At 40.3% G+C, this 576,716-nt stretch overlaps 7 protein-coding genes and 2 long non-coding RNA genes across 34 annotated transcripts; 3 read left to right on the forward strand and 6 right to left on the reverse strand.

Annotated features, from left to right (window-relative positions):
- Positions 1 to 88,498: 88,498 nt before the first annotated feature.
- On the reverse strand, positions 88,499 to 125,009 carry LOC141749676 (uncharacterized). 3 transcript variants are annotated; one of them, XR_012589445.1, is made up of 6 exons: positions 124,810 to 125,009; positions 122,027 to 122,071; positions 120,874 to 121,007; positions 101,275 to 101,412; positions 100,452 to 100,882; positions 88,505 to 89,258 (listed from the first exon to the last, which is right to left on the reverse strand). It is a non-coding gene; the product is annotated as an uncharacterized LOC141749676 (long non-coding RNA). The 3 variants fall into 3 exon arrangements; XR_012589446.1 differs by lacking the exon at positions 100,452 to 100,882 and having other exon boundaries at positions 88,499 to 89,258; positions 124,810 to 125,006; XR_012589447.1 differs by lacking the exons at positions 88,505 to 89,258; positions 100,452 to 100,882 and adding an exon at positions 94,375 to 94,773 and having other exon boundaries at positions 124,810 to 125,006.
- Positions 125,010 to 125,820: 811 nt separating this feature from the next.
- On the forward strand, positions 125,821 to 348,873 carry CASK (calcium/calmodulin dependent serine protein kinase). Of its 11 annotated transcripts, none has more exons than XM_074603666.1 (27): positions 125,821 to 126,037; positions 182,794 to 182,906; positions 214,732 to 214,837; positions 223,345 to 223,422; positions 224,704 to 224,776; positions 250,418 to 250,520; positions 262,375 to 262,550; positions 264,755 to 264,877; positions 267,101 to 267,184; positions 268,775 to 268,874; positions 274,101 to 274,118; positions 283,573 to 283,694; positions 303,365 to 303,442; positions 304,772 to 304,852; positions 310,375 to 310,563; positions 311,112 to 311,190; positions 317,098 to 317,183; positions 319,059 to 319,127; positions 324,549 to 324,617; positions 325,954 to 325,989; positions 328,809 to 329,005; positions 330,284 to 330,399; positions 335,675 to 335,755; positions 335,848 to 335,928; positions 338,684 to 338,886; positions 341,157 to 341,240; positions 347,454 to 348,873. In XM_074603666.1, the coding sequence occupies exons 1-27, from the start codon at positions 125,979 to 125,981 to the stop codon at positions 347,628 to 347,630; spliced, it is 2,781 nt and encodes a 926-aa protein (XP_074459767.1). In that variant the 5' UTR covers positions 125,821 to 125,978; the 3' UTR covers positions 347,631 to 348,873. The 11 variants fall into 11 exon arrangements, with proteins under 11 accessions (XP_074459767.1, XP_074459723.1, XP_074459677.1 ...); XM_074603576.1 differs by having other exon boundaries at positions 125,830 to 126,037; positions 335,690 to 335,755; XM_074603595.1 differs by lacking the exon at positions 324,549 to 324,617 and having other exon boundaries at positions 125,830 to 126,037.
- On the reverse strand, positions 231,763 to 248,664 carry GPR82 (G protein-coupled receptor 82). Its single transcript, XM_074603698.1, has 3 exons — positions 248,572 to 248,664; positions 234,146 to 234,244; positions 231,763 to 232,924 (listed from the first exon to the last, which is right to left on the reverse strand). Exon 3 carries the CDS (start codon positions 232,889 to 232,891, stop codon positions 231,857 to 231,859), a length of 1,035 nt encoding a protein of 344 aa, XP_074459799.1. The 5' UTR covers positions 232,892 to 232,924; positions 234,146 to 234,244; positions 248,572 to 248,664; the 3' UTR covers positions 231,763 to 231,856.
- GPR34 (G protein-coupled receptor 34) lies at positions 243,599 to 248,671 on the reverse strand. Its single transcript, XM_074603682.1, has 2 exons — positions 248,572 to 248,671; positions 243,599 to 246,782 (listed from the first exon to the last, which is right to left on the reverse strand). Exon 2 carries the CDS (start codon positions 246,757 to 246,759, stop codon positions 245,617 to 245,619), a length of 1,143 nt encoding a protein of 380 aa, XP_074459783.1. The 5' UTR covers positions 246,760 to 246,782; positions 248,572 to 248,671; the 3' UTR covers positions 243,599 to 245,616.
- A 13,573-nt stretch (positions 348,874 to 362,446) lies between the features above and the next one.
- Positions 362,447 to 378,647, reverse strand: NYX (nyctalopin). Of its 8 annotated transcripts, XM_074603548.1 has the most exons (6): positions 376,443 to 378,647; positions 369,864 to 369,933; positions 368,897 to 368,963; positions 368,660 to 368,752; positions 368,404 to 368,479; positions 362,447 to 365,107 (listed from the first exon to the last, which is right to left on the reverse strand). In XM_074603548.1, exons 5-6 carry the CDS (start codon positions 368,423 to 368,425, stop codon positions 363,708 to 363,710), a joined length of 1,422 nt encoding a protein of 473 aa, XP_074459649.1. In that variant the 5' UTR covers positions 368,426 to 368,479; positions 368,660 to 368,752; positions 368,897 to 368,963; positions 369,864 to 369,933; positions 376,443 to 378,647; the 3' UTR covers positions 362,447 to 363,707. The 8 variants fall into 8 exon arrangements, with proteins under 8 accessions (XP_074459649.1, XP_074459617.1, XP_074459642.1 ...); XM_074603516.1 differs by having other exon boundaries at positions 368,429 to 368,963; XM_074603541.1 differs by lacking the exon at positions 376,443 to 378,647 and having other exon boundaries at positions 368,429 to 368,479; positions 368,897 to 374,685.
- An 18,324-nt stretch (positions 378,648 to 396,971) lies between these two features.
- DDX3X (DEAD-box helicase 3 X-linked) lies at positions 396,972 to 415,786 on the reverse strand. 2 transcript variants are annotated; one of them, XM_074603722.1, is made up of 17 exons: positions 415,410 to 415,786; positions 412,850 to 412,907; positions 411,763 to 411,813; positions 406,523 to 406,646; positions 405,183 to 405,323; positions 405,000 to 405,099; positions 404,287 to 404,422; positions 403,774 to 403,859; positions 403,044 to 403,142; positions 402,808 to 402,968; positions 402,458 to 402,602; positions 402,194 to 402,338; positions 401,717 to 401,898; positions 401,509 to 401,626; positions 400,906 to 401,062; positions 399,840 to 399,964; positions 396,972 to 399,496 (listed from the first exon to the last, which is right to left on the reverse strand). In XM_074603722.1, the coding sequence occupies exons 1-17, from the start codon at positions 415,452 to 415,454 to the stop codon at positions 399,414 to 399,416; spliced, it is 1,956 nt and encodes a 651-aa protein (XP_074459823.1). In that variant the 5' UTR covers positions 415,455 to 415,786; the 3' UTR covers positions 396,972 to 399,413. The 2 variants fall into 2 exon arrangements, with proteins under 2 accessions (XP_074459823.1, XP_074459814.1); XM_074603713.1 differs by having other exon boundaries at positions 399,840 to 399,967.
- Positions 415,787 to 427,504: 11,718 nt separating this feature from the next.
- LOC141749721 (uncharacterized) lies at positions 427,505 to 438,325 on the forward strand. 2 transcript variants are annotated; one of them, XR_012589468.1, is made up of 4 exons: positions 427,505 to 427,681; positions 432,746 to 432,833; positions 433,948 to 434,408; positions 435,887 to 438,325. It is a non-coding gene; the product is annotated as an uncharacterized LOC141749721 (long non-coding RNA). The 2 variants fall into 2 exon arrangements; XR_012589469.1 differs by having other exon boundaries at positions 427,532 to 427,681; positions 433,948 to 434,126; positions 435,887 to 436,011.
- Positions 438,326 to 443,872: 5,547 nt separating this feature from the next.
- RPL8 (ribosomal protein L8) lies at positions 443,873 to 448,550 on the forward strand. Its single transcript, XM_074603751.1, has 6 exons — positions 443,873 to 444,102; positions 444,389 to 444,532; positions 446,132 to 446,273; positions 446,691 to 446,909; positions 447,951 to 448,066; positions 448,351 to 448,550. Exons 2-6 carry the CDS (start codon positions 444,395 to 444,397, stop codon positions 448,507 to 448,509), a joined length of 774 nt encoding a protein of 257 aa, XP_074459852.1. The 5' UTR covers positions 443,873 to 444,102; positions 444,389 to 444,394; the 3' UTR covers positions 448,510 to 448,550.
- Positions 448,551 to 460,094: 11,544 nt separating this feature from the next.
- Positions 460,095 to 564,038, reverse strand: USP9X (ubiquitin specific peptidase 9 X-linked). Of its 5 annotated transcripts, none has more exons than XM_074603789.1 (45): positions 563,104 to 564,038; positions 538,053 to 538,306; positions 536,033 to 536,178; positions 535,645 to 535,724; positions 529,452 to 529,564; positions 528,469 to 528,687; positions 527,195 to 527,310; positions 526,691 to 526,942; positions 526,477 to 526,615; positions 524,734 to 524,886; positions 521,421 to 521,525; positions 519,727 to 519,933; positions 518,657 to 518,793; positions 513,887 to 514,020; positions 509,281 to 509,368; positions 507,313 to 507,655; positions 505,869 to 505,964; positions 504,053 to 504,264; positions 502,124 to 502,364; positions 501,774 to 501,923; positions 501,549 to 501,669; positions 500,754 to 500,884; positions 500,222 to 500,500; positions 497,489 to 497,614; positions 494,826 to 494,951; positions 491,338 to 491,504; positions 485,353 to 485,461; positions 484,622 to 484,768; positions 484,355 to 484,501; positions 483,350 to 483,557; positions 480,760 to 480,980; positions 480,173 to 480,363; positions 479,549 to 479,722; positions 477,241 to 477,382; positions 476,322 to 477,072; positions 475,675 to 475,798; positions 474,168 to 474,393; positions 472,958 to 473,087; positions 470,172 to 470,357; positions 468,246 to 468,466; positions 467,073 to 467,161; positions 464,364 to 464,520; positions 463,721 to 463,933; positions 463,152 to 463,247; positions 460,095 to 461,680 (listed from the first exon to the last, which is right to left on the reverse strand). In XM_074603789.1, exons 2-45 carry the CDS (start codon positions 538,146 to 538,148, stop codon positions 461,546 to 461,548), a joined length of 7,644 nt encoding a protein of 2,547 aa, XP_074459890.1. In that variant the 5' UTR covers positions 538,149 to 538,306; positions 563,104 to 564,038; the 3' UTR covers positions 460,095 to 461,545. The 5 variants fall into 5 exon arrangements, 4 of the variants coding, with proteins under 4 accessions (XP_074459890.1, XP_074459866.1, XP_074459882.1 ...); XM_074603765.1 differs by having other exon boundaries at positions 483,335 to 483,557; XM_074603781.1 differs by lacking the exon at positions 563,104 to 564,038 and adding an exon at positions 561,324 to 561,375 and having other exon boundaries at positions 483,335 to 483,557.
- Between the last annotated feature and the right edge of the window lie 12,678 nt (positions 564,039 to 576,716).

Consider the following 576,716-nt stretch of genomic DNA (forward strand, 5'->3'; position numbering starts at 1 on the left):
ACATTGACATCAGGCAAGGCAAAATCTTCCCCTGCTAGCGCCAACTGGGCAGGCTCTGAGTCTAAAGGTTCTAATAGACACATAAGCCATTTAAGCCATAGATAAAGTACATATGCAGGATTCAGTATCTTGAGAAAGGTCATCTTTTATGATGAAGACTTCTTCATTGCTATCTCAGCTTCAAAAAAGCAACCATGAAAAAGGAAAAATTAAGTTGAAAGTAAGGTTTTCATATAGTTCATTAAAGCTACCTTTCTGCTGGTGTTAGACCGAAAGTCCTGTATGCTGCACAGAATACAGTCAACTGCATAGCGTATATACTATATATTATTACATACACTAACATTACATAACATGCAATAACAAATATACGCTGTATGAGTAATTCTATTTTATGTGTGTCACTGTAATAGGTATTCATTGTACGCTTATAATAATATTAGTGTCCTGGTTTGAGGTAAAACAGAACCAACTTTCTATTCAGTAATTTTACTTCTTAGCTAGGCCTCTTCTGACTCTCTGAAATTAACAGCACGTTGTGTCTAAAACGGTTCGTTCAGAGTGATAAGGCAGTTTGTGCCAAGGAATGGTATGCAGAGAGGCTCTTGCTTACACTTATTGCTGAAACAACCAAGGTCAGCTAATTTCGTTACTTGTCCCATTAGAGGATCAGAAGCGGAAAAGCGTAGAGGGGTCCCACCTGCAGGGGGGAGCGGACAGGACAGGTGACCCAAAACTGACCAACAGGGTATTCCATCCCATCTGCCCCATGCTCAGTATAAAAGCTGAGGGATCAAAGGGTCAACTCTCTTCCTTCAATGGACGACATCCGAGGAGGACCCTACCTGTTCATCTGCCTTTGATCCCGATCCGTGTGTTCCTGACTCCAACTCCGGAACCCAGTTTCTACCTGTCGCTGAGTCCAGCGTGGGACTTCCCCAGTGCCTGCCGGTGACATCATCCTGGGAGCTTGGTACGGTTTTGTATTTACTGTATCTATTTTCATTATTTTCCTTTTTATTTTATTATTAAAATTTCATTAAAGTAGTTTAGTTTCTCCTAAACTCATACATCTCTTTATCTCTCCTCCTCCTCTCAGTGCATGAGAGGCTGGGGGGGGAGCATCTGTCGCCAGCCACTGGCCAATTTGGCCAAAACCACGGCAATTAGTAGTTTGTGTTTTGTATACATCTAGAAGTAGGAAAAAAGTACAATAAGATGATAAATTGCTGATAATGAATACCATAGAGGTAAACAGCTAGAGATCTCCTTAAAACAATCTTCAAATCATTTAAATATCGTAAGGGAGGAGGGGAACATGCACCAAAAACAATGATAGATTTGAGGCAGTGGAGAATAAATCATTCCTCATCTAAGGGTGAGAAAACCTACAGAAACCTGGAGGAGCTCTAGAAATCATTCTAGCAATATCACTGGTAGAAAATACTAAGGACAAGAAACAAATTTTGCAGGGGATGTGTAACAACATGTTTTATTTAAACAACAGCTACTGTTGGAAAAAATGGTCAAGCTTTTGTGCACACAAACCATATTTCAAGAGCAGCCTAACGACTAGTATTACAGGCAGCATTACAAGTTCTTGGAGAAATACTTACTACAAAGGAAGAAAGGAATATCACAAGTTCAGCCATTCGTGGCAGTGTAGCTGAAGTTGGACATCTTGAAGTGTGTAAACAAGCCCCTTACAATTTTTCACTGATTGCAGGAATTTCACATCATGCAGCTGTGACGCCCATCCAGAAAATCTCTCTCCTAATTAGCTTGTGCATATCTTTAAACTACACGTTATACAGGCTATTAGACAGAGGAATAGCAAATTAACAATGAATCAATCTCTTTCACCAGTCACTGACCATGGCCCAGTGAGTTACAGTGCATATCTGCGAGCGTGGGTGTACCTGATGGGGTCTGAGGTGGAGACGGTGCTCCTGGTCGGTCCTCCTTCACACTCCAGCAGTCCCACTTGCCTGCAGCCCCACACAAGCTGTGTAAACTCCCCACCCCTGTGCCCGAGTGCTTGCTCAGTAAAGTCAATTATCTGAATCGTTCTGTTTCCTTACCTCCTGCTTATGCCTTCCAAAAGCAGTCATGGAGGTGGCACATGGTAGTTCTCTACAAATTTTGGGCAGAAATAGATAGAAGAGGAATATGTTCTCTCTCTCCAGACACACAAACTCCTCTCTCTTACTCATGTGGCTCTCCTGAGAAAGAGAAATTAAGACCCCCTTCATAACTCTCCCTGATTTTGATTATTTGCAACCAAAATTGAGTCAAATAAATACACAAAACCCATGCACATTTCAAAACTGAAGCCAGCTGCCTCGTCTCAGTCCCAGCTGCCTGTATGTTGCCATTGAATACCCAGCAAGCTACCCAGAAATCCTGGGAAGAGAGGGCAGTGTTTGAAGCATCATGTTGTGTACCAGGAACATTCCCTTTAAAAAAAAAACAAAACAAAACAAAACAAAACAAAACAAAACACAAAAAACCCCCCCAAGAAAATTATCTTGTTGCTGCTTAGAAATCAAAGAAGAATTTGCAGAGGCAAAAAGCTGAGGTAAATCACCATGGCGTTTCCATAGCAAGAAAGGTATTCCCCTGTTTGTCAGAAAGCACTGCTTACTGATATGAGAAAGCAGCAAAACTAATCAAGAGTGTCCTCATTCTATTACCTTGCCAAAAAAAAAAAAAAAAAAAAAGCACCCAGCTCAAGCATCTGGCATCTGCTCTGCTCTTTCAAGGGCATTCATTCACATGTTAGTCCCCATCTTCAGCTCCTCTTCGCAGTCCCTTTTCCCTTTCCCTTCTCCCACCTTTGACCCAGCAGAGAACTTTCTCAGAAAAGCCCATCCCCACAGCAATTTTAGACCACCACATGCAGGCACCAGCTCCTGGTCTAGGAGAGTAGAAAACCTCCCTCCCCAGGGCCCTATGTTACCCTGAACGCTTTTCACGGGGAGGAGAAGCAGCCCTTCCTTTGAACAGGATATTCGGGAAGTTTGGGAGGGTTTTTTCCGTCGGGGGACTTACAGTATCTCTGCAGAAATCTGCTTGGAGGCTGAAGCCCAACTGTTTATGCTGCAGCCCAACCCTCCTTTGTAGGGGCTCTTTCATGAGAGTTTTCATCCATCTGGGAGGGCAGGAAGAGGCATTTTCTCTGCAGCTGCTCCCCATGAATCAGCTGGCAGCCGCATTGCCCATACTCTTCCTGCAGGACTCTTAGGACGTGGCATCCACAACACCGTGAGTTTCTAATCGCTCAAAGAAATCTGCAGCTTTGTTCCCAGTCAGCAGCCTGTCCCCTGGCAGAAAGAAGCTGGCTTTCTCCACTTTTGTTACATATTTAGTGTAGCTCACTGCTTGTAATTTCTTAACCCCAGTGCTCAGCCTTTGGTCCTCCACAATGTCTCTCTTTTCTCACACTTCGCCGGCCTTCTGTGTTTCACATTAGGCAATCAGCAGGATGACAAATACGACAGCAGTCTCCAGTTCAGCCTCCCGAGTGTTCTCAGCCAATATGCCAAAAATTGTAATGGCTTTTCTTTTCTTTTTTTTCAACAACGTTATCTGGATGGTAGCTATAGGCATCTGTTGAGCTTGCCATATGCTCCACATTTCCATATAAAAAGATGATAATGCTAATAAAATAATTATTTGAATAGCACTTTATGGTTTAAAAAGAGCGATTTGATGTACACGTACGTAAGTCCAGACCTGGAGCTATTATACCCAATTAAAGCATTCTGCACTTGGGCATGCATTACAGTTAGCACACAGGAGCAGCAGTTTTATTTGTATTTTCAGTCTGGTCATAAAATTGAATCAGTGTTTGCCTCCAGCTTAACCCCCTTACAGCTGAGTGGCTGGAGCAAAACTACAGATGAATCTAATAGACTAAATCTCTTCTTTCAAGAGACTGTACATGTCCCAGCTAAATTAGATAGGGCAATTTTCTGTCTTTTGCATTTTCTGATTTGTAGTACCATGGACCGCTGAGCGTCTCAGGGAAATCAGAGCACTGGTACCCTTGTGCCTGCCCCATAAGACTACAGATATAAACTTTGGTCCCTACCTAAGATCTCTGGGGCAAGGAGCATCTTTTTGGCCCATGCTGTCATTGTGGCTAGCACAGTGACAGCTTGACCCAGGACTCTCAAGCAATGTCATGGTATAAGCTGGGTATGCTAATGCAGAAATACAGCATTAGCTTCTCAGACAGTACTGGCTATTTGTTTCTACGATTTTAAAATCTGCAATTCAGATTTTAATATAATAATAATATTATATTAAATAATATAATATTTATATATTTAATTTAATATATATAATATTTATATATATTTATATATAAAATAATATAATATAAATAATAATAACTCAACTATGTAGCCACAACCATGTCTCTGCCTGGCAGGCCCTGCCCAAAGGACTGACTTCCTGGCTTGACCTTGGACCTGCCGCATCACTGTGATCTGGACACTTGATTGAGCCTGCCTGTGATCTCATGACCTGCCCTGCTCCCTTGCTGGAATTCGTGGGGTGGGCTCTGGCTGGTGAGACCCTGCTGGCTCCAATGGAGACCCCTGTGGCTCTCTGCTCCCAGGGAGCTGCTGGCCCTTGCTGCACAATAACATCATCACTTTCTGAAGCAGAGCTTCACTATTTCCTTAGCTAGTAAAAAAAGCAGGATTTTGGGGGAGGGGTTGAATGAAGTCAAGCAGCAGCTTTAACTAAGAAGAGTGAAAAAAATCCACAAACTGGAACTAAAAAGGGGAACGCTGCCAAGCATAGAGATCATCTACAAGCTTCCCAGAGCATTGACTTCCATAGTAGATGACTTCACCCCCTTAACAACAAGTGTCCAAGTCAGACTGCTTCAGAGTCATTCATCAAAAATGAAAAAATATTTGTCACTTGGTACTTGCACCCTTTCAGAGATCTCCCTGGCTCTGAAAATGGCCAGCACTTAAATGAATAAGGTAGTGATACCAGAGAATGGGAGCCCCTTTGTGCGTGTCGTAATCCCGTTAGTCAGAATGATGAAATCTCTAGCTGAACTGCAGCAGGATTTTAACTGGATAAAGATTTAGTTTGGTTTGGTTTTCCCATGTTACCATTCTGTAATCCCCTGTACTCTCAGCAGAATGATTTGAGGTCTGTTGTTTCCTCTCCAGCATCTGGAGCTGGAGGCCAGGAATGACATTAATGAAAAATGTAGCTCGGATCATCAGTCATGAAAAGTCACTGCCACTTGATGCTTCCTGTGATCTCTGAAATAAAATAGGGCTGCATTCCAGCCACCCCTAGTGTCCATAGCAGGGGAAAAGTTAAATTTTAAGAGAAAACTCAGTTTTCACACCTTAAAAAGGTAATTCTGAGTACCAGTGACAGGTTTCCTTTCCTTCAGGGCCTAGAGTCAGGAGGCTAGGCTCTCAGGTCTTTTCCTTCCAATGTCCTAAATAAAGCGGGTCATGCTAGGGTTGTGTCTGGATGAGTTATTCATTGACCTTACTGACCCAGCCCTGTGATCAGGCCCATGCCGCACAGTACAACAGCGGTGGCTTGGAACTGTTCCTGCAGAAGGGGAAGGAAAAACAAAACATCTGTTTCACTGCTAGTTGTGTTAACTCAACTCATACTAGAAATGTGCCCATCCTGTACCAAAATCACTGCCAGAAGGGCACTGACTGACACATGCAATGGCAACTGTGGAAGAAGTGCATGCACAAAAATAGTTACTTCAAGTGATGATTTACCATTTAGCTTGGCCTGACTGATGGTACAGCTCTGAGGACATCCTTCTTGCTGCATCCTTGCCACTTTCCAGAAAGGCAAAGGACAGGGTGTGTAGTCTTTGCTTACTGATGTCAGTGGCAGAGCTCCTGGCTCCTGTTCATCGGGTCTCTGAAGAAGGAAGAAATGCCTGTGTGGAGCACTAGGGGCGTAACATGGGCGTAAAACAGGTATGTGGTGGCCACAGAGAAAGTGAAAATAGGACTTGCCAATGATGCATGGGAAATGAATGACAGTCTGCACCCCACATGCAGATATACCTGGGGCCCTCTGAACATCTCCCAAACAAACAGCACGGCTCCCTTCCTGCATGTGCCCCTGCCTTCCCAGCTATGGAAAGGGAAGTGACCCCAAGGAGCAGGACCCAGGTTCATTTTGGGAGCTTGTGGTGATATGGTGTTAGGTTGGAGTCAGGGGAGCCACCAGAACAGGGCATGGAGGTGCTCCCAGGTTAGAGGATACAGGGCATGCGGGCACTTGGAAAAGCTGACATAGAGGCACTAAACGGAGAAGGATTTGATCAAGTATTGCCCTTTTAAACTGAGGAAGCATTGCAGGATTATCAATCAGACATATTGTAACAGAGAACAGGCAGACCTATAGGGATATTTAGCTATTGACTGGTTGGTTGCCGCATTCACATGAGTAACTAGGACTCTGTTTGCTCCTAATAATATGAAAGGTTACACCGAGAAATACACTAACTTCGAGTTGTTTAATTTGGAGATTCGTTGTCTAGTCAATACATTGATTTGGATGTAAATTACTCATAGGTTTGTGTCCTTATTAGACGTGCAGTGTTAGGACAGAAATATCAATATTTTCACTACATATTGTAAGTTATTGTGCACTGCATTCATTTTTACCTTTTCTTAGTGTGTTGAATTCAAAACTGCTCAGTACTTGAGGTTATAAGGTGGGCATTTTTACATATTTTTGGATCTGTATTAAGGCATGGCTCAGATTTATAATGCTTAACTTCCAAAGGTACCACGGCCTCACAAATCCCATCGGCTTCAAATGTATTTATGAGTTCTCAGCACCTCTGAAAATCTGGTCATCCTGAATGTCTGTAACCACATTTTAATCAGCTATTTAGACCTTTATGGTCAGTGCACACCACCTTATCCAGCTCCCAGAGGAACCACCTACGGATGTCTCCTGACTCCCTGTTTCTGAGGCAAAGAGGGAGTATAATGAGATTGCCTGCCCTCCCTCTTTCCTCCTAATATTTCAGTGTTGTGCAGAAAAGAGAAAAGATCTTCAGTGCTAAGTTTTCCTGAAGGCCCTGCTGCCAGAGAAGATGCATTTTTTCCTCTGATACAGGATAAGCTCACTTCTCTGGTTCCTCACTTGTGCTTCCAGGCGCGCAGTAACCATCTGCCTGAATGCAGCCCTCCAGTAGCAAAAACTGTAGAATGCAAATCAGAAATGCAGCAAAGCCTCCCAGAAAAGGTATGTTTTGGGATGCGTGGTAATGTCAAAGCTCCTTGCAAGGGGGATGCAGCTCTCAGGTTCCCCGAAATGGCCTTGTGGGACTTGTTCTGTCCAGACCTCACTTCAGGCCAAGGTATGCAACCCAGCTGTGAGCACCTCTTACGTGGTCTTTGTCCTGTTATGCAAAATGGATGAGTCTCTCCCAGCAGGTACATAGGAGAGCTACCCTCAGTTCTCACACACCTCTCAAACTCCAGCACAGTCAATAAGACAGCACCTGGAGAAGTTCATGTTCCACAGGTACATAGTGGTAGGGAACACAGTAAGAGGCCTTCTTCCTTGGCACGGTCTGTCATGGCAGCTAATGCAATTTGTTCCCCCTGTATTATCATGGGTATAAAACCCCAGTCTCAAGCTCTCATTTATAAACCTGTGTTCAGATTTCCACAAACTGGTCCATTCTTTGCTCCACCAGGCAGAGTACATTTCCCAGCTGCCAACACTGAGTGTAAAGGTATTTCTCAAGACTTGAAAACATTTTATGAAAATATCTCTACCAACCATTTTTGGTAGACATTGACATGGATCTGTGCTCTAGTTACTTCAACCAGTTTTTACCAGAGGATGATATACTCTGTTTCTAAATTGCCCATAACATACTAGATGATGAAACAGCAGGCTAGGGGAGGAGAAATAGAGAGATCTGATATCTGATATCCAGGTAAATCTGGCACATGTGTGTTAAGCACAGTTTTGGTTAGATATGGCAAAAGCTACAAGATGACTAAACACTCCTCTGCGGAGGGGCGAGACTGTTTTTTTAACATTTTTGCCGATGTGTAGGTTCAACAATACAATGAAAAGGTTTAAAGAACAGACGTTAAACCACAGCTGGTTTATAAAGTGGCTTGGTGCGTTTCTGCAGTAGGATCAACTTTTTGAAAATAAAGTCCAGAGCTGTGGCTCCAGACTGTAGTCCCTCACTGTCTGGGAAGAGCGCTCTCCCTCAAAAGCAGCGTGCTGCTTGAGCTGCGGACAGTCAACACACTCAGGAACCTCCTGGGCACTCAACTATGAAGATGCTAGAGAAGACTGGTTTGAAAGGCTCACTTCATCCAGATTGACATAGAAAATTAGGTAAATCATGTAAAGCAGTTGTTTGCCCAGCTAAGCATCCTTTTGACTTCCCTGTTATCAGTCAGCTCTGTGCAAGGCATGTCTGCACTTGCATTCACTCAAGGAGGGAGAAAGCAGACTTTAATTAAAGAATAACTTAGACTCACTTTAGATTCAACTTGTACTTTCAGAGTGAAGTCCTGAGTTGGAAATGCAGAATCAGCATTTGTGACACAAAATCAAGGAGATTTATTTACCATGAGGAGCAGAGCTGATGCTATGCTCTTGCTTCTTCCCTACGTCTATCTATCTTGAATTGTCTGAGACTCCCCAGTCCAGTAACTGATCAAGCTCGGAAGTAGCTCATTTTTCTGTAGGCCTATAGCTATATTTATAGTAGCATTCTTGGTATCACATGAAGGTTTTTTAAGCAGCATTTGAAGAAATTCATGAGTCACCAGATGACTCCCTTTGAACAATGAGAGTTTTATTCACCAGTAATGCAAAAACGTGACCAAAGCTCATAAAATACACTCCACAGAAATTATCTGAAAAGGCAATAAAACAGCTCTGCAATACATTTCCTTGACTGTCTTTGTCTTTACTTGCTTCGAAACAAAGGAGTCTTTTTTCATGCAGGTTATTTCGGTCTCTGTGTCTGATGGGCCTCGTAACTGACAGACCTTGGGCTTTGTGGGTTTGGTTCGACCCTTTACAGAGAGAGGGATTGGCATGGTGGCTGATATGGGCTTGGACTCCCAACTCCCACCATGCTCCATGGTGTGGTGGAGTCAAAGTTTTGATTCACGTCCATGTCTACTAAGCACTTATTAATGTTTGCTAGTACACTGTATTTTTCAGCTGTTAGTAATGTTTGTTTTCATACTATGCTCCCCTCTCCCCAAATTCAAAACTTGGTCTGCTATTATATCTGTTAAAAAATAGAGCCAGTGCATATAATTGTCTCCCAACTCATGGAGACCACAAGTGGGAGTTGTGCTGCACCCATTAAAGGGGTAATGGGGCACTGTTATCATTTATGTTTCATCGTGGCAGTAAGGACAAGTAGAGATTTCACAATCTTGCAATGTCAGGCAGACAGATTACTATGTAAAATATTCCACAAAATCCTGAAAGGAAGTTGAAGTCAGACTTGGTTCAAATTTCAGCTAGATGAGCCAGCTGGAAAAATCAAAGATAAAAAAGAGAAGAGGGCAAAAAAAAAAAGCACCAGCATATTTCCTCCTAAATTGTGTCAGTTTGATTTCTGGCAGACACAAGTTGAGTTTATTACTGCATTTTCTAATACCCCCAAGCTTTGGGACATTTCTCTTTGCTATTTCTCTGCATTTGTCATCATACTATTAGCTGAGCCTCCCCAACAGCCTGTGTCTGGAAGCCAGCTGGCCCTACTCCTGAGAGAAGCCCCCATCCCTCACATCTCCAGGCACTCTGAAGCCACCGCAATCTTTCTTAACATTGGGGTTTTTTTTCCCATTAGGATCATACATATACCATATTTGTTTGTTTGAGCAAACATCGTCTCCAGGAAGAAGAGGCTGGGAACAGAAGGATAAAGGACAGGACTCTGGCCCCTTTGAAGTCCATGGGAATGCTGCTGTTGACTTCAGTAGGGCCAGGATTTTAGCCAGAGCCTTCCTCCAAAACCACCATTTGTGTCGCATCTTTTACATGAACATTACAGAGAAGGATCAAAAGGAGGGAAATGCTGTTCCCTCAGCAGTGGTCCCTTCTCAAGCAAACAATTGCTATGCCAAGACATAACTATGACAGGAGAGAAATTCCTATTTATCTGAGGTTGTTATCAAGGAAGGCCCCTGACCCCAGAGCTGACTGAAGCGCAGCTCAGAAAAGTAGAGTTAGCAGTGCTGGTTGGTGGTGGGGCCACCAAGAGCTATTTCAGAGCCTGGAACAAGCACAGTATCATGGCCCTCCCTCATCCTGGCAGCCTCCAGCCAACGCCTCACACCACCTCTGCTCCACTCCTCGCAAGGCAGCCCTGACCCCTCGGCTGTGGCTCTGAGGGGTCACAGCAGGAGGGAATATCTATAGGTCCCAGGAACCACTGCAGCTGACCACCGACTTCTTGATGGCCCTTACCACAAAGGCACAGACCTTTGCTACACAGCAGTGGCTATTGTCTTGGACATAGCCACTGAATGGCATAAACAACTCCAAGGGACTTTAACTACTGAGCACCCACACAGCAAGCCAGAAAGCAACTTTGGAAAATCAGAGACTTTAGCCATCCTCCTACAACTAGGAGATTTTGAGTTAGCTTCAAAACCTCTGGCCCATCTTCAGCTTCACGCTGGTGCACTCCTTTCATCAGTGAGCTTTTGAATGTTTTCACTAAGCAAAGCCATGAGCCAGCGAACCAAAACAGTCAAGTGCATTAACTGAGCAGCAGCAACTGCCACTAGAGAACGTGTAGGTGTTAAACAACAAACACCACTAAATCCACAAATAGCTTTTATCCTATTTGCTGTATCTCATACACACAAAGAAGTGTCTGCTTATTTGTTGCCTGGCTTAGCTTCTGCTTGATTTTGTCTTTATAAAGGATTAAAAACAAATTCTCAGCTTTAGTTCACTGAAAAAATAGAGTTGGTATCTTCATTAATCACCATTCACAGCCTGCTCCACCTTTGATCACAGCCACAAGACTCAGAACATTCACTACAACACACCTGCTAATGACATTACATTTCAGATTAACAATCTGGTGCAAAGAAAAATGAACCTCAGATTAAATGCTGTTCTCAATTTACACAACATACGGGATCTGGTATTTTCAGGTTCACAAGATATTGAAAACAAACAGTTTTATTCATCGAGTTTGGTTGTTAAACTACTTTCTGATCGGTATGGTTTCAATCTTATTAATGTGGTTATGGAGGCTTTCTCTTCACATCTCCTGTCAGTGTCTTCACAGCTTGAAGCTAACTCTCTTCCAAGAACCAGTTGTCCAGCTCCACCTCCTCCAAAGTCTCCTGGTCACCATATTGCACAGTCTCTGGCTATAGCACCTCTCTGGTACTAGCATTACACATGGCCAGACATTTTCCCTAGAACATTTTTCCCATTAATCTTATGGTGAAAGGATGACCTCCTGCAGAGTACTCAATTTGACTTGACTCCTCTTCTGCAAACAATGGGGTTTTTTGTAAATAGGCAGGAACAAGAAAGGGGAAAGGAGAAGGATTGCCACTGTGTCCTCTAACACCAGAAAGGGCACCAAGTGAAACTCACAGGTAGCACATTTATATAGAAAACCAGAGCTGGTAGTTCACAGAATTAAGCTTTGGGGTCCTTTATTATGGGGCACTGAGGGTCTTGAAAAGTTACATGAGCTTTACAAAAACAGATTACATCTATTCATGGGGTGGGGGGAGGGGAAATCCATGAAGAAATGTTAAACAAGCTGTTGTCTTCATCAAGTGCACTGCTACCCTAAGTATGCCAATTTTAAGAAAAAGAACAGAAGCCTATCTAATAGCAAGTTACCCTTCCTACAAACCTTAGTAGGTATCAGAGAAAAATTACTCAGAATGTATCTCTGATTTAACAGTATTTCTTGTAGGTCTGTGCAAGAGGTAAAAAATGAGTGGCATCTGCATGATTAAATATATTTGCTGTAGGAATAGTTTAAGAAGCTATTGCTAGCGTTAGTTTCTTGCATTTTTATAACCTCTCACTCTGATCATTTTAATTGCCCTTTTATTATATTTGTTCAATAATTTTTACTTTCACCTTTAATTATATTTTTTATTGCACAAGACTGGGATCAAATTTAGATGAACTGCTTAAAATGGGAAGGATGATAAATTCTGGCATATGGCTGGATCATTAAAGTGAACGCTGTTCCTTTAATATAGAAAGCTCCTGCCTGGAAATTCTATAAAATGTCGAGAGACCCCCCTCCTCTGGATCATCAGTCTGTGAGTGCTTATTGGAGTCAGCAGAAGAGAGGAAGATCATGAGCTAATGAACAAAGGCCACATCACCCGGTGTTTCAGCTGCTTCACCTCGGCTGCTTGGGCTTTCCACATTTTGCCCTATTCTTCTTAGGGAAAAGCAAAACTCAAGGTGAATTCCAGTCTGTTTAACCAGATGGATGGTAAAACTCCTTCAAATATGAGTTTTGCTTCAACTGTTTGATGATAAAGACGTGCTGCTTGTATCGAGTGAGGTTCCCCTCCAGCTGGTCACCTTCCCCTTCAGAGTGGAATGTCTGGGAAAGGAAAGCCCCATGCATCACTACCCGTCATGCAGCATTCGTTGGACACAGGGCAACACCCACATTAAAGGGGGGCACAATCCATCAGCCAAAATTCAGAAGTGCTTCCTAATCAGTGTTAAAAGAGGTTGCTCATGCCTTAGTTTTAACACAAGCATTCCTTCACCTCTTTTTTGGGCCAACCCAGTTGCTCTGTCTCCCATAAGCAGTCCCTGTTGCACGTGAGTCTTTCTCCACGAACAAGGTTTCTTTGGCTCCAGCCCTTTGTGCACAAGCTGTGAAGGGTCACCTCCCCAGGAGACAAAAGCCAGCCTCACCTCTCACCGCGCAGCGGCACGGTGAGGTGTCTTTGCCCACGTACGGTTACTGACCCAACATCACACGTGGCCTGCAGAGATCTGACGCTTTGTAGCACACTGTATGAAAACTACGATTTCACAGTACGAAGAGCTCTTAAAAGTTTCATGACCAGTTGGGAGTCTTATTAATTAAACATGTTCCATGTTATTGCAGCTCTTGTATCAATTAAGCACTGAATGGGTGCCCTGCTATACAGAGTGACAATGTCGTTGTCCTTTGGATCTTACATGGGTGTTTTGACTTATTAGTTTGGTTGTTTAATCCAGATTTTCAAACATGTAATTAATAAAAACTGAAGGCTTCCATTATGTAGCCATAGCACTGACCGTACTTATTAATTCAATCACTTCTCATGGGCTTGTACTAATTATATCACTTCTAGTTTATTTAAATGCCTTTGAAACCTTTTGATTCACAAGAAAAAAAAAAAAGCCAAACAAAAGACTAACTTTATATTCAGCTCAGTAATGCATCAGGCTCTCAATTTGACCAGCACTCTCACTGGCCACTTTGAAATTAGCAACTTTTCATTTTTAGCTTTACTCCAAATCCATCTGCAAGACATTTGATGTTTCTTTCTCCCCAGGGGAGGTAATGGGTAGACTTAGGATAATTGATCTCATTGATACAACAATAGCATCAGTTTCAGCTGAATATAGAAATCTGAAGTAGAAAAAAAAAATACACTTATTATTGAGTGGGCTTATCTTATTAAAATTCCACAACTAGTTCCTGGGCTCTAGGTAGGAGTAGCATCCGTAGACCTGATCTGGTATTTCCTCCCTGAAGTTATGACACCTTTTCTGTTTAGGAAGAAAATAATTTCTTTTCCAGTTAATTTCTTCTTAATATCTTTCATTGCCCCCACAGTCAAGTCACCTGCTTTTTCTGTGTAAGATAGGAGAGACGTGGTAGGCAGTACTTGAGTGATGCTCATGAAAGCCGTCGTGGTCTGAAGGACTCTTGAGAGTCACACACCTACAAACTTCTCTGAGTGACCCTGAGAGCAGGGAAGAGTTAAAGCCAAATAATTAAGGTCGAAGCTCTCCCTCATCTAGTAGGTTGCATGCTGCTAATGCAGCACAGAACACTGCATGGTGACAGCATGCATCCAGGGATAAAAAAGGGATGCAAGAAAAAAAGAAAAATGTCCAAAAAGAGTTGCTGGGGTGCCTGCCACAGCCACCCACGCTCTAGCTGGTGGTCTGTGGAGACAGGTTGTAGGGGCAATCTGTGCTTTCTGTCAGCCAGAAATAGAAGAGGTGGAGGAGTGTCCCCCAACATATGATCCTTTTGCTCCACAGAGGAGAGAAATGGGCTAAACATATCTCCTCAGGGCCACACCACCTAGAAGGAGGAGGTCTTCTACTTAGGAAGAGACGTGTGGTGTTCCCTAGGGGGCCACCTTGCCATGCTGCCAGGCAAGGATGGCACACCACATATGCCCAGACCAGAAGCACTGGATTTTTCCCCTTCTCCCACTCCAAACTTTCCTGCCTTGATGGTTTCTCTACATGAGGCAGAAATACAGGGAGGTTCTGGGGCATTTTTGCTCCCACAGGGGACAGGAAGCAGCAAGAACATCCCTCTGCTTCTGCGAGCAGAAGGCAGCCACGTTCTGCCCCTTCTCCCACAGTTTTCTTCATGGCTGTTGGGATCAAGCTCTATTTTCAGCTCCAAAATAACATGAACCTTTGCTTATCAGAGAAATAATTTTAAGGGTTCTGCAAGGAACAGCTGAAGTGCATGTATCCACAGCAGTACCAGGTGCTATCACTTGACGAGGGAGCCACAAGAGGCATCAGGACCAATTCTTTTTGCTCCGAAGGTACAAACCCAGGATTACAAACCTAACCTTGTTTAGACAGGAAACTGTCCATGCAGTCTAAAGAGGTACCCACTGCTATCAAGTTCTCTTTCCTTCCCCCTCCCCTGCTCCTATGGGGCGCACAGCTCAGCCAGAGCATAGAGATGGCTTTTCTTTTTGACTGAGCTGGCAGCCCACCTCAGGGAAAGCACATAAACACCAGAAGAGCTACTGTCAACAAATATGCTGGACTATATTTTACCTGACACTTATATCTGCACCTTATCTGTATCTCTGATCAAATAAAAGGAACCCCTCCCACCGAGTGTTCATACAAAGCCTGCTGCAGCTACTGACCTAGTCCTCAGAAAAAATTCTAACTGGGATATCTATTAGCCATTTTACATAGCACACAAAACATTATGCCTTTAGGAGGCACAGCAACTCCCATCCTTGAGCTGGCATTTGTAATGGACAGGATAATCTCCAGCCATCCACTTGCCTATACCCATCAGAGGTGACATGTCCTAAATATGCACAAGATCCCCTGCATGACAGTTATGGCAGATCAAACATCAGAGGGATGCAGCGAGACCAGCAGCAGCGGCGAGGATCACGTACTTCGTCAGACTGCAACAAACACCAGGCCTGAACACCAGGCAGGAGTCAAAATCTGCAGAGCCTCAAGAGATGGGCTAGTCCGGTGCTTCTCCACCACTTCAAATCCAGGGATAGTCTCCTGAAAACAATTAGCACATCATCTTGTGCTGGGCTGTCACCACAGCTCAACAATTTATAACGAGCACAGATCAGCTAAAACTGTGAATGTTTATGAATTACTTTTCTGTGATGTATTCATTTGGCATGTGTGTGGAAACGTCCACATATGTTCTTCCTTGGCCAGTTTGCTTGCTTTGCAGCCATTCCCACAGGGCACAGGTGGAAAAGCTCTGGTCCAATCCAGCTGGACTGCAAAGTGGAGTCAGCTGTACCTATGCGATCCCTGACAGCTGTTTTTCTACAGCACCAAAAAACCTGCTGGGAGTAACAGTGTGAGCTCTCAGGTTGGAAGGACTCAGTGCTCCTCTGTTGAGGAGATGAGAAGTTTTAATTGGGTTTTTTTGGGGAGGGATCCCATTGTCCAATACGTTACTCCAAGTACAATAACCAGGAGATTTTAATTTAAAGAAATAAAAGGAGGAAGACTGTTGCCTACCACACAGATATAAAAAAGACAATTTCACGTCTGGATGATTGACTCCAATTTACAACAATCTTGTAACAATAATCATTTCAATAATGTGGCTTGCCAAGGGTTTTAGGGCAGCTAACTGAATTATAGCAAATCTTTACAATTACAACATTTGTAATGAACGCAGTTAGTGAAGCCTCAGCGGCCTTCCCTTATCATTTGCCATTGACTGATTGCTCATTGGAGGAGGATCCCACCCTTCAGCAAAGAGCAGCAGAGCAGCACACAAACCAGCCAAGCCTCCTGCAGCTTCAAGGAGACAGGGCTGCAGGGAGGGAGGGCACAGAGCATGTCCAGAGGCCTCCCGTGCCCCCTTTTCATCATTTTTCCTAGGACTCTCTGGATTTCTTCATTCCTGCTCTGGTTTCTTTTCTTCCATCACCCTTAAGCATCTCTATGCCCCCAGCGAAGAGGCAGCCGGTTGTGTCGCTGCACCTTTGCCCAGGGCTTTGTTGGGAAGCAGGACTGCTGCTGGCAGGGGCAAGGGGCCAGCCCACCCCTTATTATGGGGAGGACACATTTGGGGTTATTTTGTGACATTAAAACACCATAACAAGGGAAAAGGGCAAGCCTGCCATTTCCTTCCGCTCTGAGCTCATTGAAGGTCCCATTAAGGAAGTACTTAAACTGCTATTTTCCCTCTATGTGCTATATACTTGCACACCACCTCGTTAAAGGGCAATTCCCTGCCCTTGAGGCTTGCAGGTATCCTCCTCAGGGCGGGGGCAGAGCAGGTCTGCTGCGTGCTCATGGACACTGTGTTTTGGGGAAAGCACAGGGCCGCTCATGGCGTCCACTTCTCCCTTCTGCTTCTCTGTGGCTGCAGACTCACAGACATGGGCCACCTCCGCGGCACATCTCTGCTCACCAGCCAGAGCAGGACAAAGCAAAATAGCCCCAGCCTGCCAGGAAGCTGGAGGAGATGGTTCCTCTCCTGCCTCAGGTGATGCCCCTTCATGCAGCACTGACACTGCCTGAAGGGGAAAATAGTCCAGGCTGGGATCCAGGTGGGCATCTGAATGGTGTCCTTTGTATGTGACAAAATTTCTTCCATTTGTAGAAGTAAACGTACCCCAGCAAGTCCAGTGTCTTTTCAAACTCAATCAATTGCAGCTCATGATAAAAACTGTAAGTACATTTTGTCCATGCCAAAAGGCGCCACAGGAAACTCAGATGGCTCTTCCTTCTTGTCCTCGACCATCCTAACATGCTGGATAGTCAATGTCCCTTTCATGAGGACAAGTCTCCTCCATGAGAGAGCCCAGCACCGGGCTGGGGTGCTCAGGCTCAGGCTGCTCAGTGATGCTCTTCTGAGCACGCAGGCAAGACCTAATGTGGAAATCATCAAACCAAATATGTATGTCTATGTTGTTGTTATCCACACTGGAGCTTGTTGTTGAGTTTCCTTCAAAGTCCACAGAGATAAACAACTGCTTTCTCTCATTCAGAGGTGACTTGTAAAACAGTTGAGAGATATTGTACGCAAGAACTGCCTGTTTCTCTAAATTGCCATATAGTGAACCCGGGGTGATTGGGGCCGGGGTCAATGCCTACAGTGTGACACAGATAAATGATGTGAAACTCAACCCAGCATCCAAAATAAGTCCTTTGGCTGGCACCCAAATGTCCGCTCAGACAATGCACCGTAAGCCATCTTGCAGCTGCCCCACGTAGCTCTTACAGGTATATGAATTAACTTGGCTACAAACAGACAATGTGGCATTACTGCAGCAATAAATCATACTCTGGGCTGGAGTACACACGTTAATGTTGACTTTTGCAAGCAAGTCGTGGGAACACAGGTTAGTAGATCCTCAGATTTGCATTACAAGATCAACCATCTTTTTAGCTTGACTCAACATTCAGCAGTTCCAGCAGCAGCCAGTAAGAGCACACATGCTCTCAAGTGGTTTTCTTTATTAGCCTAATGTCAATAGGAAGTCTTCATACCAATCATGGTGATGTGTGACTGTGTCTGAGACTTTTAAAACTGTCAGTTGCCATCACATAAATAAATAAGCTGTAACCAAAGCAAGTTGCAGCCTAAGTAGGCTTTAGGGAGCCCTCTGTAGCAGTATTGCACCAGGTCATCTCTGTGCATTTGTGCTTAAAGATACAAGTTATCTCCTTTTTTAATTCAATGTGATTTTGTAATTTAGCGGTGGAAAATGATCTTTTTCATCACTGGCAATGAAAGCCAATGGTTCAAAAATTTCTGGTATGCTGAGACCACTATTTGTCCTGCTGATAAATAGTCTTTCACTCTTTCTTTGTGTTGCCTCTGACAGCTGCCTTGCATTCTGACACTGAGCATTTCCTGGGAAAGTGGGCGTCTTTTTCTTCTAGGTTTCTGCAGCACCTGATGCAGTAATAATGACAACAATAAGGATTCATATATTTCCAAAGGAGATACATAGGGACATAACAGATTTTAACAAAGTGAAGAAATCAGTGGCCTCCTGTAAGGAGCAGAGCTAAAAGACCTGAGTGCTCCTAGGTCCCAGCTTCATGTCTTGCTTTATCACTTTGCAGTACTGATCATTCTAAGCCTGGGATGTCTACTGTGCTGCTCTGCTTTCTTTGCCAGCGAGAGTTATAACTAATTCAGTCAGGCAAACCAAAAGCCCACCTTAAAACTTTACTTTTCTGCTCTCGTGACTTAACTCTCATTGTTCTTGGCAGACAGCACTCCTCATACTCAGCCTGCAGACAAAGCTTGGTTTTCTTAATGTCAGTGCAAGGAGCCAAGGTAGTTCTGCATTGCGCAGATGTACAGCACCCTCGACAGAGAGAACAAATTGCTCCCTCACATTCATGCATGTTATACAACCGTGGAAAGAAACAAAAATACATCCCCAATCAAAATTAGGAGGTCTTTTGTATTTGAATTATTCAAATGTGAGTTTGCTTTTAAACCTCAAGCTCGAGGTAGATTTCTTCCACAGCATGGCCTGCGTTCAGGATATTGAATATATAACTATATACACAACTGAATGTATAACTGTGCGGAACAAAGGGGAGAATTGGCAAAGACCTGCCACTGAATCTCCTGCCCCAATTACCCTTGCTCCTGGGTGGTGCTGTAATTGACTTCTGCTCTTTATTAAAAGCAGAAACACTTAGTCCGTTGCTTCTGCTCCTGAGCTTAGCAAAGTACCAGCTGAGCCTTTTCTTAACACCACCACAGGAACAATAAGGAAGCAGTGTGAGCTTCAGCTGCAGCCCACGCCCCCCTCTCCCCCACGGTGTATCCACATTTGGAAGAGAAGGTAGAGCCTACATGGGGTGTGCTCTCAGAAGCAGAACCAACACTACGAGCCGCCCTGTCCTAGTCACAAATATTTTACTAGTCCGGGGTGGAGAATACCCCAGTCACCAGAAGAGAAGCTATGTGCTTATGATGCCATTAGGAAAAATCAAAACTTCAATTCTAAAAGCAAACAAAGTCTTGTTCCCTCCCCTTCTCCCTGTTAAAAACAGCTGCATCTTTTCAACGATTTCTGCTAAGAGAAACCAGATTTCATACTCGAATCGGCAGAAACCATGCCAGGTTTTGCTTGCTGGTAAACCCTCAGCAAGCAAAAGAAAGCAAGATTTCTTTTCTTTCAAAGACTCAATACATCCACACGGGGCTAAGCAGCACCTTTTTCACTGAGTGGGGGCATGTGCTGTAAAGAAGGGTACGCTACAGCTGCCAGATGAACCATTAAAGGCATCCCTGCAGGCGAGCGAGCAGAAGGCAGGCGGTGAAATTGCTAGACCTTTTTTTGTCACTGACAGAACAAGAGTTTTACCTACTCCAGGGCAAATGAGAGGAAATGCTAGCATCTTCCCCAGCCAGACCTCATACAGAAGTGGGGGTTAGCCCTTAAAATACCAAATTGAGATGGTAGAAAGTTTCAGAGTCTCTGATCTGTCTTTAGAAAACAGGAGCTGTCAACAACTCGGCCATACAGAGGTTAACACAAGCCAGGAACCAGTGCAGAGGGTGCAGGGGAAGAGAAACAGAGTCAGGGCAAGGACTTGTTCCTGCAGTGCCTTGGGTACTGATTTTGGATTAGAAACTCAAAGCTGAGCATTTTTTGTTGAATTGATTTCATATATATATATATATATATTTATTTTTTTTAATTACAAAAAATTTTGTGACTGACCTGTGACAAGCTACCTGCGAAAACCTGAGACAAGGTTATCCTGCTTTGTGGCTTTGGGCACAAGCTCTTCTGGGCAACGCACACGGATGTTCAGTCAAAGCAACTGCAGCACACTGTATTTTTAAGTTGATGATCTGAAAAGTAAAACAGCTGTTTCCAAATAGCAGCTGTTGTATCCCAGCCCATCAACCCAGTGAAAGAATTTGGTTCTTCTCCAGCTCTCAAATGTGTCAAAAAGACCTGAAATATTTTAGGAAAGGATCACCTTCCTTCCTTGGATGGATTTTTCTTTTTTTTCCCCTCAAGGAAAATGTGTTGTGATAATTGACAGAGAGGATAGGAAACGCTTGGTGAATACTGGCTTCAGAGAGACAACCGCCCACACATCTGGCTGAGAAGTAGTTGTGGTAGGTCCACACGATTCATTTAAAGCATTATCACCTCCCATCATTGACAAAGCTACCTATTTGTTAAATATGTTCAGAGGAAAGGTCTAAATACGCCCAAACTACATGCAAAAGGATCTTTAGAAGTTCTGTACATGTCAGAAGGGTCTTTTTAACTCAGCAGGCTGCATTTTTCAATACTGATAGTACTTTAATACAAGAAATTCAGTTCAGATCTCCCATACATAAAAAAAAGCACTCCAGGATGAAAGCTAATTAAACACCTCAAGTATCACTTTTCTAATATTCTAGTTTTTCTATGCGTATTTTTCTCAGTCTCATACTGAAAAAAACTTGAAGAAAACATAAAATAAAATTATTATTTATTCTTTTGTCAAAGAGAAATCCCTGATCTATCCCTGGTCTACAAAGCGTGAAAAGGTTTGTTTGGTTTTTTTTTTTTATACAATTCATTTTCTAACTAACTTGCATATCCATCAGGTTTTGAAAACTTTTATACCACTTGATCATTTTCTTTTTTCTGTAATAGAAGCATTCAACAAAAAAATTCTCAATAGTCAAGTTCAAAACCTGCTCCTGCCCATTCTGTCAACATATTGATTTTCAACATTTGCTCATGATCAAGAATACTGAAAACAGAGAAAGCAGAATAACTCCTCAAAGGCCCTTCCCTTTTCTAGTGCAATGGAAGACACCGAAGTATTTGACTTTATCCCATACTCCAGTAAAAAAGAAAATCAGTAAAATGAGCCTGACTAGCTTTTCCCCCTAGACCTCTTAAGAAATCATATTCAAAGTCTTGCTAGAACATTTTGGCCGCTTGTCCTACTATTTTGGGTGACCCACAATGCATTTGTCTCTCCCAAGCTGTTTATCATGTGCTGTCCACTTGTGTGCCCCTGCAGACATGGGCTTTGCCTTACCTCCAGTTGTGACCTCCTGAGAGAAGTGGTGTCCACAGGAGGCCCTCCCAAACCCCCAGCTCCCTGACCTGAGCCTCTTCAGGAGTTAGAAGTGAATAATGCTTCTGCCTAATCCCAGATTAGGCAGTCAGCTGTCATAAAATCAGTGTAGGAAAATCTGATATGAGTTATGGAGACCGACAGACAGCTATATGAGCATGAGTGATGACACTCTGGGGCTCAGAGAGCATTTGTATTCAGTACCCATAGCTCCCTCCTTGAAGCTGTTTTTAAGACTTTCAACACAGATGCCAATTATGACAGCCAGACAAAGAGTTGACCTCTACAGCTCTAAATTCTGCAGCTAATCACAGAGCAAGGTGATGACTTTTGGTCACATCAGCCTGGGCTGAATTTAAGGCCTTAAGGCAGACTTCAGAACAGAAAGACTGTTTTCCATTACCGAAGCCATAAGGCTTGTTTGAAAATATATTGGCACTGAAAGGTAGGCTAATAACAGCATTTTAGCTTTGCATTTTCATTTTTGAACATTTAGCCTGATCTTTAATGTCAGGCCAGAGCAGGATATGCTTGTAACAGTGAAGTGAAATGGGAAGTGTTATTATTGCTATTAACTCAGAATTTCTTATATAGCTTACATTATAAATGTTTAGCCTCACAGTTCAGGTCTAAGTTTCACTTATTTGGATACTGATCTAGAAGTAGTATCAAAGATATTCTTAAAAGTAGTTTCCTGTAAAACAAATAATTGCTACATAGTTAAATTTTTGTGCAACAAAAAAGCAAGAAATAAATCAAAGTTAAGAATTGCCAGATTGGTTCATCCCCTATAGCTGACACCTCTGTCTAAGCCTTGGAAAGGGCAGGCATGGACTCATTTAGACTCCTCGTGTAAACTAGCCTTATATTTATCCACAGAGGTAACTCTAACCCAAAAGCTAATACCAGAGGTCAAAGAGGATGGTTAATAGAATAAAGTTTTTAGATACTGAGGCAACAGGCACTCTTGTAAAATTTCCAGGCAAGCAGTCAAAAGAAGTAGAAGATAAAAATAGGAATCTGTCAACATGCATCTTTGGGAGATCATTTATCCTATTCACAGCTACCATCAGGAGTGAAAAGCTTGTTACTGTTCACTGGTTACGAAATGCAAAACAAAGGTTCAGAATGAAATCCAACCACTTTAAGGCCACATTTCTTAAAAGAGCTCACAACATTATTCCCTCTGTATGTTATAAGTGAGGCATTGGTGATGCTGTTTCATGGGTACAGCACACCTGAAACTCCCTCCTATATCCAGCCATAGATCCACAGTGCGTTTGATAGACTGGCATCTGTCACAGGCTGCAGCCATAAAACACTAAAGTACATAAAATGAGCACGACCTTAGAGAAACTCAGTCCTTAAGCAAATTGTTACATCTAAAATTTTTTCCCCAGTTACATGGATTATTATTTCAAGTATTTTCCATAACAGATTCTGTAATTTAGGTGTTAATAGAAATAAAGGCCAAACGAAACCAGAAAACTTTTAAAACACGCAAACATGATAGACCCATGACCTTCTTGAAATGCCGTCCTCAGATAAATCTTGTCCTTCTGTACTTATCCCTGTGTTGTACCGTGGCAGCAAAGGGTTTCCTACTTCCTCTGAATAACTGCTCTTAACTGGAGGCTTCTTGCAAAAACACTTCAACTTTTCATGGAGGTCAATGGGAACCCTGCAATCAGCCTCCAAGAGCGAACACCACCGAGAGCTGGCATCCTTGGTAAGACAACGCTGGAATGAAAGAGACAAACCAGGCTTCTTGACTGATGGCACGAGAAACAGCCACCATCAAATATACAAGCAATGTCACTGGTGCTGAATATAACGTTAAAAATGTGGGGGGACCTTGCCACGCTATGAAGTTTAGCAGGCTGGCAGGATAGTACAATTTCAGAAAGCAGTGACTAGTAGCAAGAGACAGAAGAAGTTGCACACGGTTTATTCCAAGAGTATATATCATTTCAGACACATTTCTATAGGAAGTGTTTATACAAACTATTGTAAGGAGCTCAGGCTCTTTAAACATACGAGAACATTTTGACAGATATTAACTTGAAGAATACAGATTCCTGAAAATTAAAGGTTCTTCCTCTCTCAGATGCAGGAAAGTTTGCTGAATAAATAAGCGGGAAAGAGAAGCTGATGGTATCTTTAAGAAAACGCATGTAATACATTAACATGTCTGAAAAATCAAAGTAAGAGTTGTCATCTTGCCAAAGCAATGTACCCACTCTGCTGCCTAGGAGCAGAAAGGCAGTGGCTGTGCACAACTTTCAACTCCCTGCTGCCAGCAACAGGACCAACCTCATTGTGTTGTTCTGCAGAGTCTGCGGTTGGTCTTACTTGTTGCTTTCCAGAAAAAAAGCAAACAAACAACAAAATATTAATAAGAGCACCTCACAGAAATGAGAAACCATTGAGGACCTCTGCTAAAAATGCCAACTCTGCCCCTGAGGTATGGAAAACTGTGGCAATGGTAGACAAGAGAAATTATATATAGGTGACACTGTTAAAGTAGATTGCTCTTTAATCGTCTGCCCTGGGCAAATATTATCATCTTTTTCCATTCTTCATTCTGCTTCTCCCCCACATCCCTGACACTAATGTAAAGTTTCATTTTTCAACTATGAATAAACTGGTAGTGTTCTAAAAACCTTACCTCTGGTTGAATAATACCAAATTAACAGCCTAACCACTGATCAAATTTATTTCCATGTAAAAGAAAACCATCTGCTTTGATATCAGTGGCACTGTATTAGGTTAAACTTGGAGAAGATAAGAGTCAGTCTCAAGATTACTGCCTAGGATAAAGCTTTCTCCCCTCCTGTTCATTCATCTTCACTCTGAGGCCAATTAATTTTTATTAACCATATTGCTTAAAGATTAGACTACAGATGAATTCCCACCCATTTGATTGAAAGGTGAATTTTAAGATGATGCCATTAAGCAGCAGCAAAATATAAGATGTTTTTTGAAACTTCTTTCCAAGAAGATGTTTAGGTTGGTTTAAAAGTGGTTCACACTGATTTAGCTTGAGGCAAATGGCTTGCACACCTGTCTAAAAGGTTTGTCCTCAGCTAGAGGTTACAGTCCATCAGCTGAGATGTAGGAATTAACTCAGCTGCCCACACTTAGACCTTTAAGCATAAAGGGGCAGCAGCTTCACAGACAAGTCCAGCCTGAACATGAGCACCTGTCTGATCTTGGCTGGAGCCAATTCCTGACCTGAAATAATCAATTACCCCTCTGAAAAAAAAATAAATATCTATACAGGCTTTGGGGGCTCATTGACCAAATCAAATACAAATTGATTCAAATTGCATCAATAAGATTTACTTAAGTCCCCTCACTCTTACCACACTCCAGATCCTAAGCCCGGGTATTTTGCCCATGATCTCAATGCAGATTTAAATACCCTCCTGTTAACCAAGTTATGTATCTTCTGCCCCACAGTGAGTATCCCAGAATCCTTACCTCTGCTTTGATTGGGCCTGATCCTGTGGACCTGCTATGCATTTCTCTCTGTTCCCGTGGCTGTGATGTCTGGTATCAGCAGGAGCTAGCAGGATCAGTCTCCAAAGCCCTGATTACGATGGATAGTGAGAGATCCACACTCCCATCAACAGCACCATGGTCCCATGCCGCCCAGTACTTCTCCCAGCCTCAGAGGGAAGACACTCACCTGGTTCATGTTTTCAGTGTGTACTTACAACTCCTTCCTGACAGTTATATTTTTCCCTTGCTCTGTGCCTAAAATCAAGGCTTCACTTGCATGCTGAGTTTCAGCACGCGGGAATGTCTTGTTACTCCTCCTCCTTATATCCCTCCACTTAGTTCTCTGACATTTTTCTTCAAAGTCCTCCTTTTCAGCCAGTAGCTGTTTGAGATCATCGTTATTTAGCATCCTCACTCTGGCCTCTAATTTTCTCATCCCAGCAACTTTATTTTCTACCTGGCACACTGCAGGAACAGCTGCTGTTATTCCACCAGGGTCCTCCTTTCTCCCTCAGTCTGGCTGTCAGGAGGCTGCAGGTGTGTTCCAGCTCCCCAGGTTCTGCCTGTCTGTGACAATGGATGGCCCCAAATTTCCTGGGGATTCCCGGTGTTCAAGTGCCCCTCACCTGCCAGGGAAGTGTTTCTGCAGCCCATACCAGTGGCAAGAGCACAGAGAAAAAGGCTAGCTTCCCAACAGGTTTTCTAGAAAAACTGCCTATATTTAAATTTCCAGGAACTCAACAACAGCAATACTGCAGAGTTATAGTACCCTTGCTCTACGTCTGCCTGGCTTTTACTACACGTCCTTACCTGGTCCTGGCTGTTACATATTTGAGGAGATCCTGTGTAAAGCCCACCGAGGGCCCCGCCAAATCACAGGATGTGTTGGCTAGAGCTTGTCTCCAAGGGAGAAGCTACTCTCTGTACATCTGGAAGGGGAGATCCGCCCCCATCTCCTCAGCACCCCAGCCTTATGCCAGCTGCTGGGCTCCACAGGAACGGGCAGACATTTGGGATCAGCATTTCCTCACAGGTGGAACAGTTTGCCAGTCAGCCTGAAACCCTTCTGAAAACTAGACCAGCATTCTGCAAGGAAAGAATAAGCTTAATAAAACAGTCTTGGAACAAATTTATAAAAATGAAAAGGAAGCGCTCACTCTCTCCCAGCTAACTGCATCCTGGCTCGGCTCCAGTTGCTGCTCTCTTTATTTCATCCAGCTGAAGTGCTGTCAGGGCCTTTCTCAGCTCCAAGAGCCACAGTCAGAGCCTTAAGAGCCTGGAAAGCCTGAGCAGTTAATGTTGAACTCACACACCTTCGTGGCTTTCCAGCTTTTTAGGCAAGGCACAGAACAGAAGGCAACAAAAAGCTGCCCTGGGGCTGCTCCCGTTCCTACAGACCCCTTCTCTCTTTGCAGGTTGTTCAGGTGCAGACATGGAGTGTTACCTGCAGCCGACAAACTCAATCTCTAATCAAGAGATGCAATTTCATCATGCAACCTGTGGGACTGTTATCTCTTACAGCCTGTCTTTAGGAATGTGGATATCCCCTGGGCATAGGCCAAACACAGCCTGGTATCGCCATTTGTGTGGCCAGTGAACTCCAGACTTTCTTCAACATGAACACAGAGAATAACAACCAGGTTAGGCATTTTCCCTGTGAGCAGCCCACGCATTCACTGTGGATGAGATGCTCCCAGCACTCCAGCAGGGTGACATTTAATCCTAAATCCTCTGTGATGAAACATCTCTCTGCTGCCAAATAGGGTACATCTACCCTCCCTCTGCCCAGCAACACTTCCCCACCCCTTTCCCTATAGCCAGCATTGATATAACCTGCTCAGGCCAAACACCTCTTCAGTGTATGTTTTGCCTGCTGAGCTCCCTGAACCAGCACATCACGGAGTCAACAGGAGGCAGCCGGAGCAAGTAGCCTTGCTCCTTGGATGGGGGGGAAGGAGAGTGGAACTGCTCCTTTCAGCAGCAGCCCTTAGTTAGGTGGTGTCTCGTCACCATTCAACAGGGCTTGTCTGAAAGCCACGTCAGGGCGGCAGCCTTCAAGGTCCGGCTCCAAACACAGTTAGGAGCAAGACTCAAATGCCTTTCAGACTGCAAGTTTGTACGCTCACACGTGACAGTTCTTGCAATAGGTCATAAAACATAGTCTCCCATGTCCAACTTCAGCAGCTTCATGTTTGCTTTTGGTGAGAACAGCACGGGCTTTGTCCAGGAGATATTCTGTCATCTCTGTTACAGGATTTGATAAGAAGCAAATGGTAAATGTCACTTGCATCTTCTCTTACCAGCCAGATGAAACTCAGCTTGATACTTTTGGACTTCCACTTTTAGGTGCTTGTTTCTCGACCATTTCAACAATTTAGATAAGCTGGAAAAATGCAGCAAGGACACACACCAGCCTTCTGGTAATGAATTCGCTTCAAGCTACTTGATGATATATGGAGAGCAGCAGCTAAACCTAGCGATGACTTATGCTGAAAGCTACCATCAGTGATGAAGACCTGTACTCACCATAGTATATCAAGTTTAAAAGTAGGTCTGAAAAGTGCTGGGGAGCCAATGAGTAAAATGTTGGCGTTTTACTTTAAGAATCATGATTGGAGTGGAAGATGTTGCCTTAATAAAATATGCTTTGTACCTACTCTTAGTAAATCATGGAGAAATTGACAGTCTATACAGGAGTGGAAGGCTAGAGCTCAGCTTGCAAGCAGACTGAATTACTTCTCACTACAGATTTGAGGTTATTGGCAGACAGCCCATGTTGCCATTTAGTCCTCATAGCAAGCGTGTTTTAAAAAATATTTTCCATATAGACAGACACACTGTAGCCACTGAGACTCCAGAGAGGTGCCATGTAGGCCCTCCTGCCCTTTGGAGGCTCTGGTTTGATTTCCAGGTAATAGAAATCAAAACAGAAATCGCAACTATATCTATACCAAAAAATCGCTAGCTCTCTACATGGCAAATAACAAAGGGAAGAACGAAATGCTCCCAAAGAAGGAAGAGAAACACACTGCTTGCTTTCCTCCCAGGATCTACAAGCATGTCCCCATCTTGGAAGAAGAGGAGCATTTCTGACCAAGTACCGCACCCTGACCCCTCTAGGGCCCAATGGTTTTGTCACAGGCAGTAGTGACACTCACACTCCAGAATCCCATATCTGCATCCGCACAGACAAGGCAAGAGTTTGAAATTGCATCATCATGATGTAATACTGCCACGTCATAGCCTGCTAAATCGTAGTAACAGCCAGTGACCAGTCACATTCCCAGAATGGCACCTCTGTTCTTCACCACCGCTCTTGCAAGCACCAATCTATAGCTGTGAATTCATATGTTCAGAAAAAGTCAACAAACTGGAAAGATAAGCACGCCTTCACCCACAGTAGGGCTGTAAGTAAAAAATGAGTAAACTTGACTGCATGATATATGTGAGAAACACACAAACACTGAAGAGCTATTTCAAATAACAGGGAATGAATTCCATCTGCCCTCAGTTCCATCACTGCTTGTGGTTCGCTGGCTGTTGGGGTTGGTTTTAAAGCAATGTGGAGAAACAGCCTACATCGTGAGTCCTCCTTGGGCCAAATGGGCACAAGGAGTGAGCGAGCGTTTGCAGGACTGACCCTTCCATTTGGTCAGCCCGTGTCTAGAAACAAGGCAGCCAGGATGGCAAAAAGCTAGGGCCAACTCTGTTACCTCTCACAGTCCTGAAATTTGTTTTTTAATTGCTTTGACACTACCATGTCTTTACAAGAACATCTGATAAACATCTTCCCCCAGCTGTAACTGGGGAAATGCTAGGCAGAAAAAAATAGATAATTGTAATGTCTGCTTATACTTGATTACTATATATCTTTTTCTTGTCATTCTTCCTTTTATATTTTAGATAAGAATATCCTCATATTTAAATGCCTCTTAGGTTGCTACTAAAATAACCAATGAAACACTTTCCAAAAAAAAAACCCAAACCACACAGATTTACTCATTAAGATATCTTCTTTAGCTTTCTCCTCAGGGAGCAGGAGTTTTCTATGGCCTAGGCAGATATGCTCACCTCTGAGGTATTTTTAGCAACGTATTATGGCTGCATGTTAGTCCCCCTTTAGAGGGACCCTTAGGCTATTGCTTTTTTGCACAATCAAAATGGAATTGCACCAACTTCTGGGTGACTAATTGATGCAAATTATACTGACATAGCTGGTGATTTTCCTGCTTTAAATTAGCAACTGTTTCCATGCAAAAGTCATTAAAAAAAAGAACTAAGTAAATAAAACCGTTGTTTGTTGCGTTGTTGGCTAGGCTGAATCCACTAATGCTTTTAAAGTACTTTTTAAATTATTTTCTTTTAATCAGCTCAGCCAAAATTCAAAGGCTGTTGTTTTAACATTACTGTGTCATTGTCTGGTTGGTTCTAGTTTGAAACTGTGGCTGGACAAGGATTTGCACAGTTGCAAGGTCTATGATGGTATCAGTACTCAGGATGGATGGCGGGAGGGAGGGAGGGAGGGAGGGAAAGAAGAGGGAGAGAGGCAGGGAGGGAAGGAGACAAGGTCTTTTGTCCTTTTACAGAAGGATGACACATCTGCATCAGCTCTAGGATTAGTCAGAACTTCCTTCTCTTCTTGCATTTTTTCCATGTCATTAACAGACGGCTTTTCAGAAACCAAAAACTCTGTGAGAAGATCCAGAAAAATGTATCTGTTTTAATCATAGAATCATACAATCATAGAATCATTGAACGATGGGGTTGGAAGGGACCTCTGGAGATCACCTAGTCCAACCCCCTCGCAAGAGCAGGGTCACCTTAGAGCAGGTTGCACAGGAACACGTGCAGGCGGGTTTAATAACTGTTTCTGCTGACTTTCCCAAAATATCCACTTTTCAGTTTGCCAAACAGACTTTTAGTAATAGCCTCCCTTTCCCACCCTTCCCAAACCAACCCCGTTATTTCCAAAGCCATTTTGGCAAAGCAGCCGTTTGAATTTTTATAAAGGTCATGAATGAAGAGTCTTGACCATCTCTGGCCCTCTCCAAAACATAGGCATGAATGGTAGGTCAGCACTGAGCAGTAACCAGAATTTGTAGCACAAATGTGAGATGCTGAGGAAACCTGTAAATGAAGCATTTAAAATGGTGCGTAGTTCCTCATCTCCAGCCTTGCACAGGAAGGCTGTGCAGTGCGGACAGGTCTAGCCCAGTGCGAGAAGCTGCACAACTACCACAAACACCCTGAACAGCTTTGGGTGAAAGACCCTGTCCCCTGATTTCCCCCAGTGCAAGGGCTGATCGTGAGCACGGCCTCGGGGTGGGAAGGCAGCCAGGACTGCTGACCCAGGGCACCTGCAGGAGAAGGGGAAGGGAAGGTGCCAGGTTGAGGAACGCTGCTGTCTGTCTCTCATGACACTTCATGGCCTGGAGAAGCCGGCGGGTCCTCCAGTGTTGCCTAAAATAGCTGGAACATGTAGACAGATGCTTCAAAAAATGTGCCTAGGGTGGTAATGGGCACTTCTCTTGCAAAACTCGCTTCACTCTTTCCTTACCTGAAACACTTTCCCTTTGAAGTTCACACATTGCATGCCAACACATGAGTATCTTCTGATCTAATGTTAGGAGGAGAAAAAAAAGATCCTAAATCTCATGATGCAACCATGATTACCCTGGAAAAACAGGCAGTCTCGTAGCAGTAACCTTCCTCTTGCCCAGATTCCTATTGTTCCACTCTGTTAGTACTTTAATCTCAGTAATAGACTTGTGACTAACATAACATTTTAAGAGCTTTGGAGCAGGGTTCACAGCATTTTCCTGGAGCTAGGATGTGATTACAACATTCAAAATGTGATACGTTAATAAAAATAAATTAATCTGCTACAACACAAGGAATATCTTGAAGCGTATTTATTAATTCCACCGGGATTATATGAACTGCTCAGATCCTTAGGATTGTCTTGTGTTGTGCTGTAATTTATGCTACTGTGTAAGGGAGACTAGACGTGGTACCAGCCTGCTTGTCTATCTATGAATAGGTTAAGGATTAAGCGTTATCAGTGTATTAATAGACTTGCCTGGAGAGAACAAAAGTAAATGCATCATCAATAAAGGGAACCTTGCTAAAGCTAAAAATTGTTGGGTTTCTAAAGTCTGTTGCAAAGTATGTTGAGTACATTGGCTCTCAGCAGCGTATACCTCTGAACAGAGGAAGCGTAGCTCCACAGTGACTTCCAAAGTGAAATTCTGCTGTGGGATGAGAGCGCAGGCCATCTGCAGGAAACCTATTCTGGTAGCAAAGAGGAAGCCTGTGCCTTAACGAGGGCAACAGAGAGCCCAAGGTGGTGTGCAGTGTCTTTACCTCTGGGACTTTTCTGGGTTTCAGTGTTCAGAAATCAAAAAGGGCTGCTCAAGGAAGGTCTTGCAAGGGGATTTCCACCAAAATTGTGTGGATTTCAAGATCTCTATGGCTTAAGAAATTATTTCCTTTGTATTGTTTAAAGTTTTCTCTGCTCTGCGGTCTGAGAATGAAGGCAGCTCCCTCAAGATGTTGCTAGGCCTCTTGTGACCATGCCACAGAGCACACCCCGTTAACCCCTGTGACCACCCATGTTTAGATTCCAAATCCCAGGGGGATGGTCATAACCAAAGCTTCATTAGGCTCTTGCTTTTTTTCCCCCCTCTTTATATGCAACAACAGCGTGTGCCTGGTCTATAATCTGTGCTTAGTGCTTTTATAACTATATTATAAATTGATCGATTGATGCAATCAGCTAAACTTGGGGGGCTGGTTAATATTCAAGAGCGCTGATCAGCCACACGGCTTTATATTTACACAAATTCTTATGTCTTGCTCACTGGGTCTAAAAAGGCGCTCAGAAGCAAAGCTTTATTCCACCCAGAAAAAGGTTTGTTTAACCTGAATAGTGTCACTTAATGCTGACACCGGAAAGTCAGAAACCTGCACATCAGCAGGTTTCTTTTATAATCTCTTGAGGTTCTACTTCAGCTGTTCTCTGCCCAGCTTGAATGTCTATTTGCCTCATCACAAATGATTGCCAATTTATTGTCAAGGGTAAAATTACCTACTCTAAATCCCTGCTAATTACCTCACTTACAAAAAATGATGAAGAAAAAGATTAGGTGGGGTTTTTTTGTTCCTCCAGGATTCTACTGGGCTAATGTCCCTCAACCCTAAATTGAGACTAAGGCAAATTTTATCACAAAAAGGTATATTAGAGTAATATTAAGAATGTGAATTGAAGTTGCAAGAGTGAAGGCTTTCAAGGATAGATCTGAAATTTCCATCTAACAGCCTCTCCTCACTGCATCCTGTAAGCCCAGAGGCTTCACAGAACTAAAGCATACTGCCTACAGATTGGAGACCCATGAGCTACATCAATACTAGCAAACCAAACAGGGCCATGGCCTGAGCTCAAACGCCACCCGTGAATGTCCATAGTGTTTCCATGTTAGTGCACCCCCTGCTATGGTTTAGGTTCATGCCCATCAGCACTCTGCCACGCAATGTCCGTGCGTGGTCCAGAAGCAGCCCTGACCCATGGCTGCCCTCACTGGGCTACGTGGGCAAGGACACGCGCTCCCTGGAAGAAGAAAAAGCAGCAGTATGGGAGCAGGTAGTGCTACCTCACATCCCTCAGTGCTCCCGTCTGTTTTACTTCCTAAAACAGGCATAGCTATTTAGTATTTTTACAATGGTAAGCCCCAGGACAATACTTTAGGTTTTGCATCTAGATTTCTTTTCTTTTTTCTCCCTCCTGTCCTTTCTGCTTTGGATTGAGCCGTATCCTCAGCGCATTCTTCCACTCCCCTTGGCATGTCAAGAAACTTAACTGAGTCTGACTGCGCTCCGATGAAGCACAGCTCCTCAAGGGAACTGCGCAACCCAAATAAAATTAAATGTAGGGATTAAGATGAATAGGGGAGGATGTGATTAACACAATCAATTAACGCAAGTTCTCCTGTGTGGAATAAGACCTACCACATCCGTGGTAAAGTCTCATTAAGTTACTCATTTTATCATGGGTGAACATACAGATAACCCATCACAGCCCCTTTTTGTAGTCAATGACCACAATACAGACAGAAGTAAAAATGGGTATAGCCAAATTCAGGCCTTCCCGCTGGCACAGCTATGGCCGAGTGCTCCGGCAGACAGGGCAGCTGATTTGCCCTGTTCAGGTACTCACATCTCCAGACTTGGAGAGGTCTGTCTGTGCAGGCTCAGCATCCTACTTAAGCATGTTTGTGTGAATCCATGTGAGGAAAAAGGAGGGTAGGGAGCAAGAAACATGTAATCTCCTATTTTAAATATACATTAATTCCAGCAAGGGGAGTCGGATCAGCAAACACAGAGTGTGGAGCACCCAGAGCCACAGCAGAGTCCTTGGTCCAGGTCTCTGCCTCTGGGAACTGCAGATAGCTTGGCAGGGACAGTATGTTGTTTTCTTCAACATTTATCTCTTTTAGAGAGGACTAAAACACTTTGCTAAGGCATCGACGAACCTTCCGTGGAAGCAGGGGAACATGGAAGCAGAGGAATTTAGGAATGACAAAGGGCAGCCCCAGACACCTTCCTCGCTGCTCTCAGTTCCCGGCCCCTTGCGCTTCTCCATTTTCTTGTGCAACTGCCCCATCCTTCCTTCTAGACTGTTCCTCCAAACCCCTGGATTTGCTGTTGCCCCTGCTCTCAGCGCCAGTTTTGCTCCTCTCGTCCCGATCCTGTCTGTCCTAGTCTCCTCATCCAGCCACTGCTTCCACGTGGAGCTGGAGCTCCCAGTCCCATGTCAGCATGCTGCTCCGGTGCTGCAGTGCCCATAGTGCCCGGCAGCGTGTGTGTGCGCACATGTGTGAGTCCGTGTGTGCCTGCCCGTGTCTGTGTGCATGCGTGTGTGTGTGTGTGTGTGTGCACATGCCGGCACCAGCTGCATGCAGTTGTGGGTACAACTCTCTGTGCAGTTCAGCAGCCTGCATTAGATTAAATGCTTCCACAACAGACAAAACGCATTTTCCCTCTTTAATAAAAAAAAAGCTAGAGAGAGAATTTTATTTCTTTCCTCATTTACTCTTACAAAAAGGTACCGTGGTGTTGCTCTAGGGCTTTTTAAAATTAGATGGCAGTTATCTCCTTAAATAAGGAACATTTACTGTAATCGCAGGTCCCTGAGGAGCCTCCCCACAGCCACCACCTGGCAGACCCAAAACAAGTGAGGTCCTGCTTGCCTGGGTTAGGCTTGCTCCAGAGATGCCATCAGAGGGCTGAGGTAACAGCAGGCGCAGCATCAGCAAGACGCAGGTTTTAGTCCTGATTGACGGGGACCCTTTCTAAGGGCCATTTCTGGGGTATGGCAGTCCCTGCCCAGCCAGCTGCTTTCCATCTCACAATATATCAGCTATGTAAAATGCGGTGGTAACACTTGAAATTAACACCAGTTCCAGACTTATTCTCAAGGTTAGCCACATTTATCCCTGTAAATTGCAATCTTATTCAAACCTGAATGTGTTGGGAAATACCTTGCGCACGAGTTTTAATAGAGCAAGTCTCTTCAGAAAGATTAAAGGGAGGTGAAAAGTCCAGTAAATGCTCTTTCATGAAAGCAAGTAGAGGCCTCAAAGTAGGGTGAGGTAGTTTTTCTGCTCCTTTTGTTTGTTCAAAAGCTGTTTGGCATCTATATTGTATGTGTGTGTTTGTTTGGCAATAGTCTGCCATATGGCTTTTCTCTTCTCTTCCAACTGCAGCTCCGTTTTCTAAGAAGCATAAATCAGAATGACAGGTAAAATAACAGGACTTTTGTAAAAAATATGTGCACATGTAGTGTTTTAAGAACATAGAATCACAGAATAGTTTGGGTTGCAAGGGACCATTAAAGGTCACCTAGCCCAACCCCCCCTGCAATGAGCAGGGACATCTTCAACTACAGCAGGTGGCTCAGAGCCCCATCCAACCTGACCTTGAATGTATCCAGGGATGGGGCATCCACCACCTCTCTGGGCAACCTGTGCCAGTGTTTCACCACCCTCATTGTGAAAAATTTCGTCCTTATATCTAGTCTGAATCTACCCTCTTTTAGTTTAAATCCATTACCCCTCATCCTATTGCAACAGGCCCTATTAAAAGGTCTGTCCCATCTTTCTTATAAGCCCCCTTTAAGTACTGAAAGGCAGCAATAAGGTCTCCCCGGAGCCTTCTCTTCTCCAGGCTGAACAACCCCAGCTCTCTCAACCTATCTTCAGAGGAGAGGTGCTCCAGCCCTCTCATCATCTTTGTGGTCCTCTGCTGGATTAACTCCAAGAGGTCCATGTCCTTCTTATGTTAGGGGCCTCAGATCTGGACGCTGATCTCCAGGTGGGGTCTCACCAGAGCAGAGTAGAAGGGCAGAATCACCTTCCTCGACCTGCTGGCCACACTTCTTGTCCTTCACCCCAACACGGCAAAACCCCGTTTCTGTACCCGGGTGCAGGTTTCCTTCTTTCTTTCACTTCCTTTCCTTCCCTTCCAAAATGTCAGTCTTTTAGGCACGTGTCAAAAGCCCCAACCTTCTACTCTGCTCAGAAAGGACAGTTCAAAGCTGATATCAGAATCACACTTCTTCCTGTTTCGTGTTTTTTTGTTTGTTTTGATTTGTACTGTTTACTTCAAAATAAGCCAACTTCGCTCTTACCGCCATTCCTCCTTATGAAAACAGCTGAAAATGTTTTCCTCAATGAAACCTGGACACCTGCCTTATTTCAATAATCTCTCAGTTCTTTAAGTAAAGCAGATGCTGTTGAGTCAGACCAGCAGAAACTGTACATTTCCTAGTCATTTTTGTTATCTGGATTTTCCCTTCTAAAAAAAAAAAATAATCCCCTTAATCTGTACATCACCCGGTCTCCAAGAGGGTTACAAAAGGAAAATAAAAAGAAAATAGTGCACAACATCTGGAGGCTGCAGAGTCTGCCCTGCCCAGCCTCCTCCTTGGGCTGGAGTCAGCTGTGCATCCTGCTGACTCAGACCCGCCACGCTTTCAGAGGAGTAAAATATGACTAAAAAGTGCTAAAGTAAGTGTTCATCTATAATTAAAATTTGCAGCCTATGTCTAAAGGAGTTCAAAATACCTTTTCCACAAAACACTATTCCTATAAAATGAGGCTTTTCCTTTCAGATCAAAGAATAGTTCTAATAAATGAGGGGACAAAATTATCTGTCGCAGCATTTTTTACAAAAGGCGGTGATTAAATTGCTTCAGTTTCTAACCTGCTCCCTCTGACTTCTGAGAAGCGTTTCCTGGTCAGGTGCTGGCAGCAGCCCACCCCTCGTGGAGTTTCCCCATTGTGCAGGGACCCCAGGGCCAGGCCCGGTGAGCGCCGCACGACTGCACTAAGTGTGTGACCAAGGGTTGTGGTCCCTGTGATCGCCTGAGAAAGCAGCACATGAAATCAGTGGCTGCTTCGTACCCGTCTGATGGATTATTTGTATCAAAGAGAAGGTCGTACAGTTTCGGGAAACACCAAAATGCGGCATCCCGACTGCTTTAGAGCTCTCTCAGCCAATTCCCACGATTTCCTCCACAGCAACGGAAGCTCTTCCCCGCAGCCACCCCAGAGCTGCAGGGGAAGGTGACGGCGCAGAACAGCAGCAGTTTTGCTCCAGAGGCTGGATGCAGCGCCCGTGAGACACCCACCAAAGACCAGGCTTCAAACTAAGAGGTATTTCTGGGGAGGTTTCAAAGAGGCTCCTGGCTGCTACGCAAGGTGACCAAGGTCCCTCTGGTGCGACTAAGCCAGACGGCTAGTTTTCCAGACATGTTTTGTAAAATTATTGGAATTTCTATTGACCTCCAGCAACACAAATCATTTTCCTCTATTAAGTTTCCTCTATATGTGCTAACAGCATCAAAAGCATGCAAATAATTACAGAGGGAATCTCTGTCCTACTGGCGTCACTTCAACACAGTCAGAAGAAAACCTCAATGTAAGCATTTTCTCAGGTGTCCAAGAAGCTGTATTAGGAATGTGGCTTTGCAGGAATAAAAAAAAAAAAATAAATCTGTTTTATTTCAAGTGTGACAAACTTTTTTATAATTGTTCTTATTGCTTATTACTGACCCAAAACTCAGGCCAGACAAGAGACAGGCCCATATGGCAGACATTCATGTTCATGCTAAGCATTAAATGGATGGATGAGCAGATAAAAAAAAGAATAGCGGCAGATTCTGACACTGAAAAAGGCATTAGGCATATTGTCTGGGTCCAGAGGAGGGAGGAACACTACAAAAAGGGTGAATTGGGAGTGGAAGGCAGGGGCTGAGCTGGGACCTTCTCTTTCACCTTCTGTTTTTTAATGAAGAAGACGAGGGGTCTGGGAGAGTGGCTGTGCAAAGAGACAGGGCGGCTGAATGGAAAGAGATCAGACCCCAGGTGTGCCTTAGAGTTGGAGAAGCAAATCTCCAGCTCCAGAAAGTAAACCAGTAGGCGTTCGGGGGACAGAAATCTATGAGGCAAGCTTCTGGGAGCTGAGTGGGGTTTCAGCTCCAGGGGGGGCTCAAATCCCCAGCTCCTCCATCCAGCGCTCCTCCGGTGCCAACCCCGGGATGGGTGGGAGCACCTCGCCTGGGGAAGCCCCACCTTGCACATCTGCAGCACAGCTGCCAGCCTCAGAGCATGCACAGAGCTGTTCACTTCTTAACGGCGAGAGCCCTAAAGGATTTAAAATGGTTAAGCTACATTTTTTTCACGTTTTTGAATCATGCTCTGTTTCTCCGTGCTTTATGGTAATGATGAAGTGGTTGGCCAGTAAGACAACCCCGCTCAGGCAAACTCTTAAAAACCGTGATCATATTTGCCTACGGCTTGGCTTGTAAAGATAAAATAATGGAATAATAAATCCTCCTCCCCTGTCACTGAGGAGCTTTGTTTTTCCAAAGTTAAATAACTTAGTGGATTGTGGCAGTGCACAATTTACCCTTTCAGCATGTGAGTCACAATCAACTTTAATTACTTAAGTAATACAGTCCCTGAGCCCCTTTTACAGTGGGCACCGTTGCACTGTTTGGCATCCAGCCTGTGATTTGTAAACGCATCTGAATCTCCCATACGCGTGCAGTGCTCCCTTACATAAAACTTTATATATTCCTATACTCCTTCCAGGAGTCATATATTATTTACATCATCTGTATTGCAAACATACCAGAAGCGCTACAGTTTTCTCTGGAGTTCAGCCGGCCTTTCATGTTTCCCATGCCTGAAAGTATATTAAACATTCCTGCTTCATCCTGTATCTCCACTTTACCGACTACACAGCCTCTTTTATGCAGAGCAGTACTCCCCCTGTAAGTAGGTGAAGGTTTGTTTACTCACATAATGCAGGATGGCTCCTAAGCTAGTAATTCCAAAAAAGCGGCTGTAAGGGCGGTGAGAAACAACGGAGGGAACTGGGTAGCAATATTTCCTCCTCTGGACATTTGAATGGGCTTGGCTAGAAGTGAAGGAGAACTGAAAAAAATGAGAAGATAGCTAGATGGGATCACCAGGAAGGAAACAAGCTGAGATTGGCTCTGCAGTTATGGTAACTGGTGGGAGCAGTGGGGAAAGCCAGTATGGAGAAAGAAGAGGAAGGCAGCCCTGCAGCGTTCCCGTGTGCATGGCTGAGCTGCAAACTACCTCCCCTGCAACCACTCCGAGTTCTGGGAAATCACTTATGTGGCTTTTGAAGTCTTTGTTCTCAAATGGATCCTTTGTTGCTTCAGATATTGATCAGCTTACAAGCTGTTCTGGGCCAACACAAGAGGGAGAATATCATTTGGGAGAAAAGTGGAATATTGCAGAAAGTAACATTTCTAGAGCGCACATTAGAACCAGATGTTCCACTCAAAAGTATTTGTGGTCAGGGACTACGCCGAGAAACTAACTGCTATAAAGGGAAAAACCCAGAATTACAGCACACTGTATACAAGAAGTTGTTACACCAAGAGAAAAAAGAAGATTGAAGAAGGATATATTAGGTGTCTTGCACTGACAACTGTAATTACAGGTTACTATCCAGGGAAGAAAAAGGTTGGATCCAGCTCCCACCTCTTCCACAGATGTGCTGCTGGACTTTGACCAAACCACGCAGGCTTCACTTCAGTGTTGACTAAGGACTTGAGGGCTTTGCCACACCAAGGGGTTTTATTTTCCTCTCCCACTGCGCCTTAGTCATAAGGTCTGGATGCAGCCCTGAGGCAGCCAGTTCTGGGAGGGCTGGCAGGGGCAGGGCTGGCATGTCAGAGCACTGCATGGCCATTTCTTCAGGGCACCACACAGAGTGTGAGGAGGAAGAAGGCAGCTGTCGGTCCCTCAAGGCCCTTCCCAGCCCAGCAGACTCTTCCCAGGGTGAGGATCCCCTTGTAAATGGGGATTGGGCTGTTTCTCTGCCATTTTGAAGAGCCATGAGGGACAAATTCACTGATACATTTAGGTCACCCACATGATATGGTGATGGAAGATGTGGAAAAGCATACAAATAAAAATAAATAAATACTTCAGTCATAAATTTTAATGACTGTAAAGCATAACAGAAGAAGAGCCATACTGTCATCATACAGAAAAGCAAAGATTCACCCGGCTCTATACCCTGAGTGTGGTCAGAAGTAAATGCTTAAATGCTCAAGTGAAGCCTGTGAGGAGTAAAGCAGACACTGAGTGACCCACCCCACCCTGATGACTTCTGGTCATCAGTGACATAGTGACTTCTGAGCTGGGGGTTTCACCCTGAACATTATTTTGAACAGAAACTGATGGCCCTATCCTCTGGAAATTTGCACCGTCAGCTTTTGAACCCATTTATTATCTTGGTCTCCATAATATCCCATGGCCATGAGTTGCACAACCTCACCACATGCTGGGTGATGAAGCGCTCCCTTTTTAAACGCCCAGCTGATTATTTCATCAGCCCTTATTCTTATATTGTCAAGAATGATAATTAATCTCTTTCCTCAACTACCCATTACCATTCCTGATGTTATCAGGCTTCATCTCTTCCCCAAACAGAAAATACCCAGTGTACTTTGCCTTTCCTCACACAAAAGCCACTCCATTCACTGAGCCTGCTTCTTCCTTTGTCAGGCCACTTTCAGCTCTCTGTTCTGAGCTGTGGTGATGAGTTCACTGCATAATACCCAGGATGCAGATGCATCATGAATTTGTGTGTAGCATAACTGTTATTTTTCTGTTTGCTCTCTGTTCTTTTCCTAATAATTCCTAATAATCTTTTTGACCACCGCTGAGCAATGAACTGATTTTCACAGCGATGTAGCAGTAATGACTCTCAGATCTCTTTCCTGAACATTAGAAGCTAATTTAGAAACTGTCATTCTGCATGAAGCTATGGTGCTTTTTTTCCCATATGCATCACTTTGCATCTATTGACATTGAATTTCTTCTGTCATTCTATTGCCCAATCACTAAGCATTGTGCAATCCTTCTCCAAAGGCGAAAATGAGAAAATTGATAGTGAAATCTGGCCAATTTCATGTTAAATGTATTTGTAATTTCATAGGAAGCACAGTCAATATGTGAAGAACAGAACTCAGCAAAAAACATACCTCTTACTGCCAAAAAGTCATGAGAAGTTCATCTCACAGAGGATCTGATTTCTAGAGAAAAGAAATTCTTTTCTTCATTTGGATGTGGCTGACGGAGTAATAGCTTTCCAATCTAAACTTCAAGTCTGAAATATCTACGATGCAAGGAAGGCTGGATTTGGCAATCAGGCGGTCAGCATCTCTTCATTGTCTCAGGGGGACTAACTAAGCCTATACAATTCAGAGAGTATTGACGTCCCAGTCAGGATAGCTATATGCTGACAAGACGATGTCAGGTCTGATAAGACCGTGAATTGGTGTTCTTCAGTGTCCTGACACCCTGATACAGGGTGCACCGCATGCTTTGCCGTTTGCACCCCCGCCCCTGTACCACAGGCGGCTGCTGCTCACGTGCTGCATCCCCCTGAAAATACGCTTTGGAAATTATTTTCGCCAATAGCTTTCTGTAATGACCTGACCATCCACACCTCCAAGCAGTTAGGTGCGTCACTGAAGTAAGGGGATGTCCCACTTGTAGAAGAAGAAAAATGTTCTCTCTGTGCGACGAGAGAGCAGTAAGAGGGCTTGTTACCACTGTAACCAGCGAATTTAAGTTGCGTAAGGTAAACAAGACCTGACACTTAAACATGGGTGCCTGCATAAGCCAAGAGATAACCGTTTGGTTGTGGATTTGCAAGTACAGATCCTGCCCGTGAAAAAGGTGTAGCAGGACCTGGGAGGGATTTGGTGCTGCCTCCTGTCCTTCTCAGGCAAAATGTGTCAAGTTGCTGCAGGCTTCCCCCCCTCCCCCTTCCCATTGCCTTGACCCCAGGAACTTTAATTAAGCAAATCCACAGGCTCGTGCTTCAGCACACAGAGTCTTGTACCTGTGTTAAATGTGAGTTTGCTGCATCCAGTGTCACCACAATTCTGAAATTTCACATGGAGCACTTTTCGCTGGACTGCATTCAGCTATTTGTTGAGGCCCTGTTCTGTCCCCGCCAAATGCAAGAGCACTGACTTAAAGACAAGAAGTAGCAGGCATACAGCTGGAAAAAGAAAAAACATGAATTAAATGCCACTTAATCTCCTTTAATCACATTTCCTCTCTTCCTTGCCCAAAAGAATAAGATTTAGAGAAGAAATAAACTGTCTGGAAAGGAAAACTATTAAGTAAGTTTCAAAGTCAAGATCATGCCAACTAATATTATCTATTTCAGGACTTCCTGCCTTGCTTATCTCCTTTTAATTAACCTACTTCTGACCTGGGCCGTGTGTTTGCCTGGCAGACACAGTCCCGTTTTGCAATTGTTCTTGGTTAAATAAAAGGGTCTGTAGTAGTGTTTGTGATCAACACCGCTGCTATGTATTTCCTGTAGCAAAGCTAAGAGCAGCATGTGAGTGAGGCCGGGAAGCAGATGTGAAACAGGAGTAATGTAGGTTACTCCTAGGGTAAAAGAAAAAAAAGCTAGGGTTTTACTCGAAATGCTGTACATTGAAGTGGTTCATAAAACAAAGTGGTCGACTACTTCTATCTATCTCCCTGTTTCTACAGCTCAGACGCCTGGACACAATCCTGGAACCAAAGGGAGCACAATCAGCAGAATTTCTATTCATTCTTATCTTCTAAAGCACAGATTTAAAATCCTCTTGTGCACAGCGACAAACAGGCCATTGCCCGGTGACAAAAAACTTGCTTCCTAAATGGAGTCCATCCCTTTATTATAAATCTGAAAATAAATTCAATAAAATTCTCAAACTCCAGATAACACCTAGAGCTCCCAAATGTGTGTTATGCAAAAGACATCAGCACCAAAAATACGTAGTTTTAACTGACGAAGATTTTATCTCTTATGATTTTAGTAGCGATTTGATGCAGCCCTGGATGGCAAAAAGAGAAACGCTAATCCACTTACCCAACAAATCCTGTCCTCCAAAAAGTACAGAGTCTCAGGCTAGGGCAAAACTGAGCTTGAACAGTTCCTCTTCCAATGCAGTAAATTACAATACGAACATTACATAAACAGAAGAGTGGAAGGAAGGAAGGAAACAGGATTTCGAGGCATGAAAACAAACAAGAATGAGTAGGATAAAAGAGCTTTACCTAGGCAAGTGAAAAACTTGTTGGTAAATACAGGAAACTGATGCTATGAATAGATAATTTCACAGCTGATTCCTTTTCTCCCCAGTTCTTTTCCTTATTGTGTTCCAATAACAAATACAAAACGGTGGTTATTCAGTGCAGGAAAGCTGTATAAATACAAACTAAACACAGCCAACTATGAACAATTGCAACAGTGATTCAGGAAGAGAAAAGCAGATACAAGGCAGTTTAGAAGAAATTCGGCCAAGGAAGGCAATTGATGACAGGGTCAAACCTCGCGCTCTGGAAAAGAGCCATCTGAGCTGCCTCGGAGGTGACGCTCTTATGCTGTGATACAGTCTGCGTGTGGCCTCACAACGATGTGACTCCCCAGAAGTCCTTTGCTGGACCCCAACACCTTCCAGCCTGGACCGGCTACAAGCACCGCAGTGTCTCGGATCACAGACAACCAGCAATGTGACAGTTGAAGATAAAAGATAAACGCAAGCTTTTCTCTTCTGTCATAAGCTCAGCTGAAATATAACACAGTCCCAAGCAGAGAGGACATAATCTTAGATATTGTTGCCAACCTGTTTACTTACTTACTTACTCTCAGATGGCAAACACAGGCAAGTCTTTACCTCCTCCTGTTTGACTCCGAAAATGTTGTTTTCCAGAGTTTCTGCTGTTAAAGACAGGCTGAAGTGGACATAAACTAAGGTGGCTGCACAAAGCCAAGCTATACACTGCTAGGGGTGGCGAGGCTGCTGCAGCGCCATGCCCCCAAGCCGTGGTGAGGCTGAGCATGATTTCCTCACGCTTTCTTTCGTCTCTTGTTTATGGTAATTATATTTCCCAAGGTTGGTTATACTCTGGCAGGCAAGGTGCATCTTCAGTGTCGTGAACAGGCTGGGCTTGAGCACAGACATCACGGCTTTCGCCTCTAAACAGGGCAGTCACAAATGAAACTGAGAAGTTAGAACCCTTAAATGAAAAGTGCATATCTCTGTCAACAAATACCTATGTGCCAGATTGCTATAGCAATTAACAACCCGGGATTTTTTTTTGTACCTCTTCTCAGATCTGAAAGGTAAGAAACAAATACGAGTTCCCAAGAGTAGAATATAGAAGAGCATCATCCACCATCACTAAAGACCATTTACTGAACCGCTTCCCTCCAGCACCGGTCAACAAAGAAGGATTTGCTTCTCAAAATACCCTTTTGTCTCTAACTCTTTTAGGAAGGATTTACTGCCTATTGTCTTTGCCTGACCCAAACCAGCCCCTGCCTCAACTGGGCAAAATATCCCTGGGAACTAAAACATTTGCTGTGAAATAGAGCTTGAAAAGTACTGGCAATATCACATCAAAACACTGTGTTTGGATGCTGCTTAATAAATGTTTCATTTCAGAAATACCTACATGTTCTGACGTCAAAACAAACAATTCCTCTGAAATGACACTATTTATCTAAACAAAATCTAAAGCAGAAAAAGGTTAAAAGGATTAAATAGTCTGAAAACAAAGTCAAAAAATCTCCTTTTAGTTTAAATAGAGCATTTGAGTTTTACAAAAGAGTCCTTATATATACCCTTTTTGGCTCAGCATCAGCCAAATATCTTTCCATTCTTTTGGTTCAATTGCCGTTCTGACAAAACTAATATTCACCTTTCTCTCTTCCACAGCACAAATTCAAAGCAGGAGTACCCCTATTTTCCCAGACAATGCTGCATTCTTACCTAAGAAGAATTTCTTTTGAAGCTGAGGTGTCTTGAGCATAAAATCTATAAATAGATACTGAGGAAGGTGACTTGGGACAGCTGTGAGCTGTATAAAGGGTGATTTCCCTACTCAATGAGAGCAGCAAAATTGGATTCAATTTATTTCTATGCCAAAGACTCGTAGCCGTGTATCCAGATGTCTGTAATTTTCCAGAAGTGGAACTAACGAACCTCCCTCAGCGGGGAAGCAGGGCTTTTTCTTGGGGAGCCCAGTCTGGGGGTGTTGGTCTGTGCATCAGGCTTGCAAAGGTGATGGAGAAGGGCAAAGCCAGGAACATAGCTCTCCTCTCCCAACCCAAAGTTGCAGTTTCATGTGTCAAATATCTGAACATCAAGTGGGCCAGAAGGTTCAAGAAAACAGCAAGAGGCTGGTAGGAGCTTCCCAAGCTCATCCTCAGGCTGACAGTGGCCAGGCATCGCTTCTGCCGGGCTGCCTTCGGGGGGCCTTTGCTTGAAGTTGTGGCTGACAGAAAGCTGTGGTGCAAATCCGTTATCATGAACACTGCCAGCATTAGACATTTTAATAGATGCCAAAGGTGAGGTGTGCATCCAGCTGTAATTACCTTCCCACAACAAGCAGGAGAGGTTCTGTAAGCCAGGACTTAGAGATATTCATCGAAAGCAGCAGGAAAATGTTAATGCCACTGCGGTAGCTGTACCTTTATCACTGGATTGTTTGTGATAAGTCTATCTGAACATCCAGGTATGAGAGAAAATGACAGATTTTAAATCAAACCTCTAGCTTATTACCAACAGCAAAAGCAGCTTTAATTTATATATGTAAAGAGCTTCCACTTAGACATCATACACATACTGTAATTTCAAATAAACAACATTTAAAACTGCAGCTAACAAGACTGAAAGTTAAAAGCCTGATGATTAATCCGTCACTTCACCTGTCTTTCCCCAATTATGCATGTTTAGCCAAATAAAGTATTAACATTCTACTGAATAAAATAATCCACTGTGACAAACGTTTCCGGGGGAGGGTGGGGTGGGGGGGGGAGAGGAAGACTTGTAAACTGTTGGGAAAGCTGACGTAATGCACAAGAAGCTCTCTCTTGGAGATTTCATAAGAAGAAGGATGAGCTTCCTGAACAACACCTTGGGCATATTTTCTGAATGCCTTCGTACTTGCACTCAGTCGCACCGTTGTGCATTTGTGGCTGCTGTCACTGGCAGGGAATCGCAGTGAGGGCCACGGGCATGGCTTCTGCGCCTCTTCCCGCTACAAAGGGTTTCACACCGTGCCGCAGAAAGACAGAGCTAGAGATTGGAAAGGTGAAAATGAAAAACTAGAGAAGAGCTGAGGAACATGCTCCATCAAGAAGCGTGGCACGGGGCTGAGAGAAGCTGCCTGGCGTAACTGCGGTTTCTCACAAAAACAGCCTGAGAATATGCAGAACAACTGATTCAGAGCAGACCAGGAGCGAGCGTATTAAAAAGCAACGCCAGCTTGCAAAATATAACAGGAATAGCACTGAGTGCTGTGACACATAGTCGGGGAAGCAGACTCATTACCTAATGCATATGTTTGGAAACTGTTTCCGAGGGAGATTTTCTGGTGATAGGTACAGTTTGTTCCTCTTTCTCATTTAGCTAGGTAACATTTTCACTGATTAAGGAGAAACATAAACCAGTTAGAGCAAGATGGTGACACATCCTGGCTCGTGTCTAGGCTTGAGCTGGGAGGCTGAAACTACATCACCAGACCCGTGAGCTCTTTCTGGGGTGTTCTATGTGACGGAGTCAGGTTGCCCACCGAGGATGACCTGAAACCACAGGCAATTCAAGATGCATTTTTCACCCATTTATACAGCGTGTCTTGCACTTCTGTCACAATACACTTGTGTATAAAATCTTAAAACCTGGGAGGGATAATTTACAAGCATGTGACAGCAAAGAACCAAGGGAAAGATGGAGTTTGTTGAGGGAAGGCAGCTCCTTGGGCAGGCGGTGCTCTTGTAGGTCTTTCCTTGGCCCTGTTTATGCTTTTTGCCTGTTGTCATGATGTAATGCTTAAGAAGAGCCCAAGTTGTTACTGATTTTCCTCCAATGATACCATCTATTAATGTCCTGTTAGTAAGCGCTGTCACCATCGTATTATGGTGGTTTTATACGATGTCTAGGAAATGGGTGGAGCGTGCCATGCTCTGGCTTCTCTCCAGTGTATCCCTTCTCCTCAGATGGGGTTATTACCATCTTGTTGGTGGACGAAGAGCTCAGAGGCAAAAGTCTGGTAAAATGACAGCCTATGAATGGCCAACGCCAGTAATCCAGTTTTCCAGTTTATCCTGGCATTAGTCTTTTCAGTCTGTTATAGGGCTTAGTGATTTCAGAGTCCAAGTTTTAGTGCCAACATCACGTGGAGTTTCCGCTGCAGAATGAGCCAGAGGTGCTGTCATTGTGTTTCAGTGCTCTTGATGGAAATTTTTCTTCCATTCATTTATTCAAGCACCTTTTAAGCCCCAGATAAGATTTCAGCGTCCTGCAGCACGTTCCACCATTCAGCTAGGTGTTGGGTAGAGAAATAGCTCCTGAGCTTTTCTGAACCTGCCAATTCCCGTTTCTCATTTATTGACATCCCCCCACAGTTTTTGCATTGAAGGAAGGGTCTCTTCTGGGCAGCTCCAAGCAGACGCCACTCATCTCCTCCGTACCACTCACGTATCCATGCTATATCGTAACTCCTGCTCGGACCTCTCCCTTCCAGGCTGAAGAGTCCCCTCAAGGCTCCAAATCAGGACAGCCACCTCTGCATACCACTGAGCTGTGACAACGGGCACAGAGGAGCAGGGTTTGCCATCCCAGGCATGATGTGGTGGATTTAATACACTCTGGAGCTAATGCAGTCACTGTTTTACTTAATACAGACCTGCCTCAGACATGCAGAAATCCCTGACCCCTTCTCAGAGGATTTCAGTGCGTTGTCACCGAGTACGTCCTTGCTCCGGAACCGCACGTTTCAATGGAAAGCAATAGTGGCAGCGGCTTTCCAACCAGCCCCTTTCAAAACTTCAGCCTTTCTCAGGCATGTTTGTTTTGACTGCTCCAAAGTTTCCTCTCCCTTTAATAGATGGCAAATATATTAACCAGCACAAACAGGGAGCGCATATGATCGCGTGGAGGGACAAAACAGATGGCACATGAGTCACTCCTGTTTGCGAAGTCAGTGATGAAAACACGCTCTTGCTTTAGCATCCTGCTGGAGTCTTTTTTTCAAAAGACAATTGAAGAGCTGCGCTTGGCACTCAGTCCCTACAGCCTTCCAGGTGAGAAAGGGATCGCCGCTCAAGTCTTTTCTTCATACGTCAAAAGTGATCTGGCAAAGGGCTTGGGGACTGTGGCAAGCTCCTCATAACAGTGCTGTTTCGCAGTAGTGAACTCCCCAGCAATGATGCGCGGGGACTGAACGATGCCACCAGGACACCGATTGCAGCGCTCTTCCCCAGGGCCACAAGCTCTCAGTGCTTCTTCACTGTATTAAGCTTCCTTGTCAGATTTATCCACACGCTTTGCTATTTGCTTTTAATTCCCCGTGCCTCGCAGCACTAGGCACTAGGTTCCCTGTTTTCTTTTCTCTTCCCCGCCACCCCCCACCCCCTTCCACCGTCCTTCTATGGGTAATGGATTTCATATGCTAACTCACATCACTGAAATATCATGAATGACACAAGCAGGAATAGAAGACATTGGTTATGCTCTTGCCAGGAAAGATCCTTGGCGTATTGGAAATAATGATTATTTGCACTGTATAAATTGGATTTCTGCCATGAACAATATTAGAAGGAAAAGGCAGTGAGCAGTATTACTCTGCTGCTGAGTATTCATTGTGTTAAAACAAAAATAGACATAATATCAGAGAGCTACCACCTGGAAACTGCATTATATATTTGGGTGAGACTACAGTCCCAATCTGCAAACACATTTGTCCATGATTACTTTTACACATTGCAGGAAATTTCCTTGAAATTCAGTGAGTATAATGTTAACAGCCTTTATTCATGTCTGCAGATGACACTCTTGGCTTACGGGAATAGGCACAAGGTAGTTATTACTAACAAACAAGTTTTGTTAATTTTCTCTCATAGTTCAGGGAGGGGAGATTGTTGGAATCAAAGACATATAATGAATTGTCATATTATTAGTAATTTCTAATTTAAGTGTCCAAATTAAGAGTTCTTTAGATAGAAAAAGACATTTCACTTCATATCTAGAAGGGATTCTTTTTTTCCAAAAAACAAGCCACATTTATTCCAAGAACTATCTGAAAATTAAGATTCGGATTTCAAAGAAAAATTGCTATTGTTGCAAATCAGAATCTTTCACCAAAAAAAAAAAATCAAACATGAAACCTGCCAAAATCAAGATACATACACAGAGAGAGACTTTCTCTTTTTTTTTCCTCTTTCACACTGATACGGTAAAGTTGATAATAGCAAAATTGTTCTGGTTTTGCTTTTCATTTTCCTTCTTCAAAAATATTTGAAATTTCCTCACCTATGAAAAAGAAAAATGAAACAGTCCCTCCTTTGTGTCACACTTCAAGCACCAGAAAGATTTTTCAAAGTTTCAATAGCAACCAGCAGCAGAAACTCTTGAAAAGGCAAAAAAATTTGCTTGTGTGGGCAGAGGTGCCTGTTCAGCTTTCATTTTACTGTACCCAGTTGCAAAGAAATATTTGACACTGTTAAAATTTCAAAGCAATCAGACTTTGGTGTTTTAAAAGTTTACAAAAATTCCTTTTGAAAAAACTACGTAGTGTCAGACAGAACAACATTCAGAAAAAATCCTGACTGTGGCAGATGCTGGTTATTTGCATTGGAGTGCCAATAGTAATGAGCATCAGTAGAAAATACGCTTCCTGAATATTCAAAGCAGCAACGCTCTAATAAAGAAAAACACCTTGCACAAACCCCATAATTTGTCTCTTACACTGTCTCCTCTTAATGCAGAAGATTTGGTAAGGAGAAATACATTTTTTAAAGTGGTCACTGATGTTGTGTGCCCTCATCTTTAGGCGTCTAACCTGTGGGACTTTACAGGGATCTGATTTCCACACATCGTGCAAGCTCAGGCCCTTCAAATGTGTTTCATGTTCAAAGTCTTCCATCAGCATATTTCTTGGCACATGCAACATAGTATATGCAAACTACACCATAAAATACTCACACATGCACACAGATTTCACAGACCAATAAACAGAATGAAAAATATAAAAATTCACAAAGTTGAGAGAAAAAATAATATAAATGGAAATTCATAGATACAAAAAAATGGCCCATAACAAAACAAAACACACTTTTTTTTCTTGCTAATGATGCGATTCAACGTTGCACCAGTAAATTGGCTTTGATCTTTGTCTGCGTTACCCTCTGTCATGGTTTAACCCCGGCTGGCAACTAGGACCATGCAGCTGTTCACTCACTGTCCCCTCCCGCCCCGCTGCAGTAGGGTAAGGAGAAGAGGGAGAAAAAGGAAAAAAAAAAACTCGTGGGTTGAGATAAAGACAGTTTAACAGAATAGTAATGGAACAGAAAATAAGTAATAATAATAATAATAATATTAATGGTACAAGAATATACAAAAAGAGCGATGCAAAACAATTGCTCCTCACCCAGTGATCGCTTGCCCAGCCTGTCCCAAGCAATGATTGCAGATTCCTGCCCCCCGACCAACCCCCATTTCTATACTGAGCATGGCATCTATGGTATGGAATATTCTTTTGGCCAGCTTGCCCTGTCTACGCTCTCTCTCAGCTTCTATGGGAAGCTGAAAAAAGTCCTTGACTTAATATAAGCATTATTTAGCAACAACTTAAACAATATGTGTTATCAACATTAATCTCATACTAAATCAAAACACAGCAGCTACGAGGAAGAACATAAACTCTGTCCCAGCTGAAACCAGGACACACCCCTGTGAACACAAATATAATAGCTGGTTTCTGCTGTGGTAGCAGTGTTTTCCACTGCAAATGGAAGGGATTCACGGCCTCTCAGGCTTGGGCTGGTGCCATGTCACGGATCTGTTGCCAGACTCTTTGTGCGGCCACCTTGCTTTCCTGCACTAATGTAGTCCATCGGTTCTCTGCTCCCTTCTGCCTCTTGTCAACCTGGGAGAGGGGTCTGCAGCAGGTCACATACAGCTACTGCCCAAGAAGGACTTTATTTACACAACTCAGGTAACTCAAGTAGAAGTAAACGCAGTTTCTCACCTTCCACATACAGATAACTTCCCACAGAGAGTCAAGAGACAGCCTGAGCCTCACAGCCTGTGCTGAATAAGCAAAAAAATGGAATTTTGAACTGGGAAATGTGAAAGAAGATCCTTCAGATCACATGTAAGCAGGTGAAGGTGCATCACTTCAGTCAGCCGGTTGCCCAAAACCTGTAGGACAGAAGAGGAACCAACAGAAATCAGAAAATACCCCAGACTTAAGAAGACCTAGCTAGGCTCGTCTCAGAATAGCACTATAATTGCTGCATCTGAACAAAATTTTTTCCAAAAAAATGGAAATGGGACAAAAATGTAACTGAGTGGCTTACACATAAGTAACTACTGCAATAGATGTACCCTCAACCCCCCATGCCTTTCTGCAGGTAGCATGAAATAACAGCTCTAAGAGACACAAATAACTTTAATATATCCACTTCAATATATGCAACTAAGGCATTGACATCTGATTATGTCTTAAAGTATTGATACTAACTATATGATCTGTTCACCAGACCACAAAAAAAGACGTGTGACCACATGGTGAACATCTGCACTGGCTCTTTGGATAACTTTTTTTTCTTGATTCTGGAATAGGAAAAACTTGGTATTCATACCATCACTTACATTTCCTCCATCTGACCTACGTATTAAGGAATTACGAGTCGCCACATTACTCATTTTTTGCCCTGGGGAATGTTTTTTGGACAATAAATCTTACTTTCCTTTTCATGTTATTCCATATGAAGAGCACTTTTTAAACAAAAATAGTGTGGCTTTGTTAACAAATTTGAAGCAATGAGGTCTCCACACATGTAATCCCTGGGTCTTGAAACCTTAGCACCTCTATTTGAACACGGAGAAATGCAGTCCTGAGCTGCACGTCCAGGACAGTGGAGACTCCCTGCTAAACAGAAGCTCCCAGCTTGAGCCTGTGATGGAGGGAAAGGATAGAATGGGTCAGGGTCCATTTCGCATCTCTATTATAGGAGTTTTTGAGTGAAGGATGTCAATTTGTTAACTTAATTCATTAAGTTTTTAAATGGGGAGCATTAAAATAAAATGAAAAAGCTTTTCTATACAAAAGAGGGGTGTAGGTCCCTCATGCAGGACTGCTGGTCGTGCCGACCACAGCTGGCAGAGAGGGGCTCAGGGCAGACTATGGGGCAAACACTGCACAGCACGGCATCCTTTGGGTTGCGTCACATCCCCGAGTCTCCTTGGGAAGGCTGCAGAAATGCTGGCCCACGTAACACAGTGCTGAGCCAGCCCTGGCCTTCTCTTCTCCCCATCCTAGTCACAAACTGGCCACTTCTTGTGGGGGCATGTGAGGAGATGAGACCAACTGAGGAAGGATTCCACAGGTCCCAGGAAAGAGGTGGTTTCGGGTAGGTGTCCCATATTGCATGGGGGTGAGGGGAGGGACATGGTCCGCAGGAAAGCACCTGCAAGAAAGCAAAGTGCCTTGCACACCTCACATGCACACCCACCATGTGGCACCATGTAGCCAAGGACCTGTGTCCTCTACAGAGCTCCTGGTGCAGCCCATGACTTCATTTTGGTTCCAATGCTGTGTCAGGTTTCTTGGGAAGAAGATTAAGGTCATGGACACTACTCTGCTTTCCTGCTGACCTTCACCCTTAGAAGTGTTTCACGTGTACCCATGGTAACAGCAAATTCACTAGGCTTACCCATACACAAATCCCCTGGTCACCCACAGAAGTGATGTCAGAGAGGGAGGAAGTCCAAATCACTTCCAGATGCAAAAAATTACAGTTGTTATTCCAAAAACGTCTCTCACAGAGAGGTTAATGCAGCACTCAATTTGCATATCCAATGCTTGGTTTAGCTTTACAATTCACTCTCAGTATGCAGTCCGGATTCACACAGAAGATTTTAACTTTGTAATATGCCTGTCTGTTATTATCAGGATTTACTTAGCTTTCTTCAGCTATACAACATGGGGCAACAGGGAACAGATCGAAGGATCACTGAACTTAGGACAAGGCTCTTACTGATTTGAACCATCTGGTACAAGTGATTTCCTTGAGTCCAGGGCATGCATCCCACAAATTACTATAAACTAGTAAAAAATGTACAGCCTACAGGAATACAATGAAATATGATAACAAACTCAAGCTGTTGAATGAACAGTATAGCAAACAGCTCCCCAGAATGGTTCGTTGATTAGTCAACACCAATGCAGAAAACCTTCACGTGGATAATTTATGGTTCACATAAAGATCACATTATTATAACATTTTCCTGTTCACTCGGAGATAATAAAAGACATGCTCCAAATCAATATTTATTATTTTAGTTTTCCTTCCTCCCTACTGTTAAGCTTGACATCCTTCTCCTCCCCATTTATAGCCTGCCATTGCTAACTGAACTCCTTCACAACCTCCGAGATAAGTATCTGTAAGAGATCCATATATCATGATAGCAATAAACCAATCCCTTCAGACACATTTAACCACAATGGAATATTGTCAAGCTCTGAAGACAAGTTGCTCCCTGAGGAGCAGAGCTACTGAACCTTGATTTCCTGCAGTCCAATGTCCCACAGCTTTCCTCTTCCACCCCAAATAACCCCTCTCTGCTTCCAGTATCGTAAGTTCACCACCACATGTCCCCTAAGTCCTTTAATAGTATCCTTCATGTCCCTGTAACATTTTGCCTAGCAGAATCTCCAGTTGCCTTCACATCTCTCAGGCTTTCTGGTGACTCCACTCGTTTCTCCTTCATGCCCTTGCTGGCCTTTTCTGTCTTGCCACTGGGGCAGGAGGCAACAGGCACTGGAACGAGGCTGGAAATACACATTGGAGAGCTGGTCTGCCAGAAGGTGCCTGCCACCTCGCCAGCTGGGAGGGTGCCAAAACCAACACAGAGCACTACGTTGTTCACATAAGTCATGAAGAAAACCTCTGCGTTTTTCCCACGTGCCAGGATTTTTTCAAAACTTGATTCATAAATTAGGATTGCTGGAAACGCTGTCCCTTCTCAGATTTGGTTTGAAGCATCCAAGAGTGTCACGAGTTACCAGAGGGCCATCAGACACCCTTACTTTCTTGTCCCAACACCATAAAGCCAACCGCTTGCCGACCCATGCCGTACTCCACTTTTCAGAGTCAGTCGACTGACTTGCACAACTCCACATGATCCTCCCTAGGCTGACCGCATTCTTCTTGAGGAGGCTTTACCAGGCACCAGTCATCGCTTTTTTGATGTCTAGTGCTAGATTTACATTAAAAAGATCTGTAGTTTATTATTGCCAATGTTGCCAACCCAAATCTATGACAATGTCGATTTTGGTTATGCTGACAACGGTTATGCCAAGGTGGAGCGTTTCTTTCACTATTGTGTTATTTATAAAATTTCCTTGTTCAAAAAGAAGGAAAAGAACACAAAAAATTACCCGAAGTATAGGGAAAGCCTAGGAATTGGACAGTTAAGACAAAGAAGACTGCAGTATACACATTTTCTTATGCAGTTCTTATAAACAAAGTTTAGCTGCCTGAATCTTAGTGGTTTATACTCTTTGGGCAAATATTGAGCTAATATCGTGATTCATGTCCCTAGTCATACTCCAAAGCAGCACTGTGTTCCCTCCACTGTGTTTTAGATGTGTGCAACAGAATGTTACTGTTTGATCCAAAACATGTTTTATGACTTGCTTCCTTTTCCTTTGGTGCATTAGCAGAGGTTTTTGGCAAGCCCGGCTCCTTTTCAAACGTTATCAGACCAAAAGGGTCAGATTCTAATTTCATTGACTTGGAGGAAACTGAGCGGGTGGGAAAAATACATTTTACATCCCTCTCTGAGCCAATAGCTGTCCCCTGTGGGCAGTCTCTGGCCCTATCCTTTCTTTCATGACAGAAGTTTCACCTTTGAGTCTTGGCTTTTGCCAGGAAGAAGTGAGAACTTATCTTTAAAGCCAGTTTGACATCAATTGATCATTTTGCTCACCTAAGACTACCATTTATATGCTAACGGTATGTTCGAGGCTGCCATTTAGCTGCCAGCCAGTCCCCAGATGGATACTGAAGTTTTCTTCGGTCACCTCAGCTCTTAGCAGTGACTCAAGACTGACAAATCAGTCAGGGCTCCTTCTGTGGCTGGGGCTTCTGAGAGCTGAAATGCAGGCCGGTCTCACCGGCCAGCTCCAGTGCAGCAACCAAGCTTGGAGAATGACAAACCCCAGCTTTTTGCCACCGCAGGAGGGCCACAGCCCTGCTGCTGCCTGGGGACCAACAGGCACTGACACAGGGCATGAGCAGGACAGAGGAGAACAGGAGAGGTATGGCAGGGTGAGGGGGATGTCTCGCATGAGAAACTTATCTTCAGGAGACTGTTGATGACTGGGTGTCTTGCACAGCTAGTTGGGGGAAGAGTAAGGACTTCATATCTTACGTTCAGTCCTGGGCTGATGACCCCCAAGGTAAACTGTAGACACGATACTCTTTACCAGCTTGGGTCAGGGCTAGCTGGGAGATCTTCACACACAGATATGCCCTAGCTTACTTTGTTCATCCATCTTGACCAGAAGAGACCTGGCTCATCTGCCATTACGCTCACTGTGTGGCTCTCCTCATTCACACTGGGGCTCCTCTATGTTGTCACATGGCATAGAGAGAAGAAGCAGATGTCTGAAGGTATAAGATCAAGAAATAGCGACAGACATGTTGATAGAGACCATAAAACCTTAAACTGCGTATGGTACAAAACACTCACAGGCAGAGCTGAGGCAGTGCAGCCTTTTCCAGCTCTTAACTAGGGCCAGGCAGCCACCAGCCCAGGAAACCTTGAGGAGCAAAATATTGCTGCCCACAGTGTGGAAGAACACAGCGCTGATATTCACTGTCCTGCACAAACCTCTCCGCTTGTGCCCCGATGGGCAAACCTCCTTCAGAGGGTACAACAGCACTGGCGACTTACTGCTGCTTAACATGGCAGCCCTTCTGTGGCCTAAAGGGACTGCCTGCTTCTGTAAGACCTCATCGGGCAGCACCTTCCTGACTCCAAGTAGAGGTTCAGACTCTGTGGATGTTGAAAGCTGCCCAAGAATGACAGGAGACATGGTGTAAGTAGCTGATGAGTTAATTGCTAGAGTGAGATTAAGACGAGAAACGGTGGAAATGCCTGAGGCCAGGGTCTAACACATGGTGGCAGATCTACTTCACCCAACTAAAATCACTCCCTCCCCTAGCCCCATGGGGACACAGGTGTGTGTGGTCACACTGGGAGACACATCAGGGAAGAGATCCAGATGGAAAAAACTAGTTCAGATTATTTGTCAGATCATCAGACATTTTTGTTGGCAACGAGACAGAGAGAGACAGGAGGGAGAAGGGACGAAGGAAAGTCAGTGGGGAGGAAAGGGGGTGGAAGATGTTTCAGATAGCATCACACTCAGAAGAGGAGCCTAAATACTGTCTTTAAGTCACTTGGCATTTCCCAGATATCACTGGAAAAGGGGATCTGGATTTCACAGGCACACAGGATTGTTTTTAATGTTGCCCAAAGTCCGTATCTCTACATTACCATCATTTCATTTCAGCTTTTGGCCTGGGGGGACATAGTATGTGTGTAGGTATAGCCATGTACAAAATGAGAGATGAAGGAAGAAAAAGTACTGGGCCAGACCAAAGCTTGCATCTTCTGTGGGTTTCCTCAATAAATATCTCTATTTTCCTGATAGGGACAATCCGTAGTTGACTGCAGTTCATATCGTGGTATTACTGAATGGCAGATGTTTGACTATTTTTTGAGCAAGAGAAAACATACGTGTGTTTGTCTGTCACTTATTCTTTGTTCAAAAGATGTCCCTACATCACCGAGAAGAGAAAAAAGAATCTACACTTCCCTTGACATTACACAGTGCGTTTGAACTGTGAACCGCCCCAATGCCTTGTGAGGAGACTTTTTAAGAATTCCAGTTATTGAACATCCTATAAATTTCTTTATTTAATTTTAAATGAAAATAAATCCAAGTCTCACTCTCTGCAAGAACAAAATGTGAGAGAACACATATTGTGTAGACACATATTGTACAGTACTGCCAACATCTGTTGCCATAATTAAAGAGAGCAGCATTCAAAGCAATAATAAAAATTAGAATAAAATGCTGAAAATATGACTTTTCATTGTTTTTTTCATTCTGATAGGCATCCTCATGTAACACACCTGAAGAGTAAAAGGCTGTTGCTTACCTTTCAGCATTGAAGTTCTGGCATTCTGAGCTTCAGCAACTCTCATTATCTTCGTCTTCAGACTTTCACTATCCTTTATCTTTACGTGTTTTAGAAATAGATTAAATGACTATCACAGAAATATGCCTTCTTTTTCTGATAAAACAGCACTGTCTCCATGCTAGGTAATACGTGTTGTTGATGCAGCCTTGAAAGCACTTATTCTTTTATATCAGATTTTAGGAGAAAGACTATTTTTTTAGCTATTGGATTAATATGTTGACTAGGTTTGTCAGAATAAAACAACAGTACTACGTTAGTAAATAAAGGTTTAGGAAGTCCTCAGAGGCATTTGGTTTAGAGTGATTGTGGATATTTACCTGGCATGGGATCACATTAAAATTTTTACTGCTATAATGTTAATTGCCATATAAAATCTGACATAACCATGCCTAGAAAGCAAAATTGCAGACTGAATTTCTTATTTAGCCTATAATCTGAAATTAACTGGTGTTCAGTTATTGTTGTTTATGGACTACCTCGTCCCATTGGTCTGAATGACAGATTACAAATATAAATGTAAAAATATTTGCCCTGGGGAATTTAGAGTCTACTAGATGTGTTGTCTTATAAATGGTAAAATAATGCAACCAGCAAGAGTGCGGGTTTTTTTTAAATTCTGCTTTTTAGCAGTAAAACATCACCACATCTCTAATAGGAACTTGCTAAATTATCATCACTACCAAGCAAACATCTAACTAGAGCATGTGAGAAATGGCTACCATTAAAAAAAAAAATCTGGTAATTAAAGGCCATGATTAGCTCAGAAAGGTGAATTTGGCAGGGTCAGCCAGCTCTATCTGGATTTAAGATGACTCATTGTAGATGCCATATTTTTCATATGTAATGTTCTCAGTTACCAAGGGATAATAGACTCTTCATTGAAAACATACTCAAATTCTCCCACCTGGGAGTTCTAAATGAATCTATACACAGCTTGTGCCTTGTATATATCAGCCAATGTGCATTATTCAACAAGAACCAAGGGCAATTTTCCAATGCCTGAGAGTTAAGGAGACTTAATATGTCAATTTTTCTCAGTGCTTTATAATACAATCCTGTTGCTGTATAAATCACCAATAAATAATAACCCCCTTAATACTATCTTCATCTTCCATTAACCAAAATGTTCTTAACTTTAAATTGCAAAATTAAATAAAGGAATACTGCTCTATCACGTATTACATGCCCTGTTCATCATTTTACTGTTCAATAAAAAAGAATGTAACAACAGGATTCAACCTGTAGGTCCACTGTTAAAGAGAATTTTAATCAACTTCTATGCTACACAATTGCAGCTGGAAACAGAGGCAGATGAAGATATACAGATAAAGTATCTATTTAAAAAATATTTCTAGATACAACCACAATTTTATTTGGCTAGTTATTTTGTAATTGCAGTTACTCTTTAGAAGTACAAATCAGTAGCAGCTATCTTTTTATACTATGGCTAATTACACTTCTATTGCTGTTAGTTACTCTACATCTATTTCACACATGCCAATTATATATAACGTGGGCATATTTGCAACAAATTATAATAGAAATGCCATGTACGAGGCTGGCAAAAATAAGGCAAATAACACAGTTCCAACAACCAAAATACATATCAAAACCTTCAAATAGGTCCCCCACAAAAAAGTAATGGACAAAGCGCATGTGTTCAGGCCTCCCTCAAAGACCACCAAACTCGGCTTCTTGATAACAAAGGATAGACTATTCAGTCATGAACTAAGGTGAGAACCTTCAGCCATTGTCACTGTCTGACATGACAAACAATTATGTGGTTTGATGGCAACTTTCTCTATACATTTCGTCTAGATATATCCTTTTCTAAGTGATGGCTTACTAAATCAAATGTATATCTCAAAAGATCTTAACAGATATAAGAAAGTACCACATAAAATTCATTGCTTACATATACAACACACACATACACATATTTCCCTTGATTCCCACTCCATATTTTTTCCTTCTCCATATTTTTTCCTTCTCCATCTTCAGTGAAATTATTCTGAGCTCCATCTTGCTCTTCAGAATTCATCTTTCAATTGCAGCCTTGGGTTTGCAGCTTCTGTATTTTTTTCCGCTGGAGTTCACTATTAAGTCCCTGCTTTGGGAGCAAAGGGTGCAACTGTATTTCTTAAAAGTCATGGTCGTTGTGGATGCTGTAGTCTAGGCACATCCAAACTGCATGTTGTTTGGTATCGGTTATCCAGCCATTCAATGTTAAGATAGGGAACAGTAGCACACCAGTTACAAGGATTATTTCCAAACTCTTGCTTGGTAGAGTATCCTCAGCGCAAGCCGAAGTAAATATTCTTCATATGGTAGAAGTTAACCTGAACCTATTTCATCCCAGAACCTATTTCACCCCATTTGTCACAGCCGAGCTGCTAACAGCAGTCATTGATACCAGCTGTAGCAATTTCAGGGGTACAGAGATGACTCAAAAATTCCTACAGTTTCTGAAAGCTGTGATGGAAGCTCCTATTTTTGCTCAAGCTCAGCAAAATTCTGTTAAGTGCACTCCCTTTGCATAGGCTTTAAGTTCCCAGAATTCCCGTCTTCAAGAACATCAACATTATTGCACCTTTAAAAGGCATGCAGAAAATTGGTGCCTTGTATATATGCAAGGACCAAGCCAACACATACTTTATTATTCTAAGCGAATCTTTCCCAGGTCTACATTCCAACTTGCCAGAGCACTGGCAAGAAATAGATTTCCTGAACTCAAAAAAGATCACTATTTTCAGCAGTGATTATGACTGTTTTTATCCACCATCCAAGGCCTGGAGGACAAGCGAAATAATTTTTGCATCTGCCTCCTCACTGTAAAGTTTGAGAAGTTGCGTTCCTCACACTGATTGCTGGTTAGCTTGAAGTAGAGACATGTGCCCGTGCTCTAGAGAATGATGTCATATCATTTATCTTCATAACACATTTTTTCCAGTCTTTGACCAAGAATTGGAGGAGGAGGAACTCATTCAATTTTTCTCTGCTGCTGAGTCTTGCAACCGGTATCTATGACCACAGATTGTACTTTTGTACTGGATGCACCACGGCATTTCTCACCAGCTTCAGTGCTTCTGGTAAGTACCTAAGATGGCTCTGGCAGCTGGTTGGCTAACTGACTTGCAAAGTGGTTTATTAGACAAAAAAGTCCAGAGAATCATGGTACTGAAGGAATTTAAACATCACATCTGGTCTGCTTCTCTGGACAACTACATTCATTCCAACAGAAAGTTTATGACATGAATGTAAGAAATACAAAATGCTGTTAGGTTTTCATTTGCAACACCTTTTAGATGCCTGCGTTATACTTTAAACGGATGCATGATTTATAAAAATGAGTAATTGCAAAGGACTGAGTCAAAATGCTGTTGGCAGATATTATCAAAAACACTGTTGATCCATTTAAGTATCTCTTCCAAGTGGGCAACATCAAATATGACTATTCTGTAGCCAAGAAAGAAATTAATTCCATACTAATACAAAGAAGTGCTTCATCTCTAACTGTGTCAAACCTGACAACACAGGTATTATGCCACCCCTTCAGCAGTCGCTGGATAGAGCCTCAAGCTATGGTGCCAAATTTTACACATATTCCTCACAAACATGTCCTTGGAAAAGTTTGCCAATAGTAAACAGAAGATTGCGAATGGTTTTGAAGTCACCATCCTAGGAATGTTTCCATGTAGCCTGTGCATTAATGCACATGGACTTTCCACAAAGAGTATAATCAAAAACATTTACATTGGCAGCTCCAATAGTTCCAGAATCGTTGGCACCTAATGCCCTGCCTGTTGCAGAGGAGATGGAAGAGGGCAGGTAGTCTGCATAACGGTGCCTTCCCGAAACATCTTTCCAGACTGAAGTACTGAACCTGGTACTGCTGGATTGCTTTTGGTGTGACAACAAACAAGTGTCTTTACCAGGTGCTCTCCTGCGTGCGCTACATCCCTTATGTGCTCTTCTGGTCCGTAACGTGGGAGGGTCCATCCGATCCCTAACCCTGCAGGCTGTCTCCAATGTTGAGTGTTCACTGTTTACATCTCACAGCACTAAATTACAGGTTTTCTGGATACGGTCTTAGGTTTTCTGGATATAGTCTTACAAATGGCAACAGGACAACAACTCCATTTATACAATATCAGGTATCCTCCCCGATCACCTCCTGAAGGCAATCAGCATTGCTCACACACAGCGTCCTGTGCACAGAAGGAAGACTATTTAGTGGCAGCACATCTTACTCAGAAGTTGCTGATAAGTTGCCTACCTAGACTAAAGGATTGTCTTCCTCTCCCAAGTTACTAAATGAGACGCGATGTCCCAGCCTGCTTAGTATTTAAATGCTGTTCACATTCCTTGTTAGCCTCATAACGTGACTTCCTAAAAAACAGCAGTAAAATGTGCTTTCGGAGATTATTTTTTCCACATGTGACTGTATAAACTGTATTGACTGAAGAAGTCTATCAAAGGAGCACAGAAGGCGCAGAAGTCACGCAACTTCTGAAGATCAAACTGCGGATCTGCTGGCACTTAATGGTATAAACTCAGGGATTACTCTTCGGAGAGCCAGCCAGCTTCACAGTGGTGGAATCTGTTAGTTTATGTGACAAAGGGCTAATCACCGTAAACACAAAGGCCTGGAGATGCGCAGAGGACAGTATCAGGCAGAGGAAGCCCAATAGCACCCGGACCTGGCTCCTCCCAGGGATGTCAGCAGAGGACAACCTGTGGGAGGCGCTCTCACCAGACAGCCTCACAGACTGAGCGGGGTTACTGCCTGCAGGTGTACGGGACTCATTATGGGATGAGCATCTACGGAATGGTGTAAGACTTACTGTGGGATGCTTTAAAGGGGTTAGCGGAAATCTGTGAGACTTGTGGGATATTAAGGGTAAAGACCAAAGGCAAGAACAAGAGGGTGAAGGTGGCTTGCAAAGAACAAGTGTGGAAAAATACAGAGATAAATGGCTAAAACGAGCCAATTATATGTAAACAGGCCACTCCTCAGAACGCTCGTTTGGTCATGCCCCATGCCTGATCACCAGAGTCTTCTAGTTAAACTGCATTTCTAACTACTTTAGTGGGTGAGGTACTCTCTGTTCTGTGTACATGTGTGTGTGTTTATGGGGGTGTGCGTGCAGCAGCTGGGGTCGGGCCATGGGTCAGACGGCCCATGGGTCTGGGGTGCCAGCAACTGGAGACACCAGTGTATGTTTGTGTGTGTGTGTCCGTGTGCCTCTGCGTGTGTGTGGATGCGCATGTTTCCTTAGGTAACATCAGTTCTGTGTGCGTGCATGTATGTGTAATTCACTAGAAAATTTCAAGCCAGACCTGCTGACAAGTAGGATTAAGGGGTCTGGGAGCCAGCTGTCAGGGAGACCGTAGTTCAGGGGCTGGAGACCCAGGGTCTGAGAGATGGGTATTGGAGTGACCACAGGTCTGCACAAGCTCCCAGAGAGACCAAAGTGCATATGCATGTGTGCCTGCAAAGCAGATGCACTGGACTGGAGCTGCAGACCCACCATCGCAAGCACATGCACATCCCGGTCGCCCAGTTAGCAGCCAAGAAGAAATCAATGGCAGAGAGGCAGAGGCTGGGCAGAGCATGGGACAGTGCAACATGTGACCTGGGAAGCACTCGCTCCCACTCATTCCCAACCATCAGGCTAGAGCACCCCACCCAGCTGGGCCAAGCAGAGGAGGCTGCAGGCAGGTGATTTGGCAGGCCTCCATGCACCAGGTTGTCAAGGTCCCAGGTCACAAGGAGCACATTCTCAGCCCATACAAGTCTTGTTCTCCCAAGACAGGAGAAGGAGGAAGAACCTGAAGCACAGGTGGCCACACAAAGGCAGCCCTGACATGGAAGACACACATAGGAGCCCAAATTCTTTGCAATAGTGCGTACCGCCTAGAGGCACCCCATGCCCGCAGGATACCCATGAGACAGTCACAACCTGCCCTGTCAAACAGTGTGATGGCAAGTCTGGAAGTGTCATGACCAACTTCCCAGGTGGACCGTGATGTGTCCCAAGGATGCAGGGTGCAGTGGTGGCGTGGCTCCTGCCTCACAGGACGATGCACAGCTGTGGACCTAGAGCCGTCCTTCCCTTTCCAGCTGCAAATGGCACATCTGTCTCCCGATTCAGGGGAACGAGCAGGGCCAGCCCTCCTCACCCCACTGGTTGTTGCTGCGAAACCAGACAGTGGGGAGACGGGCCCTTAGGCTGCCCCCCGGCAACTGCTCCTGTGCAATTATGCCTAAGTCGTGTATTTGCATGCACCTGTAGCCCAAGCAGCGGTGCCCAATTCTTAATAAAACAAACTTTCATAGGTTACAGCAAAGACGCAAGCAGATGGCAGAAGGCTTCGAGCGCAGCTGATGTGAAGAGCTGTCAGAAGGAACCGGGAAGAGCTTTCCCTTTGCCGTGTGGTAGGACGGGGTGGCTCCGGGCGATGCCAGGCAGCCGTGCCAAAGGCATCGCACCTTCCCACCGATGCAGGCTGCAGCGCAGGGCTCCCAGGGAGCTTCATTAGAAGCCAAGCGAGAGGTATCTTTTTAATAAGTGAAAGGAGCAAGGGGAAGAATCGTTTTCTTTAGCAATTGGCCCCACTCCAAAACTGCAATCTGATCACAGGTCTCTGTTTCTAACTCGAGTGTAGAGGAGGCTTGTAACTGCCCTGAATTTTGTATTAAATGGAGCAGATCAGAAAATCCTGCACACGTCTGAGAAACTGCAAGCCTAGGCATTAAAAAAACATGCTTCTCTAAACTTTGCGAAAGTAACAAAGGATGTTTGGCTTTGAACTCCCAATTAGGAGCATTCAGGGGACAATAGAGCTGTGCAAGGAATTTGTGATTTTTAATTGATTCGGTTTATTAGGTTCTTTTTCTGCTCTCTGAATATCTACAAACATGCTGCAACTGTTACATGCATTTGTTTATTCAAATGCATTTGATTAACACTATTCAGAATTTTTGACTAGGTGGATTGATCATAAATAATCAAAATCTGAATATTGTTGCTTAGCTGTAATTTGTTAGGGAAAAAGAAATGGTTTAACAAACCAGCAAAGCACAGAAGTGCTTGCAGGTAGAAGTTGATTTCTATATTTATTTATCTGTGTGGCTTCAAAATTGACTCTCACCCAATACTCACGCCAGGATAACTATTGTTCGTATAGGCACAGCACGCAAACATTAACGTTTGTAGGCATGTTCACTCAAACTGAATTCATTTAAAAAGTCAGCCGCTGTTTGCATACTTTTAATTACATACTAAGAACTGGCAGTGCAAGCAATAGGAAAAAAAAAATCCAAAGAGAGAAGTCTAACGTGCCTTAAAAATTAAGCTCCTTGTTCAAGCCCCAGCAGACAATATCAGAGCTGGCCCTGAAGAATAAAGAGCAGAAAAAAGAAAACCAGAAAACAGTTGTCATTTTTCCAGCTTCCCAAATTGCACCCAGTGAATCTTCTCTGCTTCACTCTTGCTTTGTGCAGACCACCACTGTGTTAGCAAAGCCATTTTCTTTGCCCAGAAAATGTGAATATTCCCTCTGAAGAGCACTTGAAGCGTAGCGGGGGGAAATACTGCGGTGGAGAGGGGTTTCTCTGAAACTAACCATAGTGGATTCCTTTTCATTCCTGCATTAAGCTTCAGAGCAGAAGAGTCACCAGGGTCCTTCAGAGATAGTCTCCCCCTTTCCTTTTGCCCTGTATGAAATGGAGACCGAAAGGGGAAATATTTTTCCCCTAGGCTCTGCCCCATGGTACCCGCCTCTGGTTCTCAGGGGCTCTGCGTCATATGGGGCCAGGGCAAGTGGGGGATTCGTGGGCTAAGAGTTAAAGTAGGAGGAAAGAGAGATAGGACCCCTGGATTATAGTGTTTCCTCTGAGATAGAGGTAAATAGTCACTTACATTCAAATACAAAACTTCCGCTTTGAATTATTTTTTCCATTCCCTACCAATCCCAGCTTATCTCCCCAAAACGGTCTTCACTTTTAAAATCAATTTATAACCGATCAGACAGCTAAAATAGCTTCTTACAGTAGGTGTCTCTAGTCAATGACTGATTTGCATTAAGAAAGATATGACAGCCAAGTGTGAAGAGAAAAGAATGATAGTTTAATTTTAGAAAAATTCCACATTCATCTGAGAAATGATTACTAAGCACTGTGTATGTTCATACATAAATTATTTCTAAAAATGTGAAAAGATATTAAAATGCTAAATATTTTCTTGCAGCAGGAGCAGGAAAGCTCCAGATCAGATGCCGTGGCCTTTTGCGGGAAGGGATGGAGCAAACTCACGCCCCAGGGAGGCACCCTGTGGTCCCATGTCATGGACCGTGACACCGAGCAAGGATGAGAGCGAACGGCTCGGGGTAAAAAGGGTAGAGGAACGCGGGGGGAGAGGGAGGAGGAGAGGGAGGCTGAGACAAATGCTGTGTGGCAAAAGCGCCTACCAGCCCTTCTGGGGACAGGGGAGAAGCCTCCCCCTCGTGCTCCGCACGTATGAGCGCTGGGACGCCCATTCTGCCAGCACGCAGGCTCTGGGGGCAGTGCCACATGGACATTATGGAATTATGGAAATAAACGGCAAGGTTCCCAAGGAGGCGGGCTGGGGAGCCCACTCCGGCTGTAACCTCTGCAGAGCCAGAAGCAGCTCCAAGGAGCGTGACACAGCCATCAGGGGGACGTGCCAGGGAGCCAGGTGCCAGCTCCTGAAATAAGTCCTACAGCTTGTCAACAGCGCTCTGTCATCTCTATCCAGAAAAAGACTAATAGTGGGCTGACGCCTGGCACTGACAGATTACCAGGTTGCTGGAATCGGGATTTGGATTCGTTGCTGAGTTTTGTTTCGATTTTTTAAGGATATCTTTATTTTACCAAGACAAGCTCTTTTCTTTGTCTGCTCATGGTCCAAGCTGGCAAAAAGCAGCCTGAGATCTCCCACAGAGGAAGCCCAGACCCTGCCAGGGGCCCATGCGCAAGCGCAGGACATGTTCAGAGGCGGCAGGGACCTCATTTGCAAGATGAATTGTGGTCTCAGAGCCTACAAGGGAAAGAAGCGAAAGAGTCACGAGGTGAGAAAGGTGTGCAAGGAGGGAGAAAGAAGACGAGAAGGTCACTGCAAGACCATTAGAGCATATATTGTGGTTTTTACTAGATGCATCTCATTTTTCAGCGTCAAGAAGAGGATGTGTACGCAGTGTTTGTCTCACACTAACACACCCTGGGAGAACAGACATCAGTCACTGGCTGTGCCATGTTTTTATTAGCTAAGTTTTACAGAAGCATCCGTCCACGTAGGGAATAACTCCATGCATCACAGGTCAGGCTTGACAGGAACATTAAAGGCAATATGTATTTTGATATATCAGTCCAAATTTGTAGGTAAGAGATCAGACTTGATATAAAAAATTGTTAATATTATTTTTATGAAAAAGTTACATTTGTGGCCCTCTAATGAAGATCTTGCTATCTTACATAAAGATCTGTTTCAAACAGTCTAAACTTGTGTTATCTGACATTTTAATTAGCCTCATCTCATTGCCTTGGAAACATCCTGTCTTCTTGCATTATAAGTCCTAAAGCATTTGACACTCTAATGCACAAGACCATTTTAGAAAGACAGCAAACTTTTATTAGTGTTGACTTCGTTGCTATACACTAGAACTCCATTATTTGACATATTCACTCTGCGCGTTGCCTAACTTTCCTGAAATATAAAAGGAAACTCTTTCCTGACTTCATTCAGAGGAAGAAAATTATTGTATAAGCAAATTATGTCATATGGAAGGCCAGATCTTTTTAGGGATTTTTGTTCTTAGGAGACAAAATAGAACAGGAATGTCTCTTTCCAGAAAAGTATACCCATGAGTACCAGCAGAATGACTCCAAGTTTACTCACGCAGACTTCTCGATGGATTTCATACCAGAGGTAGAAATAAAGTAATTCTTTCATATACAGGCTGGTCCAAAAGCTGAAAGGCAATGGGAATCTTCTCAGCAGACTTGAGAACAGACTTTGAAGAGAGGAGTTACCTCCAGCTCCATAAATACTTACCAGTCTTCACCCTTATTTAAGTCCCCTCTCCCAATCTCAGTGAAAGTCTGGGAAAAGCAGAACACTTCCAAAAATGCTGCCTTTTTTTTTTTTTTTTTTTTTGGCTTCACTGCTGGGATCTTCAATGACTACCTGTTGTTGTGGCAGAGATACCAACCCTTGTTGCACGCTGCTGACGTGCTGCCAAAACATCAGTCGTTATTGTGTATTGGCCTGGACCAAACTCAGCTCATTCAGAGCAGCGGGCACTGTTGGTGTAAGGGATTTCTTTGTCTCATGAAAATAATTTAACTAGCCTATAAAAAATTACACCACAGTAGTATTACATTGAATCTTTTCAATTCCTTCAAAAGTGCATTGAAACTGTGCAGAACTCAAGTGTTTTTCACCCAGGACAATAAAGAGTAAGTTGCTTTATTTTGCATAATTTCCTTTTAGAATTTTTTTAACAGATTTGTCCTGAAACAGGCAAATATTAATTTTAAGCAATACATTTTAGACAGCAATTTCACACACACACAGATTGGTCAAAATACTATATAACACAACGTTTCAGTGGTAAAAGGATTATGCTGGCTTACACCAAAAGCTGTATCTTTAATTTAGTACTTATGCATTCTGAGCAATAAATTAAAAAAATGGTGGGCAATTAAATTCTTTCGTCAGCAGGGCAAAAGGTTCATCAGCTGAGTTTGAGTCAGTTGTCTGAAATTGGAGTTGAAAAGTGCCATCTCCCATCCAGCAATGGTTCCAATTTTCCATCGTTCAGGGCAGAGCCAGATTCCTCTTCAACTCCCAAGATTCACATAAATTTGTTAAATCTCTTTTCTTTGACATCTTTGCCACAATGTATGGGTTTTCACCCGGGACTTCTTTACAACAGCATACCCTCACTGCCTCTGTTTCTGTTGACTGATTATTGCTGAAACTACATTCCAGTGCTTTTGAAAACAGCTCAGCTGGCTGAAGCCTAACAGGAGCCACGTGCCAGAAAATAACCTCAAAGATTTTCTTTCTCTCTGGACGAATCTAACAAAAAGAACATTTTTCCTTTCTTCTCCAGGTAAAAGCTTCTTCATTCACCGTGTGGAAAGGAAATTTAATGAAGTCTTTTCCTTTCAGATAGCTTGCTTTTTTTCAGGGCTGCAGCAGGACTAGTTTGCTCTAGACTCTTGGCCCCATTTTCTGCAGCAAGCCGATAGTGCTGATTTGATGGGCTATGCCCATGTGGGAACAAGTGGTCCTGCCAGGACCATCTGTGGGATGGATTCTCCCTACCAGTAGTCTCAGAGAAGAGCGCTGAGGCAGGAGAACTGAGCTACTTGCCTCCGTGTAGGTGCCCTGGGATATTAAATTGCTTTTACTCTTCAGTCTTTCACTGCTGGTCAAAAGGGCCTGTGTAAAAAATATAGAATCTGCCTTAAAGATCAGGGTAATTAATTTTTGTTCCTCATCTGAGCACACAGAAACAAACCAAGAGTCCAAAAGAGTCCCCAGAGGTTTCCACAGGACACCCACACTTCAGAGAAGGGGAATAAATCACAACAAAATCTGGGCAGCCAGTCTACCTCCCCTCCTTAGCTGGTGACGGAGGTGCAGTCAGACAGCACTTTCCCCCCGCTTTGCAGCCACTGCAGGACCGCCTGCAAGCTCGGGGAGGAGATCTCCACCATCCTTAAAGGGTACTCCTGCAAGGACATAGAGATATAACACATTCCTGCCTCTACTTCATGTGTTCGTATCTGGGGACAAACAAACCAGACCCCTCACACTGCACTCCCAAGCCCCCAGCCACAGGGTGGTCTCTGCTTGGTGGGCACCCCACTGCTTTGGAAGCCCCCTCCTCTCCTCCCCGGGGCTGCACTTACACAGAGAGCGTATGTGCTGCAAATCTGGTTCTGAACACTGTCTTCAGTCATCACCTTAAATGACTGTTTGGCACAGTCAAACAAACTTTTCCTTTCTAGGGACATCTGAGCAAAGCTATATGTTTTTCCAATACAAGGTGACATTCTGCTATTAATATGTGATTCCGGGAGTCAAAGACCTGCAGGAGCCCCACTGGGAGCATGAATGGCACCCGGCTGCATGGCAGCTGGGAAGAGAGTAGCACTGCTCTCTCATTTACCCAGCTAAAAGCCAAATATTTACTCCCAAATTGAGCTGAGCTGCAGCTAGTCTGTACCAGCTGGTTATCCCATTGAGCAAAGAAAGGAGGGAAATGGATTTCTTCCTGTTTTCCTTACTGGTCAAAAGATTAAAAGCAATATAGTGGTGTTGGTCCCTAGGTATTGCCTGATTAATATCCTGTTAGCCAGCTGGCAAATTGCCAAATACACTTCTCTCTAAATGAGACAGAGACTGTTCCATGAGCTCAAATGGACTTTATTAGCATAACACTAATAATTCAGCACTTATAACCCAGAGAAAAGATTATAAGTAAATATAGACATGCATTTCCTATAAAGGTTCCTTTTTGCTTTCCTTCTGGATAGCCAAAGAAATACAATGCATCAGATATTTCACCACCGCAGTCAGGTCAGAAGGGTTTAACTTTTACAGGAAAGGTGTTATGAAGCAAAAAGGCCAGAAGCCCTGGGAAACTCCTTTCTCTCAGCAGCATCTAGAAACTTGTGCCTACTGGTTTTTCATGGTGTTGATCAGGTAAGATGTCACACAGAGAAGTCTTCTCTCCTAGTTCCAGGTTTCTTGTCTATTTAGTAAGCTAGGACTTGCCTAGCTGAATGTTGTCTGCTGGCCTATAAATCAGGTCCCTCTCTTGCCTGACCCTTCTAGCATATTTCACATTAATAACCATTCTGAACTCTCCAGTATGTTGTTTCCTTTGGTCTTCCTCCTAGCAGAGGTTTATAGCCAAGTTCAGTTTAAAAACCACCGGTACGAAGCTGGAATCAGCAGCCCATAAGGTACCTGAGATCACTTCACTCATTCAGTGTTATTCATATGTTTGGGAGTGCAGTTATGACATGCATTTCTTTTGCCTACTGTCTGCATCAGCCACTCATGTCAACAGGGATTTCAGAGGAGATAACTCCTCTCTGTCACCTCGAGCAGCGGTTGCTTCCCAAACGGCGCTCCCTGAGGGACTGACATGCCATAGAAGAAGATAAATGTTCTGAGGACACTCACTAAAAATACCCTGTGTTAATTCCCCAATTAAAAGTCTCAGGAGGAGAATAAGGAGTGATCTGTTAGCAATTCTGTAGGTTCGCAGTTGTCTGATATCCCACATCTGGGAGCTACTGCCCTCGGGTAGCAGCTAATTGGCCCCAGTTACCATAGTGCCTCACAGTCCTTAATGTATGTATCCTCACTGCTGCTCAGTAAAGCAAATAAGGACTGATTTCAGTTCGACAGACTGGGAGCTGCGTTTCAGAGAAAGCAGGGAACTGACTTTACAGCATTATACTCCACGTATAAATCACAGAGTAAGGCAAAATCCCGGTCCTGAACAAGTACTTTCTACCCAGGGGAGAAACTGGCCACAGAAGAAGAATTTTCTTTGGGTCAGACTCGCTTATTTACAAGGACTGCAAAAGCGCTGCTTCCTTGTCAAAATCAAACAACAAGCGGTTCCTTCGCCTAGCCCCTCTCAGCCAGCTCTGTAACCAAAAAAAAGCTGTCGCAAGGCCTTTTCTTGAGTGAAGATCCAGCGATTGCTGTGTCTCCTTGGTTTTGTGTTACTTTCTGCCTCTGTCTCTGTGGAAGTCCTGCTCCTTCTCCCACATGGGCAGCCACGCAGAGCTCATTACCTCTCCCTCCAGGGCTTGCTCTTTTATTCTCACAGGCCAGCATAATTCAGCTTTTGCAGCAGCTTAAGAACTTACTTCTATGGTTTTGGAGGCTTGGTGCAACCAGGGAGCTCTGTTACTTGCAAGGCTTATCTTGAACAAAATGTGGCTTTAAACCCACTCACCCCCTGCAAACGCACCCAGGCTGTAACAACGCTGACATACCTCAAGCATTTTTTTTTTAAATGCTCCATCAGCATTGATTTCAATAGGAGCTGGATGCCTAATCTGCTTATGCACTTCTGAAAATCCTATTAAGTGCCTCTTTACTTCTCTAGGTGCCTAAATATACTTTTCTTAATTTGGCTCTAAGTGATTTGCATGCGTCATCAAGATTTTTGAGACCGTGGCTCGGGGGGGAGACGCCTCCCTGTCACAGTCTGTCACTTGCTCGGATACCTAAACCGGGAACCAAGCTCTTGCGAAGATGCTGTGACAGTGTGAAATATGTCTATCAAACTGCAAACACACTTCGTGCTGTTGCCTCCTTGTCTCATTACGGCTCCCATCCTGCGCTGAGCACATGTGCCCTCGCCCCCAAGGACCCCTTACCATGGGGTTATCACAGCTCCATCTCCCTTTCCACCACCTCCCCAGACCTATACAATTTTCTGCAGTAGGCCCCAGCTGCGGACGGAGACGCGACTCCTCAGAGAGAGCAGGGAGATGTATTTTGGGAGGGGGTAGGGTCGGTTTGGGTGCTTGGGGGCAGCAGCCGGGACAGCGGCAGTGTCTCACCTTGGCCTCCAGGCTAACAAATACGATGCTTACAGAGAAGTGTTACCAAACCAGGCAGCGTATATAAACATTTACTTCTAAGGATGTCCTAGAGAATTAAACGCCTGTGGTTCAGAAATGTCTTTGCTCAGCTTTTCTTCTCTTCCTTGTCTTGTTGTTACTAAAAGGCAGTCACAGGCAAGAAAAACTGTGAGGGGGCATACATCCGAGGGGCTCAAAAGAGCTGATGCTCCAGGGTTTGCGTCAACAGGATGGCCAAACACTCCTTGATCTGAAGAAAGGGTACTAAAAAAGGGTCTGTGCCTTTAGACCCAGCACTGGATGCAGTAACTGCTTCCTGCAGCCAATGGACATAGAAATGGGGCCAAGAAGAAACCGAACTGGCCATGACCAAGCTGGTACTCACCTAGGGACAACTTCTTGGGAGAGATGGGCCCTGCTGGGGTCCTCAGCAGCTCTGCCCCAGCCCCACTGTAAGCCTTGGTCAGAAAGAAGAAAAGAGGAAATTAGCACCTCCGGGAATTACAGTTTAAACAGTCCTCAGAGCACCTTTAGCTGTTCTTAAGATGAAAACAAACTTTGAAAGGGGGATTAAAGTTTGGACGGTCTGGTTTTGATGTGGAAGAACAGCTATTTAAAAAGAGCAATGAAAAATGGGAAACATATTCAGAGATCTAAGCATACTTTAAGAGAAATCTAGAAAAGTGCAAATATGGAAATTCTCTGAATCTGGTCAGCTATTTGTCCTCTTACAGACCCTATGCTGCAGCCCAGAAAGCCTTGATAAACCAAAGCTTAGAAGCCCACTTGGCCTTTGCCACTGATTTCTCTCTGCATTAATTCTGTTTTCTAAAAATCCCAGCGCAGCAGCTGAAGTGCCCCGGCACTCGCAGCAGCCCCATTGAGGACCCAGCAGTGCAGGGTCCAGCCCTAGAGCTTCAGTCATCAGCTTCTGCGCTCCCAGGTCTTCCCTTGCAAAGTGTTGGCTTGAGCAAGTCTTACAACACAGATGTGCTTCAGTCCCCCATCTGCAATCCCATAGCAATAAAAATGGCCCTATAGAATCCTCATGGATTAATTAGTCACCATTTGCAGTGGACACCAACAGTTGTACTGCTGATGGAAAGAGGGAATAAACTCCCATACAAAAAGCCGAGCAAGTTATGATTTGCTGAAACACAACAAACAGGAAGACAGCCCAAAACCAGAAAAAAAAAAAGGAGAGAATAAAAAGCCCTGATTTTGATCATCCTCCCATTGCATCTGTTGCAATGAGCAGAGAGAGGAAGAAAGGGTTACATTTGTTCCCAGCGGGAAGCCGTGAGAATATTCTCGCCTTGGATCTGCCAAGCTAGCAAGGAAGATCCCCAAGCTGGATTTCCTCAGGGAGCAAATGTTAACTAACAAGCAGAGAGTTGGACTTTCTTGAGAGAGGAGCAGGGCTTTCCTCAATACCGCTTTGGAGAAAACAGTCTGCATGAGGCCTAGAGCCAGGGGCCAGAACGTAACCTAATTAGGCCAGAAAGGGTGATTAGCTGTTTATTTTGAAGATGTTCAAACCATGCACTCACATTATACACTGCCCTGGGAGAAAGAGGATGCTGTTTATACTCCCAGATCTAAGGGATCAGCAGAGTTTATTTTCCCCTACAAATGAAGGCCTGTTCTACTTACATTCTTTCAACTGAGATCAGATCTGTTTATTTTCACTCATCTGCAGGAAATGGGAATATTTCAGTCTATTATTCTGAGTCCAGGGAAGCAGTTTGTATTGCTTAACCATGGGCAAAGACAAATTAGTCACAGCCTTCACACGCTACCTCAAAAGATTTGTTTAATAGTAGTACCATTAGTGGCAAAAGGGTTTACAAAAACCCATAGTGCAAATTCTGCTTCTTGAACCTTTTCCAGAAGGCATGAGAAACTTTGTTAAACCCCCAAGATGACTAGTGCTCCGTGGTGGGAGATGGAGTTGATCAAGTTCTCCCTCTTCCCAGCAGGCACCTCCATGTATTGATGCTGAGCTGAAGGGTTTAATGCAATATTTTCAAGCTCGCCGCTTCTTTACTCTATTGAATTAGCTGCTCGTTTGTGAGGGTATCTGGAAGCACGGCACTGAAGATGGAAAACACTGGTGGGAGAGGAGAGGTGCAGGGAGGCTCCCCACACATGACTTCTGCTCAGACCAGTGGCAACAGAACAAAGACGTCTTCCCAATACCTACAGCCAAAAGCTACAGTCGGATCGCACTTCAGTGTTTCCAAATATTTGTTTGAGTTGGATTCATATTTAATTATAAAACAATCCCCTTTTGCTATAGTTTGTTAACAGGATTTGTTTGCATGCTTTGATCTTTTATTTTTAATCAGCTCTCGTGTTCATGAAGCCTTTGGTAAGATTCTCCGCTGATAAAAGTGCTCAAATGATAGCAAATGGAGTATGAGATGACACTATATCTTAGAGAGGGTTTTAATTCCTTTGAAGTTAAGCTTTTTGATGGTCAATTAAATTATTTTAATTGTATCTTACTTATTTTAAACTTAAGTCAAGACTGTTTTCCAACTACTAAAACTTAAAAATTCTGCAGAACCCAGGCAACTGCAAGCACTGCGAATGTAAATTTTATCTGTTGACTACATTCAGCAGAAACAACCAAGAATGCACCAAACATCAAATACTGTGATGAAGACAGAAATTACCGGCAACCAATTATAAAGATATGGAGCAGCAGAAGGTACAGTGTGTTACATACATTATGGGGCTGCCAGAATAGGCTACTTAGGGATGTACAATAATAATTTAGATTGTTGATCATAATAATCTCATGCTGGTCATAACTGTCTGGCTGTTATTTAATGCTTCCCCAGCCTGTTTGCTGAATCTGTTTGCTGTTTTTTGTACTTGTTTATAGTTTGAAAATTGTTGGAGGCAAAGTGAATTTTGCTGTTTGTTTGCACAGTATCAGCTCTCAAGAAGGGGATAGGAAGCTCCATGATCTCCTCCACCAAAAATAATTTAAAAATCCCTAATGGACGCAGTAAAAATTCTTCTCTAGGAAAAACAAACTCAGCTGAACTCTAGCTAAATTAACTGATATCCCTCATGACCCACCAATTTTCATGATGGATTATGGGGAAGCTTTATGAAGTTCAAAAATAGCACCGTGTTCCTCCCTCCTCCTCCTCCTCCTCGTCGCAGGATCCTGCCGGCTATCAGAAGATCGATCTGCCACAAGCAGAACTTTACCACTACAATGAACATAATCCTCCAGTTCACTGGCTTAAGTGAGTCTTGAAGGATTACTTTTCAGAGTAATGAGGGGTTAGATGCTTCCCAAGATAGCTAGGCAGCCTTCATGGGTTTTTAAGATGAGCCAGTACATGAGAAGTTACAAAGTGCTGTAGCCTTTACCTAGGTATTTTTCCATTTACCCACAAAAAGGCCGGGTGCTCTGAGACATCCACCTTCCTGGGGGCAAGTTTCTTGTGCACATCCCAGAGGAAAAAGTTTCTGAGGTGCAGATGTTTCTCTTGTTTGGGTTTTTTCCCAAATAGCTTCATTTTGTCTCTTTGTTACAAAAAAAAAATAATAAAATTCTTTTCTGCTTCACTTTCAAAAATTCCCTGTGATTGCCAGGGTAACCAGACATACCAAGGTAAGATCACTTTATTTGCAGATTTTCTTACAGTGGAGAAGTGATAGCCCGCAAGCTCACACGCACGACATAACCCTGCATCCCAGTGGCCTGGCACACTGTTGCCACCCCTTGCTGTTTGAACAGTAAGAGGACTCACTCCCTAACAGACTTCCAAAGATTTGCCAGAGTCCAAAATCGCATGCAGGTAAGTCCTACTTTCAGGGATCCTTGTTTTCATGGACTCCCTGGCCAGCCGCTGCCTCCTGTGGCACGTGTCCTGGTGAAGTGGCTCATGAGTTGTGGAAGTGGGAGAGTGACTGCGCAAATGCTCAATAACTGTATTTTCCGACAGAGGAACACCCCAATCTTGCGTCCTGCAATGCAAGTAGCAGTTAAATGTTCCTGGAGAAGCTGAGGACAAGCAGCCACAAAAAGCAGCTTCCCCATCCCCACCTGCAGTCCCTCAGCAGAAAAGCTCCTGAAAGGAAGGGAGAAGGTCACAGCTGAAGAGCAGCAGCATCCTATTCCCCTCTCCAGGCAGCAATCCCTTCGTCTGAAGAAAACAGACACCTTTCCTGTAGAGTTTTGGCTGTTCCTGGTGTCCCGCTTGCATTTGACCAAAGATCCAACACAGACAGTATTTTAATCAGAAGCTTGATGTGAGCTATTCTGGGGTAGGAAGATTCCAGTATTTCAGATTTTTCTATTGTGCATTGGAAAAAAAGTGGTTAAAAGCTGATTAGCTAGTTACTTCTCCTGCAAGACCTGACCCACAGGGACAAGCATTCCTAATATCTACTTGAGATTATTAAGTAATTTCTAGGCTCACTAAAAATTGGACACACTTCTGTGGAATTTGCTTGTAGGTTTGTTGAAACATTTTGAGAAAATCCATGGGAGTATAGCTGATTTCTCCCAATACACACAGGAATCTATGTTAAATTGGCTAACAAAGCTGCTTGGATTGGAAAACAAATTAATCCACCCAGTCATTTATAAAATGCCCACAAGAAACAGAAAAATAAAAGCTTTTCTACATTTTACTTCTGAGAAGAGAGAATGAAACAGTCTTGTCTCCAGAGATCTTCCAGTTCCCACTCCTACCCTTCAAGTTTTATCTTCCCTCTCCAGATTCAGGTTTTGGGGAGCAAAATAAACTGTTTTTATAAGACGAGGTGATAATGGCAAGAGGGGATACTATCAATCAAGGACCAAGTCCCTGGCCCCATGAACATCCAGAACAAAACGCTCAGAGCAACCAGACAAGCTGTCCAGAGGCTGCTGGGGAAGATCACCCTGCAAGAGGTTCCCCCGCAGCATTGATGCTTCCAGCAGAGCAGGCATCTGAAGGTCTGATAATCGATGGCAATCTAATCAATACAACTATGGGGGGCCCGTGCTGTTGTTCATCTCAGGCAAAAATAGAAGCTTAAAAGCAGACATTTCCCTCCAGTGACTTGAACCTCTTGCTCACATGAAAGGATCCGCATTTAGCAAAAGGAATCCCACCCTTTCTTGAGGCTGCTTGTATTTCCCGAGTTGCTCAGGAGGGAACACTCTTTCCTTTCTCTTGCACCACAGCTGCCCAAGAGGAGGGTGGGCGCTCAAACTTCCGTTTGCAAGAGGAGCCCCCCTGATGATGAGCACTGGGGGCAGTGCTTGCCGGGATGAAAGGAGGAAGAAGCTGCGTGTGTTCAAGTTGAGAGGTTCTGGCAGAGTCTGACAGAGACACACAGGCTTAAGAAATTCACCTCAGGGGAAATGCTAGGCTGTATTTTTGTCTCCAAAAAATACCCCAGCTGTACATCACGGCTGTGCCCGACAATGGAATCTGACCAGCAAAGTTCATCCACATCTGCTATCTTTTAAGAAAGGGGCAAAAGTATATTTGATGTGGCGTTCAGCTATTTGCACTTTGGAAATCCAGCTCCCAGGGAATTATTCTCTCGTTCTGTTTTATTAGTTTTCACTGTCTCCGAGATCTGTGCAGTTCAGCTCCATGGTAACTCAGGAGCTTGCTTAGTTGCCTTACATATTGATGTATACAAGGAAAGCACAGTGCTAATACACTGTTTGAGCACCTCTAAGATATATTTAAAATAGACGTGTAGCAGAGTAGGATTTATAGAGGACACAGAATAGTGATGCCTTGCCTTAAGGTCATAGCAATTGTTTCTTGGGAAGTTCTTCCAAGTCACTCCCGGGCTTTGCAACAAGCTAAAGTTGTGATAAAATTTTGCCCACACTGTTAAGCAACATTCATTCGCCCTGTCCTCCAGAGATTACAATAAAGAAATACAAGGTGATTAAAAAGGGAAAGAAAAACAGAAGGAAAACTACTTGCCCTATAGTAATGAGCGGTGTCTAGACTTACTAGCTGGGTGCCACTGACGTAGCCCAGGACATGAGCTCTGTAGTTCTCATTCTTTGCTTTTCCCCAGCACACCATGACTCTGCTCAGCCTGCCAGGCCTGGCTCTTTTACAAACGGCAGTGGTATGTGACGGGATGGTGCATGTTCATGTTTTATCCTCACATGCATACCCAGACTCAGAAGCATTTCCAGGGATAGGAAACATAGAAAAGCCATAACAACTCTCACACAGACCTGAAGTCAGGTCCCTGGTTCCTACACTTTCATCCTGGTGCTGGCTAGCCCCGTACATGACATCAACTCTTCAGTCACTTTGGATGTCTGCGTTTCTTTCTATGATAAATGATGGGGTCCAGATAGCAAAATGCACAAGCTGCAGTTCTGGAGGCATTGTGGGGATTCATTAGTTAATGCCACAAGGACCTGACATGGAACATCTAAAAGTTTAGTGGCATTCTGTTCCTTCTCACTTTTGTTAGCTTTGAATATCCTTGGGATTACTTTTTTATATACCATAGGGAAGATGACAGGAAAAGTAGAAAAAACTACCAGGAAAAAAAAAATGGTTTTCCCACATGTTTTGGGTGAGGAAACGAAGCTGCATTTACCCTTTAAATATTTGTATTAAGCACGCAAATTTTCAAAGAGCAGGAGAGGGATCAGCTTCTGCTATTTCAGCTGCAGAGAGTGACCTGTGTGGTGTTGGGAGAAGATGAGATATTTGTCCAAACACAATGGCAAGAAGCTAAAAAACTGTAACATGTTCTGAGATCCTCTGGCCTGGTTAATTTTTCGTTCTACTTTGAAAAGCCCACCTTTGAAAATTGCTAATGAGTAATCAATGATGTCAAAGCACAGTACTTGTTGTGCCAGTGAGCTTTTCACCTACTGCCATTTGGATTTTAATGACTTTCTGATGTGTATCAATGCAAAGCAACTCATACCACAAACCATCAGCTTTAACTGTTGCCGTTTAATTTACAGGATAAGCCATTACAGAAACACATCTCCCCAAGGCAGCTGGCGAAACAGATGAGGTGAAGTACCCCATGTCAAAACAGAGAGAATAAACACTGAAGAGCTTCTCAGGCCTGTGAAGGCATTTCAATTGAATCTACCTACATCTGCCTTTGAGCAGAAAATCTCTTCCAGTAGCACTAAAGGGTCAGCAATGTGTCGGCGGGGGGGGGGCGGGAAATAAGACCATTGCAGCTGGCTGCGCTACCAAACACATCAGAATAAATGCAGGATCCCGACTCCCTCCGCTAGCAGAGGTAAGGCAAGCACAAGCATCAGTCACTGGTTTCAAATCTGGAGATGAAGATCTTCACTTGGTAGTTTCAGAGAGTTGCCAGCTAGTCTATGTCATCCTCCCGCTCTGACAGTCTTTCCGTCTGAAAGACACTGCTGTAGAACATCAGGGTTACCTGAGGTGAGTTTTAGTTGGTAGTATGCAACTTTCTGTCTGGCATATATCTGTATCATATATCTGTAATCCTATCGGCTGATTTCTGAAGTTAAAACCAAGCCAAATGCAGAAAAAGTGAAAATTATTGTCTTCTATCCATGTTTTAAAGTCTGTTTGGGCCTTTAAGATGATGTTCCTTGTTATTGCTATTACTACTGTTATTATATTTTTCATTTTGAAGCACCAAAAGATAAGAAAAGAACTAGGAGTTCAAAACTAGTTCGATTAAAAGAAGGGAGATTCACCCAGGTATATATGATATATAATTACACAACGTGTATAACTATACCCACTACTACAGAAAATGAATTTACACGGTCAGGATCCAGATCCAGCCTATGTAGATAAAGCAGATGAAAGAAAAGGTAGTTTAATTCTGGAGACATCTGTTGTCTGCTACTAAGTAGGGAACTAATTTCTAATTAGATAGATCTTACATAAAATGTTTGGCATTATTTGAAGCACCCTGCATTCTGCATCTTGTTTTAGCTACCTGACTCATCAATATTTTCCTTTTGTAGCTAAGGAGAGCCACACTATGCTAAGGCAAAAATAAGCAGTCATCTGATCTGTAAGTAAAAAATAATACAGTAACGGTAGTGACCCGTTATTTAAGGTTCCAGAACAATTTTTGCTTTGAAGTTCATTACTTTAGAATGCTTCAGCACATTTTTCTCTGCACTGCTCCATGGTTAGTTCCCAACCAGGAAAATATTTGGAAGTTGCAGGTTTTAGGAGGAGCTGCTTTTTCAGAACATGAAATCAGCAATCTGTAACCTTTCATACTGAAGGTTTTGCCCATTCATAGTCCAAAAGAGACAAAACTGAACAGAAGTTTTCTCACTGGCCATGCTGTCAATGAAGACATGGAATACTTTTTACCAAGAGCCCTGGGGAGGATTTGTTACCAAAGTGATCTCTGCACTTTGTATAACCCCATGAGAAGTTTAGGGAAACGGTACAAGTACATCGCCTGTCCTATTTCTAATTCTATCATACTTTGATGGCTCGAGATACATTATGTATGTCTGGGGACTTATATTAATCAAATTTACATAAAAGTCCCCTATCTCTGCCCTTGTATCTCTCTAATGGAATGTAAAGTCCTCAGACTCCAAAGATCATCCTGAAATCCACCTCTAGCCTACCTCCTTTTATGAATATTCTTGGCAGATGTTGGCAATGAATACACTCAAGCAGTCGTTTAAATTCTGCTGCTTTCTCAGGAAGGGAATTTGTTATAAATTATATTTGGTAGCCTCTACTAATTCATTCATTCTCCTTCAAATGCCAGCTATAGCCTGATCCCTTATGTGTGTTCCTGTGAAAAACCTTCCCTTGAAGCACTGGGACTCCAAGACTCAGCAGTGAAAATACACGAATTGTTGATTTTATTTTCTAAAAAAAGTTATGTTGAAAACAGCACATTCCCGTGCAATGTTTCCACCTTCATTAAATTACACACTTTCCACTGGGAAAAAATCCATTAGGACATTAGACATTTTCCGCTCTCTATTTATGGAACCGTCGGTCCGTCTTCCTGAGGTTTCTCCACAGTTCAGACAAGGGCAGTTTGCACTTTGCACCAATCAGCTGTTTACTGCCTTAAAAAATTTGGCTTCTATATAGCGAGTCACAGGCATGGGAGATCAGTTCCTGGGTCCCAACTAAGACTTAACTTAATTGTTAAAACGTATTTAAATGCTTCTCTGGGTTGGAGCTGTTATCAGTTTAGACCACAACTTAACATTCAATGGACAGTAAGTTTCGGTGCAAATGCCACCATGCAAAAAGCAAATGCACATACTCTGGAGTGACAACTTGTGTGAAAGCTAGTTAGGAACTTCAACTGATGAACGGTGAGCGTGTACAGACACGGGGGTAAAACTAAGGATGTTGTAGACTTTGCACTGCCCGCTTCATGGATTTTTAGTATTTGTTTCACCTTTATTAAATGGACTCGTTGTTTTGAAGAACAATAAATTCTTGCAATTAAATCTGCTTTACAGTTATCTCATTTGGGAAGTTCTTTATGGATCACAGTCTTTTCTGAAATTACACTGTGCAAATATTACTGCTTGTGAGGTGAAATTATGCTTAGTGAGTAAACAAAATATATGTGCAAATAAATAGACGACCTTCATCAAGCAACTTATTTCTGAATACATTTGGTCATATCCATAAATTTGGCCTTCTGCTGGCACTGAACTGTAATTTCAGCACCTCAATAACACAATGAGAAGAGCAAACAAGAACGTAGTCCCTGGGTTTTAGTTCAGATTGTACAGAGTAGCATATAACTACAAGGCCACAGCATCAGATCATGGTCCTGGTGAAGACTGGAAGGTCTTATTCTTTGAAATTAATGATTGCCCATGCTGATATTTTCTTTATGATGACTATTTTCAGAGTTTCTTTCTCCTGTATCAAGTGAAATATTAAGGAGATATTATTTCTACCAGCATTGGCTCAAAAGTTTATGAATATTTCCTTCATTTTTCTACCTCTTTATTTTACCCTGTACCCATTCCACCTACCTTGAGATACCTGAGACATCTACATCAGCAACCTCACCACCCAAGATATATCATCTGCCGTTCAAAACTCGTAGTTACCAGCTCTCCTCACTGGTCCCAGAGATGGTTTTTTCAGCCTGCAACCTGCAGACCCAGAGGCAGCTATGAAATAGTTCTTGACGGGGTTTTGAAAGGTAACCAAGGAATACAAGCCCATAGTCCGCAGGATGAAATTCACTGTAGAAGGGCTCGCTCCACCTTAAACGGGCAAGTTGAAAGGAACTGTAAATCAAAAAAAAAAGGTGGAGGAAGACTTTGTCCACTCTTAGCCACTTCAGTGGCTAAACCTAAGCCCTTGGGCCTGGCTTTGCTGTGTAATTAGCCAATTCTGGACACTTGAGGAACAAAAGACTTCATCACTCCTTAGGCTTCTTTGTAAAGTTGAAATATCTTGTAAGCAAACTTCTCACCATAGTTAATTGCATCCAATTGTTCAGAAACATCCAGGTGGTTATCATCTCATAAGCATAGTATAACAGGTATCAAAAACCATGAAAACTTACATTTTGCCTCTGCTGAATTGCTAAAATTATCTAATTGCAAAGCTAGTTACAACATGAAGAGGGAGAAAGCTGAGGACAACTATAGTAAACTCTAAAATCAACATTGATAGAAACAAGGTGGCAGGTGTCAGATTAGATAAATTAAATTGTGATTGCGTAACACAATGTGGCTTCATTAAAAATACAAACAAATTTAAGCCTGAGGTTACAAAATTGACCTTAATTAGTCTTCATAATGTCAACTAAAAATTTCAGAAAATGTTGGCAGAAAAAGAAACTGAAGAGAGCACTACAAAGGAAGTTCTATTTTTTGTACCACATAATCAAAATTGAAACAAGCCTTATGTTGAAAATCAGAAATATGATCTGGCTTCTAATTAAGTGGGTAAAATGAGGTAGTTATGTAAAAATTAATCCGTGTTTCCTTGAGCTTGAAAGAAAAATATATATAACTAAGTGGAGAAACTCACTTTACCTGCTGTGCTCAGCTGAATTCAAGTTGCTGTATGTTTAAAGGTACTTACAGTTTTTATGTGAACCATGTCATTAAAGGGAAATATTTACTTCTAAGTAAAAGCTAACTGAGGATCCAGTGCAATCACTGGCCTTCTGATCGTTCATACTAGTTAACTCTTAGGTCATTGCGTTGCAAGCTCTGTTTTGGACTGTTTCGATCAGATATTTCCAACACAGATCTGCTACTGTGATTAGGTTAGCTCTGAGCGTTATAAATTCAGGTTATTCCACATAATTCAGATGCAGCGCCCCCTTGGTTTTCTTTTACTGAGCCACACAGACACAGCCTGGGTAACTTGCTTTTACAATCTCAGGAAAGCTTAATGTGGTTTGGTTTTGCTTTGTTTTAATCAAGCTAAGCTACAACAGCAAAATTCAAGTTTTGTGGCATAAACGGTTGGATTTCTTCAGCTCATTTCCATCAGTTGCACCATGCCACCCTTTTGCTAACATGATTTTGAGAGCTAAAACTTTTCTCTCTGACACCTAGAAAGCTGGCTTCTGTCTTGGGCAAATTCCACACATCTGAATACAAAGATCATCCTAGTATAGTTTTAGATTTGGGACTTCATTATTAAATATTACAAAGGTATTTTATCCCTATCTGACAAACAAAGAATATTAGAAAAGATAAACTGGAGTATCAGAGCCACAGAAGGGCCTAAAACGTTCATTAGACAAAAAAATCCACATGAATTTAACTCCTAACCCCAAAAGATAATAGCAAATTGCTTGTGTTTGCATTTCAGATAGATTTTTTTTTCCCAGATTTCTCTACAGGTTAAGAAAAAATTACTTGGAAACAGTGACTCCTAAAACAAACTGAGCAAAGATTTATGTCTATTTGTTCTCTATTTGAGAAATATTAGTTCTCACTGGGTATGTCTGCATTCAATATTTCCTATATTATTACATGGTTTCACTGTTGCCAGAATCTGTTCAGCTACTCTAAATATTTTTTTGCTTAAGGACATATTTTATTTCTGTTGATGGGAAAATCTGGTCCTTGTAACTTTCTGGGCTACAAATTCATAAATAACAGTCAGATATGAACAGAATTTCTCTCTCTCTTCAGCATGCTCAGAAAGCAGAAACATGGAGATGATACCTTAAGTACAAGCAGGGAATACTGATGTTAAAGTGTTGTTTCAAAAACTGCCAAGAAAAAATGAAATTCATAGGTATTCAACAAAGAAAACTGAGAAAAAAAGAATGAATTAATCTATTTTCAGCCAGCAAACGTGACACACATTAAAAGACCAGCAAAACCAAGTTCATGAAATAGGTTTCCTCTAGATGGAAGTCTTGAATTTGAAAGATGACAGTTGGGTAACAAAAGCATTGAAACTTAGGAAATTATTCTCTTCCTCTACCGATTTTTTCTCCTACTGAAACACCTCCTTAGAGGAAAATGGGCTTACCTCACCTACTCAGCCCATTGTGTCATGAGACACAGCTCTCCTGTGCAGGAGACTTGAATTTGAAGGACTTGAATAACGTGGTAAAATAAATAAAATGATGACTACGATAGAGGTTCTGACAGGTGCAGAGAGCTGTTTATCTGTGTATCTCCTTTTAGAGTAGGATTAAAACTGCTAATCAAAGATTTTAGATTTGACTCAGCTCTTGCCATTGAACTTCCTACTAACACTTGCAAACCTGCCTGGACTAGAAACATTATATTTAATTTTTTTTCTAATAAACTGTTTATTATTATGTAAGCAAAGAAATTATATAAAAATACTTGGGAAGTTAATGGGCAGCAGAAAATCAAATCAATTCAATAAAACAGAATCTTTGTAAAATATAATGAAGTACCAACACAGCCATAGAACAATATTACTTAGCAACTTTGTCATCAGCATCAGAACAGTTCTACAACAATCTTTAAAACAAGTGTGATATCTTTTAAAACTAATCATTAAAAATATATGGTAGAAAAAAAAATTTATGCACCTACAGACTATCAGCTTCGGAAAAACACAAAAATGCCATCAGTAACACTGAGACACCACAAATATATTCAATGAGAACACAAAAGTAGATGAGACAGAAGTGCTAAAATGATAAAGAGCTTTGCAGGGTAATACATCCCAGCTGAAGCACTTGCCAGGTAAAATATAATAATATGAGACAGCTGCTCCTAAAGCCTCTGCACTTGCACTGAGGAACCAGGTATCAGCTGAGTGTCAGGCCCTTGAACCCTCCATCAACACTGCAACAAAAGTACCTGCCGTAACCAAGATCTCTGCACTTCAGCACAACACACGGTGTGGAATTTATAATAGAGACACATTAGAAAGCACAATGTGATAACAGGTAGCGAGTGTTGACTTCTGCTGGTGACTGTGCCGTTTTCATTCTTTGTGTTTTCAGCTTCACATCTTGACTGCTGAAAAACACTTTTCTTGGGGCTATCTTTGAAACATAGAAGAATCTTGTCTGGCAGAAAACATAATGTGCATGACCTACTGTGGTATGTATAAGCATGCGCTGTACTCTCATAGCTATCTATTTGCTGCTGGCTGTTATTAGAGGTACCAGTTACCCTCCTAATCTTCTACTGCATATGTAACACATTTATCTTCAAAAGATCACTTTTCTCGTTGAATCTCTCGCAGCAGTAGCAATGCTTTCCTGCCTTATGTCTGCGAAGTCCTAGGACTACATCCGGAGATGCCAGTAGCCAGATATCCACCATGCACGGGCCACCCTCCGGGAGCTGCCTTTTCCCTGGCAGGGCTCCAAAGAGGATCCCAGCCCCACAACCAATGACACTTACAGCTTGGATGTAACTCACAGCAAAAATTAAAAACTAAAAAAAAAAAATCATTTAAAAGACATCCCTACACAACGCCTGCAGCAATAGTGCCCCAGCCCAGAGGCAGCCCAAAACACAGTCCCCGAGAGGAGTTAATAGCCACATGTAGGATTATTGCTCCCATGCATAAGGAAAAAAACTGCACACAGATCAAAATGATGCAGTAGATCCCAAACACATTAACTGACCTATTTCTATTTCTGACGTAAACAGTAGGGAGGACTAGAGCCACCTGCATCCTTCTGAGGTGCAGCAGAGACCTCTCTTACTGCTGCCGGAGGAAAGAGTCCCTGCCCCTGGTTTCCTCCTTGCGCCCTGGCACAGCCACTGGTCCCAGTTCTGCTACACACTGAGACAGAGCGTGGGGCGGACCCTGGGTGTCACTGGGTGCTCAGCGGGTGCTGCCGGCCCAGGTTGGCTCCTGGGTGCCGAGCCAAAAAGTACCGTGCAAAGTCTGTCAATTGCCTGCTGCCCCAAAACGCGCAGCAGCAGGCGGCAGGGGTGGCGATAGCTTTTCAGAAGACATTTTGTAATTGCGACTGTGTGTTTCATGCACAGCAGACAGATGCCTGGTGGGGGAGGGTGGGGAAAGAGCTATAAATCTATAAATAAGTAATGGAGTGTTGGGCTATGAAATTCATAGATTAGCATTGGAGAAACTCCCTCAGCGGCTGCATTAACGCCAGCACAGCGTTCAGCTGTTTATCACTTTGAAATGGCTCCTGCCTCTCACCGCAAAGGCCCATGCGGGGCTTGCCTGGCCTCCCGTGTGCTTTTCTCATGTTCACCTCTGGACATAAAGAATTAATTTGTCACTGAGATCGAACAATCGGGATCTCAGGCTCTGCTAATGCCCGCTTAAATAATATGAGTCTGCCTCATCTAACGCCAGCCTCTTTCATCTCAGAGCCCAGCTGGGCCCTCACTGCCTGTCTGAGAAGTTTTTGGGGAACAAGAGGCACAAGGGGCCACCTCAAACCTATTGCTGCTCTCACACTGTGAGCCCACAGTTGAAGTCAGGATCCCAAGGTCACGGCAATATCCCGCGTGCTTGAGACAGGTCTGTGAAAGGATTTATTGCTCTCGAAGAACGCCATGAGCCACTCCTAGTTGTCAAGCAAGGACCAATTCAATCCATCAGAAGCCCTTGCAAATACTGCTTTTTCAGGGAGGAATTTAAAATTCCTTAAACACTGCAGCAGTGAGCTGCACACTGTGCAAGCTCAGCAGGTGCTGGTACTGTGTCTTCTGGAGAGCTGCTGCCATGACCCGTGGCCCCCCAGCAGCGCTGTGTCTGAAGGGGTGATCATCTCCCCAAAGCTGCTTCCCCACGGTCCCCTCTGCCCTCCACTGCCCAGGACACCACTGAGATCACTGGCATCCCTGGGGCAGACGCTGTCTGTGGTGGGTGGCTCCAAACCTGTTTCTAACCCCTCTGTTGCAGGGACAACACACACTTCGCCTTGCCCAGCTGCCCAGCTGGACACAAGACCTTCCCCTGCGTTTCCCTGCTGAGGGCAGACCCCAAGCACAGCTCACGGAGGTACCTCACTGTCCAGCACCTCAATCCTACGGCCCTTCTCCATCTACATTTATCCTGTCCCTTATCCGTTTTATAGTGCTTCTCTGACTGATCATCATCTTCCATCATGGAAATATCATAAGCTTTGTAGTTAGTCACTTTATTCCTCTGCCAAGGATGCTCTCAAGCTCCTGTCACTAGAAGCACCCTGTGTTCTCTTCGTGCCATAGATCTTTAAATGCAGTAGTTATACATTACTTGAGCTGCACATATTTCTTCCTAAAATAACACAGGCGTCTCTATAGACCTTCACTAGGCCTTTGATGCACTCCAGGCGTCTTGCTTTTCGGTCTATTATTCAGCCGCACAACTAAAATAATTGGGCCTTAGTACTGTCTAAGTCTTCACAATTTTTTTGACTCCTAACAGGGTGAGTGGTCTGGTGTGATACAGAGCTCAGAGGAAGCTGGAAGAAAAGAGAATACACGAGTGTGCTAGGAATTACGCTAGTTCTTGTTGTTTGCCTCTGTTAGAGGGGTGTGAGACCTACAGAGGAGAAAATCATAGATAGCACCATTCTGAACACAAGTGAAGAAGGTGAATGAACAGAAAAAATGTAAGTCAAAGACGACAAAACCTGTGTGGCTCCCAAAGCAGCATTTCATTCCCCTCAAAACACTGGCTAAAATCCCTGGAGATTCCCGTCTCAAGCAGACCAGCAGAGAAGTCCACAACTGTGGTGCGCGTGAGACAAATCTGGTTCCAGCTGCTTCGCTGGGTGCTGCCTGATCTTGGACAGGACCATCCTGGAAGGATGCAGAAGGTGCCCAGACATGAGTCACTGAGCAATCTGTGCTGTCCAGGTGGAGCACTCCCCATTTTCAACCATAGCGCTGAAATCCCAGCTGCCCACAGGACGTACACATTGTACTTTGCATCTAGTGTTTGCTATGGAGCGAATTAGTCCTCTAGGCAGGGAAATATGAGTACAGATGAGAGGCTGGAGCTGGTGGGGACTGACCCTTCAGAGTATATGCCTTTGGCCTGCTGCAGTTCTGCAGGAGTACCCCAGCAAGGCCCTCATCTTGCTGCAGTCCCCCATATCCACCCACTGTGCCCCCAGGTACCTGGGGCTTGACGCAAAGACGTGGTAACAGCTGGCTGCAAACCAACCTTCCCATTTGCTTCTAGATTTTCCCATTTGCTTCTGCCTTCACCTGGCACATGCGCGGTGTTTGAGATCGAAGTCTGGAGAAGACAGGGGCCTGCTTCTTTGTGGGTACCACATTTATAGACAGGGATTTGTAGGTGGGAAAAGCTGTTCTGAAAAAATAGAGATATCAGGACTTGTGGTATGTCCTCTGCTAGGGCCCAGGAACATCCTACACTTGGGCAGTAGGGCCCTGGCATATCAGGGAGGAATACATCTTGTGACGCATGTGTTGTCATCATTCTGAAGTACCCTTCCACTGCTACGAGACTTGGGGGTGGCTTGGGGTTAAATGTTTATTAATCGAATAGAATAAAATCATTAATTATCTATTTAAAGCAGTCAACATTTGAAGCGTTACAACCTAAAGAGGCAAATAAAAACACTCAAGAGAAAAAACAGGTAATATCTGTTAAAAAAGACACAGAGTTTGAAATAGGATATACCGGTTAAACATATTCCATCATTTAGCTGCACCACTGTCTCCGAGGAAGCAGCCATGGGTATGCTCCTTGCGTAGTAAGCTCCAGGAAAACATTTCTGCAGTACCAAGGCGTGCAGGCTCGCAGTAAGGTCAGCTGGCCAGACTTGCCCTGGAATCACCTCTTGCATGATCTCACTGAAATTAGCAGGGTTGAACATGCTTACAAACCAGAAGAGCAAGATGCCCACGTCTAGCTGTCAAAGTTGCAAACTAAATCTGATGATCACAGCCAGAAATGTGTAAGAGTTTGGTTAAAATGTTACAGAGAAGTCTAGAGATGGTGTGGCAAATGTTCATGCTGGTTCCTCCAGTAAGCCTAGAGCACTTCTGTTTAGGTAGATCATTTTTCCCCAGGTTTAAACCATTGGGACTGCAAGCAGAGTTTGGAACAAGAAATCCAGTTTTGCCCATGGCTGGCAGATAACTGAAGCCAGTAAGTTTTTTGCTGAAGCCAGATTAATTGGGTAAGGGGAGATGGGTGAGGCCATAGGGTGGCTCCTTGAGCAAAGTGTTACGTACACTAACACCTGAAGCGGAAAATACTCCATCCTAAAAAAAAATAAGAGAGAATTACTCTAGAGGCAGACTCTTGTTTCATTAGGTGTAAATCAGATGTGATACTAAATCCATATGGTAAAGGTTAACATGTAAGAAGTATTGCATATTGATCGCAGCACTTTAGAATTGGTCCATTTTTCATTAGCATTTTATTGGCTTCACAATAGGCAGCAATACTGGTACAGAATGCCTAAGAATTAACTGCAACAGTAAATGTTAATGCAAGTTTTGAAAAGGTAATAACGCCTTCCTTACGCTTGTGATGATAACAAACAGCAGAGATCCCTAATAGCAGCATCAATTCCATCTCATAAACAGGGAAAAATTAACAAAAAGATATTAATTAGTACCTTCTCTATTCCACTGCATATATGTCAGACTCCAGTGCTTGCAAAAGCAGGAAAGCTTGCGGTATCAGGGCTCCTGTCTCTGAAACTCATCTTTCTATGACTGAGCAATCATCCTCAAAGGCAACTAAATTAAATAGAGGGAGACAGAGACAGTACCATTTTTTTCCCAAGGACATAAGTGGATTGTAAGATTAGACATCTCCCTGGCATTGCTCTCCATGGAACTGTAAGACCCTGCTTCCTTCTTATCTCTGCATATTAACATCCCAAACTCTGCCAAATACCTCCCTGATGGGTGAACCAGACCTGACACTGACCCTGCACACTGGCAGGAGTGGGCTGGGGTGGGCAGGAGGTGGGCTTCGAACCCCCCTCAGCCCCTTCGAGGTCAGTGCCTCTGACGGCAGGGAGCAGCCATCGGTCCCTGGCTCTCAGACTGACCCCACTGCTCGATCCTCAGGCTCATGCAGGGATATCTGCGCCGATTTGTGTCTAATTTGCATTTCGTGGGCATGCCTGTTTAAATGCAAGTAATTGGGACTGTGAGCACACAAAGTACACACGGTAAGGAAGGCATCAGTGAGTGAAACTGCAGCCTGCAGGTCCACCTGGACCCCTGCACAATCCTGTTAGCTGGGCAGAGCCCACGCACACGACCAGCGTCGGTCCTGGCCATCAGCACGTGCCCCACAGCAGCCCAGAGGCTGGGGGCCTCTGAGCCCCACCAGCGGCCAGGGAACAGGCGTGCTTTCTGAGCCGGGGAGAGCACAGAGATGGTTGGTACTCAACAGACAGCCAAGCTGAGGATTTACACCATAGCATAACAGTGAAACTCTATTTTGCCAGCAGTTCCAGGCAGACTCTTTTCTTTTTGCCTCTTGCCTGCTGCTGAACACTGCTCTTTTCTTAAATCTGCCTCTTACAGCCCAAGCTCTTTCCCGAGCAGTAATAGCTAGGTCAGACACCATTGTTGGGCACGTAAAGCCTGGAGAAAGTCTCCATTTACACTGCTTTCTACCCATCAGCACTGACTTTCACCTGCTGTTTTGCTACGTGGTCATTCAGAGTCACAAAATCCTTCTGTAACTCTCCAGGCAGCTTCCATTTGCACTGCCCACGGTAACTTAGTGCCATCAGCCAGAGATGAAGTTATTTTGGCAAGTTATCTGAAATGTCGTCTTCTCCCCACAAGAAAATCATTCTGTCAAATAAACAATCCCTCTTCTGTGAGCACACCACTCCAATTAATGGAGGTTAATTGTGTATAACAAACAACTATTCAATGTATTCATTACACTAATGAGATTTCCTTTTTAGAGGATTTATTAGTTGAAAAATACAGTTTTGTTCACTCGGCTTTTAACTGCAGCAAGGAAATGTGCTTGAATTTGGGAAAATCTTTCATCACAAGAGAAAATGACAAACCGCTCTTAAAAGAAAATGGATATTTATCCACTAGCTGACACTTTAGATCTCCCTGAGCAAAAGATCAAAACTTCTTTCAAATGCACTAATTTACTAGGTGTTTTGTAATATATATGTGTGATACTGCAGTTGCACCCACTTGTTACACTGATTATAAAGATTTTTTAAAGCATAACTGACCCTAAGAAAGCAATCTGTCTTCCTGTGTCACCACCAGGTTACCATCATAGAGCCAAAATTACCTAATTTTAACGGCAATGTGCTGGAAAGACACACGTAAGTAACAGCTAAGATACTTTCAATGGTCTTATTTTAAAGTTTTCACAGTTAAAATAATTTGGCTGATGAAACTTTGTCCATGAACATTAAAAGGTGTGTATCACCAGAGATGATTACACTGGGCTGGGTTGGGCACTGCTACAGCCAGAGCACTACGTCTTGTTAATTTACAGTTAGGCTGCGTATTGCTCTTCTGCTCTCCATTCATACCCATGCTAGCAGTGCAGGCTATACCCCAAATAAAATCTAGTGTGTTAATGATGAATAAAGGGATATTCAAACCGTTCCATAAGAAAAGAAAAAAAAATAGATTTTGGTACACAGATATTAGCAAGCCTTTAAAGGAAAGAAAATACGTTGACTGTGATCTTTGTCATATATTCCTAAGCCCGTCCCCAGCATTGTCACATCCCATGAGTATTTGTGCCACTCTCATTTTGCTTGCACAAATGTTTGTGCTGATCCCTCTTCCTTGGTGTGTGCCACATACTAAGCTGCTATCACAAACAAGGCTCTGTCAGGCCAGGTGTTCTGCAAAGACCTACAAAGACATTTTATCCCAATAAATCTGAAACTAAGAAATTTAAAAAGTGGTAACAACTTCAAGTCTTATGTAGATGGCTTTATGGTATTTACCTGTCACTTGTTTAGACTGCAGTTGCTGTCACACCTGGGTCAAACTCCACTTTGATGGTAAGGTCCTCCAGTGAGGTTGTCCACGTGCATGTGGACATATAGTCATCACTTGATAAAAGATATGTAAAAGCTACATGATGTCTTTTGAGGGAAGCGCTCTGCAGTTCGTAGAGTAATTCTGATTTGATGATAAAAGACATATATAGAATAGAATCATAAAATAGTTTGGGTTTAAAGCTCACCTAGTCTGACCCCCCTGCAATGAGGAGGGACATCTTCAACTACAGCAGGTGGCTCAGAGCCTCGTCCAACCTGACCTTGAATGTGTCCAGGGATGGGGCATCTACTACCTCTCTGGGCAACCTGTGCCAGTGTTTCGCCACCCTCATCGTAAAAAATTTCTTCCTTATATCTAATCTGAATCTGCCCTCTTTTAGTTTAAGTCCATTGCCCCTCACCCTATTGCAACAGGCCCTATTAAAAGGTCTGTCCCATCTTTCTTATAAGCCCCCTGTAAGTACTGGAAGGCCGCAATAAGGTCACCCCAGAGCCTTCTCTTCTCCAGGCTGAAGAACCCCAACTTTCTCAGCTTGTTCTCATAGGAGAGGTGTTCCAGCCCTCTGATTATTTTTGTGGCCCTCCTCTAGACCCATTCCAACAGGTTGATGTCTTTCCTGTGCTGAGGACTCGAGCTGGATGCAGTACTGCATGTGGGGTCTCACCAGAGCAGGGTAGAGCGGCAGAGTCACCTCCCTTGACCTGCTGGCCAAGCTTCTTTTGATGCAGCCCAGGATACAGCTGGCCTTCTGGTCTGCAAGCACACTTTGTCAGCTCATGTCAAGCTTTTCATCCACCAGTACCCCCAAGTCCTTCTTGGCATGGCTGTTCTCAATCCCTTCATCCCCCAGCCTCTATTGATACCAGGAGTTGCCCCAACCCAGATGCAGGACCCTGCACTTGACCTTGTAGAATCTCATGAAGTTCACACAGGCCCACTTCTTAAGCCTGTGCACGTCCCTCTAGATGGTATCCCATCCCTCAGGTGTGTCAACCCCACCTCTCAGCTTGCTGTCATCTGCAAACTCGCTGAGAGTGCACTTGATCCCACTGTCTATGTCATTGATAAAGATATTGAACAGTACTGGCCCCAATACGGACCCCTGAGGGACAACACTTGTCACCCCTCTCCATCTGGACATTGAGCCGTTGACCACTACCCTCTCGATGCGACCATCCAAGCCATTCCTCATCCACCGAACAGTCCACCCATCAAATCCATATCTCCCCAATTTAGAGAGAAGGATGTTGCCGGTGACTCTGTCAGAGGCCTTAGAGAGGTCCAGATAGAGAATCTCCGTAGCTTATCCCTTGTCCACTGATGTAGTCCCTCCATCATAGAAAGCCACCATGTAGCATGGTGAATAGAGAGAGATAAATGGGAAAGATAATGAGAAACCTCATCAAAAAGACATATTACAAGCCTCAAGTACTTCACCATGCCAACAAACCAACTCATTCTGAGTCACTTCCACACTTTCACTTATCTTTTCCAAATAATATGTCTTTAGCTTTCAAGAAAGGCTTAGCTGTGGGGACCGAAAACCAGCCTGGGCCACAAGGCAAAGAACGGTGCATGAATGTTTATAAAAGCAACTACTTAAAAGTAAAAACTCACTTTCATTGTATGTGTAGGTTCATTTCCCAGTTCAGCTGTGTGTGAAGAAAAGATCGTTAAGAGCACAGGAATGAATTATGAAAATGTTTGACAGTAACTAATAAGATGCTAAACTGAATGAGATGTGATGGGAAACACGTCTCTTGGCATGGATTCCACTGCTGCTCCATTTGGACTGAAGAAAGCAAATACCAGCTTCAACTCAATTATTTTACTCCAGCAAAAACCGCTGTGGCCTTATTCATCCTATTGAATTTGCCTTCTCTTCATGTGTCACATATAGCTCCTCCTCCATGAATGCTGTCAGTTGAATGACACCATGGTACTTTTCCCAAAGATAAGTTCCATTATGCTGTCCCAGACCACTTTGATACAGAATTAGCTCTAAATATAATCTACTTCTCTCAGCCCTCTTCCCCAAAGTCTCCCAACTAGTCACATATGCAGCCAGTAAAACAAATGCAAAGCATCACCCCACCAGAACTCGTATTAACAGATTACATTCTGAGGAACTGCTACCACTCTGGGTAGTTTCCCAAAGCTAGCGCTTCCAAACCAAGCCTTTATCATGTGCCTTGGATATGCAGTATCTTCTGGGTGAATGGGGTTACGAACATTTTATTAATGCCAATTAAGCAGCAAGAGTAGAAAAGACATCAGATGATCCAAAAATGAAACATTCAGTAAGAATAAATAACAAAGAAAAAAAGTGTAAAAAAAAAAAGAATCCTCAGTCTCAGTTGATTAGGTGATACTTCTTTAATCAGCAATTTGCACTCTTGTTTCAGACTGAAGATTGTCGCTACGAAGAGCATAAGAACAAACCAAATCATCTAGCACTTATTTAAAATGCCGCAACACCAGCAGGCTTATTGTAATATAACAGAGTAGTGGAACAATTACACCCTGAGATTAATATTTATAGAACATAATCAGGTTTTCCTTATTTTAAATATTATTCAATAATTTGTGGTCCTTAAAAGCATCTTCAAAGTCGATGTAGGGTTTGAAATAAGTTTTAATGGAAAGGTATCAAAACCCTGGCAGGAACCTGGAACGATGTTCACTGTCCCTCAGAAATCATGCGTGGTGTGGTCCCTGCAAGTCCTGCACTTCAGGAACGAGGATCTCCCTTTCCGATCTGAGGAACGAACACGAGATAGATTAGGGGATGGATTATAAAATGGCCTGAAGTAGGTGCTGTGAAAGGGATTTGCTACATTGCCTGAGAAATAGCCATTCCGTAGCAACAAACACGGGAAAACAACAGAGGTCAGATACAGAACCTCAGCAGGAGGAGGGAGAGTATTTTTCCGCAAGCAATCCAAAAAACTGTGGTACTGACATACCAGCAATCCCTGTGAAGCCAGAGCATCACAAAATTAAGTGTGAACCTCCAGGATGACTGGCCAGTGACACAAGGACCCGGTGACACAGGCCTCCACGTTTCTTTCTTGCTGGACGGTGCCTTCTCTCGAGCAGGACCTGTTGGTCATTCTGTGTTCGTACTGCACAAAGCCCAGGCATGACCAGCCTCGGCGAAGGTCTCTGTGGGCTATTGCAACACAAATGGTGTGTAATAATGGCTATTATTTCTGGAATATAGTTAAAACTAACATTGGAGCTCTTGAGCTATTTACTTTAGATGTGAGAAAGGTATATGCCGTGATTTCCTTATCGGAGTCAGAGCAATAAGAGTGCCCAGATTACGGAAAGAGAGAATGAAGCTACAAGGTATCAAATCCCTTACACCCACAGCACAGGGGATCAATGTCTGCTTTCTATCAGCAGGAATTGACAGCGTTTTAAGGTGCTAATTGTTAGCACTGCCAATTCTGAGCTCAACGTTTTCTGCTATAATGAGCCCTGTTTCAAATTCCAAAATGCATGCACATTTTATAACGGGGTGTGGGAGTGTTGTTAATTGCTTAGCTGCACTCTTCAGGAAAGCATTTCTTACATCTAAGTCTGTGTAACTCTTGATCATTTTATTCTTTGCCTTGTATTTCCTACCTGATTTTACCATACAGTAAATACCCCAAAGTGCTTTATCAACTCTGCACCTAATGTTAGTAACCACGATATGATTTTGCTATATAAGCATGTAGGAGAGTCTTCGGTTTTCCTGTTCTTCAAGGGACGTCCTACTCACAGACAGGAAAAAACCATCACCTGGTTCTGGATTGCTCAGCATCCTGTTTCTCCGGTATTAGTAGAGATTCCCAGACCCCGCTCCTGGGACATCGCCATTTCACTCTGTGCCCAAAGGCTGCTTAGTGCTGCCCAGTGGAACCTGGGTTCAACCCAACACCCTCCTCAGATTAGCCTGGGGAAAAACCCCACGCCTCTCCTCTCTGAAAACAGCCTGTGACACCAGTGAAGCAGAGGACAGCCCAACCAGGCATCTTCACAGGGAATAATGATAGGTTACAGCAGACACACAAATGAAGAAAACAGAATACTTGAGATTAAATTAATTAAATTCATTTCTGATACACCTTCTGGCTTCAGGGAACTCAGGTTTTTACATCTCACCGAACACACAGCTCCCTGGCCTCCCTTCTTTGTCTTCAAATTGTTAAGAAGGCCAAATTTCTTGTTTGTTCGTACCATCTGATCAGCTTCCTGGCAATGGCTGTCAGCAGTGGATTTCTTTTGACATCATTTCACTAATGGGGACAACTTGCAAAATATTGTCACAACGTGGAGCAAAAAATGTTTCGGATTTCATTTTAGAAAGCACTAAATAGAACATAGCATCTACCACGTAATTCCCCTGTACAGTCTCTGTTAACTGCTCAGAGGTGCTCAGTACCTGGGAAATCCTTGAAATAAAAGTGCATTTCCCTCCTGTGACTTGATCCAGACAAGCCCAGGCTGATTGGGGTTGCTGGTGGAACTGAAAACATTTTTGCCCTCTGCCTTTTTAAAAATAGCAGCCAAACATGTCAGTCCAGCTTTGTTTGTGACATGAGTAGAAGCTACAACCTGGCCACTGTCATTGTTTGTTTTTTAATTTCCCTCCATCAGGCAGTACTTTATTTTCCTTCACCTTCATATCTTTTACATAAATGTATCTTTTTCATATCTTTAGCAAAGATATTTTAATAAAAATATTAGCTTAACTTAGGTGCGCAATGCCAAAGTGTACTTCCAAGTATAAGCCTCAATTAAAAATCAGGGATTTGCTTTGATATTCACAGTGCCTTTGGTCCTTGTAAATATTCATACAAAGGTTTTTTTCTCGACAGAGGCATCCAATACATTTGCAAGTTCATGTGAAGGCACTGGCAGTTTTACAGACAACAAGACAGTCAACTAATTACAGAACAAAATACATGGCAGGGGACTTAAGTGGCTATTCCAGCACCAGAAATAATAAAGTACAAATGGATAGCAATACAAATATTACCACTTGCAGGGGAATAAGAGTGTGACTTGCACTCACCTCTGCCAATATATTAATCCATATCTCACATGTATTACTGTTTGGTTATTTAAATAAACAGCTGGATTTCTCCATTTTCAGTGGCTAATATGAAAATAGAAGATTTCCATTCCTACATCACATGGGTAAAACTAGAGAGGAAACGGTAATTCTGTTTTCAGAAAAGGGACTGATCTGTACCGGATCACTGCTTCTGTAATAGAGCTGAACAGTTAGTCCCATGTATCCCTTAGTTTTCTTTTTAACTTTAGGATTTAATTCTCTCTCTTTTTTTTTTTCACCCTGTCTGAAATAGTTAGTCATGTTCTGCATGTGAACCTGGAGGGTGCATCAGCTGGAGCATATTCGTTTAGCAGTTCAGCTGGAAAAGTGCATTCTTGAACGTAGACCCATTCCAGAAAGTCAGTTCCTGGTGCCTTATGGAAGGCAGGGAAAACACTTCACGGTTTGCAACCTGCATCCTGAGGAGAGAGCGCCCGCAGTGCCCAACACTCTTTTGCACCCGTAAGAAAGATTATCAGGTTGCAGACCCGGGAAGGGCCTAAACTTTGTGTCTTCGCTTGAGGTGCACGAAGTGGGCAAGAAAACCAAAGCTCTGCAGGGAAGTGCTGTGCAGCACGGGGCCGTGTCTGCTCACTGGGGCTGTTCTCTTTCTTCTCCCTCCTCAGCGATGAGCTGGCTGTTTTCAAAGCGTGGAAGACAGGATTGATTTGTGAAATTCTCTTCCTGTGTATGAAATGCTTTGCACGCAGTCTTTTTGACAGGTAGAAGCTCCTGTGCTTCCTTTTCTCCCTTATTTAGGAATTCTTGATTTTAGCAGGAGAATATTGACTGTTGCAACCATGAGAAAGGTTACGTGGTGTCAATCTCGTATATGATGTAGAAGTAACTTGTAGAGAAAAGACTGCAGGCAAATTAATGCAGACTGTCAATCTAAACTCACTGTTGCCAGGCATTTATAGCCCATATCTAAATTATATTAATTTTTGACTGTCCATACTGCCAGCCTGACAGATGACTGGTTCATGTAATAGTTGTATTTTCTTCTCATTAAAAGATACTTGCAAAAGCATCTTTCAGCAAATATAAAAGTCACCCGACAAGAAAGCAGTGTTTTCCTAGCAACCTTTGCTCTGCACGTTTCTGGCATGTTTTTTACCACATTCCACATCAATAATGCAGCAGCAACCAAAAGGCCATGTAGGCATTTAATCTGTGAGTGCTGAGGGCACACAGCTACCGGCCAAACGCTCTGCAAACATTTTCCATCATGTGGAAACTCCAGGGAGTTGCCATTGGAGACTCCTCAAAGTCTAAGTTAGATTCATTTTAAAATACAGCACTTTTTGACACTAAATAAAACAAACTCCTAGCTTTATTGAATTATATGAAGTGCTGCAGAAAAAAAAAAAAAAGAAAAATTATGCCTTTAAACCGTATTCGTGTCTCATCTGAAAACAGCTACCAGGAGCAGACTAAAACTTCCAAGTGATGGCATGTAAAAGTACCCTTCGTCCAATTTATAACTCGTATATATCTACATAACTGTATATATCATCTTTCTTACTGCACCCAACAGAGCTACATAACACTGATGCCAGCAGGAGAGAAGGAGGAACAAGAGACAGCGTGAAGAAAGAATGCAGGGCTACAAAATTAAGAGAGCAGAGGACAGACTCCACATCTACTCCCACCCAAGGAGAAAGGAGCAATACAAATTATTTTCTCCAATGGCATCTTCCAGACACAGCTGAAAGTGCTTTGTTCGCCTTTGTCCTACACTTTGAGATTGTTCACTTCGTTAGACCAACACACAAATATGGAAAGTAATTATTTTTGTGAAACGTGCTTCAAATAGTGAAGTATTATTGACTCTAACTTGTGTCCCATTATATACACATTGCGAAAGTGCAATTAATCATATGCAAACATTATAAACATTATTAGTTCTCAACATTTAAAATCTATATAAATGCTTTTGGCGGTAATTAATATACAGAAAGCATTCCCTCAGTTAAGGAAAGAGAACACCTAAGGAATAGTATGGTAATCTTATCTTCTCTCAAAGGCAACTGTAAAGATTTTAGTGGTGACACTGCCTCTGTAATAAATGTAGGCTGCCTGAGCTAAACACATGAGAATATATATAGCATGAACTTTTAAATAAAAGTTAGCTTGTTGCCCACAGACAAATAAGAGGTTTTTCTCCCTTTTCTTGCTGCTTCTGGTACTTTCTGACTCCTGAATGCCACGAAGTAGAAAAAGTAATTAATATTAAAAATTACTGTTGTTACATAGCAAATACTATAACATATAATGCCCCTGACACCAAATCTCAGATAAGAATTCAGTCCACAAGAGGACCCTATGGGAAATGTTATTGTGCAACTGCAAAAAGAGACACACAATCCTTGGTTTTGCTTCCCATTCCCAGGGGCAGAAATAAAAATAGAAACTCCAGGGGGAGCAGGGACAGGAAAGCTCAGAGGGTAGGGAACTGGGCTGCCTTCACCTCTTCCCTCTTGCAATGTCACAGTAATCTGCCCCTGCTGTTATCCTAAGGATGTGTCAGTTGCCACTGGAAGCTCCTTGGCGCAGCACAGTTTGAGAAAAACACTGTGGTTTACCAGAGGGGAAAAAAAAAAGCAAGAGTAATGAAGTGAAAGGACAGTCCTTTCTACCCATGTGTATATCTATCCTTATACTTGATCTGCGGTACTTCTAGAACACCCAAGAACTTGGTCTTTGCATGTGCTTTGAAAAAAGACGCGTACACAAACGTACAGCAAACGTGTTCCCAGAAAGAAAAATAGCTGCTAATAAATGAGCTCTGAATTAGGTGACAAACCCGCTGTAGGGGGAAGGACTGGAGAGATCAAGGTATACCCGCGCTGCCATCTGTGTTAGCGCTGCAATGGCTACCGTAAGTGCAGGAGTGCAGGTCTGGCTGTGTGCTCGCTGCTTCTCGGGTGGGTTTGGCAGCCCGAGCTGTGCTCGGAGCTGCTGCCACCGAGCTGCAAGGCAGCAGCTGCGAGAGTTAATTTAAGACCGGCTCAAGCATCCTTCCAGTATACAACAGAACTGACTAGGACAGTCTCAGTGAAATGGGAAACAAACACACCTAGGACAGACTTTTGCATGCGAGGCATAATTAGCTGATGGAGTTCCTCTCTAGCACACATTACTATGCCCAACAAATCAGAAGAATTACAAAACCGGGTAGAAATTTGTATACCTACAAAAAGAGAGTGAAAGACAAATTGCACATGAACACTGAATAACACTAATGCTAAAGGCAACAGCAAAAACTCTCTTTTAACTGTGAGGATTTAGGAAGACAACAGACAATATATTTCATAGTTGTTTCTTACACCATTTTCTGAATTGTTTGGCAAGGGCTGGTCTCAGAAACTGGCAGCGTACTGGAACAGAGGAGTTCCCGGTATGGGATTTGATACAGGAGGTGCTAATGATGCTGGGAATGATCATCACTGTTGCTCAGCAAGCATTCCCCAGGCGCGAAGAGAGTCTACAGATGCCGCTTGCGCTCCTTTTGCCCTGAGATGTTGAGCAGTGATACACTCAACAGCACATTCTTTTACTGTATTGGTTTTACGGTCTTTAAAGGTCTGAATATGCCTTTCCATCTTTCCGGCAGTGCTTTTTCTTTATTGCTTGCATGAGTTGTTCCATTTCATTATCCACCGGCACAGTAAATCTTCCTTGTTTTGACAGGGACTGTTCTGTTACAATTACCTGCTGTCGCTGTGGTTCAAGTGAAGGTGCTGCCAGCTGGACAGAGCTGTAAAGCAATACCAGTGAATTCCCCAATATTAAAGGGTTTTTTTTGAAAATACAGGAAGCAATTAGCAATCTCTATATTTATAAGAGTGCTTATATTGCAGTGAGACACTGCCAGCCTGAGGTTGGGGGCAGACGGAACCTAGACGCTTCCCAAACTTCAGAGATGTTTGACACTTTCGTCACATTTAAAAACTCTTCATCTCATCTCGAAAATTCGTAACATATAGGAACATGTGATACAGCATTCCCCATCATTGTCACAAGGGGAAATGAAAAGTTCATGACAGGCGGCAGAACTCACAGAAAGTGCACGTTTCTCTGATGGGCCGAGCACCTCTTTTCTCAGCTGACCTGAGTAGGAACAAGCAGGGAACAGAAACTAGGGCTTACCAGCATTACAGGTCTACGTCCTAGATGACTGATACAGGAGATGGCAGCATGGTCACCTGCTCCACTACCAATGATGGACAAGGAACTCCGTCATGCTGGAGACGCAGTCTGTGACCAGTGGTGACCACCAGACCTGGACTGATAGAGGAAAGGCTTAGGACATATGGGACACCTACCACCTCCCTAAAGACTGGTTCACACGCTGTAATTGTGGGGGAAGAAAAACACAAAAACAGCCTCGTTTTAAGAAACAAACAAATACTTTTGAAAAGGATGACAAGAACACATTTGGAGGCCATGATAACCCCAAAGCACATCACCATTAAACCAGACTTCGCAACCAAACATGCAGCTTCAGAAACATATAAGTACAGACCAGGAGGCTGAAGCCATACACGAGAGGCCATGCTCCTACACGTAGGGTAGAAGATTGGAAGAAAAAGAGGAATTTCAACTCTTACATAACATGATAACTGAAGCTAATCAAAATATAGTACATTTAGCACAGTTAGGACTTTTTGCCAAATTAGTCTTAGTTATATAAATTATCTTTATTTGCCTCAATAAGTCATAGGAATGTTTTTTTGACATTTTTGGCAATTAGTTTCTACTGAGCTAGTAAGTCTGGAAAAAATCACTACTACCTGAAAAATTAAAATTAACCTCTTACTAGCTTGTTCCCTCTAAAAGTTTACCTGTTAATCATAATTGCAATATCCTTTCCTTTTTCAAGAATATACCGTACAAATGGAAATATTTTCCTTCTCCAGAGCAGCTTCAGTTTCATGGAAACCTAGGGAGATTCCTGTAATTTTCCAACTATTACAGTCCCCAAACATTTTACTCTTGAACATGATTATCAGATCCACCAGTTTTGTCTTTCATCTATATATTCCTAACAGATGAGCTGGTTTTGTACCCCCTCATAAACTTACAAATTAAACTCCTACATGCTCTCCTGCTTCATAATTTGGTGCTTTGGGACAGCGCTGCGGTTAGCTCAGTTAAGAACAAAACCATTATTCAGATGAGCTACAACTGCCTCATCTTCAAACAGCAAACTGCAACTTACAGAACAAATTTGCATTACACTCAATATTTAGCTTAAACATTGAGTACCACACAATACAAGCTCAAGCACATTCAATTTCACAATACATGGAAGACATTCTTCCCAGAAAAGTGAAATTTCCTTCAGAAGTCTGGGGTAATCTTGTGTTAATGAAGACCATTTTGATGGCTCTTTTCTAGTCAGATTCATCACCAACTGCCCCTTGCAGCACTGACAAGTGAATATGGGTAAATATTCTCAGGAGCAGCATATAATTGCCACTTTATGCAGTATAAATAATTGCTTAGGCAGCAAAAAAATAGTGAACTGTTTGTTCCCTAGACTTGAAACTGGACTATCAGTTTTTTCAACACAGAGAGACGTACTGCAGGCTCTCGCTGGAGTGCACAATCCAATAATGAGGCATAAGGATAAGGAGGCAAGTTAATCCATAACTCCTAAAGGCAATTAGGGTACCTAAAAGTACTAACTGCCAGGATGCTTCTAGTGATGCTCTGTAGATAGCAAATTCAGGGATAGCAAGTGCCATGCCTATGAAAGGTACAGTGTATGCCCCAGGCCCAAAGCTACCACCCAGCTACCACCCCATTTAGTGGAAAATATGGAGGTACGGGTATTCTCACTTACATGGCAATGAGAGTGTGCAGGGGCCAGGCTAACCCTTGCTGCTTCCCAACCCTGCACACTTCTTAAATGTGGTCAATAATTGGCCTAAAATATTTAGCTCCATTTTCTATCTTCGTAGAGCAGGCTGCAAACGTACCCAAGAAATAACTATCATCAACACTGCAGCAGCTGCTGCCCTTCCAGAGGGATTGATGTGCCCAGGGGAGGGAAGCAGTGCTGGAAAAGAAGATTTGGTCCCTCGGTTTCTTCCTAGAGCTTAGAGACACGTGTGAAACAGGCCAGTGTGTGTCAGATAATGAAGAGACACAAGTAAACTCCATCTCCTGGTAGTCAGGATGAGAGATTAAGCTAAGGAGACATATAGTCAGGGAAGTCACGATGTGAACGAGATGCTACCTGAACAAAGCCCGCATTTATTTAAATAAAAGTCGTTACAGAAACCTTTCTGATGGACTGATGAACCTCTCCTGTGTCCTAGCCAGAATGATGTCCAGGCAACCTCAGGTTCACAAAGGTCAGAACAACACTAGGCTGCTGAAAGGCATACAGGAGTGAAAGCACAAAAACCCCAAACCTGGTATTTGTTATAGACTCCAGAAGTAAAAAGTGGAACTTCTATCACAGTAGAATTACTCATTAAAATCTTCCTCTTTCTGTTTCAAATGCTTATTACTTGGAATACAGAGAACTACATGCAGGTTTTTATAAATCAAATAGTGCTGCATTTATGAGGGCTTATAATGCAGTGATGGCATTTTAATAATAATAATCATGATTATTGTTTTGCTTTTGAGAAAATTTATATCTGAATATGACTTGTAACTCAGTAAATAAATCTCTTGTCTAGATTGCAATTTAATTTTTCAAAAGAAATTACCAACTGTTTTAGAATTTGAATCAGTTGCTATTGAAATATTCACAGTGTTTCAAATACATCATTTTACACAGGATTTAATTTCATATGGGTATGTATCCTAGGGAAACAATGCCTATTTTTTCTTTTTGGAATGCACTAGTAGGCGACAGGTATGGCTCCCTGCATTCCCGCCCAAGTGAAACCAGGTAATCAAATCACCGTGCCAGAAAGGGCCTAGGTACCCAACCAAGTTAACAACGTCATTCCAAACCGATGCCATGAAACAGAGCACTGTTAATTCATTTCTCTGAAAGGTACAAGATATTTGGGAAAGCGCACTCACACAGTGACTTATGGCTGTGGGTGCACATCTCCCTGCCCTGCCTTAATCTCTACCACCCTCAGCTCCAGGAGACCCACTTCTACCTACTTCTGAATTAACAAGCTGTTCTAGTCACTGAGTCTGCATCCCTCCCCACCTCTCTCTCTCTGTGGCTATCAGCTTCCATTTGCTGACAACCCACTTATTCCTGGGATGAGAATTTGTGAGGTTTAAGCATTCTCTTTTAGTTCAAGCTTTGGCAAGAGTAAACACTCCTAGGCTGGATGAAGTGAGGCATGTGGGTTTTTTTGCTTCCTTACTCTGACGTTTTTCCTCAGGGAATGGTATTTTTCCCATTGTTTCATCTCCCACGTAATTTTCCTTTACAGCACTCTTCTGTTTTAACTCTTGGATATTAGGTAGGTTAATAGTGAATAGATAGCCTGCAAGTCACCCAATATTGTAAAGATATTGTTAACATTGCTGGCACTTCCCTCACTACGCCCATTAGAGATTTTCATCATTTTATCTTCAGTGATAGCATACACAGAAACCATTTCCAAGGACGCTAGACAAGAGAATCCTCAAGTTTAGTGGATAAATTAGAAAAATATAAACAATATAAACATAAGCTTCCATGATTTCCACAAACTTCCATTACTGCCAGCAATACATTTTGAAATGATGTCATAACATGTACATCACAAATATCTGGATGAGCAAGGCTTGCAGCAATCTTCCTACCAAACAGCCAGAGACCATACATATATGAATATCTTTTTGACAGTATTTGGCTGGAGGAAAAAACAACATTTTTCTCAGGCTCATCAAAAAGCAATTGGCTTTTTAAGCACAGGGTTTCATCCATGGGGATTTATTTAGGGGAGTTTATTGGTTTCAGTATTTTGCCACTGCACGTTGATAGAAACAACTTATTCTATGCATATTTCAAATTTTGTCTTTGCTCATTGTGAAATTAAATAGCCTGATACAAAATTTGAAATTACATGCTTTTATTTCTGTGTAAACAGGATTTCCCAATAAAGTAACCTGTAATGCAGTTATGGAAGGAAATTACTTTAGAAATGGCAATTCTCAGTTGAATTTGTCTGCTCCCTTTACAGATTGAGTCACCAAACCTTTATAGCCAAATATTAGTCTTTACTACTTTTTGCTTTTGCAAGTACTGCATACACCTCTGGGAGCCTAAACTGGGGTGTCTTTATGAATCATCAGACTCCAAGAATCGCAGTGAAGCCCAGTAACTGCATCACAAATTCAGAAATCCCGCTGCTGGTCATTCACAAACTACAGAGAGAGAGACAATCTTAATTTGCAGGACACATTTGCTAAGCTGGTGTCTGACAAAGCAATACATCTGATGCAGGAAGGATAGAGGCAGTCAGTCTGGAGCCCTCCAGTCACCAGTTTTACGGTCTTGTTTAAGTCCAGAGCTGCAGTGTCCTAACAGCACTTTTGGCTGAAGGTTTCTCGATTGCACAGCAAGTTGATAGCCTCCATCGGTTTGGATCACAAGAGACAGGCTAACTGAGTGCTAACCCTCCACAAACAGTGGAGTTGGGACCTGAATCTCCCAAATTCTCATCAAATCAGCTGGATCTCTGGGAAGGGAACATCTGCGGTCAACATAGCCAGACAAATGGAGATCCTCCCTCCAGTCTGCCAGACAATGGTTAAAGCAGCTGCTTTAACCTCACTGAACCTGATTTAATCAGAGCAGGTGAGCCTCATCTTCTAATCACTCCGTCATAAAAAAGACTTTGTGGCACCATCTTAGGAACTCTCCTGTGAGAGGAGAGATAAAGGCAGAGGTAAGGGGGCACAGAACAGCACACACACCATGGCTCTAGAGAGGCTGGGAGGTCCTTACTATATCCTCATGTCAGGCAACTGTCTAATGATCGTGGTCTGTGACCTCTTGCTCATGGCATTTGTCTCTGGCACTGCTAGCTAGCTGAACTGAACCACAACAATCATCCAAGCTGAACTGTAGGTAGGGATGTAATTGCACACACCCTGCTGCCACCCTGAAAAAACTCACTGTAGGTTGGAGCGTTTCCAGGGCCCCGGGCAGTGTCTCGCTGACTATACTTCTTATGTTTAGAAACCACTCTCCTTTAATAGCCAAGTTAAGATTCCGTATATTACTCTTACAGCTTTCACTCTGACTTTTTAATGACTCAGCTATTAAAATCTATAGACTTTAAAGGCAACAAAGGCATAGCTTAAAAAAAAAAAAAAAAAAGAATCCCCAAAGCCCTACTATTGGTAGGTGGTAATAGCTGAGTTAAAAAGGGGTGATATTTGTTGGAAAGGATCGCTCAAAGGGAAATTAGGAAATTCTGGAAACCTGAACTGTCCATTAAAGAGAAGGTCCCAGCAGTGGAAGTCAAGTGTAACAAGACAGACACTGACGTAGAGTGAGGTTCCTGCATACTGCAAGGTGAGCTGAACAGAGAGAGAAGGCATCAGAAGTAGGCATGAGAAGAAAGTAAGAAATGAGTTAAAGATCAGAATGAGGCACACAGAATAATATGGCAATATTCTATTGAAAAGATTTTGAAGTTCAAAGGTGTACCTTTGATCAGGACTGATATGGACAGAGAGCCATAGACTCCAAGATTAAGAGAAAAGCATTGTTATTTATAGGTCCAAGTAAAGAAAAATGCTACACATTTTTGGGCCAAAGAGAGGACAAAGAAACCTTAGGAGTACTAAAAACCTAAAATTAAACTCTGAAAGGCTGTAAGTATTGGTTTTAAAATACAGAACTAAGAAAAGGCTGGGTATAAATATAAGATTTGTTTTCATAACCGAAGACCCAAGCTCTCAGATTAGAATCCCTTCCTATTTAAGGAGCGAGGCTGTGAACATCCTATAATAAGGACTCTCACTAACTTCATTCCAATCAACTTCAGGTCTCGAAAGTACTGGCTATAACATACGGTAGAGGATGAAGATGTTTCTAAATAAGCTTTAATGCCTGAGGAGGTCCAGAATGACACTTTTATTCCTCCAGGGATGCTGTGGAAACAGCTAACTGGGCTTTTGGCAGAGGCAGGGCGCGCTTAGCCAGTGCAGCTCCGTGCTATAGAGCAGCAAATGGCTGAGGAGAAACATGCCCACGTCTTCCCTTCTGCCCAATATCTCTTACGTTCTTCACCCTGGTGGAGTGTGAGTGAACTCCACTGTCTCTGGAGCGCAGAGGTGGAGCACGATCAGCTCTGGCAGGAGAGCAAAGAGGTCCCAGTTCAGCTGCCGTGGTTTAGCTGTTAGCTACACCGGAGCGCTCCTTTCTGGGAAGCTGTGACGCTGGCACATCCTCAGCAAAGTGGGGACTCGGCTTCCTTTCACTACCCGCTGGATAATATACTGGGAGATAGGAACCAGTAGTTGTTTTTCAGGGGAAAAGAAAATCCTGGATGTAAACGTGGACTGAAGAGTGACAGCAAGCTACTTCAATGCAACTCTAAATGCTAGTTGAACTGTGTTTTAAACATAAAGCTCTCTACTATTCTTCATTATGAGAAAAAAAGTAAACTCTTCAGTGCACAGCAAGGTCTCTACAAACTCTACTCTCCGTGAGTCCACGTGTGACCCTGTTCTGCCAAATCCTGACCCCCTGACAGGGGCAACGTGACTACTTTTAATAAGGTGTTAAAATAATATGTGGTGGGGGGAAGGTTCCTATAACAACCAGACAAGGAAACTCCTGGTTATTTATACCCAGTTACACTGAGCTGGAGGCAGCCCTGGCCAAATGGGGGTTCACATTTGCAGCCAGGGCAGCCACTTCTGCGTGATGGTGCAACCTGAGGTACTGCTGCATCACGTGTGACCAAGAGGACTCAGGTCACCACACAGGTCCCCTTAGTTATGCATTCTGCCTGCTCAGCAACCGTGACACTTGAATCTCTTGCTGAAGGGAGTAATGCTAAAAAAGGTTTTAAAACTGAACCATGTAATTGACATACTCACACGGCCTGTACTGCTTAACTTTGGCCTCCGCTCCAATTCCATCAAAAAGTGAAAGCTGTCTTCCAGGAGATTTATGTCCTTTATATCACATTGAATTGAGCCCATCAAAATGGGCTCATTTGACAAGACACAGCACATGAGACTTCTTAGTTTTTGGACATCCACGGTGTTAGGGAAATGGAAAAAACATAAATTTGGCAGTACAAAAGGAGAAGACTATGAGCTTGGATGCACCTTAGGCACTTCATTTTTTTTCTTCTCCAGGATGGAGATCCCAGTCATTAAAGCAGATGTGAACAAAACAATTAAAAACGGAGACAAGAATCTCTGTGGTTCTGTGGCATAACCTGTCATTTTGCAAATGATTGTTTATTTTAAATGGAAATATTTCTGACCTCTGGTTTGTTCAGATAGATACGGCCGTGGTCATGGTGCAACAGCAAAACCACTTTGTTGCAATCCTTATTCTGATGTTAATATGACAATTGAGGATTTCTAGTTATGAATAAATTGGCCACAGCTGTACTTCCTTTCTTTTATGAAGTACTTCACTGAGGCAGATTTACCTTGGGTTAAAAGATGGGCAGATGGCAGGGATATACAGGTCACATGCTCTTCAGCGCTGATAAAGGAACCCCTCCATGCCTATACATTGTCTGTCTCCTGCTGATTAAGGCTGAGAATAACTATAAAAGCACTCATTATATACTGAAATATCTGAATCAGATGAACATACTGCCTAAACTAATTATTATGTTCAATTTTATATACCCCCTGCGAAAAATAAACTTCCCGATTAAACAAAATGAAGCATTTGATCGTCCAAAGTATGAAAGCGACACAATCTGTTGGGTTTTTCTATTTTTCATATGCCCATGATCTTGTTTCCTCTAATTAACACCTTTGACTTTCAAATGGGTAGACTAGATGGCACCATCTAATCTAGGGTCCTGTCAGCAGATGTTGACAGTCCCAGATATTTCAGATGAGGAAGACAAAATCCTCCTCTTTGTGCAAAAATGAAATAGCCAGTCCATTTCCTTCTTTTAATGTTTGTTTTTAAGTCCCTGAATTATGATCATTTTTACCATCCTTCCTCTTTAGTCCTATGCATACAGTAGTATGTTTTAATTGAGGACATAAATGTCTTATAACCTCCTCCATCTGGTTCTACTCCTGGCCTCAGGATTATAGTCTAGTGTTGCATCCATTGCTACCCACTATCCATTCTGTATTTATTTAAATATGATCAGGTTTGTTTGGTTTTTTTTATGTTTGGATTGATTGAATGTCTCCTTGCTCTTGTATTATAATTAAAAATACAAGAAAAAGCAGCATCTTCCCTTTTTTTACTGTGTACTTCTACAGTTACCCATTCACTTCTTATCTAGATAATCCTAATTTCAATTTTATATGGAAATTTTGCCGGGTCATTCTTCCCAGTGGCTTCTAAATCCTTCTTTTCTGCTGCTCATTCTTTCTATATAATAATCAGGACTGAAATGTTACAAATAACCATACCACAGATTCATTTAGCATATAAATCCATACCTTCCTCCATGCCACTCCTAGGTTTGCACTGAAGTTTTCACTCAAAACTCTTTCTTTTTTACCGGTTGCCATTAACTTTGAGCTCTGACATCTGTATAAGCGGTTCAGGCAATTCTTCCAAAATGCAATAGCCACATTAATTTTCATCCGACGCTCGGTGACCTAGCTTAGCTATCTCACTAGTGCTCTTCGGTCTTCTCTTGTTTTAATTATCCCAAACAATTTTGTCATACTGCAAACGTTGCCACCTTCATTCTTTTACAGACTGTGGATTATATTAATCACAGTGCTGGTACTCAGCCTCAGGCCATCCCACCACCTCTTTTGACATTTCTTTATCTGTCTCACTATGTTTCTATAACAACTTCCTCTTCCTCCACAACAATTAGCTTTTTTTCACAGGTTCCTACAAAGATCTTCTTCAGAATGAAAATAATTTTTATTCATTTCTGTGGAAAATCTTGCATTTTCTTTGATGGAAAAATGTTTGTTCCTACCACATTACATCCACTTAGGTGTCTCATACCTGTTCGGAATTGTTTAATCCAATTTACCCAGCAGTGAAGCAAAGCTCACAAGGGCTGTAATCACAAGATTGTCCAGAGCACTTACAATCTGTTCAGCTGTCTAATACCTTTGCAGCGACTCGTTTCCCATTTGTGCTGTATCTCCCCGGAATAAAAACCACACCGGTGATGCAGGCAGAAGGCTGGGAGTCAACACTGGATTCTTGTTCTGGCTCTGCCAGTTCCTGGCAGTGCAACCTCAAGTAAGTTTTCTAACCTTTCTGCATCTCCCTCCTTTCTCCAATGCAGATGGTGTTTAACAACGTCACAGGAATAGATTTGACAGGTCTCTGTGTTTGTTTCAGTGCCGATTTCTGGGGGCTTGTTAGGTGTCTCCATCAGAGCACTACAAGTCGGGGCACATGAGCACAGAGCAAGCAGGGTGCCCTACTCCTCTGTACATCTCTGAACGCCCTTCCAGCTTTCCCAGGATTTCCTTTCTGGATGGGACAGGGAACACTTTGGGGGCATGCAGTGGAGGCTGGCTCTGCGGGGCTTCAAACCACCTGCCTGCGGGAGCAGACACATCTGGAAAAGCTACACATTAATTTTTTATGAAGCTTGATTATTAACATTTTGTAAAATGCTTGGGGATCCTTGGTAGGAAAATTTTACCACCTGCTAAGTATTAGCCTTCTATAAATATTTCCAAGCAGGGCACAGTTGCCAAACATTTTGGTTCAAGTTTAACCATTCTAATGCTGGGCTGGGGGGAATTTTCATGACAACCCAAATCTCCTTGCCAAACAAATGTTTTACACTGCTCAGTTTTCTGGTCTTAATAGTCTTTTTCTGTCTTAATAGTCCCCATTGTCTCCTGCCCTAACCTGTCCTTTAAATGGTCATTTTAATCACGGATATAAACATTTTCTGTCAAATGTGTATCTTCTTTCTCAAAGCTAGAACAATATAGTCTTAGTATTAATGTGCCGGTATGCTGCAGATATTAGTTTCAAGGTCTTAACATATGTAATGTAATTAGAGAATCTGACTAATTTGTTCCGGTATTGTCATTTTAACACTCTATTGGTTTTCAACTTCACGAAGCATTGTATAGGACTCTAACTGCAGAAAGTCTGAGATAAATTACACCACTTGAATTTTGAATTTATTTACTCAGTCAGTAGCTTGTAGCAAAGTTTGTAGCAGTAATTCTATTGGGTAAATTATGGTTGTAACTTTTTGGCAGCTTTATTTAAAATATTAGTAGCTGACTTCAAAATTAGTGAAGCAATTTAGTTCCATTCAAAATGATGCAAGACCAATATGAAAATAGGAGAGAGTGAGCATTTTAGAAATGTAGAACTATTACTATTTGAATACATATGTATTTAAATTTGTATTTAAATAAATACATCACAGAGACACAAGCCAATGCCAGTTGGTCCTCCTACAGTGTAAGCTGGCTTTGATCTCCATGTTCCCCGTATTTCTTTCCTTAATTTCAGCAGAACTCTTGACTTTCTCTCTGCTAAGGCACCACCTAAATGGCTGACTTCAGAGCTAAGTTTTTTCTCTTCTTTTCCACATGCTGGTACTTGAATGAGAAAATATTATTCTGATTTTGTACTATATTTGTGTAGGACACTATTTTTCCTTATCTCAGTATGCTCTGGTAAAGACAGAAGAGTAAATTTTTGTTGTTGTTGTTTGACTGTTCATGCTGAATTCCTGGCAACCTGTAAAGAAGATCCAACTCAGGTCACTTTTCACTTAGCATCTCTTCCATAAGCGTACTAGGAAGACAGGGGTCAAAATACACAGAATTAGGTTAGGGAGTAATGTTTTCTTCATGTTGTACGTCCAGTCTACATGACCTGGAGATCCACCCTAAAGGCTTGGTGTTCTGCAGCAAGAAGCAGCAGCAAAGAAATCACTATCCAGGGCAGGCTACATGCTGAATTTGGTGGGGGATTCCTGGGTTAGTCTCTCTCCTGCATTATCTCCCCTTTGGAGGGAGGTCTTTTTACTGCAGTGGCTGAAAATGAGCCAGGCGTGCTTTCAGAGTTTATTTGAGTTTGATATCACCATACAGAATGTTGATTCAGTTAAACAGACAAAACAAAGTTTTCAGATACTTAAACACATATTTGATCTTCCATATGAGAGATTCCAAGTTTAAGGAACAGACTGTAGACGTGATCTTTCAATGTGCTGCAGGATTGAACCTCAGGGGTTTAATATTGTGTGGGAACAAGGCTTTTTCTATACTATTTCTCCTTCTCATAATATTTTCCAAAACATTTTGCATATCTGTCGAAGAACGACACAGGTGCTTAAAATTGACCCTGAGTCAAACAAAGAGAAAAAAAGATTTAATTTTTAGTCAAGAACTAAGTTTAATCAATTCTTTTCATCAGATTAATTTAAGAGTCTCATGAGCAATCTTCTGCTATATTTAGGGCTACTGTGTCATTTGTGTGACATGAAAAATCAAAGCATAGAGAGGAAAAGGTAAAATGAAAAATCAGGCAAATGCCTAATGTAGTATCTAAGAAACAGAGCAAACGATGTTACCAGACTCCTCTTATTTGAAGTGAGAGGTTAAACCTAAAAGAAAACAAAAAGCAGAAGTTCTTTTGAATATCTTTAACTTTTGATTTCAATTGCAATTCTAGTAAAACAAGGGTATGCTGAGTAACAGCAAACAGATCTGCTGAGGGTAACAGGACTGCTGAGACCTGTGACATTTTCACATTGAAGATGGAATCCCTTGAGTGTCGAAATTAAGTTTGTTAAATTGCAGTTAAACTGCCAGCATTTTTTTTTTTTGCCTATCCACAGCAAATTATTTCTGTAAACACTTTCAGCATTGGGAAGCATGTTTCAGAGATGAGTGATAGTTATGAGTGCCATCCACAGACTTCAAAGTACAAGACCTGAGAATATTTTCTGTGCTGCAGCTGCTGTTAGCCAACAGTATCAGCTGTAAGGCTGGCCAGTGCGGGGAACTGCAGCTTTCCAGAGCTCTGGAAAAAGCCAGGAGCTGGTGCAGAGAGCCAGGTTAAGCCATGGTGGTCAGTGAGATATCAGACAGGGAATGAATCAGATTTCACTCAAACGTCTTGGCTCTGTATGCTTACAGAACAAAGCCTGGGACCGAAAATAAAATGGACTAAGGGTATAACTTCACTGAAGATGGCAACGGACAGCACAGATATCTGAGTCAAATTTAACTAAGTGAGCTTTCAGCAGGGCAAATTAACCTATGCAGAACTTTGTGCTCTCATATACAACTAGCTCAGCATGTGAGCATGCTCTCAGAAATTTAGTCATAGCTCCTTTAGTTTATGAGGTTTAAACTAAGGTATATAATCTTGCAGCTGGGACATGCCGGATGCTTAGGGACCAATAGACATCCATTCCAGTTGTAGCAGTCGTGGCAGAAGCTCATGTGTTCAGTCAAAATGAGCTGGGTAGCTTCAGCAATTTAAATAATAAGTCTTCATTAATCCAGCTCATTTTCTAGAATGGTTTAGGAAATGATCACACGAGGGAGGTTGATGTTATCATTAGTACACCTAGCCTGACAGACAAGAAAGGGTTTAAAGATTCCTTGGAGAGACGAATGTTGTAGGCAAATTTGTGCCTGATGGTGCTGCCAGAACCAGCTTTCTAAGCCTGCTTCTCTACAAAACGGAGGGCATGCCAGAGTGCTTGAGAAATGAGCGCCACCGCTAGTGACAAAGCTTTTGAGAAACTGAAGGAGTTGAGAGAGGCCTGTAAAAGTAATCCCAACATGAAGATTTCTGCCATGGGCTCCAAGAATGGCAGTGGCAGAGTCCTTTTGAGTGTCTCAAGTGTCAACAAAATGCCAGTGCCCTCAAAAGGAGAGGGAGTCAGTGGCAGACAGCCCTGCAGCTAGAGAGGTTCACGCTCTCATTCCCAAGAGTTCAGTTTTAGCTGAAAGTGATTGCCAGCCACAGGGACCTGGGAAACAGTACTTTAAAGAGGGATATTCAGCTACAGATAAGGGATTTGCAAGTCAAGTGTAAACCTAGAAAAGTTCTGGGGTGTGGAGGCACGCTCTCCTGTTTAACAACAGGGCCGTGATTCAAAGTCCATTTGTCAGATTTTACGTGAATTAGGCAGATTAAAAGCAACAGTAAAAACAGAATACAGACTGTGATTGTCAAAACTGCTCTTACGAACAAGTTTCTTACAAAATGTAATTAAAACTATTTACATACCGTGCCACCTGCCCAGCACATCATACTGTCTTTACTGATAATCTTTATCACGCTAGAGTTGGGGGAAGCTCTTATTGCCAGATGGATGCTTAAAGACACTGGAGTGGTCATTTTTAAGATGTTACTGAAAAATGGTAAAATGGATAGAGGAAACTCATTCAGGGATTGAAAACTCTAAGAAAAGGACTAGAGATTTGTCCTGATCTTAAACAAAAGATGCCATTAAGGAAGTGGTAAGTCTTGTCACATGGCACAGCAAGTACCTGTTCCCAATGCAAAGGAGAAACAAACTTGCACGTCCTGGCTGGAAAAGGAAAATATACAATCAGCAGTCCCTTACTGATAGATGTGTATTTAGAGTATTCTCATTTTCCTGAGACAGCGTTGCTAGAAAAGATAACAGCTTAGAAAGATGACATCCCAAATTTGATTTGATATGCTAGGCCTGGTATACCCGATATAGTGATGTCTGACATTTATCAGGTTCGTGTTTAACCATTCTGCTCTGAAATACAAGTTTGGCCATATAACCATAACCTCCATTATCTCCAGCCTCTGAAGGCTAGCAGAAAATATGTTAAAGAATATACAGGAACAGATGTCAATTCTGATCCGTACTTGGTACTGCTAAATAACGGAGCGGTACCAACCAACCAACATGACCTGTTACTTGCTGACATTTTATTCAACAGAAAACTGAAAACACAAGTGCCTGCTCTTGAGCACCTATTAGGAACTCATGTCAAAGTCATGGCAACCAGCAGACATATGGGAAAAAAGACGGGGTGGGGGAGAAGGTAAAAGAGAAACATAATCTGGGGTACTGGGAGCTGTCACCATTTTGTAAAAAACAACCGTGAGAATATCTATAATGAAAAGCAATGACTGCAAACAGCAAAATGTCACAAGAAATATCCTGTGGTCAAAGAAAAACTTGACACGCCAGGTGGACGTATGCAGAGGAATAAGTGACACTTTCTCCAAAGGAGAAGTACTGACACAGCCATTTTACCTGAGAAATTCTGACAGTCAACAGCCGCAGCTGGTTGAGATGAATTAGTTTCAGGACACGGCACAACTGGAACTAACAGACTTGCTGCCATCTGACAGCAAGAGTATTGATACTGTGGGAGAGATTTCCAATTCCATGAATCAGTGCAGAGTACCTCAGAGACTAATTGAACGTGTGCTTGTTCATTAAGTTAGATTAAGTTAGTATCTGAACTTCCTTATTATGTTAATGTTTAATTTCAGGATGCAGAGGGAAGTTGCTGAGAACCATGTCTTTAAGAGGCTCTGGCTTGAACCAGTTGTTAAATAAATCTACAAAGTGCAATGCTCTTGTTAAGGCAGATGCCTATCAACCTCCATGGTGCCTGCTGGTCGCAGGACAACCCAGACATATGGAAGAGACATCTTTTTCATTTCTGCGGAAAGTGAAAGCCAGACCAGGAAAAAATAATACATTTCTCACTGCTTTTTAGAATGCTAGTAATTTTCTCCTTTTTTTTTAGGGCACCCATTACTATATTAATGGAATAGTTTAAAGCATCCCCTCTGAAAGATCAGAGGCAAAACATCCCTATTTTTTATAAAGAAATCCTAGGAACTTTGCTGCCTCCCCAGCATATCCAGAGTAATTATGCCCCAGAAACACCTATATCTGTGGACTAGCTGTAAATGAAGCCCAGATAACTAGCTCAGATGTAGACCTCTATACTATTGGTCTCTAAAGCTACATGAGATGATTCGTATTAGAAAGTCACAAGATGAGAAAACAGAATTAATGATCACTTGCCAAAATCTTGATTTACTTGACCAGCTGGGCACTGGCTGTAGCTATACAGCAGAGGTAATAATAGTGTGTTTCCCTATATATATTCCATTCCTGGTGTGCATGTCCTTCACATTCTTGAGTTGACATGCTTCCGGACAGGTACAACTACTCTGGGCCACATCTGCTCTGTGATTATCTTCATACTTCCAATCAAAGGCACCAAAGGAGGGACAACACAACCACCATCAGGCCTAGTAGTACGAGTCACAGCTTTTCCACTCATGATAGGATTTACCCATTGTTCTGACAATTACTGTAAATAAGTACTTAGCAGTTTAATTATTAGATATCAATGCTAAGTTACAAGATTTTTAGATAGTGTCTCCTCTCATGTGAAAAAAAAAAACACTTGATCCTGTTTTTTTCGTAATGGAAAGAATCAGTTATTATGACTGAACTCGGTCTAAGAGTTGTCCTTTATCCAAAACTGTAATGATTGAGCACAGGCACACCCAAAGCCTGTGGGTGTGGAGCACGTAATGGACACCATGGTATTTCTAAATCGTCCTCAAAGAGAACCCAAACAGCAAGGGAGTCTGAGGGATTTGAATGACATGTAGTGACAGCATGGTGAGGACGCCAGTTTGTATTCCTGCTCTGGGCTGGCCTCGGAGATGCTTCTCTGTTCCTGTGCTTGTTACAGCACAGAGGTTTAGGTGGACTGTGAGCGACAGGGATGGCTCTAAATTAGCCTAAAAACACTGCACTGTAAGTGGGTAGTTCAGAGTCTGAGTGACAGGCAACATAGCTATCTGTTCCATAGGCTGGGGAAGACAAGAGATGTTAAAGTAGATCCTCCTTTCTTCATCATCAGAGCTCTAATTTTCTTAAGTCCCTTGTAAGGAAGCCAATACATTGAATCCAGAGCCCAGCTCTAGAGCGACTGAAGCAGAAATTATTTAGAGTTCATCAAAAAGTGTTGCTTCTGGCTCTTGTCCTCACAGAAAACATAATTACTCCTAAAGCTTTGTCCCCCTTAACTCACAGTAAAAATATAATCTTCAGATTATATTTGGCACCTTCTGCTAGGTGCTTTTTTGTTACTTGTGCTAAGGATATCACCAGCATCAGGCAGTGCTGCTGATTACGAGTCATCATCCATAAAATTCATACTAAGTTAGAATAGGTATTCACAGTTCTTTAAAAAGCATTTATATATTTCAATGATCCTTGGTTTTCCTCTGCTCCTATGATAACATATGGATTTTACATAAGCAAAGGAGCAGAGAGATGTGTTTGATGTTGCTGTACACCTGGAGCTGTGAGAAAACTGGGGGCAAAGTCTTGTCTCCAGACAAGCACTGGTGGCCAAAAAAACCTGAAGCTGAGCATACTGGCCTCAGGTATAAACAGTGAGCAAAGCGTCACCAGGGACTACACTTTACTACAAGGTAAATAACAACTTGTTCACCTGTGTGTCAATCTCCTGTCCTAACATCAAGATCCTCCTCCTACTTCTTCCAACCTCCTGTTACATTCTCCAATGACATCCCAATAGTGAGAGCAAATAGGGCAGCAGTCCTGAAAATAGCCTCACACATAGCACAAAAATGCCTTTTCCCAAAGAAAAAAATATTTTCCCTTTGTGGAAGTATCTTTTGCCTCCTAAATGAAAAGGCCCCAAGCTACTCATAAAAATCTCTGCTGAGATTAGAACCATGCACAGCACACAGGTGATCATCTGGGGAGTATGGCTTGAATTTCTTCAAAATAAGGGTGCTCTTGAGCCCACAAAGGAAGAGATCAAAGAGATATTATGGGCTGGGTTTAGAGAGAGCTATTACAGAGGGTGGTTTTGTTTTTTCTCTCTCTGCTGCCTCCAAACTTCACTTTCACGACAGCTTTTTAGCTACAGCCAGAGTATCAGGCTCCCAGCACAATGCTGTGTGCAGTGGACGCTGCCTGGGACGAGAATGCCCATGGCCTTGGATGGCTGCCAGAGTGCTGCTGACAACATAAGCCATAGGAAAAAAGGATATTTTTCTCACAGTTTCTCCCTCTGTCAGACCTGAATAGAATTTCATGGGACACAGAAAAGCATACATCTTTGCCCTCTAGGACTTTTTCCCTGCTAAATTTCAAAGATCTGTTGCAAACAATCTATGAATTGGATTTCTGAAGGCAAAAGATTTACAAGAAGCTTTCTCAATGGTAACTTGGCTGGTCCGAATCAGGAAGTCGATACTAACTCCTTCCATTGCAGGTGGTTTTGTTCTTGACGGATAAAAGAGCCTCAAAGTCTGGGTGTGAATAATCACGCAGTGTCAGCATAACACTTCAGAAAGGGAAAGCGTAAGGAAGAGGGAAAAGGAAGCGGGAAGTGACTAAGAAGCCAGGCAGAGCGGTCTCTGCTCTCCTCTGTGAAGCTATACCCCATCTGAAAAAAAAAAGCAGGCTAAGAAAACCAGGAGGAAAGGAAAAAAAGCTAGATGACAGGCAGGAAGTCGGAATACTTGGCAAATAATTATTTACAGAATTAATATTCTCTTCTAAAGTTATAAAATGTGGTAAGCTTGGCTTACCCGGAGGCTATAGGATAAGTGGTAAAGCCATAGCTGTGTCTTAGAAGCCTCCAACTGTGAGCCTTGTCAGCTTTTGGATTGTATTACCACACATTAATAGAAATAGTGATCTGGGAAATGCAGTAAGAAAAAATAGGTATCTCAAACCTCATAAACAGGGCTTGGAAAATAAATTGGTGGCAGAATGAGGACAAAATAAAGCAGAAAGTTAGAATGAAAAATGAAACATAGGATGAAACTAAAAGGCTGAGAATACAAGAAATGCCCTAATGGGTCCACCTAGCCCTGCTTACCCAACAGGGGAAAGATTGAGATCAATAATGTGGCCTTCCTGGGTGAGAAGATTCTTTGCATTTCAGCTACGCTGACTCTTGTGATTTCCCCAAATGTGGAGAAGCTGACTGCATAATTTATAATGAAAGACTGTATTTACACCTTTAAAAATTAAAATGGAGCAGTGGCAGTAAGAGATAGTTTAGAAAGTGCATGAAAGCCCAGCCACTATCTGCAGTCAGTTCCCCTTCCCCGGCATCTACATTTGTTGTACTAGGGATGCTCCGTGGCACACCCCTGCCTATTCCTTCCAGTGTTTGTTTATAATGATGTGTCATCCCTGAAATGCTGTAACTCCTTTTTGAACCTGATGATGCTATTTGTGTCCATAGCCTCCTGTGGCAGCAAATTCTCAAAGTTCACTATCCAGGGGGTGTGTGTATTTTTTTTTAAAAGCACTTTCATGTATCTGTCTTAAACTATCTTCCCACTTGTTTTACTGAGCGCCCCTTAGTTGGGTATTGCTGGATTTGGTGAACAACAGTTCTGCCTTCACCTTATCTACCACATTCATGATTTTGTAAACGTCAACGTCTCCTCTGCCAATTGACAAGTCCCAGCCTTTTGCCCATTCCTGGCAAGGCAGATGGCTCATCCTTGGTTTCTTTTCGTTGCCCTTTTCTTTCTGTTCTGTTCTTTTCTTTCTGTTCTTTTCTTTCTGTTCCTTTGTGTCCTTCTGGAGATGGGGAGGCCTGAAACACCCCAGCCCTACAGCTGGGTGCATCAGAGCTTTATATGGAGGCAAAATGACACCTTCTGCCTGGTTTTCATGCTTGTCCTGATACATCCAATATTTTACTGGCTTTTTTTGACTGACACTGCACCCTGCAGCAGTGGTTTCAGAGAACTGCCAGAGTCTGAGGCCAGAGCCAGTTCCAAGTTCAGCATCACACAGAAATAGTGTAGATGAGGATTTCCTCTAGACACAGTATTCCTTGCCATTTATCTACACCAAACCTCCTCTGAGTGCTTACTCAGCTTTGTGGGGCTGTTCTGGAGTTCTCAGCTATTAGGGTGGCACCCATCTACTCCAAAGAGCTTAATATGCTTCTACAAAAGATAGTAGGAGGGTGAGAAATGCAAGAGAGAAGAAAAGAAAGATATGAAAGGAAAATGTGTTTGGGTGTTTATTATTTCAGTGCTAGTACACAGCATTTTGATAATGTCCTTATGATGTGGTTTTTAATTATTTTCCTGTATATAGGTGCATGACTACAGCATACAGTTACTTTCATTACCTGGTTTTATCCCGTGTACATCTTGTAAGATCTTTTTAATTTAAAAACATTCAAAAGAAGGATCACGGAGAGATCTCCTCCACAATTCTTATTATATAATCCATACCCATCAATGAGGAAAAGCTGCAACGGGGCAGAAAAGAAATAAGCATCTCCAGTAATCCAATCAAGATTGTTCACAGGTACACAGTACACGGGGAAGGGGAAAATAACCATAACGGCAAGGAACAGCTAAAAAAGAAACTCCATTAAGTAGGGGTTTGTGTAATTTTTAAGTTTCCCCCTCTCTTTTGACGTTGCCAGCTGTTCCTACCTGGGACTGTTTCACCTTTGGATTTTGAAGGATGACCGTGAGCTTCTTTGGCAGTACCAGATCGGCTCGGCTTTGGTTTAGTTTATTACCTATCTTCAGTAAGGTTACTGTAATTTATGTTTAATTATTACTACGGTCAAATTACAGATTAGGAACATGACTTTTTTCCTTACCATTCCTTGACCAAGACCTGGCTGATTGCCGCTCTCTCCCAGCTGGGTGGCTGGCGAAGGTGATGTGGTCACCATGTCTGCAGAGCAGTGAAACAGAATTCCTCATTCAAAAGCGGCAGCTCTCAGATGGTTGCCTGCGGAAATGACGTTGGTGTTTTGCCATGTTCACATATACATACAAGCTTGTAGCTTTCCCAGGAACTTTTGAACCCAGGGGTCAATTTCAACAGAATTAGATGGGGGCAAGGTACAGATCCCAGTGATAAGCGCCAACTGTCCTTTGAAGATAGAAGGCTGCAGAAAAGAGAGAGACCTGATATTGTCTTCAGTGAGGAAGGGTGGCAGTGCAAGTCTACTTCCCATGGAACAATGGAGAATTGACACCATGGAGGAACTTAAAAAAAAAACTCCACTAAGGAGAAAATGCAGTTGAAGATTTATCTTCCTAGACAAACTTCATTTACCTGTTAAGACATGCATTTGTGGGAAACGCGGCCTCCTTAATTATGGTGTGGCATGACTTTGTGCAATATGCTACACCTGAGCTCTGCAGCTGCAGGGTGCCCTGACACACAGTAGTATTCCGAGTTAATCATATACTTTTGTAAGAAGTAAGTTAGAGCAATTCCAGGTTGGCTGATGGCTTTTTAGGGTTCCTTTGACTGACACTTTTTAAAAGGATTGAAAATGTCTGTGTCTGTCATGATCAAAACGTCATCTCTTTTCATTGCAACCAAAATACATTTCTATTGCTCAAAATACGAACTATTTTCAGTTCATAGAATTTGCACTCCTAAGCAATATGGCACAGTTTGTCAGAAATCCGGTAGGCCTCCAATATTCTCTCTTACAAAGCACTAGCAGTTCATACTCATCTTCAGTGTCAGTACGATCCTCAAACCTTGTAAGAGGGAATGAATTAACACCCGGGTTACAAATCAAAGTACCTGGGGTCCCGTGTTCTACTTGGAATCTGAGGCACAGAATTCAGTGCTTCCTACACCTTTTGGATTACAGAACACTGTCAAACCCTTAAAATTTCTTGTTCATCATCACATACCTTTTACCTCACGCTTTTAAGTGAAAACACTATAAATGCTGTTCGGATGTAACTGATAACTATGGTTCCATAAACAACCTTTGAACAATTTACCTGTCCAGTGGCTCGCCAACAGCATACAGACCATATGTGCACACCCTGCGAAGACAACAGCCAAAGAAAACTTGAGAACCCCATGAAATTTTAAGAAATGGGTTTTCCAGTGCCCAAGCCCGCACTCAGCTATTTCTTAAGACTTGAAAATAAACTTTTGAATTAAACAATAGCGGGTTGCCTAAAAACACACCACCCTAACCTGGCAGTTCCAAATCTGACAGACAGGCAGCTCAAACATGCGCAGTGGTTTGGGGAGGGCTACCAGGGATTGTAAAGCGTTTCCTTCCTGTGAACAGCCAGTGCCCTTTTCTTCTTATTTCCCTACGAAGAAGTCCCTCTCCCAGCCTTGAAATGATGGATGCCCTGAACTGTTTTCAGACCAACCATTAACCTTGTAAGCAAATCATTCCAGGTCTCAAGTGTAAAGTTTCTTCTGCTTGTATTTCAAATGTTATTGATACAAACTTTTTAATAAGATGTTAGATGTGCCTATTTCAGAATTTAACCTCAAGCTTTTAAGTTAAACCCAGAATCTATAAGGAGATGTATTGGATACATGGGTGAAAATCAAGAATGCCTGCCTGAGAAAGGGAATAACTACTTTCAAACTTGTGGCTGAACATGATCACAAACATATCTCTATATGCATGGCTTGGATGGTCATATATTGGGTATTGGCTGCTGGCAAACTTGGCAAACTAATGCTCGTATTTTCTTGAGCCCATTCAATCTGAAACTGAGTTACAGCATAGCTCTCATTTGTTCTAGTAATTGCTGAGGTAGTGGTATCCTTGCCGCTTCTGCTGGTTCAGTATGCAACTTTTTATGATACAGATCTGCACACAAATCCTAGTTCAGACAGATTCTTCTCATGCGACTGAAACGGTAGGTAGCACCCGTTTTCCCTCTCCCCCTGCACCGAATGTGGACAACTGGCACATTTGTCGGCTTTGATAATTTGCCTTGCCTCTTGCCAGCCTAAGCAATGAATGCTAGAGCTGCTCTAACAAGCGTGTCTTCTTTGCTCCAGAATGGAAAAAAAAAAAAAAGTGGTAAGCTCAGCCCACCAGATGAAAAAAGCAACTGCTACACTCCTTACTGGAAGGTAGCAGGACCCTTTAAGTAGGCCAAATGCCACAGAATGAACCCCCTCTCTTAGGGAAAGCCCATTTTTGTGTGTGTCTTGCAAACACACCACAACCTTCCCACAACAGCTCTAACTCTCCAACCTGTGCTCTGAGACCTTGTCCATTAGCAGACAAAGCACGTTTATGTGCTGCATCATGTCAAAACGGAGACAACTGCCCTCCAAGACTCTTAAAGGGTTTGCTCTAACACAGTATTTTGGCCCAAAGGCCCCCACATATTATGTTTGGCATTCCTTGTTTTCATTTCAGTTTAGGGTCACACCTGGGTGATGTGGCCTGGTGTGACTCTTGGCACCCAGAGGAAGGCGAGACCTCTGTGAAGTGACACTGCTACAGCAGCAAAAGCATTTACCTCAGCTCAGGAAGGGATCTGTTACGTGCGTTTTTCTTCCTTGTCCATTTTTGCATTTTTTCTAGTTAACTTCTAATAATGGCTCTGCATACAGTCAGATGACAACTTCTGCTCAAAATATAAGCGAACCATAATATCACTCACCCATAGTCCAAAACTTACTACTGTCAGGCCTATGTGGTACACAGCCTGATGGCCTCACAAAAGGAAAAAATGGTTGCTCACGTGTTTATCTGTGTGAAATTTAGGGGACAATCTAAATATATGGGCTTTTTGTTTGTATTCCAAATAGCAGATGGTGTTTAAAATACTTTTTAAAGGTTTTTATGGCATAGAGTACAGCCTTATGGGGACATCTCTCACCTTATATGCTACCATTTTGCAGGAGATAATTATTCTCATGGCTTTTCTTGATTTATTTTTTCTTTTGAATTTGTCTAGAGACAGGAACAAGCTGTTCTCGGTGAAGTGTCATCAGCTCTGCATTTTAAAGCTAACCTTTAAACCATTTCATCAGATAATTCTGCTTTGACAGGTTTTTTCTGTGTGTGGGGAACAACTGTATAATTTACCTTTGTTAACGAGTTTTAAGAAGTTGCATGCTTGCTAAAGTGCTTTGGCAAAAATAAATACTTTGTAATCTGCAACAGTTCCTGACTAATTCCTTCAAAAGAGCCTTGCTTTCTTCTACAAACCATCCAGTTTGAAGTTTGGAAAAGCACACATGTGCAACTTACATCTGTCTTTCGTACAGAGTTTTCTGTATGATGTTAAAAATCACACAAAAGAATACATCGGGTAAGTACTTAGCGTTTTAAAACTCATTGGATGCCTCTGACATCGTTTTCAAGTAGCTATTAAGAGAGACAGCCACCAGTTACTTGCCCAACTGGAAGGGTGTATCTAAGAGCAGTTCTAAAAGGTTGTTTTAATTCACTACTTGTAGGGCTAGTAAGATGACTGCTTTCCCAGTAACAAAGGGGGTTCAAATCGTGCTACACAAAACACTTACACCCTTTTGAGGAAACAAAACAAGAAAGCACTTTACCGACGCCTGGACAGAGCTCCACAAGCCCAGTTTCGCACAGAGCTTCTTTATTCCTACAGCCCGGTGCGTGAAATCGGCGACAGTCGCCCCTCACCACAGAGACAACGGGTCCGCCGGCAGCCCCGGCGCCGTACACCTTTACCTCAGCGGCGGCCTCCGCGCCCCGCCGACGGGCCGGTGGGTCCCCCCTCTCCTCTCCCCTCCCCGCAGCGGCCTACGCGCCCCAACGCACCCCGCCTCCAGGAGCGGCGCTCCCCCGCACACCCCGCAGCCTCGGCGCGGCGGGAACATCGGCCCCTCCGCCGCCGGCTCCACGGCAGCCGCTGGCGCTCAGCGGGTCGGCGGGAGCAGACGATGGCGCCCGGTACCTGCGTTCCCCCCAGGCCTGGCTCTGCCGCGCCCTCACGCACCGCAACAGCCGACCGCCCCGCCAAGCCCCCTCCCCGCGCCATGACATCACCACACGCCTGCGCACACCGGGCCGACCCCCCTCATACACTCGCGTGGTGGGCGTGGCCCCGCGCGCCGTTCTGGCGGGGCGAAAGCGGGGAGGGTGGGGTAGGGGAAGAAAAGGCAGCGGAAGCGAACACAGCCCCCCGCGTGCGTGCTTGCGTGCGTGCCGCGTCTGCTCGGCTCGCCGGCGCGCGCGCCCGCCCCCGCCCGCTCGCGCGCGCCGTGACGGCTTTGCGTGACGGCGGCTTGGGCGCGCGCGCCCGCCCGCCCTCCAGTAGAGCGAGCGCCTATCGCGGCTGCCGCCGCCGCTGCCGCTTCTCCTCCTTCCTCGCGCCTGGGAGCGTAATCAACGGCCGCGCCTGTAACTGCCCGCCCCTCCCCCTCCCACTATTATCCTCCCTCGCGGAGCGCGCGACAACCCCCCCCTCCTTCTACCCCCCCCGCCTTTCTCCGGCCGGGAGCGCGCGGCCGCCCGGCGAGGGAGCGAGACGGCGCTGCCGCCGGCCCCTCTCCCCGCCGATCCCCTCCATGGAGCCTGCGCCGCCCCGCTAGCTGCCCGCCGCCGCTGGGGAGTAGCCGGCTGAGAGAGGGGGCGGGAGGGAGGGAGGGAGGGGGGGGGGGGGGGGGCGGAGGAAGGTGGGGTCGCGGAGTGTGTGACACGCGCGGGGAGCGGCGGCGGCCCGCGGGAGGAGGAGGAGCGGGGAGTCCCGGCGCGGCCGCGGGAGCCCCCGGGCGGGCGGCGGCGGCGCCCCCGGAAGGTGGCGGCGGCGGGAGCTGCCGTAGCGGTCGGGATTCACCGCGGTGGTGGCGGTTGGCGCTGAGCGGCGGGGGAGCGCGCCGCGCGGCGGGGAGCGTGCCCGCGGCCCCCCCCCTTCCCCCCCACTCCCTCGCCCCCCCTCCCCGGGGCCGCCGCCACCGCCTCTCGGGCTGATCCCCCCCGCCCGGACCATGGCCGACGACGACGTGCTGTTCGAGGACGTGTACGAGCTCTGCGAGGTGATCGGCAAGTGAGTCCCGCGGGGGAGGCGGGCAGGGCCGGGCCGGGCAGGGCGGGCGTGTGCGGGTGGCGGGGGGGGGGGGAAGAGCGTGGGGGGGGGGGGCGGCGGCGGCGGTGCCCCCTGCCCGGCCCCTCCCGCCGGCCGCGGGGGGGGAGAGGGATGCTCTGCTCGGCACCCACCTGAGTCGCCGCCGCCGCCAGCGGGTCCGTGCGAGCGGTGCGGGATCCGCGTCCCCTTCACCACCACCCACCCCCCCGGCTTTTGGCTGGTGGCGGTGACAGGGCGAGTGCCCCCGCCGCGCTGCCCGCCACCTTCCCTATCGCACGGCAGGCGGAAGGGGGAGAAGTGACCCCATGTTTCCTCAGAGCCACCATGATTAACCACCTAACCATCACTCAGGCTGGCTGCAGCAAGCGGCAACCACTTCCCACCCCTTTTCTTCTCCTCCCCCCCGATATCCCATTCCTGGCACACCCATCAAGGATTGCCTATTGGGGAAGCGAAGATATCTCCCTGTAGATCCACCTATTCACTGGGCGTCTGCATATTTGTGCGCCAGGTGTTGGGTTTTTCCTCTTCTTTGCTGCATAATAACCGGCTTGTTAGTGGCAGTCCTAGTGACGCTGGGGTTAGTGCTCGGTTTTTGTTCAGATCTTTCCCTCCACTCTCATTCGTCTGGAAATAGGGATTTGTAAGGCGGTAGGAGTGCTTGGCCTTTGGAGTCGTCTTATGCAACTGCTATTAAACCCATGTTCGAGTCTTGTGTCGAAGCTAGGAGTTGAGGTAGTTGCTAGCGTTCCCCAGCTGGCTGCTTCGGGTTGCCACTGTTGTAGGGTGGATGAAAATGACAGTTCAAGCCTCTGTGTAATCGCACCAAGAAAATGCATAGAATCCACCAAATCAGATGGTGATAAAGAATTAAAGCTGAGCTCCGTTCCCCCCCTGCCTCCATATTTTTGTGACTGCCTGGTTTTGAAATAATTCTTTTTATTATTTGTTTGTCATCTTTCACATATTTTCTGTAGTTGTGTCTGTGTTGCAAAATGGACATGAAAGATGTAGCAATATTGTGACTTACTAAATTTTCTGTATGTTTCTGATTCTGAAATTGCTGTGGAAGCCTTAGTAGTCACGCTGTTCAGTGTGTTTGCAGTTTTTTCTTCCTGACAATGAATTTTATAAGAATAATTGTTCACCGTCTTTTGATTATAAACAAAGAATTTTTTCTGCATGTATTCTCTTGTCTGCTCTCCACCAGTATGCCTTTCAGTTTATATCTAGTGCTGTCTACTTTCAAAGCTAGGGCTAAAAATATTCTAGAATTAATCTTTCCTTAGGATAATACTAAAATGCTAGTCTTGGATTTAGCAGGTGACTCTGTTGCCAGCAGAAGTTTCCGCACTCAGTTCTGTCATTTCACAAGGTGAAATGACACACATACCTTTCTATGAACACAAACAACTTTTAAAAATACTAAGCTCAAGGGGCTTTGTTTGCTGTCATAAATGGTAAGTGACTGCTTTAGCTTAATGCTGGTTGTTGGTGGGGAGCTTCTGTAGCTGAGAAACAAAACTCCATTATTAAACATGTTTTGAAGACAATTTTCGGCATGCTACTTTCACAAGTGGTTTTATGCTAACCACTGCAGTTCACACGCTATTTTATTCATACCAGATTACCGTTAGAAAGAAGGTGCAGTGATTATGTTTGACATGACTGCACACCCTTTTAGAGAATGGATGATTCACAGGGGTCCAGATGTTTGCACATCTCAAATGACTTCTTGTTTTGTGACTGGAGAATTTTGAAGGAGGGCTCAGAAACTGTGGATTAGGTATTAGCTACAGAAGTTCCACATGAGATTTAGATAGTATAGATAGTATTGTGATGTAACTAGATCTAACAGATAAATATTGAATCACAGTAGCATAATGATGCCAAGAGCACTGTAGCAAAAACAGGGTGGATCACTGAAAATAGCAGCAGTGATGGTGTGAAGGGTTGATAGCTTGTTGTGATTGCTCAGGCTTTTCCGCACAGATGTCACGTCAGTCCTCTAAAAAAAACCCATTTAAAATAAATACACAATTTCATGGACAGTTTCTTAAATAGTATTCCTGTTTCTTTGCATACCATGCAAGTGACTTCCAGGGAACCAGGGATGCAGCATCTTTATTTGGCTTGCAGATTCTGGGTACCACCTTGCCTGTCTTTAAGCAACTTGAGGAAAGCTGCTATAAATCTGCTTTGAATTGCTACATATGCACCTTGCCGAACATCTTTCAGTGAAACATCCACTAAATGTCTGCATGGTCCCGTGATTTATTATTGATTGATACAGTAATTTAGTTCTTGCAAATAGCACATCTGGCCCTGATTTGTGTTTCAGACACATGAAATATTAAAATGTGTAATTTATCTTTCCTAAATAGGTAGTTACCACTGACATTTAAGGTAGTAAAAGATATTTTCACAAAGGGTGTGGGAAAGAAATCTTTGCCTGTAAAATCTCTGAATAATTAGTCTAAGAGAAGTCCCAAAGTTCCTGTACAATTTACTAGAGAAATAAGGAGAGAATCTCTTAGCTGACAGTATGCGGTCCAGTTTGTTGAGGCATATTCTGATCCTCAGGATACACTTTAAACACTTTTAAGTACAATAAACTGATAAGACTTATTTTGTGTAAACGCAGTGATAATAGCTTTTGGTGTGCTGGAGTGTGGAACAATTACAATGCAACAGTATATGAATGAATTGACTGGAATGACAGTGATAAACTGTTTATTATGTGACATTTAATGTGTTTAAATTCTGCAAGCATGCATTTTTCATTTTTAATGGGTGCTGGAGAAAAGAAAGGCCAGGAGGGATAGAGAGAGATTTTAGTTCATGTTTCCCTTAGAAAAAAATTTAAGGGAAATCTTCATTTGCCTATATTTCCAGTATACCTTTCCATTGCTGAAATGTATAGAGAGATAAAAATTGGAATAGTAACAATCCCAATGTCTTGTTGAACTTTTTAAAGTGGCGTTTATGACACTAACGTTAGTCACATAGTTTACTTTACCAGATGTGTTGTGTTCTAGGTTATTGTCTTATCTTTAAACTTGGCTGACACAAACACACTTCAAGCAAGAAGTAAATTGGGGATTTCTGTGTTAGCCTTCAAAAATGTCTTAATGTATCTCGGGATAACTGGCAGTTATGAAAAACACAGGTGTGCCATTTTTTTCCAAACTTGCTTCCAGGTAACTTTGAAGAGATTCTCCTTGTGTATGCGTTGAGAAGTACACAAGTTAAAATATTTAAGCCATTTGAATGACAGTTCACAGATAATAGCGCTAAGTGTACTTCCTTATTTTTTATTAAAATTTTCATTTGGAATGCATTGAGTAGTTTAGAAAACGTAGTAGGTGTAGAGTTGAAACATCTTGGGTATTCATCTGAGTTGAAAACTGTTCTGAGTTTGTCATAGGAGCTCCACATACACATAGCAATAGTTTTCTTTATGCCAAAGAAAGAATGCCTGGTTTTAGTTGGTATTGAAGACTGAAGCATGGCTTTTATGATAGATAGAGTCCTTGTTCTGCAAGGACTTTATTTTACATTATCTGGTTTTGAGTTTCTGTACCTCTTAAGATCCATGTTGGTTTATGTTAGCATTAGAGGAGTACCATAAAGATTGTCTGACCTCCTTAACAGTAGGATTGCAGGTTGCTTAAAAATTTCTCCAAATTTTAAAGTTGTGAATACTATGTGATAAAGTTGATAAAAGTTTATTTGTGTTAAAAAGGGCATTGGTCACAATTGAAATCATTAGTCTTCATATTAATAGTCACTTAAACTGTAAATTTTTGTAATTTTGTCTTCCATTTGTGGACCATATATATGTACAATCATTGTGCATAGTAGTAGTACAGTCATTGGTATTTTTTGTACCAAAGTATGTGGTGATTGGTGCTAATACTACCGTAGCTTTCAGAATGTTCTCTGCAATATGACTGGGTTCAGTCTAGTCCTTTTCTGCACTGCAAAACTGAGTATTTTAGTTTGTTTTCATCCATCCTTCCCCTGTGATGGGAAGATTCTCTCTGCTTGGGCTCTTCCGTCTAGTAAAGAGGAGTTAAAGTGCCTAGAGTTCCCCTTTCCTGCAGCCTACCAGCACTGCTGCAACACTGAAGGAGTTGTGAGGGGAGGATGCAAGGTCTTGGGGCGGGAAGTGGGACCGGGGTTTTTTTTTGCATGAAAGTATGAAGGCTTGTATCTCACTGAAGTCAGACAAGAGGGTGGTAGTGGCAGTTCCATCCGGCTATTACCTTGAGATGGAGGTGCTTTAGATTTATGCCCCAGTCTGGGAGTGTTTAGGAAAGGAAGGAGAGAGCTCATGGATTCCTTAATTTTAAGTGTTGTGGTAACTAAACTATCTAGAAGTATTTTGATGGTTTCAGTGATGTTGTTTTTCATTGTTGCCTCCATTTTCTCTGCACAGGAGTGAGAATACTGTTGGTTCTCAAATACAGTTTTTCTCCAGTACACTATTGAAATTTTGCATCTCCTGTAAAACCAATGCAAATAACTGATGTGTGTAATTTGTACAAACCAAATGAAAATGTTAAAGGACTGTATTATATACTCTGTTTGGAAAGGAGGGGAGAGGGAAGGGAACTTCTCTGGGCTACAGAAAGTGATTTGTCTGGTTTAGTTTTTGAGTTTCTTAGTACTGTTTGAAATACTAGTGTATTAATAAAGTGTTCTTAGCTGTTTTCTGTGTTACAGTGTTTAAAATGAACAGATTATAAAGAATATTTGATTTAAGCCTGAGGTCATAATGTGCATTGCTTCAGGAAATTAACAGTAGATTATTTGAAGTGTATAGTTGCTAGAATATCTCCTTAGCTAAGTTATTCTGCTATGTATTTTAACGGTAATAGGGACCTGTTTCTACTTAAGAGAGTCTTTCTACTTAAGAGGTTCAACTGTAGCCGAACATAGAGTAGAATTAATACACCTAGTTGCAGAGTATGACATTTTAATCGGTACTCTCCTTTCCATTTGTGTGGCTTTTTCTAGAATTGTTCTGTTAAGCAGCTGCATTCTTGCGTACATCCTTATAATGTGAACAAGACTGCTGTAATGATTGGGAAATAGAGGCTTGCCTAAGAGGGGAATTTGAAGGAACTTGATCTAGGAAAAATGCAAACTGAGAAAGATCATGCAAGGGCTTTGCAAATATGTTTTTGTGCTTAAACACCCAAGAGAAGGAAGCCCTTGAAGGTAAGAGCAGATGAACAAATGTGTGCAGACTAGTCCTGAGTTATTTGAGGCTGAAAATTAGAAGATTTTTAGACCAATTTAATACTGAGATAATGACCTGGTTTGAGCTGTCTGTGAGAAGTTGTGGGACAAAAAAATCTACCTTGTCTTGAAGATTTGCTAAGTTAAGAGTTTGATCTTTTTATTAAAACAGTATGAAACTTTGTTGCCCTCAAGAATGGGGGCTAGGTTTTAGGACCCTAGTGATCCCTGATAATCATTTCAATTAAAACACAATGCTTGAGATAAAATACTTCAGGATAAAGAAATATTAGGGAAAGAAAAGACCCGCATTTTATGTCAACAGCCACTCACCTACTTAGTCTGATACAGATGTCATGACAATGAAAGGTAATCGAGCAGTATTAACTCTAATATGATGTTTTCAAAGATCACTTTTCAGAAACCTGTAGTTATATTAACTGTGCCATCTAAAGAATGGTGTCTTCAGAATTGAAAGTGGTCATTGTTAAAATACCTACGTCATAGGTATTTTATGTGAAATTATGGAGTTAATAAAAAAAACCCAAACAAACAATAAAACCCGCAAACACTCAAAACACTCTTACGAGTTCTCTTTTTTCCAGGAGTGAGTACTTTTTTTAATATACAGTGTGAAAATGTATATTCAGGATATATTTCACGCATGGCCAGAATTATCATCCCTAGTCATTTAAAAAGTTAGACTGGTCTCTTAAGGTAGCTTACTAATCAGCTAATATGCCCACTGGAAGAACCCCAAGAAGCCCTTTTCTTTTTCTTTGCGTACATCATATAAGCATATAAGAGGATACCTAGGTAAGGCATCCAATGCATGGGAAGAGAGAGCCTTCACTTCAACGTTGTTGTAAACTGAACTGTATTTTAGAGTGTTGAATTAGTAGCTTCTGTTAATAAACTTGTGCTGTATTCAGAGTGAGTTACATTGTTTCTTTGGAGATGTTGGTAAAAGGAACACCTCCTTTGTTGGAAACAAGTGCGCAGCAGGGTTTGGTGTTTCAGTTACAATACTGTTACTAGTGTTTAAGCCCCGTTCTTACCAATATCTTTTTTCTGAAATGAAAACAGCTACATAAGGTTTGGAATAATTTTTGGAGCTTTACCACAAAAGACCTCTGCATTATAATATGGGTTTAATTTTTCACTTCAGTTTGTATGAGAAAGAAAGGTGTTTTTTCAGAGAAACAGCTAGAAAACTGTTACAGGGTAAATTTAGAACTAAAAGAACCACGGACTATTTCCTAATGTATTCTTAAATGCCAGAATTGACCTTCTGTTGGTTAACAAGTGCCTTGCTCTTTTGCTTTCATACCTTTTTGCTGGAATAGGGTAAGAAGGCGTTGCCAGAAGTTTACTACATACTTTCTGTCTTTTATTGCAATATTCAAGGTACAGTGGGGCTGTAGTTTCCCTCCAGGGTTAGGATTTGACAGAATTCTTGTATTGTCAGTATTTTGCCAATTTCTATATTGACTAAGCTTTTTCAGAAATCAGTAGTTAAGACATGTCTTCACCGTGTGATAATATTTATAATTGATACATAGTTCTTACATGCTTACAAAGTTCACTGTCTGTCCCTTAAGTTCTGTATATTTTCATTCCACCAGAGCTTTCTAAATAGCATTTGGTTAAATAGATTTTTCATTTGGCTCCTTCATCTGTTTCTTTGGGTAGCCAATGGCATGTGTAACTGCTTGCAAGTACTCCGATTTCATTTTTGACTAACATCCCCATTTTCTTTTCTGGATAGTGTGGATATAAGCAGTTATTCCTAGCATTTAATATTAAGTAAACTTCGTAGGATGCATGAATTAAGCAAGCTGTAAAGAGCTTGCCTCTGAACAAAATTTTTAGAAGTAAAAGCAGGGGTATAAGTCCTATATGGGTATTTAAACTGGTATAAAATTTGTTCTGTTTCAGTTCAGTTGTTTAGGAAGTGCTTTCAGCTAGGTGGAAAAACTAGTTTTGTCTCATCAAAGTGTCATTTCTGCTGTAGTTGAGATTGAGAAACCCTTGCAATCTTAAAGGGTGCCTTTTCTAGGAACACATGATTCTTAACTCGTGACTTCATTTAAACTCACTTTTACCAGGGTTTGGAAGGTAGTTCACACTTGGAAATTTTGAGGGATAAGGAAAAAAGTCTTAGTTGTAGTGAAGCTAAGGCTTATCAGGTACAGTGGCCTTTCAGATATTCAGGACTCTGTGACATCTGTCTCCAGATGTCTTCTTACGTAGGTACATAAAATATCAATTTTTCTTTTGTGCCTTGGGGATTCATTATGAACTTTCACAGGATGACAGCTGTTGTCTTTAAAATAAAAAAAAAAAAGGTTAATCTTTTTTTGTCACCCCGAAACTTCTCAACTCTTCTACCTTTTTGATGGCGTAATGTATTGCTCTTTCTAGAGGAGGAAAAAACCCCACAAAATAAACCTAACCAAACCCAACCAACCAACAAAACACAATAAAAAACCACAAACGAAAAGAAAAAATGTTTTTAGTATTTCTTGTAAAGGGAAGTTTAACTTGTCCTCACAAGATCTTCAGAGATGTTCCTCTGTCTTCTTTATTCTCCCAATTTTGTTTTGGGGAGAGGGTCTATGAGTAAAACCTTTGTCTGCACTCCTGGTGTTCTAGCTTAGAGAAGCCAGCCAGTAGGGTCTCCTGTTATGTTACTTCCACCCTGCTCCAGGGAAATCGTGCAGCTGTTGCTGCAAATGGAGTTGTCAGCTGCCCACTTTTTTCCTTATTTTTGGCTCCTGATGTTGTTCCCAATACTGAACAGAGGGGAAATGTGGGAAGGCACTAATTTACGCTCAATCAGAGGGATCTATACACCTGTTAATGAAAGGGCAGTGAAGAAGCAAGTGAGGTAATCTTATCTCCCTTCTCCAAACCACCCCCCAACCTGTCTTACTAGTTAGGAAAAGATGATATAGAAGGTGGGGGTGAGGGTAGCCTGTGAAGATTACAAAAAAATTAGGGAATGATATATTTCAGTGGTAGGATCTTTCCTGCATCAATACTGATCTGACCTAGTAGCTTTTCCTAGAACAGAGCAGACTTTTGTGGAGCTCTTTAGGTTTGCCAGGGTTGAACTTGAATCCAGCAGGACCAGATGGGTTGGATTCAGATGTGTTTAGAGAAAACATTTGGGTCAGTGCTGGTCTAGCTGTACAGAGCAGCTAACCAGGGCAGGAACTGAAATGAAATTCTGCATCTCCGTAATCCTGCAGCATCTTTAAGTACATCATGATTCCTGAAGGAGAGCTGTATCAAGTTGTAGCTGGTCTGTAGATTCTGTTAACATGGTAGTAGTAGCTTTTCTCCTCTTTTTGCCCCCGGGTGAGGCACTGGAGGAGTATATGAGTGCAATTTTGTGATGTGAACTGAATTAAGTTTGCTGCTGATGGAAGGGGGAGGTCTTGCTCTCTTTATGTGCTTCCATGCCCTGCGTGATCCACCCTTCCTCTGTGCCAGCTTTAGCATTCATCTGATATATATAAACCAGGTGCACTACAAGAGTATTCACTTGCTGGATGGGTTATTCTGCTGTTTTCACTGGCTTGACCTGCAATGCAGTCAGGGCTAGCTGAAGTTAGAAGACTTAGGGATGGAGAGAGATAAGGTGTGCATGACCCCTCCCCTCTCCCCACCTTTGACAACAATGAACTGTTAAGTTAAGCCATATCTTAAAATGCTTTGTTGATGTTTTTTAAAGCATGTTTGTCTCTTTTGCATAATAAGCATGACGATACCTTCCAAACTCTTTCCTGCAATAAACCGGAAAATGGTAAGGCAAGGGGAGGAAAAAAGGGAAAGGGATTTTTTTTTTTTTAAGAAAAAAACCAACAAACTAACTTGCAAATTAACAGTTATTAACACACACACACAAAAAAAAAAAAAAAAAAAAAAAAAAAAACAAACAAACAAACCCAAACCAGTTGCTTTTATGTTCTTAATTTGCTTCTTCCTCCTTTTTATACACATGGACATTCACCATAATTAAAACCAAGCACTAACTTTATGTCAGGACCTCACCTCATTCAGCATTTAAACTGTATACACAGTAAAGTCAAATTAAGGTTAGGAAGGCAACTGTAAGTCTGGGATTTTTATTTTTTCAATATTTGAATTAACTCTGAAACATATTAGCTTACGACAGTTTAGATGCTCTTGAAGTGTGCATGTATTTTGTTGGGTCCTTCAGGACTTCAATATTAGCGATTGGATGTACTCTGAACCTCAGGCATGCTTAATGTTTGTTAGTGCTTCTAATTTTTATAGAAACCAAATCTAAGTGTTCCTTCTGGTTCTGATGTGATTATGTGCAAATGCACAGATAGCATGTTTAGGAAAATTCAAGAAATTCAAACCTGAAGTTTTCCCGAGTTACTTTATTTCAGACTTTGTTTTGCTCTAAACCTAAATTTAAAATGTATTGCATTGATCAAGAGCTTGTTGAATTAAAATACTGGGGTTTGAGGTTTTTTGTTTTTTGTTTTTTGTTTTTTTTGGGGGGGGAAAGTTTTGTGTTAATATATCTAGATTAAGTTTAGAATGAAAAGTGCCAACTTCTGTTTACAGAAAACACTATTTTCTTTTCTACAGCCCCCAAACTAGAGATAATCTCTCTTAGTGTGCTCCTGCAAGCATTAATTCCAGAGCTTCAGCACTACAGAGATGAAAGCAACAAAAAGGGCTTTCAAAACTGAAGGTCAGACAGAACTGTCTTCCTCAGTTACAGGTATTAGATTAAGGGAGTTTTTTGTTTGGTTTTTTTTGTGTGTTTGTTTTTTGTTTTTGTTTTTTTTTTTGCTTTTTCCTCTGTGGAAAAAATGGTTACCTGTTGGCTGGGTTTCACAGACTCTCAGCCCTTAAAGTTCAATTATCTTTAAAAGCATAAACAGGGTGCTTAAAATATCAGGAGCTCTTTCTCTAATCTCAGATCTCAAGTGTGTCAATTTTTTTTATCAGCTGCAGACACTTCCAATTGGAAAGTATTCAATACTTTGTAGCTGCCATTGAGACAGGATACTTTCTCAGCTCTTGCAGATACATCTTCTTTCTCAGATTCTTACTTTCTTAGTTGTTTTCAAAAGTCAGAATTGTCTGTTTGCTCTGCTGGTTAGGGATGTTTTCAAATAGATTGCCGGCTGAAGAGTCGGTTTGCTTGTGTTGTGTGTATGAAATGCTTACAGTTCTTTCGGAACAGGGACTGGCAGTCTGATTTCTTCTTTTTTGCTTTTTGAGTACAATCATCATGGATGCTTCTTTTCCTTTTTTAGTGATCTGACGAATATTAAATGATTCCATAAAACATCAGCTGGGAGTGTTGAAAATGCCTTTGTTTCCCATATCTTCTAGCCTGGTGAGTGCGTTTTCAGGCGCTGTTTGTTAGGGAAGGACTTGAATATGTGCCTCCCAGTTTCAGAGTGAGTGTTCCGAGCACTGATGAGTGAGTAGCATGGGCATGGACCAGCAGGTTGCGTCTAAGAACATGTCCCATTTAGTAGCCAGGTTTGGTTTGGGTATTCTCCTTAGGTGTGAGATAGTGAGCTACGCCTTGCCGTTGAGACAGTGCTTTTCAATGTGCAAGGAACATTCTGTTTTAAACAGCAAACTCAGAAATGTAGAATTTTGAAGTATTCTCAGGGATGCAATTTAGCGTCCCTGTAATTCTTTCACTGAATATTTGTTAGTTTTTTTTTTTTTTCTTTTTCAGAATAGAGCTTAGTTTCCTATATTGCTGATGTATTTTTTTAAAAAGTTAAAAGTGTTGCAGAAAACTAAGAGTTGGAAATTCTCTTCCTGAAACTGAGCCTGTGCGCAACTTTTCTGTATTTGTTACAGTTGCAAAGCTGAGGAAAAGCATGAGAATAATAACTTCCTGAAATGTGCTTTCAGATACATAGCTGAAACGTTCAGAAATCAGTGATGACTTCTGAGAATATTGATAAATGGTAGATTTAAATGTATATTTTGTTGAAAGCAATTTTAAAATGCTTCTTCTGATATGTGCTAAAAATTGATCTGTGAAGTCATTGCATTTAAAAACAGAGCCTTACTGTGGTGTATACTTGTTCTTTCTAATGGGTTTCCAATTCTTTTGTCACTGTTTGAAAAAGGAAAAATAAAAAGAAAAAAAAACTTGAAATATTTACTGTTTGAAAAAAGCTGTAAGAATTATTCAGAACTTTCCTCTTCACTTAACTTTTTCTCTTACTCTCAACTGATAGTTTGAGACTTTGCTGCCATCTCTAGTTTCTTGTTGAAATTTATCTTGAGCTGCTATTTGGTCCTGCATTTTCATCCATACTCTTAAAGAGACAAATTTGGGCTGGATTCCATGACTGACTGCTGTTCGAAGAATTTGTTTTGTAAAGGCTCTATCCGTGAAGAAGATAGCTATGTCCTCTGTTTATTTCCTTTAGAAAACATCTGAAAATTTCTCTAAAGAGAAGTATCTTGTATTCTTTCTTGCCTCATCTTCAGATACAGCTGTAGTTAATAGGCAAACTTGTAGCACTTTTTGCTCTCATTTTGACTGTTAAAAACTTGCAAGTCACACTCCTGTTACTGTTCTTACTATGATACAATAATTTAAGTTTCTAATCTTAGTTTATTTTCTGTAATTTTAAGACATATTTCAGAAAGATTATAGTTTGGTTTTAGAGATGAATATACTATCTTATACTACTTCTATGCATATTTGTATCTTTTGTTTTGTTCATCTTCCTCCTTCCTACACCTTTGAGTGCTTTCAGGATATTTTGAAGAAAAGATTATATTGGATCTGACTCTGCCTTCTCTGTTGGTTGGTAATGAATATAGAACAGTTTTATTTTTTGCTAGTCTCTTCACTACCAACATTTTACTTATAATTTGAGTGTCAGTATACCTTAATGTTTTTTTAAGGGTTTCTCTGCCAGTTTTCATTCTTTCAGCATTTTTTTTATAATAGAAAACTCCTTGGTAGCTCTGCCAAAGCTTCTTTCTGGCTTTTTCCCCACTTTGCCTTACATTTCTTTTTCATATTCATACTTTTATACATTGTTTCACTGTGTATGTGCTGACCTACACTGAGACCTTGTTTAGCTTTCTTCAGACTCACTGGCCTCACAGCAGACTGCAGGATGTCTGTCAACCAGAATTTTGCTCCCGTGGAAACTGGCTTGCTGCAGAATCGAACCACAATTTCAGTTTCTGAAATAGAAACTAACACAAAGTTTCTCTAGTCCTCATAGTTACAAAAACCTTTGAAAAAGTGTCATTATGGTTTTATCTTAGAATCTGCAGCCAGCTGCAGACTGTAGTGTTGCGACCTGGATGGTTTTCCTTAGAGGGAGTGGTACACAGTAATCTGTTCTGTTACTGTCTGCTGAAATTACTGATGACAGTTCAGGTACTTAATATGTGATGCGCTGTTTTTTGGTTAGTTTTTTTTTTCCTTCCCCTGTAGTATTTGTAAAAGCTGTAGGGGAAAGAGCTTTTCTTTTCTCAGGTTGACTTTGCCTCTTCAGCATGGGAAAAATAAAGTTATGTGGCTTCATTGCTTCTGTCTAGAATTCGAGGAAGAGATGTAATCTTCTGCACTCTAATTGTGTCCCTGTGAGCATGTGTGGAAGAAGGGAGTTTACCTAATCTTTTCTCACCAGGGAGGAGTAAGATCTTTGCCGCGTTCTTTGAGCAACCATGCTTCCCTGCCTAATCAGTTTGGGGGAGAAGAAGGGTTTTTCAGCACACGATTATGTTTTATACCTAATAAGTATAAACCTACTCCAGTCTTTCTTTTATACTGTTACTAGCAGTAAATGTTTTTTGTATTTTTCACATTTTTCTACTTTGTCTAATTTCTGTAGCTTTGGGGGGCTGAGGGGTGGTCCTCAAAGAATGATTAAAATTGCTTCTTTTTTTCTTCCTGCTAGTTTTGTTAAGCTGCTGCTGTTTTACAGGATAACTCTTGAAATCTCAGGAAATGGAAACTTGCATGCCTACTGCAAACGTTCAAGGTCCTGTTACTTCCAGAAATATAAGCCTCCAAGGGAAAGGAGAAAGTTGTATCTCCCAAGTCTGAAACTGTAATATGTCTTCTGCAGGACTGTACGTGTTCTGTGGAAAACATTAATGGCAATAAGCTTGTTTGAAGGAGTGTGATCCTGCCTTGTTAGTAATTGAGATATTATATCAACACTGTATTTTTTTTTGTCTGGTTGGAGTGCTTTTTGTTTTCTTTTTGTTTGTATTTTTGTTGTTGGTTTTTCTTTTTTTTTTAAATTTGTCCACATGTAAGTGGGCTGGTGGCAAAAATCTTCATTTTCTTTCCCCCATTCTCCTTCACTTCTGGTAAACATAAATATGCTCTTCCAGCCTATCAGCTTAAATGCTGTTTGGTAATTTATTGTTTATAAACCCTCAGAAGGTATGCTCTTATTTAATGTCATGCAAAGATCTTTTGATCAGCATTCTTTGGGATGGCTCAAACCCACAGCAGTGTGCTAAGTCCAAATTTACATTTGACCAAGTACTAATTAAGTGTTTTTCTTGTTTGGAGTTAAGACCCTGTGAAACATGCAAAACCCCGGTATTCTTTTCTGCTGTAATGGACATGAGCCGAGTTGTTATGGTCAGTATCTTGCTCAGGAGCAAATTTTTGATCCTGGCATACTTAATGCATACAGTAGGAATGAGAAAGTGGACAGTATTGATCTAATGTTAAAGTATCCTTTATTTTTTGATGGATTTTTTTTTTTCCAGGTGTTTCAGATGTTTTCTGAAATATCCTCCTTAGTTCTGTTTCTCAGTAAAGCATGTTTAATGTGTTACCTCCTCTTTTCTAACAAGTGGGTTGGGAAGGGCTATTGCTCAGTATTAGCAAGCTAGTAATCAACAATATAAATATGCTGTTACGGTTCAAAATGATCCAGTATCCACAACTGTCAGTGTATTTGTGAATGTTTGGTGCCATCCAGAGTGAACTGAAAAAATCATGTTCATCTTCTCAGTATTATGTTGGAGGTGACTTGCTAATCAATTTTAATTAGCATATGCTCTTTCATCTTTTTCATTATCATGATTTCATCATGATATATTCTTTCAATTTCTCAATTTACGTTCTTATAGACAGACTTACTAGACAGAAAAAAAATCTGTCTAGTAGTAGAATATTTTAACTGTAGTCAGACAGTTGTCATAAAAACAGTTTATTTAAATTATAGTCCATGTTGGTCTACATAAACAGTTTGTAATATTTATGTAGCGTATGATAATCTTACAGATTTACGTAGGTAATTCTGTAAAATGGGAATTATTTCCTTAAAGAAGTTGACGGCGAGTAGTGGAAAATGTTCACAATGTTAATATTGCAGATCAAATTCATCTTCATCTTGTCTAGAAAAGAGTTTCTGTGCAACTGTTCACTTTCAAAGTGATTTTTGTCAAAAAAACCAAAAAAGATTTTACATTTCATAGTAAAATGTATATAATGAAGTTCTAAAAAAATCTGTCAAGCAGTCTTCCTTCAGATGTGTTTCCCCCCCTCCTCGTCATTTTTGTTCATGTTCTTACTGTTTTGGGGCCTAAATCAGACTGAAAAAAAAAAATAAATTCAGGATTAAAAAGAATCTCTGTTTCTCCCCCCACCCCTTTCATAAGCTTCCCACTGAGTCATTCTTTTCAGGGATTTTGGCCAGTTTTTCAACTACAGAGCTTAAAACCTTCGTCTTTACCTGGATAGGAATCAGGAAGCACCAAAAAGCAAATTGCTGTGTGAATAGCCATGTGTCTTCATGAAAACAGCTAAGCTAGGAAACCAGTTTATCAGAAAGAAGATTACATGTCTTTGTTTTTATAAGGAAAGCACAGATGATATAGGGGTTTTTTTAACCTCTCAGGCAAGTGTTTTCTGCTTCTCAGTGGATTATGTGTGCTTGTCACATGCTAGAAAATGTTAGTGAGGGAAGGTGCTTTTAATTTTGTCTCCCTTTCAGTGATCCTACGTTTGTGATGCTTGGAATGTGTGATACTTGGAATCTACTTTGTCACGGAGGAGTGTCATATAGTAAAAAGATGTATTTATCCCTTGAGTATCCCATGTGTAGAAATTATATTGTTGAGAATCAGGCCAGCACCTTCCTTGAATGTTCCAAAAAAGCCCAGGAAGAGGAGGAGAAGCTAAAAGGACCAGGAGATTGATCATTAGCAGTTTTGAATAGAAAGATAAATATTTTATAGAAAACTTCTTTTAGTTTGGCAGAATTTTCATCCAGCTTGTATTTGAAGCCACATTCAGACTGGGATCTCAATAATAAAGTAATGGTTTTAAAGCTTTCTTTGGGGCAGATTCTTGCACAAAGGACAAGACTGTAAAGATGGAGTTTTCTAGCCTTATGAAGGGAGTCCTTTCTCCTTAAGATAGGAAATGAGCAATCAATTGGAAATAGATAATAAATTTTGAAAGTTTGCCTCAACCATTAAAACACAATGCTGCTACCCTAGACATACCGTTGAATTGTGACGTCCGTGAACTATGTAAAATGATATCTAGGTATCTTAGAGCATGGATTATATATTCTAGTTTTGGCCATAGTAGGATCTGGTTTTGGCTATAGCAGTTGGTGTTGACTAAGATTTCCATAACAAATGGGGGGATCAGCTTCTTTGTATTCAGAGGGAAAATACAGCAGGTATGGAGGAGAGCTTGTTTATTCTGCGCTCCAGGTCTGCAGCCAGAGAGGAGAAAAGAAGCAAGATTTGAATCTCGAGGCATGCAGAGGGTTGCTTTAGTTCTTTCAGTTGCACTTTAGCCTAAAAATGAGGAAAGGGGACTTTTATTCAATTTGTAGCATGTTTGCATTGAGAATCAGGAATGGGATCTCCATTAGTAGGGGCTAGTTAAGGTGGCAGTTCCAGACCTGTTCGGCTACTTCTCAACTGAATGTGGAGAGAAAATGCAGGTAATAGCAGTGGCCACCATTCTGCCTAGTTCCTACCAATACATCACTGGGTCTTCAGGTAGAAGTAAATGAAGCTTGTTTTTTGCAAGGTAGGATAGATTTGAAATGAATGCTTGGACAAACTGATTAAAGAAAACTGTACTTAGCTGCTGCAAGTAATTATTTTAATTAGTACATAAACTTCTGAAATACGGACTAAGTTTACCCAAGACAGTTTTATAACAAGCTGATAACTATCTGTTGGGGGGGGGAAAGGGATTGTTCATTTGTTTATTTTTAAAGCATATGCATAGCATAATTTTTAGCATGTTGGGGAAAAATGTGAGTTTTGTACAAACCACTTGGCAGTAAATCCTTCCTGTCAGCATTCAACCTTATTCCAGCTGTGGAGGTTCATGCAGTACAGCCTTGGAACTTTTTTCTACTTGTTGCAACTGTACTGAAGTTGCATCTCTGCAAAAAACTGTGTCAGATTTATCATCTGCTACCATGTCTACTGAAGGCTTTCACCACCAGTCAGGATGCACGCTTCAGTTCTCTTTTGCCAGTTACTCATTGTAAACTGAGCTTTTTCTGCACCCAAGCTTGAGGCAGGTAGATGCACTTACTGTGGTATGTGTGAACCCTTTTTTATTCAAAACGTAACTGGAGAGAGAAAACTACCTGCTGAAATAGTTTCATGCTGTTATGTCCAGTCAAAGGATGTAATGTTTGCCTTTTTTCTACTTATCACTCATATTGAGCTGCTGTGTTTTATTTTAATTAATATTTTGCCATTGCTGCTTTGGGATGACTGAAACAATTGTGTTTTTCCAGATATCCCCAGTGCAGATGTTCTTGAAACGTATTCACATCTCTTATGGGTTATAAGGTATAAAAGCAGATTAAAAGTTTGAACTTTTATATTGTCACAAACTGAAGGGATTATTATCTGTCTTTTAACAACATTGAGTTAATCATTAGGCTTTTTGATCTTACAACAGTAAATGTGCGGTTTCTACAAAAAATAATACTGCTTAATATTTCTAAAGTGTCATTTAATTTTTTCCCACAGAATGGACTTTAGTTGTATAATGTACTTTCTGAAATCATTGGTCAATTCGAGTCACTGCTTGAAATAGACCTGTCCAGGAAAAATATACATCTATATCTTAAATGGTATTGATGACTACATCCAGACCGAGGATTTTGCCTGAATTCTGCTTTCAGAAGCCTAGCAGAGCCTCAGTTGTAGGCTGTGGTTCACTTTTTGTTGTTATTATTTTGTTGTTGTTATTTACTTATTTATTTAAAACTTCATATGTACCTTAATTTCACATGGTGTTGAAAATAAGTGATACTTACATTTTGGAGCAATAAATTAGCAATGTGCTTCAGCAAAGTCTACAAACTCATGGTCAGATCTACTTGTCTGTCCAGGTAGTTGCTTAGGATTGGTTTGAGCTCTGTTGTGTTGCAGCAGTGAAGGCAACAGTGCAAAACTTCTCAACCCTTGAATGTTTTTACATAAGCTTTCTCAGGTCACGTCTGACCATTTTAGAATATCTTGAACTCAGTGCAGAGCTCATCAAGCATGGTTAGTTTTGATCAGAACGGGGGCAGGGGGTACGGGGAGGGAGAATGGGAAGCAACTTTTATCCAGTGCACCAGCTCTGACTGTTGGAGACCTGAGTTTGTGTGAGGGATTTAGATGATATTCTTGCCAGTGAAGGGAACTGCACTGTACAGGTTGGAATTTCTAATGCTGTTTATGCAGCTTGTTCAGTGTTGCTGTAATGAAGAGTACTTAAGTCTTTGGGGCAGGAGAAGTCTTAGAGCCACCTAGGATTTCTGTATATCTGTAAAAGTATGATCTGCTCCTTCTGGCTGTTTATTTACATTTTATCTCATGAATGTTGTTTTTTGATTATTGGTTTTGTTGCTTTCTTTTTTTTTCCTTTGGAGAGTCAGAATGATTTAATCATTTTTTCAGGTGAACTGTCTTATATGCAATAATATAAAACACTATTTCTAGCTCATATAAAAAGACATAGACATAAGGTATATCATAATGAAAGTAGTAAGGGTAAAAATTGAAGAATTTCATTAATTGTCTTAAAGACAGCTTTAACAACTTCAGGAGAAATCTTAGGAACAGGAAGATATAGAATAAATGTCTATATTTAAGTGACAAACTATTAAAGTTCTTAGAACTCTGAAATTGTTTATAGTTACATTCTAGTTTCAACATAGAAAAGAACAAGCAAATATGTTCTAGAGAGTACAAGGTAATTTAAAATGTAAAAGAACTCCTCACTTTTGCATAAAAATTACAGTATTGGAACATTTTATGGGAAAAGTATGAAAAAGCAACCAATGGTACAAATAAGGTTAATACATCAGAAAAATAAGAATTCTAAAAGTTCTCATAGCAACTTTTCAGTATAAGACTGATTAGTTATTCATGTTTGTTCGATAAGCGAAGGACTTCAAATTTTAGAACTCCTATAACAGGCTGTGAAAATGTATATGTTTTGTTTAAAAACTAAATCCTAGTTTAAAGTAAACGCATAACTTCTTGGGGTTATGCCTTTTTTTTGTTGTTCCTGAAGGGGAGGGAGCAGGAATCATTGAAGTCCAGGCCAAATGGATTTTGGAAGCTTGGTTTTTAAGTGGACCACGTTTCAGCCCAGTTCCAATCAGGAGCGTGCTTGCAGTTGCTGCAGGATGACAAAGGGGGGAACAGAAGTTGGAATTGGAAGCTGCTGGGGGAAAGACTCCTACCAGGGGTGAATGTGGGAGGAAGAGGGAGGGAAAAGGACGAGTAGGGTAGGCTGATGGGAAGGAAAGAAGGAATAAGGAACTGTGTTTGAAAAATGAAATTGGATAACCAACCAGAGGAGGAGGATTTGTGATTACCAGCCTGCAAGGACAGAGGAAATGGGATGGGGCTTTGAGCAGCCTGGTCTAGTGGGAGGTGTCCCTGCCCATGGCAGGGGCATTGAAACTAGATGATATTTAACGTCCCTTCCAACTCTACCCATTCTATAATTCAATGATTCTATGAAAATGGTTTAAGGTAAGGAAAAGGTGCAGCAAGTAGAAATTAATTTTCAGGTTAATAACAGAATGTTTATAAAGGTGAGAGGGAAAACATCCTGGCTGAGCTAAAGGTTGTGGAAAAGAAGCAGCTGGTGCCTGAGAAGGTCTGGGGGAAAAGAAATGGAAGCGAGATGAGACTCAGGAAAGACAAGACTAGGATTAGTGAGGTGATAACTGGACGTGAGAGACACCATTTTAGCAAAGTGGAGTAGACAGAAGGGTGTAAAGATTGATTTGTGAGTAGAGATGGAATATTTGACAAGGTTATTGCCGTCAATTATTCCTCCAATATTCAGTGGCTTTTAACTAGAATGTTTTTTAATTACATTGAATTATTTCTTTATTTCTGTGCTGTTTAGCCACATAAGGAAACAGAGTAGAGATTATTAGTATGTTAAAGTAAGCTATGAACAAAAATGTTGACTTCAGAAACTGTACTGAGGTCAATCATAGGGTATAATCGTGGGTGGTAACAGTTGGCTTTTGTCAGCCATCTCAAGTTGTCTTTTCCCTGTTTCTTAATTCTGTTTTTTAACAGATTAAATTACTTATTCTGAATCCTCATTCTTGCTCTTCCTTCCTCTTTGTCCCCAGTGCTTATGGCATAGCTCCTTTCATTTTAAATGAACTGGCTTAATTTAAATGTTTAAAATATTGTGTCTTGCTAACCTAGCTCATTCAAACTAAAGCACAACTGTTAGCACAAACAGTTGCACTAACAGCCAAGGTGAGGGATGAAAGCCTGCTTAACCTCTGGCAGAGGAAACAACAGTTGGTTATGGGTTTTTTAATACAAACTCCATAACATTATGCTAAGGTTATGCAGATTTTTAATATATTAAATATTATTAATATATTTATCTGTTGATACAACCTAGCTTAAAGACATTTTCTGGACAAAATTTGGTGCCTCGCTCCCAGTTGACAGTCCTGTTATTTTCAGACAGTGCAAAAAATAGAAGACTTTTTACTTCTGATAGTAAAGACTTTTTTTTAAATCTTGAGGTCACAGCAGACACTTTGTTTTTTGTTTGGTTGGTTTGGTCTTTTGGTGTTTTGTTTTGGTGTGTTTTGTGGTTTTTTTTAGTCTTCTAAAGCTGATGCTCAATGTATTCCATGCTAACATTATGATTCTGATTCTTGCGGATTTCTTTTAGCTACATACTGGTACTTCTGTTGTCTTTCTTCTGAAAGAATTAAGTTTGTTCACTTCTTGATATTCTTTGTATTTTGTTCTCAGTTAATATTTCCACATGATGCATGTAAACCATAGGTTTAGGGAAAAAAAAAAAGAATCCTATTAGTATTGCAAACTTAAAATTAGCCAAGACTAATTAGTAAGTGTGACTCTTAAAATTAACAAGTGTGACTCTTTCCACCTTTCCTGTGGTGTGCAGTGTGAATACTATAACCAGAGCAGCTTTTTAAATCTACCGTCTAGACTTGAATGAGTTGCATAGAAGTCAACATATGGTTGTTAACTGGCAATGATTTCCTATATCATATCCTTGCAGTCTCCTTGAGTAAGAGTAGGATTGTGCAAGGCTACCTAAAGATAGAATTCGGCTTGCAATGCTGCTGTTGTTGATGGCACATTACAAAGAAAGAGCACTTGATTAAATGTTCTTGGAAGGATGTTGCCATATAGAAATACCCATTTTACAAATATGAGCTGGAAATTACCTTGTACTTCAGTGTTGCTTTTCTGTAAAAGAACCTTCTATATAGATATAATAAAAATTTTAACCATTGCTCATACAGTATTTTTGTATACTGGCTTAGCAGAAATCAGGCATTGTAATTTTTACGTTTCCTTCTTAAAAACATGCAGGATACTGTGATGCTGCTCAGCTTTCCATGTTTCTCTAGAATTGTGTGATGGTCTTATCTGTCACTGAAGAAGAAGATTCCAGTGTATGGACGTAGTCAGAGGATGAGTTTTTGTGTCAATCAGACAGTTGTTTATATTCAGTCAACAATAGGAAATGGTGCTCTGTCCCTCCTCTCCACGGGTTTTTTTTCTGTCTTTTATGCTGCTGGAAAGAAGCAGGTGTTTGTCAACTCTCTGCTTCAGACTAATGAGACTGGAGATGCTTCATGTATTATATAGTATGAATGCACTACAAACTCTCTTGCTGCTAGCCTGTTCAAATGTCTGAAGATTTATGAGTGAGAAAATGAAGAATATCCCTTTGTTGCTGTGGCAGTTTCCTTTCCCATATGGTAACCCATCAGTCCAGAGGCAGCAGGATGGATAAATAAGATCTGTGTTGCATTGTTCCTTTGGCAAAATAAACAAAAAACCCTGAAGACTCAGATAAGTGAATGAGGTTTTGGGAATGAATGAGTTATGCTGTGTATGCTCACTACATGTGTGCTGTTAGGCCACTGCAAACATAAAGTAAAATTGATTTCATAGAATCTTTCAGATTAAAGGGTCCTTGAGAGATCATCAGTTGAATCTGCTCGAAGTGGATTGCTCAAGGCTTTGTCCAGTTGGGTCTAGAAAAGGATGGAGAGCCATAATTTCCCTGGGCAGCCTGTTCAAGTGCTTAATTATTTTCCTAGGGAAATTTTTTTTCCTTATATCTAGACGGAATCTTCACTGTTTCTCTTTATGACTGTTGTGGCACATTCTTCCATTGTATACCTATCTTCTGGCTCTATCTTCTTGATGACCTCTTAGGTGTTGAAAGACTGCTAAGTACCCTGTTAAGCATTCTCTTCTCTAGGCTATACAAGCTCATTTTCCTCAGCTAGTCCTTATAGGCTGAGTGTTTGGAATTTAATCGAATGCTATATTTGTCAGTTTTTTTCAAGGACCTTTTGTCCCTACTTGCAGTTGGTACATCTCCATCTTTTTTTTTTTTTCTATGAAAAAAATCATGTTAGATGATGGAACAGCAAGGGATATTGTCTATCTAGAGTTCAGGAAGGCCTTTGACGCTGTCTCACATAAGATCCTCATAGTGAAGCTGAAGGAGTGTGGCTGGTTGAGTAAACAATGAGGTGGACTGAAAACTAAGTGAATGGATGAGCCTAGAGGATCCTTATCGGTGGCATGAAGTCTAGGTAGAGGCCAGAAACTACAGTTGTACCCCAGGGGTCAATACTGGGTCCGATCCTCTTCAACATCTTCACTAATGATCTGGGCAGTGGGACAGAGTTGTACACTCAGCCGATTTGCCAATGACACCAACCTGGGAGGAGTGGCTGGTAAACCAGAGGGTTGTGCTGCCATCCAGAGAGTCCCCGACAGGCTGGAGCAACAGTCTGACAGCAGGAACCTCATGCAGCTCAACAAGGGGAAGTGTACAGTATCCTGCAAGTGGGGAGGAACAACCCCATGCACCAGTACATGCTGGGGGCTGACAAGCTGGAAGGATTCTTTTCAAAAAGGCCCTGTGAGGGTCCTGGTGGATACCCAAGTTAAACACAAGACAGTAGCGTGCGCTTGCAGCAAAGAAGGGCTAATGGTATCCTGGTCTGCCTCAGGAGGAGTGTTGTCAGGTAACTGGGGGAAGTGAGAGGCAGTGGGCACAAACTAAAACACAGAGGGCTTCTGTCTGAACATCAAGAAACAGTTGTGTTGGTTTTTGGGTTTTTTTTTTTATTGTGAGGATAACTGAGCACTGGCACAGGTTACTCAGAGAGGTTGTGAAGTCTCCATCCTTGGAGATATTTAAAAGCTGGTGATCCTCGGCAGTTGGCTGTAGGTGGCCCTGCTTGAGCAGGGAGGGGTGGACCAGATGACCTCCAGAGGTTCTTTCCAACCTCAACCATTCTCTGATTCTGTGTACATGATTTAGAGAAATAGATAGTACATCTCATGTTTTTGTAAGCCCTGTGGCAAGCTTCCTCAGCAGTAGGCTGAAGACTTGAGTTTTTAATTGGATCCAACTCAGGTTTGCATGTGGCGTCTGCTTTTGATGTTTCTGGGAGTGGAATGGCCTCTGATACTACACTCAATATCCTCCAGTTTATAAAAATAGTGGGAATGGGATGCACAGTTCTATATGCTCAGGTTTGCTGTGATCAGAAATATGTTGAATATCTGGGTGTAATATACCTTTAAGTTTGTCATCTGAAGTTGTATCTTCCATTTAGTACTGAAAGTTATCAGACAACATTCCAGACCTCATCTATCTAAACCTGGGGGACACACACAGCTTCCAAAACATTTGGAACCATTTCTGACGATGCCTCAATTCCTAATTGCTGTCTCATTGACTATGTATGTATGACGATGCTTTCTCCCACAGTGTGGTGCTATTGTGTTTAGCTCTGTAAAGCTAGCAACAGAACTGAAATAAATCATTCTTTAAAAGGGCGTAAGACAATAGCGCTACAGCTAAGAAGGATCCTAATATTTTCTCCCTTCTGAACACCACATTCCAGTTATGTTTGTTATAATAGAAGCTATGATCACGGACGAGGCTTTCCTGGAGTTATGTGCTGGTAAACCTAATTATTGTTAAAGTTTTAGTGGCTTCACAGCCTCCTCTCATTTAGCATTGTAAACAAAAGCAAGAAGTGGAATATTTGTTGAAGGTAGTCTTTCACTGCGTCAGTCACAGAAACGTGAATGAACATGCATGTTCCTCATAGATTTTTCTATGTGGACTTCTATAGAGAAGCGAGATAATAGTAGGTGAAACACCTGGGTAGAAGGTAGTTCTTTTGTCCACTTCAGTCTCCACTAAATTAATGTAGACATTTGACTAGGTGATTGGGCCACCTTTACTAAACGAGAAGTGAATATCCTTTTGCACACGAGTGGAAAAAAATTAGCTTAACTTAAAACCATTATTTAATTTTGTTTAATTATGAAGTTGATTTTCCCCTTCCCTCCCCTTCAAATGATAGTGGAATTTAAACAGAAATGTTAAACCAGTGGGATGTTACACTAAGATACTTTTCACATTGAAAGTAAGACATAGTAAACCTCAGTTCATCATTCATTGTTTTGTTTCCTGTAACAAAATGTGCCCAGCTGCTTGCAGTTCAAAAATAATTGTCAGTTCTGCTTGTTTTCTTTTTTTTTTTCCCCCTTTCTTAATTGTAAATCAAGAATTTGTGTTTCCTGAGAGGAAGTTGTTCCTTAAGACTTTGCTTTACACTAATGTGGCCATGAGTGATTCTAACAGAGCTTTCTTTGATTTTTTTTTTTTTTTTTTTGGCATGGTCTTCAAGTATCTTCTTTTTTACCCCATTGCATACACAGAGTTCAGATTCTTTTTGTTTTGTTTTCTTTTTCAAAACCCTTTCCATCACATTCTTCTCTTCATTTTCTGAGTTGTATCTCTCTGCCTGCAATGACATCTGTGCAGCAGTAATGTTTACTCTTCTCCATTTTAGCCATGTGGGTCTGTGATTTTTAAACCTCTCTCCTGGCACTGAGACCCAGTGACAAAGACCAAAATTAGCTTATTTAAATCCAGTTACAAAAAGGTATTAGTTCTTGAATTTGTCTTGCTGATTTAGTATGCATATACAGGCTTTTACTTGAAGGTGATGTAATGAATGGCTTGTTTGCTGTGATTGATTGAATTCATGACATCCTTTAATTTAACATACTCTGTAGTTACTAAAGGTGTGAAGGGCTTTCAAGAGTAGTGTTGGTAACAAACTTAATAGGGTGTTACTTAAGCTTTAAAATGTTTTGAAGGAACTGAGGCTTATGCAGTTATTTTTAAGTTATTGCATCTTAAATAAACAAATCTTCAAATAACTGTTAAATAGGCTAATAAGACTTATCTGGCCTTCACCATGTTTATGCTATAAATAGATCTAAAGCCGGTCCTTGGCAGCAGGCCGCTTAACAGGCTTCTGTGTGGCTTTACAGCTAGAGCTGTGTATGTCTGGGAGACCCACCTGGTAAGTAAGTTCACTTTTTAAATGGACCCTTTTTTCAAAGGTGAAAGTAAATAAGAAAAGAAGTAAAATGGGAAAAGAGGAGGGGGCTTGATCCATCTAGTGATTGTAACTCTTCTAAACTCTTCAAGAGTTAACAGCATGCCTGTGATACCTCAGTAATTAGATAATAAATTGATCGTCAAATATCCAAGGAGTATTCTGTTTTTCTCTGAGTATACCACACGTAACACATCACAATTGATATAATTTCCTCAGTGGTTGAAAAAGACGTAAGTAAAATTTTGATACATAAAAAAGAGCATAAAGGATTACCTGCTCCAGACTTGCTACTCAGGAAGAGTAAGCCGAAAATACCCTTCCCATAGTTAAATTATATTTGAGCATGTGTTCCAATTTAGGGCACAAATAAGGTAATTGGAAAGAATGTCTTCAAAATTTGCTACACTGGAATGGGTCACTTGGACTGTTTTAGATACATAATTTAAATTTTTAGAGAAATATTAAGGTAATGGGGGATCAGATTGAAATCATTTTCTTACTGAGAGATAGAATTTAAAAATCTTTTCAGGAGAGCATGCTGTTTCTCTCGTTTAAATTATCTTGTAGGCATTTGATGAATAATTAGGTTTTTAAAGAGTGTATGTTTAGGTTCATTTCTGAATCTGCTTAAAATCAGTATGAATACGTATATAGTGAAGGCTGAAGTGCATCAAAATTGTTCTCTACTATGCATTATCCGTAAAAACAAAACCCCAAGATATGTATTTGAGATTATATACTTACACAGTAATTGTTTTATGCAAAGCAGCATGTCTTGTTTTCTGCACAATACAGTGACAAGTGGAGGGGGGAATTTCATGAGAGACAAAGCAGCTTCTTGATTAACAGTGCCAAGATTCTGTTTAACGGCCAGTAGTATTGAAACCTGTCAGTTATATGCTGTCTGTAACCTGGTTTTGCTTTTGTACCTAATGCTGGAATTAGTTGTTGTAGCCACTTGCCTACTGTCCTAAGTAGTCAATATTTCTAAGCATGTTTCTGGTTTCCAGCCCAGTCACACAGAACTTTAATTTTAAAACAAAATTACTGAAAATAACAGTTGGGAGACTAATAGTATCTTGTTATGTTTGTGAGCTGAAAAATAGTAAGGCAGGAAATAACAATTTGGGAAAAACAGTGTTTTTTTTTTAATCTGTGTTCCTTTTTGCAAAGAGTTTTATTAATGCGTGCTAGCATTTCCTCTGAATATAATTTGTTAGGGGTTTAAGGAGATGGCTATAGCCTTAATGCCAGCCATGATATAGAAAATTCTGTTCTGTAACAAAACTGGTTTGTAACATAATTGTGGCAAAGACTTTTAGTATTGATACATAAAGACAGTTAATTTCATGAGCAGATTCCCCCTCCCAATCCTGAAAAGTACTGCTTTTGCAAATACAGAAGGAAATAAAGAAATTAGTTTCACTAATAATTGGAGAATGTATTATCTGGGCATTTTACTTAGAACTTTAATTTTCTTTTAGTGTAAGATAAGTGAGAAATAAAAAAGATACCAATTTCTGAGGCTTGGCTCTACGCTGATATCACCATGCACAGTATTCTAGAGCTGTGTTCTGTAGTGTGTACTCTGTATGCATGTAAATAAAATTTACAAGGTATCTTATAATGTCTTTTTGAAGAATATATAATACAAATTTGTGGGAAGATTTCTCTTAGAACATTATGGAGAAAAATAAGCGTTTGTCATTGCTTTCTTGTGTTGTCTTGGTAACTCCGTGTACTTAAAATTGAGCCATATATTTTGTGAGGCTTGAACTTTTCTATGAAACATAGGACTATATGTTGTTTGCTTTATATGTTTCCCTAAACTGATGTATTTTACCATATACATTATATGATCAATGTGATCTGTGTATGAAATATACATGTAAGAGATACTACTGATAGGAGGATCACTAGCAGAGGCAAAAGAGTATTGTAATTAATCAGCTTCTATTGTTTTGGAAATGGTGTAACTTATTAATGTGGGCAATGTTTAAGTGAGTTTATCCTGCATGCAGTAATGCTTTATAGCACAGTGCTTAAACAGTAATTTTAGTGGTTTCATTTCTTTTGTTTAAGGTTCTCTAAACCCAAGGTTGTGGCCTGAGCAGATGCTACTTATGAGTGACCAGACCGTTTTCAATTAAGTGAAAACAGAAATAGTTTCCAGTTCAGCTACCAGTGAGCGGTGATTCCTTAATATAAAACAACAGTGCTATTGTTTTTGATTGCAAGCACAATGGTGTAAGTTAGACACAATGACAGCTTTCTTGACAACTTTCTTAACTCCGAGTTTTTCTTCTTTTTAACTTTAACTGCAACTGCTTTCCTTATATACCTTATGGATCTGTTAATCTTTCTCTTGAAAACTGAAAAATAATTCGAGATACTGCATAAAAGTACGTGTCAATAGATACCAAACATATAGACTTGACTGGACTTGATCTTAAAGGTCTTTTTCAACCTAAATGATTCATGATTCTATAAACAGCTATCAATCATTAAAGTGCCTGTGGAATTCCTGTACGTTTTCCAGGTAACTTTATTGCATGCTGTAAAAATTGCTGTACTGCTACTGTAGTATAATAAACCGATCTCCATACATCTTCTCCAACAGTTAAAATAAATCTCAAAGTAATACCGAAATGCTTTTCTAAAAGCATGATTAAAGATGGTTTTTATAATACTCCTGTGCATGAACTGTGACCTAAATGTTCATCTGTTTAAAAATAATTAAACGTACAAAACCAACAAAAAAACCCAAGCCAAAACCAAACCAAACAAACCAATGCCACAACAAAACAAAACCCTGCAAACACACCCAGCACACATGTTCCCCCAAAACTAGTACACATTTTGTGTTGAAGAGCCATGTTCCATGTGTATGGAAGTTCTACAGTGGTTCAAGTAATAACATTAAGTGAATATGGTGACCATAAGGAATATCTGCAGAACTTTGTTCTACATATTTAGTTCTAAATGTGTCTGAAATTAAACCACTTAGCTCTGCAAGGGGCTTTATTTTGTCATGGCTGTTAGAAGTAGCACCTTATTTTCTGTGTTAGATACACAGACTATGGTTATCTAAACTCCTCTTTTGTAACTGTGTGTGGCTTTTCTAGCATGTCCGTGTCGCTGACCGATGGTTAAAACTGGACCAGAGGAGAGAGTGCCCCACTTTGTGTCGTTTGATGTAGTCATTCCTGTCTATGAAATTCAGGAGTTAATGAGAGCTACTGAATTCTGTTTGTGAGACAAAACTATTGGTAGCCTAGAATTTTTACTAGTTGGAACAAGTGTTTTGGCCTTACACTTTGTGTGTGTTTTGGGAATTTAACATTGTTAGAATAACTACGTGTTCATGCTAAAATATTCTGACAAAATTGGAATGCAATCAGTAAAATGCTTGTTGTTATGGGATTAAAGTTACATTAAACTCTACTGTCAAAAGTCATTAGAGGAAATATTGTCTGAATGCTTTTTTAAACCTGTATGAGTAGGACTTACGTAACTTCTTCCTACAAACACTACTCTTTCATAGCTGTTATGATCTAAGCATATTGCACTATTGCTTAATTTCCTTGGTATCGGTAACAGTAAGACTATCAGTCAGATAAACAGTAAGACCGTAATTCAGATATACAGGCACTTAGTAGATTTCACCTTTTCTGGATTATGGTTTACTTTACTCCTGCAGTTAAAATAGTTTGGGTAAATTGAGCTACTCCTTTTTCAAACAGAATTCTGTGTTGTCTTTTCTAAATAGATAGAAGTAAATATAAAGTATCTCAAGGTTATTTGGAGATAACTTAGGGTTGATATTTTCACTGTAAAAAATTCTTTCAGTGACTTGCTTCATTTTTACTAAAAACTGTGCCATGCTGGTACTTGTGCTTATGAATAAGTTGAAAAATATTATATCTAGCAAACTTGGCATATTGGTTTTTATTAGCAAAACAGGACTGTGTTTTAAGTTTCCAACATTCTGACATTAGTGTGTTACTAGTATTATCTGTACATACTGTGTTCTAACATTACCGTGTTACTAGTATTATCTGTACATACCTATGCAGTTAAAAGCTGATCAAGCATTCAGTACAGTACATAGGTTTTGTTCTGAGCACTGGTAACAGCAGGTTGCTGTTTGCTTTGGAGGCCGACCCTTCAAACTGAAGAACAGAATGAGTTGTATTCTGATTTTTTTGGTTTTGCGGAATGTATTTAAGTCGTATCCTAGCTGAAATATCTCCTCTGCTCGTAGCAGATTCTTGCAGATCCTGATGTGGACTCAGGCGGGTGGGGGGAACAGATTAGGTCTGTAACTTGAGCAGCACTGTCTGGGACCAGAACTTCTATGAACTTCTGTAGTGTACAGCTAAACAAATTCCACTAACTTTTTTAAGTGTCATTTTTTGGAAAATCCTTTCTGTATTGGTTACCAACATAGTACCATTATTAACTAACAGTGAGAATGTGAGCCAGTAAAAGAATTTATCTTAATGCATCTATTTTTTAACACTCATACAGTGAATGCAGGTAGATTTCATACAAATTACATACATCTTGCCCTCTAGGTGGTCCAACTGTATGTATTATGCTTTAGGGCATATACCTGTGATTCTAAAAAAATTGCTGATAAGTAGGTTCAAATATAAAATCAAAATATTTAAATTTCCATAGTTGTTAACTCTCCCCATGGCTTAGGTTTTTGATTGCTCCCACTGCCTCTCTCCAGAAAATACTTCTGTAGAGCTGGCTTGCTGTGAACAGTGCATATATGAACCAGGTGGTGTTGCTTCACCTAGAGTCCAGGACTGGGTGTTTGTCTCTTATTTGGCTGTTCAACAGTTCAAAGGGCAATTTCTAACTTCTTACATTTGAATGTACAAAATCATTAGTGGAAATAAACACTTCAGTCATTGCTTGCAATTACAGATGTAGTGTTCCAGACTGCATAGCAAATTATCTGTAGTAAGTTTGGTATGGGTAAGTATTTAAATACTGTTTTCCAAAATCATCTAAACTGCAGGTTGGTGTGATTACAGAGGGAGGAGGTAGGGAGCCAGTCAGAATTAATTAAAAAAAAAAAAAAAAAAAAAGAAAACAACCCCATAAAATAGCAAGAATTAAGAACATGTACAAAAGTTGGAGTACTGAAGACCAGATACGATCTCTTGAGGTCTAGTAACAGTGGAGATATGAAAAAGAGCGTAACAATATTCCTGCCCCTAGATAACATGGTGCATCTCTTGATAGAGTATCTTTAGAAGATTGCTACAAAATCACTTAAAGTTAATTTTGTGTTCCCCTTGTGAATTCTGTGGAAAAAGGGAAAATCAAGAGATTAATTACGTGATGTTAATAAATTTGAGACAGAGCATATTGAACTCTCCAGTTACTTATACTAATTCTTCAAAGGGAAACAATAAATTTTTTATTATTTGTTAAAGTTTTTCATTTGTCTGATATCTTTTGTGGGGTTTGTTGTTGTTGTTGTTTGCTTTTTTCCCAGTTGTCTCCCTCACAGTAGTAGGACAGTGTTTACAAGTCACATCACTATGTATCATAGTTTAATTCTTAATGTTGTTTGAGAGAAAAGGATGGCTCTTATCATGGGGCTTTATCAGAAATGTGTAGCCATACTACTTCTCTGGACTTTGTCAAAACATTTTTAAACACTTAAGAATTTACCAATCTAATACATGATGAAACTACATGCTAATTTTCAAGAACAAATGTACAAGAAAGATACAAGACTGGAAATCCCTTTCTGTTTGCAGTGTAGGTTGTTTTAAAGTGTGTGGTATATTCTTCCATATTTCCAATGTGAGTTTTAGATTTCTCTGTAACAGAAAAATATTTTTTAAATCAGCAGACCTGCAATATGGTAGTGTCTCTACTCGTGTTTTATTTCAGGTCATGAGTGCTCTTTTGAATTAAGTCTCTTGATCATCCAACCTTAATATGCTTTGCTGCATTTCATATTGTAGAGTCATCTCAGAGTGTGTGAACTGAATTATTTTTGAATGAAACTAAACTGAGTAATGTGCTCTGAAGGTGGACATAATGCTTTCCAACTACTAATGGGTATTTAGTCCATGGGACCAGACTAGAGCTAGTTCAGAGCAAAACGACTGAAAATACTTTCAGTGTGAACGTTTGGATTCTCAATACTCTCTCACTCTACCAGTCTATTCCTATTGCACTGTACCTCTTGAAACTGTAGAGTTGTGCTCTGGTACATGATTTTAAGTGATTTTTTTGACAGGGGAGGTGTTGCAGAATGTTCATCTTTAGCTGTCCTAGTGAATTTAACAAATGGTTTTATCTCTTAGGTTGTCTTTCTTTTCAGATGTATATGGTACCCAACTTCCAATATAAATTGATTTACTGAACATTTTTAGAGCATGTGATTGCAATGGTAATAAAGTATGAGGGATGTTGGGATGGGTAGTGGTTGTATTGCTTTAGGTATTTGACTACCACCATTTAAAGGTAGGGAGCTATTGCTACTCTGAAGGGCATGCGAAAGGGTGGAAATAACCAACTTCTTCCGGTATTACCTTCACTGTAGCTCTGCTCTCCAAAGAGAGAAAGCACATGGGTTTGTCTTGGTTAGCTTGGACTGATTTAACCTCATCACATTTTGGTCATATCTCAAACCAGAAAAACAAAGGTGAAAGTTTCATTATTAACACTCTATTTATATAGAGCTTGCCCTTCATTTAAAGACAAACTTGTGCATTGTCTTGCATTACCAGAGTGTGGTTTCTTATTGAAGTGAAACAGTTGTGTGGGGTGTGTTTGCTTTGGAGGGGCCTTCAGCATGCAGCAGGCTTGCTCAAAGGCAGCGCAGCTGTGCTCTGGGTCCTCTGTGTGGCAGTGGGCAGGTTGAAAGCCTGTGCTGCTCTGTGAGTTAGCTCCTTCTAAATTCTGAAATGTACTGCGGAGAAAAGTGAGGCAGTGGCTGACAGCTTTTAAGCCAAAGTAAACCAGGATAGCCAACCGGTGTGCTGAAGGCCAGATCCAACGGTGCAGACAGCTTTATTTGGCCCTGAGAAACACTGGCAAAGGAGAGTCCATTCCAAAGTCAGTTGGTGGATTATGGGTGGGTCTGGTGGTAGTTATTGGCTCAACTGCAGTGTCTTGTAATTTTGGTTTATCAGTCACCACATGGGATGGGTTTATTACACCCAAATGGGAACAAAAGTGACACCTGAGAATGCAGAAATTTGGCACCTTTGTCTACTTTTATAGTTTTAAGGGAGAACTTTCAAGCTGACTGTCTTCTTTTCCAGGAATTTTGGACTTCACATAGCTCAGTGCACCCTCCTGTGCTAGCCAGGCTAGGTGTTGAAGACACTACAGAATTTTGTTCTGTTCACCTTGAAGTTTATCTTGACAGACATAAATATCATAACTTTTACTGGGAAGTTTACCATCTGAAAAAAATGGGGGGGGGTGGTAGCTTACTCTGACTTCTCCAGGGAAACTGTTCTGTGCTCCTTTGTGTGTGCATGCCACTGAACTGTACCAGGATGAGAGGCGGCTTTTGATTTGCGACATTCCAGATGTTGGCTGTGATGGATGTCAAGATTCACACAAACCAGTTTATTAGTTATGTCAACACAGATGTGAAGAGGTGACTTAATGTGTAGTTGGGTTCTGTAATAGCAGAACAAAATACTGTAGTTTAACGTACAGTGCATTGTATAGTCTAAATATTGCAGTGTTACTGGTCTTTTTTGTCAGTTTGCATTCATTGTGTGAGAAGATAACGTGATGGATTATGTAAATGGTTGGAAATTGATCTGAATTAAATAAGGACGCTACAGGAGTAGTCATCATGGATTCACAAAGGGGAGGTCATGTTTGACCAACTTGAGAAACTTCCAAGACGAAATGACTGGCCTGGTAGAAGAAAGAAAGCAGTGGATATTGTCTACCTAGACTTCAGGAAGGCCTTTGACACTGTCTCGCGTAAGATCGTTATAGAGGAGCTTATGGAGTATGGCTGGTTGAGCAAACAGTGAGGTGGATTGAAAACTGGCTGAACAGCTGGTCCCGGAGGGTGCTCATCAGTGGCATGAAGTCTGGTTGGAGGCCAGTAACTGCCGTTGTACCCCAGGGGTCAATACTGGGTCCAGGCCTCCTCAACACCTCCACTAATGATCTGGGCAGTGGGACAGAGTGTACCCTCAGCAAGTTTGCTGGTGACACCAAACTGGGAGGAGTGACCGGTACACCAGAGGGTCATGCTGCCATTCACAGGGACCTCGATAGTCTGGAGCAATGGTCTGACAGGAACCTCATGCAGCTCAACAAGGGAAGCGTACAATATATCCTGCAGGTGGGGAGGAAGAACCCCATGCCCCAGTACATGGTGGGGGCTGACCAGCTGGAAAGCATCTTTTCAGAAAAGGCCCTGTGAGGGTCCTGGTGGACACCAAGTTGAACATGAGACAGCAGTGTGCCCTTGTCACAAAAAAGACTAATGGTATCCTGGGCAGCCTTGGGAGGAGTGTTCCCAGCAGGTGGAGGGAGGTGATTCTTCCCCTCTACTCAGCACTGGTGAGGCCACACCTGAAGTGCTGGGTGCAGTTCTGGGCTCCCCAGTACAGGAGAGACATGGAGCTGCTAGAAAGAGGCCAGCAAAGGGCTGACGCTAGGGTGATGAAAGCATGGGAGCATCTCTCCTGTGAGGAAAAGCTGGGAGCAGGAGAAGGGAAGGCTCAGGAGGGTTCTCATCAATGCGTACAAATGCTTAAGGGAGGGTGCAAAGGAAATTGAGCCTGGCTCTTTTCAGTGGTGCCCAGTGACAGGACCAGAGGCAGTGGGCACAGACTGAAACACGGGACGCTCTGTCTGAACACCAGGAAATGCTTTTTCGCTGTGAGGGTTATTGAGCTGTGGAACGGGTTGCCCAGAGAGGTTGTGGATTTTCCCTCATTGAAGGTAATCAAAAATCATCAGGACATCGTCCCAGGCAACTGGCTCTAAGTGATCATGCTTGAGCAGGGATGTTGGAGAAGACGACTTACAGAGGTCCCTTCCAACCTGTAAGGTACATTTTACAGTGAAAAAAGCAAATGTGGAAACAAATGCAGAAAATGCAGGTGGTCTGAAATTTGTGGGATATAATACTGGATTGTTTTAAATAGTTGCCTCTGCTTTAAAAGCAGGTTTTTGTGGAGATCGTTTAGGAAACTTATTTAAGTAGTGGTATATATTGAAGATGGATGAAATACTGCTCACTTTATTTTCCTTTTGTCTCGTTTGGCATGTGACTTGCAAGATTATTTCAGGAAGGTGTTATGCCTAAAATAACCTCTGAACTTGCATAATTTCAGAAGTGCAATGTGGTGATCTAAATGAGAATAAAATACAGGTTTTGGAGAGCTTTTTTTATGATCATCTGATTGCATACTAAAGCATATTAAGATTTCATGACTATCTTAATAACTGTAGGAAAAGCAAAAAGGTTTGGTTTCAGGGTTTTGTATTATGACATTCTCAAGTATTTTAAAAATAGTTTTGAATGATAGGTTAATTCTTTGCATCTAAACTTTAGGAAAAAGTGAATTAGCTTTTGTCAGAAAAGAAGTTATAGAATGTCATTTTTGCTTTTATACCAGTGAGATCTTAGTTTTACTTTTATAATGAAGTTTCTGGCTAGAGTAATCTTAGTGATAAAAGGGGCTGTAATTTTTATTTGTGTAAAATAAGAGTATCAGTATGAAAGAGAAGCCAAACCTGTTTTGTAAATAGGATTCCTCTAAAAAACTTAATTTAGTCGGATTATGGTGTGGCTTTTAAAATGTTTGTGTTTTTTTAGAGAAATTTTTTAAAAAAACATGGGGATTCTTCTATATAATATTGGTAGATGACAAACTTCTATAGCTCTACATTTCATTCGCGTTTGCTGAAGAATCGAGAGGTGAAGGAGCACTGTCTCCTGTAATTTTCTTCTGCAACTGATACCAAGGATTTACCTGGGGAGAGGAAACATAAATACCAGATATCATTGCATACCTACAGTGTGCTTGTGTGAAAATGTATGCATATCAACATAGAAACATAACTTTAGCATGCCTTTTCTGTAAGAACTTCAGAAGTAAGACTCCTGCAGTATTCAGATAATTTTATTTCTTTTTTTTTTAAATCTTGCCTATGGGTTTAAATAACTGTCAGCTGTTGGAAAATAGTCTGTATTTTAAATGTATTCTGCTGTTTCATTTCTGCTGTCTGTAAAGGATTTTTTTTTTAAACTGAAATTCAGTGCCTAGTGTTCGTAGATAAAGATCCGATGCACAACACAAAAATATTGATTAAATTATTTGTGTAGGATTCTCTGTTGTAAGATTGTGATCTGAAGTTAAACTTTTTTCAATAGATGAGAATAACGGATAGAGAAACAAAGGAGATGGGACATAACTCTGCATTCTAACCAAAAATCCAAATTTGTGCTTGACTGAAATACAATAAAGAAAGTCTTTATTATAAATCATGAATATAGACTTTGCAAAACTGGAATGGGCTCCTTGTATTGCTACTTATCTTGCAGTTTGTAGAAGAGTTTTCCATGTGCTAAAGACAGTTATTCTTGAGAATTACACAGCAGTAATTGCTGGGAGGAATGGTAAATTTCAGTAATGCACTGAGTTTACAGTTTTATTGGGATTTAATTTTTTTAACTTTCCCAAAAAAGCAAAAAAATTTCTATTCTTTTTTTTCTATTTGTACTAATGCACAGATTTTAGCTAGAGTGTGAAAAAAGTAAAGAATGGAGGACAGCTAATGAAAGAGGTTTCATCAGTTGACAAGCTGACGAAGTATCAAAGTCGATCCTGATGAATTGGTTTTTGCTGTTCTGTGAAGCTAAATCTTGAGGTGCTTTATAGACATGAGCACTTTTCTATCTTTTAGCAAACTAAGATCTGTGACTGATGAATTTTGCTCAGCTATAACTTTCACAGGATGGATTAAATTGTTGTCTGATCAGCAACTGCGTTGTTGATAAATGCTACTGCACACTATCAAATTTCATAGCAGGTCTTAAATTATTTGGGTTTTGCCTCATTGTCGACCCATTATACAAGATGTTTTTGTGCTGGTGTGCTATAATGATTAAAATATGTAACTTTAAGGTAGTGAAAATTTATACCTCAGATATCCATGTTTTATGCAAGAGTGGATGGAACTGAAAACTTAAAACGTTCAGTGATGCTTTTATCAGGCTTTTTTTTCAGAATGAAATAAATTTATCTGGTAACTTTCTGTTGTGACCCTGAGTTCACTTGCATATTTGGGCTACGCAGAATAAGAACTCCAGCAGAATTAAATGTAGAAGAATGATCTGAGATATTTAATGACTCAGTAATTCAGTCTCAGATGCACTTAATTTTCAGAGAAGAAAACTAGATTTCAAAAGTGTTTGCAAGAGATTTGACTTGAACATATGTTGGAATTGCTTTGATGTACTGCATTTAAACTCTGTGTGTATGTGTACATATATGAGGGGGGAGGTTTGTGTGTGTATATATGCATCATGTATATCTATGCCAATTTATATTATTAATAATGTACTCATTCAACTACCTCAGATGAAACTCCATGGAAAGGCTAGATCTAGCTTGGATATATCCTTGAAGTTGATGTTATTTTGAGTTAATGTTTTGAATATTATAGCAGTTTTGCCAGGGAATTGGGTATAGGAATTCCTCGTGCTATGCTGGAATCACTGCTCTAAATATGTTGCCACACGTTCATTTTAGTGTGAAACTTAGTATAATACTATCAGCCAATAAAGTTGCCATCTCGAGGGATATTGCTGGCCTTCAAGTTTATGATTTATTATAAGACTTTATCTGGGGATGCCACAAACACTGAAGTAAATTGGAAACTAAAATATACAGCTGAGTTAGGAGCAAAACTCTTATTCTAAAAGCTATCTGAACAAGTAGATTTTGTATCTAAATGACTAAATACAAAACAGCCTCATTGAAATTTCCTTTTAATTCTGGCATTGCAAGATGTCAAGCTACTTTCTGACATCAGTTTTTTCTTTTGTTACTCTGTATTTGCCATCATTCTTTGATTTTTATGCCTAGCCAGGTGTGCTTAGTAAGCTACAAAAAGTATCTCTCCTGCTCTTATTTCTGTGCTAAAGTCTGGGATTGTGATACTGCATTTTGCCTTGATCCTTCCTCTTGGGATCCTGAATTCCACCATTTCGTGGTTCTGCAGCAAAGGCTGCCTCCAGTCTTTATGAGTTCTTTCTTGTTTGTGTCAGGTTTCAACAGACCATCTGCCCTCATCGATAGTAACTTCCTGACACAAGTGATTGAGAAACCAGTGTACTCCAGAAACCTCCTGGTTTGCATGCACCCTACAGCTTTGTCCCTCCAGCAGATACTGAGGTGTGCCATAAAGACCTGGGCCTGCAAACATGAGGTTTCTTCCAGTTCTCTGAAAAGACCTCATCTGCCTCCTGGAGGACGTGTCAAAACATATGGAAGGCAGGGAGATTAGAGACACTCAACATGGTTCTACCAAGGGCAAGTCATGCCTGACTAATCTAGTGGCCTTCTATGATGGAGTGACTGCATCAGCTGACAACGAAAAAGCTCACCTGTCTAGACTTCTGTAAAGCCTTTGATACAGTCCCCCACAACATGCTTGCCTCTAAATTGGAGTTATATGGTTTTGACAAATGCACTGTTAGATGGGTAAGGAATTGGCTAGATGGCTGTGACCAAAAAGTTATAGTCAAGAGTTACAGTCAATGGCTCAATGTCCAAGTGGAAACCAGTAGCAAGTTGTATCCCTCAACAATCTGTACTGGGACCAGTACTATTTAATGTCTTCATCAATAACATAAACAATGGGCTTGAATGCACCCTCAGCGAGTTTGCAGATGACACCAAGCTGAGAGGTGCAGTTGGTTTGCTAGAAGGAAGGGATGCCATCCAGAGGGACCTTGGCAGTCTTGAGGAGTATGGCTGTGCAAACCACTTGAAGTTCAGCAAGGCCAAATGCAAGGTCCTGCATCCAGGTCAGAGTAATCCTCAGTGCCAATACAAACTGCGAGATGACTGGATTGGGAGCAGCACTGCAGAGAAGGACTTGTGGATACTCGTGGACAAAAAATTGTGCATGAGCTGGCAATGTGCACTGGCAGCCCAGAAAGACAATCATATTCTGTACTGCATAAAAATAAGTGTCACCAGCAGGTCAAGGGAGGTGATTCTTCCTCTCTACTCCACTCTCATGGGACCCCACCTGGAGTTCTGCATTCAGTTCTGGGGTCCTCAGTACAAGAAAGACCTGAGGAGGGCCATGAACACCTCTCCTGTGAAGAAAGGCTGAGAGAGTTGGGTTGTTCAGCCTGGAGAAGAGAGGGCTCCAGGGAGCCGTTCAATATATAAAGTGGGGCTTATAAGAAAGATGTAGAGAGAGTTTTTACCAAGGCCTGTAGCGACAACAGAACGAGAAACAGTTTTAAATGGAAAGAGAGTAGGTTTAGATAGGACATAAGGCAGAAATTCTTTACTGTGAGGGTGGTGAGACTGTGAGGTGTCCTGGTGGACAACAGGATGACCATGAGCCAGCAATGTGCCCTTGTGGCCAAAAAAGCCAGTGCATCCAGGGGTGCATCAAGAAGAGTGTGGCCAGCAGATCGAGGGAGGTCATCCTCCCCCTCTACTCTGCCTTGGTGAGGCTGCACCTGGAGTACTGTGTCCAATTCTGGGCTCCCCGGTTCAAGAGGGACAGGGAACTGCTGGAGAGGGTACAGCAAAGGGCTACTAAGATGGTTAGGGAACTGGAGCACCTCTCATGAAGAAAGGCTGAGGGATTTGGGTCTTTTTAGTCTGGAAAAAAGAAGACCGAGGGAGATCTTATCAACACTTATAAATACTTAAAGGGTAGGTGTCAGGAGGATGGGGCCAGGCTCTTTTCAGTGGTGCCCAGTGACAGGACAAGAGGTAACGGGCACAAACTTAAGCATAGGAAGTTCCACCTAAACATGAGGAGGAACTTCTTTACCCTGAGGGTGGCAGAGCACTGGCACAGGCTGCCCAGAGAGGTGGTGGAGTCTCCGTCTCTGGAGACATTCAAAACCCGCCTGGACGCGTTCCTGTGCAACCTGCTGTAGGTGACCCTGCTCTGGCAGGGGGGTTGGACTAGATGATCTCCAGGGGTCCCTTCCAACCCCTACCATTCTGTGATTCTGTGGGACACTGGAACAGGGTGCCCAGAGAAGTGGATATTCCATCACTGGAGATGTTCAAGGTCAGGTTGGATGGGGCTTTTAGCAACCAAATCTAGTGAAAGATGTCCTTGCCCATGGCAGAGCGGGTTGGACATCATGACAATTAGAAGTCCCTTCTAACCCAAACCATTCCATGATTCTGAATTTTCCTGACCGGGCAGTCTGTAGCAGACACTGACCACAGTGTCTCTCATATTGGTTGTATGCTGATCCTGACCCATAGTCTCTCACCAGAGCTCCAAACATAAAGGTGCTCTCTTACATAAAGACCAACTCCTCCTCTTTATTGTCCTGTCCTTTCTAGAGCCTTGTACCCACCCATTGTAGCACTCCAGTTGTGTGAGCCAGCCCACCATGTTTTTGTGAACCAAATGAGACTGCAGCCCTGCACCTGCATGCAAACCTCTGACTCTTAACGTTAATTCCCCATGTGGCATGAGTTACTCTACAGATGCTTCAAAAAGGCACCTAGTTGTGGTGATTTTCCCGAAGATGTCTGAGAGTTGTCCCCATGCTGTCCTGTAGGTGCTTCCTTATTTATTAAGCTTTAAATTGGTCATTACAAGGTCTCTGCTGTCTGTATCACCCTTCTCACTTTGGTCCTCATTTCCCTCCCCTGTCATTCTTAGTGTGAAGTTCTCCTTTACCAAGATGATCACCCTGTTGGCAAAAATCTTTTTTGCCCTCCTAGGGTGGAACCTGCCACTTCCTAACAGTCTTTGATCCTCAGTGAGGATCCCATGCTCCTAAAAGCCAAATAAATTTGTGTTGCCAACTTCTGCTACGCAATCAGTTGCCCAGTTAGTATGACTTAAAAACTGCTGGACAGGTGTTTGAAGGGAATGGATACCATCATAAACTTTTATTAAAGTTTTGGGGGTTGTTTTTGGTTGGATTTTCATTTTCACTTGTATGTGTTTCATCCAAGTATTGGGTGTCGAGTATTTATATTTTTACATCTTTGCAAGTAGGTTTGCACAGTTATTTGAAAACCCTGCCAACAGGAAGTTGCTTTCAGTGGTTGAGCAGTACTCTATGTATTCTCTGCGATCTATAGCACTTCTCTTTCTCTTTTTCTCTCTTTTAATTATTTTGACGAGAGAAGCATAATGAAGAAAAAATAGTATGATAATTTGATTTCTTCTTCTCATTTCCCTCTCCACCATCAACTGCCATCACTTTTCTCCTCATTCACTTTTTCCTAAACATTGCCTTTCTTAACAGTTAACTTCTACTTGTGTTTTGTATAGCCCTAATTTATCTAAAAATATGGTTAGACTTAAATTTACAATGAAATTTCTAGTACAAAGCAGGAGAGTGCTATGGTAGGGTTCTGTATCACATGTTCATACGTTTAGTCCAAAAGCAATTGGCAGTTTTAAGTCCTAGTTTTATTCAAATTCGTCACCTTGCTGTTTGAATACTTGGGATTTTTCATAGCTCTGAGAATGTGTCATCATTCGAACCATAATACTAGCTAAATTCTCTATTTTTTCTTTCATTTTTAAAAGACAGGGAAGTTGGTGTGGATATGTGTTTACTCCTTCATGTGTACATAGCCTAGAACAAAGCTGGAAGCTGCATTTCTACTACTAGGCTCCTTTCTGGTGACAGCAGCAGCAGCTGCCACCGGCTGCTTGTGGCAACCTAGCAAGCTAAGCTTGGGAATGCCTCAAATAGGCAGCAGCAAGTTTCTTATTGAAGTGTCTCCTAATCCTTTTTTGGGACTTCTACCAGTGACACTGGATATTTTTTTTTTATTTTTTTTTTAAGAACATCAGGGCACAGGTGGTTTGGTGGTTTGAGACAGTAGTTTAGGGAATTATTTTGATTTTGTGGTTCAAATCAGGGACTACAGTATTTATCACTGCAGCTGAAATCACTTTTAGTTTGATTTGAATTTAGAGTGATGTAACTGAAAGAATACTTCGACTTCTTGGTTGTTGGTGTGAGAATATGTCAGGAAACAAACTGAGATCTACTCTTGGACCCGAAGTGTTGCTCATCTGCCATGTTTCACTGTTCAATCCTTGAATAAAATAAATAAAGGGCAGCTGGAAACTGGTGAAATGTCAGATGCTGTTCCTGACGTGGACCATGAATTCAACTTCCTATTTTTGTCAATGTCCCAAAGGTCAAATAATCACTTGTAATCAGTGTGTGCGCCTTTAGTGGTCATGCAGATATGAAGTCAGTGTTCTGATTCCTGCTGATTTCATAGTTCCAGGAATAATTTGCTGTTTCGTGTTTTTAAAAAAGCAGTACTAAAAACCTTGTCCTCTCCTGGCAGTTTGCTAGCACCCCTGTGCTATCTTCACATTGGTGCTGCCACAAACTTTAGTACAACTGTGTCTCAGAGCTGATGGAGAAATTGATTCAGGCAGCTTTTCCTTTTTGTAATGAAAAAAAGGAAAAATATTAAATGTGGCTTTGAAGTAAAGGCTTTAAATTTAGTTTCAGGTTGTTAACAGTTCTATTAAATGTTTAGCAATTAGAAAAATAACATTGTGGCTTTTTTAATTAAAGAAATTGTGAAATGATCATACAGTACATTATGCTGTACGTGTATTAATAGCTGTCTTGCAGGTGATTATAGTTCATATAGGAATAATTGTACTGTAGTTAATATGAGACATTTTGTATGGTAGTCTTTCTAATGACAAGATTGTGCTAAGGAGAGGCGTTTAACTTTAAATTAGTACATGAAGAGAAGAGTTGAATTTAAAATTCATGAACAATTGTTTTACAAGAAGCTGGTATCTCATGTTTAAATACTTATGGTATTTGTTACTTTTACAAACAACAATGATTAATTCCCCTACTGTACTTATATAACAATATACCTTCCAAATATTTAGTAAGGTGAATAGCCCTATTTAGTTTTAAAGGTTTTTCTTGTAGCTGCGTTATCTTTTCTGAAGACATCTTTAAAGTTAGTGAGAGATGATATTTCTAAATAAACTACTAAAAAGTAACTTGTTTAAAGTTTAGAAAAAGGCTGAACTAGTACAAGGGGTATAACGGTGGTTTTTTTTTCATAGAGATATCTAGGCTGTTGAGATGCAAGCTGTACATAAAAAAAAATAAAAAACAAAAAACGCACCCTGACTTTGAACAGTAGTTTATATGCATTACATACATAAAAATACAAGGAACTGTTCAGAAACATAACAGATCCAGATGGAATAGAGAAACTAAATTTTCTTATCTTCTCTGTGTCAGATTTTTTGTTCTAGTACATTGTTGAAAGCATCAGAGTTCAAAAGGTCAGAATTCATTCATTTCTCCCCTGAAGAGAGAATTCAACAACCTTCTTATAAAGATCATAACCTGGAAATTTTTTCCCAATATTTAGCTGAATGTTCTTAATAAATCCCATAAGCCTTCCATAACTTTAAATGTTATGAATCGCCCTAAAGGCTGATGATTTGAGACATAAATTCAGTTTCTGAAATACTGGAAGTCTTCCAACATCTTTAAAAGAAAACCTCAAGTATTTATGTTTTTCTTCATACATGATCTTGATGACAACTTATGAAATTTAATACTAATCTGCATACTTTTGAGACACACAAGACAGACTTTCTTTTCAGGATACTTTTCATTTTCCTAACACATGAAGGTGTTTGGCAGTTCAGAGGCCAAACTCCTGTAAGAAGTATAGGAAGCTCTCTGTCTGGATTAAGATTCTTTGGGTAATTTAGCTTTACTGATTAGTGCTGCACTGAAGAACTTTCTCACTTAGAAACTTGGTTTCTCTCATGGACTTCAGTAACTTCTAGTTATTGGTTCCAAAGGGTCTTGTGAATTGGTATGCACACAGAAATATCCTTGAGGCTATGATTTTAAGTGACAGCTAAACTGAACTGAGATTATATTTTTTTAATAAAAATTTAGATATTGAGCTATACAGGAAGCAGTTTTGATTGAACTGATTACCAGAATAAATTCTGTTTAAATTCAGGTGTTGGTTTTGAGGGAGATACCGATTTCTAGTATATGTGTGTGTTTTAAAAACATTGTTGTGTTTGACCATTGCTGTCTTTCCACTTTGAGACTTAACTTGTGTAGTGGTAGCAAATTAAATGGGAGTTTTGTTCTTAATCAGATACGGGGAAGAGCGAGGCCCTCAAAGAATTTCTGAACTCTGAACCTTTTGCATATATTACAGTATAAAGGTGACACATTCTCAATTTTGAGGAATGTCATATCTTATCACAGACATAATACAGTGTTTAAATGAGGGTATTTCCATAAAAAAATGTTAAGTTTCTTCTCTGCTTCTGTAGTGGCTCATGCAAGTTAAGTCTACCTTTCTCTGTTGTCTTGAACATGTAGGAAACTTCTGATTTTTGTAACACAGTAGTGTTGGGGCACCTGAATTAGTGGTGGTGTATTCCAAGCAATGAGAAAAACCCTTCTGTCAGTCATATATGCTAGTACTTCCTGCTCACTTCACTCTTGTAGTTTGGTTTGCTGTTTTCTTTAAAACAAACAATAAGATTACAATATGATAAATGTGAAGTATTCCATATTGGTCTAAAGAAGAGATTAAAATGGGGCATTCAAAGAGGAAAGAATGAAAAAAGTGAAGGTTTGTCATTGGTCAGGTTTGGATTAGTTGTTTATCAGGTTATTTTAAAAGAAAAGAACACTAAATTGAACTGTACTGATTAATCTGCGCTCTTTTTTTGATGCAACATTTGAGGATAATTGCTGCAGAGGAAGATCTGGACATCACCCAGAAAGGAAAAAACCCAAGGACTTTATCAGTGGAAATTATGAACTTCTAAATACAGGCTCCTCCACTTGAAAATGGAAAAACTAGTAACAGGCTTTGGAGCAGGCTAAGGCTGATTGGTTAGAAACAACTGAGGAGAAGATTGCCACTATATTAGGTAGCTATATGATGTGCCTGTGGAGAAGGCAAGTAAAGGATTGTACCGGGCACAGTATTTCCAGCAGAGAAGAAAGCGTCATTAACATTGTGCAAACTTTTGCTAAAACCTCATCTGGAGTACTACTCACAGTTCTGGTTGCTTTTGCTAAGAAAAATTCAAACTGGAACACATGCAGGGAAGAGATTCTGAAATGAGAAAGCTCATCATAAAAAAGGGGCATTTTTGTTAGGCTTGGCAAAATCTGTGTGAGAGAGAAGAGGAAGTCGTATGTAAGCTCAGTTTTGTTAACAGGACTAATAGGTATAAAGTGGCCATTAATAATCTTAAAGTGGAAATTTAAAATAGAACCACAATGCAGGAGGGAGAGATGATGTAGGGAGCAGTTAATGCATATAAGTTCACCTGAGGGTGTAATCTCATGAAGGAATTTTTGGCAGCAGTCGAGGCTGACATATTCCCATTCTTCTTTCTCATCTCACTGTGTGCTATGTGTTATCGAAAGCACTCGTAGTTGCAAGACAAACTGTGCACAGTGGAGCCAGCTATATGTGGATTTACCTAAGACTTTCTCAGTAGATGAGTTCCTTTGCTTCATTGCGTGAGTGTACGTATGTGTATTAGTGCAGGCCCTACAGGTAGCTGTTGGACTGTATGAAAAATCATCGTAGTCTGAGACTAGATTCACTTTTAGCAGTAGCACTGCTTAAGCACCCCCTCTGTCCTGGCCATTTGTTCCTAGGCTTGACTCTCTTGACACAGCTCTTTGCGTAGCCATGCTTTAAGCCAAATCGAGCAACCGCTCTGGATGAAAAGTAACACAGTGAAAAAACAGAAGTGGTTTGTGTGGGATATTTGGGTGGGTTTTGTTTCTTCTTTGATTTGGTTCAGTGTAACCATGCCAAAGCTGTTTCAGGGTAACACAATAGCTAGAAGGGTTGCTGGTTTGGCCAGTATTGCTGCTGAAGAAATGCTGGTGAAGCCACAGCCTGAGGTGGAACAAGACCTATTAACATGAATGGGATAAAAAGGTTCTCTGAATGGGAAAAGAGAAAAGTAATGATCGTTGTCTCTAGCTGATGAGACTGAAGATACTCTACAACCTTTCTCTGTTCTTTTGGAGGCAAAGCTATTATTTTTAATATACTCTCTCTTGTTCCTGTGATTGAAGTGTTCTTTTTTACACATTTGTTCATTCTTGCTGCATTTCTTCTCACTCTTGAATGATTTCATACCTAATGTAGTTTCATAATTTTTTTTCCTAGATTTCCTTCACTGCTTTCTGATCTTGTACACTAGGTCTTTCTTTACAAAGAAGAGAAAGGGGCAAAAGATTTGGTCAGGTGTTAAAGGAGTCTGTTAGGGAGAACAGCATCAGTTTTCCCGAACACTTTTGAATTGATGCTCTTGATTCAGCTGCCGATGTATTGTATTTTTGTCTGAAGTGTTACTGAATATTACAGTGTGAAATAACATTTTGGGGATTTTGATTCCATGCCTTTATTGCAGTATTTCCAGTGGGAATTTATCAGGGAACAAAGTTTTTCTTAGTTCTCCCCTCTCCTGTTCAAGAAGTAGATTTTGTGCTTTGATTACCAGTCCTCACCTGCCCTAAATAATTTCTTGAGTGAGATGTAGATTCTCATCTACCTTAAGGTGAAAAAAAGAGAGAGGAGAATCCTATTTGTCGTCAGTTTTTGAAGTTCTTTGCCGATGAGGGGGCAGAATGTTTCGTATCAGCTTAAGAAACCAATTTTCATTCTTTGGTCTCACAAATAATTAAAAAACAGCGCCATTTTATGATTTATAATTATGAATTATAATTATTTATATCTCAGTTAAGAGAATGTCTCATAATTTACCTGTGTATGCTTAGTAGATACACGCCTTAGGAATAATTTTTTTCTTCCTTCTTTCATCCATCATGAAATGGGGCACGTAATCAGTCACTTTCTTGAAGACTGAGGCTGCTAGCATAGCATTTTAGACCCATGTGCTGATTTAGGAAAGTGAAAATAGTGTCTAAGGTCTAACCTTGCAGCAAAAGTGAGTTAGTAGTGAATCACTGGAAACAGATTATCAAGGAAGAAATGAGCTAAAAATGGAATCCGTAGAGCCAAGGGTCTGAACTCTTTAAGAAGGCTATTAGGAGTTACTTGAATTCTTGACCCTTCTCTTGCAAATGACCTTTAATGAATTGAAAAATAGGATGTAAAGGAAGATCTAAGGACAGTTTCTTGAAAGAGCTGCTCTATGTCAATAACTATTGCTTCTGTTTAAAACAATCATCATACTTTAGTATCATCCAAACATGTACTTGAAATAACGTACTGTAATCTTGCTCTAAAAACCCTTCAATCTTTCATATGTATCATGTGGCCTTTCTTGTGGAAGCACACCCCTCGGAAAGCTGCCCAGCAGCTAATGTCTGATCTTGTTCCAAAAAGCTTATGGGTCTTAACAAAGTACACTTATTATTACTATTCCTGCTACAGTTGCAGCTTTCAGACCAACTCTTTTAAGACTGTGAAACCTATTACTATGATAATTATTGAAAGCAGAATTTGCTTGTCTGTATGCTGAGGTGAATAATTATTTGTAAATGGTTGTTTTCAGAGTGAGGTAGTTTCTGCTGTTTTCTTAAAAAAAAAAAAGTAATGGTGTAGTATCATTTTTAATAGCAACAAGTAGATGTTCTGACAAAATTACTAAGCATGTCACTTCAGAGGTCCTCTCCAGCCTAAATTGTTCCATGAGTCTATGAATAAAATGGGAGAATTTACAAGAATACAGTCAGAGTTAACTGATAATTATGGAATTATGAAAATCGAGGATGTTGTAGTATATGTGAAAATAAAAATATTTTCTGAATAGCTTCCATGTGAAGAATGTTGTTTGTGACTGGTGCTAAAATTTTTATTTAATGATAATGGAATAGAGAATGTAGTGAGCATCTTAGTGTTCTTCCTTTCCCATCCCCTCAATATCCCAGCCAGTCAATGTAAATAAAGAGTTGTTTACAAACTACAGATACATTATTGGTATTTTTATATGTCAGCATCTGTTTATAGCATATGTATGCCTAAGAGATTTGGTACATAGACACCTCATGTATTAAAGTGTAGAATGACTGATAAATTCATTCTTGCTTTTTCGCTTGGTAAGAAGAAAAACCAGGCCACAGGCTTACTGTTTCTGTTGACAGAAGTTACAGATCAGTTAAGGATAGCTTATCCCCCTTGCAGGTTGGAGATAGAAAAGACAGTGTAGCAGAAGAGATCTCTTTCTGCCAATGTTTTGCTTTTATAGAGACAAAACCAAGCTTCTGAATTATACAAGAAAATCTTAAAAGTGAAAGTAATTATTTTTTCAGTATGTCACATAAATTCTAAGCATACCCTAAGGTTTTCTTGGAGAGTGTTTCTGTTTCACAAGCACTGGAGTGGCTACTCCTGTGGTTTCTTAAGGAAGGAAAGAAATGGTTAAGGGCAAAAAAGGCTGGAAGCTCCTCCTGTCTGCTCTCTCTCTTTCTCTGGGGTAGCTCTGCCAATGTTTTGGTGCTGAACATAATTGGGTAGTCCTCTTTTCAATTCTAGTTTTCATTGCCTCCCTTTCTGTGTCAGATAAGGCTTTGAGGAGGGCTGGAAGAGTGGGTTCTAATGATACTGCAATGAGGGGAACACTGCCGGAAGGGCGGTGGGCTGGAGGTGGACTGTGGCTGGGTTTCTCGTCCACACTATCAGCCACTCCTTCTGACTGGAGTTCCACTGAGCTCTGCAGTAGAAAGACTGAGTGTTAAGGTCACTCTGGATGTCTAATTAGCTCCTATAGTGCACACTGCATTGACATGACTCAGCTTTTATTAGCATGTTTCCTGCGCTCACACCCCATCAGGTATTTCTATGTTGAATAATGAAAGTTTTAAGTTACTCTAGGTTTTTTTGACAAGTGTTTTCCCTGAGATTTTTGTTCCTATGTATAAGAGCTTGCTTAAGCCTTTAAAAGAAATGGCAGTTGAGTATTTTTAAGTTGTAACAATAATTTCTTATAGATCATGTTTTATCACTTAGCTAATGTTTTGAAATTCTTTAAATACCGTTATTTATAAATACCTGCCATTTCCAAATCTTTTTTTGACTTCAGTTTCACTAGTTTTAAATGACCTGTTTCAAACTCTGCCACTTTACTCAGTAGCCTTTCTCCAGCTATTTAATTACTTATACAAAATAAAATCTACATTGTACTTAAATATTACATAAACACTGAGATTCAGTACTTTCAAAGGTGTTTAAATGATCGTGTCTCAAAAATGATCATGAAGGCAAAGGAAGATTTGTGAGCTGTTGGTTTTTTTCCCTTATCTTAGAACCACAGCTTTGGTACTCTGTATATTCTGTTTTCTGTTGGATTAATATTAGGAAGTATGTATTCATATTGGGCTGAGATCCAGTGAACTGCTCCTGTCTTGTGTTTTGTTCTTTGTATGTTTTTGTCCTAAAGCTGAGTTAAAACACTGACTTGGTTTCAAAGATGTGAACTGTTGAAGGATACCTGTGATAGAAATGTTGCTGCTTGGGAACTCGGTTTTGTGACTTCATTGGGATATTATCTAATTTTCTAAAGAAGTATCAGATCTTCAACCCAAATGTTCTTCTGTGCCACAGTCATCATAATGCAGTATTTTAAATTTTCCTTTGAGAATAAAACAAAGAATGTCTACCCAACATTGCCAGTGATGGCTTTTTAAATGTGGATGCCCTCTAATCCAATGTGCTAGTTTACAGAGATCATGTTCAGTCACTGTTTTAAGCTGCAGTTCCACATGCAAATGAGCTGATATAGTGACTAACTGCACATTTAATGAATCTTGGAAATACTGTATCGATCGAAGGGGAAAATTAAAGAACAAGTATATTTTATAAATGACATGGATGAGTAAAGTGGGAAAGAGATCTATCTCTTTAAAATGTGGTTGTAATTTGCTTTCTTTCCAACAATTTTCATCAGTTTGGATACAGTTGTTTTGGAAATACTAACCACATTAGTAAAAAGCAGTGTTGTCTGCTGGTTAGTTAAGCAAATGCTAGCCTTTAAAAAAATAAGTAAATCTGGGTATATATGTTTTTTCCTCATGTGACTTTATCTGTATACTTCTGTTGTATCTTAATGCAACAAACTGACATAAACACTTTTAAATGGAAGACCAATGTTTCCTAAAATGTTGAATAAAGGTAACCTTAAGACCTGTATTGCGTATTTCAAGTTCCTAATCCTTAAGCCCTGTTAAATAAGGAAAAGGAATCTAAGGCCTTTTACTTATAAATGGAAGCTCATTTTTAAAGGAGTACTCTGTTCATTGGAAGAGTTGTTGTTCGCTATTGTTGGTTTTACTGTTCGACTTGAGTTTCTTACTTTTTTTTTTTAACTTAAATTAATGAAAATTAATTTGAGAGCCAAAATGCATTGGTTTATATTAAGTTCCTCAAAAAATTGTGACTCACTTGGGAGAGATGTTGAGCAAATTCTTGATGATCTGATAAGTCAATGACTTAAAATCTCAAGTTTTGGGGTTCTGAAGCATAGGGCTTCTGAAAGTGTCTTTATATCATCCGTCAATAGGAACTCCGTTCCCACAGGTCAGCTCAGTTCATTCAGGATGTGGGAAAAGAACAGGCTGTAGTTACTGGTTTCAAGTATTTGCGCCTGTTAGGAATCAACAAGGTATATTTTAATCACAGCTAGTTCTTATTCTTACACACCAACATAGATGGGAGGAAGGGAAAGGAAACAGAACAGACAGATAAGCCAACAAGATTCTAGTATAAAAAAAATAAAGTTTGCAAAATATTGGCTTATGATCTTTATGCTTGAAGTCCTAATGACATTTAAAGTGAAGGAGATGATAAAAAAGGCTTGGATGGTCTCAAGAGTTTTATGATTTTATTGTACTTTGAATGTTGGTCCAATTTTGTTCAATATATTCATCAATGACCTAGATGAGGGGACAGAGTGTATCCTCAGCAAGTTTGCTGATGATACCAAGCTGGGAGGGGTGGCCGACACTCCAGAGGGCCGTGCTGCCATCCAGCGTGACCTGGACAGGCTGGAGAGCTGGGCAGAGAAGAACCTAATGAGGTTCAACAAAAGCAAGTGTAGGGTCCTGCACCTGGGAAGGAAGAATGCCAAACACCAGTATAGGTTAGGGGTGGACAAGCTGGGAAGCAGCTCTGAGGAGAAGGACCTGGGGGTCCTGGTAGACAGCAAATTATCCATGAGTCAGCAGTGTGCCCTTGTCACCAAGAAGGCCAATGGCATCCTGGGCTGCATAGGAAAGACTGTGGCCAGTAGGTCGAGGGAGGTCATTCTCCCCCTCTACTCTGCACTGGTGAGGCCACAAGTGGAGTACTGTGTCCAGTTTTGGGCTCCCCAGTTCAAGAGGGACAGGGAACTACTGGAGCGAGTCCAGCGTAGGGCAACCAAGATGATTATGGGACTGGAGCACCTCCCTTATGAGGAAAGGCTGAAAGAGCTGGGACTCTTTAGCCTGGAGAAGAGAAGGCTGAGGGGAGACCTGATTAATGTTTACAAGTATCTAAAGGGTGGGTTTAAGGAGGACGGAGCCAGGCTCTTTTCAATGGTTCCCAGTGACAGGACAAGGGGCAATGGGCACAAGCTAGAACATAGGAAGTTCCGTTCAAATACACGGAAAAACTTCTTTACGGTGAGGGTGACAGAGCACTGGAACAGGCTGCCCAGGGAGGGTGTGGAGTCCCCTTCTCTGGAGATTTTCAAGACTCGCCTGGATGCAGCCCTGAGGGATGTGCTCTAGGCAATCCTGCTCTAGCAGGGGAGTTGGACTAGATGATCTCTAGAGGTCCCTTCCAACTCTGAAGATTCCGTGATTCCGTTGTACCTCTGAAGGAGAAAGTAGTTAATAATTTATTTTCTTTACGTTTGTGTCTAGCTGATATAACATTAACTGGTTTGTGCTAGACAGTAAAGATTACATCAGGACCTGCCCTGCCTACTCGAAATTTTGGAAGCATGAAAAGAACTGGTTAAAAGGCACCTCTTCAGCATTCCTATCCACTTTTAATGGCCTACATATAATCAGTAACCTCCTTAATAATGTATTGTAATACTTTGATTTCCATCTGCAGTAGACAGAAAAAATCAGCATGCATTCCGACTTCAGTTTAAGAAAATACGTTTTGCTTTTTGGCATATATTGCAGGTGGGACTCAAAGTATTGCAGGTGTTGGAATGTGCTTCTGCCAATTGTTGACAAAACATCAGTGAAAAAATCATCTGTCCTTACTACTTGTGTATTTTAATGATTCTCATGTTTTGAACTAGTGTAGTCTGTTGTGTGCATGCTAACTGCAGTGAAAGATTTTGAAAGCATATCTCAGCGGTTATGTCTGTTAAGGGTAGCACAGAGAGAAATGAAATATAAAACACATTACATTATCATTTTAGTTTGTATGACACTTACAATATGAAGTCTTAGTATGCACCTTAACTCAGTTAGTCTGTTTTAATAAATAAACGAATAAGTAGTCTGATCTGTCACTAACAGTTTTGATGATCTGTATCTAGAGTTCCAGTTGTTCCTTCCCCTGTCTGCATCATCTCTGTATTTTAGATCTGTATAATTTGAGCTGCAGGGTTAGTAAAATGAGCTATAGAAATTATCATTTAGTGAGGATGTGATATATGTTTCCCCAGTGGCAGATGCAACTGTTGAATATTGGATACTGTTGGATAAAAAACTGGCTGGATGGCCGTGCCCAGCGAGTTGTGATTAATGGAGCAAAATCTGATTGGCGGCCGGTCATCAGTGGTGTCCCTCAGGGCTCAGTCTTGGGGCCAGTCTTGTTCAATATCTTTATTGATGATCTAGACAAGGGGATTGAATGCGCCCTCAGTAAGTTTGCGGATGACACCAAACTAGGTGGGAGTGTTGATCTGCTTGAGGGTCGGAAGGCTTTACAGAGGGATCTAGACAGGTTGGATCAATGGGCCAAGGCCAATGGGATGAGGTTTAATATGGCCAAGTGCCGGGTCCTGCATTTTGGTCACAACAACCCCGGGCAATGCTACAGGCTTGGGAAGAGTGGCTGGAAAGCTGCCCAGCAGAAAAGGACCTGGGAGTGTTAGTGGACGGCCAGCTTAACATGAGCCAGCAGTGGGCCCATGTGGCCAAGAAGGCCAACAGCATTCTGGCTTGTATCAGGAATAGTGTGGCCAGCAGGAGCAGGGAAGTGATCGTGCCTCTGTACTCATCACTGGTGAGGCCTCACCTCGAGTACTGTGTTCAGTTCTGGGCCCCTCACTACAGGAAAGACATTGAAGTGCTGGAGCGTGTCCAGAGGAGAGCTGCCAGGCTGGTGAGGGGTCTGGAGAACAAGTCCTATGAGGAGAGGCTGAGGGAGCTGGGCATGTTTAGTCTGGAGAAGAGGGGGCTGAGGGGAGACCTCATTGCCCTCTACAACTACCTGAAAGGAAACTGTAGAGAGGCAGGGGTTGGCCTCTTCTCCCAAGGGAATAATGACAGGACCAGAGGAAATGGTATGAAGCTGCGGCAAAGGAGATTTAGGTTAGATATTAGGAAGAATTACTTTACTGAAAGAGTGGTCAGGCACTGGAACAACCTGCCCAGGGAGGTGGTGGAGTCACCATCCCTGGAGGTATTTAAGAAACTTGTAGACATGGCTCTTCAGGGCATGCTCTAGTGCCCAAGATTATTGGTTTGTGGTGGGGTGTTGTGGGGGGGGTTGTGGGTGTGGAGTTTAGTTGGTGGGTGCTTTTTTTGTGTGTGTTTTTTTTTTGTTTGTTTGGGTTTTTTTATGTGGTTGGACTCGATGATCTCAAAGGTCCCTTCCAGCCACTAAGATTCTGTGATTCTGTGAATAGCTCCTTGTCTCATTTGAGAGAAGAAATAGTGTAGTCCTTTTCCTGACTGAGGAGGGTGTGATTTTGGTGCTGGGACTGAGGGTGGCCTGAAAGACTTCTGTTACTTAACTCCCAAACAAGGTTTGAAACTACTGTGTTAGGAATAGGAAGCACAGACTTTTGTTTTCTGATTACAGATTTCTGCTCGGATTAGAGAGTATCACTGTGGGCTGTTATAACTTTATTTGTAAAACTGTTGTGTTCCATTGCAGCTATGAAGAAAAAGTCAAAAAGCTTATTGCAACCATAATTTATTTAAAAGTTCCTTTCTGTTACTTGGCACATGGAAGCGCTGGTGTCTGCTTAATTGATGAGGGCACCTCTCGTGAGTTTTTTAAAATTACTTAAAATCGGAAAATTCAAGCCTTTATTGTGCTGCTGTTGTCATGGAACATGTTCATCTAATGTTATAGTCACGACTATTTTGAGGCTGTCTGTGGCTTGAATATGAGAGGGCTAGTTTTGAAAAAGTTGGAAATCTGATGCTTGTAAATAGGTGAATCTTCAGGTTATGTTTATAAATACTTTGATTTCTATATGAAACTCTGAATTGGTGTATTTTTTTAATAGAATGACTTCATTGTAGGCATCACTGAATTCTTGTCTACTGTGCTTTACAGCGCCTTTGATTTACTTAAGAGTCTTTGTCATTCCTCAGCCTAAGTAGAGAAGGCTCTGTTAAAACCATAAGTAATTTTCAGTATGGCCATAAAGGTTGAGACTCTACAGATGGGTGTTTCTTGTACCCTCTTTGTTACAGAACTGAATAAGATGCTTAATTTTTTTGTCCCAGACTTAATATGCAGGAAGCAAATAGCTCAAGTCAGTGTTCTAAAAATGTTAATACATAAGGGAAGGAAAAAATAAGTCATGGTTATGAGAGAGAAAGATAGGGGTGACTGGAAGTCCGCTCCCTCTTGGAGCTGCAGTTTCTATGTTCCTTTTTAATTTATGATTCCTGCAACTATCTCTCCTTGGCTGCTCGAAGTATGTACACGTATTCAGGTGGATGGGCAAGCTCTCCAGCTCAGACTTGGAGAAACCAGGAAATCTAGAAGTAGCTTGGTCAACACCAAGAAATATTTATATTCATAGAGTTTATGTGAATGAACAGAAGTCGGGGGTCTACCTGTAAGTAAGGATATGGTCTTGTCAGATGTCTCTACGCTCTAGTGATCTACCATTCTGTATCAGATTACATTAAAGCATTATTTAATGTTCTCAGAAAGGCTTTATGTGAGGAAAAAACACTGAGAATAAAAAGAAAAAGGATCATTTTAATGAAATACATTTAGTTTCTAGTAATTTATGGCAATTATGAATGGGAACGAGTATAGGCGATGTTATTCCAAAGCTGTGGTTTAGGTTTTGAAATGTTTTTAAATTACCATCATTTAAATGCGTTTATACTATTTTAAAGCAATTTTAGTTTGACAGATACTAAAAGTGTAAGCAGAGACTTGGGATAAGAAGGTGACACTGATCTATATAAAATGAGACTTTTTAATAAATGATTACTTTCTGAAAAGGGGTAGGGATGGGAGGATTCCAAGTCAATAGCTGTAGTCTTTCAGATGCCAAATGAAGTCAATTGAGCCTTTTGCATTTACAGATGTAAGTGAATTTCTATGTATTAGAATCTTAATTGAACATATTTTTAAAAATAACTGTGGTAACTGTTGGTAAAAGACCAGATGCTGAATAATAGTGGGGTGTGGGATTCAGAGAAGAAAATATCCATCAGTATGGGGGGTTTCCTTGTATGTTAGGAGCAAGGAAAGAGGGGGAAAAAACCCAGGCACTTTCATGTGTAGTTAGTTCTGTTTGAGTACCTCAGCATAATTCACATGTATATAGTTGTGCTAATAAATATATTCCTTGTTTGTCAATGCTTAGATTCATGTCCTGTGTGAGAAATGATCTTATCTCAAGAAATCTGTGCAAATATGTTGTTTAAAGAGTAAAAAATTGGATTTTAGCTGTGGGAGTATGATTTTGGTAGTATGATGAATTACATTATTTGAATCATCTGGTATGTAAAGGAATACCAAAAGCCAGTTATAAAGGTTTGTAAGTGCCCTCAGAGGGACATTTCTCCCTTTTCGGGGAACTTTTTATTGGGAGAATTGTGTTACTTTGCAATCTCATTGCTCAGAAAGTAACTTCCAGTTCACTGCTTGAATGGAAGAATTTGTCTTTTAAGCTATATTTAAGCATTTATTTCACTCAGCAGGTGAATGTTCACTCAATAGGTGAACTTTTGAACAAAGGCTCTTTTCATCCTCAAATTTTCCCTTACGTCTTTTTGAGAAGACTTTAGAATGGATTTCTTTAGAACTATCATGTCAGTCATTAAATAAGTAGCAGTAAAAAAGGATTCATTTGCTACAACTGTTGCAGTCTTGAAACAATCCTATTCTGTTTTCATAACCTATTAATTTTTCATGTTTGGAAGCTTGACCTACCATAATTATCTGATTGTATTGTTTGTTGTTAACACTGAATGGAAGATTCCGTATTTTAAGTCAAGGCACCAGGAACTTAAATCATCTACTGAAAGAAACTTCCGAAAATGCATATTGGTAGTGATGGTTTTTAAAAGGTTGCCATTGTTCTAACTCATGTTTTGGCAAATACAATTTCAATTTTGAAAAATAACTAGCTTTTTATTAGTTGAGTGCAATACTAACATCTGTTTGAACTTTGAACTAATTTTAATAAAACTTTTTATCTATAACTTTTGTGGGGGTTCTTTAAGTTCCACAGATGAGAGAAAATTACAAGTTTTTGTGGAATTTTTAAGTATTCCAATGGAGGTTGTTTATATCTAGTGGTGCCAAATAAGCTCAAAATAAACATAGTTTGTGTAAAACAAGCAAACAGATAAAACCGAACAGCAAGACTTAACAATTCTGTTACTCTTATTGTTTTGATGGAATATCCTTTCAGTTGTTTCAAATGGCAATTTCTAAACTTTAGGAATGAAAGCAAGAATGTATTTCTTGCCTCCTCTACCCCACGCCCACCCCCATTTGGATTATGGATCAAAATAAAGTCCACTTAAAATTTAATAATAATGTCAGTATATTACATAAGGTTTCTAAAAGTACAGCCTTTCTAAAGTGGCAGGGCAAGAGATTATGTCTTTAGTATAGGAAAATACAAGACTCATTTGGTGTTCTTTACACTAATCTGTAGTTAAAATTACTAATTTTACATTTAATGGTCAGGAAGGATGAGAGGTATAAGCTTCTGTATAAATGCTACACTTGAATGTTGGAATCTAAACTTTGTTTAGAATAATGGAATTGTAATGCATAATGCATAAAAGAGAATGGGTTATTTATTGCTGTTTTCTGGTGTGTCTTTCAGGGGTCCATTCAGCGTTGTGCGGCGATGTATCAACAGGGAAACAGGGCAACAGTTTGCTGTAAAGATTGTCGATGTAGCAAAATTCACTTCAAGTCCTGGATTAAGCACAGAAGGTAAGAACAAACAATTAAGCAAATTCTAAGCACACGGGTTTTTTTTGATTTATCAACCTTTTCTGTGTTTGCTTGCTTTGTTAAGATCCTTTCTGTTTTATATTTTTTAAAAATTTTAAAGCAAGGTCTTATGTTTCCATTTAACTTGATTTAAATTAGTGCATACATTTCTAATCTTTAGTAGTTCCTATGGCTATTCAGTTGTGATAATACATAGTAGAAAGATTAGTAGGTATACTATCTCTAAGCCATTGCTATTTCTGTTTGGATATTAGATATTTCTGTTGGATATAAGAAAGTGAGTTTCTTAAAAATTAATTCAAATCAAAAAAGCATACAAAGGAAGTAAAAGCAAGAACACATCAGTTTTGTTTTTACTAGTCTAGATTTAGCAAGTAATTTGCTATAAAACAGGTGAAAACTTTAAAGTGTGAGAAATTATATAAAGAACTGTATACGTTTTTCATATAGTCAGGATTTCAAAACAGTGCTGCAGAACTGCTACAGTGTAAGTAAAAGGCTGTAACTCAACATTTCCTATTTTAGGGTAAAACAATACATCTTTTTAAGTTAGGTGTGCAACTCGTGTGTATAAAGCGCTTCTGTTACACTATATGAAAACAAGCATGGTAACTGAATGACAATCACTGTATATTCCATATCCAGTATATTTTTGCTGGAGACCATATTCTTTTGTACAGTGATGTTTTTTGGAGATTCCACTTGTGCCATTTAAATCCTTTTGAACCCAAGTTCAGCAGCAAAAAAGAGTCAGTGATGGTTTTGGTCATTATAACAAACAATATTAAGCCTTAATGGGTAGTTTGATTGACAAGGTAAATCTCAGGTCTTGCTTCAGACTTTACCAAGGATTTTCATTTAAATCTGATAATGCCATTGCTAGTTTCTTTTTCCTAGCCCTTCAACAAAATATAAGCCACGCATTCCATAATATTCAGCTTGTATATAGCCACATTATGGTTTTAGCAGGTTATGCCTAAATCATCACATTTTGAGCTAGTATATTTTTTACTAAAATGATTTTGTATCTGTTAAAGAAGTTCTGTCTGTATTCTAGTCTTTTTCTGAGCCTCATCTTAGCTACTGATCCTAGGACACATTTCCAGCTTTAGTGGGAGTACTGCTTTCCTCACTCCATGACAGTAATATTCAACCTTTTGGGGCCATGAAGGAATTTCTGAATGGGAGAAATAGTAGACAAACGAATAGGGACTCATCAGGAGGTAAAGAGAAGCCAACAGGAATTATAGGTTTACTTAAAAAAATGAAGGATAGCTGCTGATGGTTTGCATTTGCTACCTGGATCTAAAGAAAAGGCTTGGGAGTATACTAAGAAATTCTGGTTTTTTGATTCCACTTACATTGATATATTTAGAATTTAAGCTGGTCATGGAGATAACGGATCATAAACACTTCCTGGGTTTAGCTTTTTTTTTGTTTTCTTTTGTGGTTTTGGTTGTGGGGTGGATTGGGTTTTTTTTTTTTGTTCTTTGTCGGTATTGGTTTTGGGTTTTTTTAAGGTTTTGAATTGCTATGCGTTAGATTTGTGATGTTAAGACACAGAAGTTATATAAGTGAATGTGGAACAAGTCCTTAAATCTATGTCAGAATCTGAGCCTGTTATTCACAAACTGTTTCCAGCTTGTGTACTCTTTATTTTGTTTTTCCTCTGTGCGTTTTTTTGTTTGCATTTTTTGGGGGGCAGGTTTTGGTTTTTGTTTGTTTTGGTTTTATGTGGGTTTGTGCGTTTTTTTTGGTGGACCTCTCCTTTATCCATGTTTTAGGTTTACTTTTTCAAAGATTTTATTTTTCTTATATTTTTCTGTTTGGCTTATTTCTGACACAGCATTCCTTAAACACATTGGTGGGGAGCCATGATGGTGGTAGTTGCATAAAATAAATATTAGATAACTTACCTAGGGGGAAGCTGCGTTTATAAATTGTGTTAAAGTGTGAGCTGGAATGGAATAGTAAGATTAATCCTTAGGAACATTCTTTACCTCAAAGTTTCGCCCTCTGCAAGACCATTTTGGTCCTGAAGTTTGTCTTTGTACAACCTTCCACCTGCAGTCTTTCTTTGAGGCATAGGAGTGGGAGAACAGGACATTCTGCATGTGAGGGAACTCGTGACAATTCCTTTCCATTAATTTCACATACATGTAGAATGCTGAGAAGTAAAGGGCCCAATATGCCTCCATGCTTATGATTAAATCTAAAAAATCTCTGTTCTTGAGTGCTTTTGCATCCATGTGGGATGAAATTTTTTATGGGTAAGAACTTCATCTTTACATTTGTCAGCAGTGTATTCTTGTGGAAAGGCAACTAACTGCATAGTAGACTGTTGCAAAAGTGTAGCCAGCAAGTCAAAGGAAGTGATTGTTTTCTCTATTCATCCCTTGTGAGACGACATCTGGAGCACTGTGTGCAGTCTGGTTTCCCCAGTACAAGAAAAACAATGATGTACTGGCATATGTCCAACAGAGATGGACTGAGAGAACTGTGTTTTTCTAGCCTTAAGAAGAGAGGCTAAGGTGAGATTTAGTGCTGTCTTCAACTACTTAATAGAAGGGTCTAGAGCAGATGGAGCCAAACTCTTCATATAGGTGCACAGTGAAAAGAAGACAAGAGGCCATTCGGACAAGTTGCAACATAAAAAATTCCAATTAGAGACAAGAAAAAAAAAAATCACCCTGTGAGTGGTAAAACACTGCTACAGGTTGCGCACAGATTTTGGATAGCATCCTCAGAGATGCTCAGAACTGGGCTGCATGAGGCCCTGAGCCCTGATCTGCTTTGACCTGCTTTGAGCAACTTTAGCTTAGATGGCCTCCAGAGGTTCTTTCCAACCTACATGATTCTGTGATTTTGTGGTATTAGTATCAACAGTCTACACGTAGTCTGTGGGGCAATACAGTTTTAATATTACTTAGGGAGAAAATTGAGGCTAAACAGTACTGTGCTTAAAAACAGGAATTAAATTAAAACTGGGCTTGATACAATGTTTCAATTTTTGAAAGTTAACTTAAACTTGTTTTGATACAATGTTTCAATTTCTTTAACTTGTGAGGCTGTTGAGCATGGAATATAGAATGTTTTAAAAGCATTATCTGCTAGTCTAAACATTTCATTAAAAAAAAAACAAACTGACTTCTTACAATAATGTTATCAGCCTTACCACAGTAACAAAAGCAATAAAGTTTGAAAAGTTGATACTTCTCTAGGCTAATCTGTGTTTATCAATTGGTACTATCATAGAATCACAGAATGTGTTGGGTTGGAAGGGACCTTTAAAGGTCATCTAGTCCAACCCCCCTGCAGTAAGCAGGGACATCTTCAACTAGATCAGGTTGCTCAGAGCCTCGTCAAGCCTGGCCTTGAATGTCTCCAGGGATGGGGCCTCCACCACCTCTCTGGGCAACCTGTGCCAGTGTCTCGCCACCCTCATTGTAAAGGGCTTCTTCCTAATGTCTAATCTAAACCTACCCTGCTCTAGTTTAACACCATTGCCCCTTGCCCTGTTGCTACATGCCCTTGCAAACAGCACCCCCCCATCTCTCCTGTAGGCCCCCTTCAGGTACTGGAAGGCCACTATAAGGTCTCCCCGGAGCCTTCTCTTCTCCAGGCTGAGAAGGTTATCATGAGCAGTTATGGTATTTGATAGAGAACCCACTAGCTTGCAAGGCAAACTTTTATCTAGTATAGCTTTCTTTCCATAAGGCTGCTCAACACACCTAGTGTGTATAGGCACAGACAGCTCAAGAGATTTTTCTGTCTGTGTGCATCTCAGCAGTGGTTTGATAATATGAAAAAAATATTAATGCTATGTAATCATGCCTGACAGGTAACAAATATAATTTAGGCTAAATTCTATTGGATTTAAGTGTTAGTATTCATGGACTTGCATACTGTGTGTCATCAACCTCTGTAGTGTTGTAAATCAACCATATTAATGAAGTACATTGACACTTTGTCACTGTTCAAGTGGCCATGTGATCTACTGGATTAGTGTTGGCTACGTTATGTAATGACAGATTCCACTACAGTTCACTATGCTTTCATACCACAGAGATACAAAACATTAAAAATATACATAAGAAAATGTGAAGCTTGAATATTTTTAGATGTAAGAGAGACTATTTTGTACAGTTCAATTTAGAGGATTCATGTGGAAGAGTACTTGATGCTCTCAGAAGCTAGTTTACTCAATGAGATCTAATAAAAATACCAGTGTAAATAAACTTATTTTCAAGTACAGCTCTCAGTTGCTATACTCATAACTTTTGGTATAGAAAAGTGTAAAAAGCATGTTCCTTATTTCTGAATTTGTTACAGATCACACCATAGTTACCTTTTACTGTCTATTTCTTCTGCTGCTCTCTTCACATCCCATGCATTTTCTTTTTCTTTTATTTTTCTCTGCATGGCTTGCGTATCTTGCTTTTAGTTAGCTGTTGTAACACCAAATATCTGTAAGTGCAAACACTATTTCTCAGGAAGAGAATGGTGATTGGTTCCTTACTACTTAGTAAAAGCCAATATACATTATTTGTGTGCCTTTTCTTAATGTCAGATTGCTCTCTTTTAACATGCTGAGTGTTTTTTAAAGCAATTTAAAGGGTAGTGCCCTGTGCTTACAACGCCTGTCTCTTTGAAGTTGTTTTTCAAGATTTAATTCATCGTATATTAGATTCAGTTATATGTAATTCATTTTGATAGAAATGTCCTCACGAAGAAAGTGATTATCATTACTTACACAGCCTTCTAATAGGCTACACCTTATTTATTAGGCTCATATATGCATCTGTACAGGTTTGTATACATGCAAGCCGCTGTGAAGCTGAGTAGATGAGCTGATAAGGAAAGATTCAGGTTTCCTTTAGAACCCCAACTGGTTCTACTGGAAGCGAGCTGTGAAGACAGTCTCTGCAAAATGTTTGGCTGTGACAAAGAGCAAAATTGTAGCCAAGAAAGAATAGTTTTGAATATAGTTCTTGGACTACTAGCACTGAGAGGGGCAAGATAATTGAAGCAAACTGGTATTGCTATGGAACATCAGTTGTAGGAGAAGAATTACAAAATTATTTCATTGTGGGAAAACAAATGTGAAAGTTGGCATCAGTTTGTTTTTTTTCTACAAAGGACGCACAGATCTTTTCCCTGACATATTTCCAGGTTGTGAGTAAGTCTCTTACAGTTGAGACCTTACTCTTATTCTCCTTATTTCCTTAAATAGTTTACCCTTGTTGGTTTTTTTTATTTTTTTTTTAATTTAGACTTGGATTTTTTAAATCAGTTTTTCAGTTCAGTTCATTTGAAAGGCTTTGTTTAATTCTGAGTAAGGGTGAAAAACAGAGTATCTTGACCTTTTGATATTGGAAGGCTGTGGTGAATCACAACTTATTTTTTTCAAAAGTATCTGTGTGTCAGAATCTGCACCTCCATCCCTGTTTTTTCAAGGGTTTAAGCAAAAAATGCAGTGTCAATGTTGAGCTCAACTCTTTGAGTAAAAAGACTTTGCTAGATGAAGGCACAGCTGTCCTGGTCTAATGTTAGCAGTAACCTCACTTTGAGATGGGTTTGGATCAAACGACCATCAGAGGTCATTTCCGATGAGCATTTCTACGATTTAGTGAAAACATGAGGAAGGCACCATTCTAGGTTTTCTTTCATTGAAGGCAGAAAATATGAGGATAACGCAGAGAATGAAAACCTCCATCAGCTTGATTTTGCTTTTTCTTTTATTACTATTATTTTAACCCTATGAGAAATCTTAATCAACGTGTTTAGTAATAGTAGTGTTGCAGATAAAACTATTGTACAGGAGCTTTCTTGAAAATTCATTGAATGTGTATGTTGTAGTACTGAGGAAGTTGAGGCATCTGTTTATGGACTGCAAAAATCACATGGCATTAGTGACACCTGTGTTAATAAGAAACTGCACAGATACGGAATTTTGAAGTGAAGGTGTTTAAAATGGTGGTAGCTGCCTGTCATGGAGTTTGTGTTGCTGGTCTTTTAAATACTACTAGGATTTGTGTATATGCCGTACAAACAATAAAGCAGGGTGGGGTAAAAAGACAGGAAACATTTGAATTTACCATGTAGCTATGGTAATACAAAACCAAGTACTTCAGTCCCTTGCCTTTAATATGTATCTGTTTTTACTGAATTTACGATAGTACTGAACACAAAATGGCTTTGGAAGAGCACACCTCATCTTCCCCCCCAGCTGTTTTTTTGGGTATTTTTTGTTAAAATCTTTACTACTTGGCTACACATTGCTCTGATAACTTTGTTTATCTGTTCTCGGTTTAACTGTAGTGCAAACATTTTAAAAATGACTATTATATTTAGTGGCTGAAACCACTATGGACTAGTTGCACATTGCCAGGTTAGGTAAGTCTTTATATAACATTATCATGAGGGTGGTATAATGCAGCTGAGCAGCAAGATTAGTCAACACATTTGCCAATTTTATAAATGTAAACAGTACCCTTCATAGGTTTCAAAATGCAATGATATGAAGTGTATTTGACTGTCATTTTAAGAATTATTTATTTTAAGAATAACATATTATTAATTTTAAAATTACTGTATCTTGTAATTCTTAGAACACATATTAATGAAATAATTATATAATCCGTATATAATTTAACTTATTTTTGTTACATAGCTGAGTATGAAGTTGACATGGATTTTTTTTTAAGAAGCAATCAAAATTGATTGAAAAGTGCTCCTGAAGTAACATTGCTATAACCTTTTCTCTCACTTTACATCCCACTTTCATTTCTGTGGAACAAGAAAATATGTTCACATATGTGAACAAGAAAGTAAGACCTATGTAAATGATTCTTGTTATGAAAAGTTTCTTTAAACTTCCTGTCATTAAAGTCAGTGAATATGGTTTGTCACTTAAAAGTTAATTCCTCTTTGTACATATAAAATAGGGCTTAGTGACCATTTGATTGAATTCTTTATTGAAATAACTAATATTGTTAAATATGTGAATCTTGTTGGGTAATACATAACACCAAACCATTTTCTGAAGAAATACACGTAATTTGTGCACATCTCAGTCATCTCAAGTCATAAAGAATATTTACTAATTGAGGAAGGCTTCTGTACACGCTTGCACTTATGCATCACTTCGCTTAATCTGGACAAAAGCTGGTTGGTCCTTTAAATCTGTTACTTGAATCCCATCTGTACCTGGGAGCTCACAACCATTTAGAATGCAAGTTTAACTGAAAATTGAACTTGAAAATATTTTAAATTCCTAATAGAATTTTTGAATTTAGGAAAAACATTTTCGGGTAGTGCTTGTAGTTCAGCATAAATCACAGAACCCAAAAGGTAAACTGCAGTTGATAGTATTTATTCCAGGCAGACTAGCAAAATTATGCCATTTCCAGGCACGTGAATGACAAGAAAGTCATGAGTGGTCAGCATGAATTCATCAAGGGGAAGTTATGTTTGACCAACTTGAGAAACTTCCAAGACGAAATGACTGGCCTGGTAGATGAAAGAAAGCGGTGGATATTGTCTACCTAGACTTCAGGAAGGCCTTTGACACTGTCTCGCGTAAGATCGTTATAGAGGAGCTTATGGAGTATGGCTGGTTGAGCAGACAGTGAGGTGGATTGAAAACTGGCTGAACAGCTGGTCCCGGAGGGTGCTCATCAGTGGCATGAAGTCTGGTTGGAGGCCAGTAACTGCCGTTGTACCCCAGGGGTCAATACTGGGTCCAGGCCTCCTCAACACCTCCACTAATGATCTGGGCAGTGGGACAGAGTGTACCCTCAGCAAGTTTGCTGGTGACACCAAACTGGGAGGAGTGACCGGTACACCAGAGGGTCATGCTGCCATTCACAGGGACCTCGATAGTCTGGAGCAATGGTCTGACAGGAACCTCATGCAGCTCAACAAGGGAAGCGTACAATATATCCTGCAGGTGGGGAGGAAGAACCCCATGCCCCAGTACATGGTGGGGGCTGACCAGCTGGAAAGCATCTTTTCAGAAAAGGCCCTGTGAGGGTCCTGGTGGACACCAAGTTGAACATGAGACAGCAGTGTGCCCTTGTCACAAAAAAGACTAATGGTATCCTGGGCAGCCTTGGGAGGAGTGTTCCCAGCAGGTGGAGGGAGGTGATTCTTCCCCTCTACTCAGCACTGGTGAGGCCACACCTGAAGTGCTGGGTGCAGTTCTGGGCTCCCCAGTACAGGAGAGACATGGAGCTGCTAGAAAGAGGCCAGCAAAGGGCTGACGCTAGGGTGATGAAAGCATGGGAGCATCTCTCCTGTGAGGAAAAGCTGGGAGCAGGAGAAGGGAAGGCTCAGGAGGGTTCTCATCAATGCGTACAAATGCTTAAGGGAGGGTGCAAAGGAAATTGAGCCTGGCTCTTTTCAGTGGTGCCCAGTGACAGGACCAGAGGCAGTGGGCACAGACTGAAACACGGGACGCTCTGTCTGAACACCAGGAAACGCTTTTTCGCTGTGAGGGTTATCGAGCCATGGAACAGGCTGCCCAGAGAGGTTGTGGATTTTCCCTCATTGAAGGTAATCAAAAATCATCAGGACATCGTCCTGGGCAACTGGCTCTTGGTGGCCCTGCTTGAGCAGGGAGGCTGCACCAGATGGCTTCCAGAGGTCCCTTCCAACCTCAACCATTCTGTGATTCTACAAAGGCACCCGCACAGCTTTGATGGGTGGATGGCTCTCCTGCGATGGGCCTGGGAGCAGCTGAGCAGGGCATTATTTGGGTCCTCCCCTGCCCCACACACCGTTGTCTCCCTGTGCTCCTTTGTGGCTGTGCAGATGAGGTTTCATCACATAACCTAACAACGTTTTTCTTCTCTAAAACCCTAGTTTAATTATAGCTGCCTTCTTGATTAAGAAAGCAAGCTGTTTGAGAACGAGTTTGAGAAAAGCAAGTCTGTTCGAAAAAGAAATCTAGGTTGGAGGGGAAAGCAAAGATATTCCTGCTTTAGTGTTCCTAAATTAGTAAGCAATACCTAAAGCTTTTACCAGTACAATAAGCCAAATGACAAAGGTGTGTTTCTTCACCTTCTTTGCAAAGCAAAGCCATGATTAAATTTATGCAAAGAAATCTGGAAGTATGCTTTTTAAAAGACGTATTATGAGAATGCTCTCAAGTCTTCATTCTTAAACATTGTTGTCTTTAATCTCTTTACAAAATGCATGAGGTATGTCCAACTTCTGTTTTGAAAAATGAAAATACTTTCCAAAACAGTTCTGTCTTTGTACACAGTCTGTACTCATCTAACGAAGCATGATTCTTGCCAATAGCCCAGAAATAGGCTTCTAACTGTGCTTGCCATAATTCCGGCTGGTTACAAACATAGGGAAGATAATAAGTATCAGCTGTATTTTCAAATATTTTCTGTTTGGATGCAAGCATGTATTCTGTTCTGGTTTGTGCAATCAACAAAACTCAAGACTAATTGCAGCTAAGCTGCAATTTCTGTTAATTCATTGATCCAAAGAGAACCTTCTTTGACTCTTAAATGCTGGGTTTTGTTGTTTTGTGAATCTAAAAATATATGTCACTATGATAAGATAAATAATGATCATTGTGCAATATCGCTCTTCTAGAACTTCTTTTCCTGTTAGAATGACAAAGCTGTATCCTGCCATTGGCAAAAAGTCAGCCTTCGGGTTGTGTGATTTTTTGCTTGGGATAGCTTACATCCTGTGAAAATCTTGTCTAAAAATCTTTCTTTTTCCAAAAGAGAGATGTAATGGTTTGTGATGCATAGATTCCTATTCTGTTCTACTCTCCTGAGTTTTCTGCTAAGTTACATAGGTACATGATGATCTCAGGTAATCTTCACACAAATCAGCTACAAACATTTCACCCGGAGCTTTTCTGCATGCACTGATATTTTTACAGGATTATAGATGAACGTGGTTTTGAGCTATAGGCAACAGAAATTTGCAAAAGTAAAGATGTGGTAGCAAACCTTGATGGACGCCCTAAATAATAGAATGGGAGAAAGAATGATAGCTTTTAAAATGGGGGCATATTTTTAATATGTAATACATATGTCTGCATATTCATAATAATATCCATATATATATATACAGACGAAAAAACTTCTAGATCAGATATTGTCATCTGTAGTTCAAAACTAAAAATACTTGCTCGTAAATCGGTAAAAATACAGGAGAAAAACAAGAATGCATACCTTTAATCAAACCAAAGTGTTTTTGATGTTGACTGCTTCATGATCAGTTGCTTAAGAAAATACAAAATAGCTACCTAATGGTTGATATCATTTGCTGTAAGTCATATCAACCTTTGTACACAGAAGCTCTTACCTTTGTTTGTCAATTTGCTGTATATGCACTGGTGATTGTAAGAACGGTATACTAAAATCAAAGCACATAGCGTAATCCTCCTACCACCTAACTGGTCTTCAAACTGAAAAATTAAGAAGGGGGAAAAAATGGTAAAGCTAAAGACCAGTGACAAGCTATTGCAATCCATACTGCAGTTGTAGAAACTGAAAACTGAAAGTTTTTTCATTCTAATATCTCCATCAGCAAATATTTATGACTAATACATGAAGTATATAGAAGTTGAGAGATCTTCATAGTATGTCATTATGTGGGAAAATGGAAATACTTTGAGGAGAAGAAAGTTCAAAATGTATGGGGTTCAGTAAGTTGTCAGTGCGTGAGTCGCTTGTGAGAATTAAATACTTTGGGTCATATTAGCCCATATTAACTTGTACAGATGCAAGTCGGTCAGTTTAGTCCAGCTTTAAACACTGACAAAAAATGGTTGTGTTTTCCGGGATAACAGTTGCTTCAGTAGGAAAAAAAAATAAAAATCTTGTAATCTTTTTGAGTAAAGAATCTCTGAGAAAAGAGAAAGAAAATGTTAAGAGAAACAACTAAGTCTACCTGATACAGAGGCAGATGAAGGTATTTGTTGTTTGGAAGCTATCTTGTAGAACAGTTTAAAGAAAAGATTTTCATTAACATATAGAATAGAATATAGGAGATTTTAGCTTCTCAATGAAGAGAAGCATTTTGATTTAAATAAATCAAGGACCTGGAGGTCCTGAGGAGACCTGTGAGCTTAATTCTGTTTGTTAAAGACTTTCTACATTTTATCTGCTATTCTAGTTCAACCATGTCAAATATTACCATGTCAGTTGTCTTCCAGTATATTAATTATTTTAATAGAGAGAAAAGTTAGGTACAAAAAATAAGTGATTGTCTAGACAGTTAAATTTAAGATAAAAGTCCACTTAAAAAAACTGTGAATGAACATATGTTATGAATTCAGTTTTATCTTTAATACTGCATTGAATTTCCTCGTAATTCTATGTTTTAAAACTATAACATGTATAACCAGTAACTGTAAGAATTTAACTGAGGCAACTGTCATTCTCCCCACTACAGAGTAATGTAATGGAAGATGTATAGTTTTAAAACACTTCAATCACTTAACTACCTAGAAGATAGAAGGATGAGAATATTATATCTAACTAAGCACTGCAAGATACTTGCATTTTCTTAACGTTATAGCCTAGAAATTTGGGGGTTTTTAAGTGCCAAAGGCTTTAGGAGAGAGGCCTGTTTTTCACAGCTGTGTGTATTACTGCATTCTGTGCACTCTGAAACAGCACTTACTGGCATGGCATTTTCCAGCTACAAGTCATTTATTTTAATGAAGTCACTTATCACAGACACCTGGATAGCCTACTCATGCTGAATGTATTGTATGTATTTGATTTCCTAATATGAATCCAACCAAGTGACGGTTCACAGTGACACAGTAAATTGTCAATGTAAATAAAAATACTGTGATCTACAGTTGGTTTACTTATAATCTGTGATGGAGATTTTTCTTGGAGTATTTTTTTTTAAGATCACCTCATATATGAGTAAGACTTACGGTGCTTTTCTTGGTTGGGGGAGGGGGTTGTTCTGTGTATTTATTTTGCCTAAAATATTCAGTGGTCAAATTCTTTCTTTTTTGAAGTTGCTGTAGAAGAAAAAGCTCAATTGCAAATGAGACTGGTGCTAAAAAGTAATGTTTCAATCTTTCAGAATGTCATAGCATTTGTTAAGGCACTTAAATGAGGATTTATTTTTAATACTTTACAGAACCCAGAAAAATTACTTTAAAGATATATTCCAAGTTCCACAGAAAGTTACTACCAGAGTCAATAATACAAACCCCACGTTTCTTGATTTCCTCTGGTTTCTCTAACTAAATAAAGTTAGGTTAAAAAATGTATTATTTGATCTGCTGTGACAGAACCAGTTACTGTAGATTTCTTAATAGCTGTCACTTTTAACATTGCCAGTGGTATAGTGACAATTAACAATTGCAGGTCCTGGTAAACATATTGCCTTCATTTATATTACAAGTAGTGAAAATGGCATATGAAATACTTCTTTGCCTGTGTAAGGTAGATTTTTTCCTTTGCCAAAGTAAGTATTTGAATTCAAGTTGCCACGACATAATATTACAATACGTATGTGTTGCACATCAGTGTTTTCAGGTCTGTAAAGGTTATCATCACTGTATTCTCTTTTGTCCTCCTAGTTCTCTTTAAAAAGCTGTGCCAAACTGGAGCCTGTGTTTCAAGTTCAGGGCTGCACAGGTGGGGTTGAAAGAAGCTTTCAAACACGTGTTTGAAAAGAAGCTTTTCATCTCTGATGCTGTGGTTTTACAAGAACCTCTATTCTTCTTGTGCTGCAGACTGATAAGGCACCTACTGTCTCTGTCTCTCAGAACCTTATCTATTTGAGGGGAAAACCAGTAAAGAAACTAGTATGCCCTAGAAATGCAGGATGCTAACATCTAGGATTATTAGATGCCACTTACTATCTGCGCAGTGTGTGGGTGAGTCCCACTGCTTTGCATCTCCTTCCCTTCCCAGTCAATAAAACTGGCTGAGCTGATTTAACAGCTCCTGGCTGCTGAAGGGGGAGGGAAAGTCCTGTTCCTTCAACCCAGGTTCCTTGCTATGCAGTCCTCTTGCCTTGTTTGCATTGGCTTTGGTACTTTTTTTTTTACCTTTGGACTGATTTATTTTAACTCAAATTGGGGAAAAAAGTGAACAGAGGACTAGTTTTCACTTTCTTGTCGATCGGCTTGTTTTCTTTTTTAAATACACCTTATTTAGAAATCTGTTAGGGTTAAAGAAGAATTACCTTGTTAAGGGGAAAGTGTAAGTGACCATAGTTTGAATTTATTCAGCTGGGAATTTTGATATTGTCTTTAGAGGAAAATATTTCTGTATGTTGTGTGTTAGTCTAGAGTCTGAGATAGTAAAACAGTGTGGGATGCTTGAAAAATAGAAGAGAGGTACACCACTTATAAGGGCTACCAGTGACTGTTTAACACATGAGTACAAGCTGGGGTTGGAGTAAGAACTGTAGGAGCGTGTCCTGTAAATAGCTGTGGTTGCTACCTCAGTTCCTTCCTAAATAGCTCATAGGCATTATTTCTTTTATCTTTTTGCCTTAAATAACAAGCAGCCAAGCTAGCTGGGGAAAGTGCATGCACAAGGTAACATTACCAAGGGTATCAGAAGAAAAAGCCTCAATTCTTTTCAAAGCTGCTATCCTTATCTGTGCTACTGTCAATCTGGTAGGACTGGTCAGCAGCTAAATATCAATTAAGGATTTGAAGATGTGTGTTCCATTCCAGAAATCGTCTGGACTACCAGGTCTTTCCCGCTGCAGTTTCCTATTTCTGGTCATGTCCTGTTTTGTTTGTGAGTGTGGAGCTCTTTGTGTGATTGGCTCTTCTTAAGGGGACTGCCTGGTTTAGTGAAGGCACTCGTTCAGTTGGGATTAGCTGCTTTTGTGTCATCATCCATTCCCTCCCCCATCACACAGGCAAAAGAAGTTTCCTCATTTGGGGGAAATTTCAGTCAATTTAATTTATTGTCGGTTAACAAACTTTTAATTACTCTTTCTGGTATTGAAACAAACACAGACAAGCTTAGGCAAAACATCCCTTGCCTCCTGCCTGGAGACCTGATGTGGTCACCATTCCCCTGGCCACACGTCGCACTCAGTCCCTTCAGAGAGGCAGCGGGCAGGCGAGAGATGGGGTCAGCGCGTGCTCGTTCCTCTCTGGAGCTGTGCCTCTTGGCCCTGCGTGGGCTGCTGCTCTCTGCTCCAGCCCCTGCCCTCTCCTCCTGCTCCAGCCTGATCCCTCTCCCTCAGTCCTCTTCTCCCTCTTGTTGTTCTATTGTGTCTTGTGTTTTTTGGTGCTTACTGCCCTCTCCTAAGCATGTTTTTACAAAGGCTCTATGAAGACTTGTGGCTCAAAGGCGCCATACATGTGGCTGATGGGACCCAGCTGTGTCCTGCAGTGGGTCCATTGTGGAGCCAACCGTGTCCAGCGCAGAGCAGCCACTCATCTCTTCCCACTGAGGACACCCTGCAGCCCCATGCTACCAACACCTCACCAGTTATGCCCAGTACACAGACACGCACACACCACTTTTTAGGAATTTGTATGAATTTGCTCTTCTTTTTCTCTTTTTGGTCTTCGCCAGTCTTGCTTTTTCACCGTTCTGTTTGAAGACTTGGTCATTCACTGTTGTCAGGTAATGTTGGAGTAAATTGATTACAGGTGAAATACAGCTGGAGTTCAGTGCAGCCTACTGTTTTGTTCCTCGCTTATCCCTTTGCGTGTTACAACATAAGAGAAATTTCTGCCTTGGTTCTGTTGTAATTTAGTAACTTCCATCTATGGTGCATAGTTTGTAACAATTTTTGAGGAATTATGGCCTGTACTTACTAACAGTCAAAGCTATTCACTGCTTCAGAGTATGGTAATCTGAGTTGCAGGTGTTGGTCTGAGGACTGAGGGTACATACATATGCCATTATGCGCAACAGTCTTTGAGGGCGGGGAAATATTTTAATATTTATTCTGGTTTTTTATAAAAATAATTTACAATTTGAAAACTTTTTCTTTAAGTCTTCCTTGTCATGCCAATGAAAACTGATGGGGAGAGATAGTTTCTTTATAAAATTGGGTATCTTCTGGGTTACTATTTAGAAAAGTTATGCTGTAGAAGAGAACTTTGGAGCTGGTCATGCTGTAGTGACAGTTTGTTTGCTGGTAGTAAGGCAGGTTTATATCCTGAATCAAACCTGTACCCACATGTGAGATTGCAGTAACTTGATTTCCCCTTGCTCTCAGTGCTGTTCTTCACCTTTACCTCTTGCAACTGGATTGCTGGATTTGGCCCAAGAAAAGTAGCGCCTTAGAATAGAAATAGAACGACATGCCACCCTTTGTTTTTCTGAAATTGTGATTACTCTTCCTCGTAGCAAGCCTGGCACCTTCAGCTCCTGTACATGCTTTGTTTCCTCGATTTGGTGGCTGTATTTATGATCCAGTGGCCCAGAAAATAAATTAATACAATTGGTCTAGTTCTGAGGTTGCTTCTAAAGAGTAGGAACTGCTACACTTGAGGGCACTGGCTTTGCTGAGATGATGCCAGTTTCAGGATTTGCTTCATCTGTCTTAGAAGATTCTGTCCTTTTGTATCAGTTAGTATGGAATTTCTGAGTTGTGCATCACCTCACATTTGCCACATGATTTGCCAGATGCTGGGTGGCACTTCTGTATAGTTTTGGTTTGCTGTTCCTGCTATTAATGAGGATCTTTCTTACGGCAAAGATAAGAGTTCCTTACCTCGCCAAGTGGACCAGATTCTGGATTAGTATTCCTACAGATTGAATTTTCCACTGCAGTTGTCTGGGGCTGTGAGAATTTAAAGAATCTTGTTTCTTTCATAGTTGGATGGAGCCTGTCTGACAGCAGTCCTTGTCATGTGTTAGTAGAAAGTTAATTGGTGTTCAGTTAGACATTTGCATATAGGAAAAGCTGAACCTGTTGAAGAAAGACCCAATTTCCAACAGCGTTTAGAGGTTTTAAGGACTACAGTGGGGCAACACTTGAATTTTTTTGCAATGTGATATGTGTTATTACTTGTTTGTGTAAATAGTGATTTAGGTAGCTGTCAGTTCTCTGAAACGGTACAGGGAGGACAAACTTCCCTACAGTTAATTCTTCTCATGCTGTTCTTTAAAGATATGGTGTTTCCTTGAGTATTCTTCCAAAGATGAATTCCATGTTAGCTTTTGCCACAGAAGTACAGTTTTTTGAGAGTACAAAAAAGAAGTTATGTTTTATGTCACAGACCTGCAGAAGAATCTTTTGAATAATAACAGGACCAGATGCATAAGGCAGGCCCAATGTACTTTTCACTGGTGTGTCTATAGGAATATCCATTCTCAGACACTGACTTGGGAGGAATAATGGCTGCAATGAAGGTCTACTGTAACAATGTCAAGGTGGACCACTTTTCAATTGTGAAAATACACTCTAAGGCTGGTTGCCTCGTTGAGTAGTACCTCCAACCTTAATATTTGCTAAACAGCCAGTTGGAGCTCCACTCACATTTTAAGCAAGGGATACGCTGTGCTTAAGTGTTCATTCTTGACAGAGTTGGTCCTGCAGTTTGAGGGGATTCCACTTCCAAGAAATGGTGATTAGGAGCTCCTGGAGTCTCTTAAATCTGATTTTAAAAAAGCAACCAATCAAACAAACAAAAAAACCACACAACCAACCAAAATTAACCAAACAACAACAAAATAACCACCAACAAAACCCCCCTACCTAATTTCATGAAGACTGATTTATTTATTTTTTTAACTATTCATAAGTTTCTTTGAGCAGTGAAGGCTACACGTACCTCCACTTCTGCTCTCTTCTCTCCACCCTCCCACTGCTCTGAAATTCCTTCAACATCTGGTCAGGCTCAACAGGGAACAAAAAGAAATGTCTTCGCAGTGTTTCTTTTGCTGTAATTGTAGGGCATGCATTCTGATAGCACTGACTGGCAGAATGTTAAAGCTGGTCAATTTTCCTTTCACATCTACTAGCATGATCTAGATGGGCATGCTTTCGATGTTTGCTCTTTGGACTTGCTTGTGGTCATTGGGTGATGTATATGTTGCATTTTGATGTGGTGCCATAACGGGGCAGCCATTGTAACAACATGCTAAAACAGGAAAAGGAGCAGTTTTGTTTATGTACATGTTGTTCCTCCATTATTTGAGATGCAAATTGTAATTTTCATTTGGTTTGTAGGCTTTTGCACAAGGGCTAACCTGGAAGAGAGTCCTGAGATCAGGTAGTTTGCTTTGGTTGTTATAGCGATGGAGTTTATTCTATGCATCTGAACGGTTTCTGAAAAGAGTGGGGTGTTTCATGTATCAGAACTTCAACAAAGAGGTTGTAAAAACAAGCAAGCTCTGTTCTAGGCCTTTCTTTCTTAAGCCTGTTGTCTGGGCAGGTCCTTGTTGGATCCTGTTGCAACTCCGTGGGTCATTAGATCTTGAAAGATCATAGAAAGGGAATTTTTTTTCCCTTTCATCTCATGCTATGCTGATACTTTATTTCGATGGCCAAGTCCATTCTTCAACAGATTTTAACCACTCAAAGAATGGTCGAAGTCCAACTCAAAGATCAGTTATTGCTGAAGGTCTTGTAACTTAAAGTGTTAGGTGATTATACTGGAAATGTGTTACAGTAACGAGGGATATGTGTATACAAGAAGCAAAAGAAAATTTTTGAACTTTTAAAATAAGAAAATGGAATTTTTACTAAACGTTCGTACAAGTTTTTTGTGCTTACTAATTACATTATGTGTAAATAATATATTTGTATATTAAAATCCTTTTCCAAACTAGAGACAATGAATCAGATTTCATTGCTATTAGCAGGCAACTGGTTTCATGTCATTTTTATCATGTGAATTTTATCAGTATTTTGGAAACTTGAAGATAAATTTGCTATCAAAAGATGGCAAAACAAAGAAAATAGTCTCTAGGAGAAATGGTTGTTACCTTTGTGCAGTATTACATACAGTAAGCTAAAGTTCAATAAATGTTTTCATTAAAATCTGTGGGCCATTGTAACTGTCCTCAAAGTTTAATTTGGCATATAACTTCTTAGATTTTGGTGCATGTATTTTTGCAAAAACTCGTAAAAGTGTGTTATGACAGATATGTCGTCATCTGCTTTCACCATTCTTTGATTCCAGTATTCATTGCTGGCAACACTTGGCACTTTTGTGTCTATGATTGTTCTTAAGTCGGCACAAGCATCACTTGAATAATATTGCTTGTGGTAACAAAAGGTTTAAATAGATTCCAGCTTCATGATTTTCTGTGGCATTTGGAAAACACAAGATGAAAGATCATTTAATTTAATAAAGCACATCTCAAGAATGTTGAAAAGTTCAAAGCTTTAGGATCAGCTTCAATGCTAAAGGTTCAAAGGTTTAAAAAAAGTGTGTTGAGAGCTTTAATTAATTTGTTTTCAGTTTAAGAATGTTATGGTGCAGTTTATTCTGTTTTAAAATCCTACTTACCTAGCAATTACAAATAGGCTTTCCAAACTGGCTGTATAGTATGTGTACAACATAGGATATATATAAAAACTGGATTAATTTCTCTGTGCTCTGAGGCAGTTTTATTTCCCTGTGTTTTCCTGTGTTCCCTATTTCCATTTGTTCATGGATGAAGACTTACGCAACAGGATGATTTAAGCAGCCAAATCTTACTTCTCTATGGCAAATGGTGACTAAAGTACTGTAGCTAATACGAAAAAGTGCAATAATACAGGTACAGTGGGATGTGTTAGAAAGCATGTGGATGTGCAAAACATGTACAGTGTGCTTGTATGTATTGTGATTTGTGAGCTGTAGCTTAGCACCAGTGCAGAACTGTCCATTTGGAAAATATCAACCCCATTTTCTTGGCATTCCATTTCTGGGAGTGTTTATTAGCTTATCCACAGTTTGTGTTTAGCTAGGCTAATAAATCCTCAAAAATCAGGGTCACTGTGACTTTCAAATGACCTTACATGTAGCTAGCTCAAGTCCATAATGGTTTATTAATTCAGGTATTGACTAGGAGAGACTATTCTGTATCATCATGCCCTGAAGCAGCATAGCTGTTTTGCATATACTGCATTTAAGCTAATAAATTCTGCTAGACCTGAGCTGGCTCTTAATACAATTGCAGATGCATATACAACCTGCATAAACAGCTCAAGGGTCTGCAAATTTGACTTTTTATGTCAAAGTCACAGGTGCGTAACTCATTCCCTTCCTATAGTGGGGAGTACACCCCTCCCTGCCTCAGTTTCTTGTCTTCCTCTGCCTACTGGAAAAATGAGAACGTGGTTGTGCAGCATGAGACACACTGAACAGGTGATTTCACAGAAGAGGTTTGTGAGGGAAGGGGGGTCAGGTTAGTATTTGCTTCCTCCTTCAAGGAAGGGGTGGGCAGTGCATCTTGTGCAACTAACTGTGCTTCAGTTTATTTTCAGGATCTAGGCAATGCTGCATTCAGCCTGAGAGTCATATGTTGTGTTAAGACATGGTTTTGATTTTGTTGTGCAGACAGGAAAGGTGGTCTAAAGAATCTGCAGAATGGGTCATGGCTCTCTTAATTCAGCTGACCTATGTTAGTGTTATGTTTTACATTTCCAAGTACCCCGTCATGTCAATTAAATTTTTTATCCTAGTGCTATTTAATGTAGACAGATACTTATTTTTCTTTTTAACTTGTGAGGAAAGGAAATTTGGTTCTTTAACAAAAGAACCCTGTTAACTCTTTCTTCCAGTGGTCTTATCCTCTCTGCAAAATAGAACTTTATACAGATTATTGTCAGTTATTCTACTTCTGTGGACTTCTAAAATATATTAGTGGACATATGCTTTGATCACTTAATATATATGTTTATTGTTGCTTTTGCACTTTTGAGCAAGGAAAATGGGCAGCATTTGTAAGGTTCTGTTCTTACTCTAATTGATCATCATTTCATATTTGGATACCAAAGAAAGAAAATGGATCTCCTGCTAAGCGTGCAGGAGTGAGGTAGTACAGATTAGTTGTTGGAACAAATTTGAGTCAAGCCTTTTAACACCTAAAAGAAGGTTCATTCAGTTCTGAGAGTGTTTTACATGCAAGTACTATGAGTGTAAGTACTTAGATAATCTTTACTCTGTCAAGCAGGAGCAGCAATCCATTATCCCCAGCTGGTTACTGCAAGGCTTTATGGATCGATGTCAGTCCCTCAAAATACACAGTGACAGTGAAGGAAATTGTTGTATATATTATTACCCTGTGGTTCTTGTCATTGACATCACCTGGAATTTCAGAGGCAGTGGGAAGCTCCCTCAGAACTTAGTTAAAAAGCCATGCATATGTACTGTTTCCAAGTCTGTTATCTCCTGCTTTCTGATATAATTTCCAAATTTATAGATTGGATTAAGTGACCAAACTGTTTCTAACTCATTTTTTGCTAAGTATGAATTTTAGGTATTTTTTATTCCTTGTTCATCACCAGATAATAAAGAGGGGAAATGAAATACTGTTTTTTTAACACTTGGGTGAGATTAAAGAAGTAAACTCTTTGTATCTGTATTGGGTGAAGAGGAATTGTTCTTTAAATATCATAAGAAGTGTGAGAATATTATGAGAGAAAATATTTCTCAGGTGATCTTTAATTGCTACAGGATTGGAATCAGTTCATAGGCAACACTGTCATTGGATAATTCTTTACGGGGATATGTGCCCTCTGTCAGTTTTGGCTGTTTTACAAAGAAAAGCATAAGTGACTATTTGTAAAATTTTGCAGTATTTCCAGCCATTGTACAACCAAGACAAGTTAGGCAAGTTAAAACCTTATTCCTATGGCTGTGACTTGAATGTTGCTAGAAACAAGTTTGAGCTCAGTTGCACTGGTTTCATCACTAACATTTGATCTTTGTGGAAAGAAAGGGGGAATGTATTTCAAGGGCACTGGTTTCAGAGACATGCAGGAGTATTGCAACTGCACAAGCAGAAAGGTAAATTGTGCTCTTTAAAGCACTACGATCTTAATAACAGTATTTAAAAATATTTCATGAATATGTGGAAGTAATAAGTCTAGCTAAAACTGTTGGTTGAAAGTGCTGGTAAAGAATAAATTCTGATGTGGTTTTTTTTATTGCTGAACTAAGACGTGCACCTGTTCTACAAAACTTTCTTTAGAGTATGTCAGTTGACAAAAGAAAAAAAATCTACCAGTTTTGGTAATAATTGCAAAGAGAAGCATGTGCAGAAGTGGAGCAAACCAAAACCAACTTTTTTGCTTATTCTCAATTACTAATGCCTGGAAAGCGTTTTCTGGTTCCTGACATTGTTCCATCACTGAACCAGGAAACAAATTTTGTTAACGTAATTATTCTCCAGCATTCAGACATCACTCTGCTACAGGATTTCCTAGTTAGACAGAATTGGTATCATCCTTAAAATTTGGCAGATAGTTGCCTATTACTTGGGGCACATCTCCACAGTGCACTGTAGATGCTGTTTGGCCTGGAGTTCAGCATGCTGTGAAGGAGCTTTCGGTACTCCAGCTGTCTCAGAACGCCAGCTTGCACTATTTTACCTGAGGAAAAGCTGTAAAGTGACCTGTGCTGCATGCTACAGCTACCACAACCAAAACATCCACTCACTGAGCTATGGGACATTGTAGAATTAATTTCATCACAGTAGATTGATATTTTAGATCCTGTTTTTGCCTGGGTTGTCTAGACTCGATAGGGCAAAATAGACTATTTCCTTTCCGGTATTAGTGAGCAGCTGGTTTCATAATGGCTATGCAGAGCCTGGCAGTTCAAGACAAAAGAAACTTTGATCAAAGCAAACAAACAAGTAAATTTTGCCTGTATGAGAAGCATCTTAAGCAGTCATTTCCCTCTTCTGAGTGCCTTTGGGCACTCTGTTTCTGCCTGTTAGTGTTCAACAGCAGCAGTGTAATGGATTATTTAACCCTTCCTAGAACAGGAGTTAGGGACAGTTTGTCTAGACTAGCTCATTCTCTGAAGAATAGATTCCCTTTGTGTCTTTCAAATTCCAGACTGTTTCCTGTAAAATTGAGATCCTTTGTTAATATCAGAAAATGAATTTCCCTGTCATTATGTTGAGGAAAAGGCAAGGGCACAAAAGAAAAGGCAATTCAAACAAAAAGAAAACTGCAAATATTCTAATGATCAGCAACAGAAGTAACTTTTAATTTTTCAGGATCAAGTAACATTCTTTTCTTGATAATGTTCTGTTGCCTTCAAAGGCACTTACTTGATGTAATGTCATTACATTTTAGTACATGAGTACCAAAAACCTCATTTAAAGGACTGCAAAGTCTAACCTTTAGTTCATCTGACCTGCCTAATTTTGGCCAAAACATTAGAGATGTCAAAGTTTGGTGTAAAAAATTTTTCTGTCAATCTGAATTTAACATTGTTAATAATGCTCTTAACACGTTGTGAGAGATACATTGTGCTGGCCAAAGGCTGAAGAGAAAACATAAAAACACACATATATTCACACATACACCCCCTGCAGCAAAAATAATCCCCCAAAACAAACAAACAACAAAACAAAAACCCACCCTGTGTGATGAACCTTTAAAGAAGAGAAATTCCAGTGATTTAAACTGAACTACTTGCAAGTTCTAGCTTTCGAAAGCTTTTTGCCAGACTTCAAAGCAATAAACACTACTCTGTTATAGTTTTGTGGATTAAACAAAGAACTTCTGGCTCACAGCAGCAAACTGTTTAAATGTATTCTAGTTGTGTAATATGATTATCGATGTGTGCAGTGTAGTAGATTACTGGTGTAGTCATCAGCTCTGAATGGCTCTTTAGGCGTAGGAAGAGAATGGTCTTCCACAGAATCGGGATAAAAGGGTGCTTAGCCTTCGGTGTACCTTAATTATTTTAGGGTGGCATACTTTTTTGTTTGGTTGGGGTTTTTTTGTGTTCTTAGATCTGAAGTGTAATCATCGTTAATCAGATCGATGGTGTAAAACCGGCCAAACGTAAAGCTCTCTGCGGCTCAATAAACGCAGCCGCCTTTTGTATTCAGTTGCTGAGTACATACCAGATCAAAGTACGAGCTGTGTTGCCACCTAGTGAGAAATCTGTAGGTACGCGTGTTGAGTTGGAGTTACAGAGAGGAAAGAGAAATAAGACCTGACTTATCAGTTCATTTTTCAATTTTAATTAGAATTTCAGTTAATTACATGAAAGTATAAAGCTACTTCAAGTTAGCATTTCCTGATAATACTGTGAAATCTGGTGTTCTTAGTTTTCTGACTTCTTTAGTCTTAGGGAGTAGGACAGCAATGTTGCAGTTGTGATCTGACATATTGTCAAACATTTTCAGCTGGTGCTGCTGTTGAGATGAGCAATGCTGCTGCAATCTGGTCATTTGTTTCTGTTGCTGTGCTGTATTGTGCTCCTAAGCGTTTGTGCAGATACCCAGAACTAGCCAGAACTAGTCTGGCTGAAAAATAGCTCTAAGGGGAGGGACAAAAAGATTGTTTGCAGTCAGATCAATTCCTTGATTGTGTTTATTGTGCAGTTGCACAAGCAGTTGTGCTAGCATGAAGGGGAGAGGTGGTGCAACAGGGGAGACTGAGTTGTCAGAAGAAGGAACAATTGTTGCTTTTAATGGGGCTGCTAGTTTTAGATGTTTACCAGTTTTCACTACCAAAAAAAACCTGTGTAACTTTGTGAAATTATGTCCTTTCAGTCATTTCAGTAGACAACCACTGTGACGTTACAGCTGAGCATTTTGCCACTTCAGTCCTCCAGCCAGCGTGTAGCATTTTTACCAAATACACACCCTGTGTCTAATTGTTTTTCTATTTTTTGTTTTATTTTTTTTAAAGAAGTTCCACAGCATATTCTACCAGATCAGCTGCTGCACATACCCTTCCTCTTCCCTCTGTTACAGAATTCATTGTATCACAAAGTGTTTTAAAATTGTGGTTTGTAGTATAGTATAACAACATGTGGTCTCTGGTAATTGGGAAGGTGTTGGGTTTCAGACTAATATGCAGTGCTGCATAACAGGTGGGAACATGGGATTTAATATAATATGATTATCCGTAGCGAACCCACTTTCATAATTTGATTGATCATGACTTGAGAGTCAATGACTATTTTCAATTTCCTTTCATCAATTATTGAAAACAGAGCAACGTTAGGAGAAAAGGAATGTGTTTCAGATTTTACAGCAGAGGTTCCAAAATGTCTTCAGCAGCAGCAGCCTCCATTTCTGTTTTGGAGTCCAAACTTGTTAAATTCATTTATGGAGTTTATAACACTATTTCTGATTATCATGTCCCTACTTGAGTTTGTGAAACACTTTTGAAACTGTTACTATGCAGCACGGAGATCTACTAACAGTGTTTTGAAATACAGATTGTGCATCTAAAAAAAAAATAATCTGGGAAGTGTTGGTTTCACTTTTCTGTGTTTCTCCTCTTCTTCCTCTGTTCCCCTGCCTCACCGAACTTGATGGTTGAGTTATAAACCAAGAGGATGTAGAATGTAGAAAATCTTAGAGGACAGATAAGGGTTTATCCAATCTTTGCTCCTGCTTGGGGAAGATGAGATTTGATTATTATTTTTTTTTCATTGTGGTGGGTGTTTTGTAAAAAGTTGCTAAGAATTATCATTTAATTAAATGAAATCAAATGATTTGGTTTTAATTATCCGCAATAGGCAGCAGTTCTTTCAGATATTCTTAAACATTTATATTAGTTCAAGTTGATTCATTACCCAAAATACACCGTCTTATTGATGAAGCATTGCTTATTTGTATGGCAATAGAAATTAGGAAATGAGTAAAAGGAGGGAGGGTTTGCTTTCATGGACACAACTATACAAACCAACTTACCATGTCGGTCACATATGCGACTCTGGACAAGTCTGGTGGATGTATCAGAAGTTGTTAGAGAAAAGGAAAAGAAAATGTTTTTTTCACACCCACTTTCATGTTCTTCATAGCTGATGGACTATGAACTGAGGAAGGAAAATTGCCTTTTAAGTCTCCCAAGACACACAGATCCAGCTAAAAAGCCATGAATGTGCTTACATTTATGTACAAACACTGAGAAAGAATAGAGTAGAAAATGGAAGTTACTCAGAATTTATCGAGTGTCTATAAAGTCTGCTTCCACGAAATGGAGATTTCCATATGTTTCTGCATGAGGGGCTCAGAAATAGATTCTCGTTGTTGAGTATTAGATGTAACTGCATCCTGGTTTTCTTTCTTCATGTCATCGTTTTGTTTCTAAATGATACAGTAGCATTAAAACAAAAGATACTGACGGGAGATGGATGATCTCACATTCCCATTGTAATTGTTGATTACCATGGTGTTTTTATCAAGGGTCATTCACAAGCTATATGCATTTGTTTCTTTTTAGTATGTTTTAAGCATATTTGTTAAGGTACAATATGGTTATACAATAAAGATTTGGTGATGATGGAGACACTTTGCAGGGAAGGTTGTGTACTTGTACTCGTGTTTTGCAGCATCCTAAGTATCTCCAAGTACTGGCTTTCATAGTCTTTCTTACTTGCTTTCTCCTTCCATGTTCCTTTCCTTTCTTTTAAGCCAGCTTCTGTACTTGAGATTGCTCACTGAGCCATTTCACACACTAAGACTGCATGATGCCGAGCTAGTGGGGAAAAAAATGAATGTTTTTTACTGAGTAAACGCTGAAATGGTTTGGTCTGTGGTGTGACGAGCTCCAGGCTGCTGCACAGTGGAACAAAGGGCAAGAATGTGTGTGGGATGAAGGGAGAAACAGCCACCAGTTAAATCAGCTTGGCTACCGCCGAGCTTTAGCCACCCTAAAGTGTGTGGGAGGGGAGGCAGGAAAGCTTTTACTGCTTGTTGAGGCAAGGACTCATTAACTGGTCAGATGTATCTGTGTGATGAGGAGACAGTCACATATCCCAGGAGGGCAGGCAGTGCGGTTTTAATTAAGAGAAAGGAGAATACTCTCTTGTGGAAGAAAAAACCAAAACATCTTTGGGGCAGAAACATCACTGTGGTTCCGTAGTACAGGAGTTTCATTGCCAATGTCAGTATAGGATGTTCCAACCTCCAGCTGCTCATTCCTGTTGCAGTATGTTGGCTTTGCTGAGAGCTTTTATTACTTCCTTGCTATATTATTAGAATAATAAAGTCTAAAAATAATTTTCACAGAGGAACAAGAATAAGCAAACAGAGAGGGGATAGGGAAACTTTTTAAGCTGGTATTGCCCTGAAAGTTCATCTGATTTTGGATGTGTGACCTCAGGTACAGTATGATTGGTTAAACTAGAGTTTGCTGTCATGCAAGATGTGTCGTGTGCTTGTTATGTGTTGTCTTGAGGCAGAAGTGTGTAGCGGTATGCTCAGCTTGGAGGTGATCAACTCTGGGGTCCTTTGAAGCATGGTGTCTAGTGCAGTCTTGGCTACTAGAAAATGAAGCAGACTTGTATTAAATGTAAGTGGCAAGTTTTTGATAATGGGGTGCTGCAGGGGTGGCTTCTGTGGGAAGAGGCTTGGGGCTGCCCTGTGCTGGACACAGCCAGTTCCAAACGGCTCCAACAGACCAAAGCTGAACCCATCAGCCACGTGTGTGACACCTCTGTGAAAAGATATTTCAGGAAGGGTAGGAAATGCTGGACTGAGGCATGGGGAGCGTGGAACAAAAAGAAGGAATGCCAAGATCAGGGAAGGAGGAGGTTCACCATGGCAGAGCACATATCCCCTGCAGCCTGTAGAGGACCCGTGCTGGAGCAGCAGCAAAGTGTGAGAAGGAAGGAGCAGCAAAGAGGAACCACTGCGTACCGAGCATGACCCACACACACCCCTGCACCACTCAGAGTTGGGCGGTAGAGGAGTCTAGAGTGAAGTTAAGCCTGGGAAAGGGAGGAGGAAATTTGTTGGTTTAATGTTTATCTTTTTGATTCCCTCTACCCAAATCAATAAGTAAGTATTTATTTTAATTGGCAATAAATTAACTTTGTTAATTAAGGCTATTTTGCCCACAATAGTAACCGGTAAGAAGTCTCCCTGTCTTTATCTCAACCCATGAGCTTTTTTTGTTCCTCTTCTTTATATTTCCTACCCCCTGCTCTGCTGAGAGTAGGGAGTGAGGAAGGGCTTGGGTGGGAGTTTAGCAGCTAGCCAAGGCTAATCCACAAGATGAAAAACAATGTGGAGTGAAACAGTTGGTGCTGAGGTCTCAGTGTCTGCCTTACACATGCATGCTTTAGGGGGTTACTTTGAACTAGAACTAGTCTGCCCTTGTGGCCTGTTCAAGACTGGAGTGTATCGGGCACATTTCTGAAGCACATCAATTAGTTTAGTTGTATCTGGAAGAATTCCAGTTGGAGTGGTCAGCAACTTCTCCATGATGCATACCAAATGATGCTAGAATTACATAACCAAATGAAAAAAGTGTATTGATTTCCTTTTAAAACTTAGTACTATGACATCTATTTAAATTGTATATAATCATATTCTCACTGTACAAAATATATAGAAGCCTTTTAAGCAAGAAGTTTACTACTGATTTAGACGCTTCCTTTCAAAATACTGTCATACCCAAGCTGTGGCTGGAGAACTAATCCTTTAAAGGACTGAGCCTGAAAAATCAGAATGCTGTTTAAAAATGTTGTATGTCTTCCATCTTGCTAAGAAACTTGATGCCGTCCTTCCCCCCAAAAGATGTGGCTGCTACAGTCTGTGCATGTCACTTTTAAGACATTAAAATGCTGCTGTAATCCAGGCTGCTAGAGAGCATCTAATTCTTCCATGCTGTAGGATACCATGACCTTACTTTCAAAATACGTTCAGTATGTTTGAGATGTTTTAAAACCTTGTGTATCAGATTTTGAAAAGAAATTAGGTGTTGGCAGAATTGTCAGAGATGCATAGGCTATTAGGTAGTTAACTCCCATGGAAATTTTAAGTGATGCTCGTGTTTTATATTTTCTATCAACGAATGACATATCTTTCTTTACAATTATTTAGAACAGTTATCTTTTTAGTGCTTCCAGCAATTAATTTTCAGGGTCACTATCAAACACAAGGCTGCATTTTCTCTGTGTGGTGGTTATCACTGGGAATTCCCTTTTCCATCTTAGAAGTCTGAACTTTCATGCCATTTTAACAACTTCAGTGATTCTCTCTAATTAGCCATGTATATAATGGAAACTAGAACTCGCCTCCAGTTGCTAAAAACAACCCTCAGGATTCATAAACAGACTGAAATTCTGGAACATTTATTGGTAGCGGTAGTGCAAAATGACAGCTTTTAAATGCTTTTCAAATTATGATGTATCAGACTGTGTGCTAAGCAAGTTAAATGAAACACCACATCTTTCTGCTATTTCTGGTTGTATACCAATACCTTTCATGCAGTTGGCAGAGAAACTTTTTAAGTTTGTGCTTTTAAACCTTGCTGTTCTATTTATTTTCACTGTTGTCATTAATGTTTAATTTTGAAAGAAGTGCTGACAGAGAAGTCTTAAAGAATGGAGTGGAAAGTGATTTCTTCAGCCATATCAAGAAGAGAAAAATTAATTGCTGAAGTGTCCAAAAAGGATTCAAATGTAAAGTAAAATAGTCCAGCAATTAAAAGATGACAGTTTGTGTTAGATTCTAAGACCTTGTCTTGCCTTAGGGTCTGTTCTTTTAGCTAAATTTTGTTTACTAGTGAAGGAGACTGTTCTAAATATGAGATACGTAACCATTAGTAAATGGTGCATGTCACCTCTTGCTGCTTAAAGCTGATTTACTCCACTGGCAGATTCTGGAGCTGTCCTAAAGCTCTTTTAGATGTTTGGAATATGAAAGGCTTATTTCAGTATGGGATATGTGTGACCTTCATTACTAAACGATATGGCTAAAATACTTAGCAGAGGTTTAGAAAACTTAATAGGAGGTAGCAAATAGTTCACATGATGTTATGTTCAGTATGATAAATTACAGATAATATGATGGCTTACAAGACAATAATGGGATTTTTCTTAGGAAATCTTCAGTCACCTGCTTGCCACCAAACACCTTCTTAGTTTTATGTTGTATTCAGAACTGAAACAGTATTTTAGGCACTTGGGATTTTAATTACATCTTGAGGAACACGTGGAGATGAAATTTAATTCAGTCTGGCAAAAACATTTGATAAAGGACTGAGTAGATGATGATATCTTTTTTTTAAGTGAAAACAATGAAATATATGTGCCATCTCTGCCTTTTCTCCTCCCTCTCCTCTCCTTTCCTTTTTACTGGTCTTAAACATGACATATTTTGACATTTGGGTCACAGTCCAAATGGACTTCAGAATCCGTCATCTCTTTCCTGCCTTGTGGCTTTGTTGAATCAAGGTGGTATGTGCTCCTCTCTCTCTTTGTACCTAGTTTTCTTCTTCCTTAATAGGTCTACTCTTAAACAAGTCCCTGCTATTTTTCAAGTAGGACTTTTTTCTGCTTTTACCCCCAAGACCCGTAAGTCATACAAAACCTTGTTCTGTGACTTCCGTTCATTTGTTTTCCTGTTTGGAGATTTTATTTTCCACTTTCTGTTTCTCCTTCCTCTGCTGCTGATGCTCAGGCTGTAAGCAATTTTTTCACTCATGCAGTATTGCACAAAGAAATGAGGTAAATGACAGCATATAGTCTGTTCCTCACAGTTCTACTTCCCTTCAAAATATAGGCAAAGCCCACAAGAAATTAATACAGTGGCCAAACTAAACTATTTTGAACACAACTTTTACCCATAAATAAAGCAGTCTTTTCTGTAGTTTGCTATTGGATTTTCATTCTGCGTTCCATCTAAAATAGGTATCAGATGCTATGGTGAAGTGTGGTAGCATTAAAGTCTTTAATTTGTAAGAGACAAAATAAAAGTGCCGTTTTCTGGAGATCATAGTCATTCATAGCATCACATCGTTTTCTGTTCTCGTATGCTATCCGTCGGTAGGCTTACCTTTGATCCTGTTTAGGAAAGACTGGATGTGTACTTCAGTGAAAGAGAAGGAGAACCTCACTGCCTAGAAAAGAGGTGGCAATCATTTAGTGGTGCATCAATGCCTAAGTGCGATGGAAGGGAACATTACAATATAGGTTTAGAAGTTCCTCTATATGAAGGTAGTGTAAAAACTGATATGTGAGTATTTTCAATAGTGAAAGATATACTGCAGTTTTCTTACCTGTTAGAAACTCTGTATAAAGGACAAATTTTACATTAATTTCTTTATCTAAATTTCTTCTGCATCAGTGAGAGAGAGTTGTTTGCTTCTTTTTGCTGCTCTGTTTGCACTTCCTAAGATGACGTTATGTAATGGTTTCTAAGGGGTCGCTTTGCTCATTTTGCTTTTAGATTATATTTGCAAGGATGTGGGGGAGGATGTACGTAATGCAAGTGTAATATGAAAGTTCTAGTAAGAAAATTTGCACTTTGTGAACCTGAAATTTTTTCTTGGATTAAAATTCAGTCATTTCCAAATTCTGAGCATTTCTTCTGAATTTGTAGCTGACTAAAAGATCGAAAGTTTAGTGTAAATCTGAGTAACCTATTAAACGCTTCACATAGAAGAATGCTCATCTTGCTGCTGGTATTTTTGAATGTTAGAAATGTCATAGGACACATATGAAAACAGTGCACTTTAAGTTTCTTTCTAGTGTAGCAAAACACTATGGTAAGTATTTTCAAAACAAGAAATTGTATTTATATTTTCCCATAAATACATATGTAGGTCATTTTTGAACAATGAACAACTGTATGGAAAGAGAATAGAAAAGTAAAATGTCTGCTTCAGAATGCAGACTAATATTTCCCTTCATTCTCAAATTATCATTCAGGATTTTGCTATTTTTCTAGAATACTACTGGTAAATTAAAAGGGAAAAAAAGAAGTTTAAGGATGACTAAATAACAAAAAATACCAAATAGTTTCAACAAAGAAGAAAGAAAATTAATTCAGTGCGGTTTGGTTTTTTTGCATTTCTATACTAGCAGAAGGATTGATTTGTGATCAGAAAAAGAGTTGTTTAATTAAAACTAAAATCTCTTAAGCTTTGAGTCACAGTGGTTTCTGCTCTTTCTTTATTCACAACTGTTTCTACTTCTCTCCCTCTTCTCTAGAACAGAGATGCAAGCTAATATGCACTGGTTAAAATTTATGCCGGTGTAATTTCGTATGTTGTGATGTTGTTTTTATTTCAAAAATCACTATTAAAGAAGTAAACGTCAAGAAATTTAAACATAAGAAAAAAAATCTTCTTTACTTACAAGGGTGGTCAGATACCAGTATAGGTTTCCTAGACAGGTTGTAGAGTCTCCATTCTTTGAGATGTTCAAAACCCAACTGGATGTGGTCCTGGGCAACCTGCTCTAATTGACCTTGCTTTGAGCTGAGGGATCAGACTAGAGACCTCCAGGTTTTATAGTTCGGTAGTGTGATGAAAGAGCCTGTCTTCTGTATTTGGAGATAATTTTGCAGTGATGTTGGATATGTAGGATGAAGATCTTGGTGTAGCCTGCAAATGTGCATTAAAGGATCTTATTACCTTACAGTTCTTCAGATTATGACCAAAGAAATCTTTTATTAATAGGTCGAAACAAAAAAACCTATTAAGTTTCATGTGTTTATATTTTGAGATCTATGTCAGGTTTTTTAACTTAATTTCACACAAGTTCTGAAGGAAAATCATTATCATCTCAGCTGTGTTCTTAATAAAGATTAAAGAATTTATTAGAAATTTAGATGTGTGTGTGTTTCCAAACTTTGTGTTTCTAATTGTTTTAAATTTTTTTATTTTTTTTTTTATTCAACAGCTTGATTATATAGTTAATACACTACCTCATTGTCTTCCACAGATCTGAAGAGGGAAGCCAGTATTTGTCACATGCTGAAGCATCCTCACATTGTTGAACTCTTGGAGACATACAGCTCAGATGGAATGCTTTATATGGTCTTTGAGTTGTAAGTTTCTCTCTTTGATTTTTACCTTCCTTGTTGCCATTTGTGAAATAAGATCCTAAAAGTATGTCTGCTTCCACCTGCTTCTTTTGTAGCTCAGAATTCTTGAGTGCTATGAAAATATTTATTTCTGGCAAGTACAAGTTGTCCCAAATAAAAAAAGTTGTCACACTGGCTAAGTGGCTAACATCAGGCTGACTCTTTATAGCATGCTTTCTAAGGGCAGACATGCTCTTCATTGGTGGCTACTGTGTCCCTAATAGTGTACATGAAAACAAGTTAAAAATCAGCTGATAGTCATTGTCTTTGGGTAACTGATGGTATTCTATTCCACTTGTGAAGTTTTTTTTGGTTTTGGGTTTTTTTTTCTGTTTTTTTTTCTTTTTTTCCCCGACTATTGTTTCTTTAGCACTGCTTTTCCTTTATTAGATAAGAAATTAAAGCTTACTGGAGTATTTAAGTATTCTTGTAAATTGATATACCCGTTCACATCATATGAAAAGAAGTATTTGTCTAGAAGATACGTTTTGGAAGCTTGAATGCAAGCTTTTAGTTACCATTGGTATATAGAAGTGTGAGCAAAGCATTACTTTTCAGCAGCGTACAGTTATTTTTAATTCATAACGAGAAACAAAAGGGAGGGCAGCCCCTAAATGGCTGTATTCCTTCTTTGAGGGAAAATTATTAGCCCTTCTTGAGTTAGGTTTTAGCTAACGGTGAAGGACAATGCAGAATGCTAATTTGTGGATCTTCTGTATTTGATCTTCCTTGTCTTCTCTGTAACTATCTTGTCTTCTTTTTATGTTCCCCATATATGCATTCCTAGTGTGTCGGGTTATATGTGTTCATACCTCTAATTTCTCTGATCTTCCTCCATTATTTTTTCTGATGCATTTGGCCTGCTTACATTGGAGCAAGCCACATCGTGCCAGTGTGTTAGGTCAAATTGGCATGTCCACTAGAGCCAAATATTTGACTTGAGATATGCACTTAAAAAATAATTCTCAGATGTTAGTTTTACCATTGAGGTAGAGAAAAAGTAAAAGAAAGTAGTAAATCTGAAAATTTTTGCTTGGAATTCTTCTGCCTTTTTTTTTTCTTTTAGGTGAGTTTATAAACTTATGATTGTGTGAAATGGTTGTTTTATGCTTTCTGTAAGTTTTGATTCTGACTTTGTTTTTTATTCTGTAAATCCCAAAGCATGGACCAAGGGACTTTAATTATACTGTTATGAAATAATTATGTATACCTTGGGGAGACATACTGTGATAATTAACAAGATTTTGAAATGGAAAAAAGGTTTTGCTTCTATTTTTACCATGCCAATAGCTCAGAAATATGAGACAAAACCAGTAATTATTTTTTAATGACAAGCCTATTATCATTTATGTTTGTATACATAAAAAGTAATTAGGATTACTACACAAATACTGTACCTGACTTCAGGCCACATGAAAGAAGGAAATATGAGGCTAAATTATTTGAAGGATAATAATGCTTCGCCATCTCGTATGTCCTTGTCTCCCTTATACACTACAAGACATCACTCCTTTGTAACAAACAGAGATAGAAAATGAGACAGTAGGAACACCTGTGCTCAACACGTAGCAGGGAATGGGAGAGTTGTGGGCGCAATGTGTTACGCTGGAGGGGATGCTTTGGTAAAGTGACTCAATGGAAGAGTGATGTTTGCTGTGGAGTAAGACTGCATTGTCTGGGTGGCATACGTGTCTGCGTGACTGTATGATTCATGTGACCATAATAAGAAACTTATAGTTAGTAGAAAAGCGTCTGTGTATTTGTAGGTAGCTTATTTTCCCTTGTACTGCTGTCTGTTAAATACGCCATTGTTATAACAAACTTAACTGCTTTGCAACTAAGTTCTGTCTACAGTGATAAAATATATTTTATTAGGGCCTAGTTACTCTGAAATGACAGAAAAAGGGAAGACAACACAGATCTGCAGAGGAGATACAAGCCCAGCTGGTGATGGGCTCTCTGTGAACTGGCAGATGCTTTGCATGAAAATTAATTCAGGTCCAGCACATGAAATGCATGCAATAACCAAACCTAAAACTTTGTGTCGTCAATTATACATAAATAATAGGTGTAGTCCCACTACTGTTTCATAAGCTTTTTAGCTACATGGAGCAGCTGCTAAAACAACCTTAAATATCTTGCCAAATCTATTGTTACAAAGAAGTACAAGTTAAATAAGCAAATCCGGCATATATCTGATAACAAGAGATGGTTCCACTCAGGAAAAAATCTGTGCCCAGTTTTGAAAACTGTTGTTACAATAAACACTAAAAAAATCAAGTCACAATTCATAGAACCACTGATGAACATGAACAGTAGCAATGAAGTTTAACACCAAAAAATTAGCTCTGTTTTTAACCACTATTTATACACAAATTCAAGCATTCTTTAGAATGGGGTCATAATGTCACGTTACCAGTAGGTAGCCGTTAGGTACTGGTGTAATAAACTGCACAGAAGCAGCTGACTGTAATAGATGAAGGGCATATGTAGAGTAAGAAGTAGAGCCGGTCCCAGAAAGTCTTATTCTTAAAGTAAAATTATTATTTTAAAAGTATGTGCCTGTGCCAGGTAATTTCACACACACACACTGCAGCTGCTCCCCAGAAGGGTAATGGACTCTTTCCACTGATGGAAAAGATCCCTGAGAGGCTCTAGAGAGACCTTGCATCTGAGATAGGGCCAGCTCTACAGGCTTTACCGTACAGTCGCAATTTTCTTTCCCATTCTGTGGTGTTATTTGCTGACAGCTGTATATCAAGTGATCCATCATTAGTCTTGAGTTAACTGTGACCTTTTACCTAATACAAGCATGTAGTCAATAGAAGTACATCAAACAGACATATTTTACAGTGTCAAAACAGGTGAAAGCGATCTTTCTTTTTTTTTTTTGAGTCTGTGCCTTGCAAAGGACAAAATAATATGTAAAATTCTCCTGCTATTTAAAAATTCCATTTATGAAATTGGGTGCAATCGGCTTTCTTTTGTATTTGTTCAACAATATGCTATTCTAGACAGTGCTGTCCCTGTCACGTGATGTTTGCGTGGTAGTTCGCGGATGGGGAGGGGGGAGGAACACTGGTTTTATATAGAATCCTGTTTTCTGTTTGGTATGTAACTGTCACACTCGCTTTTATAGTCTATTGCTTGTTACATATTTTTTTCCTAATGGCTATTGGACTTTTATCAATAAGAATACTTTGAGAAGGGACAGCTACTTGCAGTATTTCTAAAACAAAGCAAATATTCCATTTGAAGTGTCTGAGAGCCACATTTTAGACTTGGAGTACATTATATGGAGTTTATCCTCAGTATAATCAAAGTATGTGGACTGAGTACTTACCTTTCATGCTGAAGAGCTCAAATACATGAGTAGTGAGTGAACTGCAGATAGCTTAATATCTGGTCATTTGCAGAATATTGTCTCATTACTATACATAGGTGGTTTTGCTTTTCTTAGTGTGTTCTAAGAGATATTTATCTCTTGGGACAATAGAAGAACTGATCTTATTTAGATTCATCAGTTGGACTGTGTATATATATATAGTTACATACATATAACTTTGCTGTTTAACCTAGCTACCATGAAAATAGTCTTTAAAGTCTCAAGTTCATAAAAGTGGTACTTCAAAAGGGTTGCAGTTACTTAGGTTTATGTTAAGCGTAAGCTGATGAGCATTTAAAATGACGGTACATTCAATCATGCGGCTTCGTTTGAAGTGTTAAGAAAAAAAGAAGAGAAAAAATGAATGCTATTTATTTATTCTGCTTTGTTACAATACTGTGAAGTAGCACAGTTCTTAGTTTATGGAGTGAAGCCTTTTTTTCATTATTTTACTCAATCATGTTAGGATTCCAGTTATGGTTTTATTTTCAAATGCAGTCTCACCTGTAGTCCTTTATCTTTTATATGGCTTTACTGTACTTCTCTTCTTTCATACTTGCGTAATACATTATCTAGGATAAAAAATAGGTCTAAAAGTAAAATCAAAAGAAACTAAAATCTGTAATTTTCACACCGAAACAAGTTGCTGTGATTACTGAAAGCAAATAGTTTGAGATGCTTCGAGATTTAAAGTTTGGGCCAGATTTTCAAAATATCCAATGAAAGGAAAAACTTTCAAATTCATTTTGAAAAGCTTACAGTACACTTAGAGAAGTCATTAAATTAGAGATTCTGTCTGTCCTAGCTTCAGACATTTAAAAATTACACTCTAAATCTGAGGCATCTCTGTACGTGGTTTTTTTTCCTGTGGACTGAAAGGGAGCCTAAAGTGACTAGCTCTAATTTTAAATGCCTTAGAAATCAGGATTTTTATCTTTCATAATAAGTAGCAAAATTTGTCAGGGCAACTGAGAATTCAGAGCACTGAGACATTGATGCATTGAAATTTCAGCATTTATTATAACTAAATACCATAGGCTGCTAAGTTGCATTATTTCAGCAAAGCTTCAGAAGACCCGCTTTTAAGCAAAATTAACTGGTAGAAGTCAATATAAAATGTTGGTGCATATACTTTTTTTTCAAAAGTTTGTATAAAGATGAAGTAATTCAGACAGTATTGCTATAAAGTGAGTATTTTTGTATGGCCCCACAATACTGGCTGACATATGGAGGTTTTAACATTAAATTGGAGTATGGATTAAACATTTCATGTTAGGTATGGTACTACCTGCGTATTACCACCAAAACTAGTGTTTTTTTAGGAAGCATATGTGCTATTTAATAATCAGGTTGGACCATTGCTGGGAAAACACTCATAGAAAATTGTTTCCAAGCACACCTGTTTAGAATTACTTACTCCCCCTAAGATCATCTTCTACGCAGTGATTTAGGAATTATTACTCAATGAAGTTTGTCCGTTGTTTGTGACTAAATGGAATGAGTTAGTTTATGAAAAGCTCTGAAATCCATCTCTTGGCTGCCAGCAAAGTTGTAAAAATGTCTCAATCTAAAGTACTGAAACGCCTCTATACAGATGCTCATTTAATTATCTGGAATGAGCTAAACCCTGGATGCATGGGCAACGTATAGGAAATAAGAGTTTCTGTACTTTTTGTCCTAATTTTCAGAGCTTACTACATAAGACTTCAAGAAAAGTTAAATACTGCATTTTTCAAGTTAATTTATGGCAGTTTATTTGTAGTAATTGAAGATGAAGTAATCAAAGTATATAAAAACTGTCCAACTGAAGGAAAAAATGCCATTGTGAGCAGGCCTTTAACACAGGGTATAAAACTCAGTAAACTTGGTTATGAGCAACGTGCCAAATCTTTTTTTTTTTCTTCTTCTTTTTAAGTAACAATTCAATTCCCTAAAGCAGTGCTTCTCAAACTTTCTGATTCTTCGTCAATAAATGAAGTTGAAGGCCACACCTTACTAGGTCATCTGCGAATTCAAAGCTATTGTACCCCAGTATTAAAATGTAGATCTCTTCTGGAGTACACTGTCTATTCTTCAGAATGACTATAAGCCTGAGAACAGATTTCTACATTGAGTATGACTCAGGAGTAAACTTTCCGGGCAGTTTGCAACTTACCATAGCTTTGTGCAGAATAGCAGAAAGGTTTTCTAAGGTGCAGGGTAGCACTGATCAGAGCTACGGAAACATTTATCTGAAGTGCTGAGGTCCAGGCATAGTTCTGCGAAATTATGGAAAAATCAATAGTAGAATATGGGAAATTGGGGGACGTAGTTAGTACTGACACCTAAAACAATTCAGATGCGGTGGTGTTTGTTAATTCCCTTTTCAGAGTTGCTTTAGCTGGCACTTTCCGTGTAAATACCATAAACTGGCCCAGTCGGCTTATGTAGGTTCCGTGAGTGCCCTCTACTGGTATCAGATGATTCTTAGATTATGAGCGTGCTGTAATTTTACCAACTTTTTTTGCGTCTTCCACTTAGGTCTTCAGCATGTATATATCCCTGAGTGTTTATTTTACTGGGTTTTAACTTATCTTATTTTTTTTTATTTTTATGGTTTTCACATGCCTAATGCTGATAGTCCTTAAAAAACCTTGAGACTTCCTGAACTTTTATTTCATCTGTATCTCAAAACTTTAATGCTCTGGCATCACGTGAGCCTTTCAGTTTCTGCAAAGTCATCTTTGAAGTGGTTGTGATATTGCTGAGTTTTTAGTCTATTAGTGCACTGAAATTTCTGGGGTTTCTTACAGCTGAGGCTGACTCTTGCTTTTGCAGCCTCAGCTAGGTAAAAGTCTCATAAGATTTTCAGATAAAATTCAGCATCATTGGGGTGATACAAGCCCTATTTATACACAAAGAAAAGTCTACTCTTAAAATAAATTTTTTGCCTTGAAAAAGTAGTCAATTGAAGTCAGAGAATAAAATACACCTGTCATATATTTGTGCTTTTGAGATCAACGGGGTTCATCTTAGTAGAATAAAACTTTCAAACGTTACTGCTCACAGTCTGTAGCCATTTTTAATATCAACATAATTTAAGCTAATTAAAAAATATTTGCAAAAAAAATTCACACTGCCACTTACTGTTACAAAATCTAAATTAAAAATGCTGGTATGTATAAGTGGGAGGTAGAAATACATGTTAAAGACCATTCTTATTATAAACACATTGTTTAGTAGAAAAGCTAGTGTAAAGGAATGACACTCTTGGCTCAGTGTCTCAGCAGCTATTGATACTGCTAAAAATTGTGAATACCTCTGGATGTGCATTCATCTATTTGATAACAAGTCAGAGTGAAATTAGCCTTCTGGACAGTTCTGCTGCTTCATGAGAATAACACCTCCTAATTTTTGGTAGTTAATCGTACATTTTGTATGTTCTACAGTGCTTGGTGTCGCTCAGGTTTCAATTTTGTTTCCCATCTAGCTGAAATAAATTGTTGGGAGGAAACATTTAAAGAGAGATTGACATGAGGGGGTTCTTCTGGTGAGCTAGCTAAATCCAGATTTAGGCTGTTCTCATTGAACCTGACCCCATTGCTGCTACTATGTGTAGTGCAGCACAGTATATTCTGTGAGTGTTATTTAGCTATGTATACAGGCTAGCTATGTGAAATTGAGCAAGACAGAAAAACTACTGGGAAAAAACGTACAGAGGAATATATTGATGCAGTGATGAGCAGTCATGGTTTGGCAGTATGGGTTTCCGATTTGTAGGGCTTGTTAAATCTGAAGATTGTACCAGATGCTGAAATAAGTGGCCGGGATTTTTTTTTCCACCTACTTAAAAAAATGTGCATTTCTTTTGGTCACCAGTCTCTCTTATAGTTGTCAGTGCTCTGTCCACACGATAGTGTATTTTGCATGGGGATACCTTTAGGGTTTATTTGGGAATTAAAGCTTCTGCTCAGTGCTTGTGACTCCCAAAGCAGAAGTTTTGTCATTGCAGGTGTGTAACAAAGTGAAGGTGGATATTCTGGATAGCTTACCAAAATGGTAACCTGATAGTGTTGACTTTCCAGATACCTTACAAATCCTGCTTCTTTTTTTTTTTCACCCTTGAGTCTTTGGTGGAGAGGAAAAAGAAAAGGTGTGAAGGCTGAAAATTACATGTTACAATCAATATTTTTGCAAGTGCCTTGTTAAGCATGAATTATAATATGTCATTTTTATTGTTCCTGTTAAGTCTTCTACTCTCTTCTTGCCCCACCAAGCAATGAATATTTTTTAGATATAAATCTGCCTGAAGTTACTTAGAGGAGAAAGAAAAGGAGAGCAATTATGCCACACCAAGCTGCTTTGGTTTTAGAGAAATGGTAGTCTAATTTTAGCCTAAGGACTATAAATATATGTTCATCTAGAAGTGTTAAACTACTTATTGTGGGAAGTTAGGTTATCAGGAAGACTATAAACAATTAGGAAGAAAAGGAAGAAAGTATCGAGTATCAGCTAGTGATATAATATGTGTGCTGTCACTGTTTTCAGGTACCTTCAGTGAGGCTGTGAGGTGTAAAATATTTTCTCAGATCTTTAATTATCCTTATGAGAACACTAACTGGAAAGACTATACTACATTTCTAGAGTATTTTTTTAAAGCCTTCATTTAAAATTCAGTTTGAGTAAGATTTTTGTATAACTAACTACACTCTTTATTAAATAGAATCGCACTTGAACACACTTAACGTAATATCATGCATTAATTGTTAACTTGCAGAGCCTTCTTGTACAGGGCATTGACTTTCTGCTGTCTTGCTTACCTTGTTCAATGAGCAGTTTAAGCAATAGAAGAAATGTTTGGTTTTTGCTAATGTTTTGAGGGAACTGTTATATGACGTGAGGGGCATGAAAAGGTTAACCTGTGGCAAGCCATATTCTCTTAGATTACCTATTAAATACTGTTTCGGTTAGTAATGCATTGTACATGTATACAGAGTATTTTATGTAAGATTTATATAAGTGGAGTAAATAGATTTTTGGAGCATTTTTTATGTAATTGATTGTGGTTATCTGTCTTAAGCATTTTTTCCACTCTTTTTACCTGCAGTATGGATGGAGCAGATCTGTGTTTTGAAATTGTGAAGAGAGCAGATGCTGGATTTGTGTACAGCGAGGCTGTAGCCAGGTATGTATTACAGTTTTAATTAATCCCACAGGATAAATGGAAAAGAATGGAATATACTGTTGTACAATCTGGTAGCTAAAAGTTGGAATACTATAAATAATGCTGTTTCCACAGTCTGAATGTTTATTACAATAATTAGCATAATAAAAGTAGAATTTGGAGCATTTCGTCATTTACTAGATGTATATTTGCATGGGATTATTGAACAAAAACGTATTTCATATCCAATACTTAATTCTCTGTCTCTGCCTTTTATGGATATCTCATACAATGGTATTAGGTGACTTCCCTGACAGGTGTGAGTTTTATTGGTCTTGCTAGATGGAGTCATCTTTTTTTTTTCTTTTTTATATATCACTTTATTTATGGTCACTTCAACTTTTCACTTACAAGGTAAACTAAAATCAAAGATTCTATATAATTGCAGGACAACAAAACCCAGTGTCCTAGTGGCATGATAATTGAGCTCAAAGCCCATGAGATTCTTAGTTTGCTTTTCTCAATGCTGTAAATTTTTTAGTATCATAGAAGCCAGGTTGGAAAAGACATCATGAGGTCTTTATTTCAACCTTCTGCAGGGCGAACATTGCATTTGGATCATGTTGCTCAAGACTTTGTCCAGTGAGGTCTAGAAAACCTCCAGGATGGAGATTTCACAGGCTCCCTGGGCAACTTGATGCAGTGCATATTTATGTTGCTATGGAAAAATGTTTCCCTATAACAAGCTGGAACCTCCAGTGGACAAGGATTACCTCCCTTAGCCCACTAGTAATGCTCTGCCTGAGGCAGCACAGGGTGCTGTTGGCTTTCTTGGCTTTCTAAATGGTCAGTAATCTGTTAGGGGATCCTTTGGACACAGGAGAAAGAAGTTAGTCTTCAATCTGCATCAAGTAAGGTGAGATCTTGGTTCTATCCCTTTCTAGATAAATAAGGCACTGATACTCACTTTTTTCCTTTCTGTGTTTTGTTATTAAAAAAATAGAAGGGTCCTGACTTCTTTGTCATATGAAACAGAATTACTGAACGTTTGAAACCTTTACAAAATACAAAATGCAGATTTTTCTTTTCTAATTTTCCTGGGCTTCAATCAGAATAATCCTCAAACTTTAGAGTTTATTATTTGTTATTATAAACACAAACTCCATTCTACTGAACTCTGAATATTTAAGGTTAAGTTGATTGAGTAGTTTCATATAATTAGAGTCTTGAAACTTAGTTTGTTATACGTATACAGTAATTTTTCCTGCAGGTTTGTCATGTATGATGTCTTTGTTTTTTCAGTCATTACATGAGACAGATATTGGAAGCTCTACGTTACTGTCATGATAATAATATAATTCACAGGGATGTGAAGGTAAGGGATTTTAATTATTTTTTTTCCTTCACCACAATAATACAAACTACTGAATTTTGATTTCTGTAACTTAGAGGAAGGGGGAGCTGTAGAAAAGGAAGCTGTATTTGCTGAGTGTGTGTTTACTCTTACTGTGTCATGTAAGATTAAAGCCCATCTCTAATTCCATCAATAAAGAACATTTAGGAGGTCTTTATTCACAGATTACATACACATTTGATTGCAACTTACTTTGAAAGTCAGTTTAATTTCTAGTTTTTTGAATATTCATATGAAATCTGCTTACTTTTTTTCTTGTTAGGAAAATGTTTGTATAAATTAAACTGGAATTGGTAGATTAATAGCATAGTTTTGGCAGCATAATGACAGTCTTCATCCAAACTAAGATTTCAGGGAGGTGTGCATGGTTAAATGCTACAATATTGGTAGTATTATCTACTTTTTGCAAACAGTCTTAAACATTTATTATTACAAAAACTTATCTGATACAAACAAGCTCGGGAGGAGAAATACAGTGTTTAACAACAGTGTATGTACATACTCTTTTTGATCTTATAAATTTTGTGCTATTTCTATGGATATTTATGAAACTAGTTTATACCAAAGTACTGTAATGTAAGTAATTGGGAGTTTTAACCTAAGTGGACTTGACTCTCTTCAGATCAGTCTAAAGTAGCGTAAACCAACAGACATTGTTTCATTTTGGCAAAATCAGTGCAGAAATATAACTCTAGGGTTTGGGTGTAGAACATACTAAGCTAACTGCACTATCCCAGCTCTAGATGTCACTGTAGACATTGTTTTGAAAGGAAGTAGACTAAATGACCAATTTCCAAATTATGTGAACGGATGAAAGTGAATTACTGAAAATATGTAAGGTTGATATCCTCATACTACATTTTTTCCCTCCATAAGCTTTCTGTGAATGTTATTTTGAACTGTAAAATGTTTGATCATGTTCTGATGCACAGGAAAATTTGCACCTTATATTCCCTTGTAAGAATTAGGTGTCTTTTAGCCACTTTTGTGCTCCCTAACCTCTCGACTGATTAGGAAGAGTTAGACAGGAATACTTCAGTTTCCTGTAGTGGTGCCAGAAACCTCACATGACTTCTCTTAAGTGACAAGATCTACCAGAGCTTCTGGAGCAGTCCAGCTGCAGCCTATGATAAACTCTCGTATGCCCCAGATTCACCTCTGATGACAGAACTGAAACATGAAAACTTTCACAAGATGGCCTGTAGTTGTCTTAATTTCCTTCACTGCTCTGCGCGACCAGACATTTCTTGAGCCTCTGTATATCGTTTGACCCCCTTCAACATTTCTTAAAGGTTTTATAATCAGTGACAATTGCACCTTCACCTTCAGTTAATGTGATCCCGCATTCATTCATTCACTGCTTGGAAGTTGGATCATATGATAAGGAAAGTAGAAAGTGCTAATGCAGGAGGGTGGAAAACTCAAGACAGCTATGCATCCGAAATGTGAATCTTGAGAACTTTTTCCCTTACCACAAGATGTATTCCTGTTTTGCCAACCTAGTGATACAGGACTCAGCCGTTCCTTTTATTCTTTCAGAACCTTGCTGTGTCAGAAATAATCCAAAAGATGGCTACTGAAAATAGCAACATTGGAATGGGGTCTCTTCCAATATAGAATGTTATTACACAGTAGTTTGTATACAGAATTATTTTTATGTGAGAGAACAAAAAAAGGGAAATGGGAGTAATGTGGGTCTGAAATGACATGCTTGTCTTTTTCCGTAAAACACATGCTAGAGTTTGAGTACCATTTGTCACTGAAGTCAGCCACTTTCTTGTGAATTTTCAGTATTAGACAGTAATGAAAGTATTTTGTTAATGTAGTTATTAAAAAGTGATGAATGGGAAGAGGACCTTTAGAACAGGACAAAGAAATAGGAGGAAAATGGCTTATGTCTTTCTTATAAATCTCCACTTCACTTACATTCTGTCCTGCAAAATAGTGTTTTCTCTTACTTCACCTTCAGGAAAAAGAAAGTAACAAATTGGATTAACTCTGCATAAAGTGGTTCTTCTCTTAACATAAATACAACTGAAGATAGTTTCCTTGTATACGACAACAGATTCATTATAGGCAATAATGCGTGAGATTTTATGAAACTAAAAACAAGTAACCAAAATGCTCTATAGCTGTAATCTTTCTTCAAGAAAGAGAAAAATTACTAGTATGCCCCTGCAACTCTTAACTGCAAAGGATACCACTGATCATTGAACTTCCTTATGTTCTGTGCTATAGAATTATTTTAATAATTATGATTTTAAAAGCTGAAAGTGGTGGTTTTGTTATAAATAGGTGAACTTGAATATTTCCAGTCCCAATGGCAGTTAGTGTGGTGTGGAGTACCTAAAGCAGCATTGTGCACTTAGCACAGTCACATTTGGTCAGCATTCAGTATTTTGGTTGTTATATTCTCAGCATGTAGAAAAAGTTGCTTTATCTTGTCATGACAGTTTTATTGAGTTACCTGTTAGTAAGAGGATAGACTAACATTGATCTTGGTAGAAGACTTTTGTGCTAGTTCCTGAAAGTAGAATGTGATTCATCTCAAGAAATACACTGTTTAAGTATTGTATAAGTTATGAAGCAGGACAGTGTTCTATAAAAAGTCCATTTTCATAGTGTTTATGGCAGATGTTTTCACCTGTTTATTTTGCAATATCTTCAGAGGCATGGTTTTTTAAATCAGTAAAACACCAAGAGGTTTTACAATCTTCAGTTAGCCTGTATTGTGATTCTTATGTAGCATTTTGTATAGTTGCAGAAATCTTGTTATAATAATACCTTTTAATATAACTGATACAAGAGTAATTTAATCACATCAAGAGCTTTAGGTGCTCGGGTTTTATTCTTAGTTCACTCCAAATACTCCAACTTTGTTCTATGATTTCCATATAGTTTGAGTGCTTGTATATGTTTCTGCGATCAGTAAGATGATTGGTGTGCAACTGAAGTCAGGGCAAGCTTGTTGGCTAAATGTAGATATCCAAAATTTTTATTATAGGTTTATCTCAGTAGGTATGAATTCTTGTTCCCAGCACATAATCATCCAAATAGGTAAAACTGCTGAAGCAAAAATACACAGAACCTGCCTTCTCTGCTGTTATGATTCAGTCCAATATTTCTGTGACTGGAGGTAAAAACACTTTCCAGAGAGTAGAACTAAGCGTTATGCACTGTGTTGTGTGTCATATACAAATGTTAGTTGGTCCAGATGACTTGAGACTTGATCTGTGAATAGATTTGCGTGCTGATTTACGTGCTATATAGAACTTGATTAAACATATGAATTCTGATAGCACACTCAGTTACCACTTCTGTTGTTCATTGTCTGAACTACTTGTAGTTAGACACTTCAGACTTTGCCAGTAGAGTTCAAGACTCTTATACTTGTACTTTTAGGTATATCTAGAAAATGAGTAAGACTTGTACGTATGAGTTTGTGTGTGTGTTTATGTAAGTGTACATTCAACTATATAAAAAATAACCAGAATAGAAGCTGTTCTTTAAGACCATCTTCTCTTTCCAATCTTCAAATATCCAAAACAAGAAATTGTTGCATGTTAGTTTCCTTCTACTCTTTTCACTTTGGCATGGAACTTTTTTTATGCTTTCTGGAGACAGTCAGTAATAACTGGTGCTTTTTCTGTATTTTCTGTAAGTTATTAGATCCTTGAGCTCCACTAGCAACTGGAGGATTTTGTGAGGATTTTGTTACATATTAAATTGTTAAGAGGTTATTAAGGCTGCAGAATCAATAGCATAGGTAGAATTAAGGTGTCCTATCTGCCCATGTTTTTCTAAGAAGTAGTTCCTCATTCAATGCAGCAGTTAAGAGGCTCCAAGAATAAAGCTTTCGGTATTTTTTCCTCAGAGTTTCTTCAGGCGGTAATTTCACCCCCCATTTGCGTCCACTCCTGTATATATTCTTCCTGTCTCAAAGTCCCTGTTTCTTGTTTTGTCCTGCCCTTTTCCTAGTGTACTGTTAGCTGACTACTGGCTGTTCAGAGGTGTTTTTGCGGAGAAGTATATTTATGCTGCTTGGCCTACCTGGAGCTCAATACCTACATGCTCTCTAACCAGGTAGTTTCTATATTTGAGTCATTTGCGCAACCAGCCAGAAAACATGTATCTTCTGATCGATGAGCATGCAGTACCAATGCAGCACATTTGACTGGGTTAACCAGAAAGTAGGCAGACACTTGCAGTCTTTTAAACTACTTTGCAAACCTTGTGCTGTGCATATTTGCCTTAGGATTTTGTGTTCCCTGCTATGGAAATTAATTCTTTTATTTTTTATTGTACAATTCACAAGTCACCTGCTAGCTTCTGATTTAGCACCAGGATGTCTAAGCAGTGTAAAAGTTTAGCACGGGTCTGTGTTTTGCTGAAGTATTTCTCTGTCTGTCCCTCATGCCATTCTGTTTTGGGGGATTTTTCCTCCATGAGCTATTCTGTCAAATGCTATACCGATGTATTACTCAATATGTACTTTCTCAAATTGCCTGTACTGCACAAAAGCTTTTCCACTATTTAAAACAAGAAAAAATTTGATGCAATTCAAAAATTTAAAGGTGACGTTATCTTGGAACAGACTACACAGGAAAAAGGTAAAGTATATATCATTTTTTGGTACTGTGCAGAAATGGTGGAATGGGATCTTGCTAAGAATCTATTGCAAAGTTATATTTGATTTGTAGTTCCCAAAGTTTCATACGTTTTCTTACCTTTTTGATAAATGCAGCACTGGGGAACAAGTGGTTGTGGCTAGAAAAGTGGAGAAAGAATGACTTAAACCTATGCTACTGTCAAAAACTCTGTATTTAGAAAAACATCCACAGGCAGGCATGCTGCTGAGATATCCTAATAACTGTATTCACTATAAAATGTATTTATGGAAGGACAGAAGTTAGTGGGTTCTCAGTTTGGGCCTGTGCAAGTTATAAGAACACATTGGTAGTAAACAACTTCGCTCACCTCGACTTTCAGCTACTGATCTAAACCCAGTCATTTAAGTAGTACTGTGTCATCTGGAGGACTTAAACTGCTTGATTCAATCGTGCTGTAGGTACTGGGTCATTGGTTGTGTTGCACAGTCGAACACCCACCCACACAAACCAGCCCTCCCACGCTCAAGGACTGTGTTTGCAGTGCTTTGTAGAATTAGACCCTGAAGCTGCCCACTTCAGGTTTTTCTGTAAGTCATAGGCTAAACATCACGTGGGAATCCTGTGAAAGAAGCAATGACTAAATTCTGTTATCACAGGTAACATTGTATTAAACAAAATACTACATTCCTATGATTTTCTGTCTTTTTCACTTGCATCTTTATTTAATGTCTGCAGAACATGAAGCAGCTGTCAGATGATATGAAGTCTTGGGGTCCTTCCTAGAGAAGACCTAATATCTTGTGTCTACTGGCAGAAGGGTCAGTTTAGTGTACCTGTTGTGGAACTCAGTAATAGTGCTGGGAAGACAGAATTGCTCACTACATTTTGTTTTGAAGTTTTGTGGGAGTGATAGGATTTCTTGGAATACGTAGTATTTTATAGCACTTTTTACACTCAGTAAACTTTTAATCTCAGTTGCAGGGAAGATTGTAGAAGGGAAGAGAGATCATTATGTAATCGTAGAATCACAGAATGGTTCGGGTTGGAAGGGACCTTAAAGACCATCTAGCTCCAACCCCCCTGCCCTGGGCAGGGACACCTCCCACTAGACCAGGCTGCTCAAAGCCCCATCCAGCCTGGCCTTGAACACCTCCAGGAATGGGGTATCCGCAGCTTCTCTGGGCAACCTGTTCCACTGCTTCACCACCCGCACAGTAAAGAATTTCTTTTTAATATTCAATCTAAATCTGCCCTCTTTCAGTTTAAAACCATTATCCCTCATCCTATCAGTATACTCCCTAGGTGAGTACGGTATCCTGAGCACACAATGGCTGTGTATCGATAAGGAAGCTACTGCCTCAGCTGTTGAACGTGACTACCATGGATAAGACGGCAAGAAAAATGATTCCTGACAAAGCTACAGAGCATGTAAAAAAACCATTCTTCTCAAATACTAAGTAAAATCCTAGGCCACCAGAGTTTCTGTTCAGTGAAAACTTTACCCCTGCAGGTTATCCGTCACCATCTAAACTTTCTCTTCAGAGTCATCCTGTTGCAGATGTAATTTCAGTTAACGCTGTGACCATGATAGGAAATGTCAGAGCAGGGAGATAAAGTACTCAAATCTTATATCTGAGATTTCTACTATTTTAGTACAAAGCTGTAGTAAAGCTTTTTCTGTGAAGGCTAAAATTAAAAAAGTGCATAAATTTCTTAACACAGTTTTTTACTCCTAAAAAAATAGTTACTATAGCAAAACCCTAATGTGATGGACATAGCTAAAGTAAATAATGACATTTTTCAGTAACTTTAGAATAAGATGTCATCAAGAACATTTCTTTGTGCGCTGTAGCGTTTCAGCATCTCATGATGCATTCCCCACAAAAGAAAAAAAAATAAGGAATCAACCTTCTAACGAAATACACCTGGAAAAACAAAACACATTTAGTCTTGAATGTGTTTTGTAGCGCGCTCTGCCTGCTTCCTTAAGCCTTTTATACATGGTTCAGCCATTCCAGAGGAAACATCTGTTCAGCCTTTTTTGTAAAGGAAACCCATGTCCATAAACCTGGGACTCTTATCAATGAGAGAAGAGATCTGGGTTCTCAACTTCAGACTAGTTTCTGCCTTCTTCCTTGATTATTCAGGTAGAAAACACTGTCTATAGGTCAAACACAAAATGTCTTTTACATTGCATGGGTAAAGGGGTATTACACAGTTCACTATATAAATTGGTTGGATCCATTTGGATATACACGTATTTATTATGGCTAATGTTGATGTAGCAAGCAAAGATCATTTGAAAACAATATATACAAGTAATATGTTAGCGTTTATTTAAATATTTACCATTTCATATCAGAGTCTGGTTGTAGGTAGTTAAAATGAGTTTATTGTTACTTATATTCTACTAAAATCTTTCCATATTCCTTCACATTTTGGAAGTCTCTTCAGTGAAAATAACAGCGTTACGTTTGTGGTGTTCTGGTGTGGATTTTGTAAACAGACCATACAGACTTTTCTTAAATGTTTTATCTAGCAGAAGGATTATAATTGGATCTACGCTACTTTTAGCAGCAGCAAGACAAGTAAGGAAATTTTTAACTTCCACTAGATAGCTTAACCTTGGACAGTCATTATTTGTAAGCAGTACATAAAAAATTGGCCTAAAAATATGATATGGAAGAAAGCAGATGGTTAATATCATCTGGATGACAAGAATGTTTCTTTTCACTGTACTGTAAATTAGATGCTTTTCTCCTAAACAAGTATTTTTCTGTATTTTACTCAGATGTTTGTTAAGAGAATAGTATGACAACAAAACCGTCATAAAAGATAAAAAAAAACATGCAGTGGCAACAGAAGCTGCAATCCTTGTAGTAAATTCACCAGCTTCTACTCTGATGTTGTAGCATTGGTGATGTCCTTCCATATCCTTTGCCTGGACATTATATGCTATAGCTATTACCGTTATGCAGAGCACAGTAAGCCATATAATGATACACAAATATTTAGCAAATTTTGGCTGGCGAAACTTTTCAAGTACACATCTATAAAAGTTTTCATTAACTGCTTGAGAGTATTGTGTGTCACTGTTTTTCTTCAGTGTTGCATACTGACTTAGAGCAGTCGAACACAAAATTATAATGGTAACATACATACTGACATGCATAATGAGAGTCCCAAGGTGATTTGCTATTCTGCATGTTACAGAGTCATAATTCCATTGGTACCCTCTTGCAAAATAGGCAGCCAGAAAAGGCATTGTGCTACATATAAGTAAATTTGCAGTGACAAGGTTTCCCAGGTAAATGTATTGTGTTCTTTTTGTGGGTGCTTGCTTTGAAAATATCCAGGCAGCAAGAATATTTCCAAAACTTCCTGCAGGAAATAGCAAAGAGTAGATGACTGGTAGAGCTACAGAAGTAGCTAACGATGGCTGAAGAAGACATGTTGAATTTCTCATTTATGCTGGTATTTCTTGAATGAATGGTCAGAGCTGAAACACAATTAAAAGAATTATTCTTCTGTAATGTGCATCTAACATCTCTCTTGTTCTTTGCTCTTATTTTAACCGTTCCTTTATCTCCCCTAGTTTTTTAGTGTTACTAACTGCTTTCTGTCATCTGGGGTTATCATCTTGGGTTTCTATGAAGTTACTGTTTTGGGTGTTCTCTTCCACTGAGATTTTGTGAAGAAACGTTGGCTGATGTTAAACCCCAAAGATTTCATGTGCATAGAATGTAGTAAAACACATGAGGAAACAGAAGGTTCAAGCCAGGGTCTGACGGTAACTTGTGTGGTCTTGGTTTAGTTCACGGTCTTTTGGAACATCTGTAACCTACTTTGGAAACCACTTCAAGGCTATTTTAAGTTAAATAAGCAAAATAAGTGCAAAATATTACTTTAATTGCAGAAATGCAGCAGAGTGTCCTGTACCTCCATTTAAGTACAAATTAAACTGTGTGATGCAGGAATGTGGCTAAATGCATTTATTTTGTGCCAGGGTCTGTATGTAATGCTCCTTTGTTCAGAGCTCTAATCTTAGATGTACATATTGCATAAACAATTCAGTCTGTATTTTTAAACATAAGAAATGGTTGTTGAAAATGGCAATATATTTATTTTTCCAAGTTCAGGTTTCAATCTTTTCTCAATTACCAGACTGAAAATAAGAAATTAAAGCTATATACAGTGACTGCATATAAAAACTGTCATTTCATCTTACTAACTTGTAGTGAGAGAGATTTTATTGGTGTACGGATACTATTCTAGTGAAGTGTATCCTTGTTAGCTTTTGTTCCACATAAAATCATAAGGGAAAGAAAATAAAACATTTCAAACTTTCAGACTGATGATAACTTTTTTTAAAAAAGCTGTAAGCAAACGAACTCAGATACCAAAAAGGATTCTGTGTAGCTATGATAAAAAGCCCAGGCACCAAGTTGGTTAGATAGCAAAAAGTTGTAAACATCATATTTAAAAATTATGCTGTAGGCCATGTTCGACAACTTGCAAATTAAATTACTTTTATAGCTGTTGCATTTTAATGTACGCTAAGTCCCATATGAATTGTTGAATAAAATGCATTATTTTATTACAATGACTTAAATTCACAAAGTAATTGTTGAATTCAGTTCTTTAGAAGTCTAATGATCATTTTTGTGTCGATGCCCAAATCTTGTCAGGTGAAACAAAGAAGTAATAGTTTTAAGCTTACCTATGCAAGTTGCAGGCACCTTCTTTTGCAGAGAGGAAGTTTTTCTGTCTGATGTCCTTTTTATCTCTATTGCTGCACTGAAAAGGCTGATATTTGAATCTGGAAAGTACAGTTAAAAAATATCTCTCTGACATAAGTAGGTTTTCAGAATGTACACTTTTCTTTTACAGTGACAAAAAGCAGCTGGCATTTAAAGTTCAGACAAGAAGATGTTGTCTGTGCAAAAAAGACTTTGAAACTAAGTCAAGATGCAGCTCCATTAGAAAAATAAAAAGAATGAGACAGTGTGGAAGAGTGATTGTAACAGTCTTTTGGTCATGTAGGTATGGCACAGAAACACTTTACAATCCTTTATATAGTGCTTTCCTCTTTTTGGGCGTGGAAGGATCATTACTGTCATTCTCTGTAGGACTGCCCACTTGCCAGAATGAAAAAAAAAAAAAAAGTTGCTATTTTATGCATGAAAAACTTGTATTTTCAATGAGATTGAATTGTTCTTCAGCTCCAAGAGCCACCACAAAGCTGACTGTTCCTGAAGTCCATGTGCAATAATACTGCATCCATGTCTGTCCTCATATGAGTGACCAAATGAACACATCTCATATCTCTAGTCAGGTGATGGATTGTTGTGGAAGCAATTTACAGCTGATGCATTCTAGGCATCAGCTTGGGAAAACTGACTCTGTGTCCAAGAAATAAAGTATTTTATACAAATCATCCAGAAGTGCACACAGGACAGTTTCCCTCCTCCACAGGAAAGGTTTGATCATACATCAGTCAACCTCTGTTTAGCTTTGCAGAATTTGAGAGCTTTGAATTTACTTCTCTCTGATACATCTGCGGTTGTCAGATACGACTTTTCAACAGCTATAAATAAGTTCCTTTATGAGAACAGAGGAGATACCATATAAAAACTTCTGCAATTTTGGTAAGGTTCTTGTTTTGTTAGTTTTGCTTGATATTCAAACAGACTGTGAGAATCAACCTCAATGATCTCCTATAAATTTTATTGTTCAATCTCATTAATTTTATATATATATTATTTTTTTTTTCACTAAAATGATGATCATGTATGCTGGCCTCCTATTTAGACTACATAGTTGATCTCATTTAAGACTAAATGTGAGGGAAACTTGCTATGGATTATTAGTTATTAGTTTGTAATGCTGTAATTAGTTTGCATGTACTTTAATTCTTGTTCCTGTTAGATTTAGTTATACATTGTTTTTATTTTTTCCACTTTTGAATGTATAGTTATATTTAAAATTGTTCTAACAGACAGAGTCTTGTGTTATTTAAATATTTAATAGTTTCTTAAGTAGTCTTAGAGGTCCTTGTTACTGTGTTATTCCATCCAGGTTTACACACAAGAATGTGTATCCTGAAAATTGCTAAGAGGAGACATGCCAAAAAATAGTGTGAGCAATTCCAGTTAGCAGGATGGTTTTTTTATTATTCTTCTTCTTATTATTATTATTTGTTTGATTATTAACTGTAGCCTGTGGTATTTATAATTCAATGGCCATAACTCTAGTTACAGAAAGAGATAATGCTACATTTCTTTCTGAATTATTATATGATAATAGATTATTATAGTGAGTTACAGTCTATCAGACTTCATTTTGGAACTGATTAGTGAGATGAGTAACAAAGGAATGGGATATTATAAGTTTAAAAAATACAGTTACAGTTGGTTCTAAGCTATAGTAAGCACCTCCATTATTCTTTTAGAGGACTATTTCCATTCACCTAACTTATAAATGGCATATTTTATCTAAAATATATTTGATGATATTCAAATGATACATCTTTTATGCAATTCACTCTTAAGTTCCTGATAATGACCTTCACATGCATTCTTCACTTCAATTATTTATATTTTCTGCACTCTTAAACCATGACCACTTTGTAATTTAGACGCGTTACTAGATTTTATATGCCAGTAAGCAGCATATCATAGAATGGTTATGTTGCGTTTTGCCATTGTATGCAGACAACTCATTTTGTGGTCCCAAAGCACAAAACCAGGGTAATTCCCAGTGGTGAAAGGTATTTCAATTAGTCATTTATAACCCATACCTAGCGTGTTATGCAATGTAATCATATATGACAGAGTGATCCACTTGCAGGCTGCCTGGCCTCTTCCTTTCCCCTTTGCGTGCTTGAGATGGAGGCCAAACCAAATGGAGAACTGGACTGTTCCTGCTGCACAGCGGAGTATATAACGTGTTGGCAGCAGTTGCCCCCTGTAGGATGAAAGAAGGCGGCAGCAGCTCAGTTAGCTCTGCCTCCTTTAGTAGTCCTGCTCTCTCTGTGCTGTGGAAGGTCCAAGGTAGGCACTCAGTCTCTGCATCTTGAAGGATGGAAGGCAACTGCTGAGGACAGGGAACAGAAAAGTGCGTGACCCTGGGTATGGCTACTATGGGTGTTGAGGATGAATTGTACTGAATAAATGTATAGCATGCACCAAACATGCAGCAGCCTTTAACTTGAGATTTGATTTCATGTTCATGTCCCTCAAATTGATCTACTCTATGGCATTTAATACCAAGATAAGTTTGTAAGATGCACTAGCTACTACACACATGCAATCCATATTGTCTTTCAAAAAAAACCATTTACCAAGTAGCTTGTGTAGAACTTTGATCTTTGGTGCTTAGTTTTATTGGTGATCTTCCTTCAACATTAAAATTGAAAGCTTTTTTGACTTCATAAACTCTTAAGACAGATGCACTACACGATAGCCATTTTCAGTTGGACGTCTGTATCAGGAGAGTTGTTGCAGAGCACCATTGTTCCTCTCTGCCTGCTCATCAGCTTTCCATGCAGGGGTAGCCCAATGTATACGCAGCTCTTCTCCTGACTTGATATAATGAGAATTTTAGCTATAGTCAGTATATATATTTAATGTTGTAAGAAGTGCTTATCAAGGCAAAATCATCTCAGCTCATGTTTAAATCTACTCGAGTTGGGCACTATGCTGAATCAGTGAAGGTAAAATATTTGGCAGGTTTGAACTGGGTCTGTGTTTGCTGTTGAGTAATGATTTATTTTTACCAGTTTTAGAACTGCCCTTGTGGTTCATCAAAGTAGACCCAGAATGAAGATTCTTATGCTGTTTGATGAAGTACAAGTGTATGCAGTATAACTCTGTGGCATCATCAGGGATAGAGAAATGGGGATATATTGCACTCATAGCTTCAATTCTTTGGTTGTCATAAAATATGCCAAGTTAAGCGTTTCACAGGCTTTGGGTAGTTGTTTTACATAAACAAAACACAAGCCAATGTCTTTTAGGCAGGAAAACTTAGCTTGAGGTTCACAGTACTAACAAAATTAATCTTCCAGCATTTTTATACTTCAGGTCCTTAATGCTAAATACTTTATTTTTTTCCCCAATGACATTCTTTGTGCAGCTTCCAGAGGTCTATTTAAATGTAGATTCTGTTGGCTGCAAGCTGGGGACTTCCTTGCTGATAAAAAACATTTCTGAACCTCCTGACAAAAATGTTCCTGTCTTTTCATCAGATCTTTGATTTGTTGTTGATCGTGCTTATGTTAACGTTTTTGTGGAAGGAGTAGCAAGTATATTTTTATTTCTAAAGCACAGTCATTTATCATAGAATCATAGATGGTTTGGATTGGCAGGGACCTTAAAGGTCATCTAGTTCAAACCCCCCTGCCCTGGGCAGGGACACCTCCCACTAGACCAGGCTGCTCAAAGCCCCATCCAGCCTGGCCTTGAACACTTCCAGGGATGGGGCATCCACAGCTTCCCTGGGCAACCTGTTCCAGTGCCTCACCACCCTCACAGGAAAGAATTTCTTCCTAATATCTAATCTGAATCTCCCCTCTTTCAGTTTAAAACCATTACCCCTCATCCTATCAGTACACTCTCTGATAGAGCCCCTCCCCATCTTTCCTGTAGGCCCCCTTCAGGTACTGGAAGGCTGCTATAAGGTCTCCCCAGAGCCTTCTCTTCTCCAGGCTGAACAACCCCAACTCTCTCAGCCTGTCCTCATAGGAGAGGTGCTCCAGCCCTCTCATCATCTTTGTGGTCCTCCTCTGGACTTGCTCCAAAAGGTCCGTGTCATTCTTATGTTGGGGGCCCCAGAGCTAGATGCAGTACTCCAGGTGGGGTCTCACCAGAGCGGAGTAGAGGTGCAGAAATACCTCCCTTGACCTGCTGGCCATGCTGCTTTTGATGCAGCCCAGGATGAGGTTGGCTTTCTGGGCTGCAAGCACACATTACTACCTCACGTCCAGCTTTCCATCCACCAACACCTCCAAGTCCTTCTCCTCTGGGCTGCTCTCAAGCCATTCTCTGCCCAGCCTGTATTTGTGCTTGGGATTGCCCTGACCCGGGTGCAGGACCTTGCACTTGGCCTGGTTGAACTTCAAGAGGTTCGCACAGGCCCACCTCTCAAGCCTGTCCTGGTCCTTCCCTCCAGTGTGTCAACCGCACCACTCAGTTTGGTGTCATCAGCAAACTTGCTGAGCGTGCACTCAATCCCACTGTCCATGTTGCCAACAAAGATGTTAAACAGTGCTGTCTGTGGTTTTAGAGTTCTAGGAAGAAGCTGGCCTTGCTTTCTAATAAGTGCAAAGATGTACTTACTACCTGTCTCTGTATGCAAACTTAAAGGAAATCGCCATTAAAAGACCCACAATTTACAGACAAAAGAAAGAAAAATTTTGAAGATAGCATGTACCAAAATATATTATTGTGGTATATTTTAAATTATTGATTCAGCTTGTTAAAACATAGGTTTATAAGTAAACCCTAGCTTTTTTTTTCTCCTCATTTTGTTTCTCACTTTGCAGAGCTATATACACAATTAGCCATTTCACTGCCATTCATGTTCTTACTTCTGCATTTCCCACTCTGTGTGGTTTGAATGGTAAGGCTTTTTCCAGCTTCGTCCCTTCCTCCTGGTTATTCTCACAGTCGTGATGTGTGTGAACAACTTCTGTGCAAGGATTTTTCCTACCTATTCACTCTCCAAGCAGTGAATGGTGACAGCTTTGTAGCACCTTCTCCGTTCTCCATTCTCTTGGATTCCACAAAGCCCTCAGTACTTTGGATTTTGTGTAAGGGATGGAAGAAAGGCTGGCAGAAGGTTCCCAGTGCTACACAGAATACATTGAAAATATATTTTGGATTAGTGGGACATTATCAATGGGTTCTTTGTACGCTTTATTTGTACTGTGCAACACAACTCCCTTCTCTCCACCTTGATTCTGTGCTTTTAGTGAGCATCAAACTAAAGTGTCCATATGTGAATTTTCCAGTTCCAGAAATAGTGTGACTCTCACTTGTTTATCAGTGATATGAGTTGCACTCCTCTTTTATGGTTTCGTTGACTGATGTGGGGGAAGTTGTTGTGGTGGTATGCTCTTCCCCTTTTGCCCCCCCACCCCCGGGTCCTGCTCAAGCCATAATCATCAGTGGGAGTTCTGATGAGTTGCACCTGGACTTTGGGGGATGGCTGGCAACACAGCCAAAACACTGTCTGGAGTGGGGACCTAGATATTTTGTTCCCATGCGAATATGACTATAGGTCAATTCCCTTACTCCATAAATAGTGGACAGCCCAAGAGCCCTTTGAGCTCTCCTGCACGCAGCAGGCTGCATGCCAGGATCTCCCCTTGAGTAGGGACACTCACTTAAGGTTCTTCTCCTCGAGGCTGGGAGGTTCCTTGCCACAACAGATTCTTGGTAAGTGAATGATAGCATGCTAAACATTGAAATCTTAGCTAAGTGATATAAAGGATTGATTGCACATACATAATCCTTTAGACATAAACCGTTGACCAAGTCTGGCACTAGGATTGGATCCAGCCGCACCTAGACTCCTCTCTGAGAAGGAGTTTAGAAAGCAGGGGGGTCCTTTCTGAACCTCATGACTCAACGGAAGGTTCTCCCTGAGAGCTTGTCTGACTCTGGCCTCTATGCAGTAAATAATCAAGTGTACCTTGACATTGAATCTTGTAAAACACTGTTGCATTCACTACTACTTTTTTAAATCACTGTTTTATATTAATAAATATTTCAGTACTTCTCTCTTATGAGTGAAGTTAATCACTACGTGTGCGACAGTTGTTCAATTGAATTTTTCCATGTTTTGTTATCAAAGCAATTTATATTTGTCTGTCCTCATGAAAAATACTGATTTGCAGGTTAAAACCGTAATTACAGTTAATTTCAGTGTGAAAATGAAAGTTGATGTTGTGGTTTAACCCTGGTAGGCAGGTAAGCCCCAAAGAGCCGCTTGCTGACTCCCCCAAGTGGGATGGGGAAGCGAATAGGAAGGGTAAAAGTGCGAAAACTTGTTTATGATTTCTGTCTCTTTCCCCTCCTGTTCTTGTGGCTACTCTGCTGCAGAATAGGCTGCTGCTTCTAATGCTCCCTCCTGCTCCCTCTAACATCCTCTGGTCACATCTGTCATTATCTCGAACCCTTTGAGCCCCATGTTGGGTGCCAAAAAGTGGTGTTGTGCCCAGTAGGCAGCTGAGCCCCACACAGCCACTGACTTACTCTCCCTCCAGTGGACTGGGGGGGAGAATTGGTAGGGCAAGAGTGAGAAAACTCATGGTTTGAGTTGAAGAGAGTTTAATAAGTTTAAAGAAAAGACAGAAAAAGAAAAACAAAACAAAAACAAGTGATGGAAAAAAAAAACCCAGTTGCTCATCACCAGCTGACTGAAGCCCAGGCAGTTCCTGAGAAATGACAGCCCTGGCAAACTTCCTCCCCAGATTTTATTGCTAAGCACGAGGTCCTGTGCTATGGGTTAGCCCTCTGGTTGGTTGGGGTCAGCTGTCCCAGCTGTGTCCCCTCCCAATTTCTTGTGCATCCCCAGCCTACTCACTGGTGGGGCAGCGTGAGAAGCAGAAAAGGCCTTGACTTGATGCTGTGTGAGGACTGTTCCATGATAACTAAAACATCCTTGTGTTATTGACACTGTTTTCATCACAAATCCAAAACATAGCCCCATACAAGCTACTGTGAAGAAATATAACTTCTATCCCAGCCAAAAGAAGTACCGCTGTTTACTCAAAGAAGGTACGCTTTGATATATTTGTGATTCAAGTTATAAACTTGTATCTGGCAAACAGTTTTGTTTCTTGGTTTGTGTTTTCTGTTTGTTTTAAGGAATATCTGTATGACGATGTAGCTATTAATGTATTTGTCAAGTCTAAAAGGTATAGAATAGCATGTATACTTTATATGCATTTTGTAACTAGTATTTATTCTAATGAAGAATATGCGCTCCTTCTTACGTAGTAAAAAAGAGGTGACATTTTGGTGCACCAGCTAAAATTTGCGGATGCGTTGTAGAATTGAATAAAGAAGGAAAACGAGGTTCATGGGGGTTATGTGGAGATGTGCATTGAGTTAGCCTCCACTTACAGGAAGAACAACAAATAGAATGATTTTCATGTTGAAATTCAGCTGAAGATTCAATTAATTGCTATAGTTGGCCCTTAAGAAGCACTGCTAAGACAAGAAGTAAGAGATACTATTAAAGTGACTAATTATATGATCATTTGACATGTCACAGTGTCGCTTTCATCAGACTTCCCAAGATGTTTCAGGACTGTTTGCTCTTCAGTAATGCTGGTTTGCAGAGCCTGGCATTTTCCCTTAAATTTGGGAAAATTAATTGCAGAAAAAAGTACGTAAGGATTAAATATTTTTAAAAAATAGTAAAGATACCTGCTTTCGGTTTTTGGTCAGTAGTAATTGTTTCCTACATGACAGTGCTGTCTAGTTTCAGATCCCTTTCTGAACCAGTTTATACATCTGGCTTTTAACATCTTGAAGCACTGATTTACATAGTTGTGGAAATCCATAAGTATTTTCACTTGTCTGGTTGCTTTTTGGGGTTATTTTTTTGATCTAACTGCTACTCCCTTAATTGTCACACTCTGACAAAGGTCATATAGTCATACCTGTTCCCCTTTTCTGTGCCATACCTGCTGTTATAGACTTTTGCTTGCTTTCAGATTTTCATTTCAGAGCTGAGGAGTTGATTTATTTAATGTAGTCTGTATAGAATCTGTATCATCTAAATTATACAGTAGCACAAGGATGACTTCTCAGGTTTTTTCCTCCTAATTTTAACAGTCTGTTTGCTTTTTATTGCTATTGAGTAGAGAGTTATACCTTGAATTTTTTTTAGGTTTGACTGCCCTCTTTGAAAACTTTGTCATCTCCTTACTGTCATTCTAGGTTGTTAAACATGTTTGTAAATGTACCTATTTTCAGATTTTTGAGGAATATAATGAAGGAAAAAGACTATGTATTTTTAAGCTTGCTTTCTGATTTTTAACCAGTTCTAAAATGAGAATTAATATCTAACATCCTAGGGTTTCTTAGAGCCTTTATTAAGTGACCTTGCTGAAGTCCGAGTCCACCTCATCACCTTTATCTCAGTGCTTCTCAGCTCCAGAGAACTCCTTTGTTATTAATATTCTGGTACGTGGTTTCCCTCAAACAAATCTATTCACTTTTCCCTAGGATACCTTATACACTCAAGCTTGCCTAATTTTGTCTTTATAGGTGCTATGGATTTCCCTAATACAAACATTAGACTATAGCTCCTGAAATCACTTTAAAAGATTTAGGTCATATTTGCTGCTTGTGTACAGAGGCTGGTTTAAGTGATAGGTTATCCTGTATTGAAATGCTTTTGAAACATTTTAATGTGTAGCATGTACTCCTGGGAAAGTGTTACTCTTCAATATTTCTTAAAAAATGTTTTTTTCTGAAGCCTTGTCTGTTGATAACGTACATGGCTTCCTTGGTTCTCTACAATCTGTAAAGAATGGCCGTCGCGTATAACACATCTGATCAATGCCAATAGGTATGGGTGTTTAAGGCGTTCCTCTTGAAGAAAATACTGACTACATTTCACTGTTAAAATTATTTAAAACAAAAAAGCCCATGTAATACTATCCACATGATGGACCAGAATCTTGAACTTTTTCTGCAAGACTACTTGCCTGTTGTTCTTGTATGTATTTAGTTGCTTGCAGAATAATGTTACAGTAACCAAGTAAACATTACATAATTTACCGCAAGTATGCCCAGAATACTAAGGTCTGGTTTTTGTCATGTGGGACACATTTCTATTTGCATTTGGCTTTAAAAGTCAACTTCATTTGTAGCATTGAAGTCCTGTACTATTACTTGATCTGCTGAAGAGATCTGAGTCTAGTTTTGCAATCATGCTGTGTCCATGAATTGCAATCCTTGTAAATGAAAATTCTGGTTTGAACGGAACACTCTCTTCAAAAGAATTTTAGAATTCAAATTTTTTTCAAGTTTTACCATGTCATTTGTGTCCTGTCCCGTGTTCCCCACCCCGCCCCAGCCTGGTGATCAGTGTCATCAATCAACTGCTCACCGTAGAATAAATATAGGCAAAGAAAGAATGATGAAATAATGTATATAAACCATATATAATGATGGTTTATAAACTCGAGTAGATTTTCCAGAGTTCATGTAACTTTCTATAACTACTGTAGCGCATAGAATTGCAGAGGACAAGCAATATGCTATTTCTTGCACTATACAAATATAGAGCCAAGACAGTTCTTGCGTCAGTGTACATATAATAGGATGACAAGATGATAGATAAAAGATCGTGAAAAAATATAACACAATTATTGTGAGAATCAATCAGAAAGGATTGTAAAAATATCTTAATTGTATGCTGAAATGTTTAAGGAAAAATACAGTTAACATCGCACTTCTATGAAAATTACATGTTTGTAGGAATCAATCTCTCTCTTGAAGATTAAGAAATCCCATCCTTTTTCATTAAAAATTAAAAAAAAAAAAAAAAACAAACCAAAAAACAAACCAAGAAACAAACACTGTCTAGTCATTGTCATTTGTTTAACATGTTTACACCCAGTTTCACCAAACCTGAATGAAGTAAAATCACATGAAAGTAAACCAGGTGCATATCTAGCAGAGGTGAAGTGTTTATGTTTACTTTGTTCAATAGGAGTTTTATGTGTAGCTTCTGTAAAATGAGAGTATTGTACAGAATTAGTAAAAATCCACAGATTGATACAAATTTGGCATAAAATTCACACGATCCATCAGCGAAGTTACTGCTAGATGTGTTAAACCCAACATCTTTACACCAGCTTACTTGAGCAATATTGCTTGTATGTGTGCAGGATAATAAATCCTTATTTTATGGACCTTAACAGCTAGCTTCTAATTCATTCACCTTTCTGGCCTGACATGCCAGACATTTAAGTTGTTCTGGGCATAACTGCATCTTTACTTATATTTGGGTCTAACAACCCCCACCTTCAGCCCCGCTTTTTTTTAAACAATGTTACAGTTTGAAATTTTTGTTTGTGCCTAAACACGTAAACCAGTTTGGTTTTAATCTGACAATATGGTTGTATCGATGGGATGTTGCTGTTACATTGTTATTTACATAGCATCAGCAATTATCAAGATTATTTTAATCACATGAAAAGAGAAGGTCTGTGCCAGGGAGGAAGCGTGCAGCTGAAATGTGTGGCTTTAGAAATCTGTAAGTAGACCAGTGACTGAGCCTGAGCAAAGATCAGAGCTGATGAATCAGGTGTTCATGAGTGCTAATTTTTCTGTTCTGCTCTATATATTCGGTTCTGTGAGTTTATTTTCCTTGTTGAACTACTTTGTGTAGCTGCAGTCACCAAATTCGTCAGAGTTTGAAGGAAACCTTAGGTAACTGAAAACACCGATATGTCATCTCTCCTTTAATTTCTAGTTTCCAAAGCCATTGCTTAGTTTTCCTCAGGTGTTCGACCTTGACATTCATTAAAGTGTTGAAAATATATTAAGGTGCTTAGGAGGCTTTTAATACTTTAATTTTGCTGTTTAATAAAACAAAGTGTATCTTTTGTAATTATAACTGAATTAATGGCAGTAATATTCTTCACCTCATTTTTAAGCCACATATGTTGCTAAAATCTCAAATATTTTCTTGGAAAAAATACTTCTATAAATGTAGTTAAAATGCTGCTCGCTTTGAAACCTGTTGAAATGGAGAAATACATAAAATCTGTAATGGTTTTAAAATAGCTCTTTCAAATAGGACACAATTTACATTTTGCAAAATTCATCTATTATTTATATACACAAGTTGGTAATATTAATGTCTATACACAAGATTCCTTAAACAGGTTCAAACCACTTAGTGGAAATTTCCTTAAAGAGTTAGTGTTCTAGTTTAGTCCAGCAGATGATGTCTGGAACTTTCTATTTTGTTTTCTTGGATAAACAAGAGCGAAATACTTCTGAAAAGTTACTTCTCATTTTCACAAACAGAAGTAAGACTTCTCATTTTTTAACAGGCAGAAAGAGGCAGGATTAGTAGCTGTACAGTACTGCATTTGGTACATCTTAAATTGATATCCTGGAATGACAGAGAGAAGCTAATATCCATTCATTTAAACAATCAAATCAGAGACTTCTTCTTTAAAGAACTTGAGTGGGGAGTAGTAGTCGATAATCGCTCTTGTGTATATTGTCCAAGTTTTATTTCTGAAGTGCTTTCCAGGGCTAGGCCTGAATCTCCATGAAGTCTTCTGCAAATAAGTTGGAATACAGTCTTACGGACACTTCTGGACATTAGAAAATACATAACTGGGTCTAAACAGCTGTTAAAAGATGAAAATATGAGCATCACCTCATTGCATTTGTGAATGATTTCCTTCCAATAACAAGATGGATTTTGTAACTGTGATGTAATGTAGGCAAACCGGAACATATGGTAAGGAACAAAACAGATGGTGAAAATAATGAGTACAATGAAGGAATTCCTTGCTGTCTGGGTGTATTTTCCTGCGTTGGGAAAATGTGCTCTTTTCTTCGAAATTTTCAGAAGGTTCTTGGCAATTTTAACATACGAGAGTATCAAAAGAAAAAAAACTATCCAAAAAATTAGTACAATAATATAATTTAAAATTGCTTCTGTCTTTGCATTCTGTTTATTTCGGTAATGAAAGCACATAGTAGAATTGCTGTCCTGACTCTTAAAGAAAGATGGTGCAACTACTATTATAAATCCTGTTAGCGCAATTGCCCACACCATGCAACAAATCTGTATACTTCGTGTAGTAGTTAACATTTTAGGACGCTTCACAGACTTATTTATTTTTATATAACGATCTAGACTAATTAGTCCCAACAGTACTATGCTAATATACATGTTCATATAAAATAGAGTTCCTACAATCTTGCATAAAATCAGTCCAAACATCCAGGTGTTCTTGGTAACATGATAGAGTATTCGGAAGGGAAGACAGAAGATCAGCAGAAGGTCTGCAATGGCTACGTTTAGCAAGTAAACTTGGATAGAATTCCTTTTCTGATGAATGCATAGGAAAGCAAACAGGGCTATAATATTTCCAACCAATCCAACAACAAAAATAATGGAGTAAAAAACTATTAAAGCAAGTGACAGTGAGTTGTCATCTAAGGGACAACTGGCATTGTTTTGAATTTCCGAGGCATTTATGGCTAGGTTAGTTTGGTTACTCCAGAAGATTTCCTTGTGTGGCAGAATGGTCAGTAAATCAGCTGAAGCTGCAGCCATCATTTGTGAGGATTTTTTTAGCTGTTCTGTAGGGATGCAAAGAGAAATTTTAATAATTGGATCGCCATGGGACCGTTTTCTCATGTTTGTTTGCTTTATTGCATACAGTCTTATGTGATTAAAAACATAAGAGGAAGTAACTGAAAAAAAGTAAAGGCACCGAAGTATTGCCGTAGCTGACTAGAAGAAGGACTGTTAGCCAGATATCATGATACAACGTAAGTCTAGACTAATTGGTTCCCTGTTTTTCTTCATGTGAAGTAGAAAAGAACAGATGGTACAGAGCACTCACACAGATAACTATTTTTATAATTACATCTTTATTACTGCCTTGTATTGTTTTAAAAATCAACTATTAAGTTTTGCTGCAAATTTTAGAATTTAAATTCTTTGTTTTATCTAGAAGTACAATTTTTTTTTTTAAGTTCTGATGTTAGGGTTAGACTTTCTGACACAGGAAACTTTTTAATTAAGATGCAAAAGAGGGTAGGCATAGCTAAGTGAAGTATTCTCAATGTTGATACAAAGTATGTAGACACATATCAAAATAATTCTAAACACATTAGTATTCATTTTAAATAAATACCCAGGATCTTTTGCATGCAAGTCACTAAGTTTACAATTAGAAAAGCAATTGTCAATTAATATTTATTTTGCTGTGTAATCTGTTAAAAGTAACATTGGGAGTCAGTACTATTACAGTAGCTTGTTTCAAATAATTTATATCTGCATGTAAATGTAGGTATTTCCCTTTTCTTGACTGTTCAAAAATCAATATTATGCAAAGAAACTAATATTAGCTGGAAACCACATTAATGCAGCAACAGATTGTTTTCACATCTTCCTTGTTCTCATTGGTTTTCTTGTTTTCATGTCAAAGTTTTTAATTTTGCTAACCTTATTTTTGACCAGGAAGGTGCAATCTGGAAGATAAAAGTCAGCTTTGACCAAAGAAGAAAAACCAAACAAGCATGTGGTTAGGAGCGTAGAATCACAATGAGCTGTTTAGAGAGGTGCTTAAGGCTGATTAGTAATGATACAACTTTTGTCCTTGATTTGTATGCCATAGTGTTAAAAGATTCCATAAATAAGCTTATTTAGATTTTATTTTTTTTATTAAACGGGGCAATGTTTTTTCCCCTAATCTCACAAATTGGTTTTGGTACTTGGAATTTAGTGCTAACAAGAAAAAAAAACAAAATTTGCATGCTGGGTCTTCACAATGCAAATTTAGATTTAAACGTAATACAGCTACAGCAGTGAAAATGGTGGCATTTTAGGTAAAATTTTTAATATGAACTAATGTACATATAGAACCTGAATTATAGAGAGGACAGTCTAAAATATTTTAACATCCAACATTGGCTGATCTTACAATTGCATTTAATTTGTATGATAAGTTAGCGGTTTAAAAAATATTTCTGGTTTCATATTTGGCATTTCATATTGTCAGTGCAAGAACTAATTTTAAAAGTTTGTTTAAAAAAATGATGCTCTCAAATACATCTTGAAACCCATCTACTACTGTAATTTCTTGTTTGTGTTGCTTTTCTATAAAAGTGCTTGACATCATGACTTGCATAAGGAGTGACAAGTTTTAGGTCAATGAGAGAGAAAAACTAATTACACTGCAGATACATTAGAAACATAACTTTTAGCTGTCATAAATTTTGTCATCTGTAAGCAAGCAGGCATGCTTAAACATAGGTATATTTAATTAAGAAAGGGATTAAAGGTCAGTAGTACCTTTGCAGTTAAGAGAAATTTTAATAAAATTCAGTTTATTATAGCTTAAATATAAAAGAAGCCACTTACCATTTATATATTAGGAACTTCTGCTGATTTTCAAAAACTGCTGGTGAAGACAGGGAGGAGTAACATGTAAGTCCTCTTGTTAGAAAGCTAAGGCACCAGCTTCTCTATGAAAGTGATGTGAATCAGCTGACACAGTACAAATAGCAACAAGAGGAAGTTTAACTAGTGTTGCAACTTTTTTTTTAAAAAAGATATTTTAACTAGCAAAAGTGTCTGTTGAAAAGATCAATTTTGCTGTTGATTTGTGCCTTTGTGGGAGAGGGTTCTATAATAAAGTTTTCTCTGAGCTTCGTTGTGAATTGGCGATCTGGATTTTTTCTCAGAAACTTCTGTTTCTGGTGAGCGGTGTCAGTGGCTTCCTTTTTGGATGACAATTATGGTGGTACAGCCTGTCTTCTTTTTAATACTGTCATGGAAATAGTATCACTTTTCAAATGTAGGGTAAAGAGAAATCAACACCACAGTGAAAGGGTACATTTTGCTTATGTTGGTGTAGTTCTCTCATCTACCTTCTTCCTTGCCTGGGGTTAGAAATTTGAGGTTGATCTTTTTCACTCGAAATTACAGCGAAGAGAGAATGTGACAGTGCCCGAAGTGTGCATCTTAACAATTTCAATAAGGCAGAAGTGAAATACAATATGCAGAGATAATACCACCTGGTAATACTATTTTAAATAAGAGGTAAGGGATTGAAAATTACATTCATAAATTGCAAATTTCAAAATGGATTCTGGAAGTCCTGATATAAGGTAGCGATCATCTCAAGAACATTGTCTTGGCTTAGTATTCTCCTTAGCATTTGAAATGAGAATACCCATGTTAACTTTCTTAATATATCATCTGTTTAAGAATCAAACTTTTATATGGGATTCTGCAGATTTCTGCTAGAATTGTAAAGAGGCTATGCATTCTTACTTGAAGCCGCTTGTTGTTGTAAAATTGAAACTTTTTTAAAGGAAACATGGGTGGTTACAGATTATGACTTTACAGGTAGTCAGATTGAGTTTGTAGCTCTGTGCATGATTTTGAGTTCCTAGTTTCGTAATTTAAGTGGTAATGTATTTTTAAGAAGCAGTACAAAAATTCTACATTCTTCCTTTTAAAATAATATAGTTGACTGCAAAGGGAGGCTCTGAGTAAATGCAGTTATTCTATATTAAATGCAGTAGTTTGGCTATGTGTATTAAATACTAAATTGTGTTCTAATAGATTTTGTCTGTATGTTACTTCCTCCTAGACCGGTCAGTATCCATCCAAATTGACATGTAATATTATTCCATTTTTATACATTACACCTCACTCTTATTAGTGGAAAGACTGTAGAAATCCAGTTTAGAAACCTAAACAATTTCTTGCCTCACTGGAATATTTATTAGAAACATCCTAGGGATGTTCCTTTTCTTTTCTGCAGTTGGAAAGTGATCAGTGAATTCCATGATTAAGGCTCAAAATAGTGTTTTATGTTCTCTGCGTGAAGGATAAGATCCCACAAAGTGTATCATAGGCAGGTTGTTTCTGATGGAGAATTGAAACAGTGTAAGGCTTAAGTGTGAAAAGTAAAAAGAAATACCAGGTAAGGAATTATAGGTGTTAATTTTTATCTTCATTTTATTACATTTTGTGTTCCTTGTGAGTTCCGGTAAGTCCTGAAAGGATTTTGCTGTGCCTGGGACAATTGAAAGGGAAGCCAATGAAGAAAGAGGGGTTCATGCCAGAAAAAAAATATCTGACGTTAAGAAATTCTTTCCAAAAACCTGAAAAATTCTAGCTTCTGTCTGCAAATTTATGAAAACAAGTTCTAAAATGCAACTGATATAATAATTTGTCTGGGTTTTTGTCTTTTCAGCCACACTGTGTTCTGCTTGCCTCAAAAGAGAATTCAGCCCCTGTAAAGCTTGGTGGCTTTGGGGTAGCAATTCAGCTAGGAGAGTCTGGGCTAGTTGCCGGAGGTAAGAAATTCTCCTTCAAAGTTATATAATGTTATGCATGTTGCACTGCAGAGGTCTGTTCTTCTGCCACAGCCTGGCCTGCAAAACAAGAGCTCAAAAATAATCTTTCACTAAAGACTAATATTATAAATGCACACAGTTGATCTAAATTGCTAACAGAACGTGACGGTGTTGTGTGTACATATCCTGAGTATTAAATCCCTCTAAATGTTACTCAACAGGAGCTTACACTGGTTTGATCAAAATAAAATTGGAAAAAAAGCAAAGAATTTTCCATTTTAATACAATCTTTGGCACAATTCTTCCATGCTTGACGAAGCAAATCAAATAAAAATGCTATCAAGATTGAAATGTATGTCAAAGCAATTGAGTAAGGACTTACTACAGCAGCCTCAATGCTCCCCTATGTTTCTTAGGCAATTTCTGTCAGAATGCTACACTGTTCAATAGCAAAATCTTACTAGTTTTCACACGTGACTCTTTTCTGTGTTTTAATATTTCATTGTAATTATTGCATAAGACATCAATATCTTGATACGTATGTATATTTTTTGACTACTAAGTGTGTTTTGTTTTCTGTGGGTTTTATTTCCTCTAGCTGCCTTCCATATTGTTCCAGACAATAGGGTTATGCTTTAATCAGCCTGCACAGATGAAGACCCAATCAATTTTCTGATGCTTTCATTGACAGAGTAGGAGACCACCACAAAAGATTTTTAGTTTTACTTTTTTTTTTTCCTCCAAGACGAGTAACTTCCTCTCAGTACCATGCTTCTTCAAAAACTCATATTTCCTAATCTAACTATTTGAAGGTCTGCATCAACATAGCTTTTATATGCTCTTTTAAAATAAAAAGCAAATCCAATATAAGCATACCAGCGGCTTCCATTCTCTTTCCAGATATCACTAATACCCTGGAAATATCCAGATATCCTATTACCTAGAGACCTAGATACATCTTTTCAAAGAAAATACCCTTCCAGTGAAGCTACTGTTGTTTCCTTAATAAAAAGGTCACTCCTTTCTTAACTTTTCCTCCGTTTCTCAAATTTTCTGTACTTCAGACACTTTTTTTTTTTTAGTGGCAGTTCCTACACTTTTGTTTAAGATTCTCTCATTTTTCTTCTTTGTATTCTCAGTGAGGAACTTTATCCATTTCTTGTGTTTCAGCTACTCTTCTGGAGGTAGTCAGATACAGTGTACTTTCTTTCAGACTAGCTGTCTCGCAATAAACCTCAAGTTCAACTTGGAAAAAAAATCCTGTGTTTTTCACAAAATTTGTCATGTACTCCATTACCTGTTACCATTCACTGTTCTGCAATCCCATCATCGTTCCTCCATGCAATTATCAGTGCTGGTCTAATCTTTCCTTTTCTATATAAAAATGTTTTCATTCCTTTCTAGTTCTGTTTGCAGTACTTACAGAAGCTCCTTTCTTAAGCCTCATCAGTATACTATGTCTCTGTATCTGTATTTTTTGCTTCATCTATCTCAACTTCTGCTGTATCAGTCTGCCTTCATATTTTTTTTTCCTGACTCTCAGCTGTCATTTCCAGTTTGTAGCCTTTTCGTTAACAGTGGTAACTTTCAGCTTCAAATTCCTCATGCTTTCAGGGATACCCAGAGTAATTCCTTTATTTATATACCATGGAAGGTCTCAGTTCTACTACTTGTCACAAGCTTTCTCCTTAACAGGCTTTTTATCTCTTTCTTCTCATCTTCCATTCCAGTCTTTATACCACAAACCACATCTGTTATCTGGCACTTCTTTTCCTTTCCAGAGTCCTACCTGAAGGCATATTACTGGACAGTCCCCTACACAGCAGTAGCAAGATTTTATTTCTTCAACTGCACAGTATCACCTCATATGTGTTATATGAAAGTTAACAATACTGTCTGTTTGAACTGGGCTGTAAATTTCTTGTAAAAAGTGGTTTATCTACCTGTAAGTAAGTTTAAGTAAGTTATCCATATGCCCTATGGATAGGGTTTGTTTTGTAATTATAACGAATTACAGGCACTACTTATTTCTCAATTGTATCTTAAATGAAATAGAAACTCTCCTTAAAATGAGCAGTGTAATAACCAACCTGTTCGGTTTCACATTCTTTCTCTGAGTTTTAGTGAAAAACATTGATTCAGCTTAACATAGTTAATTATTTCCCTTTCAGCATGGCAATTCCTGTATTTGGGGGTTAACACATCAAAAAAACCAGTTCTCTATTAAATAAAAGCCATTGTGGCATTAAAGTTTCTCTTACAGACCCTAAAACCCCCTGTGCTTCTAACCCATTTCAGTGCTCAGTACATCTTAAAATTTTCACAATACTGAAAACACACAGCCCTATATCTACAGTAAGTGCAACTTATTAGTCTTTCTGTATCTAGGTAACATGCATAACCACAATACTCTAGCAGAATATACCCATTACTAGTATAAATCCCTATGTAGATGACCATGGTGTCCAAGGGCAGAAATGTTTTATTTTTCCTTACTTTATGTTACTTGGAGTAGTTTATCTTTTTAAATCAGAAAAGGACAGCTTTCCTTTAGAAAACGCATGTCAACATTTAAAGTAATTTAACTGTAGTAAATTTCAACTGACAGGACTCTTCCCTTAAGCTTGCATAAAACCCCAGCCGTTGTGCAAAAGGTCATCAAGACCTATGATGGTCACTCTCTTTTGTGGTAGTATTTTTTCTCCTAGAATAGCAGTTGCTATATCTAAAACAATCAGGGGTTACCAGTGTTCTAATTTTTTTTTTTTTTTGCTTTCATGCATTTACATTTGTGCCATTTTGCTTACCTTTTTACATTGCCGCACTGGTGCCTGACAAGACCAGATTTTGTGTAGCCCAGGAGAACACAAATAGAAGGGAATTTTCTCCCTCAATGTCTTCTAAGCCTGCTGTCTAGGGCACAACTGTTGCTTCATTTGGGACTATGGGATTTTTTTAATTTGACAAAAGACACCTTTTTTCCAGTGTGCATAAATTGTTTGGGGGGTGAAGGGGATTTTTGTAATAAGGTTAAACTATGTCCCAGGTATCGAAAGTAGTTCAGTCTAAATCTTATTGATATAACTCCAAAGGTAGACTTGTGTCTATCCTTATATCTAAGGATTATAATTACAGTGTTCTTTTGAGCAGATAGAGGGTAATTTAACAGAAGTGTAAGGGAGCTCATGGTAACAAGCTATGCCATCATACTGGATGTCATTAATGAAAATCTCTGTGGAATAGATTTTAGGAATATGACTGTATTTTATCAGCTAACAACCCAGTGGAGTTTATTTTTTAAGAGTGTTTAATTATTATTAAATATGTACAGACAAAAAAAAGAGTACTCAGCCATAACTCATTTTTCATAAGACCAGAAGGCAAAATATAAGGAAATACTTCTTGTTTGCCTGTAAGCTGAAACGCAATGAATAAGAAGCTTGTACATCATCTGAGTTAGAGGAAATTGTTTTCATGAGCTACCAATCTCTGAAGGTCTCTTCTTGCAGTTCTTATGATCAGAAGTGGAAAATTTTGCTAAGTATATTAATTTAAAGCATTGAAGTAGGTACTTTAAGAGGAAATTCTTTCAGTATACACAGTAGTTACAGATTATCATAATTTATAAGTGTACTCTTTTATGGAACAGGATGTAGACAAGAAACAGTCCATGTTCGCATGGTTATGATGCAGCTGGAGTAGTGGAACCTCTGTGAAGTCTGTGATATAACACAGCAGTCTTATATTGTGATCTCTGCCTTCTTCCTTGGATAATTTTTCTTTCAGAATGTAATATGAGTTTCACAGTATTTTCTTAAATAAATGTGACATCCGATTTATCAGATATCAAATATCTTGGATGCTAAATCTTGGGATTTTTAGCTAGTATATGGTATAAAAGTCTGAAGGAACAAAAGCTTTTGAGTTCACAAGTGCTATTTCCTTCTTATAACCTACTTATTTTCTCCTGTTTTCAACTTGTGCAAAATAAGATAACTATATAGACCTAAATGGTATGAAGTTCTATACTAACTGTCAAGTCTTACCTATGGGTAGTTAACTGCTTTTCACTTTCTACCTTTAGCAGCAGAATGTCACAGGTACCATGATGCTAATCCAGTCCAGTATTGATTTTTATGTATTATTAGCTCCTCTAAGTTGCTTCAGAATCCTACAGTATCTTCCAGTATCCTAACAAAATCACCATCATCTTACTGGAAAACATCTTAACATGTTCTTTATAGAACTACAGCACATAAATATCAAGTGTTCTTGGTTCTTCGTCAGCTAATCTTTTAGACTTACTACAAAAATAGCAAAGGCAGGCATTAGCACAAATTTCCCTGTAAATAAGACTATGGAACTGGGAGGGGAGAGTTCTCCTTTAAGTTCCTTATTTTTGTTTTGTTCCCATCAATGTAAAAATGATCATAGAATGGTTTGGGCTGGAAGGGACCTTTAAAGGCCATCGAGTCCAACCCACATGCAATGAGCAGGGACATCTTCAACTAGGTCAAGTTTCTCAGAGCCCTGTCCAACCTGACCTTGAATGTTTCCAGGGATGGGGCATCTGCCACCTCTCTGGCAACTTGTACCAGTGTTTCACCAAACTGGATCTTCTTGGTGGTTTTATAAACCTCATTTTAAAAACCATATTTTTTAAATGTTGTTTTTTTCACACTGTGTAGACTTCTTTTCCTTTTCATCATCAGTGTCTGAATGATACAGCAAATCTTTGTTTTCCATTGAGAGGTAAATATGTGTAAGCTGAGGTCCTACACTAATATTCTTCTCTCACTTAAAGTGTAGTGTTCCTTTCCTCTGCAAAGCAAGAGCATGATTTCACTATTTTTTTTCCCTGAAAAATAAAAAAATATAAGCCTCTTCAAAACTTTGCCTCTTGTTTTATTTAAAAGTTTACTTAAAAGATACAGCTGTGGTTTACTGTCTCTCAGAAATTCCACCTCGCATCTGGGTCAATTTGAGAGTGTTTACAGGAGGCTAATGTTTTTTAAAGTCAATTTAGTCAATTTACTTCCTCCATCACAGTTTTATGGCTGAAAAGGCCATTGAGTCAATTATTGTAATTTGTCTGGTTAACGTGTGATCTTGCATTGCTCATTTTCTGGACACTAATATCCAGTTGTCCAGTTGTCTGCTGATGCATCTTTTAAAATACATTTTCTTCAGACAATCTTTTGTGCTGAAGCTGAATTGCCTTTTTTATCTTTTTTTTGCTTTTTTTTTTTAAATCTAGTCATCTCCTCTGTACACCTGCTTTAAACATCTCTATTGTCTGGAGTAATGTGGAAAGGAATTAAAAGTAGTAAAGTATTGATCTATCTGATCTGTTGTGTGTGATTCTTCGATTCCTTCCACATTATTCTGGACATGCCACTCTTGTAGAAACTCCTTAATTTATGAACATATTTCTTATTACACTATTGTGAGAGGTCAGATGGTGATGTTTATTAGTACCTCACATTTTTTTCCTAAAAATTATTTGTTCCAGTTGTTTCCTTATACATCGTTCAGATACTACTGCTGTTGAAAGACTTCCTTCTGATATCTTGGTCATCAATCCCCTGCCTTAGGGATGACAAAATCTGATTGGGTCTCTGTATATACTCTTCTTCTTGTGGAAAGCATAGCCCTATTGTCTGGAATAATATGGAAAGAGTCATAGAAACTAAATTATCAAAGGTAAGTCAAAATTTATCTTTAGTGCTTGTGAATGATATCAGATTGACAACACCTGAAGACCGAAGCTCTCAGTTTAGCCACAGGAAAAATCAGCAAAATTAGCAGTTTTATAAATTTCCAGACTACCGACATGTCTCAAAACTGGCTGATAAGTAAGCTTACCTCTAGAAATAAGATGTCTAATGTCTGTACCTATTCAGGCATTGAGTGCTTCCTAAGTCAGCAAACACTTTGATGGAGGCATGATTTATTCATAATGAATTGGGTGGAGGCAAGTATCACATTGAATACATACCACTGCTGAGTCTTCATATACTGATGATTTTCAGTTAATGCTACTCTAGAACAGATAAGAAGAGCTAGAAGTACATAGACAGAAAATTGATTCCAGTCTTCCATATCATTTCTTCTCACATACAGACGCAACTAAAAATCATGTGTGTAGGCATGCATGCAACATTTATTTGAATAAAATAATGTTATTTTTTCATGGTTAGTCATTTGAATATATCCATGAGTGTGTTCTTACATCCTGAAGAATATAGGACCTGTGAAAAGGCAGAAGTTATCTATTAAAGAGAGAAAAATACCTTTGCTTACTGTTCTTTCTCACGCTGCCTCCAAAAAGTTGCAAAGCTTCTCCCAAAACACCAAAGAAAATGAGAAAGCTCATCGAATGTTTTAAAACAATTGAACAGCTGAGAAGAATTTTAAAATTTTACACTGGACGTGTTTAGAAGGCAAAAACTAGATAATTCTCAGCAGAAGTGATACTTGGTCTAAAGAGCAGTGAGTATCCATGATTTTAGAAAACTTTGCTGTGTATAGATTTTATCTTGTTACTGATACTCACCTTACAGGTCTTGCAGTTGCAACATAGGAAAAATCCCTATCTATGTAAGTTCATGTGTGCACTCCATTCATTTTGCTGAGCTAAGCAGAGCTCAGAAGTGCAGCTCAGCAGTCCTTGCTTAGGTCAGTTTTTAGAATAACCTCAAAATCATCATTTTACTCCCTTGATGAACCTTGCGAAGTGGTTAGTTGTCACGAGGATGACAGCTGCCCAAGAAATGACTTTAAGCTTTTTAGTTTCTAATACATACATGCACATATATATGCATTTTTTTTTTACTTTGTTTAACTGGACAGTTCAGTCTCAACCAATTAAATTTTTGTTTGTTCTGGGTTTGCTTTTTCATGGAGATGAAATTGGGATTTTCACCAGCACCACACCCCTCCCCATCTAAAATATCAGGATCTTGTAATGTGCATGAAAAAGGATATGAAACCAAATCATTCTGTAATTATTTTCACTAATTATAATCTAGCAGTGGTAAATTGCAGGCTTTTATTAGGTTGGCCTAGCCTTCTTTCTCATTTCATTTGTATTTATGGAGTCCTCATATTAAATTTAAAAGTGCATATTAATGTTTAGTAGTACTGATTTTTCAAGCATCCTATTAAGTTGCATCCATTTTTCATCTAGTTTATAGCAGCAGTCTGTTGGGGTCTTAAACAGCTGTGTATAATGTTACCTGTTATTGAACTAGTCTATTCCTTCCACTCAACATCAAGCAGTTCATTAAAGTGGATTTTTATGGTATGCTGGTTTTGAACCAGGGCAATAAAGATCCCGTTCTTCTGCCTGTGGTCAAAGTTCTTTAATTTCCAAAGGAAGAAAAGAAAATTTGTGATGAGCAGGGAAGGACAGTGGTTTTTAACCATAACTTCTGTCAGTTTGTCTGGAGGAGCTCTTGAGCGCTAAGTAAACATGCAGCCTCACATTCTGATGTGATGTCAACAGATCAAGCAAAATAGGAACTTTGAAGTATCAAGAGCCTACAATTTGTCTATTGTCACATAGAAAGTAGGAAATAAACCTCAAGAAGCTTGTTCTGTTAAAAAAAATGTGTCTATGGAAAAAAACTGTAATATGCTGAAGGTCATTGATAATGAAGAGGGTGCTCGCAGTGGATGGCTACTGCATAAGAAATGCTTGCGTATTATGTTTTGTCTGCAATTTTGTTAAGCATACTGTTGCAAGTTATGTTTGCTTTTTGTTGTTATTCACTAGTTTTGTAAGTATTTGTGTATTTCCTCAGCCTGTGGTCAGGAAGTGAAGGGGGGGGGGGGGGGGGGCGGGGAGGAGGAAATCCGAAATTGTTGTCCACCATCAGGACCCTGCTTTTGCAAAATTTGGGGAAGCTGATTAATGCTCAGTTTCAAGAAACTATTCTGTTCTGCATATATTTACAAGTGCATATAAATGATGAAGGATTTTTCTTGCTTATCAATTTCTGCAAAGTAATTTTAATTTGAAGCACTATTTGCTAAAGGGGAGAAGGAAGCAAAAAAATACACACTTTTCATGCTCTCTTGACACTGTCAATTACTGATTTTATACAGACCATGATTAAATCAGGTAAGGTGGTATTTGAAAACCAGAAATGAAAGAAACAAGCTGTATCTTTGGAGGAAGATTAATCTTATTTTTCCCCATTTAATCAGTATTCTGTTTGTTAATACTAGCATAACCACATGTGGTGGGTTGACCTTGGCTAAGGGCTAGACTCCCACCAGCTGCTCACTCCCTTAGCTCAACAGAGCAGGGGGAGAAAGCAGGATGAAAAAGCTCATGGGTCAAGGTAAATACACACAAACTGCTTACCACTTACCATCACAGGTAAAACAGACTTGAGTTGGGGAAACCCAGTTTAACTTGCAGCCATTTCAAATAGATTCGGCAGTGGGAAACAAAGACAAAAATGAAGATACCACCTCCTCTCCTCCCCTTTCCAGGCTCAACTTCACTCCCTCACTGCTGGCTCCCTCAACCCCCATCCCCGGGAGGTGCAGGGGGATGGGGAACACAAGGGCTGTGCTCAGTCCATAACAGCCCCTCTCTGCTGCACCTCCCTCCTCCTGCTTTTCCCCTGCTCCGGAGTGGGTCCTCCACAGGCCTCAGTTCCTTCAGGAGGAATATCCACCTGCTCCAGCATGGGATCCTCCGTGGGCTGCAGGGAAATCTCTGCTGGGGCATCTGGAGCACCTCTTCTGCTTCCTCCTGCTCTCACCTTGGTACTCACAGGCTCACTTTTTCCCATACTCCTCACTGCCAGACAATGTTTTTCCCTTTCTTACCCATGCTTTCCCTGAGGCACCACCACCTTGGCTGCTGGGCTCAGCGGTGCCCTGCCAGTCCATCGGAACTGGCTGTGTCTGTCATGGGGCAGCCCCAGCCTCTCCTCACAGAGACACTCCCGACTGCCGTCACCTTGACACCGAAACACCCACACCCAGTAATGCTGTTGTATTGCTTATGTAGCATGTGCTGCTGCTAACTATGCTGTTTTACACCATAGGAGAAAATGTAGGATGGGTAACTGTTGCCAAGGTCACATTTTCCTCAGAACAAGATGTTCTATAGGTCAACCTTCACCGTACTGCAAATAACCAGCAGAATTAAATGCATCGGCAAAAAAACCCCAAAACAAAACCCCAAACCTTTAGGTCTGCTTCTCACAGCACGTAGTCATTTTTTTTGCCAAGTTCATCTCTGCAATTGTTTACTTAAAATACGAAGAAGGTCCCGAGCTGAGAGGAGTGACACACAATTATTGGAAATACCCATTAAATCAATTTAGATATCATTTGACACATAGAATTCTTAGTTTCATTAGCTACTTAATCCAGATGACTGTATATCTCCCTGAACTTTAATGTCTCATTTAAATAGCTTTGTTTGTCCTTGTGATATCTTGTCTTCTGCTGTGATATCTTCTGCTGTTTGTCTTTTGAATAATCGTTTTTCTCTAGACTTCCCAGGTCTGGTAGGAAGGCAGAATCTTCAGAGTATATGTGATTTTCCATTCGCATTGATAAAAAAGATTTAAACGAGCTTTCTTACCACAAATGTTTTTTTCAATGTGTAAGAAAGGTTACACCTGCTGCAAAATTGCAAATGGGTATCTCTGCACCCAAATGTCAGGAAGTTTACCACTGAGATAAACAAGACTTGTGTAAGCCAGGCTGCTCTGCGGTCTTGCATGTCTTCTGTGCTAAAGATTTCCAGACTGTGGTATGCATACCACTAATGTCACATGAGCAGTCGAAGAGAGAACACAACTACTGTTTGAATGTGCAGGTGTTGCTGCTTATGTACACGCATAGCCTGATACAGAGCTGGAAATGTTAATGCTTTTGCTATCACAAATGATGACATCTTAGGGGGGAAAAAAGTTAAGAAACCCTTACAGATACAGATTTGCAAATGAGGAAAAAAAAAAAAGAGATAAAAATCCCAGAGTTCTCAGCAACTTGTACATACTTGATATATATACTTTCCGTTTTCCTTCCCTGTCACCAGGCGTCTAAGAGACGCTTGGGTTGTCTAAGGAGATCTTTGCAATCTTGAAGATTTGGCTTCAAAGTTTATCAGTTAGGCTGAAAGATAAGTCATAAGCCTATAAATTGTGTGTAACTAACAAGAAGAATTAGTAATCTTTCCCCGTGTGCATCTCTGTCTGTCTCTGTCCAGAGTAAATATCCTTCCACTTCCTCCAGTGGTATAAGGGATGAGGTGGACTTGCAGCATCTTACTGGTTTATTCTTTTTGCAGCCTGGAAAGAAACTGCCCCTTTGCTATCATGTCAGCCTAGACTGCATGGACTTTTAAAGATGCCAGCCTGGCTTAGTGGTGAGGTAGAGTTCCTTTGTCACAGGCAGATTCCTAACATTTGCTTGCCAGAGGGATTGCCTCACAAACTGGGAATGAAAAGGTTTAATAGAAAGCCAGGTGAAGACATTTGACAATTGTGTTGTTTCTCCTTAAGAACACTATGGTGAAAAAGCTACCATCTTTCTGTCAATGTTTTAATCCTTGTAGATGCAAAAAGGAGTGAGTGGGGACTGCTTAACAAAGCATGGTCAGATCATATTCCTGCATTAGGTGATATAAGCAAAGTATGATCTTTACTGAGTAAGCTACTGCCAGATAGTCTCCTAGGTGTTCATTACTGATGCTGTGATTTAGCTTACTCACGTTCAAGTGGTGTGCAAGATAGGCTAGTCTAGCAAGCATCTCTTTACAAGACAAGACTGAATTAAATACATGCCATGTGAACACCTCAGATTCTCTAGACTGCACTGTAAACTCTCTGAGCCAGCACAAAGGTGCTGTGGCCCTTAAATGGAGCTTCTGAAATCAGTGAGCAAGAATAATTTATGAAGGTGGTACAAGTGGTAACAGTTTGCTACAGTTGTGGGGTTCTTTTCTTCTGCTGGTACTTGGTGGAACCAGGGTAGTCCAAAGACTAAAGTATTTATAAGTGTCAGTGATACGAGCATTCACAGCTTAATTCTTGCAAATCCTTTTTACAATGGGAAACATTTATAGGGAGAGGTAAAATGTTTGTTGCTTTTATTTGGCTTAATGGGTTACACAGAAATTGAATGAAGCCATTCTGATCAGTTCACCCAGTCAAAAGATTAGTTGGTACTAAATATGTTTTGTTTCCGTGGGTGTGTACATTCATTACCAATCCAAAATCAGTACTGTCCCAGAACCACTACTGTGTGGCACTCATTGAAAGCACCCTGTGAAACAAATTAGCATTATCTTTTTATCTGCGGTAAGATATTGCCTACTTCAACAACACGTTTGCTAGCATTTTGCATTCTTGTTGGCAGTTTCAGTTGACCGTCTAAGATTTGGGCAGAGCATGAGATCAAACTATGCTCTTGCCAGTTAGAGGCAGCTTTTTCAAGTAAGCAGTGTAGACTAGAACTTTCTAATATCTTTGTGCGTGCTCTCTGGATAAGTAATTGCTGTTTCAAAGGTTGTCCAAATTGATATTTTTATATGGCGTGTTTCCCTGAAGAATCTTAGTGCTGTTACATAAATCTTGTTTCGCAGTCTGCAGGGTAGGGTTCCTCAATTTATAAAAGTATAAATAAAGCAAAAGGGAAACTACTGATTTATCTCACTGGATATATCTAATAAATAGTGAACGTAAGGAAAAAAGAATTGTGTTAAAAGTTTAACCCATGAATAAAACTTAGTAAAACTGTTTTAGTTTAATGCAGTGATATTCTTCATTTCCATGTTTGACATACATCACTTTGACTCAATTTTGTTCTTATTTCCATTTAGGACGTGTAGGAACACCTCATTTTATGGCCCCAGAAGTGGTTAAAAGGGAACCTTATGGGAAGCCTGTAGATGTTTGGGGTTGTGGCGTGATCCTTTTTATCCTGCTAAGCGGTTGTTTGCCTTTTTATGGAACCAAGGAAAGATTATTTGAAGGCATCATTAAAGGAAAATACAAGGTAAATGACAGTATACATTAATCCTTTTCTAGTGAGCTGAGCTCTGCTGGTAAAATTTCTGGAAGTTGATTTTTGTATTTAGCCTGATTTAAATTTGAAGCTTATAAAAATTTGTCTGGGCTATAGAGGAAGAGAGGTGACTTTCTCTCTCCAGTCTGTCTTATTCCTGCTGTGTTTTGTATCAATGTTAGGAATTAGAATACGGAAATATTTGCTCAGGTGAAATAATAAATGGGTGCGACAACTAGCGCCTAATTGTACATTGAGCTTGGCAGAATTACATAAGGTTTAGCTGTGAAGTATAACATACTGTATGTTACCTTAGGTTTATAGATCACTTAATTTTTTTAATCAACTAAAAGAACTATCATAAAGGCTGGTCATCATATTGCCTTGATTTAAAACAAAATGCATGTTACTGTAAAAAAGTAGTTATAAAAAAGTAGTTATGCATTTTTCTTTTTAGTGCAATACGTAGTAAAGTGCAGCGGGTGATTCAAAAGCAGACACTTGCAACTGAAAGTTAATCAGTGTGCATGCAGGATAAGCATGTTTCGCAACATAAGCACCCTAGAGCCATTAGGGAGACAAATTTAAAGCTTCGACTTCACTATTTTTGCAGTTTTGTCTGAGATTGGTTTTGTTCTGCTTTGCAACCAAGGTCAAACATGGGCTGTGTATTAGAGAATTAAGAAGCTCCTGAAACTGTCTGATAGTCTGTAATATGGTTTAGGAAGTATTTTATTATATGAACTTAACAGTAGTCTGCTAAAATGTAAGTGACAGTAGTGGTACAGCACTTAGAGTGCATTTTTCATTCTTTAAATTTTGTATTCTAAGGAACAGGAGGATTTCTTCATGGCAGTAGTTTTGGGATTGCATAGACTGGTAGATGGTCCAGTTTCACTTTATGAAAGATTTCTTCATGGAATCTCTTAAGCAGCTAAAACCATCTGGAAGCATACAAGTTAACTTTTCTTTGTTTAAAAAAAAGTCATGGCCAGCACATTGTGTCTTCTCAGTTCCTTTTCTGTTCCTGTTTCCTCAATAATATGTCTATTCAGTGAAAATAGTATAAGGAATTCAAAACAGTCTTGCTGCAAATTTGCAATTACCTTCATTTTATTAGAGCTGAAAAAGAAATGACAAGTCACAACTATGAATGCGCATTCCGTAGCCAGTTCCTGAGTACTCCAATATAAAGCAATCATTTTTCATAACAACTGATTTTAAATAAAATGGACCTCTTTAAATGAACAGATTATAACATTGAAAAGACTCTGGTTATAATTTTGAATTTTCATGTAGTACCTTGTAGTTAACAGTGTACCAACTAAACTTAAGTTCCTCATAGATTAAATAAGTACTAGAAATAGCTTAAGTATAGAATCCTTTATCACAGAAAGAATTTTCTTACTTTACTATGGTTTTATCAGGCGTCCATCATCTTGACTAGTTGAACACAAACCTGCATATGCACAAGATGAAAATATATTCTAAATCATCCTTCACATTGTTGTCTCCTAAAGATACAGTTCTGCTCCAAAAAGTGTTGCAATTGCTTGTATTGTTGATCACATGTCAGTATGCTTTCCTACCCGAGTGGCTGAAGATGCTTAACTGTTGTAAAATCAAAAGGAATTTCTAGGGAAGAGCCATTGTCCATGATACCTGTGGGATAGGACCAGAATAGTTCACAACAGGCGTTAAATGATTTCCTTCTTACTCTGCATCACGGGCATGAAATCATGGGTTGATACAGATAGACTGTCATGCTACTCCTTATATTGATTTCAGGAGTAGATTTCATTTCTACACTTATCATATGCATTGTTAACTGACAGGAAAAGCCTAATTATTTTTTCTTTTTCTAGTGAAGGGTCACTTTTATCTGAACAAAATGTAGCATAGGTAGAAAATTATACTGCCATTAAAACATAATACCAAGGATATGTCGCCTTTATGTGATACAGTGCTTACTGTTTTCAAGTTTTTATGCTATTTCAATAGCAACTAATGTACACTTTTTATACAACTTTTTATAAGTTATTAAAAAACTTAGAAACTTCCTTTTACATGTATTATAATAAAAAGTTTACAAGTACCAACCACTGTTAAATCTCTGCAATTACTTTACATAAAATATAGGTTCTTTTCTATATTCTTGTTACTAATTTAATTTCTTTTTTCTTGCATGTAATCAGATGAATCCTAGGCAATGGAGCCATATTTCTGAAAGTGCCAAAGATCTGGTACGCCGCATGCTTATGCTGGATCCAGCAGAAAGGATAACAGTATATGAAGCACTGAATCATCCCTGGTTAAAGGTAGTAAAAGCAGCTGTTTAAATACCAATTTCCTCTTCAAGGGAGAAAAAGATTTATTTATTTGTTTCTTTGAACTTTTCAAAGTAGATGTGACGTTGTACAAAATGTGTGATAATACGCTTTAAGTGTTTTGTAAGATTAGAGTCTGAGATTTTGGTAACTGCCAGGCTAAAACTCTTGCTTAACAGCAAGAGCAAACCTACTCAGCAGCACCAGAGTGCAGGGAGTAGGGCTACGTAGAATAAAGCTTAATGGAGGTTTTTGTGTCTCTTTCTGTGGCTCTCAAACTCCAGAGGAGTAATTTCTGATCTCTTCTTTGCTCAGTCACATCTAGACCTGTTTCCTGTTATGCACGTAGCCGTGCAGTTTATTGCAGTACGTTATGCTACTTAACTGTGCTGCTTTCTTACATTAGATTCCTGAAATATCCTACCATAGTGAAGGAAGTATGTAGTGGTGTGTTGCTCAAAGGCTGCTGCAACTACATAAAAGTATATGGCATCTGGTAGTCAAATTATTTTTCAGTGGCGGCAGAATTTACAATACAGCTTGAGCCAGTGGAAGAGTAGTTGCTGGACACTGAAGATCAACAACAGGAGCAGGAGAATATACACCTAGCTTATCAGCAGTCCCATTAGCCAGCTGTGCTAAACTGTGGAGTTAGAGAATGATAGGTGTGCTGCAGATTTAAAAGGTGGCAAGTACTGGTTCGGAGCATTGTATTTTCTTTGGCAGAAACTCATGAATTATCTCTCTTTCTTTGTTATCCTCTATTTCTTTTCTATAGTGTGGGCCCAGGATAGAGAGAGTCATAATACCATTAAGTTAAACAGGGCACTTATTTGGAAAGGGTGCTATTCTGGTGTCTTCTCCTGGACCGTTTAGATGTTCTACATTAGACAAACATTGACACCAAAAAAAACTCACAAAAAAAGAACTTGGGAAGCACAGGCTCATGTGTTCTTCTTCTCCCTCCAAGTAAATGCATCATAGTGCATCAAATATTTCAAAGAGCATAGGAATGCACACCATGTTTGGGAATCCCAAATGATCATACTCCAGTGATTGAGTATGTGGTAAACACAGGTGATCTGGTTTTACCTGCGTATAATTTGATTTGTTCCTCAATTTGTGAACTTACCCACATTTAGATGCCAAAGCAAGGATTTTGTTGAGGGCTATTTTGGCAGAAAACCTTGCCTTTTTTGCTGTTTGAGCAACTAAGCTGATTAGGCTTTTTAAAAAGATAATTCTGTAATGCGAACGTGCGAGTTCTGCCTGTATAGCAGAGCACTTTTGATGTCTGTGGTCTCTTTCTGCTGTTGACGTTATTTGTTGAAAAACAAGCAAGGAGAGAGAAGATTTAGTTTGAGACAACTGTTTCCAAGTTCAGGCCAGCATTCTGATAGTCAGTCTTCTCTTATTTTTGCCTGGGATAAACTGCCTTCCCTCCTGACTCAGAATTTTCTTTAAACCATTTATTAATAGCAGCCAAATCCAGCATGAGACAGAGACATCTTTAGTGCTGTAGAGAGACTGAATTACTTCTGCCAGTGATTTCACTCTGATTCAGGAGATGCGTGTGATAAACATTTACATTAAATTAATAAGTGTACATAGCTTCTGTGATGAACTGAGGCAGGGAAAGAAAGTAGTCAGCTGCTGCAAGTTCAGTCCCCACTATCCGCTCTTCATTGGCAAATTTTTTTTGTCTGCATCTACAATGGAGAATTCTTCCTGTAAGCTAGCACCTGGTTTCACCAGCCATCGAGCTGGCACCTACTGCTCTGTTGGGCACATGCGCCATCTCCGAAGCTTACCTGAAGTATCAAGCACCCCTTAAAAGCGTGCTTGAACACATTGCTTCACTGGATTTTGTGAATCCCAAGAAGCAGAACTACTTTGTGCTTGCCAGCTTCAAAGTTCAATGCTAGCCACAGACTGACTAACAACACAACAGTAAAACAAAAGGCTAGGGTCTTACGACGAAGTGGGAAACAAAATTACTAAAAGAAAATATCCCTGGCCCAAGTCAAGAATTCTTTCAAAATATTTTAAACCCTCTCAGTTTCTTGAAGTTTTCCCTAAGTTGCAACAAATCCTCATTCTCCTTAGGATACTGGCTAGCTGGTACATTTCTTGTCTAGTTTCTTATTGTGGAGAGAATATTAAGAGTTTGTATTTAATGTTTCTTTTGTTTTGTTTTTTGTGGTTTTTTTTAAGGAGAGAGATCGCTATGCATACAAGATTCATCTTCCAGAAACAGTAGAACAATTGAGAAAATTCAATGCAAGAAGAAAACTAAAGGTAAAATGAATGTAGTGTTAAAACACTATAATTACGTAACTTGAATTTTGTGTGATACTTCATTCATTTTAAAAATGCTAAGAGAAATCTGTGCTCTGAAGTGAGCAATAAAATGAAAAGTTGAAAACAGACCCTCATAGTTCTTTATTGAAATGATGTCTTGTTAAGGGTGTTTCTCCTTTCTTTCTGAGTGCATAGTTTTCAAACTACATTTCAGTGCAAATTCTCTGGTATCAACCGAGGTGTGTATGAGGTCTTCATCTCAAATTAATTCAGTAATTCTGTGTAATATGAATTATTGGAAAGGAGAGAATAGAGCAATGGCTTCTGTTATTATTGTGTTACATTTATAGTAAAAAGAACGTAATAATGCTTTAATATCTTTTTTTCAAGAAAAGTAAAGATGTATTCTTCAGTTTATCACCTTCATGTTTAACTATACACAAGATTATTTCTCAGCCATATTGAAAAGAATGTTAACATTTTAGCATAAAACAACATGGTTTCCCTTCAGTTCCTATCTTGTAAAGTTTAACAGAAACATTTTTAAATTCACTGAAAGGTTGAGGAAATTTTAATAGAAACATGCAGCATTACAATTAATGAGGGGGTTTTATAATTCGTAATAAAATACTGATATACACATTGAGTTGCTGCTTTGCAGAAGTTTAATGTAGCTGCAAAAACAACTGATGATTAGGATGCAACAGCTGCCATAGTTCATGACAAACAGCACTTTCTCATAGGTGGTTTGTACGTCCAGGTAATGCTTTCATTAAAATGTTAGAATATGACCCGTTTTCCTGCTCTGGATGCAGTTTCAGGTCTTTCCCATATTTCTTCCTTGGGAGGCCACTGTAGTTAGTCTCCTGAGAGCTTTTATACCTATGCTATTTGTTTTCTACCATTTTTCCAAAGCAGTGTTCTGCAGAATGTTTCCTAAAATTATTTGTTGTCCATTTTGCCTATTACCACAACTGTAAGACATTAAAACCTGAGTGGTTAAACTGTAATTTACTTGGACAAGTAAATACATGTCAGAGCAGATAACAATTTTTCTGGCTTTGTAACTTCCCATGTAACACTCATTCTGGGAGTCTGAGGTCATGACATTTTCATATAGATATATTATGGATGTCAAATATCCTAGTGCTGTCAGTGTCAGATTCTGACAATTTCTCAAGTAGCAACATATTGTGTTGCCTTAAAGAGTGAATTTTTATACGTGCTAAGCCACCCAGTCTAGGCAGGAGGAAAAGAGAAATAAATTAGTTATTTTCTTTACATTGTACTATGGGAATTTATGTCTCACACTTATTATTTTTAAATGCTTTCCCATAATAATTGCTCTCATGAATTCCCTCGCAAAGAATATATTAACTGTTTATTAGAGTAGCGTATCACCAGCTCTTCTGTTAGATGTGGTCACTGGTAACAGAGAAGCAGAGCTTAAGACTATAAAATTTATTTATTCTTCAGTGAGAAGGCCAACACACGAGAGACCTCAGGAGACCGAGTGATCCAAGGTGTCAGGAAATGTTCCATTATCCTTCTCTGTGTAATTTAGACTTTGTGGGTATTTTTATTCAGGGGGCAGTACTAGCGGCTGTGTCAAGCCACAAATTCAACTCCTTCTATGGTGACCCCCCTGAAGAGCTGCCAGACTTCTCTGAAGACCCCACCTCCTCAGGTATTTTAACAGAAAGTATATTTGTGGCAGTCAACCTGTCTTCATTCTATACTGACTAGAGTACCAAGTATTTACTAATTTCTCATGATTTCATAAAGTTGCGTAGTAAGTTAACTTCTAAATATGAAAGCATAAATAATTTTTAGTCATAATGATGTTAGTGACCAGGAAATGAAGATAAAATCTCTGCATAGTTTCTACAGAAATCCTGTCTGATTTTTTTTATTTGTTGTATCTACATTTAATTACAAATAGAGTCATAACCTCATATTTCTCTTTATACTACTTGAGTGTACAAGCTTATTGAAATTTTGTCTTGAATTCTTAGGTAGAAGCAAAGTTCGCATACCTTACTAATAGTTATTTATAGAAAATAACCATTGTGTACCAGAGTTTCTTGACCTCCTGTTTTAGAGAACAATATGATTAAGATGTCTCCTCTTTAAAGCATGCTGGACAGTATTTCTGATACTATAAACCAGACCCCCAAATCTTCAGAGAAAGACAATACATGTACTTCAAGGACCTCCCAACATATTTCATAGGGGAAGATATTACCTTTGCTGTGCTGTGAGCACATAGCGAGGCCTTGGGCAGGACAGTGATCTTACTCCAAGCAGTCCTTTTGTCCTTGGCCCATATTCAGGAATTTAAATAACCTGGCAGTCCCTGTACTAACACAGCCCTGTCATAGTTATGTATCTTAACTTTGACAGAACATTACTCGCAACATGTGCAGTTCAAAAGTCTGGGTTGGTCTATCTGACCTGAAATAGTGATTTGGACTCAAGTTAAACGAACTTTTACGAAAAATCTAAGGCAAATAGGATTCTCTTTCTTATTTTTCTAAACAACTAAATTGTACTGGCAAAATATTTTAGCTATAACACTGACTTTACTAGAAGACATTTCAGGAACTTAATTACATGTGCTGAACTGCTGTGTGACAATTCTCTTTCCCAATATTTTTATAGGTGAGAAAATTACTTACTGATTGCATACGTTAAGTGCAAGTAATTTTTATAAATTATTTCAATGTCTTTAATATAGGAATCAGGGGCAAATTTTTTGGTTGAAATTCTTAAATTTCACTTCTTGGAATTCAAGTTTGAGTACTTAATTTAGAAGATTGCTTCGTCCTTAGAGATGTACGCTGCTCACAATTTCCAGAGGAGTGAATGGGAATCTCAGATCGTTTCTTGCAAGGGGGTAATCACAGCCTCATGGCTTAACTTCAGGCAACCAGCTTTGAATACTTGCTGTACTTGTAAGTAAGGATCCATATATTCTTTCAAAGAAAGAATAAGTTGGGTTTACTTCAGCCAGAATTACTTGCAGCGCTTTAATTTTGTTTCTAGCTACTTCTCCCATTTCAATAAAACAAATAGCCCGCCAGCATGGTTTGCAGTAGCAACTTTCCTAATCTAAAAACTGCAGTTCCTCTTTCCAGTTTCAGTCTCACATCAACAGGGCATGTGTCTTCCTCGTAGGATGATGTAATTGCAGATATCAGTATACATCAAAGGTACAAGTTCTATTTTTTCTGCTCACAGAATACATGAATCCAGTACATGTGTAAATTCTACAGAGTATCTGTGCGGGAGCCGCTGTTATCTTGTGTTCATCTCTGAAATAACTGAAAAATTAGCTTGAATTTCTCAGGAAAGCATAGTTATTCTCTAAAATAACATTGTTGGTCTCACTGACAGGAGATCACAGTGATCAGGAAACCATACTAAGTGGGTAGTTTTCATGATGTTTCCCTGACTGCATTAGCTGATCTCAGGATGAACACTGACGCTTGCAAGAAAAGATACTGCAACTTTCAGCTTCTGAAATTGCTAGATACAGAAATATATTTTGTTTCCTCTTCATAAGTACACTAATAAAGTTTTCAAATATTTCTAGCTTGTCATGATTCTAAACTGAACTAGTTTATAGAAATTAGACACAAAACTCTTGAATTGCAGTAAAAACTTAAGGTTATTTAAGTATCTTTCCTAACATCTCATAATGTTATTCCAGACCATAAACTCTAATGAAGAGCATTTAATATTTTAAATGTTGCTGCCTATTTAATCCTCCCATAAAATTTCGTGAAGCGTACCATCAAAATTAAATGATTTGTCAGAAATGGGCAAATGTGGAACTCCTACTGAGAAAAAAAACAACGCAGAAATGTAAATGCTTATTTGGTTATGCAAATCGTATATCCTGGCCTCCTCCAGGTCTTTCTAAACACAGAAACAGAGAATTTCAGTTCTGTCTTTTTTCCAGCTTAATCTAGAGGTGTTCTTCCTCAGACTTCAGTGAACCCGGGATTACTGAACCCTTTGAGCATCTTCCTATACTACCAGAGTAATAGCCTGGGATGTGAAGGCACTTCTAGGTAGCAAGTCAGATGACTTTCTTAGATACAGAATCACAAAGGATGTTCTTGTCAGAGAGCTTTCCAATGAGGGTCAGCACATTGCAAAACTAAATTAGATGGGAATGAACACAGATAAATTTCATTTCAAGTCAACCAGGTATTTTTCTGTACACATCTTCCTTTCATTTGTACAGAGTGTGTTAATAATTCTTGGTTTCCACAGCTTGTTCTGGGTGATCTATTTCCTCTTTCGTCAGCAACTGTCCTCTGAAGGACTTGACTTAATCCTGCTATCATTCCATTGCTAATGTGGCAGAAGTCAGTCTTGCTGAATTTTGAGGGAATATGATAAAGGCTGTTAAAATATTTTGAAAAATTAGGTAAATTTTTATTAAACTAAAACATTACTTTACTGCTAATAGGCTGTGTTCAGTAACTTCTTTAGTAAAGCCACTAAACAACTGAAATGATAAGCATCTTGCAGATGTTTTTTGCTAGAATGTAAAATGTTTGACTTTCAGGTTGCCTGTCTCCAAGACATAGTAAAATGTCAATTTCCCAAAGCAGTGAATGTTCTGGATATTTTTAATATGCTGAAACAAATATAAATCAGAAGTTAGCAATCAGGAGCCCTAAAGGCTAAATCGGGCACATGAGAAAAATTGGCCTAGTAGAGAGTATTTGAAGTGGACCATGAAATCAATTAGGTGCTAGAGAAATTCACAATTGGTTTGCTCTCTGCTGCCCTTCCCCATCCTACTTTCTTCCCTCTCCCTCGCCCTCCCTGCCTCTCCTATCACCCAATTGCACACTAGATCAAGGCGGAAGATTTCCCCTGCTTGTATCATGTGCTGACCGTTTGTCCCCTGACAGAGGGTATGGAGATACAATTTTCAAGTGTTTTGATAACAATGCCTCAGGCTGAACAACGAGCATCACCAGTGTAAAGCTTTTCATTTTTCCTCCTTTTGCTTCTTCAGCCCCCCGTTCTGTGGCAGCCCAAGGAAAGGCTGTGGAATTGTTTGACATTTTGACTTGGGAAGCTGAATTCAGGAAGACCATTTAGTTTACTTCGGAGTTTTAAGTAAATTCAGGATGTTTGGGGTTTTAGGCCAACAGTTAGAAAAGCCAATAAGTTAAAGAGGATTTTTTATAACTTCAGATTTCCAAAAACCTTTTTATAGCCATGTTTTCAGAACTACTGAGTCAGTGTTAGAGTTAAGCCAATGGATAGTCCATAGTCTTTGGAAAAACACATAACTGATTTTTAGATTAAAGCAAATCTTACCTTTCAGTATAAAGGACTTTCCTTGGTTTATAGTGCTTGTATTCTTGGTTTGCTTGGTTTATAGTGCGCATATTCTGAAACACGAGTAACAAGTTTCAGAGTAGCTTTTTGCTGCAAACAGTTCTGAATTCCCGTAAGGCATTTTTATAATGCTGTGTTTCAGTTTAACCACAGAGAAAGCACAGCAGCATATTTTATAACAGACTGACTGGCCAAATGTACTTATTTAGCCTAGGCTAACAAAAAGCACTGTTGCAGTACTTCCTGAACATCTATGTGCTTTCTGAGCTCTGTGGTAAAAGCCTAAGGTGATGAACATAGAAGCAATGCTTTTGCATTGCACAGAAAGCAGGCACATTAAGTCTACATCTACATCTAGCTTGTTTTCTCAAACTGCGAGGCACAAATTTCGTACGGCATTTTTACAAATCCATTTTGATATTTTGTCTCGGGATTGCTGTATGTAAATTGAAATTTTAATTCTTTTTTATCTTGTTAGGATCTATATTGTCCTATCAAATGAGAAAATTTTAACAGTATGAGATCTTGATTTTCAAATTTGAAAGTAATAATAATGGGGAAAAAGCTAAATCTGACAGTCTTTCAGAGTGGGATCGAACAACAAAAGTATGTCCAAGTTGTAAGATGACTTGATACATGGAACTAGCTTAACTCACAAGATAGTGAGTAGTTATTAGTTTCATAGAATTTAGATTCCATTAAATATGAGCAATATAAGCCCATATCTTAAAAGCTATCAGTCTCATTTACACAAAAAATACTGTTGTTACGCAAAAATTACCGCTGATTTTGTAAATATTCACAAAGGGTCTTCTGTAACATTTTTTTAAGTGTAAGTGCCTGGGAAAAAAAAAACATGCTCACCTTGTAATTTACTGGTATTAATTCCTTGTCTAGTATTACAGGTATAACTGACTACCAGTTTTGAGATCATGAGTTTGAATGTTTCCAATACTCCATTATTATCTTTATGATTTTTCAGCTATTTAATCTTTGTTCTGGTATGTTTAAATACAAGAACTTTTAAGTATATAAAGTCGCTGTTAATTAGAATCAATAATGAAATGGTTATATTTCTAAGTGGTTCTCATAATGATGCTCACTGAAACTTTTGTAAAAAAAAATATTTCAATATAATATTGCTAAATTGTAGTTAGTAAGTATATTATTTAATACGATGTTACGCTTTGTTTGCTGTATCTTGAAATAGTTTGTCAATTCACCTTTTATGATATTCTTAAATTCATTTTTTGTCCATGAGTTTTTTTAAAGTAGTTTAACCAATGTTGGAAAAAGTCTGGTATTATAGATACCTAACACCGCGGACAAGTGCTACCTCCCCAATGCCAAGCGTTTGTTTTCCTCCCAGTCCACAACTCACATTTGCTTCACACGTAGAAACCGTATTAAAGAAAAGGGGGGGTCTTGTCAGTTTGTTTATACTATTTTGTGGCTAAACTAGTATGCTAGGTTGCAGCTTTATAAATCGCTTGTTCTGAAATCTTCATACTGTTTGTTGTTTGTCCAAATGCTGCCTTCCTACTAGGACTTCTAGCAGCAGAAAGTAGGTATCCCTTTGTTTTCCTTTAAGGCATATCATTCAGCTATGGTGTGTGTCTTTGCATGCTTAAAAATCAGCTTTCTTCTCTTCTCTTTGCTATTTTCAGTTTTAATACTGCCTCTTCAAGAAAAGTAGAGCCTGTATATTTTTTACTAAATCTATCTATAACTTTGAAAGTATATTTATCCAGAAGTAACAATTTCCAAGGAATTCTGAAGATTCTACATCAGAGGCAGTATTAAAATTACCTGGTTTTTTGTTTTCAATATTTGCAAAACAACTGAAGCAAAATTTAATTCTCATTAAATTAATAAAGGATAAAATTATTTGGTTTTGCGTTTTACTTCCAAAATTTATGTTTTCATGGACTAATGGGCTGCTTTTCCTAACATTAAACATATACTGTAGTATTAGTCCTATATTATTTTCTTGCTATCCACTTGCATGAACTTTCTTTATCATTCTGTGTTGATGTGGTACATGATGTATGCATATGCATTGTGTATATGCATACACCTAATTTAAATAACTATGCAATAAGTGTCTCCTTAATGAAGGAATATTATTGACATGTAGGGAGGAGGTTCTGCTGCAAGTTAGCTGCACGCTTCATGAGAGACTGAAAGCACAAGCCCTTCTAAAACCTGCAGACTATACTAGACAGAGGACAAGGTGTGAAATTCTAGACACTTTGATATAAACCACAACCATGTCAAAAACAACAAATTCAGTATCTCAAAATACAGACTGTAAAAAGTGGGTTTTTTCTGGCAGCATTTTAAGATTTGTAGGCTAACAGTTCTTCTTCCATGCTAGGTCAGGGCAGCAAAACATATATCCATGTCTCCGTTTATGATCAAAGTAATGGATTTTTTTGTTGTTGTTTGGTTCATTCTTTTGATCTTATAGGTTGTGGGGGATGTTGTTCCTTGTCCTCCTGTTTGCCCATCTCAGAATGCCTGTCCAGTAATGTGAGAGTTAGAACTCAGGGGATTTTTATGTAAAAGTTTTGCCACGGTCTTAGTTTTATATAGTTGTAGGGGGGAAAAAACCCTCATACAGAGCCTTTGCCACTGGTTTTTGGGGGGTTTTTTTTGTACATAGAGACTTTCTTCAATAAACTTACTGACTGATAGGATGTGCTGCCCTCATACTGGTCAGAAGAGGGTTTCCATGTGTTTTTGCAATGAGGAAGAAGGTATCTAAGGAAGTAATAGTGAAGGACATTCATTTGTTAAAATAGTTATTTGTTTAATTGCATGTGTGTGCGCTACTTGTAAGGTGCGGGTCTGATCTGAAAAACAGTACCTTCTCACTACATATTTCTTTACCACCGCACTAGACTGCCTTCTGTCATATTTTTGGCTAGCTTTATAGTGAGAGGTAACTGGGAAAAAGAACTGGCAAATTCCGTGTAAAGGTCCCAAGTATAGAGACAGGAGAAAGCTGGAGACGTGCGTACACACAGTGCCCCTGTGCGTGCAGAATGAAACAAAGACTGTCTTCAAAATCAAGCATCAGTTTCCCTCTCCCTCCTTCACACCCTCCTTTTTTGTATTTCTCTATATATATAGTACTGGCCTCTGCATTTTTGCTTCTGTTTGGGAACACTTTATCTCTTGTTTTCTCCTTCTTTTTTTTTCCCCTTTCATTTTTCTCTGTTTGGTCTTTTCCTGTCTCTCCCTGTTTTTCTCCCCTGCACCTGTTTCCTTTGGTTTTCTTCTCCGACTTGTACATGCCCCTCTTTCCCTTCTTGTATTCCATAGCTGTTTTTACCTTCTTTAATTTAGTCGTAAATCCCAATACCCTTCCATCACAACAACTGCCTTCTTTCTGCAGTTTCACTGTAGTCTCCATAAAACTCTATCTTTCTAGGTTTCTCCCCAGATTCTTCCTGATTGTTATATATACGTATAAAAATATTATATAGTGTGTGCATGTATATATGTTATTACTGTCTTAATTGCTTCCCAGTAGCATTCACAGAAGTGCGTGAGCGTAGCTTATTTATAAATTTAGAGAGTGTCTAAACTTGCCTGTTTGGTTTCTGTCCAAGAAGGAAGAAGTAATTAAACACTATATAGCTCAAATTTGAGGAGGATAGAGTCCTTACTTGCCTTTTGTTTTAATTACGCTGTTGTGTATATATGTGAAACATGTATCTCCCATCTTATTTTAAACTGTTACAGGCGTATATATGCACACATGCTTTGGCTGTCATCTGTCCTTACAGAGATAGTTGCTCTGGAATAGAGTGAACAGCAAAGAGCATCAAATTACTGTGGGAGGTTAGAGGCATCTCAGCTCCTGTGATTCTTGCAGATGTAGTTTAAAGTGATGAAGAGCATCTGGTCCTCAGTTGCCTTTCTCTTAATCTAAGAAGTTACATCAGCAGAAGTAGCGGAAAGGTCCCATCTCTGTAAAAGATTCTTTTCTCGCATTTAATGGAAGCAGCAAATGTCTAGTATTTTCTTTACAGGACCAGTAGGAAATAGAGGTGTTCTTTCTTATACATTTCTAACTCCTGTCCACTAATACTAAGGCAAACCTGGCCTTGTATATAACGTGGGCATGGTATTTTATAATTATGCTGATATTGAGCCTAGACTTTCATGTTTGGCTGAAGTGAACAGTTTTACACGTGTATGTGATTGTGATTTGAAAGCCTCAGTTGACAGACAACCCTTCATTTCTACAGCATTTTTGATACAGTGCTTAATTACCTAGTGTGTTAAACATTTATGCCTTGTGTTTTTTTAGGGTGTTGTAATCACATGCCAGCAAAAAAAACTGCTGGAGGCGTTGATTTATACAGTTATCACTAGATAGGTCATTTAAAGGTATAAGTGTCACTAGAGTGTTAAAGCAGAAGCAAAGAATCTTTGTAGTATTTGTCATACGTGAAAAATAAAAATAAAATCCAGGAAACATGAATCTCACATTACAGAATCGGTAAAAATTATCTCATTATCTCTTAACCAGATGTGCTCTGTCAGAATTTCACAATATTATTTTTTTTCCTGAAAATAATTGCATTTCATAATAATGCCCATGCTTGATTTTTTATGAGATTGTATCCAGTGACTACATTTAGGGATTCTGATATTTGATCTCTCTAAAATCTAAGAATTTCTGATGGTTTTTCTTCTGTCCTGGCTGTATGTGCCAACCTCAGACCTTTTCATGAACAAAGTGAAATGTAAATCCTACCTTCTAAAATGTCTGTGCTTTGAGAGCCAGGATTGTTTTTTAATTTCATTTGCAGCAGCTGTACACAAGAAGGCAGCCAAGGGATGAGACTGGAAGAGATCAGCTTGTGTTGATTGTAGATTGACTGGCATAAGAACTGAATTGTGCTATATAGAGAAATTGCAAACAGCAGCTAAGCTTTGGTTAGCCATTTAAAAAACACTGTAAAATCTTGAAGGCATTGTTACTTACCTTATGTTGTTGTATAAATATACAACACATAGAATAGTTGAAAAGCCAATCCAAATTAAGGCAGTTAATAACAATGAAGAGGATTACAATGGGTGGTTGGTGTCAGGAAATTAATTTTGTATGGTTCTACAAATCTAAGGGGCTTAGATTTTGTCAGTGTCTCTGTAATAAAAATATGCTATTATTATAGTGGTTATTATAAGGTCTTTTGCAGAGTCATTTCCTGGAATACTAATCGCAGGAGACTTGCATAAAGGTCATAGAATCACAGAATAGAATCATAGAATCTTCATGGTTGGAAAGGACCTTTGAGATCGAGTCCAAACAAACAACCTACAATCTCTGCCACTAGAGCATGCCCTGAAGTGCCAAATCCAGATGTTTCTTAAATACCTCTAGGGATGGTGACTCAACCACCTCCCTGGGCAGGCTGTTCCAGTGCCTGACCACTCTTTCAGTAAAGTAATTCTTCCTAATATGTAATCTAAACCTCCCCTGCCGCAACTTCAGACCATTTCCTCTGGTCCTGTCATTATTCACCTGGGAGAAGAGGCCAACACCCACCTCTCTCCAACCTCCTTTCAGGTAGTTGTAGAGGGCAATGAGGTCTCCCCTCAGCCCCCTCTTCTCCAGACTAAACATGCCCAGCTCCCTCAGCCTCTCCTCATATGACGTGGTCTCCAGACCCCTCACCAGCCTGGTAGCTCTCCTCTGGACACGCTCCAGCACTTCAATGTCCCTCTTGTACAGAGGGGCCCAGAAGTGAACACAGTACTCGAGGTGAGGACTCACCAGTGATGAGTACAGAGGCACGATCACTTCCCTGCTCCTGCTGGCCACGCTATTCCTGATACAAGCCAGGATGCTGTTGGCCTTCTTGGCCACCTGAGCACACTGCTGGCTCCTGTTAAGCTGGCCGTCCACCAGCACCCCCAGGTCCTTTTCTGCTGGGCAGCTTTCCAGCCACTCTTCCCAAGCCTGTAGCGTTGTTTGGGGTTGTTGTGACCAAAATGCAGGACCCGGCACTTGGCCTTATTAAACCTCATCCCATTGGCCTTGGCCCATTGATCCAGCCTGCCCAGGTCCCTCTGTAGAGCCTTCCTACCCTCAAGCAGATCAACACTCCCACCTAGTTTGGTGTCGTCTGCAAACTTACTGAGGGTGCACTCAATCCCCTTATCCAGATCACTGTTAACAATATTAAACAAAACCGGCCCCAAAACTGATCCCTGAGGGACACCACTGGTGACCGGCCGCCAAGAGGATTTCACCCCATTAATCACAACTCTCTGGGCACGGCCATCCAGCCAGTTTTTAACCCAGCGAAGAGTACACTTGTCTATGCCATGATTCACCAGCTTCTCCAGGAGAATGCTGTGGGGGACGGTGTCAAAGGCCTTACCAAAGTCCAGATAGACAATGTCCACAGCCTTCCCCGCATCCAGAAGGCGGGTCACATGGTCATCGGTTGGTCACATGGTCACAGTTTTATAGTTTTGTATTTAGACAAGGTCAGGCTTCCTCTAACAAGTTTTCATTGCTCGGAAGAGAACTTATAACTGATCAAGACTTAAATGGGCATTTGTAATCTTCAGTATTAAAAAATAAATGGGATAATTCTCTTATCCTCTCTCGGAACGTGTTTTTAGTCACAATGTAGTCTTTGTGTTTTGCAGCAAGATCTAAATCTTCTTACCTGGACACTTATACACTGTCACAGATCACTGCTGCATGAAAAGAAGCTACTAATTCTCTGTACTGCCTCCTGCATAAGAGAGGAAGTCAGATGTATCTGCTTTGTTTGCTGAGCTTCGGAAAAACAAACTTTTGGGGTGGTTTGTGATGGAGACATATTACTATTGGAGAATATGTAGACAATTCTTGGAATAGTATTTTAAAGATGTCTTTTATTTTATTCTCCGTTATCTTTTATTCTCATCTCTCCTCTTCTGGGGAGAGGTAATCAACTCCTACCTACCTCTAAAGTTCAGTTTCTCTAGCCAAACCACCCATTCTAGATGAGAATAGGTAGCTTCCAGGATGTAATAACAGCACTCTAGTTTCCCAAAGTTTTGTCTACTTGCAACTTGATGAACCAGTGTCCATAGTAGCTTCAGGTGGCATTAAGGGCACTGTATGAGAACTACAAAGACTCTAGAGGTAGAATTCAGCTGTAAGAGAGAACGATTTCTGAATGGCCGTCTCCATAAATGAGGTAAGAGAACCTGCAGGAAATACCTATGATAACTTTCACAACACACTGGTTGAAGAAATAATCCCAAGTTATTGCCTTATAAAGCAAATACGCCTAACTGACAAATAATAGATGTGCCTCAGTAGGCAGAAAGCTATTCAGTTCATCTCCATCTTCTTAGAAGCAATTTGGTATGATCATCAAGAAGTCATGCCACTAACTGTAAAAACATTTCATGTACTAGTACTGACTGCAGAAGACTGTCATAAGCATTCTGACTTTTTTTTCTTAATATAGTGAGAGCCCATAGTTTTCAACTTTTCAGACTTGTCAGCCCCAAGGGAACTGTGAATAGTTGCAGCCATCCTTTCTTAGGTAGTCTTATGGGAGTATAAGAAAGACAAAGTTCTGTGCACAGCACAGAATAACACTGCTCATTTGCACACTGAGAACGTGTGTGCAATTACAATGGGATCCACAGTTACCACAGTCTTCTCACGGAACCATGTTTGATGAGGATTTTGGACTATCACTATGGAGAAGAGTCTTCTACTTGTATCACTGTAATTAAAACCTTTCCTGTGCAATCATATGTGTATATATTTTTTTTATAGTAACTTAAGGTGCAGGGTGAGATTCATCTCACCTAAGTGGTTGGGGGTACTTGGAAGTTCTGTGGCAGTAAGCAGCATTTTCTAACAAAGTTTACTTTAGCGAGTCTTAAAAAACAAACAAAGCCAGTCAAGTTAGTCAACTTCCTTTTTATCCTGGCTTCCTAATATTTATGCATCATTCTAATTTTTATATGTATAGATTCTGTCTTTAACTGGTACAGGCCGTGAGAAATCTGAGCTTTTAGATTGTGTGACTGTATAGTAACCCACTTAGGTCCTTCCTTTATCATCTGTGCTGAGGCTAAAAGGGGTGCATTTGCAATGATGAAAAGAGATTAAATCCTATTTCTAGAGGATACAAGCTTTAGCTGTAAATACTAAGTGCTTTTACACTTTCCCCAACGGTTAGAAATTTAGTTTAAGTATGATAGAATATTAATCTTTTTAGGGACAGATGAGCTGTAAAGGCTGGTTAGTTTTATTTTGTGTAGTATCTTTTATCTGGATTTAAAACTCTTCTGAAAGGTACTCTTGGACTTTACCCAGATGTCTGTAACACAAAGAGTTCAGGTGTTCTCAAAAATGCCTGTAGAATTGTTCTATCACTCTTTTTATGCAGTAAAATGCTGTCAATATATGGTTACTATGCCATTTTCTCATGCAGGTGCATGTTATTTATAAACGCATGAAAGACATGGCAGTAAATACAGCATAAGATCGTAGGTTGAAAAAAAAACAAGGTAGAACTGTGATTTTGAGGGATTAACAAAGTCACTGTAAGACCGTCTTGTCAAATTTGTTAAGGATATTCTTGGAAACTTTCTTTTACAGCCATCTATTCAATGAGACCAACGGACAGGAGAAAAAAGACCTAATGAACAAAGCTTAATGTTTGGAATTGCAGTTAATCGAAAGGTTGTTGAGATGCAAATACTAAAAAGAGTAACTTTTATTTCTATTTGAAAGACCTCAAAGCATTCCACAAAATAAAATTCCCAAAGTAAATAATACTGTCAAATAATGTGATGGTCCAGAGCATTCAGTGTTTCACACTAATACAGCACTGCAGACAACTTTGAACATACTTCTCATTGGTTCTAGGTTTGGCTCAAGTTTTAGCACTTATGAGCAACATTGAGCAATATTAGAGACTCTTAAGATATCCAGGCCTCTGAAGTGAATCTTCTCTTGAGTTTTCCTTAAAGTAAACACTCTAAATACACAGAAAGGGCTTTGAACCCAGAAAGCAAAATTTTGCTAGAAAAAAAAAAATAATTACTTTAAAGTCTGAGCATGACAAGAGTAGAAATTAAAGAGAATTCTAACAAATTTCTTTCTGCCAGCTTTCCTTCAGGCTTGAAGATCTCTAAGTTCATTCATCAACCTTTAATTGAGATACCAAAAATGTTAAAAGAAACTCAAGGCCTTCCCTTTTGTGTCCCTACGTAATGTTTTTCTTCCTTGCCTTGAGGCTTAGCTGTGATCTTTCCATGCTCTTACCAGCAGATTCCTAGTCCCTGTATTTTCTCAGGTTTCCCTGTGGCGCAGGCAGAGGAACATGGACAGTTCCTTCCAGCTGAGAACGCTGATTCGATATCAAAGATGGAGCGGTCTTTTCTTCAGTGCACCTGACCCCACACACAGCAACTACAATAAGGCAAACCATTAGTTTTATTTGCTGACCAGCCACTACTTTTTTAAAGGAACAAATTAATACATCAGTAGGAAGTAAGTAGTCAGACGCATTTAATGGGAGAGGACTAAGTCTTACTTCTCCTGAGCCATGAGTTGTGAGTGAGGGCAATACTCTCGTTCTTATCCTTGGTGTGTAAGGAACTGTGAGGAGAATCCTAGGTTGAGATTTGTACTAAATGTGATGCAAGAGTTTCTAGACTTGTAACTCACTCGTCCTTCTAAGCCATGAGGTCACAAGTCGTTTGTTACAGTCGTTTTTGTGTATTTTGTTATGTTTATTCCAATTTTTCAAGGTTTTGAGAGAAATAAGTGAATTTAACTTGTTTCCTTGTGTCATTAAGGGGGTTAGGTTTTTTGGTTTTATTACATTCTGAAAATGCAATAGATTATAAAAGGGTTTGAGTTAAGGAGGATGGAATTTCAGGAAATATAGCAATTTTTTGTATATTATCTATCTTGACAAAAGGACACTGGCAAATGAATAAGTAAACAGAATAAACATATTAAGGAGAAATTAGTGAAATACAGAAGGGGTATCTGTATAATTCTGTATCCAGAATTAAGAATTTGTTTATGAAAAAGCATTCAGCAGTTCATTGTCAGACACCAGCATTTTTGCAGATTAACACTGTGTGTGCTACCGTCTTTCCAGATGCTTATACCACTGTGGAAAAACTGAAACCGTGGGCTGTGGGTGTTTAGATAAGCCAAAGTGAGCATTCTAGTAAGGCTAACTTGTGTTGTGATCCTGTATCTTCCCCTGCTGTGAGTTCAGCTCTCCTCATGCACTTCCACCTTCCGTAATACCTCCTCTTTCTCCTTTTTGTCCCCATATCCCTCTCGCTTCTCTTTTCACCCTTATGCCATGTAAAAATCATCCCCATCTTCCTATGACCCAAAACAATCCACTGGTCAAAAGGCAGCAAGTGCTATAACTGGGTCTGAGATAACTAGGCAAGCAGAACAAACAGAACAAAAACCAGAGCTCATGTTACAGCTTTTTTGCTCCCCGGAGGACACAGCAGTCAGGTCTTTCTCTTCCCTCCTCTATCCAGATGCTGATTTTAAAAGAATTTGTGAGAGCATTGGTTCTTCCAAATTTTTACTGATTTGGAATATGTATTTGAAATCGGCCAGCAGTTCAAAAAGTGAAAAAAGAGAAAGTTGGGGTGAGAATGGTGAGGACAGGCAGTTGGGCAGATAATCCAAGTAACTTTGTAAGACATCATTGGAAATCAGGCTAAAGTAGAACAAAGTTAAGCTTAATAACAACAGGTTTTTACCTCTCTTCAGTTAAACCATTTCTTTTGTATAATTACACTATATGTGGGCACTGTTGATATACGTAAAGTGTATTCAGTGAGTTTTCCTGTAAAAATTCCAGCTTTTTAAAGTTCCTGTTCCCATTGTGCCAGATGAAACGAAAGTTTCCTTTTCCAAAGTTCAGTTTACCATGAGTCTTTGCTTTATTGATTTTTATTCTTTCTTTTTTTTCCTGTTTATTGCCCCATAGGAGCAGTCTCACAGGTGCTGGACAGCCTGGAAGAAATTCATGCACTTACAGATTGCAGCGAAAAAGATTTAGATTTTCTTCACAGTGTTTTCCAGGATCAGCATCTTCACACGCTACTAGATGTAAGTTTTCTGTGATAAGCAATTTGAATGCGTTTCTGTATCTGTTGTTCATTGGATAATATTTTGTTTTATCCTGAATACATCCTGCCTCCTGGTAGGCATCATCAGGATCTGGTTCCCGTTTCTTCACCATCTGTCTGTAAGCATAGTTAACTGTCTGGCTACACATACAGATCAACTGTGATATCAGATGGTTCATAGATTTTATTTTTTTTTTCTACCAGAAAACTAAAGCACTCTATTTTACAAAAATAATTTTGAAAAGCAAATAGTCTGGTGTTTGACAGAAAAAAGGCTTGCACGCTTCTTATCTTTCTGTGCCTTGAGGACTTCCTGCTTTCAGAGTTTCATGTTATCTTGTCACATGCAGAAATCCTGTTTGTATTTCCAAGTAGTTTTTTAACCAAGAAGGCCTAACCAGCAAATACATTGTATTTTTTCTGCAAAATCGTGTGAATTTGGGAAAACATACGTATCATATTGAGGTAGAAGTATTTGTGGAACTTCAACTCTCTGCAAAAACAGGGACCTTCAGCACCACTGCAGGCTTACACTCCATCCCTCACCATCTGTAGATGATTTGTACACTTCTTACAATTTGTTTGGTGACTGGTGAATAGTGGGCCACCTGGATTCTGTGCATGCTTCAACTTTTAAGGATTCAAATACACACATACTTCCTTCTGGAAGAGGACCCAGCTGCAGGGTTCTGAACTGGCCTGTGTGGGAACATAAGCCTTCTGGTAAAGCTTCCCCACAACGTAGCTGCCCGTATGACTCAAGGAACCTGACATAATTAGCTGTTAAGTGATGAGGGCATTACTCTGGCACGAGATTCTACAGTTCTTCTAACCTTTGTTCTTGATAACTGTTTATGCATTTTACATTAAACCATCATTGAATGAAATTACATGAAGCATGCAGGAAGAAGGGTTTAGGAGCTCATGACTTCCCTGAATTGCATCTCTAACAATTCATCTTGCAATTTGCATTAAAATATGAATCTTTTTCCCAGTGCATGTTCTTGTAGCTTGTGTTCCAAATAATTAAATTGTCTTTTTATACTGCATGCTGCAGTATAGAAAGGTGATCAGGTAATAAGAATGAGAAATAAAAATCTGGACAGGAAGACAATAACATGAGTGTAATAATAAGAACCAAAACACTTGTGTCACTCATGTGGGAAGGTTTTAGGTATTAATTACAGTTATTATGTTGTCCTATAACTCTTGGGCTTTGGTAAAGGCCCTAGGTTAATTATTTTGCCATGTGACAGGTCTAGCAGACATTAACTCACGCTTCTGTAATGTTTTTGCTTTTTTCTGTTTTTTACAGTACCAGTCTCATTCATAGTACTTGCCTAATGATCTCATGTTTCTGTAATGGTCTGCTGTAGCCTTTTAAACAAGAAAAAACTGCAATGAATTCATACCATTTTGCCATTATTTTATTTAAAAGTCATGGTCATTCTCTTAGACAGGAAGGGATACATTTAAATGCACACTATAACATATTTCTGAGAACAAAATGCTATCAAAAAGGCTTCTTGTTTTATTATGCTATGTGGAAGGGGGATGATAGAATCTTCCCAAAGATAGTTTGATCAGAATAATACAAAATAAAATTCTAAAACATTGCAATGTTGTGAAATACAGATTTGAAAGACTGAAGGAAGTTACAGAAAGTACTATTTGAAAGGGTAGCTTTATTATTTCAGTATATTGAATGCGGGAGATGATTGATTTCTGCTTATGCATTGATACTATTCCATTTTTTCTCAGAACTCTGAAAAAAATCATTAGTTGTTCTTGGACGAAATTCTGTCAGGGACACTGTATATTCCTCTCAGAGTATTTGGGGTTAATGAGGCCACCAGAACAAGTCACCTGTAAAGCGTTATATTCCACTAAGTAGGAATTTTATAATCTCTTGTGAAGCTGTGGCTGTCACTTCGCGTTAAAACTACTGTTCCTCTTCCTTGGCATTTTTCCACAGTTAAATTTGTTCTCATGTTCCTACTCTTTCTCAAGAGTTATCCTTATTTTTAGATTAGGCACATGATCAGGATTTCAGTCCTGCTGCTGAAATACTTTCTTTTGCTTCTGGACTAACTGTTTTTCTGAAAGCAAAAAAAAGAAAGGACAGTCTTTATGTTAAGAGTGCAAGTTACCCACATGTTGTTTGTTTCGGGTGATATAGATCACAAAATCGAAGTCGTCTTTCTCAGTAATTCATTAGGTGTTATGAGGACAGGCACCTCTGAAGGCCATAGAAAGCAGGGTTCCTATCATCGTATTGGTTATTTTTAATTGTTTCATTTACATCTATATATGTGTCTGTTTAGGTAGCTATCTTAACACTATCTTCCATTTTACTTGGGTGCCAAAGCTGTTCAAAACAAGGGGGAGAAAGGCGCCAACTACTTAAAAAGTAATTTACATTCAAACTGGGCCAAATGCTGCAATATACCAGCATATCCTGATGTGGCCTTATTGAATAGTTTCATTGTGTGATTTTGTTATCATTTTACAGAATCCTTCTGTTTTGAGTGGCATTTTCCTGTACAAAAGTTACACAATTCATTTTTAAAAACTTGATTTTGTTTACTGGGGAGAGGAAAGAAAAGGGCCTTCTAGAAGCAACCATTTAGAAATATACACTACCTAAAAAAATATTTATTGTTTAATTAATTGATCTTTCTTGTAAAGTAAAAGAGTAACTCTGGGTTGGACAGATTTGTTTTTTTCCTCGCTTCTGTTAGAAATGTGATGACCAAAATTTTGGTGAATGCTGTAGGACATTCCTGTGTGTGACTTAGAACTGTCTGCGTTTATGCCTATATAAAGCTTTATAGATTGTTTCATTCTGGTATCCAATTTAGATAATAAAGAATGTAATAAAGTTAAGTAAAGGATATAAATAACTTTATGGAAAAACAGAGCTAAATTTAAGTAGTGAAGCAGCTTTATATTAATTTTTATTATTTTTTTATTTTCTATTACTGATGGATTTTCAGAAGCCTTATCAAATGCTTTGATTAAGGTTTTTTTATTGACTTCAATGAAAGAGATCCTGGGAGGCATTGCTGTCTTGTGTCAGCAGTACTGATAAAGAAGTTGGAAATAAATGTGACGAGGTTACTAATTTTGGAGACATTAGCATTTGGCTGTTTTCTGTAGCATGACAAAAGATTTTACTTGAATGATTATTAGTTTTGAAAAGTATACTGGGCATCAAGGCTGTGCCTAATGGGGAAAGATCTTTACATTGTGTTTCACCTCTATCGGTGCATCAAAGGAAGCAAGGTTTGCTAAAAAGTAAAACCAGAAGCTGCTATTTTATGCAGCTGCCTACATTGAAGGAGACAAGAGGAATCTTTATTCTGTTGAGTCAAGTAGTTTGGTCACCTCTCCAGGGACACTTTCTGTGGGTGATTCTGAATGCAGATGTCGTTCGATTTACAAGTGAGATTTTCACTCAGCAGGAGAACAATATCAGCTTTTGTGTTGAGTGGGGCCTCTCTCTGCTACTGGCTTTGTCTGCATCTGTCTGTCCCAAGTCAGATAGTTCTCTAGGCTGACATCTTTTGGCTGTTAATTTTAAAAGTTTGTTACATTATTTTTGTACATGAAATCGTCAAGGTAAGTGTTGTTATTTCTGCAAGTATACCTGCAATAGAAGCGTTACGAACTTTGAAGAAAGTTTATTTTACCTTTTGCTGGCATAACACATTACACGCGTACAGTTTTAACTAAATGAGATTAAATAAGTTTTGGAGTGGCTATATGCATCACATCTGTATGTGTAGCCACTTTTTCCCTTTAGAGTTTAATTTATGTTCATAGGGCATATATTTAAGGCATACTGATTTTTCAAGAGAATCTTTCTCTTATGTCTGTTATTCTTTGCTTGCTGCTAATGGTAATGTTTCAAAGGAGCATGCATCCATGCACGCTTTAGGATTCCCTGAGTATTTCTTTTGAGCTCAGTCATCCAAACAGATTTAGTCCTGAAGTCCAGACTTTTAAGGAAACATATTTTCTCTTTTGCTAGAAAGAATGCTGTTGGGACCTCAGTTTAGCCTCTTACATGGTTGGCTAAAGCTTTCTACTGGATGTGTTTTGGTTTGTTCTGTTTACCCTCTCAGTGTTGGACGTTGGCACGGTAAATTTTAATGTCTTTTGTAAAAGTATCTGTTATTCAGCAGTGTCCAGCTATTGCTGATACTATAGTTCTCTATTTGAAAATGTTTTAAGCTCTTCATACATTTATCCCTGATTTGCTCTTTTCTGAGCAAAGTGTATTAATTTAACAATTCTGTTATATCCTTTGGAAAAAACAAAGCAAGAGGCATTTTGATTTCTATTTTCAGGATGCTTTCATTTCCTTCTTCCTTTCTTTTCTTTTCTTTTAAATCATGAATAGACTGGTGGGATATCTATCATATGATATAGAAAATAAAATCAAACCAGCAGCTGTGCATAAAAAGCTTAAATATTTTCATGAATCATCTAATTTTTCTACATCTAAATTTGAATAATGGCTTTCTATGTGAATCACATAGTGTGGTTCAAGCTTTTGGGATCAACGTTGGTCCTTACCCTCTTGATTGCTGATTATGTTAAAACTAATAAGTGGAACATGTTTTAGTGGAACATGAATGTGTTTCTTTTGCAAAAACAGATCAGAAAGTGTGTGTGTGCTAGATGTCTTGGTAAACTCAGAACATGTTATGCTTATGTGAAATAATACTTTCTCATTTTTAAAATACCTTGTCTTCCTATTTTTAATTATCCTTTAGTTGATATGTTTGTAAGACAAAAGCAAGTGGAAAATATTTGTTAAAAAAAAGAAACTATGTTGGCAGGAAAAGCACCTTGCTATTTGGGGAACCAAATCTGGCTTTTATCCCAGTCCAGCAGAGGCAGCATGCTCAGCCGCAGGGAGTGGGAGGGACTGTCTCTCACACTGCAATGGAAACTCCTTTCCCAAGTAGTGTAGAAGAACATTGACCAAGCCTTAGGGAGAACTGTCTGAAGAATTCCTTCAGCAGGTGGGCTGGATCATCATCACCAGTGCTGTATGCTTTTTCTTTAAAAGGTAACTTCTCTGGAAGGCCATATCTGAAAGAACACTAAAAGCAGAGGCTATTCTAAAATTTCTTTTGCATTATTTCATACTCATTCTCTAAAATACCTTCCTTTTTCAACTTCCTTCATATATTTGCATTTCACTTTCTGTGTTCCTGGGATATATAGATCACTGTGGTAGTCAGCACCATCTCATTGTTTTCTTGTTCTTCCTGTTCCTCTGTCATAGAAACTTATATAGAGAATTTGTCTTATATGTAGTCTTCTGAGCAGAAAGCATTTTTGTTCCCTGTTTTTATAATACCTTACATAACACTGATATATGACTGGGCCTCTTAAACACAAGACTAATACAAATAAGAGCTAACAGTAACTTTTATGTTTATTAAGATTCATTTTTGAGAAATTTATGCATCCACCAACAATGCAAAATTCTGCGTCAGATTGCATGACACTGTGATAGTTGCTTTTTTTCACTTCATGTGTTTTCTTTCTAACTAATGTTCTGTCATTTCTGAGTATTTATAAGCATAGTACTGATATGGTGAATCATCAAGTGAAATTCAGGTTAATAAAGTATGTACTTTAAATGAGAATTGTACTAGCTAGCCCATTCCTCTTGACCTAATGTCATCTTCCCTGTATCAGTGGTGTGTCATTGTGAGTGTCTGTGCAAGTGTGTGTGTCTGTGTGTACATCAACATATTTTACTCCAAAAGCATAAATCCCATTGATTACAGTGTATTTTTATGTTACTGAGCTCTGATCTGTCAAAGAACGCTAGAATTGTATTCCTGGCACTTTTAGAACATTTCATCAACTTCACTGATATTGTTTCATATTTGACTTTCTACATTTTCTTCATTTCTTTTTATGTTGAGTGTAATTCATCCTTTTTAACTGTAAGGGCCACCTGTTGGTTTTGTTTTTTTCCTTATAAAACTTTAGATTTTCAGATTTGTTATTTCTCCAGGAGCCTAGGACTTACTCTGAACAATGACAAAAATAAAATGCTACAGCGCCTGGGATACAGCCCACAAATCTTTGATAACACTTCTGCTTTGTTGGTGCTGGGAGGTTTCTTCAGAATGATTTTTCAATCTGCATTTAGTTTACATGAGAATACCCAAAGGCAATATAGTAACAGCACAGCAAGCTATGCTTCTATCTTTGAAGTCAGTCAGGCCTTACTGCCTCCCACTTCCAGTTGTTCAAGTAGTTGCCTGGTACGCATTGACTGGTTCTTTTATTCTCAGTATATCATTACAAAAAAGTTACATGGATAGGGAGAAACAAAAATGGTTGTAACTCCGACATTAGCACCAATGTCACAAAGCAGGTGAGAAGTTGCGTTCTTTCCCAACTCTCTGTAATCGTTGTGGATTTAGCTAGTTTTATATAGATTCTGTATCCCTCTGGAATGAGGTTCATGGTCATTAGCATCCTTTTCTTCAAAATGGTGATCTAACCATGAGAAGTTAGTTCAACTGACAGAATTGGGAATGAAGCCTATTTAGGCTTAACCTGAGTCTGTAGTTCCCGCTATAGGTCATTCCATCCATATTGGAAAGGTGGGGGCAAGACAGGGGGGAAGGTTATTCTGTGGGGCGTATCAAGGTGTTGTCCATGTGACATAACTCTCTTTATAGCCCTTCCTGTGTTGAGGGATTACCTTTTCCTCATGCTTCTAAAATAATTTAGGTTGGAAAGGACCTTTAAGATCATCAAGTCCAACCATGAACCTAACACTGCCAAGTTACCACTAAACCATCTCCCTCAGCACTACACCTACACGTCTTTTAAATACCTACAAGGAGGGTGACTCAAGCACTTCCCTGGGCAGCCTGTTCCAATGCTTGACAACCCTTTTGGTGAAGAGATTTTTCCTAATATACATCCTAAACCTCCCCTAGTGCAACTTGAGGACGTTTCCTCTTGTCCTATCGCCTGTTACTTGGGAGAAGTGAGCAATGCCCATCTCGCTGCAACCTCCTTTCAGGTAGTTGTAGAGAGCGCTAAGGTCTCCCCTCAGCCTCCTTTTTCTCCAGGCTAAACAACCCCAGCTCCCTCAGCTGCTCCTCACAGGACTTGTGCTCTAGACCGTTTGCCAGCTTCCTTGCTCTTCTTCGGACAGGCTCCAGAACCTCAATGTCTTTTAGGCTTACTTTTTTCTGATGAGCTGCTTGATGTCATCTTTAAAAGGTCATTTGCATTGTTTTTGTTAAGATCAGCTTGAATTAGATATCTGATGCAGCAAAAAAAATTGACTGTTTTTGAAATAACAGGATTTTAAAATGTCCTTAAAATTACAAATGTGTTAAACTACCTTGTGAAATAATGATCTGAGCCCATGTCTTTGACAACAGTACTACTGGTACACTCCAGAACAAGAGTGGGGTTTTTTTACTGGGACCATTGAACGTCATTGTGTTTCTGACCACTATGCTTGTTTTCTTGGTACTGCCATGTGCAAAGCAGTACCTTTATCTCATCTTGGTATTACTTCTTTCATCTTTCCAAAAGAAGTTAAACGTTTGCAATGTGAACAGAGAAAAATCTGGTTTATTATACAGGAATAGAGTTGAGACCCAAAAAAATAATATGGCTGGAGGGGGTTTTGTCGGCAGACAGTTCCTGAAATAGCAGAAGGTTAGATGGCGTAATGAAGATGTCTTGTAGTGTATAGGGAAGGACTGAAGGGTACCCTGGGTATCTGCAGTCAGCTCATGCCAGCAGAGATTGAAGAGTTCCCACCTCCTTTGAGGAGGTAGGAAAACATCTTAGTCTACTTAAATCTAAATCCTTTTTGTTCTGTCACTATGGTTTTAAAGTGTAGCATGTATTTACTTAAGATTATTCAGTCCCAGGCTTTACTTACCATACTTTCCAATTTGACATAACATATGTTTACCTACATGTATTGCATATGATACAGAATTTTGCTAAATTGCACCCTCTTCCTCTTTGGCAAGCTATGTACATGTACTGTCTGGCATATCTTTTAACATCTGCTATCACTTGTTGGGAACTGCAGCTTCTACAGTCAATAGAATTCTTATGATGAGTAAAATATGGGTTTCTCTTAAAATACGAGACAAATTACTAGGTTGGAGTCCTAATTTATAGTGAAATATAATGCTGTCAGCTACTGGAGTCTGCATTCATTATACATGAATGAGGCATTGAGGGGCACCTGAAATTAAATAGAAGGAAATAATGTCTTGTGTGACTTTTGAGGAGTAGCATAACTGTTTATTATTAGTACTTCAAAAACAAACAAAAAAAGATTTCTTGGTAAATATGAAGCAAATCAAGAGGCACAGTTTAAAACGATGTTTGTGGAAAAAAAACACACACACCCTGCAGTTTCTTTTGTAAGAATATAGTCCTTTCCTCAGCTCTTTTACCTCTGAAGAGTGAAGGCTTTGAATTTACAGAGTAAGTGCATAGCACGTAGTAGTTTCTGCTAAAAACGAGTATGTTCTAGAATAGAGCTAAAATTTGTTGATAGCTCATGTATGCTGAAGGTAAAAAGTTATCCCCTTGCGAAGGAATAGAACATAGAAGTCAGATGTTACTGAACATCTTGATACTTAACCATGTGGTCTGAACCACTATAAGCATAAATGTGTCTTTGAATCTGCTTTTAACTATATCAGTTTAAAAAAAAAATTGGATCAAGGATTGATTTAAAACAAATAGTGAAAATATTTGATGTCCTGTGAAGACTGTAAAAAGCAATGTGCCATGTAAAATGCATAAGTAGAAATATTTCTTTTCTCATTTTAAAAGCTAAAATTGCTGCTTGTCCAAACTAGCAGTATAAGTACTACAGTTAAAAAATGGGTACACCCACGTACATAAGCACAGTGGATTTTAGTGTATGGAGTTGCATAGTTTTGTATAGACTTATTTTCAGATTGAACTTTGTGTGATTTCCCCCACGGCTCATGACTGCCTGCAGTTTTGCTGCAGGATTGTAACCTATTGAGGGAATTTAAACTTGGATATATTTGCGCTTTTTTAAGTTTTGATCAAAAGATAGATCATAGAATCATAGAACTGTAGGGTTGGAAGGGACCTCTGGAGATCACCTAGTCCAACCCCCCTGCCAGAGCAGGGTCACCCAGAGCAGCAGGTGCACAGGAACGCGTCCAGGCGGGTTTGGAATGTCTCCAGAGACGGAGACTCCACCACCTCTCTGGGCAGCCTGTGCCAGTGCTCTGCCACCCTCAAAGTAAAGAAGTTCCTCCCCATGTTTAGGTGGAACTTCCTATGCTTAAGTTTGTGCCCGTTACCTCTTGTCCTGTCACTGGGCACCACTGAAAAGAGCCTGGCCCCATCCTCCTGACACTCACCCTTTAAGTATTTATAAGCATTGATAAGATCCCCCCTCAGTCGTCTTTTTTCCAGGCTGAAGAGACCCAAATCCCTCAGCCTTTCCTCATAAGAGAGGTGCTCCAGTTCCCTAACCATCTTAGTAGACCTTTGCTGCACCCTCTCCAGCAGTTAGTTCCCTGTCCCTCTTGAACCGGGGAGCCCAGAACTGGACACAGTACTCCAGGTGTGGCCTCACCAGGGCAGAGTAGAGGGGGAGGATGACCTCCCTCAACCTGCTGGCCACACTCTTCTTGATGCACCCCAGGATGCCATTGGCCTTCTTGGCCACAAGGGCACATTGCTGCCTCAAGGTCATCCTGTTGTCCACCAGGACTCCCAGGTCTCTTTCCACCGAGCTGCTCTCCAGCAGGTCAGCCCCCAACCTGTACTGGTGCATGGGGTTATTCCTCCCCAGGTGCAGCACCCTATGCTTGCCCTTGTTGAATTTCATAAGGTACCTCTCTGCCCAACTCCCCAGCCTCTCCAGGTCTCTCTGTATGGTGGCACAGCCTTCTGGTGTGTCAGCCACCCCCCCCCAGCTTTGTGTCATCAGCAAACTTGGTGAGAGTGCACTCTATCCCCTCATCCAGGTCACTGATGAATATATTGAACAGGACTGGACCCAGTACTGACCCCTGGGAAACACCACTCGTCACTGACCTCCAACTAGACTCTGTGCCCCTAATCGCGACCCTCTGAGCTCTGTCTTTCAACCAGTTATCTATCCACCTTACTGTCCATTCATCAAGCCCACTCTTCCTAAGCTTCCCTATGAGGATGCTGTGGGAGACCATGTCGAACGCCTTGCTTAAGTCAAGATAGACCACATCTACCGCCCTCCCCTCATCTATCCGTCCAGTCATGCCATCATTCATCATAGAAGGCTATCAGATTAGTCAGACATGATTTCCCCTTGGTGAATCCATGTTGAGTACTTCTGATAGCTTTCTTTTCCTCCACATGCCTTGAGATGACGCCCAGAACGAGCTGTTCCATCATCTTTCCAGGGATGGAGGTGAGGCTGACCGGCCTGTAGTTCCCTGGCTCCTCCTTCTTGCCTTTTTGAAGACTGGAGTGACATTGGCTTTCCTCCAGTCCTCAGGCACCTCGCCTGTTCTCCACGACCTTTCAAAGACGATGGAGAGCGGCCCAGCAGTTACTTCCGCCAGCTCCCTCAGCACTCTTGGATGCATCCCATCGGGGCCCATAGACTTGTGAATATCTAATTGACCTAATTGATCCCTCACTCGATCCTCCTCAACCCAGGGGAAGTCGTCTTCTTTCCCCATTACTTTCCCCAAAGCCTGGGACTCCTGAGGGCTGGGCTGAGCAGTGAAGACCGAAGCAAAGAAGGAAAGAAGGACCAGAGCAAAGATACAGCAGATATTCCAATGTTTAGCTACATAACAGAATGGAAAAACCTTTTCAGTGCTCTATACCATAACCTTCTAGTTCCTCTGGTGTTTCCAAGCATACAAAATACATCAATGCAAGATTTAGATGATAAAGTACTGAGTGGTAGCGTATGTAGTGCCTCTTGGCATCTTTGGCTATTGCCAACACTGGCAAAGGGCTCTGTTTTCCTTACAACTGCCAAGTAACCAAATTGCTACCAAAAGACAGACCCTGTGAAGGCAATGAGGAGGATTTCTTTCTGGGTTCTTTTTTACCCCTTGGATTACTAAGAAGACAATGCATACACAGTCCTTTGGTTGTGCACTTCTTAGGGGTTAGGGGGATGTGTTTTCCCTCTGAAAGGAAGCTACGATCATTTCAGGCTTACACCTTAATAAAACATACCATATCAGTCACCTTCTGTCCTTTACTTCGTATTCATCCTCAGTAGAATGAACCTCGGTCATTCCAGCTTTACTAAGATGCTGTTCTGGGAACTCAGTAGGACCATGTCTGACAGGCAGCGTTTGTTGTAACGTATAGCAAACTGAAAGGTCAAGGAATTTTATTCTAGCAGTTCTTGAAATAGATCAGTTAATGTATTTCCTCTTTCTCCAGTAGCAAGGCATTAACCACAAAGAAACATGTAGTATCCTCTGTATGCATGAGAAATGTGCCTATTAACAAACTGCTAACATTTATTAAACATTTTCCCGTTGGCATTTAGCTTCATTGGTATGTCAGGTTTGCATGGTCAGAATTTCAGGTTTTGTGTATGTAATACAATGACGTTTGTCATTCTTACTGTCTAGAAGACAGTTTTTTGCCAATTGTGTGCAGCGGGAATTGAACTAATATAGAGAGAAAAATGTTTTGCCTAGTTTGGTTGGGTTTCCTCTCCTGTCTTCTTCCCCCCAAAAGTTAAGTTCTTGATTTAAAATAAAACAAGTGAAAAATCCCAAATGTGGAATGGTCCCAAAACCAGGAAGCAGCTTGGAGTAGAAGCTGAAATGCCATGGGGTTGATTGAGTTTACCTGGCACCATTTTTTCTTACCTGCTGTTGTAGGTAAAGGCATAAGAAAATCTGGGGGTGTGTTCATTTCTGACACAGGTAGCAGCAAATGTAACCCTGTTCTACAAGTAACACATTATGAATATATAAGAATACAGATGACTTTTAAAAACAAATTACAGTTAGCCTACATTTTGCAGATAAAAGTTCCTCTAAAAAGTAAAAGAAGAATATGAGTATTTCAATTCTATCACATAAATAGTCAAAATTAAAGTGAAATTCAGGGTTCCCATTGCTACTAGATTATCATCATTTTTTTACATAAAAAATAATTTATGTGTTGCACGAATGTGAATATGTAGAAAGAAATTGGGTACTTCAAATTAGCATAACCTCTGTCAGGGTTACTGAAAGTTAGTGCCTGAAGTAACAAGCTGCAATGATGGCAGCTATCAGTTCTGTGGCATGACAGAAGCAAACTCTTGTCTGTTCAGACAGAATTAATGTACTGCTTCAGATTGTCTTGTTCCGTGAATACCGGGTCAGAGAATCTTCATTTTAGTTGATAAACTACTTCCTGAAACCTTCTATTGAAGTAGTTTTGTTCACTGTTTAATTGCACAGCATGTCACTTGTAAGGAACTTGAATGCAAAGGTTGATCGTTTGCAACAGAACTTACTGTTCTACAATAAGTGTATCACACAGGAAAAAGTTTGAAGCTGTGGGGGTCTGTAACCTGTAATGCTGTAGAGGTCACAAAGTAGCGTCTTAAATATGCTTCGGACTTTCATACGGGTTGGGGCTGTAATGTGTGCTGTAGAATTATGCTGGGAAATGAATAACAGTGAGCTTCAGCACAGTCCTTAACTTTGAAAAATAGGGTTTAAAAGAACAAACTGTCTTTAAACAAAGATAAAGCCCCTGCTGACTGTGACCTTGTTATTCAGTGTGTTTTCCAGTAGGATTTGTTACCTTCAGGGATGTTTCCTTGAGGGCATAGAATCCCACGGAAAGAGGCACCCATGGGAAGGTTGTAAACATTTTGCGTGGAAAAGCAGATGTGAAACAGAACTGGCAGAAGAAAGAATTAAGTGGTTTGTCAATTATCTAATTGACTCTTTAATTTTAGCACTTCTTTGATATTACTGCTTGTGAATATTATTTCATTCAGTAGGTCATGGATTTCTTTCAGACTTGCAGCACAAGAAACCTCTGGGGTAAGTGGAGTACCACAATAGGGAGCTGTGGAAGGTAACAGAGCATCAAGCCTATTTGTTTGGTAAATGTTGCTGTGCAAGAGGCAAGACCTCCACACGAGAATCTTTAGATGGTACAAAAACCTAAAAGTGATGAAAAACAGTCCTCTAATATCACTGTATTGCATATGGTTATATTGTTTAGAAAGCGAAAACCAAAAATATACGGACATGTTTTAATGATTACTTTCAGATGTTTCAATTTGGGGATTTAATGTTTGAGGGTGGCAACCCAATATCTGTCTGTCTGAATTACAATTGAATCTTCACAAAGTGTGTATTTGTGTTGAGAGATTATGGGGTTTTATGCTCTAGCAGTTCAGTGGCTCTTGTTTTAATGAAAGTTTCTCGTTTGCATCACAGAAACTTACAGATATTGGATAGATAAAATACTTACTGATTTCACTGTGTGATCTAACTTTGATTATATTCAAGATTAGACCAGGCAGTGTGGCCAAATTTCTGCTAGTTGTCATGTATCTAAATTTTTCAGTGTGACATTGAATGGGGGTTGCGTTTGGACAGTATTCTGACTCCTCTTACAGGAAATGGTTAAAAAGGAATTTCTGCACATCTGAAAAACTAGTCAGAAGAGAAGAGTTTGTTGTTTTGTCTCGCCTGCCTGATAGTGGATTAGGCTTTTGGCTGCCTGCTTTTAAATATCAGAAGAGTTCCCTTTATACAGGCAGAAGACAAAAAGTCTCGACTCCTATGAAGCTGGTCAACTGATACTGACGCGACTTGACATGTTGTGGGTATTCTCTTCATAGCATTTGTGTTCTAGTGTGCAAAATCTAAAGTAAAACTTGTCTTTTAAAGAAGCAGTACTATTCTGTTAATTAGCTATAACGTCAGTTTATGTTTGTTATATCAAGTTTTGTTAACGTATCAGTTGTGATTGTTAAGCTTTTCTAGAGCAAGCGCTTAGTTTTGATTTTCTGTGTAGTAAATGCAGAAGGACTCGTGCTGAGGAGTGAGGCTGAGATGCAAAGTATTCCAAAGTCTAGAAATTCCAACGGTTACAATTACTGTGTCATTTTACAATATTTTTTTTTAATTATTAGGAAATGTTGATTCTCTTTATGCTTATTGCTGAGTGAAATTGTTGGAGGCGGCTACTGGGGGGAGGGGACAAAGTTATTTGCTAATCACTTCAAAATAGAGCGTCCCAGCAAAACAAAAGCCCATCATTAGGGGCACATACAGATTTTTGCCCTGCTGAAAGTCTGTTGGTGTTACGTAGAAAAGCATTCTGTTGTGGACAGTGAAGAATGAACCAGTTAACTCTGTTCCACAAGAAACCACTGTCGGTATGGTCCCTGAAGGACTGAGGGTTGCAGGGCTGCCGAAAGACAACAGCATTGTAAACAGGCTGGTTTCCTGTGATTAAAATTGTGCAGCTAACTGCACATAGTAATGTGTTCTGTACCACAGGAGTATGTGAAGCCTGGCTGTAATTGTCATTAATGTTTACCTTAATCTATGATGTGTGCATACAGGTTTCATTCAGAGTTTTCTGAAACATTTTGTAAAATGTTTGTGTAAAGGTGTGTTGGATTCTTATGTCCAAGGGAACAGATATTCTTGCTACTGCGTGTAAATGAAACCTCTAAATTCACATGCTTTCAGAGACAAATTATGGAGCTGTAAATTCCTTCTTCTAAATTGCCTCTGCTATAGCTATTGTTTAAGTACAAAAATACTTGAAAAGTATTGCAAACCAGTCTTTTTTTAAAGATTGCAAAGAAGGTAGGACTGCTTCACCGGTTCTGGTGCATTAATGCATAGTATACGCTTTGCTCCTCTTACCAGCCTCTGCTATGTTCTGACAGAAAGCTTCTGATCATCTTCTGTAACCAGTAAATACTAATTGTTGTTGGAGTTTATGTGTTTTTTGAAATCAGCTTTATAACATAATGCTAAAAAATTATGTCCAGACTTAACACGCAGTTACTAAAATTGCAAATGAGAAATAGAAAATAGTATCCTGGATTCATCCTTCTGTTTATATGAGTACATACCAAACAAGAGACGCTTTTTTTTAATGTCCAAAAAAAAATTCTGTGAAAGCATTGGTGAAATGGTATATTGAAAAAATCAAAATATAAAGCAAGTACTAAGAGGTACTAATACTTCCTTTGTTTCTGGGTTTAGTTATTGTTACTTGACATGTTTTTAAAGATACCTATCTTGATTGTATGGCACTATATTTGCTTTGACTACATAACCAGTTAATGTAGAAATAGTACTTCTGGTACAGTCTTGTATGTAATATTATTTTAATTTCTCCTAAAGGTGCATTAGAAATACAGAATGACATGTGAACCTGAGCAAGATAAATGGTTCATGGGGTATTGGTGTGTCTGTATTTATAGATGTGAAAACAGTCTTGTCATTTTACTGTCTTCAGTGTGTAATAATTGCATTTGTCGTGTGTATTGTAATTTGTGCCACTACTTTCCAAAATAATGTAGTGTTATAATGCATTATACCAGAGAGAAGTTGCATGGCCTGGACAAAAGGTTGTTTCTAGATGAGATGTGAAAATGGACACTGAGACAGTTTGGTAACAATACTCATTGTCTCCATTAGGAAATTTTTATGTTGCTAACATGAAATGTCAGTAATCAGTACAGCTGATTTGGTTTTAAGAAGGGATTAAAAACGGTTTTAGGCCAAGACGGTGTTAACTATCATTTCAAGAAGCACAATTAAAACCTAAGAATTTGTGGCCCGTCTATAAAAAGACAAAGAAACCTTGACATGATGAAAGCCAGTCAGCTCCTGTTTTAAAAGTAATTCAGAGCACAGAGATTGCAACAACTAGCTGAACACCTACCATGTGTTTTTAAAAAAATATTGTACAGAAATTGACAAGCAACATTTTTCTTTATGTCATTTGGATTTTCTCATGTGGAAATCTTCTTTAACTTCACATACAAAAATAAATCTTTCACTATTACTATCGGTTCCCTTCAGGATTATTCATAAAACATCAGTTTTATTCATATAATGTCATTTTCCAACAAATTACAAAATAAATTTTTTACACTGAAATTTTAAAGCTTAATCTGTTGTTTATGGACTATGTGACTGGAAGAAACAATTTTAATTATGTAGCCTGGTCCCCTTGTAAGCTAAAAAGTCCATGAACTAACTTGAATTAGAATACGCCATTTCAAAAATGTCTGTTTCTGATTTTTAAAAACTCCCAAGAGAGTAAATCCATTACACCCTTCATTACCTGCAATGTTGATATTTGTGCTTTAATTCTACTCTGAATTTGCCCTGACTACTTCCTTTCACTTGGATCATGTGATAGTTTTGTCATCTAAACTGAATTCCCTTATATTACCAAACTTCTGTTGTCTTTAAGCATTTTATAATATGCTAGGGGGAGAGATGGTTGATATTTTTGGAGTTTTTTTCTGAGCCCTCTCTGCCTCTTGACATCCTTCCTGTATTTTGAATGTGGAACTGAACAGTGGTCTATTGTGGGCGCGCCACAAACACATACAGCAGTCTTGTTCTTAATTGATATTCTCATTATGGTATGGCATTTGGCTGTAGTCTTCCCTGGGAGAAACTCATACATAGCTGACTTTATGCTTTCTGGCTGCCTGAGATTCCCCCTTCCCCCTGCTAAGATAGTTCCTCTTCTTTTAAGTATTACTTGTCTTCTTTTTTCTTAGATGTATGATCTTTTATTTGGGCAGAAAATACGCTTCTCTTTTTCCTTGCATGCAGAGGTTAAAGTGATGGTAACCCAGTTAAATGAAAAAGTGTATTTCTTTTTTTTTCTTAAATCGGCATTCCTTCATGAAATGTCACTGGTTTTAATTAGGAATTTACCATTTAAAAATGCATTTCAGGTTGGAGACGTTCAAGTTTCTTAGTAGATTTATTGTGGGTTTTGTTTGCTTCTGGCTTTTTAGAGTTAAGGTTGAACAGAATTTTAGAGAAAAACACATTATACTCATGGTAAAAATGTAATGTGGTGTTGGCTGTTTGCATAGTGTTTCCATTAGACACTGCAATGAGTGCCATCCACTGCCATGAGCTTTGGGCGTAGAGTACCCAAGAAGATTCTCTAGACGAGATCTGCTCATGTTAGTGAAGCTGCCAAAAATACATCCTTTCTCTAGTTGAGGCTGTCTTCTACTTCCAGACAGAAACAATGAATGGATCCCGTAGCTTGCATAATATATAGGCTTTAAGCCTTAATGCAAATATGAAGGTTTTTTCTTTTAAGTACTCTGAGTGTCGCTCCTAATGCTTTTGTGTCTTGGAAGCAAATCTCAGTAAGTAGCACTCAGTAAGTAGCCTGGAAGATGAAATTTAAGTGCTGTGACTCAGTACAAAGGCGCGACACAAAAATAAATGCACTCTTGTTTAGTCTGAACTTTGCCTTGATTTTTTCCTAAACATTCTTAGAGGCACTTTCGTACTTTCCTTTTTGCCTCCTTCCTAGTCTCAGAAGATAACTTATCCTCCCTTGATAGCAAGAAAAAATTGTTTCTCTAAACTGCCAGTTGTTTTGGATCACGATAACATAGCAACTTGAGTGAAATCGTCAACTTCAGTGATTTAGCTTTTAAACAATTGCTAGAAATAACTAATAAAAATATTTTCCTGCTAACTTTTTGAATTCCATTATTGCTAAACAGGATGTGTGTGTGACTTTTAGAAAAATACATTCAGTAATATTCTTGTTGGGTATCATGCATTTTCAACAGCTCCTACTGCGCTTTAATCAGTACACAGGGCTTGATGCAGTTTAACAGGTGTATAAATGTGGTACTTGATAATTTGGGGTTCCTGGAGTTTGGGTAGGTTTTGTTTACTTATCTAAGAAAAGGTAAAACCAAATAATTGTGTATGCTACTAAAGTATTTCCTGAACTATAAGCTAGCAGAAAGCTTCTATTTTAAAAACTTCAACAGTGGTCAAGGCTGCTTAAACTGTGTAGTCTAGCAGTGTTTTGGCAGCACAAGGTGAAGTTGTTGGATGTGGAAGAAACTGATTTATCTTGACTTTCCTACTTTCCCCAAGATAGTGGTATAACTGTCCTCCAGCAATGTTTTTTGGAAGTGACATTGTTTCCTCTTTTTGTATTTGTTTGTGTACGGACTTGAAACGGTGAACGTGTGCGTTTTGTATTGGATTGTATTTATTGCAATTTACATCTGTTCTAAAACTGAATGGTATTTCATGTGAGAAAGAGAAGAGGGCACTTCTGTAGCTTGACAAGGTTCCCTTTTTCAAAGGCCGTCCTCAGCCAAATGACAGAGCTGTAAGCTTCTCAGAGGAAGCTTCTGAGAACTCCTTGCTGAGCAGCCTGGTTGGGGGGTTCTTATCAACTCATCCTTTACAGTGCTAAGATTTGCTGAAGGTATTAGTGTTCCGTGTGTATTTTGAATGTTTGTTTATGGACACTATTTTGAATTTCAGTTGAATTTTGCGTATTTCCAAAGTTGAGAGATTCCACAATTTCCCTGGGCAACTTGTTGCAGTGTTTCACCACCCTCACTGTGATAAAAGTTTCTCCAATACCCTAAAAATAGCTATTTGTATCTTTTTTCTGTCTTATGTTTCAAAGAATTAGTCTAACATAAATAGGAATTAATTACAGGCATGACCATCTTGATATTGTTTGAAATGTAAGCCAAAAGTTTTTTATTTGAAAACAGTACCTTTTTATTCTTTATTTTTTATCTTTATTCTTTATTACAGTGCCTTTTTATTCTTAAGTATACATTTATTTCTTTAAAACATGCACAATCTTTTAGGTTTGTATGAAAGAGAGGCTGTAATATCTATATCTAATTTTAAATTGAAGATAGAGCTCTCTACTGTTGTGTTTTGCATAGTTGAGGGAGTTTTAAAAGTTTTCTTAAGAAAATAATTAGCCTGGAATGTTTACGATTTCCTATTTAAATACATTGGCATTCTTCTGACCAATAGAAAATCCTGCTAAAATAAGAGTACTCTTTTATTTGTGAGCCCTCTTTCTTGGGAAGTTTTGGTTTTTTTCTTATCCAAAGACTTAGGCTTTTGTAGCTTTCTGTCTTGAAGAGCATTTTCCCATATTCTGAGGTTTATTTAAATTACTGTTCGGAATGTTTGATGATTGATTTATTGCGAAAAGTGAGATATGCAGATCAATTTGATTTTATAGTAGAATGTATAATTTACAGCATTTATTCAAGATTCATAGGATCACTACTAGTAGAAGAATATAGTTTCTGTAAATCTGTGGAAAAAGCATGGGAGGTTTGCAGAATCCTTTAACCTCTTGAACTTTCCCATGTCATCCTATGAACTCTAAATCTATGGCACTGTTCAAATCAGGAAATGTTTAAAAATGAAAAGCCAAAACCCTAAGCTGCTAGATTTTGTATACAAAACATCTGTGGGACTTGCAGTTTAACAATCATCTTAATCATGGTAACATAAGCAGGCTATTGTTAGCACTCATCATTACTTTATATAAAGTAGCATATGATTTCAGTAGTTTGTTTTCTTGTTATTTCAGCTTTATGACAAAATAAACACAAAATCTTCACCACAAATCAGGAATCCTCCAAGTGATGCTGTACAGAGAGCCAAAGAGGTAATGGCTTTAAAATATAGGTTTTACTTGGAAAGTTTGATTGTATTTAAAGCGGAATATTTTTTTTCTTCATTAAGATACTGATATGTATTCTGGCTCATAACCGGAATTATTTCTGGAGTTCTACCATTGCTTACTTAAGTTACATAACATGTTGCATAAACTTGCAGAATTACATTATGTCTGTGAGGATTATATATATTACTCAGTTTTATCATTTAACCTTTGCTGCAACAATAGCAGTCTTAAAAGGAATACTTCTCTTATGTAAATGCAATATCTTTCATGTTCAGTTTATGTATTACTTAGTCACAAAAAAAGATGTTTCCAGGTATTTTGAAAAAACAAGTTTATCATAGGTAGTTCTAAGAAGAGCAGACCTAGAAATGTAATGAAGGTGGCCCATTAAGATGAAAGATAAACACGCACAGATGTTCTTAATTCTTATAGCTGACAAATAGTATTTTATTTGTCTATTTATTGCAAGTAGTAAAAAAATAAATAGTTATATTTTATATTATCAGTAAAAATAAGTGCAGTTATTGGGGGTAACGTCATACGAAAACATTGTTTATAGTGCTATTAAAATAGAATTAACAGGAAGACTAAATCATTATGTAGTAACTGCAGTCACATTGGTGGACACCCCAAAGTCCTATTCTGCAAAATTTCCTGGCAGTTAATCCTGGGAGGTGCTTCCAGAAGCAGAATATTACTTAGTCACAATATATTTTTTTGTAGTCCAAGTAGTTGCATGCAGAAAATAAAGGTAAAAGTATCAGGTTGCAGGCAAATGCCTCCTGCCTCCTCCCCCCACTGATAAGCTGAAGTATGGCTTAGATTTTATAACATCTGGAGCTTCGAAGTGGCATAGCAATTGAACCACCTACACTTGATGTCTTTAACAACTTAAGTTGTGGAGAGATGGTTTTCTGAGTATTTTTAATTCTGCTTTTAAACTGATTGTTTTAATAAGTTGAGACCATGTGTGAGAATAGCAATTGGTGATGGTGATGTGTGTCACCTATAAGTCAGCACTTCATTTCTGTCTCCACATATTTAGCTGTTGGAGGAATACTGTCAATTGAAAAAGAGCAACCATTTCCTTCAAATTTCTGCTTTAACCTCTCTCAGAAAGAAAACTGAAACAAGGTATTTTATTCTCCTAGGGGTGAACCACATTATCCTAAGCCCTTTCCTGTCAAAAACGTTGTTTTGTGTAATCATTTGGAGATATTCTGACTGACCAGTGAGGCTTTTTCATTTGTTTGATTAATAGCTTTATTTAAAAGAAAGTTACTATGGACGTTTGTCCTGCTTGTTTTGCAGGTATTGGAAGAAATTTCATGTTACCCAGAGAACAATGATGCAAAGGAGCTAAAGCGTATTTTAACACAACCTCATTTCATGGTAAGCAAATGCTACACTTGTTGAGGGTTTTTTTGGTTGTTTTTTACATATATTCTTTACATTAGAAAACTGAATTTCAGTAAGTTCTCCCTAAAATCTGCAGGTGATAAAACTGCTTACAATACAACATACCTGTTAATAAATGTTTCTAATCTCCTGGTCTGGCAAAGTAGCTTTTATTACTACTACTGTTGGGCCCCACGACTGTGCTGAAACCTGTCAGCAGTTTGGAGTAATCTAATTATGGAGCAGCTTCACTGTCCTTTTGGGGCAAGCTGCATTGCACACAGGAAGAATGAATCCTTTCAGATGTTCATAGGTAGAGCTGGGGTTCTCCTTTTTCTTTTTCCCAAGGTGATCTTACGATAAAGGTGTGTGAAGTCATTGCAAAATTAGTGTTTATTTAACATTATTTTACAATAAATCAATAGCTTGTGCAGTCTAGTGAATTTGTGTTGCATATCAACTCCTACTGTGTCTGTTTCACAAACCTGATTTGTGGGCAGTAATTGTCCTAAGTTGAGGGATGTAAATGCTTATAATAACTTGGTTCCGGTTACTGAAACTTGGTTCCAGTCTTTTGAAACTAAAAGGATTTCTGTTGTTCGTGCTGTGGATGAAGTTCCTAAGTTCAGAAATAAAAGTGTTTGCTTAAATCTGCTACACACTATTGTCAGTTTAAACTCATGAATTTGACTTTCCCTAACACAAAGATTATATGCAGGGGTTTTTGTGGAATTTGCTCACCTGAAAGCTGAATTACTGTAAGTCTGAAGGATAAACCTAATTTCCAGGAAAGAGTGAGCTGAAACCAACCTCATATTCAGGTATAAGATGAAAACTGGATAGCTGCATGTCCCAGTGTGTTCTTTTGATGGCCACTGTAGCTTCGGGTGCATTTATTTTAGTATTTTATATCAGACCAGGAGTGTGGTTTTGAAGTGAATTCCCTGATCGTCCCCTTACAATGCTTTGGCTTGTATCACATGAGAGTCTCAAAGCATGCAAACTAGACTCCTTTCCAATAAAATTAAACTTGAAGACATCCACCAGAAGCTCAGCCAGTGTAATCCAGCAGCTGATGGGCATTTAGTCGACGTGTCAAGACAGAAGCTGGTCAGAAGTAAAAACTCCTGCAATGCGTTCAGTGTGTACATCAGGTCATCACTAACCCAATTGTTTTACTTGTCGATCCGTTCCTAATTCATTGCACTAATTGCTAATGCAGACGTTGGCTTTTTATGTTGTACTCAGAATCACACTGATATGTCATTGCCTGGAGATGATACCTATCCTGAAGTCTGTAACAAATCTGGTTCAGCATTTAACAGGAATACTTGCTTGAAATAGAACATAAAACAAGATGGAATGGTAGTCCGCCATATTGTAAGAACGAATAAAGAAAAAAAAAAACAAACAAAGGAGAAAACCCAAGAACAATACTTTCTGGTACTCAGCTTCTTTATTTGTAATCTGACAGGTTCATTTGATTTACCTTTTTTTGTGCAATACTGCACAGTATTGCAAAAACAGGCACTGTGGAGAAAGCATTTTTTTAAGTATAAATTATTTTCAGAGTAGGTATCAATAAAAATTATTGTGGCATATAAAAATTTAATGTATCAAATCAAGCGACAGGAAAAGTGAGTTGGACATCATCTTTTATAGGTATCTCTATTTCCACCTGATATCTTCATAAACTTAAAACCATCTGTCAGAAATGTTTCTTATAAGAAATAAGCCACAATTCCATAACAAGTATTTTTGATGAGGAGTAATTTCAGTAAGTTAGTCTATGGCATCCCAAGATTAATTGCTAGTTGATGGAGTCCCGTCCCTTCTCCCCATGTTTTATCCTCTCCCTTACGATTATTCTGACGTTCATCTGACCCTGCACTTCAGTATCGCGCTGTGCTAAAGTAATAGAAAACTTCTCCAACAAGACAATGATCAGTTTAGCAAAAAGAGCTAAGAGCAACTGGAATACTGCCAGAGCCAGAATGAGCAAGGGGACGGAAACATTCAGTCCACGATGGGGAAGAATGGCACAAACATGTAAAGCAGCAGTTAAATCTGTATATGTTGCAGTGAAACCATACCTTTAGGGTGCAGATACCAAAGAGTCTCCAGATGTCAAAGAGGCAATCCCATCCTCTCAAATCATTCCCACTCCTGCTCCCAGACACACCTTTTATAAGGTATAAAATTATTCTTATGTATGTGGCATTCTGCCAAACTTTCCTTCAGCACTAAGGCCTTTAAAATAGATATTCTTAGGAAAGGAAGTAATTGTATAAAACAACATTGTCAGCCTACACTCACAATGTGTTTCCCAGGGATTGTACTGCAATGCTCTGGTTAGGAAGTTGCTGAGCTCTGATACACAGAGACTGAAGCAGTAAGGTGCAATAAGTACGATCATGTGCATTAACACCTGTATGATAACAGAGTATTTTACTATTATTGATATTATTTAATTGCAAGACAATGGTGTATAGTCTGTCTTGTTTACTTAAACGTAGTGTTAGTGGTTTAGACTATGTATAGACTTTTACAGAACTAAAGCCAATAACCTATGTGTTTATAAGTACTCTAACTAGGACTGAGATCTTCAAGTTCAAAGGTTTTTGTTGTTTTAATTGTGTGCCTTATGGGTACAGGAATAAATTATAAATTTAGTCTGTACGTGCTTAACATTTTGATTGAAAGCAATGTATGTAAATTTTGCATAAAGGTCTTTCAGTAGATAATTATTTTAAGAATTCTTTAAAAGATTGTCAAGTACCTCATTTATTGTGTACAAATTTCAAGGAGCTTTTATTCCATTACACAACTTTGAATATTTTTTCAAATGCGCCAGTGTTATCTGTAAAAGATTCTATTATATATGTTTAGTATGTGGCAGCAATTGAAATGTTTGCTGTACTAGGAGACTTTTACTTAATTACATGTTGGAAGTTTTATCCATCATCATGTGCCTTCCTACGCTGTTCTTTGCAGACAATGATCCTGCAATAGAGTAGAAAGCAGTTGTTCTCAGTGGACTTCTTTTCAGCAGGATTAACATGTTCTACAAAGGAAAAAGAGACAGGGAAAAAAATACCTAAATTACCAAAATTAACTTAAATGCATGAAAACAAGTATCTGTAAGTAAAATCGAATAGCAGTCTTTATATTAAATGTTTTTCAATATGAAAATCGAGGTTGCTGTACTTTAATAACTGGTGTTTCTGAATTTGTGTTAATTTTTGTTAACACATTCAAAAGTCATCCAGTATAATTATGAACCTTCAAAAATGTTCAAATTTCCATATTTTAATGTCCTACCAGGTGTATATTATTGCTAAAAATATAGTATAAACCAAGGCAAGTATTTCACGTCAAACAAATGAATTGCATAAGAAATGTAATATTAAAGCGTGGAGAGTATAACAGATACAGGCAGGTGCATGAAGTTGAGTAAGTAGCTTTGAGTAGCTTGAGGTGAAGGAAGCAGAGAAGATCACCCTGGTCTGTTAAAGAGTCCTTGCACGCAAAGCCAAGACCACACACACTCTTACAATGGATGGTTTTTGTAACCGCCAGAGCTAAGGCGTGATTGCACATGGATGCTCTTAGCTGGGACAATTGCAAACAGTTTTTAGATATTAAAATGAGAATTAAGCTGAATCCCCAAACCTATATGGGAGCATTCACACCAAAGTTTGCACCCAATTAAATAAATCAAATTAAGAATTTATTTAATTAAAGTCCTTTAACTTACATACGTGGTCCAGATCGCTCAATATAAAATGTTGCTTCGGTAGTACAGACTAATGCAGAGGAATTGTTGCAAGTTTGAACTTAGTGGTTGACGAAATGAGATGAAAAACAGAAAATGCAGGTACGGTTTAGTATTTAACTAAAAGTAGTATTTATGTAGAGCTTGAAACACTGGAAAAACAGGAGGGAATGTGGCCAGAGCACTGCTAGTTCAGGGAATTCCGTTCCATCATTATAATGCTGAATTCACAACTATAGTTTGCAAGTGATTTGAGGAAAGGGAACTTAAACTATTTATGAAGTTATATTTTACAACAAGGTACGCTTTAGAAGTGCTAACTTGGGAAGAAATTTAGGATTTCGTAGAGGCCATGAAAATCCCATTTCTACCTTGGATTCCACTTCAGAAATACATCTTGTAGGATGCGGTTTTATCGTTTTTCTCAGTTTAAGTTCTACATAAACATTTTAACTGAAGACTAAGACATTGGCAGAGTCATATTTCTCTGCCAAAACGAATTCTAGAGGGTCAGTCACAAGCCTCACAAGATGGATGGGGTTTGCAAGTTAAGAGCTGAGAGCATTAAAATGAAATTAACAAGATGTTAACTACAAAATAGATTGGCCTAACTGCACTGGTGGCTGATATCTGTACTATTGTAGAGATATTGCAAGAACTAGGCTTGATTTATCAAGCCTTAACTGAGAAACCCATCCATTTGGGCACAGAGGCAGGATCGATCTCTGGTCTTTGATGAGTTAGTATAGGAGTAGAACTAGCATGTTCACATACAAATCATATTTAGTTTTGTAGCAGAAGCAAGCTAGCTATAATATTATTAAGAGTTGAATCTAAATGTGAAACGGATGTGATATGGGGCTCTTGAAGATATCCTGGAGAACAGTGGAACGTCATACCATAAAAAAGCCTGGTACGGTTGAATACTGCTTTGCAAATGTTAACACTTTGTCCAACTTTTATCTCATAATACTGTGTTACACTTTTTACAGTTACACAGGCTTCATGTTTTTCCCTAGCTTAGAGTTCTTACATAGTCAGTTCTTCTGCTTGTCAAAGATACTTAAATAAATTTAATCAATTACATGTTGTACCATTCTTTGCATCAAGAAACAGAGTAAAACTAATTAAGTAGTATTTGAGCAGTTTGTTGGTTTACACTGTAATTTTTATCAGGTAGTTCGAACTCAGTGTGGTTGTGCTGGGTCCATGCTCTAAGAGAAGGGGGGAATATGGATTTGATTATGCTAGTAAACAACAAAAAACAGTATTTTGTTCTTTCAGTCAGTACCAATCCACAGTCTGTCTTCATTAGAAAGAAATACCACGGGATCTGAATACCTTTTCATTTTATTAGGTTAATTATTATAGAATAGGTTGCTCAGAAAGGTAGCTTCCTAATTCTGTGTCTAGGCACATAAAGATGGATTATTCTGACACCTTGCAGGTGTCGAGAAGGTGGGGTAGAGGGAAGCAGCATCATTCTCATTGATGTTATCTACAGTAGAAAATCAGGTTTACTCATGCAGATTTTAAAGGCTAGGTATGTGTGTATGCATTTGCAGTCTGCTGAAGTTTATCCTACAATCCTTTAAGGGAAAAATTCCTATATAGAAAGTGAGGCACAAATATCTTGAAATTCCTTTATTTTCTGGAAAGCTTCAAAAATACTTATGAGGAATGAGTGGGGGGCATCAGAGATGATGGACGACTGATATTTTTTTGCTGTAATCTCCTCTAGGCCTTACTTCAAACTCATGATGTAGTGGCACATGAAGTTTACAGTGATGAAGCGCTGAGAGTTACACCTCCTCCCACGTCTCCATACCTAAACGGAGATTCTCCAGAAAGCGCCAACGGCGACATGGATATGGAGAATGTAACACGAGTTCGACTGGTGCAGTTCCAGAAGAACACAGATGAACCAATGGTATGGAGGGAACCTCAGTGTTTTTCTTGACACTGTACTGGTAAAGACCAGTATTATAATGATTTTAATGACACTTTCTGCATTTTGAAGTAGGGTTACCAGTATAACTGGAATAGTTCAGCAGCCATTGCAGATAAATATACTCTTGTGTATATACTTAAAATGTTATGTGTACATTCATACTACTGCTGTACCACTAGAGCTGTTCTAGAGCTTGAAACAACCTTGTAGTAGGTGTAGCAGATCACACTTTAAACCAAACTGGACACTTTGCATTTTAATACATAATTACATTTTTAACAAACCAGAATCTCATATGCTTATATATTAAATTATTGCATCTTCACTTATAAATTGCAATTTATAAGTGGTTTGCAATTTATAAATTGTTTTCGTTGCTCATATTTAAGTGAGTGGCAAAGTTTTTACTTTAACCTTAAAATGTATACCCTGCCTTCAGTCTTTTAGGAAAAGTGACTGCTCTTAACTGCTCAAGAATCACACTGCTTAATATCTTATTTTAAGGGTATAAACGTTTCTTTTTGTAGGGAATCACTTTAAAAATGAATGAGCTGAACCATTGCATTGTGGCAAGAATTATGCACGGAGGAATGATTCACCGGCAAGGTAATCATGTGTCATAAATAGTTTTGTCTTCAAACACAATTATGTAGATAATTTTCTACAAACCGTGTAACGGTACATGCTCCTCATTTTGATTGCTACTATTCCATAGTAGTGTGCCTCTGTGTCTGAATGGAGTCCTGTTAACTGCCTTTGTTACCTTCCATTTGCAGATATCTTCAAGCATTTTGAGATGAAGGCCCAATATGTTTCATTTAGGCCTTAATTAGGATGATGGAAGTAGAGCTCAGTAAGAGATTGAAATGCCAACAATGCCTGGAGGTGTACTTATTTAATCCTGTTTTGGTTTTTTTTAAAAAAAAAAAAAGTCCTTAGACTAGTTACAATACTTTTCCTTGCAAAAATTGACGAGCTTTTTCCAACAAAAAATTTAAATTTCTCCATATATTTTCACACAATTCCTGAGCGTCTTTGTACTTTTGATGTTGAAGCTTATTAAACAATTTGTGAAATAAAAACATTTCTTGTGCCTAGATATGTAATCTTTATTTTCAGTTTTCACTACTATAGCAAATCCTGCAGACATACATCTTTTCTCATCTCCAGTCCTTCTTTGCCTCAGTCTTTAACAGTGAGACCAGTTGTTCTCTGGGTACCCAGCCCGCTGAGCTGGATGACAGGGATGGGGAGCAGAATGAACCCCCCATAATCCAAGAGGAAAGGGTTAGTGACTTGCTATACCACTTAGATGCGCACGTCTCTGGGGCCGGATGGGATCCACCCAAGGGTACTGAGGGAGCTGGCAGAAATGCTCACCAAGCCACTTTCCATCATTTGTCAGCAGTCCTGGCTAACCAGGGTGGTCCTAGTTGACTGGAGGTTAGCAAATGTGACACCCATCCACAAGAAGGGCCACAAGGGGGATCCAGGGAATTACAGGCCTGTCAGTCTGACCTTGGTGTCAGGGAAGGTTATGGAGCAGATCATCTTGAGTGCCATCACGCAGTGCATATAGGACAGCCAGGCAATCAGGCCCAGTCAGCAAGGGTTTATGAAAGGCAGGTCCTGCTTGACTAACCTGATCTCCTTCTATGACAAGGTCACCCGCTTAGTGGATAAGGGAAAGGCTGCGGATGTTGTCTACCTAGACTTTAGTAAAGCTTTTGACACCACTTCCTACAGCATTCTTCTGGAGAAAATGGCTGGTCATGGCTTGAATGGCCATACACTCTGCTGGGTTAAAAACTAGCTGGATGGCTGGGCCCAAAGAGTTGTGGTAAATGGAGTTTAATCCAGATGGTGGCTGGTAACAAGTGGTGTTCCCCAGGGCTCAGTATAGGGACCGGTTCTCTTTAATAACTTTATCAACAATCCGTACAAGAGGATTGAGCGCACGCTCAGTAAGTTTGCAGACGACACCAAGTTGGGTGGGAGTGTTGATCTGCCTGAGGGTAGGAAGGCTCTACAGAGGGACCTGGACAGGCTGGATCGATGGGCCGAGGCCAATTGTGTGAGGTTCAACAAGGCCAAGTGCCGGGTCTTGCACTTGGGTCACAACCCCATGCAACGCTACAGGCTTGGGGAAGAGTGGCTGGAAAGCTGCCCGGTGGAAGGGACCTGTGGGCATTGGTCAACAGACAGCTGAACGTGAGCCAGCAGTGTGCTCAGGTGGCCAAGAAGGCCAATAGCATCCTGGCTTGTATCAGAAATAGTGTGGCCAGCAGGACTAGGGAGGTGATTGTGCCTCTGTACTCAGCACCAGTGAGGCCGCACCTCAAGTACTGTGTTCAGTTTTGGGCCTCTCACTACAAGAAGGGCACTGAGGTGCTGGAGCGTGTCCAGAGAAGGGCGACAAAGGTGGTGAGGGGTCTAAAGCACAAGTCTTATGAGAAGCAGCTGGGAAAGCTGGGGTGGTTTAGCCTGGAGAAAAGGAGGCTGAGGAGAGACCTTATCGCTCTCTACAACTACGTGAAAGAAGGTTGTAGTGAGGTGGGCATTGCTCACTTCTCCCAAGTAACAGGCGATAGGACAAGAGGAAACGGCCTCAAGTTGTGCCAGGGGAGGTTTAGATTGGATATTAGGAAAGATTTCTTCACCAAAAGGGTTGTCAAGCATTGGAACAGGCTGCCCAGGGAAATTGTTGAGTCACCCTCCTTGTAGGTATTTAAAAGACGTGTAGATGTAGTGCTGAGGGAGATGGTTTAGTGGTAACTTGGCAGTGTTAGGTTCATGGTTGGACTTGATGATCTTAAAGGTCTCTTCCACCGATGCTATGATCCTCTGCAGAGCACTGTTTCACGTGACTGTGTTCCATAGTAGGGGCAATAAAACTTTTAAAAGATGTTAAAACTGGGTAAGAGAAATCAAACTATGCCTGTTATAACTTTGTTCTTTTCTTTTTAATTATACAGTGTGTTTTATTTCTACAAGTTTGGGAAATTTAACCCATTCTATATGTGCTTCATCTAACTTAGTTTGAAAATGAACTATACTTCAGTGTTTCTGTAGTATCGTCATCTTTTTTTAAGTGTTTATAATTTTGGTAATGCTCTAGATGCCTCTTAGCTTCACTACTTCCTTAAAAATACCTATATTTATAATATTTCTACTGAATAGAACAACGTAAATGTAAGTTGACAGTGATCATAAGCTCAATATCTCTTTGAAGGGTCTGTGGCTTTTATTTGTTTCGGGTTTTTTTAATGTTGTTTCTGCTGTCTCATTTTGCTATATGGAAATCTGCCAGCAATAACAGTAATGACTAGATAATAGATCTGCTGGGAAGGTTACAGGAACTATATGATTTCAGGTCTAGCAGTATTAAGTACAAACTGAGCAATTCCTAATCACAAAGTAGTAGCTGCTGTGGTCTGCCTCCTATCTCTATGTCAGTCAGTAGTCCTGCTGATTATAGCTGTCCTTATTGAAAAGATGGGGAAGTTGGAAGTAGGGAGATAGGCTTGTAAGGATGCTATCTACTTGCACCTTCCAGAAGACTGAGCTCAGTGAAAATGCAACACCAGTTTCGGTCATTAAAAATCGTCTTTTTTTTGACTTGTCTGCTTTTTTTGGGTAAGTAAATGAATTGTATCTTAGATCTCAGGCTTTCTCCTTTGGTCTATGCCTTAACTTAGCTCAGTTGTCCATTCACTTTTTAGCTATGGATTCTGTTTAGACTAGTCATACTATAAATATTATTTTCAGGGGATCTGCATATAGCCTGGGTTCTCAGCAGCTCTCAGTATCTTGACCCATAGGTTTTTCACAGATGCCTGGTTTTGGGGCATACCTGCTTAAACATAAATTCATTCTTACAATGCATTTAAGAAGAGGTCTCAATATGGCATTTAAAAAGATTTCCAAAGAAGAGAAAGGGCTTATTGGCTGCCCATTTAACGTCACCAGAAAAACAGCAGTTGTTCATTGCCTATGCTACATTCTTGAAGTGAGCTAATCTAAAACTCGCACCAATTTTTTTTAAACACTGATACCCCTGATAGCGTTTATTCAGTTGTAACAAAATGTATGTTATTACTTGGTGAAAATGTGATTATACATTCACAGCCTTTCACTTTCCAAGCTACAGAATTTTCTTTTGGCTACAAAACATGTTTATGAATAGGGGTTCCAAGAATTCGTTCTGTCTTCTTCCTAATAGGGTAGGATTTCTCATACTTCTGTGCAGAGCAAGAGTGCACACCTCCTAAAACTGTCTTCATTCTGACTTGTAAAGACAAAGAAGGAAATAATTAACTCCAGAAATACATCCATTCTTTATTATTATAACACTGATGTGTTATACGTCAGTAGGTCACGAATAGCTTAACTTCTAAATAAACACTGCGCTGTCAATAGAAAAGGAACCAAAAGCAACCAAAATGAGATGGTTAAGCACAGGTATCATGGGAGCTACAAATGGTACAGAAGACTCGTTATTCAAAGATGTCAAGAATACTCTTTTCCAACAAGAATATTTATAAAGAGCAAAAAGTTTCTGTAAATAATAAAAGTCACTTCCTTCTGACTGAAAATGTCTTCCTATGGTTTATCAATGCACCTGACCCCCAAAACAGAATGATCATCTACTGCTAAATGTCCATGCTTTATTCCTAACTTTTCTGTATACTGCTCCATTCCAGGCATGAACAGAACAATATTCTCTTCTATCAGAGTAACAGAAATGGGAAGTGCTCCAGAAGAGGGGATTTTATTTAAGTGCACTGTTGAAATGATTTGATACAGGGATATTACTGAGTCTGATTCTCCTTCTAATATTTAATTCCATCAGATTTATATGTTGAATAATGCTGAAGAATCTTTATACTATTCTAGGGCATATGCTGTTTATGATTCAGTATTATTGTTTAATAACCATTACACTCACTTCAAACACAATTTAATTTTGGCATGATAGAGTCAACACAGAGCCTCATATATTTTTTTTTTTTAGAATATTTTTTTAAGAATTGGGTATTGAATGCCTTCCTGAGAAAATCTGTTAAAACTGAACTTTCAAAGTGTTTCGGTAGAGATTTCATCATTAATATTCTAGATGTGAACTAGATTAATTTGAAATTCAGATGCAGGACTTGCATTCAAATTTGGTAAACTATTAATTGTAGTAATTTTTCTACTGAAGAGTGGAAGAAGAATTGTGGTGCATCTTTTTTTTATAATTTCACTATCAGCAGATCAGCTCCTGTAGAACTGTTAGAGCATTTAATGTGGCTGAAGGACTTATTATTGAGAGTACTGAAAGTTTTTGTAAACTTTGGACTTTCTGCTGTAGCACTGCCAAGTGAGCTTCTGTTTCGCAGAAGAGAGGCCAAAGGGAATCATAGCAACAGAGCTTTTCAGGATTCTTCTCTTTGGTTCAGGCTGTGCCTGTGTTTAGCAGGCACGCCGTTTGATTGTCATCTGTTTCAACCAGCTGAAAGTTTTGCTTGCATTGTATTCTTTGGAAAAACTTACTATTTTGATTCGGGAAAAGAATTTTAAGGATTTTTCAGGATTTTAGTTGATTGACTTTTTTCAGGTAATTTTCCATAGATATGTTTTAGTTTAGGAAATGTTTGCCTTTTGCTAGTTTTCCAAGTAAGATTAATTATATTAAGTGTAGTAATTGTATTAGGTACAGTATTTAGAGAAGGATACTTGCAAACATCACTGGCTAATAATAAGCCATGGAAGTTTTTTTGGAGAACTGCTAGAGAATTAGGTGGGCTTGAGCTACTCAAGTCAGAAATTATCATCCAAAAAGAGCCTCCTAGGTTACTTCTAATCCTGAAGAGAATTAATTAATTCATTGCCTCCTCCCCGTTGAGCTTTTGTAGTGTCTTAGAGCCATGTTGTAGCATGCCATTCCCATCCCAGCCTTCAGCAGGTCAGTTTATGACTTTCCTAAGCTAAGTAGATATTTGTTTCATCATCTGACATTGTAGGTAGTCACACCAATCATTTACATTCAAGCTGAAGTCAAGTTTACATACAGAAAATGCATACTGTAACTATGGCAAATCTAAATCTGTCTCAATTTATCAGTTTTAGATCTGATAAATGCGTTAAGTAGTCATCTGATAAAATGCTGCTTGAATGTCTCTGTTGAATGTTTGCAGCTGATTGCAGGTCACATTGCAGGTGACCTCCTTTTAAATGTGTGGAATGTGTGGGTTTTTGCAGTGTCCTTGTGAGGGACTGATATTTTCCCCATGTACTTTACAGGATACCTGGGCATCTTATGCTGGTGTATTGACTGTACTCTGAAAGGCAGATTTGTGATCTTTGGTAACTAATACGTAGCTACCAAAGTCCTTTTCTGAATCTAGCCAAAAAAACTTACTTTAATGTTGCTTCGTATTTATGCCTTTGTATGAATATTAGTACTGTCTTACAATTATCTCAATTTGTAAAATATGTTGGAGGTGACTGTGTGTTTTCTTAACTCCGCAGGTACGCTACATGTAGGAGATGAAATCCGAGAAATAAACGGAATCAGTGTGGCAAATCAAACTGTAGAACAACTACAAAAAATGCTTGTAAGTGCCGGAAATCTTTATCATGTTCTTTATAAAAGTGCCTACCTTATTTTGACAAAACTTTTATGTAATTGCATTGTGACTTCTTTTTCTTCTATTTCTGATAGCCTGCATGTGCATGTAACAAAAAGTCTTCCTGTGTTCAGCCATTAAAGCCTTCTACAGGCTCTCCCCTGCTTTTTAGTAGTGTCTTTTTTGCACATTATACCCAGGAATGGTAGAGGGCACCTCCAGGTACCATTTTATTTATTCCATTTAGTCCCACAGAAGAGACCATTGACACTCAACCATTCCTGACAGATGTATGTCTGACCAGCTCTTGAAAACCTTTAGTAATGGAGGTTCCCCAGACTCTCCAGGCAGTTGACTTTAGTGTATAACTCTTCGACATTTTTAGAAAGTTTTTTCTAATATCTGGATTTCCTTTGTTGAAATGCAGGAGTTTCTTCTCTTGTGCCTAGTAGACATAACAGAAAAACTACTCCTTTCCTCCTATTACTCATCCTAAGTTAGTATATAAAGATCATGCCCTTATTTTAAATCTTCAGTCTACACCAAGTGTAGTCACTGAGTACACTGTGAAAGAAAATAAACTTTTCTGAACTATTGGTATAATTGCTACGCAAATACAAAGACAATAAATCATAGAACCGTTCATGTTGGAAGTTACTTCAGGAGGCCTCCAGTCCAGTCTCCTGCACAAAGCAGGGTCAACATTGAATTCAGCCCAGGTTGCCCAGGGCTTTGTCTGGTTAAGCCTTGAAAATAGCCAAGGACAGGGATTTGACAGGATGGGTGTCTCTTTGGGCAACCTGTTCAATACTTAATTATCATCATAGGGAAAAATGTGTTCCTCATGTATAGCTGGAACATCCTGTCTTTCAATTTATAACTCCTGTGGCTCATGATTGTTGATGTTGCAAAGAAAAAAAAATATTTTGAGCTCAGGCAGTCTGGCTTTTTGCAGGACAACTCCATCTTAGGCCTTGCTTGTAGAGTCAGTTTGATACTCCATAACACTTGCAAATTTTTCTACGTGCAATTTCTTGGAATTTTGGATGATATCACTAATCCTTTTACTGTGTCCAGAACCATATAGACAAGCTTAAGTGAGTCCAGACAAATAGCATTTTTTTGGCTCACAATAAGCCAGCCAAAGAGAGAAAGGGGAAAAACTCTAAGATCACTTGAAATGATCTACCTACCTTTCTGCCCAGGTCGAGTCCTGCACTTGTCAGCCATGTGGTGGTACTTATATTCAAACTGTCATTTAAGAAAATATGACTAAGCAAATATGTTTCCACAATCTGCTGCTATTCTGCAGTTACTACTTGTCATGAATATTCCTATACTATAGTAAATGCAAACTAGCAGACCCTGCATTCTGTTCTGGTGAAAGACTATTTCTTACATTTCTACCTTTAGTACAGTAACATGCAGCTTTCCAGAAACTGAATATGCTTTTGCTATTTAACAAGTACGATGAAAGAGAAGAAAATATCACTTTAGTATCAATGTCTCTGTGGATCACAAGAGTGTATCTACAAAGAAAAGATTGACATGGAAGAAACCTACGCAACTCTGCATGTCTCACCTTAAAATACACCTTAAAATACACTAGGTTCTAGGCATTCGAAAACTGGTCAGGCAAATAAACTGATAATCTATGTTTACCTTTTAGATTAATGAGAGACTATTTAAATGTTTGTTTATAAGTGAAATGACAAATTAGCCATACCATGTTAGCTTTTCTGAATATTTATTTTAGGAAAACATATTGCTGCTCTCGAACTATGATGCTTTACTTCCAAGCATTAGTGATTTGGAGATTTTATCTTCAGTGTCTTAGTCTTTAAAGTGCTTCTCTTTTTGCAGAGGGAAATGCGTGGAAGTATCACCTTTAAGATTGTGCCAAGTTATCGCACGCAATCTTCATCCTGTGAGGTAATGAATTTAACGAAACATCCCATTTCTTCCTCAGTCCTGTAACTAACTGCCTGCTGATGGCTGAATGTTACTGCTTTCTGGGAAATTGTTTCTGCCTGTCCTGTTAGATCACGCACACCAATTTTACAACAAAGATAACGGAACACGAGTAGGTCCCACCTACCTACTCAGCCCTGCCTTCATATTCATCTCATCAGCACCTTAACTAACTCTTTACAGCCTATTAAAAAAAACAAAAAAAAACAATAGGAAAGGGGATCCTCAACTCATGCATTTAGGAAGCCCCTTCAAAAAAATTTACAATTTAAACTCATTCTCCAGGAAGTCTGTTAAAGTTCCGAAGCTGAGGAACAATCCTCCTTTTTTTTAGGCATTAAACATTATTTTACTGCTTTGGGCTGTTAAGGGTTAATTGGAGAATCTGTTTCTGTATAACTCTGTTGAGGTAAATTTGTGATGGTTGTCTGTAACAGTTACATGTGGCTTAATACTGTGTTTCCATGAAAAATTGGTATTTGTCATTACAGAAGAAAGCAGATTTGGAGATAGTTCTTGTTGAACTAGAAACTTGGTGTTACGGTTTTTGTACACCAACATTTAATTCCCTTCTGCTTACAAAGTTATGTTCCAGATTGCAACTGAAGGGAATTAAATTCTAGAAAATGACTACTTGAGAGGTACTGTTCCAATTTAAGCATACAGATGGCATATGCGCTATGTAGATGATGCCAGTCTTTCTGTGCCACATGCTTAACTGCGCAAACAGTTCCCAAATTAGAATTCCAAGAGTGAAATCACAATCCCTGTTCAAGTCAAGCACCTTACCTTAATTAGAGCTGTGATTTCACCCTAATTGTTTTCGTATCTCAGCAGATGCTAGAACATGCAGAAACTGCTGTTGTGATTGTCAGAACAATCTGTTTGAAGGGAAAATAATTACTGCTTTTTGGTTGCCTTCTGTACTTTTAATAGAAGTCAACAAGAACTAAAAGGTTTTAGAGGTAGAAGGTTTGACAGTTTTCACCTATGAGGCTGATTTTCTTAAACGGTATAAATATGAAAGCAAGAGTTTTTCTTTAAATGTAAAGGCTTTAAAAAAAATTAAAATAGAAATTCTAGACTGTGCTGACCAACCGGTGAAATGATACACCTGCTACAGAGATGACTATTTGGAGAAAATAATTCAGCATACAGCTTTAAATTAATATCACTAGGTGTCATTTCAGAAGTAGCAGTTCATCTCTTTTCTTTAGCTTTGTGTCTTAGATTCTTCGTGACTATTTATTTCACAGAAGAGGGGGAAATGGACTCTCACCTTCCTTTGGAAAAACCAGCAAAACTAGGAAAAAAAAAAAAGCCTGTTTAATTACAACACTTCATGGCATTTAGTATTCATGTAATCAGAGGTGCCTGAGTCTATTCCACCTGCTCAGTCCCATCTATGACTTTGGCTAGTTTTTCAGCTGTTATGAGTGCACACAAAAAGCCAACATCTTTAAATCATCCTATTAAAGCATCACTACTCCTTTGGTTCAGAGAGAATTTCTTTCACATAATTTTTCAGGATTATAATTCAGGTGATGAACCAAATTTTTAAGCATTGATAAAGGCTGAAAATGAATGCTGAATTATATTACTAAGACACAAAAAGCTTCCTTCTAATGCTTTCTAGCAGGGTAAATTCAGAGATATTGCGTCTTCATTAGTATAATCTTACTAGTTAAGGTATTTTTTGGCAGTATTTCAGATATTTCTATAAATTTATGTTTGGTTCCACTACCTCAGTCATGAACTGGTGCTCACATAGCATAGTTTTACCAGAAGAGGAACATAAAACAGAATCACTAATTGGGTTTTTCTTAAGGCTCCTACCATGATTGCGTCATTGGATTGCAAAATATCTTGTTAATTTTGAATAAGAAAACCTAAATATTAGTGGAATCAGCCTTTTATACGCAATCTGTCTATATGTCTTTATAATACAAAGGTATGGGGGGTGTTTTTGAGAGGAACCTATTTTTTAAATAACAAATTTGCATCTCACTTGCCATATTTTTCTTCTTTTGTGGGCATTTAAGAGAAGCGTTGTGGTGATGTTTTCTAAATATTACACCACTTTTGCAAATTTAGGGAAGACTTGTCCCTGTAGTATGTAATGGTAGTTCAGTGTCACTAGGCAGTTTCCAAAATCTCAACTGGATAATTTCAAGGTTTTTAGGGATTTGTGGCTTTTACTGCACCTATGCCTTCCATTCAGTTACCAGGCTTTCTATTTCTTGGAGTAGACTTTGCATGAAAATATAATACGTATGAATTCCCTTGTATAAAAATTTGATCAGCTGATCTACTGTGAGATGACCTGCTTAGCCATTGGTGTGGTAAATGGCCTGAGTTAATCTGAAATCTAGATAACACAGTGTCCAGGATGCTGTGTTTACTGTTGGTTCAGATACCCAGAAAATTACAGACTTACATAAATAAGAACTTCAGTAATTATTGCAACACATTCTTCATATGGCCGATGACTGCATATGCTGTTTATACATTTCAGCTAGTACTTTATCCAACTGAGTAAATATTTTGCTCTAGCTACACTTCCATTCTTAATTTCATACTGACAAAACACCCTGAGTAACTTTTTATAGTGTCAGATACGTGAGAATGATAATGGAAGTACTTTTTTCTTTTTTTTCTTTTTTTTACAAATAACTTTCCTTATAAATGTCTTTTATGTTTCACATTATCTCTCTGAAACGCTTAGTTGTTTCATTAAGAAGAAAAGCCTTTATATATATGAGATTTTAAAAATCTGCTGGTAATCATCATGGATTTTTTTCCTTTAGCCTTGCAATGTTTCTGTTAGTGCTCAGCCTGTAATACTATTTACAGTCTTAAACCTTTCTGCATTTTTATTAAAAATACTTCCAGAAAGGTTCCTTGAGCAAGATTGAAATTGAAATGTATTCACAGGTTTTTGGAAAGTCTTTCTCTTTTTTTTTTTCTTTTATTTTTTTGTGGATCTGGCAACAGTGCTGTTAATCTAACTGTTGTCATTAGTGTCTAATTTGATCAGGCCACATCTAGTAGACATAATTGACTTCTGCTATAGAACTGCATCACAAATGCGTTGATTTATCATTCATGGTCCGCACCTAAGAACAAGGAATCAACAGGAAACTAGTTTTGGCATCATTTGGAAATAATTGTGATTGTTTCCTCTAAGGCTTCAGCTGCGGTGCTTGAACTGAAGAGCAAGGATCCAAAAGACTGCCGTTCTGTTATTTCACTAGGGGCTAAACGAGATTGGGAAGACTAGATAGTCAAGTTATACTGAAATATGATGATAACACTTCTGCATTACTCAGAATCATTGGATCCTCCAAGTGTTTTTCTGCTCTTATCCTCAGGAGAAGTAGGGCTTTTTCTGATTTACTGGAGAAACAAACTCACAACGAAAGATGAAGTTTTTTTCAGACCAGTTCTAAGCAATCCTAGCATTCTACAAGGATCTCTCTACTCATTGATTTGACTGATTAGACTGTGAATAATTGCAGGTTTTTTTCTCTTAATTTTTGAGTCTGGTATTTTTTTGAAAGACAGACCCAGGTCCTTGGGAAATTCGGAATCTAAATGCCTTTGAAATTGTGTCTGAATTGCCTAATTATTTAAAAATTGTACATATGCCTCTTGACTAGCTTGATAGATTGATTCCTTACAGTTAGTACTGAAATCACCAGTAGCACTGAAAAAATGTGTATTTTCCTCAGTATGTTCTGGTGAACATTTGCTTTGAGTAATATGCTGTCTTCTGTTGGGAATTGTTGGAGGAATACAAATCAAAACACTGTCACTATCAAACAAAGAAAATTTCTTTCAAAGGCAGAAGAGCCTTCAAGAGAGTCTGGAAATAGTGGCATCCTCCAAGTTACTTCAAAACTTGTTTTTCTCTAAATAACTTGGGTGCTTGCAACACTTTCCAAAGCTTTCCCTTGCTAAACCATCAATGACCATAATCATAATAAACTAGGTTTAAAAAAAAAAAAAAGGAAAATGAATTTTTCACCTCTTCTTGAAAATGAGAAATTTGCAGAGACAGAATTGCAGAGCAAGCAGAAAATCTTTTTATAAAAGAAGGAAGTCACTGCTTTTTTTGGAGAGAAGTATCTCCTAGCTGCCATTTGATAAAGATGATGCTGCTAATCCTGTACACACACAAAAAAAATGAATTACAGTTCCTTTAGGCTTTTCTTTTTCTTTTTTTTTTCAGTAATGAATAACTTTATTTGGTCTCATTTGAACATTTTGAACTTGTTATGCTGGAGTGATTTTTGTAAATAGAATTAGAGATTATTTCCCCCAGTTGCAAATAACTGTGGGAGCCAAATGACCATTGTATTATTATGCATGTAGCAGAAGTATACAGACCTACATACTTGGAACCACAATGATTTTATAGCCATAATAATGTCAGGTCTGTCCTCAACTGTGTTAAAAGCATGTAGATAGCTATATATGGACGTTTCTACGAAATCATATATAATGAGTCCACAAAAAAGTGCAGAAGTTCTAAATGAGTTTGTTACACATCAAGGATACAGGCAGCAAGATTAATAAAGTATTGCCTGTCATTTTAACTTTTCTTAATGTTTTTCAGTAGCTATGAATGCCATCACATAATTAGTATAAGTTAGAGAATATTAGTAGAGGACCTCTACCTGCTTAATGTTGTTGCGTGAACAGTTTATCTCCAATTCTTGTTTCTGATTTGTTCACAAAGGGCACACAGGGATAACTGTGTTTTCTTGGAAAACCCGTTCAGCCCTTTTTTCTGCTGTCCTTGACTTTATGTAAAATCGCCAGACATTCCTAAATTCACCTTTGACATGGAATATTATATTGCAAAATTCCTTTGGTAGGAATTTTTTTTTTTTATGTATAAGTGAATTATTTTATTTCCTGAAGAAGTATCTATATTATCTGATCTTACGCAATTAAGTACTATACAGTCAAAATGGCATGTGAAAAAGACTGCTCTACAAGTGACGTCCTTGCCTCTGCAAGACCCGGTCAGAAATTCCTATTATCCTTTCTGTAGAATTCCCCGGTACGCACCCCACGTCTGCTGTCTGCTCACCGAAGTGTAGGACCACACTGGTAGCCTGAGCTAAGAGAGGTGGCTTATATAGGCTTATAAGGCAATGTAAAAATAGTTATTACCTAGGATATATCAAAATGTCAAACCTGAGTCTTAAACTATGGAAAAACTTTTCAGATTCGTGGAGTTTATCGTCTGGAAACTTTCACAGAGGAAGCAGCTAAGCAAATGGTTCTAAGGCTGTGGATGTAACTGTTCTTTTAAATATATCTGTGTTCCTGTGATAGTGTTGTGTTGTTAATGAACCTTGTGTCTTATTTCAGAGAGATTCCCCCTCTACATCCAGACAGTCCCCAGCTAATGGTCATAGCAGCACTAACAATTCTGTTTCGGTAAGATTTCCAGTTCCACACGGAGAAAGTGTGAAAGTTTTGTTGGTGCTCATCTGCCATTACTGTTATACTTATTGTGTGGTCAGTGGAAAATTTTGTCCTGCTGATAGAACCAAGGTCGTTACATATGTAACTCCCCATTTTCTTTTTTAAGGGTTTTTTTCCAACGTATTCTCATTAAAAGCCATATAGTGAATTAAATGTTAATAACTGTAATGTGACACTTCAGTCATCCTTAAATCATCGTTAGCAGTTTCCTCAAAACTAAGCAAAGGTTTAAAGTGGAAGTTTTATTTCCATCCTGAACTTTGGAAGCAGTGTTTGAAGAAAGAATAACTGTGCAGTTGGTATTTCAAGACATTTTAGACTCTTAAGTTCTGTGTTTTGAGAGACCTCTGGAACGTGTACTGGTTTCCGCTATCTGAGTTAACGAATTGGTGTGCCCTCTGCTGTTGTGGTACGTGCACATACTTTGTGAAATATGAGCCTTGCCTGGATATGAAAAGCAAAAGGAAGTGGCTTTAAACTGCACTACAAACCAAGCTATTATCATCACATCTTTAACACAAAGTACTTCTGTTTCGTATGTATTCAGGTAGAAAGGTGCTGTTGATCTCCTGTTTTGCTAAAGTATATTAATGTCAAAATTTGTGTTGTTTATCATTTGTCATTGTTTGGACCAATGTAGTAACTGTACATACAAGTTTCTTCAGTGAGAGTGCTGCCAATATCATGAGTTCATGGGACTAGCTAAAAAAACCAACCCAAAACTGAGTAATTACTCCTTTAAAAAAAAGCTACAACTTAGAAATTATTTGCCACAAGGTAAAGTGCTTATTAATACAATGAAAAATAATTGTGAAAGAAAAATTTAAGAAATTTTTGTGCATTTAATTGAATTTGTAACACGATCAGTAGTTACAATCTTTTTCCTCAGCACAATTAATCACATATACATTTTTAATAATAATTTTTAATATTTATAATAGTCATCCTTCTCTTAAAAACAAGACTGAGTATTAAGTGGAAAAGGCATTCACATAAAGAGCCTCTTTCACTTGACGGTGCTTTTGTGTTGAAGATGCTGAGTTATTTATTAAAAAGCACATTCTCTATCTGCTTAAACTTTTTACCTGCTTTCTTCAGCTTGCTGCTAAACAGCCTGGGTTTGATTTTTCTTTAAGAAAAAAATATTTCTAAACATGGGTCAATGCGTTATACTTTTGTCTGACTTACCATTTTACTGTAATGTTGTATGAATCACTAACACATGGTGTTGTATACCCTTAAAAAGTAAAATGAAAATTTCTTCTCCTGGGTTGACTTTATTCTGCAGGACTTGCCATCGACCACACAACCAAAAGGACGACAGGTGAATAGATATCCTCCATGGGAATGTTTGTAAACTTAGCTTCTAGTGAACATCCCTGCTTATTGTTTTCCCCCTCATATTCTGTGTGTGCTGGACTAAAACATTTAAGCTTGGAAAATTTGTTCCATTTTTTTCATTTTTCTTTTTAACTCATTTGTTTGTGGCTAATTCAAAATAGCATTTTTTTCATGTGTCCGTATGTGTGAGAGTTAAAAAATCATTGTAAATTTAACTGGAAATGTTGTTTTAGTTCAGAATGCATTAATAGACTTACTGTTGTGCAGTGACCAGTGCAGATTTTCATCTTAGAGGAAAGCTCAAATTTATATTTTAGCTGAAATAGAGACTAGTACGGCAAGCGTCTAATACTCTACTCTAAAACATTGTACTGACAAAGATTCTAAAGCTTGAGTTGGCCTATAACTAATTATTAACATTAAGAAAGCTCTTTAATGAAAAACATTAAGGACAGTTTCTAGTAAGAGTTAATAAGTCTGAAGATAGCCTCTGACATTTTCAGTCCTAAGGCCCAGATTCAGTAACCTGCCTTAACTTTGTTACCTTGACAGTAGTAGATGTCGTCATGGTCCAAAGAAAGATCTTCCCTTTCCAGAAAATTCCAAGAAAGCACTTAGGGGCTCAGCAAAGGATTCCCTGTGATTCCCTTTGCAGTTCTAAGAATTTATTTTTTTTACTGCAGCCTCCAAATCAACACATAGCATCAAGTGATTTCTGATTCAGCTTCAGTAACTGCTCCATTTATATACAGCCCTTCCAGAATCTGCATATGAATCTTAACTGTGGACTCAACCTCTTACTCTACCAAGGTTTTTAATAATAACTCTTGCAATTCCATTCAAAAGAGTCAATGGACTCCATGTTGTGTTGCCTTTGACAATCTTTTTATACTACTGCCTGGTTAAGTTGTCTGGAATACCTGTTACGAGGATGGATTGCTCTCACTTCTTTTCCCATTTTTAAAGCTTACAGCTATATGGTTCTTTCAACTTTCTGCTGTGTTCTGAAGTTTCCAGCTGCCTGAATGTAGTCCTGGAAGGGCTCAATGAAAGACCTTCCAAACTGTTGTGATAGGTTTTGGTTTTCCTCTCATAAGGTATTTTTCTCAGGAGAAGAGAGTTTGTTCAAGGCGATATCAGAAGATTGGTGCTCCTCGTACTCGCACCATTTATAGTCACCTGTTTTTTTCAAGAGTCTTTTTCCATTGAAGCGGTATATTTTTCTGGTAGCTTGTCATCCTTGAAGACAGTAAGGGCTTGAATAACAGATACGTTGCTATCTGTAAGGAAGTCTGTAATGTTCCATGAACAGCCAATATGTGGTGGATAATGGCTCAAACTGGAGCAGGGACTTGAAAAACAAGGAAGTTTCTAGATGCCAAAAATACTGCTCCCTTTTCTAGACGTATGTTAGATAACGTTGAGAGGAAATAAGGGGTTGGTTCAACACTGATTAGTTCATAGAAAACCAGTTACTAAATAAGCATAGTTGGTTTCAAAATATCCTATTTTTCCGGTGATTAAAGAAGTTGAGTTGCTTGTCTAAACTCACACACTCAATGCACAGCAGAACAAGGGTCAGATTTAGTATATTAAAATTTGCATTCTATATTGCTATTACCATTTGATGCTCTCACTGTAAACAGATAAAAATGCATCAGGTACAAGACAGTAGTGATTAGCCATTTTAAGCTAATTTATTCACATGTTGGGTTGAAGATTGGATTACTATAGGAAGGAACTTTTTAAAATTTTCATGAATAGTGCTAATACTACATAATTACAACTATTCTTGGAGCAGAATTTGAGCAAAGTTGAGAAGTATTTGTTACAGTTGAAGGATATTGCTTTGTAATGTAATTTATTTTTTCTTAAATCTATAGTCAATTTTTAGTAAGAAAATCAGCAGTAGAATATACATGGCTGTCTGAGATGCTATAGGGTGATGTTTGAGGTTCATAAACTGTAGAAATTACCCATCTTGGACGTGACATATAATTACAGTTTTAAGATCCTTAGATGCACCAAGGCTGTAATTAGCAATCAAAACTGGAGATAACTTTTATTTTACTTTTCTAGAGTTGAGACCTCACTAACACACAAAGCAAGGATTGGTGTATTATTTTAAATTGTGAAGTCAGAATCTGAATTCTTTCTGTTAATGTTCCTTAGAGAATAACTTACTCAAATCATTAGTTTTCACTTACGCGGAAGTAGACTTTTACTGAAAAACCCATGCAGAGAATTCCCAGAATCCTCCCAAGTAACTATGTGCGATAGCTGCAACAGAAGAATTCCTATTTAATCTTAAAAAAAAAAAAAAGGTACTAAATTTTCATTCTAAATACTGAAGATTAGCAAGGTAGCTGAAGTTCTTTGTATTGTCCAATAAAATTTCCTGTCATAGAAATTTTTAAAACATATCATGGGACTTCAGTTCGAAAATACAGTACAGATCAAGTTGTAAGCTGCTGGCGTTTAGTCTGTAATGGTTCGTGATAGTTAATACTGATTTGAGGGACTCTATCGTTTATTACATGTGTTCATTTTTGCTGTTTAGGTTTTACAGTACATGTAAAAGACACGAGCTTTCAAAATAACATCATATGTCTCCGTTGTTTGTTGGGGGGTGGGTTTCTGTTTCATTTTCAACTATCACTTATGCTTTTGCCATTCTGTTTCTTCCTTTGCTTGTTGCAAACAGTATGTGTAGCTACATGCACAGATCAAACTTTCACCTGTTACTCTTGCTACTGTACCAGTAATAATATCGCAGTGTCTTTTATAAATTCTTTTTTATAGATATATGTAAGAGCACAATTTGAATATGATCCAGCAAAGGATGACCTCATTCCTTGTAAAGAAGCTGGCATCAGATTCCGAGTTGGTGATATTATCCAAATCATTAGCAAAGATGATCACAACTGGTGGCAGGGTAAACTTGAGAACTCCAAAAATGGTACTGCGGGTCTTATTCCTTCTCCTGAACTTCAAGAATGGTATGACTTAAGTTTTCTATAAAAATGAATTTAGCTTTACTTTTATTTCTGTCTTTCATGCTTTTCGTTGTTGTATAGCTAGTGTTTGTATATTTTTTTCCTTTTTTTGAAAAAAAGCCTATAATTACCTCAGTTTGCATGGCATTGTTTTTTTTTTCTCGTATATGCATAGCAGTAAGGGTTGCACACAATATCATATGTGTGGTTACATTAGAAAAATGAACACCTGTGTTAGTAAACATCATTTGTTCTTTCTGATATGCTGTAGGAAACTAGGTTTGAAGGCTACATGCAAATTGTTTATGTAAGGGGTATAAATTAATTCCTCTTTCAGTTTCTAAACACTGTTTTCATTACTACTGCTTATACGAAAGTGCTGCAGAAATAAGATGTTAGCAAGACGTCAAGCACAAAGTCCATTGATGGACTTTTGGGGTTTTCTCTCTTTTTCCTTTTTGATGTGAAAGCCAAGAAGTAGAAAGAAATCATAGTGAAAAGATTCCTGAATGACAGATTCAATGAACAGCAATGGCACCGAGTACTGCAAAAGCAATGCAGAGCTCTTGCAGAAGTTGTTTAGCAAATATTTTAAATGTATCAGCACAAACTGTGGGAAGCAAGTCCTGGGCCATGAATGTTATGGCCATAACTCAGGAAAGTTTATCAATATGGATAATCCAGCCAAACATATTTCATACAAGATTTGCTACCTAAAAGAATTAGAGTGCTGTGAAGGGTTTAACAGCAGCTGTGCCACCTGGACTGGCTAAGGGAGATGTTGCTAGAAGAGAAACAGAGGTAGACAAGACATTTCATTCCATCTCAAGAGCTCCTTTGCAAGCCCTGACATAAGGGAGACGCTGGTATACGTTGCAACAGGAACACTTGCAATACTTCATCCTAAAGATCCACCTCAAAATAGTTCCACAGCACAGCACAACTTGCTGTGAAGTAATTTAGACCATAGTGGTCTTTTCGGACCTCATGCTTTTCCAGTCTAATCTGCTGCAAAGTGGTCTACAGCCATTTTAGTAGCTACCCTTCCTCCCATGCTTGATTTGTGGGTTTTATTGATCTACCACTAAGCAAATATTCTTTATATCAAAATATCTCTGTACATAACTGCTGTCAAGTCATTAAAAAAAAAGGTTTTAGAAAGTTTTACTAAACTCTTGTACTATTAAAAAGTCTTGTTTTTCTAATTCATTCTGTGTGGCTTTTTAAAAATACGTTGACTACAACAACAACAAAAAAATCTTTTTCTCCTCCATATACCAGGCGAGTTGCTTGTATTGCCATGGAGAAGACCAAACAGGAGCAACAGGCCAGCTGTACTTGGTTTGGAAAGAAAAAAAAGCAGTACAAAGACAAATATTTGGCAAAGCACAATGCAGGTATGGAAAAAAAAAAAGCAAGTATCTTTAACAGGTTAAATTTTTTACAATCTAAACCTTGCCATTCAGCTAGCCCTGTTACATAAACCTATTGAGTTACTTAGGAAAATATAAGTAAAATTCTAATTATGCCAACATTACTCTGCTTATTCTTTGCTACTTAAACATATACCTTAATCAGTGAGAGACAAGCTGCAACAAAATAATTGCCTCATAAGAGGTCCTAATACAGACTTACATTGTTTTGGGTTTTATATTTAAAGGAGCACTAGAAACCAACAGGATATGAATTTTGCAATCTACATAACTGTACTGTGCTCTACAGAAGACTTCATTAGCATCCTTGTTAATTTGTGTTGATAGTTATAGACTATATATGTGAAAACATCATGAAAGGGCATTTTTCTTGAAGCGTTACGTCTGGAAGTGGAATAAGGGCCATTGTGTAGTCAGTGTGTTATTTACAGTTACTAAATAGAACAAACGGTGGAAGTTCATCCTCCTTGCACTGATTTCTGCCTGAATCCTAAATTTGGGGTTTTATTTAGACTGCTGAAAAATTGAATTGTTTTAGAAAATTTTGAAAGTAGAAGTGCAGAGTTAAGAGATCCTTGCTCAGGAATATTCATTAGTTCTAGTAGTAAAGAAGGAAGACCCCTTCATTCATGAGCGGAATTTAGTTCTTTTCTTCTTTTAATATAAAATATTCAATGTGTTAAAACTGCTTCCATTGCTTTTGCATTGATATCACATACTGTGATGATAAGTATGTTGTTGTGATCTCTTGGGAGGCTTGCAGAGATTTTTATTAGAATTAAAAGACATACCTGTCCAAACAGTGCAGTGAAAGTATTTTATATATTGCATTAATTTCTGCGTTTTTTCAGTTGCGTTCTTGAACGCACCAATTAAACAATATAAATCTGTATTTTCACATTTCTCCTTACCTGTACAATCCGCATGCAGTATCAGAGCTCATAATTTATAGAATCACAGAATGGTTAGAGTTGGAAGGGACCTTAAAGATCATCTAGTTCCAACCCCCCTGCCATGGGCAGGGACACCTCCCACTAGACCAGGCTGCTCAAAGCCCCATCCAGCCTGGCCTTGAACACTTCCAGGGATGGGGCATCCACAACTTCCCTGGGCAACTATCAGTACAACATAATATCACTACTACATAATATCAGTACTACAGAATTTATATTCACTTAAAAGTCGTTTGAAAATAAAATCTAAGGAAGTCAAAGAACAGTAATTGTCAGTTATACTCCTTAATTCAACATCACATTTATGATGTTCACAGTTAAATACAAAATTACTTGTTACCCTGAAAACCCTTTTGGATTGTCTCTAAATATTTAATTATGAGACAAGTAGAGACTGAAAACTTTAAATTGCTTGCTTCCTTTTGGTGGTTTGACATTCTGGTTGTTTTAATGTTTCCACTCCATTGCAGTAGCACTAGACCATGTTTTACTAATTATGACCTTAACAAAAAGTGTTGAGAATAAACTGGATTTTATGACCTAAATCTTTGACAATACTGGTTTTAAAGTTTTATCAGTTGCTCCCAGCATACATTCCCACAGCATTGCTACTCCCTTCAGTTGTGCCACTATAACTTTGCATGGCCATGCTGTTAACTGCACTAACTGAAGAACAACCCAACAAAAAAACATGGATTCTTTTCCTTTAGGGCAGATATATTTCTTAATACAGTTCACAGTGCAGCTATATAGCGAATAACGTCAGTGTGACTACGCGTGGCATGCTACAAAGGAATAAAGGAAAGGAGAAGGAGCAGGCAATACCTTAGGAGCAAAACTAGCTCAAAGACTTTGTATCAATTAAATCCTTTAATGGAAGGCAATCTAGACTTTCCTATCTTGAGGTAGGAGGGACGTTTTGGAGAAGGTTGACAGCACTTGAGTTGTGCAGTTTGCCTGCCTTAGTGCTTGCCACTCTCAGTGCTGTTAGTCACGTTACATCAGAGCACAGTACTTGCCAAAAATTAGAAACACGAACATTAAAAATTATCATTATGACCCATAAAAGAAACTGTTCTTTTCAGAATACCATCTGACACTTCCCCTTCCCTCTAAGAAGTCAATGAAAGTGCAGATTGCAATCAAGATTTCTCCTAGAAATGTTTATTGATCTTAGTGTCCTTGAGGTATTAAAGGTGACACCGGTAATATTCCAGAGAATGATGTCAAATGTAGGATATAAAGAGGTTCGCTGAAATGCTATGGTGCTCACATGAGTTTAACTAAGGAGGTGCTGAGTTTACCTTCTCTGAACCCCTCTATCACATCTGGCATTGTTAGTCAGAAATATGCCAACACTGGCTTTTGCAAGCTTTCAGTGTATCTGTCTCAGAATAAAAACCAGATCTTTTCTTCTGTTGGATCCAAAATAAGTATAATTAATTTGAAACTGGGAAGTCTAATCCAGATGTCAAAATGTTGCTCTTACAATAAAGTAGAATTTACTTCTCTTATATCTTATTATAAAATTCAATAAATTGTTTAGCAGCAGGTAATCTATTTGGACTTCCGTGTTATTTTTGTCTTAGGGATGACTGAATTGGGGTGCTGAGAAATGACCTAGTAAAATACTTCATAGTCAACTAAGATTTGTGTGGCTAGCTAATGATTTGAGAGCTAAGATTTTGGTGTTGATACATTGGGATATTACTGGAACTAGGACTGAAATTATTCTGCAAATCAGACATAGTTTATGAAATATTTCAGTTAGTTGTTGTAATTAAAAGCAAATATATTCTCCTTTACAAGAAAAATACCATTCCACTTTTCTTTCCTCCATACTTGATATTAGAGTACTGTGTCCTGCAGGAGACAATTTCATGATCATACATCTTATCACTGTAAAGTCAGTTTTAAACCAAAGCCCACAGAATTAGGCCATCATTATTAGGTTGACTGACATTTTTATAAATGCTCTAGAGATATACTGCAGTGATATCTAGATATATTTTTTATTTATTTTACTGAAATGTTATTGCAGGACTTCATAAAAGAACCCTCTTTAGAACATACTAGAACTGAGTTTCATATTATGCGTAATGTGGAAAATTGCCAAGCTTTTATAAAATATGTTTATCATTTCTTAATGTGATTTATTTGCCTTGTGTTTAGACTATTGCATGGTAAAGTTTATTTTGTGCATATACTTTTTATTTTACTAATATATTACAAGCCATATCTCAATGACCCCTGTACATTTTTCATGCTGTCTTACTCCCAATGGCCTCTGTGCATGTAAGTAACCTGTCAAGTGACAATGCCTCTTTATTTGCTTCTTACTGTTTCCTTTCAAGATCTCCTTTTCTTTATTAGCTAGTAACACAGATGCATTAAAGTTCAGTCTTTAAATGTGCCCTGTATTCCTCCTATCTTGTGTATATAAAAAAATAATCGTTTTTCTTTTGCGTTTGAAAACCCTACAATCATTAGCTAAATCCATGTAGACTGAGACACATCATCTCCATGCTGCTAGTTTGTGATGAAGGCATTAATATGTATCATCTCTGTTGTTTGATCCTGTTGTTTGTATCTAACATAATGTGGTTTTGTTCAAAAAGAAAATAAAGGATTGATTTTTAATATTTTTTTTTTTTTAATGGAAAAAGTTCCTTGCAGACCTAGATGGTTAGAATGGTAAAACTGATTAACACGATGTAGGTCTTTAACCCTTTCCAATAAGAAGTGAATTATTAATTAGTTTAAATAGTATGAAGTTGCAAAAAGGACAGTAGTAAGAATTCCATGTTTGTGGAATGGAAGAAAAGTATTACTAAATTCTTGCTTGTAATATTTGGGGAAAGGTTGAAAGAGATTTTTCTTTAGGATGAAATTCAAAATGCTTCACATGGACTAGGAAGTTTTCATATCTGTATCTTTTCAAGGTCTCAGAGAGTTGAGTATGTCAATTGACTGATTTATAGTTTGACCAAATTGAAGTAGTTGTACTTTTTCTCTAGGGTAAAAAGACTGTCGTTGAATTGAAAAATCTACCCTATAAAAGGAAATAAGTTAAATTAAATCCTTTGCTGCTTTAACTGGGACTTTAGTACAAAGAGCACATGCTTGCTGGTAGGCTCCGTACTCTTAATGTTCTTAGTGGCTGGGAGCTTATGGAGCAAGCAAACTAAAGCTTCTGACACTGCCTGCTTTCCTAAGTGGGTTTGGATAGGGGGAGAGGGATATATCCAAACTGATCCTAAAAGACCCCCCCCTTGGATGGGATATAGTTGAGGTGAATACACCAGCTTAGGACTTGGAAACATTCGAAGATCCCATGCTTTAGATGCAGTCTCTCCTCCCTTCTTTTTATAGCATGCATAAGTACAGAACTGAAAACTCTTGTTCGTTATTCTGCTCACAATTGCTGATTGCTGTAATCTTTATAAATGTAATTAACTGCCTCCTGGCATCTTTTTTCATTACAATTCTGCAAGAATTACCAGAGATGTTGTGCTATTGGGCACAGGAGGAATAAGTTGTTTTTAATGAACAAAACTTGATTTGTCAATCATTATATACCTTGGCAATTGACAATAGGTTGATAGGCATGATGGAATTCATCCAATTTCAACTGCAGCTGAAATTATTTCTGAAACAATACTTCTACAATTTTTCCCTAAATATGGTAGAGGTTCTTTTATGTAATGCCATCGCTTTTCGTTAGAATTCTTCATTCTGTCGCAAGTTTTAAAAGCATGTTAATTTAACTAGCACGTGTGTTTAAAGAGAACTCTAATTACAATTAGCATGGTGGTAGTTTTGAAGAATAAATACCACCAAGTATTTACACTCTTCTCTATACATTTCCCGTAGATCTTGTTAAAACATGATTATGAAAATATCCCTATCTTTAGTGTAAATAGATGTTCTCATACTGTATTCATGTTGGTCACTGTCTACAGATTTTTCTTTAGTATTGCTATTTCTTAGGAATGCAAATGTGAATGGCATGCCATTTTATCTAATTTTTGTAGTCTGCTGAATACTGCATGAGAGGACATGCAAACCTTCCTGAGCATTTCAGTAGCTTTGTTATTGCTTTTTAACAGTTTTTTAAATGAACACTTTTGTTAAAATTGCATAATGAAATGGTTTTATTTTCCATAATATATTATTTTGTATTGTAAATCTAAAACTTGCTAACATTAGAATTTATAGTGCAATTAATTATCACCCTTAATATGCCTTTTTTTCTTATCCCTGTGGGGATTTCTTTTGTGTTTTAGTGTTTGATCAATTAGATCTCGTCACATATGAAGAAGTAGTAAAACTGCCAGCATTCAAAAGGAAAACACTAGTTTTACTAGGTAATTTTGAATTATTATTCTGAACATAATAGCATAGTTTTGAGCCCCTTCTGGTGGAAAATTTATAATTCATTTTTTGTGTTGTGGATTAGGTGCACACGGTGTTGGAAGAAGACACATAAAAAACACACTCATCACAAAACACCCAGACAGATTTGCTTACCCCATTCCTCGTAAGTAGCAATGTTCAGTGTACTGCAAAATTGTTTGTTTCATCCTTGACAGCACACCTATTGTACTATACGTGTGTTCAGTTCTGCTGAGATGAATCCTATCTTAAAGGTGGGAACTGTGATAGGACTGGGTATATTTCTTCTTTTTTTTTTTCAGAGGGAGGGGTAGTAAGTAGCACCACTTTTCATAGAATGTGTTGGGTTGGAAGGGACCTCTAAAGGTCATCTAGTCCAACCCCCCTGCAGTAAGCAGGGACATCTTCAACTAGATCAGGTTGCTCAGAGCCTCATCAAGCCTGGCCTTGAATGTCTCCAGGGATGGGGCCTCCACCACCTCTCTGGGCAACCTGTGCCAGTGTCTCACCACCCTCATTGTAACGGGCTTCTTCCTAATGTCTAATCTAAACCTACCCTGCTCTAGTTTAACACCATTGCCCCTTGTGCTATCACTACCTGCCCTTGCAAACAGCCCCTCCCCATCTCTCCTGTAGGCCCCCTTCAGGTACTGGAAGGCCGCTATAAGGTCTCCCCGGAGCCTTCTCTTCTCCAGGCTGAACAGCCCCAACTCTCTCAGCCTGTCTCCATAGGAGAGGTGCTCCAGCCCTCTCATCATCTTTGTGGCCCTCCTCTGGACCCACTCCAAGAGGTCCATGTCCTTCTTGTGCTGAGGGCTCCAGAGCTGGACACAGTACTGCAGGTGGGGTCTCACGAGAGCAGAGTAGAGGGGCAGGATCACCTCTCTGGATCTGCTGGCCATTACATCGAATGTTCTTAGTATTCACGAAACTTCTCCTTAAGTATACTTCTCTCTACCCCAAATTTTTGTTAATTTAGAATGAAGGCTAAAACATTTTTCTGTGCTAATTTTACATTTACAATTCAGGTAAGACTGGAACAGCCTTGACGTTGAAAACTGTGTGCAATTCCTGTGAGAAAAAATATAAACTGGATTTAGAGGAAACCTTTAATGTGTACTTTATCTGAATGTTTTAAATTACTTTTCACAGCCTAGCCTTGAGGACTGGTGTTATACTAAAATAACTTCCCAGAGACGACAATAAGAAAAAGAAAACACAATTAACTTCACTGCTTACAAGTGGGTTGTTAGGAAGAACACAGGGATGTTTTCCCTTCACAGCAATCTCTAGCAATACCATGGCAGGAGTTGCATATCCTACTACGTGATCTCTTGGAGATGCACCCTTTCTCCTCAAGCTGGGCATTCTGAAACAAGACCATCCAGCAGTTAACTCTGTCCATTCTGTTTCAGGCTGACTTCAGAAACATCGTACATGGCTCAGAAGTGAGACTGATGACCATTATACCTTAATTTTCTTCATATCTTGTTAGCACTTTAAAATTGCACTAGGGTGTTTTTCTACCTATAAGGATTTTGTTGCTAAAAAGTGTTATTTTTAAAGGAAAAGGATTAGCTGGCTGCTGAGTTACGTTCCCCAGGCTTGCTTGCTAAGGAGTTAGACAAAGACCAGTGCCAGCAGAAGGAAAATGGAAAGACCTAGCCCTTTTGAAAGCATGAACCATTAGATCACCCCACCAGCAACGTGAAACTGCACTGTTCATATCAAGACACTAAAATCCTGGATTAGACGCTCTGAAAGTGCAATGCCAGGAGTATGTGATGTACACTGTACCTATATTATTCGATACAGACAAGATTATATGGGGGGAAGGGAGTAGTAACCCAACAAATATGTTCTCCAGTACAAAGAACTAAACCAAAGAGTAATAAATGTTTTACAGTATGCTTTTCACACAGTCTCTCTCAAGTACTGACTTTGTTGCTGTGGGGAGGTAGAAGCTGAACTAGTTATTTTATCTTCGAATACCTGTTAAAATGGTCTCACCTATACCATGACAACCAAGCCTTAGATTTCCTGAGTTAGCTTCCTGCTCTGTAGAAGCACTAGAATTGCTTCACTGATTATATAAAAAGACTAGACTGCAAATCAGGATGAAATTCAGGTGCTTAAGCATCAGTATGATGTTTAGATGCCTGTTTTAGACATCACCTGACCTCCAGCCCCACTCCAGAAGAACAATGGTCTCCTTTAATTCCTGTGTTATATCTAACAGTCCTATATGGATGTTTCAGATTTAAGGCATATAGGGCATTTAAAATAGCACTTTATGCTGGTGTTTAGAGACCCAAATTACTTCCTCATGTTAGTGATAATATCAATAGATCATATAAAAATATCACATACGCTTTACGTGTTAATGGGAACCTAATAGGTCTTTCAGATGACTCTAGGTAGTTGAATTTATTCTTCTCAACTCTCAGGAGTGGATTTTACTGCATTTTCTGCATTCTTTTACAAAACTGTGGTAGGAATAGGTAGCTTTTGAGATAGGCCTTTGGTTGGGTGTGGAGTTTGGGGGAATGCTTTATGAAGACATTATCTACCTACTGAAAACCTGATCATAAAGGTCATGTCACACACAATGGTAGTTAATTAAAAGGATTAGTAGGCCCTACATCTTTTACTACATCAGTCTGCAGAAGCAATATATTCAAAAAGTATATTATTGCTAAGTAGCTTTCATCTCACTCAACAAGAAGTAATCAGGCCCTGACCCACTTTTTAGACTTACACTTTCACACTCAGCTTATGCTTTGTTGTTCTATGTGTGATTTGACAGGTTATCACTCAGTGAATAAGCATTGATAAATCAAACAAAAAGCCATATATAAACTTAATATTGCTTTTGTACTAAAAATATTTTGTATTTTCAGACACAACTCGACCTCCAAAGAAAGATGAAGAAAATGGGAAAAATTACTACTTTGTATCACATGACCAAATGATGCAGGATATATCAAACAATGAATATTTGGAATATGGCAGCCATGAGGATGCAATGTATGGGACAAAACTGGAAACAATACGAAAGATCCATGAGCAGGGACTAATTGCAATACTTGATGTAGAACCTCAGGTAACTAATTAGAAGTATATGAAAATGGGACTTACCACAAATCCTTCAACCTTATTTTATTGAGATATATTTATTTTTATTGATTGCATACTAGGTAAGTAATGCATACGATAACGTGGAACAAAAGTCCCTGGAACACCAAAGCGTCAATCTGTTAGGTAGAATTCTGGTAATCATCTAGTTAGAAGAACATACAGCAGAAACAATAACATAGTTTAGCTTGGTATGCAACCACTGTGGCTTGAAAATCTACTTACCGTGTAACTTTTTACTGTATTAGCCTCATATCCGGTGAAACGTATCAAACCAAGTGATTGTCATTGCCTGCCAGGAGTAACGTTTTGATATTTTCAAACATTTATCTTTGATGCTGTGTTAGAGAGTAGTCTTGTTCCTAACTGTGACACTTGGCTCCCTATCTCTATTGAGCATTGTCAGAAACATTTGTGGTCAATCACCGATATTGATGCTGTTTGTACAATGACCAGATCAGTGTTGTTACTGTACAAACTCCTTTCTGTGTTGCAGTATTATATTTTTTGGAAGTGGGCAGGAAGGAAAATCAGGCTCTCAAGAAACACTAATAGTTTGTTCATTCATTATATAAAATCTTCAGCAGAAACTTCTGATCTTTCCTTTGAAACATCCACATAGTCATGACTTTCAATTCACAAGGATGTGTTTATATGTTTTGTTAAGGGGAACAACATGAATATGGACAAACATGATGTTTATATTATTCTAGCAGATTAAAGGAAATGAAAGGAAAGACAAAATTGTGACCAGTATGTTATCTATTTAAATTTGCTGCCTTCTTTCTTCTTTGTGAATGGATTCAAGAACTTCAAATTCTTTAAGAATTTCATAACAGAAATATGACACCTGACTAAATTATTTAGGACAGTTCACATAGCATGCTAGCGTGGTGCTGTTCTGAAAAATAAAATCCCACATTTAACTGTTTTCAGGGAGAGCAGCATTTATAGTTAGTTCAAATGCCACAGTTGTTAAAAGCAAACTGTCTTGATAAACCTCCTCAACTTGCATTATTCAGAAGCATTACAATTCTCAGAAGCCGTTTTCTTTGTTAGACTATATTTACATCTGGTAACAGCCACCTTTGCTACACTTCCTCCAGCATGTGTCTAGCAAGCCTCTTTCTTTAACCAGCTTCCTCCTGCATCCATCTCGGCTCATTAAGGCCAGCCTGTTTGTGGACTTACTCCTAGTTATCTTAAACTGCTTGCTTGTTTTCCCTTGTGTACTTTTAGTCATGTGAGTTTTCTTCACTTTCACATATGGAGTTTTATCTCTTGTTTAGAGGAGGTTGGCATAGATTTTATATATAGGTGGGTTTCAAGCAGCAGACATGAAAACCTCTTTAGCTTGGGAAAAAGATGGATTGTAGGTTTTTCTTTGTTGGTGCTTGTTTGTTTGTTTGTTTGTTTGTTTAAAAAGAAAAAGAAAAAACTTTGGAGAAGACAGGAAGTGGAAAAAGCAAAACAAGAGCAAAAAAAGACTGACCTTTAGTAGTCTTACTTTATCTAGTCCATCCATTTGAGTTCAGCTGAGATATGTTTACTTACTGTCCTGCACTTCAGTCTAGCCTGGATCTGTACCAGAGTTTCACATATGGCGGATCTGTGTGTCACTCAGCAAATTATGGCTAAGTCAACTTTCTAATGAGAACTCTTTTCCATACATTTGGTTCGGGGGATTGGTGCTGCATTTACTGCATTAGTGCTATGCTCACCTTTTAAAAATTTCACCATGCTTACTTTTTGAAAACTTCAAACCTCTCACATCACATTATCATTTGTTTCAGAAAATAATAATTAAAAAGTGTTGATAGGTAGAAAAAGTCAGACAAAAATGATACTCTAATCAATTTTTATTCTAAAATATAGTTGGCTCTTTTCCCTATTTATGGCATGACTGAATTTTTTTACCTGGTGTTAATCGTTCAGTTGAAATGCAAACAGAATTTTGCACTCTTTGAGACTGTATGGAGAAAGCCTCTCTGAAAATGCTAGTGTTGTCTTGAAAACTCACTTTAATTAAGCATAAATATATGGTTTGACCACCAAAAATGTAAACTAATGCAAAAAGTTAGGTGTCTGTCTTACTAAGGTCTTGACTCCAGATCAGTTTAAAAACAAATACCAGCATTTGTAAGTCACAATTTTGTATCTTTTGCTTGTGTGACTAAAATTATTTCACGTTGATTGTTGGGGGAGTCTTCTAAAATATCTGGTTTTTTTTTCACCTAGGCATTGAAGGTCCTGAGAACTGCAGAGTTTGCTCCTTTTGTTGTTTTTATTGCTGCACCTACGATTACCCCAGGCATTAATGAGGTATGGCATGTTGCAATCTAATGTCCTATCAGAGACAGAATTAAGGATGAGATTCAAATACGCAGATAAGACTCTTTAATTGTTTCCTTGTCCATAAGTCGAGAGGCAGAAAGACAGTTGTATGGCAGCACTATTAAGTTTATTGAGATGCATTTGTTGTTTATTAACTGATTTTTCTAATTCAAAATTTGAGCTTCAAGTTGAAGGATCCACATGACGTATTCTAAAAAAACATATTCTTTTATTTCATTCTCTACCCTAGCTCAAAGATCCATTTCCAAATCCTTGACAAATCATTAGCACAAATTACTCAGTTCTGAGTTGCAATGTTAGCACTAGATTACAGCTGGCCTGAACTGAAGAAACTGGTGTGCGTGACTGTGCTGTCATCCCACCTTTATCTTTCAGTATTTTTTCTATACAACAAATATATATCAGGAATAGGCTTATTATTTTCAAAGACTGTTCTCTAAGAATCAGAAGCTTTGGCCAAAGGGTTAATTGCTTGTGGAATAATGCGAACTATTCATGGAGGTCCACATCCTGAATTTCCTACCGAGTTTGTATAGAGTATCCATTCTGCAGAGTGCTACTGATTTCAAAGATGATATCAAGCAATTCTGGATTTAGCTCACAACAGGGCAGACAGTATTTATACAAACACTTTATCTGCTCAGCCTTTTTTAAACGTGATATTAAGGTATTTAATCAATTGGATTTGACCATGAATCTGTTCCAAATCCCCTAGATGTCTCCTTGATCACGCAAAAATAAAGTCAGAAGCCCTGTCTCTACAGCCTGTTTTTATAGAAATGTAATTACGATATCACAAGTATGAAACTGTGACATCACTACAGAGGCTTGCAAGAAAACAAGGAACAAGACAAACATATTTAAATGCAAATACCCTGAATGATTATTAAAATAGCAAGTGGAGAGTGAAAAGTACTGGCCTCAAGCTGTAATTCTACTGGCAGCTGAGGCATTCCACTAGTTCACTGTTGATGAAGGGAGCGATTCTCTCTAACTTGCTTCTGGGGCATGTACTGCCAGTCCGCACTGGCCATGGCACTTTCCAGATCCTTTAGGGAGCTACTTCAATTCTAAATTGGACTTTTGTCAGTTTTCAAGCAGCTCACAAAGGCTCTGACAAGTACCAATGCCAGAACAAGCAGTGAAAGCACATAGCCAGGAAGAGGGATAGGAGGGGGAAGAAGGATCTTTTAACTTTCACAGCAGTAAGTTATGTCATTTCACCGTATCTTATGGACCCACACCTTAACTGGTAAATGTCACACGAGCGTACAGACAAAGATCTCTCAGAACATCATAATTTGCAATGTTAGTGAAGTGACAGTTTGTCTAACTGCTGGTGTTGGCGTATGCTGTAAATCAGTACAATCTTGAGAAAATACTAAAATTTTGTATTCTACCCTGAATTTGCCTTCGTCCAAGCAAATGGCATGGCATCACTTTCAAAACAGAGCTGTTCTTAGGATGTGTGAGGCAAGCACCGTGCGTGCAGCAGCTCTCAGGCAGCCAGGTACCCTGTGCGATGATGTAGTTGCCTGGGTTTGTTGCCTCCGTACCTGTGTCTCAGCTCCCACACGGTCTTCCTTGGCCTCACTCATCTGCCAGGGGTATTTAACTTTTAATCTTCCAGCTGCAGGATGTAATATAGAGGCATTTGGGACAGTTCATATGAGGGACAAAATGCTTTCTGTGGTACACTGGCAAGAGGACAGAAATGTACCTTTTATAGTAGTGGTGGGGAAATATTTGTTCATGCCAAAGAAATATTAGTAGAAGTAAAGTGTTATGTTCTAAATATTTGCATTCACGCTGAATGGCTGTGTCTTTATTTTAAGGTCTTGTGACTAAAGTCTCTGTGCACACAGGGTTTCACTCAGGCACGTGAATTGCTGAACCGAGGCTGCTCTTATAAAGCATGCTAATTTATGAATCAATTAAACTTAAGGAAAGGGAGGGGGAGGAAATGGTAATAGCAACAGACCTTAGCCAAATACAGCATCCTATTTTCCAGGGTTTACTGGGCTGCGTGAAGGGAGATATGCAAATTCTGTGTGTGTGTTAGCAGCCTGCAAGGCAGCAAACAAGGGTGGAGAGTGTGTGTTTCATATTTCCCATTCATGCTTCCTTTTTGAAGGGTTCATTTGCATAATGAGTATCCCTTTCTGTTTATCCTCTTATCCTACTTTGTTTATTTTACTTACGCTTTTTGAGAACACTTCTGTAAATGAATGTCCTTTTTTCCCCCCTTATGTTTTCTTAAATTTCGTCTTTGCTTTTCTTTCATTTTCCTGCACTCGTACTAATTGTACATAGCTGCCAAAATGGTGCAGAAAATTGCCTGTAAGTACCAGCTAGGGGCTGACAAGGTAGTCCTGGTTATTTCAGTAGTTTTAGAATGTAGATACGCTCGCTCCCATTCTCCATTGGAATAAAAATGTAATGTAATAATGACTTCAGATACCTGCGCTAAAATTATTTGGTAGTAAAAAGAAACTAGAGAGTAAAATTTCTACTCTTACAGCTGTACATCTGAATTTTGTGGTAAAATCAGTGCAGAGGCCTGATCTTAAAAGTATCTCTCTTGAGACACTTTAGCCTATCATAGACCACACAAAATATCTCAATAATCGAGGACACACAGCAAGAGTCAGGAGACAAAATATTATGCTTTCCAACTGAATAGAGCGGTGCACTATGAGCAATTCTGCAAAGCACAAAACCAATTTAAGTCATATAGGAAATCTCCCAGAGTGTACCCACCTGTCTGATCACAAAGGAAACTTAAATCAGATTATAGCTGTGCTAAAACAGAGAGAGGAGAGAGCATATCAGGAAACATTGGAGTAGTTCCTCTTTCCTCCAGCTGTTTTCTACCTCCCGTTGCCCAGACAAGAGCAAAGAGGATTTTGCAGGCTCCGCTTTTTTGATCTAAATCTTTATTGAGCCATGTGTAAATCTTTATTGAGCCAAATTCTTCTGAATTTTAGCTATGCTTTCTCCCTTCCTACAGCTGAAGAATAAAAGGAATTTTTCTTAGGAAGTTTGCAGTCCACCAGCCTTTTAAATTAAGGAGAATTTCTTTCTGTTGGAGCAAAATTGGCAGAGGCCTGATGGTGTGTTTATACATTGTTCACAGCCTTAGAAGGGAATATTAGTAATTTGTTAGTCTGTGCTTTGACTGTCACAAGCAGCAGCTATTGTCCTATGTATTTTAAGGCCAAAAAAACCCCAGCCCTCAGAGAATGAAGATATCACTGGTGGCCATTATGCACTTGGGAGAGATTTGTGGATAAAAGCCATGTTTCACTCCTTTCTGTCCCAGCTGTGGTGGAGAAGGAGAGAAGATCAGAAAAGTGAACTGAATTCTGGTGATCAGGAAAGAAGAACCTGTTTCAATAATGGACACGTTGCAACCAGACCCACATAAAATGCCTATTGCATGAGGGCTGAGGGGAGAAGGAAAGACAGATGTTCTGCTCCCAAACGTGAAATTACCAAAGTTGTGGTCAGTCATTTGTCTGTCTGCAGCTAGCTGAACATTTTTGATAAATATCTTCTTTCTTGACACTATTGAGAGCACAACTGCTGGAGAATATTCTTGGAGAATAATCTGGGATGTTTGCTATTCAAAATCTAATTAAGAAATTTTAGAGAAACTGAGAGGAACTTACTACTGCGAAAAATTTGAGGAAGTGTTAGCTTCAAAGATGAATTTTGTCACTGACAGACACAGAGGAAACACTTAGCCAAGTCTGACATGGTTTTGAATGTACAGACAGATACTCTGTCACAAACAGGTGAAATTTGGTCCCAGAATAAAACAAAAATCAAGAACTGTAATCTCTTTTCTTTTTGCAGAACATTCTCAAGTTTGAACCTATTTGAAATCTGCTGCCTGTCCCAAACTCATTACTGCCCCTAAAAGTATAAGAAAGAAGCAATATTTTACATTTCCAACAGGCTAAAAAATTTAGATATTCCAAAATACAACCCACTTTGATCCCAGTAAAGTTGGATCTAGGAAAACTAAGTCAGAAAAATATTAAAATCTAATGAATTTTTGAGACTCTTGGTTTTGTGACATCTATGTGTGCAAGCTAAGTGTTAGTATTCATTTTTCTCTATCTACCAGTTATTTTTTTTAAGATGAGATGGCCGTAAGTTTTTCAGATTTTTATTGTCAGTCACAGTAAGACAGATGCTTTAGTGAGAAAAGTTCATTCTTATACTTGTAGGTAAAGGTGACGCTGGGAAATCTGAATAGCAGTTAAAAAGCTACATACGACTTAACAGTTCTAAGGCTTCATGGGGGTTTTTCAGGTACTGTTAGCTTTGTGCCATGAGATTAAAACTCTTTTAAAGGTGCAATATGATTTTGCTAAAACTGGCTTTAAATATAAAATTTAAAGCAAGATACGTTTAAAGCACTGAAAATATTCTGCTTGACAAGTATGAGGTTTTTCCTTTGTAGGTTAATTTAAAAAGAAAAGTTTAGATCCCCTGCTGATAGAAATTGATGTCTCTTTTGGAATCTATGAGAAGTTGGCAGTTTACCTAACTAGGTTTTTGGCTTAAAGACACTGGGCCATATGAAATGTTCCACAAATATATTTAATATTAGTATTGATCCATATATCCCCCAGTTTGTTAATAGCATAAATTAAATTTGCATGCACTGGTATTTTCTATGGAAGTTCCAGGCATTACCAGCGATGCGTAATGGTCCGTAAAAGGAGCATCCCTTGTACAGAAGCACATGTGAGGAGTATTTGTTGGACTTTGAATGAAATTTGTGGTGATTATCAAGTGAAGGTGGCATTTCCCCCCTCATTTGAGGCTACAGCTTCAGGAGAGAAGCAGAACTGTAACTTTGGTGCAGAACTTCTCCTCCAGAAGTGGTTGGTTTCGTAGCTACAGGGAAGGAGAACTGTCTCAGCAGAGGTTGTTCCCTTCAGAGGACCTGAAAGCTGCTGTTCCACAGCTACTTGTCACTGTGAATACAAATACTTGGGAAGTTTAAACAGAAAAAAAGGGGAGAGGGGAAGTTTCTTATCAGCTGAATAAAACTCTGTTCCCAGAATAATTTCTTGTGAAAACAGCTCTGGGCACTGTGTCTGTACTTCCTGCAGCCTAAACTCTGTTACAACAAAGTGTATCCCAGTTGATTGATCAAGTAGGGTGACACTACAGATACTCCAGGGCAGCAGGAGCCTGTACTGTTCATATGTAATTTTGCCCCATATCCACCCCAAACCTGTGGGGCAGGAAGGACTTGATTACCTTCGCATGGCTATTTCGAGATTCCCGAAAGCAACAAGTGATTTTTTTTTTTTTTTTAAATTTCTAAGGGAATTTTCAGGAAGAGAATTCAAACTTGTAATTGCTGCAGAGCCCTAGAAAGGAGCCTTTTTGCAATCCTGCACTCTCAGAAAGGCAGAACTCACTAACAAAGCCCGTCGCTGTAGCGTTGCTGGCTGCACACCCCCAAAGCAGGGCGCCCGCAAAGTCTGATGAACGTGCTTCTGTAAGGACATTGACCCAAAGCCATGGAGAGCACCAGTCTGCTGTCACTGGCCTTTGAGTGCGGGCCGTGTGGTTCATCTTCAGGATCTCACACTAGGAGATGCTGGAAATGGCATGCTCTGAAATAGGAACCGCAAAGTAATGTGGAGTGAGAACTTCCTTATCAGTAAATGATTATTAAAGGAAGTAGACACAGAAGACTGCTGTTGAACAGAAAACATAACCGAAACCATGAACAGCTGATACCTGACAATATACTCTCTCCTGTTTCTCATGTTCTTACCTGGACGTAGGCCAGATAGCTCTTATTTGTGCACTTTGTACATTTTATTCATATACGGTCTCCGCTGCTCATGTCTGTGCTGCTTTTCTAAGCTTCCATCCTCTGCCTTGCTTTTTTAGTGCTAGACTTGTGTTTTGTCTCAAGTAACATCAATAACTTGAGTGCCGTTTGAATGTCAGCTTCAAGAGAGAAATTGTGCCATTTCTCCCATGTGGTTTCCATATATTTAGGTGGGGTATGAAAACCACCTAGGCTTCCCTAAGACTTTTTAGCCTGTTTCCTTCTCTGTAAGTAACTGCTAGTAAGCTGTTGTAGAGGAGTACGAAAGGCTCCAACTTCTCTCTCTCCCATTTTCTTTCCTGACTGCCAAACAGGATGAGTCTCTTCAGCGCCTGCAGAAGGAGTCCGAAATCTTACAGAGAACATATGCACACTACTTTGACCTAACAATTATCAACAATGAAATTGATGAAACTATCAGGCACCTGGAGGAAGCCATCGAGCTTGTGTGTACAGCCTCACAGTGGGTCCCAGTCTCCTGGGTCTACTAGACCGGTCACGAGAGAATTGAAAAAAAAAATTTAAAAAATCTGTCATTACTGGGAACCACCTCATACATGGAAAACCTCTTCGTTATTGACCTTGTGTCAACAGGTCTTGGCCCCTAGAGACTACCTAGATGTAGTGTGACCTAAATTTATAATTATTGTCATGTCCAAATAGATAGGAGGAGGGGGAAAAACAAATTAAACACTAATTTAAAGAGACAGTATCTTTTTTTAATCATTTCTCCTAAACTTTAATAAAATGTATCTTTAAATATATGCATTATTCAGTCCTTTGGAATGTTATATTTTTGGAAATCATAGCTTTTTATTTCAAGGGCCCCTAAAAACTGCACAAAATAGATGCTGCTTTCTATAATCTATTTTAATAGTAATAATAATATGATTCTGTTACCTTAACTTGGGGGTGGAACACTACATTCTTTTTAGGGTCTGATTTTATGAATTGGAATACTTTGCTTTCCTTTATTTATTTGAAATAATTAGTCTAGTGGTTACGAAACAAATTCATAAATTTTAAAGGCCTTTCTTCGCTTTTTTTTTTTTCTAGGATAGTGTTTTTAAGTACTTTTGTGTAACATCCAGATAATGTGATACTGTCTCTTTGAAGAACTCTGTAAAACTTTTAGAAATTTGAAATTGGGTCTTGACTCTTAATGCATGTGGACAGTCGCAAGCGTTCATGCCGTTGGTGTATCTGTGTTGAAAAAACCTGTAATCTACAGCAAAGTACATTCCGTTCATGGGAACACGTACCCAAGGGAATAAAGTAAAATATTATTCTGACTAAGTTGTAAACCTATGCACATCCCTTGCATTTTGGGCAACTTTATAAAAAAAAAAAACAAACTGATTTTTATTAATAATAATCATGTAGTGAAATGTGTTTGTAATTTTGTCTCAATTTAATTTGTTGTAAGGTGGGAGGGGGCAATTACTGGTTTCACCATTTCAGATCTGTGTTGTCTGAGAGTATTAACGTTTTAATTAAGTTTAAGCAAAGAAATGCTGATTTTTAATATGTATGTAATTGTTAAAAAATGCACACATTTTAAAAGAAAATACTGTGCAATGAAGAAACCAGTTTAGGCATTGCGATAAACTGACTATTCCAAAAGACTCATCTGCAACAGCCCTGTAAATTCCTTTAAAAATGGTAATTGACTCTACAGTCTGACCAATTTTTTTTATTTTAAATATACTTCCTTTTATGTGTTCAACAATTAAATGCTTTTGGGTCCTTCATTTCATCACAGGGAGTTTCAAGAACAAATCAGTGACTCTTGCAGTGAGAAAAGGTTTCTTAAAGTCTGTTAAGGGAAGCCCTGCCCGGGGCACAGCCTGTTCCAGGAGCTCAGGTTGAACAAATTTAGAATTAGAGCAGACCCAAGAAAGAAAATTTAACCACGTGCTGACCTGGTGCTTTGCTTCCCTTCTTCTTGCTCTCACTGGCCCAGGTGGTTTGCAAATTTTTTTCTGAAAATGGTTAACAGAAGCGAGCATTGCCACCAAGAGGTGTTCCTTAAAATTATTTATTTCAAAAGCTTGGTCGGCTGTGCTGCTGTGTATAGTATGACATTCCGTGTTTAGATTAAAATGATACAGTGTTCTCAAAGGACTTATCCTCAAAGTTGAACTATCATCAGCTGTAATTGATCTATGGGCTGTTCCAGTTGTTTGGCAACACTGTGCGTGTCATCGGAAAAGGTTCTCACAGTCAAACCTTTATCATAGGGGTCATTACCATAAAGTGCATAGGTTGGCAGTTTTCTCCTACTGCAGGTTAGGTGGTCAAATCTCGGTCCTTCTCGTAAAAATCCTTGGATGAAATCTCAGTCCAGCCAGGCATTCCAAACAGCCAGGTCGGGCAGGGTGTTTCTTCCGTGCAGCATTCCCAGCACAGCGCCCAGCCTGCAGCGCAGGAGGGAACCTGATCCATCTCTTTACCCTACCTGCTGAACCCACTTACGCTACCGCTGGAATCACAGTTCTGTGATCGCGTTCCAAAGCAAGTACCGTAACCAAGTACCTTGAGTTTGTAGTTTGCGGAGTGTTGGAAAACAGCCGATGAGAATGTGTATGGGCCTCACGTAAGGAAGGCAGAGAGTAAGAAGGAATCTGTTGGAGTAATAGTAGCTGCTCGTCTGTTCTGAATTTAGCCCCTGTAAAAGGGGATAGGTACAAACCGTGAACTATTTAGTGAGTAAGAGGTAATTTTTCAAGCAGTTGTGCCGTCTCGTTTTAGTCCTGGATGAACTTTAGGAGGTGTTCTACAGGAACAGCACACAATCGGCTCTTGCAATGGGAGTATTACACTCTAGCTGAGCTCATCGAAGTGACAGGTTGCTTCACTCTCAAAACTACCTCTTTTCCCAGTAAAGCACAAAGATGAGAAGACCTACTGAAAATCAAGCAGTGGAGTGTTTCTGGTGTTAGGAATACAAACTTCTTCTCTGGTAAGCATTGGTGTCTGACTTCAGTGACACATTCTTCATCTCAAATGTTTATGACATTAAACAGGTAAAGTAATTTTGATAATTTGGGTATAGTCCACCATAAATGTTTTGACTACACACTTTTGACTCTGTTATTGTGAATTTCTTGGAGTTTCTGTGTATCCAGCCTGAAAGGATAGAAAACTCATGAGGCCCATGAGGGTGCTTCTGCCTTATGTAGATGACAGTAAGTAGTGATTTAATGTAACTAATACGCTTTTCTTCTCTCAAGTGGAGCTACCATTCAGTTAATATTACACAGTAGAAAGAGTAACTTGGAGAGCTTTGGGCCTTTTATTCTCACTGTATAATAGCCTATTATCAGGAGACAAAAACTGTAAAGCACATCAGTTAGCGTACTGTCCTGCCTCCTCTTTACCGCAGACTGTTTTCCTTGTAGGAACCTTCAGTAGCAAAAGATTAACTTGGAACCCCCCTAGGCTTTAAGTACAGCTGAACCACGCAGCCCGCTGAGCTCCAGGAACCGGTTTCAGCACAGTCCCAGGACGCGCAGAGCAAGCCCAGGACTCCTCAGTCTGCCCCGTGCACCTGGCCTCCCCTGCCTCCTGCCCGGCCTAAACCCCTCTGCTCCATCCATGTTGTTTGTGTGGTACATAGAGGGCAAAAGGCTGCCATAAATTCAGCTGGAAGCTTCACTCGCATAGGGAAGACTCATGCAGGTGCAGAGCTAATGTTGTGATTTTTTAATTTTTTTTCAGTCTCCGACTGGAGAAGGGTCCTCCTGGTACTGTAAATATCACTGCATAATTTAGAGCGCCTCTTGGACTTCTCTAAATCTATGCTGAATGTGACCTCAGAAGCAGCCCTGGGATTGGGAAGAAACAAATATTTCTGTTTGCCCCTTTTATACTTCATTTTTGTACGGGGGCTCATAGATTTGTAAAGAAAACTTGATCTTACCAGTATGCTGCCTCTCAGTCTGACTGATGCCTGTGATTTCAAGGTGTTAAGTTGGTCCAATAAATGTTCATTAACCTCTGCTTCCATTTACTTAATAAAAGTACACTAGGTTATTCAATGTCTCAGAGTGGTAAGATTATTGCATGGAAATGGTAACCTAGTTTAGGCAACCCCGGCCACTGTCATGCAGCCCACAGCATGCAGCTGTTTACAATCAGAGGGACATTTTTAATCTCCACCAAATATGAATTCTTCCATATGTCTTAGCATTGGTTTTCTTTTTATTTGATTTGGGTCAAGAAGGATGCTGTGTCACCAGCCTCTAGGTGAAAATACTGCTACCTAGTTCAGAAACTTTGTTAGCAAGGTTACCCGGTTGATTTTGAAAGGACAACATAGAAGACGAGACGTTACAGCCTGAGCCGCGTTGAACCAGAGTGTGTACTTCAAGAACTGGATACTAGAGCCATTAGGAAAAGTTAATGCACGGACTAACTTCAGGATTTGTTTCATTCTTATTCTTTTCTCTAAGGAAATTATTCCAGAGTGCTATTATTTAAACAAATATTTGGAAATATTGCCAAAGCTCCCTTTTTTTTTTTTGCAAATCTAGATTGAAATACTAGGTGCAAACAGTCCTGGTCCCGTTCTCTTTCCCTGCATTTAGTTCTCAACATCTTTAATGAAGGCAGTTAGAACTCAGTTTCAGGGTTTAAAATACTTGGTAGAAGAGGATTTGTGAAAACTCAAGGAAAAGTACATTTCTTGACTGACTAGCCAAAGAGTCATCTGTTTTTAGAAGCTAAATTGACAGAGAATGAGCTAAAGCAGACACCACAAAAAGTCTGCTTTCTTTATGTATATTCATTTTCTTAATAAGCCTGTCTCTCAGACTAGTTTATTCAGTACTTTTAATAAGCTAAGAGATACCTGTAACTCGCACCAAGGAGACTGCTCCGCATTGTGTCAAATAGTCACATATAACTTAAAATACCCGCACAACGGGAAATACATCATAGACAAGCAGGGCAGAAGTAACTTCTCCTGAATGATTGTGTGCACACCATGAGGATGGGTGCACAAGCTTCAGTTAGAGAGCAGTGGATTTTTTCTAACAACACACACAGTTAGTGCATCTACAGTAATTTTTACTTTCTTCCCCCCTTTAGTGATTTTTAGTAGGCCTGCTCCAATCCTGTGAAAGCTGGGCTGAAGCAAGTACAGAAGCTTTTTTTTCTTTTGATTCAGCCTCAGAGTTAAAGGCATTTAAAGCCTCTTTCCCAGGCCTGTACATAACATAAATAATTAATTCTTACCTCGGAAATGTGTTTCCTGTAGCTGTAATCTCAGTTAAGATTTTAGACAGAAAGTTAATCGTTTTCATGTAGTCTTAACCTTTACTTTCTAAGAAAAACTAAAGGCAGGGTGTCTGTGCACGCCCATGCATTCTGCTGCGTCCCTTCTTAGTGACTGCCATGGGAAGATTAGTAACAAGCAAATAAAATTTGGCCACATCTCTACCATATGTTCTTATGATTAGTATGTAACTTGAGCCTGGTTTTGTGTTGGGGAAGAAAACCGAACTAGTAGCATATTCCACGCTTCATCATTGAAAGGGTTCATGTTGAGTATTAGGAAAATAATTGCAAGTTCTCCCTTGTCAGTAGCCATAGCTAATTTTTCCATCCACATAAAGAAATAGCCACCGGGAAGGGAGCAATTTGCTTGTGGTTTTACGCGAAACTCATCTTGAAGCTGAAACATGTGTCTGGTTTTCTCCATCGCTGGCCACCCAGATGGAGTCTTCGCTTTCACTGTTTTTTCACAAAATAGTCGGGGGGGGGGGCAAGCCCTGAAAATAGCAGAGATAACACATGGATTGTGCTGAATGTCACAGTTAACAAACCAGGGAATGCATCAAAAGTATGACCAGGCTTTTAAAAGAGATGTAGCAGAGGCGGGACACCTCCATGCCCGGGTCTGCTATGGGACTAACTCATCGAACACATGAAAAGAAATTCAAATGGATACAAACCAGCAGAACTGCCTTATACTTGGGTCCATCTTTGTGTTACTGGGGAAAAGGGGAGCAGGTGGCACCGCACTCGGAAACTTGATTTTAAGATGGATTTTCCTAGCAGCTGGCAGATGTGCCTTGCCCCTGCTGTGTCCAGTTCTGGGCTCCCCGGTTGAAGAAGGACAGGGAACTAACTGCTGGAGAGGGTGCAGCAAAGGGCTACAAAGGTGATGAGGGGACTGGAACACCTCTCTTATGAAGAAAGGCTGAGGGACTTGGGTCTCTTCAGTCTGGAAAAAAGAAGACCAAGGGGGGATCTTATCAATGCTTATAAATACTTGAAGGGTGGGTGTCAGGAGGCTGGGCCCGGCTCTTTTCAGTGGTGCCCAGCGACAGGACAAGGGGTAATGGGCACAAACTTGAACATAGGAAGTTCCACCTAAACATGAGGAGGAACTTCTTTACTTTGAGGGTGGCAGAGCACTGGAACAGGCTGCCCAGAGAGGTGGTGGAGTCTCCGTCTCTGGAGACATTCCAAACCCGCCTGGATGCGTTCCTGTGCAACCTGCTGTAGGTGACCCTGCTCTGGCAGGGGGGTTGGACTAGATGATCTCCAGAGGTCCCTTCCAAGTCCTATCATGCTGTGATTCTGTGATTTAGTATCTTATTACAAAAGGTGTTTTAAGATTCATTTCCATATTAGCCACAGAGAGTTGAGGAGGAGAGAGAGACTGATTAATAGTTTTGTAGAATATTTTATCTTAATTAACAAGAAGTATTAACAGGTTACAACGATGTTAACAGTACATGATACTGGATGCTGAAGAATCCCTCCCAGGCTTACACAAAAATTAAGCATTTAAAACTGTTTTTTAATCTCAGTGCATTTACACTGAGCAGCATTTGCAGGCACGTTCCATGTAAAGTAACTTGGGGTTTCATCAGTAACGCATCACAGTAACATTCGGTGGTGCGCAAATCTGGATTTCAGTAGGTGCTGTAGATACGGGTTTGGGTCTACTGTCTCAGCGAAAGACAGGGAGCTTTCCACTGTGAGACGTAGGTATGCAAGTCTTTAAATCAGAGGTGTTAAACGCTAACTAGCTTTTTTAATACTAAGCTGCACGGGCAGTGTCCTTGTTAAGATCTTCTACTGACCAAAGACTGAGAAATTCCCAAGGCTGGAAGAAAGGAGGAGGGTTTTCTTGGCTCAGGGTGGGCGCTCACCAGGAATGCTTCACTGTGCCAAGGCAGCTGCTCACAGAGCCTAAAATGAGGGGCCTCGCAGTCTGTGGGTGTAGGTAACTTTACAGCTGTTTTCTTGCAGCAGTTCATTTTTTGACTCGGTTATAATGGTTGTCAGCAGTCGCTGGAGAACCCACCATAGACAAGGTCTGAGCCAAGAACGGGGAAACCCAGCTCCACCCTTAAAAGCGACAGCTAGGAGGAAGAAAGCAGAAAACATTCCACGCATCAAAGCGAACCTCCACATTCCAGGGCATTGTCTGGTGAAGGGCATTGTGCCCTGTGGCACAGAGCAGAGATGTCTCATTCATCTCTAGAATTTGTGATCATTTGTGACCCCCGGTGCCCATCACCTGTGCAATGCTGGTTAACCGGCTGGCTCACAGCCACTTCCAAAGGAGACAAAGCTTCATAGCTCCCACAAGACTTACCACCGTTCTAGGTCTCTCCATCTAAACAAGACTTACCACCTTCTAGGCCCCTCCTTCTAAACTAGACCGGTCTTTTCAGTTCTGGTTAATGAGAAATCTTACTTCCATGACTCATCTCGTTTACTTCCGTCACCAAACTTTATTTCTGCTATGTCTCTTCTGAGGTGGCAAGACCTAAACTGGACATATTTCATATCAGGATGTACTACTAAAACGTATAATTGTCTATTGCATTATCATTTACGATTTTTCCTGTCCCAGTCTTTGTTATATAGAGCGTTTTGTTTGGTTTATGTCAGTTGATCTGCCAGCCCTTCGCAGCAATTCTCAGGTCATCTTCTCCCCAAGCGCCCAGCCATGCCTGTGAGCAGTTCATGGTGTGTCTTCTGATATGCGTTACCTTTACATATGTCAACCTCTATTGTATCTGTCACATGGCTCCAAATTACCTGGCTTTCAGGTAATTTGGAATTCATCAAAACCTACTTTAAGCTCTGCTGGCCTAAAAAATTCTGCGTCTGCAAATTTTAGTGCTACTTTTTGCCTGTTAAAACAATCTATCACCTGTTTCAGCACAGATATTTACAACAAGCTTTGTCTGATTGCAAGTTTATCATTTATTTCTGTACTTTGTCTTCTGACTCCTTGGCAGTCTCATACATCAAGAAAGTGCCTGTCCACATAGTGCCTGAAATATATCGTATTGTCAGAGCACATTGAGACGTGATCATTCAGCATGGTGAGGAATTGCTACTGCCAAATCCATCCCAATTTATATGCACACAGTTAGTTGTCCTTTGTTACTGATTTATCATTGTTTGCCCACTTGCTTACTCCTGGCACTGTGCTCTTTACTTCTGGGCTTTTGATGATGAAAACAAAGCTAAAGCCCGCTGAGTTATGTGTATTTTTATACCTGCCTGCATCACACAGTTCGCTACGATCCAGCACATCCTCACCCCGCCAGGCACTTGGTATTTCCTTGCCTGCAGCAAGGAAACCTCTCTTGTCCCCTTGCCTGCCCTCGCAAAGCTTGGGCCTCCCTAGACCTCTCCTCCCTCCTCCCCAGTACCCCCGTGCCCGTGAGTCAGCCCTCAGGCTAAGCAAAATAGAAATTAAAAAATAAAACAGTTATTCAAAAATTAATGCCCACAGTCCGTGTCCTCTCAGCTACAGGCATGTCCTACAGAGTTCCCAGCATAATCCCGTCTCACCCATCTGGAGCTAAACCAAACACCTGCCACATCCAGACCTCGCTGCCTGTCCTCCGCTGCTCCTCCTGCCACCCAGCTCCTGCCCGGGAGGGCTGTACGCATCCAGGAGCAGAGGTTTTGAGGAGCAACGGTTACAGGGGAGGCAAGGTGGCTCCAGGCCAGGTGTGGGAGCCAGCCCGCAGCGTGGTGCGTGGGGAAGACCTGGCTGCCACGGTCTGCCTCGGCCTGACTCCTGCCAGCCCCACAGTTTGCTTCCTTCACAACCGCTCACAGCTCACCTCTCTCCAGGGGTTAAGCGCCCGCTGGGGCAGCCCTCGCCACATTACTCAGAGACAAGGTTCTCAGAGTTGTGAGGTTTGTGTCCACACGGCTGCTGGAATCCATGCTATACTATGGATCTATACTCTCTGTGGACCTATACTGCCCATTGCTACTGAGGGGAACAGCCCCTTCCCCGTGTTCTCATTGACCAATATTCAGTTCAGGAAACCAGTTTTGTCCAAAGCTGACCCAAGGACAGCAGTTCCTTATCCAGCTGTCACACAGCTGTGCAAATGCTAGCGCTAGCCCAGGAGAGAGGGAGAACAGGGCCACCACCTGAGACCTCCACCTCATTTGGGCTACCGTGCGTGTCAGGGCTGTGGTGGTTCGAAGATCCCACACAACTACGGCTCCGTGTTGTGTGATCCCACACAACAAGTTCTGTGTCCTTGGGCAGAATTGCGCGCCTCCTTTCTTATATAACCGAGGCACGGCTCGACCCTGTTCCAGCTGAAGCCAGATAACTCCCAACAGTCATTTCCATAGTATGCAGTCAGATCTGATCAGTCGTTAGATATTTGCTTCGTTTTCATCATTTTAATTAAAGCACATAAGTAACCAGCTCAGAGGCTGCTTTTGTATTGGTTCAGGGATGATGCAGGAGGAGGCAGACGAGCTGCAAAGACGCCATCTTCAAAAAAAGCTGTTTGCACTAAGTAGGGCTAATGACAAGAGACAATGACAAAAGCCCTAGAATAAGGGCATTTTTACAGTGTGTCTTAAACTATAGTGTAGGGCCTATTTTGCTGAAGGGTTTTTTAAATTCAAGTGTTAATTTATTTGGGTCCCGAAAAAAGAGAACATCTCCCCCTGTACCTTCACACCAGATCCATGCTGGTGTGAGTAAATCAAACGGTGAAAACCGGCAATCTTTCCAATTTAGCTTGTCCCCCTTTCAGATATAGCAATTACATTTTCTTATTATCGTCCCCAGTTTAACCCACTTATGCCCAACCTGACTCATAAAATTTTAGGGGAACTAGTTGGGCTCCTAACCATCAAAAAAGAGAGAGGGAGAGGATGATGGTTTTAACTGGGACATGTCAGCGGTCCAGTTTCAAGCACAGCCAGCCCTGCTGCAGCAGCGCAGCGAGGGCACGGGCAAGTTTTGGCTCGGAACCAGAACAAGCAGTTGCAAGCGGGGAAAGGGGGGGCGGGGGGGCGGAAATAAGGCGGGGGCAGAAGAAGGACACCTTAAGCTTGTCTCATTGCAAACCTATAGCCACCTCCAGAAGCTCCTGTCACAGGTCAAAACCCTTGTCTTAGATGCTGAACAAGCATGAAGTGAAATTAGCTGTTAATCCAAAAAGCAAATAAATAGAATATGCACGTAAAGTAAACCATGGGACAGGTGAGTCTTGGGATTTGTCATACAGAATATAAGACTTATGCTGTACAAATTAAGAATTAACTCTAAATCAGTCTTTAAAAGACAGGGAGATGAAGAGGGAAGTACAATAAAAATCAAAGGATGTGGTGAAGGTAAAAGGTGAGAAAAACTGCAAGACTAATGAACTTTTCACATTCAGGGCTAAAACTAACCACAGAGTACAAGATCAGACCAGTTCAACGAACCACAGGGTCAATGAAATCAGGCTTTGGGCAAGAGTTATTCTGACCAGAAATATCTGTTTGCCATATTTGTATTCATCTTTATATTAGAGCTTAAAACACCAGCTTTGCCCCAAGACAAAGAGACCTTTCGGTGCTTATCTCATCTCGTGCATGGTCGGGTTTTGACGTATAGGTGCATCTGCATCATGTAAAATCTGAAGCTTGTCCAACAGCTGGCCACTTGGTAGTATCCCTTTGACACAGTTGTTTCTTAAACCTTACGTATTTTCAGTTTTAAGATTATTTTGTTATGCTTAAAAATTAACTATGTGGTTTTCTTTAAATACTTGTGGTACTTTTTCCTTTTTTTTTTTTTTTAATTTGTGGTTATTATTCCATGGCTAACATTTTCTATAAAGCTCTTCTAAACCTGTTTTGGAGGTCGCTGTAGCAGATTGTTCAAACTCCACGGGTCTCTCTCAGATTCAGGTGGGGGGGAGCGGAAGGACCCGATAAGATTCATGTTTGTGCAACAAATCCACACCTTGACCCTACAAAAAGACGTTTAGAAAGGTATGCTTGATGTAACTAGAAAGTATTTTTTTCTTACCCAAACTAGCCCTGTCTTCTGAAGCTCGCACTGGGGCGGCAGTGATCATTACAGGCTATTTTCTTGCAAGGCTTCATATACTCCAAAGGAGGAACAGCAGTTTTCTGGAATAAGAAACTTTAACTCAGTTAATTTGGTTCCTCTTGAATTTGTGAGCACAAAAATTATCAGGGGAAAACTCAAAATTTTTTTAGGAGCCAGCAGCTTGGTGTCGTAAAGAGAAGAATTAGCTAAAATACGCAACAACCCACTTCAAAACTGGCAATGAAGTCTCTGAGTCTCAGCTGGCTGCCATCTGCTGCCTTTCTAGCAAAAGTTGTCTTTATTTACAGTGATTCTCCTTACCCTGGACTTCATATTTCTTTCTGAAACAGAAAAACAATGTAAGACTCCACAAGATAAACAAAATGACTAATAGCTACTTTTCACAGGAGGTTACTGGCAGCAGCTGTAAATTTAAAGTCACAAAAAGGGACATAAAGCCAATGTTGATATTAAACACTGAGTAGGACCCCTAGCAATGCAACATGGGGGCAGAATTCTGAGACCAAGAGATGATACCCAAAATCAGGTAATTTCTTTTTTTCTATTTACTTTGACTGCTTCTCCTTTCTAATTTAATAGCAACGGTCAAATACAGTTGCACCAGCGAAGAGCGCTGTGTCAACATGTACTATACATTAAACCAAATTGCCTTCTCCTGGGACCTCAGATGCTTCGGTCTGGGAACGCCAGCCCTCTGAATAAACTTTGGGCAGGAGGCATATCCTAATACCAGGCAACTCGTGAACATCCCTCCCTCCTGCTTCAAGTAAATGCCTGTTGCCTCCCGCTGAGGGCAGGATTGAAGAGTGCCCACATCGTTCTCACAGATGGGGCTTTGCTGAAAATGTTCACAGTTAGTCCAAACAGACATCATTTTGGCAGATGTTTTCAGCCATTTTCCACGCCTTCCAGGTTACAGGCAGTCAATCCAACCAAAAATGACCAATTGGTGAAAAAAAAAAAATTGTTTGAAGGTTTCCTACCAGCACCTACCCCAGCTTCTGCCTGACCTGGGACAGGGGTGCAGAGCCCGTGCAGGGCAATGATTTTGTAACCTGGGACCCTACTGAAAGGATGTCACGGGTGAGAGCTAGAACGATGTCCTCCCACACACACAGAATCACATCACTTCAGCAGAAGGACATCTACATGAATACCAATGAAATGCTCACCCCATCACCGTCAGGACACTCAGGGTTCGCCGTCACCAGCGCACAGAGAGCAGGGCGGTGGAGGACGTGAGTGCAGTCGCACCGTGGTGCTTTTATGCCCGTGTGCTCCTGGGGGGGTAGCGGCAGGGTGCATGGCAGGTGATGTGGCCCCCAGCAGTGCTGCAGTGCTCCTGGTACTCGAGATTTCTCCCTTCTGCTGCCCTCTTGCCCAAGGACAGCCTCAGGCCCCGCAGCACTGCACCCTCCTAGATCAGAACCTGCTTTATGAGTACCTCGGCCTCTGGCACAGTGACATGGACGTCCCAAAGCCAGCGTAAATTGAGACTGGCATCTCAGCGGGGCTTGACCTGAGGCTCTTTGACATCTCTGGAGGTGCCTTAGTCTAGAGGCAGATTTTGAAAACAGCATTGATTTGTGAAGGGACTCTGAGCCAAGGACTTGTAACCAACAGCTGGTTCGGGTTTACCAGCTGGAGCACAATTTTGCAGCAGGAGTCCTGTCCAAGAAAATAAAAAAGTCAAACTATTCATGCAAAAGGCAGATCCCTAATTTAACTTGTTTTCCAATCAATAGATTCAAAACAAAGACAAAAAAAATATGCAATCGTGAGTTGGCATCTACCCATGTAATCGGTGAAACAAGCCCTTTGCTAAGAGCTCAGAAACAAGGAACGTGAAAGAATGAACTGGGCACTTCCCATCTGATCCAAGCTTTCGCAGTGCTGGAAGTTGTGCCAGGGCTTTTGAGGAGCCGTACTTCACTGTCCTTCCCAGAAGGCTGCTGCTCTTCCAGGTAAGTGCACGCAAAAGCCAATGCCTGAGCTGAGCAAAGAGGATTATGAGGGAAGAGCAACCCGGAGGCAAGAGGAGCAAAGCGAGAGAAATGCACAGGCTCACGGGCTTTTCCTGATTGACTGGGAGCACTCACGTGCCGGATGCCCTGTACGGCTGGAAACGCACATTGCTGATCGCTCATCTCAGAGTGGGGAGCAGGATTTCGGAGCAGGAGAGCATGAAGTCTGTCCCCATTACTGGAGGGAAGCTGAAAGCCCATTACATGCATCACGATGCCAGCCACGCACTTTCTAGGCAGCCGCAGCTGTATTACAGCAGCACGGGGAAAGCGTTCTGGGGCAAGCAGTTAGGGTGTTTGACTACAAGATACATGATCAATGCCCAAGGTCACTGGCCCGTTGTCACACAGTAAAGTACGATATACAGTCCCCTTGTCTGTCACCTGACACTGCCATCTCTGCTAAAAACCTACATTTTAAGGTGCTTCACATTCAGATCTGCCATTCCTGCAAATGACACAGAAACATCTTTGAAACACTAATTAACGTGAAAGCCCGTATTCAACAGTTGCACAGTAAGACAATCTTCAGCTCTAATGTATTTTGGTGCAGAAAATGAAAATGTGGGTTATAAAAACAATTCGCTCATGAGGCATCCGTACTTACAGGAAGTGAAATACAACCATTTGTGCCCAATATCCTACCATCTGTGCCAAGCCTATTGATAAACCTTCCCTGACAGGATGAAATACTGCTCTTGTAAAGGCATCCTTAACATAATACGCCTCTACAGCATTGGGCTGGACTAGGTTTGAAAAACAGCCTTTTATAATACACAGATGAATTTAGCACTTAAGAAGATTAATGGATTCGTAAATAGCCTGGAAATCCAAACTCATTGAATTTAGTTCATGGAACAGGTCAAATAGGCATTTATCAAACCATCTGGCATCTTCCTTCCCTGGGGAAAAACTGTGGTTGAGCTACGGGTAGCTGAGGAGCCATCGCAACAGGGAGGGTTCGGTTTTCCCTGTACTCGGCTTTCCTCTAGACATTGCTGGTGCTAATTCGAAAGCAGTAGATCTTTTCGGACAGGGTGCTGCAGACCAGAGCAGGCTGCCACAAGCCACGTGGCTCAATGCCGCTGGAGATGCCACATTTTTCCTGGCAAAATGGGCAGGCAAAAAAAAGAAAAAAAGCAGCTTCCCTGTCTCACGTGGCAGCCACCGCGGGAGTTCAGGAGCGCGCAGTGATTTTGTGCGTGGGGTGATGTCGGCTTCCGACAGAGATGTCTACCCTGCGGGCTGTGGGACCGTCCGTGGGCCTGTTCACAGACGCGCTGGGGTAACAGCGCGGCTTGAGGCCGAGGGCATTAACTCTGGCTTACGGCTGGCCTGGCCCGGCCCGGCCGGGGTGAACAGACCTGACCCAGGGCACCTTCGCTGAAGCAGTGAGACCTTTCTGAAAAAGTTTATTTATTTCCCCAGTTCTCCCAGACTCCCAATCACAGATGTGAGGGGGGCACGGGAGCTGCTAAGAAAAAGTCTTTGTGCACTGAATTTGTACATTACCCGCCATTTTTCAGGAGTTCAATGCCCGAAGTCCTTCTTGAGCTGGCCTGTCCTTTGCATAGGTTTTTGGGCACCCACCAGCGTGTGGCTGGGGGAAGGGGCAGAGACAAGGGCAGCCACCCTCCGTCATTTTTAGCCAACATGTTGTCCGTGCTGAACCACCAGCTTAGCAAAACCTGAGCCAGGGTGGCTCCCCCTCTGCCGCTGCTGTTCCAGCACCCACCAGGACTGAGCTGGGGCAGAGGTGGAGGTCACATTTGTGTTGAATCGCTCAGAAAAACGCAGGGATTGGGGGAAAAGAAAAGGTTTAGGAAAATGTTTGAAAGGGTTTTTTTAATTCATTTTCATTTTTATTCCCATTTCATGACATTTTAGCAGTAATAAAGGATTGTATATGTTGTATCATTTCACATGAACATGTACACCATAGTATGATAAGCTGTGTATAATGAATATAGTTTAAATATCACAGAAGTGTATTTCTATATAGTCACTTACTTTTTATAAAGCATTGCTACTTAGCATAAATGTAAGCATAGTCATGTTCTAAGTCAAAGTGTCTATTCATTATGCCGCAATAAATAGCTTGCCATTTGCGCTAGACCATAAAAAGGACATTCGTGTGTACCCATTTGAGTAGCCTACAAAAAAACCACTGGAGTAATTCAAGGATCTCAAAAGAAGAAAATATATTTTTGAGCAGTTTATTTTTGAGAGCAAAATATCAAATTATTTTATTAATGTGCTCTGATAGAGATAACAATTCTTTCTGGTCACAGTAGCAGCTTTCACTGAAGATTTCAAAGAATAAACATGTAAGATGCCATATAAAAGAAAATGACGGCATAGTTGGTTAGTACAACGTAGTATGACGTGGTATGCAGTATTAGTGGTGGAAATACAAAATAGTTACTGCTGCATTTGTCATCTCCCTGCTCTGCCCATGCTGTCATGCCATGAAATAATCTACAAATAAAACTAATATATTCCTTGAGATGATGGATTCATTTAAAAATAAATACACATTTGAAATAGATGTTAATAAGTGAACTCTTATATTGCAATAGCTTTTTCCTCAGAGACGAATGTTTTGACGAACATGGGTCTGTCTTGGGTTCTCCTGCACCTGTGCCAGGGTAGCAGGGGGAGAAAGGATCAAAATCCTGTCTGTAGTCATGGCCAAAACACTCTGTCTGTCCCAGACCCACCCGGGGCAGGTGCCCTTCCCAGATGCTGTTCTCCTTCTCACTAGGGCTAGTGCTGCATCCCGGGATGCTGCCCAGGACAGCCCCACTGGAATAAACAGCGCTGCACCACCATTCACACAGAACCGTCTTCTCTCTGCTCCCAGCAGGGGACATCGCGTGTCTCTAAGTGAAACAACCCTACTGCCATTCTTTCATTGCTCGTCTTCCACACAGCTCTGCAAGTGTCTGGGGGGCTCTGAGACCCCACAGGGCAGCTTTCTCATCCAGAGTGGGTGGGACTCAGCTTTCAACCAGATCCCACCAGCTCCCAGGGGAATCTGGAGCCAGATCCAACCAACCCAACCCAGTTGGAAGTTTGAAGCCAGATATGTATCCAAGGCCAGCGATACGAACCTTTCCCCAATGACTAGGTAGGTATAGGGACTAAATGCTTAAGCAGGACCCATGCTCCAGGCAGCCCTTGGACTATTTGTGCTGCAAAACAAGCACTGTAAAAAGTACTGGGAGGTAAAAAGAGAAGGGGACAGCCTCGACACTGTCTTCCCCCATCCCAGAAGAAACCCCATCAGTCAGTCCAACCAACTGTGTGGTGTTACTGTAGACTTCAGTGGTGTTTGCCACCTCTTCGGGAATACCCATCTGGAGCAAGAGTTTGGAGATAAGGCTGTTGAACTTGCTCTCTGTGGTAGACCAAGGCTCTTCACTGGGGGTCGGGCCTTCAGATGTGATGTTTAGCTCCCCTGGGTCAAGACAGTAACCTTCTGGCGATCTCTCATAGAGTACGTCCATAAGGTCAATCCCAGCTACTGAGGAGGGGGAGGCACAGGGAATATCCCTGACGAGCCTGTAATTCTCCATCCACTCCTTCAGCCACTCGATGCGGCAGTCACACTCCCAGGGGTTGCGGAAGAGGTACAGCCGCCCGAGGAAGTACACTGGCTGGAAGACAGAAAAGGGCAGCGTCGTCAGGTTGTTGCTGTTTAAGTGCAACGCGACAAGGCTGGTGAGGTTTTCAAAAGCCCCTTCCTCAATGTAGTTGATCCTGTTGCGGTCCAGGTAGAGGACTTCCAGTTCCCCCAGGTCCCTGAACCAAGTGTTGGAAACATTCCTGAGGAAATTCCCCCCCAGGTTGAGCATCTTCAGGCACCTCAGACCATCGAAGGAGTTTTCTGGAAGCTCACTGATCAAATTGTCGTTCAGGTACAGGTACTCCATCTTCTGGCAGCCCTGAAAAGCTCGCTCATGAATGACATTTATCCTGTTGTCCTGCAGATTCAGGTATTTCAGTTTGGTCAGGCCCTGCAGGGAGTTATAGGCTACCGCTTCGATCCTGTTTCTCTCCAGGTAAACGTGGGTCAGGTTCTCCATGCCCCTGATGGCACCTGGGATCCTCCGAAAGTTGTTCTGGAAGCAGAAGAGCTCCTGCAGAGCAGGCAGCTCGATGAAGATCCTGTCCGGGATGTTGAAAAGATTGCAGTCCGCCAGGTCCAGCTTGACCAGCCGTCTGAGGGCAGTGAAAGTCCGCGTGTGGAGATAGCGAATGTACTCGTTGTGGGCCATCTTCAGCTCGGTCAAGCTGGGCAGTCCCTTGAAAGCCCCTGGGGTGATGAAGGAGATATTGTTGTGGTTGAGTGACAGGGATTTGAGGGAAGGCAAGTTCCCAAAGGCCCTCTCAGAGAGGAACTTGATACTGTTTTTGTCCAGGTTGATAGAGGAGGCTTCGCAAGGGAACTTGCTAGGGATCTGCCCCAGACCGGCACGATCACAGAGGACGGAGCAGCTCCGCTCCTGGGTGCACACGCAGTTGGCAGGGCAGGACCGCACGCAGGCCCACACCGCCTGGGCGTGGGGGACCCAAAGGATCACTGACAGAGAGGAACACGCCGTCCCCATGGAGGCATGGGAGGAGAGAATCAGGATGCGGTGTTAGAAAATATATTAATCACAACAGGAAAAACAAATTACGCTGTCTTTGCCTTCCTTCTAGCCAGGCTAATTGCCACTCACTACTTGTACGCCTATGCTGACTGAGGAGCTCTCGTGAAAGATTCCTAAAAGTCTTCTACTGGGGTTTTTAAACCCTCTGAGAAGGTGTGTGTGTATATATAGATATATATATAAAAAAGTATATATATATAAAATGTCATCTGGAACATCATCTCTGTTTAATTTCTGTCCCCAAGATGAGGAATCACCTAGACTGAAGTATTTCTCAGTGTCTCTGTGATTGGTCTCTCTGCAAGCTGACAGGGACATGGTTTGGCCAGGAAGCAGGCCAAGATATGCTTCGAAGGCCAGCAGCTGCGGATGGGTTGTGTCCGGCAGCAGGCAAGGCAGATCAGTTAGTTCCCTGGGGCACATCAAATTCATGCATTTTGCTTTTTTCTTTTCTTTGTTCATTCAACCTAACATTTCTCCACCAGAGCCATGAGCAGGTGCAGCACTGAAAGGGAACTATCAGCTGCTAAGGATGCAGTACAGTGTTTAAAAACACACTCCCTTTATATTTTGGTAGAAAGGCATGAGGAAAAACAAATTAAGGGATATTGGTCAGCTGCTTTCTTCATGATCTCACCATAGCTAAGACACTGTGCAGCTCTAGCACAGTTTTTACTGTTTTGCCACTTCTCAAGACAGCTGTGACAATGTCTTACTCTTGATGGGAGCAGCTGCTTTGTCCTTTTATCGGCCTGGCATGGGAGGTGTGTGGCTGTTGTGGTTTCTTTTCAAGTTAGGCCCATGCAGGTGGACGTACAAAGAGGAAGAGAAGGTAAAAGCTCTTGGGGACAAATCAGAGAAGAATGAAAGGAACAGGAGACATCAATCTCCAGGGACAGGCATTTTTGTGGGGGAAAAGCATCCGGTCAACCAGACATCTGCGAAATAAACTCATTAGAGAGGAAAAACTGAAGGCAGAGCTCATTTTGTAACTGGTCTCAAGGGCATATCCTACCGGCCACTCAACAAAATGAGAAGCCACACCAGCGAACTCTCCATGTAGTCACCAGCAGGAAGCAGTGGTATTGCTACTGACTGGTTTTTCTGCTGCAGTCTGTTGGCTCCCACACAAGCACAAGCCTTTCATATTTTCTTCAACAAGACATGAGATACCATCTTTACCAACAGCCACCTTTATTACAGCACTGCTGGGATCCCGTCGCTGCTGCTGCGTGCCTGGTAGCCCCAAGGGCTGAGGCACAGGGAAGAGGGTTTCCCCCACGTTCCTGCTGACTCTCTGGAGAGGGACGCTCCCAGCAGCCGGGCCGCCTCTCCCCACCGATTTGCAGCGCAGCAATTGCCCACTACAGCTGTATTCCCAATGGACATTTTTATCGAGACAAACTTGTGAGGTGATATCCCAGGAAGCATCAAGCTTTTATTTTTGCAGCCCCTAAGGCTTTAACGTATGGACCAAACTACAGTTTGAAGTGCAATTGCTCTGCCCTTTCTCCATCCTTTTTAAATGCAACAGGCACAGTACTGTATTTATGAGTTTATGCTGCCTGTGTCTTCTTCAAGCAGGAGACTTGCAAAACCAGTTGCTGGGCAGGTCCTTATTGACAGGACATCAACCCAGGAGCTTCCCAGCCTGGTTCTCTTTGAACCAACCTGAGCACTGCATGTAGAAGAAGGATTTAGATACATGGAGGGAGCATCCCAGAAGGACTTCAGCTGTGGCCTCTTTATCGAAATTCAGGTCCCATCAAATCTGGCTATGTTATTGTGACTAAAGAATTAGCAAAACAGCATGACTTCCAGGATAAATGATAGTGAAGGACTCTTAAGAGGTGGAAAGGCTTTTAAACAGGTTGTCAATTTGTTTGTTTGTATGTTCTTCTTCTTTTTCCTGAGCCCTTATCTAACAGCCATGGCTAAAGGAAAGGGCCCTTCAGCCAGGGCCCTGGGTAGACAACAGGCAAGGAGCCTAAGGACAAGAGGGGGAACAAGACGCCGTCTTAATTGCTCTTTCTTCATGCAGGCTGCCCAGGGGCTGCCTCATTCGCTACCCTTTGCCCCAGATCACACTGTTGCTTGCAAACAGGGGCATATGTTGTTTTTGTTGGGCAGTTACATAAACTGAAGGCCAGACAGATTAAGGATTTGCCTGTTCCCAAATGTCTGACCTCAGGTGGCTGTCTGGAAAGGATGGATGCAAGTGTTGCTGCTGGAACGGGAGCTTTATGTGGGCTCAGGGTGACATCCAGAGGGGCATATGTGCATAGGCTGTCCTATATGTGAGGTTGTCCCAAGCAAGTTCAATGTTTAGCTACAGTCACCCCAAGCTCAGTCACATCTCTGGCCTTCAGAGGAGACCTCCTCCAGCAGCTGTGTACACTGTGTGCAGCATAGGAATGAGCACGCTGCTAACCACGTCCCATCCTTCCCCTCCCTGCTTGTTCTCTAATTGCTTGATAAAGGAAATGTCTGTACCCACACCGTAGCCAGCCTGTTCGCCTTTTACCCAAGGGTGTTTCAGTGCCAAACTTGGGTCTTTTGCTAGTGGCATTTCACAGCACACTTCTAAAATCTCTATTCACAAGTGTGTCTCTCTGCATTGTGCAGTACACAGAAAACAAACACTTGAGGACCATCCAACTAGAAAACAATCCCCTGGCAACAGGAGCTCAGAGGAGCCCCTCAGCACCGCAGTCTTCGTAGCAATTTCTCTTTTTCTTGCAAAGGAACCCCACCAAACCCTCGGGAGAGACACTGCTCAGAGCACAGGAGCTCAGATCTCCGCTGTTGGCCAGATCTCCTCTGACCAACACAGCATGAAACATTCCCACCTCTCCTTCCTTACTCCTTCCCCTTCCCCAAAAAGAGATGTTCTTTGCTTTTTACACCATGGCAGCGGACAGGGCAGAGCTGGAAGATGCCTCCAACTCATTGACACACGGTGCTCAAACGGGGGTTTAAGAAAAAGGGTGAAATACGGCAATAAGGAATAAACAAAATTCCATCCAGGGATGATGTCTTTTGCTCTTTTAAATACTGCTGTAATTCAGTATTTGAAAGGAAGAGTGAGAGACTGAAAAAATGTTTGCAGAGTTTTCAGAAAGGTAAAGAGACAATGATTGCAATAATTGAGTATTTAACCTACACCTTTTCAAACGATCTCTGTAATCCACTATTGGGTAACGCAGAATAAGAGTATACTCACCATTTAAAATGATGGCAAACATTACCTTGATTATTCACTAGTGACATTTCAGGTCTGGCAAGCGAACTTGAGGGATCTAAAAGCACACAGGAAGAGCAGAGACAGGTTTCATCCTCTGTCATTTCCCTGCATCATTTTCCCACAATAAGGTCTGTGTTTAGAAAGGAAGAGCAAAGAAAAAGCTCTTCTCCACATGCTTTCAAACTGAAGAAGTCCCCAGCACCTTCCTGGTCAGCATCTTTCTTCCACCACTGACCTTCTCAGGGAATCCTGCAGCTTTGTGCTACACCTTTTTACAAGCTCCTCCGCATTCTTCCCACCAGCCGTGCCAAGGACAGGTTCCTATCATCTGAGGTGGGAAAAGATCACCAACAGTAAGACACTGGCCATCTCCCCAGGAAATAGGTGCTGGTACAGAGGAGCGTAACCAGCTTAGCATCAAACAGCCAAAACTCAAATTCCCAACAGAAATCATGTTAGATACATTGCTTACCTCGCCCGGCAGTGGCTGTGTCCTCCCTCCGGCTCATGAGGCTGCCATTAGCCATACGAGTCAGTCTCTGAAAAGTTGGCATTTTTTTCTCGCAAGCTATCATTTAATGGCAGGAAAATCCTCTGTATCAGAGGAGGATTAGCGGAGATGGAAGAATGTGTCTGTCCTCTAAAGCTCCCCAAGCAAAACAGGGATTGCAGACATACCAAACTGACGCTTTCTCCCCTCTGCCAACTTACTCTCCCCCCGCCATTAAAAACAAACAAACAAACAAACAAACAAACAAACAAAATGATACCGTCCAGAACTGGATTGCTACCATTCAGCCAGCATTGCTGAAAGTCATTACTCCACTCCCCATTATATAATGGCAGAGGAGGTGGAAGCGGAGGGTGCAGCCCAAATGTTATTATATTTGGGAGCAAGCACGGGCTTATGGTTTCCCTTCGTTGAGCTCTCCAAACCGACACAGCTTGGGACTCTCCTCCCCCATGCAAACTTTCCCAGCCCCAGCATGGCTCACACGCTGCTAAGAGGATGCCGGTGAGCTTTACTTCGCTGGGAATTGCTCCTGAAGGCCAAGGAGATGCCAACAGCCCTGGGAGAAGGGTCAGCAAACACAGGGAGCTTGCATGGTGTATATGGGCTGGATAATAACCAACTCTGTCCTGCCTATGTGCGTGCTTTGCTTGTGATGCTGCAGCTGGTGCGTGGAAATCATAAGGACAGGTTCTGTATGTGGCGATGTTTTAGCATTCAGGATGTGAATTGGTTTTTAAAGCCTTTTCTGACAGAATGATGATGGTTTCTTTGGAGAGTGGGGGCTGAATAAGTGAGTTATTTCAGCCTCCCATGCCTTAGGTAATTGCATTCACCATGTCAGAGGGAAAAATAGCTCTACTCTATTTCTGAGTGAATTATTCTGGGTTTGCTTTTTTTTTTTTTTTTTGGTAAGGAAATGGAATACCTGATGAATTTATGCTTGATACAGCAGGAAAGATTCAGCTGGGAACCAGCCTGCTGCTGCTTGGCTCTTCCTGCAAAAAAAAGCACACAGCTCCATCAGGTTTATTTTGTTTTGGCTTTCCCTCAGTCTTAAGGCAGCTGGCTGGCACCTCAGGAAATTCGTGTCTGTCTAAATTGAGTGTAAGCAGGCTGGTGCTGGGGGGCAGGCTGGAGGGAAGGGGGTGACCCACATAGCACTGATTTTATCTGAAGGATACCTTTCCCTACCACCTTGTTGTACCAACTCCCCAGCTTTGCACTTCTGCACTTTGCACCGCTGCTGCTTTGCACAGAGGAGGAAAGAGATTTGCAAAGCCACACACAGGGGTGCTGCAGCCTCCACCACAGAACTGAAGCTGCCGGAGACCTTGTGGGGACAGAAGTGGCACCAGTTGGGCGCTCGCCAGCACTGGGGCAGCTGATGTTTTGTCTGAAGGTGCCGGAATACCAGGAAACCACAACCTGTCTGATAGCAGAAAGCAGATCACTGGCCTTTCGTCCACGAAGAAAACTGGGGGGGGGGAGGGGGGAGGAGGGGGAAGTGCTTTTCCCAGATCCTTTTTCCCCAGTATTTCCCCAGCATGGGTACATGCTGTACCCAAGGGGTGGAGGCAGTAGGCAAGGAGGGTACATGGGACTTGGTGACAGTTTGGCATGTGATCAGTCAGCAGCTCCCCAGGGACTAGACCTGCTGCTTGGTTTGCACCGCAGTACTAAATCTGTCGTCAGACACGAGGAGGGGCTGATCTGCGCTGAGGCACCGCATTTCTGCTGAGGCTCTGGGGCTCTCCCGTGCCTCAGTGCTCTTCTTCCACCTGCAAGTTAGGGACTGGTGGGGAGGGGACATGAAGGACCTCTGAGCTCTGGAAAGTGCTTTAGTGATCTGCGGAGCCACCCACCCCAGAGGGGCAGCTTGTGGGACCTGGCAAAACGCATCCCCTAAGAAGGACCCTGTGAACCTCTGCCATGTACAACGGAGGGGGGGGCTGGTAGGTTGGGGGCTTGAGGGGGCTTGTTAAACTATGCACCTCGGCAGTCACTTTTGGGTAGGGAGGAGGACAATGGCAGTAGGTGCCTATTGTAAAACCAGCAGCAGCAATGTCATTAGCAATGCTGCCGAAGCAGGCTCTAGCAGAAGCTGGAGGAAGGCTGGCAGGGAACACCTCTCAAAGAGCTACTACAACAGGCAGCCTCGCCGTAGACCAGCGCAGATACTATTAGCTCCTGCAGGAGCTTCTGACAGCAGCTCTGCCGTCAGCATCCCACATACATAGCTCAGTGGCTGCAGCTGGCCTGGTGATCAAGCCCAGCCCCACTTTGGCCTTTTCTACTGTGGCTGGGGATAGGAACAGATGAAACAGCCCATGTTCTGCCCCAGTATGAGCCCTCCCAGCAATTGCCTCACCTCTCACCCTGTGCTGCCACACCTGGAGCTCCTGCCTGGCCGCCAGCAGCAGCTAGAGGGCTTACAACACTATATTTCTGGGCATCATCTATGGGCAGGAGCCTTGTGTACCTCCAGACCACAGCACCGAGAAGATAAGAACGTCTCAGCATATGCACGGGGGGAGGCAAGAGGAGCTGGAGGTGGGAGTCACACTGAGGTCACGGTTTCTAAGAAAGTCTGCCGCTGCAGGCAGCCAGCCAGTCAGGGACCATCGCCCCCACGAGTGGCTTCAGCAGAGCACCAAGCTTGCCACCCAGCGAGCTCCTGTGAACCCCTTCCAGCTCTTGCCACTCCTGATTCATTTCCTGATAACCCTTGTTCCCGAAAGGGCATGACAATGTGAGAAACAGGCCTGGTAAGGAGGAGTTTCTAGTCATCTTAGGTAGAAAAACTTAAATACCAGAGGGTACATAAAGAAGCCTTGCGCTTATTCTTAAAAGAAACAAACTTGGGCTTTAAACCATGCCTCAACATTTTTCAGAGCATGACTCATGGCTGGTTAATGCTGAGGGTTGAGCACGCTGCAAACACTCAGGGCTGGGAAGCTGCTGTGGCTGCCGGGCTGGAAGTAGACTCGGAAGCTACAGACCTTGCTACTGCAACTCTGCAATGTTTTTTTTTTGCCACCAAGGGCTCTTCTTCATGACCTGTCCTGCCCTTTTTAATCTCTGGGAACTCAGAGAAGCCAGAGGTCAATCTAGTAGTGGAGCTGAGCCCAGAAAGCAGCAGAGCTATGATGACACTGGAAAAAAAAATAAATAGATGTTTACATCTGATCTTCCACTGAAAGAATTTGGAGAATTCAGCCTTGACCGGAGGAGCTGGCTCCACTCCGGCAGTGTGTGCTGGGGACATAAGCCTTGGCACAGCTTTGCGAGCTGGCAGTGAGGGCAAGCCTGCACAGACTTGATGCACCATTGCTTCTAACAACATGATTCTTTGTGGCCGGGGTCGTTTCATGTGACAGTGGGTTAAGGAGCCAAATGTAGCTCCTATCTTTATCAACAAGCACTCATATGATTTAAAATGATCACTAGCCACCACTTCTGGTTCAGATGCAGGTTGAAATATTCTCTTTATTTTCAAAGGTTGGCTAAAAACAGCTAGTGGGACTCTTCTCACCTAACTGAAGGTGAGAGAGGTCTCGTCTCACCCACTCTAGCCTGTGGGGCCATCATGGCCCTAAGCAGTGCCCATTTTCACCAACAGGATGACAAGGCAGCCAAGGGCATGCAGCTTTTGGGACACCTCCACATCATTAGACACCAGCCCTGGCATAAGCTAGATCCCAAGCATCACCTGTCCGGACACTTCCAGCCAAATGCTGCCCTCCTTTGAGCAGTGAAGAGGCAGAGCTGCTCGCCTGACTCCGCTGGCTACTGAACATCTTCGCTACCCTGTTTTTTATTCTCTAAGAGCTACTTGCATTCATGAGACTGGTGCAGGGGGGGTGGGGCTCCAGCACCGCAGAGGGCCCGAGCCCCTCTGCCTGCCCGGGCCTTTGGTTTCCTGAGCTTCTGTAATAATGACCACAGCAGCCACAGCTCGGTGCATACTTCCCCTCGTCTCACAGCAGCAGCTGTGTTGCACATCGGAGCCTGTCTTGCTCCTCACAGAATCGCTGGGGTGACCTTTGAAGTAGCTGCCTCAGCGTTTCTCAGCCGTGGGACCTGGGCTGCGTGTAGGGTCGTCACCCAGCTCCAGATGGCGTTGGTTTGGGGTAGGGAGGAGGAGTCCTCTACGGAGGGAACTGCTGTGCTGCAAGCGGACGGGACGGACCAGCGCAGCCATGCTGGGGTTTGCAACTTCAGCACAGCCTACGCCACCACCAGAAATAGCACTCGGTGCAGGCACCATGTTGCTGATTACAGGAGATGGAGAAGCAGCTGAGGAGGCAACCGAGACTTCAAGAGCAAGGAGTTAGGAACCTTTCCCTCGCTCAGAAGAGAGGACAGCTTTTCTTCTGCAGGCGGGGGCTTCACTTTTGTCTGGACTGAGGCTCAGGCCCCCAGACTTTGCTCAGGCATTAAGCTCCAGGGCCCTGAGGGCACAACAGCCATCTTAGGGAGGGGTCTCCCCTGGAGCCACCCCCCACCCCTGCCGGAGGGCCCAGGACTCCCATTTCAACCCAGCCCATGGCCGTGGGTCCCTGCCAGGCCTGGGTGATGCAGGTTGCACGTTGTCACTGGCCCTCTGCTTGGTGTTGGAGCCCCATCGCAGCCTGCCCACCCTCCTCAAGCTGCTGTGCCGTGCCCTCATCGGGCTGGCTGGTCTCACCCCAGCTGGAGAAGACCCATGCTGCCTCATGAAACCCCTGGGAAGGGAAAGCTGCTGTGGTGCTCCCTGTGATGTCCTCCCTGTGTATCCTCAGCAAGGAGGGCTGCCACCAGCGATGGCATCTCCGGGCTGTCAAAATGGCTCCCTCAGGCAGCTGCTGTGCCTCGTGCCAGAGGCGGCAGCTGGTGCAGCTTGGTCCCAGAAGAGCAAAGAGGGACAAAAAGGGGAGCAAAACTGCTACAGTATGGTCAAATATCTGACTGGGGAAACTGTGTTTATGTGGTGGTGTCCTGGTTTGAGGCAAAACAGAACCAACTTTCTGTTCAGTAATTTTACTTCTTAGCTAGGCCTCTTCTATCTCTCTGAAATTAACAGCACGTTGTGTCTAAAACGGTTCGTTCAGAGTGATAAGGCAGTTTGTGCCAAGGAATGGTATGCAGAGAGGCTCTTGCTTACACTTATTGCTGTAACAACCAAGGTCAGCTAATTTCGTTACTTGTCCCATTAGAAGGTCAGAAGCAGAAAAGCGTAGAGGGGTCCCACCTGCAGGGGGGAGCGGACAGGACAGGTGACCCAAAACTGACCAACAGGGTATTCCATCCCATCTGCCCCATGCTCAGTATAAAAGCTGAGGGATCAAAGGGTCAACTCTCTTCCTTCAATGGACGACATCCGAGGAGGACCCTGTCTGTTCATCTGCCTTTGATCCCGATCCGTGTGTTCGTGACTCCAACTCTGGAACCCAGTTCCTACCTGTCGCTGAGTCCAGCCTGGGACTTCCCCAGTGCCTGCCGGTGACATCATCCTGGGAGCTTGGTACGGTTTTGTATATACTGTATCTATTTTCATTATTTTCCTTTTATTTTATTATTAAAATTTCATTAAAGTAGTTTAGTTTCTTCTAAACTCATAAATCTCTTTATCTCTCCTCCTCCTCTCCGTGTACGAGAGGTTGTGGGGGAGCATCTGTCGCCGGCCATTGGCCAGTTTGGCCAAAACCATGACAGGTGAAAACATTGTACTTCTTCCCTAAAGCCAGATGACAAATATGGAGTTGTTTGTTTGTGTTTCATTGCCTGTTTGTGCTGCCAGAGGTCCTCCGGGGAGCTGCTCGCTCCCCGCCAGTCCCACCGCCCCTCCCCACCTCTGCAGGGTCGGAAGGAGGGGATGGACACTAGGCAGCACAGTGTGGAGGACATCCCCCTCTTCCAGGAGACCCTGCCAGTGAGCGCCTCCTTGGCCAGCCATGCTTTCAGAAAGCCTCCATGGGCTTGCACGATGGTGTCTTAGCAGTGAGTTCTCTGGAGAGGAGCTCTTCTGGCTGCTCCCTGCCTCCCCAGCAGCACCATGGGGGCTGAATGGTGTGGTGGCAGCCTGGGACGGAGCTAAAGACCTCCATGTGCAAGGAGAAGGTTAGGTACCTGCATTTTAGCCCTTCGGATATAAACCCATCTCACCCCAAAGACCAACTTTGGCCCCTCATTCCCCGCAGCAGCCTCTGCCGAGTGTCCAGATTTGTTCTGCTGGGTGTACATAAACTGTCCAAGCTTTGACCAACTTCTCTGGCAAGACATGACAGACTGAAGAACAGCCCATCACTTGGTTTTGTGTTCACCGTTCTGGCCTGGGTAGCCCAGGCACACAGTAGCCCCACAGCCGTTTCACCCCAGCAGCAGCCACCACCCTGATCCATGTCCCCACGGCGGTGCAGGCGTGCAGGCATACCACCAGCAGCGGGCTGCCATCGCAGAGCTGATCTAGGTGAAAACTGCATTTTGGTTTTGGCTGCTGGGTTGGTCTGAGTGGGGATGGTTTCCTCAGCCCAACCTGTTGCACAGCCGTGTGCGTGCTTAGGAAGAGACCCTGTATCTACAATCCCTCTCCAAGGACCCGTTAACAGCCTACCCCCCCATCCCTTGACTTTACGTGAGCTCTGAGGCACCTCAGCCCATCCTTGTGCCAGCAGCTCCCAGAAAAACCTGGGCACTGCCAGAAAACCAGATTTTCCTGCTGAAGCCTGGGCCCCAGTGCAGACACAGCCCTGGGTGGACATCTACCCATAGACTGAGTGCACAGACAGTGCTGGGCACATCATGATACCCAGTCCAAGGGCAAAGCAGCCCAGCAGCTGCCTTGTCTCAGGGCTCAGCTGACTGTGGAACACCTGCAGGAGTAACTCTGGGGGACTCTTCACCACCTGGTCCATGTCAGGAGGAAGCCGGGATGAGACAGGGAGGCCAGCAGCAGCACTTGGCAAGAAATAGCCACCAAAAAGCCGTTTACCCACAGGGAGCATAAGGAAACAAAGCCAATAAAGCAGCAGAAAGAGGAGACAGCCAAGGTGGGCACCAGATTTGAAACTACAGCCCAGCTGCTGCACGATGGCCAAGCCCTGAAGCAGGAGCGGAGGCCCAGGAGCCCACAGCTGCAGCAGGAACATCTTCTGAAAGGGAACAGCACACTCTAGGGTAGGGAGACTGAAGCAGATGCAGCGCGCAGCAAGCTGCAGGCTAACGTGTTCGTCTGTCAGCCCAAACCTCTGCCGACAGCCCAGTTAGTTAGACATCACAGAGACCCCATGCAAAGGGGACAAGGAAACAAGGGGAGGGGTTGTAGCTCCATCAGTGTCAAATCCTCCCACTGCCTGGCAGGGGCAGGACAAAGACCGTCTCCAAGACTTTCCAGGCCACTGACTTTTACACCAGCTCATGAGGTCTCTCCTGGCCCATCCTGTGGATGTGGTTTCACATCTCACTTGTGCTAATCAAACAGTAACATTTCCAGTTAAAAAGGACCAGCAAGGGGCCGGGCACTCACCTGAAAAGATCCTGCTTCCCATTGCAATACATGTATATGGATGCAATGCCGAAAAACATCCTTGGGGTTACTGGGTGACTCCCCACAATACCCAAAGTAGCCTTGGGGAAGGAGAAGGAAGCTGGGCTCAGAGCTGTATTAACTAAAGCTAAAGAGGAACTTGAATCTCCATCTCCCACATCTGCGCTGTGACTCTTGGCTTCTATTACACTTTTTTTTTTCTTTCTAAAACTGGCTGGCCACGCTCAGATGTCTCATTTCAGGGATGAACAGCAGCTGGTGAGGCCTGAGCGGGGGCTGTGTTGCCCGTCTTTCTCTGTGGGGTGTGGGGGAGCCCTGCTCTCGCTTCTGCCTTCGAGCAGCCCTGGGCTCAGCGTGCTGTGCTGCATCACCGCTTTTGCCTGGCGTGCGGCCGAGCGGGCAGCTGCTGCTCGCATGTCCTGCTAGCGGACAGGGAAAGTCAAGGCTGGCAGCAACCCGTACCAGCCAACCTGCCCTCCCTGCTGAAGCCTGTCCAAGGGTGCCAGTGGTGTGAGCACGCACAGCCGGGGAGGCCCAGGAGGGTACGGGCTCACGCTACTTTTACGAGCAGCTGGGCAGCTGCTCTGCCCCAGCCCTTTGGCATCTGTGGGGTCATTTCTATCTTGTGTCATAAACAGAGAGCTGCTCGTGTCCTGCCTAACTCCTCGCACCATGCTTTCCACAGGCTGCCGCCCAAGGCAGTGACTGCTTGCAGTTCCTTGTTATCTAATGAGAAGGCTGTGCGGTATGCACACAAAAGCAAAGACACATAGCAGTGAGCTCTGCTTAAGTCCCCCTTAGTGGCTAGTGAGCCCATTAATCCTAATAAAATTGCATCCACAGCTACATACGGGCAGTGCACAATGAACTTAAACACAGCACCGCCAACACCTTTTGAAGCAGCCCTTCTGCACTAAACACACAACAGGCAATATGTTATCCAAGTCAACAGCCCTCCCAGGCCTCGCCAGACAGTTTATCACCTTCTGGTGATTCATCTCTCCCACTTCCATGACAGGATCAGTGCCACCTTCTCCCCACTATATAGCATCAGCATTTGGGGCAGGTTCATCACTTACCTGTCTCTGCTTAACTTAGGCACTTCTGTCAGGACCCTGCTCTGTAGCCAGGTCAGGTACTTGGGGAGAACTAGCCAGAAGCCCTGGGACTCTTGGATTGAGGGATCTGGGAGGCTATAACTGTGCTGCAATGTGATTTTTGCTCTGCCTGTCGTGGTGCTTTCCCCTGCCTGACTAACGCTTCTGAACGCCAAGTAACAAGGAGCACTCCATCATGCAAAGCAGCTGTAATTACCTGGTAATAGATCTAAAAGGATAATTCTGTTGTCTGTCAAAGATGTTGGCAGATAGGAAAGGAACCCATCACCAAATCGGGAATAAACTCCAATAATAACCAGCACACTAAACAGAAGGTTAGAGCAGCGTACACTTAGAGATGATGTGGAAGATTTGTTAAGTGAACTTACCATGCCTTCCTGAGCATGTAATCAAAATGGCAATGCATTCACTGCATAATCAAGCCCAGAGCAGTCAAAGGGCTGGGCTGAAAACACAGCAAGAGAACTCAGGAAAAACTGTTCATTATGGCCAACTCCTCTTTCCAGCTAATGCTACAGTACAAAGAGCCACATATGCATCTTTTACCCGCACCCCCTCCTAGCGAAGGAAAGGGGCATGAGAAAGTCTCCAGTGCTCCTCCCTGCAGCTGCATCAGCAAAGCTTCCTCACACAGTACAGCACACCTGAACAGCATGTGTTGGACCACTAAGAAAGGATGTGTCATGGGTAAAGGACAAAGAAACTCAGGGAGCCCAAACACGTAGCGCGTGAAACTCTGGTGAGAAACCCAGCATCGCTCCAGGGCACACCAGAGGGGAGATGGAGCAGTCGCTGGGGCCGGGAGCTGCTCTGGGAGCTGCCAGCGCAACTGGCAGCAGCTGTCTGCCGTGCTGCTTTCTCCAAGCCTCCAGCAAATTCATCTGCAAGGGGTTTAGATTCTCCAGCTACAGTAATGCAGCTACTCAAACATCCACCACCTGATGTACGCAGAGTTTTTGCACAAGTCTAAGATGACTAAAGCTAACAGAGCTTGGGGGAGGGAGGGGAACAGACACTGTGGTAGATAAGAAGACAGGCTGAAAGAGTTGGGGTTGTTCACCCTGGAGAAGAGATGGGTCCAGGGAGACCTTACAGTGGCCTTCCAGTACTTAAAAGGTGCCTAAGGGAAGGATGGGGAGGGCCTCTTTATCAGGGACTGTAGCAATAGGATGAGAGGCAACAGTTTTAAACTGCAAGAGGGTAGGTTTAGATTAGATATTAGGAAGAAATTCTTCCCTGTGAGGGTGGTGAGGCACTGGAACAGGCTGCCCACAGAAGCTGTGGATGCCCCATCCCTGGAAGTGTTCAAGGCCAGGCTGGATGGGGCTTTGAGCAGCCTGGTCTAGTGGGAGGTGTCCCTGCCCAGGGCACGGGGGGTGAAACTAGATGATCTTTAAGGTCCCTTCCAACCCAAACCATTCTATGGTTCTATGATTTACCCCCACGTAATCTGTTTCCCACTGATTCCCTGCCTGTGATTTTATGGGCTGCTGCCAACTTCTCAGTGCCAATCCAAGGCATCACCAAAAAAGCCCCCGTGGCCGTGTTATTGGGCAAACACAGCAAATCCCTCCCACTGGGGTGTATTTATGGATCGCAAAAATACATCACTTCTGCTCATGCAAAAGGCTTTGTTTCCTGCCAGCTGCAGAGAGAAGGGGCGCAACAGCTTTCTCTGTGACATCAAATCGACAGTGATGGAGGAAATAGCTCCTCTGCAGCAGGGCAAATTCTGTGCTCTCAGATAGGATTGGCACTAAGTCCCAAGCCTAGCAACTGGCAACACGAAGAGAAAGCTCTACTCCTGCTGGCTCGATAGCAGCAAAGCTGCAGCCTGCAAATCCCTTAACCATTTCTAGGGTGCATCTAGAGATGCCATCCAGGTTGCATCAGGTTCACAGGAGCCTGCAGAAGCCAGGGGAAACCCTCTTTTGCACTTGTCAGAAAAGCTGCGCTCTAACAGCTGCGCTTTAGCAACAAGTGTGTTGCAACAAGTTGTTTGAGCTACACAGTCCAATTTGAGTTATAACAGAGAGTTGGGAACATCTGCTCTGCAAGTATGGTGGGAAACAGAAAATAAAGAGGTAAACACCACGCGTATGGGGCAGGGGAGGGAGATGCTGCAGAAGTGCATTGATCAAGCCAAGCTGTGGGAAATGCGAAGAAGGGCTAGACATTCAGCATTAAAAATAAATCACACCAGTGATCTGCAGGACACCACAGCCCTCAGAAGAACCTGTGTTCTACCCCGAATTTCTCACTATGGTTATTATTTCCCTTTGATTTAAGCAGAGCTTTCACACTTCTCCTCTGGGACTTACTGTGTTGTGCTGGGGTCGCACATTTGGCACATGAGGTTGTGGGACAGGGAAGGGGTCAGTGTGCCTGGCCATGCAGGGCTGCACGTCCCTTCACCCTGCTGCCCAGCAGAACCTCCAGGGCATCCAAAACACATCCTCTCCCTCCTTGGCACTCGGTGAGTGTTCGCAGCAGCTGCTCAGGCACATTTGGTGACAGCCTGTCCCCAACCTATCTCTCCTACCAGGGCAATGGTCTCACTGGTGTAACAGAAATGCTTGCCTTGCCCTTGAATGTGATAGGGGAACTTCATTGCTTGGGGCTGCTGCTATGATTTTTAGCAGTGCAATTTAAAAATTGAAAAAGAGTGGAAGTGATGAATTAAAGCACTAAGCCGGGACACCCTCAGTCCAATATTTTGGGTAGATGCTCGGTAGGTGCCTTTGACAGAGCATCCCATCAGGTCTGAGGGACCCTACCAGTGCTACAGGTTGGATGCATGTTGCCCAAGGGTCTCCAGCTGAAGGGCTACAGCATCGGGCCTCGCCACAGGGTATGGAAAAGAGCACGCATAGGTCCTTCCCCACGCGAGGGGATGTCAGCAGCACAGAAGCTGAAATACCTTTGAGGCTCCAGGCCTGAATGTTTGATACACCTAGGAACAGAAGTGCTTTGGGAGTCTTGAGGTTTCAGCAGCAGCTAGGGGAGATCTAAACATATTTATTTAAGCATCGAACATGCCTACCTTTTCATAAAAGTCAGATGGGCATTTGCCTTTCCTCCGTCATGCCTGTGCATGACCAACCAGCCCAGTCCAGATACACTCCGTCAGGTGTCACTGGGACATTGCTCACAGACCGTGCACTCCTCCGCCTTATTTCTCGTCGGGAGCCCAGCCCCGCAGCCGCTTGTGAGGATGGCAAGTCTCCTTGGCAAATGTTCCCACCTCTGGCACAAGTGAGGCTGAAGACAGCATCTTCCACCCCTCCCCTGGGAGTGTGCAGGGATAAACTGTGCTCCGCGGCATGCAGCGATAGTTAACATGAGCAACATCACCCAAGGTTTGTACAACCAGGAGGTTTTTTGAGCACTCGCCTGATAAATGACAGGTCCGAGCTCTCTGCTTTCCACCTTAGGGGGAGAGACAAACCCTCAGCACCCTCTCCCCTAAAGTGCCCTACCAACAGAAGTGACGGACTAGCATGGATCAAAAGGGGACTATCCCCCCCTCCTGTCGAAACCATGACACTGTGCAGCAAAATTAATAAATAATGCCAGCAGGCTTCTGCCTGGCAGAAACATACTGAAAGAGGACACCGAGATTTGCAAACACATGCTGGGGGGCGGCAGGAGGGGGAAGCATTGCCTTCTGTTTCCTGCACAGCTTCTGCATTTCGCATTGAACCAATCTGTAGATGAAATGCAGAAGCAGCCTCAGGAGCAGAGACCAGACCCCAAGAAAATTTCCCCATCCATCGTGAGAGCCCCCACAGCCAGCCCTCGCTGCTGCAACCCTTTTCGAGGACGCTATGCCCCTGGCCCTGTGCCTGACAAACACTCGCGCAGATAAAAAAATCAAGGCTCAGAGACTTTGGGCACCAGCAGAGCAGAAGCTGCAAAGGTCGAAGTTTTGCACTGTAGTTAATTTGGGTTGGTTTTTTTTTTTTTTGGTCTTTCATCTTTCCTAGACACATGTGAAGTCCACAGCAGAGATGGGGAAGGAACCACCTCTCCAGGAGGCCCCTTTGGCATTATCAGACCCCTGCCTTGACTACGAGGCAGCCTGTCTTCCCACACATGAAATGGGAAACAAGAAGATTAACAGAAACCCAAATCGAAAGACTTAAGTGTCTGCTTTTGAACAAATCTGACGTAAGGCAAGAAAGCTTAACCAGGGCCTAGAAGAGCACTAATTATCAAATGGAAAATTAACAGGTAATTTCATCTCTAATGTGAGCTAATCGTTTCTAGAGGAGGAACTAATTAAATGGGGGAATTAAATCGCCAAGAATTTGCAGAGTGACCAGTTCTGATGGGGTGATATGGGATCTGATAATCTTGTCAGCTTCATTTTCTTCTCCTCTGGACACAAGAGGCGAGACAGAGAGCAGGAGATTAGCGCGGTGCCTCCCCCTCCCAGGCTGCAGCCTGAGATGACAGCCTTACTCAGCCTCAGCCTGTTATCTTGGCAAAACCTGAGCAAATGAAAAGCAAAAGCCAAAAGCAGACCACAGGCAAAATGCAACTGCTAAAAGAAAAAAAAAGAAATTAGTAGGTGAAAGAGAAGGAAGTTTTCTTTACATAAATGTCTCGCAGGGTCATGACGTAGCCTCCTGCCCGAGCTCAGTGCCAAACAAACAACAGAGTGAACTAGAGGCAAAGTCTGCTGCCAGCACCCTCCAGCAAAGAGCAGGGGTAAAAAGGTGAGCGGCCCTCCCTCGGACACGTGCGAGGCACTTGCAGCAAGAAAAAATTCATTTTGCTTGGGATTTTGGTTGCGTCCAAGCTGTTACTCCGTGCTGAGCAATGGATGGGAGGTTGAGGCTCTTCCACGGCTGTTAAGAAAAGCCAATCCGTATGGTGCCACCAACACGCTCCAGGCTGGGTGAGGGCACACAACCTCATTTCTGTCTAATTAGCCAGAGCGGTGTTTCTGTCAGCATCGTGCTTTTACGACAGCTCCATGCCAGCTGCAGGAAGAGAAACGATACCCAGCCTTGTAGAAACGCAGAGCCACATGGGCAGACACCACCTGATCACTCATAAAGCCTGCCAGCACAAAAATAACTTCTCAGAAACACTTGAACACGTCTGAACAAGCAGAGTGAGCCAATATTGGATCAGCACTTTGCATCACAGGGCCGCAGCATTTGCGATCCAGCCTTCAAAGCCCTAAATTTGGATTTGCTTGGATTTACTGCACCTTCAAACCAATGCCCAAGCTCACCTACTTACAGTTCTGCTATCTTCTTACAGCATTATGTGCCAAATCCTCTATCAGCCCTCCTGGACGGAAAAACACAAGCATTTACACTTCAGAGCAGTGAATAATTTGTGGCACCTATAATGGGTGAGGCTTTGCAAGTGAAATAACATGGTCAGATCTGGGGAAGATTAAATTACCTAGTTCATGCACAGGCTGTTTTTTCCACATGTGAACAGAGGCTGAAAGAGGCAAATTAAAAGCTTATGTCTCTCTCAAAAAATTAAATTCACTGTTGCTGATTTGTAAAACGATTCTCCAAGTGTTAGGATCTTCTCTGATACTGCACGTACTTGCTGTGGTAACACAACCTGATAGCTCTGAAACATTTTGCAGGTTATGCCTGAATGACAATAACAATAGAAAAAAGCAAAACATGAAAGCTGTCAGTGTCTTTTAGTGAGTTCACATTACAGAACAAAATATTCTCTCCTGGAACATGCTGGGTCTTTATGCAGATTCAACTTTTCTGGGTGACGCAAATGCTGTAAAAACAACTCTGAGTCATAGAATAAAATCACATAATTCCCTGAAGCCAAGTAAGGACAGAACTCAGCCCACGCAGCTCTGACTTCCCGTTTTCTTGGTAGTAACAATTTTGTTTATCTTCCCTTCTAAATGATACCATTTGCCCTGCTCTCACTGCAAATCTTGCGTTTCCCATCACTCAAGCCCATCGTCGGTGTAAATACTGGTATTGTAAAAAAAGTCCTGTCCCAGCATCCGCAAGGTCTAGCGTAAAGCCTGTTACGTGCTCTCTGGGACTAGCTTTGGTAATTGGCATGAAGTCTTTATGAGGAACCTGGAAGGTGTTCTCCCAGGCTGTCTGTAGTTTTATTTTGATATATTTTTCACCAAGAGTTCGTTTACAGCCCATTAGAGCCAGGCTTGGGTACTTTATGAATGTAATACAGCAGCACGCAGAGAGCACTTAATGCTTTAAGCCTTTAGAACGCTTTTTAATTTCACAATGCAAGTAAATTGTTTCACCACCAGATTTCCCATGCACCAGATTGGGCAAAGCCTTGTGCAAACAGTCTTGCAGCATGTAAATAAAGCCTTCAGACTTCATCTGTGGGTGGTATAAATCATCATCACTCTGCTGCTGTCATTTTGCATCATTAGCTGCTGAGCTTTTCACTTTGAAACCTTAAGGACGTTTTATTAATAAGATGGGAGGAGTTGCAGAAGAAGAGTTGTAGGTAATAAACCAGATGCGATGTATTTGCAGTGCATGTAATTGTATTGTTTTATTCGTTTTCAGCATCGTTGATTTTCCTTCTCCCTGGCTTGACAGCATCTACGCATGAGAGCTGAGTGTCCCTGCTGGAAATACAGGTTGTAATGTTTGCATGGTAACGTACCATAAGCTTCATCTAACTGTAAAGCAAACAAAAGCTATTTGTGCCCTTACTAGTTACTAACAACTCTCTTCAGAGTCCGGGTTGGAAGACGCAGTGACGTACCCCTGGCTTTACGTTTTGCAAAGCAAAATCCTCTTCGAGCGGGTGAGAATGTAGCAGCATGTTTGTATATTGTTGCTGCCCAATGATTGACATATAAAACATACCGGTGCCTGATTAAGATATGCACTCACTGCTGGGTAGGGAAGCCATTAACATAGCACAGACACACTCAAAGTGTGGGATTCGTAAATCAGAAAGAACAAACTGTGCTGTGACCTACCAGAGCTTGAACTCATCCCTCGGCTGCTACGCCGCAGCTTCAGCCAGCCAACGCGTGCTTGCACAGCTGCACCCCCTTGTCAGCCTTCTGCTTAGCCATCCCTCCTTCTCCCCCCCGCGCTTAAGTGCCTTCCAAGTTACCACTAGTAACTGAATATATTTACCGAATATAACCGAGGTCTCCAAGAATAGATCTCATGCACATTTGACATTTTTGTGTTTAACAGTAACATTTATGAATTTGAGGCCTGTTTTTCCACTGCTGTTTTTTAAACACGGTAAACTCAGTCTGGTTTTAACGCTGTTTTTTCCTGAAAGGTCTCCCAGATCCCGAAGGGAGGCTGTATCACCAACGTCTCACTCAATGAACAGCAAAAGAAGTGATTTATTCAGCCCCTTTAAAACTCTCGTATCATTAAATCCAACGTAGCGCAAATGTTTGAGAACTCTTGAGGAGAAAATACGTCTCTATTAAAGCTCCAAGACTCTTGTCTTTTTGATTAAGGAAAAGCAATTTTATACTTCTGAGACCTCCCACACCATACTCTTCAGAGAGGAAAGGCGGGAAATAGTCTATCTGACATTCCTCATTTGGGCAGAAAAAGAAACGCTTCAGAGTTCCTTTATATATCATAAGCTAGCTAAAAAAGAAATGACTGGTTTTTCGACTGTCTTGCCAACTTTAATCCACTGATAAGCCTGGCAAATGCAATGCTTTCTCCTGGGATTTATAGGTCCACATGAAAGGATAAGTGAAAATTGCAGATAAGCATCTCTAAAGAAGAGGCATCGTTATAGTACCCAACCATCCTGGCACAACATCTGTAGTGCTATATATGAGTTTAAACTGGGGGCACAGCAGTGACTTCCACTTGGACTAACAATACATGTAATTCTACAGTGCAGTACTGTCTACAGTAGCCACCAAGAAGCTTACAGAAATTTCGTCCAAATACTGTTACTCATCTGTCCGACTTGTACTGGCATAAATGCACTATCATGGGGTTTGTTGTAAGTGCTGGCCTTTCTGCTCCATCAAAAGGAATATCTTATATTAAGATTTATACAAATGGTCTGCACGGCAAATTGGTAACAAGCCTTTGCAGCCCAAATATTGGGTTCTTTACCCAATAGACACCACGATCAAATCTGAAGTTTACGGCCTAGGAAAATCACTGGAGCACTCTGTCCCTATAAAGCTACACATAGACGTATCCTATTTTAGCCTTGCACACACAAGACTGCAATGCAAACACCAACGCATTCCCAGGCTGTCCAATGGATTCTATGACCTTTGCTTTTTGTCTTGCATCTCCTGCTTCTCTAACTCATGGAAAAAACTGTACCTCCATCTCTCGGCTCCAAAAGACAAGGGGTGATGTGTTCACAAACCAGCAAGGCTGGAGCTGTCAGAACTGACACCAGCGTTGACTGTGTCATTCTGCAGAGGGCACTTGTTACTCCTCCGGTCAGTCACCAGACCATGGTGTGTACAGTTTCACAGCTGTCATGCTGAATATTTTAAACAACTGGTTTTTTGCCAAGTCAGAACACATTCACAAACCAAGAGATCATCTCAGGACAAAGCCTGTCCAGGAAAAAGCCTGTTTCTATTTTGGCACTGCAGCTTGGAGAAAAGAGGGTACAGATCCCAGGACTGTCACAGCTGGTGTCTGTTTATGGAGGAGGTTTAAAACACAGACTTAGCTAATCTCTGAATTTCCTAAAGCAAAACATACAACACTGCTTGTTTATTCCCCCCAGACAGGAATTTCATCAGATGAGGTCTGTAACATCTGACTACAGTTTGCCAACCACGCTCTCAAAGCCCACAGGTGATACTTTGGGGCGATCCGAAGAAAAGCAGACCTAAGAGACTGCTATGAAGTGTCCTCCCTAAGAAGCTCTCGTTAGCATCAATCTGTATGAATTATGGAGTTAATCCTCCCTACTCTCATAAGTAATCCTGTGTATTTGCACAGCAATTGAGATAAGACGCTACTCTGATAGACGCTGCACAAACATGGAACAAAAGGCTACAGGACATCACAGATGGGATCTGTGTTCCTGCACGGGTTTCCTGTTACCCCACAAGCCCTAGAAGTGGCTGGCATGTGCACTGCCACACCATGACACCCTCCGGAGGGATGATCCCATCTGGGTAAAGGAATTAAGTAACGGAAAGGAGACATAGCCCACAACTGAAAAGGTGGGACGAGGTAAAAAAAGATGGTCCAGAAAGAGTTGAGGCAGGAGTCCTGTGGTGTTAAAATCAAAGTACCTGGGAACCAGGTAATGAGAGAGATGAAAAAGTTTGGAGTCTGGGACCTGTGCAGTCCTCTGCCTTACACCCTTGTGTGCTCAGGGGCCTCAGATTTCCTCTGAACTTGCTTCAGTCCATCAAAATACACAGGAACACATGAGCAGCCATTATACACGTGAGATACGACTATACGACAAAACATGAAAGCTGGAACAGAAGAGTGACAGGTTGTATTTGAACATTCAAAACCCTTGTCCGAACTATCACCAGTTAAAAAGGAAAGACTCCTACACCGTTTAAGTGCCCTGTTCCAAAACCAATAGCACATGGACTCTCCCATCTGCAAGTCGTCAAAATTGAACAGGCTGAGTTCCAAGCAGTGGGCTGAACTGAAAGACTGCTGGGGGTTGTCTGCAGCCCCGGCAGTGGGCTCTGCAGAGGAGCTTTCATGTGACTGGCAGTGGGTGCTACCCACAGGACACGACTGCACGCGGGAGACAGGTGCCTGAAGGGGAGGGTCGGTAAATGCTTCCCAACCCTCCCGCACACATGCCCTGCCTCTAAAAGGAAGAAGGGCTGCTTACAGAAAATATCTTTACTAGCAGGCCTGTTCATGCAAATAAGTAGGGCTGTAATCTAGGACTGCTATGTTGGATTGCAGGGCAGGGGGGTTACAGCTCTTGAAGAACAGCATCTTTGATCAAAAGAGCAGAGTCAGGAGATACTGAGCTCTCTCAGCTAGATGAAGAGGCATTGAGCTAAATTAAAGATTAGCGTTAGAACTTGAAGCATAAATTAATCTCACTATTGGCTATACTGGGTTAGAAATTGAATTAATTTCTCATCACATGAAAGGGGCTTGAACACTATCTCTGGGATTTTTAGTGTTTCCCACTAAAGGACAGTAGTTTTACATTATTTAAGTCAGCTAGGTTAAGACTGTCTCCTCTCTAGCCTGGCTTACTGGCACTTCACAATGCAAACGTGCATCCTGTACCAGTTGGGCTGTGGAGGCTTGAAGCAACGTAGGATGGAAATGTTGTGACACTCTTAATGGCTCTTGCCAATCAGCAATCACCTGCTAGGCCCGGCAGCCTTCTCTACTGCACTGACATCACTATTTCCTTATTCCCTATCTGCTTCTTTTCTAGTTTGATCTGGAAAAACCTGGACATTTTTCCTTCCTGCTTGCTCCTTTATTAATGCTGTAATATTATCCTACAGGCAAGCATACTTGAAAATGTGCTCTGAAACTCACTGCTGACACAACGTACAAGAAAAAGAGAAATCAAACCCATCAACACCTTTGTTTTAGCTGCTGCTTTTCTTGCTCTCCCGTGCCCAGTGCTATTCCAGGCCAGCACCCCAAGGACCTCTCAGTGATCCCTGCGGAACAGTGGCACGATGGGAACTTTCCTCTGGGAGAAAGGGAAAAGCACAACCTGCTCCAGACCTATTTCTGAGAGCAGTACCACAGGTTAAATCAAGCTGGGTGGGAGGTGTCAGCCCACAGCCACAAGCTCTCTCTCGCCTCCCAATGCGAGGGAACACAAATCTGATGTTCAGGATGGACAAGAGGAATATGAAGGCTAACACCAGCCACCCACAAGTTAAACGGCTAAACAACCCCTGTATTGGGAAGGAAACCAAGACATTTCTGTAGTGAGAGATGATCAATTCAGTGACATATAAAGTTGTCCAAAGGAAAAATGTGCTGTGTAGCTTGTGAGGAGGGGGACTCTGGGAAACTCTGCATGAAAAGCCCAGGAAAGACTCACATCGACTGCTTCAGTCTCACAGTATTTTTCTCACTTTGGCTCTTGCCAGCACTAACTAATCCAGGACATTTTCTCTACCCACAAAGCTGATCAAGCATATCCTCCTGCCAGCCTGAGAGCGTCAGCAGCCAGCTTGCGCCAGCGCCAACATACACAGCTGCCATCTCTCCTGCCTCCCCCACAAGCCAGTGTCTCCACCATTCCCAGCTTAGCCCCCCACAGCCTCGCAGATCGGGATGCAGACTGTGATCTGTTACGCTCTTCCCACGCTTTTCAAGCAGGAAGATACAAAGCTTTGATCCCATTCCCACTTCACTGTTGACGTCGGAGGACAAAGCCTACACCACAGCTTGCTGCAGCAAGGCTGAGTTGCCCCGGTTTTCAGTCAGTAAAACATAGTTCCCCCTGAATGGTGGTAGAACCACTAAAAGCCTCATTTACAGTAGCAAGTAGCAATCCTACTACTAACCACCCACTGCCTTCAAGGCTTAAAAAGGCCCTGTCCTTCAACTAAGCCCCATGAAGCAGCGGAGGAAGGACTGCCCTCAGCTGCCCACCAGGAACACCGGATCAGGAGAGGTGAGAGCTGCTGAACTAACTAACTTTCTTCCCACTTAGCGTCAGCAGGAAACTTTCCTTTCAAGAAAACAGCAGCGCAGGTACGCCACGAGCCAGGATGCTTTGGAAATAACTGCCTCAACTGTCCCTCCAAGCTTGGAAAAGTGCTTTGCAAGAGCATTAATCGAGGTGATGTAACTCTAGTGTAGGCCACAGCAGAATCAGCCCTGTAGAGTACACAAAAGGAGAGAAATGAACCTGGAGTTTAAAGGTCCGCTTTTGTTCTCAAAATCCAATAGACTTTTTCTCTACAACATTTGTGAGAGCAGGATGGGGCTGTACATCAGGTCTGCTCTACAATCCATATACTGACCACGTAGGCCGCTGAGGCTGTACTTTCATAAATTGGTGCCAACTTTGTAAAATGAACACGCGAAATGATACAGTGAATAACAAGGCAAAACCTCTGGCAGCCCAGGCACCCCTGCTGCTCACTGGAGTGAAGGCGCTCACCCCCACTTTTTTTATTGTCAGATGGCACCGGTCCCCGAGCCCTGAGCCTGGAGCACCGAAGGCGGAATTGGTGACACGCGGTAAAATTTTGAGTCACACTGTGACCAAGAAAATGGCGTCACACGCTGATACAAAACTCTTCAGCAAAACTGGTTTGTGGCTGTTAGAAAATGCTGACACTCCAAAAAACATTTGTAACATGGGGTCATTGTGAAAAGTGATTCAGAACTGTCATAATGTCAATCTTGGGCAATTCTTTAAAAAAAAAGTATATTTTGAGCATAGGATTTAGAAACTAAAGCCATTTTAATGTAATTTGTAATACAGGGAGCAGTACAACAAATAGCCTGAAGTTATCAAACAACCCAGAGTTAATGTTACATCAAAGACGCTGCTATTTTGATCCTATGCTCTGTATTGGTAGGAAGGAAGAAAATTTAATTTTTAAGTTGAAAGATTCCACAGAAAAGGAAAAATCATCCTACCTGGGTCTAATTTTAATAATACAGCATGCTCCAGTAAACAAAATTAAACATAGCATGCAAATATAAAATAGCTTCTTCCTCATTTTGGAGGTTATTCAGTCACTGCATTCCGGTATTTTTATACTACTGAAAAAATAGTAATTTAAAAAAACCCTTCTCAACATACAGCTGTATCCTCTGACCTGATGAGAATTCAGATACCGAGTAGTTCATAAAGCAATTTTTGAGGACTGCATACAAATTTGTCAGCCATACCAATTTACAGTTCTGCCAACTACTGCTCTGGGTTAAAAGAATTCAATGACGTGGAGGAGCTATGTTTAAGTAACCTACAGTAATAATTCTGCTGAGAAAAACCTTGAAGAGCCATCTTCCTGTGGCTCAGAAAGGACCTATTACTTATGAGGTCCTGCCTGAGCAGCCCTGCAAACTCTTCATCTGGAGGCCTGGATCTGCCACCCTGAATGGCACCCTGAATTAGTCGCACCTGCCCCTAAAGGGAGACCTTCACACTATGAAGAGTCTACTCAAGGCAAAATGTTGTACAGTAGATATAGGCCTCTGGGAGCAGGAACATCAAGGGAAACAAGAGTAGGAAGGTTCTGCATTTTGAGAAAGGAGGTGGATCTCTGAAAGTACCCAAACCAAGTAGAAGTTGCAGATGGTGGCTGAAGAGCTTAGGGAAAAAAAGGGTTACCTGGTTCAGAAGGATGAGGGCAGATCTTTGTGACTCAGAGAAGGTATAAGTTTCTGGGCTCAGTACAAAGACTAAGGGAAGATGGAAGGAAAACAGAACAGTATTAAGCCAGTGGGACAAACGGCACAAACACGCGGCAATAAATGGCTGCTGGTCCCTGACTTCATGGCTGGCAATTTAACACCGCACCTAAACACTGATGGAGGCAAAACCTAGCACAGAAGTAATCCCTCATCACAGAACATCTGGTGATTGCAGAAGGAAAACCACTCAACAGCCAGTGTAACTAGGAAACTATGCGCCACAAAAAAAAAAAAAATTATTTCCAATTGAACCATCCATGTGGAAACTCATTCCTTGTCCCTAAGCATGATCAATGATATTCATGCAATTCTTGACAAGTCTTCATCTAGCCTGCTCTTAAAAGGTTCCCATGGCTGCAAGTTCCACTTCTGATCCAATTCCTTCAGCTGAAGAACTGAACCTGAGGTAGGGGTCAACCTGTATGGGGTGTCTACAGCCTGTCCATGCGAGTTTGAATCACAAAAGATGATCATATTTCTAATCCAAAGTCGTACCGTTAATATTAGAATTGGTCAAAGCAGTATGATCCTTTCCTTATATGGGAGTGAGATTCTGGTATCGGAACTAAAAAGTGTGAAGTAATTTGACCTCCAGTGCATCCTAGGGAGATTTTCCACTGAGTTAGCAAAAGCCCCAGAAAAGTGACTAGTGGTGTGGTTATCAGGTAGACATTGTTTAAGCACACTCACTCAAGCAGACATCAACAAGGAGCCAGAGGTGTCCTGATGCTTCCGTCTTGTTAAGACATTCATAATCCTGTGGCATAGCCCATGCCGGAAAGTTCAGCAGTGCACTACAGGGTTCAACTCTTATTTGCTACCAGTTGTGGGAATGCTGTCTGGTACTGCAGTACGCGCTGAAACCTGCCTCCATTTCATGAGTGGTTCCTGGCAAGTGTATTTCAAAGTCGTCATTAACTCCTTTAAGAATACCTCAGAGTTTTACAGCAACGGAAGCAAGGGTGCATCACCTCTGGTGCTGAACTGCAGACCAGAGCAGGAGTAACAGAAAACACCTCTTAAAACCCTGATGACCACCCTAAGACTTGGTGCATGGGGAACTCTGATTACCAGAGAGCTACTGCTAAAAGAGTAATGACTTCCAAGGGGAGGGCAACGGCTGCAGCCGGAGTGTTAGTTCCCATGCTCAGACAGTGCGCCTCACACTGCTCCCAGCTCCCCGGGTCATCATGAAAGGAAGTTGATGTTTTCATGAAAAGAGCAACACGGGGTCAGCTCTCTTAAGGGAGAGCTGGGCTTCTGGATTCTAACTTGGCCACCGGCTTCTTGCTTAACTGCTTTGTGTCTGTTTCCTGGCAAGGCTGACCTCCTCAAAGCATGCTGAGACTTACTCGTGAGAAGTACCACGGAAGCACTAGTGGTTGCGGCGGGCCTATCACTTTAATTTATCCACATAAAATAGGCAAGTACTCGAGTGCCTGGGTGAATTAATCCATTGTGTCCATAAAGTACATTGTGATTCAACAGTGGTCTAATTACCAGATTCCTCGCTGTTTAAGGAGTGAAGAGGGGATATATCCTTCTTTGCACCAGCTGATACAGTTAGAAAACTCAGGAAAGCTTTCAAGTACACGATCCCATTATATTCTTAGACGCACACAACTTAAATAACATAATTAAGTACATATAGTACTTTTCACCCAGAGTCCCTAGCATATCTTCTCCATACACAGATGAAGAGGGGAGAGCTGGAAGAGATCAACAATGAGGTCCTCTGTTTCCATAAGCCACTCCTCAGCTTTCAAGTGTTTTTACTTTTCTTCAGAGAACACTTCCCATAACCTGAATCTAATCTCTGACGAAGTTCAGCACACAAGTGGTATTTAACAGCTTTAATTATGACTCCTGGTCCACTTAATTTCTGGCCGTTCCTTCTTTGTAAATAGTGTTAAGTGCCTGTTTCCCTTGCTTCACAAGAAATGCTTTCAATCACATGAGCCTCTGAGATCTCAAGCACCATGAGAACCAGTGTTTGTTTTGACTGCAAGAAGAAAGAAGTGTTTACCAGAAAAGATAGAAAACAAAGGAAGCAATGCAAGTTGGATTAGAAAGACCAACAAAAGTAATTATTTGAGAAACACTATCAGAAATCTCATTTACCTGTCTTGTTACAGTAGAATAATCAAGGAACATGCTAAGGCATCCCATGCTTTTATTGGGCAGTGATTTTTTTTGCCAGCTGAATCTACCTGCAAATTATTAAATAGAAACTAGAAGATACAGGTGAGATGACAGATAGGATCGTGCATTGCAGTCCTTGCTTGAAAAAGTTTACGCCTTAACACTGACAGGATGAACAAGAGAAAAGGAGAACAGTTGCAGCAAGATGATGTGACTGGCCCCAGCTCACCCAGAGCAGCAGCACAGCTGGGAACAGATGCCTTCTGTCTTTGCCTAACCCTTTATTCCGTTTCCTCTTCAAATTTATCAAAACTACTTCTTTCCCACTGAGTCATCAACTGAAGGAGATTAGATAAACTCCTTAGCCACTAGAAAAAACCCTCTGGTACTCAAGTCCCTCCTTGAAGCAACGCTGTTGTGTTTCCTGCACTGAATATCTAAGTACGTAATACCAACAGAGATCTATCGATTTATTTCATATTGTACTTCAGCCTTCCCTGCAAAGCCTATAGCCTATCAGAGTATGCCCCTTCATGACAAACACTTCACCTGAAAAATCTAATTTGTATAAAACATCAGTGGGAACAAAGTTTTCATCACACCAAATACATAATTTGACATTGTCGCTGTACTGAAACCTGTACAGATCATCAATCAGATTCAGCACTGTGTAATCTGTGCTCTGAACATCTGTTTGAACAACGTAATTCCTTTAGCAGCAGTATTTTTTGCTAACAAATCAGAAAATATGCATGGTAAATTTCCCCTGAAGTGGCAGGACCAAGAGTGAACCTATTCTTGGTAAAATGCAGTTTCGAGCAGGATTTCAATTGCTTCCAAAAACTCTCTGCAGAGAAGCAGTGCCCCAAATGACTAAATACACAACAGCATTTCCTTCCACCCTCACCCGAAACAGTCAACCAAGACTTAAGAGATCTGTAGCACTGACACCCTTTCCAGACGTTCCCTAGATAATGCCAAGAAAGAACTAAGGGCGGCAGTAGAGGACCCCATTTTGGACACAGGCCCTACCACCACTGACGCTTTTCCTCATTTTGTCTCTGGTCCAGGCTTGCTTTTTTAACCACCAGCGAGTTGCTTCAGCTTGGCAAGTAATATTTTTGTGAATGGGGGCTAATTATATAGATCATTTTCTGGGGGCTTACTACCGTGAGTGCTACACAGGAGCAATGCAGTGTACAAGGCAAATGACTGGATGAAGCAACCAACCAGCAGAACCACAGATAGAATCTGTACGGGTATGTTTTCTGACACCAAGTGGTAACCAAGACAGTTTCATGGAAGAGTTTATGTCATCTCTGTAGCCTTGGCAATCTTCTTCCCCTCAAAAGTAATCCAGTTGTGGCTGTCCTGTGAGGTTGGATTGTGTGCTAGCACAACAGATCTAGCCATATTCACTAAAGGGGAAGAGCTCACACAAAGTAGGAGTGAAACTTCTCCTTTACTCCCCTCCTCCAAAGCATGACAGCAAACACTTAAGATCTGTGATTCAATGGAGACTGTAATAACTAACTGCAGGTTATTTTCAGGAACACATTGATCAGTATGAGCAACAGTGAACACTGCACTTGATGAGGATTCACAAACTCAGAAGGGCTACAGACACACAGTTTTAATGAGGTATACAGTGCAACTTTTGTTTGATTGCCACGGTGAAAGCCTCAGCGGCATCCTGCTTGCACAAGTCGTCTTTCCTGTACTCAATCATTGCCTACATTTCATGCCTGCACCTAACAAAACAGTAACCAAATCCCTCTAGTAACCCCACTGCTCTCAACCTTTTTGAGAACCCACAATAGGACATTAATTAAATCCCTCCCACCCCATGTCACCAAAGTCAAATGGATGTTGATTCAAGACCACTGCTTATCTGCACAGGTCACAGTAACCTCACTGGCAGAAACAAGAATAGGTTTTCCTACAGCCTTATTACTACAACCTCTGCCACTGCTGGCATATGCAGCCATTTACTGCGTAAGGACTGGACTGGCTTCACTGCACATTTTGGAAGGCCTGATAGAATGCAGATTCACAGTCAAAGTCAAGTCACTAATCATTTTCACCATTTAACTTCACAACCCCTTTTCTTTACCTTACACTTTAGGATTAGTTTTCTCCACCCCAAGTCTTTCCCCATTTAGCATGAGAAAAATTATGCTGCCCAGAACAAACTCCCGCCTCTGTGGGAACATGCTCTGCACTTCTCTTACCACAGTACCTTAAGTGTCCTAACGCTCCTCATACCTGCAGTTTCCCCAGTAGCCAGTTCAACCTCATACCACCAGAGGTAAATTGCTTCCTCCAACCTCAGTGGAACAGAATCTTCCCAAGCATTTCTGCCGCGTACGAGCGCCAGACTTCCTCTGACAGTTTTCACTTGCTTTGCACTCGGGGCTCCCCTTGCTTTACACTAACCACTCCGCCACCTTTAGGATCTCTGCTCCAGAGAGCACTGCTCACAGGCCTGGCCTAGAGCCACTTGTGTTCCTCTGGTTTCAGCTGCCCAGTGACTTCTGCCACACCTGCACTTTCTGCAACAGGCTTCACCAGGAACAAACCTCACGCTCAAGCATCAAGTGCAAGCCTTTATACTCAAGGCTTGACTTCCAGATCCCATGGGCCACCTCCACAATGCACAGCACTTCACTCTCCTCTCCCTTAACTGGGTTTCTGTATTTCTACGACTTTAGCTACATGATATGCAGGGGGGAAAAACTGCCAGGTTAGAGCTTTTGGAAGATACTCAAGTGCATGTTGCACATCCAGGGACATAGCATGACAACACAAAGCCCTGCATGATGAGGTTGATAATTGGCACAAGTCTAAAGCAGGTAAATTTAGTGTGGTCCACACTCAGTGTGCTCAAAGCAGCTCCTCCAGCAAGCTATCCTGGTAAGCATGCTGATCTCCTTCTCACCGTGGTTCTTCAAAACTCAAACACATCACTGACTGGCAGTGTACCAAGGAGGCAAGGTTACCTTTACAGATGGGCAGTGTCAGGATCCAGGACTGCAAGGCCACATGACACCTTTACTGGTCCTTAACCCCTACTGTGTCTGCTGCACACCATTACGGACCTGAGTTCTCAGCCTTACTTTCTCCCAGTGAATTCATCGGTTCCTAATGTCATTAAATATAGGTTCTTTCTAAATCACATTCTTCTTAATGAAGACTTTTGTCTACCTTCTAACATAGGTTCAGATGCTTCCAGTCTATTTCTTTCACCGTATCCCCTTGGATATTCCAGTACTTAACCTCATTTAGCCTAATTACAGCTCAGTCCCATAGCTTTTAGAAGATATTCAAAACTGCAGTGTGGGTATACCTTTGCTAACTGGGGGGAAGAGGGGACACAGTTTTTTGGAGGAAGAGAGGGAAGAGGGTACATACTGCACTTTTCACCACAGAATTGCACATGCTTTTTTTCACTGAGGCTGCCTAGCAACAATCAACAGGCATGATGTCAAAATTAAACCTGTCTACTACAATGCACCTTCGCTAAGTTCAGAGACGCAACTGTGAGATCAAGTCCTTAATATTAAGTGGCTGAGAAGTCAAGTCTGAGTGAAAGTTCAGTAAGTTTTAATGATGATGTTACAGCCAAAATTGGTACCCCTAAGGAAAAAAAAAAAAGGTGGTCTCCTCATCAGTCCACACCTGCTTTATTAGCTTCTCTAGAAAACCTGTACAAGTATCCAACATGGTGAGGCACAGATCATTTTAAGGTTGCTACAGCTATAGCCCTAAACCTAGCCACCATTTATAAGCACACTGATGTGGTACCACACTAGATTCACCTACTTCCAGAGCTGCACGTGAATGAGACTGCTTGGGCTACAGATCTTGTAAACCAGAAGAGTGACGCTTCACAAATGAGTAGACTGTGCAGTTCAACTTTTTTATTTTAATAAAATCAAGAATATGCACAGCACATGCAGTGCTAGCATCTAAACTAATACAATAAGCAATTCTAAACCTACAGTGACTTGAAGTTCAATTTTCACATTCAGCAAGTTTAAATCCATTCTTGCATATTGTTTTGAATCCTTGTATCTGAACTGAAAAATATTGCTGGCTGATAAAACTTGCTAAAATGCACAAGTCACTGATTATGCCAATACAACAAAGATAACCACATGTTTGAGGATTGCAATGTGCCAGACATTCACTGAAAAAAAAAAAACACACAACTAAACAAAACTCACGCAACAAACATCTGAGAATCTGGACACTTCACATCAGTGTTTAGAAGTGTTTCATTAATATCTTAAGACAAGTGTATCAAAACCTTGGCATGTTTAATTTTAAGTTGCCAATTTTTGTTTTACTATCAGAAAGTTATGGCTACACTGCCAATGCCGGGTCTGCTTAATTTGACTTAAGAGTTTAATATGACTTAAACATTAAAAGCTCACACTACCCCGAAATATATAATTTCACGCATACGGTGACATTCAACATTCAAGTGCCAGTGTTTTTGTACTGTCTTTTGGTCAAGTTTCTTTAAACTTTCAAAGAATCACTTTTAGGCTTACAAAAATAAATATTTGTCAAAAATGTTCAATAAATATTACACAAAACTAGCAGCAAAAAGTATCTAGAAATCTGTCGTGTGCAAATAGTTTTCTTCCCAGCTATCATTCCCATGGTCCCAAATAAGTTTTAGAATCTATTTCCTTCTCCTTAAACAAGCTGCGTTCAATCTCCAAGAGACAAAATAAGATTGGAAGTTAAGGACACGCACACAAGACATATATAAAATTCTCTGAATGTGCAATAAAAGAAGTATTTTGTAAAAAGTTATGGGCAAAATGTACAAGGGCCTAAACCTAGACTTGAAATAGCACCATAACAAATGACCTCAATACTGTCAAGTGCACCTACTTAATAAGAGTTTTAGAACAAGGCACAATACACTTGAAAAAATCTATTGCACTTTAGGAGATTTTTGCCATTTTCCTATGCCACTGTAGATTAGTTGTTAACTGCTCTGGCCACAACGTTAGCACAGAAATTCCAAGTGGCAGAGGCATTTTTCTGGTGGACAATACTTATCTTTGGCCAGATTTAGCATAAACAGACTATAAATACAATGGAAACCTATGCAACTAAAACTGACTAAAACTGCACTTTAATAGCAGAATTGAAACCTTGTGCAGTTTATGTACATTTCCAACCTCTGTGATCTCAGGTTTGTTTGTTACTCTTCTGGAGCCATTTTACAAAGTCTACAGTAAGCCAGTTTAACATCTCCACGCAGCTTGAACAGAGTAATGTGAATCTGCATTAAAATAAAGCCTGCTGCATAATTCTTCCTGTTCATACCCTCTTGACCAAAAAACATCAACACTAGCATGCGTTATTAGACCAAAAATTCAGTAAGGCCCTTAAGGAGGACCCATCACTGCCATGGTCAGCCATTCTACCATTTCAATTTCATATGGCAGGCATTTTTAAAAAGTCTAAATAGATGAATTCTCCTAAAAACTATTTCAAGTTATCAGACCTTTAAACGTTCCCTGTAATGTTCTGCCCACATTTGGCTAGCTCACATTAATGATCTGCCTAAATATTGAAAAAGGAATTGCTGTATTTACTTGCATTAACTTCAAAAACAGTGCTTTTAATGTATGCATGTATCCATACATCATCTCATCATGACTGGAATGGCTTATTAAAGGCTATCAGGTTCTAAGTACCTATCCAGGATAGAGTGAGCAAATCAGAACTTTAACTTAGTACAGTTTTGCCACATTAGAAACTAATTGCATTGATATGCTTCAAGATGTTTTATTTTTCAAATCTGCAAATACCAAAAGCCCTAATGCAGGCTACCGCATAAGTTTTTCTTTGTAATATTATGGATGAATCAGTGATTCCTGTTTAAGTTGTATCACACCTGTGTGCCAAGGTTTGATTTTAGCCCAAGTTCAGTAATTTTTATTTTTTCAAAACAATTGATATCTTGAGCATTACTGAGCCAACAGGACATCAAAATAAAAGTTGTCTAAAGTTAAAGGCACAGTACATTAACAAACAAATGATCCTCAGTCACAAAATCATAAATGCAGTTCCTGGGTGGGGATGGGTGGGAGGGGAGTTAATCCTGACTACAGCAATAGAGTCTTCAAAACCACCTTCAAGATAGGGCTACTTGTTCCTTTGTTTCCATCTTGTGACCTTGAGCTCCCTTAAAAAAAATTTCAGTGGAGAATCACAGCTGGTAATGTACTGCGAGTTCTTGAAGCTACACAAGGTATAGTCTGGCTAAGTTACATGTGGTTTCCATATTAGCTTGTATGGTAGGATATCTGCTGCAAGCAGATTCAGTTGCCCCACCAGTCAACCCCCTGGGAGTTATAGTTTCCTCCATATCCATCACTGTTGTAGAAGCCTCCATAACCACCACCTACGAAAGGCAAGAGAAAGTGATGCTTAATTAACCCACTGAAGACTTTAGCCTTCACAACAAGAAAATAGGCCAGGGCACAGACAGGATGCCTATTAAAGGAAACCCACCCAAAAGCACTGTCAAATGCACACATTAACTAAATGCTGGAAGACACAGATGGCATCAAACTAATCGAAGACAAGTAATTTGCACTAGCCTAGATCCAAGAAGGATGCTGAGACTTTGCACAACAAGCACCAGCTGACCTCATATTTAAACATTCCCTCCAGAGGTTTTATTACAGCAAGCATTCTACATCTGGTTTTGTATTTGCCAGCACTGCCTGCCCAGTTTTTCTTACCTCCAAATCCTCTGCTGCCACTCCCTCCACTGCGGCTGCTGGTGGATCGACTGCTACTAAAGCTACTGCTGCCAGAACCACTACTTGTTCGGTAGTCTCTGGCACCAAATCCTCCACTGAACCTACTGCTGTATAAAGGAAGAAAACAAACACTTGAGTAACATCAGTGGTATCTTAAGCACTGCAGACATTGAGATTCAAGTACTAAATTTCTTCAACTCTGGTTACCAACTACAGCTGGGCCAACAACCACTACAAGTGTTGAGCCCAGCATGCTTTATAAGCATCCCAATGCTATCTGGAAAGGGCATTCAAGATAACAAAGGAAAAGTTACTACTATTCAAGCAGGGTCACACTGAATTTGCCATGTTACACTAAGAATTACTTTATCAGGTCCTGGTAAGATTTGGTTCAGTACAACCTCTGCTCCACACAATTTCCAAACCTATCATAGTGTTCAAGTGATGCGCTTATGACCACCTTTCATATTGTAGAAGAGGGGAGTTAAATCATTTTACAAGCATGCTTCTGAAGGAAAAGCCAAACAACTAGAATTCATATGGTCATATCACATTAAGTATATTAAGAGGAAGGGCTGCTTCTCCTCCCACCCCTTTAAGCCATTAAGCACGGCTTTGCATTATCAGCTTATAAGGTATTTTAGGTTTCCATAGCAAAACTGTTTTACAAGTGGCCTCACACCTGCGATCTAACCCTCATACCTTTCCTGTTTTATGTCAGGAGGCATGTTTTACCTTCTCCTAAACACAGGTATGCATTTCTATTAAGTGTTTTCACAGAGTTCTAAAACTACTTTTGCAACGTATCATTGTACCTCAGCCGTATCTAATTGTCTGCTTAAGAGGAGAAGTCTTACGGGTTAATTGCCTTATGGTAAGATGGAACAAAATCAGACATTAAGTGTCACCTTCTGATGTGCATAACTCACAGCTTATACTGCACTAGTTTGTCTTCCTCTAACTATATTTTTAGACTGAAAACAAGTCACCCAACTGCCTCCCACAATGGATTAAGTATACTTTTAGCCTAAGTTGTGACCATTACCTCTTAGATCGCCCACGGCTGCCACCTCCTTTGTGATGCTGTTCATAAGCCATGTTTTCCAGCCAAGATGGTACTTCTTGCTTAGCCTCAACAAGAAGATCAAGCAAGTCCTTGGTGATGTTTATGTTCCTCTCATTGAAGAATGAGGTGGCAAGACCTAAAGTAAACATTCAGTTTTAGCCCTACACAAAGCAAATACACCATAGCACTTAAACCCATTCCACACTCCACTCGCAGCCATGGCAAGTACAAGATCAGATTCCTCATAGCCAAGCTCAAGAACACTAGAATTACCTGAAGAGAAAGCCGTATAAGACAATTATTCCACCACAGCTAGTCACAAAAACCCTGGCTATTTACTGACAGACACAGAAGATACCAAGCTTATACGTGGTATCAGAGCTTTTAAATAGCAACAAAAGCACTAGGCTAAAGGAACTGGCTACCTTCCACACCGGCTAGACAGCAGTGACCAGCTTCTGTTCAGAGAACACACCACATGGCCTTCAAGTACTTAGTTGCCATTTGCTCCTTAGCCAATACTACTACATCTATCAACTTGGGTATGAAGTGCTGTCTATGAAAGTTCTAGATCGTACTTACCCAGGTTTCCTACACGGCCTGTACGACCAATACGGTGTACATACTCTTCAATGTCACTTGGCAAGTCGAAGTTTATGACATGCTTTACATTTGAGATATCTAGTCCTCTTGCTGCTACCTAATGATTAAAGGATTAAATCAGATCTTAGTAAAATTCCACAGGCCAAGTAGTATGCTTACTGGCTCAAACTTCATAGATTTTACTTACTGCTGTGGCAACAAGAATTGGGCTCTTGCCCGAACGGAACTGGTGCAGTGCTTCCTCTCTGTCTCTTTGAGAGCGATCTCCATGTATACTTGTACAGGCATATCCTTCATGGTACAAGAAGTCCTCAAGAGCATCTGCACCCTTTTTAGTTTCCACGAACACCAGAGTCAACGAATCCTTGCCTAATAATAATCAAAGCACACATTAGCAGAAAAGCCGCACAGACAACACTTGCCTCCACACATCTGGTAAAAGGCAGTTTTAGGTCTCTGCTCTTGTTTATTTTAACCTGAAGCCACTGGAAACCTCCCTCCCCATTTGGTATTACCGTAAGAGCTTATGTCAACTTAAAACTGACATTTAGCCAGTGGAATGTATTCACTCCATTTTAAGGAAATACCCTTTCATTCACCTACTCAAAAGAAGTACTTAAGTCATTAGATTTGCCTTATTTGCTTAGCTGAAACTGGTCTTTACCTGTGGCATTTAGCAGGTCAAGCAGAAAAGATCGTTTGTCTGCCTCTTCCACCCATACTACTTTCTGTGTAATGTTCTCAGAAGTAGAACCTACTCTGCCAACAGCCAGAAAGATATACTCATCAAGGAAGTCACGAGCAAGCATCTAAAAAGTGGGAAGAAAAAAAAATATCAAAACGGTATTATTACTTTTTTTTTTTTTGCATTTGTGGAAGGGGAATTTGGACCTATGAACTGAAAATGTTTGAGCTTTTGAAAAAGTACCTGGATTTCCTTGGGGAAAGTAGCACTGAACATCATGGTATGACGAACACCCTTTGGTGGCATAGTATCTTGTTCAACAATTCGACGAATCTGAGGTTCAAAGCCCATATCAAGCATTCTGTCAGCTTCATCAAGCACCAGGTACCTGAATAGTAATAAGAAAAGTTATTCTTCAGAGCTTTTTCTCTTTAAGCTGTAACCTAGAACAGACAGAAGGCTACAAGTTATCCACTACATGTTTATACAGTTTGAAAGCTAAAACTTAAGTGTCATTAACTCTAGATCTCTCTATAAAAGGCAAGGTTTCTAGTTGTCACATCATTAGCATACGGACAAGAACATTTACTTACTTGCAGAAATCCAATCCAATCTTTCCCCTCTCCATCATATCAACCAGTCGTCCTGGAGTTGCTACAAGCAAGTGACATCCACGTTCTAAGTCACGTATCTGTTGACCAATGTCTGCACCACCATATACAACACAGGGACGAACTCTGGAACGGTATGCAAACTATAAAACAAAGTAAGTTAGCTCTAAAAAAAACTATACCTCAGCTATTTTGTGATGATGAACTCCTAGACATACCTTTCTGGCTTCCTCATAGATCTGCACAGCCAGTTCTCTAGTGGGAGCCAAGACCAGTGAGATTGGATATTGCTTACGGCGCCCATACCTTCCATTCTCCTGAAGAAAAAAACAAACTTGGAATGAGTACCACAAATACAAGGGGAATTAAAAAAACTACTAAAGGCAATATTGAAGACAGGTCACCAAGTCTGTCTTAAAGAAAACGCACGGCTGAAAGCCAACCTGTTTTAAGCACTTTATCTGAAGACTCTGCCGTACTACAGTACCGAAGATTCAGCTGTTAGCCAATACATTTACAGCAATGCAGCTGCACAAGCTTGGTCTCTATGACCTGCGCCATCATCCTTAACTTAAGCAGCAGAGAAAACAGTCAAAAAAAAACCCCTGTTACTTCCTATCCTAAAGTCACTACAACAGACAGGTGTAACTAAGTTTTTTGTAGCAAGGGAAGCATCTTTGAAGTTTATGCAACAACAAAAACACTCATAAACAATCTTTTCCCTAAACAGTTACATGTATCAACCCTTTAGGTAGGAAAAAAAGTGTTCCACAGCTTACATTTTTCAAGGGAAATAGCTGAAGCCTTCTAGAAGTTGAGAACCTTGCCTATCATACCCAAAGCAATATGACATTTAAGCCCAGCTATTGTGTTCAGCAGCATACATCAACATGGGCAGAAATACACATTGGTCATAGCTTTTCCAAGACTAGGTATTTAAATACTTGCCTTCATAGCTCTCAAGGCATCACCAGGGCCATCTGCATAGATCTGGCTCAATATTGGTAGAAGAAATGCAGCTGTTTTCCCAGACCCTATTAGGACACAATTTAGTGTTACTAATATTGGTTTTCAAAGATACTGTACTTTTAACTACAGCACTAATCCCATATCACTAGCATATTCCTCACTAACGTCTACACCAGTATACGGCTACTACCTCTGCCATTGCAGAGCACTCCTTAGGCAGTAGAGGTTCTCTACAAAACCCTTACCACTCAGCAGCACAAAACCCTTAAGTAAATGTGATTTAAGCCCTGAACATTTCTCTCAAGACAGAGTAAACCCAGTCATCCACATCTAAAGCAGCTGCATGACTCTAAAGCTAATTGATTTTCAACACTGCAGCTATTTCAGTATGCTCTGAAGAGAAAGTTGTACTGCCTTACAGACCTCTTACCTGCAACTTGAGAAATACAAGACCCTATGCCTAAGTAGGAGCAGTAAAGAGTTATAACTTACCTGTCTGAGCACAGGCCATCAAGTCTCTCTTTTCTTTAATAATAGGTATTGCATGTTTCTGGACTGGAGTAGGACGGGTGTAGCGTGTGAGCTCAATGTTTCCCATAATAATTTCTCCCATATCAACATCACTGAACTGTAAGATATTTAAAACAAGAAAGATGGGGATGCTTCCCTTCAGCCACCACAGAACACATCATTCAGTTTAAGTCATTTATAAAGTAGCTTTTTTTTCCATCTCTTCCTACAGAACAAACCTGCCTATTAAGTTTACAGGTACTCAGGACCTAGTTACCTAGAGTCTGGTTATCTACTTAGTCCAGTTATTTAAGTTAGCCTTAAAAAGCCAGCCAAGCCTGAAGTGACTACACCAGTATACTATGCTTAGCACAATGCACTGCCTATGCTTAAGCAGTTGCTCCCAACCAGCACCTCCAAGCACTTCTACTCCTTTACACGTTTAAAGTCACATAGTTAAGTGAGCTACAAGTGTTAACTGAACAAGCTTAGACCAATTTCTCCCATGTCTTAGTTCGTCATGTGCAACCCCCCTCTGCAAAACAGCTTAGCCATAGGAAGGCAAGACAGTGTTTCCCTTCCTCCCTGAACTTAAGACAGCATGGCATCAAGTTTCACATCCAAATAGTCACAATTAGATACACATCAGCAAACCAGATTTTAAAAAACCACAACCAAAAAAGTAAAACGCTTACACTTTCAATATGCGGAGGGCAGTTGCTGCCTGTTGCTTCAACAGGAATGTCATCATATTTCTCAAAGTTAATGCCAGTATTGCTTCCTGAAAAGAGCTCTCTAAAAACAGAAGAGAAAGTATTTTACTTGCTAGTCATAACAACTGACCCTGTCATGTGAGTTTACACTGTTCCATTACTTACTGTTCCAGGCGCTCACTCGGGGGAAGAGGCTTTGACCAGTCATCTTCATCTGATTTGTCACACCAGCGGCTATTCCCACCACGGTCAAATCTACCGAAGCCGCTCCTATCATAGTCACCACCTCTTCCACGCTCTTCATATCTAAATACAGCAAGAATATCAGGCTACCACTCCCGGGCAACAGGATTTTTTGACATGCAAAATTAAAGCTATAATCATCTAGTAGTGTATGCTCTAGGTATTACATGTAAAACTGTAGAAGAATTCAAAGTCATCAGACTATCTGTACTTGCTTCTTGATCTACCAACTAAAGAGTTTAGTCCCAGCCATCAGACTAGGTCATGTTGTTCTGCCTCAGACAGAAGAGTTTGTCATGATTTCACAGCTCAGTTGAGCTTGATACACCAAACTTTGTATCAAAATTTTCAGTTGGTTAAATGTAACAGATGTAAAAGAATCAGTCATTTGCCAGCAGAGCTGCAACTGAAGTTGTTCAGTCTTTGCCATTTTTGTAGGGAGGTCCGCTTAAACCTCTTAGGAGACATTGTTTGGTACTCCCTCCTTTCTTTGTGCATCATTTTACATAGGTCTCCTACATCCAGACAAAACCCTTAAATGCTGCAATTTGTTCCTTTATTCCCCCACCACACATGTGACCAAAGTAAATACCTCAACTGCATGTCACATTATTATTTTATAAAGAGGGAGCTCACCTGCATTACTGACTTTGAAAGAAGGTGGAAAAAGTCCTTACCTCAACTGTTTAGTTTTTGGTCTGGTAAATCATGTTTGAGAAAAGTCTGGATACAGGACTAGCGTCAGCTTTACTAGTCGATAAAGGCCACTCTCACCACACTTGTGCATACAACGCATGATGTGTTTAAGACTGATCAAGTAAGGTAGAGAACCTGCAAGAGTCTCACCCAGTTTTATTAACTATACTTTTTAAACAAGGAAAAAAAATACTGAAATTAGAAAAAATAAAAATCCATTCTGATGTAGTTTATGTGCTCCCAACAGCTCTTCATGATTTTTCTGGAAGTAGCCACCCATCTAGCCCTTTTTTTTGTGAATTGATTAGGTCAGCAAGTCATTATAGCTGCAGTGAGTGGCTGGTGGCAGACTACTGGGCACGTTTTTCAACACATGCAAATTTCCCATCCTTAAGCTCATGTAGCTTTAAAAGCAATGTTCTCTTGCTCTCTCCTCCCCTCCCAGGTTCCTCCTACCTTATCCTGTTGTTCACACCTAGAACTCCAATTTTAACATCAAGATTACAGATGCACTACTAGAACCGAGACAGACTTCATGTGTACCACCCAGACAAATAAGTACTTGCCTTCCTCCTCTTGATCCATTTCCACGGTCAAAAAAGCTTGATTTTGCTCCACGGTCAGACCGTGCACCAAAGCTGCTGTATGCATCCTTGTCTCTGCTAGAGCTCCAGCCACCACTATCAAAACCTAGTAAAGAAAGGTATTTTAGCCATACATTACATAGTCTAATTTTTTTTTTTTTTTTTTACAAGAAAAATAGCTAAATTCTGTCCATTAAGTCTCTACTGGAAGGTCTACAAGATTGAAAGGTAAGCAGTCCTTCAAGAATGGAAGATGTACAGATGTTAAGACTTATTCTAACAGCGACTAAGCATCTCATTGCCTATGAGAACTTGCTGAAACACCTCCACTCATGTACAAGCACATCATTTTCTAAAATGCTGCACTTCCCTTGGTGATAGCATGCAAGTTGCCTACTCTGGCTAACAGGTATCAGAAGAAACCTTAAGACATTAAGTCTTGCCAAGCCTACATTATCTCTCCAACTTGAACATAAATGCTGGATGAATTTTATTTTTGTGAGGTTAACAAATTAATAAACAGTATTAGCCCTTGCATTAGAAATCCACATGGAAGTTAGAATGTTTCGTCATACTGCAAGTACACAGAGCAATCTGATCTACGATCACAGTGAAATAAGGAATATGGAGTTCTTAATGAATTACCCCACTGAAATTTTCCACAGCACTTTTACACCTACCTTCAGTAGACACCTACTTAGGAATGTAGCTCAAAGAAAAAGGACCAAGAAAAATAGAAAGTACATGAGCTTGCCAACACCATGAAGTAAAAAAACCCTTGGTTTTATTCAGCTACCAGGGGTTGGGAGGTAGGCAGAAACGTAGAGCATTAAACAGTGCTTTGGTACTACACTGCTTTGGTATGGACTAAGAACTTACAAATTCTGATTCAGAGTTCCAACTTCACAAGTTTGAAAACATGACCCAACCAGAGTCTCAGCTAGGGGCTTCTATCAGAGAATAAATTAAACAATTAAACAGAGATATAGTGTCACTCCTATTACTGAGCATGCTTTTGCCAGCTCCACAACATAAAACCAGTCAAGACCTATGCACCAGACGGTAAACGCAACCATGAAACAAAATTACTCCAAAGAAAAGGGTTGTTCTAAGCCCTGTCTCTCCAAAAAAGCTTTGCTACAGCAATTACTCTACCATTAGATGTTCTCTGGAGAATGTCATTCCCCTTCCTCCCTACTTTTTCTGAAGTAAGAAATTCTACTCCCCAGAATCCAGACATGCATAGTCACAAGGGAATTCTAAAAACTAGTGTGAGAACTATAACTCATTTGGTCTGGGCTAACTGAAGCACACAACAAAAATAATCCACACATGAAGTTTATTAGCACTCAAGACTTTCCTAGTCCTTTAAGAAGTAACTTTAGTCCTTAAGGATAAATTAATTTCACTTCAAGAGACTGCTGACAGAAGATCCGGAATACCATAATCACTTCCTTAACATATAAGAAACTTATTTGTAGCTTGTTTAGAAGGCATCTAAAGGCAGATTTTAGTATGAGTACCTTTCAAACCACGTTAAATATATTGGGATATGTCATGCTACCAAAAGATCTAACAGCAGTGGTACTGACAGAGCAATCTTCAGAAATAACAGATGCAGTTTCTCATTAGTGAAAAAATTGGGCTGACTCCATACTACATTAAAATCTTCTACCAAGTTCCAGGAAGGAGTCAAAATTTTGTACTCCAAAGAGCATACAAAGTAAGCTTATTTATCTAGCTTGTTACTACAGTAGTTTCCACAGCTGACACCTTGCCATGTTTTTCTTTGAGGTACTGCAGGAACTTCTAGACCAAGTCTTAAACAAATACATATATACACACTGCTTGGCAATTAGCACTATTAATTCCACTCTCGGTTTGGTATTCCTAGTTTGGTTTTACTTGTGGATCAGCATAGAACAACAGAGGTCCAGGCCATACAAGTCAATTCCAAGTAACCAGCTAGCAGAAGTCATCATGATGATTTAGAACACATGGCAAATCAAAAGCCAACACACCAAGATGAAATTCCTCAAACTTTTTTTTTTTTAAGTAAAAATCCATATAGATTCCATCCAGCACATATTTCTCAAAGGAGTAAGTTTGGAGTTCAGTAAGTTAATTTACTCCAGAACAATTTTTTTAGTTCTTGCACCTATGAAAAGTGGTTGAATTGTCAATACTTCTCCTCAATGAGCATTTTAATTTGCATTTTATAATGCTCTATCACCAATCATTGTCAGCTTACTTGAAAAGCTGCCACATGCACCAACAATCATCAGCTTTTTAAAGCTGGGAAAAATAGTTAAGAATCATGAAATCCTTTAGGTTGGAAAAGACCCTTAAAGTAAGTTCCTTGATCTATTATAGATCAGGGTTAGGCTTTAAATATCCAAAAGCAGCTTCCAGAAAGTTATAACAAGAAAATGACATGACAACAAGCTCTAGTGTTATCAAGTCAAGCTCACAGAAGCAAGACACTTCAGACCAGGCAGCACTGCATATCGAGCTCCTTGCACTGTAGCTTCAACAGCTGAAAAACAGAACTGCCATTAAGTAACCTAAGGACATATTTTTATGCATCCTCTTATTTCCCACAGTTCTGTCCTGTTCCTACATACAACGCTAACAGATTAGTATTGCAATAGGGACAGATCTGCAGGTGTATGGAAAGAGTAAGCCGAAGAAGGCACTGTAGGAGTTTTAAAAAAAAAAATACATCCCATAGCATGCTTCGCCTGTCAATACCTACTGAAATCATGAAGGTGTTCACCTCTTCACAAAGAACAGCTATTTTTAAATATTAAGTCCACTGCCTTAAGCAATTTCTTACTTAGCTGCAAGTATGCTCATTGCGGAACTTTAATAGCGTCTATGAATTACTATACTGTCATGAACTAGAGGAAAGTGAGAACCCCAAGCTAGGAACTGTACACTATTTGTTGCTAGAGCATGTCTAAGGGAACACCCCGCAGGAGACAAATAATTTTTTTTTCTTTTTTCAAGTTTTTTTGAATGCAGTCATAGTTAATTAACACTTTCACAAAAGTCCATAAGGTCACAGTATGTGAGCAAGACAATTCTACTCATTACTGAAACACAGTTCTACCTAGTAGTTTAACTGATTTTTACGTCAATAAAGATTTTCTCAGGTTGCTACACTTGTAAGGCTGCATCAAGAGTTTTGTAACATGGTCAAATACCACTATTATCCAATGTCTCTTTTGCCTATTGCTTGTTAATGCCTACACCTTGAAAACATCTGTTGCTGACGATTCCAAGGAGCAGCCAATATACACAAAAGCTTCAACACACTTAACGCAGTTGTCAATTTAGTTGTAAATAAGAGAAAGAAGCATGTACTTTCACATGAAAGTGAACTGTGTAACAGACTTCAAATCATTCTATGAAATAGCTCAGCTTTACATCACTGTACCGATGATACCCACTTTGCTTCCCAGTAGGGGGCATGACCTGGAACTGTAGCTTTTCCATTTAGCCATCATGAGCCTTGTCTGAGGGAGCCATGAGGAGTCTAGCGATCCAGTACTTAAAACAGGTTTAAAGGAAGTTTTGAAGGTTTACCAAGGAAAGCAGTAGCCTATGTTCTATTAATTGAACAAGCCACAGGTCAAACTTAAGTTTCATGACTTGTTTACATTTTTGCAAGGTGAAGCTTACGTCCCCAGAAAAGCCATACATGATCTCATTGCAATGTCTGAATTCTCATCTTACACAGAGAAGACAACAGTGACAGTCCTATACATAACAGGTCACATATGAACTCACGGTTAAGACTGAAGTATCCCTCCATATCCAATATCCCCAAAGATTAAACTGCAGTTTGGTACAAGTTGTCATATAGGCAAAGGAAATCTATATATAAACACCAAATGTCCACAAGCCAACTTTGTTTCCTGCTTTTGAGAAACCTGCACATTCCTCTCAGGGTTAGCAGGTCAATTTATTGAAAGACTGCTCACATCTGAGGTTAATGTGATCAGGAACTTCAAGAGCATTGAGCTGCCAACCAGCCCCTCTACCTTCCCCAAAACACTGGCTTCTTGTAACAGGCTGTTCACCATTTGGTGTTTTAGGCTGTGCTTCTTTTAGGTTTAAGAAACCAAAAAACACACTAGCTTGGGCACATGCAAAGGCAAGACAAAAACCAGACCAATCTGTTCCTTCAAATGGCACAAAACTGGAGCGAAGCATTTTTTATCTAGTTAAATTTAAAATTACACAGCATCAGAAGTACTATGAGATATATATACTTCGATGTTCTTCCACCCATTCCAAATGGAATGAGTCCTCCTGCAGTATTGAGAAGGGAATCTGTGGAAATCCACTGTTTTAGAAAGAGATGAGATTAAAGGCTTCCTTAAGTTGCAGTGTAGCAGAAAACAATTTAGTTCTTCCATTCCAGTATTTCAGTAGGTGTTAGAGGAAGCGTTTCTCTTCTATCTACAGAAATCACTAGACCTGATGATAAAGCATGCTGCAGTATCTGCTACCTTTCTATCTTACAAAGGTCATGTTTTATTCCACTGAAGAACTCTTACATTTTGTTTAGGAAGTGCAAGATACAAAGGCCATTTCTCAGCACGAACTCCCCTGTGTAAACAGATGACCAATGTTGGTCATGTGTTTCATGCACCAGTATCCCACATTTTCTTCTGCAAGTACTCTTGTGGACTTACATAAAAACTACAGGAAGCTAAACAAGGACATTTCTTAACTATTTTGTTTCTCATGCTGCCTAGTTAAGAGCAAGCTGTGTAGAACATACATTTACAAAGTTAAACTGTGCTATTTGTTCATACTAAACAACTGGTTACTAAAGTTTCACAACACAGTCAATACCAGAAAAAAAAAAAAGCACTCCCAAAAGTCACTAAGGTGAATACTCAAGATTACAGAGCTAGTTAAGATGGGAGACACCATCTTGCTTCAGTCACGGTTAATTGCTTAATAAGATACAGGAAGTATTGTGCCAGACAAGATACTGAACTTGACCTTAGAACATAACCTGGTAAAGGAACCAAGAATAGCACACTAAAAGCAGAAGATTAAGTCGCAGTGTTTTGCACAGAATAGCCAAGCAGTCTGCATAATCACCTTTAACAGTACTGTCAAAGCCTTTAACAGTCTGTTCCTAGAGATTCAGAAGTAGGCCAAGAACCAGGTAGGAGTGTTGCCACTGTATTTCTGATACATACCCTGTTTTGAAGCTTCCCTGTTCCGCAAATGAGGAGGAATGTATCGGCCTTCTAAAGGACAAAAGAAAGGTGGTGTTACAAGATTGCAGCATTAGCACCTTTTGAGATACTAGCCTTTCCAACAACAGCTTTTTGTTCGGGGAAAAAAACCCTGCCTGCCTCACAAGCTTTAAGGCCTCTTACAGCATCTTTAAACAAGAGTCCTTTAATACAGCACTTTATATCCTTCTCTCAGAGGACTCAACACAGTGGAGACTGAATTCTTGCATACTCATTTAGATAACTGCCTTTTTTTTTTTTAAATGAAGATGGTCTTGCTATTTTTTTTTTTTGACCAAGTCATACATGCTCTTTATGGATATTACAGTGTCTGTGATGAAAGCTTGTCTTCCTAGAACTCATTAAGGCTTAACCTGGTACCAGGTATTTGAGCAGCTTAAGATTTTCCCTGTGTCATTCAAGTACTGGTACTCACAGTATTATTACTACCAGTATTTTTCCATCCCCATCAGTTCAGCTTAGATCAAACCAGAAGCCACATGTAATTGCCTCTGAATAGCATTCTTCACTTTCAATCCAGAAGCATCTGTCTGCTAAGCAACATGAATCAGAATGTACCAGCCACAAAGGTGAATGTGAATTCCTGGAAGACTCCCCTCTCTTCTTTAAGTACTTAAGCCTTGCATGTCAGAGAATGCAATTTCTACTCAATTAATCGGAATTAGTACAGTCAACTACTAAAACTTTTACCTTTAAACACTGCAACTCTAGCCAGATCATCACACCACTACTACAATCAGTGGCCTCAGCTGTCTAACTAGAGGCAACAGAAAATCTGGGACAAAACTGGAACACTAAGGTCCCTCAAGTTAGTTAAGTACTCAAGAAATCTACACATGCTGTATCACTCCTAAATTAAGTGCTCCTACCTAAAGGATACAGCATTTTTAAAGCAGACATAACTAGCAGCCTCCTCAATTTCCCCATCAACCTCCATGAATCTTTGCTTCAGAAATTACTTTTCACAGCTACAAAACCCTTATTTCTAAAACTGTGTTTGTAAGCTTGAGAACTTGCTTGTACTTACTGCTTGAAGAGCTTCCTTCGCTCTGAGAGTCTGAGGAATTCAAGTCTAGACCAGAAAACTAGAAAAAATGAAACAAGTATCAACATGTTACAGCATGAATTTATGCTAAGATACAAAAAGTCCTTTTGCTTATTAAGAGTAAGCAGTGTTCAGACAAGTTATTGCTGCAGAGAAATTTATTTACAGTGTTAGTTACACCTCCTGTAAAAGAGAACCACCAAAACCATAGTTAGTACTCAAGGCTACACCATCCCCAATGTCTTCATATCCACCAATAAACACGCACCACACAGCCAGCAAAGCCAAGAGAGCCAAAGCCAAACACAGACCAAATCAAATACCACTGACTTTGCTTCACACAATATATGCCAGCTAAAGAGCCATTTAAAAGAGTCTTTCAGTCTACTCAAATGCATGCCGATTGAGATCAATAGCAATTTTTAAATGTACTTTTTTAGATCTACAGAGACTACAGCCCAAATAATACCAATTCAGTTGGGTCCTTCACCTGCAGGGACTCAGCTATTTCTTTATGCTGCATTAACACTACTGAGATACATGTTTGAGGCAGCTGCTGTTCACAAAACATCAAGCGACTTCACAATTTTTTGCCTGCTTTTCTAGAACTTTGTTTACAGCCTTCAGTCTCCCAGTAAAGTCTACCAAGAGGTATTTCAGTTCAGGCACTACTAGCATGTAACCCAAACGTTTTAGGTCAAACACACTATGGACTAATTTCAGTAGAAGGCAGGGAGCAACTCACAAAGCTTAAACACCAGATCATAGCTGTTTTGGAAAGATCAGAAACTTATTTGGGAATCACAAAACATGGTTAAGTAAATTTTATGCAAGACCAATGGCACTAAAGTGTCTTCCACTACGATGTGAATCAATCCAAAGCAAAGATCCCAGTGTACTGTCCTTTTAGACGTTCAGTTGCATTTGCTGCCATTTAGGACATTCAGATTCTTGAAAAATCCTCCCACGGCAGGCCACGTATGATCCTCTTTAAAGCTACTTGAATTCTAATCTCTTTAGTTGATCCAAGCATCCACAGGAGGCTAAAGAACGATTCTTACTTTAGAAGTAAACAAAAACAAGGACTCGCTACTAGGACAAAGTTGCCTCTCCAGAAGCAGTCAACAGAAGCGATGCACAGATCTTCTCGCACCCGACCCCCCCCGCCCCCACCGTGGGGGGAGAAGAAGGGGCAACACTTGCCAAAATCCCCTCTCGGAGATGGCGCAGCGAGGAAGCCCGGCGCGGCCGCCATCTCAGTGCGGCGGTGCAGCCGGCACTGCGGGTTGGGATTTTCGGCGCAGCAGGGAGCAGCCGCAGCCGCCCGGCTAATCCGGCAGCCGGCACCCGTCACGTGCTACCACGGGGGGGGAAGGAGGGGGAAGAAGCGGGAAGAGGCGGGGGGGGGGGGGAGAAGGACCGGCTCCCTGACCTACTTCGCCGAAGACTCCGGAGCAGCGGCCGCCCGAAGCCTACAAGGCGCCGAGGGCTAGCGCTGCCCTGCCACGCCAGCTGCCCGCCCTGGGTCTCGCTACAACATAGGAGCCTCCTCTTCCCTCCTCCCCCACCACCACCCCCCCCCAGCCCGGGATTAGATAACCATCTACCCCCTCCACATTGGGCAGGGAACGGGGAACGGCTCCGCCCAGCAGAGGCGGGGGGAGAAAAAAAAAAAAGAGGAAAAAATAATAAAAAAAAAAAAAGAACAACAAGCTCGCAGGCCCGGGAGCCGCCCGGACACATGCCGGCTGAGGCGCTCCTCGTCCAGGCCCAACTGCGTCACCGGGGCCCACGGGCACCGGAGGAAAGAGCGGGAAAGGGCCGCCGCTGCTGACGCAGCTCGAACAAAGGCGGCCGCCATCGCCCCCTCCCTCCATCCCCCCAGCCCTTCCCCGGGGAAGGGGGCGCCGACACAAAGCGCCCTCCTCCCCCACCCCCATCTCGCCCCGTCAGAGGCACAATGGGCGCCATTTATCGCGTCTTTCTCCCTGCCCCCCCCCCCCTTCCCCCCCCGAGGCTCCCTCCTCCTCCTTCCCCTCCCCCCCGCGCGCTAGTTCCCGCCGCCGCCGCCAGGGGTGCCGGCAACCAGCCTGACCATCGTCGCTCGCCGCCACACAAAAGCCGGGCCTGGAGCGTGGCAAGGAGGCCGCGGGGGCAGGCGCAGATCCCGGCTACGGCAGCAACGGTGGTCCCGTCCTTCCCACGCCGCCACCCCCCCTCCCCCCTTCCCTTCCAACCCCCTCCCCGGCCCGGAGCCGCCTCACGGCGGAAACTGCGCAACAACCGAATACGCCACAGACAGGCCACGTTGAAGCGGGAAGGGGGGAATAGAGGGGAAAATCACGACGCAACCGTCGCGGAGCGAGAAGCGGAACGAGGAGTCCCACGCCGGGAATCCCTCCCGTCCCCCCCACCATCCATGCCCCACGCACTCGCAGTCTCCTCCGCGCCTCTACTCACGCCGCCGCACTCCGGTTAACGGAGCGGCCTCCTGCCGCTCCACCACCCCCACCCCCCCCGCATTCCAGGGCCCGTCCCTCACCTGCTGGTCTAGACTGAGGGCATTTTCCACCGCCACATGACTCATAACGAGAGATCGTCTCGGGGTGTCCCGCTCCGCCTCGAGAAATTCAGATTCAACGCGGTTGTGGGCCTGCGCCGCTACTGCTGCCGATCGTCCACTACGAATCGCTTTCCTGACTGAGCCCCCCCCGCCTCGGCCCCAGCCTTTATATAGGCCCCGCCCCCCGGTCCCAGCGGCGCGCGCTGACTTCAGCGCGCACGCTACCGCCCCTTCCCGCGCGCTCCCTTCCCCCCTCCAGCCTCTTGCCCAGCGCTATCGCGAGAAAAACCAAACGGCGCTGCGCCGGAGGGGGGAACGAGGAACTATCGCGAGATCTTCGCCTGCCTCCTCAGCTCAGCCCGCGGTGAAGGGCGCTCCGGAGGAGGAGGTGTCGCGAGACTTAGGGAGCGCGACAGCCCGCTCACCCCCCCCCCGCCGCGCGGCAGCCGCTGGGTCTCCCCAGGCGATACCGCGAGGTTTCCCCCACTGGGGGAAGGGGGGAGGAACGGCCAGGAGGTCTCGCGAGATCACGACCGCCCCCCCCCCCCCCCTCCGCCTTCGCCTTTTGTTCAGCGTGCTCGCGAGAGCGCCCCGGCGCGCGCGGGGCTGAGATGTCTCTAGAAGGAGTCGTATGGGAGCGGGGGGTGTCACGTGGGCGGCCGGGCCGGCGCCAGCCGCCATCTTGTGCGCTTCCCCCGGCGCAGTGGCGTAGATCCTAATGGAGGCGCGGCAAGACCGCGACCCGGGGCCCCGGCGCGGCGAAGGAAAGAGGAGGGGGCGAGTAGTGGCGCTCTGTGGCTGCCCGCCCGCCCGCCTTGAGCATCACCTAGAACGGGAGCTGGGATTATGGTCAGCCGGTGAGGGGCTACCCAGAAACGCACCGGCCTCCTGCTTCCCTCCACAGGCATCCCCACACGGTGCCTTTGCAGGGCAGGAACTGGCGCTCCTTCCCTTTACAGGCCCTGCTGTGCTGCCCGGCATTAGTTTCTGAATGGTTCCCGAGAGGTTCTGTCAGCTCACCCTTTCCCAGGCAACCCCTCTCACCTGCCATGGACCGTCACAGCTCAGTTGCCCAGGCACATTAATTCACAGCTCTGGCTGTGCCTACAGGGCCACAAAAGGATCCACGATGCCTTGCTGGTGGATCAGCACACCACTGAGACACTCGCCCCAACACGTTGGTATTGGTGGCAAACACTGGTTATCATAAACATTCATCATCTTTTCCACGCAACCGTCATTAACTATCTAATGAGAGGCCAAAGGTCACCCCCATTTCCCTTGTAGTGACAGTTTTACCAGGCTATCCCATTATATCCACAAAAAGCCTTACCTTGGACTCGTTAGGACTCATGTTTACTGCTGGCCTGTAAAATGCCAGTCAAACAAGCATTAACCTACCTGTCACTTTTCAAAACAGCAAAACACCCCCATACCCTTCCATCACATCACATCCTGCTGACACAGAAAACACTATTGCCATTTCCTTGGATTTAGGTCAGTAAAAGTACTGGCAAACACATAGCTTACAGGACCAGGCTACCTCTGAGGCTATTAAGTCACACACAAAAAAAGGATGGGGTTTGGTTGCTCTTGATCCACACATAGCAATTATTCCTCCATTTCCTTCCTCCTTGGGCTGCTGCCTCTTCCAACAAGAAAGTATAGGGAAGAGTCATACTCCAGAAGGACGGCTAGATTCACTGTGGGATTTAAAAGCTTTTCCACACATAAACTCATACATAAACTCATACATGTAACTCATACATAAAAAACACCAATCTTTACTTAGTTTTTTCCCAAACACAGAGTGCTTTCACATAGTAGCCCTTAAAGTTGGAGCTCTAGAGCCAGAGTCCTTCCATTCCAGAAATTAAGCCCTACAAGCTTTAAACACCCATGAACAAATCCTGAAATGAGCAACACATGCTCCTTCTCACAGACAAAACAGCCAGTTCTGGACAGGGTCTTCAAACAAACCATTTACCATTCTTCTGCTTTGGTCTTCCATAGTGCTTCCTTAGCCACCTACAGCTCCAGAGTTAAAGGTTTATACTTTTATTTCTTACCCAGGTGCACCTATTTATATCATTTAAATGCTTGCAGGTGTGTTCACCAAGGCTGCCTGACAGTTAAAAAAAAAATTCAGTATTTTTAAAAAAGCTGTTATTGGACTTGGGCCCAAATTTGGGGTTTTTTTGAAAGCAAATTTCAAATAAATCTTTTAATTCCTTTTCTTCTGACAACTTTGTGGACAATTCTAAATTCTAAACAATTCTGCAACGTTTACACCCCTACAATGTCTGCAGTGCTTTTGTAAACAAGGGCATTGTTTGATATAATTGACATGCACTAGAAAATGACATTAATTACTCCTTCTTCACTGCACAGGCTTTAGAAGTATCACAGTAATTTAATTCCTGGTCTTGCAGTCAGGAAAGCAGGTGGGCCCACTTGCGTCCGTGTCAGGTTAGTAGAGGGGCCTGTGTGTGTCATACTGTGTCACACTAGCAGCATGCTTCCACGCAGTCCACCCAAGGCAGAGCAAATTAGAAGGTTGGAGTCTTCTGCTACAGACACACAAGCGCTCCCATTGCTTAGGGAAGTCAGTTTTCCCTTTGTTATTAAGTTAACATTTGCATTAGGCAGGACTATGTACTCTCAGTTTCACTTTTTATTCTCCTGCAACTGACTCAGAGACAATTCGCTGGAGGAAGTTGAGCAGCTAATGAGCACTTGAGTCAAGCAGTAAGCTAACACTGGAGTCCTCACAGGTCCTGCTCACTGTCTGGTAAACTCAGTAACTTTTTGCTGATGGACTCAAACAAAACTGCTTAAAACCTGACAGAGATCGTTGCTGCACGTTAGGAAAGCAGTATCCCTGATGGCCACCAAGCAGTGTGGTTTGTAAAGTCAACACTGTTTATGAAGCTGTAGCTGCCTTTTAGAATATTTTTACCCGAAGCTGGTAGATGGTGGCCTTGCGTACACCAGTTTCCTTATCTGTTTTGAGACTACCAACAGATCGTATGGTACTAGACATCTTAACAAGCAGATTTCCCGTCTTACAGAACTGTGGGCTTACTTCTCAGGGAAGGAGGTATTTTACTAATGGTAAGGCAACTCAGATTTAGACTCTGAAGTCCGGAGTGTGATAAAAAGTAAATCCTATCATATAGTAGGATATCTACCATATAATCCTCATATAAATCCTACCATATAATTCTCAGGTTGCAGTACCAAAAACTTGTTTCTTCTACAGAGCTAGCTATGAGACCAGGACCACATACTGTATTTTTGTGAGTCTTTCATATTGCAAGCTGGCAGGGCAATAACAAATATAAAGTTAATGTTGTCCAGCCACAAATTAGCAAAGGGACTGAGAAACAGTCTTTAGTCAATGGTGTATATCTCTCAGTAATATCAGAGATCTGTCTTTAACAGCATAACTTTTAAATGCTGCATCTGATCAGTTCCTAAATTACTGGGGATGGGTTTAGGCATCAAAAGGCAGAGTCTTGCTGACTTGGAGGAATAACATGAAAAGAAGAACCACGTGCAACCATTGATACACTGTTAGTGAAGCCTTCACTACAAACTCTGTATTTCCCTACATCAGCAGCTACAAAACTCTTTGGGCCAATGGATAAGTTTTAAAATGATGCATGTAAAAGCAATTTATGTGTCAGAATAAAGTGAAAAAGCATTTTTAAAGCTGGCACCCTTCCTCTAACTTCAAAACAAAACCAGGCTTGTTGCATTGGATGTCCTTCCCAGGTTCCTCGCTTTTGGGAGGCTGTCATTCAGACATTTCTCTCAGCAGCAGTACCAGTGTAGGCAGTTCCCAGCACTTGCCGTTTGTTCCTGTCCTCAGGGTGTCCCCTCGGCTGCCCCAGTATAGCTGTTAGTGATGCCAGCCCGTGCAGTGAATGAAGGAACTGATCTGAGTTTTAAAATAATTCTGTTCATAGGGGTAGAAAAAAAAAAAACTGCTTAAGTCAACTCTGTGCCTGGAGAAATGCCTGTGGAATATTGGTTTGTAATCAATTAGTTTCTGCAATTTAGTGAATATTTCCCACCATACATGCCATAACTCAGTGTGCAGGGCAAAGCTGGTACGCTTAATCCAAGCATTTCTTTCACTGGCATTGCCAGTTTATGTAGTCCCTGCCTCACTCTATATCCCCAGCTCCTTTCAGCCTCTCAAATAAACCAGTGGGGAGAGGCTGTTATTTTTCACACGGATCAGTCTTTCAGTCTGGTTGGGGGGGCTACGGCCACACAAACACCTATGGCCAGTCCAAGAGGGTAACTAGCTCCAGGCAGGGAAGACAAGGCCTGGAGCTGCTGCAGCCAGCCCTGCTGCTGGAGAAGCCTGTGCGGAGCCGCCGCCGCCTTCTCTGGGTGGGCAGGGGCAGAACAGGAGAGCACGGGATGCGCACCCACTTTTTCTCACAGAAGGAATGCACTGGGGTGCTTATTGTACAAACCATGGGACTCAGAGGGGAAACTGTGGTGGTCAGTGGGGAATCTGAGGCAACTCTGGGCAGTTTTCTGTTGCCTGTAGAATTACATTAGGTATTTTAGCCAAAATGTGCACAGTTGGTTTTCTGGTTTGGGTCCTTTTGTCTGTTTTGGTACACCATCTTACTCTAAGGAATAAAGGAAGTTGCTAATAATAAAAACATGATTATTAATCTGTGCCAGGACAGCATTTGACAGAATATCTACAAAATTTTCCACTATGCTGCAACACTGTTCTATCATTGCCTATGGTGAGTACAGCTCTACCCTAAGGCTTAGACAGGACATTATGCCTTTAACTTACATGAAGAATTGAAAGGCAATCTGATTAAGAGCTCCTCTGTTCTTTGGCTAGTGTACTGCCACCCAAGCCTTGCTGGCTCCCCTTCCCCTCCGTGCTACCAGACTGTTGGAGGCTGATAGAATGTAAATAATTGATGGGGGAGGCCTTAATGAAGAGCAGTTTCATGATGAATCTCTGAAAAGATGCCTGGAGTGTGTTTGAAAACTTCAAAGACATTCACATCTTGCCCTGAAAAACCACAAAAGACTGTTTACAGAAAACAGAGACTTTACAGAAAGGAGAGACAGAATCAGAAAAGTTTTACAAGCTATGACTCCAGAATAGGGATACACAGAGAGGATTTGGCCATTTCATACATATGCTAGTCCTTATCTGAAGCAGCACTCGAGGCTTTTTTTCTTTTCTGTAATAGTTCAGTGACAAGATCAAGTAGACACAGGCTTTTGTGGGAACTGAGGAAGTACAAGCATAGTTTTGCCCTTATTTCTTCCGTTACACTAGGATCAGACATGGGAAAGAATGAGCCCATGAATTTCACACAGTTTTTTTTCTCCATCACCATGTTGAACTCTTCCCCAGAGCGTTGCTCTGAGAAGAGCTTCTTGCTGCTTAGGCCAGCAGGAGATACTTCTTGAGCTGGGGTCAGGGCCCAGGACACGGTGACCTGAGTGCTGCCCGAGGCTAGTTGCTAGTACTCCATCTTAAGTGAGAGAGAGATTTTGAAGTATTAAATATTGTTACTGAGAGGCAGCACTAACTGAATGCTCCAGCTTGTGCACTGTCAGCACCATGTTGGGCTTTTTCTGTGGCTCAGAGTTGTAGGGGATGAGAGAATGTTTTTTGACTAAAATGTCAAGGATTGTTGTCCTGAGCGGAAGAACGGACGCGAAGAAGATGGCAGTTCTATAAACATTGAAAAGTTCTGAGTTGGCCTCTATTTTTTATATCCCTAGATTCCTTGCTAGCTTGGATTTTAAAAACCTTCATGACTTTTATTTCTCTGCATTCAGATCTCTCCATCATACCCACTGGACACCAAATTACATTGCCTCCCTCTCTCACTCCCTAAGTTTACACGCTGCTTTGTCTTCCCAAATGCTGTTTTCCATGTTCCAATTAGATTAAGGGCTTGCCTGCACAGGAAAGTTGCACTACTATTAATTTGCAGTTTGCTTTAAAGAAATGATGTTAAACCTGGGCAAAAGGCCACGTGGATAACCCTGGTATTCCTTTGTGGGAATACAAATGGCTTATTTCAGGTTAGATCAGGTCAATTAGGAACAGGAAGAACTTGCAAAGCAATAAATTTTCCTACACCAGAACAGAGAGAGTCCAGCAGCTTCTTCTGCAGATTGTGACCTCCAAATGGGAAGAAAAGCTGGGGGCATGGCCCTGACCTCAGCAGGAGCCACAATCTGCTGGACAGAAGTAACATACCACGAGTCAGCTAGTCCCACCAAAGCAGCAGCCTCTGCTGCCATTAAGTTCTGGCACGTGCTGTGAAGCAGGTGGTTTCACACTGCAGCCACTGCCTTTTTCCTACCGAAGGCAGCCCGGTCCCCAGCTCACATAGAGCAGGAGTAGGGACTCTCTGTAGCCTCTCTGCAAGGTGTTGGCTTCCACTGCATTCCTACAGGTATAAAATTTGGCATTTCCTTTGCCAAAAAATTATAGTATGATCTGGGTCAATAGGAAAAAGTCATGCGTACCCATCTACTGCCCCTCTTTGAATGCTACATGGATGCCTGGAGTTAACTGTATTGGTTTACAAGAAAATTGCAGTTTTATGAGTGTGCCTTTCTCTTGTAGGCAAGCCCAAAGTAACAGAAGGTTAAGACTGAAGAAGAGAGACTTGTAGCAGAAAGAAGAAATGAAAGAGGCACATCAGTAAATCTTGGATGCTGTGCATTCTCATTGCAGACTGGTTTGAACTGGTGAGCTAGTAATTGCCTAAATCCAAATAGGCACCTAGTCAAGATGGCTCCTGTGTTAAGCAGCATTAGTATTATACTTTGAAGAAGGCACTGATGCTTCTCACTTTGGTTTCTGTAAACCTTTTATCTTCCAATTACCATTTCTAAATACCAAGTGTAACTTTTATGTTACATTAGAGTCTTCTTTGAAAAACCTCTAGAGGGTCACTGACCAAATACTAGATGATAGCTCTAAGATGCCTATGGGATTGGATTGTCAGGGTCCTGAGGTCACCACCAGCCCTGACTGCCCCATGTCAGCACCCCAGGGCTCCCCCCACCTGCCCATAGCCCAGGATCCCATGTCACCCCCCGGGGCCATCAGCCCTGCCCCAGTGATGCCACAGCAGGGCCATTCTCCAGCTCCCCACAGCCCTGCCCTGCCCGGCCATGTCCCCTCAGAGCTGGGCCCACCTACAGGCCCACGACCTGGTCCAGTTTTGGGTGTCCCCAAGCTGGGGAGAAGCCCGGTGCCTGGGGCTGGGGCTGTCCTGGAACCCCTGATGCTCTGGGGAGCCCTCACAGTCCTGGCCCCCAGCCCCAAGGAAGCTGCTGCCCTGCTGTGCCCTGCCAGGAACTAAAAGAACTAAATCATGAAGCCTGAGGGACAAATAAACCAAACTCAATACTGGTCTTCAGGAGAAAGGGGGAAGAGGGCCCCTTCCTAGTTCCCTTACTGTTGCTGTTGAGTATTCATTAGGTCTGTCCCTTGGCCAGTGAAGGATCTCCAGCAATGAAAAGAGAATGGAAGTACCATAAAGACTTGCAATGCAAAGGTTCGTATTGGTGTGAATGGCAAAGGAGCTGGAAGGTCTGGGTGTGGAGGCACCAGCAGGAGCACTCAGCAAGGGCAGGGCTCTCTGAGCAGCCTGGGTTAATGACATCCAGATTAGCAGGTCATCAAGACTGCAGGGCATTTACCTGCTGTTTCACAAGACACTCGGATCTGCAGACAAAGAAGTTAGTCCTTATGACTGCCGGAGTTGGGACAGGATGGAGATACTGCCAGTTCCAAAAAGATACACAAAATTATCACAATCCTGTGCACAGTCACCACCCCAAGAATAACCCAGGAGACATAAGGAGGACTTGATACCTGGCATCCCTTGTTCTCCATGGCATCACAACAGATCCTGGACCTATTACCTGGGCACAATCTTCACGATGGGTGGATTTTGGATGGATAGCTTGAAGATGCTGACCTGGTGCCTGGTGGCTGCACTTGTGAGTGTAGTTGGAGGTCAGTAACAAGTGATGTTCCCCAGGGGTCAGTACTGGGTCCAGTCCTGTTCAATATATTCATCAGTGACCTGGATGAGGGGATAGAGTGCACCCTCAGCCACTTTGCTGATGACACAAAACTGGGAGGGGTGACTGACACACCAGAAGGCTGTGCCGCCATACAGAGAGACCTGGAGAGGCTGGAGAGTTGGGCAGAGAGGAACCTAATGAAATTCAACAAGGGCAAGTGTAGGGTGCTGCACCTGGGGAGGAATAACCCCATGCACCAGTACAGGTTGGGGGCTGACCTGCTGGAGAGCAGCTCGGTGGAAAGAGACCTGGGAGTCCTGGTGGACAACAGGATGACCATGAGACAGCAAGTGCCCTTGTGGCCAAGAAGGCCAATGGCATCCTGGGGTGCATCAAGAAGAGTGTGGCCAACAGGTCAAGGGAGGTCATCCTCCCCCTCTGCTCTGTCCTGGTGGGGCCACATCTGGAGTACTGTGTCCAGTTCTGGGCTCCCCGGTTCAAGAAGGACAGGGAACTGCTGGAGAGGGTGCAGCAGAGAGCTACCAAGATGATTAGGGGACTGGAACACCTCTCTTATGAAGAAAGGCTGAGGGACTTGGGTCTTTTTAGTCTGGAAAAAAGACAGCTGAGGGGGGATCTTATCAATGCTTATAAATACTTAAAGGGTGGGTGTCAGGAGGATGGGGCCAGGCTCTTTTCAGTGGTGCCCGGGGACAGGACAAGGGGTAATGGGCACAAACTTGAGCATAGGAAGTTCCACCTAAACATGAGGAGGAACTTCTTTACTTTGAGGGTGGCAGAGCACTGGAACAGGCTGCCCAGAGAGGTGGTGGAGTCTCCGTCTCTGGAGACATTCCAAACCCGCCTGGACGCGTTCCTGTGCAACCTGCTGTAGGTGACCCTGCTCTGGCAGGGGGGTTGGACTAGATGATCTCCAGAGGTCCCTTCCAACCCCTGTCATTCTGTGATTCTGCAGTTCTGAGAGACTGTGAATATGGCTCAGTGAAACCTGTTTTGTTTCAGTTTTTAGTTTAAATAAAATCACTTTCTCCTCCTTAAGGTGTTCCCCCTCCCCAGGATGATTTCTACATTGTTGATACAGTGTCGCAGCAGTATTTCCTATAGAGGAAAAAGGAGCAGTATATAGGAGTTCCCCGCTGCATAATCTTTCAGTCTCATCTCTTGTGATGGCAGCAGAGAAAGAGCCATTAAAAACATTATGTCAGGAGAAGAGAATCTTTTTCTAGATTGGTTCTTCAAAGAGCACCCTGTCCTTTTTGCTGGCTTGGGTCAGCAGTGCAGCTCACACAGCTGGAGCTCTGTCCCACACCATTTTAAGAAGGTTAGCTAAGGCTTCAGTTTGCACGTTGCAACGTTTCCACTTAACAAATCATACAAGGTAAAGGAGTTTTGAGACATCTAGTCCATCGCACTGCCTTAAGACTAAACATATCCATCCACTCCGGACGGATGCTCACCAGACTGGATCTCCAGCACACCAACTGCATTCCCAACATGGGGGAGGGCTCCCAACCCTGGTAGCAACTGGCCTCTCCTAAGAGGCAGAGTACCAGGATGCCAGCATGTCACCACAGCCACCGCTCCTCAGCTGTGAGCCAGGAACCCTTGCTTCATGCTGAGATTGAAAAGCTGCTTAGCGAGCCAAGGGCTCCCAGCTCCTTCCAGACGCCCACGGCGCGGTGGAGCTGTAACCCTCCCACCCCTTTCAGAGGCAGCCAGCTCGATGCCTGCAGGGAAGCAGGAGCTGCTGCTGCCTGTCAGTGAGACAGCAGCTCCTGTTGACTTCCCCTTTGTCTAAAAGATGGCACGATGCTGCTGTTCAGCTCCAAGAAGTGGCTGCGCAGCTTGTTGTGGCATGCCACCTCACTTTGGAGTAACTATAGTCTCCGTGCGCTACAAGCGCTTTGCTTTTTAGCTTATTCATAGTAAACAGGAAGAGCAGTTTATTTCCTTCCTCTTCGCAGTTACTTTTTATGTGTTTGTGTGCGGCTATTTTGCCTTTTCTCAGACTTTGCATCTTGAGACTAAATTGGTTTTCATTGTGCCTTACAGTTCATATCTTCTGAACTTCCACTAGAGCAACAGTTTAACATATTGTGTGAGCCGATACGGGCAGGACGCAGGAACAACCACAAACCACGGATGGAAAGCAAAGAACAAATTTAATCTCGATACCTCACAGACCGAGGAATCTCTGAAGCAACACCCGGGCAGAGGCACGCAAGCAGGAGACACGGGCACTGCGGTGCAAGAGAGAGTTCTTGTTAGCAAGAGTCCTTGTCAGCGAGAGAGTCCTTGTTAGCAAGAGTGCGCGGGGACTCCCTGTTCTTGCTGGTATTTAGAGAGTTCAGACAGGCATAGTTTTCACACTGTGCTTTGCTTTGATCTTCTTCAACAACAGGCCAGGATTCTCAAGTGGCTAGATAAGGTGTCCCTGAGTCCATCACAGTCTTATGTTATCTAAGTGCAAGTGTTTTTCTTGCAAGCACCCGAGACTGAATAACAATTAGTGTCATATAGGTGTTTTCCAGCACCCCAGGTGCGAGTCACTTGAGCGTGTTTACAGTCCTCCTCACCGATCTTCCGTTGCTTTCCCACATGTATAAATGAATATAGTGTTTTTGAAATGAGCTGGACTAACAGGCATGGAAGTACACTTCTGTCTTCACAGATTAGATACCACACTGGTAGGTATAGTGAGAACTCCTAACTAACTTGTGATCTGGAACATCTCTAGAGGCAAGAAGATAATGTAGTGATGAAATTTATCTAAGTGGTTCAGATTCCCACTTTTATCAATAGCCTCTAGGCTGTTCCAGCCTGCTAGGATTCATTTGTGCCAGATGTGGTAGTGTTTTTGTGATACAGACAAAACACTGCAATAGCAATGAACAGTGTTAACCAATTAATTTCACATAAATTACCTGCCCTGTGGAGGCAGAGCATTCAGGCAGGGTTCATCTAATCGGCTGTAGATGGTTACGTGGAAGGCTCTCCAGCCAAGCTAGTCACCTCAGGCCCCTGTTGCAGACGCAGCGGAGAAAAAGACACTCTGAGGTCATGAATCATCTCATCCTAAGGCAGATATTTAAAACAGAGCAGATAAGACATACCTTTAAAGTGCCTATGGGGCAACAGGCTTAGATGTAGAGATAGACACTCTAGATATCTAAAATTAGGGTGAGCTGAATCTCACCCATGGAGTCAATTAAACTGTTGACGCACAGGTCAAAAGCCCCACTTCCTCTGGTGAATTTTCAGAGCACAGCCTGTGTCTTTTTGCACTTGCAACCCCCTCAAAACAGCCAGACGTAATGCCTGCTGAGAGGCATACGAGGCTCTTCCACCAACTGGCTGAATCTTCTTACTGATTTTCAAAATAGAAAAAAAATTCCTTCTTTTTTAGTTTAGTATTTAAATAATAATTTTTTCAGAACAGGAATACTTGCTTTTTCATTCTGCTCATGCCAGCATGAGGAGTTGGAAAAGCAAATACTTGGATTAGGAAGCACTGATGTCCATTGTGGCTAAAATAACGTTATTCTGCAGAGAGGGATTTTTAGGTTGGATTCATTTGATACCGTTGAACTCCAAAGATTTATCTTTTAGAATCTTTGGAAAATGCGTACTTCAAAACAATCTTTTTTACTACCATAGAATTTTCTCCCCACACACACTTTTTATTGCTTAGTTAATATTAGTTAATAGTTTCTATCTATGGTATACCATAGTACATCTCCTGACCCACGTCAGTGCAAATGCATACATAGCCGCTTGTTTGTTTGTACTTCTACAGGTGTTGGTGCTGTGCAGATATGCGCTGTGGTTAAAGTTTCATAATGGAAAATCTGACAGGCAGTGAACTAATCTGTGAGTCATATTTCGTAATAGCCTAAAGGTCTCTGATGTTCGACCTTCATTTGATACCCGTGCCATCGGGGAGTTATACATAACCCATCTGAAGAACATTCTTTATATAGATGACTGCATGCTGGCCTTTTATACCTGCAAGAATGGGCATTGCACTTACGGAACCAGGGGAGCCTTCTGTCTCCCTTTCCACCCCTCTCCGTGAGTCTATTTGCAGGACTGCGGAGGTGCACTGCAGGAAACTCACCTGATGAATGAGAACGGTGAAAATCTCTCTGCTTAGTTTCTCTGTAGAGCCTAGCTGAGAGGTAAGGAGAGGGGTGGGGAGCTGGTTTTGGACTCCACTCACCCTAGCCCTTCTGAAGGGATTTCTCATCAGTACAGCTCTGGTAATAAGAGTAGCAGTGGAACTACCAGTACTAACAGAGCTCTGCTGATTTTACCTGTGGAGGGCTCACTTCTGTTTAAGGCAGGCCAGACAGATAGAGAACAAGACATCCTTTTGGCAGGCCATCCCAAATGGGAGCGGAGTTGAGCCAGCATTAGCAATGCCAAGGTGTTTATAGGAAGACTTAATGTGGAGTGGGCTTGTCTAGAGAATCTGCCCCTTTATTTTCTAGCCAAAGGGTGAAAAAGCAACACATTGCTTATTAGGGTACCATAACATTGTTGTCTTTTGGGACTTCTCAAGTCCTTCCTGAAAGGCACTGAAGGATGTTGGCATTGCTGCTCTGTTCCCAAAGCTGAAATAAGGCAGACACGTGACTTCAGTAACTGCATCTGAAGTTTACATACTATGACTCATTGTAATAAAGAAACCTAAGCAAAATCCCAGTGTGTCATTAAAGCTGGAATATGTTTTCCATACTAAATTCTTTTAGGTTTGATTTGGCTTCTTTTTTTTACAGCTGTAGAATAGTGGAATATCTCAGGGATATTAACTCTTTGCCGTTGCAGGATAGAAAGTTCTGATCTTCATGAATGGACCCCATATAAAACACAGCAGAAGGTTATCTTGTCTTTTGGAACATTGAGGCACAACAACTTTTACAGCAGTGTCAAATGCTAGACAACAGTGAGAGCAGCTGGAAAGACAAATGGAAAGAAGAAAGCAGGGGAGAAGAGTTGCATCCCAAGCTTTAACTTAGGCTGCCTTTTTAAGAAACTGCCATTTCCAAATAACTATTTTATAATTGTGTCTTAAGATATCAGCAGGCACCATGAGTGATGTATGTGTAGCATGTGAGCTGACTGCTATATATGGAAAACTGCCTAGTGAGGGTCTGGCACAGTGGGAGGGGGAACACGCCCAGCCTGTCCGTAGGCACCAGTGGGGGGGTTAGTCATCCTGCTGAGTCAACAGGAGACACAAGCACCTCCAAAGGGTGCTTCTGCCTACGTGTCATCTAACGTTAGACAGCTAAAGTTAGGTGGTATGAGCCTATAATGATAGACTCATATGCCTGCTCATTTATGCATGAAATTCATCTTGCATGGGTGATCTGGATTACCAGATCCAAACCTCTTCATCTGGAGTAAAGCTGGTGTTGGACTGGGGAGGGGCTTGCAGTGGCTGTTTTTTAGGGCTCTCCTTGCAGCCCTTCTCAAGCAAATGCAGAAGGTGAGAAAAGACCAAACAAAGGTCCCGGTAGGATTCACGTTCATGCAAATCTAGCACCAGAAGCGGGGCAGCAGCGTTTGAATTCTGACAAGGAAGTTGCTAAAAGGGGGCTGGGAGAAGGGAAAGGATTACACAGCAGATATATCCACCCCTCTGTCAGCAGTTCTACCCCTTCACCCACCTCTGCCTTTCACCTGCACAGGAACTGATTCTTGGGTGGTATCGTAATGGTGTGAATTCTCACTTACCAGGACATGGTAGTAATTAATGCTCCTTATTCACACAGGTCTAGCTGTACAAGTTTCTGTCTAGTCAGTCACAAATTCCCAGGCATCTAGACTCTGTTCCAACAAACAGGAAGAGTTAGGGTTTTTCCATCTTCACAAATAACTTTCCACGAAGTCATCACCAAAAGTTGGATAAACACGCAGTTATCTTTGTCATGCTCCAGCTAGAATCAGAAAGTCAGAGGTTTTTTTCTGATGTGGTACTAATTGTATGTCTAGTACTGAGATAAATGTGGCAGAAGCAGTGTAGCTTAAACTCTAGCAGCTTTAGCTTTAGAGAATTTTCCATCCTATTCAACTGCTACCTTGTTCCTCCATCTCAGGTTACAGTCTTGTAGTGTCATCCTTATGGAAAGATTTTCATTGCTATCGTCTAGGGTCCCTGCAAGAAGAAGGCCTGGCTACACAAATCCCACTGGCAGGATAGGGCTGCTGAAACTAACGTAATGCAATAAAATGCATTATGGACTTGTACAACTCTTGTCTGAATATCTGAGGGGCTCCTCTCCCAGTTTGGCCTGCAGTACCCACTGAAGTCAGCGTACCATCTCCAGCAACTCATCCTGGCATTGGATCACAATATTCATAACAAACTTTTGTTTTAAAGTGCCAAGGCAGAGGAACTGTATTGTACGACTTTTCCACAACATGCTGCACTCTTGCTTTGGCTAAATATTTGTCTTTTAAAAAATATTTTTATTTTTTAAAAGTCCTCTTCATATCAGAAGAGAATTTATATTCTGTCTTTCCTCTTTTTATTGCAGTATTGTCTGTAATTAAACATTACCTTATAGAGCTATCATTACCTGACATTTTTCTCTCTTTTCCAAACAATTCCTGGAACTGAAAATTAATAAAAGAATATATACGTTTTCGGTTCTTTGTTTAGCTCCCCTGGCTTATTTTCAGCTTTGACAGTGCTTTTCAGGCTCTCGGTTTCACCACTTCCTCCGTATTTTCTGGTTCCCCGAGCTTGTGTGGAGCCTTTGATGCTGCAACAGGGCAAGGTAAAACACTGGAAAAAAAAGTAAAGTACTGTGACAAAAGGACAGGCATCACCCCAGGGATTCAGGTACTGAAATATCTCTAAAATTCTTCTGAAAAACTGACTAGTTGGGAGTTGACAGTATCCTTTTAAAAACAGTTTATGTTAAGAAATCCTGGTTAGTCTTATGAGCAAGTTTTGGCTGAGCACAAGTGCTAATGACTTTTTTGAAATGGAGAACATTTCTAAAGACAAAAATAGCAAGTACTGAAATCTCTCACAGTCATTATTTACAATTTCTGTGTGATCCCTTGTCCAGAATAATGAGTTCTTGCCATGTCAGCAGAACTTATAACTTTGTGGGTTTGTCTTTAATGCTGTAATTAAAACCAGGATGATTTTCATGGGCCCAGAATAATTTGTAATTCTTGGGAGAGCTCTGTCTTTTTTAAGTGGCCTTACGTAACATACAAGCTTCACTGATCTAAGCATGCAGACACTTTTTTTTTTATTCTCACTGATACTTTCATTAAGGAATCGTATACCTTTGGGGTTATTTCAGCCTAATATGCTTAGGTAAAAATATAATTTTCCCAGCCTTTCTCAAGATTTTGTAAGGTGTTTAAGTTATCTTTAAGTAAAACACTTCTTCTGCCAGCATGCCTTCAAATAGCTTGTCTCTCTTAGTCCTTCTGTAACAGTTGAAGACATGCACTTTAACAGTCCTTTCATACTGTCTTTCCTCCAGCACATTTTCCATTTTACTGTCCAGCCACTCATGACACAGGCTGGGGACCCTGCAGCATTCACAGAGCTGAGCAGCCTGAAGACCAAAACCTTCTTGTTCTTCTTAAATATGGGATCGTTATGTAGTGTAACCCCTAAAATCTGATCTCCTACTAGTTCTCCATATTTGCTGGAGGACTGCATGTTCCTTCTCATGCAACAAAAAGTTATTCTGGCATACACCCAACAGGGCAGACAATGCATTATAGCAATAGTCAGTAAGGGGGAGTTATTCAGGGATAGGTAGAGAGTTAGGTCCTCAAATGCCTTTTTTTTTTTCTTATTGGAACAGATAGCTTTTTTTGAAGTCTGAAGTTTCATTAACATGATTCCTCTATGGATAACTTGTCCTTTTAACTTGTCCATAAAGTTTTTATTCTTTTAATCAGGGAGTATTTCATGTAAGGTGTTTGAGTCTTGAACCTGCTTGTGCCTGGTAGTATTAATAACCCGGGGCAGAGAATGTTTATATAGTACTGAGCACCGTGACAGCACTTAGTAAATAATGAAATAAATCACAGTCTTTGTTTCTGTTTAAATACTGTGTTTGCCCTCTGTGGATACAGATCTTCTGGATCCTGCTCAACAACCTCATTTGGGTGAAACTGGATAACATGCCAATTTTATTCCAGCTCCTTTAACATACGGCACCCGTACGGAAAATGCACTGGCTAACAAAGAACTCAGAGTCCCCTGTCTAAAACTTTAAGAAAAAAAACAAAGTCCCTGGAACCTGCACTAAAAATATCCGCCAGGATTCTTAACTTTTATACAAATACAAAATTAAGGTAGAAAAGAAAAGAAGCGAATACATCCCCAAATCAACAATAACAGCACACAGGAACCGTTAGGGTTCAAATTCACTGCCCCGTTCCAAACTTCTAGATGGGCACTGAAAATACCAGGGCTAGGAAGTTACTCTTGCTGCTACGGAGGGGATGCCCAGGTATGTGACAGCCAACACAGAATTAGAGATGTGAAGAAACCCCACAGTAGTTAACTGTTTTAAAGCACAGAGCAGAGAGAAACTGGGAGGACAAGAGTTATTACGTTCTATGGACTTGGCCTTCCAGACCCGCAGGCAGGTGCGGAAGCTGGGGGTGACGTGTGCCATAGACAGGAGCTGTGTGTTTCCCTCCAGAACAGCCTGAAAGCTTTTCAGGAACCCCAGCACTTCAGATACATCTCAGAGAAATCATACCACGGTTGACTGTGCCTAGCTTGCATATGTTTTCAATAGAAACATTGGAAATCGTTTCAAGGTTGAGGCGTGTACATGTTAAGCTTCGAGTATAAGCTGAAGAACAAACAGAGCCATGCTGAATTGGTTCCTGGTACAGCCTGACAAAATACTCAAGTTGCCACCTAATCCCAAGTGATCCCATAAAAAACACCAGTATCTGTGTGATCTCCTGCCACCAAATCAGTCTTAAATTTGTGGGTGAGGTTACTACATTCCCAGTCTGATTTAATCTCTTTTCCATCAGGAACTGGCAAAGCTGAGAAATACTTTATGGCTAAATTCAGCATATTTTATGTGTTTGTGATATTCGCACTTTTCTGTTTTGAACATAAAACATAACTAAAGATAATCCCTATAAATGTGTAAACTCATCATATATTTATCATGGAATAATAATACTTATATTAATCAAAAGGTTTGTAACATTTCTCCATAACTTCATTACTGCAGAGTGAGCGGCACTAAGGAGCCTTGAGCTGACCCAGAAGACAGGAAAGGACAAAAGTCAACTCCAACAACCAGTGAATGAGGAGTTAAGGTACTACACACTGAAGCCTCTGCAAAAACAAACTAAAATGCGGAGTTAAAAACCTCTGCCGATTCTGGAACAGAAACTAAAGTCTGCTTCCACTACTGGGAAGCAATAGCAGCCAGGGGAAAATGGGAAGGGATCAAGAAACCGTGGGGTGGGAGAGAAAAGCTAAAAGACCATCAGGATGAAAGGTGAATTTGCCATCTTAGGTGTCATCACATGAAGGCTGCATGTCCCGTGACTCTTGATAGTCCCTCATAAGCTATTAAGTCCAGCAGAGGATTTCTTGGTTACAGTTACGCAGGATGCCAAGCTAGTCAATCTGGATGGTTTAGGAGATGCAGTTGGAGTTTCAGCACTGTCTGCTGCCTGCTTTGTGACAGTACTTGTAGCAGTAGTGAGTGAGTAGCAGCACGCTGGCAGCGCTGCGGTTGCAGGAAGAAGAGAGGTACCCATTTATCTTGATGGTTCAAACATGCCCCATGTCAGCAGTGAATTCTGCAGTTTGTGTTAATAGTAGGAGCACACAAGTGTGTCTGCGTGCCATGGGGGTGGCCAGCAGTCAGGCTGTCTAGGTGGATGGTAGTTGTGGGAGCACAGAAACGAGGAGCTGAACGCACTGTCTGAAGAGATACCTCTGTGGAAAGGAAAAAGGGAGATTCTGTTCTGCATGTCTGGGCTAGTGTGAATTCATCAGGCTCCGTGTTTGAATGAGAGCCAGGTATGGTGTACAAGTAACTCCTGTTTGCTGTGCCAGACCTAGATCCAAGTGTTGCTTTGTCAGGTTTTGTCCGACACATGTTCTGATTCCCTGCTGTGTAGCAACGCTGCTGGAGACTGGGTGTTAGCATTGGAAACCTGATGATCCAAACACAGAAGTATGAAGGCTGTATTGCGGCAACAGGGAGGAAGCGGGGACATGTAACCTTACCATGTATTTTATGGTGGTCAGAAGTTTCAGTTCATGTCGAAAGAATTTTTATTTGGGAAATTTCAAAGGATTAAATATAGACCATCTGCTCATGCTAGATGGCAGTGAGGCTTCGCAAGCAACCCGCTTCTCTGATAACAGTGCTTGTGGGGATATAAGGTCTTGTTTGTTTATTAATTAATTTTTCAGGACTGACATCTATCAGAGTCCAGCCGTACACCTCCACTGCCTCCCATTCCTGGGCAACGGTCCTCTCGGTGAGAATGCACAGCCAGCAGAAGTCCTCCAGCTGCCCCTGAATCCTTCCTCTTCTTCAGTCTCACTGGTTTTGGAGAACACAGGAGTGTTACACAAGGGGTCTTAGGGTGGTAAGATAAGCATTTGCTATTTGAGCCTCTGCCTTAAACTAACACATTGCCATGAATGAATAAGTTTCCAGTAGCAAGGAGCCAGGAACTGTACTCGATGGGAAGACTGCCAGCTCTTCTGTGATACTCGCCTCTCACTGGGGCATGAGCAAAGTCCCCCGGTATGGTATCTGTGAACGCTGCATCCCACTCACCCCTGATGCTGATGAGGAGGTCGAACAGAGCAAATGCACTCTATCCACAGATGATGCCAAGGTCCTTTTCTCAGTAGAAGAACAGCAGGTGAGCTTGGTGTTGAAGGCAGGGAGGGTGATGGTATCATCACTGAGAGATGAGAAGACAACGGGCAATTGAGATTGTTGCAATGCAAGTCCATTAAGGCCCCAACCCTGGGCTGTGAGATTTTTCCAGGCAGTGATGGCATTATGTGTCTTTGCTATTTCAAAGATCCATGTTTAAAGCCTAAACAAACAAACAAACAATTAAATAAAAAAATAAGCAGTAATTAAACAGAAAAGAAAATCCATAAGACAAAAAAGGGGTGCCAACAGGTAGCAGGGAAGGGAGAAAAACAACGTTTGGTCTAATTAGGTGACAAATGCATAAAGTTGCTAAGATGCAGTGGTTTTGCTGCAAAAAGACACTCCCATCTCAATTTGAGAAGGAGCGGAGGTAAACCGCAATGAACTCAGCGCACGTTCCCCCTCATGCTCTTAGCGCCAAGTGTGGTGTACCATATACGTACCGTTAGCCAAGCTCACACACCTGGAGTGCGCGTGTCACCACAGCCCAATGGTTACAAATGTTGTCACTCAAAGGAGAACAAGGAAATATGCGTAAAATGATCTTTTTGGAGGAAGGAGGAGAGGGGAGGAGGAGGAGGTGGCTGTAACTTGACAACCCCAGCTCAAATGACGTATCAACATTGCTCTAATCCCTCGCTTCCAGGAGATTTCAAGACAGCACGACAAATGTGAAATTTAGAGAACGTAGAGTAGTCTAAACCATGAAGCAGTCTTCAGCTTTCACTAGGACAGTACTGCTGCCCTGCTGTGGGATCACTGGGGCCCTCAGTGCACTAATAGCCCTGAGTCACCCCGAGGAGCCTGACCTGGAACTCCCCAACCCCGGCACCCACTGCCCAGGGAGCACCATGCCTGGGTCTGCACCGTCGTGCTGAGGGCACTGCTTGCCCCAGGGCTACCCGGGGCTCCCGGCTCATCCCACCACACGGAGCAGCCCGGCTCCTCCTGCTCCCTGACATACATCTGAGAGTAAAACCAAAACCAACTAAAAAGCATAGTCTCTATTTGTGAATGCTCTCATGCTTGCAAAGCAAAATTAAAATTAGTGCTATTGCAGGAATTATAATCCAAAAACAAATCTTGAAAGAAGGAAAATATATGCCTACAGCACCTGAATCAATGTCTCAGTGTATAATGTTACAGGCAGAGAGGTTGTACAAAATCTTTAGATATTTAACCACTTGTGTGTGTTCCTGTGGGGAGGGAAATGACAGATTAGTTTTCCTGTGGAGGATTCATTAGTATTCTGTCATTGGCGAGTCAGTATTTTTAGCTTAGTGAGCTCACCATCTATTGTGGCTTAGGCCTCAGAAGTTACCAATTCTGGTTAATGAATTAAAAGAAAAAAAAAAAATTGAGTGCGTTGGCAACTGTAGAGTGATTTTCCAAGATCTTTTATGAACCATCCTCCCTGCTTTGCTGGTTAGCAGTAAGTGCCTATTAACTCCATTTCAGGAAGGTGGTGATTAAACCAGGTCAAATGGAAGTGATTAGGTTGGATTACGCCTGTCATGGAAAAATTCACCGGAAGATCGAAGAGGGATCGCACGCACACAGATCCCAGCAAGTTCTGCTGAAAGGTACATGATTTTGCTTTTCTCCCTGCAAAACAGCTTTGGCCCACCCAGGGTCCCTCCAGATGCCTCAGACTCACTTGAATTGAATTGCTTTCATCTTGGAAGTTCCTCAGGACTGGTAAGGAAAGCAGTTGCCCCACTTGTGTGGCCCACTGCAGGTCTACATGTGCTGGGTTTTGCAAGTGTCCCTGAAGACACTGGAGTAAGCTACCTTTCCTCAGGTGGAAAATGGAAAAACCTCTGTATTCATTTCTGGTGCTGAAAGTGACTAAGGGAGACTAGTCAAGACTAGACTAAGGGAGACAAGGAAGACTAATACCATCTTTGTTGGGAGGGCAAACTCTGGAGAGCCACCAAGAGAGCCTTGAGACTGAGCTGAGATTTGGGAGGGCACAGGGTGCTTTGGATTGGCCCAACCCAGAGAGCACCCTCTCTCCCATGGGCCATGCGATGGGTCTGTGCGGAGCCCATGCAGTGAGGCCAGATTCAGCAGCGTGACCCTCAAACTTGCTGTGTGCTAGCAACAGGCTCCTGAGAGCCCGGGTCAGGTGGAGGGCTCTGGAGACCCAGATATTGTACCTACACGGGTAACCTGTGCAGGACTTGCACAGTGGTCCTGAGCTCTGGAGTAAAGCCTGGAGTAGACACGTACCCTGACCAGCCTCTCTCCCAGCACAGCCCCAATTTAAGGCCACCCTCCATTGTGTGATCCTGCCACAGAGAAGCAAATAATTTGGGACTGTCGCGATTACTAAAAAGATAAGTAGTATTTTATTGCGGGGACTGGTACACAGTTTCCTGTTGGGCAGCAGCCAAGGGGCTGCTTCCTCCTGGTAACATCTCTGAGTGCTCCCTGCGAGCCTGGCACTGCTACTCTATTTTACTGAGATTTTCAGCAGACACCGTGTCACCCACCCGTCTGTCATAGCCCTTCACTCTCGTGCCGTCAGAGAGCCACCCTGGGGAAATGGGGCTGAGACGTGTGTATGTGTACGAGCGTTGTGTATGTGCGTGCGCCTGTGCACACAGCTGTATTTGTTTTGCGTTGCATATAGAAGAAAACAGGATTATTTATGTCCAAATCATGATGTGTTCCCCAAGCAAAATATTTTCTGCTCTGATTTATGGCTCTCTTTAGGCCTTCCCTCAAGCATTGTTCTTGTATTTGAAGCCGGTCACATTTTTTCCATTTGGAAATGGAAATCTTAAATGCATATTTAATGAAAAAAAAAACCCAACAGTTACGTGGAGGGAGGAGGAGTTTCACTTCTCTATTTTCCCATTTTATGATTGTTTTCTTTCGCCTGTCTTTCCTTTTTCTCTTCCTCCTATTTTATCTCTGAAAAAGGAAGGAAAAACAGTATCTGGAGAAAAAACAGGAGCAATAGTTTTTTCTCATTTTTGGTTAAGAAATCAGAAAAATTCCAAAGGTTTTACCCAGAAAAAGTCCACATAAAAACTACCTGTCATTTTCTGATTAGCACTGTTGTACTATTGATAAAAAGTATCCAGCCAACAAACTTGTGTAAATTAAAAATGCCTGTGCGCTATAGGGAGCCAGCATTTCTTGGTAACTACAAAAGAAATGTTTTGGGGGTTTTGGTTTTGGTTTGTTGTTGTTTTTTTTTTTTTTACTTCATAGAGCTTTACAAAGCTTATGCAAGTGGCCTTAGAGCTGGGTTTTCTTTTTATCTCACAAATATCAAAAAACAGAGGTTCCCCCCAGCCCCAGCCTTCTTTTACTAAAGGACCTCTCGGAGGACCAACGAAATCAAATTAGCTTGGTAGGTTGCACTTAAAAGATACAGGAGAATGCAGATCTTTAACAAATTGAGCTTTTCTCCCATGTGTTTTTCAGGAGTTTTGATTTAAACAATCTCAGAAGACTTTTTACACGGTCTGAATAAAAAATTCTTTTAAAATCCTTTCCCCTTTACTCCATTTCTAATTCCCCTCAGTAGCTCAGGATTCCTTTCTGTTTGGAGGCATGAAATCCCCTCAGCTCTGTTGCCTACATGGCAAAAAGAGCAAGACCAAAGCAAGATATTATGAAAATAAGCAACCAGGAAAATAATGACACTTTATTTTTTATTAAAAAAGCTCATCCTTCATTATGCCATAAGGGTACAAAAAATACCAAAACGTGCACTTTTTTCCTCTCTTATGGGTCACATCTATCAAGCAAGAGAAAATCCTATGCTATTGTATTTGGTTTCTAAACTGGATGCACAAGTACCCTGGGCTGTAGCCTCCAGGGATGTTGTCACCAAACAAGCGCTGCCGCTAAAGTGTTGGTAGGAGGCCCATTAGGAAATGCAAAGAGAAAAACAATTTATTGGGGGGCTGGGTAGGAAAAGCAACTAAGAATTAAATCTGGAAGTACAGCTGGGTGCTCTTAAATTAGAAATCTTTAGGAGGACTCCCACACATCACTGTAGGACTGCACGTTTGCTAAAGAGTTCTTTGAGCTGTGCATTGCTGCAGATATGCTTCACCTCCTCCAGCTTTGCTATCCTTTTCTTGCTAAGCTTCTCTATGGCTGTAAGCCTCTCTCAGTTAACTCCCCAACCTCGCTCTGGGCAGCGTCTCACTGCTCTTCTGTCTCTCCTTCCAATTCTTTTAATTCCTCCGTAGAGTTTTGATCCCATATCTCAGCTGCTCAAGAGGAAAGAAAATTAGCTCAGTGGATTTCTCCCCTTCTCCGTCAGCTGCCCCTATTATTTATCTCGTTAAGAAAAAAAGCTTATCCAGATGTATAACTAAAACAACACATTTTTTCTTAGATATTTTCTTGCATCATTCTTCTCTGCAGGTAATTTTATTGTTGTTTTACAAGACAGGTAGAAAGTAATTTTCCCGCATACAGCCTTGAATCTGGTGGGTTGTCAATTTTTCACTGTTGCCAGCTGAAAACAGTTTTTCAGAACTCATGGTCATACTCCAAACTGAGAGGAGTAACACAGTATTTGAGCACTTCCTTGCAAGGACTAGTCCACAAAGGCTGTGTCCTGCAAAGACATGTATCTTAATGCATGTGTAACGCCCATATCTTAAGCACACATGGCTTACGTGCATGTAAGCAACCAGATTACCTCATCAGGTAGGTGGGCAGTTTTTCCAGGGTATTCGTTGAGTATATCGTTAGAGATGATGAAGGAAGAGAAGTAGCTCCTCTCTTACTTGACAATGTGCAAAGCAAATTTCTGGCTTCTCCAGAACACCTACAACAGTTACTGTGCAGACATTGAGGATGCTGTACCTTGGGAATTATTATTACCACGTTTAGTGGGAGGAAAAGAATAACCATCGATTTTTATTCCCTTCTCCGTTAAGGCTAAAATTAATCTTGGCTTGAAACTAAAATAAAGGAGAACTCTTGCACTCACTGTTCCAGAACAGCGAAGATCCTCGGAAATCAGGTGCTTTGGGGTAAAGGCCTCTAGAGGTCACCAGAACCTAATTAATAAGGCATTGCTAATCCCATCTGTGAAGTGTAAATTGCTTTGTTTTGATTGGGACTTTCCAGCTCTGCAGCTCTGGGTTTCCCCTCTCGCAAGGGATCCAGACTGTCCTTAGATGGAAAATAACAGAAAATGCTTGCAAACCCACATCCTCCGGGAGGGGCTTGGGCTCTGCAGAAGTCAGCTCCCTCTTAGGTAAGAAAGCAGAGTCACCCGACTGGCATCTTTTCCTCTGCGTGCACTTTCGATCTCATCTGCATGCCTCTGTGATAAAACCTGCCCTGGCACAGCTGGAGTCTCTTGTGCCTCACGGGCGATGTCTCTGCCACACCTTTGTAAGCCCAGTGAATGCCACATTGCGAAGTGAGAGGGCTGCCAGTTCTTTCTTTTATGCTGATGCACGAAAACGATAACCCAAAAGGGAGCTCAAACTGAGCATGCAGATTAGGTAATTGGTAAGGATTTTTCTATGTACATTTTTGCCTCGCAAATTATGATCTGCAAACACAGGAAACCCTGTTAAGACAAAGGTTTCCTTCCAAGTCACCCAGTGCTATATCTACAGGGAAGGTTTTGAGAAGAGCTACAATTTAATTATGATTAAGAGGTTGTCGTGAGGCCAGAGACCTCATCTGCTTCATGCAAGAACAGAAAGGAAAGCTCCAGTAATTTTCCTGGAGCTCCCTCCAGGGTTTAGGAATGAGACAGGCTGGGAAGGAGGGAGCTGGGTACAGTTGAGGGTGAACATTTATTTCAAGACAGCAAACAAAAGCTGGTCCTTTCAGGAGAAATTCCTCTGAAGAAAGCCAAGGTATTTATTTTGGGAGCAGTCACTGGAATGGAGGCCTGTGGTGTCTCAGCAGAGGGATTTTTGTCTCCTCTAAAATGCCAGAAGAGTTGAATACAGATGAGTGGCCTGTGCCTCTCCAGGATGCTGAGGGTGTAATGGAGAGGGGCTGCTATGAGGGGATTCTCACAAAGCACTCCTTTACTTTTAGATACAAGACACTGCAGGTCCAGGATGTTTCCTCAAAGTCCAGGGATTTTTTCTGGATGCACAGCTGGAGGTGAGGCTTTGCCCCTTCAACAGTCTGTGTGGTAGCTCCTTTCCGTGCCCCTTCCTTTGCCTCAGTGGCAGCAGGTGACTTGCACCCCTTGTGCCCTGCTCTGGGAGCAGCAGCCCGAGGTAAGAGGATCGCCCTGAGTGTGTTTGCTGGGGATTAGCAGGTATGTTATTTTTGCAGACTGGAGCTGTGACGCTGCAGCCTGGCTGGAGTCCGAGTGTCAGTTCCTAATCCCATGCAAAGCCCCAGGGAGGTCAGCAAGACCATGAACAGAGCTATGTGCCCACCTGAAGGAGGTCAGGATTATTTTCATTGTAGCATATCACTCTCAGAGAGGAAATGCTCATGTGAATCCTATGGCCGTCCTTTATTTTCTTGCTTTTCAAAAGATGAAAGGGAAGAGTTAGGGGCTTCCCTTCTTCTCAGTTCCCTTATCAAGGTGGGGTCCTAGAGAAACTTTGCTGTTTCTTCCCCCTCTCTAAACAGCAGTCTCTTCAGAATTTCTTGGTGGCTGCCATCTGTCACAAGCAGAACACCACCCCTTTTGCTATTTACAGCGCAATTAACCTTTAGCGAAATAGCCTGTGACTGTCATGAAAGGATTAATTAAGGCAACACACCCTTGACTTGTTCCCACCATGCAAGCAGTGTGCTGTGTTTGCAGCACGATACGCGGGACTCTGCCAAAACTCTTCTAGACTCAGGGGGGGATAGTTTTTATCCTTTCTGCATTATCCCAGCAAATTTGACAGCCACAGGGAGATGTGTGAGGAAGGGCTCCAACAGATACAGTCCTGTGGAAGTAGCTATGGTGATGTAAGACCTGGCCTTCCACAGCAGCGTGGGTGCTTCCCTGCTTCTGAATGTTCCTGCCCTGGGAGCAAGGATGTGGGGCCGTGCCTCGGCCACCTCAGCTGAGTGTTGTAGTTTAAGCAGCCAAAGAAGGAAGTCGCTGCCAAAATATCAGGCTGTGATATGCAGCAGCTGTGCTTTGGAAACATACCCTATTTTGCCTAGCACTGTTGGGACTTCCATCCAGATTTCTGTGCGCATGTCTAGGAGGCATAATGCTTCCCGAGAGCCTTAGACCTCTAGCCCTTGTACAGTGGAGCTGATCTGTGCAGATGTGCAGGACGTGCCCGGGTCATCTGGAGATCCCTGTGCTTGCCTCCAGACAACTGCCTCAGAGAACCCTCAGGCAGTTCCCCCAGCTCCAGCACAGCCTGAGTTCTGGTGGGAAAAGAAGCCTCGGTCAGGAAAATCCATCATGCTGGCCATGCCTCCATGCGGCTGTAACTCCTGGCAGAGAGGCAGGGTGGCCAATAAAGACAGTAACATCTTAAGCCAAAGCGGCTGTAGTCACCACAGTTGATGTCCTGAAGGCCAAAATCTCAGGACTCAAAACTGCACTAGAGAACAGCTGCTGTGCCGTGGTGCTGTTGGTAGGCAGTGCCAGGCGATACCTATATGGGTGGGTGATGCTTTTGGTGTGCTATCGGTAGCCCTATGTCTCACGCTGTATCATCCAGCATGGGCTTGTCCTGTTGTATCTCTGCCACTGCCCCACCTCCTCCTCGCATAGCAAAATCCCCTGCGGATGCGTTCTGGGGAGACAACATCAGGGAATGGGGGCTTAGTGAGGAGGGAAGCAGCCTCATTTCAAACCATAGCACTGCCTCCGCCTCCTAAAAGTTCAACAGAATAGTGATTGTTGGTAGTGCTCAACACTCGTATTTCTTCAGCACCAAGATTTGACTGGTATCACACATAGCAATACTGTTCTGACAAACCATAGACAGTATTTTTGATCACAATCAGGTGTAAACTACTTCCCTACATTTCTTCAGATCCACAATCCATGAGAAAGTACAGTTAAACAAAACATTTAACCTTATTGTGAGTTCAATCCGGGCTTGGCCAGGTCAGGTAATACAGTGCTGTTATTCCTTAATGATGCAAGAGTTCGGCTCGTGTTGTTTCTTATAGCAGGGGAAGTCGATTATAAACTTACATCATCACTGATGCAGTTCTGTCATCTACTTGCATGTCTTCTCTGATTCCCAAACTCCATCTTGGGAGGAGTTTGGGAATCAGAGCCTTGGGAGGCTTTCATGAAAGAGTGACCGGTGTAATTTGCTGGTTATATGGCCATTATTTGGAAATTCAGATAGTTCCTTAATGCTCTGCTTCTTGTCAGATTTAGTAGCAAAACCTAACAACGCTCCTGCCCCCACAACTGAAGTCAACAGGAACCATAAATCAAAGCCTCTAGATATTCACACACGGGGTATCAATGTAAACCAAAGTAAGTGGCAGTTCGTTGTAACACGTTGAGCGGTAATATATCAAACCGGGCTCAGGCTGAGAAGCTGGAACACTAGCTGTTTGTTGGAGGGACAGTAACCTCAGAGCCCTTAGTATTAGGATTTTGGTCTGTAATGAGGGATGTGACTTCCATTTGTCCTGGGAAGACTGATGTGGGAAAGGTTATCTATCAAGAAACGGCAGACACCTAGGTTCCCAGTTCAAGGCCAGGAGAACAATTGCGCATATGGGCCTACGCTGATGAGCTTTTCCTCATTTCCGAAGAGTCGATGTAAAGTCAAATAGTCCATCTCTAGAGAATTAGGTCATCAGCAGTGACCTCTTGGGGAAGAAGGGCCTCTGATGCTGAAAACCCAGTGGGCTGTTAAAGAAGTTAAGGCACTTTTCATTTCCCCTTCCAGGGCGTAGCACAAGTTGATTAGGAACACTAAGACGATTACCTCTGCTTTGTGTTCTCTCTCAATTATGCCCTAATTAATATCGATAAAAACCTGGCAAAGGCAGCTTAAAGCAGCTGCCGGGTTTTGTCTTCAGTCACTTCCTCACCTGAAATCCACAGCTGTTAAACTGCACAGTGCAAAAATCTCAGAAAAAAATATAATCAGTCAGGGAGCCTCTTCGGTCCGGCTAATTAAGAAAGGCTTTGGCATGACGGCTTATTTTAGGAATGGCTCTTGGCTGGGGGAACCTGGTTGTTTGCGGGAGGCCTCCAGGCAACGGGCTGTCAGCCCTCCCAGCTTTTAAACACCAACTGCCTCCAGAAAACCCCAAAGGAGGGGAGCAAGAGCCCTTTGACGGGAGTGCGGTGGTGGCACTTCCTCCACAGCCCGTCAGAGCTGCCTCAAACGATGTGACGAGCTACCGGAGAAGCTGGCGTCGCCGGCCGGCCGGCCTGCCCCAGGCCGGGCCACGGCGCCAGCCGGCAGGGCCCGGGGGGAACCGAGGACGCCCCGCCCGAGAGACCCCGCCCGCCCGGGGACGGGCCACGGCGCCCGGCGCCATCCGGGCGCGGCCCGGGGGGAACCGAGGACGCCCCGGCCGAGAAAGGCGCGGCCCGCCCGGGGACGGGCGGCCCCCGGAGCCGCCTCCCCACGCCTCTGGAACGGCCAGAGCTCGGTTGCCTGGCAACGGCGCGGCGTGACGTCACGCCCGCGCGACAGCCGCCTGCCCGCCCCGCGCCGGAAGGGCCTTGGCGCGGCGGTGACGTCGGCGCTTCCTTCTTTCCCAGCGAGGCCCTAGTCGAGGTAGGAGCGCGGTTGGTGCCTTCCCGCATCCGCTGCCATCCGGCCCTTGTCTGTGGCTGCCGGTGCCGCCCGCTACGGCTCTGCCCTGCGCGGAGGGACCGGAGGCCCGGACCCGGACCCGGACCCGGACCCGGACCCGGCCCTGGGCCTGGTGCAGCCGTCCCGGGCCTGGTGCTCTGGGCCTGGTGCGGCCGGGCCGGGCAGGGTGTCAGCGGCTAAGGGGGAGGGGTGCCCTGTCTGACGCCACCGCCACTGCTAACGTCGGGTGTCGGGTCTCTGCCCGCAGGACGCCATGGGCCGCGTTATCCGAGGCCAGAGGAAGGGCGCGGGCTCCGTCTTCCGCGCCCACGTGAAGCATAGGAAGGGCCCGGCCAAGCTCCGCGCCGTCGACTTCGCCGAGAGGCACGGATACATCAAGGGTATCGTCAAGGTAAGGGCGGGCCCTGCGCGGCCGGGCTGCTAGGGGTCCGTGGCGGGAAGGGCCCTCAACGGCCTTGTCCCGCAGTGTCGGGCGCCCTGGGACACGCGTGCCTCCTCACCTCGCTTTGTGAGGGGTCTAAGGGCCTGTCAGCAGCGCTCACAGCCATTTGACTGTTCCTTGTTCAGGCTTCTCGTTTTTTTGTTAAATAAGTCATGTTGCTTAAATTAGGGCATGTTCCGGGCTGAGGGGTAGGGTTGTTCAGCACGGAGAAGAGAAGGCTCGGGAAAGACCTTACAGTGGCCTTCCAGTACTTCAAGGGAGCCAACAGGAGAGATGGGGACAAACTTTTTAGGAGGGCCTGTTGTGATTGGACAAGGGGTAATAGCTTTAAGCTAAAAGAGGGAAGATTTAGACTAGATACAAGGAAGGAATTTTTTACTCTGAGGGTGGTAAAACACTGGAACAGGTTGCCAAGAGAACTGGTAGATGCCCCATCCCTGGATGCGTTCAAGGTCAGGTTGTTTGGGGCTCTGAGCAACCTGATCTAGTTAAAGATGTTCCTGCTCATTGTATACAGCAGCACATAGACAGCAGTATGCTTTTCTGTTAGACCTTTGCTAACGTAGAAATATCAGCGTGCTTTTATATCACCTACAAACTCTCTGTACCTCATGAAACATGGGTGGGGAGAGATGTCTGCATAGTTGAATGCATCTCTTAAAAAAAAAAAAAAAATGAATTTTTATAAACACTAAGTAGTATCCATCATCTTACTCCTGAGCAGTGGGGGCAAGGCAGTACTTTTATTTGGTGTCTGGTACAGTGTTTCAGGTGTGCTCTAGGTATTTTTTTAGGGTGTCAGTGACTTAGATTGCAAATAGTGGCACTGGCTACCCATCTGGATGCCCTGAACATCTAGCTGTCTCTTCAGCCATTTAGTGCACGGTCGTCTTCAGGCTGTAGAAAGAACTTTCTTCACACTCACCGTAACTGAGTATAATGATAAAAAGTAAGTAGGTAGCTTTGACTTAAACGTATGTAATAAATAGGGGGGGTTGGGGGTGGGGAAGGGTTGCTCCACGGGGTCGAAAACAGCAGAAAAAACATTAATACTGGACACTAACAACATCTGAGTTTTCCTAGAAAATAGACACATCTTAAAAAGCTTTAATTGCTTGACTGTAATTAAATAGATGGCTGTGTATTGAAATCTCAGTGTACTTCAGGAACAGAATAGACATTTTTTCAGTCTGTGCTCCTTCATTTAGGGGCTTATATGACTTCAGTGTACTTAATATCAGAAGGTCAGAAACACGTCCATTTTAAGAAAACACTTGGAGAAATTGCTGCTTGCATCCAGCTTTGCCTTTGCGCAAAGGTGATTGGGCAACTACTGAAAGTGAATTTCTTAGTATGGAGGTTGTATTCTTCCAAGTGTGAATCCTCAACTTGCTCATGTCACGAGAAATCAAGATCCCTCTGAGAAGGGGGGTTTCTAAGGAGAATTACCTCAATAGTAATCATCTCCAGTTTTTCTAGTTCTTGGATTTCTACAGAACCTGTGGTAAATGCTGTAACCTGTTCTAAAGCACATCTGTGTTCCAACAGGACATCATCCATGATCCTGGCCGAGGCGCTCCCCTTGCCAAGATTGCCTTCCGTGACCCGTACAGGTTTAAGAAAAGAACTGAGCTGTTCATTGCCGCTGAGGGTATTCATACTGGTCAGTTCGTTTACTGCGGCAAGAAAGGTGAGTTCAGACGGGAAGTGTGTTGCCTGGGTAGTTTCAGAACACTAAAGCAGATGTCATCTGAATACATGAAGCCCGGTATGTTTAAGTGCAGTTGCAAGCCATCACAAAGCAGTAGCTTCAAGCAAATGTAGCTTTCCTTCTCCTCACACAGCCTGCTTTGATGAACAAGCCTAACCACAGTTCTTGTCGAGTGTTTGGGTTGTTCTGTCTAGAGTCCCGCTTTGCCTACCTTTCTGTTACACTGAACGCGAAGCTTGTGTTTCAAGTCGAACAATAAAAAGTGCCCCTGCCTGTTGCTGCTGAAGTGTTTATGCGGTGCCCTCCTCCTGTGCACAAAGGCCCATACTAGGTAGAACTGTAATTCAGGTACAGGAGCCTGAATGAAGCTGTTGATGCTCCGATTGCTCTTTGCAGCTCAGCTGAACATTGGCAATGTTCTACCTGTTGGCACCATGCCGGAAGGCACCATCGTGTGCTGCCTCGAGGAGAAACCTGGTGACCGTGGAAAGCTGGCCCGTGCTTCTGGAAACTACGCCACTGTTATCTCTCACAACCCTGAAACAAAGAAAACCAGAGTGAAGCTGCCTTCTGGCTCCAAGAAAGTGATTTCTTCTGCAAACAGAGCTGTTGTTGGTAAGGAGTGACAACTATGAACTTGTCACTGAGTTTACAGACTGCTAAGCAAGCTTTCAAACAGGGCCCTAGTTCCCAATATTGTCTAGAAAATAGCATAATTTACAGTCTGGACCCAGGATTATGCACAGGCACGGTCTGTGCACAGGTACCTAACTTGTATATTACACCTGTGTTACTTTCGGCATAGGGAACTTAAACTTGGAGGTAGTTTGACCTAGCGGGAGGACAGAAAAAAAAGATGCTTATTGTCCTCAAACTATGATGGAATTGCTCAGCCTGTAAAACCTGCAGGCCTTGGGGAAGAACTTCTGCAGAAAATGGCATTGGTGGTTTCCTGCGTCTGATACGGAGACTGAGCCTGTGGCGGTAGTGCTGGAGGTGTCCTCAGTTGGGTGAAGTATTCTGGAAGGTCTGACAAGGAAGGAAAAGACCATTGTCAAAACGCAGAGGTTTTACCAGGTTTGTTGTACGCTTGACTGGCAGCTGAGGTGGCTGCTGTACGCAGTCAGCAAGTGACACAGAATGACAGAACGATAGGGGTCGGAAGGGGTTGGAACTCGCCTGCCTCTGCATAGAAGACCCCAAAGTGAGTAATCTGTGGTCTGTTACTCGAGTAAAGTTGACTAAATAAATCATGAAACAACTAGGCATTAAACTTCAAAGGACTTGAAAGTCCCGTTAGCTCTTTCAATTCATACTATTGCTAATGTTACCCAAGAAATTTTAGCAATAAAACTGGTAATGCTTTAGAAAGTGTTAAACGCAATCCTCTATGTATGGATTGAAAAATGATAATTAAAGTATGCGTCCCCTTGCAGACCAGTTAATGTGTGGCTGGTAGCTTGAGTCTGATCTCGCTGTTAGCACTGGCTGGAAAATACTAGTGTGAATACACAGTTGGGGCTGTTTGGGATTGGTCTTTAGAAGCTTATTCCTAGAACTTGAATATTATTAGGAATTAGTCTTGTTCTTTAAACGCTTTGTTTTGCACTCATCTGTTACATTTGTGTGTTACCATTCCTGATATTTTTTTTTCAGGAATTGTTGCTGGTGGGGGTCGTATCGACAAGCCCATCCTGAAGGCTGGCCGGGCCTATCACAAGTACAAGGCGAAGAGAAACTGCTGGCCGCGTGTCCGTGGTGTGGCCATGAATGTGAGTCCATTTTCAATTACAGTTTCCGCTCTCCTTTTTTATGGTTTAGAAAGGATTTGTTAGATACGGGGAGGAGTCTGGCATGTATCTGGAAAGAGAGCTTCACACACTATCCTGTAATTGCACACTTAATCAGGGTAGTTAGCAGCCCTTGATAGTTACTGCATTGTATGAAAAATGAAGCGGTTAAATTGTTTGTTCTCTTAAATCAGTTTATTGCTGCTAACCGTCATTACTCATTTCTGTTGTTAATTATATTGATGACATGCTTTCCTTTTCCACAGCCTGTAGAACATCCCTTTGGTGGTGGTAACCATCAGCACATCGGGAAGCCTTCAACCATCAGGAGAGATGCTCCTGCTGGACGCAAAGTTGGTCTCATTGCTGCGCGTCGTACGGGTCGACTGCGTGGAACAAAGACTGTGCAGGAAAAGGAGAACTAAAGACCCAGCATGGAGTTCACAGAATAAATTTCTAAAACACAGCTTGTGTGAAATTCGAGTTATCTGTTGCTGAAGTGCGGCTGAAATAGGGGTAGTGTTCAACTTCAGCAGGGGCAGTTGTGAGTGGAGATGGTTTTTTCCCTCCCCGCCTTGAAGAGCAGGAATTCTTCCAGCTGGCATTTTCAGTCTGTAAGCAGGTACCGCAGGCTGGCATAACACTTGGTGTTCATGCTCTTGCGCCCAGGTGTGACGTTGACACTGGCCCAGTGGGGTCGCTTAGGCCTGACAAAGCAGTACAGGCTGATCGGGTAATCCCTTGGTTACCCAATTTAACCTATGAATCTAGCTGAAATGGTTAAAGGGTGCTTGGTTTTCTAAGTTCCTCAGCTCCAAGATAAAAATGGAAAACCATTATCTCCTGTGGAGGAAAAGCTTGTGAGTAATAAAAGTCCTTCCAGAGGAAGTGTTTCAGCTCTTATTGGCATCAACTTTGGACCTCCTTGTTGAACCATCAAGCCTCAACCAAATCAAAACTACAAACCCAGAAGTTTATGCTCGCACCCACTGCCACCTTTACTCCATGTTTGGAAAGGGCAAACAGCTTCACAGTTCTCCTTTGCAGGCAGAGTGGGGTCCAGCTTGTCATGACGGGATAGTCTAAAGCCAGAACTCCTGTGTTCATGTTCTGCAGCCCCTCTGGCTTTGCTGGTGACACACAATGGCGTTGGCGCCATGGTGGTACCACCACTCCCTCCCTATCTCAGCACAGCCTTCTCGCCTGCCTCCCTCTGCCAGCGGTACTCAGGTCTTGGGTGCTCCCTGGCAAAATGAACTGACGTAGAATAGTAGAGTTGGAAGGGACCTTAAAGATTTAAGTCCGACCCCTGCTGCCATGGGTAGGGACACCTTCCACTAGACCAGGTTGCTCAAAGGTCCATCCAGCCTGGCCTTGAATGCTTCCAGGCGTGAGGATGACATCCAGGGACAAGTATGCTCTCTGCCAGCACAGCGCCCAGTCCTACTCTGCTGTCTTGTCTTCAGCCAGGGTCGTCACTGCTGCAAGCTCGGGCAGAGGGAAGTGGTCAGGTCCGGGTTCTTATGGCTGACCCACTTGATGTTCTTCAGTCATAGTCAGTCTGTTGCAATCAGCTCCTGCATAGCTGGAAGTGGCTACCAGACTAGACGGTGGATTCCTCTGTGGGCTCGATGTTCCCAAACAGTAAAGCAATGATCCTTTGGGAGACATGACAAGGTATATGGAACGCAAAAGCATATTTGCTCTTCCGAGAAAAGAAATTCTTTCCCTTAAGGTTCAGGGTAGTTCCATGTATTCCATACCACAATCGAAATAGTGCTGCTGATCCCAAAGTGCCTGTGTCAGACCTTCACCTACAAGTATGACTACATGACGAGAAAGGCACCAGACCACATTTAGGAAAAACCTAAAAAGCAATGTCAAGTTTTGTTTCTGTTTATTTACCCCAATACCATCAACATCTGCGAAAGTTCGTGCCTCATGTTTTTGCCATGAGGTCAGAAGCTCTTGCTTATGTGCCCATATTCTCCTGCCGTGGATCTAAATTTAACACTCGTTCTCCCAAACAATATCGGAAGAAGAGCAGTTAAAGTATTTAATGTTCAAATGACTACCTTGACAAGCGCCAAGTTAAGAAAGATTTCACAATACGGCAAATACAGTAGAAGTTTCCTCACACGACAGCTGTACTCTCGGGCTGTTGGTACAAAGAACTTCCAGAACAACTTCTGTTAAATGCACCTAAATGATACACAGAAACCATGGCTTCCAATCACGCTTGGATTTGTTGACTCCATATATTTTCTAGGGAAGGGGGAGACTTTTACTGACAATCCTTGCCAGATTTGTTGCTGATGCCAGGCTCTGAGAGGTAGCCCACAGACTGCCAGGTGTCCACAGCCAGCGGCTGGAATATGGGTGTGCGAAATCTATAGGTATGGAGTAATTGCACAAATAAATAAGTACCGTATTGCTGAAGGTAGCTACAAACACATTTTATGTAAATATACAGAATGCAATGCTAAATGTCACTTTAAATCCACAGGGTGGTATGAGGATTTTGAAGATTTGAGTCCATTCTCCAAACTGAGGCACAGTTGCTCTCGTTGCAAGTAGCCATTATTAAAACACAGTCCCTTGTTAGAAAGTTTGCAACAAATCGGAGGCTTATCTTTCATGGTTGCAGCCCACGGCCTGAATGTGCACAACGTCTACCTTGGAAAGACCACCTGGAAATGAAAGCCAGGGTTGTGAAAAATCCTGCAGTACGTTCCAAATATTACCTACCCGGTAACTGTGCTAAACAGGGAGTTAGCGCCATTGACCGAGGAGAATTGGGTATGTCCCTTTGGTCACACAGGAAGGCTTTAAAGGCGTGAAAAGGCAACAACGTGGTCCCTGGGGCAAGGCACATTTCAGAGCAGTAGGACAGGACCCCTCGGACAAACTGGACCAGAGGAGCTGACGAAACCAGAGGTGGAATCTTAGGCAAGATGGTGCTTGAAAAAAATTGTGGGGAGCCCGTGTGTGTGTGTGTGTTTTAACATGTGAATTTATGTTTGCATGCATCAGGCTGAACCCGCACCCTGGTGGAACTACACCACGAGTAGGCTGAAGGTGGCACAAAGGATCTGACACGTTTAACCATGATCTAATGGCTGGTCCTGGGATTCACAGGTGAGAGATTTACTGTACCGTGAAGTAAACTGATTGGAAATAGCCCCCCTCATTTCCCACCTTGGTCGGTATCGCCTCCATCACGCAGCACACGGATGCCTGCTGCACTCCACTGCTACGCAGCTCGGGTACCGCTACAGCCATAAAATGCCAACAGAAGAAATCAAAGCTCAAGCGTCCCCCTTCTGCCGCCTTCCCCTGCCTCTCCACGAGGCACCGGTTCCCCACCAGCAGCCGGCAGGGTTGTCCCTCCACCCCTGGCTCTAAACCCTCCTTTCTGTTGAGAAGCTGCGGACCACAGACAGCAGGGAAGAGAACCGCTAACCTGCTGGGGAAGCGGATGCACTTCTGAGCTCCTAGCTTCACTGAAGAAGCTTTAATACAAACCCACTTTTGAACGTTTGCAAGGGCATGCAGTGACAGGACGAGGGGCAATGGTGTTAAACTAGAGCAGGGCAGGTTTAGATTAGACATTAGGAAGAAGCCCGTTACAATGAGGGTGGTGAGACACTGGCACAGGTTGCCCAGAGAGATGGTGGAGGCCCCATCCCTGGAGACATTCAAGGCCAGGCTTGATGAGGCTCTGAGCAGCCTGATCTGGTTGAAGATGTCCCTGCTCACTGCAGGGGGGTTGGACTAGATGACCTTTAGAGGTCCCTTCCAACCCAACACATTCTGTGATTCTATGAATGTAAGTTAGCAAACTAAACGCAAACCACGTTCAATAGAACACACATGGCACCCTTGCACAGTCTTGTGCTTCTCCTACCCCCATAAATCATTGTACGCTTTTATATTCACTCCTAGTAATTATATTTTAAATGTATACCATATTCAGCAACCTCTTGCTCAAACCAGCTGTTCGTATTGGCATGACAGAATACACGGTTGATTTGTTTATACAGCTTATATCCAGGATACTTACTTCATGGAGGAGTGTCTCAATTCCCAGCCCTAATGCTGCACAGAGGACCTGAGCTACCATACGTGTAGTCAAACTTCCAAAACTACAGCCCTGCTTATTGTCAAAACAATAATAATTAAAAAAATCTCCTGTAAAGATCGGAATGGCTACAAGGACATCAGAAATCTTGAAGCAAACTCTGTTTTAAAGAAAGAGGTTAAACGTTCACGTGAGAATTTCAGTGGTTATTTCCAGTATAAGGCTTTCTTTGCTAAAAAAAAAAAAAAAAGAAAAAAAAAAAAGCAATACATACCAGTGAAGCACTAAAAAGTCTTCCTTTAGAAGGGCTTCCAATTTCCACCAACTGAAAGACCAAACAGCCTTTTCTTTATATTTTCTTAAGGGTGTGTTGTGACACACCAAGTCCTACCTAAGCATCGACACGTATCACAAATCCTTTCGTCGTGATAGAACACCCTCATTTAACATCGTTATCCCTTTCCGATCCGACTGCTCTGCCGACACCTTGTCAGCCCGACGGCCGTTGCACAGACAGCTCGCGCTTGGGCTGAGACCCACACGGCAGAAGCGAGACGTCACCCAGGGATGGGCAAGGCTCACCTCCCTCCAGTCCCTTCCACACCACCATCTCCCAGTCCTAACTGGGACGCCGGCAAACCAGCTGCCCGCCCTTGACAAATCAAAGCGGGGAGGGGGTACCCTTTCTGGAGGAGCCACAACCTGCTCCACACCAGTGCAGGGAGGGAGGGAGGGAATACAAAGGGATATTCAAGGAAACTCTGTAAGGCAGAAGAAGGTCGGGGCAAATCCATCCCGAAAGGTTTTGCAAAAAGAAGAGAGGGAAACACGCTTCGGCAACAAAATTGTACTGCTGACTCTGTTATCTTGAAGTTACCGGGTAAGCGTGTATCAAAACCAGGAGAAACGCTTTGGGCCGTATTTTCAGCTAATGTAAAAACCACAGGAGCCCAAATTGTAAAAGGTTTCAGGGAGTCAGGCGATCAATAAATCAGTACGTATTTCACAGTCTCCGCAGAAGTAAAATTAAAAATTGGCTGGTTTTGTCCTGTGGCATTAATGAATTCTCAGAGGGAAATGTGAGAACAGAACACATTCCTGGGAGTCGCTTTACAGTTTTGCTCTCTTAATCAAAAACTTTCTTCTCCCAACTATGAACTACCAGGATACATCCAAAATTTACCTTGAGTTCTTATTTTTGCTAATATGTCGATGTCCAGAGAATTTACGCACACGCCCACTCAGACGGGTTACATCAACCAGAGCTACAATAAACTCGTGTGTTACCTGCTTCCACAGGCATCTTGGTTAAATTGGGGTTTGTTTGTTTGTTTGTTTGTTTTTTATTTTTTTTTTATTTAATGTCAGTACTACAAATTCCCAGTAATTTGCCATTATTTTGTATATTCATTTACACGTCTTCAAAGGCAGTGCCAAGTGCAAACACAGCAAACCAGAGGCTTCCATTAGCCCTCTGTTACACTCACTTCAACTTCATTTTAGGTGATGGCCCCCGCTCTGGTAGAGCAAAGCCACTGGGTAATTAGCGGCTGGGGAAACACAGGGGTGACAGCAGCTATACAGCAGCCTCCATCGGCTTTTAACAACCAGGAATGTGAGAGGACACTTGTCCCTGGAATAACCACCCAATTCGGAGGAGAGGCAAGTGCCATTTACAGAAGCCTTTGGCCCTCAGCGGGCAGGAAGGTGGAGCGACCCCCAGGAACGTCCCCGTGCAGCCAACTCTTCTCCAGCGACCACAGTGCAGCCAAGTCGGTCCTTAGGTGCTTATAATAGATTCAGAGGCAGCAGCGAACCTGGCTACTTTCCCCGAGGTGAGGACACCCCAGCTTTTATTTCCATCTTCATCACAGCCAGTCTCCTCCATCCACAACTTTGTTATACTCTATGTCAACAAATTCAACACAAGAGTCCTCCACTAGCCCATTCTTCAGTTAAGTCCACATTTTATTTACGGTTTGCTGTTGGTACTTCAATCAGATTTATATACACATAATCTAAAACCTACATCAAAATCATGTTGACTGCTCTGAAGACCGAGAGAAGTGACACGATTGAAGTTTTCTTCCACAGCTATATGGTAAGTCTACATTCCCATAGCAGTTTTTTTTTGGTTCAGGTTGCAGAAGTGTTGAGAAAGCCAACGCCAGGTCTCTCTCTCGGCCTCGGAGCGGCAGGGTTACACAGTTCTCTTGTCAGCATTTCAGTCTCACACACATCCACGGTAGCCATCTGTGACATTTCTTTCTAGGTAAAACGCCTGGGTTGACCTGCAGGATACCGGCTTTTCTCATTCTGCCATCTCTCCCTTCCTAACTCCTCACCGTCATCAAACGTAGCTAGAAAAGGATACACCTCCCTGCGGGTGCATTATTTGAACAGTGTTAGTTGCGAAAGGGTTTTACGCCACTTCACACGGGGGTAGGGCGGCAGCACGAGAGGCTGAGCACAAGTGTTTGGAGAGTCCACGTGGTGCCACCCGAAAAATGCCAGTTCCTTTGTTCTGATGCGAACGTACGTACGCACCTACACACGCACCTACTCTTGGAGTCAGCGCCTCGAGTGATTTCATACACACCCAGGGGCAGGCAGGGGCCGCCCAGAAATACTCAGCCTGACCGGGTATTTCCGCACCCGTATTGGCCCAACCCAGGAGAAACTGGCTAAAGAAGAAAGTGGCTAAAGCCGCTCACCGGCGTGTCCGCCCGGGGCGGCTCAGCAACGAACGCCAAGAGGTAGAAAGTATTGACAGAACTAAGCGCGCGAAGCCTCTCGCTCAGCCCCACCTCCCTGCCCGGACTTGCAGAGAGGATTCAACTCGGTGGACAGATCGTAGAGGAGAAAAAGAACAGTAGGAAATGCTTTATATGCTACTTAATCGATTTCTCGCTAGAAATCGCTTCTTCGGCGCTTGGGGAAGCCCGTGGTTCAGGTGAGTTCACCCCGGGAGGGCTCAGACTCTGCTGTGGGAGCGTCGCGTGTGAGCCCAGGCAAAGCACGCTTGGCATTCCCAGTTCCCGAGGGAATACACACAGCACAGCCTCTCTCCCTTCACGGAAATTTCCATTTTCACTACTTCACCTGTTCTTACTCACGCAGCAGGACAGGCAAGATAGAATTTGAGAGTATCATTAAATTTTGAAGACCTGGTCTTCATGTTTCTAAGCTTTTGGATTTGCTTTGAGAAGACTTTCTAAGGACTCTAAAGCACCTACCAGATATTTAAATACAATCAAGTATATTAAAAAGCGTCCTTTCAATCAGCCTTTTTTTTTTTCCGAAGTAGAAACCTATCGTTTTTTTAGAAACGAACTGCTCAAGATAGAAAATGAAGCAAAACGCAACACACTAAGCTACAGAATTCAAGACTGCCATCAGCAGCACGGAAGCTCTCACATCCCACATACATTCTGAGAAAATTTTTCAGAGGTGCCAAAGCCCACCTGGTCAAAGCTGTGGCTGCTGCTACTGCGGACTAAAAGGCTCCAGCTGGGAGCAGGGGGCAGCCTGGCTAACACGGTTCTTTCGTAGCAGCTACCAGCAACACAGCAGGTGCAGGCAGAAAAGGAGGTAAAACCCCCCGATCACGGCAAGTGAAGGGATTTGCTTCCAAGAAAATACAAAAATATTAAATGGAGAACGATGCTGGCAATCCAGAGTGAGAAACTGGGCAAGAAAAAATGGTAAGAAGTGATGGAGCAGGATTTTAGAAGTGCTGGAGAAGAACTGAGCAGCGCTTCACTAAATAAAGCCACAAAACAGGCCAACACCTTTAAAAGCTGCATCCACAGAGGTATCCTTACAGGAAAGCAAAGTAACTGCTCGCTTAATGGCTCAGGTGAAACCACACTTGGAAAGCGTTCATCCAGTCCCGGTCACTGCAGGGAAATGGAAACAGCGCATCAAGGAAAAAGGAAATGCGGCTCAGGGAACTGGCTTATATGGGGGGGGGGGGGAAACATTTAAGGATTTTGCTCTGGTAAGGAGTAAAGGGGACGCAAGTGCAAACGCATCAGGAAGCTGCAAACCGTGCAGCTGACAATGCTCAGGGCAACGTAAACCAAATTGCTAGAATAGCAGTTGTAAATTAAGAATAAAAATTAACATCCTCAGACACTTTAAATAGTGTACGAAGAGAGGAGGAGGGAATGATCTTATGTTCCTGCACTGGATGTTCTTCCATGGCTGGATTTTGGATGAATTCATAGAACCTGTTTACTTTTTTCCTCTCCTATTTTCATTATTCAGTGTTAAAAACTAGAAGACATTTGCAAATTATTTTGACCACTGAAGACCGACGCTGTCGTTTCAGAGTTGTGCTGATGTAATTAAGGATATAACAAATTCTTCTACAGAAACAGCCTGTAGGTCAGTTTTATTATCAAAAAGTGGATTTAAGAATTCGAATTCTAAAGCTAAAAAATAGAGTTGGGTATTCAAAATCTGATGAAAAGTTAGCCCTTACTCAGGAGTGTTTTTCTCCTTCAGAAACTGGTTCTCCTGTGCTTGTTTTGATTTAGTTGTCTGCAAATATGTGTAAATGAAGTAAACTAGCTGTGTCTCATGCCGCCTGCCGACTTATCTGTGTTGATCCCCGCAACACATCACCTTCAACTCGTATGGCGCCGAAATCAACAGGACTCATACAAGTGCCGTTGAAATCCATGGATCCCCCACAGCTTGCACTGGAAAAGCAGATTACAGGATGAGGATCTCAGAACTTAAGTGCTGGAATCTACGCCAACACACTTCTGCGAACAGCCTGCCTGTGAACAGACACTACAGGGGCAGGACTGAACGCTTTGCTCTCGTACAAAAGGACAGAAGAATGGCTATTTGACATTTTAACACAGTCCAAGAGAAATTTTTATACCTTAGAAATCAAAGGACATTTATAGTACGAACCTTAAGAAGTTACGTCGTGTAAAAAGTGACAGTGCTCAGATTGGGTGAAAGCCCTTCTAGTGCAGTAGAGCTGCCTAGTCTGTAACGGAGGGCGAGTCCCAGCATAAATGACTGCATTAACATGATAATCCCCAAAAACCGACAGAAGGAAGGTATAAGGAACAGGCTGGCACAGTATGGAGGGCACGTATAGGGCGTGTTGCTTGTGCTGCGGCTGCACAGGGATCTTTACCGCACTAGTGAAGACCCACTGTAGCTGCAAGCCAGAAAGAAAATGCACTGAGCTTTCAAGAGCTGTTTGTTTGCTGTCGTCTTCCTCACGAGACCACTTGCAAGAGGGACAGAAATCACGCAGAAGGATGTAGCTGGGTTTCCTTCACCTTGCTTTCCGTTTATTGTCGCACCGCTGTGCAGCATGCCGTACGTACAAGACGGCTCCTACTTATCCCCCAGAAAGCCTCTTTTGTCTTGCTCTAGATAGAAGGTAGGCGTAGACTTCATTCCCAAGACTGTGAGAAAAGTGGTATCGTGAACATGACGGAGAGCACAGGAGGTAAGAAGACGGGGAGCCAAAATGACTGTTGCCCTGATTACACTGTGCTGGAGCAGGGCCACAAACAGGAAACTCCCACACCTGCCTTAAGGGATGCAAGGTCAGCATCAGCGCCTCACCCTCCCAAAAATTAAGGTGTGTGTCTTTCACCACAGGGGTGAATTTGCGAGTGTGGACTCACAAGGTTTAACTAGGCTATTTAAACACTTAATAGGTTACTCTGCAAATTTCCTAACATGCCACTTCTTCCTCTGATTTATATAGCTAGCCTTTAACTTACATGTGCAGTTAAATTCATTGCATTGAAAGCCTCACTGCAATGCCTAGTGACTAAACACACGGCAACAAAAACATTGAGCCATTTTGCCTTGACATAATTGATCAGCCTATTCATTTCTGGCAAAAGATTCGGAGGTAGACAAAATTTATTGAAACCAAAAATGAAGTAAATTGCTACAGCAGCCAATTTTTGCCCATTTAACTTTGGCAGAATGGCTAATCTCATTCTCTCCTGGAACTTAAGAAATATATAGAAATTTTGGAACCGTAAGTGGTTTTTCATGATACATATGCTAAAACACACAAGCTAGGCACAACACAGTGGCTGAGAAGGCATAATTGCAATTACCATAACACAATTTTCCCACATCGTCTAAAGTAAAAGTTTCACTTTGAAAAAAAAATAAATATAAAATTAAATGTCATTGTGGAATTTCATTTTTTTTCTGGCTCAATTTCAGCAAGATACACTAGCTTTAAAAACAGAGAACTTAAATTTTCAGAGCTGGTAGTCGGCAGGGAAATAATCTGAAAAATTCCAAGCCAACCGAGGCCTTTTCTGCTTGTGCATCACCACTAAATCAGGTTCTGCACGGCAAATTCAGCTTTGACTGAACCCTGTGCAACCTCATTGCTGTCAATGGGATAACACAGGTGTAGGTGACCAACTTTGTGACCAAAACACTACATTTACTGATACACAAACAGTAACCAAATTCCTTTAATATATGGCTGTCCTGATCTTTTAACACTAACAGTACCAAGTGTTAAAAGGTTACTTTAGTCACTGAACAAGCACAATCCAAATGTACAAGAGGGAGAAATTCTGCTTAGTCAGGTTATGGACTTCCCCCTAGGTCAAACTATACATTAATCACCATATAACATGAACCTATGAATGTTCATTTTTTATGTATCTGATGTTACATTGTCAGGAGCACGAGTAATTGCTTTACTATTTATTGGCTCATTTTATGGAAGACCAGAGATTCCCTAGTAACTGTTCTCAACAGAAAACAGGACTGAAATTAGCAATGGGGGAATTAAATCTTTAGGCACTTTGAGGAGTACTACTGTAAAGTGTGCCATCAACAATGAGGTACTGTGTATCGCCTAAAAATGGCCACTGCCAAAATGCCGTGACTGTAACACGCATATGGAATTTTTCGCTTGTACAATATTTGTTAAGTACAATTCAAAATCGTTTTGCCCAGAGCGAAGCAAACATCGCAGCTTTTACTGTAGCTGTCTGTTTAAAAGCGGCAGCTGCAACAAACAATCCAGGCTATCCTTCTTCAAAGTCACAAAGATGCACAAGATTCTCAATTTGCCGCTGAAAAACAAGTGCCGCTGCAGTCACCCTCAATTCAGGACAGAGGGGTGTATGACTGAAGAGAGGCACAGGCTTAAATTGTCACAGGTCTGACACGTCTCTACAATCATTGCACTACTAAAAGCAAACACATTTGGCAAGGATGAACTATATTTTACCTACGTAGTAAAAAATACATAATAATCACCTCTGAGATAGCTTGTTTAACAATTCCTGGTCCAAATAAACATGAACTGGTTCAACTTGAGTACTCGGTAGAATTTTTGAGTTAAAACCTCCAACAAGCACTCCCAAACATAAATGGGAACACTATATCCAAATTTACTAAGTCCAGGTAAAATGGTATAACTAAAAAACTATGAAAAAATCTGAATTAACTTGAGCTCTAGGGAAAACGTGGAAGCATAGAAGTGATCGTCGCTACACAGCATATTCAAAAATCTTCTGTGTCCCTTCCTTGTTACACTAAATGCATAAGCATGCACTTGCGATCGAATTTTCCTTTGTTTGTTTCAAAACTACAAGACCTTTAATTTGACAAGCAGCTTTGTTTCTATCAACTCATTTGTAAAAAACACCATCAAGCTTGTGCTCATTAAATATATATATGTATATATAAAAACATACAAAAAGTACAAGATAAATCACATTAAGAAACTTTTACAGTGTAATTGTCCTGATTATTTTATTCTTAAGGGCCAATTTTTTTTGTGCACAGAATCTCAATGTGACTGTTGTTCCAGAATTCAGCATAGTGCCACTGCACAGAATTCACCTTTCTGTGCAGTCCAATAAAAAAAAAACCACCCCAAAACAACACACACCACAGGACAAAACATTCTTCTTAAATCAAATTCTATTTGTGAATTCAGCAAAATAATTTCTATAAAATAAAACAGCAAAATATTTAAATAGTATAGGGTGGGCTGTATCTGTTTTGCAGGGGTATTTGGTTTTTAGACAGGTTCCAAAAAAATTACACACATTCAAGTTACCAATTTTCATTTAAATACAGTATTTACTGATGCGTTTCTTGAAGTCTTTAAACAAATGTTTATTCTGGAATAGAGATACCTCAGAATTGTATTTGACTAACCAGTAGTTTCTTTTATCATTAAACCCTGCTTCTAATGTTAAGATTTCCTGTATAATGGATAAAGAGCTAAGACAATTCTCGCTTTCAAGTAGAACTGTGAACGAGCAGAAAACCAGCAAGTTAACTTGGTGCAGTGGCACTCACAAGTACTGTGTGATCTCGTTGACTTCCACTTCTCTGGGATGCAGTAGAAGGAAAGTGTTAGAAGTTTATCTAATAAGCTCTACCAAAGAAACAAAACAAGCACACCAAATACAGTCTATTATGCTCCAGGCATCCTGGCATAGCAAATTTTTGCATATTTGTTTTAAATCTTTTAAATTCCTATTACTGAAAACTAAGTGTTCTTTATCCCACCCAGAGACAGAACTGTCAAACATCAGATGTGAGGAACATATGTGAAACTGAAAACCACTTGTTTGTCACATTTTCCCTCCCCATTTTATAGTCTAGGTGTAAGAAGAAAAAGTTCTGAGCAATACAGTTGTCACATTGGGACAACTGCAGTCACGGTTTTTTTCCCCCCTCATTGGCTACACTAACTTGGTGTGAAGCCATGCTAAATGTTACAGCATAACTATAGCTTCAAAGTGATTAACCTAATACCAGAATGAAAAAGGCAATGAAAAAAGATCTAGAAACAATGTTACATCACCAATTTTCCACATCAACCAAATAATTAAAAGGTTACCAGCCATTACGTTGCTCATAGTAAAATCGACTCCAGTGGCAAAGAATTAACATGAAACTATTTTTGTGGTTGACATGGATAGGCTTTTTCGTAAAGGAGTTGATCCGACTGCCAGGAGGCAGGCAACACTGGTTGCAGAGCGCAGCAGATATATCAAGAAATTATTTTTTTGTTTTTGTAGATCTGTGAGTCTCATCAAGACAAAAAAAATGTTTCTTGCTCAAGAATTAACAGTCAAACATTAATATACTATATACACCTTTGCCATTTACACATTAGCATCAGGCCATTTATTACAAAACACTATACACTTTCCACTGCAGGCGGGTTATATATTGACAGCAATTTTCTGCAGATAAGACAGTGAATAGACTCTCCACTCCATGTTGATTAGGAATAGTTTTTCTAGTTTTAAATATTAGCCAGACACAGAGAAAGGTTGGACTGTAAGGCCTGGGTGCACAGTCTTGATGGAGCAAGTTAATTGATTATGTGCATTTCACTAATCTTTTGTCTGAGGCGGGGAAACTTCTTCACTGCCTTCATAATTTTCTTGTGCTCGTTGGCCAGTTCTCTGAGGGTTGTTCATATGATGCGCTGCCGGGCCTGTATATGGCTGTCCATGCACATGGTTATTCTGTAATAAAGCATAAACATTTTAAAGGGACATTAAACTTGTGGACTGTCTCCTAACCCCTTACTTGCTTTCCCCCTGTACATTCAGACCATTCAGAAGCATTGTCAAGTACACTGAACTTCTTGCGTAGTAATACCTATAGGAACACACATCACAGTTTCTTTATTCCCCTGAATCACATCTTTCACTTACCTTTTTAATCTACACAGAAGGTAAACAAACTTTCAACTTGTAAAGATAAAAGGATTAGTTAAAATAGTCATCTCAGCTTTTGAATAACAAACATTTACATGCAAAGCAAAAGCAGCAAGAAAGAAAAAAAGGGAGACAAAAAGAGGCTGCCTATGTGCTGCGGACATTAAACTGTGCACATATTTTATCAACGGATTCAACCACCTTGAATTTTTTTCTGAAGAAACTGGAAAAAAGCACACCTGTATTTATGCAGCACACTTTAATTTTTAAGAGGGAAACATTTAATGTTACAGAACTGAATGAAATCTAGACCAGTAGTTTTCTCCAGATGCTCTGTCCCAATCTAAAAACTCATACGCATATCTAGCAAATGAAAACATCTCACCTATCTACTGTTTTGCAGAGTTTAACCAACTGTGGAGAAACCGGGAATATGAGGATTGTGTGTGTTAGTGAGAAACGCCATCTCTTGCAAGAAAGTGAACACATCACACGGGTAACGGTGAGGTTACAGTGTGTGTCTGAACTTGGGATCTCAGAAAGGAGTGGGAAAATCTGCATGACTTACCAACTGCTCTGCTGAGAACATCAAGTAAGGAAAGCAAGATGGAGGGAAAATGGGTTTGGGCAGGAGAGGAAATTAAATTAGCAGATTTGGAATATAAAAAAAAATAAACTGGAACAAAAAAATGGCAAATAAGTGGGCGACCTACTAATTTAGTCAATTCAATTAAAAACCTGGTTATGATTTCTTTCAGATCTGGCTTTCCACTGAAAGATACTAACAAAGCAGCCATTTAACATGAAAACAGGTTTAGATTTCGTATGTACTTAAGATTTAGAGATCAGTGTTCATAGCACAAATTATACATAACAAAGCCATCTGCATTTTTCTGAAAGCCTTCCAGTTACTGAAACTGAAATTCAGGATGTGAGGCTTGATTTTGCATTTAAAAACAAGAAAGCAACTCACAAAATATTATCAATGTCAACAAATACAACAGAATCAAATTCAGTATGCACATCTGTCCCCCCTGTTCTTTCTACGGATGATTAATCCCTGATCTGCCAACATTAAAATTCTCACCTGAAAGTCTTCAGTGCTATCTGAAACCGTTCCTGGCACAGTAGGGGTGTACCTTTACCTTTATTCCCCCAAGTCTGAAATTTGACTATAACATGCTTCTGGCTAAATGCCTATAATTTAAGTTACCATGAATGCTAAAAAAAAGCTAACCTGGAGCTTCGAATAAATGGTTCAACTCTGAGCTTTTACCTGTTGATACTGGGAACCAGGTGAATGGGGATACAGGGGGGCATCTTCAGGTGGAGAAGACTCATGTTCATCTGGGGCATCAGGATCATCTGGTTCCTAAAGTTTGAAAAAACATTTCATTTACTTAGGTAAAACACATTACGATTATTCTATCCAGAACAAATCCTACATGCAAGTGATTGTTTCCGACATGCTTGGAAAAAAATTCCACCCAAAAAAAAAAAAAAATCGACACACAAGCTGTGTGTCATCCACAGCTTGTACTGTACTACAGAAAAATTCCCGCTATCAACATATTATTGGAAAAACAGACCTATTCATAATCTACTTTTAAATGGCCAATTTCAATTCTATACTGCCAATTCTTTAAGTAACAGACACCTGTAGAAACAGTAATAAAGTGGAAAAATGCACAGGAGTACATAACTGAAGCCAACAAAAATAGAAATCCGTATTTATAAAACGTGTTACCTCTATAATGACCAGAGACTGTTGCTAAGGTTAATTATTTATAGAATCATAGACGCGCTTTACTCAAATTTTTTACCACAAGTCAAATTATTCTTTACCTCCTCTGGGCAGAGTTCACAAGCTTTTGCAAGAGTCATCCTAGCACTGTGTGATCTCTCTAGGAAGTAGCCATTTGATGTTTCATTGCTTTGTATTGGTGGAGACCAATTATTATACGTGTATTGGGGATTGCCAGTGTATGGTCTACGCTCAAGCTCGTCTCCAAGCCATTCTACTGCCCAGGTCCATTTTCTCTTCAAATCTCCATTGCTCTGCAGATGGAAAGTTAACACCTCAGAATTATTTTCTCTATTCTTTAAAATAAAAATAAAAATATTTTTCCCCTCTTATACATCAGTTATCAGAGAAGAGATCACAAACACATACGCTGCTATTTATAAGGCCCCCCGAAATACTCTTATGCCCTTTCATGCACAAAGAAAACATCAAATTTGAAATTAAGTCTATGGATTTGCAGCTGTATCACAAAATGATGAGTGCAAGTTTAACGAAATTGCTCTCAATCCATATATACTGACCTTCTGATGTAGGAAGGTTCAAATGAGTTGTACTTGGAAGTTGTAATTTCATCAAGGTGATGAAAGCTGAATAATGGTGGTGGTGGGGTTTTGTCCCTGCCCCCCCCCCCGCCCCTCCCCGAACCGGAAAGAAAGCAGCAAGAAACAGAATGAAAGGTATCACCTGAAGGATCTGGTAAGCCACAGGACAGTTGCTGAAGAGCGCTACCATGCACTTTATGCACTGGTAAGCTCTTTTCTGATAATGATTCTTAGAGCGCTGAATGGTGTCAAATAGTCCATCCCTGTCATCCGGGATTCCCTTAAGTGCATTGTGAATCCTACAAAAAAACCAAACACAACCCCAAACTTCAAGTGTTAAGAGTTTTAGTATTTGAATGAAGGCTTCACTTACAATGTGATGATACGAGGGACAGTTCATATTCTGACTTCTGGTTTTAGTAAAGAATGTTTTTTAAAACCAGAAAACTAACTTGACACATCACATACGTTACTTAAAATTTTAGTATTTAGTAATATTTAAACTCTCTGAATGATACATATATATATAGATATAAAATATATGATTAATTCTAATCACAGCAATCAACTTCAACTGGTTACGTTTTATTACTTATTTTTAAAATCCGCTGCATTTACAAAATAGATCTGTTAACCCAATAGGTCCTTACAGAACTGGAACAGTTAAATCCTCAACAGAATGGTTACTTATGTTATAGTTACGCTTCTCAAAGATACACTCTTTTGCATCCAGTTCCTCTGAAGAGGAATGAATGGTACGCATTTGTGCATGGGGATAAGGGACTTGGGCATTCCTTGGAACTAAGCCCATTTTCTGTGCCTTCTGCTCTCAAGCAAGGGTTAGAGGAATTAACTGCCACCCTGAAACTGTGCAAGAACTGACAATTGACGTACTTTTTTTTAAAAAGTCAGAGGTGGGCTCAGAACCTACACTGACATCTCAAAGAGCTACACTCGCTGTAGAAAACCCAGTTGCTCTCTTTGCTCCGAACCCTGGCAACAGTCAGCAAACAGACTCCGGGCAGATGGCAATCTAGAGTCCATTTGTATCATGATGGTGAGCTTCACTTCAGCTGATTTAACTTAACAGTACTTCTAACATTATTATTCCAAACTTGGCACTTGAACTTGTCAAATCAAGAGAAATTTAGGAGAGCGGGTCTGATGCCAAAGAACATCATCAGATGCAGGCATCTGACAGCACAAAAATACACGGAGCACCAAAGGATGCACACAGCCTAAGATCAGACGACAGGTTTTTTTCTACGAGTTAGAATGTATTACCGTTTACTACGGACAGTTACAATATTTGTAGGTTTTGGGTTTTTTTTTTTGTTTTGTTTGTTGGTTTGGTTTGTTGTTTTGAAAGAGAAGACAAAGATCATTAAAACTCTATGATTATCACAGCAAAAGCAAAAACAGAAGAGAGACCAATACTAGAACTGGCAGCAAGAAATCAGAGAATGACAGCAGCTGTCCACTTAATACCCCTCTGCTGAAGCCTAACATAATTCCAATGAACACTGCTGTTCCTGAGGTTGCGGCCTTAAATATGAAGTGATGTACATCTCCAAGTATAGTGAAAGCCATGCTACAACATCCAACCTCCTTTACACCCCATTATTTCAAACATAGCAGTATCCCAACCAACCACTTCCACAATTTTTCCCCTGTGTTTCCACCCTAAAATATATTATTTTACTTCACATCTACTGAAGTATGCCCATCCTTCAGTGTTCTGTGGACTTAAAGACATCTCATGGAAGTATTTGTTTATCAGGAAGAAAATAAAAACAAACTGCATTATATATGCATTACATATACATGCAAGACTGAAAAACCTATGTATAAAGGATATTCTGATTCCCTGGCTAGACTGTAATTCCTATAAAGAAAATGAAAAAAACCCCTCCAACTCAGTTCTCATGTTCTGGGGTATGGTAAGTCAGACCACCATCTTCTCTTAAGAGTATCTTCTAAAGTAAGGCCAGGCAACTGATAAAATGCTAAGAGCGCAATCTACTTCTACAGGTAAAGTATACGAGTTCACTCCAATACCCTTATTATATACTCTTACTCAAAGTATTTTAAATGTCACACAAGACATGGCTGTAAATAATTTAGTAAATCCAATACTACCCACATTCACTTATTATGAAACAGTGACATTTTGAAATATTGACAGGTAGCTTGTTGATTATGTTTATTTTGTGTTACCTCACCTACCACTATATAAAATTTCTGAGGAATTGACTATTCTCTCAAATAGTCAGCATCTGCAATAATTACATTTTTTAATCTCAACTTTTAAAAGCCTTATTCTGTAAAATTATGAAGGTTTGAAACTGGATAAGTATTTCATATATTGAAGTTAGAATTCTATTGAAATGTGATCACAAAGAGAATATTTATGTATGAAACATCCTTTTTTCCCCAAGTTCACATTTTATCCATGTCTTGGTATGACTACTGTAACTGACATACTTCTTAGTAAGATCTGGCTATCACTGGACCCTCCTGAATGAGGTGTTTCTAAAAATCAATTTAAGAACCTCATAGTAAATACCAATGAGTTTAGCCTAAACGGCACATTCTCTGGCATGTGCAAACTCTTGGGTTTATAGGGCTAAATAGCAAATTTGTCAATAATAAGGAAGGTCAAGGTGAAAAATTGTAGATTTGCCTCAAAAACTGAGATAGAAGTGGGAAAAAAAAATGCTTTATTTCTGTATTTTGATGTAATATATATTTAAAACAAACCTCTTGAAAGGATTAGCAACAGATCACTGGGAAAACAAGTTGTAGAAACCATGATAATCTTGAATTATAAAGACGACAGGTAAATACTAACCTGTGAGTTTGCCAAGAGTCCTCAATTAATAGGATTTGCAGAAGCAGATCCAAATAAGGTCGAAGCTCATATGTATATGAATATGCAACCTTAAAAAGTAAAAATGCAAAGAACATAAGAGCATTCCTTGAAGCATGCAGACTACACGGTGCAATACAAGACCACAATTCATTTGAAGTGAAGTTTACTGTAATTTAAAGGAGATTTCAAGATGTAACGCATACTTTTTTTTAAAAAAATGTTGATTGTGTCAGGGTTTTTTGGGCATTGTGGTTTTGTTGGGTTTTGTGGGTTTTTTAAATATAGTGGGTTTTGTAAAGAACGTAATGTTTCCTCAGAAGTTTCTAACACAACTGATCTGAAGCTTTAAGCACGAAATGCTGAAGATGCTACCTTAAAAAATACTTACAGAAAAACAAAATTACAAAACTGTATTCTTCACTGATACTGCTACTTTTAGACAGCAGGGTCAAAGGTTATCTTTAAAGGTTATCCTAAAACGTAAGATAGATGGCCAGCAAAATATCAGTAATCACACATTATTATTCTTGCAAGTGCCAAATCAAAGGACATAGAAAAATACGATGCTTACATGAAAAAAAAATAATGGGTGAATATAAAGATGAGCTAACAGAAGTCAGGATTTTTATTTGGAGTGGAAAAGTGTGACTAACCTTACACAGATTACAAAGGCAAAACAAGGCAGTCCCAAAGACTCTTTCCTGAGTTTGAAGCCAAGTAGGTTCTGCAGACTTGTAAATAAGAACCTTACGAACATACTCAAAATAAACACACAGGAGATCTTAGGCAATGATTCTAACTCTCCATGCAATGTAAGAAGCTCTTTTGGATAACGACAGAAAAGCTGAAGGAAATGCTCTTGCAATACATAAAGACCACCTCAGTCTACTTATTTTCCACCCTTAACATAGTGTTCCTAACTCATAAAAGATCGATTGCTTTCCTAAACTCATAAGAGGACTTCTCGTAGTGCTTCAACATGATGTATAGACCTAAGAGCGTAAGTGCTGACAGAGTATTTAAGCCACTTTAAGGAAAGTTTATTTATCCTGCACCTGTTAAGTATTTAATACAACATTCCTATATATAAAGATAGAACCTGGCATTATACACATTTATATTCCCATCCTTCTCCTGGCTTTATATTTTTACCTGCCAAAGAAGTTCACTGAGGACAGTGGAAGAGAACTGAGGATTCTCCCAACAGCAGAAACGAAGCAACTTGATGGTCTCTTCAGAGTTGCTGCAATCTTCAATAATTTTCTTCACATAACTAGTTCTCACAAACAAAATGTCTGCTACGTTCTGCTGAAGTGCCATTATAGGTTGAGATAAATTAGGATCACCATAAGGGTTGGCAAGTGGGGGATTACCTAGAGGAAACAGTTATTACAGATGAAAAGGTACGGATGTACTTTCACAACACAATATAAATTGGTGTAACTCATCACAAAACAATAGATGCAGAAAAAACCCAATCCCTCCCTAACAGCTGATTTTCTTTGAATCCTACTATCATATGAAATAACTAAGTCTTCTGATTGTGAAACTTGACACTTGCTGCCTGAGAGAGCTGCTTCTCTTTCTCAGATAAGATTATGCAGCTGAATTAAAGCTGAACAGCTGGACTGATGTTCATATGCAAGAAGAGAAATTACTGACAGTTTCCTCAGTGAAATCCTCTTATCTTCTGAATTTATCTGCTTCACTGCTTGTGTAACACAGGCCAAATTTATCATATTTTAGGACACATGGTTTATTTACTCCACCAGGCAATGCGAAAGGGTTCAGAGGAATATCTGTCAGAACAGTCCTGTCTGAATCTTTAGAGTGTAGAGAAAAGTCATAGACTCTTGAAAGAAAAAAAAAAAGTATCTTATTTAGTAAGCTTCATTTTGTGTGAGGAAAAACTGTTGATTTGTTCCTGATGTTTCTAAATCTAGCAGTGTTTTTACTTAATGTTTGAAGATGTCCAGAAGTCTAAGGGAGAACTTTTCTAGCTTAGTATGCTGAAGCAAAAAATAACTTTACTCTGCAAATAGCCATCATAATTAGTAGTCAGAGCAATGTTCATACGAAGTAATTTTTTTTAGTACAACATTATGAACACAGAGAATATACAATTATTCTTCATAGGTAGATTATCTTTTAAGTGTAAGCCTCAAATAATGCTCTGGAAACAAAACCAAATCAAAATTGCAAAATGGTTTTGAAGCTTATTATAGCGCAGTAAAATGTTCAGTTCATTCATCTTAGTACAGCACATTCTAGCCTATTGACTTTATAGCCTGACATATCAAGCTGTAATGAGTTTGCCATTAAATAGCTTCTCTACAGATTCCTAATTAGGTTTTGTCAAATATTCTCAATAGAACGGGTACATATGCAGGCTATAAAGTCCACGTAGCCCAATATTCTGTCACCGTTGCTCAAAAATAACTGCACTCTATTCAACTACTGGAGATATTAATGATCTATACTGTGGTTGACTAATTTCTAGCTAATTCTTTATCTTTTATAAATTGAAGCGTTGGCTTCTGTTTGTCTTCTTGACTGAGAACAAGCACCAAATAATTTTCAAGAGCTATCTACAACAATGCAAGCTCTCTTTACTGATAAGCAGTATTAGCTATTGCAGAGCCTGCTGTAGTGTTTTTCCTGTACAGATTACTTTTGTACTGGTAACACGAAAGTAATCTATTATTTTATTGCCTAGTCAGAATCAAAAGATCTTTAAGCAACCCTTTACAATGAGCTTGAACTATTCTAAAATCATTACTATTTTGTAATCAGCAAACTACTACTTACTACTCAGTTGTTTTCCTATATCTTTAAGGAATAAGACAAGAAACATAAAATACAGAACAGATTTTTGTCTTGTGCTTTTTAGTATGTTGGTATAGCAAATCAGTTTTGCTTACTACAAAGAGATTTCTGTCTTTAAAAAAAAGTTGTTGCTAAACATCAAAGGCAAACATTTTTCCAGCTAAGCCAGTTTACACATATTAGCTAAATATGCACAAAAGACATTAACTGACATATTCAATTAATCTAAGGAAAACTTAAAATTCACTATACCATTGATAGAAGATTGCATCCGTGATGACACATTGCAACAACGGATCAGTTGTGACACAACAGTGTATAGCTTCCCCAGTTCAGCATACTGGTATTTAATTGGAGGACCTGGCCCTTCATCCAGAGCCACAAGCATGAAAGTTGCAGGAACGTTTAGTTTCAGAAGTTGTGTCTTCTCTGCTACACCTTTACAGGGGTGGGAAGAAACAAAAAGACATCTTGTTTCTGGCACTGACAATACTGGTTTTTTTGTTTGTTTGTTTTTAGGAAAAATAACTCCTGTTTACATGATTGGCAACTTTTCAGTTGCGGGTTTTATTATAATGATCATTTATGTTTTCTGTGGGAAAAAAAATAATCAAATCAGTAAAGATGCACAAAAAAATTACGTTCATCTGAAAAATCACACTGAAAGAGAGTTGTAAATAACTACAATTTCTTAACAGTGCTCCTTAGCACTTAAGTAACTAGCATCTGCGTTAATAGCAAAGCCTCAGAGAAGTCTTTTGGACAGAGAATTGATCTTTTTATTGTGAGGCCTAGGATAGGACGAACACCCCAGTATACTTCGTTATTTTTCTGTCATCATGTTCTAGATACATCAATTACAAATTCCCATTTCCGACTGTGCCATACTATGCAGTAAGTCTAAACAAGAATGACAAAATCAACTTAAGAAAAAACAAAAAATGAAGTGAGAAAAGCTCCAAACCCAAAAACCTAACCAATCAAAAAATCTAAACATACAGCTAGTTCTACTGCAAGAATACTTTGCACATACTACACAAGTACTTACCAGTAAATTCGGTATGTTCCTTTTGATCTTGTATTCTGTTTCTCAATTTGGTTAAAAGTAATAATTTTTCATACTTTTCCAAGTTTTTTCTTATTCTGAAACATGACTGGATCTTACCTACCATCTTTCTTATAAGAAGGAGGCGGCATACAGATAGCACCTTATTAGAGCTCTTTTACAGCGGCTTTTTAGTTATGTTTTGTAGTTACATCCTTTGTAGAACTGATCTCTTACTTGCTTTGACATGAACAATATACTAGTTCATTTCTCAAAATGTCAGACAATTTAATCTTTTCCAGAGAACTTGAGGTGTTGCAGGAATGACGTATTTTGGCTTTTGCTAAATGAACACTCTATGTCCATACAGAAGCCTTCAGTTAACAGTAGCAAGACGAGCACAACTGCTTAATATTTCCATGTTTATCTTTGTGGGGTACACTGAGACAACGATCAGACCCAAAAAGTATAATTTAGTTATGCTCTCCTGTCTGCTTTCTGAGTGCTTTCCTAGTGAGAGGCTTCAACTGCACTGACTGGCTAGGAAAAGATAGTAAAGAAGAAAAGATGAGTTAGAGCAGAAGAATTGCATCTCTCTTCTACGTAACGACATGAAGTCCACTCTGGGGGTCATGACGGAACCCTGCCTGACAGAGAATACTTTGGTAGACAAAGTATGTGAAAGCAACATACATTATAAGTGATGTTAAATTAACACAATTGCCTAGATTAGTATTACAGATAGGAAATTGTATTTCTTTCATGTGGATATACAATTTTAAAGAGTTTCCAGAACTCTGTGTGTGTGTGCGTCAATTCTATGTGGAAACTGAAATAATTCCATTTGGACCGATAGACTTGTTTAACACTTTAGCCACTAAGTAATCCAACAGAGCCTCACATTTATAACTTGCCTGCGTGAGCTGATAACCGGCAATGGCTGAGCTGCTCAGTATTACGGGCACTTTGTAAAATTTCCAAGGGAACTGGATCTCCTAGCTTCATACTACTTTACATAAAAGGATGAAAATAGAGGGAGAGAATATTCTTCCATTATGGAAAAATATCGTATCTTGTTTAGAACCTGCCACGGAGAAAGATGCTTTGTCACTTAGGCTACCACATGTGAAAGAGAAACGGCCCCCTGATATTAGACCCTAATAACTGGGGAAAGTAAGAATGTAGAGGTCTATGGCAATTCACTAGATATGAACCTGTGACTACCCTCATCGACCTGAGAGTGCAAAAGACTTGCATTTTATTACTCTTAATTGCTCTTCTTCAGGGCAAATATATAAAGCAGCAGCAGATTAAACCACCTGAGAAACAGTTTATTCAATCAATCATTAATTGATTTTCAGCATGCTGATAATGCTAAGAGAAAGCATGATTACAGTTGTTCATCTGAGTGTGAATAGGACTGACCTCAGTTTAACTGCAAAACTGATTTTTGTTTGGAATAGTTACTTCAGATACTATTATTTTATTCTGTTCTCAATATACAGGCTAATGACTTTCTATGCAAAGAACCTACATCATCCAGAATTTAATACAAGTTTCTGTATACTTCTAAATCTATACTTATTTCTATTTTCATAATGCTGGATACAATTAAGATCCTAAAGAAAAATGGATGATGCTGCAAGTGCCACAGCCAGTATTTCATGTGGGTCACCACAAAACTGAACCATCTCATCTCAGTTGTATTACAGCATGTGTATAAAAGGTCTTAAACGTAGCACCTGCAAACACAGGTAGTCCCACTAGTCATGCTCCAAGGATCTCATGTTCATCTTCCAAGAACGGCAGAAAGACGAGAGCCTCCAAACTGGAGCAAAAAGGCAATCTAGAGAGCACTTATATGGCATTTGATGATAACAATCTGCCTGAGGATAAAAAACTGGATTCTCCTGCCGTTACCTGTGTAACTGGTCCATTAATAAAAAACAGTTTATTACAGTGTCATCAGTAAAAGCATGTGTAATTTGCTTACCTAGATTGGCATACATCACAAACAGATTGAAATACTGCTGCAAATGGCGCCCATGTTCAGATACTTCCCTTCTTAGAAGATTTAGTACCGCTCTCAGTAAGTGATCACTTAAACTTAAGTTATCATAAGCCTATAAAAAAAAGTTTTAATATTAGTGGTTGAACCTATCAAAACTTTATGTAGGTTATACTTCCTACTATGGCAGAAAGCAGAGTTGGTTACAAGGATTCATACAAACTCCAAAACACTAGCAGATGGTTAGTCTTCTGTATCTCACACAAAGACAGACAGACACACAGGGAATAAGACTCCCACCAATAAATACCATATAATTCCAAGAAATTATGCAACTATAGAAGCTTTTAATTGAACTGCTTCTCCAATAGCAGCTAGGCTCAGAAAAGCACATGCAGTTCCACTATGACTTTCACAGACTAAGACAGACAACCAAGTCACCTCTACAGGTGAATCTCAAACACCTCATGAAACAAAACATTGTCAAAGCATATGTAGCTTTAACTTAATACAAATTCGTTTGCTGGACACAGTAATGAAAACATTCTGAGAAGGTGAGAAGGTAAGTGGAACAATACAAATAAAAAGTGCCTTACTGTAGACATTAAAAACATGAAAAAGCAAAAGCTCAAAAAGGTTTATCTTTTAAATTTTAATACAGTCCAAACAAAAACATTGCTATGACAAGTATTACATTAAGATTTTGGCTTTTTTGTTTGTTTGTCAGTTCTATGTGTACAAAATTAGGTAATTCACTGTCTGCTCCTATACAAAGTTACAACTTTTGACAATTTCAACGTTGCAGGATACAGGGGAAGAAAACTTAGGGAAATCCTGCACGTTTTCGTGGTTTTTGTTGCTGTTTTTTAACTTGAAATGAAAAACAAGGGTTCACTCCCATACGTTTTATTATAGGCTGCTACTTTTATTTTGCAGATTTCACGCTTGCAACTCAATTCAAAATTCTCACTGCTTAGTCTTCACAGAGATTTCCAAATTAGGGGAAACCGAACCCCTCTGACAGCAACTCTCTCATAAACTGGTCATGTTATTATGATGTATGTAGTCCAAAATGGACTGTACAGCTTTCCTGTCAACACTGATGCATCTAACTCCAGAATTTACTTTACATTAAATGCTTATAATGAAGAAGTAAGAATAAGTTTCAAAAGTTTTTCATTAGAAAATTAAATACCTGACTGGAAGGTCCAGGAGAGGCAAAAGGTGAAGGACATGGTCCATCTTGCAATGAAAAATGTGCAATAAATACTATAAGTTTTGCAAATGCACCCCTCACTTCAGCGCTAGGGCATTCCAAAAGATACTCAGAGAAGCGGTTTGAAACATTAAAAAGGACATTGTGTGCAAACCAAAAGCGTACATTCTTGCTGTGACGAAGAAGGATGCATAATGCATCATACCTGAAACAGAAAATGACACAACTGAGAGATTATGACCAAATGCAGACATTAATGAATTTTGGCAGACATATTATTTTACAGAATTTGAAAAAAAATACATGTTAAAGGTAATCCCCAATCATTTTTTTTCTCACAAAATGCTTACAATCAGAAAAATTGTAGTTCCTATAATGATACTCTCTGCTACCAGCAATCACAAATTAAAAAGATACTTCAATTAAAAACCTAACATTTAACTGTAGCATTTCACCTCTATCACCCATAAGGATTTAGGATTACATCCCCTAACTCCCAAACTACTAACTCAATGCAGGTCCCTAAACTGGCAGCCACCATACCCTCTGTACTGGAACTGGGGGAGAGGGCGAGCAGTAGAGAACATGTCGGGTGGACTTCATGAGCTGCGTGTAAGACAGGTAACCAACTATGTAACCTATCAGGAATTTGTATTCTCATTTACAGATCTAAAAACCCACAAAACCCCAAAGAGTAAAACATCTGTTCCAGAGAGGGTCTTGTGTGACTGTCCTCCTTCCTGCAGCAATATTTGAACTCCTCTGGATCTCTTAAAATAACAGAGGTAACCTAGCTATTCTGAAAGGTGCTACTGGAGGAAAACCTGAGGTACATATTTGCCATGTATTACACAACTACTTGCTAGTAGCTGGTAAACTACTGGTCATCATGAATACTAGATTTTCTCTCTAGGTCTACCAGTAGTAACCTAACTTAAAGACTAAAATGCTGTAGTGCTATGAAGGAGATCGTACTGTGTTATACTACAGATCTGAATTACAGGCCCCACAGCAATGTATGTAAAGCACTCTGCTAAGGGACTCTAATAGATTATATACATGTTTCAGAAAGAGAATACAAAAATATCGGGTTGAAAAAAGGTTGAAAAGAACTTTGTTTAAAACTACTCAAGCCATGGAGAAACCATTCTGAATTAAAGTCATAATACATAACCTATTAGTTTTGTGCTAATGATAGATTCTACTCCTTTATTCTTTTAAAAAAAAAAAAAAACAAAACGACAAAAGGTAGATTTAAGCTATGTTTGAATATGAATTTTGAAGCTGTTCAGCTCAGCAGCTTATTTTAAGGCTCAGCTTCTTTTCAGTATTTTCTGTTCAAATTTTTCCCCCTTTTCATGTGCACCTTGACCATGTGTTTGGGGGAGGATCATAAATGAGACAGAACACTAACACCTACATAACTGGGATCTTTTAACAGACATTGAATTTCCAAAACTGTAATTGTTTTTAAAAGACAAGATACCAATCACTAGCAGGGCCACGGACTATTTTCTTTGTGTGAAATCCTGTGGTGAAGAGAAATCTAGCAGCAAGCTGAATACTAATCATAGTTATTTCTTCTGCTTCAGGCAACAGATGATCTTGTCCTAAAGAAAAATCAAAATACTCACATGTAGACAAAGTAAAAGCAATTTACTTTCAATAATTTAACTGATTCCAGATTACTATTTTTTCTGACACTGCGCTCCAGTTTTAACAGGAAACTTGATCAAAACAGGCTCCAGCTTCTGTAACGTATCATTTGAAAATGTAAGCTTTAAGACAGTAACAAGTACCTGGAGGCTAGCATATGTCTGATTTTTAGAAATTTGGCATCTCACCTTTGAGAACTGTCTTCAGCAGAGCAGTCCACAAACCTAAGCATTTTAACATGACTTAGTACATAAGCTGAATAATAGCTGATAGTTTATCAAAGTATTTTTTGACAAATATTCTGTCATATTATCACCGATGAACAACTCAACAACAGATGTTTAACTGCAGAAGTCCAGAAAGAGTATTCAAAGTAGAACGCATAAAATTTTCACTGGCTAGACAAATTCTTGACAACACAAATCAAAATTTTTTTTGCAATAAATTAATCCATAATTATTGCACTAACATACTAACCTGGAGGAGGATTTAAGTAGACACTATTACAAGTAAGCAACTTCTTTATGAACTGGAAATATTCTAGGCTGTACTGCATACGATTATGCATGAACTGCACATTCTGCTTCCGTACACTTCGCTCAATGGCTGACGGCATTTTAATCTGGTGGGGTTTAGTGGTGATTGCGAGTTCTGAAATATATTTTATCAGTTCATTGTCTTTGTCTATTGTGTCCATACGTTCATAAAAAAGAATATAAGCATTCCACCACCTCTTCTGGCGTCTGTAGGACATACGCTTCATCATATGATCAAACACTTCTCCCATGTATTCTCCACCAAAACACTGGTTTTTCATTTCTTCATCATCATCCATTTTACATTCTGTCACATCTCCATCATCAAATTTATACCACCGATTTTTCTCACCATCTCCACCATTCCTCTGGATAATATAAGAGTAATAATGTCCACCACTGGCCTGGCCACTGTGTACAAGTACACCAACAAGCCTGTATTTCGTGCTCCCAGAGTGTTCATTTTCTGACTGTTCATTTTGTATTATCTGATTTTCAGGATTTACATCATCTCCTTCCAATTTCGCTACACCTGCCACCGTGTAAGGCTCCATGTCCAGCTCTCGTGGAAATTCAAAATAATCATTGAACTTGATTGCACATTCCCTTTCCCAGTCATAATCAAATCGCTTCAACTGGATTGCAAGAACTGGAGGCAACTTCTTAATCAACAAGCGTTTCACTGTATCAACCTAAAAGAGGACACGAACAGTTACCCGCTCTTAAGTTTCCATTCATATATTCTTACCAACAGTCGAATTCAGTAATTGAAGGATAACTTTTTTTTCCCTGAACACGAACTAAGACTGAACTTAGTATGGCTATAACACCTCAGCTGTACACAAATAAGGAATCATTACCTTTTTGTTGCATTTTTCACAATGATATGCATTTGCACCTTCCAATAAATCTCCTTTGACATACTGTTCCAAAGAATCAAGAAGGTTTTGGTGATTTCTTATATCTACATTCAGAGTTGTGAAGGATTCCTCGCATTCATACCTACCAACGAACAGACAGATGTAAGAGAAAGATAGAAATGTGTTCAACTTTCATGCTTTACAGGTGCCACGCAGCACCTTACTGCAAAAGTTTTATTCAGCATCTGATGTCAATTTCTGGAAAAAGGAGTTAAGCAGTAAAAAAAGAACTGAACTCTTTTTATTACAGTCTTCCTACAATTATATTTCAGTACCTGCACGTTGTATTTTTTGATCTGCACTAACTATAGTTATTTTATGAAGATCATAGAAATTACTCGTATGTCTCAAGTTCACTGGAAAGATCAGGGAAGTTCAATCTTTTAACATGTCTTGTTTTTAAAGCAGCTAAAGTAGCATGACAGACTCTTGGCTAACTTAAGTATCAGAGAAGCGCAGACAGCAAAGGAGAGTACCTTATCCATTGCTGAATTTCACTGTCAGGAATTAGACTGATAAACACAAATATTGTATCATACTTAAAGACAACACTTCAAAACAGATTAAATAATCTGAAAAAACTTGAATAGCTGTCTTTATAACATCACTTTGCATATCCATGACTGACTTTGACTTACTGTGTTCTGATATAACCTTCAAAAAAATTCCTAGCAATGAACCAGCAATGCTGGAGAGACACCCAGTGAACACATCTTGGAAACAATTGTTTTTTTAAATAAAGAAGCAATGAATAAATTTAAAAAAGCTGCATCTATTCCAACATAACCCTGCAGGGCTTGTTTCTCTTATATGCAGTCAAGCATACAAAGGGTTTTATAACAATAAATAAATTAATATTTAAAAACACGTCCACCAAAGTAGTAATATCCATTCATCTATTAATTTACAAATTCAGAAAGGCTGTTAATCTGTCACACCCCAATCCAACAGTTTAGTTTATCACCAGTATTTTCCTCCCTAAACTACAATCAGGGCAACATTTTTATGAAGTACAATTACGCAAATCCAGAGTTCCAGAAGACAGGTAATACTTCAGGATAGTACATAATATAAGGAATGAATGGTAACTCACGTTGCTTCACATCTGTACCTTCCGTTTAATTACCCATTGAATATAAAATAATACGAGTGCTTTCATTTTATCTTGCAGTATTTCAACTTACTTCTGGTCACACATTTTCACCCATGAAACTTAAGATGTTCCACTTGTAAGTTCTAATTCACACATGAGCTCAACTGAAGTTGAAAGATTACCACAATAAAATCAGTTTGTGTCAGTGTTTTTTCCTGTATTTTAATTGATAATTGAAGGATAACACTAAAGGATCAACTTTCACACTACAGAGAATTTGCAACGGTAGTGTTTGGAGAGATCTGTATCATTTAAGAATCACACAAACTGAAAGATGTGGTGAACAGTAAGAAGTTAGTGATAAAAAATTTAACACTATAATAAAAAAAGCCAAGTGTTGAAAAAGAACAAGTCCATCATCAGGCCATCTTGAATCTTGCACACAATTCTAATCATCCACCTCAAAAGGGATACAGAAGAAAAAGTCTAGAAAAGTACTTCACAATGCCTAGTTCTACTCTTTCGCTACACATTTGTCATTGATCACCATCACCAAGAGAGTGGGCTACAGACCTACAGTCTGATTTGGTATGGGTGTTTTTTTACATATCCTATATGAAGCTGAATTTCAGTATTCACATTTGAAGTTAAATTAAGAACACCACAGAAATCTTAAGAAAAAGATAAACTTTATACATCATTCTTCTTAATTACAGCTTGCACTGTGAGTATGAATGGGGTTTTGCTCACTGGAATTAAAAATTCATACTTGCGTCAGGTCTACCACACACTATGGAAGACAGAGGACAGCAACAGCTGTTGGTCATGGCTTCAAATTTTATACATTGCATTTGGTCCCTAAGTTGTTTTCCACTTTTAACATGAAAAAGCTATATTTTTTCATCCCCTGATCAATACACAATGTTTCACATACAATCTGCTAAGTTGAAGAAATAATGATCAAGTATTTCAAGGCACTTGAAGACAAAATTAATGTTCAGGCTGTAGAAAAAACCAAGGTAGCAAATTCTATTACCTTTTAAAAAAAAGCAAAACTACAATCACCACAAACCCCCCACTTTTGACTCCTTAGTCACTTCTATACAGATACACAGGTTGTTTTTCTGTAAGAAAGGGAGAATCTTAAACACTTACCGATGTGGGCATCCTTGACAAATCTTCTGATCAGCAAAGGACCCTCCTAAAACTTTACTTAACATTGCTGGATGGCCCAAAGCTTTTAAAGCTTCGTCTAAACTGTCCACCAAGGAATTAAAAAATTCTAAAGCATCATGTTGTTCACGTAGATTTACAGGTTCACCCCAAAGTCTGAAAACAAAAGCACATTCTTGTCAAATATTTTTTGTTTTGTTCACCAACGATTTATTTTCTAAAAAAATACCATTCAAGCTATTAATTTCTTCTTCTTAGGGGGCAACACCATTTATTGGTTTGTGATGTAGTATACCAACCGTTATTCTGTCCCCGACAGTTACTTACTAATAAATAAAAACAACCTTTTGTGTGTAACTTCATATTTAATTCAAAGTCTTGATATCAAGGTTAAGAACTGCTAGAATTCAAAACAACCATCTTGCTGTAAATTTTGGTTTATTAACAGACTTCTACAGAATGGTAAAGAGGTAAGGTAACAGATACAATGCTGCACAAGTTCTCCTAATTTACACTTAATATCACTATAATTTCTTCTACTATGGTTAGTTTTGTTGCATTTCAGTGGTCCAGTGAACAGACATCAATACTACATTTTTCATTTACCTAAATTGTTTCCAAAACCCTCTTGGTACATAGTACTGTAGCCTGGAAGCTGCTAAATGACCAAAAATTACTTGGAGATGCCTCAGAACTCCAATATTGTATTCTTTTCTATCTTCTGTTTTACTCAGAGCTGGTTTGTCTTCATACTGGTGTGGATAACCAAACACATCATCTCGTGGGTCAACATTACTCTGAAAAACAGAAGCAAATTTGTGCAATTAACTTTGATACCTAGCTGTCTCATAGCTATCTGTATCCCTGGTTTAATTTAACAACCTACGGTGTTTCATATTCTCATCTGAAGAAACAAGTAATATCTTTGTATGCATTAACAGTTCTAGCAGCAGAAGTGGTGTATGGTGCTTTCAAGTACAAATCCATGAGGAGGAGGGTCTGCAAACCTCGCTACTTGGATCTTTTGAACTGCCTCTCTGGCAGCAAGCCTTATTCAAGTAAGAAATATTAAGCTATTGTCCCCACTGCTAGCAGTAGAACACAACGTGATGAGCAACTTAAATTTGTTACAACCTTTTCATAAAAATGAATTCTATTTTAAAGATAAGCAAGTTCTACGTAATTAAATTTACCTCGTTGTCCTGCTTTTCATCCCCAGACATGTCATCATCTACATCACTGCCTGTGCCTTCAATTGCAAGAATCCCATTCCTGATGGCTGGAATCATGTACAGCTGCTGAATGACAGAATTCATGTAACAAGTGGCACCAGCATTTTTTAGTCCCACAAATCCCTTTGGCGGCCGAGGCCCAACCGGTGGTAGATATTCCCATTCTGTAAGCGCTTCACAAGCTAAAAGAAAAAAGCAGAATGTGATTAGGAAACTATTCTGTTATAAAAGAATTAGACCATCAATGCAGTACAAAGGACAGTTGCATAAAACTAGTATTAGTCCATGTCACACTGCAGTTTAATAAAACAAATGTTCCACCAGAAAACTTAATTGCTAAAATTAACACAACTTCTATGAACGATAGTTCTACCTTAACATTACACCATTTTCTTGTACTACATAACTAAGAAGATGGCCGGACAAAAATTCAGTCTATTTAGGTATCAAACAGAAGCCTTCCCTCAATACCAGCAAGTTTCTTAGCTGAAGAATTCAGTTGAACTAATGTAGAATATATAATCAATTTATAAACTTTTCACAAATCTATAATCCTTTTAAAATTACAGTATTTCACTTATGCTTCACTTTTCCTTGCCAGGATGGGAAACAGTTTTAGACAATGCTATCTGTATGACTCATGATAGGTTTTTTTCCTCCTGAGTCAGACCTCAGACCTCTCACATGTCTTCATGTGAGTACGTGAGTCTTCAGAGTACGTTTACAGTCACGGATTTCCTATGCTAATGTGTTGTTCTGTGGTTCTTAACACAAAAAATTCTGATGTAAAAGAAAGTAAGAGAGCATGCATGTTCACAAGCAAGCTTTACGTGGTATATGAAACACACAGCATGCACAGTTCATACATGTGTTCTCTCTTCTGGCTGATGTACCATAGAGACCTGGCATTCTATCGTGCTTACCAAATATCTGAGTAAAAGGAAATGCCACAAAATCCTTCCAATTGTGAGGTGGTATGAAATACACTACTTTCCAATAGAAAAGGGTGAAGAAAAAAGGCTGGGGGGGGAACTATAAAGCTACCCTTTTCATTGGTTCATTTCAGATGGAATCAAACACGAAGAGACTGAAAAACTAACTCAAATGACTCATGATATCACCAACTAGGCAAGGACCACTGTCATTTTGAGAGACAGTGGACAACTCCCACTATGAGATACTACTTCTAGTTGCTTATTAATTTTGCTAAACTATACAAGTTTAAACATTCTGTTAAATCACAGAATAGTTTGGGTTGGAAGGAACCTTTAATGATCATTTAAGTCCAACCCCCTCCCCCTCTGCCATGGGCAGGGACTTCTTTCACTAGACCAGGTTGCTCAAAGCCCCATCCAGCCTGGCCTTGAACACTTCCAACAATGGGACATCCACAACTTCTCTGGGCAACTCGTTCTAGTGTCTCACCAGCCTTATTGTAAAAAATTTCTTCTTTATGTTCAATTTAAATTTACGCCCTTTTCAGTTTAGAATTGTTGCCCCTTGCCCTATCACTACAGGCGCTGGTAAAAAGTCCCTCTTCATCTTTCTTATAAGCCCCCTTCGTGTATCAAAAGACTGCAAAAAGGTCTTCCCAGAGTCTTCTCTTCTCCAGGCTGAACAACCTCAACTCTCTCAGCCTTTCTCGCCTTATCAGCTTGAGTTTGGTGTGTGTTGTCCCCTTCTTCCCCTGCCCTTGTCTTTCCCTGTTAATATTACAGCTAAAATGGTTTAGCTATCCCATTTAGGGCTGCAGAAAATACTCTCCTGTTTGTTTGCTTTTAAGAAAGTCTTACATGCTTTTTATTGATAAAAAAATCTGTGTTAAGCATGTGCCTTTTGTCATCCTTGTGAAAATTAGCCCAAGTTTCATTTGACTATTGGCTTTTGAAACACTAGCATTTGTAAGTTTTTGTACATAAGGCAATTCATATAATCTTTCTTGTTCTTTAAGTGCAGAGCTGTAGTGAGACAAGGCCAAAACTGAGAGAACAAACATTTGAGAAAGGACTATGACAAGCAGAGAATGAGTACGGAGCTAAAAAGGGAGACAGGACAGTGGGCCTGTGTCTGTGTGCAGACAATGATGACAAGTTAGGTGAGCAACCAAGAGACTGGCACTAAAACTAAGCTGAAGATACCTGATGAGGTTCTGGGATTGGTTAGGCAGAGCCTGAAACGATGAGACAAAAGTAGAAGATACAGACTGAATGAGGTTCCTGGGAGCTAGTACAGACAAAGGGGAGTAGCCGGAGATTGGGGTAGGAAGGGTCAGACTGTGTAAGTGACTGGAGGCAGAACTTGGATGCAACCACGTAATGCAAGTCACTACATTTACTGCATAAAGAACAACAAATAAAGGCTACACTATCAAACTTTACTAAATTTTTCACAGCCTGACTTTGCAACAGTAAAAGCAGCCAAAAACCAACTACAAACCAAAATACCCAACGTCTAGTTCAGTTAATAATATAAACAAAACCTATACATTATATATATATTAAAAAGTAGAAAATAGATAATTAAAAGTATTACATACTAGTGATTGCTGTACCTATGTAATACATTTCAGTCAAGGTGTCTACTATCTGTTTGAGATTTCGGACACATCCAACTGCTAGTGCAACTAGTAGCTCAAAGCCAGCATTAATAGTAGCTGGTGAACTACAGACGGGTATGGCCTGCTCAGCAGGCAATTCTCCATTTCTCATGTATTGTAGATAAACATTGGATGCTGGAAAGATGAAATCATCTATCAACTCCTGAAAAAAAAAACAAAAGAAAATCAAATCACCTGTTTCCATAAAAATGCACACTACTTTACAACAGAATAAGTTATATAAACGATCGTCTGAGAACTAAAGGGGTACTTAAAAAAACCCCCAAGAGTTAGAATTGAGACCATCATAACAAGCTTTTAAATTTACAACAGAATAACGCCACCCAAAAGTGGTTCCCTGCAAACGAAACCCCCCCCCGCCAAGTTAAAAATAAATCTGTATCATTATTACTGATTGGTAAAAAATTTCTTTTGCCAAGCCAGTTTTATCTACAAAGCTCTTTATCAATTAGTGCTGAAAAAAACAACATTGCTGTTGTATAATATCAGAGGTACAAAGGCAACACAATTTGATTAAAGAGGCGCTCAGATGTCATGCATTTGTTCAAACCTGCCATAAACATTAATAGCACTAATTAAGAACATGTGGAGAAAAGACAATACAGGGGTAATGCAAGAAAGCAGTCCTGCACAGGACTATCCTGTATCTAGCTCACTACCCTTGTGCGATATTTGCCGAGCCTGGGAACGACAGCTCCCTAGGTTACAGCAACTTCATACACAGTGGTTCCGAAGAATGAGAATGATAAGTACTCTTATGAATGAAACGAGTAATTTTTTAAAAAAAAGTATTTTTAAGGAAAACACTAAATTCCAAGTAGAAGCCCTTGTCAAACAGTTAAAAATGGGACCTTTTATGGTTACAGACCACAAGATGCATAGTTTCTTTTTACCTATTTATAGTTTAAAAAAAATAAAATTCAAAAAACTTTAACTTACTTTAATGAGATTAGCACCTCCTTTTTCACAACCAATATGGTATTTCTTCTCAGGTGTCTGGAATGCTAACAACTCTTTTGTTACACCAAGGTGACCCTCTAAGATAGTTTCTTCAACACCTGTTTCCCCTGTTCTTTTTACTTCATCCTGCCATTTAAGAGAAAGTTATGATAATCTAAATAATATACGCTTCCAGGCTTAAAACTGTACTTTACAACAAAGCAGCAAAAAGCTGATTATCAGAAATAAATTGATCTTAAAACTTACCCTAATCCTCTTAAGCCAGTCGATTTCATTATTGAGAAGAACTTCAGCATTAGGTACGTTAATATTACTGTTGTAAGCATAGTTAAGAAGATGTCTTAAGAGAGTGAAGTAGTCTCCAGAATGCTTAGCTCGCTCTCTTGCAGTACTCTATGTAAAGCAAAAACAAATGATGTATAATTCATACACACTTCTACTTATAGTGCAACACAAACATATCTTCCCTAAAACTGTCAGTAAATACGAAAGAAGCGTTAAGATCATTTTTAATCTTTTAGAAGTTTACGATTGTATTTAGCTGTTAATGAACAACTTCTGGACTATTTTAGTAGCAATTTCTATACCTGAATGGGAAACAAACAGTGAAGTGATCAAATGCTCAAGAGAGCCGTGAGCATGCAGAATTGAAAAGCCTTGGCAGGCCCAGTAAAAGAAAGCAATAACTGTAGGTATCTAATCCACTAATGATTTTTACTTGAAGGTTAGCATTTATTGAAGATCAGATGCATATATTAAAGCTTATTGTTCATGTTCTTATCAGAAAATGCAAAAAAAATCCCTTTCCCCCTCACGTATCTCAAATTGAAATCGACTGTGCTGCTTGCCTATAGGTCAAAAGGAAATATTTTAGTGACTGCTGTTAATAGAAATTTGCCTTTTCTTGTAGATATTTTGTCCTACTACTTTTTGCAGAAATTCACATTGTACTGAAGCTTTTACCTCTAAAAACTTACCCCTAGAACAGTAAACAGCAGGGTAATGAAGAAAAGGAGAGGTCTCTGTCCCATGCAACACCTGGTAGCCATTAAAAAGAATTGCTCCTGTGCCATCTGACGAACAGTTCTGGAAATAATTTAATAGAAACATTAAATACAATCTCCTTATCCAAACAGGACATTAAAAAAACCCAAACAATTAAATTTGCGCTTATCTGCTAAATTCCATTTTTTAAAACTGCACATCACCTAATACATGGGTATACTTTAATTATTCACTACCCATCATATTGTTTCTCCTTGTAGTGAAATTCTAGACACATGGATTACTGTTACAAAACCTGTTCTACAAATCAAGTACTTAAAGGTAAAAAGAAAAAGAAACTTACCAGCACCTAACCACTAAACTTTCACAACTGCCAGCAATTATTGGATAACACAACAAGCAATTTGCAATCCTAAATAAACATTTCTGTTTTTTTCTAATCAAGCACCAGCTATGCCTGAAAGTCTAAAAAGAACTACCCTAGTAAAATTGCTCTTATTTATCGCTACAGAAGTTTGTTGAGCATCTATGAAATGATCAAAATTTATCATTAGTAAGAAACAAGAAAAGACAACGCCCTGAAAATTCAAGTGGCTAGAACTAAAGGAAAGTTTCCATCTAAGAACTTAATTTAACCACTGGAATAATGATGGAATGGATAAGCTTAAGGAAAAAAATATATTTCAGGTAAACCCTATTCTTTCAAGTGGTAAGATTAATTGTCTGAGCACTGTATCTTGTAAAAACCGTCAGAAACAACTCTGCTTGGGTGGGGAGAGAATACAAATGAATGCTGTGCTTTATGAAAGTATCTCAACGTATAAGAAACTGAATTTTACAGTGTCTTTTTGGTGTGGTGGTCATTGTTTTCTGCCCATGAGGTCACTGTCGAAAGCGCACTAAAGAATTCTATCTCCTTCAGAGTTCTTTCATGTGCTATTAATTGTGCTTCAAAGACATGCAAGAATGACCATGAGGCCAGAGCAAAGATGCACCTAGCTCAGCACCCTGTCTCTGGTGTACACCTAGGAAAATGCACAAGAAGAGGGAAGCATGCAGTGACACTTCTCCAGAATGTTCTCTCAGCTTCTAACAATCTGTGGTTCAGAAAGACTACCAAAAACAGTATTTCATAGCCCTCACTGGCCAAATTAATGAAAAAAACCCTCAAACTGTTTCCAAACTGAAGGTTTGCATTGCTTAAATGTTATGCTCAAGAAGTTCTAACACAAAGAAACACTGTTCTCTATTTATTCTCCCTTTGCTACTTCTGATTTTAAAGGTCTCTGTGGTATTCTCCTCCCACCATTTATCTCTTCTCCAATACAAAGTGCCCCAAGCTATTCAGCTGTTCCTCAGATGGAAGTAATTTCAGAGCTTTGATCTCCCTTGTCACCCTTCTCTGATCTTTGCAAGCACTACTATATTGCTTCGAGTTGCAAAAGACCATGGGGTGGAGGGGGGTCTGTTTTGTTCTTAATAATAATTGACATTTTATGGGATCTGATTGCTGCACTGATGTTTTCATAAAACTTCTCACAGAAATTTCTTTTAAGATGCAACCCTTCAACTGCTTGGGACACCTCACACAGGCACTCCTCAGGTTAATGCACTTAAAGGCAGAATGAAATAGATAAAGGTGGTATTTTCCTAAAGTGAGAAACGTGACCAAGGAACCACATACTTCACACTGTTATGTCCCTGAGGAGTATGCAGCATTTGAAGACAAGTAGTATATTTTCGCAAGGCTATAAGGATCTAAAAGCTTTTAAGGAACCATGGGAGGGAGGCAGCTGCCTAAACACAGGCATCTACTGCCACGTTAGACACCATGACAACAGCGTAGAGCTGGCAGAGAGGACACGAACTGCATGATGAATTCGCACTCACCTGGTGAAACAGCTGGAGGCCAAATGCCTCCATTAAGGCAGGCAACCTGAATCCTGTCCTACTGATAGCTCCAGGAGATACAGATCTCTGTTTAGTTAACAGAAGTCAGCCTCTTGAATGGGTATAAGTGCCATTGCTTTACACAGGCAGTAAGAATTTTTATTTATTTCAGACATACATGTATGACCATCAAACACTTTGCAGCCATTAGCAGAATACTTCTGGGTTCCAGGATCATTTAGGACTAACTGTTCGGCTATCTAATGTTGACTAAGCCAGTCTTGTGTTCAGGGGCGACCACTATAAAATCAATTACCTTAGAGAGCAATAACTGCTCTAGTATTTAGTATTAAACATTTTGCATTCTGTTTCTCAATTTATGGGTAGCATGATCATGCTATGAGGCAACAGCAGAAGTTCCATACAATCTCAACCTCTGAAAGAAACAAACAAAACCCAACAATCCATCTCATCTTTTCCAGAATGATGATGTTTGTGAGATCTGAACTTGATCATCTTCCTTGTCTTTTATGGTGCACCAAAAACATTTTCTCACATGCGTATTTTTGTTCACATTGTTCTCTGATTGAGGACAAGAGATTAGAGAACAATAGTTGAAAATGGCAGGATAGTCAGAATTCTGTCTGGTATTTGCTAAACTATCTCTGAACTGAAAACACTAAATTTGTTTCCACATTAATACAGAAGAGGCAAATTTTTTATAGCTTAGTTCAACTTTGCTGTCTTCATTTTGAAAGTGGTCTTCCATTTCTACTCATGTTTATGCTATTCTAACCATCACGTAATAAGGAATAGTTGCATTCTAAGTGAGATTGTCGTATGTATCTGAAGTTTTACAAGCGTATGAGTAAAAAACTCAGTGATTAGCTTCTTGTACTGACAGTATGAACCATACAATAAATTCAGCTCATTTCCCATTCTGGTGGAGAAAGAAAGCAGAGATAAGGAGCTGAGCAGCAGTCCACCTAGATAAAGAGAAGCCCTTAAAAATTCTACCCCCTCTGACAAAAAAACCCCAAACAAACCCCATTCATCAATGCTACTCTCATTTTTAAAGGGCAAAATACCTGGGGAATTAAGCCACTGCTGTTCAGACTTGGGCTGACGTGGCAATAAAACATTTGGAAAAAGAAGCCCCAGCTTGGGGACACATCTAGTTTCTTACAGTATTTTAGGAAGAAAAGTACAACAGTCAACTATTCACTAGGCGCAACAGTATGAAATAGCTGGGGTTCAGATTCAGTCAAAGCTCAAATCAGCAAGAAGAGTAACCATTGGAAGAGACTTTCAAAACCATGACAGATACTCCCATCTGTAAATCAAGACTGTAGGTTTAGCTAAGACCTTCTACCTCCATCACAAACTGTGTTAGGACAGAACCTGCACAATGAAATTCAGAGACTAAACTGTTCAAGACTTATAGATTTTGAAGTTCCTGATTTGAACCAATGGTTCACTTCCTTGGTGAAATATGACTAGAACAGAAAAATCCTCACAAATCTGCAGTTTTCAAAGACAGAAAGAGTGGGAACAAGTCATCTTTGATGTATGTTTGTCACGGGCACTATTCTGTTTGTCAGAACATTGCTACCTTACTAGTAACTATTTTAATATTTTACATTGTGCTGTCAATACAAAACAAAGCAGACTAATCATTTTTTGTAACCAATTAACAATTAAATGTACTCATTCTATGGGGGGGTGTTTGCTTTTGTGTTCCTTTTTTTGTTTTTAAGTAAACATTAACACAGCTATTCTGTGAGTTCTTGCAGCATTTTTGAAGTGGGGAGGATCACAAAATAGATTTCATAGTAACAAAAGAATATCCCAGTATTTTCTTCTTTCAGTTATTCTTAATGACAAAATCTTGGCTTATTAACCCAAACCAGTGAAAGTGATAGCAAATAAGAAACTTTTCACCCTGACAGCTGATAAATGGTGTCAGAGATAAAAACAAAAGGACAGAGCTACCTAGCTGTGATGACAGCTTTCCAGCCCACATAAAGTGACAAGAATCTCAGCTTGTGATATTCAAAGCTTAAAGAATGGTTTTAAGACCCTTTCATGAGAGACATGTCACACCAGAAGCAGCCCCAGAAGCTTTAATGTTGCCATTAATACACTGCCAATAAATAAGCATGGAGATCACACAGATCTGGCCACTATATTAGATAATAATCTTTAAGTTCTCCAAAGCCGATTATTTGTGCAAACACACTTCTTATTTACAAAGTAAACCTGAGAACTGCTCACTGAACTTAATATGCAAAGAAATACTTCTGTCTGCAAAGTGTTAGATACCAAACACTAACTGATATATAAACAAATGCTGGTGAACATTTGAGAAATGTCACTTAAATTTCAAGTACAATGCCAGAAAGTCAGATAACTACAGTGAAATTTATTATAAAAATCATCACTCATTAACTACAGTTGTACAATTAAGATCATGTAAAAAAGCCACAAATCTGAGTTATCTTTGGACCCACATCAAAAAAAGCAAAGGATGGGGCAGCAGTAACACTTGCCCATGCTATTCAGCTGTACTGGTACTCCAAATTTGACATGTGGCCAACATACACTTACTGTCAAAATAGTAACTTGATATCAACTGTTGACAGTTTTAAAAATAAAATTTAGTGATTTCTTACTCATCAGCCTTGAAAGTTACCAAAAATAGTGAAAGACAGCTTGTTTCATTTAACGTGTAAAATTACAACGTACATTTGTCAGCATGTTTTGTTAAACTTATCTAACTTAAGTGATAATAACAAGCTTCAGTGAAGCTGAAAATTCAATAACCTTTATCACAGGTTGCAAAGTAATAAAGCTTGTGGGATTTTGACAATAACACTTCACATTTTCACCAACGTGTGCAAATAATTCATTGTAAAGGGATACTTTGATGATACTATTGATCCTTTTTTATGGTTCGTATTTGTGAACATAAGACTTTTCAACTTGTTCTATCTAGAAAAGTAAAAAAACCCAAAACATGGTGCTGAAATTCTGACCTCAGTCATCTCAGAGCATCACAATCTCACTCCACTTAAAATGTACTGAAAGGCTCAGACAACACTAATTTCTGATCTCTGTCATTTCCCAAAGACAAGTTAAAATATTCATGGAACAACAGTGGAGATATCTTAGAAAACTAGAATTAAATCTTTAGTAACTGTTCAAAGCTTTAAGTTTAATAACAACATAGAAAACCTTTCCACCTGGATGGCTCTGAAAAATACACACCCCAATAGTCCACATCACAATTTCGGATGGGCTAAAAGTCACAAGACATCCATCATACAGATGCTATATTGTGCAGAGGCTGTCTAGGGAGAACTGTAAGAAAAGCGTGGAGACAACAGGAGATCCCTGAACTCTATGACAGGACTGCAGGACAACTGAACCACATTGGTTTTGGCAGCCCCTGCTGGTTTTCCCCGTCCATCTGACCTACAACAGTGCTAAGGGTTCCACCAAGATGCTGCTACTGCACCAGGTGACAGCTCCAATGCGACAGCTCTATGTAAAACGTAAGTGTCATGAAGAGTCACAAGTGTACCACCCCAATGCAAGAAAACCACAGCATTAAATCTTATCTTCCTCCTCTCCTCAAACCGCTTGCATTGTCTCTTGTCTTTACTTATCAGAAAAAGTATAGGAAAGCTCTTCTATACCTAAGTCACTCAAATATTCTACTATAATGTGTATTCACATAATTTCTGAAAAACATAAAGTACCCATTATTTTATTCTAAAGAAATTGTTCTAAAGCCATCAGTAGCACATTATCAAGCATCCATCTGGCTTTACAATATCCTCCTTATTAAACAAAGAAATAGCAGCTGATACAGCTACCACTTCAGGATAAGTATCCAAATTACAGAATTATATTGCTAAACAATAAATTAAGACAACTGCAGAAAAATCACTTAAATAAGAAGTCATTGCTCTGCATGTAGTCTTTATATTAATTTTTGAATTGTAAAATAATATATGTGATTAAAAAAACAAGCACAAAAAAAAGCCCACACCACCAAGACTTACTTGCTGTGACAGTGCAATAGCAAATCAATGATAAATGTCTGCCATGCCTTTTCTTTACTGAGCGCATCCAGTGCCGTTGGAATCAAAGCAAAACACAGGGTCATCACCTCCAATGCTTCACAGCAAACTTGTTCATCTTCCATGTCTGGTTCATTTCCTGCATTTGTCTGTGAAAATAAACAAGCAAGCACAAAGTGGGTCTAGAAAAAAGTCCTGAGAAACCCAGCTGGCTCTAAGGTACATACACTAAATACAAACACAAACCACAAAGTTGTATACTAAGTGATTATCAGTGCCAAGTATTTTATGCACTCCACTCAGATGTGACTCAAAGCACTATGCGGGACGACCTGAACTTCCAGTACTGTGTTTCTCAAAGGAGGATTCCAAGCATGAACTCAAGGAGCCAGAAGTTAAATAGGAAGCTTGTAGGCAAAAGTTATGTTAGTTAGTACTGTCGCATTTTTTTTGTTGGTTTGTATTCAGGTTTTGTTTGCTTGTTTTTTTAATTTTTAAATAAGATGCTTTTCTTCACTACTCAGAACCTGGAGTTTAAAGCTTTGGAAACAGTTACTATTGAAACCGAGAAAGGCTGCAGAAAGGCTGTAGTGCTGTATAACTTGTCCAGAAGTCCAGTTTTACAAAGCTTTGATACTCAAAACTTACTTGACCAAAAGCTTCTTAATGCTGCTAGAATTTATTCAGCACTTTACTGTTTTTCAGAAACACAAAAGAGTTCAAACAAATTTCAAACATAGCTGCTGTGGTGAATTCTGAAATATGACAGTATTTCTAATCGGTACATAGGTTACTGTTTCAATTAAAGACTTGATTCAAGTGAGTTGATTCAGGTGCATTTTCCCAAAATAAATACTTTGGGGGAAAAAAAAAAAAGCAAGCCCCCTCCTCCATCTAAGCCAAAATTAATTAGCTTGAAGAAGTTCTGAAGAAATTGAATGCGAGCAGGTTTCAATTTTAATTCATCAGTAAATATGGCTGAAAGTTAGCAGCATTAATCAGAGACATAAAATAAGTATTTGCTTTACACATGGAAAGGTTATCAAGATTAAGTAGGCAGAAAGACGACATTACAATGCAGAAGAGATAACTAATTGTAAACAGCAGCAGAAGAGGACAAAGTACGTCTCAGTCTGGCAACAGACACCATTTTGTCTTTGCACAACAGCTAAAAATCAGAGACAGTCAGTACCACTGCAGCAGGAGGATGTGGTAATTCTGACACATCTCAAGACATGAAAGTAAAAGCAGAATGCCTTCAGAGGTTCAGGACTGCACCTGCTCTGCACTGAAGCCCTGTTTGGAAAAGAAAGTTCTTTCTGCATGGGTGCAGGGATCTAGCAGAAAGGCAATGTGCATTTTATACTCAACGAAGTATTTTCCTATACTCAGGCACCAAGAGCTGACGGGGCTGTACAGGCAGCATACTTGAAGTATTTCAAATGGGTACGGGCCTCCTCTGAGCTCATAAAGAAATAGCGGTTTGACACCACTGAAAGTCGCACACAATCTTCTTCAACCACTGAAGGACTCCCACGCCAGAATTTTTTGAGGTAGGAGGCAGAATACACTTCATAAAAAATATGCTCTCAAAATAATTTATCTTGACATTAAAGTTTAATTGAATTCACCAGTTCAGTTCAGAACCTTCTTAAAGTGCTCAGAACATTCTTTCAGAAGTCATACTTGATGAGGCTATTCTGAAGTGCCTCTTAAAAAAACATTTAACCATAGTTGCCTTTTATGTTTTTAGGAATTCTGACACGTCATTCCTAATTCCACAAAATCAGTCTGCTTTTGTTCTTAAACTAACATTTAATGATAAATCCCTGCCTCACAGACTTAGCAAAATGCTCTTACGACCTATGAGTTAAAAGTCTAAGATTTAACGGTCAACTTAGAAAACTGAAAGCATTTTCCATAAAATACTTTCTCTCTAAGCCAGTGTTTGCCAGTCACTGGTATATTCAATCTTTATAAAACTCCAATAGGAGTTACTTCCTCTCATGTATAACCAAACGCAATTCTGTTAAATTAAGAACATGTCTTTCTTGCATCATATTGCTCTGTTTCTGCGATACTTTCCTCTCTTTTAATGTTATTTTAATAAAATGTACTTTATTCCCCCTTCTTATTATTTGTGCAATTTCTTCCACTTTTTAGTCTCAGATTTTTCCCTTCAATTCTTAGTTCCCTTTTGCTTAGGATAAACCAAACGCAGCTACTATTTATTACAAATGTCCATGTAAGTGTCAATAAAAAATAAATAAAACCCACAAAAAAACCTCTGAAGGATGATTGATAATGTACAGCTTAAGTGTCACCTATTATAAAGCTTCAATTGTTTGAAGAACAATTTACAGAATTTAACTGTAAAATTTTCAGTCCAAAAATGTCAGGAAAAAAATGTTCAGGTATATTTTCATTTAGATGTATTTTCTCTAGTGCACTACTGCTCTTAAAACATCAAACGTATAGATGTAAGAGCACATCTGCATGTGCCTGGACTGTCACGCTAACTAAATCACTTTCTACATGCAAGTTATATCATCCCAAAAAAACACAACCAAGAAAACCCCAACTTATTTCATGAAGTTATTCTCATAGCAATAGAAACAGATGCCATTAGACCACTACATAAGCTAAATGCAAAGATGTTGCATTTTCCTGAAGCAAATATTTTTCCTCTAATTGATCAACAGCTAATACACCAAGAAAAAACTTCCCTATACATGCCTTTTCTTTTACTCTCAGGCAGGTATTGACTGATTTTGTAAGGCGAATTTTATAGCTTGATTTTACAAGGTGAACAAGTGAGGATGTTGCAAGAAAAAAAATCAGTGTCAAAACACAGATTACTATTTCCTGTAACTGTAAACAACATTCATTAAACACAAGGTGTGTGATAACATATATAACCCCCAACTCAAATTATTTGCATAAACCACATTTGAAACCATGAAGATGGTCTACATACATATCTACATTATAAAAGGAAAAAAGCCATATAGGATTAGCAATTATTTAATTTTACCAGTGCTTCAGAGCTAATTTCAGATCAGTTAGATCTTGTTTCTCGTTCTAGACCGCACGTATGCTTTAAATCAACTTCTGTAGAATAAACTTTTTAAATTTGAAGACTAGAAAAATTAGCATTGCAAAGAAGTGCTTATTTCTTATGTAGATATGGCATCTAACTGGGCTGAAAATATATTACAGCAGCTTACAGAACTGGTACATTTTTGAACGGACACCAGATTCAAGTTATAATTAAATAGCTACTGAGAAAAGGAATTTGGAAGAGAAGATTAAACTGTGGTATGACAACTGACATACCATACTAGACTCAGAAATATATCATAACCAACATAATTACCTATAAGCTCATCACACTAAGTGTGACGTCCTGACACTCTGCCTTTTGTAAACAAAGGAACAGTTATACAGAGAAGTTGCTTAGGAATTCTTACCTTTTCATAGATTTTACTAATTTCCTCATTCGAGCTGAAAACCAGCTGAACTGACCCACAACCTGATGCCCAAACAATTTTTTGTACTGCCCTAATAACACAGATATCAGGGATGTATTTTGAAGCCTGAAAAAAGGAAAGAAATAAAACAAAACAACATCAAAATGCAGTTGCAAATAACATTACAATGGATTCTAAATTCTCACAAATGTATTTATAAAAAGTTCAAAATTTAAAAATTTGGAATTTAACAAATAATTTGTCCTTAGATAAAAAAAAGATGCCGCATCTTGAAAAGTATCTGTACTTCACTTATGTAGTATTTCTGTTTTTAATAGAAAGTAGCATGTATTTTAGATATATTACAGAATCTTGTAATGTTACAATTACCAGGAATTACAAGAAAGTGAACATTTTTGATAAGCATCCAGCAACTCTCTGATTCTGAGTAATATTTAGCAGAAACTACCAACTTAAATGCTGTAACATTCTTGTGTTGGGGATAAAAAGCCAACAACAAACCACCACACATGCATCTGGAAGGCAGTTAGCCTCTTAAGTAATGTGACAAGTTGAAGTTATTTTAGGGTTTGTCCCTCCATGATATTTATTGTGCTAGCTGACAGCTAGACAAACTAACACTTATGAAGTATGTGATTAATATATAAAGGGATTGTTCTATATTCAAGTTATAAAGAGTTTAAAATTAACCACAGATCATGTATCTTATGACTGCAGACTCACTCTTCAGTATTTTCGGCATGGTCAGAGTTAACATCCAATAGTTTCTACTGATAGGCAAACATTACAAAACATGCTACAACCACCATTATTTATAGTTTGCATCAACTTGCAAAAAAATCCCCAAACCTATCTGGAGTCTATATTCAAAGTAGAACTGTCCAAAAAATGGGCAATCTTTAAAAGCAGATAGCAGACAGTTCTCAAAAATTTCAAATTTCATTTTTCTAATGCTCAGATTTATTTAAAAAAGCAGACTAAGAAGCCTAACTAATAAGCCAGCTGCATCAGGAGAACCTGAACAATGTGCATTCTCGCGACTGATGTGGACATTAACAGTAGTTACAGGAAAAATAATAGTTATTTCACCCTTGCCACAAGCAAAGCAACTTTACAGTAAGAGCATCACAAGAAAAATTTATCAGAAAAAGGACACACAGAAAAAGGACATTTTCCCTTTTAATCTCAATTGTAGTTTTAAAATCTCCAATATTCAAAGTTTTTTAAAAGGTGAAATATTTCTTTCCATGGTGTAGTCTTCTGTCTGGCCTACGGAAACCACGTCAGATTTATTTTTTTAAAAATTGTGTGGCCAGTTGAAAAAGAGTCTTTGAGCATCAAAACATTAAAAGAAAAAAAAAAAGTCTTTCAAAGACAAATTACAATTCATATGAAATATAGATCCACAGTTTTCATCATTTCAGAAAATTATAGACAATACCTTAACAGCAATACTGTGTAAACTCTTGTAAAATAGACTCAGATTTTGTTTGCTTTGATGTGCCCGGTAAAAGAAAAAGAATTTATTTATTTATTTAGTAGAGGTCCTCCAAAAAGGACAAAAGCACAATTAAAAATCTTTCTTCTTACCGCACCTCAAAAGACATTTCTTCTGTGGACGGAAGTTAATTAAATCAGAGTTCAAATGGCTGATTTTACACATACAATCACTGATGGATGCAATACCACCCACTAATGGAAGGCAGATAGTTCAGTCTTGCAGTCTAGTACATTGTGCTTTCTTTAGACACTGCCCTTTGTTCAGAAGAAATAATGTACTTTCCAACATTAAGATGGCAATACAAGACTACTTTTATTTAGATAGCTCAGACCTGCCTTGGAGATAGCTTTGCAGAGATTCTGTACAGTACAGAAAAACAATATCCACTGCTTTCACACTGGAAACTGAGGGATCTCAATTCACTGTGGAAGAGGAAGTGGCAGTAGTTCCGATTTTAGCTTCTGCTGAATTCAGCAGAACTCAATAATGTATTCACTAACATGACTCAATTCCAAATCCAAATGGGGTTCGGTCACACCATACACTACATACAGATAAGACTATTACATTTGCAAAGCACATTGTTTAACCCTATAGAGCTCCACAATCTAAGTTTTTCACTTATACCTTTAATGCGTTTTCCGCATATAAAGACACACGGGCAACAATTTGAGACTTTTTCAGCATTTAGAAATCATGCTCAATACTTAAAAACTTTTCTTTGTTTCTCTTCAAGAAAAGAATGTTACTCAGAAATCAAAACATAAAGGACCAAAAAAAAAAGTATCACAAAAATATTCCCAAAATACACATTAACTTCTTTAAATCTATTACATCAACTTTCTGAACTTCTGATCTAAGCATAAGATATTCACAATCCGTTAAAGAGCTTGAACAGAACCTTCCTCATTCACTTAAGCCTCTTTATGCTATTAGACAATGAATTTCATAATTGCATATGGAAACAATTCATTAAATACTTTCAAGTAGTTAACAGCTTATGAACCATATGAACATCACCTAAAATCTTTCAAACATTTTAGAAGGAAAACCCAGTCTTATAAAGCAATAAATTTAAGGATTTAAAAAAACCAAAAAGCCTATGGGGAAAAAAAGGTGATACAGAAAGGAATTCACTAACCTCATCAGATATTTGCTGTGCGAGACGTATTGCTACATTTCTTAGCATGCATTCTGAAGTTGGATTAGGAATGTTTTGTAGGGCATTTTGTAGCACCACTGCCTGGTCATGGGTAGCCTGGTTTATCTGGAAGAAAGTATTTCTTATACTTATTTTTACATGGACAAAAGAAAGCAAGAAGATATAAAAACACAAAGTTACTTGTAAAGGTTTAGTAGAAGTAGGTAAGATCTTGGAAGGAAAACTACTTACAGAAACTGCGAACACCAAGAAAAACAAATCTCCTCATTTTCTAATAGATACCATCACATCTGAAGACACCGTATGGTACACAGCATGATCACAGAGTACAAGTAGTTGAGGAGAGGCACTTGCTCAAAACTACTTATGTTTGGGGCTTTGTTTATTATTTCAAGTTAACAGAACATTTAGAATTACAATGCCTCCTTCCCTTTTTGTTGATGTAGGAAAGAAAGGGTTTGCTAAAACAATGGGCGTCCCTCTGGATTAGCTAATAGAGTCCAGACAGAACATGGCTGCAGTGTTCATTATAGTTAAGTACATGTTAAACATCTGAGTTAAAGCACTATTGAAGAATTCTAGTCCAGATTAACCCTCCTGTTCTTTATCATGCTTTCACAGTGGAAACAGCCAGAAGACAAATTTTTATCTTTTCTGTATTGGTTTGAGCACAGAGTTCCTTCTCCTTGGGCTGACAGAGCTGCATAGTTTTGACAGGTCAAATCTTTCCTTCTCATAGGCAAACTTGCTTGAAAAGACTCTGTGTGCTGTGGTTACAAGTTAAAGCTTCTTGTACAAATGAGTTGCTTCATTTTCCAGTACCATTAAATCCAAAAAACCTCTTTCCGATGCTGCTCAAAAGACATTCTGTAAAGTTGGTCTGTAACACCTGGCACTGGTCATATCCCTTTGCTTTGTCAGCTTCACTAAGACACTTGCTTCAGTGAGCAAAATTACAGAACTCCCACTGAAGACTGTAATAGAGCTTACACAGTCAACTGGCTAGCAGAAGCAGGCTGTAATATGGGGGCATATGGCTCTATGGGGGCAAAACAGGATCTATGTATACCAGAATACTATGTTTAACAACTTTCTATGAAAGCAAGGAAGAAAATAAAAATTTAAAAGGTCCTAGTGACAGCAGCAGACTGATAACTGGAAGACTGCAGATGCATAGTCTTGGTTATCTCATTCTCTTAAATACTGATGGAAAGCCAAGAGAGAAAGTTATGCTATGCTACTTATGCTTCAGATATGACAGATGAAAGGTATTTACAAGTCCCACCTCCATCCCCAGGTGTAAACAAAAGATATCAAGACTAAAGTCCTTCAAACAGGATGACAATGACAGCAAGAATAACCACGTTTTTTCCAACAAATCAGCTTATGATAAAGTTAGATGTCTGCAACACTTAACAGTGAACGTCAGTAACCATGGACAATATTACCACCTCTGCAGTGGCCAGCATAAACCTGTTTCAAACAGTACTTCAAGAGTCAACTGATGTTATCTGTGTTCCAAACTGCCTTTTGAATAATCCTCATTAGAAAACAGGGCAGTAAAATTTACTCATTTTGAACAGATGAATGATGGGGTGGCAAACTTTTTTGCTATAAGATGTTTCTATTCTATTCTAACATGAGACATGAAAAGGATCTTCACCTCTTTGTAATCATCAAAAGTTTTGATTTCCTTGAGAAAGAATGAATGCGGTATCTTCCAAAAGTTGGAGCTAACCAGAACAGATACTTATTTTTCAGACTTAAGGGGAACGTACTTCTCTGCTTCAGAGACTGATCTTAGTAAATATTCTTGAAGAAAGTGCTCTGAATTGGTTGATAGTATAGGTTGATAGATTGAGCAACTACTGAGGATAGAACTTCACAAAAGGAAAAAAAAAAAAAAAGCTGGAATACCTGGAAGCAAATGCCCAAGGAGGACGGCATCCAATTTTAATGTTTGGACTCTATGCTGTACGCCTACTGTGAGAGGGCTGAAATAAAATCTTGACCCACAACATATTTGTCCAGATGTAGGAAAACTAACTAGCCATATTAAACATGCTAAAACCTACTACTATAGACATGTGAGACCACCATTCAGAACACCTGTGTTACACTTTCCCTCTCCAACTCTGAGAAATCTTAAGGTAGGACACCTTTCGACTATCAACACTTAACTTTGCATGTACCTAGATGTTCTCTACAAGTTTCTCCTACAAGCGATGGACAGAATTAGGAATCTAGCAAGCCAAGGACTTATTTTTGTGTAGAAAATGTAGAAAAAGTGCTGGCATGACCCAACGTTAGTGCTGTTGTTTTATGGTCTAACTGGAAATAGGAATCAAAAGAAATTCAAAGACACATCCTTTAATAGACTCAACAGCTCAAAAGAATCCGAATTAGCATTTATGGAATAGATGTACTTGAAAACGGAAAGTTACCTGTACGGGCAATCATGCAAACCATTGAAAATCATATATAGAGCAGGTGAATCTCACACCTAACTTTTCTACATTCAGAAAGAAACAGGATTTGCTTACTAAGTTGATCTCTTTTTTAGAATTGTCAGACAACATTATCTGAAAGTACCATGAGTTCTTGGCATGCAAATCACTCAAAGAGACTGTCAATGTAAAGTAGACAGATGTTTCTGCAGACAATATAAAAACCAGACTACATTCCTATTTGCATCAAGGAAGATTATATTACCGGTGAAACTGCACTTGTGCCTTCCACAACTGGTTGACAAGCTTCTGCCACAGCTCGAACGTGGCCATATCCAATTGCTGTTAGCAATAATTTGGCTATTTTTAGAGCATTAAGGTAGGCACCCCTTCGAGTTTCCATATCTGCATTTGGCAGGAAGTTATTTCTAGTCAGCATGCTCAATACAAGAGGCAAACCACCACTTTTTAAGAAGTTGTATTGGAAGTCACTGGCATCTTCTCCCAGAGGTGCGCTGGCAGGCATTAACAAGGCATAAACTACCTGCGGAACAAAATACAGAGTTAACTAACAGAAATCCACTAGCTTGAATATAGATGATTGAATATGAGACTATGCTGGCATACTACTTAAGCAATGCTTTGACAGCCTTGGCCAGTTTATTCCAGTAAAGTGTTAAGTATTTTCAATCATTAATTTCAAACCAGAATTTGATCTTGTGCTTCCACAATGCTACAGAAAAGATTGCCAAATACGGAGTTGAAGATTTTTAAAGAACAGGCAAAGCATTACAAACCTCTGTTAGATACAGCACTTGTGAGGCAGAAGGACCAAAGAATAGAGAATCAAGGGATGGACTAAGGCTGCTTTCCCCAAGCTTTGCATGATCTAAACAAATAGCTCTTAGTTTCTCAACCGTAGTGTTATCTGCAATAAAAGCACAACTTATGAACATTTTATAACAAAACTATTCCAGAACAAGCCAGGAGTATTTCCAATTACAAATCTTAAAAATTTGAAGCCTATCAGAAAAGTCGCAAAAAATGTAACTGACAGACAAGATCAGACTACAAAGGGTTCTACAATAATTATTTCTGTCAGTTCAAAAGTGATCTATTAAAGTAGTGCTACAAAACCACTTCAAAATACAACATTCTCCCTAATTTCACTGCAGGGCGTCACTGAACCCCAGTACCAACCGCAAACTATGCAACTTTATATGAAAGACAAGAAATAACTATTTGAGAAATACATACAATCATAATTAAGATAGAATCATAGAATGTGTTGGGTTGGAAGGGACGTCTAAAGGTCATCTAGTCCAACCCCCGTGCAGTAAGCAGGGACATCTTCAACTAGATCAGGCTACTCAGAGCCTCATCAAGCCTGGCCTTGAATGTCTCCAGGGATGGGGCCTCCACCACCTCTTTGGGCAGCCTGTGCCAGTGTCTCACCAATAATATCCAAGAATTGCAGTTACAACAAATTAACAAAAAGTGGAAAATACTCCCCTAACCAAATTTTTATAGAACAGCTGAGAAATTATTATACAGGATATTACAATATAAAACACGTTAAAATGAAGTTTTACCTGGTGGCATGAGCTTCATAAGAACACGTGCTCCATCTCTAAGAGGTGGCATATTTAGACTACTGCCCAAGTCTGCAACTTGCCAAAGAAAAGAGATGTATCGAGGATGCAGTGACATGATCTTAAAATAAGCAAATAAGAAATCCCATAAAAATCATTAAAGACAAAATATACAGAAAAAAATGCTTTTAAATTGTTCATTTCATAATTTATGTATATGCTTACCACGCCAGGCAAACAGCTTTCAACTTCTGGATTTGGACCATCGCTGTAGTGATTGCCATGGTTGCCTGGAGAACCAGTTGAAGAGTCTGAAGAACTATCTGGACTCGAGGGCATATTAGAATTTATCTGTGTAAGCTTAGCTGTAATTAGCTGAAAAACACAATCATAGTTTTAATACTATGCAAAAATTAAGATTCTTTACTAAAAAAGCATCTGATATGGCATAATACAAGGAGGAGGAATGGAACTATTTCACAAGAATAAGTGATTTTATGTATGGTATTTTTCAAGCATTTACAAAAGGGAAGTGACATCTGAATTGACATAAATCATCAACCTGCAATACTTACCGTTTTATCTTTGAGATTCAACTGCCCAATTAATTTTCTATCATCTGCAGGGTCCACCAGTTCACCGCCAATGAACAATTCTACTTTTGTGTGTGCACTATTGGCTTTAATACGATTGAGAATACAACGCCGTACTTGGCCAATTGTGTCGTTTGTATGAGACCAAATATCCAAATCTTCCACCTGTCGGCCTTGGTTTGGAAAACGAACTACCAGTGTGATATGTTTACCACGGAAAGCTCTGAAAAAAAACCCAAAAGTTATTATTGCCCTCATTAAATAAATTATTTTTCCCACTGTATTTTGTGTTGCAGATATTTCAACATTAATTTTTTACATACGGTGATATACTCCAGCATAAGATTATTTTGTGAAGGCACCAGCAATTATGCAAACATAACATACACAGGAACTTTCAAGAAGCCACATGCCGCACAAGTGCATTAAGCGTATGTCAGGTTAGGAACACTGACAGAATTTTAAAAAGTGTTTTCTCTTGCTTGTAATTTCCTCATCAAAATGCACAAATAAAGCTCAGACTGACAACTACGTTTTGCTCTGTTAGCAAAACAACTTCGTTTTAAATACACCAAGATCAGAATAAGCAATCAGGTCACCAAGTCTTAATGCCTTCTGTCAAAAGCTGTTAAAAGTTATATATTAGAATTCCAATTTTAAAAATCAAAATGCTTTTAAGAAATTCAAAGAGGTCAAGAAAGAAGAAATGTTTTCACACCAGCAGTGATCACACCTCGCACTATGTCAGGGAACTCACTAGGAAAGATGTGCCCAGATAAGCCCAAACTAATCCCATGAAACAAAAGAAGGCAAAAATTCCTCGTCAAAGCTCCTTGCTAACAAGACGTGTGAAAAAGTTAGTCTAAACAACTAAGCAGCCCATATAAAAAAGACGCACCTGCAATCCACAAGAGAACTTAGGACTAATCAATCAATATATACAATAAAAATGCTGTAGGAGCACTGCAAATTATGGACAAATCATCCAGAAACAGCAATCTCTTCAATTCTCTTGACAAAAAAGGGCATTTAAAAGATAGGGTTAACAAACCCCCAGCATGTCTAAAAATGTTATCTGCCTCATAAATCCATAGCAATCTCAGTGTATTCCTTATATATTTTTGAGACTTTCTTCCCACAGACAGCAGCTATCAAGACTGGAACATTTAAACAGTCTTGCGTTCTGCTTTCCTCTCTCAGGAAATAAAGTATTTTGCTTGTGAAAATATCTACACAACATTGGATTCAAGTGTTTCCTTTTTCTTTGTACCAAAGAGCTAAAGAAGGAGCAGCTAGGACTTAAGCTAACTTTTTACTCAAGGACAAGTATAACAAGAGTGAAGGTACACAGAAAATAAATACACTTCAAAGTGCTGTTCTCTTCTTTCCCTTTTTATGAGGAACTTACACAGAACAAATCACTTAGAGGTAATCCTAAATTTAAGCTTGCAAAGTAAGATCAGCATATCTGTAAAATAACTCTGGAAGATGAAGATATACATTAACAACATGTTTTTTGCATGACAGGACTATGAAAAACAAAGAAGGTTTTACCATGCTAACTGAAACAATGGTATTGCTTTTAAATAATTATCTGAAAAAAAGAAACACATCTAAAACAATCTAGCCACAAGGTATGCTGTGCTAGTTATAGAACAGAATACCAGAAACAAGTTTATTCTCAGGTCTGTTGTCCCTTTCACATATGCCTGTATTTACCTGATCTTTCAATTTTATTTTTTTTTTACTACAGATCAGAGTTTCGATGTATTAGCAGAGAAAATGGAATTTTGAAACTCTCATAACTACATTCCCTGAACAGAAACCCTTTAGAATGTAAAAATCACAGCGATATTAGTAATATTTTTCGTAACAGAAATCAAAATCACAGTAGTGCATTTTCACACGTACCTTGACATCGGCAGAATAGTTCTCTCTTCATGGTAATCACTGTCACATTCATTTATGTACTCTCTTAAAACAGTCAACACTCTCACCATTCGTATTGCTTCTTGTCTTGCACAATTGATACTGTCTTTATCCCCATCCAACACACATAATGTATCATAGGAGGCTTTTAGACGGTCAAAACAGGACTGAATGAAGTCTTCATGAATCACTACCTAATTACATTAAAAAATTGGTGCGATTACAAGAATATTAAAAACCATCTTTTCAGCAGGATAATCCAATGGTAGATGTGAAAAAGAAAACCAAAAACCAACCAAAACCCAGGTAAGTTACTCTACAGAGCTGCTTGATTCCACTTTAGAATAAACTCCTGTTGATAAATAGCTCCAATTTAGTGTGCGCTTCAAAAATCTTGCACGTCATCAGTAGCTTTAACTGCACAATGCAAACTTGCACTTAAATACAAGAAGTGAAAGTTTGTACAGAGAACACTGAATTGGACTTTCGTTTATTCATTTCCTCAGACTACGTTAAAGAATTCCTAGCTGACAATCTAGTACAGGTTAACTTACTTCACATGAAGAGTGAACACAGAACATTTACAGACCACCAAAACAACTGGTCCCTCCCTCCCTCCCCAGTCACATAATCCAGTTCCAGATACACTCTCTTCCTGCATAAATTCCTGCAAAAATGGATTTTGAGATAGATTCAGTATAGTTGCAGCTGCAGCAAATCTCTTCCTTCTGCTTGATATCTAACATCTTGCTCCTGACCTATAGTATCATTGTAAAAAGCCTGCAGTGCCTGCAGGTAGCAGTCTGCAATAGAAACATTAACAGTCATAGATATCGCAGTAAACCACAGTCCAGTAACTGCTTTTCTTAGAGGCAGCTCAGGCGCAGAGGAGTTACCAGCACACTGAAACAAAATACTTGTGTGCATGTTATGTAAATCCAACACCTCCTGGAAGTGTCAGATCTAGCTATGTGCAGATGGACAGATCTATGCATGCTTAGTAAGCCCAGACCTACAGCATAAAAGAAGCATACAGGCCATCTGCCACCACAGTAAGATATAGCTTGAATGGCTGTAAATGCACCACCTAGAGCAGCTGTGCTGTATCTAGCAGACTGGCAGCTCTGAAGACTATAAAAGTGGTTTTGAGGACAAGTATGAAAATTGGAGTTTTGAGAAATACAACTGTCAACCTACCAACTGGAGATTGTCTGGAGGACAATATTCTCCCCAAAATTTGTGAAATCCCAACAGTTCACTTCCTCTGACCTTTCAGAAACTCATTCTCTCTTCTCTCTGTCTGCTGAAACGCTGCTCCCAGCAAATATTAGCGTAGGGAGAAAATATCTGATTTGCTAGAGCTCAGCTTGACCATTACATGGAAACTCAGTGACCCTTTGTAAGGGACATGACATAAGAAAAGATTACATTAACTTATGACAGCACTCAACAGACCCATCCAGTGAAGGAGTACAAATAAGTACCACAACCGGAAGATCAACTAAAGGTTTACCTAAGTATATGATATGAACTGTTTTCTGAGTAGAAAGAGCAAATACAGATCAATTTAATATAAAAAATTTATCAAGAGTTCCATCTGTAAATATCAGAAAAACCTCTTAATTCTCCATCCGACCAGAACTTCATGGCTGGACTCGGGAGTATACTCTCCAGCACATGAAAACCGTTCTCCGTTTTCAAAGCTTTCAATTATAAAAATATGACCAAATTGAATTTTATCACTGTTTTTCAATCAGATTATATTCCAGTTTTCTTGCTGCTTGTTTGTTTTTTTTACCTGATTAACTTGTAACCTTGGGCCAAGATTAGTATAGATCTCTTTAAGAAGATCTATTGCTCTGTTTGCGATGTCGTCATTTCCCTGAATCACAACCTAGCATAATAAAAAAAAAAAAGAGCATTAGAACATCTTAAAACTCTGGTATAAAATGTAAAAACCGAACAACTACATAAGTATCCTGACACAATGGTATGTCTAACTATTTTATGAGGTGAAAGTGACTAAAATGCTTAGTTGAAAAATATAATCAATACCACTTACACTAAAGTTAGAGTCAAAATTAAGAATTAATTAGTTTAAAGGAGTTCAGAGTTAGCAAAAAAAGTTGATGTTTTACGACCAGAATGAAAATAGTGTTTATGTACTCATCTTCACAGGACATTTCCATTTCCACTAGTTTCAGAGAATAAGACAACTATTTTTTCAGATGCTTGAACAATCTACATCACCAAAGATTTAAAACAAGAATTTTGAAGTATTTAAGTGTCTGGAGTGGATGGAAAGGGGACAGACAAATGAGTTCTGTTTCTAACCTGTCCCTGTAGGTCACTGAGCTGAAGCTTCATGAGTTCTGTCATGCTGATAAATGGCAGGGCAGATCCAAGTAAGTTGATCCCCACAACTAAAACATGCTAGTATTATGTGAGCACTTTGTACGTAAAAACTGTGTGAAAACCTATTTGTATAAAACTTGCAATCTGCTTTGATTTTATCTATCATCACCGTGATTAAAATATCTAATCCTTCAACAAGCCACAACCAAAATTACTGAAGACTGCTGCTTTATATACGGCACATTTTACAAAACACAGCCACGATAATCATGCCACAGTGTACTACTGTGGCTTCTAATGCAGCTCTTGAAAACTAGAAATATTCTGAAAAAAAAAAAGTATCAAATTAGATACTAATGTTTTTCACCAATATATTTGGAAAGCTTCAGAAAGCTACAATCTTTCTATTGAAAAGCTCTAACCACGTCTAGGCAAAAGGTTGTGGATATGAAAGAAAGGATCAGACCACTGATCACTTGGTCTAATCTAGAATCACTCCACTTTACCATACTAGAATGAATTACATGAAATAGCTTATGAATTGCACAAAACAAGTTTAGTTCTAGAGTGTATGTAAGAGAGAAATCTACAGATAATTCACCTCGAACAATTCTTTCTTCTTCAACGGCACAGGCAAATTTTTTATCTCATGTGCATATAAAAATATACTTGATGTTTCAAATAACTTTTTGACAAACACCAGTCTGCAAAGTTACCAACTTGCATACTTGCTGGGAAGACAGTGGAGTCACTATGCATTTAGTTTGGAAAAAGTAGCTTTTTGTAATTTCAGTCTATAAGTAATAAATTACATATTCCTAAAAATATAAAAAGACTGAGAAAGACTTAGCAGTTAACCTTTCAGATGTTTCCTCCAATTAACTTACCCTCCAAAGGTAGTCTAATCCTATTAATTCCAGATCATCCATCATATAGGCTCGTCTCTTTGCTACTAGCTTTCCTTCTCGACAGTTCACAGCTTTGAAGAAACGTTCAAAACATTTCATTCCATTTTCTGTTAATAGGGAAGGATCCAGCTGAAGCACATTATTTTCAAAGAAGTCCTTATTAATGTCAGGGTCTAAGTCTGGTTCATCCCCCATTAGTTTGGAATACCATTTAAAACAGGCTTCACGATCACAAAGATAAACCGCATTTTCAGCTAAACACTTCCATATTTGCTTCGCCTGAGGGGCACAGAGCCACAGCTGACCATCCTTCAATAAAAATCTTGAGCAAAACAAAGAGACAATTAACAGAACTGTCTAATAGACATCTAGAGTTACAATTCAGTAAAAAGTACAGGCAAAAAGGTGAACATGTGTATTTTACATATATATATATATCATAAGTACGACCCTGAAAATTCAAACTATCAGTCCACTCATAATTAGCCCCGTGATTTCTTAGTAATTTTGAATAGATCAAGACCTTATAAGTCCAAACAAAAGAAGGAATAAAATTTGGCAAGAAGTATTTTCCACAAAAATACCAAGCACTGTTTACACATTATATAGAAACAAATGGACATCTCCTAATGTAAACTATTTAGTTTAAAAGTCAGGTCACAACATAAGAGATTAAATTACTTTTGCAATCATTCACTATGTTTTAGCACTCACTTTAGCAAAATCACAAAATAAGGTATTGATTCCACGGAATGGAGCCAGAAGCAGAAGTCAATGAACTGGAAATTTTTCCTTTTATTTAAGTAAGTTTTTAATTTGTGTTAAATAACCATTAAAAAACTACTAAGAACTGCGATTCTGAGAGTTAATGCTAAGAATGTTTCAGGAAGAACACACAATAATCAAAGTTCTTCAGAATCCTTTTTCCAATTCAAGATCTTATCTTTGTAAAAGAAATCAGGGACTAAGTTATGGCGTTGCTTTTCAGAAATTGCTACATTTGCTACATATTTTCAGAAATATTCTACATTTGACAGCCATGACTTCATTAATTCCATTACATTAACAACTAGTGAACTTAAAGGAAGCTACAATTTTTAACATGCAGGAATGCTAAATTAAGTCTGTTATTCATATGCTACTGTATAATTTCATTGAACGTCTGTTTAGCGCTTCCATTTAATTCATAAAAAATCTTGGTAAAATTTTGAAAAGCAAAAGAAAAATCTCAGAAAACAAGTAAAAAATACTTCAGAACTTGACAGTTTGACAGTTCATGTACTTTTACTTGTCTAAAAAAGATTAAAACCAAGTAAGAAAAACCTGCGTGAGAGAGAACCTAAAAAAGCATCAACATACTGCAGCTCTGTAATGAGCAGAGATCCTTGGTTTTGTTATTTTACTCAAACAGTAGCTGGTCAAAAGTCATCCAAATATTTTATTCCAACCTCTAAGGCTCCGTTGCTGACAACATCAGTGTCTGACACAAGTATATGCCAGTTTATGATCATGGATATAACTCTGGTGTGGTACAACAAATAAGGACACATGGGCATATCCCTACATGGAATATTTTAAATTTTCAGCTAAGTTACCCCAATATGCATGTAACGGTAACCACATGCACATTCTATTCAAGTCAGTACAGTTCTGCACACAGACAGAAAAAGCCCGTACTAATCTTAGTGCGGAATCAGAGCCTTGGACTGCAAAGATTCCAATAAACTTTATTTGAGTATTCCAATACTAGCATAGAAGCCCTCTGGGAAAAAAATCCAAACCAAACAAAAAAAAAAATTCAGTGTATTTTTGCATTTGGGTTTTGAAAGAAGTTAACACAGTAACTTAAAACTAGATGAGAGGAAGCAATACCAAGGTGTTTTTTTTCTCTTTGAAGTATTTAAAGTATTCTTACGAAGCTGAACAAATGACCAAGTTAAAACTAACCGTAGGAAGTTAAGTCGCTCCTGTACTTCCTGCACATGACTGTATCTGCTTCCTGGTCTTACAGTTTGAGGATCATATTCACCATGCTCTGCAAATATAAGAAGTTTTATTAGACAATACATTCAGAAACGACATGCTGACTCTAAAAGATAGGACCTGTTTGAATACTTGTTGGTCTGAACATAATTAAAACCATTCAAAGAACAGTAAGTTTTCACTACTGTGTACAAAAATAACTTTCAGCAGCCTGCTACCAGTTAGTATTTCACCCTGAATTAAAATGGGTATAGGAAAAGATTATTGAGGTTTATAATCAAATCAACAAACAGTTATGCACAGATACACATGCTCAACATTCACTATAATGAAAGGATTACAGAAGAATTAAGAAGCTGCATTCTACTTCGAATAAATTTTTTCCTTATTTCAGGTAGACAGTTTGAAGTCAGAAGTCAGTTAAACTAAAAGTATACCAAGCATGTAGTTCAGATTATTCAGTGGGTTTTTTTCTGAGAATGCTTTAGTTTTGTTACAGAGCATCTTTTCCAAAATTTCAGTTTCCCATTTTTAGCGTTTTTCCCCTCCAAAGGGAATCACGACTTTGTTCTTGAACACTTTTATAAGTAGCTATGTACATAACATCACTTAGAGGAGGGAAGGATACAACAGCTTTATCTACTGCAAGTTTCCAAATACAAAAAACAAATGCCTGTAATACTGAAAAGCTTGAGACAGAAGTTGAGTAATTTGAAAGTAAGGCAAGAAGTCAAACTTTTATCTGCATTTTATCGAATCTCAGCATAATACTTTGTTAACAAAACAGCTGTTTGCTTCATAGGAACTTGCTGTTTGGTGTGGTGTTTTGTTTGGGTTTTGTTTTTTGGTTTTGTTTTGCTTTTTAATTTAAAGAGATACAATCTAGAACTGTACTTGCACTACCTTGATCTGTACTAGTAACATTTCAGCATGACACATGTTAATTATGACAGCTCCATTATAAACTGACTAAGGCTATATTTCTTTTTTGTAAAGGTATACAGATTGCATTTAACTAAGATGACCCAGTTGCGGGAGACTGTGTCATGACAATGTCTAGACTTATGGTAAAACTTATCTTCAGAACTAAAACCTAGTATCTCCTATTATATCAAGGAGGAGAAAAAAAAACCAAACAAGCCTAACAGCTGAAGTGAATAATCAGTGTTTCAGAATTAGGAGAAAAATTACTGTCATAAATACTGCTCTCTATTTACAAGTGCAAAAGGTACATTAGCTCAAAAACTAAATAAAAAGGAAAACAGAAGACTAGCAGTTAGAACTGTTATCTACAAAACTGGAGAGATTATGTTCACCAGAAATCCTTCAAAAATTTAAATTATAATCCTAATGAAGTGAGCATAAACGGGCAACTATCAAAAGAAGGCATGTGTTGGGTGTTTTGGGTATTTTTTGTTTGATTTGGGTGGGGGTGGGTGCGTTATTTTGTTCTGTTGGAGGTGGGTGTGGTGGTGGTGTTTGTTTAACTATGGGGACTCTCTGGGCTTTTTTTCCCCCTGAAGAGAGATTAATTCAGACACGCAAGTGTCAATAGTGGCCATGATAGAAGAATTGAAGTATTACAGGCCAGTCAGTTGCTCAAAGGCAGTATATGTACATATTTCAGAATTCTGAAAAACTCTGAACTACAAAAAAAATTCAATTTCTCTAAACATTCTCCATCTCAGCTTCTTTCCACATTTGCCCGATTTATTTTCTACATTGTGCACCCCACAACAAGTCTAAGTGTGATCTTCTTAAAACTTCTTTCTACATACAGGAGCTGAAGAACGAAGCGAGAAATATAGATCAAAAAATGGCTCGTTGAAAATTTAAGCATAATTAGTGGTAAACACACATAGAAGATTATATGGCACAATTTCTACAAATAATTACGTTTCATTAACACTTGGGATTTTTTTTTATTGCTTCAGAAAAACAGAAGAAGAACTGGCTAGCAATCTTTTCATATTTTCAAAAGGTTTTTGATAAATAGTCAAAAAGATGAAACTGTGACCTCCGCCTTCAAGACTACACAATGCAGCATCTCATCTCATGGAGGACTTTGCAGAGTTGGAGGAAAGGGTGAGTTCAGAAGAAGAAAAAATCATATCATAGAAAAAATTCTGAAACATAGATTAGGGTTTTCTTTAACCTTAAAAAGGCAATCATATAAAAGGCAGTATGATAGAAAAGAATATGCAATAGCGAATAACAGGAGAATAGGAACACTGTTCTCTACCACAGAGCACAAATATGGAAGCCTTCCACAAAAATAAAAATACGTCAAATTCAAAACTAATATAAGAAAATAATCACAAGTTACACCGTAATTGTGGTATTAACTGCCAAAAAGATCTGTGTGCAATTGGATGGGGTTTTTCCTATGGCATTTGTTTGAGCCCTGCTGTTTGGATGTTTGTCTTGAATTTTCCCCCTCTGTCTCCTTCACCTTCTCCAGCTCAGCTAATTCTACAGCTGCCCAGTTCTTTCTTTCCACACACCCTTCACCCCCACCTTTGCTCCTCCTCCAGGAAGGCATGGAAGGCAAACTTCACAGTGTTCTCTCTATGTATTCTGCTCTATTTAGTATATAAAAGTGAAACTGAAAGAGGAGTTGCACAGGAACTGTGTATTACAATCTTAGCACAGTATCTGGAAAATTAGGAGATATTTTCTGGATGCCCTTAATCAGGTAATAAAGCATCTAATTAAAAAATCCACACTATTGTTCATCTGTTCATTAACAAGTGGAAGTTCTACAGCAGCTTCATCTCAAGAAAGCACAATTTAATTGCTTTGTAATTAGATTCAATTTAAACTCTTTGCACACTCGTAATTACTACTGTGCTGAGATGTTTATATTACTGCTTTACCAAGGCATTACATCTGGGGAGGGGCAGGGCAGTGAAATGTGTTTTTTGGCAAAAGAAAAGAATCATGCAACAAATCAGTTTAATTTTCCATCATCGACAATTTGATAGGTAAACAATATTGTCAAAAATGACCTTTGACTTCAGAGTCTAAAAATAATTGAAATTAATGAATAACAGTTAATAGATTAATAGTATGTGCAGCCTATTTTTGGACAAAGATAACACAGCATTAGAATGTAGCTGTTGTCTATATTTCCTTCATAACCCTGAGGCCAAACCCCAGATTTCATAGCTGGCCCAAGTCCAAGAGAAGGAGAGAATCACAGAATCATAGAATCTAAGCTATCCATATAGTTAAGATGCAAAGTTTGTTGCATTTTTTTATCACTTTAGTAAAAGTAAAGAGCACTCCAACAGCTTACAGAAGTTACATGAAATAATAGTAGCTCTATTACACCTTCCCACAGAAGATTAAGCCTGAGACAGTATGGTCTGAGAACAGAGCAAAGCATTTAGTATTATTTTAGCATTAATTAATGCAATGCTATCATTAACTAAGGAACATGAATTAGGGTAAAGCCCCTCATGTATTCCTGAATAGAGTAATATAGCTGCAGTATGCAGATTTAGCTTAAATGTCATTCTCATTGACCTATACCTGGCTGAAGCTTATCATCTTCATAGAGCACCACTATTCAAACCAGTCTTCAAGGACATATTTTGGCTATCTTTTATGAAGTACTCCAAAATTCAATGAATTCCCAAATTAAAGGTGTCTAGGCAACTTACCTAAGCACTGGAAGACGCACACGTGCTTTACAATGTGCAAATATCCTGTCCTCTCTGAACGATCTACATTGAATTCCTACATAATATACTGTCATTTTTGAGATGTAACTGAAAGGCTGGTAGGATGTTATGATGCCAGGGTAGAATGGTCCCTAGTTCAGTCAGTAATGTAGATGTGGGGGGATGTAAATCTCCTCTCAATTCTGTTGGCTTAATTCAATATATAAAGTATTGTGGTCCAGCGTCACAAGGAGTTTCCTGGTCCACCATTCTCCTTCACTTCCCTACTTCTCCCTCAGTAGCTAGAAAGCTAGTCCAGAATAAAAGTGTAGACTCATCAGCGAAGGGTTGAGTTTAGCCTGAAATATATAAATACTAACACAATGCGCTGCCAAGTGTTGCTGATAAATGCAGCGAGAAAGCAACTAAACAGAAATGGACTTGCACGGTAAAAAGTAACAGTACCCCTGTGGTCTGATGTCCTTCTCCCTGACAAATTCCAAACGCTGGCTTCAAAGAGAGGCGATTAAAAAACTCCTCAAAGGAGCCTACAAAAATTCAAAACTAGAAGTGGAACAAAATCCAAGATTATTATTAAGACTTTTCACAAAAATAGCCACACTAGCCTAAGTAGGACAAGGCAATGTTTATCAATCCACAGACAAACAAGAGCTGCCACTTCCCCATATTCTGCTGTAAAACACACCGCATTGTCAATCATGAAACAAAATGTTTGCATTTTAAGCTTTTCTTGCCCAATCAGACACCACGAAGGCTATCACCCCCACAGATGCTCAGAAATTAAACAAGTAAACAGTTATTTCATTATGAGAATCTGCTTCTAACTGCATTTTCAACTAGAGTTTTCACACACTCTATGAGGCAATTTTTATTTTAAAACTTACCTTTAGCATACTGCCTCATGCTTTCCATATAGGCAGAGAGATTTTCTGCAACCAATGTAACTAGGGCATGATTGTGCTGAAGTTGATTGATTAAGTCATGTCGGTAAAACACATGGGGACTTCGCTGAGTTTGACTGAAATTAAAATACAAGTGTTATAAGAAAAGAGGAGAAGTCTTGCACCTAACAGTTCAGAAATCCATATATCCATATTTAGATTACAAAAGTAAATTGCAAGAGTCCAAAACCCATATGCCATGAACGCTATCAAATTCTAGAACTCAGGATAAGAGTTAAAATGCCTCAGCTTCTGTATAACAGAGCACTGATCTTATCTGCATAAACAATGCAAACTTGTGCTGCTCTTCCGTGGTAGAGAGAGGAAAAAAAAAAAAAAAAAGAAAAGAGGGGTGAGGGTGGGTGGAGACAGAGAGAGGCGTTCCTGTTGTACTGCCACTCAGCTGATCCCATAGCCTGCCCTGAAGAAATATAAATGTGATTTCAGAATTCTCCTTTCCTTCAACACTTAATTAGACCCCAGAATTAGCTGAATCCATTCAGCTAACAGGTAGAAACTCTCATCCCTCCTAGGAAACAGGGGCTCCATACTAGATGACCTACAACACTCTACAGTATCACCACACCTTTAGGGAACAGCAGGGAATGCAAGAAATCCCAGTTCCAGCATCAGCTGATAATGATCTTGCAGCTGATAACCACATTTCCCTGTACATGTAACAACAACAGATAAATTGATTCACTGGGCCAAAGATCGCTGTCAATCTGGGTTTAAAAGACAGAAGCCATCAACACCCTTCCAATAATTTTGTTATCTGCAACCAACAGAATTTGGCCTGCTAAGCAGAGAGGTCTTCAGAAGATTAAATTTCGTCATACACAGAGCCTTCCAAAACAGCTTGAAAGAGGCAGTTAAAACAAAGACCCAAACATTTGTCAGAGAGAAAACAAAATGGATGGAAGCATGGAGGAAGAAAACACACAGGACTTCATACACCCAGAAAGATATCCTGTTTTCACTTTGAGAAACTCTCCATCTCCACCAACCCTCCTTACTCAGCACAAGCCAACAGCAAAACCAGCAAAAGACTGGATGTCTCTATTTTAGTGGCTACCCAAGATGTTACCTCTAGATAGAGAGATGCATTTACAAAGGATAACGGTAAATAAGAACACTGACTACTTGGGAAATATATATGATGAAACAACTAAAGGACTAGCAGAAGCAAGATGGGGTATTTTGCTGAGTCCGGCTATTGGCGTGTATTTTACATACTTAATAATATTATGCATTTGTATCAATTTTACAAAGTAGCACAAAAGGAAAGCATTATCATCAGAAGACTAAATAAATCTTCTGCACTAGGCTTTTTTTACTTTTCTCCTTTCTCAACCACATGCACAAACAGTAAATTTAGACACATGGATTCATCTTGGTTAGCAACCATTTCTAAAAGTTGAATAACTGTAAGAACCAGAGTTATGAGCTATGAATTGTTACACAGTATGTGTGAGCAACATGTAAGATGTTATTTTGATGACCTGCTAGGATGGAGTCAATTCTCTTTAGGCACAGAAAAAAGCTGATCTGAAAAGACATTCTAGCATGCTTTCTAGAATTAAAGCAAACTCCACCTGCAACTATAGAATTATTCCTTTAACATCTAAGATTAGGCTAAATGATGTTGCCGCCACTGGAACAAATTCCTTTAGTAACAACTTCAATCTTTCATGCTTCTCAGTTAACAGCAAAACTCCTCTTCTCACGTTTCTACTAAACGGGTATCAAAAGGCGATGTATAAAAAGAAAGATTAGCGTTTTGAAATGGGTGCCAAAGTACTTTGGAAATACTAAAAAAAGGACATTTAATAGTTAGAATGCATGCTTATTTGCTAGAAAAAGATTGGCGAAGTGACAAAGGCAAAATTCTGAATAACTTAAGTGGATTTTTAAAAAAAATTATTTATCTACGCGTATAACTTGCCCAACATAATACTACACATGTAACTCAGCTTTTGAAGTCGAGAGTTCTTCTACTAGATGAATAAATGCTATGTACCATTAAAAGCAGACATTAAAGGTCCAAATAGCTGTGACCAGACCCAGCAAATTCTACTATTTAGGCTATGTTGCCTTAAAGCAGTAACAAGACCCCTAAACTCTTACAGAAGGTCTTCTCAATGTTCACTTAATTCTTCTGGGCAAGTAATTTAGGAGGCCAATCCTATACTGCTTGAATAGATACAGGCCAATCTTAAGTGCTTTGAAATTGGTCTACAAGGAGGCTCTACTTCCATTAGCCAACACAGAGAAAATTAAGATGATTAATTTTCTGTACGCTAAAGGTCAGTATGCTGAATAATGAGGTTGACTATTCCTTAACATTAATAAGTATCCTTGCACCTGTAAGAATCCTTGCACCTAAATAAGAATTATTTTCTTATGCTGTTGCTATTCCGGTTAAGCTAAACTTCCCCAAACATCGAATCACAGACTCATAGAATGGTTCGGGTTGGAAGGGACCTTAAAGATCATCTAGCTCCAACCCCCCTGCCATGGGCAGGGACACCTCCCACTAGACCAGGCTGCTCAAAGCCCCATCCAGCCTGGCCTTGAACACTTCCAGGGATGGGGCATCCACAACTTCTCTGGGCAACATGAAGCATTTCTTTGTGGTCAGAGTGTTAAATTTTGCCAAAGCAACTGTATAACCAACTCGTCACTTTGCTCAACTGCATGAATAACTAGCAACACAATTAAATCCTCCTCCTCAAAACAATCTCTACAGTGCCAATGGCATAAAATAATTTATACTTACTCTTTCCAAGAATCAGCAGCCTTAGTCATTTTGGACCAAAGTTTTAATTGCCAAATGCCAATCAACTGAACCACCCCAGAAGAGTAGTATACAGATTATGGGGTTAGTGTTACACACAGAAAGCTCTGTGAAGTGTTTTTGAGGTAGTTGTTACAAACATTTGTTTTCATCTATTTCCAATCCAAATTCTAGAAGGATGCCAGAAAGTAAACTTTTAAGTCAGATAAGGTAAGCTGACAGGAACAACTGTCAACAACATCAATTTTAAGAGTTATCAGAAAACTCATAAAAATGAAAGTCACTGATTACTCCCAAAGTGATGCTTTCACTCACGAGGTTTCCCAGTCACCTGGGCAGGAACATTACCTGACTAAAAAAATTCTCTCAACAGTATCTTGCTAACAAAGGCTTCTCCACAGGAAGAGGTCCTTATAAAGTCTCTTGATTAAAACCTTTAATTCAAAGTTTACTTTTCTGACATATGTATTTTCAAATTCTGCATAAAAATGAGGGATTATCACATACTGCAATGCAGTCTTTCCTTAAATCTGAGGAATGGAAGAAATGGTCTGACAAAAAGAAAGGATGTTCAAGAGATTGAACTGTATATATTCCATACAGGGAACCTAAATTTCCACAATCAAAAGAAGTTACGTTCTTCCCAATATTAATTCAGAGCAGAAAACTAATCAGTGCCTCGAAAGAGCTCTGCTTCAATAATTACTTAAAGCAAAGCCTCTTTGTTAAGACACTGTGCTAAAAAGCATCCAACTTGAACAAGTACCACAAATAACCAGGTAGCTCCACTCACCTAGATCTTAAAAGCATGCAAAAGGTTAAGGACTACAAGACACAGGAAACAGACTTATCTGCTAATAAGCAGGTAACTTTGTAACCTTGTTGGAAAAACCTTGAATCAATCATTAATGTGAAACTGTAAAGGATTAAAACGTCATGAAAACTGAGAAAGAACTAAATGAATAAAGAAACCTCCAGAAGCCAGGAATGCAATATTATCACAGCTCCTTAAAATGGTATCTGTCACAAGATAGCGTTTTGTAAACTGAGGGTTTATTTTTTTCAACTTTCCCTGCCTTGATCCTTCTTGTAAGCAGACTGTAATAACAACATTGATTTGAATAGTTTACCTGCTTACAAAGATTTAAAAAAAAAAAAGCAGTTATGCAACACTGATAAGCAAACAACATTTTTCTGGAGTTTGTAAAAATTCTGATGTGGATACCAAAAAATGTTAGGGACACAGAAGCTCAAATATTTCTGTAGTGGGAAGACATTTAAAATAATTAAAATAAGCACATATATTTTAACAAGTCCAAACGGACGATGGCTTTTCTTTTCTTTTTTTCTTCCTTTTAACAACAAACACACACACATGCCACAACCCAAAACAAAACCCACAATAAAACAAACCCAATGCATTTCTAATCTCTTCCATTCAGGAGACAATCAGCAGAGTATTTTTGCCAGACAAAAAAGTCACCTTTGATTTCAAGTAAATAAACTGCACAACCTGTATAAATTTATCGTCAAAGAATAGAGATGGGTGCGTATGTTTGTGTGTGTGCATACGTACATATACGCACATAAAATATATTTATACTGTGTAAGCTAATTCCATTGTTAGGCAGGGATGCCCATGGATAACAGAAAAACAAAGCCAGATCTTCCACAAGTCCAACTACTATTCTAAAAATTAATAAAAACACGTTTGAGGGAACACTTAATGCCCTCTTACTGAACCTTGGTGTCTGAATTTTTAGAGGCCATTTATACACATTAAAACAAACTCAAGAACATCTTTAAACACAGTTTATGATTTCACCTAAGCTTTCCCTGTCTCCCACAAAAAAACAATTACATTATGACTCATTCAGCTTTTAACAGACAAAATTTTACTTGCACACCATTCTTACCTCAAGTTTTGCGGTGCTTCACCAAACAAACTGCAAATTTCTCGAATTTGTTTCAGTGCAGGAATGACCCATTTGTCATTTGTGCGAAGCTCTTCTATAAAGCGATCTATCCACTGGATCTTTTGTGTATCTCGATCCTTAAAGAACAAGCATTTATAATCAAAATCAAGTATATTGCAGAAACTACTACCATGCCCTTACTTTATTTGTTTCCAAGATAGAACAGAACATACAAAGCCACACAAATACTAGATCAACTGAGTTCTGAAGCATACAAGCATAAGAAAAGAATTTGAGCAGCACTACAGGTTGGCAGAAGCTATTAGCGACTTAAAAACTCTCTGCCTTCAAGCACTCAAGCATTCAGTACCTATTTAAGAAAACATGTAGCTAAACAGGATCATCAGTGTTTAAATAATTTGCTCTTTCCCTTCTTTCATTTATTTCTACTCACTGGTAGTCAGAGTAAACCGCTATAAAATACCACGAAACAATGAGAAACTGTTTCTTAATAATTAAGAAACAAAATCTGCCAGTAGCTGTCAAGAGAGGTCATGGATTAATTTCGAACCACAATGAATTATTATTCTGGCACACTTCCACAGAGGCTTGGGTTGGGAAGGGGAGCGTGTAGTAGTTTTCATTGTCCTTTTCTAGGTCTTTTCTAATATTATAGAAGACATGTAAGGACTTACTGGGAAAAAAACCCCACCCAAACAAACTAGATAATCGAATTCAGAAAAAAGGAAAGACAGGAGGAGGGCTGCATTTTCTTTCTTCCTATTTACTTCCATAGGGTTCTTTTCCAGTTCCTCCAATGTGGTCATTACAGTACGTCACCAATTGCAACACGACAGGCAAGCTGATATATTTCACTCTCTCCAATTAAAGCACAAACTGTGTTGTTATTTAAAATATGTCCCATAGCATCTTAAAAATGTTGGTGGAATAATACAAATCTATGAGAAGGAACACTTCTGTTAAATTACCAAATTCCTTGAATTTTTCACGAGGGATGGAAGGAAACTGTCAGTGACTGATTTCACAATAGAACATACCAGAGTACTCACCTGTGAACAGCTGTAATCTAAGATTTTAATATGGGCACTAAGAGCCTGGTCCATGATATCAACTGGTACATCATCACTATGAGCCAAATTCCACAAAAGGTTCAGCACTTTGTGTGCCATCACACCATCCTTGTCATCCTCCGCAAGACGACGAATTAACTCAAGTAGTTTCTCACGCTGTTTCTTGCTTGCATTCGTCCAACTTGCCTAAGAAAGATTTGATTTGATATGAAAAAGTCTTTTTTTTTTTAAATTCCACACATAACCTGCATCGCTAACAAATGATGCGACCATAAAGAACTTTCACATTAAAAATAAATAGCATGTCAGATCAATACATGTCAGATACAACAGAATAGCTCCTCTAGTGCTTATAATTAAAGAGTATTCACCTTGACACTTTACAAAACAAAAAAAACTTTAAAGGTCACAAATATGCTTGTAAAAGTTAACTTTACCATTGACAAATTCACCAACAGGCAAAACAGAGTGGACTTAGCTGTTTCTTGCAAATGCTTTCTCAAAACTCCTGTGCTTATACTTAAAAGACTTCTTAAATAACTTATAATCAGTAAATGAGTAAAATTTCAGTATCACTGGTGCCTCTGAATCTGATTGAAACAGAAGTCCTCTGCATTAAGTTAACTTTTTTCTGAGGAAGTTTCTAATATAACATTACTTCATATACATCTCTCAAGGTCAGACATGACTTGCGACAGTTACACAAACAATTCCTGAGCATTTAGTTCAGTATGTAGATTACAGGACATCAGACCCATATTTACCAAACTAGGAAACCCCCATTAATTGGAGTGCAAATTGCATGTAAGCCAAAACGTGACTATAATGCATTTGTCTAAAAATAGAAAAGTGAGTGTCCAAAGCAGGCTTGCATTTTCTAGTACAGCAGATCACTTCCTACAGGAAAACAAGCCGAACAGCACCACTACTGGAAGCTACAAATGTTAACGTCAGCACACATCAAAAGCCAGTGAATAAAATAAACTTTCAGAAACAAGCTGTTTTGCAATTTCAATCTAATCATTATATGCTTATAAACATTCAACATTATCTTCCTGAGACTGTTGCATTCTGTATCTACGTTAACCAGAGAAAAAATTATTACATGATAAAGAGGAAGCTGGGGGAGCAGGGAACGGAAGTCCTTGATCTCCTTTACTTACAGATCAAAAGTAGCAATGCGTGGTAAACTTGATGAAACCTACTCTATAATGCTAGAAGAGAAACATTATTTACTAAACCATCAACACCTAATAATTTGGAACAAATGCAAAAAGGTATTTAAGATAAATAACTTACTTCATTTGAAAAAAATCCGATACTCCTAGGATTGCTAAATGTCACTCTAATAGTACAGGCCTCAACAGATCTGCATTACCCATAAGCATTTAAACCAGAAGACAAAACTGTCAATGAAACTTGCATAACTAGTCTTTGCCTTAGACAGGAAGGAAATTGAAAAATCTCACAATGAATGCTCATTAAAGAATAGCACAGTCTGGCATTTCTAATATTAAACGTTACAGGCTGTTGCTATATGCATTAGGAAGTCTCCTAACACAAGGAAACTGCCCATATCTAAAATAAGTAGGAAGTAGACGTTGACAGAGTCACAAATCCGTATCCAACTTCACAACCCATTTTCTGAATACAGTCAAAGCATTCATAGTTACCTTAAAACAGTCAAACAGGTGATCAAGCTGTTCAGGAGAGAAATCCCAAGCTAATTTTGCAAGGAGATCATGTACATTTTTTACAATGGCTTCATGTTTTCCTGCCTGTCAAGAAGACAAAAAGAATCCACCAACATTTGTAGCAATCCATATCAAGTCAAGCAGTGAGACATCCTACATAATTTTTACAAGACGATTGTTCAAGGTGCCCAGCAAGATAAGATGATGCTGTGGCAACAGCGTGGCAAACGGAATACTTATTTCACAGGGAAGTCACAATATTTAAATTTCCCTTGTATGTGTAAGTAAGCAAGCATGCTGTGTGTGTGCACGCGAGTATTTATTTAAATACCGCAGTATCACAATATTTATTTTTCTAACAAAATCATGCTGGGACAGTAGACAATAAAGTCTAAAAGGGTATTTTAAGTTACAAAGCAGTGTTTTAATTTAATGCAGTTTTGGGGTATTGTGTGGTTTGGTTCGTGTTTGGGTTTTTTGTGTTTTGTTTTGTTTTGTTTTGTTTTTTTAAAAGAAAGGACTCAAAATCCACTTCCTTAGTGTGTTGAGGTGTTTTAAGCTGTAAAATAATTTTTAGTATTTCCATATAGTTTCTCAGGCTGAAGTACTAACTTCGTGCTAGTGGATTCATGAACAACTAAAGCTTTTATTACAAACAACTTGTTGGCAGACAACCTTTTTGAAGTCCAGCAGCCTATCAACTTATGAAGTCTAACAATCAAACAAGTAATGTCAAGATGTTGAGTTATATGCTAGACACTGGGGAGGCAGGGCAAGAGACTTAAGACAAAGCATATAACTATCTGGTCTTGGGAGGTTTTTAACAGCTATGGGGAAGCCCTTAAGAACAGAAAAGGCTGGGGAAGCAGTACAAGACAGTAGGAGGAGGTAAGGAAGCTGCTGTGTGAGCTGTCAGCTTGCCGTGCTGAAACAGGGAAGTGCAAGTTCTAGTAAAATGCTCCAGAATGTAAGTAATGAGACTCCAATATCAGTTTCTGCAATTTTATTTCTTGTCCAGCTGGATCTTTCCCTGCAACTTAATGCTTGCCTTTAGAGACTTCCAACACTATTTGAGAGCACTAGCTTTGTAAGACACGAAAAACTTTAATAAAACTTAAAACTTATGTTGCCTTCTAAAGGCAAAAGCAGTATGATTTTATTACTCTTCATAAACTACTTATTTTTATTCTAGTTGTATACAGAGATTCTCAGGGCACTTCTAAACCGTCAACTGTAAATTTGCGCATGCTCACGCTCTAAACCCAGGCAGTAACATAACGGCTCCAGCCTGAAAGCAAAACCACACCATTGCTGCCACTGAGTCAGAGCTAAAATAGCCTGCCTGTTATATAAAGCTACACAGTAAATCAACGCCTCGCTACTGAATTTCATGCTCCAGCTGCTCTTAGAAGCAGTCATTTAATAAGAACTTCTGAAAACTACTAAACACAGGGAGTAGTGAATACTCCATGGTAAAAGTCATTCTGTATTAGCAGATTTTGGTATTCTTACCTTTTAGTCTATTTTAATACCATGGCCAAAGCCACAGTGCAACCATCTACCTGAATAATACTTACTGAATTCAGCTTTCACATAGAAGAAAATACAGGGCAAAACTGCAGCAAGTGCACTGTCGCAACTACCTAACTGAAAGCCAGCTATTTCAGAGCACGGGAGATTTATTCCTAATTTTTTTTTTTTGCAATTGTTGGGCTGGACTATGCCTATCTTTTAAGGGTTGCACCACTTGTTCACACTTCTCTGGAAAGGCTAAAATGTTTGGCTTAAACTAGCTTATCCACATGTCCCATTTCCAGGAACTATGACTAACACAATTGCTTGGAAGACTTTTTTCCAAATTTCAGATTTTTTTTTCTTGTAAAATGTGAGGCTCCAATATAGCTAATACAGGCCTACTAACAGCAAACTAACTTCTCGTAGTTTTTTCCCCCCACAGACTTCTTATAAAGACAGTCTGGAAAGGTCTACAGACCACAAGCTGAAAACTAACAGTATGATCCCAGACCTTAATTCAGGTAATATGTGTATTACTTTGTTACATTATGACATTTTCTAAACAGGACTTAGGGCTAACAAGAAAATATTTACTTTCTTGAGTTTTGGCCTGTGCAGTTACTATCATGCTGGAACTGAAGTCTAGAGATTATGAAGTTAGCTGAAACAGCAGAGATCTCAAGTCCCAAGTCCACTTAAGCCAAACCTTACAGTCTCAGAAGAACATGAACGCACGTTATCTAGGGATATAATACTACCCAATGCCTGTATTAACCTTTGTCATGGTTTAAACCCAGCTGGCAACTAAGCACCACTCGCTCACTCCCCACCCCACAATGGGATCAGGGAGAGAATCAGAACAGCAGAAGTGACAAAACTCATTTGTTGAAATAAAGAGTTTAACAGGTAAATCTTTTGCTTTACCTACATAGGCCCATGTAAGCTACTATGAAGAAATTTAACTCTATTCCTGCCAAAACCAGTATAGCCCTTTATCTTGGAAATTGGATTTAGCTTTCCCACACTTGAAAGACTGGCCTAAAGGCTTACTTGTACAATTAAGTTAGAGTTTCACTACCAATTACTTATGAACAAGGATATATGTACTTATGCTTGTTTCTATCCTAAAATGTCCTTTTATTTTCTGTCTACTCAATAATTAATAATGATTTTGTCTATTCAGCTGCCCTTTATGCATGCTAAACTCATGCAGCGCACAGTTCGGAAGGCCAGCTTCACCAATCATTTAAGTAAACAAGCCAATATTGCAAAACTTATAATTTTTCAAAAACAATCATTACAACAGAAGGGAAAGAATTTGCTGTTAAACAACTTCTAGAAGAGTCATTATGATAAACCTTATTAATAGCACTCTGCCCAGGAAAAATGTATACAACTGCGGTGAACTCAGAGATTAGCAATACATATTCTTAATGTATTTTAAAATATTAAGCCATAACTTATCATGTTCTTTCATAATCTAGACTTTGCTCAACATTGCAGCTACCTTATTATTTCAAAAGAATAATCTTTCCACTATGTTCTGAACTCTTCCTTTAGACTTTATATACATGTGTAGTTGATCCCTTCTACTGAAGACATTTGAGTAGACGATTTTGAGATCCAGGACCCCAAAAAAGAATAACATTTGATTTCAAAATTTTATTTACTTTTGTCTAACACCAAGCATAAGAAGGACAAGTTGTCGTCCTCTCAATACATGACACACAACAAGATCCCTCCTGCACAGCAGCAGACAAGCAGTTGAACTCCTTACCTGTGCAGCCCAAATGTTGTCAAGATCCTGCAAAGTGAGGGCTTTCTCTTTGATGACAAAACGAAGAATTTTCTCTAACTTCTCTACATATTGAGGTTGATGAAGACTATCTCTCAACACAATTGACAAAATATTATTCTGCTGGATCCATTCCTGAATATAAAAAGAAAGTAGTGCCATCTCAAATTAACTGAAGTGCTGTGACTGATACTTAAGCTAAAAAGAAAAATTATAGCCTGTTACAGATTAATGACTTTACTGACAATATTCTAATTGGGAGAAGTGAGAAAGATGCAGCACAAGAGGAAGGTATTTATCTCTAACTTTCATTTCTTCTTTAAAAAAAAGAAATCAGCATTTTAAATAATCAAATATGCTAGTCATTGTGATATCTTAAGGGGAAATATTTTTTCAGGCATATTAAAATCATGAACTTAGAGTATAAAAATGTTCAAACAGCTTCAAACATAAAAAGCCAATGGGAAGAATAACTCTTCTATTCAAGGAACACAATTTGTCTCTTCCAACTCACAATCAGTAAGTACCAAAACCATACTGTTTAAGACACTTCTAGCTCTACTGACATGCCTACAGCATACCACATAAAAAGGACATAAGCAAGGACTGAAATATATTAAGGTTTGATTATTTAAGTACTGCCACTTATAGAGTTTTTTCTTAAATGTTTCTAATCGAATTAGAGGCAAATATTCAAGCCTTATTTAAGTAGATGCAATTTTTTTCAGTGGTGTCATTGACACAGTCAGATTAGGGTCATGTAATTTTTGTTCTGACTGAAGCAAAGCAGTGTGTGCTTTGAGCACTGAAAAAGAAAACAAACATACACAGCATCATACCTTCCAACAGCGTCCTTGATTATAGACTTAAAATATTCAAGCTAGCCTCATGAAATACTTAAATCTAGAAGTTTTCATTAGAAACAGAGGTCTTCCGAGTATGTAAAAAGAGAGACCTATTTCCTCCCATTGCTTTAGAAAGTCAAACTGCAGTCTTTTTTTTTTGTCATCAGTCCTTCTGCAGATTATAAATGTCACAACAGGTAGCCAGTCACAAAGATGGGGCAGAACAGTGCAAAAATCACTTAACACAATTAAATTTCATAAAGCTGAACAGAAGACTGTCCTTACTTTAACTTTATAAACGCTCATTTTAATAGTTCCCTGCATATGCACTCAAGCATGAGACAGTAGTCAAAGTATGTAAATATTAAATAAAGAAATAAAATAAAAATGTGGTATCTAGAACTTCCTATACCAAAGAATCCAGCTTCTGAAATGTGAAAAGCAGAGCAGTCACTTAGAACTCTAAGGAGAACAAGTTACTTGAAGCACAAAAACCAGACTAAATTCTTATTCAAATGAACATTCAATTTTTAGGTACAGTGGTACTAAAGTTCATTTAAATAAGGATCTAGTCTGGTTTTTTGTTTTGGTTTTTTTTTGAACACTATATAAATCCCATACTATTCATGGATCCATTTTTAAAGCATGTTTTTAGCAGCCCTGAAAATAATTCTCAAACAGATGAAACAAATACAGCAATTTTTCACAGAAGGGCTACTATTAAAACGACTTACTACCACTACATGATACTTACTGTTTATAACATTAGATACGAAAATTAATGGTGTGTGCAGGATCCATAATATAGCTACTTCTACAAGTAAAGTAATAAGGAGGAAGAAAATATACTCAATGAATTTCGGTGAAGAGGAGAACTTACTGCCATTCTTTCAGCTGTAAGCCATTCTTCCTCTTCAGGATTACCGTGCCGATGAGTGTAATACGACACACTAGATATTACTTTGTTAACTTCATTTAGTGCATTCATTTTACCATTGAAAGAAGAAATTTGTAACAACCTGTAAAAGAAATTAAATGTAAGAAATGTGAAAAAAAGTCAGAAGTAGCGTATCATATTAGGAGTACCATCTTACCTAAGTATCATTTTTAACCTAAATATTTCTAAGTTTTTTACAGTTTCTTCCTGTCCTGGAACTCTTGAAGCTAAGTTCTTTAGAGATTTGATTATCATGGACAGAGCATCGTTTTTGGCTTCATTCTTTGCTTCTTTTTTCAGTTCATCATCTGTTAAATTTTCTAAAAATTGTGGAACCATTTCTATAATTGGAAGGAAGTATTTCTTCACTGTATGTAATGTTAGAAATTCGTAACATTGTCCAAATGGCCTAAAAAGAAAGAAAAAAGGGATCAAATTGCCATAATTGGTAGCTGTATAATATGAAGATAGTAAGGAGCAATTAATTCAAGAAACTGAAGTCTATTTACAAGCACATGAAATGTTGAAGGTAAACACAACTAGTTTAAACAGATGGAGTGAGGGGAAGTGCTTCAAGAAAGAGTAAGCTTTGCGCTAACATAATATTTTACTTAGTCCCAACTTTTTGAAATACGTGAATTATTATTTTTAAAAAACTTACTTGATAAGAGCTGCAATTATCTGAACATTCAATGCTGATCCACTCATGAAGCGATCATGCAAGATCTGAAATCCATTTAATGTGCCAAACTTGTTGATAAGATCTACTAGCCAACCCTGCAATATAATAAAGTTATTTTATGACATCAACAGATTACAATCTAGAAAGACTTTCAATTAGCTGTCAGTAACAAAACTTGCTTTAAAAAAGTCCTTACCCAATAAAATGCTAGAAAGTAACAGAACTGACATGTGAACTTGTCTATATAGTTTAAATATTCTGTTTTAAGGAAATGCTTAGAAATAGGCAACGCAATCTTTCCCATTATGTCAAAAAACAAGTGCTGTACATTAGTTATTCAATGAATTTTATCAAAAATATAGCATTAAAAATGACTATGCTTCAGGTTCATCTTGGGCTGCTAAGTTACTACAGAAAGCATAATGATTCCAGTATGTTTTCTAGCCCTGTATGCAATAATGCTGCATATAAAAGCAGTAAGAAGGCAAAGTAACATTCTTCTAAACACAGTTAGCAATGCAAGGAAGCCGAAGGACATAGAGTTATTTATCTTTGGTTCTTGCATATCCATAGCTAGCAGTTCTACTAAAAAGAAAAACAAAAAAGGAAGAAACAAACAAAAATATAATTTGGTTAGCTCCTGAAGTTGTGCTCCCAATGGCATTGGTATAATTTTGAAAAATTCAGACCCCAGAACAGATTACTAATCTGCCCCATCAGTTAAAAACAAACAAACCACAACCAAAACAAAAACCCCACCAACAAAAAGCCACCATCCAAAAAAACCCACCAAACCAGAACAAAAATAAACAAAACCACACTGACACTGGTATACCATGTCCAATTAAAAACATTTTTCCCGTCATTGGGAACTACAAGAAGAGGGAGAGAAAATTCCTGCTTTATCACATAATCTCCTCCTCAAAATATGTCACCTACAAATTCATGTTAAGTGAGAAGTCCATCAACTGGCAAATACAAGCAAGCCAATTAAAATAGTAGGAATGGCATTCCAATAGAGTTGTGCCAGCTTACCACAGAAACACATGACAGTTTCACTGTGGACCGAAGACTGAAAGAGTTAGAAGGGGAAATTTAAGTGATCATGATTTAATGTACAAGTCAAAAGCTGCAGAACATCTTCGTGATATAAAGAATGAAGGGCTTTTTTTTTCCCCTCTAAAAACACTTCTCTATGTAATTAGGTAATGCTGCATAAAATTAAAAATGTAGGTCTGAAAATGCTCTCATACCTTTGGTGATCGTGGGTCAGGAGGACGGGCATAAAGTTCATCTTCAGCGAGCTGGACTCCTGCAGGAACTGTTTCTGAGGGACGAGTACCATTGTATAGATGGAATTTGCAGTGAGGATTTAAGGCCATGGCAAGAAGTTCAAGAAGGGGAAACCAATCTTGGGACAGCTTGGCCACACATAATTCCACTAGTCGATGAGTGTTGTTAATAATACATCTCTATTAAGAAAAAAACAATAAGAATGTGGCAGATGACTATGATGAGTATGAACTATAAACTCTGCACCATTTCTAGCTAGCATGAAGAGTTGCATAAGAGTTTGACAATATCATATTTTAATTTGTACTTCCTCCAATAAAGGCTTTAAACTATCTGTTTTCAGCTAAAAATTAAGTTTAGGAAAAAGACATAAATATTTTTGGTTGAGACATTCACGAACCACCACTGAACTATTAACTTTTCCTTCTTTCACCCATTTCTCTCACAGATTTCAATGTGCTTATGAAGATCTTCACAGTTTCTAATTTGGCATGTGATTAGGTGTCCAACAGGTAGTTTTTATATTCAAACAGCTGCTACAAACATTCAGAAATTAGCAGGTTGCTAAAAGCTGTTACTAAAAAAGCAAGTTTTCATGTTCTAGCATGCCCATAAAAACCAGCAGGTCTCTAGACACCTGGCCGAAGACAGCATGCCTAACAAGAGCTGCATTACCGAACATACAAAGTTCAGTTCCTCCCCATATCAGCTCTCACGTTTTATTTCCTTCCAAAAACACCAGAGGCAATAAGATGAAACAATGATAGGATGACTTTTTTCCCCTCCCAAGAGCCATGTATACAAGAGTTCTCCTAGTTCTCTGTTGAGATGAGTTTCTAAGATGAGATTCAGTCTCTGCAGTCTCCTCATAGTCACAAAAAGGCAGTCTCATTCCTCATTTAAATTACTATGCTTTTCAGAAACGCAACTTTAAAAAACTCACATGAATCTCAAACTTCCAGCCGCTCACTGCCTCATCTGTAAGGATTTTTGTGAAAGATATTGTTAACCCATCTCGAAAAAATCGCTGGCATGCTTCACTTTTGACATCAAGGCCTATTTTAAAACAGAAAAGAAAAAAAACAAACTATTAGATATGCATTTTCATTAGTTACATGAACTTCTAAATATTGAAAGCAGTGATTTGGACTTCAAAGGTTTGGTGTTCAAAGGTTCAGAATTATTTTAAAAAGAGAAGCCTTGGATGAAGACAAACTTAAGTAAACCTGAATGCACAAAACCCTGATGGATTAATGTTCTAGTAAAGCCACCTCAAAAACTGCACTCCTTTAGATAATTTTTAAATTATTTTAAAAGCATGTGATAGGGTGGGGATTTTTTCCATCCTTCTAACACTCGAAGAGAGAGTAGCAAAAATAAGTAAAATCTTTATCTTCCATTCTTCTGGTATACGTGCATTTATGTTCTTCTCTTATTTGGTTGCTACCAGTAAAACTCAGTGACTGAAGAGAAGAAAGGGTGAGACCTGCACAGCTTCCCAGACACAATAAACCTGCAAAAATAAACATGAATTCTTCTGTCTCTCACCCTTACTTAAGTACATTTTCTTTTAATACTGCTGCCAGGACCCAACACACTAGACCCCAAAACTGTTGTAAGCCTTTGCAGCCGCCATATGTCAAGTTTAAAATTAAAGAACAGTAGTCCATACTTTTCTTTTGGCCATTTTAAAACTCTGGAGTTATTTATAACCCAGTATTTCAAGAAATGTGTATTTCCCCTTCAAAAGTTCAGTTAGAAAATCTAAATAGCACTAAAAGTCAAGAGAAAAATATATTAAACGTACCAGTACATACTGGAGACAATGAAAGCCATTGGGCACATTATACAAAGAAAACTGTGACCTGCCTGCACTGTTTCTTTACAGAACAAGTTTAATTTTGGATCAGAGAACCTTAGCACTCAACAAGCCTACAGTGCCCAGATTCACAAAAATTACTGCTGCTGCCACGCCCCAATCGTGCCCCCCCCCCGCCCCACAACTTCCTTAATGAGACATCCTGGTAGTAACTTCCACTGGTTTGGGAAGGATTGATTTAGGTTATCAAATTCAAGTTCCGCATAGCCACGAACAGCTGTACAACAGAGGTTCCTTTCAGAAGTGGTCACAGAACATCTGCCCTGCTTTTTAGTAAATACCATGAAAGCTCTCCAAACTCCTGTAACAGGGCTTGCTAGCCTGTACTCACACGGTGCCCGCAGCTCTCAAGCAACTCAAGTAAAGTAGGAATCTTTGGAGAGCTCCTGTCACCTCCTTGAAAACTACTCCAGTGTTCCCTCTTTTTATCACTAAGTACATGATATACACTACACGGCCAATTATAAAAAAACTCCACATTATCTTCCTACGTAACTTGCAGTCTGGAGAGATGACATCCTTACGCTATATAGTAAGTGCTAAGACCAATAACAAAAGGCCATAACCCACAGCAATAACAACATGACAAAAGAAGAGAAGAGAGATGGAGACCGCCTAAAACTCAGGGCTTTGTAGTAAACAAAGGACTTTGTTAAATTAACTCTTCAAGCCAGTAAAAATGACAATTTCACCCTATACAAAACAGAAGATAGGGAAGGCATCCAACAGGATCAACTTGACCTAGGGGAAACATTTCTTTCTGAACCCAAATGTAACAGTCAACTTAATTCTTGAATACAACTTTAAAGCAGGCACTCAAGTGATTTTAATGCTCCTTAGAGTACCAGTACACTGCACTGAAATATCTCTTAAACTTTCAAGGATTTCTTGGAACGTATTCCCCCACAGTGGTTGGCCAGCTTCAGTCAGCAAGACATTTCAAACCAAGTTCAGGAATACCAAAACAGAGTATGTTTCAAAATACTTTGTTCTTTCTGTACTTCACTGAACTTGGAAGATGTAGAACCTTAGATGATACCTGTATGACTCCTGCATCTACAGTCACCTTCTACCTTCTCCCACAATGCTGCACACCACTGAAACAACAAATGACACTTGCAGAAGGAACCAAGGCCAGGTGTCTGCAAGGAGCAGAGTATTATCAAAAGCAGAGTACAGGAGTCCTGGAAGACAGCAGGTTAGGAGAGGAAGCAAGAGTAATCCAAAAACAGTGAGAAGAAAAATGGTAATTACACTAGACAACTGGCAACTACTGCTTGAACCAAATTCTGTATCACTAACTCTTAGGTAAGACCACAAGCAGGCATTTTTCTCACTGTTGTCCAAATTCTGAGGGCAGAGAAGAATAAGGAAGAATGCAAGAGATAAATAAGTGCATGGAGCCCTGAGCTAAGTATTTGGAGAAAAGTTAGAGAAATGGATTATGCAGTGAGAAAAAGTAGATACGAAAAGAAAAGGCGATGTGCAACATACAGTATACAGGAGCTGCAATTAGGGTATTAGAGGAAGAACAGAAGGCTATTTGATTTCTGTACCTGTGCTTAAAGGCAGTCAATTTGCCAGATAAACCACACAGAGTGTATTAACACTGCCCTAAGAGCAGAAACACTCTGGGTCCACAAAACTTGTCAGTCCAGAAGCAACTGTAGATGAACAAACTGATGCATCTGAAGGGTAATCAACAGTATAGGGTTGGACCACCAAGGCCCCAAGCAAAATCACCCAGCTCTTCTTCTCCAGGACACTGGATCACACAACTTTGTTGCTGCAACCCCAGAGCTGAGCTGGCTCCATACACTGTTGTCATTCTGTGCCAGTGAAGCCCCCCCAGACCTGGAGCCTCAGGAAGCACAGCAATTTCATCAGCTTGGTAAGGGCTGGCTCAGACCCTGCAGAACTGACAGTGACCTGAAGCTAATGAGCTGTAGGGAAACCCACACTTGCCCATGGGCACAGTGGCTATGCATGGCACTCACAGATTCTGGAAGACTTTCAATAACTCTTAATCATCAGGAGTATGAGAGTCCTTCTACACCAAGACACTGAACTGGCCCTGCTGTAGTTCATTTCACTGAATTGGTTCTAGCCAAAGCACCTGGCTAAAAAACTTTGGAACATGACCACACAAATCTGACATCCTTGCTTTAGATAGATGGCTAAAAATAAACGTTTCAAGAAAATGTAGAAGATACAGCTTCATTAAGGACTAAAGAGTGGTCCCACAGAAATGCAGATGGATCATCCAGAGAGAGATGGTCCTTAGAGAGAATGCTGGAAACAATTCCCATAATTGGGCTGCCTAGATTTTGGATGCATGTGTGCCCATGCACGCAAACGCCTTTTTTTTTTTTTTTTGAGGGTCTAGGGCCTGCCCCTACTCTTTCCCACTCTGTAAGCCTTTGTAATTCATCAAAAACAAAGATTTGTGATCAAGGTTGAAGGTTTAAGTTATGCAGTGAAACCTCTTCAGTTTAAATAAGCTACAAATTCTAAAAGTTGCCTTGCATCTTGCTTGTGTGTGTCACATTGGAAAGTTCTGGCAGCATGTTAAAAATTTAATGTAAACATTAGGAGCAATAAAATCCACAACAAAGGTGGAACAGTGCAGAGTTGTTGAGGGGATTTTAAAACAAAGAGTGGAGAATATTCTAGCCTATTAAAAAAACAAAAACAAACTTCTTTTTTTTAAAATTTATAGCATCCAACTCACTCTGACATTTATTTCTGGAGCAAATCTCATTACTCAAAACATTTCATAAGTATTCCAGAATTATTGTGAAGATAAACATCAGTCTTAGTATTATTCGCTATTTTTCAAATAGGTTTTCTTCTATAAGCAAATAACTCCAGACTATCATTTGATAGTCTCATGCCTTGCTTAATGAAGAATAATACATTGATGTCTACAGATAAAAAGATAATCTTCCATAAATAAATGCATCTGCCAGGAATAATGCAAGTCACAGTCTAGACAGGATTCACACTATTCTGTCAAATTTGCTCCTCGCACTTGAAGGTGGTAATAATGACATTTAATTCTTATGACTACTTTCAATTCAGTTATGTCCCTTTTCAATTTCAGTTCCTGAAAAGATTTAAAGAGGACACAAATATCACTCTTATTTTATAGATAGGGTCACAAAGACAGCAGTTACCCCAGAGGCACTCAAGAATGCCAATGGCCACTGGCAAAGTTATGAATAAAAGCTACTTAAGAACTCTAACCACTAGAAAATGATGCTTGACAAAAAAATTTTATGGGCTCTTTTTAGGTTTTGTCACTTCACAATCTAAATGAGTTACAGATTGCAATATAGAATTTACGTAATTCAACCGCTGGTTATTTTTCAATTTCTCCTTTCAATTCTTCCCTTTTAAAACAGAACTCAGATTAAGAAAAATGCCCATAGATAGCAAGGTGTCCAATTTTAGATCTTACTAAGATAATGGAACACATTTTCAATCTATTAAAAAATGTACACAACAGAATCATTCATATTACTTCTCTACACGCGGCTCTGAAACAGTGTCCGCCAAGTTCTGAGCTAACCAGTGTCAGTCACACCAAGTGAGCACCCCATTACGTTCCTTGAGTACTGATGGTTATTTAAAAAAGAACCACCTGAGCCATCATGTAACTTCAAGTAGCGAGGAAAAAAAAATCTAGAATGTAACTGCAAAGATAACACAGTTAAACAACTACTTCTAACACTTTCCTTGTTTTCCCCTTAGTCAATAATCCTTGTGTACGTACACACATAGGAATTCACGTAGAAGGCAAGAGGAAGAATAATTAAATAACAACACAGAAGTCCTTTCCAGAATTGGACATCAACAACTTAATAAAAATCAAAGTGCATAAAGCATATGAACAGATTTCCATTGTTTCTCACAACCTGAAGACGAAAAAGAGAAGACTTTTTGTTTGGGAACTTTCAACTAAATCTGATGCTTTGGAGAATTATGGTGATGTTAGGAGTAGCCAAAATTCTCATTCTGCTCTTATTACTTCATTGCATTGACAGTTTTTTGCTTTTGTTTTTTTAAAAAGATGACTTAACAGCTGGCAGTACATACATCTCCTCTCTCACAGATCACAAGCACTATTGCAAGAGCCCAGACACAGAGATGGCTGCATTTTCTTTCTGTGAGTCGGCATCTGTTTTGCTCCTGAAGAGATGTGATCACTTGAAAATTCTACACTCACCTTAAGATTCCTGCCAAAACTAGCTACATGTAAAGAAGGCAATTCCAAGCACAACTACAGCTGATAAATCAGTGTTGGCAACATCTCATTATCCTATTTTGGATCACAAGGGTATACCCTAACCTTTGTTTCTCCAGAGGCTGCTCCAAAGCAAAAAAGACTTACAGAAAACAACTGAGATAACTCAGAATATTATGACCACAACCAGCTGTTTATTCTTAAAACTGCCTAAGAATAACTTTTATTAACATGAAAATGAAGTTGTCCTGGTGCAGCTATGCAAAAGTCATGAACAGGCACTTTGTATGTCACTGTATTTAAAACACAGCTAGCTGGTAAGCGTAGATCTCCCAGAAAAATATTTTGATTTGACTTCTGGTATTACTCAAATACTGGGGCAACAAATACTAACTGAAACAGGAGACCAAAACAACTTTCCAGAACACATGACAAATTTGTCAATCTGACTAGTACAATTTAGCAAACACATGCACAGTCCTGATATGGAACCCTCCTACTTCCAAGCAAGTCAGACACAGCAAGCAATATGGTAGAATTATTAGTCTAAGTCACGCTGTTCAAAATTCTAACTTTTCTCTTATATTCTTAAAAGTATGTATGTGCCAAATTTGAACAAAAATTTATGGCAAGGCATTTGGAAAGCTAGATTAGTAACTTCTTTTTTAAAAAAACAGAATTCTTTTGAGTTTTAGTACCTGTTATAAAGACCAAATCCCTTGGGTCTGATATCAAAGTGAATATAGAAAACAGGTAGGACAGGAATGACAAGATTTTTATTGCTGTGAGCTTATTCAACCTCCCTGCTCGTGCTAAGCCACCTAATTTCTACCGACATTGATGGCTTTTTAAAATTTCTGATCTACAAAGGTTCTGCATACCACTGACACAATCTTCAGGACCAGGGTTGTAACAGAAACAATGAAGAATTTTTAAGCCTCTACCAAGGATTCAAAACAACAAGAAAAGATTTTACACACTGGCCCAATAATCATTGTCTTTTCAGCTTACCTTTTTTACTTAGGTCAATAGCAGCTTCTAGAAGAACTTCTAATTCCCCTTTCGGCAATACAGGAACAACCCATCGAGGCCTATATTCAAAAACAAAACAAACAACTCTGTATTTCAATTGTGCTTCTTAAAAATCAAGAGTCCTTGCCCCTTTGTAATGCTTTTAATATAGGGTAAGAATATACATTTTTGAAGGCCCTGATGAGCACTCCATTTGAAAAAACACAAGCCTCTGATTTGAGCCTCTTTCTCTTTACAACGCTAACCCAGTTAAAAAAAAAAAAAGTTATTTCAAGAAATCCTGTGAAACAAATATGTAAAATCCCAATTCCACTATCAAGATATTCACACAAATAACCTACACTCTCTGAAAAAGGTGTGAAAATACCTGTTGATCATGTCATCCAACTTTGCCAGGTCTGTGTGTGGAAATGCAGGCTCCTCATCTTCAAGCTGGGGTGGAGCATCTCGTTGGCCCTGCTCATCAGGCGGGGTAGCTGGGGAGTTCTCATTGGAAGAATCAGGTGAAGAAGTCTAAAATTGGTATGGAAAATACTTTAAATAGTGCCTGCACTTCCATGCCACTTATTTTGGCATTTTTCCTTCACATTGTGTTTCAAAGAATCACTTGAAGTAAGTACCTGTCGTCATAAAATATAATAAAATCATCTAATTTCAGATTTATTAACAAAAACTAGAGCATAAAATGTGCTATAAGCTTTCCATCCTGACAGTTTAAAAATTAAGCTACCTCCCCAGTGAGGAAAGCGTGGTTTTTTTGTAACAGATTACTACTTTCAGCAGGCAACCTACCTAGAAGGTGAAAATAAAAGTCTACAGGCACGCTCCAGTTTTTACAAATCTTCTGCAGAAAAGATGACTATTTTAGGTAGAAAGACAAACTTCAGCAACAGCACAGAAGAAAATGATCATGAAAAATATTTTCTAAAAAAGTTTGTTAAAAATGAGTAACACGCTACTACAGCTGGCTACTTACCAACCTCCAAGAACATGGTTAGTTAAGCCCATTTTGATGGGCCATGCAAAATACAATGCATTTTGTAGATGCACGCTTATTCATATACAGAAATAGTATGAATTGACAATAATAAAGATCCAAATCAGAACAGCAAGATTTAGGAGGACAAGGGAGGACCAAAACCTCAAGAACATTTTTCACATGTTGTACTGTGTCTGGCTGGCATGGAGTTAATTTTCTTCACAGCACCCTGTACAGTGCTGGGTTTTGGATATGTGACCGAAACAGTATTGATAACACACCAGGGTTTTTGGCTGTTGCTGAACAGCACTTGCACAGATTCAAGGCCTTGTGCTTCTCGCTCTGTCCCCCAGCAGTTAAGTAGGCTGGGGTGGGCAAGAGGCTGGGACCTGGACTGACCAAAGAGATACTCCATGCTATATAGTGTCATGCTCAGCAATAAAACAGGGGCGGGGGGGGAGGGAGTGAGTTTTTCCCCAAGGTAGCTGTTGCTGGGGGACTAGCTGAGCATCCATCAGCTGGTGGTGAGTGACTGCGTTTGCATCGCTTGTTTCCTCCCCTGCCGCTGCACTTATTAAACTGCCATTATCTCAACCCATACAATTTCTCACTTTTCCCTTCAGATTCTCTTCCCCGTCCCACTGAGGTGGAGGGAGAGAGCAATGGGGTGGGGGCTTACCAGGCAGCCAGGGTCAGCCCACCACACAATGTTCCAAAAAACAATTCATTCTCAGGAAATAACAACAATTAAGCCTTATGGTATTAAGCAAATATCATCTTCACATTGAATTAAGTGATAAAGTGTGGCTTTTCTTTTAAATGGGTTTGGCTGCACTGTTTAAAAGCATCTTTTCTGCCATTTTTTCCCCAGCAAAAAATAATCATCACATTATAATGTAGTTTTTGAAAGCAGGAGAGCCTGGTCAAAAACATGCTGAGTTGTTCAGGAAGTCTAGTACAATGAACGGAGATGTAGATGAAGCTGGTCTTAAAGAGCTGATATCTGCTTGTAAGCTGTTTTATCCAAAAAGGGCTTTTGCAGAACTGAGCGTAAACTGAACTCACAGAGAGCAGTTTTACCACTCTGTGTCAGGTAAGTCTACAATGTGGTTCTGAGGCAGCTTCTGATATTATTCCCCAAAGGCTTCTTATCCAAAAGAAATATACTTGAAAAAACTATGCCACTGCCCAAAAAGGGAGCATCTTTTGCAATGCAGTGCTCCCTAACAGCATCTACTTCACCAATAGCACTGCCTTCATCCCCCAAAATCTTTTTGTACTTCCAGACATACACAAAAAAAATACCTAACTTAACTAGATATCTCTAGGAATATACAAACTCAAATAATTCAGAAACACTATTTCTAAAGAACTTTATATTTAGACAACTTGATTGTTAATTTCATACCTGATTCTGCTGGAGGGGAGGCTGGGACTGTCCATCAGGAGCCTGGCCCTGGCTATCATTCCCTCCTACCGGAGAGCCACGAGTCGTGGCTGTCATACTCGACACAGGGCAGATCTTTGCAATTTTGTCTGCTTATGTAGTTGTTGTGAGAGAAGAAATTATAGTCCGCTTAGTAAAGTTGAAGTACCAGCATATGCTTGCCTTAAAAAGCTCCAACTCAAGAACATGCCATCTTGCAGAGACCATTGCATAACCTGAAAAAAAAAAAAAAAAAGACAATATGTTATATTGACACATGCTTATAAAATAAATTTGTACCTGGAAAACAACACTACAAAAACAAATACACTGCTGTAAATAAACTTTTTTATTAGACTTGGCACTTCTTTTCATTGAGTACAACTGACATCAGAATAAGGAAACATTTGAAATATTCAATGTGATTTTAACATTCTAAGTAAAACTACACTGTTAGTTACCTCTATACCACTGAGAAACTGACACATATACAAAATGCAGCTGTTTACTCTGATTCTATCCTACTTGAAATGCCACAGCAGATTTTCAAATTGAATTCAAGATGCTGATCAATGTCTATGTAGAAATGACACGGTTAAGAGCACAAACAGCTAAATTTGTCATCTTTTCAAACACTCTTCTGATACTGTCCAACTGCCGATGTCTGAGATGGAGTTAGAGATTGCTTCTACCTCAGCTAAAACTAATGGAGACCCTGCAGCCAAACTTCTATTAGCACATCAGTATTTACCCAGGGTACTTGATCTGTATTCCTTTCTTCTAGCATGCACCTATGAAAGCCTGGGTCCACTGGCCTTTCAGGCCCACTGCAAAGTCCATCACATACCCACAAAGTATTTTTAGTGGATTATACAAAGAAAATTGTGATATCAGATTTTTTTGTTGATCTTGTAATCATGATATACCAGCAGTTCAATAATCACTATGTATTTCAGCTTCACTGTGTAAAATTTAAATATAAAAATAAAAAGTTGTATCAAGTTATACCAGCAATTCCACTCTATATCACAGCAGACTGTGTAACCATGGAAGACAAAACATAATTTTCCAGCGCAACTCAGACTTCCAAGCACTACATAAACCAACAACAGTACTCAGAATGTTCAAAAGACAAGTAGGGTGATAGAAGGAATTGTATGAGCTTTCAGCAAGATTCATTTCACAGTGCTAAGTTCCCGATTCAATCAGCAAAAGCTTCAAGTTAACAAGCTAGACTGAAATTTCTGCTGTAACACTATACACATTTGTAACTGCTTTGTTATGATGTCTCATCTGAATTTTATTTTCAATGCTGTTATCTTTCTCTAAGACACTTTAAAATACTTTCCTAAATTGCGCAGATTTGCAAGCCCAGGTACGTATACAATAAAAATTTTGACTGAATATGCTATTTCCCCCCTGCCATTCTCCAGTATTAACAGCACCAACAAATTTAGAGATCTCTAATATTGACACAAAAATAAAGTTCACTTTTGAACAAAACTGTATTCCTTGAATACAGTCAATTGTAATCCATCCCTACCCTTCAGAATTCATATTCAGAGGGCTTAGTAAAACTGCTAAATCCAGAAGAAAGGCATCACCAACTCAAATTTTCTCTAGGAAGAAACCAGTTTTTTAAATGCAGTTTTTAAAGCTAACATTTTAACTGGTGTTCTTTTTAAAATGCCCTCCTCTACGTATTTAATTATTTTCTATTGATGTTTATAAAGATCACTAGGTTGAAAGTATGAGCAAGACTAAGATTCCTGACATATAATTATATAATATACATAGATGCACATATACACACGCACTGTAGTCTACTGCAGTTCAACGCAGTCAGTTCCCCTGCACTACTTGATTGAGGCTTCTAGGTACTTGCATAAACCAATGAAATCAAACTTCTGCCAGCTTACATTGTACTTTTCAACAGCCCTAAGCCAACTCTACCACCACAATAAACCTTACTTAAATCAGCACCGTTCTTCCTCAGCAGGTCTGGCTCATAATCCAGTCTCTCAAAAACTTGTGCTGGCACAAGGAGTGAGGCAGCAAAGACGCAAGAAAAGGGTGAAACGGCTCCTTTCAGCAGCAATCCTGGTCTAGGTTGCCTTAAACTGCAGAAAGTAGTGACCACGGACAGGTGTGGTTCCACTGTAACTTACATCAAGTGCAAGCTGCTTCAATCTCATCTCTTCCTCATTCTAATGCTTTTGGCTGAACTATCATGAAGTGAGCCGGTTCAGAGTACTAAAGGAAACAACAACAAAAATAAACCCCAAACTCCCAAAGACTGTGATTATTTTTCAGTTTCTTTAATTACCTGAACTGGTGAACTGCAAGGCCAGAGAGTACTCATCCTAATGCTAGCCAAGACAGAACTGCAGGTCTCCTGTTAGACTGGCTTACACTAGTGTGGATTTACCCTCAGATTTTGCCTCTGTGTTTAGTTGAAGGGTCTTGGCAAAGCATTCTTGTAAATTCCTTTCTGCTTAAGGCGAGTGACATAATTTAACTAGGAAATACAAGAAAACTATTACTGAAATAACCAACTTATTCAAAATACTGTAAATTCACAGAGGAAAACAAAATCTGTGTAACAAAAATATACAGAATTTTGCAGACACTAGTAAATACAGAACATTTACATAAAGGAGTAACGTATCTTTTTCCTCCTCTTATTTAGTGACTACTTAAGACTCTAATCACGATACTGTATGCATATTACTTAAATTACGTTCCCAGAAAAGTTTATTTCAGGGCCTCCAGAGAAGTTCACTTGGCTTGGCCACACGTGTAAGACAAGTCCAACTTCATGAATTCATCACTTCTCCCTCCAAATCGTGTGACATCCTCAGAGATACAAACGTAACTGCAAGTTACACTGCAGCTAATTAAAACCACTCCACTTCCGATATATGGTCCGGTTGCTTCTTGTATCTGCATATTCTAAATTGCAAGGATATCCTTGTTCAGGTATCTTCCTTCTAATTACAGAGAGTATATAAACATATTTTTGTAAGCACAAATCATCATCCAATTTATGATTTTTAAACAGTACTAGAAGAGTAATTTACCAGTCCTGTTTTCAGACATTGATTTAATCATTTATGTTTTAGAGAAAACATCAAACCGCATGCCCACAGAAAACAGACTACTGCTTTAATCTCTCTAGAACTGATTAACCATGAAATTTCAAATTCCCATCATGTCTTTTAATTCAGACTATTCAATTTTTCAGCAAGGCACAGTTTGGCTCAGCTCAAGAATAGCCTTTGCACCTATCTATAATTATTTTGATTATTTATAAACAAATGTAAACTGATGCAGTGACGCCTTGGTTTTGAGTATGCAGACACCTGAACAGAAACAATTCAAACTGCCTATATCCAGCTGAATTCTAATGGAGACTACATTAATTTTTATATACTTCTCATTTCTATGATGTTTGATTTTGGATTCAGCATACTAAGCCGTGTTAAAAAAAAAAAAAAAAAATCTTTACCCAAAGCTTTGAATGGGTGTTTTGATACTGTGTCAAGATGGAGATAGACATCTATTAAATGACAAACTAACTACTCCATTGTTAATCAAGTGGTGTATGAGGCGATGAAGACTAAGTCAAATGAAGCCAACTGAGCAAATTCCAATCTGCCATGCTTTTCACATCTCCTTATGGCACCCTGATCCACCACTAAATCATAGCTGAAAGTCAGCTTTTCTTTCACCTGACTCCTTGTCATTTTAGTAACACCAGGAAAAGACAACTATAGTTTTTTTGACTCCGCATGCTCCGCATTCAGAAGACACCACCCGCTACAAGCAGCATTTCCACAGAGCACCAGCAGACCACACAGAGGACGCCGGAGGAAGGGTCCTCTGCTTCCAGGCTCAAGCATTCAGTGCAGCTGCACATCTGAGCCTCACCTCACCTTCCGCAGCCAGCAACCTCACACCTGTGTGGTACAATAGGTTGATTTTCTTTGGGGAAGAAATCAAATCAAGCACCTTTTCAACAGCCAGGAAAAAACCATCAGACATAGGTTCCTGGCTAAGTGCTAGATAAGAAGCAAGTGTATGTATATGTACATACTGCTCTGCTACTCGACAACATGTAACAGCAAATAAAAAGGATGGCATTTTAGCATATAATGATCAAGGAACGTACATAATTTTCTAATACAGTTGACTTCTAGAACCACTTTCATTTGAGTTTCTCAAAGTCACCTCCTCAAAAGTAACTGAAATACCCCAGTACATACAGCCTTTCTCCTAAATTAGCTACGTATAATATAAAACCTCAGAAAAAAGCAAATACAAGGTGACAGATGACAGTGTCAGGCCTCAAAATACAATTTATTATTCTTGTGCATTACCTAAGCCCTATTTAGGGACACAGACCTATTTTTCCTTTATTTAAAGTTCTCTGGTAATACACAAGTGAGGATACATGCCATTAAAAAACCTACTCTGCAATGTGGTAACAATGTATGCCAGGATACTGGTCTACTCAACATGTAACAACAGGGCTTTCGAAAAATCATACAACTATGCTAAGAAAAAATATAATTCTTTTTTCTCTAGCATTTTTTATAGAATGGCGTTCCTATCTTATTGGGACTCACAGAAGATGTGCTTTTTCATCAGAAGTGCCGTACTGCAAAAAAGCTTAACTGCAGCAATACAGATTTTAGGTTGAAAGGTACCACGGATTTGTTTCATATATTCATAGGATTCCAGGAACTGCCTTCTTAAAATCCTAATAAATACTGACTCATCACAAGGTTTGTGACGTGATTCTAGTCTAAGAATTCTAGACTTAGGAATCTAACCTTCTACCCTATTCCTTTATTTCAATCAAAACGCCTTCTCATCTAGAAACACCTCCCCCAAAACTGTAACACTGACCTAATTCAGTAGTTACAATCTATACACACCCCCACACATTTATCTTTTTCTTTCTCCTCTGAGCCTTGTGTCTTTCAGGAAGGAGGAAATTATTTATAGAATCAGAATAGAAAACTGGTGGTCCCAGCAATTTGCTCATTAACACTGACATGCTCTAAAATTGAAATGTATTCAGTGATTAATAAAAAACTTGTCATTAAGCTGCTATTCAGTAGAGCAAGAAGTGTCTAACTTTCAATGTTTAAAAAATACCCGATAAGCAGCAGAGAAAGTTATTTCAAATAGTTTATATTACAAAGACAATTAATTTAGAGTCCTTCTCCTAGTAAAGAAGTCAGTGTATATGGGACTTAGTCAACTGCATCAGACTCCGACACATTATTTCAAAGCAATAAATTTTTAAGGCATACAGTAAAAGATTTTTAGTAACTGTAATTGCTACGAACTAAAACTATTCTCATTGAAAACGAGGTTACTTCAAGAAACGTTTCTCGTTGATCTTTCCACATCATACATCTGAAATGAAGTCACTTGTTAGCTTAAGTTTCTGGAACACTGGGAAGATCCATGCAAACATACAACTATTTGCCCTCAATATCATACCACAAAATAAAGAGGGATGTCCTGCAACGTATTCAGTTGTTTCAGGTTTGGTTGGGGTTTTTTTTGGTTTTGTTGTTTTATTTTTTCCTCCCACTTCAAAGCTTACTGTTGAGACTAAGTGTAGCTAAGCTACATCTACTTAATGGTATGTGACTTCATTTCATACAAGATGCTCCTTCACCTACCATTCCCATGAACTTAAGCAAGCAGTAAAAGCACAGAAAGTGAACTTCCAAAAGAAAGCATCACTGCTTTTGTCAGGTCAAGGGCAAAGCAGAGAGACCACAACTTTCAATCCCATAAATATGGTCTCAAAGGAGTCATCTAAATGCATTCAAATCTTCAAGTACCAGCTACGCAGCATTCTATGCTGAAGAGACTGTAGAGGAACACTGCAGAAAATGCCAGTTTTAAGCAGTGATGTTTCCTCCTCCTTGAGTAATAAATACAAATATTATCTGTGTTATAGACTTACAGACTTCCTGCTGGTTTCCACCTGTATTTTACAGCACTGGGGAACTTACGCAGAGGTCTGGTTGAAAATTTAAAGTTCTGAGGACAAAGACCGAAGCTTAATTCGAACGAGACTTGAGGAAAACAAAGTTCAACAAACTCAAAGAAAGGGAAATGCCATATTTACACCTTGTGTTAGGAGAATTAAAATCCTTGTCCATGTAGCACAATTCAAGAACAGAGACAGAGAATTCAGTATTTCTCCCATCACTATTTAAAAAAAACAAAACAAACCCAAACAACTAGACATAGAAGGTTTAATGATACAAAGAGCAATTATTTTTTTTTTAAATATAGCTCTGTTACAGCAAAACCATGTGATTTATTTAATCTTTTGAAAAAAATTTTCTAAACAGAAAACTGGACAATGGTACTGGTTTCTCATGTAACCGGACTTGAAACATACTGATGAAGAGCAGAACCTGACTACATTTAACTGTTTCAGGTGTAAGACATAGCCTAAGCTTACAGTTTTCAGATTCCGTTTTTAGGTGATTACAAGTAAAATCTTTCCTCAGGGTTCTCTGGCTAAATCTGACCCCCTTCCATCAAAAGTTTTTCAGTCTCAATAGAAAATTCTCATTGAAATGCCAAGCTTGGGGCCCAAGAAATTCTAACCAAAGCAAACTATATTCAAGCTAAGGCTGAGAACCCAGTACTTGGCTCTGCACGTCAAGGTAACAAAACGGACATATTCAAAACGTAGTAACTTCTTGTTTCCACATGGAATAACTTCCCCAAACAAACTTAAAAAAACCCCAAGGAAATCTCTTACACCACTCAAAAGACCATCTTACTTCAAGGCAATAATCAATGAAGTCAGGCCCTGAAAGGGAACTGGAGAGCAGCAAAAAGTGCCTTTCTCTGAAAGACGTTCACTTGTCAATAATCCTTGATGCATTTAACAGTTAGATAGTGTACCACTGGTTACTTAAGGTACACGATGCTTTTTCCTAGATAATGTAACAAGAGGTCAAGCCTTCAGATCATAGGCTTAGGTCTGGCTACCAAACAGAAAAGTATATTTCAGTTCGTGTTCTGAACGAGAAGTCTTTTGCTCATGTGACAATCAATAGAGGAGAACACCAAAGATAGAGCACCAAGAAAGCAAGCAGTCAGTTCCTTACATACAAAATCAGCAAATGTTTTTTTGTTTTTGTTGTTTTATTTTTTCCCCCCACTTCAAAGCTTACTGTTGAGACTAGGTGTAGCTAAGATAGATAACAGTGGTCCCTTCACCAAGCTGTGGCCCTGCTGCCCTGCTTTTCTGCAGGCATATGTTTCACAACAGTGTCCTGGACAGAACGCTGAGCAAGACTGAGCTTCTCGCCCAGTACAGCCATTCCTTCACTCTCAGGAGCTTTCAGTGGGAGTTACACTGGTTCCACTGGGATGAAACTGTATCCTCAATGATATTCAATATATCTGAATGACAGAAGGAAAAGGGCCATCAAAGTTCACCATCCAGAACACCTTAAGAACACTTTTTGTTCCTAAAAGCATTAATCCAAATCCTAATAATTGCCAAGATGTTACGCTACTAAGACTTTTTTAAAATCTTACTTCATTTTAAAAAGGGATAATTAACTTTTAAAGTTAATTCAGATTGAACTTGACTGCTCTGCCTTTTCGCTACAAAGAGCATTACTATTGGTGCTCAAAGGTCAGTGGGAAAAATCAAAATATATTCTCAGTATTACGGGTAAGAAAAAAAATATTTTAAAAAAATTCACTCACATAATAAAGGCTTTTCTCAGCAAGACATTAATTTTTACAGCAAAGCATTGGGGAATAGAGGAAATTTAAAAATTGCTGAGCATTGAGGTATCAATGGCTTCCTACTAGCTGCTGAAGTACACTATAAAAGGGCAAAGAAAAGTTTTGGGAATGTACAGAATGGGATGCGTTACAAAGTCTGAAAGAGACAATAGACCAGAAACCTAAGTTTACACAGTAATACTCATCTCCATGTTTTCTCTGCATGAGGATGCACACAATACAGCCTACAATTCTTGACAATTAATATTCTTCATAAAAGCATACAGATGTAAACTGTATTTCTGTACTAGCATTGAAAGGTTGGCTTTTTTTATTAATTATAACAATATCAAGCAGTAGTTCAGAAAACAACAGGACAGTAATAGCAACAGGCTCGGTTTCCTAGTAGAATGAATCTTTAAAGCTGTTTCAGAAGAACATATAGGTTTGTATATTAATGCAAGTAGAATCATAGAATTGCCTAGGTTGGACGGGACCTTTCAGATCATCTAGTCCAACCATCAACCTAACTCTGACAAAAACCATCACTAAATTACATCTCTAAGCACTATGTCTACCCATCTTTTAAATACCTTGAAGAAAATACCTTGCAGAAAACATCTCATTTTTCTTGCACTTAAAACAAAATTTAATTTTGCATGAACATGTTGCAATATACTAACAAAACAGAATGATGTATCCAAAAAAATTTTTTTCTTCATGCCATTCATTTAATACACAGTCTTCAAATTTATTCTAATTGATTATCCTTATTTTTTAGCTAATATGTATTTCCTAGTACACACATATGATTATCATTTATAATACATTTAAAACATCCTAGCAACCACCATATAAATCATTAAATAAATGATAAGCATCTCAGCCTCTTCTGCCATGATATTAAGTAGTATTCCTGCTCTGAATCTAAACACAAAAGATGCATCAATATCATAACAAAAAACTCAGTTTCCAATATTTAGAATGTAATATATTAAAACAACTTATACTAAATATTTTAAAATCAGAAAACCCAGATAAGCTGCACTGAAGAGTTTTAAGATATGATCAAGAATCCAGAGAAATCTGCAGACATAACTTCTACTAGATCTTGAAAAACAGGATATAGTCCAAAATAGCACAGAAAGGAAGGGGGTGGGGAGTAGGGGGAATGGAGAGAAGAAATCAAGCTACCATCTCTGGACATACACCCGTTTAGTGAAACTCACGGCCATTAATGTAACTTCCCACGGTGTAATAAATAAGATCAATTTAACACTTTATCATAAATGTGAAAGACGTTACTGACTATCTGAATTTCTGTACTGCGTTTTTACATACTTGTGTGATTAAATTTACAATAAACAAAACAGGTTTAAAAAGCCCAATAATCTCCACTGATTGAAAACAGAATTAACACCACAATTTTAACAAACAGGAACAACATTCCTAGACAAACACTTCACATACCAATTCTCAGTCCCATACTATTCAATATTAGCAGGAACATAGACAAAACTATAAAATTACTAATAAATTTTGCACATGGCACACAAACCAATGGGGTGATAAACAATGACAACATGTCACAGAGTAATCTGGATCATCTGATACATTTGGCACAATAAAACGTGCACTAACATAGCCAAGGATCAGGTCACTCACCTAGAAAAAAAGGTCATAAAGGAAACTTCATATATATTGGGAAATATGACTAGAAGCACGATTAGTCTAGAAAAGCAACAGCATGTGAATATCACAATTATATTTTGTAGCAACAATAAATCTCAGGACTGTTGTCTTTTTAACAGCAGCTTATAATTTTGGTCTCAGAACTGATATGAAACTTGTGAATTACAGCCTTTCAGATCTAGAAAAAAAATTAGCAGCAACAAAGATAGCCTCCACACCAATTAGCTGCCCCAGTGAGGTGAGAATGCAACATGCTGAATCAAATACCTGAACCCATTAGAAGACTGGCCACAGAACAGAACACCAGAGACCATCCACTTCCAAGGCAGACTAAGTGTTCTGGAGTTTCCAACTGGTATTTATCTTGCTCCCTTGCAATAAGGGAGTAAAGACGTCCTTTTAAGACTATTTCTACTCTCTTCAACTTTTGGGCCTATCAAAGGAGAAAAAGAACTGAGAAGGCAGCAGGTAAGTACTCTACACACTGTATTTCTAACTGACATTTTCTTTTCAAAAAAGCAATCATTGTCAATCAAGCACATAAAATCAGAAAAAGCAACGAGGACCTGCTTTTCCTCTACAACTTTTGAGAAGAGATACACAATTTTCTACACATGGCATAATATTTCCTTTTCAGTTCTGAAGCCCAAAGTTATAAATATAGTAAGATATTATTTCATGCTAAGAGCTTTTAAGTTGTAGACTTCAAGAACAGAACCAACACATCTAAAATGTGTGTTTTGCAAATCTTTGGCTAGTCATGTAAGAAAACATTTGAAATAGCACACAGATCTAAGACGACCAGCTAATATCACTACCAACTATATATAGATGCACTTTCAATTAAAAATAATGTCCATACACAGAAACCATCTTTAAACTCAACTTGTAAAGTGTAAATAATAAAGAGTAATATATTCAGTAATACCGCTCTTCATATCAAGAAAGAAGGGGAGGACGCTGAATGCATTCCCAGAACACCAAGTAACAAGTATTTCCATCCATTGCAATTCTCCCACTGAAAGGGGTTAGGAATTCTGTCTTCCAACACAGAAGGAACTAAGTACCGTGATATTGTTACAAATTTGCATTTGAAATTAAACCAGACAGCAGATATAAAATATAGCGAAAATACAGAACTAAATGGGGAGAAAGGTCTAGGTTTAATAGGTTCGTTACAACATCACTACTATCAGAGTGTAAAAAAATTACTACCAGCTATGCACAGGAAAGAATAACGGTTAAGTCTTCAGCATTAAAAAACAAAGTCAAAAGGCTCTTAAAAGGAATTAAATCATGCCAGAAAGAGAGCACTAAACACCATTTTTACCGAAGTCTGGTCTTCTTGAACACAAGAACTCAGCAAGAAATTCAATTCACACAATCCAAGAAGTATACTAGCTTCTACAAATCAAATCTTATCTTGTTAATGTTAACTTTTTACACAACTCAGCTAACGTAAGAAAATGGTCTATTATATTTATGTTTTTGTGTTGAGCAGTACCCATTTTTAAAGTACTGGAGCAAATTAAAACAAGAAAAACTTTGTTTGTAAAAAGTTGCCAGTTTCACTTTCGTTTCATTTTGTGAGATCAATGTCCTCAATACTACACTTTGCAGTAGCTTAAGCCTACTTGATTTTGTTTGTATTTGGACATTACATCATTTCACAGCAAAGAATGTTTTGGGGATTTTTTTATTTTGCTCAGATTTGACATAAGCAGTCTGCAATATTCATTCAGGTTGATGTAAATAAACAAATGCTGATGCATCTACACAGATTTTTCTTCCAAACGGCAAACTCCAGTTTCTTAGCCACTTCAGAAGCTCCTTCAATTCCATCTTTAGGAAGGGATAATCCTTTCATGATCAAATCCTTGGACTTTTAACTTCACAAAAGCTTTGAGGTTCACACCAGATACTGTGAGGGTAGCAGCAAAACCACTGATACATATCCAAAACTTTAGTTCTGCAACTTATGCAGGAAGTTTTTACTGTTATTTTAGGTTGCATTAGATTCTATACTTTCTCTCTAAATCAGGTCCTACGGTTAACCAGAGAAGAACATGAGTTTTGTAAATTCCAAAAAGCGACGACAAAGCATCTCACTTCTTTTGGGGAGTTGGGCTCAAACCTTTTATGACTGCTAAGAACCTTTATCCTCTAGCTCTGCTGACCTTTGAAACTTTCTTGGAAGTTGTGTTTTTCTTGTGCTGCGGGGCTCACAAAGAAATCTCAGGTTTTTTTAGCACAATTTTGTAGGCAGGATTGATAAAGTTAAAACTATGAAGTATCCACCTCTTCCTCCAACGAATAGAACAGAATATTTAAGAACAGAATATTTTTCAGTTGGAAGGGACCTACGATGATCATCTAGTCTAACTGTCTAAAAATTACAGATAACATTAACTACAGACAAAAATCTAAAAACTTAATGACAAAAGTATAAACCAAAAGCGCTCCCTTTGATCTGCTATACTGGCGCATTTTAATACTATTCACAACTTCAATTCTTCCTGCGGAACAGAGCAATAAAGGAAGCAACACTTCAACATCCCATCCTTGGAAGATCCCACCAAACCGTACAAACGTTCAAATCATCATTTCTCATGTTCAGTAGCATCAGTAGCCCTGGTTTGCCAGAGAGATACCTAAATATATTGCGACTTCTGTTACTTTTGATGAGGTTCATACATTCTATACCAGGCTACCCGTCAGTGCTGAATGGTTTTTGCTTCCTTCATTCTTTCTCAATTATTTGAAGGGAAGCATAATGGCATCTTCCAGGTTCATTCCACTTTGGCTTTAAAACACAAAATTATTTATAGTATACCCCACTTAAGGCTTTACAAGACTCAGCACTATAAATATTCGAAACATTGTTGAAAGTCATTCAGCCAATGAATTATGGCTATTACTACACGTTATTTTTTAATACATTTTACTTGCATGCTATTCTTTGTTAATTCATGCTTAGACACAGCACCTGACGTACCACCACAGCATGCAATACCCAATGCCACTACCACAATTGTACTATAAGGCTTCTGTTAGAAAACTGAAGTTTAAAGTTAGCCTGCAAAAATCAGGCTAGCCCCTTCTGACTCCCTTCATGTTTTATAATAAGAATTTAAGGGCTTTTCTAAACTATGTTAAACATTACACTAAAGAAAATTATTCAAAGTCTATACTCTTAATATCCTGTGACACTATCAACAAATAATAGAAAATTTCCATCAAAGTATAAAATTAACGCAACTTATTGCTTGGTTAACTGCAAATAGTTAAAGCACGTTACAGCATCTAAACCAGATATTAAGTTGGAAGCATTTTACGTTCTTGAATCATGACAAAATTAACTTTGTGAAATACCTAGATATTTTGAAATGCTTTAAATTCAAATACTTTAAGTATTCGCATTATTGTACTAACCTTAATTTAACTTTTTTTTTTAAAAAAAAACTCTGCTTTTCATGTAATATTCAATCAGAAAGCACAAACTAAGCACAGGAACTCAGACACTACCATCATCATGCATAATTTAAAACGTCTCAAATACAGAAGTGATATCAGCTTTAAAATTCATGTTTCAATAAGCTTCTTCATAACTGCTTAACAAACTTAGCCAAACTTCCAACTAGTTTTCAATGTACCAACTGCCTAACTCAGCCTGGAGATTTTTGTACAGTTCCATGCTAGTTATCTGCAAGTAAGCATTTTGCCATTTCCTGTTGCCTTACAACCATTTCAGTCTGAAGATACTTGCTCTGAAAAATCAAGCTTGCACAATCTCAGTAGAGGTGTTATAAGCTGATAGCTAATTTTTAAGACTGTCTGCCTTAAACATGCTCCATTCCAACTAAACTCATACAAGCCACCTGCCTAAGCAGACTGAATGCTCAAGAAATCACTGAAAACGATCTACCTGCTCCAGAGAACTTGTATAGCAACTCCCCTTCAAAATCCTGGCCTCTCTGCAGGGAAATAAGAAGTGTCAACAGGAACAGCAGTTTTGCCTTCTGTCTTAATGCTCCTTCTGCCAATGCAACAAAGGCTGCAGTTTATATAAATGCAAAAAGGTAAATGCAGAGGAAGTTGGATAAGAACAAAAGGAAGCTCCTAGAAAGTATGTTGAGAATCAAGCAGAGCTGGAAACAGGAGAGTTATTTCCACTATACCCACTGCCCCACAGAACCAAAAAGTGACTCCACTGTCCCAGAAACTTCATATTCCTTTATCTAGAAAACCTATCAAAAAGCATGTCATAACCTTCTTTATTGAGAAATGCAGGAGATAATGATCAACTACTACCACATCCTAAGGACAGGTCTAAAAACTCTGAAAACCATCATTCAAGAAAACAACCCACCACACAAAAAAGCAACCAAAACACACATTATTATTAATCTCCCTGCACTGAAAATGGTTAACTTCTAAATCCCATAAACCCCCTTGCTAAAGAGCATATCCCTTCTGTACACAAAATAGACTATAAAGATACCAGTTTTCAGCTGAATCCACCAACAGGCCAAGAAAGACAAGAGGAATGTTTTAACCGTTCTTTTTAGGGACTAGCACAAAGTGTCAGCAACAGAACTCACATAAGGTAGTTTTGCCACCGCAGTGTGTACATCGATCTTCCACTGTGGGAACCTCAGCGAGAAACAGCAAGCTTAATCCCCAGTAAGAGTATTATATCCTAGTAAATTTTAGGACAGAAGTTTCATTGTATTTCTGCATGTGGACAAACCTTAGCTGAAGGTACAGCTTCACAGTCTGTCTGAAACCAGGTAAGTCTCCACTGCCACAAGAAGAGAAGGAGGACGCTCTTGCTTGCTCACTTTCATCCTAACCACCTTCTCACCTCTAGCATTAGCCCCTGCGTCACCACATAGTCAGCCAGATCAAGAAGCCAATCTGGCTGAAAGGTAACTGGGGGAAAGGAATGAAAATCATTTTAGCTTTCAGCTGCTTCACATGCCATAGGAACACTAACAATGGCAAAAGAAACAGGCAGAATATATAACCGTGGATAGAACCCACTCTTTCAGCGTCACTGCAAATCTACCATGAAATATACCCTGAAAGAGGAGGAGAAAGGAAGGAAACAGAATAGAATATGGATAATTATAGTTAGCACATATTTAGCTATGATAGCAACTGAGGTTCACATATATTAGAGCAGAGATGAGTCTTGACAACACAGAAACGTCATAAAGATGAAATTTTTCTCAAGCATATTGGACATCACAGGAAAAGCATACAGAGAAAGCTGTTTGGTATATGATAAATGCCAGGAATGTCAGTTCATGAACAGTACAAGTTCAGTCATGAAAGAAATACTAAGTAGTGGAGCAAATAAGGCTAAGTGTGAGAAGTCTAAGAAGGTGAAGGCAAAAAACAGTCTTTGCCCTGGAAATTATGATAAAGACAGTGAAAGACATAACAGATTGCAGTGAGCCAGGAAAATTAATTTAGCAGTAACACTTTGAATAATCTGACCACAAGTACATAAATCAGTGACAAAGCTACAGCAGGTAAAGCAGATGATGTGAAACACAGAAGCTGGTAAAAATCTTACTTCTGCTGACAAAAAGAAAAAAGGCTAGAGTTAGGAAACAGTAAACAAGACTGCACGATTCAAATATCTGGAAATTCAGGTCAAAAAACCTGGAATTAGAAATGACAGGGTATGAGTAACTGAGTACAACAGTTGTATCCACTGTGACAGCTAACGTCTTACTACTTTTTAGCAAAAGAAATTCTAATACCACAAAATTTTGTGTCTGTGTGAGAGACAAACAGACAGAACATGCTCTCTAAATTTGTCAAAGGCTCAATTTGTCATTTTTCTCCTACATAATTTGGGATTTTCAGAGTAATCTGGTTTCTACTGTAATTTCATTTCCATCAAACTACAGTTCATTTCCATCAAACTAAGTCCCCTGGGTCGACAGTAATCAACTGCGGCACCAGAAAGAAAAATTGTCCATATCTTATTTGTTGCAGAAGTTAAATGATGTTTCACAAGAAAAGAAACAGAACCGCAGAAGTCAAAGGGAAATCTATGGGTTATAAGGCAGCTATATAGAAACTCACAAGAAGTTAATTGTCTGTGTCTTGTTCACATACATTGCTAGAGAAACCACAGATTTTTCACATTAACCTCTTCATCCTCCTCTCATCTTTCTGGGTACCAAGATAAAGGCAAACCCAAGGAAGAGCAAGGGAGCACAACAGCAACTTAAGCCAACATAAATTGTCTCTCTGACACCTGAACATCAAATAAAAATCAATTAAAAACTTATGACAGGAGGTAATTTTGAAGTTTACAGCCTCTGTGCCTCAATTCTTCATCAATAAAACAAAAGACAACACAAGCCTTTTAATTTACAGAGCGATGTGAGAAATGGTATGTTAGTGCTTTGGAAATGTACAGGCTGAGAGTGATAAGCACCTATCAGGTTTATTAACAGAATAACAACTCTACTACTCAGTATGGGATTTAGACTGATGTAACATATGCATTTACAGAATGCATTCCAAAGATAAAATACTGAATGACAATCCAACTTCAATACATCTTCCAAACTGAATGAGTCAAGGATCCAATGGGAGAATGAGTTCATAATTAGGTGGGGGAAAAAAACCCCACTGGTTTAATGACAAGTTTAATTCTCACACTTGCCCATTTTCTACTTCTATGTAAACTTAGAGGAATTTTCTTAAATTACCCATGGCTCAAGTGAAAATAACCCTCTTAATCTATTTAAACGTTTTACCACTTATGACTTGTGCATTTTTTTCAAGGCTCTCTTCATCTGTTTTTCACCGCACATGATTTTTAAGTAACTTCACTGAGACATCTGATAATTCAACTGAAAAATGAATAATGGAAGCATTTTAAAAATGAAGCTTTTAGTTCTGCTGTGGAATCCACTCTGAAATACTACAAATCTCAAGTCCTGATGAATAATACGTACTTTAGCTGGGGAAAAAAGTAATACTCATATCCAAATTCAATTTATGTTTCAGCTTGGGGGGGGGGGAGGGAATCAAACTCTTCACTTGCACTTATCAAGCATCTGAGCAAAAATAAGGTACCTCAAACATCAAGTTCATATTTAAAAATTCAGCAAAGCAAAGAAAAACTCCAACTGATTATACGCACCCTGTGACAAGTTGTCATCTGTAAGGAAGATACTTTCTTCCCAGCAAGTAAGTCTCTCCAAAGTATACACATAAACTCACCAATTTTGGTGAAACAAAACATTAGCTACACAGAAGTATGAGAGGGAAAAAAAAAAAAGGTCCAAAGGAAGATACCCACTAAAACAACTGGGCACTCCGAATTTGTAAGTAACATTTCCAAGGAAAAATCGCATGAGAAAACAAAGAATGAATAAAGCAGAAGATATCCAGGCCATAAAAGAAAAAAAGGCAAATGCATAGACACTAATTTTATCAGATCAATAAAATCTCACCACAATGTTTCTTTAAAGTAGACTAATAACACCAGACCAAACAGGCAAGTACGAGCAAACTCCAAAAATTTAAACAAAAAATTCCTCATTTCTCATTAAGAGAAAACATCTTAAAAATCACGAAAAGTATCTTAAGAGAAAACAAACATTTCTAGATCTTGTGAAAGAAGGAAATAAAAGGTTTTATACCTACTGTACCGATCTACAAAAATGTACCCCCAAAATAATGTCTTCATAATTCCTACAGATGGAAACAACCATTGCAGCTAAACTGTTTTAACTATCAACATGGTTGCTGAGGCTTCTCACCCCTCCATTTCTGTCACAGAATTTCCAGGAAAAGAACTTAAATTCGTCAAATACACTAGAGAAGCTGATTATGTTAAAATGATACAGAATAAAGAATTTTATGGGACAACTGTCATTTAGAAGTTAAATGACATACAATGATAAACTCACATTTAAAGCACAATTTTGCTGTTAGAATAATCGAAAGTAGAACTAAAGGGTTAGTCTTCATGGTAAGTGTGAACTACTATTATTTATCTCATTTTCAGACCCATGAAGAACCACAGTGGCTCATCAACGCTGAAAACACCTCAAACTGCATTTAGGTGCAGTACAGTGTTAGCACATACTTAAAAGCATGAAGCAGCTCTCACAGGAGAGATTTTGATTCTCTGCTCTCAACTGCTAGTTTACTTGCTGCTGGTCTAGATAACGTATACAACTTCTACAACTCAATCTTCCTGTGTGATACTCACACCTAAGTAAATATAAAGCATATAAACAAACAGCACATCAAGCATCAAGTACAACTTCAATTTTAGAATAAGATGATCTTCTGAAGTACCAACTAAGGATCAATCAACACAGTGCATATGAACCTCCAAGTCAAACTCTCATTTAGGCTACTACTTGCCAGCAACAAAACTAAGGTACATCATGTTGGTCTATCCCCATCCAGCTGCCTCCAGGCACCACATCCAGAAGTTGCAACTGGTTCTAAAAATTCATTCCGTTATCAGGAAAGTGATACAAAGAAAAAGGAAAATTCATGACAGGATGCATTACCTAACTCTCCTTCATCTGGTCAAAAATCTTAGAATGGTACACAAAAGCGAAAAAACTTCAGTCATACACCTGCTAATCAGAGGCTGATACTGATGAAATGGGGTTTTTTTTTTTGCATGGCTGAAGACACATTAGCTTCCAGCAAGGTTTCACTACCACTATGCTAACCTTGCTGCATCCATTGCCACTGATGAAAATCAAACTTTTAATTTCACTTCAAAGCTTTTAATTTTACGAAAATTTTTTCCAACTTTTCCCAATCATAAAACTGGTAAGGAAAGGGAAAGGACCTAATGGCTTCTCAAATGCCATAAGGCGAAATCCATGTTTCAAGTTACGTATTCATTAGACACGATACAAACTGTCAACCACAGCAATCTGGCTAAACTGATACAAGAATATGAAGAGTAAGAATTTTTAGATAATCTAGAGGTTTATCTTCCCATCTAATTACCAGAACTATCATGAAGAAACTCTGACACAGCAAGAGACCTATAAAGCACTTAAGAAACCTGACAGTACTACCTCACCTAGGGAAAAGTGACAGCACATCATCTTAAAAATACCCCATTGCATGTCTGTGTGTACACACACACACACAATTAGAAGCAGCAAGGAAAAGCACCTGGGATTTTAAGGTCCTACTGTGATTAATAAAGCACTGTCCGGAAGACAGGCCAAGGCATATGGAAGGCTGTGCAAAACTGGAGCCTGAAACTGCAGGACAAGTCATTGGAGTTTTCACCTTCAAGCTCCAGAGAGTTTATGTCACAATTTATAAAAAAATAATGGAAACCCTCACAACTAAAGGATTCAAGAAAATACATTAAAAGGAAACGCCAGAAATCACCAAACAATTAACATTTTGTTTCTAAATTAGAAACATACAAACTCTAATATAAAATACAAACTAAGCTTTTAGTTTATCAAAGTTTTGGTCTTTTACCAACCTATCCACCTACAAATTAAGCTCAGCAGATCCACCTTCCTTATTTAACTTTCAAATTCATGGACTTGTTCTGTTGAAACTTACTCAAAAACACTGAAATACTTAATTGCTAAGACAGCAGAAAAATTAAACACCAAAAGATGCAGGGCTCATTTACTGAGATGCCAGTGTATTTTGACAACAATGTTCATTCTCATTTTATATTAGCAAAGTAAGAGACACTTACTTTCCCTCACTGTCAATTTTCATTTCTGGGCAAGAAAAACTGAACTTCCATCCACAGTGAGAACAGGCCTGTCACCACTACCCCATACCACAGTGCTAGCAAGGACGCTCCCCTCCAACCAAAAAAGTCTGTCTGGTAACAGAGGGATCCTACCTGGCACACACTACTACTGTTTTTTCTTTACTGAATACATTTGTAAACTATATCCTTTTTCTTATTTCACCATTTCAGATCATTATAGCTAAGACCACGCTTATGCAAAACACCACCTTTTCCTCTTCCCACACCTAGTCCCGCTGAAGCTAGACAAAAGATCAAGCGGCAATTAAGTGACTTAAGGATTGAAGCCTATGGAATTCATAACGTACATTTTCGTGTCATTCTATGTTGCCATTTAGCTGTTAAAAAAAAAGAAAAAAGAATTCCTTGTCTTAAACAAAGGCTCTTCTAGGGACAGTTTTCTATTGCTTGAGTTTTGCGTATTTTATATTAAAGCTTAATGAAAAGTTAGCCCTGAAATTCCCTGCATGTACTTGAAAATTTGGGAAAAAGGTTTCTTCTGTTAGAGTTCTCCATTCACAGATGTACATCTTTAAGGAATGATGCAATGTGGAATTCCCCTCCTATGAGTGAATTCATGGCTAAATGCTAACTACTAAACAGTGTAATTTGCTAAGTCCATGCAAAGATCTACATGCAAGAACATCACTTTTTTTTCTTGTTGACAGTTACACATGTAAGGAAAACTAAATCACAAAACAGGGTTACATACTGTTTTTGTAAGCAGATCAAGGATGCTACAAATAAAAGTTTCCCATGATAACGTTCCTGATAGCTATCCATCACTTCTACGGCAGTCTTCATTTTAACTTCATGAAAAAAGTTGAAAATACTTGCATTCAAAACATTGCTAGATTTTTAATCCCATGGATCTCTTTTGGAGGTGCACTAACAAAAAGTTAACCAAAAGCAAGTAATCACTCTCACAGTTAATACTAACTAATCCTTTAAGAAAACCATACATCAGTAATGTTTCCTTCAGAAAGCAAGGTTGTGAACATACATATATCAAGATGGTTTTTATTCCCACAATTTTAATTTTTATTTCAAAACACATCAGCAGCTGGCAAGCAAAAAGCTTTGGTATCAAGCAGATTGAATTCAAGTCTCAAATGAGTATGTAATGGCTTCTTATAAAATGAAGCAAGTATCAGAAAATTCACAACAGAAAACACAAAAGGAACTGGCTGTGCTGATAAGCTCCCTTAAGAAAAAAAAAAAAAGGTAAAAAGATTTTACACTAAGTCACAACTGGCTACTTTAAGACCTTACATACTTTCCTCCTCTCCTTTATTGCAAGCAAAACTATTAACAGCTCTCCTATAACCTTACCACCACTAAATATTTTAAATGATTTTACTAAACTAAATCTACAGAAAGTGCTCAAAGCAGACGATGGGCTCAAGAGGACACTAATGTCAAGGAAATGCAATAGTTGACATTTTGAGGGTGCAAAGTCATGACAGACGGGCTTTCTGCCACTAAGTATCTATTCAAGACTCTAAACAAGAAGATCAAGTCAAACCATGGTTCTGTCATGAAGGGCAGAGGGAATCTCTGTTAACAATATTCCCAAATCATGGTACAACCTTAAGCATAACAGAGACAGCAAAAAGAACATAACTGTTTTAAAAAGGTGTCTCAACTCATTACAAAATTGGAATTCATTGTAACACTGGAAGACCTTTAAGATGTTCCCACATAAACAAGAGAACAAAAACTAGATTTAATATATGAAAAACGTCAGTGCATTTTTCTAACACACGAATCCAAAGTAGTTCAAACTTCCCAGGTAGAAAAATTAGTGTCTCACTGCATGCAAGCACGTGCTTATGAAAGATCTTCTTTCCATCCCTTGCCTCTGCTATGGGAAGACTGTTTCTTTTAACCACCATTCTCAAATACAAAGGTTTACCGAACCTCTTTTCCTAAACACAACCAACTGCTTGGTGAAACTGCTAAGCAACTAACATTTGTCACTACTGGATATTACAGAGTAAGAACCTCTTACGAAAACTTGCTAAGAAAAATGGAGCAAAAGAGAGATTGTGGTGAAGGTGCTAAACTGATGGTAAAGGGCAGGTATAGCAGTATAGCTTAATTTTTAATTCCGTTTTCATTAGGTTTGTGTCAGGGGGCAGTATGCATAACAAAGCTCACTTCTGTAAAAAAAAAAAGTTGTGTATTTATATACCACAAACAAGCCTACAGCAACAGCACAAAGCATTGCTAGCTTTGCGAAAGGCAAGGTACTACAACAAAAGATAGACTTTTATCAAGCTGCGCTCCCAAAACATACCCTCAAGTACAGATTTAAATTTTGAACTCTGATTTTAAACATGGGTGATACAAATAACAAAACTGGTACACAGTTTCAAGAGGAGACATATCCATGTTTTAAGAAAAATTTAAGATACCTAAACAAGAGAAACCATGTCCGCATGCTCAGATTAATACTAATACCCAGGAAACAATTTTCTATAGGACACAAAAGCCTTCACACATGCAGCTTTTCAAGTAAACAGAAAACACAAGCAAAGTTTCTTACATCTTCAGACAACCAACTCACACTGGTCTCTGCAACTGTTGGACTGGTTTGATTAAACGATGTTTGTGATTACAAGAAAAAATTAAAGTGCAACAGTTTTGGGAGGGTTGGGGTTTTTTTTGGGGGGGGAAGGTGTTTCGCTTGTTTTAAAAAAGAATAATCATGCTTTAAGTGAAAAACAATGAGGGACACCTATGATTCATTAAATTCACAAATGAGGCTATCCTGCTGAGGATGTTTTCAAAATATACGTACAGTTTTTAGATCTTTTAGGATTTAAAAAACAGTATTTCTGAAAAAAAATAAAAATATATATACACACACAGAGAGAATACCGCCTAAGAGAAAAGTGCTTGCAATTCAAATACCTGAAATAAGTTTTGAACTTATTTCTAAGCTGCAGCAGGAAAGACAGAAATGTTTCCCATGGAAATATTTTCAATACACACCTGACAGAAACATAACTTAAAAGACATTTAAAAATAGTTTGTTCCACTAATAAATAACTGAATTCCTACCTATTTTTACCCAAAGCTGTATTCATATTGGAAAATTCTAAACTAATATCAATTTTAAATAGAAGATGTCCTGGAACAAAGGTATTACAGGTACCTTTACTTTCTTAAAAGTCTATTTAATTTTGTTGACTAGACACTAATCCACTAATTTTTTTTATCCCGAGTCTCACTTGTAAGGATTCCAGAATATTAATAAAATGCATAAAACTAAAAGCGTGCATTTAGAACAGAGAATAGTTGCACTCGTCTATTTCTGAGTACAAATGCACCACAATGTGGGAAATAAAATGTTTATGTAAGGGTGACAGTGTTCCACTGATACAGAAAGAGTAAACACTTTTGCTACCACTATCCTTATTGAATAAGGATACCACTATCCTTATTGATCCTTATATCCTCCAGATGCAGTCTTCCTGTCAATTCAATGGGCAGAAGTACCACCACAAGGGCAAATTCCAGCAGCCTGGAAAGACTAAGACAGTGGCTACTCAAAAGAAATATCATTTAGAAAACCTACAGGAAAGAAAAGTACAAAAGGTACTGGAGCGGGACGAAAAAGTTACTACGATACAATCTTACATTTACTTTCAGCTACATTTCCCCCCCCCAAAAAAAACGTGATGATATTTGAGTTTCTTCCACTGCAGTTTTATGTTTATGTTTTTTGTTCAAAGCTATCATTAATCACCACCGTTGCCCAAGGTATTGCAACAGAATAATCAATACATGTATTTTATTTAATTTTACCCAAAATTCTGGTATTAGCTACTGTATTTCATTGGTTTAAAGAATAAACATTACTTCAACTCAAAGAATGAAAAGCATTATTTAAAAAAACCCAAAACAAACAAAACCAAACAACAAACAAAAAAAACCCAACACCCCCATGCATGGCTTAGATGAAATAAACATCTTACTTGATCAGGAACATTTATGGTGGGGAGTCCTGCCAATTTCTCAAAGTTAAACCTTAAAAGATCAAGAATAAAGTAAGCTGCCTACAGATACCAGTCACCCCTAAATCTTTCTTACTAGAGAGACCGTTTCAATTCCATAATCAATAAAGCTCAATCCTGTGAACACCCATCAATAATCCTTTCCTAAACATACCAATTTTAATATCCATTTGTCAGGCATTTGAGAAGCCTGCTGAAAAACACAGGTTACCTAGCTTGTCTGTCATAACAAGTGTTGCCACCAGAATACTTAACACTGCATGTTAATATCTAAATTCAACAACTTTTTAAAAATACAGGCCCCAGTTCTGCAATTAGGTCAGCAAAAGTGGGCCTTGTGCTAGCTTTGAGCCTGTGACTTCATAGGGTCTTTGCGCTTATACAAATGCCCAGTGATATGAATACAACTGCAGAACTGTGAATATAAATCAAGTTGTACAGACAACATGAAGACAGCTGAGACAGACACAACATGCCTACAGTAAGTCTTGGAGTCCCTTGAACATTTAATTAGAACAATTCTTCTCTGAAATAATTTTTTTTCCTATACGGTTGCGTGTTATTGTACATCTTCAAAATACTTTACTGGACTTCTGAGGGAGCAACCTGAAAATGAAATATGGCACCTTAAAAACCGCCTCAACAGTTTTGCATGCTTCCATGAGAACAAAATCACTTAAGAACAAAAAAAAATTATTTTCAAAGACTATTCTCTCCGTATACAAACAATGCTGCACGCTGCACAAAGTGAGACAGCACACGTTAACAGAGTAATTACCAACACACAAAACCCCCCATCCAACTGGTAAAATCCTTGGTTTTCTTGAGGACAATAACAGAGGATAACCGTGGCCAAGCTGCATGCAACTGCCCCTGCCACGCACCTTGGACAAGGGGAGAGGGTTTATATCGCCTAAAATAAATCGCAACGGACAAGCCCTAAGACATAACTTCGAGAAGCGGCCGGGTGAACGAGAGGAAGAAGATGCGGAAAGCCACGAACGCTTTTTGTGCGTCGAAATAGGGTTGCTGGAAGCCGAAGACTTAGAGGAGTGGCCTACGTGTTAATAATGTTTACAGCAGGCGTGAACGAGCTGGTGCTGGTGCTTTTCATTGAGACTGTAGGAAAAGCGCCTCGGCAGGGCCTGATTTCCAGGCGTCGCCCGGGCCTACACGGCTCCAATCACTCCACCTCAGTAATGGCGTTCGGTGCGAAGGGAAGCGAGAACCAGGGGAGGCAAAGCTGGGTGCAAGCGCTGCGGGGAGCCGCCGGGCCAGGAGGGCCCGGCGGCACCGGGCGCTGGGGGGGGGACACACGGCCCGGCGGGAGGGGCGGCCCGGCGGCTGGCAGGAGCCCCCCGAGGGGCGCGGGGCGGGGAGCGCTTCCACCCCCCGGCAGCCGGGGAGAGGATGAGGAGCCGTCAGCCATTTTCCCTTGCCCTCCAAAACACCAACGATGCAGGGCCAGACGCCGGGGGCTGCGAGGGAGGCGCTGCCGCCACCCGCCGCCCGTTATCCCCACACCCCCTGCCCCCCCGACCCCGCCAGGCCCAGCTCGCCCCCTCCTCCCCGCCGTCCCGCACCCCGACCCGGGGAGCCCCATCCCCGGGGAGGGCCTCCGCTCGGCACGGCGGCGGCCGGCTGCGGCACAAACAGCTTGCCCGCCTCGCCTCGCCGCTTCCCGGCCTCGGCCTCCAACCCCGGCCCCGGCCCCGCCCGGGCACGGCGCTCCGCCACTCACCCCCGCACGGCTTCCCCTTGTCCCGCGGCTGCTGCTGCGACGGCCCGGTGCCCTCCTGGGTGCTGCCGAAGGAGCGCGGCCGGGGACTGCCTCATCCCAGGCAGCCAGCAGGGCAGAGTCTCATGCCAGGCCCCGCGATCCCGGGCGTGCAGCCGGCTGACTGAGGGGGCGGCTCCGCTTTCCCGGTCTCCCCACCACCACCCACCCCGGGCGGACGCCGTGTACTGCGACGGGAAGAGGGAGGGCGAAGCTGCCGCCGCTGCCCGCGCTTCAGATCCCGGCCCTTAGCCGCTCCGCTCTCTCCGGCGCCGGCGGCACCGCCGGGGCGTTTTTCCTGCGTCACCAGCTCCTGCCCGGCGGCCCTGAGGCTTCGGCTCCGGCTGGGGCTTGGCCGGGGCCTGCGCGCTCCGCTCCGCCCCGTCCGGGGACCGGGCGCACGCGGGGGAGGGGGCGCACACGCAAACCCGGCACCTCTCGCCGGGGCCCGGGGCTGGGCTGGGCTGGGCGGCGGCGGGCGGGTGGGGGGCAGACGGCAGGAAGGTGGCAGCGGCGGGGCCGGCCGGGGCGGCGGGAGCGCTCTGCGCTGACGGCTCTGTGCGTGCGGGGGGAGGGGAAGGCGGGGGAGGGGGGAGGGAGGGAGCCAGGCGAGACGCGGCGGCGGCGCACCTCCGTCTGGCGGGGCCCTGGGCAAGATGGCGGCCCCGGCCCGGCTCGCGCCGCAGGCCCCGACCGAGCGCAGCGGCGGCAGCAGCGGCGGCGGCTCCGCCACCCGAACTGCGTGACGCGCTGCCCGCCCCCCGTGTGTCCTCCCCCCCCAACTCCCCGGGGCTGTCACTCAACGCAGCGGCGACGAGGCCCAGGCCGCGGCCCGCCTGCCCCCACCCCTGTGTGCGCGGCCGGGGAGCGCGCGCGCGCACGCGAGATAGGCGGCGGGGGAGGGGGGGAGGGGGTTGGAGAGAGACGGCGCGTGCGCGCGCGGGCGGCCGTTTCACGTCGGTTGGGCTCGAGCGGGTTCCATTGTGACCCGCCGGGCGAACCGCGCGGGAGAGCCCGGATAATGACGTCAGCGCGGGCGCTGCTGTCTGGGCTCGGCCCGGCCCGGCCCGCCCCATCCGTCCTCCTCTCCCGTCCATTCCCCTCCACCGGGGCTGCTGCGCTGGGCCCCGTCGGGGTCGCTCCGCTGGCGCGTCCCCTCGGGCCTGGCGGCGGTGGCGGCTTCTGAGCGGCGGCCGCCGCGCCGCCCGCGGGTCGCCGTGCGGGAAGGCGGGCGGACAAAGCGGCGGCGCTGGCGGTTGCGGTGTGCTGAGGCGGCGCGGCCTGCCCGCTCGCCGCCCGGGGCCGGCAACACCCTGGGCAGCAAGCAGGGGGAGAGGCGGGACGGCCCGGCGGGTGTGTGGCGGCCGCGGCTTTCGCAGCGGTCAGCTGTGCTGCGGACAGGCCTTGCCTCGGGCCCCGCCAGGCCTCGGGCCCGCTGTCTGGCAGCGGGCTTTGGGCAAGGCCGCGGAGCTGACGTGGGTTCCTCGCTGAAACGCTGCCTCCCTGCCTCCCTCAGAACAGATGCCTGGCTGGGGGGCACCAGCGTTTTGAAAAGCAAATGGATCCTTTGTTGCTCTTGTTTCTTCCTTTTGATGCGTTTGCATTTATGTGACTGCTTTATGGAGTGTGAAGTCAGTAGAATCCCAGTCTATTGTGAATGCCCCATCCCTGGAAGTGTTCTAGACCAAGCTGGATGGGGCTTTGAGCAGCCTGGTCTAGTGGGAGGTGTCCCTGCCCATGGCAGGGGGGTTGGAACTGGGTGATCTTGAAGGTCTCTTCCAACCCAAACCATTCTATGATTCTGTGTAGAAGCTTTATATAGCAATTCGGGAGACTTTAAACTTGGATTTAAAACCAGAAAAAATTGGGAAGGTGTGCCTTTGTGGAAGGACAGAAATTTGGCAGACACGGGGAACTTGCTGTTGGAGAGTACCTGAAATGGTGCTTAATTTTTTGTTACATTTATTTGTATTCCAAGGTCAAAGTCTCGTTTTAACATCATTCAAGAATTTCAGAGCAGGAAGTGAAAAATACAGTATGCAGCTGAAAACAGAAGAGGAATTTAGGTCGCATGGGTTGGAATTTGCTCAAGAGGCTAGGGCTAACAGCCTTAACTCTTGTGCAAAATGTTTATCTTTTGGACCACGCAGTGACAAAGACTAAAATACCAGTTGCTCATTGCAGGAGCCGTGGGTGGGTGTTTTTCTGTAAAAAGCTAGAGCTTAAAACCAAGTGGTGATATCTACTGTTTCTAATTCTAATTTCCTATTTTAACAAAGTTAAGAGTTAGTCCTTTTTTTGCTAATCACTAGTTTGTATTATTTGGGGAGAAAATCTGAAATATGTCTCCGTCTTAACCACTCTGTAAGCAAAACAAAGGATAGCAGCTGCTTCATCACCATTCAAATGCGACAGTTTGTTTACTGAAAGAATAGTTTTGTGAGTTTTCTTCACCGACAATAAAAACAAGCCATAACCGTGGTGAAAGTCTGTGTAAGCCTAATGTAAGCCTAAGCCTATTCATGTTTGCGTTAGAAATAGGTGTAATCATAGAAAGAAGAGCCCTTTTACCTCAGTGATTTTCATGCCTCTGAGCATGTTATTGTGGCCTCCTTTCTCCGTATTTGTCCCTTATCAATTACGTTGGGCTTTCCCTCCTATTTCCAATTTATCCAGTTTGTTCTCCTGGGAAAGCATTTAAAATTACTGCCCCTGTAATGCATTTAACTTCCCTTGCCTGCTGCAATGCTCTGCCTCGAGTTCTTGACTGTTTATGATGACTTACAGAGGCACAACAGCACCTCAAACAATTGTATATTTTTTGACACATCTTATCGTTAAAACTGCTGTGTTTATTGATGGTCATTTCTTTTTATTGTTAAGTAGACGCCTGTTTTAATGACGGGCCAAATATTGTGTTCCTTCCAACTGCTATGGCTTTTTTGGCAGAGCCAAACAGTGACACATCAGTGGATTTTTATAATGTGGGCAATTGTCCACCAAGAAATTGTCTGTCAGTTCACATAAAAATCAACAACAACAACAAAAAAAAAGATCCGAACAATACTTGTGGAAACAATACTGGTACAACTTGTAGCAAGTATTCCCTCTTGTAAAGAAGGGTTCCTTCAGCCAAGAGGAAGAGTAGAAGCTCTGATTAATTTAATTGAAACCTTAGGTTTGGAAGAAACTAAGAACCGATTCCTCTTCATCTTTCTGGTGTTATTTTTCTGATTTTAGATTCTACTCTATTTACAGTTTGCAGAAGCGTAATGAGACATAAGAGGAATTTTGCACTTGTAGGGGAAAAAATACATCATGTTTTCTCTTACTTTTATATTTGATCTCCTTCCTGCTTTAAAAGTATATTCTGAAGTGCTTTGACAGACCAGCAGTTGCATGTAGCTGTGCTAATCAAAGGTCACGATAGGCTGAAGTAGACAGCTATTTATGGCACCAAATAAAAGGAGATATTGGGATGACGATGGCACTTTGTGGTTACTGAACAAGCAAGCTGCACTCCAGACTTCTGACTGGGGAATTCTTCCTCTTCTCCAAAACAAAAATTCACGCCTGTCCCTCTTCATTTGGGCTTTCAGAGTTCTCTGGGGGCATTGCTGTGGCTCAGCTGGTACGATGAGCCTCTGAAAAGATTGTTGCTGTTTTTTTCCCCTCTGTCCCCAGTACTACAAATAATTGCTACCAGTTTATCTGTGTGTGCAGCAACTATGGAAACAAAAGGATATGAGTGAGAAAAATTGCTTATTAAAGAGCATCCATGGTATGAACACAGAAGTCAGTAGGCACTCGCAAAACTCTCTAATTCTTCTAAAACGAGTGGCCACGTGGAGAACCATGACAGAATAATTTATTCCTCAGTAGTCCTTCTGGTTAATTCCCCTCTGCACGCAGCCGTTGGTATGATTAGAAATGCTTTTGCAACATTTTTAATTCGGTGCGAAAATGCGGGGAGTGGAAGCATTTCCCTGCAGGGTTCCCAGCTCTTGCACTGCAGTCAGCCCATCAAACAAAAAGTGAAACCAGTCACGAACTAGCTGGTTATGTTGCTCATTGACTAACCCAAAAGAAATCAAAATTGAAACATTTTGGTGAGGGAAAGATTTGGAATTTAGAAAATCTGTATGTTAATAGATGTATTTATCCCCAGTTCTTAAACTCTGATTGGTGCCGCAGTGCTCCGTAGTCAAAAATGAAACTTTTAACATTGCCGATGCAGGGTAATGCTGTGGAGCTTTGCAACTGGGTAGCATAAAAGAGTAATAACAGAAGAGGGAAAGCAGAATTTTACCACAGACCCATGAAAGACTGATTTTTTTCCATCCGGTTCAGCCCCTCAGAGGCTGTATTACGTAGTATCAACCAACTCAGAAAACAAAATAGGCAGCATCGCAGATAAGGAAAGTTTCTTTTATAAAGAAAATAAAATACTGCTTGAAAATCAAACAAGCTACTGCCTGGACGTTAAGATTTGTTGTGAAGGATCACGTCAAGGATCAATCTTGCAACATTTTCAATATTTTTGGGCCCAATCCAGTAAATCACTTAAGCACGTGAGTTAAGCAGTCTGGGTTTACGTAATTTTTCGTTGACTTATTTAAGAGTGCCAGTAAGCAAAAACGTACTTTGGAGCTGCCCAAAACTTTGGTTCATGCAGCATATATTTTGGATAGTATTTTGGCAATAATGATGCCTGAGTATATGCCATTTTGCACAACATTGGATGGTAGGCTGTCATCCCTAGACAGAAAACTGTTTTTCACAAGTGTTATTTCTAATGTCAAGCGTAATTATGGTCACAGAACGTTACCTAGATGATTAAATGATATTTCATACTGGGAATAATAACCAACAACACACGCGTGGTGGGCAGTGCCTGCTAGCCTCACACTCGTGCTTGGTGTGTTGCCATGTACCATTGGTTGGGTAAGGCACGATGAAAATGAAAGGCGATTCCAGAGGTGTGCAGAGATGTTTCCCACGGGAAATGGATTTTGTCAGGGCATGCGAGGGACCAGCTTTTCTCCCAGGGTCCGGGAGCATCGGGGGCTCCCCAGGGAGACCCCTGCAGGGAGGTCCAAGCAGGCCCTGGCAGCCCCAACCCATCCCACCATCGGGAGAGCCGTAGGCACCAGGCATATTCCTGCTTGGCTGGGCTGGAAGGGGGTCCTGGGGACCCCAGGGGTGCAGGGAGGCCCCCCGGGGAAGCTGCTGAGGGGCCCTGTTAGTGCCTTGATACATCTATATTTCCTAGCCAACATGGCAGGTGATTAGTGTAATCTGATGGGAAAATGCCAAGCAGTTCAGTGCGAACTTTGCCCTCTGTATCCCTTAAATTGATAAGCAAAACCCAATAAAGTTATTCCAATAACAAATAATTAAGACAAGTCTAAAGTGTTTAGCATATAATTACTATATCTAGACACCATGTATTTAGGCTTTTCTATTTGTAACAAAGCCAGAATCCAAATGCAGTAAATTAAAAAATTAAGCTATTGTGTACTTATTCCAAAACTCGGATGTAATTTCTAACTTCCATACTATCCTGAGTTTAATAAACTCAGGGGAGGGGGGTGGGGTGTCACCCTGAGGCATCAGACAGTACTTACTGTGCATATAAATTAATGTAATATAAGTAATGTATCAAGAAGTTGCAAACGCTGTTCTGGAATGATGCTATATCTCTTCTCTGTTACTCATAAAGGTAGAGTATGGACATTTCATTTTAGTTTCTTTTGAGACGGCTGCTTTAGTTACCATTCCTCACATCAATAGGCTTATCTTCACAGTTGTAAGTTACCATCTTTCCATTTTTGATTTCTGGTTGTATGAGATGTTAAGAGAGATGTTGGAGTGAGTGAAAGACTCATAGAAGCAGTAAAACTCAATTTATGCTCCATAGTTACAGGTACGAAAGAATCCATGCTTAGAGAGAAACCATAGAAATTTGATAAGAAAAAGATTTTGTAGGCATCTGTAAGGTCTCTTACATTGAAGAAAGAATGGTTTCTGATTAGGAACCATTATGATAAGAAAAACATGGTGTGGCATGTTCCTGTTATTCATTTAGTTGTTCAAATAAGGGCTAAATGAACAGCATAAACAGAATATCTCTGTATGTCTACCAAATGCTTAGAAGATAACGGAGAGACCGGTTGTGAAAACTTCTATTTACAGGCCCAAAAGCGTGTCTTGTCCATCTTTTGGAGAGGGACCAATTCAGAATACTTTATTTTTCCTGTCTAGTTGGTTCCTAGTCAAACTGTCCTCAGATAAACCATGTGGTGTCCACGTGAAAAGCATGCATCTCATAGGCTTTGGACAGAGTTCAGCAAATGGATTTGACAACCAGATGGTCCTCTTCATCCACATGAACCTTGAAGAAGTCTGACTTCCTTCCAGCCTTAGCAGTAGAGTGAGGGAAGAAGGGAACTCTTCGTAAAACTTGTCAATGGTATTCCTAAGCGTGCTAGAGGAGAACGTTGTCAAAAAACTGCAAGAAATTTTGTAAATTTACAAACTACTGCTATTTTCTCAGTTTTCCTGAATGCATCTCTGCACACAGAGCATTTGTCGTTGCACCAGTATAAACCTGAAGGAGGCTGTTGTTCACAAAATTATATCCATTACGTATTATGTGATGGTCATTTTCACGTACACAGGGTTTCTAAACACAAGAGTTGCTATGTGCGCAGTAGAACTAAAGACACTTGTTTTCCTATGGCTGAGCATCTTGTTCCCTTCCAACCCTGATCTCCCTCCAACCTTGAATGACATCCCTCACATGCTAAAGTGTTTTATGTTAAATACGCTGGACTAGTCAGGAACTTAATTAGCTAATAGCAAGCAGGAGGTATAATAACTAAATTGTACTTGCCTTTCCAACAGTGGGCACTTCTTTGGCGTTTCCTCCTCCTCTTGCTAACAGTCTTCCTAAAATTTGTAGGAGTTAATGTCTCTTTGGAAGCCCTTATCCCTCGTTCAAAGTTTATTGAAATTGGCTGAAAGGCTCAAGGGGAACTGATAGGCGGAGGGACAGCTAGACATAGACAACAGGATCACGCAAAACCAGTATCATCAAGAAACCATTAAAAGTTTCAAAACAGGGTAGTCTGATAGGAGAAAGGCTACTATGCAGTTTTGAAATGAAAAAAAAAAAAAAAACAGAGGTGTGATCAGAGAGAAAGAAGCAATTGAAAAAGATTATTTAAGAGTAAACTACAACATTTGAAATAAACACAACATAATTTGAACGAAAACACAGATCCATTTCAGATCTTGTATCAGTAGTTTTACCCAAGCTTTATAAAAGAGCTTGTCAGAAAAGCTTAAATCTAAAAATATGTACAGGAAGGAAGTTTGTAATTTTGTAAAACCAGTTTTCTTTTTCTTTCTTGGGATGGAAGGTATTATTTTTTTTTCAGTCTAAAGAGGGATTTAGCAGTGCAGCATGCAGACTATTAGGATTTTGGAACCTTTATTTATGTGTTTGTTACTCTATTCTTCTTTTTTGCCAGAAGTTTTTCTTGGCTATCTGTATTTTATTGCTAGTTGCCTGCAAAAATAATTCCCATTGTAAAAAAAATTCTCTAAAAAAAAATTCATTATTCGTCTTTTCATGAAACAGTGTAGTAAGCAAATGTCACTTTACATCGCTGATTTGTAAAGACTGAATTTTGGTAACTGCAATTATATTGCTGTTCCATTATCTCACTACGACAGGTTTCTTCAGAACATAATACAGATTAACTTTATGCTATATTGTATTTTATGTAGCCCTGTAGCCTTTCTGAGGGATTACATGCATTTAAAATACGTTGGATAAATATGAAGTAACTCATAGTAGGACGTTTGTAGCAGTAGTGTTATTTTAGCTGGGAGGTTAGTAGTAGTAATAATGTTTGAGCAATAGCACCGTCTTTGTAGCCAGAATATGGTATAAGGCAATAAGCAAGCCAGAACTTGTGAGGAGGTAATATCTTTTATTAGATCTGAAAACAGGCTTGTATGCATCAAAGCTCATCTGTTTTTACTAGACATATCTGCTGGTCTACTGAAACAATATATAAGTAGATCCCTTATCATCCAGAGGCATCTGCTTTTTCTCAGCACACTAATTCTTTTCCATTTATTTTTTATCCTATTGTTTTGGGAAGGTAAATATAATTCAAGATCTAAATATATGGAAATAACGTCAAGGGACAAAAGCTAAAGTTTATGCTGTAAACAAAAGTTTATTTATGTGTTTTGCCTTTTTTGAATATTAAGCAAAACACACTTTAAAAGTCCAAACGACTTGTCACTACTTCTATCTTTTGCACTGCTCTCTGTTACAAATTGACGAGTGGACAAATCTGATACCAACAAGTTACTTTTCTTTTTGAAATCTTACCTGCTAGAATTCTGTAGTTCTGCTTTTACACTTATAATGGGTTATTTACTAAGTTAAAATGAGTCAAATTTCAGATCATAATGTCCCTTTAATTGTTTGCCTTTCCTTGTGTTTGTACTTTTACATGCACATGTAGTAATACATCTTTAGGCGGTCTTCTATATTTTAAAATCTTTAACAGAAAATACAAGAAAAAGCCCCAAACTGAACAAAATAGTGTATTTTAACTTCTCAGAGACAAAGTAGTTACTCGTTTATTTTCTGAAATGACATAAAAAATCTGAAATAATCCATGTTTTGTGCTGGGTTTTTTTTCTGTTATCTGAATAAGATTTTTAGTAGATGAACCAAAATGCCATCAGTTCTCAAGGATTTTAATTTGTAACTATACATCATTAGAAAAAACTAATTCCTTACTCTTCTCAGGTGGAGAGTCCAACTGAAGTCCGTGGATTAATGCCATTAGTAGTATTCATTTCACCAAGCAACGGTAGACTTTGAAGTTTTCCTTGAACCTTAATTCAAGGAATGTTAGAAGTATTAAAAACACATGGCTGAAAGACTGTGGCCGATTGCAGTTTAGCACAGATCTAGCCCCTACTTAGTGGGCTACATCCATCATAAGTCTGTCTCCATTTCAAAGGAGAATGAGGCTCCTGACATGTTAAACAATGGTCATTTCAGCTGGATACATCTCACCGGGTTGTAACCACCTACAAATGGGGCACCCTGTGGGATGTGGCCACCTGGCGTCTCTGGGCAGTCCATGGGGAAAGGCAGGTGCTCCATGGGCACGACTTATCCCCCTCCGCCATTGGCCTCCGAAGCTGTTCTCCTTTGTCCCCAAGCTGTGGAGAAAGAATCATAGAATACCAGCTTGGAAGGGACCTCAAGGATCATCTCTTCCAACCTTTCTTGGCAAAATGAAAGTGTGAATGGCTACGTAACTTTCGGCCTGCCACCATTAGGTGATACGAAATTTGGGTTCTCAACAAAGGGGGTGTCTGCCCAGAAGCGAGTTTTGCAGCTGCAAGCGAGCTGAGCAAGGAGCCCACTGACAAGCGAGTGCCTGTGGTCAGGGCCAGGAGGAACCCTGCGACTCACATTTCCCTTAGTCAGCATGCAGGCTGCAAGGGTATTACAAACTGCCCGGGCCAGAGGAAGAGAAATGTGCTGCTCAGAGCATCTGAAGTATTCAGGGAGCAGATATAATGAGTAATTCATGTAGTGGGGTTGATGACAACCGCTTATCTCTTTTACCAGACATAGATGAGGTGCCCCAGCAGCTAATGGGAGAGAAAGATAGGGTGAGCAAAGAGATGCGATAATGGGAGCCTGAGCAGAAACAATTCTTTCCAGAGAATGGTTTCTTTAACTTATCCTAAACAATGGGATATACTGTCCAAATATTACCTACGTAGTACTTGAGAACACTCATTCTAATAGAAAACAGCTGGTTGATTCAACAGCGTTTATGCCCTCTGCTTAGTGTACATGGACGTTTGTATGATTCGAATTTTGGTCAGCCGTTCAGGAAATGGCTGATCTTCCAAGTGAGTATCTGTCCTGCACATGAAGATGCTCACTGTTTGACTTCAGTCAAGCATTATTGCTTGTTTCCCTCCTTCAAAGGCTTAATTCATTGTATCAGGGAGTAGAAATTACAGGATGACCATTGTTCCATGTGTAGATTGAAAATTTTGGGTCCAAATTGTTCTTGGGTGCTGCACATAAATTTATTCTTTGAAATTTTTTTTTTAAATTGTAAAATGGACTCAGGGAACGTAGAGCTCATCACGCTGCATGCATTTTTCAGGCGTAGCGTCTTGGAATTGTCTTAAGGGTGCTGAATTTAGGTGCTGATGGTGCTTGCAAGAACCAGTACGTGACAGACTGGCTCAGTCTCGTACATGTGAAGAATTCATCAAGATTATACTTGTTCGATTTTTTTTAGTTTCTACACGTGGCTGATATTTTTTTGTTCACTTACTTTTAATGGTGAGCAAAGATCATCCTTGAAAGCCATATAGATGCCCTCAATGGCAAAATGCATATCAAGTATTTTAAGTCATATTAGTACTTCTTACTATCTGTGGTAAGTATCTGATCAATTAATCTGTAAGAGTTTTCTCAGACTTTGTTTCTTAATTTTCTGGAAGGAATATTGTTTTACAGCTCTAAAATCTGCTAGCTGAAGACCAAAAAGGTAACTCAGAAATTGAGGATTACTATCATAACTATTGAATTTAACTTGGAGCACATTTACAGACTTCAGATTGTCTTCGTATTATACAGAGAAATGGCAACAGCAGAGAAACAACAGGAAATGTGTTGTTGCCTTCCTCATCTTTCTGCTGTGTGTTCATGAAAGACCATCTAAATTTCTGACTGATAATGTTCGCGCTCATATTGGCTGGATACAAAAAATATAAAGGAAGAATAGGTTGCCTATTTTCAATGAATATTGCTTGGATTCTCTCGTCCCACGTTCCAATTTGGTACAGGAAAACACAACATGCTGAATTTTGCACATGCTAGAAAGCTCTGTTATTCTTGCTAAATCCTTTATTTCTTTATCTGATTAAAGAAAAATACAAGCTAAAAGTTTTAGCTTTTATAAAAGCTTAAGCTTAATAAATATTACAATCACCTATCTAACCGTTTCCCACATAGCTGCAGTACATCAGCACATTTTCCTCTCTTCTGGCACATATCTCTTAAGGAGGTTTCTCCCACTAAAACCTACTGTAGACTAAAGGGGCAAGAAATTACTTATGTTGAGTGCATTACTCAGCTTCTCTGAACGTAAAATTTTAAAACCAGCTGTCTTGTAAACGAGAAAAAAAAAAGGTATTATTCCTGCCTAAGTAAGCACTACACATTCACTTAGGAAACTACTGCATATTCACGTGGAAATATTATTTAAAACAAATACAAAACAAAAGTGTATAATCAACTTGCAGCTTGTCACAATGCATTTATTGCTCGATCAGCTCACCCAAGATACGCAAAATTTCAAAGGCAGTAAGCAAATTCTCCTCCCTGATTCTCACCACACTAGTTAGCTTTGACTTGCTACTCCTTCTGTGCGTACAGAGAAATTCCTCTCACTTCATAGATATCCCTAGCACTGCAAGATGAAATAATCTATAAATTCTGTTATTTTGTACAGTAAAAAATGGCTGATGTATTTAACATAGGGAAATTATAGTTAAAAGTTCTATCCCATGGTAATCAAAATCAGTGTCAATTTTATTAGAAGTATTAAGTAAATATATAAACGTGTATAATGCAATGGTACAACCACACAGCTGTTCACATAGCAGTAAATGTGAAAAGAAAATTCACAGCCTTAAGTCCCTCCCTGTCATACACGCGTATGTGTTGTTAAATGTTTGCATACTGTGCATGCTTAATTATAATCTTAAGAAATAATTATAAAGTATAGTGTGGCTTTTCTAGCACCTTAACAATCCATAGATATATTGATTGTGGAATATCAGATAAAGATGATAGAATATTTTGCTGCAGCTATGAGGCTTGTAGGAAGAGGAAATATTTTTTTAACATGCCAACTGGCATAGTTGAAGAATTCAGACAAGCTTACGAAGCCATTTTTCAGGACTGAAAGAAAAGCAACAGATTTCAAAGCTCTGGGGCTTGGACTGAATGATCTTTAAAGGTTCCTTCCAACCCAAACCATTCCATGATCCTGTAAGTCTCTAAGACAAATATGAATTGAGAATGATTGCTCAGAGTTTAGCTGGCTATGTACCAATTAGGTTATCGCTTAAAAATAAAGGTAATTGGTACCTGTGAAGTATGAGGCATACTGCAGGAGAGGGGAAAATGCAACAAGATGGAGAAATTTCAGGCTTGCCACCTCCTGGGGAAAAAAGAGAGACTCGTACTTTAAAACCCGTAGTACACAGAGAGGTTAACGGTGGAGAAGAGTTTTATAAAATGTCAGAAATATCTCTCTTTTAAGTCTCTGGCTTCTGCGATAGTGCAGAGTTATAAATAAGGCCGTAGTTCCCAGGCTCTTCCCAGGCTCCTCTTCAGGAGGTTTCTCCTGAGGGTCAGGACTGAAGGATTAGGGTGAAATGACCCTTTTGCAAGAAACATTCGGCCACTGGCGAGTAGGTGTTTCTTCCTCTATGGGTATTTTGTGTGAATTCTTCCTGAGGCAAAATGGTTATTTAGTTTCCTTTGCTTGCTATCATGCACTGCGTGAAGTATACTATATTCCTGGATGCTCAGGGATAGGATCCAGGATTATTCTGCTGTAGCTGGTGTTTCCTCTGCAGTTGTGATGGAAAAGAGCTGCTGAGTTTTACACTGTTTGATGAGATGCAGTCTGGATGTGATGGGTGTACTTCAGACCTTGAGGAGTTTGCTCCTGACCACATGCTTGATGGGACTGAAGAGTGGTTTGAAGGCTGGGATGGCCAGCTCTGGGAAGATTTCTGGCCAAGTAAAATCTTCTCCTGTATGGGATGTAAGGCCTTAATGATTTTCTGTATAGATTACAAGGCACAATGGTATGCAACAGTCAGAAGAGTATCACCAAAGGGAACTCCCCACATAGTCCCCACATGGAACAGGTTGCCCAGGGAGGTTGTGGAAGCCCCATCCCTGGAAGCATTCAAGGCCAGGCTGGATGGGGCTCTGAGCAACCTGGCCTGGTGGGAGGTGTCCTTGCCCATGGCAGGGGGGTTGGAGCTAGATGGTCTTTAAGGTCCCTTCTAACCCAAACCATTCTATGATTCTATGATAGTGCTCCAGTGTATCTTCAAAACAATGCTTATTACTTTAAAGAGCTATTTCTGTGTAAGGATGAAAGAAAAACAAAGGGTTTGATTAAAAAAAATCCAAACAACTGAATTCCACCAGCTGCACTCCTGCTGTATTTTTGCCAATGATGAAACACAGTGATGAGAAACAGTATCTAACATTAAAAAAGTGCGCATTTCTAATAAGAAATGAGATAATGCAGGAGAAAAGGTTATAATAGATGACAAATGCAAAGGGTAAATATTGCTAATGCAACCAGCAAAAAGGGTTTTTTTATCCTGGAGAATTCACTTCAGAAAACATAAAAGGAAATGCATCAGGTTTTGCCTTTTTATTAGTGAAAGCATTAATGTGATGAACTTGCAGATGACAA

The sequence above is a fragment of the Larus michahellis genome, chromosome 1 (genome assembly GCF_964199755.1).
Source record: "Larus michahellis chromosome 1, bLarMic1.1, whole genome shotgun sequence".
Classification (NCBI taxonomy): Eukaryota; Metazoa; Chordata; class Aves; order Charadriiformes; family Laridae; genus Larus; species Larus michahellis.

Excerpts from the sequence above, each read along its gene's own strand:
- NYX (XM_074603516.1), bottom strand. The coding sequence starts at position 368,525 with ATGACAGAGGATGAAACCTGTCTCTGCTCTTCCTGTGTGCTTTTAGAT. Across the intron at positions 365,108-368,428 it reads GTCACTAGTGAATAATCAAG|TGATCCTTTGGGTCCCCCAC; the intron begins GTAATGTTTGCC and ends CCTCTCTGTCAG.
- DDX3X (XM_074603713.1), bottom strand. The coding sequence starts at position 415,454 with ATGAGTCATGTGGCGGTGGAAAATGCCCTCAGTCTAGACCAGCAG. Across the intron at positions 402,603-402,807 it reads ATTGGATTGGATTTCTGCAA|GTACCTGGTGCTTGATGAAG; the intron begins GTAAGTAAATGT and ends ATTACTATTCAG. Across the intron at positions 401,899-402,193 it reads TGACCTGCTAAATGCCACAG|GCAAGGATTCGTTGACTCTG; the intron begins GTAAAGACCAGT and ends GATTATTATTAG.
- GPR34 (XM_074603682.1), bottom strand. The coding sequence starts at position 246,759 with ATGATGGCTGCAGCTTCAGCTGATTTACTGACCATTCTGCCACACAAG.
- GPR82 (XM_074603698.1), bottom strand. The coding sequence starts at position 232,891 with ATGAGAAATTCAACATGTCTTCTTCAGCCATCGTTAGCTACTTCTGTA.
- CASK (XM_074603666.1), top strand. The coding sequence starts at position 125,979 with ATGGCCGACGACGACGTGCTGTTCGAGGACGTGTACGAGCTCTGCGAG. Across the intron at positions 126,038-182,793 it reads CTCTGCGAGGTGATCGGCAA|GGGTCCATTCAGCGTTGTGC; the intron begins GTGAGTCCCGCG and ends TGTGTCTTTCAG. Across the intron at positions 303,443-304,771 it reads CTGTACAGAGAGCCAAAGAG|GTATTGGAAGAAATTTCATG; the intron begins GTAATGGCTTTA and ends CTTGTTTTGCAG.
- USP9X (XM_074603765.1), bottom strand. The coding sequence starts at position 538,148 with ATGACAGCCACGACTCGTGGCTCTCCGGTAGGAGGGAATGATAGCCAG. Across the intron at positions 507,656-509,280 it reads GAGCGACTTAACTTCCTACG|ATTTTTATTGAAGGATGGTC; the intron begins GTTAGTTTTAAC and ends GTTTTGCTCAAG. Across the intron at positions 484,502-484,621 it reads ACTGGCTTAAGAGGATTAGG|GATGAAGTAAAAAGAACAGG; the intron begins GTAAGTTTTAAG and ends CTTAAATGGCAG.
- RPL8 (XM_074603751.1), top strand. The coding sequence starts at position 444,395 with ATGGGCCGCGTTATCCGAGGCCAGAGGAAGGGCGCGGGCTCCGTCTTC. Across the intron at positions 444,533-446,131 it reads ACATCAAGGGTATCGTCAAG|GACATCATCCATGATCCTGG; the intron begins GTAAGGGCGGGC and ends GTGTTCCAACAG. Across the intron at positions 446,910-447,950 it reads TGCAAACAGAGCTGTTGTTG|GAATTGTTGCTGGTGGGGGT; the intron begins GTAAGGAGTGAC and ends TTTTTTTTTCAG.